General features: G+C 42.5%; 5 protein-coding genes and 2 long non-coding RNA genes across 16 annotated transcripts; 4 read left to right on the top strand and 3 right to left on the bottom strand.

Annotated features, from left to right (window-relative positions):
- Nucleotides 1–22,464: 22,464 nt before the first annotated feature.
- On the top strand, nt 22,465–41,314 carry LOC120752041 (uncharacterized). 2 transcript variants are annotated; one of them, XR_005700587.2, is made up of 6 exons: nt 22,465–22,613; nt 25,279–25,438; nt 27,270–27,479; nt 27,576–27,827; nt 37,137–37,260; nt 40,944–41,314. It is a non-coding gene; the product is annotated as an uncharacterized LOC120752041 (long non-coding RNA). The 2 variants fall into 2 exon arrangements; XR_005700588.2 differs by lacking the exons at nt 37,137–37,260; nt 40,944–41,314 and adding exons at nt 33,537–33,574; nt 34,381–34,512.
- Nucleotides 41,315–89,961: 48,647 nt separating this feature from the next.
- Nucleotides 89,962–179,417, bottom strand: RERG (RAS like estrogen regulated growth inhibitor). Its single transcript, XM_040063184.2, has 5 exons — nt 179,326–179,417; nt 177,752–177,926; nt 104,147–104,203; nt 93,367–93,440; nt 89,962–92,330 (listed from the first exon to the last, which is right to left on the bottom strand). The coding sequence occupies exons 2-5, from the start codon at nt 177,810–177,812 to the stop codon at nt 91,923–91,925; spliced, it is 600 nt and encodes a 199-aa protein (XP_039919118.1). The 5' UTR covers nt 177,813–177,926; nt 179,326–179,417; the 3' UTR covers nt 89,962–91,922.
- Nucleotides 179,418–191,660: 12,243 nt separating this feature from the next.
- On the top strand, nt 191,661–360,641 carry PTPRO (protein tyrosine phosphatase receptor type O). 4 transcript variants are annotated; one of them, XM_058420384.1, is made up of 28 exons: nt 191,661–191,737; nt 192,945–193,013; nt 297,278–297,551; nt 306,090–306,248; nt 308,067–308,219; nt 309,806–310,255; nt 311,239–311,400; nt 314,607–314,806; nt 317,415–317,535; nt 319,389–319,582; nt 321,955–322,066; nt 327,400–327,551; nt 329,825–329,945; nt 333,371–333,510; nt 336,033–336,165; nt 337,547–337,667; nt 339,219–339,287; nt 342,712–342,795; nt 346,007–346,042; nt 347,033–347,114; nt 348,502–348,592; nt 349,135–349,211; nt 351,815–351,949; nt 353,350–353,472; nt 354,654–354,808; nt 356,224–356,359; nt 358,159–358,279; nt 359,201–360,352. In XM_058420384.1, exons 3-27 carry the CDS (start codon nt 297,512–297,514, stop codon nt 358,261–358,263), a joined length of 3,351 nt encoding a protein of 1,116 aa, XP_058276367.1. In that variant the 5' UTR covers nt 191,661–191,737; nt 192,945–193,013; nt 297,278–297,511; the 3' UTR covers nt 358,264–358,279; nt 359,201–360,352. The 4 variants fall into 4 exon arrangements, with proteins under 4 accessions (XP_058276367.1, XP_039919251.1, XP_039919252.1 ...); XM_040063317.2 differs by lacking the exons at nt 191,661–191,737; nt 192,945–193,013 and adding an exon at nt 218,964–219,485 and having other exon boundaries at nt 359,201–360,641; XM_040063318.2 differs by lacking the exons at nt 191,661–191,737; nt 192,945–193,013; nt 342,712–342,795 and adding an exon at nt 219,383–219,485.
- Nucleotides 360,642–365,874: 5,233 nt separating this feature from the next.
- EPS8 (epidermal growth factor receptor pathway substrate 8) lies at nt 365,875–491,790 on the bottom strand. 6 transcript variants are annotated; one of them, XM_040061934.2, is made up of 22 exons: nt 491,172–491,790; nt 458,722–458,861; nt 415,371–415,461; nt 414,149–414,222; nt 404,810–404,877; nt 402,720–402,881; nt 402,366–402,515; nt 400,002–400,084; nt 397,239–397,375; nt 396,465–396,538; nt 395,297–395,423; nt 394,840–394,928; nt 392,449–392,523; nt 391,698–391,846; nt 389,486–389,669; nt 387,014–387,147; nt 383,114–383,225; nt 382,132–382,275; nt 374,957–375,194; nt 371,124–371,304; nt 370,074–370,203; nt 365,875–367,317 (listed from the first exon to the last, which is right to left on the bottom strand). In XM_040061934.2, exons 3-22 carry the CDS (start codon nt 415,430–415,432, stop codon nt 367,204–367,206), a joined length of 2,487 nt encoding a protein of 828 aa, XP_039917868.1. In that variant the 5' UTR covers nt 415,433–415,461; nt 458,722–458,861; nt 491,172–491,790; the 3' UTR covers nt 365,875–367,203. The 6 variants fall into 6 exon arrangements, with proteins under 6 accessions (XP_039917868.1, XP_039917867.1, XP_058276191.1 ...); XM_040061933.2 differs by lacking the exon at nt 491,172–491,790 and adding an exon at nt 490,649–491,130; XM_058420208.1 differs by lacking the exon at nt 491,172–491,790 and adding an exon at nt 490,649–491,130 and having other exon boundaries at nt 387,113–387,147.
- Nucleotides 491,791–493,481: 1,691 nt separating this feature from the next.
- Nucleotides 493,482–503,674, bottom strand: LOC120752471 (uncharacterized). Its single transcript, XR_005700715.2, has 5 exons — nt 502,927–503,674; nt 502,720–502,838; nt 501,997–502,152; nt 498,806–499,000; nt 493,482–498,495 (listed from the first exon to the last, which is right to left on the bottom strand). It is a non-coding gene; the product is annotated as an uncharacterized LOC120752471 (long non-coding RNA).
- Nucleotides 503,675–519,865: 16,191 nt separating this feature from the next.
- STRAP (serine/threonine kinase receptor associated protein) lies at nt 519,866–527,259 on the top strand. Its single transcript, XM_040063092.2, has 10 exons — nt 519,866–520,065; nt 521,054–521,189; nt 521,928–522,009; nt 522,274–522,346; nt 522,962–523,058; nt 523,937–524,074; nt 524,459–524,595; nt 525,224–525,373; nt 525,890–525,955; nt 526,278–527,259. The coding sequence occupies exons 1-10, from the start codon at nt 519,954–519,956 to the stop codon at nt 526,343–526,345; spliced, it is 1,059 nt and encodes a 352-aa protein (XP_039919026.1). The 5' UTR covers nt 519,866–519,953; the 3' UTR covers nt 526,346–527,259.
- Nucleotides 527,260–530,500: 3,241 nt separating this feature from the next.
- On the top strand, nt 530,501–574,198 carry DERA (deoxyribose-phosphate aldolase). Its single transcript, XM_040063325.2, has 9 exons — nt 530,501–530,585; nt 538,063–538,160; nt 540,423–540,570; nt 541,269–541,364; nt 542,865–542,999; nt 549,619–549,747; nt 568,719–568,831; nt 572,436–572,585; nt 573,999–574,198. The coding sequence occupies exons 1-9, from the start codon at nt 530,555–530,557 to the stop codon at nt 574,053–574,055; spliced, it is 957 nt and encodes a 318-aa protein (XP_039919259.1). The 5' UTR covers nt 530,501–530,554; the 3' UTR covers nt 574,056–574,198.
- The last annotated feature ends 2,518 nt before the right edge of the window (nt 574,199–576,716 follow it).

The raw sequence follows: 576,716 nt of genomic DNA, 5'->3' as shown, positions 1-576,716 counted from the left end.
CTTGTAGCAGTGTGGATTGTTAAACTTTTTTTTTTCTTCCTCTCCTTTCTTTTTTTCTTTTTATCTTTTTTTTTTTTTTTGTGTGTGTGTGTGTTTTTGTTTGTTTGTTTGTTTGTTTGTTTTGTTTTGTTTTTTGTAAACAGCTTTCATTGTTTGGGGAAAAAAAAAAAGTAATGAATGCCCTAAGAACCTGAAATCCTTTCATCAGCTTCAGATTAGGTGCATGGAGTCATTCCCAGTGTGAGCTTCCAGTCAAACCTGGGAGAAGATTACCACCATGACCTGGCTGAGCAGAGTAAGTGTATTCCCCAGTGTGGTTTGGGAATTCAACACACAGGGGGAAAAGTGAAATATTACCATTTTTTGGTAATATTTTTTGCTGTTTTGGTGAAAATCATTCAGGTGTTATCTTTTTGCAGTTCTTTGCAAATGCAGATGGGAGCTTTTAGTCAAATTATCTCCCAAGAAGGTATCATCTTAAATTGAATATTATCATCCTTTCTGCAGAAAATAACTGAGTATAGAGGAGAACCTAATTCCTGATTTATTTTTGGAGACAGGCAGGGAGAGAGAGCAAGGAAGATTTTGTCTTTTCTAAATACAGAACGCTTTTCTGGCTATTTTTCAGGTGAGCTAATAACTCCTTATAAAGAGCAGCTGAAATCCTTGTAAGGTATTTCTCACACACAAGAAGCCAATGAACTTTAACAATATCAGGATATTCAGATCTTCACAAAATAAAAAAGGACTTAAGGGGGTTTCTCTTCAGAGCTACAATATTTTTTTTCAAAACTTTCATTTTTGTTTAACTTTGGAATCCAGATGTTCTCTGAAGTACTGAAAAACAGATTCACAGGTATCTGAAGCTGAAACAAAACAGCTCCTAAACTCCTGCATCGCATTTGTTGTGAGGCTTATCTGAGGATGAGTTTTAGTTTTCCCTGGGCCTGACTGAAACCCTGTGAAAATCAGGGCAAATATTTCCACTGAGTTGAGTATGCATTGGAACACGCCCAGAAATTTCACTCACTCCTTGACTGTAGCATCCGAGAAGGTTCAGACCAGCCCAATCCTGTGGAATTTTGATCCTTCAGGAGTCTCTCTCTTACACTTCTTAGTACACAAAACCAAGTTGTTCCTCAGTTATATCCCAGTGCCTGTGTTGATGTCCATGATGTTCAAACCCCTGGTGCAGTTCGACTTTTCCCTAGGAAAACTCTAGAGGGAATGAATACTCTAAAAAAAAAAAAATTTAGATTAGGTTATTAGGTTTCAATTCCTTTCCCCTAAATGTAGAAAGGTAAAGTTCTTCGAGGAAGAATTTTAGGCTGCGCCATCTCAAATCTCTGCTAATTTGGGAGAGTCTCAGAGTTTTCTATGGTGCTGTATGGTCTGTGCTCACTGATACATTTTGGCTTTAAATAGAAGCTGTGATGTGTTGGGTGTGGCATTTTCATTCAGGTTTGAGGGATTATACTGGCTTTACACAGTGCAGCAAGTCCTTATCTGAAACTGAGCACACGCAGTCCTGTGTTCAGAAAGGTGGAGTCCAAGTGGAATTAAACTGGAGGAGACATGGGTGAGCATGGCTTGTGTTACGAAGGAGCCTTTATTTTTGAAAAGATCCAAAGAGAAGCAAAACCAATTGAGCAATTGATGCCAGGGAGGGAGGAAGAGCTACTAATTCAAAGTTGATGTGAGGACAGCTTTTGAACAAAGTAAATTTTTTGATTATTTTTTGTTGTTGTTTTTTTTTTTTTTTCCCCCAGCAGCTCTTTCAAAAAGGGAGTAGCCCAGAAGTTGGTAGGCGTCAGTTCAGTTGCCATGACCAGCTGAACTAAAAACATGTACAGAAATGTACCAACCAGTCACTGCTTGACAGATTTGACAGAGGGGAAGAGAACTGGATTAGAGCAGGGAGAGAGAAAAATCCTTTGGCACTGGATTTGCTAAGGAAAAAAGTAACTTCAGAAAGGCTGGGTGGTAAGATCCTAACGCAGAGCAGATGGCAGTTTTCACTTCAGTCAGAGTCAGGATCAATTCTCACGACCTTTATAGATGTTATCCTGACTAAATAGCTCCCATAAAAACAACACAGGCTTTAATTTTTGCTGAATTTTTACACTGAATTAGCTTTCTAGCATGAAATGTATGTTATCTCTTCATGAAGATAAACTCTTTGTAGTGCCTTTAACTAAGGACATTTGGCGTGTTTATTTCTAAGTGTCACACAGACTGATTTATTTTTTTTTCCCCCAGCAGAAGTACTACTGGTACCCACTGAGATGTTTTCTGAAAAAACAGTAAGAAAACTTGAGCTACTGAAAGCAAACCTCCTTACCTGAGCAGGTACTTCATGTCCTCTCTGAATAATAGAAGTTCATAGCTGTTGGGCTTTGAACATTCACTACATCTTAAAAACAGGTTTCTATTATTAAAAGAGCAATCATCTTTCTCCCTCTCACTCTAGGAATTCCAAAGTTAAATACTTTGTGGAAGAGAAGCCATTTGCTTGGTAATGGGAAAAACACCAAAATACCAAAACAAGAGGAATAAGCAGAATATATCTATTGCAAACGATCGGAATATTTAGATTTAGATTTAGATCCACCTGAAGGGGAGATCTCAGCAGTGTGTTCTGCAAGAAGAATTTGTCTCTGCTGAGCTGCTGCTGTAGGCTGGCATCACAAAACTCTGATGTTTTTCCTTGTATGATTCTGTCTTGCTACTGGAGACAAACTTCACAGAATTTCTGTTTTGTTATTAACAACTTGTACCAATTGGAAAAAAAAAGAAAAAAATCACTTAGAAGTCTCCTTAATTATCCACTTCTGAAATTCTACTGGCTTTTGGAAATATTGCTCTTTTACACTCCAGCAGGCTGAAAGAAGATTACACGGTTCTCCGTGTTTTATCAGAGCGTTACAAATGTTATTTTGCTGATTTCTTGAGAAGAAGCTCCTCTATCTTTTCCATAAATAATTAGTGCCCCCCAAATTCTGGATGCAGTTTCATTAAAGCTTTGTTGTACTGTCTCTTTCATTTCACACTTGTTGGCTCTATGTGTGGAATTCATTTTTCCGTGCTGCTGATTTGCAAACAAAGCCAATTGCTAATTCGACCCGTAGGAGATGACAGGAAACCGTGCTGAGATAAAACACTTTACAGCTTCCAAGTGTTTTGTTGTGAAGACATCCATCCAGGCAGGTATGTTAGAGCCTGGTGTGTCATTTTGGGCACAGAATCCCTTTTAGTGTGGTTCTGAAGTGCTGGCCTCACCATCCCAGCTGTTATTCTGCTGTTGTACCTTACCTGTGGAATACATTATTTCATTTGCCATCTCACTGACTTTTTTAGCCGTGTTAGTTGACTCCTACCCATAGTCACATGGGCATGTACACACAGAGGAAGATTTTTGAATTTTAATTTATGGCAGTTTTTGAAATTGCTGTTTTTTCTCTCTTCCTTTCCCATCTTTCTGGTGGATTTTTAAATCCTTGCCATATCACTACATACCTCTTGATTTTTTTCTTCTCTAATATTTCTTTGAGCCAATGGCATAAAGCAGTCTTGTAATATTTATTTGGTCTTCCTTACAACTGTCAGCTTCAGAATAGTTTCTCTAATGCTAACATCTCTCTATTGAAAAATCATGTCAGGTTTTTCCAGCACTCCTGTAAAAGCTCATAATATGTGCCACCGTGTGATTATTTTCTTTTCCTCTCGTCCAGATCTTTACAGGCTGCAATCAGATCCACAGAGAATAGAGAAAAATCTGTGCATTTTCACTTCTGATGATGGCAACCTTTGTTGTACTACCCCACGCCGCTGTCAGCTATTTGCAGAGGTGATGACTATTGGTGTGGTGGGTGGGTTAAGGAAGGTGAGGAAGAAAATGATTCTTGAGTAGCTGGAGTCAGCAAGAGTCTTTCCTGACCTCTAGATCCATGTTACTACAGCTCTGCCTATAGTTTCCACTCAAAACATTTTCCTTTTAGACAGGAGAGTCCCCCTCAAAAATATTCAAATTTAAGTTCAGGGAAGGGTTGATTTTATATGATCCTTGGGAGCAGAGATGTTCAGCTAAGGACACAAACCTTTTCCTTGCCAATTAAAACAGGCTGCTTTCCCTCTGTGTTACAGCATCATGTTTTCCTGTTGATTTTTTTTTTTTTCTTTTACTTAATGCTCTTAATTACTCACTGCTGTGAAGATTACCAGCAAAGTAAACAGGATGATTTGTTACCTGTGTGCTTTCCATGAAGTGACAGCGTTCTGTGGGAGGTGCAGCCTGTAGCTGCTCTGAGGAAACTGTACCCAGTGCTGAATGAAGTATTAGTCTACTTTGCTAATGACTAGGTACAGAGCATTTCTGTGCCTTGTGGGCTTGATAATTTTGCCTAAATAGCAGACTGCAATCTGGTGACCTTCCTTCCTGTAGGCAGTGCTGTGTCTGTGGCTCTTTTTGTTGTTGTTGTTTCGTGTCCCACGAGATGCTTAGCTTCAGTGCTGGAAGAAGCTTTTCTTGAAAGCTGCCGCGGCTACGACTGGGAAGGACTTTGCAGCCAAAAGGAAATTTATGTGTAGAGGATTTCACAGTGGGGCATCCGAAGCAGATCTGAAGAGCTTTCCAGCTGGCTGGATGAGATAGCTTTAGAATGAGATTGTCTCTTTCCCTTGCAGTCAGTTCCCAGGAGCTGCGTGGCTTTTCTACCACAGCAGCTCTTTGCTACCCTCCCCCTGGGTTCCTGTGCAGCTCCTCTCCCTTTTCTTCTCCTGCTTCTTGCATTCATCTCCTCTAAAGCCCCATTTGCTGCCCTGGACTCGCTGCTGCTTTTAGCTTTATAGACAAGCACAGTTAAAATGAAGTTTATATTGTGTGGCATCAAACCCATGCTTTGATCATGGATTCAGCCTTCTGTGTCTGCCCACAATGAAAATTTGTGTAACGCTTTTCCCCTGATTTAATTCAAAGCAGCAGTGCCAGAACTGCCTGCAGTAGTTTGGGGTTTTTTGTTTGTTGGTTGGGTTTTGTTCCCCTCTTTTTTTTCCTGTTGCTATTATCTACTTTCCCATTTGAAACTCTTAAGGGCAGGTACTCTACCATGAATCAATTTAAAAAGCAGGACATTAGGGAGATGCCATGAGCCTGACTGTGAGAGGTCCATGCTTGGAGAACTTGGGTCTGGGGGAGTCAAAGCCTTGTCGTGTCCTTCTGCTCAAACCAGCTCCTCTTTTCTGGCACGTTCAAGTTCTCCTCATTCCCTGCACTCCTGCCAGCAGCTGAGAAATGAGCTGCTTTTTAGCTCAAATTTACTTGAAATGCTTAATGTTTCTTAACATTCATCACTTGCCTGAGTTTCCAGTGGGCATCGTTTCCCTTTCACTTGGGTGCTGTGGCTCTGGAGAGCCAGATTACGTCAGCCTGTGCATCATTTGCAGTCCCTTTGCTGTGAGTCACCTGTAAAAGTGCTGTGTCACAGGTGTTTCTTCATGCAGCACGAGTGAAAATGTGTTCTTTTCTAAGTGTGACACTGAAGTGAACTCCTGGCTCAGGACAGCAGCTGAATGCAGGGCAGATTTTGCAATTCAGGAAGGCAAGGCAATACACTGCTTGTTCCTTTGCAGTTATCTTAAGGTAAGCCAAATGTGGGGAGAAAGGGAGGTTGGAGATATTTGGGCCAGGACCCTGTGGATGCAAATTAGCCTGAGTGGCTCCAGCCAGCCTCACCTGGCCTTGCTTACACCCCCTATTAAATCTTGTGGGACTTGGCCTTGTTCAGACACAGTGAGTTCAGCTGATAACATCAGGATATTGACAACAATGGTTTTCTTTAAGTATTTTTTCCTCTTAATTTTTTTCCCTCTAAAATAGCTGTAACTTTCCCATACTCTGTGCTGACTTCTGTGTTTAAAAAAGAAAAAAAATCCTCAAAAAAATCCAACAAAAACATCCTCCCATGCAGGCACTGTGTTCCGTGGATGTCCAAGGTGGTGACCTTTTGCTGTTGAAATCCCAAAATCAGAAGGTAGGTAAGCTTTCTGTGCTCATAAATTTTGACAAGGCTTCTAATTGTTGCATAGTTCAGGGTAGAAAAAAGACACAGGGCAGCCTCTTTTCTGTTTAATGATTATTTTCCCCCCCCTTATTCCTAAGGCCTGTAGTTAAGCACACTTGAGTTTTGTTATGTACAATCTGTAGCAATAAGTTTATGAAAACAAAGGTTAACATTGGAACATTAACACTTAGAGTAATCAGCAGCAACTGTAAATATCTGATTTCTTTGCATCCAGTCTGGGTTTTAAGGAGATAAGTAAGTTATAGTGTCATACCTACAAATAATTTCTTTGTATACATTTCAGGGCCATATATTTATATAATTATTATTTATATAATTACATATATTGATATAATTCATATAATTATGAATGTGGCTGCTTATTACGTAATTTTATAATGTATTAGACTTCTGTTCCCAGCTTTGTATTTTAGTGGTTGTCGTTTTCTTGTTAGTACCTTTTACCTGTTCGACTTCAAAGTGACGCTATGTGGTTGGACAATCAAGAGATTCTTTTTGGGTTTTGTGCCTTTTATCTGTTGCCCAGTGTTCTGAAGTGCACACATCTTGCTCAGTTTCTATGTTAGATGTCAAAAGAGAGGATTAAATCCAAGTTTGAAGAGCTCTGCAGCTTTGGCTCGTTTGGTTATCTGGTGGCAGTGGTAGGACTGAGACACAAGGGAGAGAGTGGGGGAGGTGTGTTGTTACAAGTTATGTGCCTGAGTCTCAGAAATTAAATTTTCTGTAACTTTTACAATATTTTAATCAGGCTGTAACAGCAATACCTTATCTTTTCAGTATCTTATACCTATTCAGGTACTGAATTGCAGATTTCTGGTTCTTCCTGAACCCAAGTGTGGCTGTGACACAGCAGTGCTTGTCTGGGCTGGTTGCTACTAAAATCCATTCTATCATTGTCTCAGTTTCCTATACCCTGCTCCTCTGAGTTGTTCCTGCAGCCTGAAAAAAAAAAAAAAAAAGATAGTAAAAGACAGTAGAACTCTCTTGTCAGAGTGATTCATGAAAGGAGACATCCTTTCAGTTGCTGTTTCTATTCCATACCTCCAGCCCAACCTCCTACACCTGTAAATTGTGTTGTACTCTCTCTTTATACTGGTGTTAAGTGGGACTTGGCTTTAAAACAGAATCAGTTCTTCTGGTAAATAACTGATCCTTGACTGGATGTCTATTGTAGCGCACAGCTTTTGATTTTTTTAATTGTTTTTGTGTTTGTTTGTTTGTTTGCTTTACTAAAAGGCATCTAAAAGCCTCTGCAATTAAATTCAAAGTGCTGATCTCCACAAACTTGGAACTGCCAACAGTTTTTATTGTGAATACTTGGATAAAACTGTTTCCCCTGTTAATGAAGGCCGATAGGAGGTAAAACAGTTGTTACAGTTCAACAGGCAGAGAAAATTGTTTGTTTGTCTGTTTTTCTTACTGTCTTTGCCTTCATTAAAGCAGCGCTCTCACTGGAATATCTAAGTAGCTGTAATATTGCCAGGGCAATATTACTTCTTTATTACAGTGTAAATCAACTCTGAGCACAGTTTTGAATACAAACACAAATAAGATGTTTCTAAAAAACACCCTTAGAGTAAGTTGAATTTTCTGGTGTTCCACTCTGAGCAGAGCGTGTCCAAGCCATAAACAAAAGAGATACAAAATTTTACTCCAAAATTATTATTGTTTAAATAATATTATTATTAATTGTTTTTCCTCTGGCCTGAAGCCAGAATTTCTCACAGTGCTGAGCATACCTGTGCCCCAGCTGCTGGGGCTGGTGGCTGGACACCAGTGAGGTCTGAGAGCATCCTTTGAGAGGCTGGACCATGGAGGATAGTGTGGGAAGAGGAGGAGGGAGAATCTGCTGGGATTGCTCAGCAGCTCGCTTTCCTGCTCTCACAGGTCACCGTGTGTTACAAAGCCTTTTATGAACTTGCTGTGAATTTACAGGTTTATGTGCCTTTTAGGAACTTGCAGAAATTGCAAGCAGGCATTCAGATCCCCAGGTTTCTCTGTTGGGTTGACTAGCCGAGTTAATTTTATTAACTGGCGCTTCCAGTTTATCACATCTCCCCTTTTGAAACAGAAATCCCTTGCTACCAGTATTGATTCATTTACTATGAAAAAATATGAATGACTGGCTCCAAAGTTATTTTTGAGATGGAACCTAGAACATAGTCACTGCTTAGTGCAACTAAGAGTTGGTTTGTTTTCCCAAGTATAAAGAAACAGGACAAGAGGAAATGGCCTGGAGTGGCACCAGTGGAGGTTTAGGTTGGATATTAGGAAAAATTTCTTCCCTGGAACAGGCTGCCCAGGGAAGTGGTGGAGTCCCCAGCCCTGGAGGGGTCTGAAAGGAGTGCACATGTGGCACTTGGGGGCATCCTTTAGCGGTGGGCTTGGCAGTGCTGGGTAAATCACACGCCGTGATCTCAGAGGTCTTTTCCAGCCTAAACGATTCCATGAATCCATGACTTCTGGCTCCTAGCACCACTGGCAGCAGCAAGACCTGCTGCCCACCCAGGCCACGTTGGGCTGCCACTTTCCTGTACCAGGGCCTGCTACTGGAGCAGTTTTGCTGCAGCACAAGGGCTCTTCTGCCTGGGCATGGCACAGCGAGCTTCCTCTGCTCCCAGCACTCGCTGAGAAGGGCTGGGAGCCTGTCTCCCCCTCCTATTGCACCAGGAGAAAAAATAGCTGGGATCTGCATATCCACTCTCCTGTCTTCCTAATATTCTCCATCTGATATAATTAAGAATCTAATCACACAGAGGTTCAAGGTAGAAAGGATATATTAGATAATATTGTTCGTTGCCTTGGGACCAGCACAAGATTGCTTCCTGTGAAGTGGTTTGCCAGCTTCAGGGGAAAGTTGAAGTCTGTAGCATCATGCAGGTTCAGGCTCTTACTGAAGAGCTGCAAGGCTTATACATACATCTTTATTAAAGCTTTTATTACAAAAAAAAAAAAAAAGGCATTTCCATGATTTCCATGCCCACTTGCTCCAGTGCTACCTTATTTCTCTGTGATAAAAACGTACTTATTAGTTTTGTGTGCTCAAAGGGAAGTAGGAAAAAAAAAAGAAGAAATTGGAAATGAGAAAATACTTGGCCTTATTAAGTCAGTGGAGGCCTTCAGGTGTCTTGCAGTTTCAGCCAGAGCCTCATCCTTTTTTCAGCTTATTTCACTTAGAGACAAGAGCTGTAAAAGAGGCTTACTTTGTCCATCTTATTTATCATCTTAATGAGGTAGCATTTAATTGATAAATGTCTTAATTTTCAAGTTAAATGAGTCTTTTTAATCACCACCAACACAGAGTGGGATGCAGGGCAATAAAATGTTCAAAACTTTGCACGCTCTCAGCCTCACTGGAGCTTGAGAATGTTAAAATGATTTGCAGCAAATTGCTTCCATCTCACTAACAGATGAGATTAGACAAAAACTGAGATTTTGTCTCTTCTGAAATGTTACCATGGCTAGGATACCAGGGGCAGGGTCAGAAGTTGCAGACTCAGTATTATTGTGGTCAAATGCTGCCTCTGAGACTCGGTGCAAGTTGAACTCCATTTCTTTTCCTGCACGGAAAGGTGGAGAGAGTCAGTCTGGACCATCAGCCTGTAATTCCATATTATAAGAAGCTTCCTCCTATAATCATCTGTCTGATTGCTGTGCAAGTTAAAATTTGAGCGCTTCTGCTGCGAGGAGCAGCAAAGCACACCAAATGTCCTGGCACTTGCTAGCACTTAATCTGCTGTGTCAAAGGTGAGTTAAGGCTTAGAAATTAGGTCTATTAGCAGAGTAAATTTAGTAACTGGATCTGTTCCTGCAGCCTGACAGACTCAGGAACTCAGACTCAAGAGAAATGTTGAGCCTAGTCATAGTGACTCTGAAAACAATGGAGCAAACTTCTGCATTTGTTCCAAAAGAGAAAAACTGCCAAACTTTTATGAAGAGTCTTACTGGGTTTAAAATTTCTGCTGTTCAAATGGGCACACCGAGAGAATAAAAGCTTCCATTCGTGTTGCATTGGTTATAGTAAGTTTGTGTATTGAGATTGGCTAAAGAGACGCTAACTGAATCTATGAAGGAAAAATTTTATTGTACTGTTAAACTTCGCTATTTATTAACTTTATTGAAAGGACAAAATGGGGATAATAAAAGATGCAAGACTGAAAACACATAATTGCAGGCTCTGAGGAGCAAGATGTTTTCAAGAGAATTCAAGAGTGATGTCTAGGATTAGACATATGAGAGAAATCTTCAGTTGTGTTGGGAACTTTTTCTTCTCTGTGAAATATTGTAACAGTGCTAGGAGCACTGCAATGGCTGTGCCCACCAAGACCACGTTGGATAGCATCTGCTGTGGTGGTAATTTTTGCTGTAAACCCTGTCTGTGCAAGCTGGAGCTTCAGGCTGGGCATCCCAAAGTGGGTGCAAGTCCAGCTTTGCCACTTCAGAGGGTTTAGCTGTGCTCTGAGAGTTCGGTGGGAAAGCAGAAGGACCAGGAATATTTTCAGGCTACGTTTTATTCCTGAAGCACTGCCTTTGGGATTGCACTAGCATTTACCTGTTCTGTGCCTGCCTCTGTTCCCTTTATTTAATCTTTGCAAAAGCCTCCCTGGCTGTTTTGGGTCTGACCTGACATGTCCAGTGGGATCAGGTGAAGGTGACTCCACAGTAGAAAACAATCGCAGGTGAAAAGTTGTCTGGAAAGGGGATGGTGGTGGGGAGGTGTTTTCAAATTGTTTATTTATTGCAGATTTTCCATTAAAAACTGCCTTTCCTTCAGCCACTTTAGTGTTGATGTGTTGATTGCTTAACTAAAGGACTTGCTTTGATTTGTTTTTTTCAAGACTAAAAAAAAAAACCATGAATATATGAAAAATATTAAGCTTAAATGATTGAAAATGTTGTAGTCAGAAGAAATCACAGTAGAAGGCTCTGGGAAGTTGCCTTAACAGTAGTCTGTGAACTCTACAGTATCCTGTATATTCTAGGTACTGTAAACTGCCAAAATCCTGCTGAGATTTTGCTCCTGTCCCGTGCATGGGGCACTCAGTCAGTGGGAAGGGTTTTGTGGGGCTTGGCCGAGCCCGCGTGGCTCAGTCGGATTATGGGTGACACCAAGAGCTCAGGGACACTTCTGAACCAACCACAGAGCACATGAGACCTAAAAGTAAAAGGCTTTAGTCTGCAAGTGCTACTGTAACAGCCATCAGTACTAATAATAATGCAAGCAAGCTTTTAGAAGCAGTGAGTAAATAAGAAAGAGCAAGGAACTGAAAATCAATAGGCAAACCCGATGATTACTGACTCTGCCAGAAGCATGCTGTAATTTACACTCTCCAGGGCTTGTTTACATGTTAGCTTATTTATCAGCATATTTATCAGCCTGGTACTTAGGCAAATATATATATATACACACATATTTATACATACATATGTATATATATATATAAAAAGAAATATGTGCATATATTAATTTAGAACTACAAGGGTGACTTTCATAGCATAGCCTGTTCCAGAGAGTCACATGCTGGCATTCAAACCTTAAAACCTTGGCAAAGCTATGCAGGAAAATGAAATCTGTAGAATCATGAAGAGTTGGGAACTTTCTTCTGAGCAGTCTCTGAAGGGCAAAACCTGCAGGCACAGGATGTAGGATTTTCACACCTGGGTTTTGTTGCTGTTGTTCTCATCCTAGATGTTTTTTGTTTCTGGATTTATTTTTCTGGAGATTAAAAAAATAACAAAAAAACCCCCAGTTATTCTGGGAATGCCAAGGACATCTTCTGCACTTTCATGCTGTCAGAGATGGTGAGCTCGTTGTATGCCTAGCTTGCTGGGTAACTGAGAGTTTTTCACTTTCACTGGTATGTTCTGCTGAAGATCTGCTGAAGTGGAGACTTAGAGCCAGATGAGGATGTGGGATGCTCACAGCCCATGGGATATGCAGCCAGGAAGCCAAAGGTTCTGCAAATAACTCTGTTTGTGCCTTAAGCTATAAACCACATTCTGTTATGCAGATCTGGCAGGGTTAAGGTAGAGCTTCAGTACTTTCTCTGAATACTTTCATTCCACTGTGCCCTCTGAAAATGAAGAAATAATTGGATGGAGGTAGATTCGAATCTATTAGCCTTCCAAGAGCACCAGGATTTGTGCATGTGTTTGTTTTACAATGAGCTCATACCACTAGCCAGCCTTCTTCCTGTCCACAAATTCCTTTTAGAAGAAAATATATTGCAGGATTTACTCTGGGCCTCAAGATGCTGGCTGTGAATAGACCATAGCGATTCAGACCTGGCCCTGAGGCTCATCCTGCTGCCACCACCTTCTGTTTTTGGTTGTTCACGTTTCCCATAGTATCAGTGGTAGATACTTTACTGCACGGTATTCCAAAGAAGGATGATGGTGCCTCATGTCATCTGTTATTTCCTCCTGCTCCAAATCTGCTGTCTCATTCAGGAAAGTTGTTACTGATCTCTCGGTGGGTTGCAGAAGCTGTTTTGAGCATTGACTTGTGTGGGTTTTGGAGCTCTGGCTTTTGAAAAGGTGAGAAGTGGAAAAGTACAAGAAATAGAATTCCCATGCATCTCAGATGAGCTGACGCAGACCATTTGCACGTGAGGGTACAGGTGGTAAGAGATGTGACTCTCAGCTTGGTTTTGTTACTCAGGGCCTTGAGAGATGCAGCTCCTATGTGCTGAAATTTTAATTTTGGTTCAAGCCACTAGGTAGTGCTCTGCTGTAGCTGTTTTCGTGTACTCACACTGCCAGAGCCTGACTTTGGGAAACAGAATTACCAGTGTCATTTTACTCTCAGGTGTAGTCGTTGCAAGACCTCAGGCCGAAGGATGAGTAAGAACAGTGTGCAGGAAGTAAGGTGGGAAAAAATGAGGAAAATATCCATTTCTTCTCATCTCTGCCTCCCCACAAGAATAAAGAATCTTGGAGAAGGAAGTTTTGAAATGCTTGAGGTGAAATAAGGCACTCCTCCCTAGCAGCTGAAAGAGAGCTAATTAACATACAGGCTCAAGAGAAAACAATATGCTTTAATAACCAAAGAGATAATTAAGTAATTAATTTGCACCTTACAGACTTCTGGCCATAATACTTCATGGGGCACTTCCCACATTAACTTTTTAAGAGTGAGAGCTGCTTTTTGAAAGGCACACCATATTTGTAGATAAGTTAATAGTGACTCTGAGAGCCCGTGGTGCCAATATCCTTCTGTGGTTTAATATTATCCCTATTTAATTTTAGGTCAGTCATTATGATTACCAGACAGGGATGGTCTGTTGTGGCTCGGAGTTTGGTGAAAGTTTTACAGCCTGACAAGAAGCAGGGAAAATACTGCGGGAGAGCTTTGCAATTGCTGTCAATGACCTATGAGAGGTGGTGCCACTGATTTTTGGGCTCCTATTGATTGCCTTGACAGCTACAACGTAACGACCCATTAAGGCAGATTTTCCACACCGTTGTAATTAGCTCATCAGCAAAACTGGCTGAGCAGGAGGAGACGACAACAAGGTCACACATTTGTGATCAAATTTCCACACTAACAGTGCAAAATGTAAATAAAAATAATTCTAAACGCTCTCTTTGTCAAAGGGTGGCTGAAGATTGGGTTTAGCTCACATAATCTAAAGTTACAGACATGGAAATAATAGCCAACTGGTTTCGTTTGGGAGTCACATGATAACAGTTCTTCTGCAGCCTTTTCCTTGCCACAAATTTAGGCAAGCTTTGCATAAAACAGCAATAATGCTTGCACTGTGCTTTTGGAAAGATCTTGGGCCAAGCCAAGTGAGCTGCAGTGGAGCAGGAGAGCCAAAGGATAGCACAAACCAGCAATGAAAGCAACATGTGATATCATTTGGCCAGAGGAAGATGAGAACCATGGTGGGATTTAACGGCTCGTTGTGAAATAACCCTCCCAAGAAAAGGAATGTGTTCAGGGATTAGGATGGGATCCTAGGAAATGGGGAAATTGGAGTTTATTTCTGACCTTGTCACCTCCTATCTGTGTGCTCCTCTATCTGTGACTCAGTTTCCCAGCCCACGCCAGTCCTCACTTCAGAGCTGTTCTCTGGCCTCTTTTGGGAGCTGAGATGCTGAAAGAGAGGATGTCACTATTAGACTGACTGTTCAGTTTATATTTCAGATGAAATTAAAAGCTAAACAGAATGAGTTCTGTACGAGCCCTTGAAGGAACAGGAGGTGGGGGTTTTTTTAAGAAAAAGAGCTGTGTGTGTTTTGGACAGATTCGCCTTCCATTAGGCTCTCCCACAGCACATCTAGTTCAGACATCTCTGACAAGCGTTCCATGATAATTCCGTGATATTCTTGGGAACAAACTGTCTCAGAGGCATTAAATAACGAGGTGGCCAAAGTGAGCACTGCCATTGCTGCTACAGATTCATGCTGGTTTTAGAGCCCCTCACACTTCTGCAGCCTGGAATTCAGGTCTGAAGTGAGGAAGAAGAAACAGAGCAACCATTAGAAGGTTTTTGCAGTGGTACAGCGGAGACTTGGGTTTGGATGATTAAATCTTCTCATGAGAACGATTTCAAGACAGATAAGAGAGAAATGATCATCTGGCAGAGAAGTCATTAAGGGTTGAGAGTAACGTGATGTGAGGAAAAATGTGTATGCTTCTCTCAGCAGAGGGTAGTGTTTGGCTTCTGAAACGAACCTGAGGAATATTTAAAAGGCAGCTTAAGGAATGAAGTCCAAAAACATTTCTCATGTGAGAAAAGTCAGACCTTAAAACTGTCCTTGTCATTGCTCATTATTGGCAGCACGGTCAGACCGTGTCCCAAATAGTTTTGGAAGTTCACCTGTGTGTCTCTGTCAGGAAGGACCATCCTCAGATTTCTCAATCACTGGACTGAGGGTGAAGTCAGGTACGTGTTAAAGACCATTTGAGGGAAGCTCTAGGGAAGAGGACGAATTCGAGGCGCCAGCGTAAAAGATTTAGAAATATAAAGTAAGGATTTAATGAGCTTGTTGCGAAGAAATAGAGAGCAAATCGAGTTATTTCTTCACATTCAAAGAGCCTTTAGTTGTCACCCCGAAGTGTAAACTATGGAAGGGCTTTACTGATCAGCTCTTTCACACCTTTCCCGTTTGAGAGAATGGCAGAACTCGGAGCACGGCTGTTTTGGGTTCACGGATCTCCTTTGGGTATCCCGGGAGAGGGAATTGTCCCATTCCCACAGACACCACTAGAGGCCTCCGCAAACCTCGACAAAGAGCTAAAAAAGCCTTTAATTTCCAGCAGAGAGCGAATTTACAAAAAGCAGCCGCAAGGCCCTACTGTGTCCCATTTGAGCATATGTTTCGTGTCTTTTGTAGAGAAGGAAGATGTGGCTGAGCTTAAGTCAAGCTCGTGTATCCATCAGGTTTTTCATCCGTTTGAAAGGACATTTTATTTTATTTTATTTTTTCCTTGAAAGAAGGGTTAGATGGAAGAAATATTTTTCATCATCATGGTGATTTTTGTGAGGGTAATACATGTCATATCTGTTCCATGGAGGGGAAATGTTAGGTCCAGAGAATTTAGGAGGCTTGCAGAGATTATTAGATATTAATTCCCGTTGTAGAAGCATAACCTGTTCTGGGCCAGAGATTGTTTAAAGCTTTTTTTGTTTGCTAGGCCCAGCTATCACATACATTGTAATGAAGTAATTGGACCACAACTTTCTTAGAATCCAGCCTTTATTTAATACAATGAACAGCCTTGCACTGAAGTGATGTTTTTTTCTGCAGCTCCGTGCTGACACCAGTTTCCAATATTACCTCAGCTTCTATAAACCACATTCACCTGCAGGATCAACAAGCCTGATGTAGCATTTTCCATGGCTGAATGCAGACATTTGGCTCAGCCAGAAGAAAGAACGTAATTAAATAAAATTTAAACTGGAAGGGTACAGCCGTTCCACCTTTCACCCCATTTAGGAGCATGCCCAACGCAGCATATTTTGCTGCGTCTTAGAAAAGTTAAATGGATTATGTTAAACTTTGTGATGAATTATTTCGTAAAAAATTGGCTTTTCTCCATGGAAAACCTCTATCTATCACTTTCACAAGTAAGTATTGGCAGCAGTTACCCAAGGTTGTCAAGTCAGCCTTTCACATTACACTTTGTGGTGTATCCTCCTATTAAAGCAAAACGTTCAATTCTGTCAGCTGTGTCTGAAGATGAAGAGTCTGGTGTTTGAAAAGCTGGGCATTTTAGAGCTAAGGATCAGACCACGTGGAGATGTATTTAAAATCCACACCAGTGGGGTAACACTTTTTTCCCAAGTCATTCATAAGAGAGGATGGGTTGGTATTGCATGATCGAGTTGGGATTGCATTTTATTCTTTGCATGCTGGAAGTTGTAGGAAGTGTGGAGCTGGATGTTCCTTCCTGATTTGGTGTGCCTACACCTTTTTTTGTTTTGAATGATGCTTCTTATTAATGTGAAAACGCCTGTTAAAACCCAGCTGATGTATTTTAATTGGTTTGAATGGCCCATCCCAGCAGAGAGAAGGGATTTCACTTTTCCCCGTAACACCCAGCAATGGAGATCTGCTAGATACCGTGGGATGTATTTGTTTTCCTTTTTGTAATTACATATGGGACGTTATCAGATCTGCTCTGGTAAATCCTCAACTCTCTTCAGAGAGTTTTTGCAGGCTTAAATAAGCCTGGCCAATTTCATGTGTGTATGCTGCTTTTCTCCTCCGAGCCTCTGTTTACCTTCAACAAAAGTTTTGTTTGGACTGTAGCGTTTTGTAGGGTTTTTTTGCCAAAAGGATGTTTTTGTCTTACAAATAAATACACAAACCTTTGCTTAACATGCTTTTCTGAAGGGTTAAAGTGGTTCATCCCATGGAGGGAGACTCTGCAAGCTGCCACTGCCTCGTGCCCCTCTGCATCCCCACCGAAGAGCAGCACTGTCAGCTGTGGCATCCGCCTTGGGCTGCTGCTCCTGGCTTCTTGACCTTCATGGATCACATCCATCACAAAGCCAGCAGGATTCTCCAGGAGCCCCTGAGGTGCTGGAAGTGCCAGTAAAGGTGGTAATTCCATTTTCTCTCTTCCCCAGCTGTCCCTCCTCCCATAACTTGCTCCCTGTTCTCCTGAGGTGCTCTGTTGCTGTGCCCACACTCCCAAAAGAGGTGAAAAAACAGAGGTGCTGTTTTCACATGTGCTTTTGGGAAAGGTCTTCTTTAAGTAGTCATTCACCAGCTCCCAGCGAATTCAGTGGGAATGAGGTACCTAAAAATGCAACAGGGGCTCTAACAACTTTTTAAAAGCATGATGTCTCCACAGAAGTACTTGAGGTGCAGCGATTCTCTGTAAACGTTATGTCTGCATAAGCCTGGATAAGTTTGGGTACATAATTAATGCACTTCAGTTGGGCAAATAATTGTGCTGCCTCCCCTGCAGTCAGAGAGAGAAATGAGCAGCCTGTACCACCATGATCTCAGCTGCTGTCAGGAGGTGCCTTGCTGTTTCCTAGGGCACTTAGGGTGACAGCAGTTAAGTGCCTAAAATTAGTTAGCAGAGGACTGGGAGCTACTCATCTGTCAATCACTTTTAAGACTGCAGCGTGGATGTTTTTGAAAGGGTGGCTTGTTAACTTGAAATGTGCTTCTTTCTGACAGAGGTCAGAATGAATTGTTTGTTTGTTTTTTAACTAAGGAAAAAGCAGGTGGGACTCAGAGCAGATATAAAAAAGCAAAACAGTAGAAAAGGACGGCTTTGGTTGCGAATGCGCGCTTCTGTGGAATTTTGACTGGTGCTTTGGAAAGGGTGGGCTCCACACCAAGGAGCTGAGGCACTATTAAGCATTCTTTCCACGGTTCATGTTGCCTGTCTTCTCTTCCCTGGCGGGTGTTGCACACCTGTGGAAAGAGAGCTGCTGTGAGCATACATTTTAACCCTTAATTTTCGGCAAATAATTTCAAAATGACGCAGAATTTGTACCTTTAAGTGGGAGGTTTCTGAACGGCAGTCATTGAAACTCCAGGCCGTGTCACAGGGTCCCAGGGGTTGCTGAATGGACGTCACCATCATCTGTAAAAAAAACACCAGATCTTTAATGAGCTGTGTAAACAGGCTTCCTTGTGGAATCCAAAGGGTACAAAGTGAGATGATCTTTTGAGTCAGAGGTTCTTTTATTTCCCTTTCTGGTTCTCAGTGTGTACCACACTGTCTGCACTATTATTAGGCCCCCTTGCAGACACAAACACAGAAACTCATCGGCAGCCACTAGTGGATTAAAGGATTTATCTCGAGAAACGCTCTGGCTGGGGAATGGATGGAGCAAGTGAAAACACTCACTCACATACAGATATGAATAATGGGGTTTCTTTCTTGATTTTCTGCTTATCATCTATTTTCACAGCAAGTCATTAGTACTGGAGACTCGAAAAATGGTTGTGTAATAATTTACATAATAAATCCTGGCATCAGTCTGCGGTAGTGACAAACATATGTTCTGGTGGGCTGAGGCTCATTAGGCGTAGCTCTTTCCCACCCACTGCTGTTGGAGATGCTAAAGGCTGTATTTAGTTAGGTTGGAACTATTCTTGGTCTGAGTTAATGGTATGGACTTTCGAAGGCATCTGAAAAGGTCCCTCAAAGGCTTGTTTTCAATCCATCAGAACAGTGTGAACAAATTAGTGGCAAAGTCATGAGGAAGTGTAAACCCAAAGGTTAAATTGACTCAAATTAACAGGAGCATCGTGCAGTGGGGAGATGAACGTGGGCCTCTAAACTGCTTCCTACCAGAGCTTTTGTGTGGCCACAAATTGGAGATGTGCTGGTGTCTGCTTGTTCTGTGAGCACTGTTTTCAACCAAATGGGGCCAACACCTTTATTCTTGCTCCTTAAGAAAGGATTTAATGCACTAACAGCAGCATAATCCCTGGGATATCCCAGTGAAAATTGAGGAGTTCCAACAGGTGCAAGGTCTGTCCTGTAGACCAAGTGCTAAAGAAGCAAGAGCAGCTTTCTTCCAGTGGCCAGGCACCTTTGCAGAGCATTAAAGTTCTTAAGCTGAAACATCACTTCAGGCTCTAAAATATTGCCTTACATGGGCCCTAGCTGTGTGGTAGATTGAGTCTGCTGTGTTCCGTGTGATCCCTTGGAAAGGCTGACCTGGAACAGAGCTGGAGAATAAAGTAGGGATTTATTAAAAGGGCTTTAGGATCCACCTTGGGCAGGACAGAGCCTGACCAGGGCTGCACCCAAGGTGGACCCAAAATGGTCACAAAATGGACAAAGGGTCACGAGGTCTCACACTTTGATCAGTTTTGGTCCATTTGCACATTGGGGTTGAATTGTCCCATTCCAGCTCCAGGCTGTGAGGTCCCATCCTTCTTGTTCCTCCCTCCAGCCACCCTTGTTTGTGCTTTTGGGCTGAAAGTTGTCCTGGGTGTGCAGCAGGAACAGGATTTGTTTTGTGTCACTGCTGTGTGCAGAGAGCTGAGTGACCCTGAGTGTGAGCTCAGAGCTGCACCCCGGGCAGCACAGAACCTGAAACACAGGAAAGATAAAACTTAAGGCATCACATGGAGCAGTAGATGGGCACAGGAATTTCCAGGTAATGAATTCCCCGCAGCACTGTGTGCTCAGGCTTTAAGACTTTATGAATGTGTATTTCTTGCTGTGTTAAAAGAAATACTGTTATGAGAGGATAGGTTGAATTCCGCATCTGTTTGATGTTTCTATAAGCCACAAGTACTACCCCTGTGAAACACTCCAAGAAAAGGAATTCTCCAGCTCCATCACTTAGTGAGGCTTCTGTGATCAGTTCCAAAAACAGCTCTCACTCACAATCAGTGATGCACAAAATACTCGTCAGAATGAAGTTAGCTTCGAGTGGAGCAGGGCTGGAATTGTTTATGATGCACACTACTGATTGCAAGATGTTGATGAGCTAATTAATGATGAGGCTGAGTGCCTCAGTGGTTATTTAATGTATTAAATAATAAGTAGTTAATGTTGCCTCACAACAGGAAACCTGTGAGGTTGTCAGGGGTTGTGTTCTTTCCCCTTGTCCCCAGCAGCAGGGTCTGAAGCTCTGAGTGAGGAGAAAGGAGATTTTAGTGTTCCTTGCCTGGGTTCTTGTCCAATATTCTTGATCTAAATTTGTTATTTTTTGCCATATTTATTCAAGCTTTGTATTTTAGTTGGCTTTATTTACGGAAAGAAGAAAAAAGATAACTTCCCTCTTCCAGGATTTGTGAGCCTGTCTCAGGCGAGATGAGGGGGTACTGCATTTCACCTGAGTCTGAGGATGCAAACAGAACAGTGCTTCTCTCTGATCCCTGTGATCCTGTGTGATTTCTTTTCCCCCTCTTCCTTAGAGCAGCAGAGGCTTTAGCATTCCGATTAGCTGCTTACTTTCCATCAGAAATATCTATTTCCTTTTCTGTTGTTTCCTGTGTTGCATGAATTTCTGGTGCTTTGGCCTCCTGATGTTTGAGGGAGTCAGCTTCCTTTTGTGGGCCTTATTTGCTCATCCAAGGTTTGGTTTCTCTGGATGAGGTCTGCCAACTTCTCCTAGGATTTATAAAGTAGGGACTGCTCAAAGTTATCTCCTTGCTGCCCTTTATCTCATCCTTCTGGCCTTTGGCTGCTTTCAGTGTTTGACTCATGTCTTTGTGCATGGTAGAATTCTGGGCTGCATTGGCTCACAAGTGTGACCAGTTCTGGCTTTGTGCCCAACTTTTCTCAGTGTCTGTTTAGCTTGTGATGCCAGTTTCTTCAAAACATTTAAAATGGCAGAAGGTTAAAAAATGGAATTGCTTTCCTACCTAAAACAAATACAAAAACTAAACCCATCATTTTTCTAAGTCATGATGATTTGTTTTAGTTCTTTAGTTTGGCTCTTTTGTTGTTTCCTTTTCTTCAAGAAGAGGTAGGGCAGAAGTTTCTTAAAAAACACTGAAGGTTGCCAGCATGTCCAGACTTTCAGAACTTTTATCAGCCATACTAATGGAAATATTACAATGCCATGGAAATGTGAATTAGTTGGCAGAACATCTTGTTGCAGCCAGGGAAAAAAGCCCTGCATGCTGAGTGGCGTATTTATACTTTTCAATGGCGTCCTTATTGGCTAAAGTGGAACGCATGTAGCTGTACTTTGTAAAAATAATGAAGTCAAGGATATAAAATAGCTGGGCTTCTCCAGTATTCAAACACTCTTTCAGATCAACAAATTGAAAAGGTCTTTCAGGATTCTCTTGTGGCTTTGTGCACGAAAGATGAAATCATTCAAAGAACAGGGTGTAAAGATACCATCTGATATGTGGATCAAAATAATGCACCCTATGCTAGGAAAATAAGACCAGTACAGAAACGGTCTTGAATGAGGTTTAGCGTTCATTGTTCCCTACAGAATTGATTGACAATTCTTTTTCAGCTATGTAATTTTTAAAAGAGCTACAGGAATTGTTCAGCCCAACCTCATTTATTTTTTAAAATAAAGCTTTGTGTGCTTTTTATTCGTCATGGCAAGCATAGAAAAAATATCACCACTGATCAGATCCTGGCTTTACATAATGCAGCATTAGTCAACCAAGTTTTACCTGCATTCCTCCTGTGGGTTACTGGGCTAAATACTGAAAGTCATTGCCATTTCATGGCTGCTTGGTATCTTGTTTAAAAAGAAGTTGGAGGGCTCAGCTTAGCTCCTGATGGATCAGCAGAGCTGTACCAGAGATGTGTAGGCTGTTTTGGACAAAATGAGAACAAACTCAAAAAAATGGAGCTAAACCCCAGATTTAGGCTACGGTCCAGCAATGAGTTCCATTGTTGTTTCCATGGAGCCCAGCGCAGGATCAGCCACAGTTGTTTTTTAAAAAATACTCTCATGAGACCATAGTGTTTCCTGTCTTGCTGGGAGCATGGGAGGAAGAACAGTAATTTTATGTTATTTTGGCACATCTTCCATGCCTTTCAGTGGAGAACAGAATGGAGACAGAAGCAAAAGGCAGCTATATTGAAGCATATTGATTCTTTTTCTTTTTTTTTCTTTTTCTTTTCTATTTAAACTCCAAAGAAGTTCAGACTTGCAGTAAGTTGTGAAGAAAGGATTGAAGCAATGGGTTGAGATGTTTCTATGCTTCTTTGGGGAAAGATTGCCTTGTCCCTTTTTCTCTTTTTGTTTCTTATTTTTAAATTTTTTTTTATTTCTTTTTCTTGCAATCTATCATGAGGATTATAAATAAAAGATATCCCCAGGCAGCAGCCTGGATCACAGTAAGCCAAATGGATGGATGCTGCTGCGTGAACCTCCTTTCTCATTTTGCAGGTGTACTTTAGCTCTGCAACTGCCAATCATCATCTCACATGTGAACTTCTCCACCTGTGGGAGCTGTTTCATGCATTCCTAATTAGATTTCAGCTGATGGTTACCGTGGCAGAAAGGAAGGAGAGCGTTCTTCAAAGAGGAGCTTCCCCTCATGCTTGTTCCCAACCTGATGCTCGCTGCAAAACGCTTCCAGAACCTCCACAGCTGCTGTCCTTTTCTCTCAAAAAGGCCGGTAAAGCATTACATAAACGGCATTCTGGAAGTTGATGCAAATGGGCTTTGCTCTTTTCCCGAAGCTGCTGAACAGCTTTTGAGTGGGGAATGGTGCTGCCCCAGCTCCTGAGGGGAGGGGGGTTATTTTAAGCCAGCTACAATTGTGGGTTTCTGCAGCTGACAGCTACAACTGACTGGGGTGGGAGCTGGCTCCTGTCCCTGGAAAGGAAAACAAAAGGTCCTGCACACTCTGGCTTCTCATGCTGCTGGTGCCACTGCTGGGATTAACGGGGCATGACGGTGGAAGTGCTTTGAGACATCTCCATCCTGCATCTCCCCCACCCATACAGCCTGCTCTGGCAGGCAAAAGAGCCATGGGAGCTCCCTCCCCGGGGTGATTCACCTCACCTTGGGGCAGGTGCCTGAGCCCTGTCCTGTGGAGAAAAACCTGTGCAAGCTGGCTGCTTTCAGGTCTTCGGCTGGGGAACTTAACTAAGTCTGCTCAGCTGGGGCTTGATCATCTCAATTCCCTTCCTGCATCTCAGTTGGCAAAGGGGTAAATCCTTCCAAAAACTTAGTGGGATATTCATTCTTATCAGAAAGTTACCTGCAGTAGCTGGCTTGGAGTACTTAGGTTCTTTGTAGTGCTCGAAATGAGCCCACTCCTTCCTGAGAGCCTGTTTTCCAGTTTCCCCATGCTCAGATTGCAGCAGGGCTCATCCCTCAGCCCTCTGGTTTGTTTCTTTCCCCATGTCCCCGATACTGTGCAGCCTATCAGCTACTCTGGATATGCAATCCAGGCTGGCATTCCATCCTGGTGATGGTGCTTAAGGTTCCTTTCTCGCTCTCCCCAGCTCTGATCTTCAGTTCAGCATTTATGACTTCCTTTCTTTCCAGAAGCCCTGTTCCCCTTCTTACCTCCCCTGCAGAAGATTATTGTCACAGTCTGAGCATCTTTGAATGCTTGTCTGGAACTTGAGATCTGAATTTAGAGCTGCTTTTTATTTTAAAAGGATGGAGCAAACCAAAATAGGCTCAAATTCATTTAGTGCCATGGATATGCAGAGGAGCATCTCCATCTGTGCTCTTGGTGTTTTGATTTGCTCCATGAAGAGCTGCAGGTGTTACTAGATCCTTCTTTTGGTTCTGGAGAATTATGTGCCCATGACATTATGCTTCAGCTGTGAAAAGTAAAAATGCAGATCTCAGCTGGAGCATAAAGATTTTCATGCTTTAGGTTTGACAAAACAGTAAAAAGCATAACAAGGGGTACTTTAGTAATATATGACTGCCTTGTATAAACTCAGAGCTGTTCTTGTTGGAAATAGACCCAGCAAATGAGGTAAAAGTCAAAAACCAACAGTTAAGGTATTTTTCCTGTATACTTTAGATTTGCCATTTTATGATGTTCAGATATTTGTTACATGTGCTGTTTAGCCCACTGTGTTCACTAATTAGAGTGAACATCTAAGCAAATTTAGCTTGCTTCCCTGTATCTTTATCCTGCTGCACAAATATCCTCTAGAACCTCAAGGAGCAAATAAAATATCTCTGTCATATTTTTAATGCTTCCTTTAGAGTTAAATTCTCCCTCCGCCTCCCAGTTCAAAAGACATTCAGTGTTCATCTGGGCCTCTCTGTTTCACTCAGAGGAAAGTAAAATGTGTAGAGAAAATAAGTTGTCCTAATATTGGAGGCAGGAAAAATGAAGAAATGTCACAGATTCTGTGAGTACTTGGTGAGTTTTGCTTGTGTTTTCCTGAGAGGTCTGATTTTGTGGTGGGAGATTTGTGAAGCAGCCTGTTGCACTCATTAAGGCTGTTGGAGTAGCAGATGTGGGAGGTTTTGCAGTCCTAAGGCAGCCAGAGCAGCTCTGCATCCACTCCACTCTTGCACTAAACACAAGTTGAGGGAGAGGAGCCTTTATCTCCAGAGATGCTTGCTCTGACCCTGTTTATCCAGCTTGTCTGTGACATTTGGCACTGTAATAGGTACCAGAGTCTGCCTGTCTTTTTCCATCTGACATATTACCATGCTAGAAAATAAATCCTGGGTGCTGCTGAGCTCCAGCTCCATTCATCAGCTCCCCTCATGTCTGCAGGAGCAATAGGACCAGTTCTAATTCCTCCAGCATGGATTGTGTTCCTTGGTGTCAGAGGAAGCTGCTCCAGTCCCTTTGGGTGTCTCTGAGCAGTTTCAAACATGCAAAAGCTGCTGCTTTCACTGGCATTCCTCTCCCTTTCTTCCACACAGAGATCCTGCCACAAGCTCTTCTTTTCAATTTCTCTGCTGGTGAAAGGTCACTAGTAAACCATCATCACATCAACAAGAGGAAGAGAGATTAAATTGACAATTCCTGTCTTTTTCGTTCATTCTTCTGATATCTGATGTCTTTCTTCAGCTGGTAGTGTCTGTTTGCAAGTAATTAGGTGAAAGGAAGCCAAGTCCTCATAATAATGGAGACCAAGGACATGAACAAGGTCAACATTTAGGCTGAATATTTAACTAAAAGTTGCAGGGTAAACTTTTGAAAAAGTCTTATGGTTTCAAGCATCTCTTTTTCTTTGAGCATCAGTTAAGATGCATTATGGTTGATATCAGACATGCCCGTGAGCTGAATTAGCTGAAGATTTCTTTTACCTCCTTGTCTCATGATTCAAGTGTCCCTTGGTTGTCTTTTGTAGATGTTCTGATTTTCAGAATGCTCAGAAGATTATACCTCTGAGGGCTGCCAGGAGCCAGGATTTGGTTTTGGTTTCCAGCACATGTGGGGAAGCAGTGAAGATGAAGCACGGGGACATCAATCCCTGTCCAGCAGTGCTGTGTGTAGAGAAAGGAAGCCAGGTGAGTCTTAGAACAGGGGTTTCACAGAATCAAAAGTGTGGAAGAGCATCTTACAAGACCATTTTTTAAAAAATATCATTAAATATTACAGTTCTGTGTTGTATTTCCAGCCGTGGTGCACAGACAAATGTTCTCTAAGTTAGTGGTAGGGACATTTCCCGTTTTCCTGAAGTATTTTTTGATCCACCAACTCCCAATACAGTTATATTTTAAATTGCCTTGTTTTCTAACAAGCTGAAGTTTAAAACAAGTGACTGAATGTATAATTGCTGAGAATATTCTAAATTGAGATGTTTTGGCTTCTGGAACGAAATCAGCTTGTTTCAAATCATATATAGAGGCTGAAGAAGTTGTGTGAGAATCCTTTATCTTCTGCTGTTCCAGGGTTCTGGAAGCAGCTTCCTGGTGAGGTGATGTTCTCTTGGAAAGCTTTGATGCACTTGGAGCAAACCCCCAGAGTTCAGGCTGCTTGGCAAGGACACTGCAGTCCCCACCCAAGCAGTGCAGGCTGTGGGAAAAGACAACTTTTCCTTGGCTAGAACAAACCCCTGGGGTCCAAAAGGGCAGGGGATGAAAAGCAGAAAAGGAGGATCATGGACAGGAATAACATCTAAGGCTTGATGTGAGTTGTCTCACCTTGAACTTACAGTCAGGACATATTATTCTTGGTGGCACTCCAGATCAGTTAAAATGAAGAGATCGCAGCAGCCTCAGCTAAGCTTTAAACTGGATCGTTTACACATAGCTAACATTAAAAAAATGTGCTGTGTGATTCATATCTTATTATTATTATTATTATTATTGTTCTGTGATATGCTATTTATTTTAGGTTGTTCCCACGTTTCCTGGTACTTATAATACTTATGGAATAACCACAAAATTACAAGGTTGTGTTTGTCAAGCAGTGTATGGCACTCAGGATTTTGGAAGCTGGGATACTACCAGAGAACGCTTGGGTTGCAAAAATGCTGAATAATAGAGAGATGGATATTTGTCCATAAATAACCTTGGCAGACTTTAGAATTCCACAGGGGTGAGGTAAATTAGGCAGCAGCCTTCTCTGTCTTGGGTCTGCCCCAAGTGTTTAGGAAGTTATTCTGGTACATACATAGAAACCTGACTTTTCAATGCACTCTTAGGACCTGGACTTTTTGGCTGTGCCCCTCTGAGAGAGGGAATTGCCAGTTAAAAGAAGGGTGAGGAGAGGTGGAATGTCAGCATTTGGTAAGTCTGTGAGCTGCACACACACGTGTGTGGATTGCTGGAGTTGTGTTTCTGACCCTGCTTTTGGATGGTCACCCCAAATTCCACTCAAATGCACGTTTTCGCTGAGCTTACTTGTTAAAAAACCACAGGATTGTGTTGTTTAACAAGAAAGAATGAACTCCACAACTAAATATCAGACTAGAGATGGATTTATGAAGGCATTTCAGATGCTTAAACTCCAGAGGAAATGTGGAACGGGGCAGGGGGGTGGAGTGTGTGCATGATGGTGGATCCATACAAGAGGAGAAAAAAATAATGCTAGAGCAGTTAGAGCCTTCTTTCTCTTGGAAAAAGCAGAGGTAAAATTTCAATTTGATCCTCCCACAAAAATCTTTTCCTGGTGCTTAGGAGTCTTTATGGTTCTTAGCCAAATTGTTCTGTAGATGCACCTGCTGATCACGTGAATACTGTTGGATGTCCTTTCCAGGATCAGCTTCTGTTTCAATCATCCATGGCTTTTGGGCAGCTGTTTCTGAAACCCTGCAGCTCCCCCAGTGTTGCCTAAGCACCAAACTCTGAAATCTGCCTCGACATTCCCATGTTTCATCGTCCCTTTGTGTTTTAGGTGCGTTTTCTCAGACCGATGGATGTTTAATCTCCCCTGGTGTCCTGTTACCTCTGGTTTTGTTGCGTGCTGGAGACAAAGAGGCATGAGGAGTTAACACCAAGAAGTTCTTGTACAACCCATCTTGCCTTGTTCTTCAAGTCTGACTATAGAATTTAAGGAAAATGCAGAGAAGAGAAATCTGGCTCCCATGGGGGATACACTGAAAAGGTCATTTTTTTGTGTTTGCCTATCCTGCTGTTTAGAAAAATCACTTGAGCGTGTTCACCTCACTTATATTTGGAAACCTTTTATTTCTATATCCAGTTTTCCTTTGTGTCTTGCTACGGCTCAGGAGAAGTTGTCAGAGATATCTCCTTGAAGATGGCATCCCTGAGTCATGGGACTGAAGCTAATGGAAGCCTCGTGCTCGTGTCAACAAACTGCTTCTGTTCCCCTGTGACCCACCTGGGAACGCTGCAGATTTATGGTTTGGAGTGGTTCCTCACCGGAGAACTAATCCAGCTTTGTAGCTGCAGCTGGAACGGGGAGGAAATCTACACGAGATTAACTTTACCTGTAAGTTTTCATATTTGCCATTTATTTGAAATTCACCTATCAAAGTAACAGTGGTGATGGATTGTTTATTGAGGAATCTGGCATGGCAAATCGTTTAAATATTTGTGATGTATGAAGAAAAGCGTGTTTTAAGTGAGTTAAGGAGCTCCACAGGGGGAAGCACATAGCAAATGGTATCACAAAAAGATGGAAGCAGGTGAGGGGGCCAACAATCGAAATAACTAAGTATTTATAGGCCTTGTTTACTCTATCTTTGCACTAAAGGCTCTTAAGGAGTTGTAAAATTCCAGTGTCCGTGAATGGACTGTGTGGACATAAAAACTAGGAGAGAGAGCCTTGCTTTAGGGCTGAGCTCCCACAGAGTTGTAAAATAATTATTAAAACAGCTTTATAATTGAAACAGCAGAACTTTGAATGTTTAGAAGCTTTGGGACATGCCAATGCCCCGTTGTAGAGCATCCCATGAGTCATCTGCTGACCCCACCGCCCCTTCTACAGGTATGAACTGTGTGAAAGGAGGCAAAAATGAGGTGGTAAAGGGTCAAATTAGAGCCAGCAATAGGTACCAGTGCTGCTGTTCCATGCTCTTCTCGTGCTTCCAGCAGTGCACTTCCTTAACACATTCCGTCAGTGCAAGAGGGTGAAATGGAACCTTTCCTACAGCAGGAGAGAGACTGAAAGGAGGTACTTGAAAAACACACACGAGCCCTGATTTGCCCCCTCAGCCCTGGCTGGCTGGCTTGCAAGAGAAAAAGAGCAACAGAAGAGCCCCTTCTCTCTGCCTTCTGCATTACTCTAAGAGGAGTCCATCACCTCTGGGAATGAACAGCTTCAAAACTTAGGAGAGTAAGAAGGAAAGCAGATAGGAAACTCTTCCCTTTAAATAACTCAGTGCCTTTACTTGCTTTTATCTGTCATCCATTGTGGGCTGTTTATTTTTATTCCCTCCTGGGGGGATGTTGCAGCCAGGACTGTCCCATCCCTCTTTATTGACTCACGCTCCTACTGCTTTAATGGCACCTGCCTGCTTTGCAGTTGGCTTCGGTATTCTGGTCTGTAGTCCCAGTCCTAATGTCATCTGCAAACCAGCCAGGCATGACTCATAGCAGGAAAACACATGCTAGTGCTTACTGCTGGGATTGGGGCTGGGTTAATTAGGAAAAGTCCCTGGAAGGGACGTGCAAAGAGCCACAAATAACAGGAAGCCTCACAGCTAGAGTATTGACCAGGGCTGTTTGGAAGCACCATCCTCTCAAACACGGAGGATGAAGGATGTCAGAGATGTACAAAGAGTTCTTTGTGAATCACAAGTTGCCCTGTGCATGAACAGCAGAGCAGGCTGGGTAACAGGAGCTCTGCTGTTGTTTCAACCCCTCAAAAAGCCAAAATTTAAAACAATTCACAGTGTATCTTCAAAAATAAGCACCACCAGGTACGTTTTAAATAATGCACTGGCAAAAGATGTGTTTGTTATTGATTTCAGATCTGATAGAAGACTTTGCCCCCTTTCATGTTTCTGGTTGGACTGTTCAATGTTGTAGCAGCTGTGTCATCTCAGCCTCTGTCTAATGATAAAAATCATAGTACACAGTACACCTACTGCTGAAATTTATCAATATTTTCATTAAAAGGCCAGTTTTCTCTCTGTCACAAGGGTTTTAAGAAGCTTTATCACCAGTATTTTTCAGAGAGTTAGACATAACGGTCATTTCCAAACAATTCAGCAAGGGACTTTTGTTGTATAACGTACATTCTGGTTTTGTGACATACTGTAGAAGCAAAAAATTTTGCCATTTAAAAACACACACTTCGGTTTCATAAACCAAAGCCCATAATTTAGTGGAATCTTGAGATGCCTTTGGGTAGAAGCCTGCTTTTGTCAGAATGCTTTTTTTTACCCCCCGAAGCACAAGGAATTAAAAAAAAAAAAAAAATCATTATTTTGCCATCTCTATCAAATTTTTCAAACCCATCAATTTTTAATTCAATATCTAAGTGATCTCATGATAACCCAGACCTCTGAGAATCCAATATAATGCAAGTTTTAGGTGAGGACTGTCCAGAACTTCAGCACTTGGAGTTTAGCTTTTCCCAAAGTTCCAGAAGACTCAGAATCAAGGATTGTTTTTGGGATTTTTTTATGCCTGGGGGAAGACCAGATACAACAGTGTGGGTTTTTTTTTTTTTTTTTTTTTTTTTTTTTTTTTTTGTTTTGTTTTGTTTTTTTTGGGGGGGGTGCGGGTGGTGTGGGTTTGTTTCACCTCTATAGCTACCCAAATCCTCCAAATAAAATCATGAGACAGAGCAGGACGATGATCAAGCAGCTGCAGGCTGAGTGTTTTGATGAAACATTGAAAAAGCCCCTGGGCTGTTCTTTATAGGGACATCAAAACCTGGGTCTCTGAGAGGCTCTGACTCCTTGTTTCTTCTCCTCCTTCACACAGACCATGGATTTCCAGTAAGTTTGTAAAGTAGCCAGGGGAGTGCTGTCCCACACAGTGCTTTGGTGTGGGAGAGAAAGGCTTTAATCCCTCCTTTCCACAGGATATCAGAAGGACTGTGTTTTGTCAGGCAGCATGGACAGATTGGAATTCTGAGAGAGGTGATGGATATTTGGCAGTAAATCAGCTGTCAGGCCCAGGGGAACTCGGGGGCAGTTTTGGTTGTTGTAGGAATAGTTTTGCGGAGAGTGAGCAGGCTTCAGTCTCACAGGACACAGTAGCTGGTTCACTGAAGGGACATTCCCAGTGTTACATGCTGAAAACCATCCTGCTGTTCTCTTTTTCCTTTCTGCTTCTCCACACACAGGGAGCTAGAAAGCCTGTGATGCTGAAATCCATGGAAGGAAGCTCCAGCTTCAGCAAACAATGAAGCTCTTTTTACTCTCTTTTTACTTACTTGATGTTTCTCATCTTCTCAGTTTCTACGAGTAGAAGTAATTCTGCCATCGTTTAAATCATTGGGATATGTAGCAGTCAATGCCAGTAATCTGTTGTGTTTACTCTCTTCTGTCATTCTGCTTTTGAAGTTTCTGAGACAATGAATTCTTTCACTGAAAGCAAGTGGAGCAGTTTTGTAACACATTCTCTACCCTTTGATAAAGGAAATTTGAGAATGCATCGCAGAGGCTGTGGCCACAAATTTGTTTCACTAAAAATCACCCCGGAATTGTTAAATAGCGAGTGTTGAACAGTTCAATGTTGAACAGAGTGAGGAGAAAACAAATACAAAATAACCACAGAACCCAACCCCTTATTTTCTCAGCAAGGAGCAAACCTATCCAATGATATTTTTTGCCTAAAGACCCTGGTCCATCCTGAGCAGAGGTTGCACCTCCCAGAGTCTCTTGCTAAAGGTCAATACACCTTCACAGGGGTTATGGCTGGGCTTTTCCTGGGAATTTCTTTTTTAAGCACAGCCAATGTGAAGCACAGAAGGGTCAAGGTCAGAAGAACCCTCTGAACATCGTCTTGCCCAATTTGTGTCACCTGGAGCAGATGGGCTGGAGCTCTGCTTGGCCACTTGCTGAGGCAAGATGATCCAGAATAAAAACAAGAGGGACCTGGGAAGGAAAATGCTGCTCCTGTGCCCACTTCTTTCTGTCTCCTGCTTAGGGTCAAGGGAAGTAGAAGAGCACTTGAAGGCTGGAAGAGGCTCAGGCAGCGAGAGGGGAGCTTTCAGGGAGTGCCTGGAGATGTGAATGGATGAGCCATGGAAGGCTGGCTGAGAGATCAGAGTTGGGGGTTGCTTTTTATCTTCTTTTTTTCCAGAGTTGGGATTAAATGACTGAAACATAGTTTCATGTTGGGACTCACGTTTATTAATTCTTGTCTACATTACAGTCTCACAAACCGTGAGTTCTGCAGCACTTCTAGTTAACAAACTAAAAATGGCTCCTGTCTCTCTCTCTACAAGGCCTTTTAAGGATAAACTGTCCAATTAAGAAATGACACCTAAATTATTTTTACTTTTAACCCAATAACCAACCACACATGGGCTGCAATGGGGACTTTTCTACCCAATTACAAAATCCCACCCAGACCCACAAAGAAGAAGGTGAAAAAGAAGGACTCAGCCTCTGCCCTAAATCCTCCATCTTGCCTTATATATTCCTGTATTCTAAACCCTTAAACTCTGAGTTTTGCACCCTGTGCTGTCACACACTTCTATCCAAACCCCACACCCACAATCCCAGTGCTGTCACTCCATTTTGGAAGCCTTCTCCACGGCCTTAGGTTGAATGCAGTGTTTTCTTGGGGGTCAGTGCCTGTCAGCACAGAAAGCCTGGAATCCTCAGGATTCCAGCAGGTGGGAGCTGACGGGGCAGCCTGGCCTGTCACAGGGTCTGAAGAACTGCTGGAAGCAGGAATGGGATCCCCTGAGCCAGCACAGAGCACCCCTACAGCTCTTGGGAGCTCGGCTGTGGGCTGCTCTCTTGTGTTGCCATTGCTCAAGGTGCAGGGAAAAGCTGTTTGGAAGGATTTCTGTTTAGCTGCTCTACATGAACTTTTTCTCAGCCTTTACGTTTTAATGCCTGACAGCTGAGCTTTTACAAGTTTTTGGAGCCATTAATCAGAGCAGTGTTTTGGGAAGCTCTTTGCAATGTATATTTGAGAATTTGTATTGCACTGGTTTAAATTAGAGGCTAAGGCTTACTTTTCAGGCTGCTTTTGGCCTCTTTCTGTGAAGCATGGAGCCGTGTATTATTGTTCTAAGAACCCATAATTAGCAGCAAATGTTTTCAAAATGCTAAAGATTGTTGCTAGGGTGCTCCTTCAGACTGGGATGTGTGAGAGATGGTTAAACCTAATTTAGATCTATTTCAAAACCTGTTTTCTTAAGCTGCAAGTATAGATAATTTTTATGCAGTGCAGTACATTCTGACTTTTCAAACGGGCAACGAGAATAAAGGCATTACTTCAGGAACAGGCATGACTTTGAGCAGGAATCAAGCTCCCCTTCTTTGAAGTAATTTACTGGGGATTCAGGCAGGAGATAGGAAGTGGGACTTCAGACCTAGGCTGTTTCCCTTTTTATACAGAGGTGTTAACTCTCTTGCCCAGAACCACTCAGGTTTCAAGCTGTTTTATCAATTCAAACAAGGATCAGAAGCATACTTTTATTTGTTTTGAAGGTCAGTGATAACTTTTCTTACCAAGAGTAAAAATACGTATTGAGAAGCATTGAAGCATCCCCTAAAAATCTCTCTCTCTCTACCATTATTTGCCTCTTGAACTTATACATAATGTTTCATGTTACAATTGCTTTTTGCTGTTTCTTGCCAGATTTTGAAAGACCCACGTAAAAGGTGCTCTGCTTTTTTTGCCAAAATATTTCTGGATGCGTTTTGCTGTGCAGTGCCCTCTCTCCTGGTGCACTCTGCCACCAGGAGTGACCCATGGTGGAGTTTTGGGGCTACCAGAGGTGGGAAGGGGGAGGGCGGGAGCTATATCCTGTGCCTCACCCTTCAGGAGGAGCCTGGGGGCAGGGAGTGCCACCAAAACCCATCCTGGCAGTTTGGGAATACCGGCAACACCTTCACCTTATTATTTTTTTTTTGTGACTATCTTGCTGAATTAAGATCTATTGTCCAAAATCTCTGGATGTGGGAGCAGAGGAGGAGGAGGATTTGTGTGTTTGGGGTGAGTCAGGCATTGATCCAGCCCAGCCTGGAAGGTTGCCATCAATTACGGTCCTTTTCACAAACAGGAATGCCCATGGACTGACAGTGTGACTTGGCCACAGAGGTAGGTGTCTGTGCTTTGGTTTGAAGACTCTCAGAGTGGAAACAGGTAGAGGAATTTTCATGGGTCTGTGGTGATTTTCATTTGACACACATGGCAAATAAAGGTGAGGGGAATATTTAAGTTAAGCAGCTGACTTGCATTTGCACAGCCCTTGCTGTCTGTGCTGGACTGCGCCCAGCTCCTCGTGCTCCTTGCAGGATGGCAGGCTCCCCATCTTTGTTTCGTCATTTCTAAATAAAAATGGTTAAAAAAAGAGAATTCTCTCACTTTCAGAGGGGGAGGAGAAGCTGGTTAGATGTTTAAAATTTGGCCATTTGAGATGCCATTAGAGTTTTGTCTTGTGTTTTGGTTTTTTGGTTGTGGGGTTTTTTTGGTTTTTTTTGGGTTTTTTTTTGGTTTTTTTTTTACCACCCTGCTACTAGTGCTCTTGGCTCCAATTAAAAGCTTTAACATTTTGCCCTAAAGTCTGTGATCAAAGCTGAAGTGCTTGTCCACATTCAGAAATAGTTTTATCTTTACTCTGAGCGAACAATAAGGCAGCAGGATTTCCCCAGGGTACATAAAACTGTGATATGGCCATTTGCAAGTAAGCAGGGCAGACTAATCATTAGGCTGGGTTTTCTGCCCAAGTTAGACTTAGAACTTAATACTCAAGTTAGACTTAGAACTTTTTCCAGGGCTTTTATTTTATTTCATTTAATTTCATTTCTATTTCATTTCTATTTCATTTCTATTTCATTTCCATTTCATTTCTATTTTTTTTTTTTTTTTTAAATTTCCCCCTGCCTTCCCTACCCCTCTTTCAGCTACCCTAAGGAAGGATCAAGAGTAACCACCTGGATTTGAAGTCCTTCTTTCACAATCGTTAACTATCAGAATGTTGATTCCCAGGCGAAGTCACCAGATTGACATGTTGATGCTAATTGAAGAATCCGAGCTATTAATTAGAATCAGACACAGTGAAATGCTTCTCTCTAAGCCATGAAGCCTCCAAAGAGATCCCAATTACTTTCTTTTTTTTTGCTTAGAACAAGGGGTGTCTTCATTTTTATTGCCTCGCTGAACTGTCAGTCTGATGTCAGTCATTGGGAAGGGAATATAAACTGAACCAGTAGTTAGAAACAAAATAAAACCATCAGACTGATGCATCATGAGTCTGGAGTTAGGTTCATTTAAGCTGTGGGAATAGTTTGTGTTTCTAAGCTGTGTTTTCATAAAGCTTTGGCTCAGTGGCCTGTCTAGTGTTGGTCTGGGACTATCTGATCTAGCTGTGATGCTGAAAAGCTTCAGCTAGAACAATGCTTGGTAACTTTGGGAAATGGTCTTTTCTCAATTTATTTCCCTTTTGGGGAATAGAGCTTGGCTTTTAGCTGAAATGTGAGTGTGGGTGTTTTTTGAAAAATGTCATCTTCGGTGGGTGCCTTGGCTTCTCCACTTACCTTGGACTTGTGAAATGGTGTTTCAATGGCAGAAGTGAACATAAAAGAGGACGTAAGAGCCCACCACCTGGAGAAAATTACCACAAGCTAAGAGTTATAAAACTGATTCTGCTTCCTTAAAAATAACTTCTCAAGGTGTGCACATGCTGAAAAGAAGATGTAGGGATGGGTGCTTCCAGGTCCCTTCAGGAGGGGCTGCAGTTTGCACCTTCAGCTTCTTTTCCAGAGGAACTACACTGGAAGAGAAACACACGGGCCTTCCTCAGAAAATGGGGGACAGACGCATCAGGGAAGTGCTGTTGCTTGCTCGCCTCTTGCCACGCGTACAGACTGCTCAGTGTTTATTTGCTGACACGTCCTTCTCTACACAGGAGGGCACTGCTGTATTTTAGGCAGTCGGCTGAACATCTCAAACATGTCTCACAACAATTCCATAAGGAGCTGTTGAGTTTCTAGTCTCACAGACTGTGTAAAACTATCCTGAGAAACCTCTCTCCATAAAAACAGTGCTTTGCCCCCAAGTCTCTGCTGTTAATTTGATAGTTGTGGTTTTCTCACACTGGCTAAAGCATAGAACATATAACATTTATTAAATGTTCACGGTGTGGATCTGATGGACCACAGTTGCTGCTTGTCCTTGGTTTTGTTACACTGGCTAAAGCACAGAACATATAACATTTATTAAATGTTCACAGTGTCGATCTGATGGACCACAGTTGCTGCTTGTCCTTGGTTTTCTCACACTGGCTAAAGCATAGAACATATAACATTTATTAAATGTTCACAGTGTGGACCTGATGGACCACAGTTGCTGCATGTCCTTGGTTTTCTCACACTGGCTAAAGCACAGAACATATAACATTTATTAAATGTTCACAGTGTGGATCTGAGGGACCACAGTTGCTGCTTGTCCTTGGTTTTGCCCCACTGGCTAAAGCACAGAACATATAACATTTAATAAACAACGTTCACAGTGTGGACCTGACAATCAGTGAAATAATCTCAGATTTTCAGGGTCAGCAGCAGTCTGTCTCATGAAAGCTCGAAGAATGCTGCTTTGGCAGATGGGGCTGCTGCTTTCCGCGGCAAGTGTTGGAGCTGGAAGAGAAGGGCTAAGGCCTGGTTGTGGCTTGGAAACCGTGTGAAAATGTCCAGCTGAGATGGGTTCTAATGCTCTGTGGAAGTTCTTCTGAATTGATACTAAGCTCCAAGGAGGAAGATGGAAAGTCAGGAGAATGGCACTGTACAGCACCAGCACACAGATTTATAGCTGCTGTTGCCCAGCTGTGAGTTGGGTAGCATTAAAATATGTCGACAGTGTGGATATAAACTGAACCTGATGCCATGCTAGTAGATTTTCCCCCCCTTTCTGAGCATATTTGTTTGCTGTGGTTGCTAAGGAGATCCAGCACAGTTTAGCTTTTGTTAAGCAGGCAGGAGAATCTGCCAGTTCTTCAACCAAAGGCCTGATAAGGTAATTTCCTTCATCTCTTGTTGATGGCAGTGAACGCAAGTCAAACACCGTGAATGGAAAAATTGTCCCAAACTGTGTTTTCTGCTAGTGATACTTGTGGGATTGTGTACTGCCTGGCTTTGGTCTTTGTGTTGGTGGTCTGATATCCGAGGATCCTTGGGGGAGAAAAAATTTGTGTGGCAAAATGTGAGATACTATTGAAAATCCATAGGCTGAGTGTGCTGTGCTGGGACCTCACTGCTAACTGCTTTTTCGATGCCATAAAACAAAAGATTTTGGGGAAGACCAGGTCAGATATAGGATAAAAATCTTAGTGGGAAGACCACCAAATTGATCACTGACAGCATGAAGGGGGCCTGTAGAGTCAGGAGCAGGACAAGTAGCCATGGGTAGGAGAAAAAAACATAACAGAACAAAAAAACCCCACTTGTAGCTATTTTCTAATTTTTAAAAAGTGAAGATTTAGACAAGTGGTAGCTTTTGGATTACCTGTCTGCTATCATAGGTAATGCTGACACCCCTGAAATTCAAATTCCTTGTTCAGCTGTTTCCACCAGCCTGTTTTCAACCACGAGGTGGGCTGGTTCTGTAAAGTTTTTGGTGTTACTGAGGGATGTGTTAATGGCTATTGTCATCTCCTTTGTTACAGTGTTGGTAAGCAGAAGGGTAGCAAAGATTAGGAGCATGGGGGAAAGAGGAATTGAAACTAACCACGGGCAGACACCAACAATGTGATTGTGGACAGCGCTGCTGCCAGGTGTGATGAGTGTCAGGTAAGTTCTATCTACAATGGACAGATAGCTTGGACTCTTAATATCTGCATAAGAATGCTTCCTTTGCTTTGGACCAAATTTTTCTAGATTTGCAAGCACAGATACTTTTACTAATAGGATCCACATCTTCACTGAACCCTGCTCAACCTTGAAGCCTTGCCTTGGTCTTGCCAGCTGGGATCCACTTTGTGTGTAATTATTGCTGACTGAGAGATGGCATGCAGCTGTGGGACAGCAGCTTGGAAATAAACTAATCTAGAGGTAGAAGCAGAGTGACATTTAAATCTAAAATACATCGTATTTTAGTGATTGCTGGAGCATTGCACCACCAGTCAAGTCTGGCTCATGGTTTCCCTAAGAGGCAGTTGGGTATTACACTTCATGCACTTTAATTATGGAACAAAATCCGCTCCTAGCTCGCTTGTAAATAATATATTTTGAGATTGAATGCTGCTATTGAAAATGATTCTGTACTCAAACAAAGGATTCAAATCTGTCTTTTGGTAGCTGTTTCTGCTTAGGCGCCAAGGCTTGAGGCTCAGCGTGGTGCCTGTGCCAGCCAGCCTTTGAGATGAGAAACCCATAGCATTAAACTCCTAAACTATAATTCTTTGAAAATACTTAGGCTGTTTTCCCCTGGAACTCTGCAGGAGTGCATGCAAGGTTTAGACTTGCCTGTTACTGAACTAATCAGTGCTTGAAAATCTAGCAGGTTCTGATGAAATCCCTTCTCTCTGCCTTCACATGGGTGTGCCTCTTACTGGCACTCTGATTTTAAATCCCTTCTAAAACTGGAGGTGCAACTGCAGGATTAATTTGCTTTATTGCCCTGGAACCTCTTCCTCAGAATAAAGAAGAAAGGAGCATCTCTGATCTTATCTCTGTGCTGAAGGCTGGGGATTTTTTGTCGACAGTAAGTATAGATAACTACCTATAAAGAAGAATTGCAGCTGGTGCAACTGCTGCTATTAAATTCATCAGCCATAATGAGAGATAACGAGTCGTAGTTGAGGCTCAGATACACCTGCATCTGCAGGAGGGTAATCAAACTCCATTCTGAAGGTGATTTTTTTCCCTGTAAGGAATGCTTTTCCAGAGGAAGAAGTGTGCTTTTGAGAAAAGTGCTTGAACTCGATGAGGAAATACTTCAGTATCAATGAAGTCTATGTAGTGTTACACCCCTTAAACACCAATTTTCTCTGGTCCTTGTGTGGAAATCCATTAAGCGTTCACAATTATGCTAGAGAAGGGTGTGTATTTAAAGAAATCTGCCCAGAACCATTTGTGCTGGACAACAAATCTCTGCTTTCGACACTTTTACCTGCATTGTAACAGAAAAATAATTAGGGATTCTGATCCTTAAAAAAAAAAAAAGAGAGATTAGATAGTTTGGATTTCTTTAAATCCTTACCTGTCTTGCTTTAGAATTTGACTATAAGCTGAGGAGTTGAGAATGAAAGAGATTTTCCAAGCACAGAATTGTCGGTGTGACCCTTGTATTGGGATAAAAAGGAGGGAATATATTAAAAAATATACTTAACTTCTTTCACCAGCTAAGTAGGATATGGTCCCTGTCTTCAATTCCTTGCCTTCTTATTAGATTTCCCAGTATAAAAGAAAAAGTTAAATCTTGACATTCTGGTATCTTAAGGATTTTAAAAACAAGTTAAAAAAAGGAAAAAAAAAACCAGCCTTCCTAACACACCTGAAACACGCCTGAGTAAAACCACACAGAACTTATCTGTCCACCTCTGCTACCCTACCACAGCAAATACCCCGCAGAGAAGCGCTTTTGGCGTTCCCAGATCCTGCATCTGCCCTTCCAGGAAGGTGCCCGGGGTGTTCTTGCAGGTGTGATGCTAAACAACCACTCTGCAGCAGAACGAGTTCTCACTGGCAACCCAAAAAGGGCAGAACTGCCACGACAGTGAGGAAATGTTCTGTACAAAGAGGTCACTCTGGTCCTAGTCAGACCTCTGTTGGTCCCTCGCTGTAAAAATACCAAAGATGAGCTTAAAAGCTACAATTCATGATGTCGTAGTTCATGTTTCTTCTGGATTCCAGAAATATGTATACAATGAATGGTTTATAGCACATAAAACCCCATGTTATTCACAGAAGATACATTTACTTATCTTTACAACCAGCCTTTGTTCTCCTGAGGGTGAAACTGCCATACCAACTTTCTTTCTTCCTCACACTCATCCCCTCACTTTAATCCATTGCTAACTTTGCTCTCAAAAAATGATATCGCAGTGATTCTTCTGGCGAAACTCTGAGCAATGCATTTCTCATCTTCCCTTTGGCTTCGCAGTCTGCTCTGTTTTCTTAGAATCACAGGATCATTTAGGCTGAAAAGACCATTTTTAGGTCGTTGACTCCAGCTTTTACTGTCAAGCCCACCACTAACCATGTCCCCAGGTGCCACATCTACACATCTTTTAATTACCTCCAGGGACGGTGAATCAGCTGTTTTCCTGGGCAGCCTGTTCCAGTGTTTGAGAACCTTTTCTGTCAAGAAGATTTTTTTCCCTGGTATCTAGTCTCTGTGGTCCTGCCTTGCTGCAGCCAATTCAGATTGCTCAGGGTCATTACTCAAAGGTGCCTGAGTTGTGACACTGTTACCTGGAAGTCATGAAAAGAAATTTATCTGGGAAATTGCTCAGCACTACTCCTTTGGTGTCTGCTCTTTGGGAGCATTACTCTGTCTGTAGGCCGTTCAGCAGACTCCAGATGAACGAGGGAATGCTGCAAATCAGTCTGTCTGATGGACAAGTGGAATGTCAGGAGAGGGGTTTGTGAGGAAAAAAAACCAAATTTCTTTTCCTAGTCTTCAGGATTATGCTGCTAATCCACTCACTCATCTTGGTGGTATGCTGTTATTAGTGCTTCCATGTTTTTGTCTTTTCCCTTTTTTTTTTTTTTAATTCCCATTTCCCATCTTTTTATCTTCCTGGTAGTTTACTTATATAAGATGGGGAGAGTTGTTCCTGAGTGGCATTTTATACAAAATATTGTGACTTCCTTATTGTTGTCTCAATGGTTTACAATGCGTTTTAGCTCCTCTAGCTACAGAGGCTTCCAGCATTTAACATTTATAATGAAAGGGGTTGTTAAATTTGGCTTTCATAACAAAAAACATTTGAACAGTTTCTTTGTTTAGTTCACATGCAATTTACAATGTGTGGATGCTTGTATTTTTCCTAAAAGAAAAATACAAAGAAAATTGTTCTCTTTTCTGAAAGAGGGTGGGAAATCTTTATCCTCCTCATCTCTGAAGCTGCAAAAAATATTTTAAACTTAGACAGAAGAAGTTGCTGTTATGCTCTGGGGACAGAGAGTGCATGTGAGAAAAATTTTGACACTGTACTGGGTCACTTTGCTCTGCTATCCACACAGTTTATCTTACATGCTGTAAACAGAGAAATTCTGAACAGAGATAGATTTGTTGTCTTATCTGAACTATCAACTTTATCATTTGTACTTCAGTTCTGCTGGATGTCCATGTTAAACCCCTCTGGCAGCCTGCCTTAGACCAGGCCAGGATTTGCTTTTTGCAATGCTGTGATAAAAAGCTCAGAATGCTGCTTTAGTATTCCTGAGGTGCTGTTTAGTTGGCAGGGTGTAGGATGCTGTTGTTTTCCCTGCTCTTTGACCTTCTGCTTCTTAATCCTGTTTTTCAGCAGTACCTGTCTTTAAGCAGAACGCAAAATTGAGGGGTGTTGTTACCTTCAGATGAAACGTAGGCTTTGATGAGGGAGATAATGAGCTGAGCCTCTGGGTGTCAGCCAGCGGTGGTGTTGCTGCACTGTGAGCACTCCAGGGAAGACTCCTTGGGAACTGCGTGTTTTGTGGGGATTTGAATGACTTCAAGATGTTTATTGTCTGTTAACACCGAACGGAACGGCATTGAAACATTCGGTGGAGGAGCTTCTGTGATGGTGCTGTGACATGAGAGCTTTTGACTCTGAGGACCTCTCACAGGAAATTTGCAGGAAGGCAGCTTTCCGTGAAAGCTCTGCTTTTCTGCTCGGATCGCAGAGAACATTCAGAATAAATTAGTCACCAAAATCCCGTTGAGAGGCAGCCACTTGTTAACGAGAACGAAGGACAGTGATTGAGTTCTGAGCAAATGTGAAACGGGGATTGAAATTTGAGCAAAAAAATGTTGGGTTAAGTCTCAAAAACATGGCGTGGAGCGATGGGAAGCTGCGATTTTGTTGGCTTCTGGCTTGAACTCCTCAGTGCAGATGAATGCTGTGATTTCCTGTGACATCTTGACCCGGCACTGCTTTGTAGTCTGTAAGCAGATGCACGCTTTGAGGGGCACTTTCTGGAAGTGTTGTGATAAAACCTACTCCCAGCAATCTTCTGGCATTCACGTGCAGTATCCATACAGTCAGTTTCCAAGTGGTAGGGGGATGTCCTTATGTTCATTTTGCCGCCTCTTCTTCTCTCATTCTTTCCTTTGCTCCTTTCAAGACTTTTACCTCCATTGTAATAGAAAAATAATTAGGGATTTTGATCCTTTTTTTTTAAAAAAAAAAGATAGTTGGGATTTCTTTAAATCCTTACGTGGTCTTGCATTAGAATTTGACTGTGAGCTGAGGAGTTGAGAATGAAAAAGATTTTCCAAGCACAGAATTGTCGGTGTGACCTTTATATTGGGATAAAAAGGATGGAATATATATTGAAAAAAAATCACTTCTTTCACTAGCTAAGTAGGATATGGTCCCTGTCTTCAATTCCTTGCCTTCTTTTAAGATTTCCCAGTATGAAAAAAGAAGTTAAATTTTGACATTCTGGTATCTTAAGGATTTTGAAAACAAGTCCTCTTTTACCTGTGGATTTTTCCCTGAATACACTCCCTCATGTCTGTGAGGACACTTTGCATCTTTGAAGACACAATAGAGCTTTGCCAGAAATGCAGACAGAAAGAGATTTTTTTTTTTTGCCTGCTCATAACACCTGTGTGTCTTCCCAAGTTTAGGATTTCTATACAATTTCTTTACAACACATCAATCACCTGGAACAGACCACAGAGCTTTCTCTCTGTGCTTCTCCCTGACCTGAGCTGTATTTCAGAGTGTAACTCCCTCATCCTCACTTCTTCTTGAACCTCTGGTGTGGAACCCAGGGAAGAAGGTGGGATTCTGGGCAAAATTTGGGACAAAGGAGAGGGATGGAGCGTGCTGCCTTCCTTGGAAACCCTGATGACAGCTGCAGAGTCGCTGTGTGTCCCTGCCTTGGCTTTCCCTTTTCTTGTAAAGTAAAATATAAACATTGCACTGCCCCATTAACTTCCCTTATTTGTTGACTTAAGGTATGTTATCGTCCTTGGCTAGGAATAAGGCTGAGCATAACAAGTAATTTGTAAATGGAGAAAGGCAAGGCTAATTGCATTCTCTAGCTGTGTTATACAACTATGGTAACAACTGGCTTTCATTGGAAACAGAAAGAGCCTTGCTTAATAGAAAAGGAATGAATAAAAACCTCCTCAGTGCAGGGCTATCAGCAGTCAGCATTATATTCTTCTTGGGTAGATTGGTTGCTAGAAACCACGTCCCTGAAACAATTCTGTCCCTTCTGTGGGATGGAATCTTGTGCTTTGATGTACCTGCAGTAATTTCCTGCTGTGCAAGGAGAATACGAATAATAACATAGATTTAAGTTGCAAAAAAATGCGTTGGATGATCAGTGATTGCAGAGAGACTGTCTGAATTTATGCTGGTTTTATTAGGATGTAGAACCATGCGAGTCAAGTTCTACCACCTTCCAGACAATTTTCTGTCTTGTCCAGCTAAAATACGATTTTTATTGAGACAAAGTGGGTGCCAGAGTTGTGTCCGTGCTGCTGTCCCCAACAGGTGACTGCCCTTTGTGTTACCTGTGGCTGACCCTGGTTATACCTCCTGATCTTTCTGCTTATGTAGAGAGAAGAAAAGAAGAAATTGCTTCTAAAATGTATTTGGTCAGATGCCAATTTCCAGTAATCAAAGCATGCAGATCTAAATTCCAAATATTGAGGGTAAGAGCACCTTTTATAAAATGATGATGACTTGATTTATTGAAATCTATCTGGTAATATCCAGTTCCTCAGTGCAGTGCTCCCTTCTGCTCTCCCATGGAATTTGAGCTCACCTATATAAAACCCTCTTCACAGGTAACAAAGTTTAAAAGCACTGACAAGGAAAAGAATCTGCGAAACAGATGTGAAAAGAAAGCAGTCAAAAAAAATCACTTATCCTTTTATTTATTCCCTCATTTTTCCAAACTGCTTTGGATTAGCCCGCATCAGCGTGTGCAGCCACGCGTGGTTACGCTTTAGGGGGCAAAATGCTGGGAAGGAATAGTTAAGCTTTGCTCTTAGCAAGAAAACAAGATCTGTTGCCATACATTGTCTGCAAATTCCCAGGAGTGCCTTCCAGTGGATTGCTGGAGTTTACTGAGGTCTGTTTCCAAGTTCACTTGTATCTCAGCTGAGCGTGGGGCAGTGGGGGCTGGTGCTGCCCGAGGTGACAAGAAAAAAGAAAATTCCAGAATTTTTTTTTAGCCAGGAAATGCTACCTGAATATCCCTCTCCATCTTCTCTTCTTCTGTCCCACACCAGTGGGTATTTTGACCACATCAGCTGGAAAGATCAGTTCCTTCCACACAATTTTTCACTGCAAATATTAGCTGTTGAGCCATGGATAAAATTGCTGAGGTAGATGGGAAGCAGAAATCCTTGATGTAGACAATGTCTCCACCAAATGTGAGTAACCACATTTCACGTGGTACGTTCAGCATTTCTTCAAAACAACTTGAATGTGATGGGAATTCTAATGAGTAAGGACTAGATGATGATTTGCTGCTCCAGCTGTGAGCAGTGTGACGGTAGGAATCCTTATGAGGAAGAGGATGTGAGAGGTGTTAAGAAGTTCTTCTCCAGAAAAAGTAGGCCAAAATAAATTACCTCTGGACTGGGAAAAGGCCATTCTTTATCCATATTGGCCTAGAGGTGTCTTAATTCTGGAATTTTCAGGATAGCGAGGAAGTGGTGGTAACTGGGATTATTAAGTCACTACCGGACTTAATTATTTTTGTCATCAAATCTTGAGGGTATTTTTGTGGGATGAATAATTCCTTTTGTCATTAAAGTGAGTTTCATGTGATCCCTCCGATCTGTGACCTGAGTTTCTCCAGACCCGAGAGTTTTGCCCAGCACCGATCCCTTATTTAATTCTTGGTGTTTGAAGAAGCATTTCCAAACATTCAGGTAACCCATGGAATCTATTTCGTATGCCCTAAAAGGCGTATTTTTTTTAAATTTTAATGGAGTCTTTTATTAGAACAAAAGCCCTCCTGGTTTTTCAGCTATGTTTTTAGCCATACTGGTACAGTAGGATTCTCAGTGCACAGACTGAACGTTCAGCTTTCGAGCGCTCTTCATTAGTGTTGTTATTATTCGTTGTGGTATTTTTGGTTGGTGTGTTGTTTTGTTTTGTTTTGGGTTTTTTTGTGTAGGGATAGAAAGAAATAGGAGCAAAATCAGGACCAGAAGTGAGGTCTGCATGTTGTTTGTGAGGCCTTAAACAGATGCCAGGGGCTGAGCAGTTTGCTGTGGTCCCTGTGGGAGACAAAGGCTGAATGGCGCTTCCCAGGCTGACCCACCGAGGAAGGCCTCGTGTCCAAGAAAACAAAGGTTTAGGGGATAATTATCCTTTGAACTCCGTGTGCAGAATGGCTCAGAGATGTGGTTCAGAGCCCGCTCTGGAGCTGCTCTGAGGGAAAGCTCCTGAGATGCACACGGATGGGTTCTGACAGCGGCGCCTTTGATCTCCTAATCCACTTCCAGTGCATTAATGAAAATGTAACCCAGCATCACCCTGTGCTCAGCTCTACTCAGCCTGAAACTCGGAGTTTTTTCTAAAGTTTGCTGTGGGGAAAACGCACATTAGTGTGTTTGATTTAGCGCTGAGGAGACAGATCCTGTTGACAAAGAAGGTTGGAAATAAATCTCTCCGTGGCACCTTCCTGCATGAGAACCTCTGGTCATCTGATCTGCTGAGCTGTGGGAAAGGGTGAATGCCAGAGGAAATCTAGTTAAAGACATTTTATAGAAACTATGATTTCTTTATCTAGTTATATAATTTTTTTTCCTTTTATTTGGAAGCTCATTTTGTCACTGTAAGTGGCAGTGCAAAGTGTGGATGTCGTTGATCTGCTGAATTCTCCGGGTCTTAGAACTTCACCAAATCATTTTTAAAAGGTGACCTGAGAACATTCTTGGATTTATGGGACCCTTTTTGTCCTTTGACAACGGAGCACAACCGTACTGGAAGCTGCTGGATATCCTATTTGCACAAGTGTATCTCCTTCTGAGAGTGTGAGCTGAGCAAAGCCCATCAGTGCCGATATCTGTCATTGAGCTCCTCCCTCCTTCTCCCCAAACCTGTGAATGCAGTTTTCTATTTATGATAAAGCTGCTTCAGCAATATAACTATTATATTTCCAACTTTTTTTTTTTTTTTTTGAAAAATACAAAAGTGGATGCACCTCCAGGGATATATAACCAGGTTTCTTCGTCCTTTGTCTGAGGCCTCTTTGCAATTTGAAATCCATGTTGCTTCATTAGAGATGCTTAAGCCTTCCTTTATGCAGATGGTTTCACCCAAAATTGTCCCAGAGTACTTGTCAAGCTGAATCCAAAGCCTGTGGATGTAAAAGGAAAGGTTCCCTCTGACTTCACTGACCTTTGGATGAGTTCATTAAATTGTAACAACAAAAAAAAATATTAAATGTAGATTGCAAGCATTGAAAAACGTTCTTGTTATACTGCTCTCTTTTAAAATATTTTGACCTTTGCTATCAAGACTCCCCACACATGACTTTTAAATGCCTTCTGTTGACTTCTTTTTTTTTTTAACTTATTCCATAAAATATTTTAACCACACAAGAGTCTGAGATAAATTCAGTTGAGTAATCAGGATAATTCAAGCTCTGGAATCTGGGGTGGAGCACAGACATCAGTGAAGGTGCCACCTGCCTGCCCACAGCTGTGATGGCCAGGCTGTGACATTCTCAGCTGGTGACAGGATTCAGACTCCAAATACCAGTTAAATGCATGGTTGTCTGCAGTTCCAGGCAGGCTACCAAGTATCCGAGTTCCTGGGTCTTGTGATGGTGTCTGTATAATGTTAACAAAATTGGTTTGTAGTCTGGAGGTGGCTGATTGATTCTCCAGTGCAGGTCTGCTTTGAAAACACACTTGGCTTTAAACAGAATTTGAAGTAATAAGACTTGTGCATGGAAATCCTAATGCAGGTCAAATTAGAGTTTATGACTGAAGTACATTTTTGAAACAAAATTTATCCTTCGCTTGATTCTGGCTTGTCTGGTTCTATTTTCTTCTTCTTTTCTTCATATTTATTTATTTATTTACTTATTTATTTTTTCTTTTACCGGTTGAAACAAAGCTGTCACTAATCTACAGAACAGGAATTTTTAATATCACGCTGAACTAATGAAAACTACTCTGTAGCAAACATTTATTTAAATATTTGTAAGCATTCACAGCCCCTGCCCTGCCTATCCCTTTGAATCATTCCAGAAAGGCAACACATCTTTCATAGATCTCTCATTTTACTCATTGATAAACTAGGATTTGTGTATTAGTGAATCTGGCAACATTTACAGCTAGATTCTCTGACTGCCAGTCCCCTTCCCTAATTACATTATTGGTAAAGAAATACCAACTTGAAATCGATCTTGCTTCAAGTGGAACAAAATTATTACAATGCAAAGTATCAGTTCCAAACACTTTGTGTCTGCAAAAAGAAAAAACGCAGATTTGTATTGCCCTGGTTTAGGACATAAATATTAACATTTTAATATAAATTTCAATATTTTAATCTTTATCAAAATGTTGTTACTTGCAGCTGTCATTTTAATTACTTTTTGCCTTTTACAAAAGAGGGAGCCTTCCCGTTTACCTTTTCAAACTTATGCTGAACAATCAGCAATTTGGATTTCTTCTCCAAAGACCGACCTCATTAGTGCCACCAGCAGCTATAGGCTGAGAAATCTCCCTGAACTGATGGCAGCTAAAACTTCTGCCAAGTGGAATTGAAGTTGGAAAATATCCCTGTGGAAATGGCCGTGTTTGTTCTCTCTCATTCTTACTGTGTGAATCAGTCTCTTACCTTGCAAGCAGGATTATGCAGGACAATCTCTAAAACATCCAGTGTTTGAAATGCCAGAGGTGTTCCTTCCACCTCCTGTGTCACACTGCAGTAAGAATTATTCAGCCTGGCTTTTGCTGACAGCCTCAATAATGATTCCCAGTGTCAGATACCTCTCCTAGCCAGGGGCCAGCAGTGAATCAGAAATAAATACTTGATTCATCCTGTGCAGCTCAGAATTGAAGCTTTCCCCCACACCCAGAAATTTCCACAATGTCAATCTTCTGACCGTAACTGAACTTTTAAAGTGGAGATTTCCCAGCTTGCTACTGGAAACATATATCCAACAGGAAAAAAACCCTAAATAGAGTAATAATTGCAAACCGGTAACTACCTGAAACGACCCAGTTAAAAGGGAAGTGTGAATTTTGGAGCCAATTTTCTTCCAGATACAAGGGAAAAAGGAAAAAAAAAAGGTTGCCTACCGAAGTTGAAGCCATAAGCTGAAATTCAACAAATAGAATATTTCCATTGACTTCAGTGGGTTTATCCAAGTGATGACTTGATACAGGGGGAGTTTAGGATAACGTGGTAGTTTCTAAACCAGAATGCTCTTGGGTGCTCAGATGAAGAATGTGCATTTAACCCCACGAGGACCCTGCAGCCCTGGGTGTACACACGTGCACTAGAATACTTTCTGATAAAAATTCCATCCAGCATTAAGACTAGCCATAGATAGCATGAACTTCCAGCTTCTTTCTTTTTCTCAGTTGCAAGGAAATTAAATTTGTTTCACCGAATTCCAAAGAGCAGGGGAGTGCTTCTCTTGGCTGCCCAATAGTATGATCATAATTTTGTATTTAAAGTGCATTTTGGATCTTGCTACTGGCAATGCTGATTTCTTTTTACTCTGTGCTGTAGTGGCTGAAGTGTATTTCATACTCCAAATCACAAGCTTTGTACTTGATTTACTTCGGTTCTTCTGTACTTGGAAAAATTGACTTTTTTTTTAAAGGATGTAGTGGTTTGGTAGGTTGGATTTATTTCATTTTTTGATTGCACTGTGGCTGTTCATTGGATTCTTGCTCTGTTTTCTACAACTTCTTTTCCCTTCTCTTTTCCAACTCCTGTAAAACTTCCTGATGCTCTCATTTCCCTTCCAGTTCTCAAGGCATGTTGCAAACAGGCCAAGGGGTGAAAAGCTGCCTTTGCCCCAGCTGATACAGGATTGGAAGGACTGAGGTTCCTGTCAGTCTGAAATCCTAAACAGGGCACTGAGGGCTGGCTTTTCTCCTGCTTGGTCCTGATGGGACATTGATGTTAAGCCTGCAGGAAATCTGTCAGTAAAAAAATTACGCCCTTGAGCTGAAAAGAAATTTGGGGAAAAGAGGAGGGAAAACACCAGAGTGCCTGGAGGGTTTTGGACTGGCTGCTGCTGAAGACTGTAAATTGTGCCCTGTGTGTAAATCTGCTTGTCCTCATCTGCTGGTATTTCCTCTTCTGGGGAAATCCACATGTTTCTGTGGAGCTGGAAGGATCGGGATGCATGGTGGGCATGTGGGAGACCCTTGTGATGCCATATCCCTTTATTCTTGGTTGTGGCTACCGAGAATCATTTTGATGTTTATTGGTTTGGGTTGGTTGGGCTGTTTTGGTTGATTTGGTTTTTTGGTTGTTTGGTTTCAGTGGTTTTTTCTGTTCCTTTTTTTTTTTTTTTTTTTGGGGGGGGGTGTGTGTGTGTAGGTTGGTTTGGTATTTTTTTTGGTTTTGGGGTTGGGTGGTGGTTTTTTTTTTTTGTACAGAGGTTATATTTTAACTTTTCTAGGTGGATGTGGCTGTTTTGAAGTCTGCAGGTACGCACAGGCTCTGCCCATCGAACTAAATTGCGTTTCCAACAGTAATTAAGTAAATGAGTACCAAACCTTAGTAGAGTAAGTTTCCAGAATCCCTAATAAGTGAAGAAAGCCAAAGAAAGTGAAAAGATGCTACTCTCTGTATCACCTCTGCCTTGTTTTATTCCTTGAACAGAAACAAGCTCAGTCTTTTGGTACATTTTCTAATTTCAGGTCAGTGAAGTTTCACCATGATTCTTTTTGGATTTAGGGGTTGTACCCTCTTCCTTGGCTTGCAAGAAGATCCAAATGTAAGCACATGAACATTTTTATTTATTTAATGCTTTATTTCCTTTTAATTCAAATTCCTGTGAAATTTGCCACATTTTTTTTATTTTTTTTACCGTTGTGTTTATCTTATTGGAGGTATAAAAGGAGAAGTAAGGGGACATTTTTTTTCCTTACAGTCATAATTATTTATCAAGGACTATTTCTCAGGAAAGAACTGTTATGATTAAATTTGGAATGATGTCTGCAACAGAGGGAACAGACAGCTACTCTCTAGACCATCCTGTTAATGTCTTTCCTTCAGTAAGAAAATCTTTGTTTTCTGGGACGCCCTTACAAAAAACCATATATTTTTATATCGACAAATCCCATAAGTTTGCATTTAGAAACTTCTTTGGAATTGATTCTTTTGTATTCAAAGATTGAGAATAGTGCTAGCTTTTCTGAGCCGAACTGTAAAAGGAAATCATTTTGACAGAGGGTTTCTTCTCTTCCCAGAAGCTCTCGTGATTCGGAGAGTTGTGTGGTAAATCTCATCACACACATTTCATATGCTGTTTAATACCACAGTTAATAAGCTTAGCGTTTGGAGCCAAAGTGATCCCTGGCTTGGCAGTGTTTTCTGTAATTTGGAGAAGTGAGTTTTGGAACAGAAATGGAAGTTCCTGGCTCCTCACAGCAAACACATTATATGCTTGGCTGCTGAGTGCCTCTGAAGCCCCACCAGTACCAAAGCAGTGTGAGAGTTTTGCACAGTTTTCCTGACGAGGTGAATAACCCCCTGTCAGCTGTGTTGCTGTTCTTTTAGAAGTCAGCACCTTCAGGACTTGGAGCGTTTTGTTTCTGCTACGTTGATGCACTTCTGGATCATTTCCTAAAAGCTCCTAAAGCCCTGATGCAGGAGATAGGGAAAGCACTCCAAGCTCTTTCTTAACTGAGAAATCCAGAGAGAAAACTGATTTTTTGGTGGTTTTTTTTTTTTTTGTTTTGTTTTTTTTGGTTTCTTTGGCCAAATACTTATTGAAGGAAATGACACTGACTTTCAATATCTGATAGACAGTGAAGGAGAGGAGAAACTGGGATTATTCTTTATTTTGGGCTGAGTGCTGGCTTATTCCAGTGACGCGTTCAGTTCTCTTTCAATGGGCCCCTGATTACTCCTGGACATAAACTCAGTGGGTCTGAAATGCCTTCAGTGGGTAATGATGGCATTTCTGTCTCTAAAATGGGTGAATCGGGGAATTACCATGGTATTTTGCTGAACTACTCTGCCCTCCATGATTTCACCAGCTGATTCAGAGATTTGGAGCAGCAGTGAAAAATAACTGAGAGCAGAGATGCAGGGGGATTGAGGCTTTGGGAGCACAAAGGCTGGGTACCCTGGGAACAGGAGACTCAGCTTGAGGCTGCAGTAATACACAATTGTCATTTTCTCTGAAACTCACAACTCCTGCATTTTACGTTCTTCTACCTCAGCGCACACTTGTACATTTTTAATTTCTCTGCAAAGGGGTTTCTCTTATCATCTTACCTCTTATCCTTTAAACTTTTCATTTCAATAAGCAAATTTTTTCCCAAGTTGTTTTTTGGCTCTCCTGTAGCTTGTTTTTCCATGACAATTTTTAATTCCCTGGATTGCAGCAGGATCTCAGTTTGCAAAGTCATTCCTACAGCTAATCCTCCCTCTCCTTCTTTGCTCAGCTGATGGTGCATATTTTCAAACTTCACAATCTCACCACCAAAACCTAGACATTCTTTGGAGCATAACTTGAGAAGGAACACAGACCTCAAAAATGTCACTGAGCTCAGAAATCTCAAAACAAAACCCTTTTTCTGCTTAAACAGGATGCTATGGAGGGGTCTGGGCCAAAATTAAAATGGAAAAACACCATTTGTATAGGGCATTTGATGTAGTACTTTAATTTATTATTTGGACAGCTGGAAAAAAAAAAAAAAAGAGTAAATATAATTCCCGCCTTTCTTGAAATCCATGAAACAAACCAACAACCCCCTCCAAGGAATTGCTTTATCCCATTTTAACTTTTACCTTCTCCATTTCCACGGCTTCCCAAGTGTGTGCTGATGCCTGTACCCAGTGCTTGTGTTTTCTGAGATGCCAAATTTGACTTGACAACAGGCTGATTGAACTGTTCTCACTTCTACCACCAACCAGTTTGCATCCGTGTGTGTCCCTCCTCTAGTGTGAACTCTGACGCTGCTTTGCAGGGAGTGAGGATCTGCACTCAGAAAGGTCAATTACGCCCCAAACAGACCCTCCTGATGAAATGTGTGAATTTTGAGCCGGGGCAGAAGCTTCTCTGGGTGTGCAAAACTTATCTTGAAAAGGTGTTAAAGCAACATGAGGCTGTTCCTCAGTGGAAGGCATTTAAAATGAAATCCCACAGGAAATTGTTGTTGTGTCACCGAGACACACAAAGCAGCCACACGCAGACAAGCGGTTTTGCAGAGCAGAGGTTTCTCCGATCCAGCTAAAAAGCTCAATCCAGGCCGAGAGAGAGCCTCTTTGTTTTATTTCTTACTCTTTATACATTTGTGGGTCTAGCAGAAGATTGGCTTTTTGGGGTTTCCACCCCTCAGCCAAGTGGCTAAAGCAACTGTCAGTTACAATTGTTTTCAGGTTAGAAATACGCAAACAAAGGACAGAGAATGAAAAACAAAGGATTTGTTTATGTTACATCTGTGGGAAAAGGTAGAAAACTGCTCTTAATATTGTACAATAACTAAAAAGATCTAACTCCATTTAAGAAAATCAAAAGGCTCAGAAAAACCAGGGTAACAGTTGTTGTAGGGCTGTTCCCTCTGGGAAAAGCAAGGGGAATGCTACAGCTGCTTCCAGCACAGGCAGAAGGAGAAATAAACACGGGAATAACTAGAGTCTTAGTTTGGGGAAAGTGAAGGAAAAACCCCAAAACTATCAAAAAACCCCAAAGTTATCTATTCCTGTCCAGCAGGAACGAGCATGGCAGGGCTTGAGGCAAAACTCAACACATTTCACACTCTGGGAACAGGGAAAGCTGGACATGGAGAACACCAGAAACATTGTGTGCTTCCTCTGTGCTGTTACTGGGATCTTGGTCATTGGCAAGAAACCACCTCCTTCAGGGACAGCTGATCTCTTACAGCCCAGACAGGAGAGCGCTGCTGGAAATCTCCACCCCACAGAATCCTGACTGAAAATAAAAGTGATTGCACAGGGAGCACCTCTGCTTTTTCCCAGCCAGAGGTGAACCTTTCAGGTTTGCTGATCACCCAGTGGTATTTCAGATGGAAAGTATGATACTTTGCACGTGGCTGTGCTTGGGAAGTCTTTTTACCATCATCATTATTTTAAAGAAAGGAAAGAACTCATGGATTTGTAAGAGTGGGAGATGGGAAAGTACAAGGTCAGTTTTAACGTCAGCTTTTGTGCAAAGGAATTGCACCTTTCCTGAGGTTGGTGTCGTTCAAGCAGCCCGAATCTGAATGTCCCTGAATCCCTTGAACGTGCTTCCCTATTTTCAATCTTTAGGTAATACAGGCTTGTTATTATTTCTGTTGTTTAGGCTTTCCTAAAGGCTATAACATTCTGTCCTTCCTTTCTGTGTTGGAGTCCAGGGCATTCCTTTGGTTACCCTGGAGGGGCAGGGGCGTCTGGGACCCCAGCCCAGAGCTCAGAGAGACACTGGATTTGATTTCAGTCCATGGGAGAGGCTTCTTGCACTGCAGGAAGCATTGCAGGCCACAAGAGTGTGAAAATAGTAGTTTAGTATATCACAGAGTGAAAAAACAGTGGGTTTGGGATTCTTGGCATTGAAGTGAATGGGGCAAGATGGAGAATTTAGGGCGTTGTCTCCTTCTTCTTCCTTCTTGTTCCCTCACTCCATTTCTGCAGTGACGTTGGCACAAAGTAGTTAGTGAGGATTGGGTCAGAGTACAGATGGCCTTTTTAGTAATAGTGATAGACATTGGTAAGAAATAGTAAATAAAGAATACGTAGCAATTAGTATAAAAGATAAGGACAGCCCAGAGACAGGGGGAGTCACCAGATGTCCGAGCCGCGGCAAACATCTTTTGGACACTGAGAAAATTGTAAGATAAGAACTAATAAACAAAGCATGTAACCTTGAAGACTCCGTCTTTTGCTGCGTTTGGCACAGAGCTTTGCAGAGGGCCAGGACTCTAAAACCACCTGAATGTCAGGGAATTTAAACTCCTGAAAAGGAGTCCCTGACATTTCTGCTTCCCCTGGTGTTTTTCCTCTTATTTTTGGTGGCTCTCAGATTTCTTGTGGCATTAGTAAATAAGTTTGTGCAAATGTGCTTTCTGACCTTGCAAACGAAGTGGAAAACCTGATACGCAAAAGCCTAACGTTTAATCAAACATTAAAAGTTGTGTGTCTCGAAGCTGAGTCCAGGTGAATTGAAAGAATGCAAAAGCTACAGAAGCAAGGTGTCCAAACAGATCTGCGACGTTCACTCGGCTTCTGGTTTTGAAGGGAGCTAAAACCAGATATTACAGATTGGGAACGTGTTTTTAGAAAAATCTTTTCCGAAATCTGGGCATCGGGGCTTCTCTCTGGGAAGTGTGGGGGGAAACCTTTCTTTGCCATTTCCCTTGAAGCCGTGGGCCTACTTGAAGGTGTTCATAAATATATCTTGCCTCACTTCTGCTGCTCCCTACTAAATTATTTTCAGAAATGTTGGAGTTGCAGTGCGTAGCAACTTTACTGAGTTTGCCAATTTTAACCTTGGGCTGGAAATCTCTTAGGTGTTTCCTGTAAGGGATTCCTAATTGTAAATCTTTGGATTTAGGTGTGGCTAAATCATTTATTGAAATTTAAACATGGTGATATCTAATGAAAACATGGCTCATTTTTACGCTTCTCCTTTCTTTCCTTTTTTTTTTTTTTGTTAAAAAACAGACAAGAAAAGACTGCAAAGAGGACTCACATCTCTTTAGTTTGCTGAATTTAGGACAAGATGGCAATTTTCCACAGTATTACATGGTTTTCTAGATTGTCAATATGGATAAGCAAAACTATTTTCTGCTTCTAAAAAAAAAAAAAAAAAAGGTAATATTTTTTTCCCAACTGCCTTTCATTTTTCCAGTGAAATCTTCTCAGGAGTAACCTGAAATAAAAGTATTAAATGAAATCTTTAATAGGATAGATATAGGCTGCCATTTGTGTTATGTAAGATTAAATTTCCTATAACCTCAACTATATTAAAACTTTCAGTGATATCAGAGTGATAAGTTAACAGAATGCCTAGATGGTTATCTTTCCTTATCTTTGACCTTTTGTATTTTAATCCCATTTACACTGGTTCTATATTAAAAAAAAAAAAAACAAAACAACCCTTGATGCAGGCAGATTTAAATTCTCTTTTCCTTCCACGTGTTTTGTGGAGCCCTTTATTTGATCCATACATTCTTGCTGCAGTGCACGAGAGGCACAATTATTCTGTTTAAATTCCTTATCAAGCACTTTTATTTAGCATCAGGTCAGCACAGTGCTAAATCTTTGGCTGAGGATCTTTGTGCCAGGAAGGAGTTTCTCCTTAAAGGAACATGGGAGCATGCTGCACATTGCAATTATTTATTTATTTATTTATTTATTTATTTATTTATTTTTCTGAAGTGGAAGGTTGGAAAAAATCCTTTAACTTGGTCAAAACCAATAGTCAGTTTATTTTTCTTCCTAAGAGTTTTGGAAGAGGATTTGGCTAACTTTGAGTAGGATGGACATGGGCTTGGAAGGTTTTCCCAGTGAGTAAAAAGAGCCTTAGCTGCAAAAAGATCAGTCCCACATCCCAAATTCTCCTGAGCTTGACGTTTGACACAAGCCCACCTGTACCAGAGTATTCTCCCAGGCATACTGACGTGAATGTCATAGTTGCAATTTTTTAAAAGAGATGGAATTCAACAATATCCCAAAGGCCTAAAAAATGACAGCAGTATTTGATAAAAAAAAAAAAAAAAATACTAGTGCATCAGAAATTACTTAATATTCAGGCTTATTTTGGGAGTTTTGTTATTTTGTTTTTTTTTCCTGCATCATGTGGTAACTTAAGATTCCTCAGAAAAATGTAAAAAAATAGAAAGACCTGCTTTGAATTTCTCCAATAATTCCAGAATCATTGGAGAACACATTTTCCCAGTAGATGATGGCACCATGAAGTGGCCTGTCTTGTTTTTGCATTTGCTTTTTTAAAGTTCTGAAGGCAGTCTTCTGATGATGACAAACACCAGCAGAAAGAGGGAATGGATTAAGTCTTTCTGATGGCTGGAAATAAATCTGAGTTGAAAATACAACACTGACTGCTGGAAAAGGAAACATATAATAATAATCTGATCATAAAATTAACGTTGAAGACAGAAGCTGAGTAAAAAGCCAAAGTTAAAAGCCTCCTGTGATCAGAACTATGCTTCCAAGCCATCTTGAGACAGTGAGGATGTCAAGGACAAGGGAAAGCCTTTGGAAAGCTGGAACTGTTCTTAAACTTTCCTGAGTTCCCCTGCTTTGTTTAGACTGTCAGGAGATAGGAACTTCTTTTTAAACCTCTGCAAAAGGTTGTTTGCAAAACCTTCCAAAAATCTGTGTCACTTTCAATTCAAATATTTTGTATTTTATGGCTGGAGGCAATGGTGGAAAACTTGCTAGGAGCCAGCACGGACACCTGAAGCACATATTATTAAAAAAAAAAAAAAAAAAAAAAAAAAAAAGTTGCTCTTTGGCACTAGTTTGTTTAGAGGTCATTTGTCCATGATGGGAGAACCTGATGAGCCTCCACAGGCTTGGATGAAGGATGGAATAACTTTGTATTCCTGGAAATGATGCCTTAAGTTTTATCTTTGCTGCATTTCAGACTCTGCGCTGCCCAGGGCGCAGCTCTGAGCTCACACTCAGGGTCACTCAGCTCTCTGCACACAGCAGCGACACAAAACAAATCCTGTTTCTGCTGCACACCAAGGACAACTTTCAGCCCCAAAGCACAAACAAGGGTGGCTGGAGGGAGGAACAAGAAGGATGGGACCTCACAGCCTGGAGCTGGAATGGGACAATTCAACCCCAATGTGCAAATGGACCAAAACTGATCAAAGTGTGAGACCTCGTGACCCTTTGTCCATTTTGGGACCGTTTTGGGTCCACCTTGGGTGCAGCCCTGGCCAGGCTCTGTCCTGCCCAAGGTGTACCCTAAAGGCCTTTCAATAAATCCCTGTTTTATTCTCCAGCTCTGCCCAGTCTCTGTTCCAGCTCAGCCTTCCCAAGGCATCAGGTAGGTACATGGTCCCCTTTAGGATCCAGCTGTAGGAATCTGGAATTTCTTCCAAGTCCACAGAAGATCAAACTGAGTTGAAGCAGTGGTGGGGGGGCCAGGAGATGCTGGAAATCAGTTTTATTGTCTTTATGGTGCTGCTGGACTGTTTGAGTCAAACTTCAGCTGGTTTATGGCTCTGTTTGTTTGATGTGCAGTTTCAAGACTGCCAAGATTGCCCGGAGTGCGAGCTGAGTTTCCTTTCGCTATAAACCCATAAAAAGGCAGATAAATTTTGCACATCTTTGCCTTTGCCCACTTACAATAAGTAGAGAGTATTTAAAGGTTGTTTATATTGTGCTGCTCAGCAAGCTGAGCTTACAGCGAGCACCACAAATAGTGGCTGCCTTATCCAACTCCACTCTACTGTGAGGTTTTGCTTGCTTAAGACTACCACACTTGCGTGATGGGTTAAACTTAAGATGCCAGAAATGTCAGGACCTACACAGGTGGATGTAAATCTAGGGACTGAGTCATCATGCTTTATGTTCAGGGTAGCTAAATATAAAACCTGCAAAGCAGGCCTCACAACTTTTACCTCTTCACCTGCTGAAGAGGAAATGTTTCTGCCAGGTGAAACTGTTCTATTTGAACGAGTTGCTGAATGGTAGTCTCACATCCAAAATATCATTGGCTGAACAAATTTTTAACTTTTTTTTTTTTTTTTTTTCCCCCTTGATGTTTTCTAGGAGTAAAGGAAGGCGTGGTCTGGGTTTGGTTTTTTCCTGTCCAAAACCTTCTTATTTTACTGTATTTTAAGAGTGTTTTAATCACACTCATGGATCTTCCTCTCTCCAGAGTACAGATGGCCAACATTTACTCAAAGAATTATGACAAAGGTAGAGTTAGATGAATTTTGTTCTTGAAAAGAGAAGCTATTAAACTATTCCAGTCTATTTAATCAATATTAGTTTTATTTCCTGGAACTGCTGAAATCTTAATGAGGAAATGAGTATTTATCCCAAAATGTATTTTATATTCAATCTCATTGTGTAGCATGATTCTCCCAAGAAAGGCCTTCTAAAGGCCAGACCTTAATTATTTTGCTGCCATTTGACTCCAGATGACCACTAAAGCATTTCTCTCATATGTTTGGGTTTTTTTCCCCCTCCAAAGATCATCCCTAATAAAACCTAATTTTGGTTTCATACATTGCAGAGTGACTGGGTTTTAAAGAGTGTCTTTCAATGAAGTCTCCAAGGCCTTTTTATTTCTACAGCAAGAATGTGAGTTTCATTATACCCCTGTGTGGTTAGAAAATATTACTAGAACCTCTCTATAGCTGGGGAACAAATGTCACAAAAGTGGTGAAGCGTTGGGAGGGTCACTGCTCAATCATCCGAGCTGTCTGGCAGAATTAGGAGTCCAGAACTGAATTAGGCATGCAGCTTTCCAGAAATCAGGAGTAGACGTTTTAGCTCCCTACAAAAATGAGAATAAACCTTAACAGCAGAACAGTAGTTATTTAGTACAAGAAATTGTTGTGTTAATGGATATTTGGGAAGATTAGGTGCTTTTTTCTTCCCCACTCGTGAATTGGTTTTTTTCTTTAGTTTTAAGCACTGATGGATTTGAATAGCTTTATTTAAAGAATGAAGACAAATTGCTTCTACATGAGGGCTAGAGAAGTGATTTTCCTCTTTTGTATCTTGAATAAGATCTATGGAAAATGATTGAAATCCTGCCCTGTGTGGGTGGTTCTCTTAGACTTCTGCTGTCACTATTTTGGGTTAATTATTTAGTGAAACTACATCACAACCCTCCTATGCACCAAGTGAGTTCTCTAAACACTGGGTAAAATTCATGCTCGTTCTCTCCTTTATGTCAGCAAATAACTAAGAGGAAAAAAGTTTCAAGAGAAGACTGGGAGAATTCAGGATTTGCATGGGGAAAGAGGAATGACATTATCTTCTGGCTCTTTCTCAGAATTGTCTAGAGAAAAGCTTACTGTTTCGTGTGCTCTGCAAAGACCAGCAGGGTGCTGGAATATCAGAAAACACGGTTCTGGTGTGTCTTGGACTCATGATGGGCACAGAGCTTGCAGCTGAAGTGCTTTTGGAAGAACAAAGAAACTCTGAACCTGGAGGGCTGGGTTTCTACAGGCCCTGGCAGTAGCTGAGGAAAGCTTCTGAAGAGATGTCTGTTGGAGTATCTACCTTTTGGGGAGGCAGACACAGCCAAAGGTGACTTCCCCAAGGTACATTTTTGCCAATTAACAACATCCAGTAACCGTGTGGAAAGAGGAGCCAGGATAATAACCCTGAAACGCCCTAAGAGGATTCTGCAACGAGAAATGGAGAATTTCCTCACAGTGCTTTGGGACCTTCCTCTTCAAAATAGGCAAACATGCAAAAAAAAAAAAAAAAAAAAAAAAAAAAAAAAGAAGTTTTATTAGGACTGTTGACAGCTATTAACCCTGCATGGCTTTCCAGAGCCTCGGTTGTGCTGGATTTGGAGCCCTTGAAGCCAGACTTGCCCGAGCAGCCCTTGCCTGTCAGGAGTGCCACTGCAGCGTGGGTTTGCAAGTTCAGCCCTTGGGGACCCTTCAAGGGCAAATTTCTCCTGGAGAAGTTTGCGATTCCTGCATGGCTTCAGGTTCTTGATTTTCCTCAGAATCAGTCTGGAGATGTGGGCAACTTGCAAACTGCCTGCAGTCACAGCATGAAATCACGTTTTCTTGAAGTTATTCTTATGCAAGTCCATTTAATTAAAAATTACAATGGGTAGTGTTTTACAGGTACGATGGAGGCAGAAAAAAAAACCAAAACCCAAACCAGCAGGAACTCAGCAGTGCTGGCAATGAAAAATCTGTCCAATATCACAGCATGGTAAGCAATAAGTCACTGTATCAATTTACTTGATTAGGGCTGTCAACAGAACGCATCTTTATTGATTCATTTCTGTGGGGCTGCTGCATCATCTTGAACTGGCATAAAAATGCTGGGATTTAACATCAGGGGATTCAAGGGGCCCCAGACCAAAAAAAAAAACCCCGAAACCAAACCCAAAAAAACCAAACCCAAAAAAACCAAACCCAAAAAACTTGTGAGTTGCCCCAGGGGACACAGATCAGGTCATCTTTATAAGACGAGGAACTGGAATTGCTTCCACAAAGTGTGTAACAGAAGTAGTAAGTTTTTACCTGCATGGTGTTTGATGGATTCCCATCTACAAGGTGACCCAATCCTGTTATCAAAGTCCCCTCTCTTCTTTAGGGGAGGGAGAGACTGAAGAGAAGTTTTTTATCTTTTCCTTTGCTACAAACCTTGCTTTTCCAAAAACCCCTGGAAACGTTACCAAAGGATTTGTTCAAACCCCCTAGGATTGAGATTGGTGGCTGTAGTTAAGGACCACGTCAGTGCTGGGCCATCTCGCTGGCTGATGATGCTGAGCTCAGGGGTGACATCCTCTAACAACATGCTCAGGTTTCAGCTCCCCTCACTGTGTGCTGTGGTTGATAAAACAACTTTCCAGCAGGGAATAATGAAGGAGAAATGAGTGTTTGTGCAGTGCTGCAGGAACGGGGCCCCGGAGCGGCTGCTGCTCCTCTGGTGGGTCACCTAACTCCTGCTGCCTCTCCCCTCTCTCCCCCCGAGTTTTGTCATGGGAGATGAGCAGCAGAATTTCTCCTTGGTATCTGGAGAAATAGAGCTGTAGATGGTTCTGCCTGTTTGCTAATTTGTGACATTTGCAATGCTGAAGAGCTGCGCTCTCGGGCACATATTGACATTTAATTAGGAAAATTACTCTGTGTTGGCTAGATCTAAATGTCAATTTATTAAGGCAATATATAGGTAATTTATCATGTAATGTATGTTCTGTACTAGATTAAAAAAAAGGATTGAAAATAATAGTAATTAAAAAATCCCATTCCAAAAATGCGTGAGCTACCATATGGCTGGCTACTGTAGCATAACAGAATAACAAGAACAGTTAATTATGTCAGGCAAGAATGCGTTAGAAAATCCATTTAAATAATCATGGATCACCTGGTACCCATCAGTATCCGTTCAGAGATACTTTGTATGGATTTCCTCTCCTTACAGCTGACTTTGCGCAGGATCCCAACCCAAGAGGCTTTAGGCTGGCTCGGCTTTAACAAAATAAGCCTGTCTAAGGGTGTTAAACAAAGCCTGGCAAATGCCTGTGGCTATTTGCTGTACACCCAGCTCAGCTCATCACTTCACCACGTGTCCGAGATCTTTTCACTAAATAAGGGCAAAATTCTCCAGTGCATTTGTTGCTGGGTTTACTGGGAGCCCTCTGCAGCCACAGACTGTGCAGCCAACACGGAGCTGTTCCACCTGGACAGCCCCAGCAAGGAGAAGTGTCTGGGGACAGCCTCTCCTGCACACTCCAGCCAAGCTGCTCGAGCTGCCAGGAGCAGAAGGGACGGGAGAGTGGGAAGCTGTAGCGGAGCACAAGCTGGATGGCACAGACTAGAAATGCCTGCTGATGAACAGCCTTTTTGTGATTGCAAAGTAAAGAGCAGTTTCTCCTGGTGGTGGGGCTGTTTAAGCAAAACAAACTTGCTCAAGTGCACCTCTCCAGAGGTCAGATCATTTGGAAAATAAGTGGTGCTGGTGAGTGGTGAGGACATCGGTATGTTGAGCACTAACACCTCGTAAAACTGAGCTGAAAATACAGATTTTAGGTTGACAGATTCCATTAATCCGCAGCAACAACCCTATTCCATGCATGCTTTAAGTAGTGTTGCAGAGCAACCAAATATTTCCCACCAAGTAAGCACCCAAAAGTCTTGCTGATTATCCCAGCTACGGCTGCATCTGCCAAACTGGGCTGCAAATCTCCAGAGGACGTGCTTTTCATTAGATTTCTAATATTTCCCTTTTCTAGTCAGGCTGGAAAGATGAGAGCATCCTGCCCTTGCTCCTGGTCCCGGCCAGAGCCAAGAAACAGAGAAGCCTGTGAAAATGGAAAGGGTGTGGGGAAGAATGACAAAGTCCCTCTTGCCGAGTCGTGGATTTTGTGAAAGAGATGAGGAGGAGGATCGATCAGTCCTGAGCTCTCTGCCCAGCTTCAGGACTTTGCTAACATCAACAGGTTCAGCACCAGAGAGTTGTGCTTTTTTCCCCATCAGCGACCTTGGGAAAAGTTAAACTTTTTAGACTGCCTGGCAGCAGATGGCTTCTCTTTCTAGTTGCTATGTTGGCAACTGCCTCAGTAAACAGCGATGATCTGCAGAGACCTGGGGTTAGGCTGGTCTGAGGATACCAATGCTATTTGGAAGGGGCAAGTAAACAAATTATCAACTATTTTATTTTATTTTGATGTTACCCTGGTTTTTCTGAGCCTTTTAATTTTCTTAAATGGAGTTAGATCTTTTTAGTTATTGTACAATATTAAGAGCAGTTTTCTACCTTTTCCCACAGATGTAACATAAACAAATCCTTTGTTTTTCATTCTCTGTCCTTTGTTTGCATATTTCTAACCTGAAAACAATTGTAACTGACAATTGGTCTGGCCACTGAAGCTGAGGGGTGGAAACCCCAAAAAGCCAATCTTCTGCTAGACCCACAAATGTATAAAAAGTAAGAAATAAACAAAGGGGTCTCTTCTCTTGGCTCTCTCAGCTGTGGGCTGGAATCAGAAGGACCTCTGCCTTGCAAAAATCTCTTGTCTGAGTGTGACTGCTTTGTGTGTCTCAGTGACATTTTATTTTATTTTATTTTATTTTATTTTATTTTATTTTATTTTATTTTATTTTATTTTATTTTATTTTATTTTATTTTATTTTATTTTATTTTATTTTATTTTTATTTTTCTCCATAGGAGCCATCCAACCACCAGAGACCTGTAACCAGCCAGATGATCTGCCAGCAGAGACTTCACCTGATGTATGCACTTCAAATTAACCCGGAAACTTCAGGTGAAAGAGAGCTAAACCATTCTGTATTCTGGCACAGATCTAATCCTGTGTGTCAGAGCTGAGCAAACCAGCTCTGCTTGATGTAAAGGGGCAACCTGATCTCCTACTGCTCATCTGTAGACACCTTGAAGGACTTCATATCCGAGCTGTAATTTTTAGTTTCTTTGCATGTGACTGGCTAACACAAGGAATGGTTAACCGTTCTATTTTCTAATTCTGTTTTCTCTCTGGCTGCCCACTTAATTCTCCTGTTGGTCTTGGATACTCTATTGGGCATCCCTCTTTTTATCCAAGAGAAAGGAAAGTTCCCTGATCTCTCTCACTGTGATTCCAAGAAAAATGTCTTCATTTCCCTCCCTGAGGCTGTGGGTTGATCATCTTTGGTTTGCACCTTTGCATGTGTATACTCCATCAGTCTCTGATAAATTTTATATGACCTGGGAAATCCTGCAAACAGGAAAGGGCTGGAATAGGAAACTGAGGGAAGAATGGCAAGAGGAGCTTTTCCTTTATGAACAGTTGTAAAGTGAACCTATTCTCCTGACTACATAAATCTGACAGCTTCTTTTCTTTATCTCAGTGCCAGGGACCAAAGTGAGTTAAGAATTGTCTGTTTGTCAGTCAAATGGTTGTGTTGGATCCAAAGGTGCTACAGAAAGTAACATTTCAACTCCAAACCTTTCCCTGCAGTTCCTTAAGTCAGCATCCAGTTTAAGGAGGGAAATTCATCCTGTGGGATAAATGTTAGTAATAAATGTGCTCTTGTGGGTTGGTTTTGGTCGTAAGAATTAGCAAAGGAAAAGTTAGCTGCAAGCTACATAAAACCTACTTCTATGCACATTTACTTTTGGCAAGAAGTGTTTTATTTTCCACGTGGCAAGACAAATAAGAATAAATGGCCACCTCTGACTTTATCCTACTCTGTTATTAATCTTGTGTCGCTGCAGCCACTGTGTGCGCACCAGAGATTTGTAACGAGAGTCTGCAGCAGCAGGAATCACGAAGATTAACTGGGATATTAGTGTGAAATCGAGCTGGCATTGATTAGTAACTGCAGTGTCTGCAGTAAGTGAGGAGCTGGACTCAGAGGGAACAGGAGGATTTCTCAGTCTCGTTCTGGCACTGCAGTTGCTTGGTGCAATTTTCAGTCTTACTGAGGGACAAACGCATCAATGAGGTTTTGTCTTGAGGAAGCTTTGGGCCAGAGAGTGGATTTTAATTGATTTCTGCTAAATCTGGTTGTTTGGATCAAGAAATCCAGTGGCTAAATTTTGCCTTGCTCTGTAAACTTGGCTTGCTGCTTATGGCTGGGATGCAATGTGCCCAGAGTGTGCATTAAGGCACAACGTTCCTTTTTAATCCCTTGCACAAATTCTGCAAGAATGACACCATTGGTGATAAATGATGCCAGGCAGAGCAAGTTTCTGGGTCTATGAGCAGACTTAAACCAAGAAAATACGGTGAGGAGAGCAGGTGAGGGTGCCAGCCTTTTACACATCATTTCAGGAGGACTGTCAGGGAAGAGCTGCCTTTTCTCCCAGGTGTCCCCTTCCAAAGTTCTAGACCCTGTGCTCTCCTCCCAGAGTACCTGGCTGTGTCCTGGCTGAGCTTAGCCTTGGAAGCAGCTGGTTTTAAAGCAGTCAAGGCAGCCCACGCTGGCTCCTGTCCCCCTGCAGAAGGCGAGGTGGAGGTACACCGGGAAAACCAGCCTGCAGCATCAGGTCCTGCACACTCTGAGCACCCGTGCTGCTGCATGGAGCAGGAAGAATGGCATTTGTGCGTCCTGATTTGTAAGCCAAGAGCTCTGCTTCCCAGAAATACTCTGCAATCACTGCGGGGATGAAATAAATAAGATTACCTCACGGGAGTGGGTTGCTGTAACCACAGCATATACTGTTGGGTTTTGTTCTGTAGGAAAAGGATTTAGTCCTGAGGTCTCTGGAAGGGGAAAAGGGGAATTAAATGTCATATGTTGTGCTCTTTTGTGTTATTTTTGTTGTAAGGCCAAAAGTGGCCATTATAATAATTTAATTAGATATTCTGTGTAACCCAAAGTAAAGAATTCGGACACTAATAGCTGCATCCAACTTGTAGCTTCTGGTTGGGTTATATTTTAGAAGGATATCCAGAAAGGGTGGTGTGTTTTCAGAAAATTCTTACCATCTGAAAGCTGAGGGGACAGCATATATTAGGGGAGGACAGATCAAACTACTTGGTACTTACTTTGCAAAATTTGGAGTATGCTTACATATGGATAGGAGTTGTTTTGTTACGAACTGAGTGCTGCATTTATAAATCAAACGATTTCTGAGAGGGAGTCTGAAAGGGAGATGCCTTTCAGGGGGATGTCTGATGGGGAATGAACACATCCTCTAATCCGTAGCAGAAGTTCTGCTTCTCTGCCTAGATTCCTACTTAGCTGTCTGTCTATCTATCTTAATACTTTAAGATACAAAGAATATGTACCTCCCACCTTCTTTTGCTCTCTCCCAAAAATTGCTATGTACCCTAAACATTTTGAGGGCAAGAAATGCTGAAGGCATTTGTATTTTCGTGCAACTGCTCTTGAATGCTGTCTCACACAAAATAGTGTGATAAATAGGAGCTGGTGATGTAATAAACACTACAAAACTTATTCTCCTCCTAAATTAAAAATAAATCTTGGGTTTTAACCTATCTTCTGGTGATCACTGAATACTTGCAGCTAAGCCAGCCAAGTTTTTCTGGCTAATTATTAAGCTTACGTAGGTGACACATTTTCTTACCTGTTCTAGAACAAGAGATGCTAAATTAGTCTTTCTTGGCTAAAAATGAAGAAAAATCAAAAGGTAAGATCTTAGCAGTTTTTAAGGAAATCATGAAAATAATGCATGAGCCAGCAGCAGTCCAGTTCGGGACAAAAAAAATATGAAAGAACTTGGTGCCCAGTAGGTTTTACAGATAATTGCCTCAGCAGCATCTATTTTCACTTTCAGGAAAAGACTAGAGCTTTCATGTATTTAGGGAACAGAGACATCAAAGAGCACCAGGGCCACAGTTCGGGTAAATCAACATAATTTGTATCTCTCATTAAGAGGCTGTGCTTGCAAACAGCCCACAGGAGCAGTTTTTACACCTTCCCAGCAGCTGAATCCCATTAATCCCTTGTTTAATGGAGTCTAGGTCGATTGCAGCTGAACATCTCCAGAAAGTGTTCTAATTTAGGATGACCTCCGAGGAACAGCACGTAGCAGGAACTGAGCACTTGTGTCACCTGCAATGAGTATCTTTCTAAGGGTTCAGTCACTCCCCAGAGTTTGAAGCTCGAGTGAGCCTTAATATTTTGGGCTGCTGAGTTAAAGGAATCACTGAGGGAGAGCTGGAAAGCATCTCCCTTGTCTGCAGGTGGACAGAAGGATGCCATTATCACTCTGACAGTGCAAGGCTAATGGCTTTGAAGTGACTGCTTTGCAGAAAACCTCCTCTCTTTCTTCCTCATCTCGTGTAAAAGCACAAGTTAGTGCATGGACCATAAAATGGAATTATGCAAGGAGTTAGTAGTTCGCTTTGATTCGGTTATTGGAAAGAAGAAATTGGAATGAGCTTGCCTTTTTGTTGTTCTTGCTGGGCCTTGGTTTTAAGTCTCCCATTAGAGGTTTTAAAATTTTCTTGTAAATGGCTCAAATGCTGTTTTATAACATTTAACTCACAGTATGAACAATTCTTAATCCAGCAGGATGGCTGCTGTAGCTGCTCTTCCCCCTTGTTATGGCAGAGGGCTCAAAGTCCTACTGCCAATTCCTTTATTTGCAACAGTGGTCAAATTGCAGCTTGTCCCTTCAAGGCTTTCTGCAAAATTTATTATTCTGTTAATACTTCAGCCCACACAATGTAAATGCCCTGGGAAATCTAATATATTGATTTAGCATTCTGCTGAGCAGCAAACTTCTGTCTCCTAGAAATCTGTGTAGCCTGGGCATGTACTGAAAGAAAATTTTGTTGCTGTTTACACTGTTGCCAGCACAGGAATTGTCAGTGAAACAGAGGCAAACAATCTCTTTGCAGTGTTCTCTGCCTAAGCATCAGCATGAGAGTCCCAGGACGTGGGGATGTGTGTACTGTTAAATGAGAGAGTTCTATCTGCAAACCTTTGATTTCCAGCTCTCCTTTTGTCACTCCCTCTCCCTCTTACTGTGCTGCAATGAGTTGGGTGGGAGGAAATCAGAAAGCACCTCTTTGTCTTGTGTCAATCCATGACTGTGCTCAATTTAGCAGTTTATTTATAGCTGATGTCCCAGGAATTGACTCTGGATCTCCAAAATTTGCTCTAGGTAAGGATTCAGATGGATTTAAAATCCCTGCTGACTGTTACAGCTTCCCTAAAGAAACAAGCATACAAGACAATAAAAAGAGATTTCTGTCTCTATTAAAGCAAGACTGCCTGCACAAATGTTGGCATCTCCTGTGAAATTATGAACCTATTAATCCTGTGGAATCCGTATCAAAAACGTGTTCTGAATCATTAAGAAATTCAGCTGGCCCTATTTCATTTTTGCTTTTTGACTGAGGACACAAACAGCTCGTTGTGATACCCAAGTTCAGTTTACAAGCAGCCAGAGTTGTAGAACGGTGCTAAATTTAAAATCTAGCCTTATTTCTTCGGAATGTTTTTAAAAGAGATTTTTTTAGTGAAGAAAACTCTAATGGATCTATAAAACTGTGTTTTGCAAGCTTAGTATATTGCCTGTAATCGTCAGGTCGCATTAACTCATAATCTTTTAATATTCAAATGCATTTTCTTTAAATAGGTGACCTTGCATTCACAAAGAAATGTGCTTTGAAGTGAGTTTTTACTGACCTGCTTCCCAGCAGCAAGGTGCAGCCTGTCTCATTGCTCAGCATTACTATTGTCACCCTGCTCACTTATGCCACGAGAATACAGTGCACACACAGTAGCTCACTTCCTTTAGAACGCCAGATAATGTAATATGCTTTTACTTGGGGGATAAACATTTTATTTGCGCTGAAAAGCGAGCCTCGGGAGGCTCAGGAGCTGGCCAAGCTGTGGCTCATGAGCCCTGGGTTCTGGCCAAACTGTGCAGTGCAAGCTGTGGCCAAGGGCCAGCCTACGGTAGATGGACACTGTGGGTGTTGAAAGACTGAGACGGGGAGCTGGGCAGTGACATTTTAATTCAGCAGTCAGGATCTTCTCATTCGCTGCCTAATGCTCTCTTTCATGATGTGAGGGGTTTGGGAAGCTCCCTCCCTGGGAATTGAGGGGTTCCACGAGCTCTCTGTGTCCTCAGTGCACTCTGGTCAGCTCCATGCAGCCTGGTTTGAGCATCCTACACCAGTCAACTGAGGCACGCTCCTGCAGCCCTTCTCCTTGCAGGGTTTCCATGGAAATCTGAAGTTTTTGTAAGTTTGGTGTCTTGGAAGGAGACAGAACAAAGAGCAGTTTGTGGATGCCGTGTAAATTGTCATACAAAGTAACCAGATGATTCACTGCAGATGCATTTTTGATTTTGTTGGTTTTGTCCATTTTTTTTTTTTTTTTTTTTTTCCAGCTGAGCTGACACAGGACTTATTGTATGGGCCTGGGAACTGATCCCATCAGAGAGATTTTGGACCATGTCTCCTCTTTCCAAGTATGTGGCCCAGCACTGGCGCTGGAGATGAGGCATTCCAACACTGAGAGCTGTCCACATTTTGTTACTGTCCCCTCATGCTCGTGCTGTGACACACTCATTTGCCATGTCACCCTTCCCCAGGGGTATACTGCCAGTGACCATCACAGGCTCACCGGGGAATAGGAGGGAAGGACAAAAAGGGGATACAAAGCACGCAATTCCACCTGGAGTTCTGCTGTTTCCTGCTCCTCATCCCAGGGAAGATGGGGCTGTGCGTAGGATTTTGGCTTCTCACTCCATAGGCTGTTCCCTCCATAGGTTCACCTTTCCTCTCTGTCCTGGAAATCTCCATTGGAGGGAGCAGTGAGGCTGTTGTAGATCAGGGAAGGCTGACAGGAACTCTCGGTGTTCCATGGTGTGCTGCTGCTTCCAGCTGCCAGGGTTTGGTGCTGCTGGGCAGCTCCCCTGGACCCTCCCACCTCACCGATCTCCTGGGTCTTCCACCACTTCTGGGATCTTCCTCCAGATGGCATCTTCACATTCCTCTTCCTGGGCTCTTTTCTTCCCTCCAAGACCGTGGTTCCTCTGTGGGAACTCTTCTTTTTGGACTCCTTTCTGGAACCACAAACGCCTGACTGTTCCAATCCAAAATTGTGTGTGTGTGAAGAAGCACAGTGTGTTGTCAGCATCCCGACTGCTGGTTCTGTCTCGTGTTTCCCTTTCTTTGGAAGGATTTGGGATGTGTCACTTCTGTTTAGTCCTGGTAACCTACAAGAGCCTGCGCTTGTTGCAGGCAGGCTGCAGAATCAGGCTGCTGTCAGAGAGCTCAGAAGTTCAGTTTTTGATATTCCCCCATCTACTCAAACTCAGCTATCTGCTGCTTGTTGGCATTTATAATTAAAGCTAAATATTTTTTTTTAAACCGGTGCTATTTTTTATTCACTTGTATCCATCCTTACTGCCTTGCAGCCAAGGTGATCGTGGGTGCAGAGTTGGTGGGATGAGTGTGGAGAAGGATGGACAGAGCAGATTCCTCATTAGTGTCCAGTTTGACAAATGGGGACTGCAGGAAACTCTGCTGTGCCGGGAGGGAGCCCAGAGACCTTCCTGCCCTTCCTCCAGGGGCAGCATGGATGTGCCCTAGCTTGCATCCGTTCATTTTAAAGAGATGTTAGTAAATGAAAGCAGCCAAATAATGTTTACATTAATATCTACTATTCAAAGCCAGGTGTTTTTTGTGGTGTGTTGTGTTTTTTTTTTTTTTTTTTTTTTCCTTCCCTTTCTCTTTCCACCCTTTGGTTTTCTCTGGGTTTCTCCCTGATTATAGAAGCCTCACATATTTAAAACTGCTTTTCTCTGCCTCTTCCACCTGGCACCTGTGCCTGTCTGGCAGTGTGTATTGTCAGACCGCTCAGGTGTGTCATTTCTGCCATGGAAAAATGCATGGCACGAGTTAGACTCCGAGGTGGAAAATTTATTCATTTATTTCTTCTGTGTTCTCAGTGAGGCGGTGGCTGTTTGTTTGTTTGTTTGTTTTTTATTCTGTTGGTTGCAGAAGTGATATTGTTGGTTTGCAGGGCTTAGGCTGGGTCCTGGCAGCAGCTGCAGTGGAGGAAGCAACGTTCCTGAAGGGAAAGGAGGAGCCCACAGAGTGAACCATATATAAAACTTTAGTTACTACTGTTGTAAGCCACTGACATATTTAGTTGCTGGATCTGAAATTAAATGCGAGTGGCGTATCTCCTGAAGAGCAAAATACACCATTATCTCTTGACCATAATGGAAACACAAACTATGGGCTTTCACGTGGTGCTGTGCTAAAACAGCTTCGTTTTGGGGTTAGTCCGGGGACAGCTGATGCTGACTTACATCTCACTGAGGAGGATCACCAAAAATGACATTTTCTAAATGCCTATTAAGTTTCTCAGGCCAGAGATTGTTTATTTTGCATGAAGGGCTATTTGACACCTCTTCTACCTCTAATTATTCAGTCAGTATGACAAAGTCTGGCAGTGATCTTTCCCTCTCTTATTAATACAATTCTTCCTCCTTCCTCCTCTATCCACATAATTCCTTCCGTTGCTCTCTCTGACCTTTTGCATTGCTGCAGTTAGACAAGCTACAGAAATATACACCTGATTTCTACCACTTCTGCATCAAATGCATTGAAAATCCTTTCTGTGACTTCAGTGTCAGTGGTAGTAGCAAAACTCCCACAGGGAAATTAATGGAAATGTTCCGCTGTGCTCTGGGCAGATGGTGTGGGAGTATATAGGAAAAACAAATTCCTGTCCCTGCTTAGCACCTGCTGTACCCAGAGGATAATAATCTCTTTGCAAATCATTGGAAAGAATTACTTTTTCTCCTTATCAGCAAGCTTTTTAAGTTGCACTTATCTCCTCAAAAAACTCCCTTCAGAAAGTGCAAGAAAAAAATGGAGTTGTGGTTCTGCAATATACTTTATTATTTATTATTATACTTCATTCTTTATTATTACTATATTGCAATGTGCAATATAGATGTTAGAATTAGGGTGACACAGGATGATTTTTGGTGATTAATGTGTAGCCGTAGGTATGCCACTGACTCTAAAGGGTGGTTTAAAGCAGATTTTGACATTTTTCAGTTCCATTGAAGTCAGGACCAGCCCACTGGAACTGCAGGATGCACTACTGCTAATCCAGATGAATCAGCAGTGCCCTGCTCCGTAATGCTGGCTTGTTTTCGAGAGTTCGCCTTTCTAAAGCATTTTGAATGCACGCAGTCTTAATTAAGAAATTAAGAAGAGCTGAAATCTGAGACTCTCTGCTTTGATTTCAGGGATCTTCTCCTGCTTGCTTCAAATTCAGGTGTTAGGTCTGCTTGGTAACTCCACACAGTCTGCTTACAGATGGCTCCTTCTGTGAGAAACCATAGGCAGAGATAGAAAATAATGAGATTCCCTGGTGCTAGCTCAGAGTGTCAGAGGTGGTCAAACTGCAAGTTAACCTGAGGCTACAGAGGTGGTCAAACTACAAATTTCTTAACTGGTTTTCAAGTCAGAGAACTTATGTTTTGGGAGTTTTATTCTGGAGGTGCATTACTGCTAAATGTTTTGATCCTCACCCCTTTCTTATCAGGAGGAGCTGGGGGAGAGCTGCCCTGAGGGCTGCAGTCACTGTACAACAGAGATGCTATCTCTTATATTTCTGTTGGTACAGGCTGTTTTGGATAGTCTGAGTCAGTAGTCTTGGTTGTATTGTACATTTAATTGAACTAAAGGAGCTAAGCCAAACATCTGGTTTGAAATTCCTAAGGAGGAATGCTGGATCTTAGGCTTGTTTTGAAGATGGTGGCAAAATTTGTCATGCAAAGAAAAACTGATAGTGATGTTGACAGCAGTGAAAATTGTGGCAAGTCTCAAACTCCTGGAAGTCCCTAGCCTTAAACATGCTTGGTTTTCTGCACAAGATCAAATATTTTAGCTCTCTAGCCTGGCATCACTAATAAATACTTTTGAGTGTGAGCAGGCCTGTGTTACGTTTTATGCAGAACATGCATTAAAAAGTTAAAGTGATGTGGCAGTTCAGGCTGTAGTGGGTCTAGAAATGTGGAAATCAGAATTAAATGACAACACAATGAGTGTTTTTGGTTTAGCATTCCACATTTGTTGAAAAGTTTGGACAAGTGATCAGCCCTCAGCGAGGTACTGAACCTCTGCTGCCACAGCAACTGTTGTGGTTGAACGGATTCCCAGTATCCACAGAAGGCAGCCTGGTTTGATCCAGTTTATGTGGGTTATCTCCTGACACAAGCACATTTATGGCATTCAAACAGCATTTCCCAGCCCATCTCAGGCCAAATAGCTGCTTATTTCCTGGGGAAAACTGGTGACTCAACTATGACACAGTCATGCTGCTTTGGACCTTTCTTACTCTCAGTTCAGCGCTCTCGATGCAAAGTGGCAGCAAAGAGGGCTTGAGGGGGTTTTATCTCCTTCAATACTTCACTGATTGTGCAGCAACAGAAGCCACCAAACACCACACTCTGTCATGGCTTTTCAATTCTTCCTTGTTTTTTCACTAATCTTGGTGTTGGGGAGGATTCTTTTGCTCTACTGCTGTGCTGTGGACACATCTAAGACACTTGGGTCTAGAGTTTTAACTCAAACTGATATGAAACATGCTCTGTGTTCCCATCCACAATCTTTTTTCCAAAAGGAGTGTTGCTGTGAGCCAGAACTGGAGATAGCAATGAGCCATCAGGCCTGTCAGTGCTAACACCTTCGGGGATGATTTGAAGAGGCACAGGATGAAGCACGATCCTGCTGAGCCTGCCAAGGAGAGGAGAGGTCCATCCTCACCTGGGCAGTCTCTGAGCAGTGGAAGCCTGGCAGCAGCGATGAGATATGAAGCATTTCCTCCACCAGCTTAGAATTTGGTTATTCCTTCGTGAAACTGCTGCTTGACCAGATGGCAGTGAATTATGACCCATAATATACATGTATCATTCTTATAATCTTTTCCAGGGCTGAGTTATGTGTCCCTGCTGTCAAATCCTCAGATGTCTTCCTGTCAGCTGGATGTCCCCAGTAACTGTTCAGACCCCCAGCTGTTCTGTAGAAGAAATGTGATTTATTTTAATTTTGCCCCGCTGTCATTTTAAGTGAGGATGTAACTTAAACGTGCAAACAAAATGATTTTCCAGCCATGCCAGCTGTGAACACCTGACTGGTGGAAGGTTAATTTTGTGTTCTTGGTAGCAGGGGCCCGCTCCAGTTTTTGAAATAAGAGTTGTATTAAGAACTGAAAAAGTATTTTAGAACACGTGGGAGGATGTAACATTTCAGGACTGATTAGGAATTGAAAATATACTGCAAAAGCTGAAGAAGAGGGAGATGGGAAAATTTCTAGATGAAAGAGAATATAGGAAACATAAGAGTTCTCATAATTCAAGCAATCCATAAGTATTTTTCCAATTTGCTTTTAGAAATCTCTTGTTATAGCTTTAGAATTAATCTTTGGACTTACTTTTCAGACCCAGTGTGAACTGCTCGAAATCTGTGCTGAAATCAAAGAGCAGCACAACATGTACTTTGCTTTGTATACAAGCATTCTTCTCTCTGGTTAATCATTTCAGTGTGAGGGGAGAGGATGGTTTGTTTTATTTTTATGAATGCAGCACCCATGAAAACACAAGATTTAAATCTTTAGGACTCTGGTTCCAGTGCCGTGGTGGAAGCACTTGGGCTTATGGCTGGTTAAGGAATTAACATTCAGTTTCATGGAGAAAACATTCAGTTTTATGGCTCAGGGCAGTCAGAGGCTTCTATTTCTGTGGGGTTTTTTGGCTCTACCCTTCTCTCTTTCTTAGAATATATGATGCTGTGTCCAGCCTGATCCTTTCCTGGGACAAAAATAACTGTGAAGATGCTGCAGGCCATGTCTGGACCATATGTAATTACATGCTGACTCAGAGAGAAGAGATTGCATTTCTCCTTCCAGGGAGTCCTCAGTTGTAGGAGCAGAAAATTAAGTCTGCTCATATTCAGGCTAAAATTATAGAGGACTTTTGTTGGAAAAGGAAACCTGCCTTCTCCACAGAGGTTGGGAAAAAGGAGTGGGAGCTCTGTGTGATCAGGACTGTTTTCAACCATCTGGCACAAGTGGTGATTAAGACAAAAATATCTGAGAACAGCAGTGAAGAGGAGACTGATGTGGTCTGAAAGGTGAGCCTTCACAGGATGGGATGAAACAGGGGAAGAGGAGAATAGAGACTGAATGTCAAGAAAGAGATTCCAAATGCAAACTGAGGAAGTGTTTCTTGCTTGAGTGGTTTATTGACTGAGTGTTCTGTTGCCTTTTTTTCTTTTTTTGTGGAGGCAGGAGCTTGGTGTGTGTCTGTGGAGGTGAGTCAGGGATGGTTGATTTGCTCAGCAATTCACTGGGGTGTACTTGAGAAGAAATAATTGTGGGTTTTATGCAGCTTCAATCTCTTCCTTCTAAGGATGTTATTCCAGAAGAGCCCAGAGCCTAAGATGCATGGGGAATAAATCTGACTTTAAACATCTATGTCACATTAGATGTTGTATAAGTGTTCTGAAGGTCATGGAAAGGGTGACCATGTGTTTCTTTAACCACTGGAGAAGAGCCCAGTGTCAGGGCACAGACGGACAGAAGTTATTCTGTATCCTCTGGGCTGAATTAACAAAGTTTTGTTTTGTGCATAGCTACACTGTGCTTCTGACTCTTCGTGATGACTCCATACGTTTTAACAGCCACAGGTTATAAATAAGTTAATTAATTAAATGGCTTAAATTGCATCTTCTTTGATGCAGTTATAGACACAGCACTGGAGAGCTTGCATAAAATACTAGTTTTTCCCCAAGGCTGGAAAATACCTGACCCCCCAGCAATCTTTTTTTTTTTTTTTTTTCTTTTTTTTTTCCCCAAAGCTATTCAAACATACTGCAAGCACAGTGGTACTTCAGTCTTCGTGAACATGACATACATGAAAAATTTTTGGGGATTAGATTAACCTTTGTCTGGGGTGAGGATGAGTGGGAAATTTTCCCAAAATTGTCTTGCTAGCCATTTAAGTGTATGCGTATGTGCATAAATTAATAATTTTATTACTATATATTAATACAATTTAAGTGTAAAAATTATATGTATTGCTAAATTCTGTGTAAAGCACTTGAATGCCACTATTGCTCAGCAGCACTCTCTTGTTTCTCTGTATTTCAGTTATGTAGTTCTTTATCTTTTTTTACTCTTCCTTCTGAATTGGAATGCACTGGGAGCCCCGTAGTTGATTTGTCTGTAGTTATTTCTCCAGCGTTTAGTCCCCAAACACTGTAGCAGTGCAATTAAATTGTGGAACTGCAGATCATTTCTGTCCAGAGGGAAATTCATCACAGCTTACAGGGGAAGGTTTGATCCTCAGCTGGATGCTGAGACCTCCAAGGAACTGATGGTGCTGATGCTTTGACGTTTGTCTCTCTGCAGGGAGAGCTGCTGAATGTGCTGGAGGTTCTGCTTCTCATAATGTAAATGTTAAACCTCAGAAAATGCTGAACTGAGGGGTTTTTCTAACATCAACAGCTGACTTCGTCCTTCCAGCCTGAAAAAGTTTTTGGTCAGCTGAAGGCAAACCCCAGCCAAAGCAGAACAAATGGGTGATGATTTAGTTGTGGCCTTCCAGCATGACAAGGGAGCCCACAGGAAAACTACAACAGCACGTAGTGACAGGAGAAAGAGGAATGGCAGAAAGAGAGTAGGTTTAGATCAGATATTAGGACATAAAATATCCTCACTGTGAGGGTGGTGAGGCCCTGGAACAGGTGGTCCAGAGAAGCCTTGGATGCCCCGTCCCTGGAGGTGTTCAAGGCCAGGCTGGGTGGTCTGGTGGAAGGTGTCCCCTCCCATGGCAAGGAGGCTGGAAAGGACGGGCTTTAAGGTGCTTTCCAATCCAGGCCAGCCTAAGATTTTATGACACCATGAAATAGAAATATGTACTTTGTAAAGGCTTGTACCTGTACTGCCTGCAACACCGTAAGGTTTTCCTTGATACCGGGGAGGCAAAATGAGACAAAAGAAATCTACATCAGTTCTTTAACTGATGCTATTGATCTCCCAGGGTAGTTGCTTGCAGCTGCACTCCCGCCAAATGCCTCTCAGAGAGTTCCATGGGGTCTCAGTGAACGTTGAACAGATGTTTTGAACATTCTGAATTCACCACCTAGTCCCTGCTGTTATCCTTAAATTCTCTCTAGCGTTTGTCATACTTCACTGAAACAGCTTCACAAAAGCATGCAAAGAGATTTGTACGTCTGAGAGAGTGTTTTGATAGCACAAGATTGATGAGCCTGACTTCGCTTGTAGATGTGTGGCAACCCTCATTTCCCTGGGTTTGTCACCATTTCCCAGCTCTCCAGAGAACTTTGCAGACTGTCTCAGTAGATCCCCTCCTTGACAGAACTGTTCTCTGGGCTCTTGGCACTGAATTGTGTACGTGGAGGAGAAGAACCTGCTGAGGCAGCTGCCCTTTTTGGAGCTGCCAGGCTGTGGTTTGACCAGTCAGCAACTTTAATATCAATTACCAGCCCACTGCCCTCATCGAGGTGAGCATTGCCTCAAGCAGTAGAAGCATCAGTGATACTGGTTTCTGTTATTCAAACAGAGTAACTGCTGAGATAACAACCAGCAGTCTTTTGCTGTCATTAGATCCTTCCCATTCCTCTTCCAAACACAGCCAGTCTGTAGTGGATAATTATCTCCTTTCCTGACTCTGTCTCCAGAGAAAATGGTTCTTCTTTTGATGCCCAAGAGGCACATGAAGTCCAGCTCCGTTTTCAGTGCAGAGTTAAACCAGCTCAGTTGTTCAGAGATGTATTTTGTACCTTAATTTGCTTTGTTTTATCTTATCTTCTGTTTGCGTGCTCTTCTAAAAAGCAAGAGGTCATGACAAGCTTAGGTTATGGCCTACTGCTCAGCTGGAATTATCTCAGCTTATTTTTAATGCTGCCCTTACTTAACCTGATTTGTGGAGTTTGTTACAACTTGAGATAACCAGCTCTTGTTCCCAGCTGCGGAGCAAATTATCTTTGTGACCCTCACATCCTCTTGAATGCTCTTTGAAATGTGCGCAGGGGCTCACATCCATCTCCTCATCCAGTGACTGGCTCCGTGACATTTTGCTGTGTTCCCAGAAAAATGGGTGCCTTGCTCTAATTATTGAAACGAATTGTGATGCAGATTGCCAGCCTTCTGTGAGCTGATTAAGCCCGACCAAATATCTCTGTTAAATGTGCCCATGGTGCCTTTGAAAACAGCTCCTCTGCCCTGCCAGGAGCTCAGAATGACTCTGTCATCTCGCTGAGCATCTCCAGCGTGTGGAAATTCTCCCCTGCTGGGGGACTGGGAAGCCTTGTGATGAACAACAACAAAAACAATCCTACCCAGAGGAAGGGGCTTGCAGTCCTAAAGCGGGATCTTAGAAAAGCTAATGGGAATGGCAGCAAAAGGCCAATGGAATTAAGTACTGGTTATTTTTTTTGTTTGTTTTGTTTTGGTTTGGTTTTTTGCTCCACTTGGAATCGGTGCTGGCAGTAGATTGTCTGGCTTTTTTCCCAGCCATTGGGGAAGATCTCCCAGTGGCAGCAGTCCTTGAGGTGTGTTTCCTTGCCCATGCAAGGTCATAATTATGGCGTGGATCAGTGGGGTGCCATTTATCTCTCATTACTTTGCAGGTTGGACTCCTTCCCCGTGGATCTGTTTGTGTGACTTGGGCTGTGCTCTGCCCTGTCTAAATCTGTATTTCTGGGGCTGAGTGCCCCTTTAGAAATGAGTGCCGTGTTCCTGGGGAGTGACAGAGGGCTCTGAGCCTGCTTTTCTCCTGGCAGGGTGGTACAGGAATCAATAGCTGTTAAGGAACACTTGAGGCAGCTTTGTGTGCTTGTGCTGTGAAGAGCTGGTGGATCTCAGACATGTACCTGTACTCAGCATTTTCTCTGGGCTCCCACACGTGGATTTCATCACTTGGCTAGAGGGGGTTTATTTTGAGTTAAAAAAAAAGCCTGGTTTTCGGCTCAGATTTTGTTCTCAAGCTTCTACCCTCCCAGCTTTAACAGAGTGGTGTTTTGGTGTTCAGTGCACCCTTACAGGACCTTACTCAGCTTACTTTTAAATCAGTTACTTCTTTTGCCTCTTGACAATTTTATTTATTTGTTTATTTATTTTTTGAAGGGCAATGCAATTAATTCCCTCCTACCATTTCCTCCCTTTTATTTTCAGACAGTCTGTGTTCTCCAAAACTGAATACTTTGCATGTAGGGTTTCCCTACAGAGGATGATAAAAAGTTTTCTGGATCCTCTGTTAGAGGATCACCTGCCCTATAAATGCCATGTATTACCATTTCGGCCTCTAATAAAAATATCACCTTCCGGGTGATATTTTTAAATATTTTAAATTTTTAAATATCACCTTCTGTCTGGGAAGATAACCACCTGCCTTATTCCCAGAATGTGCTGGAAGGGATGGCATTCTGGGCTTTGTCCACATCCAGACTGACAAAGGGCTGTCGCTGGGCCCTGGACCAGCCCCTAACAGAGGGAACACTGCTGGAGACCCTGGAGTTTGGACACGGGTGCTGGGTGCTCTCTAGGGCTTGGATGGTCGTGGTGCCACTAGATGGTGGTGCTGGTCAGACCCACCAGCTGAGGGGGACAGCTGACGGCAGCAGCATCCCAGAACGAAAATGGAAATTTAAAGCTCATGAACGTTTCTCCAGTGCAGTCTCATCTGATGGTGTCAAGCAATGTAACCTTGTCCTCTCGTTGGGCTGTGGAAATGAGCCCAGGTAAAATCAGCTGTGATTGGGTGTTGGGACCCTGGGCACTGGGAATTCCAGATTGTCTGTGCCGACAGGCACTGACCCCCAAGCAAACACTGCATTGGACATGATGCCTTGGAAGGAGCTTCCAAAATTGAGTGATAGCACTGGGATTGTGGGTGTGTGGCTTGAATAGAAGTGTGTAATGTCACAGAGTGGAAAACTTAGAGTTTATGGGTTTAGAATACAGTAATGTATATTGAAAACAAGATGGAGGATTTAGGGCAGAGGCTGAGTCCTTCTTTTTCACCTTCTTCTTCATGGGTCTGGGTGGGATTTTGTAACTGGGTAGAAAAATCCACATTGCAGCCCATGGGTGGTTGGTTATTGGGTTAAAAGTAAAAATAATTTAGGTGTCATTTCTTAATTGTACAGTTTATCCTTAAAAGGCCTGGTAGAGAGACAGATAGGGGCCATTTTTTTTTTTATCTTGTCAGCTAGAAGTCACGGTTTGTTAGGCTGCGATATAGATAAGAATTAATAAACATCTGAGTCCAAGCAAGAAATACGGTCTGGCACATTTAATCCCGACTCTGGCAGGAAAAAGAGGATTAAAAAGCAACAATTGTGGAGCCATAAACTTTGCACCACAATTTTGTGTCACACCTTTTTTGAACTGAGTATATTCTTTTTAATATACCATCAATATACTGTGCCTCGGGAAGACGTAAATATGCTTTTTCACTTTACATGTTGAAAACCCTATTAAATTTGAAGTGATATTCTGAATCTTCAAAATGCATTGACTAGTCAAATGTCAGTGAATATATCTGTAAGTTTACTTTCTCAAGTAACATAATTTAAAAGAAAATTATACAGATTATTATTTTGTCCCTCAGTTTTATTTTATGACTTGTTCTAAGTTAATATATCCGGAAGCTACACTGGCAAATATTCAAATATTTGTTCAGGGAATCTAAATGGACTATCTAAAGTGAAGGGTGATCTTTCCTCTCTTTTCATTTTCTCCAATAGGTTATTTTACATATTTCAGATTACATCAAATGGGAAAAGTCTCATTTTTTGGGCTGCTTTATTAACTTATTTGGGTGCATACCAGAGATAGATCGTTCCAATGTATTCTTTGCTGAGAACTGGCTCTGAAAGCACTCAGCATGAGGGCATGTGGGAATGTGAATGGGGTTTTCTGCATTTATAAAAAATTATCATTGCAGAGGGAAAACACCTCTTTACTTCATTTAACTTTTTTTTTTTTTTTTTTGGCAGAAAAAACAAAGGCATCCTCAGTCCTGAGACTTTATCAAGAAGTGTCAGTTTTCTTTCCCCTTTTCTAAGCACTGCCAAGAACGTTTGACTGTTCTCTTCTCCATCCCCTTTTCATCCAGTCCACCCACGTAGTGCTCCATTCTTTTTTTTTTCCTGATAACACCTAGAGTGAAACTCATTTCTTTAATCTAATCTGACATGCCGTTCTCTGAAAATACCACCTGAATTTCTGTGTTCTGCAGAGCTGCACTGCATTGTCTGCCTCTGCAAAGTTTACAAGCAGGATGTTTAGGACCTTCTTCCTCCCTGTGGTTCCTCCTTCCTCTCTGGTTCCAGCTGTTGTTTTCCAGAAGGCAGCCCCGTGACCCAGACACACTGAGCCCTCTGGAGCAGCCTGCAACGTCCCTGCAGCTGGGATCCCAAAGGAAAAGCCATTTTAGGTTGTTCCCACAATCCAGCCCTTTTCTTGACTGGTTACTTCCTTCAGGGCTTGCCATTTCTGCTCTCCTTCCAGAGGCTTTTTCTTAAGACTGGGGGCTGACCTGTTGGCCCCATTCCCTGCACCAAGCCCATTTTATCTCTGAGCTGTTTTGTGCTACTTCAACGATGCAAAATAATCTTCTGAGCTGCTCAGACAGAGAAGGGCTTGGTTAAGTGGGGAGTGTGGAAATTTTCTGACCTGGACTTGGAACTCGGTTTAGTTTACATGTTTGCTGGCTTGTGAATCCAGATATTGGCATTGCTTGACCTGGAGCTCGATACAGAGTTTAGACCTGGACGGGAACCAGATTTGAGGGGTATTCAGACCTAGCGTTTCAGACCAGGTCATGGCAGACACACATTCCAGCAGCAAAGTTTGAAACTTTGTTTATACCCCAATCAATTTCCACGGTTTTGAACCATTCTCTGACAATAACAAAATTCCAGCACGGGGACAAAGTGGAAAAGAACCACCATCGACTGTTCCTTAAGCCGCCTTGGTGCCAGAGAGTCACGAGCATGCTTGGTGTATAGACCTTGCATTTCTAGACAGCTGAAACTCACACCAACCCACCAAAACATTCATTGACCAGTGACATGTTTCTGGCCAGATTCTGTGTGTTCAGCGCTCTGAGCCTCTCTAGAGTTGTACTCTGGCCCCAGAGTGTCTGTTCACTGTTGTTTTTAAATTCAAAAGAAAGAGAAAGCTGATGATGTCAGCATCTTCTTCAAGTCATAATTCTTCCTGCTGTTTCCTTTAGAAAATATTCAAGATGACAGGAATTCTTGTAAATTCTATTTCACCACACGTCAAAGAATTGGCCATGGTGTTCTACTCTCTTAAAAGATGCAACCATAGCTGCATAGTTTTCTCTACGAGAAAAACTTGGGGGAAAAGAGCTTCCAAGTTCATTAAGGTCCTTGGGAGTGAGTATCTTAAGTTCAAAAATTTCTACTTTTTTGTTGTTGTTATTGTAATGGTATTCTAAAACTAAAATTGTTATTGTCTGGAAATACATCTGGCGAACGACACTTCTCACAGATAAGAGAAAAGTTTGAAATTCTAGATATTTGTCACTCTTCCAGTTACAATCCACCATTTCTCTTTGAAGTTCTTATCTTTGCTGAGAGGCTCTGATCAATACCTCTAACCTGTCATCAAGCACATTTCCCATATGTATTTCAAAGAAGGGAATATGTCCTTTGCCCCATTTATAAATAAAAGACAGGCTCAGAGGGCTGAAGAGATTTTACCAAAATCATACAGAAAAATGAGGCCAGGGCTCCTGTGCTGTACACCACAATGTATTGGGTCTTATTTTTTTCCCCAGAGGTTAGATGCCCTTTATTAGCCATTCAAACCCTTCACTTTGTTTTCACACTTAGATGAAATATGTGGGACTGGTGGAAAAAAAATGCAGTTTTTTACCTGGGGTTCAAGAGGTTGTGAAGCCAAGAGCTGACCTTGAGGAGGGAGAGGAGGGGACTGTTTAACATTCTTTTATTGCCTAGTAAAACGTCCAAGGCCTTGTGTACCAAAGGGAGCTGCCAGGGTCGCTACAACACAGACACGTTTCCCGTCCACCTTCACCTCCTCTGGCCCTGGCAGCGTGGCACCAGACCATTAAACCTCCTGTTTTGGTCTCCTCCCCGCCGTGGTCCGGCCCCAACCTGCTCAGCCTGTGATAACTGTGCAGTCCCTGCCTTCCAGGGCCACGTTCCCTGGGTTTTGTCACAGTGCAGAGAGCGAGTTTCCAATGAATAGCAGGAGATGTTCAGAGGATGTGGCTGAGGTGCACTCGAACCAGGCAGCTCGGCCCCGTTAATAAATTAAAGCTCAGCAATCCCACTGGGGTGGATAAAGGGTTGGTGTCTCTCCAAATGAGCAGGCGGAGCTTGGTGCCAATGGAGACAGAAGTTTTGTAGCAGAGCATCAAGTCCATTTTACCTCTGAGCTGTTTCTGTTTATCTCTGTTTTATCACCAGACTGCTGATCTTCCATTTCCTAGGTACATTACTTAATGTTTCTTAGTGAGGCTTGAAAAGGGAACAATTCCCTTCAGCTGAGGAGCTGTCCCTGTTAACCAGCAGTGCAGTACTTAATGCACTAAATAATTTTATGTCTGTAAATTAGAAAAAAACCAAAAAAATCCCCCCAAAATAGTCATTCCTTAGGGCATGGGAAAACACTATTCTACTTACTATGAAGAACCTGTGCCTCTAATTTTGTGTGATTTCCAGCACTGACAACTAGAGAGAAATGACAGCAGTTCTTGGTTATGTCTTCTATTCTCTATTTGCAGCATTGCATCTGGGAGAAGATTTTTCTTGGTGTCCACTGAGGACAGGACAGGAATTTTGGAGCAACTGTGATCTCAGTGAAAAAGTTATGAAGGTTAGATTCAATGTCCTGTATTCAGAAATTCATTTGTCTTGCCCTCGATTATGAAATCATGCTAGGTCTTGGAGAAGGTGATCTTTTCAGTGTGGTGAACTTACTTCCTGCGGACAAGGAGCAATTGTTAGAGAAGAAGAAACAAATCTAGAGGTTGGATATGAAAGGGTTTATCTACTTTTGGCTTTTCCTGTGAACAAGGAGCAATTGTTATAGGAAAAGAAACAAATCTAGAGGTTGGATATGAAAGGGTTTATCTACTTTTGGCTTTTCTACTTACCAGAAATAGCTGTCATTAAAAATAAGAATATATATTTTTTTTCCCTCTGTCATCATCGCCTCACCTTTCAACACATAGTACTAAGAAATACTAATTATGCAGTTACCCTTTGCTGCAGCCCTTTCCAATATAACTTCTCATTTTTGTGAGTGGCAATAAGGAGTCACCCTTTCTAGTGCAGCGGTGTAAATGTGTGCACGCTGCCATCACGGAGAAACTCTTCAAATAAAAAAGAGAAGTAACAAGCAGCAGTGAGATTTTCTTTCAGGCTTTTTTTCTGAGTAGAGGACAACATTTGAGGTGTGCCAAGTGCTACTGCTGTGGTGATAGTTACTTGGTCAACACGGGGTAGAATACATGGTGGGGGGAAAAAAATGAATCTCTCATTGCAAAGAACTTGATTTAGGAACTCTTCTGGTAAGTTCTTGAAAAGTATGGGTTTTTTACTGGGCAAGCAAGTGATTTTTTAACTGAATTTGAGGGAAAACATACCTACAAATAAGGGTATAAAAAGAAAATACACAGCCCTTAAAAGATATTATTGGTTTACTTAACCAGAGTGCAAGACAGGTTAATGGACCCAAGGTGGGTGAGACCTGGGGGAAAAGCAGCTCAGTGTGAGTTGCCAAAGCCTTTGAAGCCAGCATTGGCAGTTTTTGTTGTTATTTCTGTTGGAAAATAATTATAAATCTCAATTTTTTTTCCAGGGATGTCATTGATCTGAAGGAATGATTGAGTGTGTAATTTTTGAGTTCATGTTTAACTGAGTATGGAAGCAAGCAGGAAGAGAACTGCACTGCGGGATTTATAGAGTGAAAAATGGAGATGGCTGAAGGGTAGATCTGATTTAAGATATTTGGACAAGGAGGAACAACTAGAAGATTTACAACAAAGTACTTTTTATGATTAAAAAAAACCTCTCCCCAACTGTAGTATTTTTAATGTTCATGACGTTTTATAATCATCAAAAGCAGAGGAAAAAAAATAGTAGTTGGTTTGAATAAACATCTTGATGCAGTTTAATCATTCTGGGAGGAACACTATCCCACTTTCTCTCAATTTATTCCAGAGGAAGGGAACATTGGGTTTTGATAGGAGCTTTTTCTCTATTTTAATGACTTTTTAAATTGCAGGTGCTGTCACAGGGTCATCTCTCCTTTCCATGGGAGAATCACACAGTGAGCCTCTATCATCAAGTTCTCTCTTGTGCTGCAACAAGCCACGCTTCTTTAAAGAACAGAATATTCATGTGAAATAGAGGAATTGGTAGAAAATGCTGTCAGGGAACTGCTAGGAGGATAGTCTCACAATAACTGCAGTTTCAGCTTTTACAAATTACTCCCTGTCCAGCAGCAGAATGAAATCAGTAATCCTTTGAAGACAGCTGGACAATTAGGCCTGGCAATGTCCACTTTGGTGTGGTTTCACTGAGGCATTTTAAAGGGGCTGAGTAAATTATTGTCCCTTGTATCCAGTTAAGGGAACAGAATTTAGAAGTGTAAGGGTAAAGATTCAGATCCCAAAGTTCCTGAAAACATACTGGGAATTATTTTTACTAACATCAGTAACTATGAAGCAGCTCTTAACTCAGGATCAAAAGGGGCAGTCTGAAAACTGAATTTAGTCTTGATGCAGGTGTTTGAGTAGTGAATTATTTTGCATTCTAGTCCTGTCCTGCTATATATTTTTGCATTGGAAGAAAATAATCAGTTCAGGAAAGTGCCTCTCAGCAGTCTTACTGAAACATTCACCAGTCTTTAGGAGTTTCTGAAAACTTTCTCTGATTTCTGCTGGAGTTGGCCATTGGGAAACATTCACTTCATGTAATTAGAAGCAGTTCATTCCTTTCCTGAAACTTGACAACCACAACAATTGCATGCTGGAAACACCATGACTTTTTGTGCTTGTTTTTTGTGTTCAGAGTCCAGACTGGGTCACAGGAGCCACTGGATCAAACCCATGAGGAGCCATCTGGGAAAGGTGCAAGGCCTTTCTGGCTGAGTTGAAATTCATGCTGTGGCTGTAAATCAGACTCAGCTGAGAGACTGGGGACATCGTCTGGAGCTGCTGGTCAGTGAGTGGATGTGATAATTATTATTCCCTCTGCTTATCACTGAATATTGAAAATTTGATTAGACCCATGGTTGGTAACCTCTCACCTACTGACATCAGCTGTGAGATCATGGCAAGCCCTGTGCATTTTAATAAATGGACTTGGTTTTGTACAGGTTTATGGGAGTCCCCGAGAATGTTTGGGAATAATACTGACCAGACATTCACACTAGGAAACTACAGAGTACACTAAATTGTCTATGAACTCACAAAAAAAAAAAAGGTTGGATTAGTTCTCTTTTTAAAATAGTTGTGAGAAATAACTATAAATAACTATCTTAAGTGGTTATTGAGATATTTTCACTGAGCTCATCACAGTAATCTAAATTAAAGTGTGGTGGGGATTGTTTTTTGCGGGTTTTTTTTTAATGTTTTCCAAATGCTTCAATATAAAACCAAAACCAAACTGACTTCAAATCCCTAAATTTCGCACCAACAATTTTTAGGTCTTTCCTTGAAGAAGACAAAGGCGTTAAAACAGAGCAGAATTTGGTGGAGAAAACTTTGGGCCAATGCCTGGGAGAGACATGGCAGAACATCATGTCTGTAATTTCATGGATGTTTTCAGTAGCTTATGAATCTCTGTCTGCAGCCATTTCTAAAACCCCAGGAAATGTTCACGGGCTGCACAGGTAAATCAAACACTGTGATCTTTTAATCTCCACCTTTCTTTGGGGTTTTTTTGTTCATTTGTTTGTTTGCTTCTGTTTTGTTTTGTTTCTCTTTCCCCTCTCCTCTTCTCTGCTCTGGATTTTCTGAAACCTAGATATCAAAAACCTGGCATCAATTCCAAATTCCAGACCTAATGTCTGTTGCACAATAATAATTTTATTTCTTTACAATTAGATTTGCAAAAAGAAAGCCAAAGTGAAATCTCAGCATATTCCACTGTTTCTGATTACTTAGTTTGGTCAGATCACCTGTGTGCCAGCACTGGTGTATGAAATCTTACAATTTCTTTTCAGGGAAATGGGAATTCAACCTTTAGTTGGGTTATCTCCCTTTGGGGTTTTTTATTTATTTATTTTTTTTTTTTAAATTTGAATTTTTTTCATGTCAAAAGTTCCATCTGGGTCTCCTTGATATTCCCCGTGGTAATGACAGCTTTGACCAGGCTAGAGGAAACAGAGTGGAGAGTTAAATCATGTGTACTGGCAAAGGAGTTTGATAAAAACCCTTATTTTTTGCATTACTGATACATTCTTAGTCACCAGAGATTGCTGGATTTTGAAATGGGGTTCTGTAAATTCCTGATACCACATAAAATTTAAAAGGAAAGAGGGTGTAGGCTTTTTCTGTGAGGTATAATTTGAAATCTGCCTTTAAATTGTTTTTTTTTTAATATTTATTATTATTCTGCATGTTAATATTTCATGGCAGGCCATGGCTGCTCCTAGTGGTGCAGAATATTTCAGTCTGGTTTTGGACTGGTACTTGACACAATGATGAGAGGTTCCCTTATTGAAAAAGAAATTATTTCCAACTCTTCAGAGCAGCTGAGTTCAGTGTTAATAATTTATACCCGGAGGCATTTGCAAATACTCCATCCTTGAGAGAGTGACCTCTGAGAAATGATACAGCCCATGGGTATCAGAGTCTATTGACAGCTACCATTAAAAAAAAACCAACAACAACAACAAAACAAACCCAAACAACCAAACAAAACTCAAAACAACCTCATTTAATAGCACAGAAGCAGCAAAAGAAAAATGCTGCTTTTGGAATCAAGCTGGAGATGGAAGAGACCAGTCCAAAAAAAAGGTAGAAGACCAAATTCCCCTCAAATTCTCGGGTTCATTAAACACCCAGTAGCCTGGAGTTACCTCATGGCTCCTGCCAGTCTTCTTCAAACTGGGAGTAGAGAGGAACCCTTCAAGTGGATGAGAGAAATTGGCCATTGGGGTGTTTTCTGCCGGGGCTGTGGTCCAAGGGCTTGGCCCATCTCGTGCAGACCCCACCAGGGTCAGCAGGGTCTTGCCCTGGGTTATTTCCCGCTGCTGCAGGCTGCATTTACAGCCCTCCCCACGGGCAACAGTGCTGGCAGAGACCAGGCCGAGCTGGCCTCACACAAACCATCACCATCATCCCCTCCTGGAAACCTTGCACGGCGCCGGCCAAGCCGCTGCTTCGTATTTGGGTAGCCCGAGGTAATCAGTGCCCAGCACCCGCAGTGGGAGTGGAACGCCTGACACCCGAGTTTGTGAGATGACGCTGTTCCCATTGTAGGTTTAATTTTGCAAAGAGCATGAAGGCAGGTTCATCAAAACGCCAAGAAGGCTCTCTTAATTAAAGCCTCTTTTTCTTCTTAAGATTTGCATACGTATTGAGCCATTAAAGAAAACAGATAAAAGGAACCACAAACACTGTTTGTACACAGCCTTTACGACTGCAGCTATTTGCAGGAGACATTATTTTGGCTGGAGCCAGTTTTAGTGTGGCTTTGACAGAACTCAAGGCTGCTTTGTGGTGCTCCAGAGGCAGACAGGGACTGTCTGTGGTTTCACCTCCCAGCATAGATTCTGCACCCAGATTTCATGCAGTGCTCTGCCTGATGTGACATTCTTACACCCCCACTCCTGCTCACCGTGCTTTGGGTTGCTTGGTCAGCCCAGGTTTGGGGGAAGAGGAATGGGTTACAGCTCCCCTCTTCAGTGCTGAAGCTTCCTCTGCTGCGGCTTAATACCCACGCTCTGCTGGATTGTTTACCATTTATACAGTGTACCTTTCATGAAGGTACACAAAATTTACCTCCTCTTCGGATTAACAGTGCTTGGAACACGGGCGTAGCTGGCAGCAGGTGAAAAGCTGCCTCTGTCCAAATCAGCAGCATAAATCTCCCAGACCTCTTAGCCCAGGATTTCACCCCAGAAGCTTGGGATCAAGATCTGTCTTATTTAGTTGGCAGGACAGCTTTTGGTGGGTTTCACTGTTAATAACCCTTCTATTTTTTCTCTATTTTTCCGTTTTAACCCTCCCACCTTTTTCATCAGCCTTGAAATAGTTAGCAAGGACATTTGGAGCTGTGCCTCGCTGTAGATGCTGTTTGACTTCTCCATTCCAGGACTAACAGCCAAATAAGTTCAAATAAAATGGTCCAAATTTTACAGTGCTTATTCCGGTAAAATTCACTGTTTTCCTTAGATAAAGATTAAATAAAAAGCAAAACAGGCCTTTTGGAACTGGCCCCTTAACAGCTGGAAGGAACACTGGAGACATCTAATGGAAGATCAATAAGTGAGAGTTCAGTACACAAAACGCTATATTTTTCTTTTTTATTATTTTTTTTCTCATATATTATCTACAAGCACAAGCTTTTGTATTTTTAATGTAAAAATGCATACAGATCGTTTTATATATATATATAAAAATCACCTAGCCTTGTAGCAAACTGCCAGATCCAACTATCCCCAGGTTGGGGACAACCTGTCTGGATCCAGGTGCAAACCCAGTGGCTGATCCTCATTTCCACCTATGGTTGCACCAAACCCCCAGATATGAATATTCTCAAAAGTTCTAGGGAAGTTTTGGGTCCTGATCCAGGTCTTGCAGCACGGGCATGACTAACTCTTCATCAATTGAAGATAAATATTTAAAAAAGCTTCATAAGTGACAATCAACTTGTTGCAGGTAACAAGTATCCCTTTCTCCTTCCCTCCCCATTTTTGTTCGTCATCTTTCCCATCCTCTCTCCACAGAAATGGCAGCGGGCAGAGGAGAGAAATTTAATGTTAGTGTCACATACGTACACTTAGACAGCCGCAGGAGAAACAGAATTTAATCTGTTGATTAATCTGCTGCAGAAAGGCTTCTGGATGTGGGTTCATGCTGCGCTCAGCCTTTTCAATGCTTGGGCAATTCTGGGCTCAATTTGCACATTGTGAAAATATGACAGATTTATAACGTATCCAGTAATATGTTGCAACATTGCGAGCAACAGTAAATCAAGTTGCATTTATGTGATGCATATCAACAGATTATAATACACCGTAGTAGAACTGGCTTTGAGGGGAAAAAACCTAATGAGCAATTAAGCAAAGAAGTTAGTGTTTGTTTTGGAGGAAAAGTCACAAAATAGCAGCCTCCTTCTTGACCAAGCGTTTATCTTGTTTGGCAGTTTCCAAATTCAGTCTTTGCAAAGGAATGTTACTATTTTTATTGTAAGTTCTTTATGCAACAAGGGATGTTTGCACAGTGGAACATTTTATTTTCATCAGGATTTTATAATTTGTCCACAAAGATATTATAAAAGAAGACACAGTTGGGTGGAAATCTTTTGGAAAGTACGAGGGTGGTAACTTACCCTCTCCTTCCTTTCAACTCTTAATATGATTAATTATTTTCTCTTGTCATTCATTTATAACCTTTTTGTATTTTAAATGCAGCTCCAACCTGAACCCCAAGAAAGGCTTTTTTCAGACAAAAGAACTGTTTGAAGTTTTCTAAGAGGGATGAATCAATTGCTTAGCATACCAAAGGAAAGGCTTGGCTACGTTGCCATGGGACTGCAGGTAAGGATTTTGTTTACTTCAGATTCGTGCACCAGCTCTGATTGGAAAGATAACAGAACCTTAGTGCTTCAGCTTGCAAATGCTCACTCTGGCCCCTAATGTAACTAAATTGCTTGAAAGTTCAGTCCCTAAAGCTAAAGGATTCTGGTTTGTGAATGCTCTTTCACACTTGGATTGATTCTACATTACTAATAGGACTAAAAATGGCTAAACCTCAATTTTTTTTTTGTATTCTTTTTCTTTTTTATGAAAGTTAACAATGAGTATTTTGGGAACAAGTGTGTCACAGAGGCCTGCTGCAAGAACCCCCTGCCCAGAAGCACATGGTGAATTTTCCATTGCAGTGTGTCCAGCTGATGTACAGCAACACACGTGAGCACAAGGACCAAAATATAAACATTGATTCCAGGACCATGAAATGAGTTTTTACACCTAGAACACAGAAGCGGAGAAAACAAACAACAGCCCAAGTAAAATATACATCTGAATGTGATGTTCTTTGCTGGTTGGGTAAAAGTGAAAGTTTAAAAAAAAAAAAAATTACTTTGGTGAAACATCTTTAAGTGAATACTTTTAATAGAAGCCCTAATTTGGAACTTCTCTCTGTTCACAGGGATATACAGATCTGCCTCTTCAGCCTGTTCCACCACCTGTATGGCTGCCTATAACTCTACAAAGTGCTAGCCAGTTAGATTTACTCACTTTCCCACATCCGTGGCAATTTGCATTTCACAGCCTTTTGGAGTTACTTCCCAAATAACCACATGAAGTGGAGAATAAAGTTGTAAGTAAATGCTACAAGGGGGCTGTTCCACTGCTGATTTGTCGTCCCAGCCCTTGGCTGTGGTTCCAAATGTTGACAGTCTGAGCTGCCTCAAGGGATGTTACACCATTGGTGAGAGACCAGCACAGTCTGAATGAAAATCTCCCGGTCTTGGTTCTTGCATCTTTCAGCAGTTAACAAACCAACTAGACAGGAGGCAAAACTTGGCAGCTGGCTTAAATGAGATGATGAGGAAGAAGGGAAAAGTTAAACACCTTTTATCCCCAGCACCAAAATCTGATAACATGCATTTCTGCTTCAATGTGCCAGATAAAAGTCACAAGAAACCTGCACTGCTTTAAGCCCCAGAGTGCTCCAAGCAGCATCTGGAAGTTCAAACAGCTGAAAATTACAGCTTTTTGGATATGGTAGAGGCCATTCAGATCTGATTTGCATTTGGGCTTAGACTTTAAATACTTGCCTTCCCAAGGATTCAGTTCTTTGGTGTAGAATAGATTAAGAGGAACTACTTGAATTAAGGAAAAAAAAAAAAGAAAAATAAAAAATAAAAGGCAGCTAAAAACTACCCATAGCTAAATCAATAGTAATATGGTTCTTTTAAAATTCTTTTTCAGTTTTATTTCCCAACACATATACTCCCATTTCCCCAAGCACAGTACTTTGCTTTGAGGGGGAAATGTTGAAATGCAGCTGGGCAGCTGGACTAGATTATTATGTCTTGAGAATTCTGCAGTTTCAGAGGAGCTGGGAGAACAACTGAACTTCAGCTCCCTTGAAATGTGTGTCTAGCTGGCTAAACACCCCAGGAAACAGACCTTTCCTGTATTTTTTGCATACCTTGCTAAGAACATCAACACTCATGGATTTGACAAAAATAACGAGGAAGGAGTGAAAGCACGCAATGAGCCAACTTAGAGCTGGTGAAGGTGTCAGGTGAACTTTCTGATTCAACACAGCAGCCTCTACACATCCTCAGTCCTGGAGAACACCAGCTGTGAGGGCTGTTGATGGGCTGAGGGCTGAATCTTACTCTCCAGTGGCTGCTGAGCAGCTGTCTGGCTGGAAATGACGTTTAGGCACTACTGACTTGCAGGGGATTGGAGCTAGCCACGCAGAAGCAGAAGGTTCTCTCTTGGTTGCCAATCCCCACAACTGTCTGGTCCTTTGGAGTTCATTTGGTGTTTGGTGTTGTGTTTTTTTCCCACATTAGTCGGAAGCAGCGTGGCTAAATACATGTCAAACCAGGAAAACAGTGTTACTCAAAAAAGTGGCGGCGTTTGTCTTTTTGGTTTTTCTTTTCCGTTGCGGAGATTTGACCTTTTCTCATCAAACGCGCTCTGCTTGCCCCATCCCTACTCCAAGCTAATGCTCCCCAAAACTCTTCTCTGGCTCAGGGCAGCTCCTCCTTAGCTGCTGATTTTGGTGAGCATCTTATTAATGGCCTGCTTGACGTGGGTGGTGGAGCTTCGCCTCCGAGTCTTGCCCTGGACCATCTTGCGGCGCCGCACCTCCCGGCAGAGCTCGTAGAACGCCTCCATGATGTTGCCCTCGCCCGTGCAAGCGGAGCACTCGTAAAAAGCGCACGCGAGTTCCGTGGCCAGCTTTTCGCCTTCCTCTGTGCTGACTTGCCTGGAGTGATCCAAGTCTGCTTTGTTCCCCACCAGGATCAGGGTGACGTTTTTGGGCTTTTTAACTTCATCCAGCAAGTTCTTAAGCGGCAGCATCTCCTCGAAGCTGCCTCTGTCTGTGATGTCGTAAACCAGCACGAAGCCCTCACCCCATCGCACGTGTCCTTCCTTCTGAATGGCATCCTCCTGTTGGAAGAGACAGAAGAATGCCTTAGGAATTTGATTTACGAAGAAGACAGCAGACCTTCAGAGAGGCGCTGGTCCTCCAAAGCCTATAAAGCTGCGTTCATCTGCTTTACTTTATACTTTGCACACATGACTTAAGTTTTATCTTTCATGTGTTTCAGGTTCTCTGCTGCCCAGGGGTGCAGCTCTGAGCTCACACTCAGGGTCACTCAGCTCTCTGCACACAGCAGCGACACAAACCAAATCCTTTTCCTGCTGCACACCAAGGACAACTTTCAGCCCCAAAGCACAAACAAGGGTGGCTGGAGGGAGGAACAAGAAGGATGGGACCTCACAGCCTGGAGCTGGAATGGGACAATTCAACCCCAATGTGCAAATGGACCAAAACTGATCCAAAGTGTGAGACCTCATGACCCTTTGTCCATTTTGTGCCCATTTTGGGTCCACCTTGGGTGCAGCCCTGGTCAGGTCCTGTCCTGCCCAAGGTGTATCCCAAAGCCCTTTCAATAAATCCCTGTTTTATTCTCCAGCTCTGCCCAGTCTCTGTTCCAGCTCAGCCCTTCCAAGGCATCATCACCTTTTTTACCACGTGGCATATTCCACCAGTGCCATGACCTGCCCAGGCCTGTGCAGCTTGTGCACCTGCCATGTTTTAAAAGGGAGACCTGACTATGACAAATCTGCTCTTCACTTCGGCGGCGATCATTGACTGGAGTTGTCAAGCCTCATCACTCAGCTGTAGAAATGGACCGTGACTTTGTGCCTACCTGTTGGGCTGGCCCTGGATAAAAAGGCCTGGCAACAGAATAATCTTCCCCCCAGAGTAAGCCCCTTGACTTGTTTGTTCTTCCAAGCAGGATCCCTTGCAGAAGGGTGTGGAGAGGGAGAGGAGAGAGGGGGTTCTGCCCAGAAGCAAATCTGTGTCCCCAGAGTAGGGCGCTCCTGCCACCCGCCGCGCTGCCGCCGCCGCCACAATTCCCTCCCCTGCTGCAAACCCGAGCCAAGGAGCTGGGTAGCAGCGCTTGCACCCACGCACCTGGCCAGCTGTGTCTAGTATCTCCATGGAAACCACTTCATCATCAATGGTAGCTTGGTGACGGTATGTCGACTCTAAAATAAGAACACATGTTGTGAGACGTCTTAAAAGAACGTAATTTTCTTTTTTTTTTCTTTTTTTTTTTTTCTTTTCTTTTTTTTTTTAAAATCTTCCTCACAGGTCTCCCAGCACAAGAGCATAGATTTGACGTGCGGTTTGACTAAATTTTCTTTGCTGGAGCTCTTCCAGCCACCCTGGAGCACACTCAAGTCCTCTTTTCTACAACAGCAACACTTTTTCCCCTCTCCACAGGGCGCAACCTTTTCTTTCCCGTGTGTTAGACCAGCAGAAGCCTGGTGGATGCTGCAATCTGCACCCAGCAAAGGGCAGCTTGCTGTGGCAGAGAGCTCCGTAAAGCTGCATCCCATTTTTCCTGTTTGCTCCCAGGAAAGTCTGCTGCCTTTGGGAGACAATGCCACCACTCTCAAAGTACCCATCTCAGCAGACTGTCACTGCATGGTTTGTTGATCAAAACCAGAATGGTTGCAGATTAAGGAACCTAACCACTAAACTCAGGCCTTACACTGTGAAAAAATTACAGACCAGTTAGGTATTTTAGGAATGCGTGTTTTAAACATGCTGAAATCATCACATTCCCCTCTTCTAGCAAGGGATCCAGCAGTGATTTCCCTGTTTATGATTTATAAGGATAACCAGCAGTCATTAAGCACTTACACTATGGAAAAAAACAACCCAACAACAACCCTGTTTACTGTCCCAGGTTCTGGAACCAAGCAACTGATCAGAAAACTAATGACAAAGGAGCTTGTTTTATCTTAATAAGCTGATAAGCTAAATTTGATAGCATTTGACCTAAAACGTGGAAAACTCTCCGTGCTAACATTCAGATTTATTACTGTTGCTAGCTCACAGATGTCCTACATCAAAAGGCAAATATGTAAGGCTCTAAAAGCCTGGCCAGTGGCTATGAATGCTTTGCATTGTCAGAGACACAATTCTTTGATTTGGTGCAAATCTCTTCAATAGGAACCAAGGATATCCCTTGAGGAAATGCGTTTCTTGAACTTGTGGAAGGGCTTGTGTTTCGTGAAGGCCTGTTTTCATAATTCACTTAGGAATGTCACCTCCTCACAGTCAGGAATGTTTCAGGGCTGTCAGTGCTGCAAACAGCCTCTTCCCAAACCAAAAATGTCACTCCCTCCCTGTGCCACCTTAATTGCTGTAATAGCCCAGCTGTCTGCAGTAGGGACAAATGCTCAATTCACTTGGCAGATGGCAGATGAGCTCGCTGTAGGGTTTCAGGCCGTGAGGACTGGGTTTTCTCAAAGGCTGTAAATACCCCTTCTGGACAGGATTCCCAGGCTGTTAAAGGAGTTGGGGTCTCCCTTTGTGATCCTGAGGCTATACCTACACAGCAGAGTGAGGTATATCAAAGTCCCTTGGTGGTATGTCTTATCTGTGCCTTCCACGCTCCCTCCTGGCTGCAGCAATTCCCTCAGGGAATGCAGAAAAAGCAGGAAACCCTAGTTTGGTGTTGGAGCTGCACCTTCAATGAGTTATTTCAGTGTGCAGTGCTAGGTTGGGATTCCCTGTGTAGTTTGCTCGAGGTTATTTAGGAACTTCTGCTCTTCTATTTCTGAACTTCTCTGGGGGAGGGTGCTGTGGAGAAGTGATGGCTCTCTGAGTAAGCAAAGCGATTTTAGCTCTTGCTAAGGCTTTGCAGTGCTCATGTGCCTTCAGCCATCTGGCCCTGCTTGACAAGTGGCTGCTGAGAATTTTTCCACAGGACCTGAGAAAGTTCTCACCCAGCCATGACTGCAGGATAGCTGTGAAATGCCCTCACAGGAGGCAGGACGGGTTAGGCCATACAGATCTTCCCTGTGAAATGGGAGAATAAATCTCAAGGAAGAGGCTCTTGCTCACTGTGCAAAAGCAGCATGAATCTTAAGTGATACTCGACTTCTCAAAATAGGACTCTGGCGGTGCTTTATGCTGCAAGTTTGACTCGCTTTGGCTGCTCACGTTGGAAAGGAATTTGATCTTGGATCAGTAGCACCGATTTAGGTCAGATTTGTGTAAATAAATCTCACTAAATGTGTGTCTGCTCCTGTGCTTTGGAATGTGTGGTAGCTGGGTGAGTTTTAATGAGGAGTGTAAAACAGCTGGACGTTGAAAGCATTTTTGGTGTAATCACAGACATGGCTTCTCCTTCAAGGGAACAGAAAAATCTGAAGAATCTGGTTGTCTTGTAAATCATGAGCCCTGAAGATGTGAGTTCCAGCCTGCTCACATTGATCCCATGGTACATCACAAAAACAGTGCCTGCCTTTGGGATTTATCAGGACCATTTTCCTTGTGGCACTGCTTTTCTTCTTTTTCTTTTTCTTTTTCTTTTTCTTTTTCTTTTTCTTTTTCTTTTTCTTTTTCTTTTTCTTTTTCTTTTTCTTTTTCTTTTTCTTTTTCTTTTTCTTTTTCTTTTTCTTTTCCTTTTCCTTCTCCTTCTTTTGAGACATGCAGCCAGAAAGTAATTACAGGGCTTGAGATAACTGCTGGACCCCTGACTGAAACAAACCACTGACAGCACAGGTGTCTGTGTCTCGGCTAAGCACCCTTGACTCCTATTAGAGCTGATGAAATAACAGAGATGCTGGTGGATATAGCTTGTCTGAGCTCTCTCTTGGAATAAACTGCACCCCAAAAGTACTTGGAAGTCCAAAACTGGTCAGATGAATCCAGGCTGTAAAAGTCTTGAGCTTGCATCACCACGGTTAAGTCGAAAAAGCAAAGTGTAGCTCTCTACCAGGGGCTCCCAAGATGGTTTTAGGCAACTTTCTGCACTTCAGACTGTGATTTGCACCAGGTGTTGCCTTTATATTCTACCTCTAGCTACATGGCTGACCCCTCAGAGGTGGGACAGACAGCATGGAGCTGGGTTTTGCACAGGTGCCAAGGCAGAGTTAGGGAGCTGCTGTGCAAACTGAGCTGTGGAAATAGATTGGTTTATTTGCTCTGCTTCAATATAAATAAGTAAATCTGTCCTGTCCTTGCTGGTGTGCTGTGCTTCCAGTCGTGTTCCCAGTGAGAGGCTCGAGGGTGCTGATGAGTGTGGCCTTGAAGGCTGATGCCAGATTTCAGAGTGGCTCCTGGTCATAAAGCTGAAATCCCCCAGCACTCCTGCTGTGCAAAGCGCTCTTGGTTCTCGTGGTTCCATTGTTTCAAAAATCAAGGTTTATTTCAAATATATTTAGAGCTGGCAAGCGGGCTGAGAAACATGTTGGAAAGTGGCAGCAGTTGGTTTGGGTTTGAGCCACAATAATGAATGAATGAATTAATTAATCAGATGACCACGGCTGCTGAATAATTATGGAAAAAAGTTATTTTGCAGGGAAAAAAAAAAACCCCACCAAACTTCCCTGGGGACTCTTGGTGTTGATAAGCATATTACAAATATCTCTATTCTTCTGAGCAGTATGATTAAAAAAAACCCCAGCTACTGCAGTGTGAAACATAGAGAACAAATCCAGGAGGAATGAGGCTTGATTAGGTTGCTGCTTAGTGAGCAGTTTGGTTTTTATGGTGTTTTCCGATTTTTAATTTAGTGGGAAGGTAAAACTATAAAAGTTCTCATCTTGGCCTGAGAGGATCTGCTGCACCCCTACAATTTCCTCTTTTTAGGTAGAGCACATGGGTAATACAAAACTAATCTAGAGAAAATCACTTCTTCTTGGTCTGTTGATATTTTCAATAAACAATATTGTGGCCTCCAAACAGAAATTTTAGAATAGTTTTCCTGAAGAGAACTCTAAAAGCTCTTATGAAAAATGTCTTTGTTTGTTACTTCCTGCTGCATGCAAATATGATTTTTCTGCTGCAAGTGAAGAATGGGTTTCTTTGGAGAAGTGATGTGCTGTTGCTTTTCCTTTCCTATAGCTTTTGTCCTCATTCAGCTTTTACTGGGATAGGCAAAGAAAATGTGGGCAGGTCCCTGGGAGCTGAATTCATCAAGGCATGCTAAATCCAAACCAATAAAGCCAGAGCAGTGCTAGCAAGCAGGCAGTAAGCTCAGAGGTTAAAACAGTTGTTGGCTGGTTGTTTTGGTTGGTTGGATTTTTGGTTTTCATTTAATTTTCTGGCCAACGCTTGGAAGGGATGTCGGTTCTTGGTAGGAATTATGTCCCTGATAAATTTAAGCCTAAATAAATCATGTTTTGCTATGCCTTTTTGTCTTCTTGCCTTTTGAGGGAAGCAAGAAGTCTTTGTTGGTGACGCTGGGTTTCACCTTGCTTCTGACAATATAAATGAAAACTAACCAGTGAGACTTTTCTCATGCCCAAAACAAGTAAAACAAAAGCCTTCTCTCCTGAAGGTGCAGAGGCACTTGGAAAATTCTGCTCATCTGGGAAATATTTCAGAACATGATGAGCAACAAAAGTAGGGGTGAAATATTTTGCAGCTGCAGCTATAGCAAGAACAGCCACTGCTGTTCCTGAGTTTTGCTGTCTGTCGAGCTACTGTAAAAAGAAAAAAAAAAAAAAAAAGTATTTTTATTGCTGGCATCAGGAATATCTCCATCTGGAGACTCGTATGAAAGAAAACAAACCACATTTTCAGATAACTGCTTCCCGTGTTATCGTAAGCATCTTCTGTCGCTGCTCTCAATTACAATTTCATCATTTCAAGACTTTGTTGAGAATTTTAGGAGCCAGAGTTGGTGTTTTTTAAGCTGTTTCAGGCCATGTGAGTCCATTTCCTTAGGAACACCTCAGAGAAACCGGGAACACTCTCATGGCTCATTGCTATAATTCATTCAGTATAAATCCCTCCTGCTGAAGAGCACCGTAAAAATGAGGCAACACATTAAATGTATATCAAGTTAATTAATGTTTCTGCTGTTTTGATGTAGGAAAAACCTGGTCACAGGAAGATGCCTAGGAAGGCACAACCTAGACTGCTGAGGACTGAATCCCTTGAGCACCGAGGCAGAAGGAGTGAGTAATTTTGTCAGTAATAACTGAGGATACGAATAGCTGGAGCCTGGCTTGGGAATGAGGCCGTTTCCTGGTGATTTACGAAGTGCTCACACATTTGTCATGGCAGTCCCTGAGGCACAGGCTGGCAGCCATTCCTCCCAGCCCCAAATTTTTGGTTGTTCCTCAACCCTACTCTGTCTGAGCCCGCTCAGCACCATGTGTGTTACTCCCAGCCGGTGCTTGGACAAGCTGGAGTTGTCAACACGGGGGTTCAGATGAAATATGCAGGAGGCAAAGTTCTGCAGGATGATGGCAGGACTCTCTGCTCGCTGTTGAAAGTGGATATTTTCCATCGTGAGCTCCTTGTAGGCTGCTCTACCCTGTAGTGCAGCTGGAAGAGGAGAGGGCTGGCAGGAGAGGCTGCTGTCCTCCCAGGGCTGTCAGCCTTTGCACCCAGGCGCTGGAGGGGCCATCAGCTCATGATTTCTAAACGCCTCTTTGACTGTGGGCTGCTCTGTTGAAAGCTCTGTTTGCTGTCTGGGCAGTCTCTCCCTCAGCTGTGCTGCTGTAGGATTTTCCTGCTGGACACAGGCAGCGAAACCTTCAGGAGTGTTAAAGGCAAACTTGGTGAGCGAGCCACAGGTCAAGAAAAGTAGAAATCCACACAGACAGTGTTGCTTTGACTTGGGCTCTGCAGCGGGGATGGCAACCCCAGGGATCAGGAGGCTGTATTCACACGGTGCTCCAGCTCTCCAGACAAGGTGTTAGCTGAATAAACCAGACAGCAAAGACAGTCCTGGAGAGCTGTATTTGGACCTCAGCTCTTTATCATGGCTTCAGTGGCACAAAGTTATCCCAAAAAGACAGTTCTTGCATCTTCTCTGGCTAGGATGAATTATAATACATAATAAATGATACTAAATGCCTCTGCTCTTTAGTGAGGTCTTGATTCCCACAGCTAAACTGTTGGAGGTTCTCAACCATTTTGATGAAAGCCAGTTTGGATATATCCCTGATTGATATACTCCTGATATATTTCTGATTGATATATTCCTGACATATTCCTACTTGGCTCTGTTGTTTATGTTGTTCATACAGACCTGTATTTATCCCGTGCAGAAAACAAACTCAGGCCAGTATTATTTGCTAGTTTTGTCATATTACTTATATCATGTGTGGGACCTCCAAGCTTTCCTTGTGATTCCTGAATGATACTGTTCTGCTAACAGAACCCTCCAGCTATAGATGTAGGCAAAGCTGCCCTCCTAATGTAAAAATAATCATCCTTGCAAGAAGTTTTCCAGTGGGAAAAGCCTTCTTGCCAGTGTAAAATACCTTCACAAAGTCGTTTCTGCTGTTCTTGCCACAGTGGTGTAATTTGCAAGTCTTGAGCTCGTCTGTAGGAGATTTAGTTTTCTGCTGTGGAAGAACTCAGGGCTCTAAGAGAGGTCTCTGCCTCCTTCCTTCAGGCAAGTTTTACAACTTTGTCTCCTATCTTTCTTGCTTTCCTGTTACCTACACATTATACCCATGTTTGAGGGTCTCTCATGGGCTGTCTGTATGTTGCATTAGATAAGATTTTTTAGAAACACTATTTGAGTTTTTTATTGTGCCAGGAGAAAAAAGAATGAGCGAAAACCTGTAGAGAAATTGTGATATAACAAAAATGGCACTATTAATCTAGCAGTCCTGGCAAAATCATCATTTTTCCTTAAGACTCCTATCTATTGCTGTCACCTCTACTCCTTCAAAGTAGTGAAGAGTCTTCTCTCTATAAATTAAAATACAAATTAAATAAACTCCTTTGCTTTCTGCTTTTCTTTGCCTTCATGCACAGGGCAGTCTGTCGTGTCCTGTTCTACTGATTGTCTGCTAAGAGGTTTTTTTGTTTGTTTGTTTGTTTTTATTCAGAGGGTTGCCAAAATCGTATGAAATGTGTGAATGGCTAGAGAAAGACCTCTAGTGTGAGAAAGCCAAGACACTTCTAGAAAGGTCAACAAAAATATCATCTTGTTTGCTGATGTAAGTAGATTTTTGTTTCAAATCGAGTCTTTGCTTGGTGTTTCTGTGTGCCTTTGATGAGTGTCTTAAATCTGTGTATCAGTTACTCTAAGGATTTATAATCCTTCTATAAGAGGAAGGATTTATAGGTGAGACACAGAGGCAGAGGGACTGCAGACAACAAATCAGTTACAGAAACAAGAAAAGAGCTGAGGAGCCTGTCTCCTGCATTTACCTGGGGGTTTGTTTGTTTGGGGTTTTCTCCTATACAGCAAAAATGGATGTTTAAATCCTTGAGCCTCAGGAACCCCCTGATTCTCCCAACTATAGATAAAAATGCTAATCCAAAACAAATGACAAAAGGTAGTTCATAATACTCCTTTTCCTTTTCCTTTTCCTTTTCCTTTTCCTTTTCCTTTTCCTTTTCCTTTTCCATTTACATTTTGCTTCCTTTTTTTTCTTTTCTTTTTTTCTAAATCTTGGATACCCCAGCTCTGTTTCTAGTAAAGCAAATTGTTCAAGTTTTGGTGGAACAACAAGTGTGTTCTCAGAGAAATGCTGCAGAATTATTTTTAAAAGCGCTCAGCCACAGCAGTGATGAATTTTCCTCTTTCATCGTTTGATCCAGGAGATTCTCCCTGCATGTCATGGCTTATGGAGGCAGGAAATTTGCTGCTACCCATGAAGTTCTCTGCAGGCCCTCTGTCTGTCTGCTGCTGTGATGGCTCTTTGGCCTTTCTCCTCCTCTTTTGCCTCCCAGGGGAAAAAAAAAATTAAATTTAGCAGTTCCCTTGATTACTCTGATTCAGCATCTCCAATTTTAAAATCAGTTAAATATCAAAGTGAACCACGGTATCTCCCCATCTCTGAGCTCAGGCGAAGGCACCCTAAATTCTGGGCACTGCCAGTAGCTGCTGGGGGGAATTGCTGAGATGCAGACTGTTTATTGCAATTTACTGGGGCTGGGGACAGCAGCTATCCCCTGCTGAATTCCCTGAAAATTATGGTGTCAAGCCCTGGGGTCACTGAGGTTCACAGGGGTCCCACATTCATGATAAGAGTGTGACCTCACTGGTGCCCTACCCAGGCCAAGCACTTTGAGGTCTCCTAACATCACACCGAGCTTGCTTGCATGTTTTTCAGGCTGTGTTCTATTTAAGAACATGTAAACATGAATGAATTTTGGTGAAATCCATGTGGGAACCCAACCCCCTTTCTCAGTGCATATTTAACTAGCTAAAGGAGACTGGTTTGATGCTGAATCCTTCACATATTTAATATTTCAGAAAACAGCTGCATGCATTTTTTTCAAACATGCAGTTCCATCTCCACACAGAGCTCTTTCACCTAATTCTGTTGAAAACGTGAGAGAGCTGCAATTTGCTGCAAATGAAGATGGACGTGGAAACCCATTCACCTCGGTAATGCCAGGTAGGGATTTACCTCGAGGAATTTAGCACCTTTTGGAAAAGTAAGCAAAAAACCCCGTGCCAAGATGGTGCCAATGAGTTGCCAGTTAAACGGAAATATTGGACGAGTCGAGGCTGATGGTTAACTCTGCCCAGAAAATGACCTTTGCTGTGGTTGTTGCCCTTCGGCTGGGAACAATTAAATGGAAAGCAGAGGGAGATGTACTTTTGTGAAGGTGCAGCTGTCCCACCAGTGTCTGCACAGATCCAAGCTCTGCGCAGAAGCGGCAGAGCTGCAAAGCCCTGACCTCAGCAGCAGCTCAGTTTGCCAAAGCTTGCGGGGCTCGGTGACGTTCCTCCCGCCAGAAAGCGTTATTTTGTGGTTGGTAATTTGGCTCCTGGTGGTGCAGCATTCCATCCAGGTGCTGCTAAAAATATGGCCCTTCATTTGCTTCTGGCAGGTCAGAGTAGTAAGGAATATTTATAAGGTGTGCTTTTTCCCTTCCAGTTAAAATATGCCACCCTTGAATAAAAAGAGGAATAGTTTGGGGTTTTTTTTAATATGATGCTTAGTTTAGATTAATGCTGAATTTCCATCAGGCCTTGAACAGCTTGGTGAAAGCTTTCCTAAAAATAGGAATTATCTGGGGCTTGCTTGCATCGGAGGGCTAATGGGTGGTTGAAAACTTGACATAAGAAATAAACTATAAATTTGACGTTTTTGTCACAGCCCCAGTGATTTTTGGCAAAACCTCCCACTGCTTAGTAGCTGGATGGTTTGCATCTGTTTTACTCCTGTCCTTTCAGAATAACTTGACAAAGCTGCTTATTCCTCCCTGTGGAGGAAATGATTCTCACTGACACAGCTTTAATTTTTCATATTGACTGAGCGTGTAGACGTCCCTCTTTCCACAGAACTGCCAGCCCATGGCTGCTGAGAAGGAATGAATCTATCCTGCTGAAACTTCTCCGTGAGTTCAGATGTTTGCAGGTAACTGGACACCAAATCACGGCAGGATGACGATGCTAAAAGACAGGAATGCGTTTTTTTCAGGCACTGGATTCCAAAGCTTTTCAAGGTACAGTTTCTTTCTGACTGATCTCTGAAGGCCTAAATAGTGGTGACGATTTCAAGATAATTTTTCATCTCAAACACTCCGGGACCTTCTTTGAATCCCGTTGTGATCTGTAGTTTGACAAAAATGCTACTTTACAAAACGATCTCTTGGTGGGCAGCTTCTACCAGGGATTGCTGTGATTAAGAAATAACTCCTTGACAATAGTTTATTGGTTTTTGAATTTCTCAAACCCTTTCCTCGGAGCAACCTGGAGCGCTGAGCATCACAGTGACTGTAATATATAATTTAAGCTATTATTCTCTAAACTGAATGGGGATGCGGAATTCAGTAAGTCAGAAGAGATTTAATTTTTTACTTTATTGAGATAACACTGCTGCCTGCACGAAAGCTTTCTGTGCTGCAAAGAGAAGACAATTAGATTCCTGAGGGGCACAGTAATCTGCAATTGTATTCATTTGTAAAACAGAAACAAATGTCAAGCCTTGTGCAGCAAAAAGGGCACGGGGCCTTCATAATGGGACAAAAAATAATGAACCTTGTGGCTTGCTAATAACTTCATTTATGTGCTTAAACAAGGCAAAAAGGATGCTTTTGCATGCAGTGGCCCTGTAAGAAATTGTAAAAACTTGGATTACGCCTCTTGCCAAGTCCTCAGAATGATGTACTAGTGATAGAAATGTGAAGTACTAACACTAATAATACTAAAGGAACATTCTGTTGAACATTCCACCGTGCAGCACAAGGCAGGTGACACATAATTCACTGAGGAATATGTTGATAGCAGCAGATAAAAGAATGTATTTGAGTTCAGGTTGTGCTGAGATTTATTTTCCCGAGATGGGAGTTTTGATATCTGTTCTCTCTCCATTTGGCCAAACAAAAATACTTAGTATGATCCTGGACACTTGCTTTTTACAAAGGGCTGCCTGGGTTCTGTAGCAGAATACATTAAACTTCATTTCTGCTGTGCATTTTTATGGCATTTTCTATTTCCTTAATGATCTCTTAAGGAAAGAACATTAATTAAGAAATTGATATTTAACTGTATGATCTGCGTTGGAGCCTGCAAAGAAACGTTAGGAAGGAGAGAGGAGCACATTGTTGGAGAAAAGAGAAAGTGGTGCTGCTTCTCCCTTCTGCCATCTTAGGTACCAATTTGTTCCAGCTGAACACATGACCACAGAGAAGCTTTTTGCAGCAAACCTAAAAGCTGACGAGAGGCTTGGAACTTTAACTCTTGTGATTTCCATTGCTTCAGCCGTGGCATTCCACACCACCCTTGCCGGACACAATGACCTACCCAGCGTTGGGTCGTACTCCCAGATGAACCGCTTGGTCAGGAACCGCACCACCAGGGCTGGAGGGACAAAGAGACTTCAGGTGAGCAGGACAGGCCATCATCAGCTCAACAGGTTATTTAAAGCTTTCCCAGCAAGTTTTTCCATGGGAGTGCACAGGCAGCAGCTCCCCTGAACTGTGAGCAGGAGGCTGTGTTGCAGTTGGGGCGCTCGAGATCTTGTCACTGTGGCCCACTTCACACTTTTTGGATGGGGGCAACAGAATAAAACAAAAAAAAGGAACAAAAAAACCCCAAAAAACAAAAGACCCCCCAAAAACCAACCAAAAAACCCAGCCAAACCCCCCCCAAAAACCACAACCCACCCCCAAAAAACACACGCAAAAAACCAAACAACCAAAAGACCAACAAGAAAACAAAACCAGAAACAAACAAAAACCAAACAACAACAACAACAAAAAACCCCACAAACAAACAAACAACCCCCCCCCCCCCCCCCCAAAAAAAAAAAAAACACAACCTGTTTGCAGCATTAGAGCCACTACTTTGGATGCTTTAGGTGTCCTGTAACCAGTGGAAAAAGTGTTGGTGGTTTTGGAACCAGCTTTGACACTTCAGAATGAGGGGTTGATCAAAATAATTTTGTTCTTGAAAACTTGCCTTTGGACTCTAAACCTTGTAAGGCAGAAATAATTGGCTAAACAGCTTCCCTCTCTATTTTGGCATGCCTTCCTTGTGACAGTTTAACTTCCCCATTTTGCCTACTTGATGAAAACAGATTAAATATTTCAAAACAATGGTCAACGCATGCTATTAATCAATTTGCAGAAATAGAAAGAAAAAAGTCTAGATTTTGGAGCACTGGGCAGGTAGTTCTTAGTTTCAGCTCACAGGCTAAGATCTTGCTAATTATTGTAGTTAATTTTTTTCCATCCCTCCAAACCCTTTGAAAACAACTTACACAGACTTTGATAATTCTTGAATTCAAAACTAAGCAGTGCTTTGAATTTGTAGCGATGTAAATTAAGTGTTTACCACTGCAAACCATCCAAAACCCTTTCTGCAGATGAAGCCAGAGATAGCACTGCACCAGCCACGAGTGCAGCAGTTACAGCTACAGGAAAACTTTTCCTTATCAGCAGATCCATATAATTGCTCTGTTATTCTTTTGCTTGCAGGTGGACAGTAAAACCCAGTTCTGGTCCTTTTCAAAATTAAGCCAGGAGAACACCCTCCATCCCAGACTTCTATCCCCAACAGCAGGATAGGGCACGAATCAGCAGAATAAATTTAATTAATTAAGATTTGGTTAATCAGACAATCAGAATATTAGTTTTAAGAAGATTAACTATGCCTCATACTTGGAGGGGCAATAAGAAGCTGATCCTAAGGAAATGAGATCACCACACAAGAAGCAATTTGAAGTTGGTGTTATTTTAAGTTTCTATTTTCCTTAGGAAATTCTACTTTGATTTTTTTGCTTGGGCTTGTCTGAAATGCTCTCCTTGTCCCTCAGAGTAGATGTGACAATTCTTAGTCAAAGTAACTTTTCAAGTCACGGTCCTTAACCTGAATGTCATAACAAAACAAGATGACCTCCTTATAGCTGATTTCCCATCCACGGTGATGCTGCACCAGGACTTTTTTTTTTGCACCTTTTATCATAGCTGGAATAGTTCAAGCATCTCGTTGTTTCGGAAGTTCGGTCATGATTCTTTAATTGTTACTAATAGATTCTCTCTTTCTATCTTTGTCAAGAAGAGATTTAAAAATAGATGAAAAAATATTAAGCAGATGTAAAATGAATTAAAACAGATTTAAAGTATCCAACAGATTTTAAAAATGCATTCTTTGGCAGCTGTACTCTGAAGGAGAAGCAGTGATGCTTCACCTGTGTGGCAGAGCCTGTGCCTGGACCTGGAGAAGCTGATGAAAAGAGAGAAAAGGCAGAATAACCTGTGAAACTATTTTTAATATTTAAACATGGTCCACTTATTTATGAAAACCTTGTGCTTGTAGATGGAAATTGCTGGAGAGGAGGGCAGAAATGACGGAGGGGATTGGAAGTCTGCCAAGCACAACAAAGGTCACGGAGAGCAGTGGCTCTGAAGGAAAAGAGAGAGAAGAGATGATTTTGGAGATGCCCAAATATCAGAGATTAGAAGGTGACAAGCCACAGGAAGTAAGAGCAGAACTGGACTGGAGGTGCTGAGAGGAGCCTGTGAGGAGAAACCCACAATTATGTCCACAGGATGGAAAGGTGCAGGTGTGCAGTGCTGCAGAGGTGAAGAATCAGATATCACTGGTGTAAGCCCTGGCTGTAATTATCTCCAGCACACGCAGATAAATAATTACACGCTTAGGAGGGAGCTGAACCAGGGAAAGGAAGGGTGGGAGGTGGCTGCCATGCACAGCCAGATGGCAATTAGCCTCTCTGCTGGCAGGCCTCAGCGGTGAGCACAGACAGCACAGCGAGCCACTTGCTAGGCACTGCTGCCAATAAAGTATTTTATGAAGTACTTTACTTTTCTTTGGGCTCGGTGAAGGGAAGAAAATACCCTTTTAGCAGAAGCCCAGTGGGTGGGGAACTCTCAGCTCCAGAGCCACGTGCTCTGTGTCAGTTTTGGGGCACACACCTCGGGGCTGTGCAGCACTGCTGCTCCTCCGAGGCTGGCCCTGCTCAGCCTCTCTGCTTCTGACCCAGTCAATAGCTCCAAATACTTCTGCTCTCCTTCATGGCAGCGGTCACAGCGCATCCTTACAAAGCTTTTCACTTCCACACATTTTTATGAGGTTGAAGATTAGCAGCTAGCTGCGTTTCACAGATAGGGAACGTGAGAGGCTCTTGATCCAGAGGCTGTTCTGTTTATAAGCACTGCAGACTATGCTGGATGGGAAATGTCTTCACTTCTGCCTCATTAGGGGCGCTTACCAGATGGGCCTCTGACATCCAGTGGGGTATTAAAACAATGAATGTGGCTTTGCTGCCTGCTTTGACTGAAAACAGACGATGAGGGAAGAGCTGGGAAGGGTATCCAAGAGCTTGGGCTGTCAGTCTGGAGACCAACTTGCTGGCTCGTGCCTCCTGCCCCAGCAGTGATCCCCTGGAGCGGGGGTATCGCCGTGGAGCCACGCTGTTTATGTTGAGCTCACTCACTGCCAGATTACATCACTTCTCTGTAAAATAACTCTGCCAGCAGAAGAATCAGGAGTGAGGACATTAGCAATTCACTAGACTTAGAGCTGGAGCGGTCAGATTGCTGCTGCTGGCTTAAATGGTGCTTTGGGCAAAGCAAAGCAATAAAATCCCCCCCCCAAATTCCTCAGCAATGTTGCATGGAAGATGAGCTGAGATGGGCTTTACTTCCCTCTCACCTGAGCAAAAGTGTGTGTACTGTCTGACCAGTCAGTTTTACTTAGACAAGTTTAATGCTAATAACGAGCCAAAAATAGCCCAGGAGACTAAAGAAAACCAATCCAAATGCTGGGGTTTGGTTCAAAATAACATTGAGACAGAGACTGTCTGAAACACATTATTTTCTGATTAAATTAAGCGACCAAGTCCAATATTCATATTTCCAGCGCTCATCCCCAAATTCATTTTGAAGCAGCCAAGGTTCAGATTGATGCAGCAGTTAATAGGAGTGAATTTCATGGCCCTCCACTGAGACTGGTCCAGGCTCTTCCCTGAGCTCTTCCAGCTCGTGAAACGCAAGAACTTGCAGGCTTGGAAGGAAAGATTCTCCACCAAGCTGCCTTGTGGATTCCCGCTGTGTTTTTGGGAGACATGACCGTCACCAGAGGGAATTGATGTCACGTCCCGGCGAAGGAAGAACAGACTCATGTCTCCTTCTGCCTTTCCTGACACCCTCGCTTCCAAGCCAGCTGTTTTGCACAGGGCATAAATTAGGGTAGAGCTTGGCACAGGGCTTTCATTCACTCATGTTTAAAACTTCTGCCTTAGAGGTTATTCTTGGAGAAGAGTCATGACTATCTGTCAAATACATTTGCAGTGCAACTCCACTGAAGACAATGAAGTTATACCAGCATCTAACTTGGCGTATAAACCAAGATTATCAACCACAAAACTAATCAATTTCTTTTGAATTTGTGTGGCTGAGTCCTTAGTCAGCTTTAAAAATCCCAATCCATATCTTCTGGAACTTTTTTTTAAATGTGTGTGCGATATTTTGCGTCTTGCTTTAGATCTTTGTTTGGATTTAGTTAACATATAAATGCTCTAGCTAAATTTACAATCTGTCTGAATACGTATCTTTGTGGATTTGGTACTGTTCCAGCTAATACAAGCTGAGTTTTTTGGGGAAGAAAGGAAGGAGGATTTTATTTGAAAAACAACCCCTTTCCCAAAAAGTTACAGAGTTCAAAGTTATTCTAAGAAAAATAACAGTTTTCCACAGTGAAATAATGGTGTGATGACTCTTTCATGCCATGAGAATTTTCAGCTATAAAAATGGTCTGAAAGTAGTGCCATTATTTAACTTATCAACAAGTCCTTTCCTGGTGCCATGATGATGTGTCATCAGTAAACCACGCTTGGCAGGAGACACCAGAGTGGTTAAAACTAAAGTTATAATGATCAAAAGGTGCTTTCAGAAATGAAGCATTTCACTTTTTCTCAAAATATATATTTTTTGTTAGACAGCTTATCCCCCATCCACCTTCTCAGAGGGATCTCTGGCAATTCAGTGATGTGGGGATGTGAGACATGGACAGCGGGAGTTCTCTGCCTCTGCCTCCTCTCTTGGCTTGCTCTCCGTGGTCAGCTCTGATGTTGGGACCTGATGCAGTAAACTAGACTTTTCCTACAGCAAATCTAATGGAGCAAAAAGCAAGTTCACTGAGAAAAACAAGGGAGAACTCAATGAAGCATTAAAATGTTTTGTTTCACACTGCCTTGCTGTTTCAAACTCTGCATGTTTTCGGCATATTTAAGTCTTAAGCAGTGAGCTGCTCAGAAAAATTCCTGTTTATGGTAATTTTTCTTTAACAGCACTGGGAGGTCCTGCCACTGACTGCCAATGTAAGTTAAAAAGTATGTATAATTTACAAAGATCAATTAAATATAAATACCAAATGTATATATTCTTATATATACCACATAGCAATTTATATACAGCAGAGTGTGTCTATATACAGGTGTATGTATACTGTGCCACAGTAAACACAGACCAGGATCGGACAGCTGTGTGATGAAACGTGTTGCTTTTGCCTTTCAGGAGGTTTCACTGTGTAATGCGAGCCTTTTTCTTCAGTGGACACGGTAAGGGCTTCAAATCTGAGCACCAGGAATGGTTCAAACGTCTTTTTGTTCTGGTGGAATATAAAGGGACTGGAATACCTGTCTCAAACATCTGTCTCAATTCCCGCAGCGTGTTTGAAACCACCATTCCATGTTCAGGTACTCCAAAACCACTCATGAGCTTTCAAATGCACATTATTAAGTGCTGCACATTGGATTTATCTTTACAGTGAATAACTTTTTCTATGCAGAATGTGGACTCCAAAGGCTGTTTCAGGCAATAATTCAGTGGGTTGTTCAATTAGATGTCATTAACTGACCTTCTTTTCACAAGCTGTTTGGAATGGGCATCCTACTGTGGAAGAGACAGAGACCACAATCCTGCTCAGCTCTGGTTTTTAGCAGTCTCCATCAAGTAATTCATATTCCAGCCTGACTAAATGTCAGCATATTTCACGTCATTGTCGCTTCTCAATTTCTGCTACAAGGTTTTGGAGAATATTTCTTCTGGTAGTGGCAACTTCCATCTATCTCAGGGGTAATTGCATTTTGCTTCTGTGGGAAATAGGTGATTTCTGGAACTTTTGAGTGGAAAGAGCCTGGGGAAAAGTCACCTGTTTCAAGGAAGTTATCTGAAGTTCTGGAAGTCCGTGGCATCATGTATTTACATATTCATCTCAACTGTCTAAATAGGAGACTGCACTTCTCTGTATGCTCCTCTGGATAGTTCACCCTGTTTTTGTTTTTGTTTTTTTTTTTAATTGATTAGTGGTCATTCATCCCACCCTCACTGAACAGAAGGATTTTTGTAGTGACGTTCTCCCCGCCGCTTTCAGTGCTCAAGGCAATTATTTTACAAAGGTTCCTGCATATGGAACTCAAGCAGGAGGCTTAATTTACATTACATTACCCCATTCCATAACATATCATTTCAGTCTAAGGTTGTTTACTCCACAGGTCTCCTCCCATGTGAAAGATGATTTGTCAGACTGGTGTGTCTAATGGTTTTGATAATTTCTGGGTAATATCCACCCTTGCACCATTTCTCTCTCCTGTCCTCACTGTGTAACTTGTTCTGTCGCCCCTTCTGTGAAGCCTAAACTTTGTGGTGTGCTTTTACCAACACATGTGGTTTTCCAAAGCGCAGTTGGTGGTAACACCTCCAGATGTTTGTGTGTCTGAGGCAGAGTGTATTTGTGATGGGGTTGCAGGGAAAATCTCAGGGATGAAATCACACACAAATAACTTTTTGGCTTTTCTGGATAACTGACGTAGGTAAGGTTTGGATCTCCATGCTCTTTTGAAAGAGACAGGGCAGGAGAAAGCAGAACAGGGTTCTCAGTACAAAACTTTGACACTAACTCAACCCTCCATCTCAACATTGAAGTTAAAAAATTAGATTTATCTGAGGGAAAAAAAAAAAGAGAAAGAAGGGGTGGAAAGCTTTTTTTCCTTAAAAATCCAGCACTTCAGTAAGACAATGGCAAGATGTCAAAATTTTCAGTGGCTGTAACTTTTTTATGTTCTCTTTTCCTTGCGTTTCTTCCAGCGCTGAATTTAGAAAACATCCCACTCTCTTTTTACGGTCAAATTAGTTTGTCATCTTTGAGAAGGAAAAAGAAAGAAAAGAGATACAGGAAGGAATTCTATAATGCTCTCAATGACAGGATGATCTGGTTACTGTCAGACATTGTCAAGCACTTTTGCACTAATTAATTTTTGTTGGTAAATGCATTTTGAACAGAAAGGCCATTTTTTGCAAGCAAGTTAGGTTTTTGGGTTTTCAAAGAAAATGACTCAACACCTCACCGTTTGTCTCCAAAGAACTTGCAATTTCGGAATTGCATATCTAAAGCAAACAAACCCAGCTTTAGTGCCCTCTGATTATTCTTTCATTCACTGCTGTTTTGTATCACACTGGAGAAATCTGGGGGGTTGCCTGGATCCTTTTATCCAGGTGTCACTGTGACAGGGGGAAGGCAAAGGCTCACTTTCTTGGCTGTAGCCTGCACCAGCTCCTTGGCTTCAGCTGATTCCTGTGTGCCAAAAGGGCTCAACCTTGATTTTACTCTGTCAGAGCCGAGCCTGAAACAAGGTGTGGGCACCATGAACGACAGTCCTGAAGGAAAAATGTCATTCTGGATATTTTGGAGATGCCTGGAACTGCTCCTGGGATGGTGTGGAGCTGCTGTCTCATCCCCTGGGAGGAACACCCATGAGCACTAGAGAGAGTGGCCATAAATACATGGACAGGGCTGAAGCGAGGATTTGGGATTTTTGTCTTGGGATTTTTTTTGGTATTGGTGGTGATATTGCTGTTTTTGGTTGGTTGGTTGGGTTTTGTTTGGTTTTTTGTTGTTCTGGTTGGTTGGTTTTGGTGGGTGGTTTTTTTTTTTTTTGGAGGGGGGGTTGTTTGTTTGGTTTTGGGTTTTGGGTTTTTGTTTTTGTTTGTTTGTGGTTTTTTGTTTGGTTTTTTTTCTGTTTTTTGTGTTTTTTTTTTTTTTTTTTTTTTTTTTGACTTTTTTGGTTTGGGGGGGTTTTTTGTTGTTTTTTGTTGGTTTGTTTGTGGTGTTTTGTTTTTTTTTTTTTTTTGTTTGGTTTTTTTGGTTTTTGTGAGAGAGTGGGGTTTTTTTGGTTTTTCTTTTTCTTAGGCTCTCCTCCAGCTTTTGGTCTGCTCCCTGCTCTCTTCCCTCTCCCATGCTCAGAAGCCAAGAGGCAAATAGGAAGAACTGGAAGAAAGGGGAGAGAAGTGAGGTTCCCTTATTAGTCCACACATCCAGGGAGGGTTGCAGACCACTTTCCCAGGGAGCAGGAGGGGGAGCACGGTCTCATGCATGAAGGACATGAAGAAATTTCTCCAACAAAGTTTAAAGAGAGTTCTGTGTGAGCCCTTGGCCAGGGTAGGCACTGGTCAGCAGGGCCCAGGTGTCCTGTGAGAACATCCTGGCTGCCAGCAGCAACCTGGCCGTAAATCCCAGCCCTGCCTGAGGGGGAGGTGATCCTGAGGAACTCAGGGAACCAATCTCACCCTTTTTGGGGTCAGTACTCTGGTGGCTGGTGTTCCAACATCTTCCCCTCTGCTGCTCTGGCCAGGAGCAGAAGACATTTTGTTTGACGTGGTAGGTTCTGCTAAATGACAGAGCCACCCTGGAAAGGCACAGCTTACCCTCTGCAGCTAGGCTGAAGGCTTAGAGTAATTCAAAGTGTTTAAAAACTCAGTTTTATCAGGCCCTAGTGAGTCAGCTTGAACGGGAGGGCAGTCTGAGTGAGGAAAGGCACTGGCATTAATGCTGGATCACTGCCTGTACTTGTAATTTTCACAACAGGAGAAGTGCCCTTGTCAGAGTGCCTTGCTCTGCTGCTGTTTCATTAGTCTGTATGGATCAGCACAAATGGTGACTAGAAATGGCATGAAGGGCTCTGTATTTCATCTTGGTAGACAGCACTGGGTGTCTCTGTGTGGTCAGGGTCTGAACAGACCCGCTGTCACTCTCTTCTCCTCAGCCTGACTGTAATAACTTCCTTGTCTTATTTTAAGTTATGTGTGCTACATCAAATGAGACTACAGCTTACATCAAATTAAAAACAAGCTGTTCCCTGTTTTTTTTGGTGATAAACTTCTCTCTCTCTCTTTTTTTTTTTTTTTTTTTTTTTTTTTTTTTTTTTTTTTTTTTTTGCATGCCCACCTTGGCTTCCTGGATTTGGCTCCATGGAAATCTCAGACAACCTGGAAAAGCTTTGATTTCGATTACAATCTGGCTAGGGCAGGATATTCAGGAAGATCTTGAAAGATCACGTGTCCTGTGCAATTTCCATCTTTCTTTGACAGTGGAGCTTAGGTGAACACCAGAAGTTTGAACCAGCCCTATTGGCTGATGATTGATGATTGAATCTGTTGATGGATGCATGCCTGGAAGGTGCCTGTGTCCCAGGAAGATGAGGAATTAAGGCAAGAAAATACACTGAAAACTGACTCATGGATTTTTAACGATCCTCTTTTTTTTTATGAGCCAGGTGACATAAGCCTTGAGAAATGTTCCATCTTTTTAACACAGCGCACAACACAATATTTAGGGGGACACATCTTTTTCAAAATCAGCTATTATTCTCATATTTTAGCTGTGCCTTTTTTCCCCCTCCCTCCTTTTCTCTGTGTTGCAAAGACACCTGTTCCTGTTGTTTGCCAACCCCCTGGAATCTTGAACTTCTGTTTGTACCAGCAATTTTTTATTTTTTTTTTTTTTAAGAGCAAACAGCTTTGCCATTACACTTGGAGAATTAAGACACGCAGCAGGAGGAGCAGAGAAGCTCTTTAAGAGGTATTTCCACATTGGGTTTGCAATGCTGCAGGATGATAAAAGTGAATGAGAGAAACGCTGTGATCAACTGAAGTGAAATGGAAGGTAAACACTATGGACCACCCCTCTCCCACAGCAAAAATGAATATGCTGCAAAGTGTAGAAATGATTAGCTGAAGACAAAAGCTCAGTCTGAACTGAGGTTTCCTAACATGCTGCAGAGGTGATCAGCCCTGGAGGAAGAAAAGTGACCCTAAGGGAGATGGAATTGGTGGCTACCTAAGGCTATCTCAGAGTATCACCCCCAGCATCGCCTCTTTTCTTCTGTGGAGCAGGCTGGAGGTGTGGGTGGAGAGCAGCTCTCCATAAATCAGCAGTGACCAAAGCCTGTTTGTTAGTCTGAAGCCTAACTGGTGATCTGCCCGGGCTCACATCGCTGCTCATCCCACACAACCTCTGTCAGGAGGAAGATTAATTAACCCCAGACCCTGGAAGCAGTGATTTCCTACAAGACCATGTCATAATGGGCAAAGATAAATACTGCTCAGTGGTCCAGTCAGTACACTACGGAGTGCTGTGCCAGTGACAGCACTAAATGAATTTCAACTAATTCATTGTTTTGATAAACAACTATCATCTCCTATTTCTGCCTGCAACTACAGTTTTATGAGCACCCATTTGGTGCCTATAATAATGCAGGGGTTATTATTAGCCTTCTGCTAGGAATCTGGACACACAATCCTGGGAACTGTTCAGAGTAAACTTTAAAATTTTGTGTGTGTGTGTGTGTGTGTGTGACAGGGGGGGTAAAGCATGATCTAAATTTAAATGGTAAATTTCTGCTTTCATTTTCAATGCTTAAGGGCATTCAGCTCATAAACATCGCATGTCTTCAAACAAAATAAAAGGCACAGTAGTAGATAATGGACGCTGTAAAACCTCTGACTTATCTCAAGTCTGAAACTTGGATAACTTAGTTTATGATGTTCATCACAGCTGCCAGGAGACCTGGCCCTGCCTCCCCAGAGTGCAAGAGCTACAGGGAGTGATCCTCTGGTCTCAGCTGAGTAATTAGCTGTGCTCAGCTAAAGGTCTGCACCAAGAGGGAGCTTTTCTACATTTATCCGTGCTGAAAAATGAGTTACACCCCAAAAGTCTGAGGTGCTATCTGTGTGAGATTCTCTCGTCCATGGAAATTACACAGATAAGAAATATAACAAGTCATATATTCAGGGCTCTTTCAGTCGTTATCTCAGGCAGTGGTTTATCCACTTTGAAGTGACCTTAGTGACGGGATTTTCTTCATTCCTTTTACATGAGGCTGAAAACACCAAGTTCCTGTTTGTTCTAGGGGGGCTTTAAAGATCCCACGGCAGTTTTGCAAGAGGATTGTGTCATCTCTCCCTTCAAGGATCCTCCCCTCCATCCCAAAGCCTTTTAGGTACCAAGCTTCATACCACCATGGTGGATAACAGTGCCAGGGGCTCAAAGATCATTCAGCTCTGAGGAAGTTTTCTATCACGATGATAATTATTCTATTATTTTCTCGGGCCAGCGTGATAAACCTCTCATGGCTAAGTTCTCCTTCTAATGCTTTGTTTTAAGAACACTTCCTCAGTTTCACCCCCCTGCTCTTTTCAGAGCGAGCAGAGTGCATATAAACAACCCCACTTGGCCTGACAGCAGTTGAATAGAGCAGTGTACATTTATTTTACCCTGCAGAGTGCCCTGGGCTGAGTGCAGCAATCTGCCTTTGCTTAGCTGCTCACGGTGACATCGTAGGAGACGTGAAGAAACACAGCCCTGGGACTCTACGATTCAACAAGCTGCAAAACCTCCAGCTGCTCATAATGAAAGCTGATGCAGTGACGAGGGAACCAGCCCAAGAGGTGGTTTGCATTCCTCGCTTCACTGTGCTTTGACATTTTGCTTTGCCCAGGGTGAGGGGTGATTGCCTTTTCAGCACTATCAGTGTGCCTGGCAGAGCAGAGAGCTGGCCAGCATGATGCCCAGTAGTACTTAAATGGTGTTGGGCTGAAAGGATGCCCTTTCCCAGTGTAATCCCATCCATTCCATTCCAAGTCTCCTGTAGCTCTCCGAGTGCACCACACTGATTCACTTGTGTGTAGGGATGGACTCTACGTGGAATTAAATTAATTCTCCTGATTCAAAAGATGCCCTTTCCCCAAAACTGGTTTGTTGTTGGGCTTTTGTTTGCTGGGTTCTTGTTTGTTTGTTTGTTTTCATTGGTTCTGTTCTTATTTGGTTTGTTGTTGCTACACCTGGAGATTTCTCTTACACTAGGGCTTTTCTAGAAATTTTTTTTGCAGCCTGTCTTCCTCTTTCAGCCTCCAAACAGCTGTTGAAAAATTCGGTCTTTAGTTTTCCCTGGCCATTCCTCAGTTTCATCTGGAACTTGTGTGTAATGCTGTTTCTGCTGGGATAAATGGACTATCACTGCAGGTAGACTAATGCTGACAAAGCAGAAGAGTTTTAGAAATACAAATAGCACTTGGATGCTGAAACAATGCTTTCACAACTGTACCTTAAGAAGCTGTTTACAGACTGCAAGAATAGTCTATAACTCTTGGTTCTCTGCTGCTTTTAATAGAGGAAGCGAATTTAGAGGAAGCATTTTTAACTTTCCTGATGCATCCCGGCATTGCCTCCCCAGGAGATAAAGATGAGCCTTGTGGTCTCACAAATGGCTCTGCTGTGGAACAAACTCTTCAGCTCCAGCTGAGTTCAGCCAAAGCTGAAAGCTTGGCTGACCTTTTTTACAGCAGCAAGGGTTGTTTTTTAAAGTAGTCTTAAATCCCTTCTTTACTGTTTTGGTTTCATATAGAAGGAGAGATGTGGGCTTTAAACTCTACTCACAGGTAGTGTCCTGCCCTGGAGGCTTTTTCTTTAGATGGAAGAGCAGCTGGGAGGGCTGAGGCACCCCCTGCTCATCCTCCCAGGGCAGATGTGATGAGGCCTCAGTGACTGGAGCCCTAGGGAGGGACAGTAAAACCCAGCAATCCTGCTCCCGTGCCCCCCAGCAGCATTGCTCTGTCCTGCTCCTCTCTATCTGCCCCACCTCTTGTCCTGCAGGATGAGCAGCCAAGGCAGCAGCTCCTGCTCTCGCCATTGTTACCGAGATCAGAGCCCATGCAGGAATTCTGTGATTCCAGCCCATCCTCTGAATTCCCGTCCCTCCCATTCTTCAGGCTTCAGCCCAAGAGAAGCGGCAGGAAGAGCTGAATAATTCAGTGCTCTGAAGCAACGAGCATGGTCCTGCCAGGAAAGGGGCAAACAACGTATTCTCATTTTAACTAGATAAATACAGCACATAAAGATGTGTCAGGCATCGCTAGAGCAAATAAGACCAGGACTGAGAGTTTGGGGAAGCAGAGAATCAGCAGGCCCAATGTCAGCTATTGTCAGCTAAGCCACCCAGACAGAGAGCCTTGGCTGGAAAAAAGAAAAAAAAAAACCAAACCATTCCTGGAAATCAATCTGACAATGAAAGGGGAGAAAACTCACATGGCACTGAAATTATTCCTAGAGAAGCACGCACCAGGAGGCTATTTTGGACTGGGCTGTTAAATTGTTCAGCAGCTGGGAAGTGCCCTGCCATTGCTCCATGCAGCTGGGCATATTTCTGTCCTGACTTCTGCGCTGGATTCTCCTTTCCTCTAATGCAGCCTGAGGCACAACCTACTGGAGCCACCAAAGCTTTTCTTTGTGTAGGTTGGAGCTCCTGCCCCAGGGAGTTGTTTAAGTGCAAGGAGAGGAGAGATCTTCTCAAACTGATAAGGGCAAAAAGCCCAACCATACAAGACAGAAGTTAAGACTGAAATCCCCGTGCCTGCAACAGCTGAAAACAAGGAGGCTGAGCTAAAGTTCCTGAACAGTAGAGTGGTCTCCTAAAGAGAGAGCTTCTCATCTCTCCCACGTCTTCTATGTGAGGGTTCTTGCAAATATTTCACCAAATTTTCAAGTTCTTCCTATGCTATTCATGGCTTGGAAAAGCTTGCCCGTGCCTGGAAAATCATCTTGTGTGTAAATTAAAGTACAGCTGCTATGTGTCAGCAGCTCTTGTGTGGACAGGCTGCCTCCTGGTCTTTCTCTTGTGAAACCTGGCTGAGCTACAACACTTCAAAAATCATTGGGAAAAGGACTGCTAGGCCAAATTTTGACTTTTTGGGTGGAGAACCCCTCAAAAACTGTCTGGCTACTTTGTCTCTCTAATCTTTAATTGCTCTCCTGGGAGTCTGGGCCTTCCACAACTGTCTGGATGGTGCTGGTGGGGAGCATCCCAGCCACTCATCAGTAGCTGCTGCAGGGTCCAGCCACTTGCTGTGGATGGTGCTGGTGGATCTCTTGCAAGCAGATACTTTACAGGTGTCCAGTTTTGGTCCAAGGCATTGAAACTGATGCCTTGGGAAGGCTGAGATGGAACAGAGACTGGGCAGAGCTGGAGAATAAAGTAGGGATTTATTGAAAGGGCTTTAGGATCCACCTTGGGCAGGACAGGGCCTGGCCAGGGCTGCACCCGAAATGGACCAAAAATGGTCACAAAATGGACAAAGGGTCATGAGGTCTCACACTTTGATCAGTTTTGGTCCATTTGCACATTGGGGTTTAATTGTCCCATTCCAGCTCCAGGCTGTGAGGTCCCATCCTTCTTGTTCCTCCCTCCAGCCACCCTTGTTTGTGCTTTTGGGCTGAAAGTTGTCCTTGGTGTGCAGCAGGAACAGGATTTGTTTTGTGTGGCTGCTGTGTGCAGAGAGCTGTGACCCTGAGTGTGAGCTCAGAATCTGAAATACATGAAAGCTAAAACTTAAGTGCTTATCTGCCTCTCCATGCCATTCTCACTAAGCCAAAGCCCTCGTCTGTTTATTCCTGCAGATCTTCAAGCTAATTACTAAGGCGCAATTCCGGCATCAGCCTCAGTCGAAAATTCTCATTTATCATAAACCTAAATATCTTGAAGATTTTCAGATGCAAACAGGGACCTAATCAGATTTGCCTGAAGCACTGATTTTCCCGGCACTTTTCTGCAGCCCTAAAAACATGTTGGCCCTCAATCTCCGGAAGAGAGAGAAGTGACCATTTAGCACTGGCCAGAGGCTCTTGACCTGTAGCAAAGAAACAGTGGGTCAGACTTGAGGAATCTCTGATCTCCAGGGGCTCTTTTCCACGCAGGGCTAGTGCTGTAATGCATTAATTCTGACAAGGTGAGTTAGGACACAGGCCTTCAGACCAGAGCAGCGGCAGTGACGGATCCCCATTTCTTTGGGGATCTTTGGGGATACCTTCCCTTCCTTTTGCCAGCTGTATGAGCAGCTGCTGCCAGCAAGCCCCACAGGCACGGCTGTGACACATAGCTGGGCAAATCCCAGGGATTCTGCCGCGTCTTGCACGGTCTCTGTGCCTTGCACTCAATCACAACAGCCCGCTGAGCAGATCTGCTGCCGTTTAATTAGAGCGTCTGGGCTCACCTCCTGTCCTGCTGTAATGACATTAGTCAGAAGTGAGCTGTCTGGTTCCTGCCTCTCCCAGGCCAGCTGAGCTGCTGGAGCTGCCCACACTGGTTAATGGCACCGCTGACTTTTAAAGGTCAGCTCTTGCAGAATCTGATCACACTTCAGAGGGTTTCCAGGTGCGTTGGAAAGAAGAGCCTGGATTCCTCCCACCAGATGTTTTTTGGTAAAGGGCTGTTGGAACCCTGGGCACTGAGAATTTCAGGCTTTCTGTGCTGACAGGCACTGACCCCCAAGAAAACACTGTATTGACCTGAGGCTGTGGAGAAGGCTCCAAAATTGAGTGACAGCACTGGGATTGTGGGTGTGGAGTTTGGATAGAAGTTGTGATATCACAGGGTGCAAAACTCAGAGTTTAAAGGTTTAGAATATAGTAATATATATATATATATATATATATATATATAAGTTGAGATGGAGGTCTTAGGGTGTAGGCTAGTCCTTCTTTTTCACCTTCTTCATGGGTCTGGGTGATTTCTTGTAACTGGGTAGAAAAATCCGCATTGCAGGCCACAGGTGGTTGGTTATTGGGTTAAAAGTAAAGATAATTTAGGTGTAATTTCTCAACTGGGCGATTTATTCTTAAAAGGCCTTGTGGAGATAAAGATATGGCTCCATTTTTAGTTTGTTAGCTAGAAGTGCTATAGAACTCACGGCTTGTGAGACTGTTATGTAGATAAAAATTAATAAACCCCTGAGTCTAAACACAAAATACCATCTCGAGCATTTAATCCTGACACTGGAAAAAAGAAGAAAAAAGCAACAAAGGGCACCTACAGGGGCAGCAGCTTCCCCTCGGGTTCAGGGCAGCTGGCATGGCACCAGCTCCTGGGGGTGTGCACCCCAGGAGAGAGGAGGGAATGAGGGAGATGTGGATCTGGAAGGAAGCGGTGAAAACAAATGACTCAGCTGCCTTGTCCTGTTATAAGGTACCGCATCGTATCCCAGAAATTCTCCATCCTTGGAGTTTCCTAATAGGAAAGCTGAGTGGTTGCTTGAGCAGTAGCTGTTGGGTAGAAAAGCCCAGAAAGCTGAAAACTGGCTTGGGAACAATACAAATATTTCAGTGAAGGATGGATGTCCTCCGTTTCCTGCATGCTCCAACTGTCCCAGCGAGGAAAGCCGATCTGCTGCAGTCTACAGTTTACATGGTTTGTTCATCAAGGATTATAACTTCTGTATTTGAAAAGCCGATTCTCTTCTGTTTTGCCCTCCTCCACAGGAGTGAGGCCAGCAATGGGCACTCTAAGACCCTCTCTCTTGGTAAAGGAGAAGAGACAGCTGAGGGCAATTGTCACCCTTTTCCCCTCCCTGAGCTCCCTGGCACACAGGAAAGGAAATCCTCATCTGGGACACTCCTTCTTTCCTCGAGTAGATCCTTTCCCCCCTCCTGCGAACACCTGAACGAAACAGCTGCAAGCCCTAAAAGCGTCCAGTCCCCTCACTGTTCCAAATTCAGCCTGCCTTGAGCCAGGTGGTCTTCACTGGAAGAGCCACAGAAGAGGGGAAGTGTTGAGAGACATCAAAGGGGAGCTTTGGCTCTGCTGCTTCCAGGGGAAGAGCAGTCAATAGATTTAATTACAGCTGGGACTTCCACTTCTCTTCTTGGCAGACAGTCTTGTTTAAAATCTTTCATTATCAATTCAAAACTGAGTTTTTACAAGATGAGTAGAATTTTTGTGTGTGTCTTTCTCTGGTTGACAGTTTTCTAACATTGTTTAGCGAGATAAGGCTTGAACAGTCGCTTTTATCTTTTCCTTGATTTTCTTCATCCTTTTTCATCCCTTCTTATTGACTTTTTGAGGGCTTTTTCCTTTGAATTTTGGCGTGGTTTTGCATGTGCTTATTTTAGACTGATTTGCATGCAGATGATCAACTGGAAATGCAGTTTGGGTAAGATGTTTACAAACTGATATTAAATCACTCTGCTTGTTTGCACAAAACAGCAATTGAATAAACACTGGTTATTAGTTTACTTGCATATTTGCTTTGCATTCTTTCACTTGGTTTCCCCAAACAACACAGGGATGTTTGTTCTATAGTTAATAGCATGTAAGATAGTCTAAAGTAAGTAAATAAATAAATAAAATTCTTGGTGTGTTCCCTTTATAAAAAGACGGGTTTGTAAGAGTAAGACTTAGAGAGTAGCTTTAGTTTTTCTTAGCATTGCTGGTTTTATGATTATTTATAGCCTTTAATTTTTTTTTTGTTACATATTCACTTGCTGAGCCCCATCTTTTTTTCCTTTTTTAATGTCCTCTTTCTTCCACTTGTACCCATTTTGCCTCCAGCGAGCCATGAGATTAATAAAAGAAAGCCTGGCCTAAATGCATTTATATCTTAAGAACTGAAACAACATTTAGACTTCATATTTTTGTTACATTCTTTCTATATCAATGTAAACTTCCTTTCACAAAAGCCCTAGTGCATGCTGCTGTGTTTTACAAACATATAACGTTACAACTTTTTGATTTGATTTCCCGAGTTTCTTACCTAGGGTCTGTGTTGCTTTCCTTCTGCTGTGACCTTGATTTTATATAAGCTAAATTTTGGGTTCCTAAATCCTGCCAGACCTCCCAAAATATTTTGCCAGTTTATTGCTGATAAGCAATAGATCTTTCCTGCTTTCCAGTTAATTGCGTGTAGCTTTCTCCATGTTTTCAGCTGTATAAGCAAGCTGACATAAATATTTGGTATGAGCTGTTGGATAATTCTGTTTCCACCCACAGTTCTGCGAGATGATTTATTGACTAGAAGAATATATTTTACCATTTTATGATGAACATGAGCTATATGGACATGGCATAATTTCCTGAAAGCCACCCCGCAGAGGTGACATAAAAAGAAATCCCCAGTTCTGGATTCTATCAGGTGATGCTCCTTTGTGACATTTCACTGCATAGTCTAAGTTTTTTTTAGTAAAATTAAGATTTTATTGCCTGCATTTTTTTCCCCCCATAAAATACAAAGTATATTGCATTCACTAATTACAGTTCTATGAGGAAAAAGAGCATCCAGAGTTGCTTTGAATGCCATTCTGATTTCATGCAAACTAATCTATCTATTTGTTTCTGCACTGTGTAAGCACTGTAATCTGACAAGGCCTCCTCACAGTGAAGGAGTTCAAAGCAAGAACTGATTAGATTAAATGCCCCTTCAATCTGCCATCAAATCACTCTCTTTCAGCAGCAGCACGCACTTAAAGCAACAAGCAGTGCAAGGTGCATGCCAAAAATTCAGAGGGCAGGTGGGGTGCAAACAGTGGGCTCTCAATAGTGTGCCTGCAGTGATCTGCCTAGATGTTGCAAGAATCTTTTTCTATAGTTGTACCTTACCTTAAAATGTACTTATGTATTTCTGATTTATGTTTGGCTCTCTCTCTCTATATATATATACTTAGCAAAATTGGAGTCATGTGCATGGTTTCCTACCTGTGCATATGGATAACACAGGAAAAGGGACCACATGCAATTAAAAGCTCACCAAGTCCCAAACTGACTCCTGGCTCTTTAAGCTATGATTTGCAAAGGACACTGCTCTAGCATGCCAGAGGAAACACACATTTAATGGGATTGTTGTCCGTGATGAGTCCCAGCAGAGCAGTGACAGAATTTGGGAGCACTCTGGGTGCCTCTCTGCGCTCTCCAGTTGTCTACAAAGAGGGAGTCACCGCTCTGGCTGCTTCATGCCAGGGTTTTGAAAGCCCTGGGAAGAGCAGGTCAGAGATCTCACGGGCTCTGAGCAGAGGGGAAGATGGTCAGTGAACCCTGACTGGCATGAACTCCATACTACCAGTTATTAATCTTTTCAGAGAGTGATGTTCTCAGAGTGCCACTTTAGAGGAACACAAATAAAGCGGCTGGGTTTCACCTTTCCCTTCACAATTACATGTTCTCTTATTTCCCATCCATAATGAATATTTATCCTGCACTCCAGAGTCTGGTGGGAACTCTCATTTTCTGTAGTGCCCCACTTAGATTTTTTTTAAAGCTCAGTTTTGCATTCAGCAGGAATTATGATGAGAATGGATCATTGTGCAGTACATTATAGTAGTTTTTCTGTTAGTCCCTAAACCTGTCTAATGTACCCACTGGACAACATCTGCCCTGGAACCTGTGGCATAAAAGCCCATTTCCCTCCCAGCATAGGAAGGTTTGAGGAGGATGAACTCTTCATCCATCTTGCTTGATGTTGCTTTGGGCTTCAGCTCTCATTAAATTTTATACTGTAGTTAGAAACTGAAGCCTGAAAAGTTGCTGCACTGCAGGAAATATTCATCACAGGGAGCAGCTGCTGTGCTGCTAACTCGGGGGAGTGGAAGACTGGCAGCTCCTAAAATGGAGAGCTGTGTTTCCTTGAGCAGCAGAGCTCGAGGGCTGGCTGGAGAGTTACACCTATTGCACCCTCTGGATGGCACCAGGGTTTGCACACAACTAATGAAGTCTTTCAGGCTGAGAGCTATCTGCTTCTGAATATTGATCCTAGGATGTGAACAGGGCAAGGAAAGAGCAAACACTGCGAGGAGACATCCCTGTCAAAGCTGTACTGAGCGTGAGGCTGTTCTAGAAAATCAGTGCAACCGATGGAGCTTGACATTTTAATTGTCTTGTTTGCAGAACTAAATCTGGTAATGAAGAACGCTGTTCAGTGGCTGTGATTAAAGGTTTGAAATGTGCCATGTATCCTCAGACGTGTACGAGAGTGAGAGCGCTCTCAGAGCGGAGGCTTGAAGTGGATGCTAGCAAAAAGGGGGCTGAGGAAACAAGTGGGCTTGTCAAAACCAAATTAAAATGGTTTTCCTCCTCCAGACTGTCCCCTGAAGAGCTATTGTGTTAGAATTTGGTTTCCAAAGCTACCATTAATTTGTGAACTAGCAGGATTTTTATGTTGCACTTGTCAATGTACCTGTAATGCTGGAGTCTCTAGTGGTACTTCTGCAGTGGTATCTCTAGGCTGCATTTGAATAGTTTAGGTGGAAATTAAATGAGTGCAAAGAAGCATGGGTGTGCTCTTCAGCTCCTTCTAGCTCTGCTAGGGCTAAGATCACTGAATTTGATTTGCTAAGGAAAAATCTCCAGGATGATGCAGCCCCTTACCTCAAAGAGTCTTGATAATTTTTCCCATTCAGATTCGTTCTTCTCTGCCAGGAAAGAACAGGCAATACCCAGGTAACCTCGAGCACAGAGACACAGACAAATGCTCCTACAGTGCCAAACCTCCCTTTGTTTTCCTTGGCCCCTTGGAACACGACTGCTGTAGAAGCGTATGTGGGAAACTAAAACGAACTTCTGTGCTAAAACTGCCCCTTTGAATGCACTAATCAGAGCCTGACAAGCGCATTTTGACTGGGAACACTTCATGACACATGAACATATTTTTGGCCTCGAAAGGATGACTGAGGCACGAACGACAGCAAAGCTTGTTTAATACTGGTTATATATATTTTTGTTACGAGAGTCAGAGAGCGCAGTTCTCACCAGGGACCACTCCTGATGTACTGACTCCACGGTCCACCTCGGAACATGAAATTCTACAGGGCAGCAAAGCTCTTAATCCCTGGTTGCAGGCTGGGGTTGCTTCAGGCCTGAGTGTTTACTACCCAGAGATCTGCTACACAAGAACGTGGCCTTCTGTTGAGAGAATAAATGCCTGATATTTATGGCCCCACGCTGCTGTAGGATGAATGAGTCACATATTTACTTGCAGGATTAGGCACCAGGGACCTGCTGCACAGCAAACCACCACGACTGTGGGTTCTCAAGCACTTGGGGGCTGTAAAGAACTAGAATAATGATGCTGTTCCTCCTGAGTAACGTCAAAAACGCCTTTGCTTATTCAAACGCAGCCTCCAATGATACCTAGGAGAATATCTGAGGAAGATAAAGGGAACCAAGGATGGGAATTGACAGTAGGCTGGCTGGTTGTCACAGTTCAACATTTCAGGATATCAAATTGTCTAGACTTTGAGCTGGACTCACCCTCCCCACAGAAAACTTCAACATTTTCCTGGTTTCCTGGTGTCATAGAAGGTCTAAAAGTTTAAGAAGACAGGAAAAGGGCACAGAGATGCCCTGTTCCCACTCTTAAGTCAATTGCAGGGAGGAAATAATATTCTGCCAGACAAATTTCTTCCTTGGAAAACGTTTTGATTAAGAGAACCTGTGCTGTTGGCTCAGTTCTCTGGTATCCAGTGCCCTTTTCCTCCTGGGCTGTGCTTGCTGCTTGTCTGACTGCACCAGGAGCAGCGGGGAGGCTTGGTTCTCTCTCTCTGGCTGAGGGCAGGTACAAAGTGGTGCTAGAAATTCCCTGTAGTGCCCTCCCTGGCTCTAGTCTCAGCCTCCCTCAACATCTCCTCCACAGGACACTTTTTATGGGACTTGACACCTAAATTTGCATTCACAGGGTGTCCCACAGCCTTGGAGTAACTATGTCCCTACATTAATGCTCAACTGATCCTATGGGGATGATGATGTAATCTCAGAACATTGGGATTTCTGCTTTTTCCCTGCTTCTTGCAGATGAATATGAGTTGTTTCCTACTAATAGCCTTGATTTACATCTCTGAGGATTTTTCCCTTTCCAAGAATGGCAAATGGCAAGTGAGTCAGAGCCCACTTAGGAGAATGCCCACCTGTGGCAGTGGTACAGATTCGTAATCCTGCTGGATGATCCAAAACGAAACCATTTCTATGGATACTGCTCCGGGAAAGTTCACAAACCACCAGAACGAGGTTGTAACATCAGCTCGTGATGACCTTTGAGAGGCCAATACCCACAGTTTATCTCATCTTAAATTGCTCCCACGGGCAAAACATTTGTTTTGCCTCTTAAACCACCAGTGGGAGAGCAATGCTGTTGTGAAAATTGAAGATGTGCTGTTTTGTCAAAGGCAGTTGTTTTCTCTGACTGGGAGGGGAATGACATTTACACTCAGAACAAGATTACTCTGTCCCAGGATTACTTGAGAATTAAGAAGGGAGAAGGTAAAAGTTTATTTAATAAATATTTTACAAGTAATGGATGAGAAAATTCGATGCCATTGCCCTCTGCTTTGGCAAGATAGCTTCCTCCCCCCCCCACCCCCAAAGAAAGGATAAAAAGCCAAACTTAAAATAGCCTCTGTCTAACAGGAAATATAGGAATTTCTAAATCTTACTCTGCACATGCAGCTTCCCCCTTCTCACTGCCCGGTTACAATCCTGCTTTGTGCAAAACAAATGAATCAAGTGACTGGAAAGGCCCTGATGAAAATAACACACACGCTCTCACACTGGCGGGATCAAACAGAGACCTTGGCTGCAAGAGATCAATATCAGCGTTTGTGACACTGCATAAACCACGGCGCAGAAAAGACAAATCCGACCCCTTCGAGTAGACACTGACATAAAGCAGAGCAGGTCAGGCAGGGAACAGGAAAAAACTGTGCAAATGCTTCGGGGTTATCCCTGCCATTAGTTGGTTCTAGGGCTACCCGTTCATACTTGCTCATTAACGCTAGCTGGGTGGAAGAGGGGGCAGAGTGATGTGGCACAAAATCTTCCATGCTTTGCAATTGGTTTGCAATTTGATTTCATTTTGGGTTATGTACCGTGTCAGAATCTGAGACCTTCACCTCTGTTGCTGTCCAAATCAAGGAGTTTGACGGTTTTTGTGACCCCTAAAGGAGGACTTCAGAGTGTTCTTACTTATGCTACAGCTCTTTATCTCGGAAAAACAGGCTTAAAAGTTTGCAATAATTCAGGACACATTCCTTGTTTGTGTTTGGAACAAGAACAAAAAAAATTGTTTTTCTGGATTCTGAGAAATTCCTGCACACCATGGACAAATGAAACACTGTGATTTATTTCCATGATTCCCATAAATTTTCCTTCTCACCCTGTAATGTAAGTTTGCTTTCATTGCCTAAGGTAGGAGTGACTGAGGAAGTCAAATATTCAGTCATTTCGTGCTCGGTGCTGTGAGATTGCATCTCTTCTGACTTGGTTTTCTTTGGGGCTCTTTTGTCTAAGGATGCTGCTGTGCTCTGGATTGGGTAACCCTTCATGATTTTGGTCTCTGCAAGCTCACACTGCTGAGTGTGTGCTGCTTCAAAACGTAGTCTGTAATTACCTGGGCAGGTAATTCCCTGGTTTTTTAGAACACCAATGCTGCTGCTCTACTCAGACCTGCGTTTTGCACACAATGGGCTTCGGTCTGATGCACTTTTTAATGCCCAGGTTGCCGCTTACCTTTAGTTCTGGCCTTCCCAGGGTTCGGGGCTAACAGGGAAGGCTTTTTTTAACCAGGATTCCCAAACCAGGACCTTAAATTGCAGGGGGACAGAGCTTTGAAAAGGTTAGGACAATGTCTGATGGGTACAATTAACAGGCTTTCAAAATGAAGCTCCAAGAAAGTGAAACGCTTCGTTTGTACCTCTTGCAGTCGCTGGTGACCTTTTTATTAATGAATGATGTTTTTGCAACCAGTCTATCAGTGACACTTGCCCTCCTTTCAGAAATACGTTGTGATCCTTATCGTGGAGCTGCTGTTTGTGATAGCAAAATGGCCTAGAGCAAATATCCAGCTCGTGTAATTTGGCAGAACTCCACGGCAGTCACTGGGGCTATTGAATGCTTCTCTAGGGACAGGATCAAACTCAGAGTATTTGTGTTTCTTTTTTTTTTTTTAAGGAACATAAGTTCATTTTGGAATACCTCAAACACACAATTGTGATTCAAACATTATTTTGTCTCTCCAAGAGCTTGAAAGGCACTTGCCATGTGGTTGGAAAAGCAATCCTGACCAATTTCACTCTGGAAGATTATTTTATTTATAAGCTGAGAAGAACCAAAAATAGCTGTGTAGGTAGAGGAGAATGGCCCCTTTATACAGGCCCTGCATTTGATAGTTGTGATTTCACGAGCTGTGGCCAAAACCAGGAAACGGGCAGATCAAATTTCTCATGCTGTTAGCGCGGTTATATTACCTCAGGGAAGTGATTATTGCCTCAAGAGTTTGCTATAACACAGTGAACACAAACAATTCAAAATCACCGGGTACTGCATCTTCCTCTGACTCTCACAAACCAGCGAGGGACCTTTCCCTGCTTGAGGTGTGTTCCCAAGGAGCTGAGGTGCCAGGGACAGCAGTGCCACACTCAGCTCGGCTGGCAGAGCCACTGTCCCACCTTCACAAGAGGCTGAAGGTGGTGGCCTCATCACCACCCACAGAAGCTTTTCAAGAACTCCGCTGAGCATTCAGGCAGGAAAATCACAGCTTGCTGCTGGGCTGATGATGGACCTAGGGCTCTCTATGGCTGTTCCTACTCGAGATATTTTTGTCTAGCCCCCCTGACTGCATCCAGAAAACTGGAGAGAATGTGTGACTCCATGCCCAAATCAACAGCACAAATCCCAGTTAGAGCCAGCTAGGATGCAGCCACAAGCTGCAAGGACTCTCCAGTATCCTGGCTTATCTCCAGGTGCATCTGGACGGGAAAAGGCTTTTGACCAACAGCCATGTGGGATAGATCTGAACCAAGGATGAAAAGCAGCATAATCTTGTTGCTGCTTTCCCACATACCATTTGTTAGCTCCTAGCATGACATTTCCAGCTCAGTTTTAAAAGCTAGTCATTGCCACTAGAAATGCTGAGCCCAGGGAGTTAGAAATGCACTTAGTAGCTTCTCTTTATGAGAATCTTCTTGATTTCCCAGCCAGCAGCAAAACACTCCGAAGACGAATTTCACTCTGTTCTATGCAGACAAAATACATAAGCAATTCCCAAGGGCATAAGATAGACAGTGGAGATGGATTTTTATGAAAAACTATTTTCTATATTTTCAGGTCTCACGAAGCTTCTTTATCTTTAGGTTCCTCCAGTTCTACAATGGTGTATCCCAACTTTGATAACGTATTTTTTTCTTTCATACTGGTTCTCCCCTAAAAGTATTTTTTTTCCTTTTTTTTTTTCTTTTTTCTTTTTTCTTTTTTTTTAGTGCACCTCCTTCTCACCTACAAGCATGAAGATATGTTTCACTTTTATTCTGCCTTGTTACCAAACATTTGTTACACAGAATGAGGATGGAATGTGGCTTACGCTAGTGCTCAGCAAACTTCCCTCACAATTTTTAATCCATTTCAACTCATGCCAAGTCAATTCACTGTTCTGCTCTATTTTGTGTCAGATTATGGAATCATTTGTGTCCGAGGAATGTTTTCCATTGAGAGGAATTCCTCACAGTGTGGAGGTGAGCACTCAGACAGCATGCACAAGTTAAAACTCACTCTATTCTCTCTGTGGTAAGTGTCTTAAATGGTTTTTCCATGCCAGGGGGATCATTACTCTTGAAGACGCCTTCACAGTGCAAAGGGTTTTTTTTTGCCATCACCAGTGTGTAGTAAAATACAAATGAAAAAAATATTTGTATTTGTGCTACTACAGCCTTCACTATCAGCCATGGTTGGAATATGAAATGGATAAATATTTACAAAAACCAATAGCACAATCTAAAGATGGAATGAGTGGCCTCTGGCATGAAGGACATTTTATCTTTGCCTGAACAATCCGGGAGGGGACCACGGTGTCTCTGTCTGTGTCTCCATCTCCTCATTTGCAAAACACAAAGTGTTACAAGGTCTTTATTACACTGTGGTAAAGCATTTGCAAAACTTCAGGCCTTGTGAGCTGCGTGCAGGGCTCCATGTGGTCTTTGAACAGCTCCTGGAAATGTGTCCAGGAGCAGAATTTGGCTTAATGAGGCTTCCCAGATCATCAAGTGGGAGTGGGTTCTGCTGCCTCAGCTAAATGTCGTGGCAGGGGTATCTTGAAGCTTCTAAAATGTTCAGGGAAAAGCTGACTCTGTCTTCTGTGATATTTATTATCATATAATTACTCTTCCTTTCAGTCAGTGGCTCATTTGTCTTCCATGGCTTCATTTCTTTAGGAAAACCTTCCAAACTCAGAGAAGATCGACTTTATGCTTTTTTTTTCCCTAAGCCATGACAGACTCTGATCCATAGAATTGGTTTTACCCCTATCTTTTAATGTGTTTATTACTACAAGCCTTTCATTTAAGAAAAATAATGGACTCGGAAGCTGTGCAGAACCTTTGCAAGAATGAAAGCCCGTTCAGAAAGAAATGAGGAACGCTGCTTTTACTACCAATGCAGTGGAACAAGGGTGAGTTTCTGAGCCAGTCCAATGCTCTGTTTAAACTGAGAATTGGTTTGTGTGTCGGGATGTGCCCAAGGGAGGGTGACAGAGAGTCTGGAGCACAAATCTTACGAGGAGCAGCTGAGGGAGCTGGAGCTGTTGAACCTGGAGAAAGGGAGGTTCAGGGGGGATCTTACTGCTCTCCACAACTCCCTGAAAGGAGGGTGTGTCCAGGTGGGGGTCAGGCTCTTCTCCTGGGTAGGTAAAGAGGAAATGGCTTCAAGCTGCGCCAAGGAATTTTGGATATCAGAAAGAATGCTCTCACAGAAAGGTTTGCTGATCACCTGACTGAGTCACCATCCCTGGGGGTATTTAAAAGATGTGTGGGTGTGGCACCCGGGGACCTGGTTTAGCGGTGGGCCTGGCTGTGTTGGGTTAATGGTTGGATTTAATGATCTTAAAGTTCTTTCCCAGCTTAAATGATCTGATGGTTTTTGTCTGTTTCTGTACCAGCACAGAGGGAGCCTGCAGGCCTCTTGGTTTGCAGTTGCTCTTCTTTCACTGGTAATTTTAACTGGCTCGCAGAATAGTCTAAACTTTTACCCAACAGGAGCATACTCCTTTTTCATTATAAAGTGAAATATTTTCATTTTCCATTACTAACCACCAAAAAATAATAGAAAAACCCAGCAGAAATATTAAAAATGTGAACAGTCATGTATCTTCTGATATTTTTCCTAAGACTAAATTATTATTTTCTTAAACACCCTCTATTAATAATACCCTCTAAGATCTCTTGTAATCTTCCCAGTTTCAACAGTATTAGCTACTGCTTTTGGAAATACTATTTCCTATTTCTTTCACACGAGCACTCACATAAGGCGTATCAGCCTAAGGCGTCCTAAAATCTCACAGATTTATCCTTTCACGCTCAGCCAAATTAGGAAAAAGCTGCAGTTAAGAGTCTTGTCTTCCCCTGGTGAGTCATCATCGCACATTTTATTGTTAATAAACACCGATGATGACATTAATTATCATTACAAGCTGATTTATTACAAGGTGCAGCTTGTGGTCTCTTCAACACCCGCACCACTGATGGAGACGAAAGGTTCCTGAGATGACCTCTAGTGACCTGTAACCACCAAAGCAATGCTTTATTGCTGTGTGTGATAAGTGTGCATGTTCACACTTGGTCTCCCAAAAAGTTGATTTTATTACACTTGGCACAGAGACACGAAGAGAGACCGAAATGAACAGGCAGCAAAATAGAGCTGGGAGAAAGAAAAAAACTGCACGAATTCATCGGGCAGCCCTGGTTTAATTACTGGTCAGGCTATATCTATGCATGATGAGAAGCAGCTTATTAAAATAGCTAAGTGTAATTATCTCATCTCTACTCCAGACAGGTCTGACTGTTCTTGTACAAAAGCCTCTCTGAATCCCACTTGGAGGGGAGGGGAAGAACTCACTCGTTTTATTCCATCCCATGCAGACAGCTGAAGGACCAGATCTGGGAGCAAAATGTGCAAATTAAGTTATTTGACAGGGTGGATGCACTCTGAATGGTTTTGGGGTGGGGTGTTTTTTGACCTGATGTATACAAATGTGATGTGAATTCTCACCTGGTTGACTCAGACTCTTTTTCTGTTAGTGCCAGGTAAATGCTTCATTTTATTAGTCCACAATTCAAGAGCTTTGTAGCTTCAGAACCAAAACTGAGCTTTCTATTGACTTTTTCCCTTACTTATCCCAAAGCTGGCTATTTGTTTTACAGCTTCTGAGGTGCCCCCTAAATATTCAGTGCTGTCTCCACCACCTCTACCTCCTTAGCTGAAAAGTGGCTCAGATATTGCAGTGCAAGTTGTCATACATTCCTTCCAGGGGTATTTAGAGAGATGCTTCAGCTGTAACGATTGTAACCAGATCTTGGTCTGTCTGAAAGGCTGCTTATGTTTGGATCCAATTGTTCTGGTTTATATCCACCCCTAGGAATGTTTAGCTATCCTTTAATTGTAAATGATGTTATTCATGTGTGCATTTGCTGTAATTTTTTTCTGCTATAAGCGGCATTTCAAGTTCTGCTCTCAAGGAATCGGGGTAGAAATCCCCAAAGCAGTTAAATGACTCGAGTATGCTGGGACATTTCAGCTATTGCCAGCTGTGGATGTTAGCCTTTGCCATCGTGCTGACAATGTCACACAGCCCTGCGGCAAATACCTAAACCCCCCAGAACTTTAATAAAAACTCAGAACAGCATCACCTCCCCGCTTCCAAAATTTCAGCAAGCTCCAGACTTCGACCACAGGGGCAGGAAATTTGAGTCCTGGCTGTAACTTCCATGGAAGAGGCTACTCTTAGTTGTAATTCCTCCTTTTAGGAGTATTTCTGATCTGAATTCTGTTGTTCTCATTAAATGACAGCAAGCCATTCCTTCCATTCAAAGGGAGCCTAGAGCAGTTCCATCAGAGGAACTGCCTCCCAAGGGAGAATCCAGCACGGCTCAGAAAGGATCTGTTAGGCAGAAAAACTAAAAGATCAACTGGAGAATATTTGCACCTAACTATAACTGCTCTCTAAACTTACATTTATACCTTGTCAGCTTCAGGTGGAATTATTGCTTAGGTTTGCTGAGACAGCATACTTAAAAATAAAATCTTTTGACAACAGTTCAGGTGCATTGGAAGTAATACTTAATTAAAACCATGTAAGTAAATGTCAGCGGTAGCCTCCAAAGCTTTGACATTAAATAAAAAATATGCAGTTTAAAAAAAAAAAATAAATCTCTACAACTGCCTCTTCGGTGAAGGATGGTGAGTTAATCTACTACTTTCCGAAAGGTTTAATGTAATAGTTTTACTATTCAGGAAAATGGGCAGGTTCAACCGCTCCACATATTTGGGAAGAGATCAAATGTAAATGAAAGCTCCCACTTCAACCTTGCTGACATTTAATGAGACAATTTTACAGAGCTGCTGTTCCTTCTCTTATCAGCAGCCTCCTAAATCTCCTGGATTGTTAATGGCTTCTGTGAAACAAATCAGATCAGCATCTGGTGTCTTGCAAAAACCAGTGCAGCAACATGTGCTGATGCCTGAACAAAACCTGATTTTGAAGTCTGAATGACACAGAAATTTCCTATTTGAACAGCTGCAAATATTTTGTTTCCCTTTTTATCTTTCCTCCCCTCGTCAGTTTAGTTGGAACCCACAGATTCAGCAAACTGGGGGTATCTTGCTCTCACATTTGGCCTCAAGGAGCAGCCTGGGGTGAGGAATGTCCTGGGATGTGGCCGCAGGGCTTTGCCTTTGGAGTCGCCTCTGCCTCTTGGAACCCTGGACACTGAGAATTCCAGGCTTTCTGTGCTGCCAGGCTCTGACCCCCCCAAGAAAACACTGCATTTGACCTGAGTCCATGGAAAAGGCTTCCAAAAATTGAATGACAGCACTGGGATTGTGGGAGTGGAGTTTGGATAGAAGTGTGTGATATCACAGGGTGGAAAACTCAGAGTATAAGGGTTTAGAATACAGTAATATATATAAAGCAAGATGGGGGTTTTAGGGCATACATAGGCCAATCCTTCTTTTTCACCTTCTTCATGGGTCTGGGTGGGATTTTGTAATTGGGTAGAAAAATCTGCGTTGCAGGCCATGGGTGGTTGGTTATTGGGTTAAAAGTAAAAATAATTTAGGTGTCATTTCTTAATTGGACAGTTTATCCTCAAAAGGCCTTGGAGAGAGAGAAATGGGGGCTGTTTTTAGTTTCTTAGCTAGAAGTGCTGTAGAACTCACAGCTTCTGAGACTGTAACATAGATAAGGATTAATAAACGTCCGAGTCCGAACAAGAAACACCATCTCGAGCATTTAATCCCAACCCTGGCGAAAAGGAAGATCAAAGCAACATCTGCCCAGCCCTACTCATTCAAAGAGACCATGATGGATGTGCCCTCAGCACAGCCAGGAGTGTCTGGAGATCCACCCTAGCATTCCTCTCCAGGTCTGGCTCCGAGGGAGATGAGCGCTCGTCGTGCATCCTCCTGCTCTCTGCAGGTCTGCAGTCAAAACCCCTCAGTCCAGGGTACTTTCCCTTTGGTCAGGACACAGAAAGCAGCTGTGTGTGTGTCCCCTGAGCACTGCAGATGTGGAGACAAGCCCGTGGTGCTGGGAGGATCACGGGTTGCAGCCTCTAGCTGTGGGATGTATCGCTGTGGCCATGCTGGGAACCCAGCAGGCATCAGGGAAGAACCTCCCTCAATCAATGGGGAAATAAATATTTCTACTTAGGATTTCCAATCCAAGTTGGAGGGGAGAGGACAGGAAGCCTCTTCTCACCTGTGCTAACAACTCAGCTGGGTTTTTGTTTGGGACAGACTGCGGGGAGTAAGTGCAGCTGAGCAACTTCCTACAGCTGGATGGGGATGGACTGGAAGAAGCAATTTGCCCAGGGACAGGAGAGGAGGTAGAAACTGGAGGAGGTTTGTAAACAAAATAGTAATAAAAGGAAAATTCAGCTTCAGAGAGGCTGAAACCATTTGTCAAAGCAGCAAGCAGTCTGCTCTGAAAGAAAGGAGAAAATTGTTTCAGAAAAACTAGAGAAAATTCCAGAGGTTCTGGCAGTAGTGAATCACCCTCAAGCTACTCTGTGTTGGATGGAGAGCGTTTTGCAGCCACAGCTGAATTATGCCACCTGACTCTGGGCTGTGGGGCTGGGTGGGAATATGGCTGTGCAGAGCTATAATTGTAATATTGAACAAGAAGTATGCACATGGAGCAGAGACTTAGGTGCACCGAGGACTGTGTGCATAATCCACCGTCTGAATGATTATCCTGGCGGAGAATTAACCCCCAGAATTGTGCTACAGAGCTGTTGACTCTGCAGCTGCACGGCTGAGTGGCAGCCCAGGAGCAGAACTGTCTGCTTCCTGTGACAGCATTAATTGCAGTTCGTCATCCGAGGGGAGGTTCATGACTTTGCCTCACAGGTCATCAGAAGAGCACCTCAGCCCATCTAAATATCAGGTGCATTGGTGTCACTCTCCTCTCTCTCAGCCGACGTTTCTGTAAAGGGAGTAATTTTCTCGAATTGCAAATAGAAGAGCTAATCAGTTAGAGTAAATTGGGGTTAGAATGGGCATTGCAGGCATTCAGCTGTGGGTGAATGTCACAGCATATTTAGACTGTCTGCTTGTCAGTCTCGTGAGGGTGAATGTGTTGTGGCAACTCCTCTTTGGGAATCCTTGACATGCACGTGGTGGCCAAATCCTCACGTGCTTCCATCCTTCCTTTTCCAGGCAAAGCAGCCCTGAAAACCCCCAAGCACAGCACTGTCTACCCAGCAAGACTGAGACAAAGAGAGAATATTTGTCTGCAAGGCCAGCTTGAGTCAGTGCTCATCAGACAACACACGGGTGTCCAAGGTATGACAGTACTCCTAAAAAACATTTTGGTTTATTTAATATATACTTTTATCCCTTAAAAATGCTATGACACACATGGGAAGAGTTGAGGCAATCTTTGTCTCCCTTTTTAACTTAAACCAGGGAATAATTTTTGACTGAAGTAGCAGCTTTGGCACTTCTTGATGTTCCTCATGTTCCTAATCTCTTTTATTTTCACTCCATCAAAGCAATCTGCTATTGATTTCTACAGTGCAATGTCTCCTTGAAAGACTGTACACATTTGTTAATCTAAAATAGAAAACAACTAATGGATGAGGCAATTTTTCTTTTAATACACTGTTCACACAGAAGGCAAGCCCCTGCTAGGGCATTAAGGACATGAAGGATTAGGCTTAAAGACCAACCAAGGTATCTTCTAACTCTCTGTGCTTATATTTCCACACCTTTTATATATAAAATCTTTATTTGCATGAAATGTGATGTAAATGTCCCATAAAATTAATGGGACAACCATTTCTTAGTATTAGTTGTAATAAACACCTAATTAATTTTCTTTGTTACTAATATGCTTGCTAAGCTGGTGAGAAAACAAGCTCCAAGTATTTAGCATTCAGCCTGTCCATTATATCTTAATTTAATTACTTTGAGTCTATTATACAATCTTTAGGTACGTGATCATGTATTATTTTTCCAAGACCTCAGGTTCTTTTCTGAGGAGGGTGGAGAGCAGATTCTTGATAATGAATAAGTTTCTGCATATCAGAGATTTCATCGGTTGCAGAAGCTGGACACCATGCAATTTCCTTCTGGACCTGATTCTGTGAAGCTCCACCTGAGAAAAATTATCTTAATGCCTTTGGTACCATGGCACTGACTATGTTTAGCAAAAGGAAGGTCGTTACCTTCCTGAAAAGAATTCATTTTTGTTATGGACTGCCGTTGGCTATAAATTTGTCATCAAATGTTTTAAACTCAGGACCAAAGAATTGCAATTCCCAGCATTACTGGAATAGCAAAATGTTTTTCAGTTTATCCCTTCAAAGTGGAAAACAAGCAATTTACAGAAGCCTTAGCAAGTCAGATAAAACCCCCAACTAAGATTCTACTGAGTACCTTTTCTGGCTTGGATAAATAACTTACCAAAATGTTGTGACTTCCCTTTAAAAGATATTAGAGGCTAAATTTAGTTTCCAGAAAAGGGATGAACCCAAAGATGTTAGTATTTTCCTTTTAAGCTTTTGGGGGATGGGACTGTGATTTCCTTCATATTTGTAGACAGCAAAGAACCAGTTCTGAGCCCTTCATAGCATAAACAAAATAATGGTGACAATGCATAAGGATTAGAAAGGGGGAAAGGATCACTCTGGATTTTTTAGAATGAGAAACACAAAATGCTCAAAGTGAACTTAAAAAAGAATTTACATTAAAACCATAAAAAAAAAAAAAAAAAAAAAAAATCCTGATGAACATAAGGAAGCATTCCCTGGTTCTATACAGAAAAGGCAATAATAAATAGTAGAATGATAAACAGTAGAAGAGATGCTGTTCTCCTCATTGACTGTGAAATTCCTTTCCATGCCTGTTTGTTTCTGCACTGTGCTGGGAGGCTCCAAGAGGTAAAATCCAATTTGAACTGATGATACGTGGGCTTGGAGTCTGATATTTCCTATTTTAAGTGCGCTCATTTAATACTTAATGGATGAAATGCTGCTTTCAGTTACATAGAAACCTGCACATGAATTTTATTGATTTCTTTGAAACCACTCTGGCCTTGTTTCAACTCGAGGCTGGCCTAATATTGTTATTCTAACTGGATTCTGAAATTATGATAAGAGTGTACGATTTTTCTTTTAATCAGGCTGGTTTGTGGTGTGTTCCAGTTTTGATATCTGTGTTTCTGGGACGGAATATATTCATAAGCTAAGCACTAAGATGATTCCTTTATTTAAAAAATGGGAAAATATTGATATTATTAAAGAAGATTGGGGGTTGTTTTGGGTTTTGCTCTTGTTTGTTTCTCTTGACATAGGCAGGACGGTGTCTGTGATCTTCCCTTCAGGCTATATAACCACTCTGACTTCGATTTCCTCCTGGTGCAGTATTCCAGGACAAGGGAAAGGCACCATTTTTTGTTGTGCAATGCATCGTGCCATTAAAGCCTGGGATGTAAATTAAAACCTGCCCAGCAGATAAATTTATCTGCTATGACAAGACCTCCCCAGCCCAAAGGTGGGGGTCATGCTCAGAGCCACCCTCTGACGTTGGTTTTTCAAAGGAGGATTTAAATAACCCGACGTATATCAAAAGGATCTCGATTCTTAGCGAAAGGAATTCAGAGCGGGCCATGGTAATTTATTTTGAGCAATTAGTCACTGCCCCATCAATGCCAGCAGAGTTCAGCTGGAGTTCCATGGGTACAAAAATGGGCTCCATCCTATTTAAGCCCAAAGGATTGCTAACAGCTCTAAGACCTGCAGTTCCACTCTAATGATTTAATTTCAAGTGTGCCCAGATTTTCTAAAGCTAGACTTAGTCTCTGCTCCACCATGAGATTCGCAGTGAGATAAGCCAGTAAAATCTTAGCTGGCACAAAAGCGCTGTGGCAGAGCAGAGAACCTGGTCAGAGGCCACCTCTTTTCACCTCACTGTCATTTGCTACCTCGCAGTCACCCGAGCAGCCAGCCTCCACGCCCTGGAAGGGATGGGATTTGGGGCAGGAAGGGCTGCAGGATGGTTTATCCCTTTCAAGCTCCCCCAGCCACATTTTTAACCAGGATACGTCACAAACCCGGGGCCGACTCAGACCCAACTGTTCCCAAAGTTGTCCCATGATACCACTCCAGATTTTTGAGCGTTGTGCTGCAGCTGAGATATAAATCTCTGTGTGCATTCCCTAGCATTCATTTTCTATGGAAGTCGTCGGCACTGGAAAACAGGAAGAATCAGACTTTCTCACAAGATTTCGCATTCCCCTTGGCTCCTGCCAGCTCCAAACTGACATGGGAGCAGTTTCTCCCGAGGAATTCTGCTGCCTCTGGTTCTGGTTGACATCAAGAAGTGTTGAGGTATGTGTAAAAAGTTAACATTTCCCCCCTCCGAATCTCAAATAGCGCACAAAGTTCAGATGCAGTCACAACCAGACGTCAGTTGTTAAGTTCTCCGTGTCCTTGCTACAGATATTTCATTTCTAAAAGCAGCCTGTTAATGTCAAACATTTCCATTCTAGCGTTCAGAGATTATGAGTTTATTGCAGCAGCTGTAATCTTCCCGCATTTCAAGGGAAATATATTGGGAGACATTTTAAATGCATTTTCCCTTCTATTAACATAAATCTTGGCGTCTTTTGCAATAAAGTCAAATAACAGGGCATAAATTACACCGAAAGTCCTGAAACAACAAAGAAGTCCTAAAGGAAAAAAAAAAAAACAAAATTAAGATTTCAGGTTTAAAGTTTTGTGTGGGAACGCAATTCCTCGCACCAGGTAGTCCTTCTGTCACCAAATCATATCACACAAAAGCTGAGGTGCTCTAAGGGGACACAAAGATTTTCAGCAGAAAGCTTTAATCCCTGCAGCTCCATAGCGTGTGGAAAACACGAGTCTCCACTGCCTGGCTGCTTCTTGGTGGCTTCTACAGGGCAAGTTCCATGGAGACATGGGAAACAGGCTGAAATCTCCATTTCAAGTGTTTTTTCCCTTGTGGATAGCTGTAGTCTAGGCTGCTCGGGGCAATTCAGCTTCAACAGCATGTGCTCAAGTACCCTAAATGTTGTTTAAACTCTGCAAGGACAATAGTGCAGCATGAAAAAAAGGAGAAGGTAATTGATTCTTCCATTAGTTCAACTGAATATTTTGGGTGATCCCTTCAATCAAAGTCCCCGGATCTGCACTCCATGTTTAGTCAGATGGTTGTCGTGCCCTAATGGCAACTCAGGCTCGTTAGGGACTTATTTATGGAAACTTCCTTTCATTGCTGTGAGACCACAGATGATCTATTGTGTGCTTGATTGTTTCAGATGCTCTGGTTTACACGACCCCTACTCTAGCTAAACTCAACACAGGCTGAGGAAATGCTATGAATATTATTTTAAATAGAAGAAATTTCTGTGCAGTCTCAATCCCAGCCCTCCCCTTTTTTTTGCCACCCCTTCGTTCACCCACTATTCTTTGATTTGATGCCTGTTTCTGTTTAGGAGCCTGTCTAATGTTTTATTTATTGACCACATAGTTTCCAAATGAAAATAAGAAAGGAGGGAAATCAGAAGAGAGATATTACTTTAGGAAACACTGCGAATGTGCTGAGGTCAGTGTAGTAAAGCTCTTGATATGGTAGCAAACCCAGTAACATCTTTTCTGCCAAGGAACAAGTCTTTGTGTGCACCTCAAAGCACTCTCCCACCCTCCCAGAACTTTCTCGCACTCTTAGAAAGCTGAAAACTAAACTGCAGGTAGAGTTTCTGGGGTTGTACACACCTTGTGCCTGAAAATGCTCTATTTTTTGACTCTCATTATCTCCTCCTTTCAGCTTGTTCAAGTGTATTTTTAGTGCTTTCTTCCACGCATAACATTTGATAAGGAGCCAAGTTAGAGGAAGGTCTGCAGTCTGTAAGGGCTGAAGCTCCAGGTAACCATGCTGGCTCCTGTAAGGGGCTCCAGGAGCAGGTGAGGCAGGGGGGACACTGGGCTTCTCTCACAGATCTTCAACAGGAATCCTGCTGGAAGGCCAAACACGGGCAAGGCTTCCTGCAGCAGCCCTTTGCACCGTTCAGGGCTCATTAAAGGGGAGCTGCGCCTTCAGGTGTGCTGTAAAAGCCAAAGAAGTTGAGATCTGAATCCTTCTGTTCACATGGCCTCAGCTGCACCACCATCCATTCTGGAAACAAGTGGTGGGCAGTGATGCCACCCCTGCATCTCTCCTGAGCATCCTGTGATGGCAAGAGCCTCTGAGGCCCCAGCTCGTCACACAGGCTGAGCCAACATCACACCCCTGCACTCGCCCTTGCCCTGCCTCTGTTGAGAGCTGCCTTCTGCACTGAGCAGCTGCCATCGCCCTCAGAATCACTCAGTACCAGAAGGGAGGCACTTTGCCCTGAGTGTTAAAGAAATCAATGCCTTAAGTTTTACCTTTCATGTTTTCCAGGTTCTGCGCTGCCCAGGGTGCAGCTCTGAGCTCACACTCAGGGTCACTCAGCTCTCTGCACACAGCAGCGACACAAAACAAATCCTGTTCCTGCTGCACACCAAGGACAACTTTCAGCCCAAAAGCACAAACAAGGGTGGCTGGAGGGAGGAACAAGAAGGATGGGACCTCACAGCCTGGAGCTGGAACTGGACAATTAAACCCCAAAATGTGTAAATGGACCAAAACTGATCAAAGTGTGAGACCTCGTGACGCTTTGTCCATTTTGTGCCCATTTTGGGTCCACCTTGGGTGCAGCTCTGGCCAGGCCCTGTCCTGCCCAAGGTGGATCCTAAAGGCCTTTCAATAAATCCCTGCTTTATTCTCCAGCTCAGCCTTCCCAAGGCATCAAAATGGTGACAGTATTTTCCTCTTTTTTATAGGATTTACCAGCAGACCATTGGGAATGAGGACCCTGAGGTCACCCAATCTGCCCTGTACCAGTTCAGCTACAGCTGTTCTTGAGTGGTTACTACAGTTTTCAACACACTGGTAAGATATTTTCCCTATTTGCCACAGACAGATTTGACTCTTGGTGACAGCTTCTGATTCATTATAACCCTCAAGTCCTTGCTGGACAAAGTGATTCTCAGCCAGACAACCCTGTGCTCGTACCATTGATATCTTCTGCCTGATTGCCACAATTTCCACTAGTCACTGTTGAGTCATAACCCTTTTCTAAATAGAAGTGGTCTTTTCCTTGAAAGAGCTGTCATCCTACACCACTTCTCCAAATCAGCAGGATCATTTTGAATCCTTATTCCATTCTCTGAACACTTCTTGTCCATCCCAGCACAGTATCCTATTTTCTACCCCATCACGAGAACTATCAATTATTGCACTGCCCCGTGTCTGTCAGAGCTCAGGGACTGACAAAAGGTATTTGTATGTTGAGCCATTGTCCCTCTCTGCCCCCGTCTCTCTTCTCTGCTCAGTTCTTCTCCTGAATCATTTTCCAAGTAGATCCTCCTTGATACTTTACTGTGTGTGCAGTTTTCTCATAAATAGTTCCTGGCTGGACGGGGAAGACTGGCTCTTTATTATTTACTCAAGTCTGAGTGTTTCAATTCTCAAAAAACGATCCTCAATCTCACTGCAAAGCACCAAAATGGTAAAGCCCACTTCAGAATAAATAGCAAAACCGTTGAAATTTCTTTGGTACTTCAGGTTAAAATCCAGATTTGAAGTTCAATGTTTAGGTAAGTTCTCCTTTTCCATTCCTCTGAGCATCTTGGTGCACGATGCACTCAGTTGTGTCCAGCACGCGGCGTAGCTATATCTTATTTTTATTTATCTGCTTCTTGTGACCACAGAAACAAGCCTGGCCAGCAGAAAGGAGGCCAACATCCCTAGCAAAGGCTGGGTCAAGACGACTGTAATAAGCAAACCTAGCAAAGTTAATCCAAATAAGATTCGCAGAGTCTATTACACTGAGCACCTTAGGGAGTGATTCGAGCTGAGATGAAACTTTCTGGAAATGTGCACTGGGCTGAACCAGAACCATTTATCCTTGGACCCCCCTTGAGCCTGAAAAGTTAATTTCTATCTTCTGTTATTTTTTCCTATTCTAGTGAAAGCTTTTGCTTTGAAACTTGGAGTCACACTATGGTCCCTGTTTTTATTACTATGCAAGAAATTTATGAGTCTTGGATACAAAAATGAGATGAAAATGTAACCAACACCATTACAAAGACTCAAAAATATAAATATGGAATACAAGCAATGCTTTATTTTTTTAATTTTTTTTTTTTTAAGTTACGAGCCCAGTTCCATCAGCTTGTGAAGAAATCCCTTCATTTGAGATGAAATATAGGTCATGATTTCTGAGTCCTTGGGCTTGGCAGCATCATTTTTGGCCTGTAGCTCAAAATGGAGCTGGCCATCTGCACTTTGGGAATCCATTACCGTTGTCAGAACCACACAGGGTATTATAGCAACTGCCCAAAGCAAAACAAAACCAAACCAAAACACTTCAAGGTACCATAGTCATTGTATCCATCTGCCTATCTATTTATAAACTAGTTTGCTGAGGTACTCCACACATTCTGGAGGCAATAACTTGCCATTCCTGTTTATTTTTGCAGGTGTCCTTGAACCACATTTAAAAAAAAAAAAAACCAGCACAGGGCTGAGCAGGGGAGAACTTGTTTGGTGCACTGAGTGAAACAGTAGGTCCTTTTCTCAGAGCCTGAAAAATGATACTGCAGTGAAGAATTTCTGGAGTTGGCCCAGTTCATTTGACACTTTGGGGAATACTAATTGAGCATTCAATAGTTCAGCATGGTGGGAGTGGGGTAAACCAACCCAGGAAAACCATCAGCCGTGAGGAAACCAATTTCCTCTCTCAGACTTATTGTTCCTGTATGTCAAAGGTGGTCCCAAGAGATTCTGCTTGTTGCTGACACGTTCCAGAAATCACTTAATTTTCCCACCTCTTTTTTTTTTTTTTTTTTTTTTTAATTTATTTTTTTTATATTGGCAGAAGCAGGCGAGAGAGTTAAGTATCCCAAGGGCAAAAGAGAAATCTTAGGAAAGAAACATTAAGAAGAGATACAAGACAGCTAACAAAGGGCAAAAATGCCAAACCTGCTTGGGGAATTCCACTGCCCTTGGAACACTGTGCTGCCCATGTTATATACGTGTGAACAAATAACCAGAGCACCTGCAAAAAGGTTATTTACCTGGCTGCTCTCTCTGCTGATTGGAAGTGGAGCATCTCTGTTGAGCTCATCAGAATTCTGTCTTTGTGGCGGCTGAGCTCTCTACAAAACTGATCTGGCAGGTCCTTGGGCCGTGGGGCTGTGAGACAAACGCTGCTAACCTGCTGGGGATGTGCCAGAGGCAGCCTTGCTCTCCAGCTGCGTTTGAGAAGCTACCAGAGACGAAAGAACCTCAGCAGAAGAAAGACCCTTTCTATCTCTCCTCCAAAGCAGAGCTACCTGGCTGTCCCCGGGAGGAACAGTGACGTCCCTTGACAGCCACAAACGCTTTTCACATATTTGGGGAGAGATCAGGCGTTACACCAGTGAACACGCAGAACAACAGGCGCCTCCCAGATGCATCTGTTTCCCCTTCATACAGTTAGAAAGGAAAACACACAGTTATCACATTTGCATAATTCCTTTACAAAACTCGTCCCTCAGCAGTCTCGGAGACGTTGCTTCATCCCCTCCTCATTTCCTGCAGGGATATTACTGTCATCTGGAAAATTTAAGTCCACCTGACAGCAAGTTTTCTGGTCAAAGCTAATAGCAACACAGCAACAGCTTTCAAACATTCTTTGCACTGCTTGGCTAGGAAGCCGGGATTAAAGATAGACTCTGTTTCTCCACTTCACTGAAAGCCTGTGCTTCAATGTTTTAAAGCTTCTAAAATTGTGTGCCAATAGTATCATATCTGTCACTGGCAACAGTGCTCATTCTGCCAGCGGCAGAATTCAGCTCTGGGAGAACTTTCTGTGGTTTTCCTCATGTGGTGGCAGATCCACAGTAGGTCAGAGTTTCTCACCTACTAGGTATTTTCCCTGAAATTTCAACGCATGCAACTCTTCCTCGCTTCTTTACGAAGTTTAGCAGGCCTGTCAACACTGTTACCCCAGGATCTCACATTAATTAATCTCTCCTCACAGCACTCCTTTGTTAGGTGCCAGATTCTTCAGAGAGCTCAGACTCAAATTTTCGAGTGCTCAACACCTAAATTGGAGCCAGATTTTCTGAAAAACTGAGTTCTCTTTCAGTTTCTTAAAGGAGGTGCAAATTTTTCAGAGTTTCCAACAACCCTAGCAGCAGTGTCTGCTGCCCAGATTGTGTGAGGACTCTGTGTGCTAAGCTTCTTCTCTACCTGCTGGAACCCTGGGCACTGAGGATTCCAGGCTTTCTGTGCTGCCAGGCTCTGACCCCCAAGAAAACACTGCACTGACCTGAGGCTGTGGAGAAGGCTTCCAAAAATTGAGTGATAGCACTGGGATTGTGGGCGTGGAATTTGGATAGAAATGTGTGATGTCACAGGGTGCAAAACTCAGAGTTGGAGGTTTTAGAATACAGTAATAGATATAAAGCAGGATGGAGGATTTAGGGCAGAGGCTGAGTCCTTCTTCTTCAACTTCTTCTCCATGGGTCTGGGTGGGATTTTGTAATTGGGTAGAAAAATCCACATTGTGGGCCATGGGTGGTTGGTTATTGGGCTAAAAGTCAAAATAACCTAGGTGTCATCTCTTAATTGGACAGTTTATCCTTAAAAGGCCTTGTAGAGGGAGAGAAAGGCTCCATTTTTAGTTTCTTAGCTAGAAGAGCTGCAGAACTCACAGTTTATGAGACTGGGCTATAGATAAGAATTAAAAAACATCTCAGTCCGAACAAGAAACACAGTTTTGAGCATTTAATCCCAACTCCGGCAGAAAAGAAGATAAAAAGCAACACCTACCTATGAACCTAGAAAAGAACATCTACCTATTTTGGTGCTAAAGCGGAGGTGATTTCCTTGTGAAGTCTGGCTGTCAGAGTGGGAGGCTGAGCTCTTCTTAAAGCCCGGAGTTCTGCTGTAAGGCTCTCGCTGCTTTGCAGGAGACAAACCTGACAGCTGGAGCGAGGGGCCAGAGCAGTGGCACATTTGTGCAAGCAGGTGGAAATGAGAGCAGGATCCAGGCTGTCAAAGCACCCATTTCTGTCCATGGACGTACTCGGAGCTGGGCTGGCTTGTGACAGCTCCAGGGAGAGCTGTGTGGCACGGGCTGTGACGTGGGCACGGGCTAAAACACGAGCTCAGCACGATGACAGAGCTGCTGCGTGAGGCTCAGGGAATGAGGCAGAGTGAAGCAAGTTCCTGGAAAGCCTCAAAAGAACATTTTGCCCTCCTCCTACTCGGTGGAAGTGACAAATACGGATGTACAGGCTGTGCTTGCATCTCAGAATTAAAGCAATCCTACAGAGGAAAAAGGTGGTTTGCCATTTTGGGGTTTTGTTTTGGTTTGGGTTTTTTTTGGTTTTTTTCCCTGCACTAATTACTATCTTCTTCTGTCTCTGGCTTAGAGCTTGAACACACTGTGATGTAGCTTCACCCACTGCAACTCTGAGAGCCCATCAAGCGACTGCAGGTCACTCCTGCTCAGGACAGCCCCAGAAAGAAAGAAGCCCACGGGTCAGGCTGGGCTGGTAAGCACAAATACACACTGCTGAATGGCCCAGGGGAAGAGAGCAAGAGTGGGAAATAGCCTCAACCATTCACAGTCTTCACCCATCAGGTCGTCCCATCTTTGTTTTGGACCGTGCTGAGTCAAGCTGGGCTCCAGTGGAGTCAGCTCTGAGGAGAGCTCAGGGCTAAGGACCAGTCTTTATTCTGTGTAGCAGCAGAGGCACAGCCACAAAACCTCGCCAACAGGAAAGGAAAGGTTAATTACTCTGAGCCATGCACACATCTCAGGTGTTCCACTTCTCCTTCCTGAGTGAGCATGTTCAGTGCTGGTTTGGTGGGATCTGAACCCACCACAGCCACGCCCAAAGCAGTGGTTTTGGTGGCAGAGCAGCTTGGCTCAAAGGAGAGACTGTACAAAAAACCTTGCTGTTAAGACACAGAATCCTCCCCCACCCTGAGAATGTAGGCAGAGCTAATTTTCAAGTATTCCTATTCAAGCTCTGGCAGTTGTTAGGCGCCGCATCTTTTACTTCTAGCAAAAGTGTCGCAGTTTTTTGGGGTCCAGAGCAAGAAGGCAAAGGCCACGGTCACAGATGTGCTAACCACCAACAGTGCAGGTGGAGAGTGGTGGCTGATCCTGCTTTGTAAAAGCAGCTGCAGCAAATTTCAAGGTGGGCCTGGATTCTCAAACCCAAGGCAGTAGTGTCTCACAGTTCCCCGTTCTCTCTCCTTTTCCCAGTCACGTAGGCAGCTCCTTGTCCACTCCCTCCCTCCGTACAATATCTCAATTTTTAAAAAATATTCCCAGCCAGGCTGTGTTGATGTGGCAGATGGGAATTCTCTGTCAGCTCCCTTCTGGTGAAACATTTATAAGGTGTTGTATGGCTTCAGAAGGCAACATATTAGAAAACTGGGAGGTGGAGGGTGTAGAGGAAGAAGCTTTCCTATTTTAATTTTAAGCAGTAGGAGCAGGAGTAGAGTGAGTCATAGCTCTTCAAACATGAATCCCAAAGGAAATAACAAAATGGGAAGAGGAGAAATACAGGTGAGGCAGGCAGAGCAAACAATGCTGTTAAATCCCTGCAGACCAGCGTGGTGGTTGGGTTGCAGAACGCCCAGGAATGGGCTGAGGTGCCACACGTGGGTGCTCTGGCCACAGAGGAAGGTGAATCATTGCAGGTGACCTGGGACATGAGTGCAGCTGTACTGATGGCCAAAGGGCCGCAGTTTGTGCTCCCGGGGCTGCAGGGAGGGAGGGATGGAGGGTGTGAGGTGCCCAGGGGGAGCTGCCTTCTCCACAGAGGGCCGGGATGTTTGCCCAGCCTAGAAAGAGGGAACAGCGATTGCCATCGCGCTGAACACCAAGGGTGGGTGGGGAAGACATTTCCAGTTTTGCCCACAGCCCCTCCAGGCACTGATCACTCCCGTGATGTAATGGTATCCCAGCAACGGGGCTGGAATAACACCTCAGGGATGGAGGTGCAACACTCAGAGCCCTCCACCACAGCCTTAATTATCCCCAGGGCTAATTTTGTCAACGAGGGAGGCACTGGAATACCAGGGATGGTTCTGCCAGTCAAAAGGAGGGAACAGAGGTGCTTTTTTCCTGAGGTCATTATTTATTTGTCTTGGCCAGCAGCGGGTTCCAGTTTGCTCTCCTGGGTGGCTTCACCACAACATCAGCCTCGATCACCTGCACCTAAAACGGGGTTTAGCTCATAAAGAGGCACTATCTTTACGTGCATGGAGCTATTTGGGGACCCAGAACTCTCTTGGTTGCTGTGGTCCAACACACCTTTAGCCTAGTCTTTATTTTGCCACTGCCAGACTCCATACTCAGACAGCAGGGCACGCTTTCCTGTTTGCTTAGCTGCAGCCACTGCACTCCAATGTTTACTAGCACGGCTGAGAAAAATTCCAGGAGGGTTTGGTTTGGGGCTTTTCGCTATTTTATTTTATTTTTTATTTTTTTTTTCTATCAGCGTTTGCTTATTTGTGAAAGTTGAAGCGTTTTGAAGAGATGGTTTGGTTTTGACAGTTTTCCTTCACAACCCAGGAAGATTTGGGATCGGTCAGCACAAAGGCTGGGATTCTTAGGGCTCTTGGCATTGCACTGCCTCTGGGGAAGAGAGCCAAGGTGTCTGCTCCTGAGCCCTAGCTCCACATCTTTTTCTTTTTATAGGAGATTTTAAAACATGTCTCTCGTCAGAATATTACCAAAATTCAAACCATCTAAATCTTCTCTTGAGCAGAAATCACCTTTCAATGCAGAACTGCAATATTTATGCACTTAACACCACTGCCAGAGGCACAAAAGTACAAAGCAGTGCTATTTGGAATATTATCCAGCACCTACTTGTATTACAAACAATAATGCAGTGTCTTGCTAGAGCACATGTGAAATAGAAGTTCTCCGGTTGATTCATTGGCACCCAGGTGACAAAGTCTAACTGGAAATGAATGCACCTTTTTGGATCTGGGAGAGATTCCAGACACCTCTCACTGGCTTTTTTCTGATCCAAATGCTCTCCACATTTTAGCAGCCACGACATTTTTTTAGACCTCTCGAGCATCCTGTGTCTTAGAGCTTTGTAGCAGGCCTGGGAGGTGGAGGAAACTCTGCAAGCCCCCACAGCATAAAGGAGAAGGGTGGAAGCAGGAGGCTGCCAAGGATCACGGTGCAGTTCCAAGGCAGAGCAGGACAGATGGCCACCCTCGCAGGAGAGAGGAGCTGTGCTGTTCCTGGCACACTCAGGCTCCTCCATTCTGCCAGCTTCAACTCGAGAAGCTGGGGTGGCTGCAGGAGCCCATAATTTTCTGTCCAGAAAAGTCACAGCCACTTTGTGCTGTGACAAAGAATCCACAATTTTCCCCCTCTAAGCCAGATATGTTTCAGGAGACAGTGAAAGGACTTGCTCCCAGCGGTGATTGTGCCAGGCTTGTGCTAGGAGCCAGTGCAGAACCACGCTGAGAGCAGAGCTCCACATGCCTCTGTGCTCCTGCCGTGCCCCACAGGGATTTAGGGACCAAATATTTCCTTTCTCCTGCAGAAAGGACTCTAGTGTTTCCTCAGCAGCTTGTTATTGTGTGATGGCATTCACCTGAGAGAGTACAGAGAGCGTCAGCATTCCAGGCTGTTAGCCCTTACGGCATTTTGAGAACCTTCACTTTCACTACCAGTGAATTTTAGGTTCACCACCAGTGAAACACGCTGTCTGCACAGCTTCTGCTACCATGGCCTGCAAGCACTCATCTCCAGGAAGAAGAACAGCTGTAGTAAAGCAAAAGTTGTAGTAAATACACAGCACGTAGCTGCACGCTGCCTCAGAACTGCTACGGAAGCAAATCAGCCACATCCATTTCTTCCAGGACCTCCTGCCACCTGCACCCTAAACAGTGCCCCAGTTTTACTGGAGAACTTGTTTCTCCCAAATCGCTGAGGCTGCACCTGCTCACTCAGTGCTGGTGAATTTGACTTCCAAGCATAAAATTACTTTTGCGTCTCCAGGTCTGTTTTCATTGCAGTTCACGGGCCATGAATAATTAACCACAGCTCTGCAATGGAGGCATCTGCCTTGGCATAGAAATTCAGGGCTGGAGCTGCAGCTGAGTTCAGCACTTGAGAATCATTTCAAGGTAAGTTCTCTAATTCTCTTTTTATGTACTACTACATTTGTATTTTCTTTTTTAAAATATTCCTAGTAAAGAACTGTTACTCCTATTTCCCATATCTTTGCCTGAAAGCCCCTAATTGCAGAATTGTAATAATTTGGAGGGAAGGGGGTTTACATTCTCCATTCCAAGGGAAGGCTCTAGCTTTCCCTGGCAGACAACTGTCTTTCAAAACCAAGACATTCTCTCTTTTTGGTTCACTTTGGGTATATGACAAGCGATGAAGAGCTGCCCCTAACTCATCCTTTAAGTGAAGTTCTTTGTCTCCTCCTGCATGACAAATATGAACCCATGTGGGAATAGCAAGCAACACCAGTTGGTATGTCTGGATGTATTTTGTTCTAGAGCTATTTTCTAGGCATTATTCTGCCCTGTGGGACCACTCACGATAATCTTTGCCCTTGGTCTGTGTTTGCACAGCACCGAACACAACCTGGCCAGGTGTGCTGAGAACTGAAGTGCCACAGCTGTGGAAGAAACTCACTCTGGGAGGAGCAACACTGAGGGAGCCCGGGGTTTCTTTTCAGATGTGGCTCCCAAGATTAAGCTCAGATGTTTAAAAGAGGAGAGCTGAAAATGAACAATTTCTACAACCAGGGCTTTACATGCACCACCAGGACACGGTATGCTTCAGGTAACTATATCTGTTTGTCAAATTTGGATGCAGTTTGGTCAGCAAATAATAAAATAAGAGACAGATGGCTAAATAGAGCAAGATGGAATGATGGGTGGGGAATGAAGTTTCCTTAGGAAACCAGGATCACAAAGGCAACAGTGAAATGAAATGTTTGGATTCACATATTTTCTCATTCCACCTTTTTTGGGGTTTTTTTTTGTGACAGTTCCCACTTTTCCAGAAGTACCTCCCCTTATTGCTTTTCCCCTACCAATTAGACTTGTGCTTCCTGTGTAATTAAGTCCGAACCTCCCAATTTCTCAGAGACAGAATTACAGTGTAAAAAATAGCGGACTACAGTAAATTAATGTGAGATTAGAAAACACAAAGCACATTTAAGATATTTTCCACTAATACGGAACATGACAGTACAGATGAAACAAAACTATATTCTCATCTCAAATCAGACCTATTGCAGTCTTTGCAAGCTCTGCTTAAACATTGTTGTGAGGTCTTTTTTCCCCCTATGATCTGGTTTAAGCGGAAGAAAAGAGTCCCAAAAATCTCATTATAAAACATATTCCTGCAAGACTTCCAAACTATTTTAGGATGTTCTGAAACCTTCGAGAAATACAATCAAAACCGGTTTCTGTGTTCCTTCCTAACCAAGTTACGTGAAAGTCTGAGATGCCATTCTAACAGCAAAATCTCTTACACAGGAGAACAGTTTTATTTCTTCGGTTCTGAAGAAACAAGCTGGGATTTACAAGCCATCTCCTCCCTCAGCATTTCAAAAGGTGAAATACGCTCGCGTGCAGCGGAGCAGCGTTGTGGCCTCAGCTCAGCACGATTCCTGGTGTGATGATACAGGACAAAAACACTGCAGAGGACATTTGCCGACCCTTTGTACGAGGCTGTACGCCGAGATACCAAATCTAATTAAAAAAAGAAGTGATGGGAAGACTACTTCATCTCCACCTTGGAAACGTTCCACCGTTCCCATCTGCACAAAGGAGAAACGGGAAGGAAACCATGATGATTTGTGAAAAACTGACGCTGAATGCTGGCAAGTTTCCAACAAATATAACTTCTCAAATCTGCAGCCCCCTGGCAATACTGCGTAATAGGCCAGTAGTGCCCGTGTCCTGATATTAAATGTTATAAAGGAAGGATTCCTCCTTGCTCTGATGAAGTGCACAGTTGGATAAACTCTCCCAATAAACTCTCCTGCAGCTATTAAGAGCTGAAATATTGTGTTTTTGCTGGATAACTCGTAAGTTACACAGACATAAACCTCACATTATTAGCAAGGCCAGTATCAAATGTAGCTGTAAATCATGAAAAGAAAGATTTTATTTATGGATCACGGCTTGTGTAATTTTGAAAATTTATGCTTTCCTCATCAAGAATGAATAATTAAACCACAGCTTTAAAAACTGTGTTTCAGCACCGCAGTAACTTCAGGGCTTGCTGATTTTCTCGGGATGCAGGAATGCACTCTGGGCTCTGGCTGACCACTCAGGTGTGTTATCCTCAATTTCAGTAGCTGGAAGCAGGCTGCTGCACGTGTCAAAATTATTTGTACTGCTAACAGACTCCCCCAAATTGTTCCACGCTCAGTTTTGCTGGTATTTTACTCCTTTAATGGGCTTGGACTGTGAAGTGTGATGCATGTTTAGAGCATGGTGTCTTCTCCTGTGGGTTTCTTATCTTCTTTTCTTTGTGTTTGAGCCAGGATTAACGCATGGGAGTCACAGTCTCATATTTGGACTTGGTGTTTATTAATTCTTATCTACAGCTCAGCCTCACGAGCCATGAGCTCTCACTAGCAAGGTAGAAAATGGAGTACCTCTAACTCTTTCTATGGTCTTTTAAGCTCTAATTACCCAATAAAGGGATGATATCTGTATTATTTATACTTTTAACCCATTAATTGACCACCCAAGGTCTGCAATGTGGACCCTTTGACCCAATTAGAAAAAAACACCCAAAACCAAGAAGAGGAAGGTGAAGAAGAAGGACTTAGACAATGCCCTAAATCCTCCATATTTCCCCATATACATTACTGTATACTAAACCCTTGAAATCTAACTTTCCAGGGTTTCAACGTTCTCCCTCCGTCAGCCTGATTCCAGAGCAAGCTGCCAAGCCAAGAGAGCAGCCAAGGAGCTTGCAGAGGTCCTGTGACAGCTCTGTCACCTGCCCTGCCCTGCCCAGTGTTTCTCCATCACCCCCTGCACAGGACAAAGCCCTGATGGGAAATGCAGGCTGTGGGCAATCCCAGGTGGTGGAGATGAGCTGATTGCAGCACTCCCTTTAATCTGCCAGCCCCGGGGCTGCTCAGGGCAGGCCAAGCTTGGAAGAAAAATCCTCTTTGGGGAGCGGGATGCACCATCAGAAAGATGGGAAGGAGCCACACGACAAAGGTAAGAGACCTGCACAGAGAGCAGTAACTGTGTGTGGATGTTCCTGGGGCAAACCTTGATTTTGTGTCTGGACACCAAAGAGGGATTTTCAGGTCTACCCCCTGCTTGGATCGGTTCCATTGATGTAACACGCGTGTGGATTAATGGCAGGGTAAAGCAACCCAAAAAGCAGTGAGAACTATTTCACATTTTACAGTCCTGCAGGAGAGAGTTCAGGGAAGGCTCTTGTCTTCTGGCCACAGTCAAAGGAGCAAATGAGAAGCTCTTGGGAAATTCCAACTGGACTGGCTGGGGCAATTCTTCTGCTTTGCATTTCTTGTGGAGAGAGATACTTGAAAATTTTCCAGCTAACTATTTTCTTTTTTTATATTATTTTATTTTTCCCCTTCTGGAAAATGCCAATTCATGAAAATCAACAAGATTCATGGGAATATGATTTTTTTTTTTTTTTAATAAAATATTTTCGTTGCACAGAGGAGCAAAAAGCGAATGGTGATGACAAGGTCAAGGAATGTTCTGATATTTCATTTCAAGCTTGTCAGCTTTAACATTTCACCCTGCATAAAATTTTTAAACAGAGGCAAAAATGAACCATGACTTATTTAAGCAACAAAGTAAGTTTACAGTTAACTTTTGGAGCTGGAAACAGGGTGTGCTGAAAATAACAGGCCTTTTGTGAAGCTCCAAAATCTGCTGCTGTTGGTCTCACTAGGGAGTTTTATCCTGGGTCAAGGAGCTTGAAATGGGAGAGGGTGGAGCTGTGAATGCCCACTGCTTGATGCCCACTTGAGGAATCAAGGTACTGCTGTTAATAACGAGTTTAAAAGTGGAAATCAGCTCACTGTGTGTCCCTGGGCATGGAACTGCAGCTCCTTGCTAATGCCTTGCCCACAGCTGTGTTATACAAGCCTCGGGATTAGATGCTTTGTCTGGAAAAATCCACTCTCGAGCTTTAATTCACACCTATCCCTTTCAAATGCTACCACTGGATTACTCCTGTGTCCCGTTTCATCCTGTGGGAGTTGAGTCAATCCTCACTGGGAGCCAGTGAGGCTCCCAGCCCATTTCTGTGAACACTCCTGTGTTCATCCTTCTGATGTGGTAAGACATAAAATATCACCAATTTGGTTTTTAACTAGTGGTCTCTGCTCAAGAGCACAACTAAGCTGGTTCAGGTTCTCTAGCTGCCTCTGTGTTTTTCCTTTTATTAGGACAATGATTTTGATTATTTCTTGGAGGGCTTTGGGCTGTTTGTTTTGGGGTTTTTTGTTGTTGTGGAGCAGGAGTGAGTGGTGTTACAGGGTTTGAATGTTTGGTTTTCACACTTGCAGTAAGTTTTAGAAGATCTGCTTGTCCTGGAGATCAAAATATATGTGAACATGAAATACTTGTAGAGAATAAAGTGCTTTTTTAAAAATTTAGAGGTTCATGGTCGGCTTCTGGGCTGGAAGTGTGTATTTTTCTGCATTTAATCTAAATGAAGCAAAGGGGCCCATTTGAACTCAATTTAAGGAAAAACTTGCTCTTGAAATACGGCTTTTATGCAGACAGTGTCAGTTTTGTCACAGAGCTATACACTGACTGCTTCCTACATGCAAACTGTGCCCATGTTGAGGGCAGAAGAGTTAAATCAGCACGTGTTTCTTGTCTGGAGATGGAAGAGCAGCTCAGAGCACCCTGTGAGGGCGATGTGTGGAAGCTGGCAGTGAGACCCTCGCTCACACCCCTCCTTTTCTATACGAGCAGACAAGGCTGATGTGAATCCTGGCTGAACAGCAGGGAGCAGAGCTTTGGAGGGGTTTTTTTCCCCACTTCAAAGGCTCCTCCCACCATGTGAGTCAGGTATTTTCTGTATTCTATCTACCTCTGCTCCTAGCATATTTTATTCATACCCAAGGCTCCAAAGAGCCTTTTATGATTCGTTTCACAATGCCTTTCCCACCTGCTTTGGAGAACAAGCTGAGAATCCAGTTTATGACGAGGTTCACTCTCACCACTCAGTCACAGAACATGCCCAGTTGGAAGGGACCCCCGGGATCGTTGGTCCAACCCTGGGCACTGCAAGGGATGGGAAATATCTGATGGGACCTAACTTATATTCAGCTCCAGCCACACAACCTGGGTTATAGCAAATAGAAGCTGATCTCTGTATGTGGTAATCAAATAACAATGAAATAATCTAAATTTTCCCAATTTGTTATGGTGTGCGTTCATGAGCACATGGGCCTTCAGGAGCTTTTCTTTTTTATTTTAATTGCCTTGATTTTTAGTTTTTTTTTTTTTTTTTTAAGATTAGTTTGTCTCAGCTGATGGAACTGAGATCACTTTATTTCCTGTACTGGAGATCACGTCTGCATTCACATGCTATGGATGCCCTGCACACTCCAAGGGCTTGGTGAGAACGTTTCCCCTCTAGGGTTCCTTGCTCTGAGAAAGGACTTGTCCAGACATCAGGAGCTGTGTTGCAAGCCACATGTAAATAACCAGCTTCCTCCTGGGAGCCACAATGCACAGAATGAGATTTTCAGCCTACACTTTGCCAGGCATCAGAGATGCAGCACTGACACACCAAGGAAACACGTTTTTTTTTTCTTTTGGTCCTCCTCTCTGGGGCTAGCTAGGCTGTGCCATCTGTTCCTGCCTGCTGGACAGGGCCCAGGGAAGCGCCAAGCAGAGCAGCGAGGGCTTAGAAAGCGAGAGAGGTGAGGGTGGATGAAAAGGAGGTTCCAAACAGGGCAGAAAATGATGAGCAGAAAGGGAAATTTGCAGGAGTGGGAGAACGGTCGTGTCCTACAAGTCTTTGTGCAGTCTGTGCCTGGCTCGGTGTGACCTTCACTCCACTAACAGGGGAGCTGGGAGAGGGCTGAGTTTAGGAGCTCAGAAAGGGAAGGAACGCAAGGAGACTCCCAGGTGAGGAGATGCAGTCCTTACCAGGCTTGTCTGACCTTAAAAACATCCAGGTCCCGGGGAAAAAACTGTGTTTTAAAGGGGTGTGAACGACTCGATGCCATGAAAAGAAAAGGTGGTGCCCGGCTGCAGTCAGTGGAAAGCACCGAGAAACCTTCCTAGGTAGAAAATGTCCTGCCCTGAAGGTTTAGCACTTGGGCCTGAACCAGTCAGTGATTCCTTTGCTGTTTTCCTACACTTTTGGCTTGGCCCATTTGAGAGTGGCCCTTCTCCAAGAAAAATGTTATGCTGTTTCTATGGGATACACAACAAATCCAAGTTTTTTTTCAGGATCTGATAATCCCACTTTTCCTTGTATGCCTGTGATCTAGTTTCTATCTGCTGGTACTACATTCTGATCCTAGAAAATAGGGACAGCCCTGAGGGTTTAGCAGCAAATGAATGCCCTGAAGACACAAAGCCTGTCCCAATGGGACCCTTGGTGTGCGACCTACAGCTTCAGTATGTTTGGTAGGGAATGAAGGGCTGAAGGACAGCACAAGATGCAAGCTGGTGGGAGAGGTCTGAAGGATCAGTGCTCCTTTGCCTTGCTTCTGACACAGAACCATTTCAGCATCAGTCATTAAAATCTTGGCGCCAAAACCTGGAGCAATAATTAAGTGGGTCATTCTATAGTCCTGAGCTCTAGCTACCAAAAGCTCTGCCTCATTATCTTGACTCTGCAAGTCTTGTTGCAGAACCTGTAAGAAAAGTTGTGTAAGGTGCTGAAGCCCCTTCAGACAGGGAAGGTGATGGTCCTTATAAACCAGGATGTGAACCTTCAATTCGACAGTTCCAAAAGCCATTTGGTACCACACAGGCAATGTTGTAAGCCTGTGTTCTATTTCTGAATCCCCGATGCAGGAAATGAAAGACAGTTTGAGCACTTGGAGCTGCATTTTTGAGCAAGGACAAATACCTGAAAAGGAATTCAACTAAATCATAAAATGCTAGGGTTGAAATCTGGACAGCTATGCAGAGTATTCATTATGCTTGAAATTAACACCATCTCTCCTTATTTCAGAGCAGCTTTCTTGTCCTCTGGGAATGTTCTTTGCAGGACAGCTCCTTGCAGGATGTGCTCAGCTCAGAGCTGCCTGTCACTGCAAGGTGCTGAAGATGAATTAGGTTCAATGGACTTCTAAGGCTCTGCTTGCTCATCTTTGCCCATCAGCAAAACAGATTCTGCACGTCTCTGACACACCTAGAGCTGCAAAGTCTCTTTGTATGCAGGCAGAAATACTGCAGGAAGGCTCTTTGGCACGGGCAGCATATTTATATTTCTCATCTGGCTTAAGCTGACCTAACTAAACTGTGTGGAGCAGGGTGTCTGTATTGGTTAATGGTAAATTTTCACACTTACAGGGAAAGTAGGATGCTTTTTATTTCTTGCTGTGGATTGACTTCTGACTTAGGTGTCTGTCTAGTTTTGGTTCTTGAGAGGAAGCATACTCAATTCTTTCTGCACCATGATGGTTGCAGGCAGGTTTAGTGTCTCAGCCCTCCTGGTTTCCACAGGAAAAGGGCGTCAGGTGCACTTTCAAGGGCTGATAAGTACCACTGGGATATTGCATGAAGATGTTCCCTGGGACAGAAGTTTCTACAGGGGAGAGCTATTTCAGATGAGTGCTTCAGTGCCAATGGGAAAAACACAGGGAGAGAGTTTAAAATGGGCTGGGAGGAAAAACATTTCCTTTGAACCAACTTGCTGAGTCTCCTGCATTCCATTAAGAAACATTTTATAACCTCCAGTCCTTTTAAAGCAAGAGTACGAGCCTGCCCCTCACCACACCAAGAGCAGGATTTTCTTCTTCTCCTGCTGGAAGACAGAATGTGCTTTTTGCTTTTCAGAAGGGTCTTGGGTCAGGCACCAAAAGTTTGGGGAGTTGGGGGGGTGTTTAAATGCTTCACGAGTGAGATGGGAGGAAATGCAGGAGCACAGGGATGTGTTCTGTGGGACAGAGTGAAGGCACCTGAGCAGTGGACTCTGGTTGATGCAAGCAGGAACGCCCAGAGTTGAGGGCTCCTTTGAGATTCCACGCAGAGAACACGTTCTGTTGGCTGCCCAGTGAAAAGGACAAGACACTGGACTTTGAAAATGCTGCTAGAGATGTTAGGACAAGATGGGGAAGGGTCAGGTGAAGATCCAAACTCCTCAGCTTAGGATATCCTGACTGATGGCTTTTTCTCCCCTGGGAAATGGGCCTTACACATATTCACACCCCCAAATGTTGTTGGTTTTTTTTTTTTCTCAGACATGATCTTCATGGTCTCTTTCTTTTACAAGAAATTTATTTTGACATTAAAACAGATTGAGAGAAAAACTAATGTGGAGGCCAAGGAGGCGGCCACAAAAGAAAACCCATCTACTCCCAACCATTTTTACACAATTACAACACAAACTGACGTGCTGATGTGTGGAGCCTCCCACTGATGTGGTGTTCAACTATTTAAAGGTCTAAAAGCATTTCTATCCCCCAGGGTTTTGTGAAGTAAATTTCTAGTCTGACAATTACATTAGGATTGAAGTGACTGACCTAAGGTTGTACAAGAAATCTCTGACAGATGCAAAATTTGAATTAAAGTGGTTTGTTTTCCCAGACATCTACTCCTTAATGACAACTACATCATAAGACACAGATATCACAAACTAATTCAGGTTGGCACTACATCATTTACTTTGTTCTAGCTGCCATTTTGGTAGTGTTTCTCAATTTAAGAAAGAAATTTGCCTCCCATGAGGACTGCCTTGCATCTTCCTCAGTGTTGCTAGCAGGTAGAAAAGCGGGAGAACAAAACTGTTCTGCTGGGTTATTAAAGCTTTTATTTGAAGCCTGATGATCAGCAAACACGTCCCCAAAAATCAAAACATTAGTACAAGCAATGTGGCTTTCTGCTACATGTAAAACGCAGTCTGTAGAAGCATGGGAACTCTGCAAGTGGTTTCTAAGAAACGTGACAAAGAAAACTCCTCACAGAAAGGGCATTCAGGGAAAGCTCTTTAAATCTAGGGAGAAAAAAAAAACGTTTCCCCTGAGTCATAACTGCATTTAACTTCCATGTGTTAGAGAAGGAGGAGGTTGTGGCGTGAAGGAAATGGGAGGTTCCCCCAGTAAAAACTTCAGATGAGCAGTTGGCTCTTCAGGCATCTGCTTGTAGGATTATGCCAGACGTAAAATCCATATGGTGCACTGCAAACAAGGCGCTCGCTGCCGCACAAACATCAGCTGATTTTTGCACATCTTCTGCCTTGCCTTCTAGCAAACAGTGGGGAGAACCCTCTAATCTGCTGGGGCCTGCCATAATTAAAGAGGAAGCAGGAAATTAAAAGGTACTGTGCTCTTCAGGGACAGCGATAAATTGAGGCAGAGAACAATCGTGACTTGCCAAGACCACACAAGGAGTGGGAGCACCCTCAGACTTCTATTTCTATTCTATTTCTATTCTATTTCTATTCTATTTCTATTCTATTTCTATTCTATTTCTATTCTATTTCTCAGATTTCTCTTCCCCCTAAATGGGGGACTCTAATCCCACTAAAATGGGAGTCTGCAGCCCTCTCAATGGGAGGTGTGGGACTTTTTGCACTAAAACTAGGATTGCTCTACATAAAGCATAGTGGAACTTGGAAAGTGGATCACTGTACTCAGTCTGGATAATCTCCTGGTCACCTGTGCCCCTTTGGCACTCAGGGACACAGGCAAAGGATGTCCTACAGCTCAGATCCTAAGAGTAAACCACCCTGGGCTCGGGCACAAGTGGCTGCACACCTTCTCCTTTAGTGACTTAACATCCCTTTCAACTGAGGGACTTAAAATTATCGATTCTGTCTGCTCAGGTTGGTCGAGCTCCTTTGAAGAACACTGTGGTCCTACAGGGGTTTTGATAAGGATGTTTTTAAGCACACTGGTGCAGCTGAAGTATTTGTTTACAGTGAGGCAAATCTTTCTGCTGCTTGGCTACAGACAGATAAGGTGTTGTTTTTTTTTTACTTAGGAATCTGGGTGACTGTTAAAAAAAAGAAATAAAAACAAAAAAGGCCTCCACAATGAACAAAAAACCCACCCCCCCCTAAAAAACCCAAAACCCCAAAAAAAACCCCCAACAAATCAACCAAAAGCACAAACTTGTAACACTTTGAGTATCTCTAGCTTGAAATATTACTAGATTTCTGAATAAGCATGTTAGTGTGTTATCTTCTTTTATAAAGGCTGAATACCCTTGCTTGCAAAGGAAAAGAACACCTTATGGATCCAGCACAGAACTGTGCCTTCCACATAAAGTGTCCTTGAAAAAGAAAGCAGCCAGGCAGAAGCAGAATGAAAGATAAGCCATTAACTTAAGAATCACAGTAAAATGAAATGCAACTGCCCAGATTTTGCTCTCTGTTTCACTGGCATTTTTTCTGTGTGGTCAACCTGTTGCAGGAGTCTCTAGATGATTAAGAGACAATTCATCTGTTTAGCCTTAGGAAGAACTACCCCATAGTGCTGTGACTGGGGTGAAAGGAGCCCTAGATCCCAAAGAAAAAAAAAAAAAGTGACTTTTGTGCCAGGTTTGTCTGTTTGTTTTTAATACCTGTGCTGAGAGTTCAAGCTCTGCTTGGCTGGTTTTGTTTGATGGAGACCTTTGGAACAGGTTAACTCAAGAAGCTTTTTGATTTGTGGAGCTGAGTGCATATAAAACCACCCAGAAGGCTGAGAGCCAGATGCAGGCTCCTTTAGCCACAAAAGTGTTGTCATTTCTCGTGACTTTACTGCAACGCTTTTTGACTCTTGCTGCCTTTTCTGCGGCCCTGACTGATGGCAGCACACAGACACTGTGAGGATCTCAGCTGTGTTTGAAAGCCCACGGAGGGGTGTGTGTGTGTTGTTCAGCCACTGTGATTATGCAGAGAAGTTTGAAGATGTTATGCAGGTGTGTTCTGAAACCTCACTCACAAATAGAAGAGTCTAAATAGCTGAAATAGGAGTGCAGGAATTCCTTCCCACCTTCCCCTCCTTTTACTCTGTTCCCAGGAGATTTTTTTCTGTCATCCATTTCTCTTTGCACCTGTATAGCTGCCCCAAGACAATGAATGACTTCAAGCATTTCTCTGAGCTTAATAAAACCTTCTCCTTGTGTCTCAGCATAAGAGGGTAAATATCTCCAAGCTGACCAAAGATTTTTCAAGCTTACATAGTAAATACCAGCAGAATTAAGAAGAGATGCTGGAAAACAAGATCCAAAGTCTCTTGCTGTCGATAACAGCTCTCTGTGGTTCATTCTGAGACTCAATTACTCAAGAACATTGTAGTGTTACTTCAGACCTCTACACCAGCCTGACTGCAAGGTTAAATATTGAAATGTAGGCATTTTTCTGGCTGCTAATTAACTGTTGGTGTAGACACACGTGGACTTCAGAACTGTCATTCATTTGCTCTGTGCACATAATCACGATCCTTGCACTCGTATTCATATCAAAACTGTTCTTTGTAGCAGTTAAAGTTCACTGGGAGTAGCTTGGAGCATTCAGGATAATTGGTATGAATGACACCACAACTCAGATTATGATGCCCCAGGAGACTCAAAAATGCAGGGAGATGCCCTCTGCCTATATCACAGGATGAAAATTACTAAATATCCTGTATCAAACTAGTAAAGGAGTTAACATTTTTCCTTTCTAAACAGATTTTTAAGCCCACTGCTCAAAAAGGCTCGAGCTCTTCTCAAAATCACCTGGGTTTTTTTTTTAATATACAAAAATATGGAAATATTTTGAGGGAAAGCTTCCATAAAGAAAGGGGAAAATAATGTGACATTCTAAATCTGTAGACAACCCCTGTACATTTGATAAAGATCAGACTTTTATCACTTGCTATAGGTGCAAAATTAAAGTAAGTACTGATTTGACGGCCCTGCAAGCCACAGGGGACGTGATGAATCAACGCAGCTTTTGCAAAGGAAAAGTTTGAGCAGGAAAAGTCTGACACAAAGGCCTGAAGGATGTGTCCCCAGGAATGGCAGCAGAGCTGTAAGAGCCCCTTCCCACTGTTCTTCAGCAAAGGGATAACTCGAAGGGAGCAGGGAATAAAGAGTTCCTAAGGGGAGGCAGTGGCAATCCATCAAACCCCTCCTTTGTAGCAGCGTGGAGAAAGCCCAGGAAAGACCCAGGGAATTTCAGAGCCTTCAGCTCCTGTGCACAGGGACAAATGCTGAAGGGGAGTTTTGTTTCACCCAGCAGATGCAGCAGGCAACAGTCAAAATGATTAAGTTAACACACAGGCTGGTGATGCAGCCCTGTAAAATAGGTTTTAAAAGCTTTCAGTTCCACAGAACTTAAGCAAACAAGGTACAGTTTAATGGGGACATCATCACATGTAGGATCAAAAGCTACACACCAACCCAGGCATGCTTTTTCTGTTGTTTTTGTTTTTTCCTGCTTTTCTCTTAATAATGCACAAACCAAAGTCCAAATGTGGACATACTCCCAGGATTTTAGGATTCTGCAAAATTGGAATCAGCCTTATTCTCACTGAGATAACAAATTTTTCGTCATGGCAGTTTTGGACAAGGTGAAAAATGCCATTCAAACAGTTTGCTCCAGGACTGCAGCACTGAAGCTGAAAGCGGAGGGAACCAGAGGGAAGAGCAGAGGAAGTTACTCTATAAAGAAAAATTGCATTAAGCTCACTTTCTGAGTGAAGATGAAATTGAGGTTGCCCTTAAATGAATTATTTCCCCCACAGCTTGTTTCAGAGGCAGACAAACTCCGGAGCGCTCGTTTATCCACTTGCCGCACTGTGGGGAGAAGCGCGGCAGACGAGACAATTATCAGATTGTGTACGAGGCCCTGGCTTGGGGTAACACCAAACAAAAACTCGTGTCAGCGCTGTGTCGTTCACTGCATGCACACAGCACTCATCTACGCTGTATCCCCAAGGAGTAAATGCGTTTTTTAATGTAAATTTCCCAGTTAAAGCTGCGCTAGCGGCGGTAAACGCGGGCTGCGTTGGTGGTAAACGCTCTGAGCTCGGACGGCGAGAATCCTTTCCGCCCCTAATCTAAGGAAGGCGCCAGCAGATCCATCAGGGGAGATTTATTTGAAAGATTCATCACGCTGCCGGCCTCGCTGGCAGTAAAACAGGCTGTAAAGTTCCACCAAAGCTAAACAGCAGCGTCCCGCTGGGCTGATGGAAATGCCAGCGCACGGAGGGCCCCGCGCTCCTCGCTTGGGAGTCTGGCCATAAACAGAGGCTTTTCCTCACTGCTCTGCAAGTGCTAAACCTCGGGAAGGCAGCTGGATCGCTAATTGTTTTAAGGGCCTTAAAAGCGTTTAGCTAAGACAAACATCCAGAAGTAAAGGTGAACGCCCAAAATTAATGTGATGCGCTGACGGTGGTTTCTGGGCCTATTGCTGCATGGTTTATACTCAGGGTATTATAATTTACTTCCTGAGCTGCTCACTTGTCCTTACTTGAACACTTGAACTATTTCAGCCTGGCACTAAAAAGCAAAAAAAAAAAAAAAAAAAAAAATCAAGAAGCCTCAAGCAACCGATCTTCAGTTGAAGTGGATGGAAAAATAACTCTTCAGGTATGGCTTCTGTGCAGGACAGCAGATAAAACAGAAAAATAAATGATACCCCAATGGCACCCTTACTTCTAGCTGCTCTGGGTGGAGAAAAGATGTGGGGTGTAAAAAGCTCCACCAAAGCCCAAGCACAGAGGAAAGTTTCACAGTGAAGAGCAGAGATGAGGTACAGAAATGAAGATTTCGCCAGTCATTTCTGGTGCTGGGAGCTGCATTGTTTTAGCTTCCAGAGCTGCTTCCCAAGACAAATCTGTTTCAGATAAGCTAATGGAAAGGCAAATTTAATCCTAAATCGCTGTTTGCTCTTCATTTCTTGAGGCTTTAGTCTCCCGTGTACTTCGTTACTTCTTCAGAGTGTCTGTGACCAATTTTTTTCCCCCTACACAGCTTCTTGAAAAGAAAGCGTCCTATATCTAGGGCTGGAATGTCTTCAATAAGGATAAACTCGTGAGGAAAATTCAACTTCTACCTCCAGCGTGTGACACACAGCTTGGAACTTCCAGAGGCAAAGAGAAGGAATACCCTTGCTGACACCCTGGCCCCACTCCTGTCACGTTTTGTGCTCCTGCTTTGGGCACTGACAGTGCTAGAACGTCTGGGTAAAGCTGCTACAAGAGTATTTTTTCACACAGACACACAGCTATTTTTTGTTTTTCTGGCCTTGTTCTTAGAAATGTCTGTGTTGCTTCTGCAGACATCTGCCAGCAAAAAAACCCAAACCAACAAACAAACAACAACAACAACAAAACAACAACACCAAAAAAACCACAAACAAACAAAAAAACACAACAACAACAAAAAAAACCCCCAGCCTGGAGCAGACACCCAGCATGGAAATGTCAAGTCTGACTAGTTAAACCTAAGCAACATCCTAAGAAACTTAGAAGGGCGCTGGTACTACCCTGACACTATTTAAGGCTACGTTAGGAAGTTTTGCTTTCAGTGAAGCCTCAGCTGAAAACTGAGGCTCATCCTGGCAGGTGACACTCACCCCTGTCGGAGAAGGAAATGCAGGAGCCCCACTGACTGCACTCAGGTCAGCATTTAGAGGCAGCACAGCTGAACAACTCCTGTTACTGGACACGATCCTGACGCGTCCTGTGCTAGTCATTACCACTGTCTCCTCATTACTTTAATTACCAAAGCCCTTAGCAAACCACCCCTTTTTTTTCCTTTTTCCCTCCTCTGAGCAGCCCCAGCTACGCTCATGTGGCACATTGAACAGAAAATCTCGTGCCTTGTGGGCATTTTCTTGCTGTCCCGTGATAAGAAGCCTTCTGCTGAGTGCCTGTATCAAGGAGATGAAGACAGAAGGTTGTGGTAAGCCTGTATTTATGTGACTGGAAAAAATGTAAAACATGCTGATAGGGGCAGTTTGAATCATCCAGAGAGCAGGAAGGGTCCTTGGTGCAAGGAGTCAGGGTCTAGATTGAGCTGGAATGGTCTGGATTGGATCACCTTGGTATCAGCTCCTTTGTGTTTTTATTCAGTGTGTCCTCAGTATGTGAAATCCATGCTACTCCAAGGGCATGTTGGTGCTGTGCTGTGTGAAGTCTAGTGCTGCTGCAAGGCAGGGATTATAGAAACGTGTGAACCCTTTTTCAGATGACGTGTTTTTAGGGAATCTGTAGGAAGTGCTCCAGATTTTGAATGAAAAATGATCCAGCACCTATGACTGAGGAAACAGCACACCACGCTTTCCCTGGGTCTATGGTTTTGCCCTTACAGTGCTTGTTTTTAAGCTGTGTTTTGTCTTTCAGTTTGTTATATTACTTTCTGCTAGCGTTGGCTGTGGGGCCACCCCAGACATCCTCTTTGCTCCCTGGGAGGAGGCAGGGTGGGCACGGTCCATGGCATTCCTGACCCTGCTCCAAAGCCCACAGGAATAAACTCAGCCTTTTTCATTTATTTTCATGTATCAAACTCCTTCTATTTGTGAGAGCCTCAGATTTGTTCACAACATGGCACAAGGTTATTTAGTCTGGCACTCTGTGGAGCCTTGAATTAATCTTTAATTTTCCATAACTAATGTTCTTTATTAGCTTTGCAAATAATCCCTTGAAGTTTCCATCTAGCTTTGAAGAGCTGTAACTAAAGCTCACCTTCTGTGACTTTGCTTTTTCATCTTCCAGGAGCGTTAGCCTCTGCATTTCCTCTTTGATAGGTGCAGATCCCCTCTGTGCAAGCTCTTTACTTGCCAAGTGTGTTTTCAAATCTCACACCCCGCTCAGAGGTAAAAATATTCACGTTAGCACAGGTCACTGGAAAGCTCTGCATTTTTGTCCTGATCTCCATGTGAAAAAATTGCATCTGTATTCAGCTCTTCTGTGTGCTCCTGTTAATCCCTGTTCTTGCAAATAAGCCACTGCTGCACAAATTGTGCTGCTCATTTTAATGAGTTCAAAAGCATAAAATTTGGGTGCTCTCGTTTACATCCCTGCAGCGCAGTCCAAACATTGACTCAGTGAATGCTTTCAACTTAGTGCCATAAAGTTACCTGTTAAATAAAACCTACACAGAAAGTGATAGATTTTTTTTTTCTTCAGTTACTTAATATTAAATCTTAAAGAAAGATTTTATAACAGAGTTATGAAGATCACCTGCCTCATCAGATGAAGGTTGGTGTGTAGGAACAAGCAGATACATAGAATACAAACACTACCAAGAGAAAGGGAAGTGCCCCAGAGGAGAGGATCATGACTACAGCAGTGTTTTAGCTCAAGAGGAAATAAAAATCCACTAAGCACCAGGGAAAGATTCTTAATCGAATGATCAACAAGATCATGTTTTTCGAGCCAGGAAGAGTTATTGCTGTCATCTTCTCTGACCCCCTCGCAACGAAGGACATAAAATGTTTGTCACTGGGGAAATTATTTAATGAGGAATAAAATCCTGGGGTGTTCATGAGGCACCTAGAACAGGTTCTGCACTGGGTAGAAAACCCTGCACTGGCTGCAGCAGTATAGACAGTCCAGACTCCAGGCTTGTCCAATATTGAAGCGTGGTGCCAAGTTTGCCACCTGTGTGATGATATTTAGGTTTCCTTTCAAATGAATCTAAATAATATCATCTCTATGAAAAAATGAATAAAAATGAATAAATAAATATGAATAAATTTTGGCAGAAGGAATTTTAAATTATACGAACTCAATAAAACTTACATGCAATAAAACCTCAAATTACTAGGATATAGACTTAGTACTATAGAAACTTTATAAAACTTAAACTTGTGATTTTTCTTTCAAAGGCACCTAAATAATATCATCTAAACTTTATAAAACTTAAACTTATGACAACTTAAAACGCAGCTGAGGGAGCTGCTGTGATTTAGTTTCTGGAGACACGGGTGGCCTAAGTTCTCAAACAGCAAGGTGGTGAATAGCGCTGGCTTCAATGGTACAATTTTAATTTTTTTTTAGAAGCAGTGGCTGTGATGTTGTGCTGAGAGCGACAGGGACAAACTGGAGGTGGAACAGTCATTGGGTGTTCCACAGGAGACAATCCCCATTCCCACGTGACCCAGCACCTCCCTGCACTCATTGCACTTTTCTAGGCTATTTTTTGGGTTTCATTGGGACGCTCCTCGCCCCTTGGAAAGCTTGCAACCCAGCTGGGAACTAGAGGATGCCACTCTGTGCTCCAAACTCCAGGAAGATAAGTTTTTCTGTAGGTTTTTCTACTCATACTGGGAGAAAAAAAAACCAAAAAAAAAATCCCAAACCCAAACCAAACCCACCACATCCATTTTGTTCTCCAAATACAAGAGCAAGATCATTAAAATCATCCTTAAGACTCTTCAGAAACAGTAGAGGTGCAACTGGATTAGCCCTTACAAAGTGCAGACCCAGGTGCAGAAATATTTTCATTGGTTCTATACTCTGGAAGTCACCCTGAGCGTCCTCTGTTCGTGGCTGGTCTGCAAACTTTTTTCCTGAGGACAGTCTGAGATCTGAGAGCACTTTTGCAATCGGCAGGTTCAAAGTGTTCTGAATGTAGCTTTAGAATGCCACAGGACTGTAGAGCCCTGACTTATTGAGAGTCCCCTGCTGAGGAGAACAGAGAAGTCCTGGAATTGCACAGTGACCTGGTACTTCTAACACATGATGTCATGCTTGAAACCAAAGCCTCTTTTCAATCCTCTGCCGTGTTATCCGTAGCAAAAGCACTTTAACCTTCACCAAGAGCGACACTTTTAATGGGATAAAGAGAAAATAATAGTGTACAACCAAGTTTCAAGGTACCTTCGTCATGAGCACGATTCCCTGAGCCCTGTCCCAGATCCTGCTCTTGGTCATTGCATTTTCCCTGCCTTTTTGAGCATGCCTGCCAGCCACCTCCTGTGCAGAAACCAGAGCTGGATCTAAGGTGGCAATGTGCTGTTTTAACTCAGCTGTGAAGGTCATCTTCTTCTCTTGAGTCCCTCATTTCTATTTGCAGCCAGTCCCTGCCTGTGCTGTGGCACTGGGAACAGAAAGTCATTTTTCCAGTGCTCTGACGTGCAAAGAAAGTTCCTCACACTGGATGATATCAACATTTTCACACTTACTAAAAGGCAGCATCTAGTAAAGGTTTAGTACTTTAAGAAATGCTACAAAGTGAGCCACGCAAAATTATTTTAGGTGAATAAGAAGTCTTTTAGGTACAGACCTAATGCGAGGTGAGATAAATGATACTGAGCATGGAGTCAGTCTTAATAATACTGGAACTTTTCCCAGCCAGGCAAATCATGGTACTTTTCACACCTGTAAAGTGTTAGAACTTAAGAAACTGCTCGAAGGTTCTCCTGCATTCTCTGTGATCTGTCTCTTGCCTCACCTTTACTGGGATGCCAAACTATCCTGCTCCAGAGCTGATACTGATAGTACCATGAACATCAGCAGCTGCAATGTGATTTTATCAGTAAATATATATCGTGGCTGCTAGAGCTGCTTAGGAAAAAAGGCAACTTTAATGAGGCTTCTTCTCGAAAAAAACCAAAAATCCTATATATTTTGGTGCTTTATTCTAAATAGACTAAGAAAACAAAACAGGCAAAGCTCCTTTCTTGGTTGAGAATGCAATATATCTGCCTTTTCAAGCAGGAAAGAGTGGAAATAGAGTGGGATCTTTTCTGTGGAGTCTGGGAGTCTGCGGAACGATACATAAGACCCTTCCAAGCTATCGAAGTATTTCTTATAGTACAGGCCCCCAAACTCCCCCCAGTCTGCACTGAACACTATGTGAATTTCCACCACAGTGGTACTGAGTTAAGTCTCAGGGGCCTCTTTCATACTAGATGCCAAATAGCAAATTAATGAAGAAAACAGTCATGCTGAGTACGTTTAAAATAGAGGAAGTTTGTTTTCATGAGGGAGGCTTGGTTATTTCACATGCCAGGTCAGAAACTGCCAACAAAATTTGCCAAGAAATTACCAAAGTGATGCTGAGGATACACGCTGGTGGGTGGTGAGAACTAGGCTGGTTTAATTGCACTGAGTACTAACAAAAGAGTACCCTTGAATGAGTTGTTAACTCTTTGAGATTACCATGGGAGACTGAAGATTAGTAAATGAATGTTTGACTATCCAGGACACAGTTTACTCTAATATCTTGAGACCTATCGTGCTCCACATAGATAAAGGTCAAATTTTCCTTAATTGGAGATGATTTTTTTCAAACTTTTGCCTGGAAGTAGACCTAACAGACCAAGATCACATTGTGGATCACTATTCAATTATTTCATGGTGGAAATCAGCCTGGAGGAGAACCAACTGGACCAACATAACCACAGGAATCCAGCAGTGCTCGGCATCACAGATTCTGCCACTGAGGTTGGTTAACAAGGTGTTTGCTTTGGCACTCACGCTCCCGTGCCCAACATTTTGTAGAGTGTGGGGATTCTTTGTTTGTGAGTTTTCTCTGCCACCCATGGGTCTAATACTGCGTTTTTCTGTGGTGACTCTTTGATAATTTTCAATTTATTCTGCAGTGAAAAAAAAAAAAAAAAAATCAGCTCACTCTGATCTTTTAGCTTCTAATTCTTTCTTCCACTTCCCTGCTTTGAATGGCACTTTTGAAGTTCCCACTTGCAAAGCTCCTCTGGGTCAATTGCTGGGTAGGTCAGGAAAAGATCATGGTTGGCAGCTCTAACTGGATTCCACTGCTCTGGGGAGTGGGATTTTTGTTTCCCAGGGCAGGCACAGAGATGAGCTGCTGACAAAAGCAGCTCTCTAGAGTGGGGTTGTGCAAATCTCTGATAGACTGCACTACAGTCAGACTGAGAGCTGGATGGGAAATACAGCCACATGAAGGGGAGAAAGGAAATAAAGACAAGCTCCTTTTGTGCTCGTGGTCCTGTGGGTCAAAATGAAATTAAGCCCTACTGGGGAAGCAGTGAAAGACAGGCTTGCCAAATATGTTTTTAATGAAAATAAATGTTGCTTCTGTGCCTTATTTTGCTGTCGATAATTAAGGTCAGTGGAAGAGCCATAAAGGGGCAGAAGGATCCCACAGGGCTGGTAGGGGTTGGCTCTCAGATGCTGCCAGCCTGGATCTCAGCGGATGGGCAGGAGCTCTGGCAGTGCCCGAGTCACAATTCCCTTGGTGACTCAGGGCTATCAGGCTCCCCTTTCCTTCACCTCAGTTCCCACAGTGGCCACTGAGGCCAATCCCAGTGGCCTGCCCTGCAGGAGGGCCGTGCTGGTGGCCACTGCTCCTTGGGAAAGCCACGGCTCCAGCCCTGCAGAAATTCCCTCCCTGGGAGAATGCGTCCTGTGCACCGCCCGGTCGCATCCCTCCACCCTGAAAACTCCAGCCACTTCTCCAAAGAGTTCCCCTGTGGTAACAGCAGTGCCCCAGGCCTCTGCTCCTGCCTGTCTGCAGCTCCTCTGCTGCTGACCCCAGCAGAACAACCCGGGAATGTCAGCAGCTCTGTGTGCTTCCAAAGCCAGGCTGGATGTTTTCAACATATTCCCTCATTTTCCTGCGAGCAGACTACTGTCTAACATTTCTGGAAAGGCAGCTGGAGGCTCCAGCCAATTTCTACGACATTTTAAAGCTGCACATATGTTTAATATATCTACTGCTTCCTTCCCCAGGGCTTCACGCTTCTCTTGCCGTTCATCTCTCCACGCTGGACGCAGGGGATGTGAGTTATCCACAGCGTCACTGCCGTAATAAATGGCACTTCCCAACACCTACATGGCAAATCCATCAGGATTGCAACAGCTGCAGCCTGACTCCAGCAGCGTCAGTGCTCTACCTGGTGGGAAACAGCCATAAAAAACCCAAAGAACTTTTCCCATTCAGAGTCACGAAAAGGAGACAGAAACAGATGCACCCCCCTCAGCTGTTTCCCTGTCTCCAGGAAAAGGTAGGAGCCGATGAAAACAGGAGGGGCTGGTTTGATCTGAGGTGGGTGGAGAAGAAACGTGGGCTCAAACAGCAGGCCAGGCTGGGATCTGGGAGTTCCCAGCTTTGGAGGGGCAGTGGGGAGCACATCAGCACCCCTCAAGCTGCCCGGGGAGAGGGGAGGGAAGCTGAGGGCTGTCCTCACCCAACGCTGGAACTGCCTCTGCAGCAGGGGGTGTATAAAAGGCTGCCAGCAGTGATGAGCAAACACGGGCTGGGAATAAAAGCAGCAAATGGATGAGGATGCCACAGTTCCCTTGCTGCCTCAGAGCAGTTCTTTGCATCTCCTGCCTGCCAGGCTTGTGGTGAGAGCGTGCAAACACCTTCAGGCACCGGCAGATAATCACAGCTTGTAACCAGAGCTCAGCCAGAGCCTGAAGCATTTCATTGATCCTCCTCCCTGAAGGCAGTGTTAGTTTTCTACACACCTAACATATTTATTTTTGGGTGCTGCTGATGTAAAAGGCTCAAGGGCGGCACAAAAGCAAATGCAAGAAAAAGAGTTTGTTTGAGAAATACGTAACTTGCCTCTCCTGCTCTGCCGCAAAGCCAAAATAGGTAAATTTACCCACTTCTATGACCAAGACTAGCTATGTACAGATAGACACTGCTTCCCTTTTTAACCTGTGCCAAGCTGGCTTCAGGCAATAGTTGCCTGGAGCAGCCAACATCCTCCAAGTCCAAGGAATGGTTTCCAGGACAGTAGGAGCCACTTGAGAGTGACGGTTCTCTGCTGCATCACACCACTGCTGCCAGCATTAGCTCATCTGGATCTCATGCCCTGAGCATTTGATGATGCACAAGGCACTGACAGTGTGGGCAAAGAAAGAGCTGGGGATGAGAAACAGAGATGGGAGGGAGCCCAGAGTGAGGAGGATGAGAGAGGAACTGCAAACACTAAGTCTTCCTGTAAAGCACGAAGCCTTTTCACCATATGCAGCCTTTAGGGAACACGTACACTTCTAGGGAACTGGCAGGGGGAACGGGGAGGGTGACAGCTGAGAAGAAACAAGGCCAGAAAAGTATTTGCAAGGACTTCAGACATCAGGGAGGTAAAAAAGTTTGTGGAAGACCAAAAATCTTGCTGTTTCTGAAAGGGCCTGCGTTCAGTGCCCTGTTGGGGACCAGCAGGCTGACCCCAAAGAGTGCCAACCTCCACCAGAACCAGACAAACCATCCCTGGGGCTCCACCAGGAAGCTTCTGCAGTTGCCCTTGGCAAAACTGCAGGAGACAAGTGGGCAGGGCAGCTATCTTATCAAGGCAAGAGCTGCAGGGGGTGCCTGGGCACAGGCCTAGGGAAAAATTTGAGCTGCACGCATTAATCTCGAATCCTAGCATTCCTTCCTCAGGAATCAAACAGCAGGCTATATTTAGCCCAACCTAAACAACAAAAAGAAAAAGAACAGCGGGGCTGGTCTCAGCTCCAACAGCTGCCACCAGCTGCTCAGAGGGGACACAGGTAGGGCTGATGTCAGATGTAGTTAAATGAGATGGAACAGGGGAGGCAGCTACGCCTGGATGAACAACGCTGGCATCTGGCGAGAGAAATTCTGCATTTTATTATTTCGTGGTTAGCCAGGAGGAGGATCAAATGTCGAGCAGGGCATGAATGGTTTCTGCTACACCAAGGGCAAGGCTATAGTGAACCGTGGCTAGGCAAACAAGCAGAGGAAAGGGAGGAGGTACCAGACACAAGCAGAGCAAATGTTTGTACGTCTAGCCCAGGTTCCTGGTGCTCCTTCTCTTTAGTTCTAGCACGAGAAGATGAACAAATGCAGTTTTGAGAAAGGCTGCTGGCTAGAGAGATTGCATCTGTGTGCTAAAGCCGCAGTGCAACTTCTTCAAGCAACGCATGAACCTGGGGCTCACGCTCTAAATAAGCATCAACATCACCCACTGAGCAGGAGCTTGGGAAGGTCACCTCAATGCAACTGCTGGTTGCATATTACTTGCTCCAAGGGGACACATTTGTATTCTTGCTGGGGAAGAAATAATCTAAAAGTTAGTGGCCTAATTACTGTCATGACTTAAACACGTACATGCACAGCCTCTTTGGAGAAGCTGGAGCTGGCTGAAAAGTGTAAAACCAGAGAATGTGAAAAGTGGGAGTGTTTTTTGAGTACTTCACCAGCAAAATGGTACAGGACAATTAATATAGTGGGTGTTAAACATGATCACTCAATAATCACTTAAGCATCTGGTTGTCATTGCCATTCCTAAGAACAAAAGGGAAGAAAAAAAAAAAAAAAAAAAAGGCAACTGATCTACAACACTAGTGTAACTTAAAAAAAGAAAACAAAAACAAAATCACCAAACAGAAAATCCAGTCTCTTTCCACCCACATTTCTGGATTTCTGAGGCAGCTTATTTCAGTAATCCATACATCCGTTGGTACAGCAGGGACTTTGAAGATCTTGTGGCAACTTTCCCTGCCTTACTAGCAGAGCTGTGAGCTTGATAACTAATCACTAACTTAATCACTCATGTTTCCTCTGCAAAAGTCCCTGAGCTGCAGCTAGTGGGGGAAGATATATGAGCAGGGATTTGTGAAGTAGAAAAATCACTTTGGGCTCCTTTCCCAGTAACCCACAGGGGTTTTTGGATGGGGGGTGGGGTGACAATGAATGCAGTTCTATTTCCCACATGCCCAGACCTTGCAATTGGAAAGTGATCCCTGGTAGTGTGATTCAGATGTGTCCCCAAATAATGAAAGCTAAAGACAGTTTTGTTGAAGGACTCTCTGGTTTGGCTGCTGCATGATTTTCTTCTGTAGGAACTTTCAAAACCAGGTATCTTTCTCCCAGCTATGTTCCCCCATCCTGGCTTAGGCATGGGAAAATAGCATAAGACAACAGATACAAATGTAATGCTCAGGACTTTCCCAACTGCGACTCTAAAGTGACTGGAGTTGCTGGGATCTTTATTTCTGTGATGGCACAGGCTCTTTGAGAGGTGACAATCAATGAAACCATTTTCCTGGTCACTCTTTTGCCCAAATGGAAGCATCCAAGCTGTTTCTTGATCAGAAGGTGACAACAACCCCACGTACCTGACTGCTCAAGCAATGACCTGCTTGGAAGCCGACACATTCATTGGGGGAAGCCTCCGGGAGCTTCAGTGTCCTCCCCACTGCTCCACACACTTCCATGCCCCATTCCTGGCTGCAGCTGCACAGCCCATCCACACGGATGAGAGCTGCATCTGCCAGGGGCTGGGCAAACCACCCCAGCACAGAAACCCGGGGCGTTCAGCCTGGCACACGCACGGCACAAAGGGACGTCGGATTGCGCGCGCTGCAGCTGGGCACCGTCTCTTTTTTGGCCAAAATGTGAAGGCTCCTAGGCAGAGGTGTTTGGAGCACTCACAGTCAGCTGAGCTATGAGCTGGAAAAGCATCAGCCACGCAGGGTTACCTGCCCTGCTTTTCTCCTCCTGGTTGGTACACGTTCGCTCCCCTTTTAGATTTCTGGGCACACACTGTGTCTTGTGATGGCACACAAGAGAACAAGGACCTTAAGTCTTTATTAATTGCTGCTACTGTAGTTTTAAAAGGAGCTATTTAGGAAATCCTCGGTTTCGTTACCATAGGAATGGAGCTGTAGGATGCAGTGAAAGGACAATTTAAACAGCGGTGTTTAAGTAAGTAATTCACTTCAACTTTAATTCTCTGCTCCATCCCAGCTCCTCTTAGCCATCAAGAAAAAGACTTTAGAAGCTCTCTCCCCTCCTCAGTGCTGCTTGACTCCAGCCCAAATTAGGAGGTACAGCCCTGTTATCTATAGCAGGTCTTAGCAATGTCCCTTCCCACCCACAGAGCACTTCCTCCTCTCCCCGAGCGAAGCAGCTGCAAAGTGCTCCTTGGCTCAGGCAGAGCTCCTTCCTCATCTGGCTTTTCTCAGCTGTTGTAAAACAGTGTTTATGCAGCTTTCATACAGCGAGAACGGGCTGAGTGGAGGAGCATCCAGTCCGCTGTAGGAGAGCAGGTTGGGATGCTGCTGCCTGAGGAGTTTGCCCATTGCTCAGTGCAACTCTGATCCCCTGTGCCTCCTTCTGAGCTGGTTTTTACTCTCCTTTTTCCTTTTGAAAGCTTTGGGTCTGCGTGAAGTAGAAAGGCAAAACGGGACAGGTGGGTTGATTGGCCGCTCTGCTGGTCTTCTCCAGCAGGCAGGAGGGAGACGAGGCAAGGAAGGAGAGCGGTGAAAATCTGCCACTCACATGAGCTATTGCCTCCTGTTTGTCTTTTAAACCTTTGGAAATTTAGTGAGCAGCAAGAAAGCGGAGTTTTCCCTGGATTGAACTCTTTTGAGATGCTGTCACTACTCAGATCTGTGAGCAGTGTTCTGGTGTCCCACCTCATGTTTGGGAGAGTCTTGGAAGGCGCTGCTTTGTAGACCAGGGAGTCTTTCACTCTTGGAACAGATGTCTGGATTTAAGGATGAGACTGGGATGTTCCTCAGCTCTCAGCAATGATAACAGGTCTAATGACTTCAGCAGTGCATGAGGGACAGCTTCAGCTGCCCACATGTCCTGAAGCACAACCCTTCTTTCTCCACAGCTGCTGTGACTCATGGAGGGGAGAGGAGGCTCTCCAGGACCTTACAAAGCTTGTCTGTGACTCCACAGACGCTGTCAGGTGCTTCAGCCACTTGCAGATTAAGAACCTAATGCCTGGCTCCTCCTCAGCAAACACAGATGAGCCAGGAAAGCAGGCCAGTGACCGTATTTTGGCATGACTTCCTGGCAATTACAGTGGCCCTATTTATCACCCAGAGTCTCCCTCTCATTGCATGTGTGCTCCAGCATTCTGCCCTGTGCTCTCGCTTCTAGAGTCTGGCTTATCCTCCAGCTGTCTGGCCAAGTCTGCTCCAGTAAGCTCTGACCACAGGCTCCTGTCTCCACAAACTGGGTAGGGGGTGAGAGAAAACACCATCAGCACAGCTCTAGCAGGGCACTGCCCACCAGAACCAGCTACCTGGAGCCTGCTCTGTGTCCAGCTCTGCTTTTAGCAAGGGTGTAACAGCCCTTCCAAGGGCTCCCACTGCTGTTGGCTACAGGCAAATAGGTGTTTTCAGACACCACCCCCCTCACACACACACACACACACACAGATTTCTCTGCAGTCGTTGAAACCGGATCCTTTTATGGGAAGGTACAAGAGGGGTTTTCATGAGCAGGCTGGAGATTCTGGAAGGCACTGCTCTGTTGAGGTAGCTGATAGCACTTTATGGTCCTTCCACCCCCTGAAATTCACCCTCTTGTGCTGCCCACAAATTTTGTGCCTCCGTTTCCACACAGATTCACAAATTTGGTCCCAGTCAAAAGAGGGGACCTCATTCATATTTTATGTAATATTTACTTGCATCTCAAAGGGGAAAAAAAAAAAAAAAAAAAGGAGAGAGGAGGGAGACTTTGAAGGACTAGGATGTTTTTATTGGCTTTCCATTTCTTTTGTCTCCCACCCAGTTCCAGGACTAAAGGGAAACGTTTTTACTGTTTATACTATCCCAGTATACATTGAAGTCTACAAAAAGGATACAACAGGTAAAAAAAGGCTCTTGTTGTTCCTGTGCTGGATACAACAGGTAAAAAAGGCTCTTGTTGATCCTGTGCTGGTGTAGCCTTTTAACACAGCACTTAAAAGGTGGCTTTGTATTTTTTAAATATAAGCTCTCAAACTATTAAGAATACCATGGAGAGGGGACTCTTTTAGTTTTCCTGCAAATATTTCAATGTTCTCTTGCATTATTCTGAATCCAGCCAAAAGACTGGAGAACCACAGAAACCATCAACTGGATGTAAGATAAACCAAAAGGGAAACCACTGAAGTTGCAAAACTTAGGCAGGACAGTGAAATATGAATACAAAAGAGGGGATGGGGTAAGGGCAGCAGGGAAGAAGGAGGAGTTCAAACTTATCCCAGTATATTATCAGCATTCCCTCGGGCATTCTACTCAGAAAGGTGGAATTTAATCTGCATTGCCTTTGAATAAGCAGTATAATCTCTAAGAACTTCTGCCTCGCATACGCCTTTTTTTCCTGATAGCTGACAGAACCACTTCACTGAGAGTGTTCTGGTAAAATACCTTCAGGGTAAATGTGCTTTTATAAACAGCCAATTCCCAAGTTACTGACACTGTAATACATTTACAGGACAGAACCTTGGCGTGTGTAACATAAAAGTCACTTTGGGGAACTGGAGCTGGTTGATGGCAGCTGAGTCGGGCTTAATGCTCTTACCAGGACATCCTATCTCCTGCCTTCTCCTGTGCAGATTTTTTCCCTAAAATAAACAGTATCTTACCGTTCCCAAACTGCCACAGGAGCATGATTAGGCTGAGTCTCCTCATTTCCTCATCCCTGTGCTGTCAAGTTAATGCAACACCCCTGAACTACCCAAGAGAAGCTGCAGCCCTCACGCTCTGCTCCTCATCTCACCAGAGGAAAGGCTGTCTGTAGAAATGGGCTTTTAACATTTATGCCTCCCCCTTGTGTCTCTGCCGTACGAACTCGCCAGACTGTGTTTATTTCTCAAAAGATCTCTACAAATGCAAACTTTACACATATTTGTTGCCTTAGATTGCTGGTAAACATGTAAACCCAGGAGAGCAGTGAGAACAAAACTCCTTTGAGTTGCTGAGGAAATCAGCCAGAATTACAACTGTTACAGAAGTCATCTAATATTTAACAGAGGATAGGGAGCATAACATTCCATGCCTTCATCAAGCACAGAGACAAACTGAACATCACTGATTCTGTGTCACCAGGAAAGAATAATGTTGCCACTCACTTCATGAGAAGTGGGCTTGATTTGGGTTGGGAAGCTTGTCTTGGTGTTGTTTATCATTGGGCTTTTCCTTAAAAAGTGATGAAAGTACTTTTATTTAGTAGAACCTAGAGAAAACCACACGAAAAGCCAAGGAAGAGAGAATTCCTGACCTGATCCCAACATCCCTGACAAGAAGAAGGTCAGAGATGCCCTTTTTTATGAAGAGTTTGCCTGCACACAGAGGGAGAAAGAAGTCACCCGAAGAGGAGCAGAGGGAAAATCAGAAGTTCAGACATACCTGACTTGCCCACGCCAGCTCGACCGAAGATGGCCAGCTTCACTTCTGCACTCTTGGCCATGCTGGAAGGAAGGCAGTGGAGGAAAACCCACTCAGCTATCACAAGTGAAGCAGAAGAACTGTTCCCAGCTCCTGCCTTCAGCTTCACCGTGTCATTGTGACGTCAATGCAGAGCCTGGGGAAGAACACCACAGGGATGGAACTGCAAGGAGCCAGGCTCTCCCCTTCCCCTGCCTGCCCCCCTCCTCTTTCCCTTCTTTTTAAATGGTCATGATAATTGATTCCTGCTACGTTCCTGCTTTAAACACTGCAGTAGCACCACTGACACGTCTGGCACTGTTTGTCCAGCACCTACCTTCAGCTTTCTGGCTGCTGCTCTCTGCTTCACGCTGTAAGATTGCAAAAGGTACGGAGCAACCCCAAGCACCTGCCTCGCAAGGCTCCTAATTGTTCATGCCTTCCTTTCTCTTTCAGCTGAAATTGCATATATTTACTGCATTTGAATCACATGCAGGGAATTATTTTGTGCAGACTAGATTTGATAGCTGTGAGCACTCACTGGTAGTGCCTGCAGAGAGCTACTCTTTCCTCCAGCCCTCCAGCTCCAGAAAGGTTCCAACTACTCAGCAGCAGTTGCCTAAAACCCTCTAAGCACTTGTACCTCGCTCACTGCCCTAAACAAATCCATACCCAGAAAGTTCTGTAGCGCTCCTTTTTAAGCTGCCTCAGCTCATACATAAACATTCAGCAAAGCATGGGGCTAGCAGAGGGATGCCAGAGTTTCTGGTACTGCACTTTGAATTATCTCTGTGCACGGTTTTGCTGCACGACCTTGATTTCGCTAGCCTGGACAGTGAAATCTGTAACCATTCCTGTCACTGTAGAATGCTTTCAGATCTTCAGCGAAAACACGGCAGTCGCGATGATGATGATCCTCAGCCCTGACTAAAAAGTCAAATACTCGATCTGCTCCTCAAAGCAGGGTAGAACTTTATGTGTGAATGCAACCAGTTACGGGTCTGCCGCTGAGCTGAAGTACCCGCTTTAGCCATGAATCCTACCAGCGGCGTAGGATGCTCCCCTTGTCAGCGCTCCTCGCTCTAGCGAAATGCATTTCTAACTTGATTTTGGAGGGGAAAAAAAAAAAAAAAAAAAAAAAAAAAAAAAAAAAAAAAAAAAAAACCTTCTAAAAAGAAGACACCTTACATCGAGAGCGGTTCCGATTAATTTCTGACGTCTAAATGCTCCTGAGTCCTTTTGTCTGCGAGTATCAGACCTCTCTCAGTCCGCACGGACAGTTAGCGGTACGAACTGTTTCAGGACGTGGCAGAACGGGATACCCAGGGACCGGGATGCCCACGGACCGGGATACCCAGGGACCGGGATACCCAGGGACCGGCACACCAGCCGGGGCTCCCAGCTCTGTTCCACATTTCCCTGCAGGTGCCGATTCCTCCCTTTGCTCCCCGCCGCTCCGCACAGGTGCAGGGCGGCTCCCCCGGCTCCCCGCACCGCATCCTCCCGGTGAAGAAGGGAAGAAGGAGAAGCTCCCGCGGTGCCCGCCCGGCGCTCACCTCTCTGCGCGCTGCTCCGCGGCCCGGGGCGCTCCCAGCAGCGCGGCCGCACGATGAGGAGCGTCCTCCCGTTCCTCCGCTCCTCCGCCCGGCCGCACGACGCGGAGAGTCCGCCCGCTCCTCCTCCGCCCCTCCGCTCCTCCGCCCGGCCGCACGATGCGGAGCGTCCTCCCTTTCCTCCGCTCCTCCGCCCGGCCGCACAACGCGGAGAGTCCGCCCGCTCCTCCGCCCGCTCCTCCGCCCGCCCCTCCGCTCCTCCGCCCGGCCGCACAACGCGGAGAGTCCGCCCGCTCCTCCGCCCGCTCCTCCGCCCGCCCCTCCGCTCCTCCGCCCGGCCGCGGCCCCGCAGCGCCCGCGGATCTCCCGCGCCCTCTGCGGGCTGCCGAGAGCAGCGAGCGCGGCGCGGAGCCGAGCGGGAGGGATGCGGAGAGGGAGGAAGGGATGCGGAGGGCGGCCGAGGTGGCTCCGTCCCCCCGCGGTGCGTAAGCCGGGCCCGAGAGGAAGGGACCCAGCCCAGTAATCCGGCGGGGCCGCAGCCGTGAATTGTGCGGGACGGCTGCTGTTCGCTCGCACGGATTCTGAGTTAAGTCCGGCCCGCGGTTTATTTTAACATCCCGAGCGCTCTCTTTCCCTCCCTCGCTCAGCAGTGCCAGCCTGTGCCGGTCTCTCCTGTCGCGACACGTGTGACAGCAAAGTGACAGCAGGGCCGCTGCCCCCTCACGCTGCTTTCCAGTAGCGCCAGCTTTCTGCTCTGAGTTTTTCCTCCCGGCTTCCACACTTGGCTTATGGCAAAAGAAATTGCTATTTCTGTTTGCAAACGGGCAGAACGAATCATATAAATACATCGGCCTCTGCAAGGGGTTCGTGTCGGAGCCGGGGATCAAGTTCTGAAACGATAGGACCGAGTTCACCGGACAGCTCTTACTGCCTTGTTTATTAAACCATGCAGAAATATAAAGATACATTAGTAACAGATGTGAACCAGAGCTGGGAAACGCTTAGAGTTCGGTGGATGTTCCTCTGTTTCTGTTCCAACTCAGATCTGAATGAGATACCAGATGAGGAAAAGAAAAAGCTCTCTCCTCGTTGTCTTCCTTCACGCAAAATTAAATAGAAGTTGGATTGGAAAAGATCTTCCACGGTCCAAGTAGTTTTTCTACAGGAGCAAGATAAACGTTTAGGGGGCAGGGTGGCAGTCCTGAGGAGAAATGAGAACCTAATTCCGTCTAAGAAGGGCAAGTTGCAGGCACTCAGGAGCAGATCTTGAAATAGTTGGATTGCATATCATGGAAAGGTGAAAAAAAAATAAAATTAATATATATATTAGAAGGCAGATATGAAAGCAGTAGTGTGGTTTATGCTTTATTTCTTGAAAGCAAAGGCTTTAAGCCTTCTCTCACTGCAAGGTTTGCATAATTTAGAGGGATTAGCTTTTTCCATCCTCCCAAGAGAGCAGCTGATGTGTACTTTGCATCTGGGGAAATGTGAGTTAGTCTCCAGGCCTGGCATTTGTTTTGTGTCTATGGAATTCACCCTGCATGGGGCTGTCAAATTAAATACGATAACTGGCTTTTCTAAAAACAGCAGATAATTTATTGGTCATTAAAATCCCGGTGGCTGTGCAGTCAGCTTGTGCTGAAGTCTCTTGTTGGTGAAGAATTCAGTAAACTCTAATCATGGGCACAAAGTTTCAGGAGGTTGAGACCCAAGACTGGTCCAGGAGAGCTCCAGCTGCTGTTTGTTTTCTGTGTGCCCGCTGTGTTTCATAATGTTGATGAGGTTTTGCGTGTTTTTTTCCTACCCAGAATGGATTTTGAAAGCCTTAGTCTTTAATCCTGTAGATCGAGGGCCACCTTGCTGGGTCATAAGCAATGTGGTTTTTTTTGGTGGTTGTGGCCGACAAGGTGTATTTGCTCAATGGTTTTGCCATTTGTGCTGATCAAAATGTGCTGATGGGAATTATCCTGGTAGTGAGATCAGTGAGTGAAATCCCTCACGTGGCTGACTGCCTGAAGGATGCGGAGGTTCCTTTCCTGCCCTTCCATTTTATGGGAATTTGAGAGAAGAGAAGCAATGCTGGGGTCTGATCCCTGATGATCTGTGCACTGAATTCGGCCTCATAGAGCAGAAAACCAGGAGAACCCTCTCTCCCATCCATCACAGGAAAGTGTCTTCGATTTCTCCCTTTTGCCTCTTGGTGAGTTTCACGTTGTGTTTCACAGCTTAATTAATTTTTGAAAATAGCACTTTGGTATACTTAAAAACATTATTCTTGTTTCACCAGGAGGGAGAGCAATCCCAGCACGAGAAGATAGCTATCCTGTGGGAATTACTGGCTGAAATGAAGCTGAGGGAAACTCACTCCTCTCGGTACACTCCTTTTCTACAGCTGTGTGGGATATATCTGGCTTAGCTCCCTGATATCCAGACCTGGCTGCACCCCTTTTTACTCAGGAAGATGCCACCAGTGGTCCACAAGAAGAATTTTGGTTCATTTAACCTGTAGTCAGAGATTTGGACTACCCTCCTTCACCAGAAAATTTGATGGCTGAGGGGCAGATTACGAAACAGGAGCGTGAACAGCTTGAAATGCCAATGAAGCCACATGTCCTTAAGTCAAAACAGGATGCTGTTTCAGGATTCATTAACAGAGGTCCATCCAAGCAGTTACAGGTGACAGAAGCATTTTAGAAAGACTCACAGTTGCAGGAACGGCTAAATAATTTTTTATGGGCTTAAAAAGATGCATCCAGGTGCTGCCAAAGTGCAGAGAGATCTTTCTGCCTGGTCTGGAGGTGCTACTTTTTTTATGTCAAGCACATCCACTGGCTTATTTTTTCATCATGGATGTTTCTGGTGTGTTTTCTGAGGGTGTCTTTTTTTGTGAAAGCCAATGGTGTTTGACTCCTGAAAGATGGGAGAGAGGACTGGTGTGACACTGCAGGCCTGGCAGCTAACACGTGGAGAAGACATATGAGCAGGAAAGGGGTTGTTGTTTTTTTGGTGTTTGTTTGGTTTATTTTTCCTTTCGAAGCTGGAAATCCCATCATAGATGGCAGTTTCGTAGGTTTCAACAACTCCCAGAAGGAGATTTGAGCACGGGGGTTTGTTGAGGCTCACGAGAGACGGGAAATGAGACCCGGATTTCAGAGGGTCATTTAGGGAGTCTCTGAATCCTGTGGAACTGAGTGGCATTTCATCTTCTGAGCACCTCTGTGCAGCCGAGAGCGAGTGTCTGCAAACTGTGGAGCAGATCATGCCACGGGTGGCATGGGTGAGAGCGCAGACTCCTCCGGTACAATTCCTGCAGTAAGGAAGGGGCTGTCGAACTCAGGGCTGTTGTCTTGGCTGCTGCTGTAGAGAACAGCCCAGATCCACCACGAGGATTGGTCTAGAGCAGAGCGCACCTGCTCAGAGCTTGCATCAAAAAGCAAATCAATGACTTGGTTTATTTTTTTTTCACCCTTCCTTCCAGCCCTTCTGCTGGGAGCTGAGATGTCAGTTGATAACTAGTAGAAAAACTGCCAGATAAATAGCATGTGAACACAGTGTTTGCAGCTATCACTAAAGGTTCGCAGGGAAAGATTCAGATTGTTTTCTTAATTTTCAGAGAATATCTTCCGAATGTTTTTGTGTTGGCTCTCAGCAATGTACATAAATCTGCTTGCTTACGCTAACCTAGCGCAGTGAAAAAATATTGCAACTTTGTCATTAAATTATGGATGAACTTTGCTGCTAGTTTGGCTTGTAGTCAATATAAAAGATTGGTGTTTTAAATTAATATTGCATTTTCTCATATTTTCCCGGGTAGCCCGTGAAATGCTGAGTTTATAGTGATGGGTTTTCTTGAGGGTAGGCTAAGCATTTATAACTTCTTTTCTTCTCCACTTTTAATACATAGAAGAAAAGATGCAGGCTTTATTCTTAATAAGTGTTTCTTTCCAATGGAATAAATAAGACCACAATCCTGAGAGTGTTTGTTTGTGTTTAACCTTACATGGACAGGTTTAACGCAGTGGCCAGAGGAGGTGCAGCTTCCCCACCAGCGCCACTTGAAGGTGCTCTGCGGAAGCTTCTGGCTCTGCAGAACCAAGGCTTCCACTTTCTGTCCCATTTGGCTCCGTGAGGTGCCAGAACAGGGCACAGGAGATGCACGTGGGACGCTCTTCACAGCACAGCGTGGACCTCACACGTGCAAATGCAAATGTCCTAATGCAGACCTTCTGTCTCGGTCTCATTTGGCACATTTGTGCAGAGATACAAACACTCAGCTTGGGCTTCTTGCAGCAGCAAGATTTTTATCAGGTTCATTTAACAGTGATGCATGAGCAAAGCTGAGAGGCACAGCTCGGTAGCAGCTACTGCCAAGCAGAGGAGCGAGGTATTGGCTCATGTTTTATAACACATGGCCAACAGATACACTTCATATTGGCCAAGGTAAAATTCTGCTCACCTCTGTTTCCTCTCACCGGTGAATAGGTTGTGTCCTGAGAGCCTGTCCTTAAAAATGGGCAAGCTGAGAGTCCACACTCATGGCCACAGAGCTGTGACAGCTCTGATCCCCTCACAGCTTGGTGTGTTGTTATTTGGTTTGCTCTCTGTTTAGGGTTTGCTCTTCTGGTGGTGTTATTTCTCCCTCCACACTTAGGTCACAGAGAGATTAATAGGTTTTTTGGTTTTTTTTAATGTAAATTTAATTGCTGTGTTATCAAAAAGAAGGCAAGGGTGACTGTAACTCTCCTCCATGTATTTTGTAATGATTAAACATCTACTTACTGTAAACCTGAGCGAGTTCAGCTTCTGCACCAAAGTGAATTTAAACTAAAAATTAAATCACCTACAGAATAGTCTGCAAACGGGCTAGCACTCTTCTGCTAGAGAGATTTGTGTTATGGTTTTAATAAAGTACACTCATAGAAATAAAACCCACGGGTAACAAACGCAACAAATTTTGCAACAAATGTGCAATCCCAGGCTTTATTAATGAATGAGTTGCGCTGGTGTGTCATCTTAATTTCTTGCAGATGTATTCATGTTTCTTTGAAAGGACCAGTGGAAATTGCCATAAATCCATTTGCTGTTCGCATTAATGAATGCTAGCCCTTATTCTTCCTCAGTGGTATTGTGATTGCAATCTGGATTGCCGTGGGGACCCCACTGTAATTCATCATTGCTTCAGCGTTCAAGTTCTCTGGTGGAAACAGATATTGGTGTCGACAACATCTGGGGTTTTATGTCTCTCATATTTTTTTTTCTACCTCCTTCCTTCTGTTTAATCAAGAGAATGGGAAGGGGAAATTGCTGCCATTGTTAATATTTTCAAGACACTGAGGGTTTGCTGGGAATTTGGAGCACGGTTCCACCTGGGAGGGCGGGGACACAGGTCTGGCCAAGGAGGCGAGGCTGAGGGGCAGCTGCTTTCAGCTCACTGCAGTGCCAGGCATCATGGCAGGCCTGGAGAGGCAGGAGGGCACTTTTCCATCTCCTATTCTGAATCCAAGCAGTGGCTTTGACAGGGGATGCCCTTTCACAGAGGAGTGTCTTGGCAAGCCCTGCTTCCTTCACTGGGGCCATTTCTTGTTCTATAAAACAATTCTGTACTTGTATCAAGGAGAGACATAGGTTAATGTGGATTTTAAACTGGAATCTTTAACGGTGCCTGATCAGATCCTGACTCCTTTCCTACCCAAATCCTTCAGATACAAGTCCGTTCTCAGGGCCAGGGTTTAAACGAGCTCAGGAATGCACTGCAAGGTAAATCTTGAGTGTGGGGTGTTCCTCAGCTTAGAGTGTGTCTGCCTGTCCATAGGGTGTGTGACAATACACTGCTTTATGGGAGCGTGACTTTGGCCCAAGGGACACATTGGTGTTCATGAATTCTCCAGAGATGTGCTTTCCCCTGTCCTGTCTGCTGCACTTGGGGTAATCCATCGTCCTCCTTCGAGTCTAGCCCTTAAAATTCCTCCTTGCCCTAATTCCTAACATCAATTTGATAAATGTTTGTCTGCAAATATATTTTGACCACTGCCAATTGTGCTGAGGGGTATTTTACAATCTTTGTCCTTCTCCATTTATCCAAATCCACCAGTTGTCTTCCAGGGCTGGGAGTGTGTTGTGGTAGGGAACCCAGCTTTGTGCACCCGAGCACTCTGCAGCTGGGATGTGCAATTCGCGTCACCAGGATGGTGACACTCATAAAAATCCTGAAGGAAAAGTAGTAAGTACCCTTTTCAGTCATGAAAATTATGATCTGCTGTCCATGAGCCTTGGAAACTCAAATCTGATTGACCTACCCAGGGCTGTTGGGGGCTAAATTATTTCTTCTCTCCTCCCATGTGTGCTTGGGCTATGTAATTTTGCCTTAAAGCGTATTCCTTCTCTTTGGTGCTGTTTTAGGGAACGATACACTGGGATTTATACTGCATCTCTTCCCCACAATATTTGGGTGCAAGATCTAAAATAAAATTAAAAAAAAAAAAAAATCAAACAAAACAAAATTAAAAAAAACCCCAAAAACAACATCTACAAGCAAACAAACAAACAAAAAACCCCACAAAACAAAATAAAACAAAAACAAAAACAAACAAGAAAAACCACCCAACCAACCGTTGAAATACTTGACATGTTTGTGTCATCTAAATATTTTTTTGGAACTATCCCTGAATTCATTATGTGTCAGGTGATGAAGGAGTTGAGGAGCCTCAGATTCCTCTCTGTTCATGGCACAGCTGGTGGAGGTAATCAGCTCTTCCAGCATTAAGGAAGAGTTGTGAGCTGGTAATAGATCCTGGGTGTTTCTGTGCTGCTGTGTGACTGCAGGACGCTGGTGGATTATCCATCCTCATCTGGAAATCGTTATTGCTAATTAGTCTGGCTTTTGGGTACTAATTACTGTTATCGTATTCCCTGTCAAAGTTTCTGGGAGCTGAGTTTCTGAGACTTTGTGTGTGCACTGGAAGTTTCAGGCATCAACAAAGACCTTTAGGCACCATTTGTAAATGAGGGCTTAATAAACCAACAAAGAAGTTTGTTAGCACAGAATGAGAGAAGCACTCAGGGATACCCTCCAACGAAAGGGAAGAAAATGCTAGGAAATTGATGTTACAAGCCCAAATTTCCCAGCGCGTTATCCTGTGAGGTGGAGAAACTCTGAAAGGACCTATTTTAAAGAGCAACTAGTAAAGCCAGATTTTCAGAATCTTTTAAGCACATGTTAAATTCCTATGGACTCCCTGCTCAACGGATGGCACAGCTTGAAGGACTCAATAAAAAGCAGTAATTAAAACCGCAGAACAAAAAAAACCAACCCTAAGATTAAGTCTCTAGTTCTTTACCCAGGGTTCCCATCTTCACATAAACACAAACCCCACGAAAAACAGTGTAATGTTTTTATGGAGATTAACTAAATAAGCAGTCACTAATTTATTTAAACTGTTCATTATTTCAGTATCCACTCATGGTAAGATTGCAGGAATACAATGAAGTGTACTCCTTAAGAAGCACTATTCTCTAATGCCTGTGCTATACCCTTAATTAGTGTGGTATCATCCACAATAAAATATATTTTAAGAATTCATTAAATGTTTCAGGATGTAGTCGGAAAAAAGAGTAAAAGAATAAATGTTTCATTTTGAAACACTTAGTGGTAATACTTAAAATTAGTTGAATTTATTTTTTGTTCTGGCTTCAGTTAGAAATATAAATTCTGCGAGAAACTCGTAATTTAGAATAATGAATGTAGCTGCAATATTCTTGCATGGTTGAAGAACATGCTGTCCAATAGTACATTGTTGTTTTTTTTTTTTTTCATTTGTTGCTTGAATGTTCTGTCTCAGGAAGGAAATTGCACTTTTTTCTCCAGTCACACAAGATTGAAGTTCAGCCTCTTCATGCATACAGATGCAGAGCAAATGGGCACTGGGAAAGAATACATCAAATTGAAAAGCTTAGTTATAAGAATTTTATAATATTTTGGCTGATGTTGATTAAATTTATTCTCAACTGTGAAATCTTAAACAAAAAAGACCGGTGCCTGTTCCACAGTCAAGATGATTTCTGTCATTTATATTTCTGTGAAATATCCCATTTCCATCTAGTAAAGGACAGAGTTTATCTGAAGAATATCCTTGTGGAAAATGATGAAATATTAAGACTTTTCTCTCATTTTCCAGACTCAAACACCAAAACAACAGCTCCCTGCTGACCTTGAGACCAAGCAAGGAGATGCAGAAGGGATAACTTCTTTCGATGAAGTAACACTGGTGAATGGAGCAGAAATGGGTTGAGGTATTACCACTGACAAAAGTTCATCAGTTGCTAACACAAAAGTCTTGGTAAAAAAGTGTTGAAGGGTATTTTCATTCCAAATTTTTTGATGTATGTTTAGGAAGTCTTTAAGAGGTCATGATATTAATGAAGGGTTCTTGAGTGCATTTTCTGAGCTCTCTGTTGCTTTTGAGAGCACCAGCTCTTGCCTAGAATGACTGTTAATTGGATCAGTATTCATCTTTTGAGTGGTTTAATTAATGGATGTGGAATCTGACATCTCTCATACCAGGCTGATGTTCAGAGAATGGCGATTCAGTATTTTGTAAATACTGGTTCCGTGCTGGAGGTTTCTGTCAGGCAGCCAAGCTGGGGGGCCCCATCCTTCCATCCTGCCCACGGGGTGGATGTGTGTCTGTTATGTTGTCCCCTCTCCTGATTCGGTCAGAAAACAGGCTGAGAGGCCAGCCTGAGTACAAGATCATAATGTGGAGAGTGGAACTGGTGTTCCCCATTGTAATAAACACCATAAGCCAAATTCAGTGAATCAAAATTTAGAATTTTATTTTGAGACTCAAACACAGTCTCCGGTGGCCACAATTAAAAGGGACAGCGTCGAATCCCGGGATTTCGGCACTGGGTGAACACGGTAACCGACTCTGCCAGCCTGTCACCCCCTCAGTTCACAAATTGGGTCCCCATACTGCGGATTTTTATACGGTCTCTCGCTGAGGGCCGACTGAGACCGTGAGACTCATGCCTCGCGGTAGCTTCATTAGATATTCATGTCTGTGTCCAGGGTCCGGTGAATAGCCAAACAATGTCTTGATTGCTGCCTCTGGAGAAGTTTTGGAAATAGTAACATCGGGCCAGAACAGATAAGATAGTGATTTGATACAATCAGGAGATCGTCAGGGCCCATATCTCCCTTTTCCGTTCCTTCATGCTGTCTTTGCAACGATTCCCGGCAGAGATTCTCCGTGCCCCACCGTGCAGATTTCGTCTCAGTTAACCCTGTATGCACCTTTTAGTTTATTGATTTTAAACCCAATTTAAAGTAGATTAATGCTATATGATACATTATTACATTCTGCCGCAAACGAATTACATATTCTATTGCTTAACACAAATTAACATTAGGACATATATCACACCATGCTGGGTGTGACTGCTCACGGTGTCCTGTTCAAAGCAGCCAGGGGTGGCTGGGTTATTTCATTTACCTTTAGCCATTTAATGCACATCTGCTCCAAGCTGCTGATCTGATTTTCTGCAGTCCATGGAGTTACCTTGAACTTCGTCTTCTCTGTCTCTGAAGGCATCTTGGAGGCCCCAGTGTTTCAGTTAAACCCAAGAGTTTGCTACTGGTACAATCTACTTCCAACAACCCTTCTCAATGAGATGGAGACTGTCCACAGGCATCCTACCTCTGCCTAGAATCAGTCACCTATTTTGGTGAGATGCATTGAGTTTGGCCCACTCCTCTTTTTTTTCTTTTTTTTTTTTTTCCCCATTGGCTGCAAAGTGATTTTCATTAAGTAGCTTAGATGGAGCCATTTATTATCGGTCAAATAAGTCCTATTTCCAACTGAAGCGCTGAAGGTTTCGTTCTCAAGGTCCATCTTTATTTTCAAAGAAGTGACCGTCCTGCAGCTGGAGGTGTGGGACTCCCCTCCAGGAGTTCAAAATTTCGCTTCCCTATTCTCTGTAATGTAACCTACCAGGAAAGTTCGTGGCTTTCCTTCTCGTTTTTACCGAAGATGAGAAATCTATTAAAATTACACATATTATGGTACAATCTTGTACGCAGTTTTGCTCCATGGATAATTTTTTTTTGCTCTCCACACCACAACAGAAGCATTCTGAAAAGCTCCATACGTGTCACTCCTAAGCGTTTTTCACTCAACAAACTTTGCCTCAACTCCTGGTTTTGTCTTCCCCCCACTTTTACAATCAAGACCTTTTACAGCCACTTTAATTGTGAACTATGGTCTGTCTGGCTTTATTATAAGATCTGAGGCAATCACCATCATCACCTGCAGCTGAATAAAGGGCTTGATTGCACTTTCTCTTGAGCCTGAATGGGGTAGACAGCTTGGCTTTAAGGGCCACTGTTGTCCTCAGTGCCGAACTCCACCGTGGTCCCCCTGACAACCACAACTCTTTCACCAAAATGACCGTCCCCTGAGGCACACAGCTATTTAACATGGGGCTCAGGGTGGCACCCCTTCGAGGACACAAGCTGTATTTAGAAATCTGAATTACTAGGCTGACTTTCAAATAAAACCAAGATAAAAACCCTTTTAGGTTTTCTGGGGATGGCATGGTGAGAGGAACGTGTTTTATGTCCTTTTTTAAGGCAGGCAGCGTGTGCATTCCATGGCCCTGTGCCATCTGCATCACTAAGCTACCTTCTTCCATGATTTATATAAACCTTACAAGCACCAAAACTCTGCTAACTATCTAGCCAAACTAAAAATAACCTCTGAAAATAGTCCAGTGTAAAAATGTTTGCCTTCAAGAGAGAAAGCAATTCATTCTTTACAACCCTTCTACTGTGTCGAAACTCTGATTAAGTTACTGGTTACCAATGGAAGCAAGAAATTTAAAGCCACTAATTGCTTGCAAGCTTCTTCTGAATGATAATTAGAGAAACCTGGTGTAGGTGCTGCTTGGAGCTATTAAAGTGCAGTTAGATTAATGTTATGGAAGAAACATAGTGAGCTCTTAAGATTAGACTGTTTGTGCATTGAAATTTCCCTAATGGGGTGCAAATTTAACTTTCATTTGTACCAAGCGTTGAACACTCATCCTATATTTTTGAAGTATTTTCCTGATTTTGTTCATTTTTCACATGACTCATTGGAAGGTTGTGTTAAGTGATCAAAAATCTGCAGAGCTAAACTACCACTAACAGCAGGACTGTTCATTAAGTCCAGCTTTCCGTGTATTCCAGCTTAAAAAGACACATTTTAACTTAAAAACCCCACATTTTAAACTGGGGGTGTGGTTTCATCATTTTGGAGGGCTTTTATTCAAGGAACGGAGACTTAGTTGAGTGCTGCTCTGTTACCAGTGGAGGAAAGGAAGGAGTCCTGCAGGTAACTCAGAGCACCTTCAGAGCCTGATTTCTGGTTTAACCGCAGCAAATCCTGATATCTGCTTACAAAGGGAGCAAAGATGTTTAGCCTCTCCATGTAATTTTTTTGGAATTAATGCTTTTGCCTGTTAAAACTCATAACTCCCTTAGGTGTCTTCCCACTCCTAAGGAGATGGTATGTAGGGATGCTGACTTGTGGAAACGTTTATTAATAGCTACATCAACCACAAATTGTTGTTACACACGAGCTCTGAATTTATTGGGAAAGGTTCATTGAGTGCTCTGTGTGGTGTAAGTCTTTGAAATGCGATAGCCAGCCAGTTTCTGGCACAGGGAGGAAACTTCTAGAAAGGGACCTTACTAAAACCCTTGGAATAGTTTTATTTAATACATAGGAGAAACAGAAGAAAAACAAAAAAAACCAACCCCAAAATAGACTTCTTATATAGTGGCTTCTTTGTGATGTGTTGGGTTTCAAACTGCTGAGACAGTAGAAGAAGATTGGAGCTCTGTAGCCAAATCATAATAAGAAATGTTTTATCTCTGTTATTTAGGACAGTGACACTGAGTGAGCATTTCCAGAAAAAAAGTGGGTGGAGAATCTTCAGATCCTGTGTCTGCTCAGTTTGAATACTTGAATTCTGAAAAACTTAATCAATTAATTTGGATAATCTGAAAAAAAAAACATGTTGGGAACATTTGTTTACAATAGGGTTTCAGCAATTGGGTTTGAATTATACTTGTTAAAGACAGTGCTCCATTTAATGCTCCTGTTCTCAGACAGCAACAATACCTTTAAGCACCACCTTTAAAACTGAGGTCCTGTGCTGTAGGAGAAGGGAATACAGGTGATTTTGCCCTTGATCAGTAACAGCTGTGTTAATTACCCAGTACAGCCTCAGTGACCCTGATGAGTCACAACTGTATCCAATAAAGATAAGTGTGATAAAAGGGAGTGGATGAGTAGTGAGGAGGATTATGAAGGAGGAAGAGGGCACGAGAGGGTTGTGAAGAAGGATTCTGAGGCGAGAGAATCCCTGCTGTGAGGTCAGTCTGGGTGTGCAGTCAGAGCCTGGTGTTGGAACCTGCCATCACAGTCTAGCTGGGTAAAAGCCTGCAGTCAGAGGCTGCGAATTAATACTTGTAGTCACAGTCTAGCTGGGTAAAACCCTGCAGCCAGAGGCTGGAAGGGAAACCTTCAGCAGGAGCTTGCTGCAGGCAGAGTCAGGGAATGGTTGTAGTCAGGATGGCTGAGCTGTACAGAGGAATAAACCAGGACCCTTTTCATGCTGTGATAAATGAGTCTGTGTTTCAGCTCGTCCTCTTACAAGAGGGTTGCTGCAGCTCTGAGCAAGGATGACAACCTAATTTATGAGTTATTCCCTGTCACGTTGGGTCCTCATGCCCCTGAACACACTGGAGCTTGTCTGACTCTGAAGCTCAGCAGGGCTGGACCCCTAAAGTCAGCACTGAGTGCTGCAGGCTTCTGCCTTGCCATAAAGGGGAAAAACATCACCCTGAGGACAATCAGACCTTGGAAAGGGCTACCCAGAGAGGCTGTGGATGCTGTTCTTGCAAACTTTTAGCACCCAGCTGAAGTAAGCCAGGTCTGCATTCAGTGCTGAGCCTGCTTCAAGCAGGAGGCTGGCTGAGCTAGAGGATCTGCTGAGGTGGCATCTAACTTGAACTATCCTAGGATTCTGTGGTTTGAGCTTGAATTTTGTGTATTTCACTGCCTTTGTGTAACTCCCTTTTATAAAGCTGCATGCTTACATGGGTTGACTGCAATGATAATATTCGTTAATTACGATAATTGTATCATTAAAAAGAGGTCTCGCTTTCTGGCAGGAATAGACAAAAATATTTTTTTATAGATTCCTAAAGATAGCAGTTATTGCAATGAGGCCTACTTTGTTTATGCATAGCAAAATTTTCCACCAATTGCTATTGACGGATTAAGATAATTGCCTATAAATTAAATTTAAAATAAAAAAAAAATAGATAAAAAAATTGAAATAATTGCAGCGTAGTTACTTAGTATAAAAGCCTTTTAAAAAAAAATTCCTTTGTAAGAAGCATAAGTGTCTGAAACCAGGGTTTCTATATTTGTTATAGAAGAAGAGTAGGCTGGAGTAGAAATGACACAATTCAGATACCACATAAATGCTTTGCTTTCCAAGAATCACTCACTTGTTGAGTCATGGTGAGCTTAAAGCTTCTTGTTTATGTAACGATATTCTCATTCTTCTTTCAGATGGAAGAACAATTACCTGTGTTTTAAAAGGACATGTTTTCGGTTTTGGCCACTGATCCTTCGAAATAGGTAATTACTCGAATATATCCTAAGTTGTCCATTTCTCTGTTGTTGAAAAATAACTAATTCATTGTTCTTTTGCTGTTCTGATGACCCAAATGGCAGAGTTGAAGGCTTTGAAAATGTGGAGAGTCCAATTTTTTTTTCAAAGATTAGAAGAATATATTTTTTTACATTGCAGAATGGAATGACTGCTGCGGGTATGAAATGCTTCAGAATGACAATAATGGGGAGACCCAGTGACTGAGTATAAGTGAATATTTTTTACATTTTTGTAGGCTTTTGTAAGAGTAGATTTTATGCGTGTTGAAGGTTGAGGTAATAAATTTATTGAGATTACAGGTAAATCGTGGCAAAGTGGAAAAAATGTAAGGCTGCTTTATTTAGCAATAGAATTTCTTTCCAATAGTTCTTGGTTCTTCTTTTACTAAATAGAATCAACATCAGTTACGAAAATGAACAAACTGCATTTTTATCCTCTGTGAAAAATCTCAGCTTTTAAAGGAAATTTTTAAAGTTAAAGTTTGACCAAGGAAGAGCTGTCTGAGGAATTTTGTGTTTTAAAGGGCCAGCAGTGTGAGAGTGCGTGTTCCAGCAGATTTGCAGCAGCCCTTGGGTGATGTCCCTTCTTTGCTGTTAATTCATACTCACTCCTACCTTAAATGAAACAGCACAAAGCTCTTTTCCTTGTATAACCAGGCTCAGACAGACTGCAGAAATGTGCTGAAAATGGGTTCTCTGAAGACAAGTGTCAAAAGCCTGCTGTATTTTTAGTTCTATGACTTCATAACCCACGGGATTTCTGGCTTTTCTTTACTTCATCTTGCCAAGCAGGAGCACATGGTATTTTCTCTCTATGGGATTCTTGCGTGGGCCTGGGAGTTCTTGCTGCTCGAAATCAGATGTGACGAATTTTGACCTGGATTTGGGAAAAGGGAGGGGTGTGGACACACACAGAGGTTGGGTTTTGGCTTGATTGGATTTTGACAACACAGGGTGAATTTTGACCTGGATTCAGGTAATTTTACAGTTGTGCTGCTGCTTGGAGCCACAGCTGGAGCTCACTTTGGCGAGGAATATGAAATGTAGTCCTGGAGCTGTGGTCTTTGCCAATAGGCAAGTTTTGCTGGTAACTTATGGCCTTAATTAGTCCTAAAGGCTTCAGGAGCCAGTTGTTGGGAGATAGGTGTTCTTAGGTGGATTATTTGCAGCATTGTCCTCCAGGGTGAGGCTTGGTGGAAAAAAGCCTGAGTTTCAGGGGGAAAATATTCGTTTGCATCATATAATTAAGAAATGTATCACTGAGATTACACCTAGTGAAGCTGAATTGTGGAGGCTTTTGGATAGATTAAATCTGGAATTTTGTATTGTGTGTTCTGCTTGTGTTGTTGTTTTGTTGTTTTTGTTTTTGTTTTTTTTTTTAATTTAATGTACTGAAACATCTCACAAGATGGATATTTGATCCGATGCTGTACGGAAGAGACTAATATTGCAATACCTTATAAACAGAGAGATAATTCAAGTAGGTTTGGGAGCTGCAGCTGCTGTGAAAGGCAGTCACTTACCTTTCAGGAGCTGCACGAAGTAAAGGTGCCACAACAATGTTTTGTAGCCTTCACCTGTAGGAAGGGGCACAAACAGATTTTTAATTAGGGTGCTTAAAAAGACATGAATAGAATTTCAGATTTCTAAATTATTTATTTAATCCATTCTTTACTTTCTGCTTAGATTGGGCTACAGAGTCCAGAACCTGGGAATAGTTGTTAGGTCCAGGTGTATTTTGACACAAGTCAAGGTGAGAGCTCAGCGTGCACCAGCAGTCAAAGCCTGCCTTGCTTTCCACCAAAAGTCATCTGGGAGCAACACTGGGGGTATCTTCTCCTATCTCCACCCAGGAATATAAATGTAGGCAGCTTATCTTGGCCCTGGCTCTAGCAGGGACTTGTGCTGGCAGTGGGACTGATCAAATTATTCAGGGTACTGCTGATCTGCAGTGAGATACTCTCAAGATGCACCCATTCCCTGAGCAGCCCAGTTTGCTTTTCCTGCTGAAGGCTGCCTGGCTGTGTATCTTAGTTAAATCATACCCTGAAGGAACAGCTCACACAAGATTGTGTTAATATTGACAATAAAGAATTAACATGCATCCTATCATTGATTTCTACCAAAGCAGATTTTGCTTGAGGGATCGTGTGTAACGGTCCTTAATTATATTAGATTTAGCCAGAAGCATTCTTTCCTCACAGAAATATTGTGCCTAGATACTCAATAGCCACCCGGGCTTTTTTTGGGATGGCCAAATAATAATTCCTTGAAAAAGAGCGACTAAGAGCTCAAAATATTGCAGAAAATCAGGATTCATTAACTACATTAGAAGCAGTTTGTATCTTTAATAAAAATACCCAATTTTGAAATTTCTAGCACTTTTATTGAGATGAAAGTAGGAACTACCTGCTTAGAATGACTTGCCTTAAAGTGAATTTGAGCTGATATTTTTGTTTACTAGGTTAGATAAGATGCATTTCAGTTGATAAATAAGAATGGAGCTTTTGCTAGAGGATTCATTTTCCCTAAATCATGATTGACTTTGAAAGGATTTGCTTTGCCTCTCATGTAGTTTTTCTGTTGCACAGCCTGTCTGAGTTGAGCTTTGACCAGCTTTGCCATGAGATGTGATTGCTTTCTACTGCTCCCTTTAACTGCAAAAATTGCTGTGAGCTGAAAATCCACTCACATGCTGAAGTTTAGACTGAGCTTTCATCAGAGCTATGGAGAGAAAACTCATGGAAGTAAAGGGATTGCATCCCTCATCCTGCATCCTTCTGACAAGGCAGGGACAGAGCAGATTTGCCCATCAACATAAAATGGTGTCAAGTGTAGTTCCCTGTGGAAGTGATAAGATATTACTCAGAAGATTTTGTCAAATAATTTCAAACTGAAAAAAACGTGGTGAAATTGAGTGGGAGTTGAAGTCCAGAGCAACATGAAGGGCTCACTTTGATACCTTTTGAAATCAATTAGAGCAAAGGAATCCAAAATTTTCTGACACTTCACCTGCAAAAATGAGGATTTATCCCCTAGCATGCCACAGATTTCTGCCTCGGTGATTTTTGCCAGAAATGTTGTTAATTTGTTTTTTAAACTTGCTACGTTCTAAAAATGAATCGTCACCCTTAAACATGCAGGCCTGTAACCTTATTGGAATAATGGATTTTAATTCCCTTACTCCCTTCATTGTTCAAGCCCTCTTGGTTTATGCTTGTTATCGGAAGAGCTTGTGATTATCTCGTTGGTAAAGACCCTGTGCTTATTTCATTCTTATCACAAAGAGGAAAAAAAAATACTTTGGTACAGTTTTATGCAACTGTTCAGTGGGGAGGAGTTTTTTCCTAGTAACCAGCAGTGCATAAACGCATCCATTCACCCAGATAATCATTTCCCCAGATTTGATTTAAGACACTTCACTGAAGTTATTATGCTCATGTAAAAGAGCAACAATATTTGAGTGAGCCAGGCCTTAGGCCTTGATTTTCCTCCAAAAGATGAAAGCAAATGAAGAAATTCAGAGAACAAAACAATGGGTAAAAAAACCTGGAGCTGAACCATTTCTGCAGGGAGATTTAGGACTTAATCCTGGGAAGAAAAACCTGCTCTGGCCCTGATCCAAAACAGTACTCAAGTCTTAACTCTAACTCCATCAGCAGTTTCACTAATGTCTGCCCAAGTGCTTTGTAGACTGGGGCAGAATATCAGTAATTTGCAAGAGTAAGCCCTCAGAGAAATGATCTTGGTCAAGTGATAAGGGCTGGTAATGAGCTGAACTTGTAAGGACAGCAGGAGCTGGCTGTGGGCATATCAATGGCTTGGAAAGTCGAGGGAGGATTAGGGAAGTTGGAGCAAAACCTACCAAAAGAAATAGCTTTACTATTATTTGAACATCTTCAACTTCCTTTCCCCCAGTAAAATAATTTCTAAATAGATGTTTTTGAGAACTGATTTTTTTTTCTGTTTTGGTATTTATTTTTTTTTTCCCCTCAAACCAGCTATCCAAAGCTGCTAGGTAAGAATTGAAGATTGGAATTCAGGCGTGTTAGAATGCCTCCACCTTTGTTCTCTGGGTGTAGAGTTGTTCCTTGAGTTTCTTCTCCAATAAATACCTCTGCTATTCATCTGGTTATTTGATGCCGCTCCTGTTTTTGCACAGTTCAGTGGTACACGTGTATAAATGGCACATGTAATATCTTTAATATATTCCTACTATTTGCTATCAGCATACTGATGCAGCTTATACCATTACCCACTTTTTTTTTTTTTTTGCAGCTTGCTACTCCTTAAACCAAAATCTTTACTGAACCATTTAAAATAATGTTTGTTCCGTGGTTCCCACTCTTTCCAGGTAGACAAAAGAGCAGAATTTTGGCTGTGGGGAGGAAAAGGCAGTGTCTGAATGGTGAACTCCTTTTCATAAGGGGATTGTGCTTGTGGCAACATCAGTGGAGATGGAAGGAGATTGTGGATAGCTGCTTGGCACTGAATGTGGGTTAGCTGGGAGCACTGAATGCTGAGTGAGGTGGGGGAGCCTTGGGGAGCCTGGATTTGCAGGTGGGTGGCCAGATCTGCCTGTGGTGTCCCCTCTCCGAGGCCAGGCTGTGTTTCAGCCAAGGGAGCAGGCTCAGTGTCCCCTCCCAGCCCCGGGACAGAGGTGCTGGCAGAGGCTCCTGGGCTGCAGAGGGACCCTGAGCTGGGCTCTCTGTGGTTTCAAATCCTGCAGGGCCAGTTATGTCTGGGACTCACTGTGGGGCTGCTGCGTTTTGGGTTCTACGTGTTCCTTTTCAAGCTAAATGTGATAAAATTTGCTTTATGAGGAGTGAGTTGTGCAAATAACTCAGGAATCCGTAGCTCGCATGTGGGTCAGAGTTCAGCTTCAATTTTGAGCTCACACTTGCTGGTTTAGAATTTCTCATGCTTCCCAAGATTTGCATTAGCATCCAGTGGTTGTTTGTTGGTTGCTTTTTTTCCCCTTGGATGTTTGGATCTGGGACTGTGGTTTGTGCCATTTGAGAGAGGATATTCACATCCAGACACAGAGCTTAAATGTAGATTTAATCTGAGCTGTGTGTAGTCATGAACACAAGTAGAGGAAGAGAAATGTGCAGTAAAGAAAGTGACTAAATTTCTAAGTGTTCGTGTTCAGTTTCACTTGTATTTGGACAGGTTTGAAATAATTTTCAAATTATTTCAACATACTGTCTCCTTATGTCTTAATTAAAACTGGGCCTCTTTCTAATTTTTAGTTCTTTTAAAAAGTGCTGCTGCTATAAACCAATTATAAATCACTGATGTGATGCAGGAGTTCCTGATTCGGAATCTATGGTTTATTCTGCCATCTCCACTGGATGATTTACTGGTTAATCAATTGGGTGGTTAAGAGGAAGACAGGGATGAAAGTGACTGCAGATGGTCCCCAAGCTGCTGGAGTGCCACATCCAGATTTCCCAGTGGCCTCCAGCTGTTTAAATTCTCGTCATGCAACGCGAGGGTTGCCCCAGAATTAACTTTTACTGCAAGCCCCCCACCAAGGCTTTGACCACCCAAATGCCTACAAAGAAAATTTCTGCAGCATCCTGTCTCATTTTCCTTTAAGCCACACTTCACTGTATGTGGTAAATAAGAATTAGATGGCAAAAAACCCAGATGAGTCCTTTTGCTTGTCACCCCACCGGGGACTCATCTAACCTTAATATGGAAGATGTGCTCCTGGAGTTCAGCCAAGCTGGTAGTGGTCCTTCTACATTTGCTTGTCCTTGAGAAAACGCAGTTCATGCCCTTTCCCTCTGAGTAAATGGTTCTAATTATCTGAAACATCTCTCTTTTTTCCCCCCAACATTTAATCAGTGGCTTCCAAAAAGCCTGAACTTGGAAGGGAGTCTTGAAACTCTGCATGACCACAAGAGTTTAGCTCTTCTCTGGCTTAATCTTGCTCACCTCAGGGATAACTTACAGCTATTTGAACTCTTGAACAAAATACATCCACGGTTATTGACCTCTAGTCCCACTTGCTCACACGGGATATTCTGGGGTTGCTTTAGCTCAATTGAGCAATATTATTTTCTGAAAGTAGCTCCAGTGAAACTTGTAGGGCTGGCTACTTGTTTAGGAAAGTTATGTTTACCGTGTGAAAGTATCAGAGTTGAACTTCTGATAATGCTCCTTCCTTTATAAAGACACTTGCCCTACAGCAAGTAAAAAATAAAAAGTAAAAAATAAAATCACAACCCCTCCCCATTAGAGCCCATATCATTAACAGCATTCCTAAAAGAGGAAATCCACACCTATCTGAAAATCTGAGGGGTTTTACAGGGCTTTAGAAGACTGAAGGATTCACACAGATCATCCTACAACTTTTACCTGTTGTTCATGATTGGGGGGGATCCTCAAGCAAGGACTGGGTGCAGCTCTGGCTGTGCTGCAGCAGTGGCTGCCTCCCTTACCCTGGTGGCTCCAGGCACACTGGGGTTAATCTCTGCACCAAGGGCAAGAGCGGTGGCCTCTTGGGCGTCTGGGTTTGAAATTGCTACTCGCTCTGTACAGGTAACAAAAATGGTGTTATCTCAGGGAGTGATCTGGTTTGCTGGTTGGTTGTGTTTTGTATTTTGGGGTTTTTTTTTGTTTTGTTTCTTTCTGCTGTTAACTGAATGGCTTAATATCTGGAGCAAGCGAACTCGGATGGGCTTACGAAGATGAAAGTGCAATTAGGGGTTTAATCCATCCCCACGTCTGAGAAACTGTGTAAGACCAGTGAGAAGGGGCTGTGCAGCCACAGTCACATGTGCTGATAGCGGCTCCTTGGCTGGGACCGTGTGACCTTTCCAAGGCTTGCGATGGAAAGAGGAAGAAATGTCTCCTGGCTGTAAAAGCCCGGGTTACCCTTTCAGCCCGTGATAAATTAACTGCTTTGTTAAACTGACAGTTTACCCTGTCTGAATGCCAACAAAGGCAAAAAAAATGTGAGCGTGCCTGCCTGGCACAAAGCGTGGAAGTAAACCACATGCCTCCGTTCACCCCTGCCTCACTAAATCCACAGAAAAGCAGGATTTGGAGTATATGTAGGAATGTATTGGATGCAGCATCAAAGCATTGTCTTGATCACCATCATCCATTCGCAGTCTTGCGGAGTGTAGTAATGCATATTTTCTTGCTTATTCTTAGATTTGTAGCTTGACCCACGAGAATTGTTTTAACTCTTGCTGGGGTAGGGGGAGCAGACAGGCTGTGCTCCAGCTTTGATATATGAGCTGATTAGAGCTTCTGGCAGCTTCCAGGACAGGGTTTCTCAGCAGCAAGTTCTCCAGAGGGTTTCTGGGGCTGGGATTACTGTTAAGGCTTTTTTTTTTTTTTTTTTTTTTTTTTTCCCCTTGATCACAGTTCTGCTGCTAGTAGAGTGTGTGAAACAAAAGTTCAAATGTTGGCATATTCTCCTGTGGGATAGCGGTACTCAGAGCAGATAATTTGCATATTTGAAATAAGCTACACAATGATATTTTTTTTCAGCTGCTGTGCTCAGATGAAGTGTAATCAGTGGTTTCTAGTCTAGTTATTAATGCTTCTGTACTGCTTTTCCCATGGTCATGCAAATTAATGTAAAAAGAAAAATAATATCGTAGGAGCTGTGATTGTTCATCTGTAAATACAGAGTATCAAGAATTGAGATAGCTGGAATTCCTGCTCCCTCAGATGCCTGAATTAGAAGCATATAGTCATTTTTCAGCTCTGATACAGCCTTTGTAGAAAGTTTAGCAGCAGAATTTCCTCTAAAAATGCTGATTCTTTCCAATGGTAGAAGAAGAATCCTCCTGTGTCTAGGTTCTTAAATTCAATACTTAAATTTGAATGGGTTTAGTTATTCCCCTCACAGCTGCTGGCACCTTCTGGGGTTTGCTTCTGTTCCTCAAGAGCTTTAAAATCTGTGATAGAAATATAAATATTTTATTTTTCTTTCTCACCCTGTTTGAAACTGGGTATGGACCTTACTGTGGTACTCTGGTAAACTGGGAGACCATCAAAGGAGATTGTTTCAGGCAGTTTAAAATAGATTTCAAATAACCAAAATATAGGAGTTGCAGCGTTTTACCAGCCCCAAAACTTGTGCAGGATAATTGAGCAATGTAAACTGATGATCTTCACTACTCATGTAGTATTAGATTTAAGGGAATTTTAAAAGAGACCAAGAGATTTTAAAACAATCTTTTGCTCCCTGCAGTAGTTAATCACCAGCTGTGAGTGCTGGTTTCTATCTAGTACTCGTACTGAAGAAAGTGAGAATTTCTTTCTCTCATCTAGCTGAGTAAGAGCTGGGATCTGAGATGTGATCCTTGTGGCTTCCAGAGGAGATGCTACAGCTGAGCACAAAGCTCCTTTCCACCTCCTGGCTGTATGCTCCTCGTTACAATAGAGTGCCAAAATTCATCCTGGAATTCCCGCTGTTATCATCTTGCCTTGCTGCTGCCCTCAGAGTCCTTGGTAATGAGGTCTAGGGGGACTTAGCATCTGCCAGCTCCAGGTCTGTGGGGAAAAAAGAAAAGGAAGAGAAATGATACTCTCTCTTCCTTGTAGCAGTACTTAAGGTGTTGAGGCTCTTGGAATAAATCCTGGACCCAAAGGAGTCTTAAATGTATTGAGCATGGAGTGGTAATTTACACCTCCTTGGAGCCTGTCAAGGTCAGCCAAGGATCGGCTGCAGAAAGCATCGAGTGGAGAATTCAGTGGAATCTAATTCTTCCGCGCTCCCAGCGTTCCACTGCTCCACAAAACCCGCCTGGGAGACCTGTGGATGATGGAAGGTGAGGTACAAGTGCCAACAAACCAGAAGTGAACTCAGCACCGGAATGCATCTTATGGTGAGTGCCCAGCGCAGGAGGAAAATAAAACGAGGAGCGACGCGCGAAATGGAAAACGCGGGCGAGGAGAAGACAACAGCGCGACATCCTCGGGCCACTGTGCGACACAGTCCTTAAAAACAGATCCAACATTGCCACCTGCGGGTGGCTTCGAGCTGGAGGGGCCCCGGCAGCGCTTCCAGGGGAAGGGAACACGGTGGGAATGTGGGAATGGAGTGGGGAGCCTTTGGGAAGGGCATTGGCCAGCACCAGGGGAGTGATTCTATCCTCCAAACGTTAAAATGTGATGCTGCTGTGAGACACTGGTTGATTGAAACACCGTTCCTGTTGTGAAACGCCACTTTCACTGACTTAAGAGCTGGGAATCATTAATCACAGAGCTGGGGATTCACTGAACCAGTCAGGCTGGAAAAGACCTTTAAGATCATTGACTCCAACCATTAGCCCAGCACCGTCAATCCCACCACTAAACCGTGTCCCCAGGTGCCACATCTACGTGGCTTTTAAATCCCTCTTCCCCAGGCAGCCTCTTCTGGGGCTTGACAAGCTTTTCCATGAAGGAATTTCTCCTAATACCCAATCCAAATCTCCCCTGGCACAATTTGGGGCTGTTCCCTCTTGTCCCCCAGACAAAAAGCTACCTGGGAGAAGAGATTGATTCCCACCTGACTACACCATCCTTTAGGGTGGTTTGGGAGAGCAATGAGCTCTTCCCTGAGTCTCCTTTTCTCTTCGTTTCCCTCCTGAGGTCAGATAACAGCATTGGTAATTTTGTGGTTTTCTCTTTATGGTTTTCTCTGAGTATTTGGAGTCACACACCTCTCTTTTGCAATGTAGGTTTCTCAGTAGCTCCATCAACTTCCCTGGGTTAAACTTGCAGGGGATTTTGGCTTCGGGTGAGTTACACCAGAAAATAATTTGTCGATCACTGACAGCTCTCTGGTTGAGTGCAGTCACTGACCATTGTTAAAAATCATATTCATGGGGAGCGTTTATTTCAGCAAAGGGTGAATTCAGCTGATGTATATTTATTCCATAGTATTGTACTTAAATGCAGATTTTAAATAAGTATTTGTTTCTTCATAGTTTCATTCGCTAATTATACATTCCAATTGTAATACCTACATTAGTTTTACACTTCGTTCTTAAAAATGAAATACAACAGCAAACAGTGAAATAAAAATGTTATAAACCAAAAGAAAGTGCTTTACTGGTATATATTATATATATATAGGTAAAAGGCTTGTTATATACGTGTTCATGCCTGCAAAGAGGCAAAAGTAAGAGGATAATGATGCATCTAAATTCTCCAAGGAATGGGCATAATTGAATTAGCTGGTTCAGGGTTCTGTTTGTGCAGGTGCTGGGCTCATTTAGAGAGGCACCAGATGATGCCATCTGTAGCATCCTGCTACTTTTCAGAAGGTTCCTTTCCCTCCATAGGGAGTGTAGAGAAATCAATATTTTGCTGATTTCACTGGATCTGTGCATTCTATGGAGATGGGCTGAGAGAGCTGGAGTTGTTCAGCCTCGAGAAGAGAAGGCTCTGGGGAGAGCTTACACCACCCTCAGAAGCTCAATGTTGGGTTTTTTTAACAGATTATTGCTCACAAAACATAGAGTTTGTAGGTTTTGTTAAATGAAATGACTGCTGTTTAAACTATCCATTGCAATGTGTTGTGAAAAACATGTACTTCAAGTAATTGTTCTGGAATATAACTGTGTGGGACTAGATAAGAACAAACTGAAAATAATGAAGACCTCCAGAATTATTACTGAATTATTTTATGATATTACTACATAATATTTTATTATATTCCTGATTATTACAGAAATAATCCCTCTAAAATAATTGAGACCTTTGGTGTTCCTCTTTCTGTTCTCTCTGGCTTGTTTTAGAATCATGAGGTGTGTGTTCTCTCTGGGACTTGATATATTTCTGGTCTAATTTCAGGGCAAAGACATCAGATTGACTTAGGCTGTATCATTTGAAGGTGTATATTTTTATGTTCCTATCAGATTTTAGGGTTTTTTTTTTTTTTAATTGGGCTGAAACTTCTTTTCTCTCTTGACTTCTCTCTCTGTCCTCCCCCTTGGAAGGCCCTGGTTGTGTTCATGACCTCAGCCCAAGCCAAGGAGAAGCAAATGGGGCCAGGCTGTTGCTTTAGGGTTCTGCTGCTTCTGCATCCTGTGCATTGTGACATGCCAACCTCTGTTGGCCAGAAATCCCCAGTCTTGTCAGAATGAATGCAGATCATAGAAGGGAAAGGCAGGGTAGGATGCATTCTAGTGTTTTTAAGCTTTGCTGAGGACATCTGGCCGGTGGTGATTTGCTTAGAGGAGGATTAATTGTAATGCAAACTCAGGAAGGATGGGGATCCTTTGATGATAAGTGTCAAGTATACAGGAAATATACTGTATACAAAGAGCCAGTGGACTCAAAACAGAATTATGAAGCCTTTCTGGGATCTCCCCGATGCTTCAGAGAAATCCATTATGCTTGGAGAATTTCCCCAGCGGGAATTTTTTGTGTCCTCAATGTCTTCCATTGTAATAAATAAGTTGTTTGAAATCCAGAGTTACGGCAAATGAGGTGAAGGCTATGCTGTGTTTTCCTTGTGCACAAATTCAAAATGCAGCAAATGGACTGGTTCGTGTCAAATGAGAGTGTTTGTGCCACGTAATTAAATTCTGACTGCTTTTTTGCAGACAGACATCAATATGGACCCACAACCTGATTCCTGTGGGGGAAAATTTGCAGCCCTAAAGCCTCCCAACCTAAGGAAGGACTCAGAAAATCCTGGCACGTTCTGGTGAGCTGGAGGCTGGTACAGAGATACCCAAAACTGCAGAGCTCCCAGCACAGGAACTGGGTTTTCCAACAGGGCTCTGAATGCAGCCCAGCCCTTTTTTGTGAGCTGTCGTGCTCAGGTTGATAAACCTGCCCCAGGAGGGTCTTTGGCTGTGGTCCTACAGATACACACGGGGCAGATTAACAATAAACCAGAACTGTAATGAGTTTGTTAAAGGGTGACACTGGGCCAATTGAATTTTCTGGTAACAACAGAACTTGCTAGTTTTGAAAATGAGATCCTGAGAATGGAGAATTGCTACTTTCAGAATAACATGGAGGCCAACAATTACAATCTTTGCATGAAATAATTATTGGAGACTCATAAATAAGTCATGTTAGAAATGTTAGAAGACTGGCTTTTTTGTTCTTAGAATGTGCTTTTGTGGAGCATCAGATGGGAAAGCTGTGGTATATGTTTTAAAATATATTTTCCATTTGCAAATATTTAAATATTGTTTTCCATTCCCTATAGAAATGAGAATCTGAGATTAAATGCCAGGGCTGTCAGGATTTTCTAAAAGTTTGTATGAAGGAGGTTCAGAACACCTGAGTTCCTTTTTTTTTTCCCATTTCTGTAACTAATTGCTTCTGAGACCCCAAGCCACAAACAAATAAAACTGTCAGTTTCCTCAGACATAGTCCCCAAAAGGCTGGGAGAAGCATAAAAATGTTTTTTACTTGGTAGTAGTATTTGTTGGATTGCTTACTGCTTCAGATTGAGGCTTGCTTCCAAACAAAACATAAATTTAACGTGACAAAAGAAAACAAGGTTGAAATAATAAAAAAGTTTTGACAGCTTGAGGGTGTTTTTTTTCCCAGTAACTGCATGAATTTACTACAAATTTGTGAATCACATCAGCCGATAAAAAGATTTACTTTTGCCAAAACGTTTTAAGTGACCTTTCCAAGTCACTTCTGCTCTCTGCTGTTGCGTGTTCACAGAAGCAGCACGACCAGATGTTCCAGGTAAAAAGAGGGACACATACAGAGTTAATTTGTGGGGTGAAAGTATTTCACACTTTGCCTGCTCTGCTGACCGCCTTTCACTCAAGTCAGCTTTCCTGAAAGTTTCCCTGGAGAAGGATGCTCTTCCCGAGCTCAGATAATAATCACTTTGTACAAAACAAGCCCATCCCACTCACCCTCCATCACGGCTGTACTTTAGGCTTGGTTCAGTGAAAAGTTCTAAATCTCTCCTTTAAGGCACATTTTTCACCTCGGCTCTTTTAAAGACTTCCCCAATCAGCTAATTGCAATTAAAAGTCACGGAGAGGGGCACTCTCAGCACTTGCTAACTGCAGCTAATCCATTACAGCAGGGGGGCAAAGAAACATCTCACCCACCTGGTACAGCAAAGAGCTCTGCAAGAGTCGGATCGCATTGTCCAGAGGAGGTCTTGGCTGTGATGGTGCATTTAGCACCTGTAATGCAAATGGATGAGCTGGAGAATCCTTAGGAATCACCGGAGCAGTTAGGAAATTGGTTTTATGTCTCATCCAAACTAAAGATAAAGGAAGCTGTGAGTACCTGCCTGTGCACCACTAAACCAGTTGTGTCCACTGCAAGTTTTTTCGTTCTCTTTGCGGAACCTGCTCAGGATCCTTCTCATGGTCACTTTTTTTCCTGCTGATCAGAATTGTTACCAGCACATTCGCAGATGTTTCCTTGGAGGTGGCTGATAAATCCCAAGCACCGTAAAATTCCACAGTTTGATTTCCAAAATCAAACTGCCTCTGGCTTCCTGCATTTGCTGCTGATTACAGGAACCAGGGGTTTTTCCACTTTCCCCTAAGCTGCTTCTTGTGGAACTGCATTTAGGTTTTTTGGGATTTTTTTTTTGAAGCATGGAAAGGCATAGATGTTTTCTGGGAAGGGCTGAGGGAGGATCTCATCATCCTCACTGACTGGAATCGTCATGAGGTTGTTTTCTGGAGCTGTGGTTTTTGTTTTCTCTCCTATAGAAAGTATCACATTATGATAATATTAAGACTGAGTGCTGATGTAAGTTGAAATCAGGAATCACTGAAGTTAAGGCTGTGTACACTGATGCAATGCTGCTTCTCAGTTGTTTTGGTTTTTTTTTTTTTTCCTATATCATAACAAACCATTTCTTTGCCAGAAATCTTTCTCTTTTTAAATTTATTCCAAGCATTTTTATTTTAAAGGGTTTTATTTTTTAACGTCAAGTTTAAAAACAGATTTTACAGCAAGAGAAAACTACTCACTTGCTCAACAGAGAATTGAACATCCTATACCTTGAGTAGCCACAGCGTGGCAATGTTTCAGAGAATTTTGTTCCCGTCTCTGGCGGTGTTGGTGAACCCCAGCGCTGGGCTGGTGGTGGAGCATTTCCCTGCAAACCCTCTCTGTACTCTGCATAATTCAGTGTGGCAGTGACAAGCTGCAGTGTAAAACAGGGAGGAAGAATGCGCTGAGATGCTGTGGCAGAGAATTGCAGTGATTAGGATAGTTTACGAGGATTTATTTATGCCTTTTTTTAAAAAAAAAAAATAAAATCTCATAATATTTTTAATTTGGATGGGAGAGACCAGCATTGATGATCTCTGAGCTCTTCATGTTCTCTTCCTCATATTTTTCCCCTCTATGTCCTACCCAATTAAATTATTTTTCTGTAGGGAAAATCAAAACTGTGATGTTTTTTGAAACTAAACAATGGTCAGAGTGGCATACTTGCCTGTTTTTTACATATTTGTATCCAAATGTTCTGTAACGTGAAAATAATGTATAATTAAGGCTCTGAATTGCAATAAGGTTGTTTACCACCTTCAACATTATTGTTTTTTTCATAAAGTGAAGTAGCCCATGGTCACACAGATACTGTTTTAACCTCTCAATGCACTGACACTTGTGCCTATTGGAATCTTTACTCCAATAAATGCCTGTGAAGGAGTAAATATCAATCTAATTTCTCAAATTAGCCATATTTTACAAGGATCAGAGATAAGACACCACCCAAACCCTGGATCCAGCTAGCTTCAAGGCATAGTCACAGTCCTGTAGCTGTCTTTATATTTTCTCAGTGTCCATATTTCATTACAGAATTATTCACATTGAAATATTTGGATGGGGGAAAAATTAATTTGTTGGGTTTTGGTTAATCCCTGGAACTATGTTTTGAGATTATACCCTGTAATTGTGTAAAATCAAAGACAGATTTTCTCTTTTTCTACTTCTTTTGCCTAATCTTGAGGTGGAGCCCCAGGGCTCTGCAAATGCACCTGCTCTCTCCAGACTCCATCAGGTAAAATCATTCAGGCTTGTCTTCTGTGCTGTGGAGGACTATGCTCAACGTTTAGCTTTATTTTCACCCCCAAACAAGGTCCAGGGGGACTTTATGGCTGCCGTGAGGAGAGTTTTACTGTCGGTGTCAATTTGTGTGGCACTTGGTGCCCGCGTTGCACATCGATACCCTGGTGTGTGTGACTTCATTGTCTGTCAGGTATCATTTCAGAGGAGCATCTCTGGATGTCCCTCTCAGCACAGGGAATAACCTGAGCACAGGGGATTAATAGTTAATGTGTCCCATTAATGTGTCCCACCGATTCAGTGATGCTCTTTTCAAATCTCACCCAGTTTTGCACAAGCCTGCTTTAACAGCTGCCAGTTCCCTGTGATGTTCTTGCTCCTGAGGGGATCTTAAACTCATGGAAGGGTATTCCTTTCCCACTGGAAGATATGAAGCAATAGAGTTATCTCTGATGCCAATTTAATTAATTCTGCTGCAAGACACTGATGTATTCAGAAGGCTACCACGGATATTACACGCACACTGTGTTGCTCATAGCCAGCCTAATTTAGTGTGCTGCACTTGTATTGGTTTTCACCGTGGCAAAATCGACTCAGACAATCATGCATGGATTTGGAAAAGCTTTATAGCTCATAAACATTCATATTTGACTTTGTCAGCAAAGGAAAATTAGTTCAAACAAGGCGCAATGATGCATTCAACGCTCTGGGAGCCTCTAGTTCAGAACTTGACACTGATAAACTGTTATAATTAATTCTTTCCATTTAATGAGATGGCTTACACTATCAGCAAATGCGGGTTTTGGTGTCAACGTATTATATTGACCATCTTCCTGTATTAATTAGAACACAGCTTGGTGTAGCCTTTTCTTGTAGAAGACCAAAAGACAAATACAGTGAAGTTTGTTTGTGTGCCTGACTAAATTCGCGTATTGAGGCAGCTCGTGTGTGCTTACCCGGAGTCAGAGAATGGTTTTCAGTGATAAAGCAGGAGAAATTGGGAAAGTGAACTCCTTGGCTCTATTCCTGCATTTGTCATTGAGTCAGGCAAGTCATTAGACACAGCTTACCTACCTGTTTAATGGAGATAATAAGACTTTCCTGTTAGGGAGAGGGATTTTAAGGCTTAATTAATTAATATTGCGGAGCTCTTTGCCGCACCAAAATGAAAGTCAAAATATTGCTCGCTGTAGGTTCAATTGTATGGAAAACAAAGTGTGATCTGATAGTGCTTTAATTTTATGCATTTATTTTACTGAAAATTATACTAACCTGATTATACTGATGCTAACATCCACATGCTTCAGAGTTATTGGAGGGCTTGTACTAAAACTGAGTGCAACAATAGTTTACAGATTTGCGTGTAAAGGGCTAAGAATAGCTGGTTACTGATCCTGTTCTCATTTGGTGATTTTATTTTGCTTTGTAAGTGCAGAGAACACGCCAGAAAAATGTAAAAAAAAAATGTTGCAGTATGTTTTGACACTAACAGACACTAATAAGTGGTACTCAGCAGAGCCGAAATATGAAGTGATTAAGTAGGTCAGCTTACTTAAAGAATAGGGAATAAAAATAAGGTTAAAACAAAAGTATGACTGGGTAGAAAGCATTAAATCCATCAGCAACAGCAATATTTGTACAGGTGTGCCCAGGTAATGCATTGGTAGTGACAAAAGAGGTGTTTTTAATGCAAAACAGTCTGGCAAAAGAGGGTATTTGAGATCCACGTGCTGGATTCCTCCAGCACTGTGCATGGAAGCGGGGGAAAAGCAAGTGCTTGAGCAGCTGAGGGTGGTTGATGTCAGCCTCAAATTGCTCAGTGCCATGTCAGGTTATTGCAGCACCTGTCTCCTTTGAATTCTGGTTGGAGTGCCTTGCTGCGACACAAGGGCCCTGCTTGCTCCTCAGGCCCTCCGCCAGACCCTTGCTTGATCATCTTACTTTTTGGATGAGGGCTTGCTCAGAGTAAGCATCACCTTAAATATCCACCTGTATGTGTTCTGCATGGATGAAAATCTTAGCAGGGAGTTTTCAACTGACTTCCGTTACTATCTCTTTTCCTAAAAATATATTTTCTGCGTCATTAGTTCCATCTCAGTGATGAGAACATGGCTATCTTTGTGTCTCTTTGATGTCTACTCTGCCTGTGAGACTTTTGGAAGAAAACAGATTTTCAGCCTTTGTCCAGCAATGTTTTTTCCTGTAATTGCAACAATGAACTTGTTCCTGGCAGAGTAACCAGCTTCACCCTTCTGATTACTGTCATCATGACTACTTGAACCAATATTGCACCTTAAAATGATAGAATACCTTGATTCCAGTTGGATGGATTAGTGCTTTGAGGATGATTGACAGAAATCTTGCAGATAAGTCTCTGAGACTTAGAATGTGCTGAAAATTATCCAGAAAATCTGTGTTTTCATCTGGGTGTTGTCTGTCATTTTAGTTTCATCCTCTTCTCCACAGTAATTTCAGTTGACCTCAATATGTTGTGTCGTTTTTTTTTCCTAGCACAGTCTGATTTTTGTAATAAAGTGTGTGGCCATATATAACAGGATCCCATTTCTCATCTCTGTCAAATGTAATTACTTTGATGGCAATGCATTCAAATCCACCTTGATATTACAATCGTGGTTGTTTCACTCAGTAATGGGACAGAAACTGACAACTTGCTTCTCTTTTTTTTAACAAGGGCTTTCAAGGTCAGACATTTGCAACAATGCTACTTAAATTTGTGCCTTGGTAATCTGAACCCCAGCATGTACCTGTGCCTTTTATGCTATTTGTGTTTGTTACTGGAATAATGAAGCCAACTTAATTTCAAGTTGTACAGGTTCAGAAAGCTCCTCAAGTTGTTAGAAGCAGACCTGAGTGAAATCCCTGGTATCTAAGGAGGCTGGGACAGCCAGGGGTGTTTTGTGCTGGCTGCACCAGGATGGATTGAAAATGGGTGTGCATCCCAAAGCTGAAGTATTCTTGGGATGGATGCGAATTATTTTCGGTGTCGCCCTGTGAATTCCATGGGCCAAGTTCTGGAGCCTTTTATGCTGGATAAAAGGGTGTTTTCTCCTGTAAACTGATCCACTGACTTGAGGGGAGATTATTTACAGGAATGTGATGCTCTGACAGAGTAAGCCATTGTCAGGGAGCAGTCACAGCACTTCCCACATTTCCGATGGTGAACTCCATTTGCACTTCCTTTGCCAGACAGAAATGTAAGGTACACCAAGCCTCATGGACATCACCCTTCCTTAGAAGTAGGAGAAGGGAATACAGGTGATTTTGCCCTTGATCAGTAACAGCTGTGTTAATTATTAATGCAGCCTTGCCCCTGATGAGTCACGGCTTTATCCAATAAAGATAAGTGTGATAAAAGGCAGTGGGTGAGATGGTGAGGGGAATCATGAAGGAGCAGGAACCTGGAGGAGGAGGAGGGCACGAGAGGGTTGTGAAGAAGGATTCTGAGGAGAGAGAATCCCTGCTGTGAGGTCAGTCTGGGCGTGCAGTCAGAGCCTGGTGTTGGAACCTGCCATCACAGTCTAGCTGGGTAAAAGCCTGCAGTCAGAGGCTGGAAGGGAAACCTTCAGCAGGAGCTTGCTGCAGGCAGAGTCAGGGAATGGTTGTAGTCAAGATGGCTGAGCTGTACAGAGGAATAAACCATGACCCTTTTCATGCTGTGATAAAACAAGATTCCTGTGGCTCGTTTTACCCACTAACAAGAGAGCCGCTGCAACAGTTAGCTGCTTCTGGTTTCACCCAGGTTTGGGAGTTAATGTATCTGGATGCCTTTGGTTTTGGTGGTTTTTAGCCCTCTGCATCTATCTGGGTCACATCAGCCAGCAGCCTGCTTCAGAGGGGCACAGCCTGAGCAAAGCTCCGCATTTAATTATTGCAGCTGAAGCTATTATGCTTGGGAACACATTACCCCTCTCCAAGTCCCCATAATGTCATTTTGATGTTTTTCTATGCTATTGATCTACCTCCCCGCTCTGTGCGGCTTTTGCTGTGCTGACAGAGAACGTCAGAGCTGCCTTGTCCAAAAGCACTGGGCCACCCCAGCCATTCACGGGGTGCTGGGCACGCCTTTGAACAGCTCTGTGGATGCCTGTTTGATGTGCAGCCTCCCAGGCTTTCACCCCGAGCTAGTGCCAGGGTTCTACTCCATGGTATGGAAATGCCAAGGTAATTTCATGCTTTGTAAAGCTCTATGAATATTTTTAATTACGGCGGAAGCGCCGTGGAAATGGAGATTGTTCCGGGTTTCATTGCTGCATGGTAGTTTTGTATGACTCTAATTTCATAGCAATCTAGTTCATTGGGCACTTTGAGGTTTGTGGGTAGTCTGGAAGCATAAGAAAGGGAACCCCCATGTTTCTCATGGGTTTGATAACCTTGGCTAAACTAATGTGGGCACTCTTTTGCACACTGCTAGCAGCGATAGATATTTTATTTTTCCCCCTCCCACCTTGGAGACTTGGAGACTGACAGTCTCGAGGCTCTGAAATGCCTCTGAAGTACGGTATTTCCCCACACTCTTTCAGTAGAATTCAATGCCACGCTGTAAGGACCAAGTAGGTCAGGGCAGAAGACAATATGTTAGCTAGCCTTTATCAGCTCAAACTTTGGGTTCCCTTCAGAACCAATGTGAGCTTCTCCTTGTAAAATCCTTTCTGCCTTGTAGTAACCTTGGGGCTTCCAGATGGTTTCCTTTAGGACACAGGAGATGAAGACAGCAGCTTAGGGCTCAGCTTTTGCTAACTCCCCCTGCCAGCACAGCACCTGGCTGCCTTGCTCAGCTCTGCTGGCTTTCTGCTCATTTAAGGGCTCACTCAAGGTATCAGGGCAGGCAGGGCAAACCACGGTCTTGGCGTATTTTCACACCCAGCTCTTCCTCTATGGGCTGGGAAGGATCGTTCCTGGAGGTGGAAATTTGTGTGAGGAGACGCAGTTGGCTGCCTGATCAGATTAGATTGCTTTCCGAAAAATAAGGCGTCCTATGTCTGCAGAAGTAAAAAAATGCAAATCCTATTAGTGTGAGAGTGTGTTAGCTCATAATTGATGTATTTGACATATTAGTGTGCTAATTTATGTAAACTGGGTAGACTGTGAAAGATAATCATGAAAAAGGGAAGCGGGCTATTTTTAATTAACATCTTGCAAATAGGTGTGTAGCAGTCTAAAAGTGGAGAGGGAATTTTATAGAGATGTTCTAACACTTAAGTTTCAAAAATATTTTCTTTTTTCCCCTTCCTACTCTTGGCTATCTTTCAAGCACTCTGGAATGAGCTCACATATAATGTACAGGAAGGCAGAAATGAAAAATAATGCATCATTCTGTTCTTTGTGTGTAACAGTCTTTTTGACCCCTGAGATTTTGCAATACTAACGATTGAAGTCAAATAACAAACATTTTTGCCTCAGCTGGTAAATCTACAAATTTTTCTTGCTATTTCCATATAATAGGTAAAAGTCTCTTAAATCCTGCCAACCTGCTTTCCTTGGTGATTAGAATACCTGACTGTGCCAATAATGTATTTGCTGAATCTTCTCTTTTCTCTCTCTCTCTCCTTTGAATGAAATTCACCCCCTAGGAAGTAAATCGTTAGTGAATGAAATGGGATTTTTACGAATACATTTATGATTTCCAGCGATTTTTTTTTTTTTTTTTTCCCCCCCCCCATTCTCTCATAGCTGCAGGCCCACTTTCCACACAGAGGTGCTTCTGAGATTGTTTACTCTGAGTGCCCAGTAATTGGCACAATTAATCAAATGGTGTGACCGATTGCTTTAGTCAGGTCTTGTTGCTGATTGATCAGCTGGGGTTTTCTGATACTATAAAAGCATGTCTAAAGTAAAAAAGCTGCTTGGGGGTGCCATTTGGAAATGGGAGCGAAATGGCACTGGTTTAAGAAATGCATATCTTTACTGGGATATGGTAACCTCATACCATGCAGAGAGAGGAAAAAAAAATTCAGCACACGTGCCAGGTAAGAAAAGGACGTTATCTGTGCAGAATTTCAGCTCCTACTGTTAATTTCTGGGGAGAGAAATGTTTCCTGTAACTATGACTCAGATTTCTGTGAATCAATAGAGTGTCTGAGGGTCAGAGGAAGTCAGTATATTTCAGAGGTAAAAGGTGCTGAAGGTCTGTGGCTGACTGGAGCCCAATTTTTCTTCTGGATTTTTAAATTTTTTTTTTTAATAAAAAGCCTGGATGGTTCTGCAATGTAAAGTGCAGTTGAACTATTGAGAATTACCTCCCAGAAAGATCTGCCCCTCTTAAGCAGGAAAAAAAAAAAAATCACTTTTTTTCTTTTTTTTCTGCTTTTTTCAACTTGCATGGCTGTAGAAGTTGTTAAAGACAGTCAGAAATTCCCAACCTGCCTCTTCTCCCCTGTGTGAGTGTGCCTTTGGCCTGCTTAGATCATAGACAAAAATGGAGAAGCAAGTTGCATCTGGAAGGAAACACTGAGGATGCGATACAAAATAAGAACAGTTAGAAACTACAGTGATTTACTTATATTTTTTTTAATTTTATTTTTTATCAACCATATCCTCTGAGACTGGAGAGAGAGCTATAAGAGTAGGAGACATTTTGATAATGGGCAGGGCTGGTCAAATACTTAACAACTTACTAGAAAGATAAATATATGAATTTTTTAACATTTTTTTTCTGTGTTCATAGAACTTAATCTGTTGCTCAGGCATCTTGTAGCATCCAGATCCCTGGGACAGATAAATGAAGGTGGCATACACTGTTTAAATGTTAAATAATCTCATTGTGTATATGTTTATTCCTTCCCTTCTGAAAAAAAACCCCCAACAAACTCACAAAAACCATCTCAGTGCCTCTCCACACCCCATTTCAGTGCTAAAGGAAAGAAACATCAGCAAAAAAAAAAAAAAAATCTCTCATGTGGTTATTTATGAGGAAAAGATTCAATGTCAAGGACAGATTTCTGCCTGCTTTAAGAAGGGAAATGACCTTTTGCAGAACAGTTCACTGCTTCTCCTGCCCTGAAAGACTAATGAGCGTCTGCAAGTTGATCAGGTTGCACATCTGAAGTGTGTCAATCATTCTTGTTATGAAAAGACAGATTTTTTTTTTTAAAAAAAAAAAAACCTGACAGCTTGTTTGTTAGGGGGGCACACTTTTAGAAGTCACAGGGCCCGTACTTATCAAATTGAAATCCCAGATAAATTTGCAGTTGAACACTTAGGTGCCAACTCACGTACGTTATTCCAGCCACCCTTTGCTCTTGTTTTTGTTATTGTTGTAGCCACTGTTGTCATTGAAATGGAAGGACTTTAGGTGAGAATACATTCAAGAAGGAGCTTTATTTACATATTTGTCACTGAAAAATAACTTTGCTTCAAAAACTTCATGGGCCAGGATGACTTCTACTTAGAGCGGGGTTTTTTAATAAGCTTCCTTTCATGCCATGCTTATCCAGACCTGCTGAGGCCTGTAAATCTTCATCTAAATCTGGGTTTATACTGCAACCAGGAATAAATGTTAATTTACAGCTTTTTTCCTTAGGCCAGGCAAAGTTGGTAGATCTGGCAGAATGTTGCTCTGAGGTTTTCAGGGGTAAGGGAAGAATTTACCATACACCTTAAATCAAGTCCACGTAAGCTACCAGCAGGAACACTCATACAAACATCGGAAATCACAAAACATCTTGATTTCTGTTTTTCTCTGATAATCTAGGGTGGTGTATGGTAATTAACCCTGGTTTTGTTAGGGTGATGCATTCCTTAAATCACCGATTAAAGTCAACACCGGTGTTTTAATTCATCAGGTCATTAAATAAAGGTAAAGCTCAAGCACTGCAACTAACACAACCTTCAAGGGATTGATGAGCTACCTGGGAAATTCTTGCAACTCTGAGTTTGATGTGGAGTGCTCCTTGTAGGTGTAGGTGCTCTCAAAACACAAGAGGATTTTCTTTAAACCATTTTTGTCTCCTTGGGCTGTGTCCTACAATGCCTTGAAATACCTGATCGTGTTTGTGCCTACTGCACATCAGAAAATAATTCTTGCCCAGCTTTTACAGTAAATCCAGTGAGTAGAGGCAGGACCCTGTATCAAAATACAATTTTAGGTACCTCTCTCTGCTCTACGTTCTTTCCTTCTCTGTGATTCTGCCAGCTGCATTCAGAGAGATGCAAAGACCCTTAAAGCCTGCTCTGATAGGTACTCACTGCAGCCCTGAGTCTGTCATGGACCAAGAAAAAATTAGGATGTCTTCCAAGTAGATCCTGAAGGAAAAATGAGAGATGTTTGTATTGCAATGTGGTCTTGTCATGAATCCACACCGTAATGGAGGAGTTGGGCTTTGCTGATCCTTGTGGGTCCTTTCAACTCAGGATAATCTGTAATGCCCTGAAAAACCTTTGAGTTCTGGGAAAAGCTGGCAGAGATCCACAAGTGTCAGTTTTGTGGGGTGAAGGGAAGTTTTATGTGGAGTGAAGGACTCTGTGGTCAGTGAGCTGCTCTGTACTGCAGGAGCTCCCCAAATGCAAAGGGCAGGGCTTTCACTGAGTCCTTGTATGGTAATTGCAAAGACTGTAATTAGGAATATGTTTCAGCTTCTACTGTGCCAAGAAGGGCTTTTTTCGGGTTTCTGGAATGTAAAGAAGAGAGGGGGGGAAAAGAAAATTCGTTCAAATTGCCAAAATCCCAATATCTGATTCAGAAAAAGCCATGTTTGGCTCCAGAAGAAATGTTCCCCATTTGAACCCTTTTTACTGACTTTTGGTTTTTTAATTTTTTCTCAAATGCTTGTGTGAATTTTTTTTTTTAATCCAAATAAATGAAATTCCAGTTTGTGGGGTGTTCTGCTGAACACTTCTTTTTCCCCCTGTGATCATGGAGGAGGTTATAGAGCATCAGTATCTTTCCCCAACTGACCATTTACAAATTACCCTCTTTCTTTTTCCATGAGTACATAAAAATTATCTCATTGTCTCTATTTTAAAAGCTTTACTGGTTTATTTATATACTGGCTGGCTTTATTGTTTGGATTCTAGAAACAAATAAAGGTGACCCCATTTTCATAGACCCTCTTATTTTTTTTCCTCTGCTCTGTATTTTTTTTTTCCTGAAGGATTAGGTTCTGTTTGCAAATTGGAATCTTCCAAAGCACCGTGGCCCTTTTTGAAAAAGTAGAGTAATGCTAGATCCCCATAACTTAAAGAGGATGAAATCCTTGAATCCTCTTGGCTGCATTTTCCTCAGCTTCAACAGCCAGATCAGAAAACTTTATTATCTCGCTGTTTCATTGCAGAAATGCTTCTCACTCCTTTCAGCTATTGTTCGCTCTCTTTGATTCTGATAGTGTTGTCCTGAGGCTAAAATTCTGCTACAATTTTATACTTCTTTTTTTCCCTTTACAAATATCTTTAATCTTTAGCCTTGCTTATGCCATCATCATTTTAATGTCTAAATGTTTGTAAATAAGTGGAATACTGGAGGAGAAATAAGCATCAAATACAGTCCTAAGGACAGAAATCATTGCCTATTTAAGTTCAATTTACTCAATAAACAAGAGGATCCCAGCCTAAAGTTCCACCTGCAGCTCTCAAATGCTGGTGAAATGTTCGTTTCCTGAAGAAATTCACATCTTTGTCTTTCAGATAACCTCTCTTCATCCTAAACCTGAATACTGAAGGAAATTTAGCTATGGTTAACCCCTTGCACACCAATTCCAGATAATGTTTGAAATGCTACCAGCGTGGTGAGTACCCAGGAGAAGTCTGTGTCCTTCACTGGTAGCATTGAATACATCTCTAATGTCCCCAGCTTCTTATAAATGAACATATGAATAGCATTTGCCTTTTGGATTTCTAAATTTGGGCTTTGTGCCAGTATCTACGCCAGGCCTGAATTTCTCCTTCGCTTTCTGGATTAATCCCTGTCAAGTGTGGCAAATCTTTGCTCAAGGGCCCATTTCAGTACAAAATGAGCACATCCCTCTCTGGCTTTGGCCACTTTGAAATCAAGCTTTTGTTGGCTGAGTGTCCAAAGTATAAGGAAATCAAAAATATGCTGTGTATAAGCTGGGCAGGGCTGTGAAATACAGATTGATCATTGTCCAATTTAGCAGTGCTGTCAGAAAACAGCTTTGTAATTGTTGGGTTTAAAGGACATTCCCACTGGACTGTGATGGAATTCATCTTGCCTAAATGACTTAAAAAAATCTGAAAGCCATCCCAGAACCTACTTTTAGCCGCTGTATATTTTGAAGGAAGAGCCAGATGGTGGCCCATTACTCTAAGCAATGGCACTACACCTAGATCCAGAGTAGCTCGGAAGTTCTGTGCCCCAGACACTGCTGTTTATTACACTTGCAATCTATTTTGTTTGAATTGATCTTTGTCATAGCTCTGATAGTGTTACCAAGGATGCATCCTAATTTATCCCGGTGTGAGTGAGTGTGTGGTCTGTGACAAACCAGATCCTGAGGCGCTCTTCTCATTTTGGAAAGACTTTTTTTGTCATGGCGGGGAATGGGGAAAGGGTGTTTATGTACTTTGGGATTTAGTTTTGGTTCCTCAACGTGTTTGTTTATTGTTTTGTTTTCTGGGGGCATCATCTCAAGCCGGACTCTCGCTAAGGTGTTTGGAGATGGCCCTGATTAAATTGCAGGATCTCTGGGTGGGATGTGGGGGGAAGACACAGCAGGGGCGGTGACCTCAGTTTTCTCAGTGTACCCCTCGCATCCCTGTATCCCCGGGTATCTTGCGGGACAGAACGAGCTCTCCATCCTTGCGGGTTCAGCCCTGTACCTCGGACATTTGAAGCGCTGTCCACACGCTTAGCCTGACTCCCGAGCACAGCCGTAGGGACTGAGCGGGGCAGGAAAGCGGATAACTGGGGCGGGCTCGGTGCGGAGCGGCGCCGAGGATGCTTCTCTGCCCGCTGCGGGGAGAGGGGGGCCAGGGCGGCGGCTCCCATCATCTCCCAGCCCTCTCCTTCCGCCGTATCCCCGCTCCCATCATCTCCCACCTCCCTCCTTCCGCCGTATCCCCGCTCCCATCCTCTCCCACCTCCCAGCCCTCGCCTTCCGCCGGGCGCTGCTGCCGCCCCCGCCCCGGAGCCGGCGCGATCGCCCAAACTCCTGGGAGGGCAGAGACACCACCCGCCGTCCCCTCCTCTTCCTCCTCCTCCTCCCCTCCCCGCCGCAAACCCCAAATAAAAGGGGCGGGGGGCGGCAGGATGCGCCGCTCGCAGGGGAGGTCGGCGCCGCCGGCCGCCTGATGCTGCCGCAATTCGCCATTGCCGGGCACGGCTCGGAGCCGAGCGGAGGGCGGCGGGGGGCAGAGCCGGGGGTCCCGGGGGCACAGGAGCGGCGGCCCCCCCGCAGGCCGAGGCCGCCGTCCTCCCCGATGCCCGAGCGCCGCCGGCGGGGGGCCCCGGGGGCCCGCTCCTGTCTCCTCTGGCTCTTTGTGCTGCTGAAGGTAAGTGCCGGGGAAAAGGGGAGGAAAGCTGCGGGAACCCCTCCCGCGGGGCTCCCGAGCATCCTCCTTTGTGCGCCCGCTCTGTGCTCCGGGGAGAGATGCGCTCCTCGTCCCTCTCCCGCATCCCCCCGAAAGTGCCGGCTGTCCCCTCCGAAAGGACGGGGTGTGGTTTTTTTGGGGGAGCGCTGCGCTGTCCTTCAGCACCGCCCGCTGGCTCCTGGCACCTTGGCACCGGCGCTGCTGAAGATGCCGCTAACAAAGGGGCGGCTGCTGGATCGCGTTGGGTTTGTCGCGGCACAAGCCAGAGGTTCTTTTCTGCTCGGCGCCGTGCCGTTTCGACCTCAGCCCGCCGTCTCGGGCAGATTAATTTTTCCAAGTTGCGCCCCGTGCCGCGAGCTTGGTTTCGCACGGCTTTTTATTATCTCTGCGCTTCGGCTCATTTAATGGCTTCTTTAAGTGCGTCTGATTTGCTTCGTGTAACTTCCGAAAGGCAACGCTCGCACTGCCCGGGTGAATACTGCCGGCTGGAAATACCATCGCCCTAAAGAACAGAGCTCAGCACCGCTAGAAACTTTGTTGTAAGCTTGTCAGTCAGTGTCGAGCAGAGCTCTGCAGCTAAGGGCCTGACCTTTCAGAGCCTTATAAATGTAAATGTTCTATGGAAATCATCAGGGCTCCCCGTGCGGATAAGAGTTTGCAGGATCGCGTCCTAGAACAAGCAGTGGTGTCGCTTCTAAAATTGACATTGCATTGACAGAACTATTTAAAGGGAAGCTTTCACGGCATCTGTTCACATATAGTAGTCAACTGTCAGCTGTCTCATTTCCATAACTGCTGAAACATACGTTTATGCAAGATAAAATGTTAATATACGGACAAAATTTTGTCCCGTGGAACGTGGTAGTTTAAAAAAAGGATTGGGACAGTATGTCTGTGGATTACTTCTTATGGCCCAGTAGAAAGATGATGTTTCTAGGGGTTTTTTTATGAACAAAGAAGTGCACACAGTTTTAAGTGGCTGTTTTATCCCACAGAGAATGTACATTACTCTATGTCTTGGCTTAAAAAAAAAAAAAAAGTGTTTATGTGCTGTATTCTTTTGTTTTATTTTTCCCTAGCACTGCTGTGGTAAAGCAAGACAGAAAAGATATAGCTTAAATCTATATTAAATGAATAATAAGTCTCAAGTAATTAGGTAAGGTTTGAAGGTAGCTAAGGCTCCATGTTTTCATTCTATTGGAAAATAACCATCACTCCTCAGCTGAATAAACTTGGGACTGGGAGGACAAAGAAAGCTGATGAGCATTAGCAGAATTTTGTAGTGTGAGAGAAAAGGTGAAGCTGTGGTCTCAGATGGATGTGCATCAGTATCTCCCTGTGTGACTGGGTTATGGCTTTGGTCGGATAGCAAGCCCGCCGTAATTAGTTGTCTTTGTGTAGTTATTGGACGCTACAATAAGAGAAATGAGACTTCAGGAGATGTTCAAAGTAAATCTGGCTACAGGAGAGAAGTTGGGGAAGCAAGAACAGCGCTTGTTTCAGATTACCACAATAGGATCATTTTCTTGAGCCTGAAATACACTGAATATTCTTCAAGATCTGTGTAATTTTTTTTTTTTTTTTTCAGCGACTAGAAAAGAACTCATTTCAAAGCAAGGCATTTCCCCAGTTTAGCACTGTTTAGTTCTACCCACTTGTTGAAGCAATGCTTAGATTAACCAGGCTTGCTTTGTTAAATTGGTGCTTCACCTGGGAGTTAATCTCGTTGAGAAAGCCGTGGCATTGAACTGATGAATCTGAAGACAGGCAAAGCTGCTGATGGCTGTGTGTTTGCTGCTCCAGTGTTAGCAGCCCAAATGTCACTTGCTAAGCTGAATCTGCTCGTTGTGGCCTCGATGCCCATCTGGCAATTTGTAAAATCATCAGCAGGCTTTGCAAAGCGATGAAGCTGCTCAAAGCACTTTTTTTTTCTTCTCTTGTCTTCCAATTGTCATTATTTCATGGTGTGAACTAATAGTGCCAACTTATTCCGACTCGTGGCGTTCTCTGAGGCTGCTGGAAGGGTCGGTGACAAGAGGAGATCAAACAGGGCTGTTACCCACTGCAAGTGCCTGATCTGGTTGCCCACGGGCTAGCAAGGTTTAGTTCCTCCTTTCACAGTGTGATGGCACTGCTTTCTGCGCTCCAGGGGTAGGAGCATCGTGTTATTTTTGGAAATACAGCAATGTGATCTTGAACCTTTACCATTCTCCTCCTTTAGCAGGTTTTGTTTGGGTTTTTATTTTTAATGTGATGGCTCATTTAGAGTTTAGCAGAAGAAAGGCTTTGTGTGCGAGCTCGGGCACCAGGATGGATTCGCAGTACTTGTGAGAGGGGCAGGGCTGTGTGTTTTGCTTCAGAGAAGGCTCCAACCACGCTTCTGGAGGAATCTCTTCAAATATTGCCATTTTGCAGCGGGTCTGAGTGCTCTGTTAGCTTGTTTCAGTCAGAGTGGCTGCAAGGCAGAGACTCTTCAGCAGCTTGCTCTGTAATCATCTCATTTTGGCGTGGCAAAGGCAGGGCTGAGCACAGCCCAAAGGAAAAGCTAAATAAATAGGAATAAAAAGTAGACACGTTCACTCATTCCAGTGACTGATGTTATGTTTCCCATCTTTTCTAACTGCAACCCAGCAACCTTCCCTTGGTCATCCAGCTGGAGTTCTGCTCTGGATGAGGTCCCTGGTGCGTCATGTGTCCCGTGCTCTTGGGAGATTTAAGGTTGCCTTGTTGCGTTACTTCTGGGGGAGAAGGTAAAGCTTAATTAGGGAGACAAAAGCACCTTGAACAGGCCAAACCTGATGGTGGGGCATTGTTTACAGTCTGTTACACCTCCAAGATATCCTGAGCAAGGCTCTCAGTAGGAAAATAATGAGAAAGCTGGTTGTCACGGTGCTTCCATGTCTGGGCTAAATAGAAGTGATGACATAAAGTAATTCCAGGACACTGAGGTCTCTGTGTACCAGTCTTATACGTGCAGTCTTCATTTAATGCATCTTCATCATCTTTCTTTCTCTTAGCAAGGACAACTTTTTGTGTCTAGCAGGGTAGAATTTTGTCCAATAGTACATCAGCTTTTGTAGCCTGGCATCGTAGCGAAGTCTCAGTTCAGTTCTACATGCACCAAGACATTCAGAGAGACTGAGGCTCTGTAAGACTTTACTCAGCCTTACCCAACAAAGGAAATATGTTTCTACTGGTGTAATTTTCAAGAATATTTATATCTTCAGTTAATAATCTGAAACAAAAGCATTACCATTAGGGTACTGGGAAAGGTTTTTCTGAGGGGAAAAAGCCTTTTTAAGAGAGAGGCTGATTTCACAGCTGAGAGCCCCAGCGTGTCTCTGCTGTTTCCTCCTGCTGGGAAGAGCAATGAACACATAATTTGAATTTTGCTATGGAGTCCTTTTGGCATTTCTTCTCTCTCCAAGAGGTGGTGGCTGAAGCTCTTATTGAGACAAGTTCTGTTTTCTTTCCTCATGGTCATGTTCTACTAGTGTCAATATAAAATAAAGACCTAAACCTACCTTGCCACCTCATTTTTGGTTCCTCATGGTGGGACAGGCCCAGATGTAAAAGTCTTTTCTTCCACCTACTCTGGGACTGTCCAGCCTGTAGGGGAGAGAAAAGCATCCTCCCAGGAAAAGCAAAAATTTTTCTTTTTAAAAGCTGGTTCAAAATAGTCATCCTCAGCTCAAAACTTCTGTAAGTCATGTTCTCTCTCATGTCTTCATTTTTGTGGATAATATCTCAATCAGGATGATTCTGGAGGGCAAAGCCAGAGAAGAGGATGCTTGTGCCAAGTCATGTTCAGGGAACTGCAGCAGGTCCTTGCAAAGCCCTCTCTGCTCTGAAATAAGAGTCTTCCATTACCCTTTGGCAGATTTCATTGGGATGAAATGACAGTGGGGCACTGAGGAACGATCTTCTGTGCCTGCAGGAGTTATGAGCCCCAGACTCAAAGTGCACAGGGTCAGTAAGGCAATCTCCAGGTGGTGTCACCTCGGTCGGAAGCCGCACTCAAGGGTGATCCCTCATCCAGGCTGAGATGGGCTGTGCTGAATCCAGACTCACCTGTGGTGATCTCACAGCAATTCATTAAAGGCTCTTGGGCAGGGTTGGCTGAATTTGAGAATCCCACTAATCTCTGCTTTTCTGCTGTCAGCACACAGAGCAATCCAGGCAGGTCATGAAATGACCTTACAGAGCTTCAGAACGAATGCTGAACTGAGCAGACTCTTGTGTAAATCCATCTTGAGACTTATTTTACCAGGCAGTCTCAGCTCTGGGGAAGGGAGCTTTTTTTTTTTTTTTTTACTTAGACATATGAGTCAGGACAATAAATGTCAAAAAACAAACCTTTGAAAACAGGTCTGTTTGCTGAAGAACTTAAAGGACCCATAGCTAACTTCGATTCTAAGTGTTCTTTAAATTTATTTGCCTTTTTCTTTAGAGAAGTTTGTGTTGTCACCCTGAGCACTCTTCTAGTAAATTAGCAATTCCATTTTTGTTACTCAAGGTTTTAAAGATTCTGTTCTTGAGACAAAACTGAGTTGGCTGCAACTCAGTTTTGCCTCAAGAAGAGAAAGGAAAAAAGAAAACTTTAATAAATATTAAGAATGTTCTGAAATTAAAATCTTTACACAGACTCGAGTATCTACAAGTGCACTAGTATAAGTTAAGAGACTGGTTTATTAAATGTTTTGCACATGGAAGTTGTAACTACTTCTTTTTTTCCTTATTAAATTTCTATCAAAGTAGAGTTGAAAAGGGGAAAACCTTTGAGACAAATGTGGCAACAGATGCTAGCTGCCACATATGGAGTGTGACAGATGAGCAGAGAATGGGAAATACTCGGAACAGGAAGGTTACCTTGCTTCCCATAGCACCCTGCAAGCTGGAATGAATGGCAGCCAGGGAAGGGAGCAGCTCCTGAGGAAAAGGAGTTTGCCATCTCTACAGCAAGCCAAACGTGAGGCATTCCATCTCCGGAACCCCCTTGTGTTCTTGTGCTGGGAAATCACCGTGGCTTTCAGAGGGAGCTCCAGAAATAAAACGATCTGCATCGTGTCTGGCTTGCCATAAAGATAGCACACAGCATCAGGGCTGTGCTGGAATGAGTGTGGCAAGCTCTGCAGCTTCCCTTCTTGTTGAATGCATGTTTTTAGGGAGGGAAATGGTTTTTACAGTAAGTGGGGGGTGATGGGAGAGTTGGTGACACAGCTGACAGTAACAGGGAAGAGAGTTAGCAGGAGATGTTTTAAGTGTGCTGGTCTTGAGAGGTGGTAGCATGGATGTGAGAAGGGAATATGTGGGATATTTGAGCAGAAAATATAATATTGGGAGCATGGTATTTAAGCAGAAGCACTGAGCACTTCAGAGATGACTGAAGTAAACAACTCTGAGCTATTATTCTCTGTCAGCACAGAGATTTAACACAAGGTAGCTGTTTGGTAGATATGAACTCCCTGGGGGATGAAAATCCTAAATTCCTTTCTAAGCTCTCTGTAAAAACAGATAAAGTTGCCTGTCAATCTACACAGCTGTGATTTTGAAATGATTTGGCCTCAGCACTTTTCCTGGTTGTTGAGACGAAGGCCTTCTTGTCTTGTCAGAAGGGTTTGAACAACTGCAGCTCCTTTGTGTGCTGTACACCTGCAGGTCCTCAGCTTAGTTGTGTTGGTTTCCAGCTATATCACCTGAGGGCTAAATATTTGGGGTAAAAGAGGCAGGTCCCAGTCATTAATTTGTCAATCTGATCAGCAACTCCTTCAAGTTTAAGGGCTTTCAATAATTTCCTTGTCACATCCCCTACAATCAGCTTGGAGGGGCTGCTCTCCAGTGCTGAGAGGAGCCCCCAGAGCAGGCAGGCAGTCCCAATTGTCTCGTTCCCTTTGTGTAATTTGCTTTTTTGTCCTTTATCTGCACCACAGCTATTCTGCATCATTTCCTATTTGTTCGTATGGAAGTCATTTGGACACGGGGAATCTCCGCTCCTCACTGATCTGTTAAATGAGGAGGAATGGTTTCATTCCACTTACAAACAGCAAAGAAATGTTGAACTTGAGCAAGGGGGAAAAAAAGCCAACAGAACTGTGGAAAAACCCACACACGCTCCGAACCCCAACATCTATTAAATGTTGTGAAGAAGAATAGAGAGAGCTGGGGAAGAGGAAAAAAAAAAAGTCAAACACATGGAAAGAATGCTAATCCAATGTTTTCCTAAAATACTGCAGGGCAGATTTAAGAAAAAAAAAAAAAAAAAAAAAAGAACCTTTTCCAAGAGCAATGAAATTAATTTATTTATTATTTGCTCAGCGCTGCTGTGCCCAGCTTTGTTCTGTATGTAAAATACCTGCAGACTCTGCCTAGAGTCTGGAAGATAGACACATCAAAATGAGGATGCTCTAGATAACTTAGGAATGATTATCATATGTGCCAGTTGCTGGTATTCTCCAAGGGCTGCTGTACCTTCCAGACAGAAGTCACAACTGTTTCCCCCAGGAGCTGAGCAGTGGGATTTTTATTGTTGTTTGTTACTCTTTTTTTTTTTTTTTTTTTTTTTTTAAATTCGATATTGATTCTTACAGGATGTTGTTCTTCAGAGCTTCTGGACATTTACATCAGTTTAAAACATCCAAAATAATTAATAATCGATGTGACTTTAATCCCTTCAAAGAGAGCCCATTAACCTACAAAAGAATGCTCTTGCTCACAATAGTTTCATGAAAGGGGACTGTAAGCAGGGCAAGAGATGAAAGAGAGAAACATCACTCAGATATTTTCCTTTTTCAAAGAGAACTCGTATTTGAAACAGAGAACATAGCTAATGTTTTATTGCAGTCAACTTACCGTAAATTAGGAGGTGTGAGGGTTTTAAAAATAATTCTTTCTCTCTAACTTGCCTGCCTAATCTTATACTGGTATTTTCTTGAGTCATCAGTGTCTGCTTCTGAGGAAAAGATGATGATGTCACAAAATCAATATCAGAGGATCCTATACTGTAATCCCTTTTCAGGGAAGTCCATTAAATCAATGCCTCTCTTCTGTGAGTAATGACTGTAGAATGAAGCCCTCTAATTTCGCTGTGTGAAAGAATAAGCAGATGGAACGGGATTTTACATAATTAACTAGCAGTCATTAAATACAACAAGAAAAATTATGAAGTTTTCTGAAGGAGAAATGAATACATAGTGAATATCTAAGTGTATTTCAAACTGATCTCTGGTATAAAATTACTTCTCAGTTGCAGTGTAGAAAAACATGTTAAACCAGAAAGGCTTTTGTATTTTCAAACCTTTTGAAATCTTACTCAGGACTCCTTGGGCATCGAAGCCCCATCAGGTTTCCTTTAGCAGCACTGGGGCAGATCATGGAAACTACAGGATGGCAGCACCATGTGATGTCACCAGCATTCCAGTGAGCTTGAGTTGAAAAGCTCTGGGAACGGGGACGGTGACTTTGCCATCTCACCTGTTGTTTACGCGCAGCATCGCTGTCTGATAGCTGGAACCAGAACTGACGGGTTCCCCTCTGATTCTTAGCAGCTATCAGAGAGTCTGCTGTGCTCCTGGGAAGGGCTCCAAAGCCCGAGTGAAGTCAATGGATGCTTTTATGTTGCTTTAGATGGGCTTTGGAGCAAGCAGCAGCGGGCAGACCTGCGGTCTCAGCCGGGGGATGCTGACGTGCAGCCGTGACGGGGTGGTGGCCTTGGGCTGCCTGCAGTGCCAGCAGCATGGACTGGAGGCCACGGCATGGGTTTGATTTTTAGGATCTAGGAGCCTGATAGCTTAAAGAAAGTCCCCATCTGATAGATCTTGAGCTCCCTTCTTGTTTAAGGGGTAGCTGAGTTGGCAAGGGTTGGGGTGTTGCAATCCATGGCTGCAGTCAGCGTAGGAACTAACCTGAGTGATCCTGCTCTGGGGTGCTTTTCTCCAGGCAGAGCCACCACTCTCCTCTTTCTCTTCCTCTGCTTGTTTCATTGGTGCTCAAACCAGATTTGTGCACATTTCAACCTACAGCTCCTGTTACTGGCATTGCAGCATTAACCCAGATCCATGGAGGGATGGAAACCAAATTCTGTGCCAGATATCAGATTCTCGTATCTGGATCTGAAAAATCTGGCTGGTCCCTGCTTCTGTAATCGTGATACCAAAACCCAGTGACCATCTGAGCCCTTTGAATTTCAGAACGTGAACTCTCCCCCTGCTCAGCTCAGGTGCAATCGGAGCACAGCTATTATTCCCTGCACCCTTCCACTTACACCTGTGCAGCCAGCTGGAGACCAGCAGACTGCCATAGGTGTGATAATACAGAGGGAAATAACAGTTCAAAACATGCTTATTTGACGTGCAGAAATGAACCAAAATTTGAGAATTAATTTGAGGTCGGTGTTTGGAATAATTCTCCTACAATGGGCAAATGCACAGCCAGTGATTCCAGGCTACATATTGAGCAGGAGAGCTGCTCTTGCTTGGAGGAGCTCATGGTGAAGTCAAAACCTTTGAGTTCTTTCCATGAAGAAAAGTGGATGTGTTCTTAGATGTCCATGCAGAGTAATTGTAGAGATTAACTAAGCACCGTCTGTTGTCTTCTGTTTACAACTTAAGAATTACAGGGCTGCATTGTCAAAAGGAATTGATAATACCAGTAAATAAATAAAGAATTTGGGCCCTTTGACTATAGTGCTTCATAACAGCTTTAAATAGGATCTATATTGTTATTTACTCCATATTGTAAATAGTTTTTAAAAACATGATATTTAGGTTTTGGCGGTTTTTTAAAAAAAATTTAGCCATCAACAGACTGAGCTTTGCAGGATTGTTCTCACAAAGTGTTGTGGGAACCAAATGCCACGCAGCCACTGTCACCCTGACTGGTGGGATGGGGAGGAGAATCAGGGAAAAAAAGTGAGGGTTGGGATAAGCAAAGCTGATGTATGTGCCCTGAGCTCTGCATTGAGTCACAGGCAGCAGCTTTTCCTGGCAGGCATCACTGCACAAGGTGATGGACAGCCCGAGCCAGCCCAGGTGGAGGAAGCAAATTCTGGAATGTCTCTAGTGTGAGTGTTCAGCCTGGAGCAGAGACATTGAATACATGGCCACACCAGAAGGGCTGGTGTGACCGCGATAGCTGCAGGTGATTTTTAGTTTTTTTTTCTCAAGCACAAATAAAACTTGTTCCTGGACGTTATGAGGTTAGGAGATAAAATGGAAATGAAGCCAGGCGCATTTTGGAACGTGCCAGAGCGTATCTGGCCAGCTTTGCTTGTTCCAGTTGTGTACAAGGTTATTTTTGCATCTCTTCTGCATTTGGTAACTAATCTTTAGTAAAAATGTGACCGGTTTGGAGACGGGCTTTTAGTAATGAGGTCTTGCAATGATTGTATGGGATCAGCTGCTCGTTGTTGATATGTAGTGTGAGTAAAAGCCATCCACTGATCAGAGCATTTCCATTTTTATCTGAAGCACTTTTATTTCTTTCTCCCCTCCCTGGAGGCAGGGATTTATTTCCATTACCAGTGCTGGTTATGTGATTAAAGCATACGAGAGCTACTGGACTGTCACAGGTATCCACTTGTCCATCCTTCCAGCTGGCTTTAAGCAAATTCATTTTAAAATAATTCAGGCTATCTTTCTTTGTAGAATTTCAAACTCTGGGTTAGTTATGAGCTTTATGCTGAACTCTGCTTGTTTTCCTGCATTTATCAGCGCCTTGAAGCTTGAGCTTTAAATATTATATCAAGGATAAAATTCTTAGAGCTGCCAGTGTTAGAATGTACCTTAATTATCACTTAAGCTTTCTGCAGAGTCAGGCAGGTATCTGCTATCACTGCACATTCACTTCACAGGTTCAGAATTCTCAAGGAGGTTTTTCAAGTTCTTTTTTCCTTTTCTTTCTTTTTCTTTTTTATTTTCTCCCTACAATTTTTTCCCTCTTCTTCTGAGTTACACTTCTGGGAGGAGAACTATGACTTCATATATTTTACAAGGTTAGGTCTTAGGCATGCAGGACGGCATTAAAACCTCACCAAAGGGATATTTGGGAGCAATATGAATTAAAGGCTCTTGGTGTAGGGCTGGCCTCTGTCCTGTGCTGGAGCAGAGGAATCTGTCATCACTACACCCAGCTACCAAAATCTGTATAAACCAGGGTGGTGAAACGCACATCTTGAGGGAATATGTGGAACCTTTTCTGAAAATTTCTCTTGTACTTTTTTTATTGATAACCAAAGCACTGCCCCTGCAATCAGTAGAAGATTACAGGGACTCAATACACTTAATGAGCTCCAAAGGAACACTTTGGGATGTGATTACAGCTTCTGTTGCCTGACTCTGCATTGTACTAGGATTTTATTCCTGAGGATTCCTAATGTTGGAGGGCAGGATGGGTTCAGGAATTTTTTTTTTTTTTTTTTTTTTTTCCCTCCACAGATTTTTTGCCTTGAAGTTATGTTAGCTCATACTTTTAAACATTTACTTGTCCATGCTAGAATACAGAATTCTGGTTTTTAACTACAGGATACAGAAGAAAAAACGCAAACTTCCATCTTCCCCCTTCCCCACCCCAAAAAATCCAAACAAAACAAAAAACAAAAAAAACAAACCCCAACAAAAGCCTCACAAAAACCTGGGGAAAAAACCCTTCAAATATAAAAATGGTGGTTGTCCTGTGTCCCTTATATATTCCGGTCCTCTTCCCTGCATCCTGGTTTGCAAGGAATATCACCCTAAAAAACCCCTTATCCTTATATCTTTATAAAAAGCCAGATCTTCCAGTGAATAACACAAAAGCCTATCTTACAGTTCAAAAAGCTGTTAAAAAACCCCCTCATCATTTCATCTGTTAGAGCAACAAAGCGATGCTTTCCCCCTGGAGTCCCTACAAGGCCAATTTTGATTTGTTTTGGAAAGAAAGAGTATTCTGCAGGCTGTGTTTACCATTTGTGAGCTGAAAGGTGTCAGCAGAGAGTGTGGAGGATCCCTTGGAGAGCCGGGCTCACACAGAAGCAGGTGAGTGGACAGAGAAAAAGGAAAAAAACCTCTGGACTACTTTATATTTTACAGAAAAGAAATGGCTAGATGGGGTTTTGAGATCCTACCTAGGGCACATCAGCTGTGCTCAGACTGTGGTTTCAAAAAGTTTGGTCCTCTAATCCCAATTCTTTTCCAAAGCCAGGTTTAGTTATGCTGATGACGTGAAGGAGGAACCCTCGAGGTTCCCTCACGCCCTGCTGTGCCCAGCAGAGCTCAGGCTGCTGGGAAAGGGCTCCAGGCTGGAACAGCTCTGCCCCAGAGCCCCTTGCCCTGCAGCACGATTTAAATGCTTGATCTCAGCTGGTGTTAATAATTTGGAAGGCTCAGAGGTTATTAACACGGGAATTTCCTGACGGTTGCGTGTCGCTGCTACGGGAGCTTTGTGCGCGCTTCTGCTTTTCCACGGCGCCTTGGGGATTTTTCCTGGTCTTTGGCAAGTTTAAAGAACAAAGTCTAAAGGTGCCAGAGGATGCCTGGGGTTGATTTTTTTCTGGTCTTGTCCAGAACACTGCACCCTTCAGTACTGGGAATTGCTGGATGCCCAGCGTGGGTTTTTGAGAAGGTGATGGATTGTTTTTTTGCATGAGGAGATGAGCCCCAGCTTGCGTGAGAGGAAGCAGAGATCCTGCACCCAGGGATGCACGTGCCGTGTTAAGAAGGCTAATAGAGGGGAAGAGGAGTGTCCCCTTCTGGCCCCTGATAAATCCATCTCTGTGCTGTCAGGAACGGCTGGGAAATGGGAGCGCTGGGATTTTTCTCTGCAGAAACGGTCCAGTCACGTTTCTCTCTTTTCCTCTCTGCACATTGGCATATTCTTTCTGTGCGTGTATTTATCCAAAGTCTTTACTTGGAGTGTTGGACTAAAGGTCGTATCATTTTTTTTTCTCTCCTTTTCTCTCTCTTTTTTTTTTTTTCCCCTCTTCTGTCAAGCTAAATAACTGATGATTTTTTCTGATGCCAGAAGGCCTTCATAATTTGCATATTAGGGTTTAGTGTGTTTTTCTTTTTCTGCATCTCAGTGCTCTCAATTTGTATGCAGAGCCATCCTCTTACCACGAGCTCCTGTGCCCAGAGCTGAGGATTATGTTCTTATCCAACATATGTACACAGCCTGAAATGCTAAATCTCAGCTACTAGAGGAACAGAAAGATGTTATGGTTAAAGGAACTGTGTCAAAGCAACCAGTCAGATCGATCTATAAATCATTTTGTTTGAGAGGCAAGATAGAGATACACTTTGAATGTCAGTGTCCCCTGACCGGTACTAATTCATAAATTCAAATGCTGCTACGCTGACTGTGAGGGATTAAGCAAATATGGGTTATTTTATTTAAAATAACAGAACTCAGTTTTGTGGCAGTGATGGAGGAGTCTCTGTGGGTGCTGTTTTGTGCAGAAAGGGTCAGATTTTGGTAGCCTTTAGCCTGGGGACTATGCAAACAGCATGGCAGTGGCATAGCAGGTTGTTCCCTGGCCCCTTCAGCCAACCCTGCTGAGAGACCAGAAGCAGCTCCTGCAGGACTCGACCTGCTGATGTCCCTGTTCCGTCCTGTCCCTCCTGCAGCAGGAAAGGAGAGGGCTGAATAACTCACCTGGCTTTGTAGCTGCATCCATTTGTGCATCCATGGATAAACTGTAGGCTAATCTGGTTTCCAGTTTGTGAAACTGTACTTGAGGGAGAGAGGAGGAGCACCTCTGAGGCACCATCTTGTTGGAGAGCTGGAAATTTCGAGGAAAGTGAGAAGACTCATCTTTTCCTCTTCTTTTCCCTCAGGGCTTAAACACTAGATGATTTTATTTTTTTTTTTTTTTAATGGGCAGTGTGTGGCTATTTTATTTATTAATCCTGTGCAAAAAATACTGTAGAGGTTGGGTATTCAGAAGGCTTTAAAAGCAAAATAATAATTTGTATTGACTGTCAAACATTCTTTTCATAGTCTTTGCTGTGCTAGAGAAGGCTAAGAAGCTTCCCAGCAAATATTTCTATTCTCCAGAAAGAGCACTTCAGTCCTAAGCTTTCAGCCCTCTCTAAAGAAAAAAGGAGGCAGGGGCAGTCAGTCAAGGAAAATTCAACAACCAACAACCATTTGAAGTTATCCGCGAATAGTTGCGATTGTCTGAGATCCGTATTTTTCCAAGAAGAAAACGCTCTCCCGTTTCTCGCATTTATCCTCTCCAGCGTTTGTCTCCTGGCTGTTGTTTCCTTGGCCTCTTTCCTCTCCACTTCTTCCCTCTCTGCTTCACTTGCCATCCCTGAATCTCCTCCATCTGCACTTAACCCTGCTCGGGATCCCTTTGGCTCACACACACCCTCCTCACCTGCACCCATTGCTCGAGTATTTTGCTTTTATCATCTCTGCGCTGTCGCTTTTCTCCCGTAAACATTTTGGGGTTGCTGTTCTGTAACAATCAGGGAAAAGGCTCCTCTGCACACGCACCATGTGCAGCCATTTAGCTCCACAGTTAACTTCCAGAGGAATGCTAAAGAGTCACAAAAAGGCTGTGATGACATGAAAAGACTATTTTAGTGAAGCTAGCTGTTATTCAAATAGAGATCGTATTTCTCAGGGGGGAAAAAAAGGGCCAATTACCGAGCTTTGTCACCTACACTGTGGATTCAAATGCAATTCATTGTTGTTACACTGATTTTTTTTTTACCAAACTAATCTCGGCATCAGTCCCTGTGACTTTCAGCTCAGCTGGCTGTAGCTGTGCTGGGTTCCAGAACCTTGTCCTGGTTACAGCTCACAGAATCACAACAGGGCTGAGGTTGGAGAGGACCTCTGGAGTTCCAACACCCTGGCTCGGGCAGGGTCACCAGAGCTGGATGCCCAGGAGTGCATGCAGATAGCTTTTGAATGTCCCTTAGCAGGTATCTCCATAACCTCTTTTGGCCCTGCACCACCACCAGCTGGCTCTGGGATACAGAATCAACACACAGCTTGGGATACGCTACTGTAAAATATAAATAGATCTATTAATGAGCTTCCATCCCCCCCAAATTAAAAATTGTTACTCCCTTAGAAATATGTGGTCGATTGTCTTAAAATTGTTGTGCTATGATCTGAGAAGACTGGGAGCTCCAAGCCTTTGTGAAGAGCTTAAAATTGATTTTTATTGTCCCCCCCCCAGTACTTTCACCTTTTCATACGAAATGTTTAATGCAAGTTTATTTGGGTACTTTTGTCTGTCTGAATTACATGTGTTTCTTCCATTTATCATCCTCTAGGCTTTCTGGTAGATAAATTGGTCCTACTCTACACCAGGACAGGTTGATGGCCCATAAAATAGATTTTCTAGGACTATTGCTGTGGTTATGTGATTTATACCAAGGCTGGCCCTAAGTTCTAAACCCACCATCACTAACAACAGTGGGGCTCCCACACGACATAGAGGAATTTAATCGATCCCATTATCATCCCAGCAAGCTGGGATGCTTTCCCTGGAAGGGAAATTACCCTGCTTCTGAATGTCCCTGTTTTAAGTTCTCACAGTTTTTGCTAGAAAACCAGTCACTCTGCCACTTTGTGAAAGCAAATAAGTAGTGGAGTAAAACCACAGAAGCCCCTTTTGTGAAGGTCATCTTCAGAGCTCCATCCATGGATGGGAAGCCCCTGGCTGGGTGCAGGCTCTGATAGCCAAGAAATTGAGTGGCAGCTGGGGATGATGGTGTGAGACCTCCTTCAAGAGAGGTGTCCTGTTAAGGGCACAATTCCTGTGGCCTCTGGTGTGCTGCTTCTGGAGCTGGACAGGTCCTCTGGAAGGGTGTTGAGGGGCACAGAGCAGCAGAGAGGGGCTGAGCTGTGCAGGTGGAGCAGGGACACGAGCAAGCCTCGGGTGGTTCTGCAGATGTTTCCTCTTCGTCCTTGCAGAAATTCTGTCAGGGCCCATTTGACTTCAGAAGTTCTCCTCAGTTTCTGGGTATCTGATGGCCAGAGCAGGTTGGAGGCTGCTCGTGGGAGCTGCTAAGCCACAGGTCCAGCCTGCTGAGAGTGCTGAAACTGCTGTGCATGTAACTTGGAGCTGAGAGAAAAGTGTTGCCTTTATGCTTCTGAATGTGTTAGGAGGGATTGCAAATGCCTTCAGAGACATCTGCCTGTGTGTTTCTATACAAACCCAGCAGTTTGGTTTCCTTAGTGTCACACTAACATAATCAGAGGTGGAGCAGCAAGGCAGGAGCCTAGAGATTGGTGAAGAAAGGATGCTGGGTCTGCTGCCTTTCATGTCTTGTGACACATCTCCTGGATCACCTTTGTTAATGGGGAGCGAGGACAGAGAGTAACCAAAATTTTGATGAAGACCAGATCACTTTTAACCACTTCTGTTGCCTTCTGGCCACCTCTGGAAATGATTTGTCATTAAGTAAGGCTGTACATCTCAGCTGTCACCTGAAACACGGTCTGGAATTGAAGTACATTCAAAGTAATTCCCGTTATTAAGCAGATGAAGTGATCTGAAATGGAACCATTCACTTGGCCAGCAAACCAATTACTAACATAAAACCTTGCTTGACTTTGTTTTGGTAGACTTCAGGTGGTGAGTTTTAAGTTTTTACTTCAATAAAGACAGATAGGAGTTTCTGCTGAAGCATCTCTGCAGACTGGCCTGGGACAAAGGATAATTAAATCCTGGCACCTAAAGGAGCTGAGGGGTAGAGAATATTTGCACTGGTGTCCACATACTTGCTCATGTTGGTCTCATTTCCAAAGGAAAATCAAAATTAACAATGCAGTATTTTATATTTTAATGATTCCATATCTGCATTTAATTGCAGTTCGTAAACCTGCAGGTTGTAAACCTGTTATGATTATGCAATGAATATTCTGAGTTCATTCTCTATTTTGTTGTGGTTTTTTAATTATAGATTTACATGTTCTTTTCAGACAGCTTACAGCTGGGTATCCTGCTGCCCATGACACACCTACTGCACTTGCAGGAAAGGGAATAAGATCCAGAGAGGAAATTGCTGCCTGTTCTGATCACAGGGATGAGCAATTTACTGAATACGGACTAAATTTCAGTCATAAGTAATGCATTAACACTGGTATTACACCATCAGCATTGCCCTTCTGCCCTTAGTAAAACTAAAGAAAGTTCACCTTTTAAATTGTATTCAGATTTATAATTGAGCACTTTGAGTGATGGGTTCATCTAATGCAAGCAAAGGGAAGTGATTTACAATGTCTGTCAGCAGAACACTGTTACATGATGAGAGATTAACAATCATTATTTCAGACTCAACAGTGTTCAGAATTCTGAACTGTCTGTTTTAATGCAAATGCTCTGTCTTTAAACACTGTGCTCTGTCTTAATTAGGTGAAATAACCCTTCCTTGCTTGGGTAGTCCCCTGAATTAGTGACCAGCCTAACACCCTCAGGATGGTGCTTTTGCATTAATCTATCAGTTATCTAATATATCTAATAATCTAATCAAAGTGAAAGAAAAAAAAAAAGAATAACCTGGTCTCTTACACAGGGACCCCAAGAGACAGGCCTTCAGAACTAAACTCCTCTGGATTCATCTCCAGTTTTTTTTTTATTTAAGAGGGAACTGATAGGCAGCAGCGGGCTCAGGTCAGACCTGGCCCGGCTGAGCAGCTTCCTCAGCTGCTCTTTGGGGATTTCTGCCCTGCACAAGTGGTGTCACTGGAGAGTTAAGCGCAGCACCATCGCTGTGAGCCCAGGGCACTGCTGACAGAAGGATCAGGGTGAGATCTGGGATTGTTCCCCTGCGCTGGCAGCAGGAACTCTCCAGCCCTTTGGCTGCGTAGCTCTGCAGCGATTCCGTCTCAGGTGCTTGTGCACAAACTACTTTTAATCTAATCCCGTGTCTTGGTTTTGAAAGGCAGTTCTCTGCCAGGGAAAGCTAGAGCTTCCCTTGGAATGGAGAATGTAAATCCCCTTCCCTCCAAATTATTATGATTTTGCAGTTAAGGGCTTTCAGGCAAAGATATGGGGATAGGAGTAACAGCTCTTTACTAGGAATATTAAAACAGGAAAATACAAATGTAGTAGTACAAAAAAAACAAGTAAGGGAGCAAACAAAAATCCTGGCAGCAGCCAGCCCCTGTGCCCAGGAGTCTCTTCCTTCACGGTTTGGGTTGTCCTGTGCTGGTTTTCCTTTGTGTGACAGCACAGGCAGAGGGATTTGGAGACAGCAGCTACCCAACAAAATGTAGCATTGAAAATTACCTGGCATCCTTGACTATTAAGATTCAAATGAAATTTCATTTAAAAGTTGTTTGTAAATTGTAGGGAAAGGGGAGGGGTATGGTCTTTCTAGCAGTGCAAGGCAAGATCCTTTGTGGGGGTTTTGTGCTTTGAGAAGTCATGATGTTTTGAGAACTGACAACTTTTAACTTTCGCAGATACTACAAGCAGCCTTTCTAACACTTACTAGACATCACAGTAAAACCTGCTTGGCCTCTGGTTTAATTTTGAAACTCCCATTAGGCTCTTTGGATGCTGTAACGAGTTCGTATCTCTTAAATGTAACTTTCAGTCTGCATAGCATTTTATGGTGCAAAGATCAGGAATTTCAATATCTCTTATGCATGAATGTTTCTGGGTCATTTCAGCAGTTTTGAATGAAGTAATTTGGACTAGAGTTTTCAAAGCTCTGAGAGGGATTTAGAAGACCGTTAATGGGAGATGAATGTTAAAGCATCAATCCTATGTTTTAAGTCCAGAATTGATTTCAGCTGCCGTCACAGAGTTGTGATTTCACCCTGAAGTCTTGGTGATGAAACTAGCCCGAAGCCTAGCCCAATCCCCTTTCCCTTTGTCATGGTACAGGCTAAGCCAAGAAAGCATGGATGAAAGAAAGAAATATTTACGAGAGATCTTCCACTTGCTGTTTTGGAGATAGAGTTTTGTTTTAGAGTGTGCACACAAAGCCATGTGATCATTTAGCTCTCACTACAGGAAGTATCACCTGTGTTGGATCCTCAGTGTCACAGGCGAATTAATAAGGCTTGGAGCACAGTCCGTAATTACCTTCCCTAACAAGGTAATTTATTCCATCATCCTCCAGCCTTTGTGTCTCCTGAGATCACAGAGGTTTTCCAAATTGTTTGGGCTGGGTATTTTATTTCTGTCTGTAGACTCCTACGTCCTGTATTAACTTCCATATAAGTAGCTAAGAAAATTTCACTGATTTTGGCAAGCACTTGCTTATATTTCTTGGAAAATACTTTAATTTGTGTTATCCAATCCATGAAAAGTGCTGTGGGAAGTGGCACAGGGATCTCACATTAAGCTGAAGGAGAAACAATGGCATTGTTTCCTTTTACACTTAATTGCTTATTAAAAATGTTTTGAACTCATATGAGATTCGTTTACAAAGCATCTTCCCCACAAGCTGAAATATTAACACCAGAACTAAAATCAGCTTTAAAGTGCTTTCTTTTTCATTGATGCTTCTCACAGTACATAGTGAACCCACTTTGTTCCACTTTGTATGCTTTTACTTGATTCTGATGGTTTAACGCGGTGTTGTGGTTGTTCTTTTAAACAGAAGAAAAAGGTGGAGGTTTGGAGATTCCTTTGGTAATTTGAGTACCTATTTTTTATTCTTTTATCTTTTTTTTTTCTTTTTGTCATGTTTATTGTGCGTTCTTTAAATGTAATAGTCCTAAAATATTTGTGTTCACATCAGGCTCCATAGTATTTTTCCTATTCTCTTTGTTACTGTTACTGATGTTTTACAAAAAACCGAATTGGTATGCACCTTTGAAAGGCTGGAATTTGCCTTTGAAGTGTAGTGTGATGTGGACTTGACAGCTCTCTGAAAGAAGCAAGGCTGGAGATGTGGTTTGCAGAAATCCTCCTGGATACAACCCATTTCTGGTGCCTGAGTTTCAGAGAAGTGGGTCAGCAGATTGTGCTGGTGGATGAAATACGTGGTTAGGATTGTTTGCTTGCTTGGGTTTTTGAGGGCAGCTCAGATCTGTGTTTCTTCTCTCCCTTTTTTGTCGCAGGCAATTTCATAATCTAGATTTTTGGTTCAGGTGTCGTGTTCCTTTTCAAATCAGGATAATACACTGGTTTTATTTCAAGTTGTTGGTGAAATAAATGCAATGCATTATTCTGATTTGAAATGTATGTCTGCAGAACTATATGTATGTATTTCCATTATTCACAGTGTGGTGTAAGACTTAGACATAAAATAGTATGAGTAGGGGGGAAAAAAACCTCACACACTGATAATTAGGAACACATCAAAACCCATAAACTGGAATTTCTTAAAGAAATAGCTGAATCCTGTGGTAATATTATTTTAAACAAATATTTCTTGAATAAGCTGGGTGGCTAGGAGTGGGTTTATCTCTTTGAAATACTGAATAATACCAGCAGTACATGACAATAGTTAATTCCCATGCGAGTATTTCCACTTCAGCTGCCAATCTCCCCCTGCTTTACACAGAAGTGTGAGTAGCTTTTCCTGCTGGGTTCATGGGAGGGAGTTTGCTGCACCACACACACCTCACAGATGGATCTGATTTCCAGAACCATCACTCAACTGAGCTTGATTGCCATGGGAATCCTTCTCACTCATGTTGCTCTTCCCTTTGTTAACATAAAAAAAATTAAGAAGTGAGTAACCAACACTAAAGTTTCTTTTCGTAATTACAATGCATTTTAAGAGTGTTTTGGCCTATCAGCTTTTGCCACACAATGCTGCTGATGCTTTTAAGCCAATTATCTATAACCCCAAGTGAGTCCTGCTACAATACATCTTTTATGGTTCTGTTTCTCCAAAATATTTAATCTATTTGCAAAGTCATCATTTAAAACTTATTCCTAGTTCAATTTCTCTCCTATTCCTTAACCTTCCCAAATCAGCATACTTTATCTCAAAGTTTACATACAAATACATGAAACTATGTAAACCTTTCGCCAAATGTTAAAAATTATCTACAAAACCGTTTCCCACATCCCTTTTCTATGGAAAAACAGAATTTCCCTCTTGCATTATGCCTCCTCCCTGGACCATCATCACACCTCTGTGCAGGCACAGCATTATTTGGTTCATTTGGGCCGGTGAAACCTGGACTTTTCCATAGCAGGTGTGGGTCAAACACTTCCTCTGACCTTCTCGGAGTTCCTGCTGGGGCTGCTGCTGCTGGTTTTTAGGGATGAGCCTCACACAAGCCAGGCTTATCTCCTGCCACAAGAAGGCAGCAACATTTGCTCTCTAATGCCCTTGGAGCTGGATTAAGTAGGAACCCATAAAAGAGGCAGTATATCCCTTTCCACTACCTTGAAGCCATTCATTCCTATTAGCATAACTTTTTCGGCATCACATTATTTTCACTGGCTGAGATCGTTATCAAAACACAGCGAAATTAATTCAGAAAAGAATGTGCGAAGGAAATAAAAATATGCTAATCCCGGGGAATTACTTTTTCACGGCTCAAATAAAAGCAGCTTCCTTCTCTTTCTTTCTCTGCCTTTCTGCTTTTTATTTCACTTTTATGGCTGCAATTTGAAATCTCAGGCCCTCGTTTTTGCTGAGCGTGAGAGGAGCTTGAATGTTTCACTGGCACATGCAGAGGTCTTAACGTGACTATATCTTCACCTTGTCAGAGGGGTATTAAGAGGCTTGTGACAGATGTTCTGGTTCTACCAGAATGAAATTTTAAGCAGGGTGCAAGTGAACATGACATGGATATTGTAACTGGTTTGTGCCTGGTTTATACCCCTTTTTTTTTTTTTTTTTTTTTTTTTTTTTTTTTTTTTTTTTTTTTTTTTTTTTCTTTTCCTTTTTTTTTTTTTTTTTTTTTTTTTTTTCCCTACTTCCCCTTGAAGTTCTTTCTCCTCTTTCTTCAGAAGACAGAAAAGGTTTGTAATTAGCAGGGCAAGTTAATGTTTAATCTCCTGGTTTCCACCAGATGTACGTGCTGGGGTTTGTAAATACAAGCAGAGCTTCAGACCAGTAATGCTTCCTGAATTAAAAAAAAAAAAAAATAAAGAAAAATCAAGGACATGCCTCAGATTGTAATCTGAATAATGTGTGGGAGTATTATAAGATCTCAGAGTAGATAATTGGAGTTTCATGACTTCTAAGACTGCTGATGTATTTAGAACACTTTATTGCTTTGTGTTGAGCAGCAACAAAATTTGATTTCAGCTTCAGGAGAGAGGCATCTGTGAATTCCTGTTTTGCAAAACCCAAAGCCCCTTTACTGTGAGGGATCATCCTGTAAGTCAGTGCCAAATTAATTTCATTCCCCTCGTGTTTACGTGTTGAGTGGGTGAGAGCAAACATTTCAGCGCCTTGGAATTCTTCTAGTTACTTACCATTTAATGCTCTTATCAGACAAACTGTAAATAAGAGTGTAATTAATTATTCTCTACTTACATGACAAGTTGAATATAAGTTCCATCCCCCTGGGAATCTCTTATTTACTTGCTAGTGAGGGGAAATTACTGCAGGGTTATCTGGAGACTACCTGGAAGATGAACGTGACTTTAGTGTGCAGTTATTTGTACATCCTTCCCAAGCTGAGAGCCAGATTTCACTTAGGACTCCCCCAAAAAGGAGGAAGAATTTAGGAGACACCAGCTCTTACAATTGCAGCTGGCTCATTTTCGCTTGCCTGGAGGAATCAACATATGGCAGATTCTTTATTCCTGACTAAATATTCTGCGTAAGGAAGCTGCCAAAACTGTTAATTCTGGAGGCAAAATCGCAGTGCTTACCCGCACTAAAGGTGCCACAGAAAGCAATGCCAGCTCCACCTGTTGCAGTTCTTTCCCAGAGGCACTTTTTTGGGGTGAATCTGTACTTTGAGTCTGTGGTAAGATCCTCCTCTTCCTCCTTCTGTGACCTATGGATGTGGAGCGCTCTCAGGGTCAGGGACTGCACGAGTCGTTCATGGTGTAGATAAGAAAAATCAGTAAATCTGTTTTTCTTTCCCAACAGTAGTTGAACTGCAGTCTTATGTTTTCAGTTCCCTGCTTTTGGCCTCCCTCTTCTTTCTGATGTCTTAAAAAAAATAAAATAAAATTAGGCAGAAAATTTAAATGTTGCTAAGCGTGAAAAGTCCTCCAAAATGTGAGACAGGAGAGGCGTGAAGACAGTTGCAGAAGAGGAAAAGAGGGAAGGGTCTAATTAACCTTTCACTTTGTCATTTTCGTGCTTTTGGCTTGAAATTTTTAGGCACCTTCCAAATTTCAAAGCAAAGATCTAATGCATGAATAGATACAAAAATATCTCTCCTCTCCCAGCCCAAACTGTAATTTGGGGGGAGGGAAATCATAATTTTAAGTGAATTTCTCCTGCACTACTGTAAATTAGAAAGGGTTACATACAGGCCATAAAAACCTTAATTAGCAAACCTCATTAATAACTGCTGTAATGTTAACAAATGCTTTAGGGTGACCCAAGTGTCAAATAAGTAAACCTTTGTACAAAACTCTTCCCAAGTGCAGTCGATGGCAGCGTTAGCGTTGACCTCACAAGAGGCGGGGCTGAACGCTGTGGCTTTTCGGTATGCAATCAGTGTAACTCAAGGTTGTGTGACATAATGATTTTTCTTATCTTCCTCCAGCTATTCTGTCTGTTTTGTAATTACCTATTGCTTCTCCGGGCACTGGAAACAAGATCGTACTTCTAATAGATATTGAGAGATCTGGGGCTTTTCTTGACAGAATACAGAAAGACACTTAACGTGCAAACAGTACACCGTGATCTGAAAACGCTCTTCTTTGAGAAACGGAGTTCACAGTTAAATCTCTTTAAAGTGTTTCCATTTTGTTCAGTTGGGCTTCATTTAGAAAAAGAAATCTTGCAAAGAGTAAGACTGGCTCCTGAGTGGAATGATCAGTTTGTTTTTTATCTGTAAAGGAAGGAGGTTCATTGACCACCTTGCTGATATCAAATGTGCCCTTTTGGAGGTGGTCTCTGAGACTGAAAGATGGTTATTATCAATCCCCCCCAACTAGTTCTAGCCACTTCTGCTTTTCCTGATATCTTCCTGATATTCCTGATAATTTCCAGCACAATTATGGCTCGGCTCTCTCAGGACCAACTGGTGTGCTAAAGGCACCTTCTCCAGCCCAGAATTATCAGATTTTTAGCTCTTTGTCTTCACATGAATTGAATATTCACGTAAGTGTGCAGAACCAATTTTCTGTGGTCTTCTGTCTGGAGAAATTTCTCCTGGCTGATCGTCTCCGTACTGTTGCAAATATTAGCCACTCCAAAGGGGAAAAAAGAAGGACAGAAAAGACAAATGTATAAATCTGAATGCCGCTTGAAAGGGAAGCGTTAAATGAAGTAGAAGAAAGGCTTTACAGATTAGAAATAGGCTAAAGAAAAGCAGCTTAACTCAGTAACCAATTGCCCAAAGCCAATTTTAACCACAAAGAGGTTTGTCATTTCAGCTTAGAATAAAACTGGGGGGAAAAAACCCAAAACCCAAACAAACCCCAAAATGAAATGGTTTAGCATTTCAAAGTGAGGAGAGAGTAGCAAACCAACATATTTGCACACCACTGGGCAGCAGAAAGCAGCTAGAATAGCATTTCTCTTTTACCTGCGTTCCAGGGCACGATCCTGACTACAGCTTTATGGGAAATCGGTCCTCAAATCTCATTGCAATTCAGTTGGAGACAGCTGTCTAATTTCCTCCTCTGCAAATCTAGTTTTCTAGGACGGACACAGCCAGAGAGGGCCAAAAGCAACATCCCTCAGGTGTTTACAGCCCTGTGTTCAGCATGCTGAGCTCTCTGCTCAGGACTTTACCCTAAGAGAAGCTGTGGTTTAAACCAACAGCACCAACAGAGATGTAACAATGGCCTTTATTATTATTTAAGGGTGTGATGTTCATAGCAATTCCACAAAATGAAATTTTGGAAGGGAGAAAGTGATGCTTTGCACAGGAAAGGGAAAGCTGCTGAATGGAAATGCTAAATTCCCATCAACCCTTTGGCTGTGAAAGGACATCTTAGAAGCTTCAAAGTTCTCTGCTATTGTGTGTGAATTTGCATAAATCTCTCGTCCCAGAAATGAAAATACCAAATGCCTCAAGCCATGAAATGCTCTGTGTATTTCTGATTTCACTGTGACAAAGGAGTGTTGGAAATCTCAAGGAGATGAGTGCTCTCCAGGGACTCCATTCTGATTTCCTTTAGAAGTTGGCACAGCAAAGGTGTAAAACAGCTTCAGATGAAATGATTCATGAAGTAATTAAAAAAAAAAACAAACAAAAAAACCAAAAAACCAAAAAACAAAAAACAAACAGCCTGGTGAATGAGGTATAATCAATCCATAGTCCTATGATGTAGATGAGAATTTCATCAATATTCAGGAGCGAATTTTGTGTCTTGCGTTTTTCTGGGGTCAGCTAGGGGACTCCTTGACCTTCACTCTCATACTTCAGGGACTGAGTACTCCCTTTCTCTTTGCATTGCAGCTGGTTCTTTGAGTTACGCCAATTTGTCCTTTCTCAGTCCACTAAACAGCCTTCAGCTTCTTGTGAAGGTCAGGGATATGAAGAGGATTGCAATAAAATAGCGTTGTTCCAAAATGTGCTGTTTTTATTAGCATTCAATCTGGCAGCAGCTGCTAAGGGGAAAGGATCATAAACATTATTGGGCACTTTTAATTACAGTAAAAGACAGTTCCAGGTTGTGTTATCCTATCTCCTTTGTATTCAGCTTGAGTCTTCCTGGGGTAGAACCATGATATTAAGTTTTGTCAATGATATAGTATTCCTGAAATCATACACCTATGGGAGCCAGATCCTGTTTGCTTTCAAAGCCAGGTAGACCTATCAACAGGAATATGAAGTGAGTTAAGTGAAAGGGATGTGACACTTGCTTTTTTTGGCATGAAGTGAACAGTGCCAATGACTATAATTTACAGCCTCTAAATATTCATGAGGAAAAGCTTAGTTTCTGTGACACACACTGAAACTGGGTTGTTCTGTTGAATTTTTGCATCAAGCTCTGGAGAAATTCAGATAAGGTAAGACTAGGGGGAAAAAAAAAAAAAAAAAAGAGTAAATAAACTCAGCCAAAATGGGTTTGTCTGTGATTTCTCTCAGTATGGCATCTGTTCGCATTCCTTGAGTCAGAGCCTGGGGTTTAAACACTAACTTGACTTGTGTTTAAATTGCTGGAGTGACAAGCCTGGACTCCAGTTCTACTGACCCAGTTCTCTCTTCAGAAAATCTCCTTTCCCTGCAGAGTGAGTGATGTGTTTGCAACAGGGCCAGCCTGTGCTCCACTCCTTACGTCATCAGAATTAGCCAGTGTGCTTTGTATATTTTAATTTTCAAGCCACTTGCAAAGTGTTGTGGTTTTTTTGGAGTGCTTTTTTTTGTTGTTGTTTGTTTCTCTGTTATGCACATTTATCTTAGACTGACTTATTTCTCAGCATCACCAGCACTTACCTGCCACTGCCCAGACTGATTTCTCGTGCAGAAAACAAACAAAAAACCAACTTGGTGTAGTTTCTAAGGAAGTGAAATCAGGCAGCTGAAAATCAGCAGTTATGCACCAGCCCTGGGTTGTGAGATTGTGAGAGAGATAAAGAGAATTGGCCCCTGAGTTATTCCTAAGTAAGAATGGTCCAAAGTTGTGTTGGCTGCTCTGTTCCCTCGGGTCCTGGTCACTTATTTCTTCCCAAAGGATCAGCATTCCCTTCACACAGCAATCACCAACCCGTGCAGCAGCAGACCGAGGTCTGTGTGGGGTATTTTTACCCCATTCAGGGGTTCTTCTCCAGGGTTTTATTTTCTCTTTGGGGCAGGCAGCCTCAGGTGCAGCTACAACAACCCACACATAAATGACCACATTGCCTGCTTCCATGGGATCCCATCTCACTGTCAAAAATCCCAAAGTGCAAATCCTGGTCCCCAGCTTGGCTTCCTCTGATCAATCCTTCATTACCTCTGGCTGACTTTTCCCAAATGGAAAGTGTGATGCTTCTGCTGAAGGATGCTCATGGAGAAACTGGAGCAGAGTTGGTGACTTGGATCGTGTTGAATGCAATTCTGTTGTTCCCTCAAGTCATTACCTTCCCACTTCCAGAGGCAATGGAAAGGGGCCTTAGCAGTGTTTAATAGCTTGCAAATTGGTCTGTTTGAAGGCATATTTTGGAAGAGATCTGGTTGCAACTCATCAAAGCTTTTTTTCTATATCTTGATTTAAAAGATTTATAAGGGTAGCTACAGGAAACACTGGTTGCCTGGCACTGATTTGAATTTATGAGAAAAAAGAGGAAAATTCAAGTAAATAGGAAGAGAAGCCCTTGTCTAATCATGCCCATGTCTACAGAGCATTGGCACTGCTGCTTACAAGAGATCCTCCTCTGACAGCCCCATGCTGCCGAACCTGTCTGCAAGCTTTTGGATCGTTTTTATCCAGATGCTGGATAACCTGAGGTGTGCTCAGTCCAGTTCCCAGCTGCCTGGTCATTCTGCAGCCCTGCATATCCTGCAGACCAAGCCACATCCCTGCTGCCCAGTACCTCTGCTTTGGTGAGGTGGGAACGCCGAACTTCTTGAAATTTTCATTATGGAATTCAGCAGGAGCCCAGAGTGAACCTCGCTCCAATAAATCACCACGAATGTAACCACTGGCATGGTGCAGCTGGGATTTGAAGACATATTCTCAGTGTTGGTTGGGTGGTTTGTCAAAATCACTCACTCTTTGTTAGATTCTGGCTTTCAGGAGGAACCTGTGTGGGATCCTGGAGCAGGGACAGCTGTAGGAGCTGGTGGTGTGGTTGACAATCATAACAAGGTGATCTACAAATGATACACGTTTTTTATTCCTCGGGAAACATCACATCTTGATGAAACCAGCAAGAAGAAGAGGGAATGACTGAGGGAGAATTACTCTTGGACACACCAGAAAATAGACCAACTTTGGCATTGATTTTTGGTTTTGTTCCTTTTTACTTTCCGTGGGACTGGTCAGGTCTACCTCACTTGTTAAGCACAGGTGCATTTTGATTTCAAAGCAGTCATCAGAGCACGGCAGGATCTGGCTGACAGTTCTACCGCATCAGATGGGAATTTTAGGATGTTAAATTTAAATATTACCAGCTGTCTTTCATGCACTCCCAAATGAGCGTTACAAATTTAAAGACAGTCTTTTAGCTCTTGTGCCTCTTGGCAAGAACGAGCTGGGGGAGTGACACGGGGAAGATGCCCCAGGAGGGAAACTGGATCTTTGTGCTTAATCCTAAGGTAAAATCTGCTGAAGTAAATAAAAGCTCTCTATGGACTTAAAAGCGTTCAGCCAGGAAGTGCAAGTGCATTTGTACATGCAGAAGCAAAAAAGAGGGGAACAATCTGCTTGTGTCAGCTCTGCTCATCCTGAAGATACATGCATGGCTTTGGTTTCCTCTCTTTTTTATTATTTCTTCTTCCCTCTAACAAGAATATATGTGCTGGGAGTGACACAAAGAAAAAAGATTATTGTTTCATCCGGAAATTTTTGTTGTGGGTTTGTTTTCCTGCTCTTTAAAAAGCCCATTGAAATGTAAAAAAATTCATCCATCCATCCACCTCATTTCATTTCTCTGTTAGCATCCAGACTGCACGCTGAGGTCATCAGGATCTCAGGTGCATTACCTCACCACAGTCTGTTGCTATGGAAATAGCTCCAAGCGTTTTCAGTGCCTGGGATGCACCACTGCCCGTGCAGCTTGGCAAGAGAGGCTGCACACAGGGGAGCAAAGAGGAGTTTAAAAAAAACATACCGAGCAAAATTTAAATATTTACGGGTATTTCAAAATCTTTACCCGCCTCTAAATCTACCCATGGTTGCTGGTGATTTTATGCAGACGTATTTCCTTCTTACCTGCCTGATTTTTATCCCTTCCTTTTGTGTGAAAGTGATTTGTGAAGAAAAGGAATGGCCTCTACAGAAAACAATAATAGGCACGCAAAGAAAAAGTTTATTTCCCCCATCTGTCTCTCAGTTTTCTATGTGTTCCTATGCACAGCTTCAAGCACTATAACTATCTAAAATGCCCCTGTATTTAATAACAGACCAAGCTGCAGATGGCATCGTGTTCTCCCTGAACTTTATGGTTTGTCTTATTCTCCTCATCCTGTGCTGGTGGTTATTGACACAGCGACACAGGCTGCTTTGCACCTTTCATCGAAGGCTCTTTATACCAGTCAGGACTGAATTGAGCTGCTCTTACCTCTCTGAGGGAACTTGGGAGAATTGTCATGATATTTTCTCTGTTGCAGCCTCAGGCTGTAGTTGCTGATGCTGTGGTTTACAGCAATGACCCTTGGCTTAAGGGAGAGGGGAGGTTTTGTGTGTGTGTGGAGCATGTGAGTGGTGCTGTGCCCCAGGGACAGTGAGGAAAGGTGGCACATCAGGGAGGATGATGATCCCTGGTACTGCCAGGATTCCCTTGGAGATCTATTTGCTGCTGCAGCCATCTTAAAGGCACGTGTGAAGGCTGATCTTAAATTTCTTGAAGACTGAAGTGGTCTCCTTTCCTCCACAAGCTTCAGGGTTGGGAAAGTCTGAAGGTGAAACGAAGCAGAAAGAGAGAGATTTTTCCTTCTTATTTTCCTTTTTTTTTGTTTATTTTCCCACCCTATCTCCTTCCTTTAACAATGAGGTGGCATATTTCTGATTAACCCAGTGGAGAAAGTTTGGGATATTTTCACTAGAGAAAATCAGCCAACCCTTGCAGCTAGGAAGGAAGCCAAGGCATCAGCAGGAGCAGCTCCAGGTGTCGGAGATGCTCAGTAAATGTCTCTTGCCTGCGTGCTGCCTTTGCCTTTCTGCTCTTGTGCCGTTCCCTGCTGCCACTAAAACTTTGAAGCCCCTTTTTTACATTTTTTTTTTTTCCCTTCTTGTCCCTCTCTAGAATGCCTTTCAGAAAAGCCCTGAGTGCAGTGAGCAAGACTTACCTTTTTAATCTCTCTGGTTTGAGAGGCACAGTGAGCCGTCCTCCCCTTGTTCCTGCTCATTTGATTCTGCTGTAAGCTTATAAACTTCTGTTGGCTACAGTGCTCTGGAGATTCTGCTAGTAGCTAATAATTTCTATAATCCTATCTCCCAGACCCAGGGGTGTGGGCTGTATTCTGTTTCCACCTTTCTTTCCTCTCACTTCCAGTGGTGTCAGACAGGCGTAACGGAGAGAGAAAATTTAATTTACGCAGTTCCGGAGACCTTGGGAGGTGTTTTGGCGTGAAACCTGTTTATCAGTGATTATCACTGGGTTGAATTAGTGTTACAAATGGTTTCCTGGTCCTCCTTCCTGGCTGCTGGTGTAGGTAATTGGCCCATTTAGGGCAGCAGGGCTGGCTCAAGCAGCAGCCATGAAGCCTGGGATGATGCAAAACCCCAGAAACCCCCCCTAGAGCACAGGTTTGAACCATAGCAGGCAGAGTAGAAATGTCTGCAGGATTTCTTGCTGACCCTTGTTAGTGATGGACTCAGGCTTTGAAGCTCTGAGGTTTGATTACCTTCTTTCCCCCCCTCTTCACCAAACACCCACACAAATTTTCCTCAGCTTCTCTTCAGCATTCCAGGGTTGGAGAGGGGCAGGAGGGGTGAAGGGGCAGCAGTAACTCACAATACTTTTCCCTCTGAACACGCAGTTCCCAATCTTGCTGTTACCCAAGCATGTACTTTATGCTTGCACTTGAAAGAAAAGACTTTTTCAAGCTCTGAAATTCCCTAGAGAAGAAAATGCTGGGGTTTTTATTGTCTGTTCTTTCACCTGTCATTTTAAAGATGTGCAGAAATGGAGGGATCCTTGCCTGATAGCAGCTGGGGGTGCTCTTAACTCTGAGGAATCTCTGCCAAGTGGCACCCAATGTGATCAGGAGCATTTTGGAAGGAACTCTGATCGTGGAGTGAGATGCTGGAGCTTGTGACGATACAGAATGTTGCACCTAATAGTTAGCAGTGGCGTTTGGCTGGATTTGCTGTGTTCTTGCTGAGAGAGGCCTCTGCTGTGATGGAAGATTATGGCCATTTTGTAATGTTTAAGGAAAGTATTATCAAATTAATTCTCATGGCTGCCACCTTCAGTTCCTGGTGTGGTTGGTGGGATGCAGGGATTCTCCTGGGATTATAAAGACAAGGCATTGCTCTCATGCTTTTTGCAGCTGGTGAGCTGTCTGCAGCCCCAAGGGTCGCTTAACCTATGTAACCTCCCAAAAAGGAGTGGAGAGGTGGGAAGAGAGCCCTGTTTGCTCCCAAAACGTTGCTTGTAAAGCACTACCTGCAAGCATTTGATACAGACCGGAGCTATGCAATAACAGGAATTCCTTCTCTGAAGAAGCATATCCATCCTGGGACAGGTCTTTTCTCTTTTTTCCCCTGAGGATTTGGAGAGGGGAAATGCTGACTACAGCAGGCTATCACTAATGCTGATTATTGGCAGTAATGTATGTGTGGAGCCCAAGCAAGAAAGACTTCCAGAAACTTCATGATTGTTTCACAGAACTTTGGGTAATTGTATTGGGTACCTGCGGGAGATTGTCTTGCCAAGCTCCTGCTGATGCTGTTGTCAGTGGAGCTGTACCAGAGGAAACAGTGGGCAGTCCTTTACAAAAAACAACAAAAATGTTACATTTAGAACAGGCTAGAATGAGAAAGGTGCATTTTGCTGTTAAGAATTCAGGAAGTCCATGTATTACTGCTTTTATTGACAAGGACATTAGGAAGTGAGAGCTGACGTCAGGCAAGATAATTTTGGACCCTCAAACAGAGATGAGTTAAAAGCTGGTGGCATGCAAGATTTTGGCACTGAAACCTATAATGGTGTGGGTATATAAGTTTTTCTGTTTATAGCTTACTGTGCTCTTGCCACTTTCCAGTCATACAGGTCTGTGCCATGCAAACCCATATCTGAGAAAAACCACCTGTAAGAAAAAAAATAGCAGACTGACTGTGCTGTCTCTAATGTCAAACACCTTGGAAAAGGATCCCACCAGATTCTATTTTAATTTCTACCTAAAATCAATCACATTTATTTATAGAATTAGGCTGTGTTTTTCCTCTTTTTTTTGACACAGAAGAAAATCCAAAATCTAAACAAGAGTTTAAAGGAGGGGGAAAAAACCCAAAAACAAAACCCAAAAGCTACTTCACTTCTATACCAACACTAAATTTCCATTACAGGAATGTAGTCAGATCAAGTGCAGGGCCATTTATTTCCTTCAGCTGTCGGTTCTGTAGCTTTTGGTTTATTCTTGCTGGGGATGAAGACTGCATCCATTTTTAAAGCACTCTGTATAAACCACCAGTCTATCAGTTCTGATCCTGGGGGATTGTTTTTACACTAAAATTTGTACTAAAGACAGGAGGACAAAGAAAAACCCAGAATCAGGCCCTTAGCCAGGAACATGCGAAAACTTAAAAGCCAAGCAGAATAATTGGATCTTCGCTAACAAACTGACAGAAACTGTCATAGATAATCAGATTAATATGGCAGAGAGCCCTGAAAACAGCGACAGAGTAATGTTCATTTCTTACCCACAGGAAACTTGGGAGTTCAACAAGCCAAAGAGCAGGCTAGCTGTGCATAATGTCATTATCAAAGCCAGAGTGATGTTTGCTGTCACACCTCTGGCCCTCTCCTAAACCTTTTGAAACAGGCAACAACTGCAGGTGCTTTCCAGAGGTTCCTGGTTATTTGCCTCACCCTTCCCTGCTCCTCATTTTGCACCGTGGCCACCGCTGGACCCTCCACGAGGGGCAGTGGCCATCTGAACCTTCTGTCGGAGTGATGTGTCCTGAAATAACTGCAAAAATGGGAAGGTATTTTTAGCACAGCCGAGCGTGTTGGAAAAGCTCTCCCAGAGCTGCTGTCTGCTGATGAGATCCGTGTGCCAGAGTCTTGTGTGACTTACTGGATTGGGCCTTTCAGAGGCAAAATTAAGACAGGCTGGGGAGGAAGAAAAGGGTAAGAAAAGCAGCAAAAAAGACAAACGTAAGCCTATTTCCAAATCCTTCCCCTTTAGATATCTGAGATGGTGAGTGCAGAATCCTCATTCTGCAGATGTATATTTGGGGGCGCTTAATGTGTGAAGAGACCTCTCCTCTTTAAGCCTGGGCTTTGTGGAAAGCTGCATTCAATTCCTTCAAACTGCGTCTGTTGTCTTAGGCAAATCACTTTAATCTTCCCCTGCCTCAAATCTCCGTAGTGTGGCACGGATAGATTAAGTTTACTGCAGATATCCAAATTATCGATGGCACAAACCCTCCAGGAAGAGGCTCCTTTGATCTTGCAGGAAGCAGAGCCCTAGTGAAGCTAAATGAGACTGAACGCGCAGGATAAGTGCTGCTGGAGGTGTAATAAAGCTGCTGGCGAGCTGGGAAGGAGAGTAGTTTTTTCTGACACATTAAGATTGCATTTTGCTGGCGGAGGGACGGTGGAAATCCAAGCTGCGTGCGTGTTAGTGTCTATAAAATGTCGGGGTGTTTTTGCCAGGCCGCTTACAGATGCGTCCTGCTGTCCCTGCGTTCCTCGTGGGTTCGTAACCCACCCTCCTCCACCCTCCTGATCCACCCTCAGTGAGGAGTTACCTCTCCTCCACGTGGGTCCATCGCCACGTGGCACAGCTGTGTGGCACTGGCTGCTGCTGGAATGGAATAAGTGTGCTGCTGATAGAATGAAACAAGTGTGCTGCTGCTGGAGTGAAGTGTGCTGCTGCTGGCCCTCCCCTGCCAAGGGGCTGACCCTGCCCTGCCCCCCGAGAGAGGAACGCTTCAGTCACAGCACCATGGCCTTGGAGCTTCTCCACTTTTTGCTTTGTCTGAGGTGGATGTTTCACAGCTTTTCCTTTGGGCCTGGTGAGAACCATGCCAGAAAAGGAGCCCCTTTTGCACCTGCTCTACCCTCCACCTGCTCATCCCTGTCTCTGCCATCCTGTTCATGTGTCTTCTCTGGAGGAGAGTTTTGTCTAGAAAAAACCCCACCATTCTGAGTGAAACCATTCGATGTGTGAGCACTGTGCCTCCAAGCAATGGCACAGGCTCCTCATTTATCATTATTCCTGGGATAATTGTAATTTGTGCTACAAGAGAGAGTGTCTCATTGTTCTCCAACCTCTGTCCTTCTCCAAGTGGCTGAGGATCACATCCCCAGAGCTGGCACGTGGCTCAGACTTTAAAGGGCTCCATACCAAGGTTTCTAACTGAACATTCCCTCTGAGAAGAGTATTAGATTTGTTTCCAGGAGTGTCTGTCTTTATCTTACCCTGTACCTCAGATACACCCCATTAGTGACCCTGCAGCCTGCCCTGCTCCCCCAGAGGTGCTGACACCTCCCAGCTCAGCTGCAGCTTGCCAGGGACAGAAGTTTTGGTTGAAAGCCGTGGCCTGTGTGGTGAGGGATGTTGGCTGAGGAGGTCAGAGTGTCCCCAAGATGTTCAGTCAGTGCAGTCCTGGCACTGAGGTGCTCAGGTTTGCCCAGGCTGAAGCTCTTAGCAAAGCTCATCCCTGCTAAGGGATACTTGAAGAGTGGAGAGCATCACAGTCACAGGCTGTTATTTGGTGTATTTATTTTGCTAACTCTGCTGTCACTCTGCCTATGTAATTTTGATGAGCTTTGTTAAGTGCTGCCTTTCTGTCCTATCTTTATATTCTGAGTGCTGTAGCAGTGACACAAAGTGTTTGGCCATGTCCTTCTGTGGTGGTTAGGCAAGCTGTCCAAAAACAATTCCTGAGACCAGAGATGATGGGAAATAAATTTATTTTCTAGTTTTTGCTATACAGTTTTTGCCATCCACAGACTTTTGTTCTTGATTGTCAGGGAGATCCCTTATTATTCATCAATGGAGTTAGAGGGTAAAGAATAATTAAAACAGCAAGGGATCTCTGGTGGTCATCAGGTGCAAACCCCCATTTAAAGCTGTGAATCAATTTTGTAAAAATAATGAACTTGCGGTTAAAAAACAGAATTTTGAAGATGTGCACTGACTTTTCTTCTCATCCTTAGGTTTCTTTCAAGAATCTCTGTATTATTATTTCTAGTAAGAAAACCTGCAGCTATTTTATTATTTAGGTCTTTTTATACCGTTCTCGCTACTTTGCTCAGCTAATGCTTCCTTTTCCAGCACTTTGTCTATTTTTTGGTAATAATCTTAATCCTTTAGGGAAAGGACTAGTCGTTACTCCATACAACATCTAGTACACATGAATTTTGATTGTGGCTAGATGATAGCAACAATCCTCTTTAAAAAAAAGATGACACCACCACCTGCAGCCAGGCTTTTCATAGGGATGCTAGATGTTAATTTTCTGTGACAGGACTGTAGGACATCCATCATAAAATGTTCTTTCTTGAAGCAATGAACACTGGCGATAAAACAGTCACCACTGTGTCTTGTGCATAAAGGAAAATGAATGTTAATCATGGTAGTGAATAATGACCCCAGGATGCATCTTCCGGAAACAAATTTCTGTTGTTTTGTTCGCTTCGAAAACGGTGGTGTTTGCCCCAAGAACAAAATATAAAATGCTCCAAAATAACTCTGCTCTTGGAGGCTTGTGTGCCACGCATCAGAGGGCCATTATGGTGCTGTGGTGATGTTAGATGAAAAAAGAAAGGAGTTCTACAGCATATTGAACCCCTGCCCATGTGGAACACTTAAATGGAAATTATGTGCCAAGGCAGCTACAGGCAGCTTGTCAGGCTGAGGTAAAACCCCCTGAAACATGTACAAGTTCAAACACGTTGGTTTTTTTTTTATTATTTTTTCTTAAATAAGCAAGTGCTTATAATTGCATTTTTCACCAGCTGCTGACCTGGTTCCTTTGGGACTCCCACAAATTTCTCTGTGGACCAGGTACTCCCTTGGTCTGGACTTGTCTTCCCTCCAGGAGAGAGAGAAGGGAACCCCAGGGACCCTAGGCAGAAGAGGATTTGATGCTGCAGGTCTGCTGGGCTTCAGCCAGCGTGTTCCAAATTTGGCAGAAATTGAGACATCCAGACCCTTCACATCCTGAAGTTCAGCTGGGCTGTTTACTGGGCTAGTCTTTTCCATACATCAGACATTTACAGCATAAATTGACAATGCCAAGGGGGTTGCAAATGACCTTTTAAGCAGGCCTAACCATCAGAGCAGTCTGAAGGCTCAGGGTCAAGGACTGTGAGCTATTTTGGTTGCTTTTGACTAGCATGGATCGCTAATGCCATATGTGAGCTTTTGTTTTGGTGTAGTTTTATTTCTGTTCTCTGAAACCACTTCTGCTCTGGAGTCCTGTGTAGCACACAGGTTAATATGTGAACTAGCTAGGCTAAGATCTCTGAAGGCTCTGCCTACAGCAGGAAAAATAGATTTTTAACTTCCTAATTAAAAAAAAAAATAAATTGGAATCTCTCAGTGTTTCGTATTTTCAGACTTTGAGGAGTGTTTACATGCACGAAGTTTGGGTGCTGCTCAAGCACAAATAGACAGGCAAGTTCCACACCAGACACCCACCTAGGAAAGACAAATCCAGGCAGCTTGATCAGCAATCTTGCAGCTGCAGGTGGCTGAAGATGGAGGGATGCTGTGATCTGAGTTGACGGGACTAAGCAGACGTGCAGTACAGCTTAATTATTGGATGTGGGGGGAGAGGAGTGCCTTCCACCAGCACAAACATCACCTCCAGAAAAACTGACTGGCAGCAAAAGAGGCTAGCAAAAAAATAAAGTACAGAAGGCAGAAATACAGAGCCACCTCTGTGTGAGAGTGGGATTTGTTGGGTTTGTTTTTCGGTTCAGACAGGGTGCAGTTCTTCATCTTCCTACACAAACAGCTGTGTGTATACACACCTCAAATTTTTATTTTGAGAATAATCTCTTGGGCTAGATTTTTTGCTGATCAATCAGAACTTTACTTGGACCTATATCAGTTTCAAGCAGACTCCACTGAAAAAAGTTGCTGGATGCAAAACGATCCCAAATGAATTTACTTTTGGAGAAACGCTGATTCTGGAAGAGTATTTTACGGACTTGAGTGTCCATCTGTGGTGTGCAGCCCTCAGGTTCTCCACCTGTTTCAGCAGGCTGCCCCTTGACAAGCAAATACCCCAAAGTATGGATGGTTTCATGATGGGGGTCTCAGCCTTTCTGGTTGGAGCTGCCACAATCTGTGTTTATGATGTGCAGAGCTCCAACATCAGAGTGACTGATGGAAATCAAACACTTTGTGTGGGACGCAGTGAGCAGAGGGGTCTGAACTCTAAGTTTCCATCACTCAACCTTATTATTTTTGGCCATAAGCTCAATTTCTTGTTTTGAGGCCCTGTTAACGTGTGTATACACAGAAAGTGATGACTCCAGGAGATGAAACACGTGAAACCTGCACCAAAGCAACAAGTTCAGCTGCAGTTAAAGGCAACAAAACTTTTTGAAGGGGCATGCCTTACATTTCCATATTTTTCCCTTTCTTTTATCCTGTTTTTTTCTCCTTTTCCTGCTGCTCTCTTCCCTTTCTCCCACCTTGTGTTTCCTGTCTTCCGTGGAAAATTTTGCAAGTTCTGTGTCATCTTGGTGAAGGATAGGGAAAAAAATAAATCTGTTTTTTTTTTCTGTAAGGTGAAAGAACAATGTCCCACCACTTCAGCTGATGTTCTAGTCAGGCAAAAAAACTAAAAAATTTGCATATTCAGAAAGCAAAGCAGATTGTAATTAGAACTCCCACTAAAGACAATGATTTTTGACAGCTGCCAAGCAGATCTTCAGAAGGTGAGAAATTATTTATTAACACTTGTGAATGAAAAATACAAGACAATAAAATATTTCCTGGTGCGGTCCTGCAATTTTGAGAAGAAGGGAGAGAAGACAGGGGGTGAGAGAAGAAAAAAAGCACAGAAGAAAAATACTCTGTTAGGAAGGAAGATAGGATTCTGCTGTTTAGCAGGGTCGCTGCTGACATAATTAAGCAATTAACCAGGTGTAGAGCCTGGTTTGTGAGCAGTTGCTACAGAAGCAGCAATGTTCTCTTTGTACCAAGTCTTATTCCTTCCCCATGGGTTCTTATTGCTTCCACTCGCTTTGCAGAGGTGGAAGCAGCTGCACAAAGCCTCCACAGAAGAGCTGGGTGAAAAGCACGGAGCGGTACTGGGGAACAGCAAATGGAGTTGCAGAAAGAGTACATTTTTATAAGTCAGCAAATCTTTAACAACTTACTTTAAATTGGTGGGCAGGATTTGGATAGTTGGGGGCGATTAATCTAGCAGGCTTTCTGCAGAAGCAGGGGCTTTGGCAGCTCTGCAGGCTTTGGGTTCCCCCTGCTTCTCCTTTTCTCCCATCCCACAGCGAGACCTGACCCCACTGCTGGCCAGTCTTTGCTTTGGACATCATGGTTGTCCTTTCTTTCTCAGGCTTTTCCTTCCTTTTCCATGCGTTTTTTTCCTTTAAGCCAGCTCAGTGTAATGGTTGGGATCAGGGCAGGGCAGTGGGATGGAGAGCAGAGAGGGGCAGTGGTGCTGCAGGAACACTTCAGGCACAGCAACACGGCCTTGGAGCTTCTCCAGTGGTTGCTTTGTGGACGTTTCACAGCTTTTCCTTTGGTGCTGGTGAGAACCATGCCAGAAAAGGAGCCCCTTTTGCACCTGCTGTACCCTCCACCTGCTCATCCCTGTCTCTGCCATCCTGTTCATGTGTCTTCTCTGGAGGAGGGTTTTGTCTAGGAAAAAAAGCAACACTCTGAGTGAAACCATTCAATGTGTAAGCACTGTGCCTCCAAGCAATGGCACAGGCTCCTCATTTATCATTATTCCTGGGATAATTGTAATTTGTGCTATAAGAGGGAGTGTCTCATTGTTCTCCAACCTCTGTCCTTCTCCAAATGGCTGAGAAATCACATCCCTAGAGCTGGCACCTGGCTCAGACTTTAAAGGACTATATAACAAGGTTTCTAACCAAACATTTCCTCAGAGAAGGATATTAGATTTGTTTCCGTGAGTGTCTGTCTTTATCTTACCCTGAAACCTCAGATACACCCTGTAATTGACTGTTGAGAGATTAAATTCATGGTTTTTCCCACTCCCAAGCAGCTGAAAGTTTCTCATCTCCAAGGAGATGGCTCAGTGCAGAAGGGAAGCCACGTGGGGAGGGGGAAGACTCAATTCTTCCCTTGGTCTGAGGATGGTGAAGGCAGTGAGAGAGTTGGCAGAGGGGCAGCAGCATCATGGGTCCTCAGGAGGGTTCCATGTGTCGTAAATCAATACAAATTAATAAAAAAGGAGACAGAATAATAACATTAATAACATCAGGAGACAGAAGGACTGTCCCCTCTCTCTCCCCTAGCCAAAATTCCTCCTTGCCTCAGCCGCATCTTTAGGAACCCCCTCTCCTTCCTCTCGCCTCACGGAGTTGTGGTGCAGAGCCCATGAGTGGCCGATGTTCTTCTGCTTTCCTGAGGCATAAAATGCACCAGCCCAGAACGCAGGCAGCCAGGGCCGGCACAGAAATGCCAAAATTAGTTTGCAAATGTGTCAGTTCATGCATTTTTAAGCAGGTGTCGGAACGGGTGGCTGTTGTTTCAAGAGGCGTTTAATTGGCGTTCCAGTTTGCCTTGTTTTAATTGCGCAAAAATGCAGCGAGGAGAAAACCTGTGAAGGGGAGATTAAATAGGACAGTCTGTCTGCAATAACGTGGAGTCTCCTTAATTAAATCTGCTCAGAAGTTGCTAAAATTTTGTCACTTTGTTTTATTTTATTTTGTTTCTGGAAAGAGGGGAAGAAGAGGGTATGTTCATGTAAGATAATTAATTGTCATCATCCTTTGTAGGTATCTAACAGGCTGATGTTGCAGAGTAGAGTTCCTGGCAGAGAAATGGTTGAGTCACAAAGGCTTTAAGTCTTTTTAGGGCTTCTGCACAGTAAATCCAGGAATTCTTTGAATTCTCAGCATCTGCATGTGTCATATCTGAATCCATGTACGGATTTTTGGAAATGCACTTGCTGTTCAACAGCATAAAGCAAGACTGTAAAAACTGTGGAGCATGACCCTAATCCCTGGCTATTACAGTGATATATTCCCCACTGTTTGCAAGGGAATGCCACGAATCTGCCAAGTTCCACCACTGAACCCTGTCCTATGTATCTTTTTAAATGCTTCCAGGGATGGTGGCAGCTTAACCACTTCCCTGGGCCGCCTGTTCCAATGCTTGACAAGCCTCTCTAGGAAGAAGTTTTTCAAAATATCCAATCAAATTATCCCCTGGTGAGGTGGAGATTATGCTTGAGGTAGTTTTTTTTGAGGTCATCGCCTCTTGTCCTGTTGCTTGTGAGAAGAGACTGAGCCCCACCTTTTTACAAACCTTCTTTTGTGTCTTCCTGTTGAGTTTTTCCCTTGGGGAATGGGGGTGGTTTTGTTGTTGTTTTTTTTTTTTTTTCCCCAGTGTTTTATCCAGAAAGTGGTGCTGATGCTTCCATAGAAGGAAACCAATAAATGCAGGTGAAATTTGCACAAGCCTCACCTGACAAGCAGCACGTAATGAGTTGGGTTAATGATACCACTTCCTCAGGAGCAAATTGGGGACTTTGGCTGCTGCTGTTGGTAATTAGGGATTTCAGCTGTTGTGCACAGAATGAGGTTGAGCTGGCAAAAAGGTAATTACACTGCAGTGCATTAAAAGGCAGGTACTGCACGTTCAATTACTCAAGAATTTGTGTGTGTGTGTTTCCTTAGCTTCATAGTCATCCCCTAACAACAGAACCAGGGACGGCTGGTGCAAGGGTGTTTGCCAAGAAAAGCAAATTAGCAGGGTTATTACAAACCAATGTTTTCCCGTGTTCAAAGCCAAATTTAACAAATGCTCGTTCCCCCCTCGAGAGAGGGAGTAAGAAACGGGAAGAGAACCAGAGAGTTGAATATCTGAAGGAAATTAAAGTGCTTTGTTTATGTCTGTGTGGTTACGTTCTGCCTTTGCTTTACCGCTGCTGGTATAATAACACAGCAGTACACGGAGGAGTCTCAGAAAGCCTTCAGAATTTATTTCCCTGTGGTGGTTTCTGGCATGCAGTGGCCATCTCTGTGGGAGCACCAGTGCCTCAGTGTCTCAAGCTGCAGCAGCCAAGCTGTGCAGGGCTGGCTGTCCCTGGCCTGGGGACTCTGCTGCCTCTCTGTGCTGTCCCTCTGCTGCAGGGCTCGTCCTGTGAGGGAAACACCAGCATTTCAGTGATGGATGTTGTTAGTTACCAGAAGCACTCTCGTGTCTCTGGTGGCCTTTTGGCTTTGGCATTTCATCCGTTTTAGGTTTGAACTGGAGCTCACATTCTCATTTGATGTATTGCCGTGCGATGCCATCCCCAGCCCTTCTCCCTTTGCTCTGTGGGCACAGCTCTGCTCTCACTGCCAGGAGGGGTGATTCCCTTTTTCTCCTCCCCTCCTTCCCATGCCCCATCCCTTGAAAGGGTCAGGGACGTGACAGCAGCTCTGTTCCATTCCAAAACCATTCATACCAGGGTATCTTTGCCCGTGTGTGTTACCCTGGTTTTTCTGAGCCTTTTGATTTTCTTAAATGGAGTTAGATCTTTTTAGTTATTGTACAATATTAAGAGCAGTTTTCTACCTTTTCCCACAGATGTAACATAAACAATTCCTTTGTTTTTCATTCTCTGTCCTTTGTTTGCATATTTCTAACCTGAAAACAATTGTAACTGACAGTTGCTTTAGCCACTTGGCTGAGGGGTGAAGAACCCCAGAAGCCAATCTTCTGCTAGACCCACAAATGTATAAAAAGTAAGAAATAAAACAAAGAGCTCTCTCTCCGGCCTGTCTCAGCTTTGAGGTGGACGGAGAAACCTCTGCTCTGCAAAACCGCTTGTCTGCGTGTGGCTGCTTTGTGTGTCTCGGTGACACGTGTGGAGCTGCTGGCACGGCTGAGAGCACAGATCATCTGTGTCAGCAGCGACAGCCACTGCCTGGGGAGGTTCATTGGGAAGTTCCCATTGTCAGGATCTCTCAGCTGTGGTCCTGAGTGTCCACTGGCAGCGGGATGTTTTGGTGGTGGTCTGGCAGGTCACCTCCCAGGCTGCTGTGCCACACCATCTCCCCCACTTCCTTCCAGCATGGCACTTTGGGCACAGCCTGTCCCTCCAGTGTTGAAATTACTGGGATAGCCAAGGCAGAGGTTGGTTGGATGGAGAAATTCGTGGTGCTTGTAATGAGTAGTCCTTTTCCTGCAAAGCAAGGCAGCGTAGCCCCTCGGATCTTGAGGAAGGTGAGGAGCGCTGGGCTGGGTTTTCTCACCAGCTGTGATCACTGACCTGAAGCTGCCTTCTTGATGTTTTGCATGAGAACTCCACAAATCCAGCAGATTAAATGCTGCTAAAGGAGACCAACTGCTTGTGAAGGGGTCTCAGCAAGACACCAGGTAATGCCCTGAGAGCAAACGCTACTCTCCTGAACAGAAGGGAGGATGCAAAAACATCCCCTGGAGTTCCACAGGTCTGCAAACAGAGGTGATCAGGAGCGACTTTAATCTAAATAAAAGGGAATGTGACAATAATGCGCTGGTACTATGATGGCTGCTTCATCCATACCTGGGTAGATCAAATTAGCCTTGCAAGGCATCACACAGCAAAACACTTCTGGGTAAATTGGACATGAAGTTGTAGTTGTCTTCTGCAGATAAAGCTGAGGGCTTTAGATGCTGGAGATCACAAGTTGTACATTGTTCATCCTCTTTTATCACTAAGAGCTGTAAAGGAAAAAGGTGTAGTCTTCAGAGACAGCACATTTAACTGGGGACAAATTCCCAGAGGAATTATACTTCTCAAGAATGTCCCAAGACCTAGAAGCCAACACTTAAATTTTACAGGCTCAGGGAAAAGAATGCTGACTTGCACGCTGCAACAAAGAAATACGCAGAACTTTTGCATTCTATAGATACAAGTGTCCAATAAAGTTTTTTTTCTCTGTAGCCAAATATAATAATTTATGCTCGCTACATGAACTTCTCACAGAGAGTAATTTTCACCTAAGGAAAAGTGCTGCTTTATCATGACCAAAGCAAGAGTAACAATGAATGCAAAGAAGGTCATCTTTTTCCTGACGGTCCAAATTTTGAGTCTGCTGCTGTGGGCATGGCAGGGATGAGCATCCTGCCTGAGTGAGGAGCCCCAGCTGCTTTCTGAGGAGGTGGCACTGAGGATAAGGGAAGTCTGCTCGTGCTTCACGTCCTAAATTATTAATCTAGCTCTGCCTGCCACGTTCAAACTGTGACATTATTTCTGAGGTCTTCAGGCAGGCAGATTTGCTCTGCCGCGTGAAAAACCTTTGTTTCTCTCATGTTCTTCCATTCAACCCCCTCTGCTTTAGAAAAAGAAAGAACAACAAAAAAAAAACCCAAAACAAAAACCCTCACCAAAAAACCCAAACCAAAACAACAACAACCACCAAAAAAACCCAAAAAAACCAAAAAAAACCCCCCAAAAAAACCCCAAAAAATCAAACCCAAACCTACAGCTCAAAACTGGAGATGTTTTTATAACCAGCTCTAGTAAGCCACTCCCAGCTGTGTTTTCTTGGTCACAGAGCAGTTACCTGGTACTCCCCTGGCTTTTTTATACATAAGAAGTCTTTTCTCTACAAGCCTGTGTTGTTTCCAATGTTGAATCTAATTGGAGTGTGCTCCGGTACAAAGCTGTCCAAAAGCAAAACTGCTGGAAACTGGATTCTGAAGAGAACAAAACACTTGCAGCAGAATAACTAAGATTACATCCGCAGTTATCACGGTACACTTCACATCTTGGTAACAGAGGAATCTTTGCTGATAAAATAATGCAGTTTTACATTCCATGATGAAAGGCTCATGGAGATGCTGTTTACTTGAGTCTGGCGTATCTGAAAATGATCTAAAAGTTGTAGTGCGGTATAAGATGATGTTTCCTGTGGCTGTTTTCATTCAGTGAGGCTAGCAGTGGTGTGGGGATAGGAAATGCTTTGATTAAACAGGAGGGAACAAGATGATGCTGATGAAATTCCTCCAGATCAATAGGTCCTGGGTTAAATATTGCCATGAGATTAGTCATTTCAGTGTCTCTGCAGACTCAGCTTGTACTGCAGAAATGTTTAATTTATTTTTTTTTTAATAGACACATTCTCAACTATTTCCTGATCAGGAGAATTTATAAAATATTTCTTTTTATTCTCTCTTTTTAACAAAGGTTTAACATTTAGTGCACTTACTTAACAATAGCCAACATCTTGATGTGTCCTGGGCCATAACAGCTTGCCATAGTCCATCAGAGGGTTTAGCTTAGAGGGTATAGAGGGGAAAAAGGGTTTTAAACTATTGGTTTAATAAAAAATGAAACATCCCTTTAGATTTCCTCTTCCCCTCCTTCCTCTCTCTCTTACCAAATCAGGTTTTCCTACTCCTCATACTTCAGGCCAACCAGCCTTGAATCCTTGATGTGAGCAAGACGCATTCACATTTAACAGTTGTATAATAGATTGAGGGTTCCTCACCAAAGGCAGTACAGATGAAGGCAATTTTCCTTCCTCAGCAAGAGTTGGTTAGTGGTTTAAAAAAAACAGCTCTGGCTAATTCTGAATTTCTCTAGAGATGGGTTTTCACTCTCCAGCAGAATGTGGAAAAAAGATAGTATTATACAATATAAACTTTCTTTTGTTAATATCTCTACTTCTTCCTAGATCTCTTTCTGCTGTCTTTGGGTAAGTTAGATTCATTTTAATCAGAGATCTCCATTACAGGTTATATGATTTCTTTATCACAAGCATGCAATTACACAATTTTTTTTTCTGGGTTAATAAGAACCAGCTTCTGCTGGATCTTATAATGACATACAACTTCTGCAGGCTGCTTTTAAGCCGTGTTTTTAATGTAACTTGAAACAGAATGCCGCAGATTTGAAAAAAAGGCTTTGGGAAAAAGGTATGAGAGTGATGCTTGGGGAACATGACTTAGAGTGGGAGATTAAAGAAGCTTGGTCCAGTTAGTTTTTCCATGGGAAGGGAAGGAGTCACTTTGGTTGTAGTCTGGAAGAACCAACATTGATAAGAGACTTCTGATACTTGATAGTGTTTTGATCTCCATATTTCTTATTCTGTTAGATCTAAGGATTTGATGCTGAGTTTAACATGCAAAAAAAAAAAAAAAAAACCAAAAAAACCCCCAAAAAACCAACCCACATTATGGATAATTAATCTCTGTAGATACTTAGGGAAGTAGTGGATACTTAGGGGAAGCATTCTTCCTCACTTGTAAGTCCTTAATTTGGTAACATCTTCCTCTTTTGTACATCTTTTCCAAGAGAAATTGGTCAGTGTTCTCTGGCCTGAGATCATAATAGAGGACAGAATGCTGCCTTCTTTCCCTGCAAAAATAAATCTGAGAAATATGATCAGTAAGTAAAGAGAGCTGTTACAAATCAAGGGGTACTACTAAGCAAAGAAATACGGACTAACCACATGCACTGGGAGAGAAACGACCAGATAGGGACTTTCCTGCCTTGTTTCCTTCTGCCTTGGCAAACCTCATGGAATGGAATGACTGCTGTAATTGAAGCAGTAAAGGCCAGTTGTGCTTTATTGTCTCTGTTAACACCCAACAGCTGTGCAGGAGCGAAGCTGGTGCTGGTTACCCTGTCAGGGAAAAGCCAGTTATCCCAATGACTCTGCAGGGATTGATTAAGCAATGCATCTTGACAACATCACTGCAAGATAATCAGGCCTCCGGGAACTTTTAAGGTTACCACCACAAGGCCTGGATTCCCCTGGGTGTGTTTATCACGTGGGAGCCTCACCGTAGAGCGGTTCTTTAAGCAGACAGCTGCTTGTCTTAGGAATATTTTGCTGGTGTGGTGCCTTGGAACATTCATCTGCTCTGTTTGACTTGCCATCAAAGGAGACAGAAAAGCCACACGGCTGGGTTTAAATCTCTGCTTCTCAAGCTTAAATATTGCTTTCCATCAACAGCCAGGCACAAGCAGAGGTCCCCATGTTACCTCTCTCATTGCATTCACAAGTCAGGAACGCTGGCTCCAGCAGCAGGGCTGTCTGGGATCAGTGGCACTGACAGCCCATCCCTCGCCCCAAAACAGCCAGCAGGTGAGAAGCTCTCCTGTAAATGAGCTAAAGAAACTGAGGTGTTGTGATGGTTTGGCAAGGAATTGAATTCTTTCTGAGGAAGTTATAGTAAAATTAATTAGTGATTAGGTATGAAAAATGACCAAGAGTTCCAAGTTTTGTCTCTTTATGATGTTAGTGGGAAAGTGAACAGTTTATGGGGAGGGGAAAGTGCTTTGAAGGTTTCATTTTGATTCTCCTCTGTTAGTGTTTGTTAATAGATCTATCTTTATACCCTTTAAGTCTGTGCACCTGCTTTGCTTTTCTCCCAATCCTATCTCACAGCAGAAAGAGAGTAAATAATACTAATAGACACTCAAACCACTCCACTAATTTTAGAAAACAAAAATTAGCAAATGTGAAACCTCTACAGATGCCCTGTCAGTGTCAGCTTGTTTCCCACACTCTGCCAGAGACACGAGTGTGCTGGAATCCCATTTCTCTGCTTGTTTTTACGCCTTTTTAGAGCAGAAGGAAATAGAAGAAGTTAAACCATCAGCCTGATGCAGTGCCATGAGGAAAGTTCTTGGCAGAGCTCGATTACCTCAAGCTTGGGGTCGTGCCACTTGTGTCTCTGTGGCTCCTGGGTGAAGCAAGGCTGCACAGGCAGCCCAAAGCCTGGGCAAACCATTTTCCCATCTGTCTGCAAAAAAACTCTGTGGACAGCTCCTGAGTAACTCAAGCTCTTTCAATTTAAAAAAAAAAAAAAGTAAAAATAATTTGGGTTAGCAATTAGCCCATCATTTCAGTGAGCTTTGGCTGGGGTTGAAGGTGAGTCCACGTGCAGTACCTGGGAGACACCTGAAATAGATATAAAGGAATAGATATAAAAAAATAGTTATAAAAGAATAGATATAAAAGAGCTGCTGCCCTGGCAAGGCTGCTCTGGCCTGACTGCAGTGCTGTGGTTCCCAAGTGCCCTCCTGTCTTGTGTGGATGCTCCTTGGAGCACAGTGCAGGAAATGAAACCCTGTGTAAGCAAGGTTTTATTTATTTTTATTCATGCAGATAATGCTGCTGTCATCACTGAAATTATTTGTGAAGTTTGATCAGTGTTTTCTCCTAATTTCGGATTTCTGTTCAGCTCTTCTAGAAAAGTTTCCAGGTTATGCATTAGGAGGAAAGAACAGGACAAAGGACATCAGAATTTTCTAAAAGCTGGAATGGGTACTCCAGCTTAATAACTGATTACTTTTGTATGTCAGGCTGTGTGAAATCTCCCCGGCTGGATCAGGAGATTCCTGTAGGCTCAGACTACAAACTTTTGGCTTGATTAGATACAGGATTTTGCAGACAAAAGGCAAAAATCTTGAGAGTCAAATTTGAGGCTGACTCCTCCTCAATTCATAAAAAGGTGGTGGTGGGTGGGGGTTGATTGGTTGTTTGGTTGGTTGGTTATTTGAAAGTTCTACAGCAAAGAAACTGGGAGGAGAATTAAGAAAACAGATTGTAGAATACAGATATTATTGAGACCAGCTTTGTAACTTAATCAGATTCAGATAATAGAATTTAGCACTGTTTTGCTCACTGTTGCATTGACTGGATTCAAGATCATTTTACTGGAAGGGAGGGAATGTTAGAAGTGGATGATGTAATCTTAAACTGCAATAAAATGTTAGTTCAGTAGCACCCCATAAATGAGAATGGCCTTTGCAAAGCCAAGTTAAATTATTATCTATTGAATAATGATGCAGTGAGCAACTATTGCCTTCTTGCTCTTAGCATCCGTCAGGTTAAATAACTTCTGCATCAGTCATTCTGCATCCTGCAAAATGTCATTTTTATAGGGCAGTGACACGGGATCAATGGTACCTTCTCTGAAAATTAATTGTATTTGTCTTGTGCTGCTTGCTGGATCTTCAGGAGATCACAAATGAAGCAGGAAGTATTCAGGGTAATAAAAAAATGAATAAAACTGTCTTTCAGTGGTGGTATTGAAATATCTAACATTAGGAGGTTTGCTGTCCTGAGACAGCGTCCTAATCTGAGACAGGCTTAAATGTATATCAATGAATTATTTTCGTGTTTGCTGGGTATCCATGCATGGAGAAAACTGAGGAAGGGTTGGAGGCAATCAACAGAACTGGTGTTGCTCTGGCACAGGAGCACATGGTGAATCCTAATTCAGTGGGAAGACACTCTCACATCCTGTGGGGAAATAGGTCCAGTGAATCCAGAAATCAGCTGGTTGCTGCACAGAAAAGTGTCTGTAGACATCCACCACGCTGGCAACATCACTGCCAAGCAAGTGACTGCTTAAAGTCTCCTGTCTTCTCCTAATTGTACTCCACAAGTCGGTGTCCCACTGAAAGCAAAACTGCCCATAAAGGTAATTTTTTGGTGGGATGACTTAATGAAAAAAATGTGAGGAAGGATGACTTAGACTATGCAGCAGATACAGAAATATGGTAATTAAAAGAACTGTCCCTAAATTACTCCAGAGCAAGCTGTAGGGACCTGGAAGCAGACTTGAAGTTTGGTGAAAGGGATATTCAGGAAGCAGAGAAATAGCACAGAAGAAAAGAACCTGCAGGAGAAGGAGCTGAATAACTGTTGTTAAAGCATAACGTATGCTATTCTCCATTAATTTTTTACTGATTTTCAGAGTGTATAAAATTTGGTTTATTTTTATTCATCCAGTGGTACGGCCTTAAATACTTAAGTATGTTCTTATATCCTTACATTTCAATAATATTTCATCTTTTTATCTTTTCTTACCAGTAATGAGCACTGATCAAGTTCAGATACAGCGTGTGTATTTTGACCCATGACAGTATCTGTGAGTGCTCCTTCACGTCATCTCCACCATCAGATCCCATGGCTTTTCCCACAAACAGAGTAAATTGGTCCACTTATTTGAAAAAAAGGAAAAGAATAAAAAAAGGCATCGATGGTTTATGTCTTTAAAAAATGAACATGAGGTCTACAGTTCTTGAGAATTAGTAAATATTCCTGGCTGTAATAACAGAGAGAAATTCAGCTGCAGGATTTCAGGAAGTCAGTCAGGGAAGGGTACATACATTCAAGCATCTAAAAAACAGTTCCAATTACTGAAAAATTGAGGGGTAACTTGTACTCAGGTTTGGTCAGTCTGAAACAACTTTACCAGTCTGAAACTGTATTTTGTGTGTGTATATCTGTATATACTGATGGCTGGGCAAGGGGTGGAAAACGTGTGCATTCCTCTGAAAGCAGTGGAGATTAGGGGACCCTGAAGTGCTATGTGTGAGTGAAAGCACTTTTTGATGTTGTTTCATTTGTTTAAAAATAGGTATTCTGGTGTTGTATTTCTCTAGGCATTGCATTCAAAGCAGAAATGAGCTCCAATGGAGCACGCTACCAGAGCTTTTTTGAAATTGGTGTTTGTTCTGAGAACCAGAATGGGAGGTTTTAGTTGTTGGGGTCACTTCTGTGTGGAATTTCTGGCAGCTTTGCAGGGCTGGAGGTAGAATTAATGTCTGAAAGCTACCTGAATGAGCAGAGCGAGCGTGTGCACTCATCTTTTAGATTCAGGCTTTCTCTCCTCAGAGACTCAGCTCTAAATTGAGAAAAGGATGCCTGAAAAGGCTTCTTATGTTATTTCTGGGCTCATCATTGCTCTCAACATGTCAGTGTGATGAAAGCCAGTATAGAAATGTAAGATCATTATGATCATTCTTGTTTTCCTCAGTATGGAGTGAAAAAGAGGTCATGGAGAATAATGCTAACAAAAATGACTGGAGAAAGGCAAGTGAAATGCAGCTGTTTGACTTCTAATGAACATTTTGACGGATTAGATTGGAAACAGCATATTTCCTTCCTCTGACTGAAATCACTGCTGACCAGAACAGCAGAAATAGTAAAAGAGAAATGTCAGTGCTGGGTCCATTGTTTTCCCTCATCTTTTCTGGAAAGATAATAAACCACGTTTAAAACAAAGATCAAGAGTAGAGCCGTCAGTGATTTCCCCCCACGCTGTCCCATTTCCAGAGCTCTTACATGGCAGTGAGTTCCCTGGAGTCACATCTGCTTCCTGCTGCTGCCAGTGCAGACTCTGGCACCAGGGGCTCTTGGCTGGGCTCTGTCATCACCTCAGACCCTGGCTTGAGCCTTCACCTTGGAATGGCCGATCCTTCTCCCTTCCCCTTGTGAAAAACCTGCAGTAGAATAATTCTGAATTACCTTGCAAGGCTGTTGGGAAGGGGAGTCTTAATGAATATTTGCAGAGCACTTTGAGACCCTTGAATGAAAGGAGCTATAAAAATGCAAGATGTTATTATTTATTTATGAAGGTCCTTTGGGTTTTGGCCAACAGCATGAATTGTTGACATTTAATTATTGAAACAGTACGCCTATCAGACCCCTTATGGTAGGAAGAGATAAATAATGCAGAAGACTTCAGAAAACCTGGTCAATACCCTCTTGAGATCTGAAGCAAATATACCAGACTCATAGCTCTAGCCTAACAAGAACTGAATAATTAAACCAAGAAATGAGATCAGTTGTTTGGAATGCTTTTTATAATTTGTGCACAATGTTCTACAAATTATTTATTGTTAGTCCATTACTTCCAAGCAGCCTTTTCTAAATAAATACCATCCAGCTTTGCTCATGTGTCTTCATTGGGTGATTGTATCAAGAACCACTGAAAACGTCTGAGCATTTTAAGTTATTTGAGCAATTACAATGTTTCTTCTTGATATCTTGGAAGTGTTAAGGGTTTTGTTTTTTTTTTTTAAACCTTACCATAGAACCAATTAATACTTTTAAATATGCAATCAGTCATTTTCATATGAAAAGAAAAAAGGATTTAGATGCTTAGAATGCTTTTGAAGAACTTGCTTAAAAAGAAGGAAGAGTCTGTGCAGTCACATTAATTATACAGAGTACTTTAGATGATGTTTTTCATCCAAGCGTGGCAAAGTTTTTACAACTGTGGAGGCTTAATGTCACTGCAAGGCAAAGTACATAATTTACAGTACTGATGGATAAAGTGAGACACTGTTGTCTTGTATAATTGCTCAAATAAATTAAAATGCTCAAATATTTTCCCTGGTCCTTGATATGTTCACCCAGTTAAAGAGACCCTTACAGGATCTCAGGTGCACAGCCAGGAAACAACAAGAAAATTCTGGTCTTCCTCTCCGGGGAAAACTTCCTTCTCTCCAAACTGTAGAAAAGAGGTGGTTTTAGCATTAACAGAGAATACCTGGAAGGGAGAGAGTCTTCGGGAAACCAACACACCAGCACCTTTTGCCCCACCTTCTCATTTGCTTGCTCATTTTAACGCCTGGAATCTGGAGGCACAAAAGTTTATAAATTATAAAGGTGCAGTTGAGTGGCTCCAGGGGGTTCTGGTTTATCTGATGCTGTGCTGCATGCAGGCTGGATGAATTTGAGATTAGAGCTCCTCCATTCCATGGCAATGCAGTGATGTGTGGACATGGTGTTAAATGAGACCTGGGACTGAGCAGTGAGATTTTGGCTGTGATTTGAATGGAAGGGCTTTTCTGCCGACTTTCTTGCGGGACATTAACTCAGGAATTCATCCATCGCAATACATCATAGCGATTTTGGCTAATTTAGAGCTGTTCATCGAATTTATTATACTCTGACTGTCATTTTGAGCGGAAGCAGTGCTTCTCTTTGTTTCCAGCTGTGTCAGTGGCACCACAGCTGGCCGTGCTGAGGGAACAATGCCGTGTGCAGAATCATGCAAAGTGTAATTTGCTGTCCATCGATTACCAAGCATCGTCTCCATAGCAGCTCTCCTCTCTCTGGCTGTCTCTTGTTAAACCACTGACTGTGTCTGGCCCTGCCTCAGTTATCAGATGTGACAAGCTCACAGCCCCAGGTAGTGTGACTCAGAAATAGTTGGGGAAAGGGAGAACAGCCAATTTCTGTGACAGCTGTAGAAGAGGATTAGTAAATTCCACAGATGTGAACGATTCCTTCCAGCAATGCAACTACTGAGATAGAGAATACTGGAGGAAACTAATAATTCAGGTTGAAACTCCTCTGGCTGGGGCAAGTGGTGCTACTGGATTTTGCTCCTTATCTGAGTGGGGGCTGAAAGAATAAAAAAATCACATTCACCTTCACTTTTCTCTTTTTCTTTCCTCCTGTTTTCTCGATCCTTAGGTACTGTAGTTCAGGGTAACCATTATACGTTTGATATTTTCAATATATTTGTAAAGTTTTGGAAACAGAACTGAAGGTTAATATTTCATCTGACACCAAAAAAAGAAAAAAAAGGGGGCAGATGATTTTCTCAGATTGTTAAAGGGGTGTCCTTTACTTGATGTTATACAAAAGGCTACAATGAACAAAACTTTGAAATTCTCACTGATGTGTTGCTCAGCTCAATTTTTGCAGTTAAGCTTTCGAAACATTTGCTCTAATATTTAAACAGTAGGCATTTCACATGCTGCAAGCGTATGTCATTTAGGAAGAGTCCAGTTTACTGCACTGTTAAGTGTGTGCTTGCCATTTCACTTTGTCACCCGCAAACACTGTGCTTAGTATGAAGTCCAGAAATTAAATTGTCCGTGCCAGGATAGTGGAATATTGAAAAGAGAAAGCATATCCCAAAATACATCCCGTACTTAAAAATCCAGTGTGTTCTGGGATTACTGACAGAATGCAAAATGTTCCCATGACCACCTTTCTCTAATGATTCTGCTTAATTGTCTTAAAAGATTAACGACAGTCTGAGGTGGGGAAAAAAACTGGGGCAAGGGACAAGCTTAAAACATGAATGAGAAAGTCTGGAATCAATCTGTGGCATTGACTTAGCTTAGTGGTGATGAATAAATCAGATTCTCTTCCTCTCCTTGCTGTACTCATTGAGAGGGAGGAATGAGAATGTCTGTACTTCCCTGAGTAGGAGGAATTCCTGGACAGGGAGAGAGTGCTCAGTGCAGTGTTTCCCCTAGCTTGAATCATGCTGTGAATTTTACACAAACTTTAGGAGTGCTGTGGTGTGGGGCATGGCAGGGGAGGCACAAAGGGATTGCGGATAATAAAACTACTGCAGGTTTTGAGAAGCCAGGTCTTGTATTAATTACTTCCTGTCATTAACTTTGCCCATCTCACCAATATTTTCTGTAGGATGTGAAGTCATCTCTGATATTGATTGCTGTGTGTTCCAAAGCCCAGATCAGTGTCAGCTCGCATTAAGCTGTAGTTAGACCTCTCCCCTCCTCCCCAGCCCTCCCCCTTCCCCTCAGTGCTTTAATGCTGCAAGTAGGTCATTGCAGAACTGGAAGCTGTATTTTTCCCTTCTCCCCCATGTGGCTGCTGGAATACATTTAATTGCAAAGCAGAGCATCAAAGCTGCAGTGGCCCAGCTCACCTCCGAAGGATAATTAGTGACTCTCTGCTAGTGCCGGGCGCTGCAGGGTGAGCTGCAATTGGAGGCGGATAAATAAGCCGGCATTCAGAATCCTCACGTTTTTTAAAAACAATTCCTCTTGGAGACTTCAATAGATGTGTGTTTTCCTGGGCCACAGCAATGCTTGGATTCCCAGCTCGAATGCTCTGATGAGTACACAGGGAAGTAATGGGGACGTGGGTGTCTTCAATGCCGTATTTCGGAGGCCTGGCTAAAACATAAAACAGAAATAACAAACCGAGGATGAGGAGGAGGAGGGAAACGAGGTTTTACTCAAAAGTGTGCCAGGTGAAGTGCAAAGGGGCAGCTTCCAGCTGAGGCTATGATACAGCCAGTGGTGCCTGGTATGCTTTTGGCACCTGCCCCGTCGCTGTGAATACTCGAGGACAGCTGTTTGAAAACACTCAATTTCTGAATGTGTGTAACAGAAGGACTAGTTAAGCTTTTGGAAGATTGAGGTGAAGAATTGATCAGAGTAGAGTTTGGCTGTAAATGTTTAGGCAAACTGCTAGGTTTAAGTATAGAATAACAAATTAGGATATCAAGAGTGTCTTCACAACTCTGCTAGGAACTTCCTAAATTAACTCCCTGCATGAACTTATACAGTAATGCAGTTCCCCAAATAAGGATTATAGTATTATTTTAAGGACTTTAGTAAATCATTCCACTTTAGTGATTATGAGATAAACTGATAAGCATTGTCAAAAAAAAAAAAAAAAAAAAAAAAAAAATCTCTATTTACAGCCCAAATATAGGCACTCGTTTTGCCATTTTAAGCATCATACCAATATATTTTATGGGGTTTAGTTGAATTTGGGTTTGGCTTGGGTTTTTTATGAGGGATAAACTTCCCCATCTTCCTCATGCAGATTGTCTTAATAATTGGACAGTTTAACGATGGAAGTTTTACCCGGAATTCTCCTGGGGCCATAAATGCACATGTTGTCATTTGTCACTGCAGAGGGCCATATCTGCAGGGACAACCTGTCACGCATTAATACTGTTAATTAAGCTTCATTGGCAGCTACAGCCAGAAGATTTTAATCCAGATGGCATCCTTTCAGGTCAGGAAAAAAAACCAAATACCCATGGCCCTAAAATTCAAGAAGTTAACTTTTACCTATGCACAGGATGTTGAGCGCTCAGGCTGCCATTAAATGAGAGATTTGGACCAGAGTAGAGAGTTTGGCAGTGCGCGTCAGAACTGAGAGTGAAGTTCAAGTGAAGAGTCAAGTTCAGAGCTGAGGTGAACCTCCCTTGAACTTGTGCCAAGCTGGAAGTGACCCTATGTTCTGTAACTCCTTGGAGCAATTACATTAAGGATCTTTATATTGATCTTTATCAAGCTTTGGAATAATGTACCTGCTGGCTCTTGGCAGCTGCACTTTACCCATTTTCTGAAATAGGGTTGTAATTTCATGAGGTGGGTTTTTTGTTGTCCTGGTCTGCCTTGTCAAAAGCAAGGCTGGTTTATTCAATTGTAGCTCAATACAGATTGAGAAAGGCAGGAAAGCTTTAGCCCAGACTCAAAGGCACACCTGCTCCACTGGAAAATGTTTAAAAATGTGTAGACTGTTCTCTCGTTTCACCATCAGACCAGCTTTGCTTTATTTGGACATAAAGCTGCTCAGTTCCTGAGTTTTCCGAGTCGTTTTTCTGTAGCTTTCCAATCTACCCTAAATCCTTGTGGATGTCTTTTTTTCTTGCCTTTTGAGAGCCTATCCCTGCATTTGCTACTAGCTCTGCTGGCTACATGTTCCTTTTTGTGCCCTAATTTGTGGACCAGGGTAATGCTGCTTTCTTCCTTTGTAAACGCATTGAAGAGCCACAGCTGAAGAGGGAGCTTGCTATCATTATTTTTCGTTGCTGTAAGGAGGGCTCCTTTTCTGTGGCAGAAATAATAACACTCGTTCTTCATTAATTTAAATTACGGATGGAACGCGTTCAGCTTCTGTGCAGAGAGAGCAGCGTGCAGAGTCAGGCCCTGGGCTGGTACAGCTCAGCATATTCCACTGGAGGGGATGGAGCTGTGATTTACAGCAGATAAGCATTTACAATATCTCTGAAAGCCCTCTCCACAGTCTGTCACCTGCTACTGCGGGCTCAGCAGCAGGATGAGATAATAAGAAAGGCAAGGAATGATGGAAAGGTTTGTTTTCTCCTAAAAGGGGAAAAAAGAGCTTGGTCAGAAGAGCAGGGCATAGGTTAGTCCATCTGTGCTTTGAGGATCAGTGGCTCCAGACCCTGTCCAATACCTGTCATTCCGGGCCTCCTGTGCTTTTCCCAAGCTTTAGGGACAGATTTCCAGGCCAGCCTTCTAGGCACTGGTTAATGGAAAGAGAGTGTGGGACCAAGTGCATTGAAACAAGCTCCATGAGTCTGTGCAGCAGGGATATCCTTCCCTGGAGGCCAGGATAGCTCTGAGGTTTCCTAGGACAGTTCCTACCTTTTCCACCTTGTCCTGGTTTGGAAAGACAGGGGTCTGCTAAGGAAGGCAGGAGCCTCCCTTGGAATGGAGAATGTAAACCTTCTCCCTCCAAATTATTATAATTTTGAAATTAAGGGGCTCTCAGGCACCTATGGGAATAGGAATAACAGTTCTGTACTGGGAAAATTAAAATAAAAATGTAGTAGTACAAAAACCCAACCAAATGAAAACACTGACAGTCAGAATGTGACCTGACACTCTGTTGGTCAGGGTGTTGGGAGCAGTCCAGTCAAGTCCTCCTGGAGTGACAGACATGGTTCTGGTGAAGCAGAGATGATCCTGTAGAAGAGTCCAGTGGTGGTGAGATGGGTCTGGTCTTCCTCTGGGAATCCAGTGCACACAGGCTGTGCTGCTGTTCCCAATCTCAGGTTTTATCCAGGCAGGAATACTTGGCTCCTCCTGCTGGGTGGAGCATCTCCCAATGGGATGATGGAATTGTGTCAGCTCTGCAGTGAGCCTCGATGGCCCATTAACAGCAGATATCCCCTGCAGGGAGTATGGGTCCTGGAAGGGATAAGAGCACTACCACACCTGGTTTTAACAGCTGGTGATGGAAAACAAACTGCTGGTTACACCCTGCACTGCAAACCCAGACACACCCACAGCATTCAAAGCTGACCACAACCAGGGACAGCCTTGCCTTGTCCCAGTCCCTGGCTTCATCCCTGGACATGGTGGCAGCTGCAGGATGGGCAGAGGAAGCTGCCTGTGCTGGCTCTGAGCTAGCCAGAAAATCCTGCAATTTCCCTTGCCCTTTGCTTGCTTGGAGCAGCTCAAAAAGAGCGGATGGCTTGAAGTAATTTGGTCAGTGCTTGTTTTATTATTCATTCTGCTGTAGAGCTTTCACGTGGAATCAATGGTTTGGCCCTTGCTCTAAAGAGATTTTGAGAGGAATTATTTGCACATAGTTGTAAAAACAACTATTGAAGAAACAAGGTGTTTTTATTTTTTTGTATTTCTGGTTGCCCTAGAATTGTGTCGTCTGCTGTACTTTTAGCTGAAACGTTCAAACTACTTTTTTATGTTAATTTTTACATTTTGTCTACATGTATTATTGAGGAAGAAAATTCAACTATCAATAGGTTTTTGGTTTTCAACAATCACCTTTGGTTCAACAGCCTTAGAAAAATACAACTTTCGTTTATCTAAAGATAGAAATATTTTTTTTAAGACATAAATGATGTGCTTTACCTTTAAAAGCAAAGCTTTTTTCCCTAAGGTGTGAAATCTGCTCTCCACTTGTCTTCAAAGATAAAAAAATGTTGAATGACATTATTCAGCAAGCATTTTTGAAGACGTGTTTCTTTATTTTGTATTTCTGTTGAGTGCAATAGAAAGCTAATTATTATTTGGTTATACTGGCTGAAATGTGTAAGATATCTCTGACAGGAAAGTGGTGCTCCCTTTTCACTGGGCATCAAAGAGATGCTTCATCATCTTAACACCTTATCTAATGAATTTCCTTCCAGACATTTTATTTCTTTAATTCAAACTGCAAAAATACCACATTTTTTCCATTTGCTTGTTCTTTCAGATATCTCCTACTCAGGTGACAGATATCTCTTTCATAAAATTAGAGATCATTTCAAAAGCTGCAGGTTTCAGGTCTTCAGGGAACTTCCTCTTGGGCCATAAAGAGAAAACCTGAAAATTATGCTTTTCCTGCAAAATATAATTAGACCACTTTAAAGAAATTCTATTATGAAATAGGATCCTGAGTTAGTGTACAAAAAACCCACATTATGTGTTTCCTTGAACTTGCTTAGAGAGCACAAATAATAATTATTATTATTATGATTTATTATTATTGTCATGGCAGTTGATATTGTAGCATTGATGTATCCCTTACCTTTTATCTGAGGTCCTATAACTAAGGCAGAGTTAAGCATTTTCAAAAAAAAAAAAAAAAAAAAAAAAAGATTATTTTCTTTCTCTTTAATCCTGCAAATAATCTTTGTTGCATCTTAAATCTGAGCTTTTTCTAGACAGTGGGTTTTTTAGCTATGTTGTATTCTATGCTTGATAATCCATTCAGTACAGGAAATGGAAGTACTAGAAAGGCAACAGGAAAATTGGATGAAGTGTAATAGCAGGAAAAGTGTCTGAGATCACCAGCTGAAGATTCCTTATTTACCATATTAAGCTCAAATGGCATAAATCTGAGCCTGACTTTTGGTCCTCAGCCTACTCAGATGTACAGAAACCTGTTTGAATAGACAGAATCTTTGAGTGCTTGTTCTACACATATATGGCACATTTAAAATGATGCATTTCCTTGGCTCTAGGGGAGGTTTTTAATTATATATATATTTTTTAATACTAAAATTTGCATTTCTGAGTCATCCCAAGCTGTGCATCTCAGGTCTTGTTTTATGGATATTAAAAATGATAACAGATTCACAGTTTTTCCCCTCCCCAGAGTCTAAGGAGCAGAAGCCCTCCTGAAGTCAGCAGGAGAGCCACCAGAATATCACTGGTACCTTGAAGTATCACCCTTGACCCTCAGAGGTGCACTGAGGTCCACTTGGAGACACACAGGGCTACGTGTACCAAAACTCAGTAGAAAATTCTGTCTGATTTTTGTACCTGGCCAGACTTCCCGTCCAAATTAAATGTAATCTGTTGAGGCCATGTGGATAAGGCTGGCACAGAGAGCTGGGTTTGAAGTAGAGAGTTTTGTGATCATCTAGAGAAACTATTTTCTAAATTTTTCTGATTTTGGGACATAAACCACTTTAATGCTGCACTGGTGCTGCAAAACTTCCTTTTGCTGTCTGCTGACTTGGTATCCTGATAGGGGTGTGGAATTAATTAGAAATGTTCCCCACCTGCATGAAATTTAAAGCTTTTAAAAAGCAAACCCACATGCCCCTTCCTCCTGCTGCAGGGCTGGTAAGTTCCTGAGGAAACAGGCAGTCTCTTGTTCGATTTTGGGAGAGGTAGCAGTTTCTCTGTATTAATTTTTCGTCTTTGAAACTTTCTTTTGTAACTTAATTGACTTGCTGTGAGAAAGGAGCTGGGTTTTGAGGCTGCAGTGTGTGCTGATCTCCAATGGATCCATGGGGCACTACTGACCTTTGATTCACTTTGGTGCCAAGTGCTGAACCTTCTTATCAAACAGACTTTGGTTGTGTCCTTTTTTAATCCTGTAAAAAGAAAAAACCCGGACAAAATTTGCTGCAACCTGGTTGTATCTTGTTCTCCACAACAGCTGCAGAAATTTGAAGAGGTGAAATTGGTAGGGAGGTGCTGTTTTTAATGCTGTGAGGAGTATGACAGGAATGCAGCAGTCTCTGGCAGCAGTGATTTATGCTAACCTCAATACAGACAGTTAATTTAGATCCTCCTGTTTACTCCCAGCACAGAGCAGAAAATGCTGCAGGCTCTGCAAAATGCACACTTGTTCAGGTTGCTTCACATTCTGTATCATTGTTGGATGCCCTCATGGTCATAAAGGGTTTGACTCTCATTCTGGGGATTTAAGTTCCCTTCTGAACACAGACTCCATTGCAGGATGTTTTTCTCTATAAATGTCTAAAAAAAGTAGAATATTCTAAAGCCTTGATGGGCAAAGCCCTTTATTTAGCTAACCAGAAGGTCTGGGATCTGGAGACACGCTGCTTTTTTTTTAAGTTGTAGCATGAGGATATGTAAGGATCAGGAACAAAAAGGTTCAGACAGGCTGAGCAGTCACCAATGGATCACAAAACCTGACCCAGATTGCCAATTTATCCTTTTTAGTCTTCAAACTTACATTTTTAGCTGCTAAGACCTTCCTCTGTCAGATTTTTTGGGGCTTGGGGATTTGCATTTATTTTGAACCAATCATCTGAATACTCTCTGTGGTTTTACGGGGATAGGTGCACACACACACACATATATAAGATGTTCTTGACAGATTTTCTGGGTTGTATCACATACACTGCTTCCTGCTTCTCTTTTCCTTCTGTGGTACACGTTGTTTTTTGCGCTGCCTCACAAAGGGTAAATTGGAGGTGACAGTAAACAAGGAGCCTGACTTAGTATCTTGTATGTGATCTGAGGGCAATGTCGATTCCATCTTTCACGGATTTCCCTCAAGATCTCTACCTCAGCCTCAGATGTGCCAGGGCTAAAAAATGCTTCCTGTCAGAACCGAATCCTCTCGCACAATAAAACTTACAGACAGGCTGGCAGCAAACTACATTAGAAATGATTCAAGTTTCCAGTGAAAGTAGGATAAATTCGATCAGTTTTCGTGCAAAATGCAAAATTTGTTTCCAGTTGCAGAAACGCCTCCTCCCACCCTTCCTGCAGAGGGAATCTTTCCTTTCAGGGCAGAAATGTTCCTACCCTGATTTACCATTACCTTTCACTTTGGAATAATGATATGTGTGCAAAAGCTGTGTCTATTCTGATATGCCAGCCTCCACCACACCACGTGCCATGGTAGAACCTCAATCATTGGATTGTTTGTAGTTTTGTTGTAAAAACCTCATTGTAGGGTGTTTTTTTGGGTGTTTTTTTTTTTTTTGTTTGTTTGTTTGTTTGTTTGTTTTTGTTTTTGTTTTTTTTTTAAGTGCTCACCTTACTGTGAATTGAACCCAGGTTCAATCCAGCTCTGCGTATGCAATTGTGTGATTGAATATTAATGAGACTGATGCATAATTATTATGGGGAGTTGACAGATAATTTCCATGGAGGAACAGGACTGTGTGCAATTAAATTGCTGAAGGAATTACATGGACAATTATCATATATTTTGGGTAATGAAGAAATGCCAGCTCACTAAATGGATGTCTTCTGAGTAAACAGTTATGTTCATTTCAAACCTCATTTATATAATGACTGATATGCAAACTGCATTTGGACTGTAATAGATACAGCTCAGGTCACCAGCTTATTTAAAGTACATATAAATAATATAGCTCCCTTGCAGATATAATTAGTGGAAAATACCAAAATTTGGAGCGCTTGGTCTTGCAAATGGGAGCCTTAACTTCAAAAACTGGTAGAGATATTTGGCAAATTGCTGCACAGCTTCACCCAGCCTTCTGCTGGTCAAAGGAATAAGTTACTCTTCTCATTGCGTGAGATTTTTCACCTCCTTTCTTGACCTCCTTTAACCCCCAGCTGTCTTTTTCTTTCCTCCCCTGAGCTACAGCAGGCTCTTAAGGTCTATTTTTGCCCTCCCTAAAGTTATTAACTCTTGTGGATAGGGGCCACTTCAATTTTAACTCCATCAGGTGTTTCACAAGAACACTGATTTTTTCCAAATTATGCCCTGCCAGAAATGGTGATAAATCCTTTCAGGAGCCTTTTCAGGCTGTGGAAGCAGCAGACAGTCCCTGACTGACTGATCCCAGTGCACAGCAGTTCCTCTCAGGTTCTCTCTGGGTGATTGCACATGTCTCGTCACCATTTTTTTTCTTGGCTTTTCGTGGATTGATCATCCTTGGCAATTCGAAGGCCATTAGGGTGAGGGCGTGCAAGCAGATGCACTTGAATTTTCCCATATTTCTCCCCCTGTTTCAGATGAGATTCTTGGAATGTCAGAGCATTTTTTATTTTGACAGACAGAACACATCCATGTACACTACTTGCAGTACAGCAGACCAGGTTCAGATAAAAACCTTGTAAATGGCAAAGTTATTAATTCAATCTTTGATTACTAAAGGAAAGGGTTAAGTGCATCACTGATGTAGGTTTAAGCTTCAGTGTGTTTTTTGAATTGACAAAGGCGGAGAATTAACATTTTTCCATTTAAATCAAAGTCTGCAGACTCGAATTCTGAACAACTGTTGCAATTACAGAATGAAACTCGTAGTGGGTATGGGTGGCCTAGAGTTCAGAGGTACTCTAGCTACAGAAGATTTGAATTCTTGGATTTGAATATAGAGGAGTTTGGGGTTATTTGGCTTCATGATGGAGAGGAACCATTGACAAAGACAAGAAATGAGTGTGGGTTTCAGTGTGGGAAGAGCTGCTGGGTTTGATTGACACCTAGGAAGCTGTTCTCTCTCTTTCCTCTGGTTTGGAGGACAGGAGGAAGTATCTTCCTCTCCACTCCTCTCCTCATTTTTCTGCTGTGCGGTTCCTGGGGGTTTCTCCTCTCCCTCCACCCTGTCTCAGTTCTCTCACCTCTGTGAATGCTGCTGGTGAAGTTTGCCTGCCTCGTTTGGGTTGAATTCCACCAGGTCAGTCATCCTGTGTGCAGGAAAGAAAGAAATCACTATGAAATGGCTGGTTCGATCCACCTCTCTTGATTCCACCGAGACTGGGCTAAAGAATACTAGTTATTGTGGTTTCAGCTCTATTATCTACCCTCTGGGGAGGACTTTAACCCTTTGTTTAACATGTGGTAGGCTTTATTTTACCTTCCCATCCTCTAAGCCAGCAGGAGGCCACACTGGCTGGTGCTATAACCCCGTGCTAAAGTACTCGAGCTCTCATCAACCTGTATGAGCACAGGGTCCTGTTTATCTCGATTAAAAAGCGTCTGTCAGGCTCTCAGCTCCTGTAAAATGCCAAACAAAGAAATCCTTCGCATGCCTTCATCATTGCTCTGCCTGTGGAACCTCTTAATGGGGTAATTGCCACAGGAGTAGAGTGAACACTTTGGAATTACAAAGGGCTCTTCTGGAGCTCAGTGTTAATAGTTAATTAAGAGAAGTAAAAACGTCATTCAGCTAAGGGTATAGGTAAATTTAAGAGATTAAATGTTGCTTTTTCCTCCAGCTTTTTTTAATTAAAATCGAGTCCCATTGAGGATCTATGCCTTTTGGATCCATATCCATCCCCCAGCAAAGTTCCTGTTCTTCCTTGCATGCAGTTGTAGACCACTGGCACAGTATGGGATGTTTAACCTAGGAGCTGTTATGCATTACTTTAGACTTCATTTTCTTGTCCGAGGAATGCTATAAATTTTTGTCAGGAGGGATGTGGTAAGCAGGTAGCATTTCTCTCAGCCTGAATCTTGCTAGCTGGAATCAGCCTTGAGGCACATTGACCCCTAAAGACACAGGTACTGCTATTTTGGCTAAGTTCTCACAGAGGGATTTGCCTCAATGCTGCTCTGTCACTCTTGCTCAAGCAGCAGAGTAGGTGACATAAAATTAATCAGCCACATGAGTCATATACACATGATACTGTATTTATAGCAATCTTGTGAGGGCTCATTAACATGTATTGGAAAAGTGCTTTGATGTTCTTCAGTGAAAGATACCTTATCACAGATAGACAGAGCGTTTTCCAGTCTTGATACCAGCTTCAGTGAGTTCTTCAGTTTAAGACTGAGGTGCTCCCAAACTTCCTGGGAAACCGAAGGATGGCCCAATGAGTCTATGGATTGAGCACTTCCCACATTACATTTGTACCATAAACCACACAGGTTTTCTCATCTTCTTCAGTCAGCTGCAACAACAACAGCAGAGCCACACTATTAGCCAAAAATATTCTTTCACTGCTATTTGTTCATGTAGTAGTTGGGAATGCAGACTCAGCTAGTGAACCAAAACAAACTCCTTTGGTACTGAACTGGGAGTGGGAGGAAGCGTGGTGGGGGAGATAACATGAGTACAAATTGCCTTTTCTCCTCCACTCTCATTTGTTTTCAGGACTGAGCTGCCTTCTGGAAGGGAGAGAGACAGAGTTAAGGGAGCAAATAGGGATTAGTCACTGCAGCGGTCATGCGTAGAGGAACACGCGATTATTTCAGGCTGACTTTTCCTGGTCTCGTGTCAAAAAAGCGCTGTTGCTGTGCACAAAACAAGAGGAAACTTAGCTGAAGGATTTTCTGGGCTGCCATGACTGACACTAGAAAACAGTTCACAACTGAAGGCTTTCCAAACAGAATTATTGGTGGGGTTGTCACTCTGCTTCAGGTCAGGCTCTTGTGTGTTAACGATGATGATGATGATCCTCTGCACAGAACAGAGGAGATGCAAAACCCTTATCCTGTTGGGGAGCAAAAAAAAGAAAATTAAAATGGGTTTTTTTATCCCATAGCTGTGCTGGATGGCTGCAATGCAGCCTGAAGGAGCAGTGAGAGCTCCTGGTAGGGCTGGAAACCTTTCGGGCTGGTTGCTGGATGAGGTAACCAGCTTGGTCTCCACAGGAGCAGCATCAATCCACATCAGTCAGGGGCAAGGGGAAAAAACCAACCAAACAACACAGAAGAAAGAGAGAGAGACTGCGGAATGCAACACAGATAAATTGGCTGGAGGTACAAAACACTTCCGTTTCTGGCTTTTAAAAATTCATTTTAAAAGCGAGGAACGTAAGAGGGAAGGATATGCACATTTTATATGAAATGTGCTTCCTATTTATATCATTTTTAAAAATATACATGAAACAAATTGACAGAAACTGTTGAGATTTATTACAAATAAGTATTAAAAATATTGATATTATTAATATTATAATATACTAGTATGTTATATATAAATGCAATATATGTATATAATATTACATATTGCATATTAAATATTGAATATTGCATCTTGCATATTACACATTATATATTACATATTCTCAAAATATTACATTTATTACAAAATTTATTGCACCTTTTCATTGCAAAATTATTATAAAGGAGGCATTTTTGATTATTGATGGCAAGGCAGTATCATTTACAGGGAGCAGTGGGTGAAGAAAGAGAAATAGGTACTTGTGTTTCCTGCTTATGGCAGAATGGGAGGCAGGTAATGGGAAAGTGACATCAAATAATGGCAGTGAGAGTATTGAGTGGAAAAGGATAAACCCTCAGTCTGTGCAGGATAACCAGTGAAGGGATTCAACAAGAAAGCTGACATCATCAAAACACACAGGAAATGTGTTTTAAACATTAAGTGTTCACTTCAACTCTTAATTACCTAGGACAACAGGGGCCGGGCTAAACCAAAGTCAGGAGAAATAAAATATTTAGAAACAGGGCTCTAAGGGTGTAAGCAATGCCTCCACCTTGAAAAGTGACAAACTGGTGGTGTTGAGCTGGAGCCAGCGGAGGAGGGCGGAGCTGGAGTGGCTGGAGCTGGGCAAGCCCCAAATTCGATCACGCAAGGTGCAACAACAGCTCTGGTGGCTCCAGGCGTTGTTATTCCCAGCAAATAATGCTGTGTCAAGACCCTGCTGTTTCTCCAGTTTCTAACATGACATAAACTCACTAAAACAGACCTTGCTGTTCCCAACCTGGTGCTGCTCCCACTGCAGAACAAGCCCTCCCGCTGTTAATTGAGACACAGAGAAATGTATTTAACTTCTCAAATTACTGAATCTATTTTTTTTTTTTTCCCCTCTCCTCCCCCATCTCCCTCGGTTTCTCCTTCTGCCAGAGATCGCTGTAGCAGGAAAGAAGGCAAACGGCACATTTAATGCAGAGAATTACTTTCCGGATGGTATTGGGTTTTTTTCCTTTTGGATATGGTGCCTGACAGTTAAAATTTCAAAGGGGAAAAAAAAAAAAATCTGGGGGGGTATTTAATGAAATCCCTCTTAAAAGGGTAAATCTCTCTTACCAGCACAAAGTCCTTCTTATCATTTTTTGTGTATGTAGAACCAAATCAATTAGTTGTCACAGTTGTAGCTTCTTCTGCCCTTTGAGGAGTTTTGTTTGAATTATATTCATTATTCTATCTGTGCTCTTGGTCTTTCTCCCTAGCTCCTCATTCTTGAGCTGCTTTTGCTAAAGCATTCTGAAGTTTCTAGGAATAGCTCACATGAAATATTTACAATGAAACAAACCAGAACCAGCCCCATAAGACGTGGACATCAAATACATTCATAATAATTTCTCAAAATGTAAGTGTGACTAAAATAACATGCAAGATTTTCAGCTTCAGGTAAAATACTTGAGGTCTCTTAACAAACATAAATCAACATTAACACCAGGTATATTCAGGCCAGATTGGGCAACTGTTTTTTTTCTGACCTGCATGTGAATGAGAGCTGCTGGCTTTTCTAGGACAGCTTAGTAACCCATCATGGTCTTTTACCTTCCAGCTTCTGTTTTACCTTGTGTAGATGCAGACTGAATTATTTCCTGGCAGAGCCATCATTTTGTGTGTTTGGAATTGATTATTTGTGATGCAGTTGTAGCAGATTTCAGCCAAGAATGGTGCCTCAAAGCAGCTTTTCTTCTTTTTGTTTACTTTTTAAAACTTTTTTTTTTTTTTCTTTTTTTCTTTTATTACCCAGTTTGGTGTGGAAGATGGAGTTGCTCTGTAAGCCCTTAAAATTTAGAGGCAGCACAATGGCTTCCATGCTGAAGAGGCTCCAGTGCTCTGTGCTGTGCTGGGCACACTACTGGGCATGGTTTTTGTGGGTTTGTTTGTTTGTTTGTTTGTTTGTTTGTTTGTTTTGTTTCCTTTGCACTGCAAGAGGAAAAAAATAAGTTAGATTTGCTATCATGCCTGTGCCACTACATAATCATTCTTCAGATCTCAAAAAATCTTCTGTTCCTCTGCAAACATTTGTCAGGTTAGGGAATTAGCAATGAGCGGCGTCCGGTATAAAGAGTACCTGGCGTCTCGTGGCGGTGTGAAGAGGGAAATTTTGAGAGGTTCAAAGGCATCAGTACGAGCCTCATCTGAGGGAATGGACCTGTTATGTGCTCACAAAGATCTCTCTGAACTGCAAAGCCATCCGGGGCTATAAAGATGTCGCTGCCCCATTCTATTTCAGCCCCGCCGCGTGCCTCGCGAACAGCCGGCGCGGCTTTTTGATTTCACACCTGTTAATTGCTGCAGGTTCCAGGAGCATGTGCCAGTTTTGTTTCACAGCAAGAGCCCTGATCATGAATGACTCCTCGGCACTGCTGTGCGCTTTCAAATCTATTCTGGGTTAGCCGAAAAAGTCGCGGTCTGTGACGGTGTGAGGCGCTCGGAAAGGCGCCTTTTTCCTGACAGAGGTCGCGCCAAGACAGTGTGTTGAGAGAATAACAGACCTCCCAAATCTGTATTCATCTGCACGTGTTGTTTTCTACATAATGGGGCTTTCATCTGGCTCAAGGAATACAGGACAAATCGTTTCACAAGGATGATACGTCCTTGTACTCTTTCTCCAGTGAATTGGACACAAATAGGTTTTCCATTACCATCAGTCATGCATGTCTCCTTTTCCCCCTCTTTCAAGTAGAGACAAATGGGGGGAAAAAAATTCCAGGATTTCCCCAGCTTCTCTTTTTCCCATGGCCAATACTAGGACATTGCTGCTCTTTGGAGCATGGTGTCTAGTCTTTGGGTTTAATTTTCCTATTTATGTAGGCATTCTGTGCTTGTGTGCAGCTTTTCAGGGATGTTGATGTTTTTCTCTGCCCGCCTTTTTGGTATGCAAAGTGTGAGGGCTGAATGAAGAGCTTACAGGGCTAATAAGGCGAGAAAGAAGAATACTGTCAAACTGATTACAGTTTATTCATAAACATGGAAATTCTTAGTGCAGGCATGAATGTTCACTTCCACACGCATGCTGTAAATGCATGCAGCAGCAGAGATAAGGGCAGCATGGCCAATTTTCTTGCCATAGGTAAATACATTTTTTGTTTATAGACTGAGCTGTGCCAGCTGATTGTGTTTATGGTCCTAATCTTTGTGGTAATTTAAGTCAGACAGTTTTGCCTGGTGCTTGAACTCGGAGAGTGCAGAGTCTATTACTGCTGGGGTTTCATTAAGCTGTGGAGGAGATGTTGCTTGCAAATGACTTTTGCTGCTGTGAATTGCAGGGAGCTCAGGGTGTTGTTGGGTGATGAATTGCTCCTCTGAAGTCTGGGGAGGTGGACAGAAATCTCCATGAGTCCCCAAGCCTTAGGTTTCCTCTGTGTGCTCTCCCCACCTCTTTCACCACTTGAGAAACCATCACAGAACCATGTCCAGTGTTACAATACTTGATGTAACTTTTACCATCCATAAAAACAGAACCTCAAAGAAACACTGGCCTTCTTCCTTCTCTGCTGCTTTAAATTTCTGCAGGCTGGTGGGGAATGGCTTGGTCAGGGGTGTACTTCTGTCCATTGGCACTCCGGGCACCTGGGTTAGGTGGCAGAATTTGCATCCAGAGTAAACCTGAGCTGAGAAACAACATTGTAGGCTGATGCTGATCATAAAGAGCTTCCACTGCTCTAGGAGCACACTGGAGTAGAAGAGGAGGCAAAACTGAGTGCTGTCAGTAGGGACCTGGCAGAGAATAAGTAAATAAAGTAATTAAAATTTAAGAGGGCTATAAATAACTAAGAGAAACCACTCGTTTGGCTTGGAGACGAAGCTGCTTCTGTAACCACAGTGGCTCAGTGCCGCCAGTGTGCCTCTTCTTGCCTTTCTTTTCTGTTGTACATGGACATGAAGGACCATGCTGTGAAGGTGGGGAGCTTTAAGGGTGCTCATTTAACTTAACATAAAAAAATACTTGGGTGCCTAGTTCTGTTTTTTTGGTTTTTTTAAAGGCTGTTGTAGATATTTATCTGAGTTATAGGGCACCATATACATTTACAAAACTTTCCTGGTGACTTTTTATGGTCACATTTAGGAAAAAAGAGCCAGGTCAGTTTTGTAATTCTAAAGTACAGGCAGGTTTGCTCCCAGGACGATCATGAAAAATATTTTGGTTCAGTCAAAGAGTTGGGTAAGGCAATGTATGTATTACATGAATTTGAAGTGCAGGAGTTGATGAGATAAAAGAGATTTGTGTATTTACACTGCAGTTATGGAGAACTTACCACACTAAGACCTGCAAATGGCAGTCAGACAACCCAGCTAAATGTGTTTTTGCCTGGATTAATATCATGCAAAATGACCAGTGCTTATGTATGGAAGCACTACTTATTGTGAGTTAAATAGAAAACAAAAGAAAAAGAAAAATCAATGTCATCATCCTTCATCCTTAACCTTCCCTTTCACTGGCAACAAAAATACTTCGTAAAATGGAAGAAGAAAATTACAGCATAAACAAATACAGGGTGAACTCATATCTAGAAGCTAACTAGGAAAGGAAATCATTATCACTTTGAAAGTGTGCACGTTCTTAAATGTCAGAATGATAGGATTACATACTGCATTGTCTAGCAGCCTGAAAGCTTTTTATATTAGCGATGAGTTAATGCCTATGAAATAAAACTCAGTAAATATTTACCCTGGAGTATGTCTGGGAAAGGCCATGTTGACTCATTTAAGGTCATGCTGTTTATAAATTCATCCTTTTCAGAAGACACTACAGAGGTTTAGCATCCTGAGTTAAAATGCATTCTGAAACAGCATTCTGAAAACTTATATTTTTGTTTTACAGTCAATTCTACTGTAGGGAACAGACCTCTCATTGCTGATTTCCACACAGCCTTTTCTCAGCTGATTTCATCTCCCAGTTTATTGAGCCTTCTCTTGCCTGGCTAGCCTTTGCCATGCCTGGGGAAAAGCTCTGTCAGGTATTAAAAGAGAAATAGATAAAAGAAAGCTAATGGCAATAGTTTAATTCTTTCAGTTCTGCACTCGCGGGGTACGTAGCTGCCAACCCAGACAGAAATTTAATGGGTATGGTCTCCAGACCATCACTGCTGATATTAGGCTGATGAATGTATTTATAGTGGTTTGGCTGCATCCCTGTGGGCCACTGAGTGCAAAAACCACATCACCACAGCAAGGAATAATAATTTATGTGAGGAGAACACTAAACCTGCAGAACAGGAAGGCTCAGCATCGCCTAAGAGACCAAGACTTTTACTGTCTTTGAACGACTTTTTGGCAACCTCACTTCATAAAAGACTCAAAACGAATTAGAAGGAAGTTTCAGGGGGTTATCACTCTTTGGCAGCTCCAGAAAAGAGACCTTGATCTCCTGATTGATTCTTTGTACTTAGGGCCTGCCTTTGTCACAGAGGCAAAGGATTTATGGACATGCTTACATCTTTTGCTGAGTGGCACCTTCTGTGTGTCTAAAGTTATTTGCCTTGCTCAGTCACGGCCATCGTGCACTTTTATACTGCTGGAAAAGAGAACAGCTAAACAAAATTTAAACCGTATCAATTTGGACCAAAAAAAAAAGACGAGGGGCCGTAATACATAAAAATGGCTTCACAAATCTGATTTGCAGCTGCCATCACACCCTGCACAGCTGTCTCTGGTCTCATCTGGCTCTTGGTGTTTAAATGGAAGGTGCACAGAGAGAGACAAGCATCTGCAGAAGGCAGCTCGTTTAAGGTTAAGTGAGTAAATCAAATTCTTTAGATGCATCTCTCCCTCCCTGTCTCCCTAGGACAGAGGGAACCTAGATGGTGAGATTTGACTACACACTCAATTTTTATTATGATGAAATGAAGCCAGATTAATCCCACACTTAAGTACAGAAGTCTCATCACAAAAGCTCTGGCCAGCAAGTCTCTGAGATGTCCTCACTTAGGCAACAGCAGCCACTGTCCCCTGGCCAATCTCCTCCTCTGGGCAGGCGGGGTGGCACTTTTACATCTGGAAGGATTTTCCAGCAGCTGAGGGTCCTGGCTCCTTTTCCTGAGCTCTTTGTGTTCACACCTTTCTTTTCCTTCTTTCAAGTCAGCCCGTGGCAGTTGTGCTCAAAACCAAACGCTTTTTACACCACGAGCAAATAAATCCTGCTGGAGCTGTCCCTGCAGGGCAAGGTGGCCGTGACAAGTTCTGAGCTTCTGCAGAATTGGAGTTTGGGAGTGTTTATGGCTTCTGAGCAGCTGCTGCCAGTGTGACAGAGCATTCTTCTGTGGGTATGAACTTATCGGATCGGTACAAATGGCTGAACTGAGCCTAAAGCCACGCTAGGAATGGATTGAAAATCAGGCTGCAGCTACAATTGAAATGTTCTGTGTGGATCTGCAATTGACCCTGTGCTGTACAAAGGGTTACAGAGCTCATCTCTTGCCAGTAATCAGGGAAATGGCACTGTCAGCTTGCTTCCCTTTGAGCACAGGTTAGAAAGAAAGCAAAAGAAAGCCCTACCAAGCAAAACAATCAATCACACACACACACGCTTTGCCACAGCAAATGCTTCAGCAAGAAAAAATACCATTCATCTGCAGAAACTGTATATAAATAACAAGAGGAAATCTCAGCAGCTTGTCTGCTCATCTCTTGCCAGTTTAGAGAGCACAGGGACACCACAAGGTAATCAAAGTGCAGAACATCAGGTTCCACTTGGGTCTGGAAACAAAATAAACCTGTGCTTGAACCTGAGTAAACAATCTTTCAGGGATAACCATGGCCACATTACAGTTATGGCTCAGGCAAGAAGGGTAGTAAGCACAGAATATGAAAGCTGCTGATCTGGATTTAGACTTGGATTTTCCAGACCTTCCCATGACTCCTGTGACCATTGAGGAAAGGGTGGTGGGTGTTTGCAGCTTTTTTTTTTTTTTTTTTTCTGGGGAGCTGAGGGGCAGGGGGTGATAGAAAAATGACCAGCAATAAGGCAAACCACTTGTTTGAGGTGGGCACCAGACCAAAGTGGAGTCAGCAGACTTAGATGGGGACAAAATGTACCCCACTTCTGCCTCTGAATGCTTCATGGTCACAAAACCGGATTTGGAACAGGATTTTTGGATTTATTACTACTACTATTATTATTATTATTATTATTTTAATTTTTTACATTTTATTTTGGTAAATGCATCCCAGTCTCAAATTCCAAAACCTCTCTAGTAGTCTCAGAATTTTGAAAATACTTCAGGGTACTTTGGTGCCTAATCCCCTCTAAAAACCTTTGCAGATATGGGGCAAAGAACGAGGATTCTGGAATAGCCCCTACCTACAAGTAAATTCATTGTGTCTAATTTGTTCCTTTATTATAGATCAACATGGGGGGGGAAGAGAAAGTCTTGCTCTCCTCCACCATTTCCCCTTACGTTGCTTTGTGATTACAGATTAATTTGATAACCGCTTTGCTCTCCAATTTCTCTGACAAGCGAGAACTCTTCACTTCCCCCCAGCTGTGCTCTCTGCAGATAATGCAAGTAGCCAAGCGTTGCATTCTGCCTTTGAGGACTGGTTCACTTGTGCATGTACGAAGGGCATATATGCACCTTGTAAACTCTAAATCGAGGCATTTCCCACTCTTGTAGCGCCCACCAGGTCAGTCTCTGTCGTGCTCCCTGACAAAGGGGGTGGTCTGGAGTTGAGCTGACTCCAGTCCAGTTCATCCCAGCTGCACAGCGCTGCTGGAACAGTTTCCTCATGATCCAACACCAGTCTTCCCCTTCTTCTGAACATCAGGGAGTTTTCTGTGTAACTTCCTCGTGTCACCTTTCTGCGTCAGGAGCTTCTGTTACAGACTTCCATCGCTGGCAGAGGTGAATCCACAGTTTTGGAGCTGGAGAGCTGAGCAGCATGAATGAATTTGTCCTCCATCACCAAAACCCACACCTCCAGTGTTCCTTCTCATCTCCCAGCAGGGCACTTTGCAATGTAGGACTCCTCAGGGTTTGTTTCTCACCACGGAAGGAGAGGCTTCTTTCTAATAGTCAAATTCTCCAAAATCTACCTTAATTTTTGTCTCTTTTGTTCACTCTGCCTTCTCCTTCAGCCTTGTCACGAGTTGATCTGTTCCTCCTTCCTTCTGGGATGGACAGTGAAGTGTAATTGCAGGAGTTTTGCCCTGTGGATGCTCTGCTGTGAGAGGTCTTAGTTGCTGGAGAGCGTTCTCTCCTTGTTCTTAAGGTAATGTGTATGTGGAGTTTATCTTTCTCTTCCTTTCCCCCTACTTGCTCTTTCTGGGATTTTGCACCAACACCTCCCACCTGGCATATGTTCAGCTCTGATCATTTCACCATTGGTTCAGGCAGAAATTTGCTCTCGTTCTTGTCCCAGAGAACAAGGATTGACTTGGTAGAGTTAAGGGATTTGAGGCAATGTGATTTGTTTCCCATGCCCTTTTTCATTTTCTGTTATTCACATACAGGCTCAAGAGGGAAGATGCATTTTAATTAAAGCACAAGGTTCATCTGGCACGTGTTTGGCTACATCCACAAGGGAAGGCTGAACTTTAATTGCAAAAGCTCCGTAAAGATCTCAGTTGGGGAAGGGAACCAAAATCATATTTTTCTTTCAGCAGAATTATGCTTTTTGACGTAATTTTAGTACTAGGAAAAAGCTAAAGCTCTAGAGTGGAGAGAAACAAAACTGTTATCTGCCTGGGTGTGAATTCCTGTTGTATTTGGGGGGCACATGTGCAGTCAGGATCAATACCAGGGAGAAACGCCATCCTAGAAGTTCTAACTTAGTTTTAAACTTTGTTAACATCAAGGCTTCTGAATCACTGTGCTTGGGTTTTGCCCTCTGCACTAGAAAGATGGGCGAGAAGTTTATATTTAGCAACAATTTAGTAAGTGTTGGGCGTGTTAACAGTGGGGATACATAAGTTATTATCCTTACTGAAATTAGTGTTCTGTGATTTAGTTAATTCTGTGTGAAGAAATATTTTCTTCCAGGTTATTAACTTAAGAATGGCAGCAAAACGTGGTGGGCTGTGTACACCATAATGATGTTTGCTTAAAAAATAAACCCACCCCCATGTTCCGCATGTGTGGGCAGAGATGGGAAAAAATGCTTGTCCCTTTAGAGCTGTCTCCCAGAGCAAAGAAATGTGGAAGCTCATTTATAAAATATGACCAGTGGGTTGTTATTACTTGGCTTTTTGAGACTCAGAATAGCAACAGGGCTGAGGACACTATTCATAGAGCAGAATGCCAGAAATGATGTGTTAACCTGAATCACAAACCATAAATTATTGAGAACTGCGGCTTCTGCTATCTTTTTACATGTTAAAATATTCCCTTTTTTTTTGCATGGAAAATCTTAACTATAGAGATCTGCATTTTTTTTTTTTTTTTCCCATGGAGTATTTCTTCTGAGGAGTACTTATTAAGGGAAGATCTTTACACAACCTGTGGGAAAGCGTAGATAAAAACAAAAGCCTCAGAAATAAATGCCCTTATTTTCCAAAAGTCTTTGCGTTTTTGTCGGAAGGCTGCAACATTTTTGTTCACGCTTTTGGAGATCGTGTCGAACAATCCTTTCCTCTTGCAGTCAGCGCTCAGGTCTGCTCCAGAATTCACTGGAACGTGTGGAAAGCTTAGGATGTACTTCCCTAAGTTCTTTAAGGATGTCTTCACCTATTTTGTTTAAACTCTAGGAGTTAATAATGATAGCTAGCAATTCCAAGGGAGCCTGTTTTGCATTTCTTACGTGCTTGTACCACTGCAAGACTCTAGCAGAGGCCAAGATCCTGAAATCTGGGTCCCAGTTCTGTCTTTTTTGTAAGCCTTGGACTCACTGCAGTGACAGAGGGCTGCAGGAATATTGCCAAGCTGGGACCATCAGCCCTTTGGCTGCTCAGTGCATTTTCAAAAGTAATTCCAGTCTTAGGCGAATCCACAGGTATTCTGTCTGAAAAGGTCATCCTGGCTTAGTCATTCCATTTAAGTACCTCAGATTAAGGGAGATGAATCGCGGTGAGGATGAGTCATCATGTGATTTAGAGTGGAATTAGCATTATTGGCCACCAGGACAAAATATATCTGAGTGTGGTAGAATCACTCACAAAACAGGCAGTATTTCATCCTAGAGGTCTGGGACACAGTGTTCAATATTTTCTTACACTTGCATGGATGTTATTTTTGTCCAACATCGTACAGCAGGTGATCAGTGTGGTACCTAAGAAGTAGATCCTCTCGGCTTTAAAACTTGCTCCTGCCTTGGGATTTCAGAGGCTCGCTTTGAAAATTCCTTGATGCTGCAGGATTTGCTCTGTAAAAGCTGCCAAAAGTCAGATTTGTTTGGGATTTTAGTTCCACTTGTCTGGCATGAGATAATGAGATGCAGTTACCAGTGCTTTAATTTTACAGAGTTGATGAGTGTCCACAGCTCCTCTTAAAGTCAGCAGAACTTGTAACTACTTGCACTGCTGGTAATTGGGTTCTGGCACGATGTGTTTCAGAATGAGGCATTCAAAAGCTAGAGTGCTTAAAATTAGTGCTTGTTTTGCAGCTTTGATCTCTTCCCCATGTGTAAAACTCATTCTGTTATATGGAAATAAACCGAGGATATAAACTTCTGAGAAAAGGACTCTGAGCTCTGCTGCACACCATTCATTTCCCTGTTACTCTTTGGATATTGTTTATTTGACATGTTGTATATCTGCTTGCCTCCCCCTTCCTTTCTATTTTAATTGGGACCTGGTTATTGGCTGTGAATTCCACTAACATGACTCATCCCTGCTCTGGAAGTGACTGTGAACAGGCATCACATTGTGGGATTTACTTCCCCCCTCCTTTTTTATTTTTTTTTTTCCCCCCCTTCTAAGTGCTTTATCGTGGCACGAGCTTGTAATAATAAACTAGGAAGGAAGTTGGAGCTAATCATTTGGTTCTGAATGCACAAGCCCTGCCAAATTTCCCCACAGGCTTGAAACAGCCGCTCAAGCTGTGACACCAGCAAATTAAATCCTGGGGGTAGCTGACCAGAAGTAATGAAATGTGTATTTACCATACTGATGCTGTCAGTCTTAAGACACACACTGGCTTTACAATCTAGTTAAGTGGGGCACGTTTGTCACTTCCAGTAGTGTTTAGAGAAAATACTCAGGTTTTTTTCTTAGCCTTCTTTTCAAAATCACCAGCCCAGTGCTGGCTGGCAACCCTGACCTTGGACTACTTGAAGAACGGATGACGGGAATGGTCTGTCCTTCATAACGCTGCCCAAGTGAAATCCATATTCCAAAGGATAAATGATTCTGTCCCGTGACATGTTAATTGACAATTCTTTTTATTGATCTCCTATCTGTCACTCCAGTCTGAGCAGGTGAAATTGGAGGCTAAAAGTTATTTCAAGAGCCGGTGGGGAATAACCAACAGATGTCTCCCACAAACCATGTGTCCCGTGCATGCAGCAGCTGGAAAGCCTGTGAGCACACAGGGGTGTGGAAGAGGGACACAATCACTGGAAAGGGGCCACTCGGGAGAGGGATGCATCCTGCAGATGGGCACGGTGATGGGTTGGGTGGCTGCTAAGGAGATGGCCCTCAAAAAATGCATCATGGCAGCAGGGCTTCCAAAGCACAGGGATGAGGGAAGCTATCGTTTCACAGTCCCCACGTGCTTGAGGTGATAGAGGACTCAAAAAAGCTATTCACCCCAGAGAGGTGTCATAGGTACCAACAGCAAATGTCTGAGAGTTTTGTTTAGCTAGCAGAGGCCTTCTGTGGTAATTGTGTTGAAGAAGACTCATGAATCATTTGCTGAATGGCGCTTGCTGCAGGTTCACGAAAACATTGAGGGGGGAAAAAATGAAAGTACGGTCTTCATCGTGGTTAATACAATACCCATGGAAGAATCAAAGAGTGAAATCACAACCCACATGAGCATTCTCTGAAAGCACCTAATTATATCTTAGGAGTGCCCATGACTGCAGTTATATGCCTAATTTCCAGCTGTACTTGATAAGCGTAGCAAATTATTTCTAGTACAACCAGCTCTAAGGAACTCGCTTTGAACTGTTTGTTGGCATGTATAAATTCATTTGGTGCTTTGGGCTGGCTCTCCATGGCGAGGTAGGCACGTGGAGCTAGTGCCTGTGGAATTCAGTGCCAAGGCGAAGGGAAGGCCAGGATAATTTTAGGGACAACGCCATTCTTTTTCCTCTAGCGAAGCATTAAAATGCAAGTCTGTGGGAGGTCGAACCCCACAAACTTCTGTGGGATTATACATGAGCTTCAAGCTCAGTGTGTAGGAATAACCTTGCTGAGTCCTTGCGTGGTGTTGGAAGACAACCACGGCTTCGGTGATAGTGCATGTGGTTTTGGAAAGACAGCTCACCTGTGCCTTCCTTCTCCTGTTTTCCCAAACCAGGAGGGCTCAGGATTGATTCCACATTTTCTTGGTGAAAAGAAAATAGGGAGGAAGAAGGGTAAGAGAACCTCTACTTGGTTTCGACCAGATCTAAGCATAATCCTTGGTTAAATGTTTGAGTCTGTGTGAATCCAAATGCAAGACTAAGGCAAAACACAACCAGCTGAGGTGTAGAATTTTGATCTACTCAAGGGTAAGCCTGCTGAATTCAGCTCAGGCTGAGGAAAACACATGGAAGCTTTTATGTGGTTGTAGTCTTACATTGTAAACCTTTTGGAACAATGGCTTTGCCATCTGTGAAAAATTACCCAGACTTCCTCACCAAAATATTCTCCCACTGATAACACTGGCAGACGCAATTTTAACAACTTAAAAGTAATTTTTTAAACTAAATTAAACCTCAAATCAGCAGCTGATTTGAGTTGCATAGCCTCTATTTTTAATCTCAGGCTTGGATCTGTCTAGACAGGTTATCCTCTTTGAGTTGGACTGATTATGTGCTTTGTGCCTTGCTCCCCTGTTGGGTGAGATGAGTGGCTTTGCTCAGGGCCTTTGTCTCAAGCCTGTGGCTTTGCCTCTAGGGTGGTATAACCTTAGGTGCACTGTAAATGTCAAAGCCCAATGATGACACCATGAATAAATGTAAAGAAAGACTGCTGCTCTTTTAAATCTTATGCTCCTAGAACCAATCATTTATTCTTGGCAGGTTTATTTCAGTTGTTGATTTTGTTGTGGGTGTTTTTTTGCTGGTTTGTTTGTTGCTTTGAGGTGTTTTTTTGAATGCCAGGAATTTGCAACACCGTATGTGTGAATTTCAAATAAGAATCCTGGTTCTTGCAGCGTAAATCCCAGAAATATTCTTTACATTGAAGAACTCCCACTAAACAAAACCACAAGAAAGTAGGAGGCAGTCAGGCTGCTAGAATTAATCTCTGAAGGAGGTCTCTAGCTCTCTCTGATACAGGAATGGCTTGATGGAAGAAGTTGCAAACTAACCTTGCTTTTCCACCTTTCCCTGAGAACTCTCAGCCTGTGAAATATGAAGGAAAAAAAATACTGTGGAGTTGGGAACCGAAAATACCAGATATTACAGTTTTCACAGGGGGTAAAAAAAAAAAGTATAAGCTGTGGTGTGGTTAATAAACAAAAAGGCAACTCTTAAAGCAAGCTTGAACTTTTCCTTCTCATTAATTAGCATGAATCTGTTTTGAAATTCCTGCAGAGAACAAGTGCTTCTCCTAACAGCTGCCTTGAAATTAATAAAAAGGAAAGTGTTTTCAGCTGGCAATGCCTTAACACGCTCATGATACATGAAAACAAGGTTAAATTGCTTCTTTCTCTCTACTACTAGTAAAAGCAATTTTGAAAATTAAGTGCTGTAGCTTAGGAAATGAAAAGTGCTGGCCAGAACTATGGACATAGTGGTGGGAGCTGCTTATCACTTGGCACTTGCTGAAATGGGCGTGTTTGGAAAAGCTTAGGCAGTCCCAAAAATTATTCTTCAGTTGTAGGCTTTCAGAATATATTGCATTGAGGAATATATGATGCTGTTTCTGCAAGATAAAAAAGTCTTGATTTAATCACCTCTTTTTGGGGGGGGATTTAAATGACTTTGAGGCTTTACTGGAAATCCTCTTGCCCCTGATACCCTCTACAATCTCATCCTTCTTCTGCTCTACTTCACCTTTCCTCATGAAAGGATGACAGAGGCTTTATTGCCCAGGATGTAAGGAATGGAGTACCTGGAGAGCACACACAGCAGGATCCAGCCTGCGCTGCAGAGAGACTGGCCTCTGATAATCAGATACCTCTGGGCGTTGCCTGACTGCGAACTGCAGCCTGAATTAATCGCTCCCGTTTGATGATAACTCTCCTGTAGAATATAAGATGTAACTTTATTGCAAATATAACATGAGTGCCTGATGAATAACAAGGGAAACAGGTGAAAGTAAAATACTAGATTTTTTTTACTTCAATGAACTCTTTATTCTTGCCTCGTAGAATGCAGAACCTTTCCAAGTTGCTGTCCGAGAAGACAATTGTATCATTGTCTCCCTGGAGGCATCAGATGTGGTGAGCTCATCCTCTGTCTACGTTGTGAAGATAGCTGGAGAATCCAAGAACTACTTTTTCCAGTTTGACGAATTCAATAGCACTTTACCCGCCCCTGTGGTTTTTAATGCCAAATACCATGGCCTGTATTACATAGTGACTCTCTTGGTAGTGAACTCTAACATGGTTTCCAAGTCAGCGAGATCAATCACTGTGTTAACCAGTAAGTAGCACCTTCTTCTTCTTTTCTTCTGTTTCTTGTCCCTGTGTGTGCCTTTTTTCCCACAGAAGTTCTTCTTGTGAAGAAGGTTGGGTGGTTGTTGGTTTTTTTTTTTTGTCAGTGGGCCCTGTTCGTGAGTAGGATGCATCCCTGTGTGAGACCAGTAGGGAAGAAGGCTTGACAAGGTGTGAGTGGAAATTCACAAGGTGTGAGTGGGAATTCACGAAGTGTGGGCAAAAAGGAAGGAAAGGCTGGAGGTTTCCCCTGGCTGACCCTTCCTGAACACTGAGGTGTAACATACTAAAGCAGTGTGACGAATGAACCTCCTTTTTCAGATCTTCATCCTAAACCCTTTTGTTCATCCTAAACCCTTTGAACCATGAGTTTCAAAAACCTAGTAAAGGGCATGACAAGTGTTGAGTGACATTTCAGTGTAAGCACTCTTATGTGGTGAGTTTTACTCTGTTTTAAATGCTGTAACATTGTTTTTTTGATTGCTGATGTGTGGAAACAATACTAAACTTGGAAAGCAGGCACCAGTCACCAAAACCATGTGATTCTGCCAGTACAGCTGAAGGTGCTTGTGATGGAACACATTTGTAGTAGCCTGTCTCTTACTATCTCCAGGTGCATTGGTCCTGGGGGAGATGTGTGATTTTGTTTCCTCTGTCACCATACAAAGTAACACAGATTTCCAGCTGTGCTTCTGGCTCAGAAGTTGATGCAGGGCCGGTTCCATGTGCCAACCTGGAAATTGAAAACAATTTGTAGAATATAAAATGATTCTTTCATCTGGAAGATGACAAAAATCTGTTTGGATGGAGCCAGACTCATTTTCAGATTTTTTTTTTTTTTCCCCCTCTCTAAATGGTACCTTGAATCCTATGGGTTGTACTACATCTGAGGAATGGTTCTGATTTCTTGTACCTGTATTATTGCGCCAACTAGGAAACACCATCCACATTAATAGCATTTAAAGCATGTTAAAGTAAGGTTCATGTGTTATTGAGTGAGGTGCCTAAAATTTAGGAGTAACAAGATTTTGCATAATCTATACATTCTTCAGCCTTCCCTTGTGTGCTCAAACTGATGAAAAACCATGAAGGATCCCATGGGAAAAGTATCATGTTGTTGGGTAATGCAAGTACTGAACAATTTCAGGGTTCACAGGCAGCCTGAATTTCCTTTCCTTTGGCTGCTTTAACCTCATAAGCAAAGTAGTGATTTTAATCCAATTTTCTATCTTATGGGTTTTTTTTCCTTCAAAGAAAATAATTAAAGCATCTGTTGTCATATAGAACTGGAAAAAAATGCCTTGCTATTATGCATTTTTAGCAGGTTTTGGGTGCTGCATTTGCAGTTGTGCAGCAGGGCTCGTTGCTCTTTGATTTCCAGAGCCCACGAGGGTCCCTGGGAGCAGGGAAGGTGTGATCCAAGCTGGCAGAGGGTGCTCCTGTGCAGGGCATCTCTGAAGGAAGAAGGAAGCCAGACTCACTCAGCCCACCAAAACCAACCCCAGGCTCCCCATTTCTGGCTCAGGGGGTTTCCACAAGGTGGAAAAGCGTGAAGCTCTTGGCTCCAAGGGCATGTCCTGTGTCACTCTCCCTCCTCCAAGGCTTGATGGGTTCATCACCTGGGTGATGGGGGTGCGCTGGCAGCACCTTGGGGTTTCCTGCTGTGGCCTCTGCTGCTCCCCAGCAGACCAGGAAGGACCAGGGATTCTGGAACTCAGCCAGTGCTGCCAGTGGGAAACAAAGAGAGGACTGGGGATTTCTCTGGTTCTGCCTCAACAGAGCGACAGCCACGTCCCTGGAAAAGAAAGGGCAGTCCTGCAGGCAGCAGCGAAGGATGCTGTACTGAACCCTAAAAGGGGGCTGCAAATTGGGAGCTTTGGGAGGGAAAGGATCCAATCTCCTCCGTGATATTTCCTGTCAGGCAGACTGATGAGTGCTGCCTCTCTTGTAGCAGCCTTTGCTCCTAATTTCATCTTCTGGAGCACAAGGCTACAGAGCTGAAAGTAAATTTGGAATGAAAGGGCAGTGTGGCTGCGTGGGCTTTTTAAGGTGTTTCAGTACCCTTCAGGTTTTGAGAAGAGATCTTAAAACTCCTGTAGTGACCGCTGGTTTTTCCTACAAAAATGCATGAGGTGGTATTTGGTTGGTTGTTGGGATTTTCCCCCCCTTATTGGTATTGTCCACTGCCTGTTTTACATAATTTTTATGACTATCAATTAATTCATTTTTTGGCAGGCCATAATTAGGATAGATTTATATTTTTCTCTTTGCCCTATGCTCTCTAATTGTTTCACATTCTTGGTTTATTTAATCATGCAAAGATAGGTAACTATCTAGATTATTCCATCTCTGTCTTACACATGAAAGAGTGGCACATTGTAATTAGCTTCCAGTACCAAATTAACTCCTGTTCTAACCCCATTGGTGTCAGGAGAGCTTTACCAGTGGCAGATTGACCCCAGATTAAATAGGCTGCCATAAAATAAATCAAGCAGGATGCCAGTGTGGTTACTCCCAAGGCAGTGCTCACAAGAGTTTTTTGGGATCTTCTGCAGGGGAGATCCAGCCTTTCAGCGTGTGCTGGAGGTCTGAGCTTCACACAGAGCTGTGTGTACCCAGAAAGTGCTCATCAAAACGAGAACAAGGTCCCTCAAAGACATTACCTACTTAGAAATTCAGGGAGAGTCGTGAGAGGGCTCTGCTTTCTGATGGTATATCCTGATGACATTTCCTTTCTCCCGTTCACGTCTCCCATCAATATGCTACATCTAAGGGAATTGGCAGGAAAAAGAAGAACCCATTTAAGAGAAAACTTTTCTTTTACCCCTTAAAGTTTTCTGGCCAAAAAAGCACTGAAAAGCTAACAAAATACATATTTTATACATTGTAAGTAGTATAAATATGTGTAACTCTTCATATAAATATATGGACATAAATATGTACATGTAGAAATACAAAATCATGTCACATAAATATACCTATAACATAGAATCATAGCATCATTTGGGTTGGAAAAGACCTCTAAGATAATCAGGTTCAGCCATTAACCCAACACTGTCAAATTCACCTGTCCTCAAGTGCCACCTCCACATATTTTTGAACATTTCCAGAGATGGCAACTCAATCACTTCCCTGGGCAGCCTTTTCCAATGCCTGATCACCTTTTCAGTGAAGTTTTTTTCTTATAACCTCAAGATTTTTCAGGCACAATTTGCCCTTAATGGATCCATCCTGGCTGTCTTGGATCTCCTCCTTGTCTTGCATGTGAGCATGTAATCCATGCACTTGTTCGTGTGTGTATGTTCCTTTCGAGGTTTCCATTGTTAATTTGGTTAATTTTGTTAATTTTCTACAAGACTGCTCAGTTCTGCCTGCCTCTGATTGGAATAATTTCAGGTTTTTCTCATGTTGATCACGATGCCACAAACTACAGAATTTCCTCGTTTAGGCTCTCTGGTCCAGATTGTTGTGATGAAAAGGATGAGCTATTTGAAAACTCACAGATGAGATACCTGTAACATGGAATTTTAGCACAAAATGGCACTTTTCTGCTTCTGAGTCTGTAGCAAAGTTGTGTTCAGCAAATTGGGCTCAGTGCTTCGCTGAAGGAGAAAAATAGAAACCCTGACTGCTTTTTAAAGATCCTTGCAAGGGTTTTGACAAGAATAGTTGTGAGACTCTCACCCTCCTGGCTGGATTCCTCTGAATCCTGTGAACCTCACCCTCCTGGCTGGATTCCTGTGCTGTGCCTGTCAGTGTGACCTGCCTTCCAGTCTTAAGTCTGGACAATGTTGAAGTAGTTCTGGTACCTAACACAACTGTTTCAGGCCTGCTTTTCTCTGCTCTTGGAGCTTTGGTTTTTCAATGGGGATGAAGTAACTCTGGAATTCACAGAGTTTTTTTAGTGTTTTGAAATAATTTGACTGAAAATTCCACCTTAATACTAATTGATTTTAAAGTATTTTATGAAATAAATAAGGAGCGCATCTGTAAAACCGGGGACGGATATTTTCCCTCACTCATCCTACATTTTCCCAGCTTGAAGCCTTACTTTATTCTTCCCAGAGTGTCATACCCATAAAGCATTTTCTTCCTTTTTTTTTTTTTTTTTTTTTTTCATATTCACTGTCAGCTTTATATTGTGAAGGAAAAAATACATTTATACATTTGAAGAAATGGGGAAAGCGGTACATTGCAAAGCTATTGCATGCTGCAAGAAAAAAAAGTGTGTCTGCTGGGAATTGGAGAAATCTGGATCTGAGGCTCTCTGATGGTAATTAAGAGCAGCTCTGCCTGGCTTTTATTTCAGCTGATGATTAGGAGTTTTGAGTGGTAAAATGCCTCATTGTTTCAAAAGCTGGTGGTTCCTTACATACATGACTGTGAAATATATTCCCTTTAGGGAGAGTTCTGCCTCTGGGTCTCCTAGAAATATTCTCCTCGAGAGGCCAACAAGTTGCCTGGGACTCTGATCTCCAGCCCTCAGAAAATAGTTGGCATTAGACTCAGTTAATGCCCTGTTGTCATTGTGCCAGATGCTGCAGGAAGTGATTCAGCAGGTCCAGTCCTTTCCTCTGGCTTGTTAATGGATCTGAACTCTTTAACTCGGAGCTTCAGAGGGTTTTTTTTTTTTTTTCCCCCTAATGAAATGTGAAACTTTAGCCCTTCATGTTTTTCTTTCTTAAAGGATGGTGTGAAACACCTTTAAAAAGGCTGGTAATCTGTGGCAGCCCTAGCTTTGAAATGTAACTCAGAACAGCGTCTGGGTCCATTAGTGCTCATCTTTTCCCAGCAAATTAAACCATATTATCCTCTTTTTAGGGTGAAAAAACTTCCCCATCAGAATCAAAGAAACAGAAAGGACTGCAACCATATGATTTCCTGCTGTAGTTTGCCTTGTAAGGAGGATCTAAACAATTGGCCTAAATCTGTTCACCAACAACAGCTATACCTTTGTTCTTGTGACAACATTATTTTCTAGGTTGTATCATCTTTTGATTTATCACCCTGTGTGGCCATGTAGAAATTGCACTATGTGTCATCATTTTCGCTTATATTCCCCCTTGGTAAGCAATAGCACAATATCACTATTGCCTGCCATAAACTTGAACTTTATGTTCTCAAAGTATCGAACAACAGCTTCTTTAATCTCAAAGATGGTTTCTTTTTATCCAGAGCTAAAACATCCTAAATCAACATTATGTAGGTTTACAGCTACATAAATAGTGTCATCCTGGGGAGAAAATTACATAATTCACAACTTCTTCCTGTGAATAAAGGGAATTACCCATGGGGGTTAGGTCACTCTGTTAATGGGGCATCTTTTTAATAAAAGTCACAATATGGAGGTAAATAGTGATCATTGTGGGTTCCAATGTGAGAAGCAAGAGGTTTCAGTCCCATATGTAATGCTGCATTCTAAGGTACAGCAGTAATCAGTCATTAATTCCATTTGTAGAGTGACCCAATCTACACATATTACAAACAAATTTATTTAGTTTAAAATATGGTACTTATTTTCACAGCACCTTTTTTCCCCCTGAATTGCAATTATTAATGCATCTTACACAAATTGAATGCATTAATGGAGGATTTATCATTCAGAATTTTCTAGGGCATTTGAAGAAGTGATGTTAGGCACTTTTATTATGCTATCTTGATGCTTGTATAATGCAACTTATGCACTATATGCAAAATGCTGGAAAGTCTAGAATAAACAGGAAGTTTATCCTGTAAGCAGATAAAATGGGAAAGCAGAGGACTCTGAGACACTGAGAAAAATGGCAAATTTAGGATTTGATCCTGCAATCTTGTCTATGTGTGTGTAGTATAATCTCCAAGTCTAAAAATAAAGAGATTGTAAGTGAAGAGGTACTTTAAACTGTTAGAGGGACACTGAAATACTCTAAGTCCCTTCTGTAATATGACTTCAATGAGGTACAGAGCTTTTATTAAGCTCTAAGTATTATATTTCTGTGATTCCACTTTATTTAGGCTATTTCCTGACAGCCACCGAAATCTGTGGCAAGGCTGGATCCTAAACACTAAAACAGTAAAATTGAAAAGGCCAGACTGTTTATGCTCTGAATTATAAACACAGATAGCAGAGAGTGGCATTTTACATATTCTTTGATTTTAATAACCCTCGGAGCAGTTAGTAAAAGTGAAAGATGGAACATGATGGCTATCTGCTGAGCGTTCTTTTAATTTCACAGCGTGCAAATCGCGAAGATTTGGTGCTGAAGGAAGTAAGATAATGGAAGAACCTTTAAATTGCATTATGTCACTCATGCAGCTCTGCTAACATCAGCCAGGAGCAAGGAGGGGATAGCGACATGAAAGAGAGACTGTGGCGATTACCGCTTAATTCAATTGTTGGTTAATTAAATCAAAGCATCAGGAGGAAAAATCATTTGGATTAAAAAATGAATACAGCTCCCATCCTTTATTTGATTTGTTGTCGGAAGGAATAAATGGGGTAATTGAATCAGTGGCATGAGAAAGTTTCGGTAATTCTTTGAGAAATGAGGAGATCTCGGACGTGAATGAGATAGCAGGAGAAAGCCCAGGGCGAACCCGCTAACGTGAGAGATGGCTGCACAGGGGCACTGTGCTATTTAGAGAATGTTATTGACATTTAAACTACTCTGGCGTGCTGTGGGAGCTGTGATATGAACCCTCTGGTCATGTGGGTAGTCATTTCCAGTGTTTATTTCGGAATAAGCGATGGGAAGAGCGTTGGCAGAAAGAAGAGGGTAGGTTTTGCTTCCCGTGCTCTGCTTTACTCCTGTTTATTTCTAGGCTATCATGAAATGACAGCAGGATTTTCACAGATCCCATCACTGAAGTGCCTGTTAGTGTCCGTGAGGTGGGGAGTTTCTCTTTGCAAGCGTTTAATGTACAAATATAGTGATATATATCTGATGGAGATAATGAAGTGCCTTTGCCGTGAGTAATAGTTTAATGGTCCCAAACTATTGCATTTCCATGCTCTGGCGAAGTTAGAAATGACAACACGTTGGTGTTGGTGAGAGATTCTGTTTGCATCTATGGTTTCATTCCCAGTTGTTTTTTCTTCTCTGTTTCTCTCCACATCTTAAAGCTGTAGGGAAAATACTCTGGTGGTCATTGGGATTTAATTTTCTCTTTCTCTGCAGTCTTGCTTTTCCATCTTTGATTAACCTACTCCACCTCCTGTGGGATAATTCCGCTTTTGATACTGATCTTGCCATTTCATCTACTCTTTCTCTTGCCCGTTGTGACTGTGCTCTTTGGGGGGAAATATTGTATTAGTTTTTTTCCAGGGCCTAGGGCAGCAGAATGTTGAACTCAAATGGGTCCTGTAAGGCCACACTAATCAGCAGCCTGAATTTTGCAATCTGATCCCTATAGTGTGAAAGAACTAAATCAACATGCTAATCTTTATAAGGATGTAGGCATAATTGCATTATCTCTATTAAAATATGTTACTATGACAAATTTCAGCTAACAGTATAACCTTGCTTGGACCTCTTAACCACAGGTTAATTGGGTTGCTGTCAATTTTTTCTTGCTGAGGAGAGCATTGAAGGTGTTCTTTCTTTTAGTTTTTCTTGGGGTTTTTTTGTGGTTTTTTTTTTTTTTTTTTTTAAATGAATAGAGAAGGCTGAATAAAAATGTGACTCTCTTATTGTCAGCAACGAGTGAACTGACATGGCTTTCCTCAGCTGATGGAGCCACACTGGTCTGGATTTCAGATCACAGGACACAGGATATTTTTCTTACTTTTTGTGGCCTCCCTGACTCTGAGTTCAGAGCCCTGGAGCAACAGTTCCTGACTTGCTTCCTTCCTGTGCACAGGCTTTCCCTGTGCCCTCCAATAAATCACTTTACTTCTCTGTATCTCAGCTCTTTGTAAAATAACGGTAGTGGCACTGTTTATTTTGTAGAAGTTTGATGTGGATAAACAGGTAAGGACGGAGGCCCTCTCACATGGTAGGTATGGGGACTGCATAATGACCCATGAAATAAAGAAGTGTATAGATACCAAAACAGGAGGTCTTTTTTCACGTAGCTTCCTTCACAGTCATTACACAGATAATTTTCTCAGCTCATCTTAAAAGCTCTACATTTATGCTGAAGTCACAAGCAGTTTCAAGTGTCCTGTTGATTTTGTCTGGGCGCTTTTACATGATTGACAAGTATTGAAGATGAAAATGTTTCTGAGGTGGTGACCGTGAGTGCTTAAATAATAACATTTTTTTAATGTTAAATATGGACATTTTTCTGGTAAAGCATGATTGTTAAGAAGATGCCTTCTTTGAAGGGAGGAGAATATAGAAATGCTGGCTTTGACAATGTCCCAGGTAGCTTTGCCCCACCTCAGTGAAGCCCCAAATATTACCTGGTAGATGTAAGAGTGCCTGTGCCATACCTACAAAACCATTTATTTTCATTGGTATTGTATATGTGCAAAGAACTCAGTTTGCCTATTAATCTGCCCCTTTCTTCCTTTTTTTTCCCCCTCTTTTGTTTGTATGTCCTTTAGAACCACTTCCTGTGAGCAATGTTTCTATCTATGATTACAAACCGTCTCCAGAAACGGGAGTGCTGTTTGAGATTCAGTACCCAGAGAAGTACAATGTTTTTACCAGGGTAAATATAAGCTATTGGGAAGGAAAAGACTACAGAACAATGCTGTACAAAGGTAGGAGGAAACTATTTCACCAAAAATTTGATACTAACTCTGGTGGAAACGTTTTAAACAGTAGCCTTAGGTGGGGTTTTGGCATGTGTTTATATAATGTTTTGGATTTCTGGTAATGTGCTTACATAAAACTTTTATGTCATGAAGTAAGGAATGGGTCTTTGAATCAAGCTGGTGGTTCAGTTGGACTTTTTAAAATTGCTAGAATCCTAGTTGTAGTGATGTTCCCTCTCTTTTGGATTTTAGAGGAAGACTCAGTGGTCTGGATTTTTGTGCTCAGTCTGAAATCAGCCTGGGACGGCAATCCCCAGCCGCTGGTGCTTCTGTGTCAGCTCAAAGCAATACAAAACCGCCCAGGCTCTTCCCTCTGGCCAAGGTTTCCTCTTTGGTCTGTAGCTGATAGGAAAGCTCTGGGATGTCCCAGGGGAGGGAAACCCGTTCAATAAACCAGATTGTTGGCACAGGATCAAACCTGGTGGTTCTGTATCACCATGCAGTGACAGTGCTAGGCTGTAGAGCGCATTAGTGCAGCATTCCGTGTTGTCCCTGAGCTAATAAACCCTGCTGCATAATAGAAATTTCAGTGTTCCTAAAGTAATCTAATCAGGGGTAATCAATCTAACAGTCTAGACAGCCTAAGCAGATAACCAACCTAACCACCTGAATGATCTAAACAAGAGCAAATTCTGCTTTCTTTTTTTCTTCATTCATAACTGAACCCTTTCTATTTGTTTACAACTTTTGCCCTGCAGTACAGCTCAAGCACAGTATCTGTCCCAGAGATATAAATGGGACCGTAAATGTCCTGTGGGGAGCACCCTAAGAGGTGAGGAAGGCACCCACATGTCCTGTGGACCCTGAAACCCCAATGGTTCACCATCCCATAGTGGCAGTAAAATGCCTTTGGGCAACCCAGTAGGTGCTGAAATGAATTTTAGGCACTGAATTAAGGATCCCAGCATAGAAGACTGGTCACTGGAAACTCTCTTTAAAGTCAGCAGAGGGAGATGCATACCTCTGGAAGGAGGTTAGAGAATCTGGGAGTCTCTTTGCTTCGATACAAAGCGGGGCTAAGAATTCCCATTTTCAATGCTGTAAAGTGCCAGAAGTTAGGAAGGATAAAGTCTGGATCCCAGCAGAAAATATAGGTGACCTCTTTGCAGAGAAGAAAAGGGACACCAGCAGGAATTTTTATCTTCTGTAGCAAATAGATGGCTCTGGGGGCTGTAACGCTAAATCTGCTGATAAATAAAAGAGTCAGCCTAAATGAGGAGATTCACTAATCAGCTTGCACACCCCTTCCCACAGCCCTAAGCAAGTTCTGTTCAGCCCTCACATGTGCTGGACGTGGGCCGAGCCCCTCGATTGTTCCTTTGAACGTCTCCCACAAATGCTGTGCCTCAGTCAGCAAAAGACCAGAGAGGCTTTTGCGTGCAGCAGTTAAAGGTCTGCAGGAGCTGTCAGATGCTCTTTGAGATATCCACTGCCACGTGGAGCAGGTTGCCAGGTTCAGTTCCCTTGCCAGTGAAAAGCAGCTCATGTTTTGTGCTGGGTCTTTTATATATATATATTTTTATTATTATTTTTTTTTCCTTTCTTTTTTCTGGTAGCAAAGTGGCTTTGACAGCCAGGAGAAGGGTTGGCAAACTGAATTATTACAATTTCATGTCTCAGAGCAGGCTGAAAAATATTTAAACATCTAAAACATTGCCCATTCACCATGTGCAGCCACATTATCCGAAAGTGAACATTTGATGCATTACCCTCTTAATTTATTTTTTTTTCCCCTTTCTTCTTTTCCCTTTAAACCTTCTGCAGATTTCTTTAAAGGTAAAACAGTTTTCAATCACTGGCTGCCAGGCATATGCTACAGTAACATCACATTTCAGTTGGTATCAGAAGCAACCTTCAACAAGAGCACACTCGTGGAGTACAGTGGGGTCCAGCACGAGCCCAAACAGCACAGAACAGGTGAAGAAAATTCTTCCACACCATTTCCAAGTCTGTATTGCTGCTTCTCTTGCTGCTGTGGGGAGGGGATTGACCCCACAGGGAGCAGGGTCTGCGTGGGAGGAGGATGTTGTGGCTTGCGTATGCGAAGAGTGCAGAGGGAAATTTGTGCGAGTGTTTCTGTTATAAACCTTGCTTCTTAGAAAATAACTTCTGCCTCACATGAGATATCCTCGGCCTCGCGCTAGGAATTAATTTTTAAACCACAGGAATAGCTGCACTGAGCAGACCATTGATCCATCTCTGTTGGTCTGTCTCCTTGTGCAGTGAATCATAGCTGAGCTGCTGGAGAGGACCTTCCTCGTTGTGCGCTTTTCCATCATGGAGAGGAATGTCATAGTTGCCCGACTTGGCGGCCAGTTTGTGCCCTGAAGCGTGAACTTTTAATTTCCAAGACAGCAACGTCGCAAAGGCTGAAAATTGCATTTGTTCAGGGTCCAGAACTAATTTAATTTGATCCTGGGACGGTGCCCAAAACTTTTTCGTTAATCTCTTGGACCGCAGACATTTATCAGGGTCCAAAGTGAAACGAACCAGCGATAAAATCAAAAGGCCAAATCTTCAGATGAATACACTGAAGTTGGTCCATTGCCTTGGACAGAACACAGCCAACTGATGCCAGCTGAGTTCTGTCCTGGAGACCCTAAATACAGTTGTTGAGATATTGAACCACAAACAACAGGATCGTGCTTTTATTTTTTTTCCTGTTGCTCTCCCATCCCTCATTTTTCACATGAACTGCAATGAGAATGTAGGGTCTGGTTTCCTGTTAGTGGCTGTGGCTGGGATGGGAGTTGAATAAATCAGTGCGCTGTAAAGTGGCAGCTTTAAAGGTGCCAGGCAAAATTATTTGCAGAGGCTACTCACACTTGGAGTGTGTAAGGAGAGGCAGAAAAGCAATTTACAGTGAGACAGACAAAATGCTGTGCGTTCACCTCCTGGCATCAGCTGAAGTAGCTGCTTTGTGTGCCAGAATCTTGTCTTGTGGAGATTCAAGTCTTAAGATCAAGCTTTCACAAATATTAAAATTTAAACTGATGTTTAATGCTTGTGAAAAGGCGGCTGCTAAAAGCATATGAAAAGCCCTACAGCAACGTGGTTATTTTTTTAAATACGAACTATGCCATATATTAGTTTTGCATATATATTTCAATTCATTTCTACAGAGGTAGGGTTTTTTTTTTCCATGATTGAGATCTTCCTGGAAAACACAATAAAATAAAATGAATGTAGATTCACCGTTACAAATTTACACTAGGGTAGCCTTGCTGTTGTAATAGCACTGAAGTTTGATTTACTGTGACTTCACATCTACTTTACTTCCTGGCATTCTTTAATTGTGATTATGCTGTGAATTTATACTCATCTTGATCCCACTACAATCACTTCTGGTATATCCATAAGAATACGTAAGACAAGGAAGGATCTTAGTAAGAACAAGTTATTTCAAACAGTCCCCGGAAGAATGGTATTTGTCTGGGGGTTTAGAACACTTAAAGGTGCACAGAACATACCTATTAAAAGACTATCCCTTGCTTCTCTTTTAGTTCCTTACCCACCTCGAAACATTTCTGTCCAGATCATACCAATCAACAGGAACAACTGGGAGGAGCACAGCGGGAATTTCGCCGAGGAATCCTTCATGGGACCGCAAGAAATCATAAGGAAAGAGAAAGCCAGGCACCCCTCTGAGAGCCCCACTGGAATCCCAGCAGCGAACTCGTCTGCAGCCTGGCTGGATGAGCCCTCCAACAGCACCGCGTACGGAACCACCGCGCAGCCATCCTGGTGGTCCAACGAGGCCGAGTCATCCGAGGGGGAAGAGGAGTTTGTCAGCGCGGTTTCCAGTGCTTTTGGAGCCGGTGATGCCAAGGCTGGGTCTGGCAGGCCCACGGCAGAGCCCCCTCCCTTCCTTCCTGTGCAGATGGTGCTGACCTGGCTGCCCCCAAAGCCCCCCACTGCGTTCGATGGTTTCCACATCAATATTGAACGGGAAGGTAAAGCCGAGCCTCGTGCCGCTCTCGTCCTTCTTTTCTAGAGTTCCATTGGTGGTCGCCTCCTCTACAAATTATCAATTGTCAAGTACTGTGTTGGAAACCTGGTCACTGAGAATTTTAGACTTTCTGTGCTGACAAACACTAACCTCCCCCCAAAAACCTACATTTAACCTGAGACCGTAGAGAAAGCTTCCAAAATTGAATGGTAGAACTGAAATTATGAGTGTATATTTTAAATAGAAGTGTGTAATATCACACAGAGGAAAACTAAGAGTTTAAAGTTTTAAAATATAGTAATATAGATATATATAAAACAAAATAGAAGTATTAAAACAGGAACTAGTCCTTCTTTCTCACTTTCTTCTTCATAAGTCCAAGTAGTATTTTAAAATTAAGTTGAAAAGTCCACATTACAGACCACAAGTAGTTAGTTATTGAACTAAAAGTAAAAATAATTTAAGTATAATTTCTTAATTAGACAGTTTATCCTTTAAAAACCTCATAGAAAGAGGTCTACAACTCCATTTTTAGTTTGTTAAAGTGCTAAAGAACTCATGGTTTGTAAAACTGTAATATAGATAAGAATTAATAAACATTGAAGTCCGAACAAAAAAAATACCATCTCGCACATTTAATCCCAACCCTAACAAAAAGAAGATAAAACACTACAGTACTGTGCTTCAGAGGGCTTTGTTAGACCCCATGTATTACTTGAGGAGTTTTTGCATGGAGTAGCATCTGCTTCTGGCTGGGCAACATAAAAGTGAGGGAGGAGCAGTAAACCACAGTTTGCATTTCCCTTTTGTTAAATGAGATTTATACTGTTGTACGTATTGCCACACTGTTTGAATGCAGTCCTTTTGGTACCTTTTAATCCCACAGCTGAAACATGATCAGCATTTTTGATGTAAATAATTTCCTTGGTGGCTGAGACCTTTCAAGCCTCAATTAATCCGCACTCTTTTTTCCCCTCCCCGATTTAGAGAACTCCACAGAATTTTTGACTGTGAGTGAGGACACTCACAAATTTGTTGCTGAACTGAAAGAACCAGGAAAATATAAGTTGTCTGTAACAACATTTAGCTCCTCTGGCTCTTGTCAAGTTCGGGGAAGTCAATCAGCAAAAACACTTAGCTTTTACATCAGTAAGTATCTCATCAAACTCTTCTTTTTCTCCCTGAGCTGTAATGTACAGAGTTTGACCACTGTGGCATTTCTGGCAACTGCTGATGGATCACAAGGGTCTGGCTTTCTGGAATTCCCTGTGCCTGAGAGGGGAATACAGTGCAAAAATGTAAATATATTGCAGCCTGCCTGGGTGGGCCTTCGTTGTGCCGTCCTTGGCAGTCTTAAGAATGGAAAGCAAATGATGGGGTGGAGTCACTGTCAGTGTTCAGAAGTGAAATGAGTTTTCCTTTTGCATCTCTCACAGTGAGGATTTAATTCCCGGAATTAATTTGGTAGTTATAGAGAGCCTTGGAAATATTTAACTTCCTTACTCCTGGAGTGTGGACTGTGTTAGGGATGAAGGGCAGCGCAGGCTGAGAGTGTGGGAATTGCACAATTAAACACTCGACTCTGAAACTGCATGGTCTCTGAGAGAACACAGAGCAAATTACAGTAGATGAAGTGATCCAGCCTGCTAAATTCGAAGGAGAAAAAGTAATTTATTATTTCCCCGTAGAATCCCAGAGTTTCTTGACTGGAGATTTAGTAAAAGACAAAGTAATAATAGTAATAATACACTATTGTGTAAACTCATACCATGATTGACAATTAGATCAGCGAGTGAGACAGGTGTTGGTGAATTCAGATCATTATCCTTCTAATGGCTGTGGTCACCTTTGCACCTTTTTCTAAAAGGAGATAGCTGTACCCTACAGAACACCCATAGAATGAGACAGGGGAATACTTGCAGCACTGCACAATATTGCATGTGGAAAGATAATGCCATCCCAAACCATGAATGCTGCAACATTAGTAGTAGTCAAAGCTGGCAAAAAAAAAAAAAAAAAAAAAAAAAAAAAAAAAAAAGTCATATTGAAAGGAAATGTTCTCAAGTACTTCAGTACATTAGGAATAAAAATTGTGGCTTTAGTAGCTCATAACATTTACGAATATTCAGTATGTAGACTTGAATTCATCATAATGCTGGACTGCATGTAGCAATTCCACTCTTGCTCCCATTTTTAATAACTTTGTAGTTGAAAGAAGCAATAATTGGAGAACATCCAGAAAGCAGCACATGAGAGAGAAGGTCTCTGCTGTTGCAATTTCACTATCTTCTGTTTTTCTTTAGAAATAGACAGCTTCATTATATGAAAGGCATTAAAGTAGATAAAGATATGTGTAGCATTGCTCTCACTAACAAATGTTGTTCCATTTTGCAAAGTGTGACATATTTTATTTTCATTAAGCAATATTTAATGAGTATTTAATGCAGTGTCCTCCATGAAATATGCTAACTGTGGACCTGAGAGAAATGGGGACATATTAATCCAAAGTATAGGGGTGTGGATGGCCAGATTAAGGATCAACCTTAATCTCATTGTGGATAAAGTATTAAGGTGTCGCAGGAAGGGAATGATATTTTAATTTTACATGTAACGCATAAGAATCTTTGGGTTTTTTGGGTTTTGTCACTTAGTTTTGCAGCCTTTTACAACAAAATGAGAGCTCTTGGCAGCTGTCTTATTTATTCTGTCAGATGCAAGGTCCTCAGTATTTTAGATCGATTTAATATGTACTTCTGGTAGAATGCCAAATTGGAGATATGAGCAAATACTCATAGGTTGGAATTGCTTTTCCATTCCTCTTTCTGGGTCTGATCAAGCAGGCTTTTTGTGTGGGGACTACAACTCTGCATCATGACATGAGGTATTTCTGCTCCCTTAATGCCAACCTGAAACAGTTTCTGAGTAGTGAGAGCTGCATGTAACATCCTCTGTCTCCAGAGAATAATCTAATGATCAAATTCCTCTTTTTTCACCTGCCTGGGTGTGGGTCTGTGGCTGTGAATAAATTTTGCTCACAGTGTCAGTCTTATTTTTCCCTAGTAATGCTTGGTTGGTGAATCATCCTGTCAAATTACTGGCTTGTGTTATGTATTTTTGTTACATCCAGGTAGCAGTCAAGTCTTACAGGCTGATCTTAAACCACATTCTTGCTCTGGCATTTGTTCTGTTTTATCAAATATTGTAAATTACCATTAGAGATGTACGGAGGAAGAATGTCAAGGAGAGAGTGGTAACAAATATCGCTTAAAAGTGACAAGAAAAACGGGCTATTTTCATGAAATACAGGAAATTTTGACCAAGTCTAGCCGAAGTTATTTTCCAAACCGTTTTTTTATCTATATTTTAAAGCTGTGTTCTCAACCAAGTGCTCCAAAAAGTCTGATGAAGAATGAAGTTCTTCACTGCGGTGACCTCTGTGAACTTGATTTTCATACTTTGAGGCTGTGGTGCGCTTGCAGGGTGTGCTGGCATGTGGAGAGGCAAAAAAATCCTGTGTGCTTATCCCTTAATATTGGTCAATGATCTGTACATTATTGGCCGCCAGTGCTTTTTAAGCGTTCCCTTGGAACAAATCTGATCCTGCTGGGTGGTTTCTGGTGAGCAAACAGGGAATACTGCAATCTGAATTTTCAGACAGTCACGTGCCTCTTGTCGTGGGCTGTGCTGCAGGTGAAACAGCCCCTGGCTCAGGCTGCTTCCCAGGGGCTGCCACCCCTGGGGGTGGGCAGCTGCCAGTCCACCACCAATAATTCCCTGAAAGAAAGGTGTTTTACCATGTGTGCCTCAAATGCGTGAAAAACGAGATTCGCTTTCCTGGTAAAATTTAAAAAAAGTTGAATAAAAAGACAACGGGAGCCAGAAATAAAGCAAAGGGTTAAAAACCAGGGCCTCAGATGTTCCCTTTAAATACCTCTCCTATTACATTATCCTGTTGCGGATTTATAGATTTATTATGCATATTCATATTTTTCTAGGAACTGTTTAGCACGTCCACTCCGTGTTTCTTGGTTGTTGTTTTATTGTCACCTTCAGTTTGGGCCTTGTTCCATACTTTCTTCAGATGGCAGATGCTGATAGTTGGAATATCAATAGCAAGGTCTTCATCACATGTTCACTGGATGTTATCCCGACCGAGATAGTTGACTCATAATTATATCCGATACCTCTACCATCGTGCCTAAGATTTTGTTAGTAGCAGAAATAAAAGCAAAGTTGTTTTAACGTTATACGCATAGCATTCACCTTAAAATTTGCAAAAAGCCAACTTTATAACATGTATTTGTTACAAATGGATGGAGTGGCTTGCTCACCTGTGCTTTTGGGCCATGCCCCAGGCCCCACAGGTGAGTGGATAGAGGAGCTCACGGAGAAGCCCCAGCACGTGACGGTGACGGTGCTGAGCTCCACGACTGCCCTGACGTCCTGGACGGCGTCACACGACAGCAGCGGCAACGGCACCATCGTGTCTGTGCTCTCCCTCACCTGCCAGAAGCAAAAGGAGAGCCAAAGGCTCGAGAAGCACTACTGCACCGAGGTAAGGAGCAGAGGCTGGGGCGTTTTCCAGCCCGGTAAAATTCCGTGCTGCTGCTTGGAACGCGTGCAGCCCAGGGCTCGCTCAGGCTGCAGAGGACAGGGACAGCTGCTCCCTTCTGCAGCCCCGAGGGAGGGATGTGGCTGGTGCGGAGTGGAGGGGAGAGCACTCTTGCCTTGAGGTTTTTAGCCTTCTGATTGTTTGCATTTTTGTAGTGGCGTTTCTCACGGACTGTAAGTAAAGTGATTGTTTTCACATTCCTCTCTGAGGAGGAGACAACTGATGGACTTCTAGTTTGACCAGTGGGATTGGAGAGGTGATAACCTCATTTTCCAATCCCTGGTCATTGTCTGAAAACTGTGTAAATCGAGGATGAAAACAAACTTCCCTTCTTTTTGCCCTGACGATTAACTGCGTGAGTATCATTCTTTGCGTGTCCTCTAGCGACAGAGCACAGCAGTCAGGGATGAGAATGGGATTGTTAAACTGGGATTGTTGAATTTCCGATGGATTTGCTGTGGCTTCACTCAGGCACGTGCTGCAATGCGTTTGTAATTGGCAAAGTGCTCACACATACCGTTATCACCAAAGGAGCATCAGTTATTTCTTAGCTATCCCACATTTGAATACAGAACCTGGCTGGAAATTTTCTGGAAGTTTTGAGATAATCAGAAGCCAGCTTTTCTTTTCATTCATAGAGAAAGGTGTCAGCACTGGGAAACAGATGGCAATTCAGACCACCTGTGATTTGAAAGAACAAGTCCTTTGGTTTATGGGATGTGTTTATAATCTTCAAGAGTCCTGAACCCCAAAACTGGACAGTTTTCTGTTGCTTGAAACCCTTAGTGAGTTCAACCCCACATTAGACTCAGTGCCTAGGATGGCTCAGTGGCACGTGGTTTCAATTAGAAAGATTTCAGCCCACATCTCAGTAACCTCAGCGAGATGCTGATGCAGCCTTTTTCTGAGCAGGGCCATGACTCCTGTCTGGCTCCCTAAATGTGTGTGATGGAGGAGTCTGCAAAGGACTGCAGTGCTGCCCTGCTGCACCCTCAGCCCACCCAGGGAACTGCTGGAGCTCCCTGTAAATCATCTCATTCAACTTCGTGATCAGCCCTGCAAGTTAATTAGTACCGAGAATTTGCCACCCTTAAAATGCCTTTTAAAATTAATCTCTGTAGAAACCTCGAGCTGTAGTTCAAGAATGGCTGTGAACTTAAACGTTTGGGAGTATCTTGTGGTAATTTTAGAACTGGTTTTCAGAATCAGCTTGTTATCTTATTGTTACTTGTATTTCCTAGGAGTGCAGTTATTTAAATGGGAAGCAAAGTACAGTTGGTGATTATAAACACAGATCACAAACATAGGCATTTATGATTTCTGTAAATACTCCAGGATTCATCTACAAACTCAAAAACAAGTACCTGAAGTTAATCTGTGAATAAACAAGGTATCTGCAAAAGTAAATATGTATTTACTGCAAGTCGGTCAAGAGGTCTAAATATGGTTGTTTCTTTCTGTCATTACCTATATTTGTACCAAATTTTACCAACTTACTAGTTAATAGCTGCTGGTTTGGCTTCTCCATGATGAGCCGAAAAGAGCAAAATTCAGAGCAGAGTTCTATCCATTTCTAACGTGGTGCATGATTTAAAAGTGATTTAGCTTTCCAGAGCAGCTGGTGAAGACAAATTCTGCTCCTCACTAAATCTGTACTTGGCACTGATACATTCATGTGCATTTCAATGAACCGCCAGCGCAGAGGTGGCTGTGATACAGACTTTGGGAAGGCTGTGAAGAAAATATTGGTAGGAAATACCAGCTTGCAGCTCTAGAAAGGATGTGTGAAGGCTTTTCCTCAAAGCTGCTCTGTGCATTTGCTGTTGGTGGAGTCTTCAGGAGATGGGCCTCTTAGTGTTGTATCAGATTGAATCCCTCAGAGAGGAGCTCTGCCTCCAGCTTTGACTGAAACCTGGTGTGGCACAGCAGAAATTCTAACAGTGATGATTTCAAACTGAAAAGGAAAATCACAGTGCCCCTTAGTTACAGTTTGTAGTGCTGTGAGGGGAGGTGACAGGGAATATTTCCTCCCTGATCTCACTGTGGAGTCACTCAGTGCATGCAGCCAGAAGACGCTCCCCCAAAACGCTGCCTTCAGCTCACGGAGCTGCATCAATGGATGGAAAGCTTCAGGCTCTAGCTGAAAACACATGGGTGAGATACTCCAGCCTGCATGGCACCACCTGGAAATGAATAGTGTAGCCTGAATATTTTAATAAGCTTTGACAGTAAGAGAGAGTGGCTCTGCAGCGAGGTGGCTGACCGTATGCAGCCAGGCAAATGCAATCCTCTGAGCCAGGCCATTTGTGGAGTCAGTCCTGACCAATTCCAGAGTCTTGCCTCGTGGGGCTTTGTTGGAATTCTGGAAACTGAGAATTTCAGTTTCACACAAAGAAAAGAAGATTACAGCCTCATGTGGCTTAATGAGTGGAGTTCTTGCTGTCGATGCCAATGTGTTTGGATCCGTGCCTTTTGCAACTGGAGTCACTCAAGTAAATTCTTTCATTAATCAAGGAAATGTTTCATATCTGACGAGTTCTTCTCCTCCTAGGTGAACTCAAGCAGCAGCCTCATTGAAAATCTTGTTCCTGGTGCCCAGTACCAAGTTGTGGTTTACCTACGCAAAGGACCATTGGTTGGACCTCCTTCTGATCCCGTCACATTTTCCATTGGTAACCCCTGAACCTGCTGATTGGAATGCATTTATTTGTTTTAAGGGTTTTTTTTTTCCTTTTTAAAACGTGTGTAGTACGTCCATTAAGTCCTGTAGACCATGCCTTGATTTTCTTGAGTTTGAGTGGGTCTCAATGTTCTCTGCTTTGGGATTTGAAAATGAGAAGAACTCCCTGAGACTGACACTAACATTTTCAAGAACTAGGATTCTACCAAGCTTCCCTAAAGGGTCATTTAGGACAGAATTCAGTAACTTTTAGTTTCTTCTAGTGTAATTTACTTTGTTAAGATTACCACTTAAACAAAATGTATTAAGGAGAGAGAGGGAAAAGAGATTCGGTGTACAGAGTTACATTCGCTGATAAATATCCAACCTGTGTCACCCAGCTTCTCCTTTTGACAAAAAGTCTGCTCAGTGGGACAGCAGGTGGCTGAAGGTCAGAGATCTTCAGTATTTTTAATGCTGCTTCCTCTCTCTGATGTAGGGAAGAAAGTTAAACAGAAAAAAATGTTTTCCTGTTAAGAATTTAATCCTTAAATAAAAGCCAATATGTAGCCTAGTGATTATGGTGAGAGCCTTATCATTCTCATCAATCTTCTTATATATTTTCACAAATTTGGTCTGAATAAAAATTTGTAAAGTATGTTATATTTCAGGAAAGGAAAAATTAGTAAGTAAATATTTATATATACTTTAATGTTAAAATTTCCATCACTGGACAGTTTGTACAAACACTTTTTATTTTCTTTCTCACTGTAATTCAAAAATCTGAAAAATTGTATTTTTATTTGTGAAAGTAAAATCATTTATACCCCAAGTAAATAAGTCCCTTCATTTTCTCTACTTTTGCATGGCCTTACAACCATAGAAGTTTCTTACAAAATTGAAAATGGCTATCAGTTTCTAAATAGAACATCTCATAACTTTCTTATTATACAGGGGCTGTTTTCATGCAGTAAAACAACAGTTGTATGAGTTTTCATTTCATACCAGCTTATTGAACATGATACTTAAATAATAGAACTGAAAAACAGATTCTTCTGTGAACTTACCAGTGGTGGCTAACAATGAAAGAAACTCAAATAAAATAAAATGCACTTCAAAAAGGATTCCATTCTCCCCACGTCTATCCTAAGGTTCATTTTCACAGGGTGAGTGTTAGCAGTTTAGAGAAAGCAAAGCAAAGACGTGGTAAATGATTTACAAAGGCAATCATGCGCTAACACGTGCTGAAGTAATCTGGGTGCTGCTCTGGGTTCTGACCCGGTGTGCAATAGCTGGGGCTCTGCAGCCCTGGCAAATGTCAGCTCTGGGTCCTTATTTAAGTAGCCCTGGTGAAGTCATGGAGAATAATTGCTTTCCAGACCATACAGGTTGCAGAAGTTGACCCTTACGTGACATTCTTCAAATCATTTGACTCTTTCTCAGTGTCACCATCCGTGAGGCAAGAATAGCAATACATGGCAGAACCTTTGGGTTCCCCAGGGAAGGAGGGCTAGAGATGAAAACTTTCCCTTCTCAGATGCTCTGGCTTTTGATGCTTTTGTTCTTGAGCATCCTGACTTTCAAAGTAGAGCCCTCCATTTATAAGAAAGCAAGCCATGTGCTTTATCTCGAGCTAAGCAGCCAACACCAAGTGGTCTGCAGCCTCCTCTGAAAAAGCAGTTTTAAACTGGAGAACAAATGCTTAAGAAATGGTATCTAACTGCTTGTGACCAGGAATTTCTTGGGGATTAAAGTCGTGAAAAAAAAGCCAGAAACAGGTAGAACTTGATTGAGGAAAGGTACCATTTTAAATAAAGTGCAGCCGATAGCACATGCATGTTACTAACCATAATTTCTGGATTATAGTGCCCACTGGAATAAAGGATCTGACACTTTACCCTTTGGGACCTACTGCTGTGGTTCTGAGCTGGAACAGACCTTTCCTCGGGGTGTTCAGGAAATACGTGGTAGAAATGTTCTACTTCAACCCATCAACGATGACCTCGGAGTGGACAACCTACTACGAAATAGCAGCAACCGTCTCCTTGACTGCCTCTGTGGTAAAGTGACCATTCCTGCCTTGCTGTCCCATTCCTGTGAGGCCCTGGCACCTCGTGACACTCCCTTTCCCAGCCTTTTCCTCATGAATATGTATATATGCCTTTAAGCCTGGATTTTATTTTTTTTTTTTTCCCCCAGAGAAAATGGCCAAGGATGCTGGAGGCATTTTCTGGTCTAAAGTAAGGCACCGCCAGCTGAACCATGCTAAATTTTAAGCAGAGCAATGAGACAGGAGATTAAGCCTCCTTTTTTTGCTGCCGTTGTTGTTCAGCAAGTCCAGAGGCAGCTTCAGTTTGTGGGTCAGTTTGTCAGTCAAGGCTTTCAGAGTTCCATCATCTCCTCGGGGGGTGTAGTCCAAAGGCTTATCTACATAATTAATATTGATAGTATGGATTTGGGGCTTGCAGGCTGGTCTTGCAGCGTGCCATGTGGAAGGCTTAGCTGTGTTTTTTTGTGAAAAAAAACAAAAAACCCCCCTCCATGTTTCTGAAGCTGTAAAATCTTAGGCCAGGGTTTCAACTTAGGTGAACGCTGGTCTCTATAAGAACACGCTCACACAGGTGTTCACAGGTGTCTTTGCAGGTATAAAGTGAAATTTTCCTCCTCTTTTCCATTATTTCCTGGAGAAGGTGAAAAGATTTTATTCAGACTTCGCTGTAGTGCGAGACAGAAGGCAATTCCGGCTGAAATTACTTGTTCAGAAAGTTATGAGTATGCAAAAAAAAGATAGCAATAACTTCTGCTGCTGGTGAGAGCCACGGTGATTTAGTGTAATTGATTTGCATAATACCATTTGTGGAGTCATTTTGGCTCCAGCAGCTTTAGTGTAATTGGGTACGTGACCATAAATCTAGCACATAAATCTCCAGGGAAATTAAAAACAAACAAACAAAAAAATAACTTACCAAACTGGTAATTACTATCTTGTAATCATGACTCAGCACATATAGATTAATAGCTGAGTGATCTAAGTCATCCAAGAAATAAAGCTATCGTGCAGAGTTAATGTGGTTCATTAGAAAAGGAGATGATGTTGTCCCTCACTGTTGCAAATCCTGCTCAGGGAAGCCAAGCTGGAATTCCTTTGTCTGTATTTCAGTCTGAAATGCAACAGTGCTGCATCACAGCTAAAGTGAGCGCTTCTTCAAGGGTAATTTTAAAGACTAATCCTGAATCAGGAAAAGAATGTTTCCCTCTTCTTCCCATGTGGCATGAACTTTTGTTTGGGTGCTCTGGTGGTGTTCCACCGATCCCACGATCTGCTGACACCTCTGAGTGGTGTATTCTGAAGCAGCCATGAGAAGAATCAAAAATCAATGTCTCCAACAGCATGAAAAAATCAACTATTATTTCCTGGAGCGTTAACATTTGATAAGAACCTTTGGAAGTGGATTTGTGTTTTCACTCTGTTCAGCTGCTTCATTCAATTTGTGCTCTGCAACTTACTTGAAAATTGTCAAGGTGATGTTGGTATTTTCAGTGCGACACCAGGGGCGTGTCACAAGAAGTCCAAGCATCTCCAAGGTTGTGGAATCAATGTGGATACAGCTTCTTCCAGGAATCATGAAAAGAACAGATCACACCACCTATGTTTGCATTGCCTTGTAAAAATAGCAATTTCTACATTGATAAAGTTGTTCATTATTTTCAGTTTGCTTTTATTTTGAATTCTTAAAATATCAAGAGGCTTTTCATTTAAGCATCAATATCTTAACTGTTCTGTGCTGTCAGTGGAAGAATTAGAATTTTAACTTAAATATTACACGCAGTACTATAATCTAAACCATATTGCTTTTTATACTTCATTTATATCCCATTTATATTTACATATATAATTTATGTCTCATAAGTCATTTATGTTTCATTCCCATTCCATTTATAATAAATGATACTTGAAAGTGAAATACACTTGGAAAATTGGAAAAAATTGCCCCTTTTAAAGTGACAATATCTGAGACAAAAACATCACCTCTAATTTATCCTCAGGCCCCACTTAATCAAACTAGAAACACCTACATTTTCCAATTAAATATTTTGCCTTCATCACACTGGAATTGTGATGGAAGATTGCTCTTTGTGAATGGTTTTTACCGCCCTGGAAATCCTTTGAGGTCCCCGTGGTGGACAGAGCCTGCCCCCAGGTGGATGTGGATGAGCAGCAGAGCCACCACAGCTGTGTTTGCTCCCCTTGCACACATTCTTTAGTAAATAGAAAGGCCAAATTTCAGAGATTTCCGCTGAAGGGAGGAAATGGGAGCTCAGAAAAACGAGTGTGGGCACCAGGTTTATGAATACTGTTGTGTTTGAGAAGTCCTGCCTCGTGCTGATGCGTTCCCTCCTGAGCTGCTCTTTGTGTTTTGTCCCTTTGCAGAGAATAGCCAACCTGCTGCCTGCTTGGTATTACAATTTCAGGGTCACCATGGTGACCTGGGGGGACCCAGAGCTGAGCTGCTGTGACAGCTCCACCATCAGCTTCATAACAGGTAAGGAGCCAGCTGAAAACACTGTGGGAGTGCTCCTGGCAGGGCTGAAGCACTGAGAAAGTCTGACCTGGGTGCTGCGTTTCACCTACAGATAGTTGCGAGTTAAGAGATTTATCAGCTAAGTGGTTTTGGTTTGTTGGGGTTTTTTTGGCTTTTTTTTTTGGGGGTTTGGTTTTGGTGTTTGGTTTTTTTATTATTTTGTTTTTTAGTCTCTGAGGACTGCATTAAATGAACACATAAATGAAATTTTCCTATGCCAAGTGCAGTGCTTGGTTGCTCTGTTGCAGTCCTCCATCAGCTGAGTGCATGGCTCCAGTGGTCTTGCTCAACCACACCCTACATTTGACACACAGAGAAGTTAATAGCTAAATAAGTAAACCTGAATTCTTAGGTTCCTTAATATTATGAAATGCTTTTTGTGTTTTTCTGCAATATTTCCAAGTAGTTTTTTCCTCCTTTATCACCCTCCCAGTAATGCCTGGGTCAGAGCATGACTTGTGCAGCACCGAGAGGAGTGAGCTGATAAAACCACGTGGATTTCCCTCTTCCACTCGGGGCCAGCCATGGGTTTAACACACTCTGTCATCTCTTGGCAGATTCTTTGGATTTGAATGCCCAACAGATCAGCCACAGAGGGAGCAGCAGGAAAAAAACCCTGTTAGCACCTTGCCACGTGTGCCCAACATCCAGGATGCTTAGGCTAAAGTCAGAGTTTTCCTTTGAATCATTTTGCTTTTAAATGGCACTGTTTAATCCACCTTGCTGAAGCTCAGGTGATTGGAAGCAGTAAATAATTCAGTTTTACTCTGGGACGCAGTGAAGTATGACTTGCTCTTCTTTGCCATCCGTAGGAATCGAATTACAAGGGAAAGCAGGGTATAATGTCCCAGCCACTCACTCCAAAGCAGGCACTAGCCTAACCCCGGATTTTCTGTTTGGTGAGAGTCCCAGAGTGTACCTGACAAAGTCACTGAGTAAGACCTGCTCGCAGTGATGATTTTTACAGAGAGCCACGACACAAAAGTCATCAGCAGTTAAAGTTGTAGCTCCACTGAAGTCACCAGCAGCCCTCCCGTGCTGAGATACCTGATCCCAGGCTGCTCTGCTGACAAATTCTGACACTTCTCCAGTGTGTCAGAACCGTGGCCTTGTGGAGAGTCTCCAGGGATATTCGTTGTCCTTTGGCATCAATCAGCTTTTCTGTAGTACTGTAAGGAAGCAATTTTCCAGCTGGTTGGTTGCTGTATGAGGGGAAAAATGGCTTTTCCAACCGATTTGGGTACCAGGTCCAGCATTTTAGAGTGGAAATGTTCCAGTGGGATACTCACTTCAGTACTGTAGCTCGGGAAACCTGCAGCAGAAATGAGGGAGATTAAGGGTCTTGCAAAATACAAATTGTCATTAATACCAATCTAGATCTCTGGATGATGACAGGAAAGACTGCTACTGCTCTTAAATGAAAAATGAATCAACTTAACTGGCAGATGCAGACAAAATCAGAAATGGATGAACCTCTAAACATCACCCATTTGTGGTTGGCAAAACACAACGTTTGTATCAATGGTTAATTTCTCTTACTATCAAGGGTTTATATACCCTGTGTTTCTGATCTGAATTTATCCGGTTTTAATATCCAGCCCAAAATGTTTGCTGCACTTTTATCTTACTGATTGAAGAGACACAAAGGTGTGGGGGGTTTTTTTGTTTTGTTTTGTTTTGTTTTGGGTTTTTTTTGTTTTGTTTTGTTTTTTTGGGGTTTTTTTTTTGGTTTTTTTGTCTCTATACAGAATTTAGTTTGGTTTTTTTTTTTTTTTTTCTGTAAATAAATTTCTTCCTTTGAACTCTCCAGGTGCTCTCACTTTTAGGTGTTTTCCCATGCTAGTTTTTTGGTTTTTTTTCCGTCACTCTGCCTCTCTTAATTTTTACTGTCTTTACTAAAGTACATAAAACACGAAAATGTGATACCAGCCTGCTGAATGCTCCTATAGAGGCACAATCAGCACCCTATTCAAAACTCACCTGTGTGTGCATCTAGATGATTGCATTCCATCTAGATGATTGCATTTCCTGCATCATCACGCCGCAGGTCTGTGCTGATTCACTTCTATTTTACGGCTCCTTACAGAATTTATCATTTGTTGTTACATGTTGTTAAAACACATGCTATTTTCCAACAGACTCGACTTCACACCTGGCACTTTGAAATACACTTTGTTTGAGCAGGCCCAGCACAGAGGGAAATATTTCACAGCTCAGCCCTGTCCAAATCCTGCCCTCCTCTGCCACCGGTTCATCAACGCTGCTTTTACTTCCAGGGTGTTGATGAAAATGTTGAATAGCAATGAGGTGTTGAAATCACGCCAGCGATTTTAAGTGAAGAGTTCCTAACAAAGAAAGCTGATTTGGTCAGATTGCCAAGCGCTCACCCGTAGCCGGTCAGCGCTGAGTGTGAGCGTTCCATGCGCTCCTGCCCTCTGATTGCCTCATTACTCGCCAGCTCTTCAGCTCTGCCCGGGAGCTGCAGTCAGGCCAGCTTGGGGGGCTTGCCAGTTCGTCCTGGCTGCAGGTTTGAGATTGTTTGTCCCCAGTTAGGTGCTGCCTTTTCACGGCTTTCAGTTGCCAGGGGGCTGAGAGTTCTTTCTCAACCTCTTTTCTCCCAGAGAGGGAGCAGATGGTTTTAGGGGGCACTTGGACCCTTTCTGCATCGTTTTGAACAATGCCACCTCCCCTGCAAAGGTTGTCAGGAATTAAAACAAGCAAACAAAAAAGGCCTAAATTTTAAAAATGCTGGAGTGGAGATTTTGTAGGCTTTGACAGTACACCATCTGCCCGTTCTTCTGTGTACATGGAGAGCCAAGCTCCACACCTGGAGCATAAGCTCGACTTCCAAAACCAGAGTGGAGGGACCAGCTGGGAGTGTGAGGATGCAGCTTGCAGAGGGCTCAGAGCAGACATCTCCTAACACAGGATCCCACTGCTCCTGTGGAGGCTGTGGGGCCGAACTGAACTGCAGGACCTGGGGTGATCAGATGTAGCTCTCTCCCACAGCAACTGGGGAGATGTCCCCAGCAGCATGGGGGAGCTTTGGGGGATCCCAGAGACTTCTCAGGAGCAGCGTTTGCTCTCCCAGCTCCTGCAGCAGCAGCTGCACGCCGTTGTTTCTCAGGGAGAGAGATCGTGGCGCTGGCAGGGTTGCTGTGGTGACCGATGAGCTTTTAATGCCACCTGCTGTAAGCAGCTGGATTTGAAACAACCGCCAGCGGAGGCTCTTTGGAGCGACAGCATTTGCTTTTTTACGATGAGGATGCTTTTCTCTCCGGGGAAGAAAAAAGAGTGAGGAGGACAGGCTCTTGGTGCTGATGGACACCAGGACACGTGTTGGTCCCCTGGGTGCTTCAGACCGGGTCAGCAGCAGGGTGTGACACCCCACAGCCTCCCCGTGCTCCCCAGAACCTTGTGCTAGAGGAGTGGCTCACACCGGCCCTGGACTCATTTGTCGGATCCTGGATGTTCACTGTCATGAGAGCATAGCATCAACAATGAGGTGCGGAGAGAAATCATTATTTGTGGATGAGATTCTTGTCACTCATGGCCCTAAACTGCGAGGAGTGCACAATCTATGTGCAGGGATGGGCTGGGAACTTTAAAAATTAAAACAAACACCCCTTTAAGGATTTTTTACTTAATCAGGTTGCTTCCCCCTCAGCGACCTAAAAGGACATTTTCAAGATTAATTTGGGAGAATAGCCTCACTAAACATTTCTAAATGGCTCTGAATTGTCTGCGCGTTGCATTTTGCTGCCTTCCTCAGTAAATCTCTTCCCCAACAATGCCAAAGTCGAAGGAGCCTCCGTGAAAGCAGCAGTGACATCTTGTGGTCCCTTCCAGGAGACCTGAGCTCCGAGGCGTTGCATCCTTCATTCCCTGGCACCCAGGGCTCTGCTCCTCTCACCTGCCTCGCACAAACACAACAGGGCTTGTGCACAGGAGGACGGGGCAGGTCACAGCATCTTCCCTCCTGTGCTCCCCAAGAATCGGCCAAGCACAGAGAGTCACACCTTCCCCTCTTGTATCCAGGTTATCCTACTCATATATCTCCTGGGGAAGGCGTTGAGGTCTTCAATGATGGCCGATTTTCCACTTTTGGGTCTCCACTCACTGTTAATGTAACTCTTCTCCGGGGTCCTGCACCTTTGGATTTGGCACTCAGGGCGAGCTGGCCAGCCATGCTCCCTCTGCAGTGAATGGAGAGGGAATCCTCACCTTTGGATTTGGCACTCAGGGCGAGCTGGCCAGCCATGCTCCCTCTGCAGTGAAGGGAGAGGCACCTCCCAGAGGGAATCCTCACCTTTGGATTTGGCACTCAGGGCGAGCTGGCCAGCCATGCTCCCTCTGCAGTGAATGGAGAGGCACCTCCCAGAGGGAATCCTCACCTTTGGATTTGGCACTCAGGGCGAGCTGGCCAGCCATGCTCCCTCTGCAGTGAATGGAGAGGGAATCCTCACCTTAAACACCAGTTTTAGCAGGAGACGAGTCATGCTGGAGTCTTTCTGCAGGTCACAGCTGATGAGACAGCCAGCTAGGGAAGGTGGCTGAGCCCCAGTCCCTGGGGGTGTTTGAAAGACACGAGGATGTGGCGCTGAGGGACGTGGTTTGGTGGTGGGTTAGCGATTGGTCTCGGGATTAAAGGTCTTTTCCAGCAGGAGTGACTCTGTTATGTGGGCTGCAGAGAGAGCCAAGGAGTTGCTCCAGAACAAAACCAAACCCCTCCTGACAGGATGAATGGGTTGTGATGGGGCACTTTTCCCCTTTTTCCTCCCTTCCACCCTGGGAACAAAGGTGGTCATAACTTTCTGGTGCAAAAGTTGTTCTTTGGAAATCTGCAGGGTTTGGACTTTTCCTCCTATAGAAGGATGCAAGCTCGGTGAAAAGATAATTTTCTTCCTTATGGAAAACCTATCAATGTGACAATTTCTTATTTCTTTTCAGTTCATTAACACACTGAAACAACATCTGAGGCTCTTAACTTGAATTTGAATTCGACTTACAAATGTGACTCAAAAAATTATTTTTATCTGCTGATTTTTTATTTTTTTTTTTAAACTGAAAGATTGCAAAAATAAGTGTATTTTTGCTCTGATTATCTCCCAGGTTAAAAGATGGCTATCATATCTTTCAGCTAGTGCTCAAATGCAGTAGCTTTTAATGATCCTTTCCTGCTAGCTTTGTGATAATTCTTTTCATGACAACACCCTTTGGCAGAAGTTTATCGTTGGATCTGCTTATGAGCCGTGTCAGACCCTGTCTGTAACACACTTGCCTTCTTCCCTCAGCACCAGTGGCACCCAAAATTACCTCTGTAGAATATTACAACCACCTTCTGTACGTCACCTGGACCTATGGAGGAGACGGTCCCGACCTTTCTCATTCCAGGATGCTGCACTGGATGGTTGTTGCAGAAGGAAAGAAAAAAATCAAGAAGAGCGTAAGTATCAGTGTGGAAGGTGGGTGGTGTTAATTTCTTTGGGCTTTTTTTCTTTTTTTGATAACTCAGAAAAGCTTTGACAACTCTGATGACTCTGTATTACTAAGTTCCAGCAAGTTTGGTAAAGGACAGTAGAAGTTATTTCCCAGCGCTAGCATGCACTTCCAGAGACTTGAGCTCTCAAAACAGCCAGTGGACAGAGTGCTTCTGTAGTGATGCAGTGAAGCTGTTGATAATTTATCTGTTTTAAAAAAGAGTTTAAAAACTTCTCAGCTTCAGACAGTAAAACATAAAGAGTGCTTTTGCATACAGCTATGGTATTTTCCATATTTGTTTATTAATAAACAGAGTAAACTACTGGCTGAGGTTTTTTAGCTCGTTCAAGTACTGTGGCTTCCCATTTTCTGACTTTATCCTCATAAATTCTGTGTTCTTCATTTTATGTTTGAATACGAGTTCCACCAATTGATGGGCTGAGGATTTCTCCTGGAATATGTGCACTTAGAAAACTTGCTAGGTGCTAAGGTGTGCTCTTGGCACATTCTCTTGAACATCCGGAAAATTGGAAGTGCATTTTCGGCAGAAGTGCAAATTGATCACCAAATTTCATTTGGATTTGTATGGAACATCCTGGCTTCCATTAGATTCCTTGTGGCTGCAAGAGTGCACCCATCTAGAACTTGTTGCAGCATGAATCTAATTATATGATTAGGAGAACTGATAACCTTTCTGAGCAGCAGGAAGTTTCAGGATTTGGATCCTTACTTCAAACAAAAAACCCCCTAGATTTTAATTTTTGTCCTACAAGTAAAATATTCTATCAATTGAATTAAAAAAAAAAAAAAAAATTCACAATTATATCCCTCTCTTCTTTTCCTTCAAAAAATCATGTTTTCTGTAAACTTATTATTCTTTCAGGAAAAATCTGATTTCTCTATCATCCAACTTCACTGAATATGAAAATTGTAGATGAAATAAATATAAATATTTAATATTAAAATACAAATAAAATAAACCCAAAAATTGAGTACATAATTTTAGATTAAATGAAAGATTAAAAGTTGAAGGCATCTACAGTATAGTATATCTGTAAATAAAACTTGAAAGCTTTGGGGATGTCTTTACAAATGTTTGTATTTATATTCCTTGTAAGACAAGGGAACCCAGAGGTTATTCTTTAGGAAAATCCTGCAAAAACCTACCTATTCATAGCTAACTTTTATGGTTCTGATCAAATGGATTAATATAGATACATGCATGCAGATATCAGACCTGTTCTCCCAAGCTCTGTTAGTCACTAACTCTCAGAAACTGTTTCCTTTAAAACACATACTACACTGCAATATCATAATATCATTTTATTATGATTGTTAAATGATTGTTTTTCTTGTGGCATCATTGAAATGAAGAGGTAACGCTGTCAGATGATGTTCCCTTTTCCTTCCTGCTCCCTGTGTATTTCCCAAGACTCCACAGAAGTTGGTCAGTTCTTGGAGAAGTGATGAAAATTATGTGCAAAGCCCTATTGGTCTTTATTCAGAACAGTCAATTTCTCTTGCATCTGAGAGGTTCAGCCTGAGAATTAAGTGACAATGAAAACCAGCATGAAATTCCTGAATGGGCCCTTTATAGATAGTCCAGAAATGCCCTGAAGAAAGTGTGTTCTGGGTTCTGCATCCTTCTCCATGACTCTGGAGAAATGGGAACATTGCCCTAAAATAAGTTATTCTCAGTCTTTTGAGACTCAGCTCAGTTTTGGATCTGGTTTGGAACTTGCAGATGGTTGAAGTCAGACCCTGAGGTCTATTGTCAAGTCAACAGGTCTCCAAGAGGTGTTAGACTTGCCCAGATGGATTTCATTTTCAGGTCTGTAGGATATACAAAGGCTTGTGTGCTCTTCTTTGAGGTGTCTGACCTGACTGAAATCCCTCTAAAACTGCAATAAACTCAAGTCCGTGGCTCCTTTGGCATTTTGCACGCCTTGAGAAATCTAGATGCTCACAGTGGTGTGAGGGAGAATTTCTTTTTTTCCTTAAATTCTCACTGGTCACACTGAAAGTGCAGCCTAAAATTTCAATTTTGCATTGTGCTCTTCTGGTTTCGTGGTTGGTTTCAGTGGGAACTGGCTGATGTCACGAGCCTGGAGCACGCAGGAGACATCTGCTGTGATGCACAGGAACTTTCTCTGCCGTGTTTTGAGTTGACCAGGTTAATTTTAGCAGGCAGCTGTGTGGTTTGTGTCACGTTTACGCTGGCGTCTCTCCGCTGTCCAGGTGACGCGCAATGTGATGACTGCAGCGCTGAGCCTGCCTCCAGGGGACATTTACAACCTTTCAGTGACTGCTTGTACCGAAAGAGGCAGCAATACTTCCGTGCCCCAGCTTGTGAAATTGGGTAAGAGATGCTTGTTTGTAAATTGTTAACTCGCCCCCACTCATTTGGCTGTGGAGTAACTCTGTCAGCAGATGCAGCTTCCTTATTTCAGTCGTGTACCTGTGAGCCCATTTCTGCAATTTCCACCTCACCTTGCTGTGAAGATTGTCTCGTGCCTGCGTGTGTGAAGCTACTCTCCTAAAATGGTTTTGCTCAAGAGGAGCAAGAGTGGCAAAATTTGACTGTAAGTGGAAGTAGGAGAGTGGAAATCACTTAGTGCCTTGCTGAGAGAACAAGTTAACTTCATAGTTGCTTGCCTAAGGCCTTGAACACATGTAGGTTTTGAGAAAGGCAACTCAGGCTTCACAGATGAATTTTCACTAAGAAGCAGAACCTTCCTTTCTACCTTTCTGACAAGCCTATTTCTACATCTCTCTGCCACTTGGTCTGCTTTCCTGTGTCCCCTCCTCTCTCCCTGGACATCTGCAGTCTTTCAACACCAAAAACTTACCCTTAAATACGAATCAATGATAGCACTCCTTATAAAAATAGTCAGTGAATGTGGAACCCAGCTTCATTTTAAGAGAAATATGTATAATACACTCATAGAAACAAAAGAAAACTCGAGAGCTTGATCCTTAATGTCAGAGTTTCAAATACAACTTTCTATCTAATATCTTTCTTTACCTGGGAGGAAGACTGGACGCTGCACCCCATTGTACCTTAAGAAATGTTAGTTCTCTTTTGAATGTATGTGGAGTTGTTGAGCCCTAGGTACCTAAACCACTGAAATTTCCAAGCACACCAAACTGCTTTTACAGGTGTTAGCTCCACTGAGGTGGGTAAAGAAGAGTTTGTAATTTCAGAGTGGATTATCCTCTCTACATGAATAATAATCCCTTTGTGAGTCACCGTGAGAGAAGTGAATTTAAAGGACTCTGTAATTTCTAATTGGATTAGAGGTCTCGAGGCAACCACTGCCCATTTATGTTTCTCAGAACTCTTACTCACAGCGCTGAGGCAAACAGTACTGACGCAGAAATCTGAAATTCTCGCCGGTCTTTTTACCAAAGGCAATATTTGAAAAACACAGACAAATTCCATGAGTTTTCTTTTCCCTGTGCAAACCACACCCAGTGTTTTCCCCAGGCTGTGCAGTTACGTGTGTGTATCTGTTCTGTCACCCAGTGGGTGACTGTCTGGGGGTGAGTATTGCCCCCTGCCAGCGTTGTCCAGATATTTTAGGGTGGTGTTTCAAAACACCAGCTAGCTTTGTCTTTCAGGCGGATCCACAAGCCTTATTCCTGCAGCAGGGTTGTATCTTCCTGTTCTTTCCTTATGGATGGGCAGTCTTCTTGAACTCGGATGGGTATTTTGCGCTTCAGTGGCAGCAAAGAGAAGATGGAATTAATTCCATTTCAGTTAATCCCTTCTAGACTTTTGGGTGTTGGATTGAGTTTGATTTTTAATTTTTTTTTTTCCCTTTATGATGTTTGAACTTTGAATAGACAAAAGTGGGGCTATTTTGCCAGAGGTTTTCCCTCTCTCTGTTTCTGAGGGGAGCAATGGGAGTTGTAATTAGCAGTAGTGGAAACTGACTCCCAGTGATAGACGACTCAGCACTTGGCAGTCACTTAAGCATTCCTGCCAAATGTTCTTCCCTCCACGATGTTTGCTTCATCCTGGCAACATTCCACCTGCAGAAAAATCAAGCCATTTGCTTGAAGCAAAAGGAGGATTTGCTTGGGACGCTGCCCAAATGCAAAGCTCGTATTTTAATTGAGGCCAGTTTTTTTAACCTGGGGTGAGGGATGGAAGGTGTTTCTGAGTCCAGGAGCAGATATAAGTGTGTAACTATGGGAGACGGACACTTTCTTGTGTAGCACTGGGACGACGTGTGCACTGCAAGCCCTGTGACACACGTGAGTGTGCCTCAGTCCCTGCCCAACTCCTTCCATAATGCCAATATGGCTTGGGCAGACTCCAAGGCCAGAACACAGATCTGATTGTTTCAGGATCAGATGCATCTCCAAAATGTCTATTACTACTTGAGCAAGTCTCTTGTGCCAAGGCTTCTGTGGCAGTGAGGATAACAAATTATTTGTGAAAGGGAAAAATAAAAAAATCAACCCAGAATGTTCTTGTGCATCAGCCATTGTAATGCAGCGCATCAGAATCCCGAAATCGGGTCATTGTTTGAGCTTTAATTAAACATCCACAGAACAGGAGATCTGAAAACTGTGCAGAACAACTCAGAAATGTACAACCCAAATTTTACAGTCTATGAAGGCAAAGCAGAAGAGCCCAGGAGGCCTGAGGTGAGGAAATCTAGGGATTGCCAGTACCCATCATGTGGAGGCATCGGGATGAAAATCAGCATTAAACATTGGTGTTTAAATGATACTGAAGAGAAAAAATATCTCTCATATTATCACTATGCTTAGACTGTTTGCTCCTCTCCTTTTTTCCTCCAGATTTTCCCCACTGTTCTGTGCTTTCCATTCCCCAGGTTGCTCTAGGTGTGGTTACAGTGAGGGGTGACCTCCACAGGGGTTCAGGGGCAGGGAGATGGCCCTGGAGGCAGCAGCCAAGGCCACTGGACATGGGGACAGGGGTGCTGGGTGCACCATCCATGTTTCACAACATTTCTGATGCCATCACTCCCAGGAGACCCTCCATCTATCACTCTTGTCATGGGGTTGTACCCTGCTCGACAGACTCTTGTTTTTGTTTGCCTATTGTCACTTCATCCAGCACAAAAGCAATGAAAATCAAAATTATTAATTGAGGACCTCTGGAGATCTGGAGTTGGAGATCTCTGCGTTCCTACAACTCATGGAAGTCAACACAGATCCAGTAAATGTTACCAGAGAGGGAAAAACAAAATAACAAACAAACAAACAAAACCCTACAGTTTTTGTTTATTTTTTGTTCTTTTTTTTTTTTTTTTTTTTTTTTTACTTGTAATTGGCTAAATAATTTCCTCTGCTGCAATTAAAGCAACCGAGGCAGCCCTTGCTTTTGGGAAGCTGCTTCTTTATAGTCTCCTGGGCCGGCCCTGTGAAGAAAAGCCTTCTCAGGCCAGATGTGTTGCTAACAGGTGGACAGTGATCTTTTCTGAAAGAGTTCTTGCTAACTTTGCCCTATTAATAGAATCCACTGATCGTCCTCAAACGAGGGCTCTGCTGAGAAGGGAAGTGAAGTAATTATCCATCTGTCCAAATATAGAACGGTTGAAATAGAGAAGAAAAACCAACACACTTCATCATCTTCCCATTTTACAGTGGCAGTTTGTCATCATGAGAGGATTTACACTGGTAGACTTTATCTGAAGGAAATGAAAGATAGAAGGGCATCGGGCATTGCTTTCGATTTTTTTCATTTTTCTCAGTTGTCTGGAAACTTAAAGATAAGCTTAATGAAAGGAGATTTTTCTCTTACACCAGAACCAGCCCCTCCAAAATCACTGTTTGCTGTCAACAAGACTCAGACCTCCGTGACTCTGCTGTGGGTGGAGGAAGGAGTAGCTGATTTCTTTGAAGTCTACTGCCAGCAGGCTGGGTCTGGCCAAGAAACAAAAGTCCAGGTATGTGTCTCTTCTTTGGTGTCCACTCTTCATCCCAGAATTAAACTTTTAAAAGCTAAACTACTAAAGCTACACTTCAAATCCTAAAATATTTTCATTTTTAAGGTTGACCTCTGTCTTATTGATGAGATTATAGAACTGGTTGGAGGGAAACGATGTGCATCCAGCAGCGTCAGTGGAATTGGCTGCACGTGTAAATGGCTCCGGTACACTGTGCAAAACTTAACGGGACACAAAACTCAGGGAATGCCAATGTGCAAGAAGGAGAAAATGGTCAGGTAGCTTCATAAGGAATGGGGAAAATAGAGATATTTAGATGCCATGAGACTTCTGATGCCGTATCTAATTATTTCTGGAATTCTTTACTCCCGGTTTTGAGATGTGTTGACTGAAGTTGAGTAGGAGCTTCCTTGCTATTCAGAGAGTAACTTTATGTGAATGTGGCTGCTCCTCATGCATTTTATCTCAGGGTATTTGCTTCAAGACCCACCTCCTGAGCCTCACATATGAACCTCCTTTTCTTTCTGTCCGGGTACCCGTGCTCAGCAGCCAATTTAAATATGTAGTATTTAAACGGGTAATGCTGTTGAGTGAAAAACAGAGAACAGTGGTTTTAATTCCTTGGCATTCAATGCAGTGCAACATGTGAGGTTTACTTTGGGCTTTAGCTGATGGTATAATGAATCACTCTGATTACATGCCACAAATCATTATTCCTTCATGGGCACCGTGACACCTAATGGGGAATCATTCAGAAAGAAGTGAAAAATCACCTACCTAAACCACTGATTACCACAAAAGACTTGCACACTCTTTAATCCTATGGAAGATCAGTCTGAATTATTTCATATTCTTTTTAAATTGAGACAGACAATGAACAAAGGAAAAAAAAAAATAGCTTAAATGCCCTTTAATCTTTTGGATCTTTAATCTTGTGGAATCTTTTTAGATTCCACATTCCTGCTTTTTCACGCTGAATGGCAAAGGTCGTGAAATCATTATCATCACTTACCGGAGATTCAAAATAGTGATGAGATCGGGCAAGGAAAGTACCAGAGGATTTGCAACTCGAGTTCAGAGCAGATCTGTTTTGAGGAGATCAGGAAAAGACCGCTTCATTTGGCAGATGCTTCAGTGGGCGTCTCGTTTGTTGAGGGGAACATCTGGCACTGGATAATGCACAGAGATTGTCAGCTCACTCCTCTTTAGATTCATCACTCTCTTTTCTGTCTCCATGAAAAACTGGGAAGGGCTCCTTTCTGAGCTGCAGAAAGGGATGCTTTCCAAGTAGACTGGTGAAGTTTCTTGGTGATTTTCCATGCTAATTATATGAACATTTTTGTCCCTTCCCTGCATCTTCAAGTCAGTGAAATGAAAAGCAACAGCTTTCCGATTTTGAACATCTTGGATTTGAGTTGGCTAGTCTAAATCTCCCAGAGGGGAAAATACAAACACCCAACCAAGTCCAATTGCCTAAGTTTGGCTCCTCATTTCAGCTCAGGCAACAAAAGTCTCCTCCCTTCCACTCATGTGCATGTGATTTCTGCATGATGCACCTCAGAACTGCTCTGCAACAGGAGCTTAGAATTGGGCCATGACTGACAACAGCTTCTTGCAAATATCCAGGGCTTGGGACTTCTTACAGCATCTTGCATTCCCCATCTGGAGTGGCTTCCTTCATAAAACTTCTCCTCCTTTCCCTTCTAAACCACTGGCTCATCATCTTTTTACAGCTGTAACCTACCCCTGGACAATCCAGAAAACCGAGGGCCTCAAGGATCTCTTTCTTGAAGTGAGAGCATGTGTTGTTCTTGCTGTGTTTGTTTTCTCTTGCTCTATCAGCATTTAAAATCCACAAAAGTGTTCAGAGGGCTCACAGCAATTAACACATTGTGTAAATACATTATGTAGAGCTTCGGGCAGCCAGAAAAACTGAAGTGTAGGGTGTTTGATCATAATTATTACCAAAAAAACATTGCTCTAGCTTTGTTTTTCACCTTGACCACTCAGAAGGGCTCACGGGTCTCCACACCCAGAGGAGCTGCCTCAGAGGAGGCAGAGACGACATGCATTGAAATCAGAATTGTGATTTCATTCATGGCAGAGGTCGAGACTGCCTTGGCTGCTCTTTGAATAAAAAGAGCTTGGTTTTCCTGCTACCTGTGTGGCTTAGAAACCAGAGCTCACGAGCTGTGCCCACCTCTGGGATGTCCTGGAGGTCACAGTGCGTTCCCCTACCAAGAATGTCCCTGACCAACCCACTCTGGGGCACGTGTCCTTCCCTTCCCTAAAGGCTCTGGGATGTCCTTGCAGCTGCATTCACCCCCGTTCCTCTCCCCTCTTCTGCCACACAATCTGCCTGCTGTCAAGGGCAGGCCCTGGTTACATTTCCTGCGTTTCAAAGCGCTGATTTCTTCCACCAGATCAGACTTTGCGCGCCAGAAACACGGAACAGCGATTTGTGCTCTTGCATTTAGGGGGGAGACAAACCCCTGTGTGCTTTTTTCCCCCCACATCTGCAGGAACCTGTCACCGTCTCCTCGCACGTCGTGACCATCTCCAGCCTGACCCCTGCCACCTCCTACAACTGCAGCGTGACCACCTTCAGCCACAACAGCCCCAGCATCCCCACTTTCATCGCGGTCTCCACCATGGGTGAGCAGCACTTCCCTGCTTTCTTCTTCTTCCTCATCCAGCCACAGCAGTTTCCCCTTTGCTTTCTACAGCTGCACTCTGTAATGCTGGCCCCAGGGGTTGTTTGCGTCGTGAAAAGGCTGCCAGATGTGGATGGGATGGGGAGAGCAGCTTTGGAAAGGCTTTAGAAAAGGCCCTTCCCACTCGACTTGGAAAAATGTGAACTAGGGGCTCAGTTCTGTTGTGGGATTTAGAAATCAGGGACGTAGTTTGTGGTGTCAATACTAAGCATTGGGGTGTAGGAATTCTGGAAACATATATTTTGGGGTTTTAGTATATAATAATACATGTGAGTCGAGATAGAAGGCCTTAGGTGTTGTCTGAGTCCTTCTTCTTCACCTTCTTCTTCCTTCTTCTTCATAGGTTTAGGTAGTTTTCTGTAATTAGTTAATAGAGTCCGCATGGCAGACTTCAGGTAGTTAGTTATTAGGTTTAAAATAAAAATAATTCAGCTGGCATTTCATAATTAGACAGGTTGTCCTTAAAGAGACCTGGTAGAGATAAAGAAGTACTCCATTTTACCTAGTTTCTCTAACTTGCTAGTTAGAGCTCACGGCTCGTGAGCCTATAAATAGATAAGAAATAATAAACATCCAAATCCAAACTCAAGACCTACATTTCCCGTGTATTGTTCATCCTAACCTTAGCAAGGAAAAAAAAGAAGCCAAAACCGTCACATCAGGGTACTGCTTGACGATATTTATAGAGAAAAATGTTTTCTCAGCCAAGCCCAAACAAGAGGAAAATCACATTCATAAGCTGTTAAGGCTTTTCTGCATTCAGCAAAGAAGTAGGAGAGAAGAAAGATCCTCTGCAGGATCTTCAGCCAAAAGGCTCCTACAGGAAGATCCCTGGGCATGTTATTTTCCAGAGTAAGCAATTTCAGCCCAGTATATTACAAAACCCCAGCTTATTATTTTGCTTCTGGGTCAGAAAATTATTGATTATTGTTGAGGAACAACTTCAGAGTAGAAACGTGCTCTGGAGACATAGATGATGATGAATATCTGTGTTTTGTATTCCCTTCACCGTTCTCCCTTGTGTTATAAATGTCAGCTAAAAAGGAAAAAAAAAATAATAAATCAGAACATGTTAAAGTTTAACAAAAATGCCAGAGTAAAGTCATTTCCCCCAAGAAATTTTCTAAGAGCAATAGCTACTCAGACTCTCCCTTTATCTCCTGTGGTAGATTTTTCTGTCTCTAACACTGCAGGCTCTTTGAGATAAGTTTAAAAAAAAAAAAAAACCAGCGTTATCAACACTCAGGGAAAAACAAAACAAAATTTAAAAAATGTCAGTGCTTCTGAACTGAATAAGTGAGAGCCATTTTCTGTATGTACAGTGACGGAGATGAACCCCAATGTCGTGGTAATCTCCGTGTTGGCCATCCTCAGTATCCTCCTGATTGGGCTGCTGCTGGTCACTCTCGTTGTACTCAGGAGAAAACACCTACAAATGGCCAGGTAAGTCCAGATCGGTGATAATTAAAAAAATAAAATTCAGGCACACACAGACACATCATGACAGCAGTTTCAGCTGAGAATGCTTTTGTGTGTGGGTACTTGAGGTGCTCCTGAGCTGGGTGTCTTCAAGAGAGTTGTTCTGCTGCTGTTGAGCACCTCTCCTCCTCTCTGCTTTCACTCTCGACCTCACTGACAAGCCTGGACCTTTGTCTCATTTTGAGCTTTGCAGGGTCGAGTCCATAAGTGCAATCCCTTTTTACAGAAGGGTTGTGTCAGGAGCACAAGTGTTAATTAGGGTCTGAGGGAAACTGGTGTGAGCAGGACATCGAGCTTCTTTGCAAGTCTTTGACATGGTTTGGAACAGGAGATTTTTCCACATAAAGAGAGAACATTTTCTAGAGAGTGTCTCTCTCACAGTTTGCCAGTCCTCACCAATCATTTGCACCTTGTGGATATTGAAGTTCAGTTTCATTCTCTGTGTGATCATGCAAAAATTCACTTTGATGTGGGTTCTTATGGCCTGTGTGAGCTGTGCAAGTTTCCCCAAACCCGAGATATTTGGTTTACCTACTGGTTTGGAAGGTGTCACAGAGTCTTTGTCCTTTTTTAATCTATGTAATGCACTTCATATTCATTTACTGTGTCAAGGAAGGAAATTATTTCATGTAAAAACAAACTTACATTAAAAAAAAATCTTGTATTTAGCAGCGTAGCAGATGCTGCATTTTGTGTGTTGTGTCTTGTCCGTGCATTCCATGCAACAGATGACCACATCACACATATTTTTTTCAGGTTATCTTTTTAAGGAAACATTATGTGGTTTGTTCCTTTTACATGTAACTGGCTCCGTGAAAATCCCAGCTAAATTAATTCCCTTTCCTATTTAATTACTGTGCAGCCATCCCAAAGCTTTTTCTCTTCCTCACTGCTTCTAGCCACGGAAGATAAACACCCCAGAAGGAATTTTAAAAAATAAATCCAGTAAGAAGCCGCAAGCAATTATTTGCTTAAATCAGGAAAATAGTCAAGTTAGTTTATAATTCATAGCTGAAAATAATGTACTTGTGATAAAGACACAGTGTTATTCACGATTTTTTTTTCTTTTCCCTGCGGTTATTTTGGTAACTCAAAATTACCTATAATTATCCTGTAAAAATGACACAATTAAACAACTTCTTAGGGTGGGAGCAGTGAATATTTAGTATAGAAAGGTAAATATTTAACTTGTGTACAGAGGCCAGAAACCATTGCTAGTGCCAGGCTATGGAAAGCACAAATCTGGACAGAAGATAAAGTCTGTGTGGGAATTTCATTCTTTTGAAGCTTTTTTAGGCAATTTGATCCCAGGTGGTGTTGAACATTTATTGATTTTTGGACAGTGAGGTTAAGGGGTTTTAGTTATGTTCATTACAGATTGTCTCAGACCTGGTCACAGGTGTGAGTGTTCAGCATCTCCCTGCAATTCCAAGAGTTCTCTGTAAAATCAAGCTCTTTGCAAGTGTTGTGTATCCAAAACCAGTAACTTTTTACCTACTGGTCTTCCTGGAACAGGGAGTGCGGGGCTGGGACCTTTGTGAATTTTGCATCTTTGGAGAGAGATGGGAAGCTCCCCTATAACTGGTGAGTGTTTGAAGCAAAGCTTACGGTTGTTCTCCATCTCTGCTCTTTTGGCAAATGTTATCTGTAATCTTAAAGTGCTTATTCTTTATGTTATTGCTGTCCCTCTTTAGGACAGAACTACTAGGCTTGTTAAATTCGTATTTTGTTCCTGGGATGCGTTTTACTTCTTGAATGATGACTGAAGGCACGCGTTCTGTCACCTGCTATTTTTAATAGGCAATGATGTATTTGCACGTCAGCCAAGTTGCATAGATGTGTTTTGGGAGGATATTGGTTTTTTTGCCTTTCTCTTACAGACTTATTTCCTGAAATAACACAACTGTAGAAATTGAATCTATAAATTCATTAGCACTTCCATATATTTACATCCAGCAGTAAGCTTACCAACTGTCTGCATACAGTGCCTCTAATTAATATTTCCTTATGTTAAGAGACAAGGACAAGCCAACTCAAACATATACTGTAACTTAGTGTTCAGTGCTGTTGGAAAAAAATGACAAAACCCCTCCTAAATTCACCTTGCTGGTCTAGAAAGTCACCTGCAAGGATTGCAGGCACTGATATGGACTCTAAATCATCACTGCCACCATCAGCTGAAGAGAAGTATTTGAACAAAGAAAACCTGTAGGATTAGCTTTTATAGAAGTAAAAGGCTCTGAGTGGCACCAGTGTGGTCATTTCCATTCCTATTTTGATAATCAGATGAGTGGTAATGACAGACCCAAGGTTTACTCTTCTGCTGTTACCAACCCCTGCAAAAACCTCTCCTCTTTCAAGGCAAGCCCAAACACAGACATTTTACAAGCGTGACATCAGCCCCATTCCAGTGGGTCAGGAGAAAAAAAGCCTTTACACCCATGCTCAGCTTTGCTGACAGCCAAGACGTTGGGGGAAAAAAAAAGAAAAGTTGGTGCACAGGGAGCTGCTTCCGTGATGTCCCAGGACACAGCCTGCCAGCCAGGCTGGTGTTAATGGATTGACCCTGTACCACCACAAGCCTTCTGCTAATAAGCCTGCAAACGGAGCTAACAAGCCCAGCAAATCTTGTCAATATCTCACAGTGCTGCTAATTAACTGGATATTAAACAAGCTTCACTCGCTTGGTTTAGCTTTAATAGCAGCCAGCTGTGTGCAGCACAAATGAAACCGTCCCTCAGCTTCTCTTGCTTGGGCTGTGTTAATGGCAAAAAAAGAGAAAAAAATCAGGAGATCAAACACTCATGTTAATTAAATAGCCAAGCTTGAATGAAATTATTGAACTAGCAACAGACATTACTAAAACCATAAAAAAGCTTTTTTTTTTCTTTTTTTTTAATGGGAAGGGAATTAATAGGTATGGACGTGAAAGTGAAGATTGATTTAGTGTTTATATATGTATATGTACATGTGTGTCTATGCATACGTGTATACATACATAAATTAAGTTATAAAAATATAAATGGAGGAAATACCTCCACATTTTTTTTTGTAACTGGAGGCAGTGTGTGCTTATCTTATGGTCCTTATTTCTCTGAGTGTCGTTTCGTGTGCCTCTGTTGTCTAAGGTCAAGACCAGATTCACAATCCATCGAGGCAGCCAGGTGGGAAATACGGCCCTAAAACCACAGAGAAGGATTGGCTCATTCCAGGCATGGAATGCCTGGCATATCCTATGGACATATCCACTAATTCCTAAGGGAAGCTCAGTAGAGTTTTCAGGATTTGAGCAACCTCTGCATCTCTTTCTTTTAATTAAGTTGTTCCATATGCCTGAGCAGGATGTGAAGGACTACAGGATTGCAGAAAAAAAAAAAAATAAAAAAACCAAAAAACCAAACCAAAAGTATTTTGTTTATTAGGCAAGTACATATTTTTCATATGCTGAATTAAATCAGCTGTTTTTAGTCTGTGAATATAAATCAGTTTGCAAGTATGTTAGCCAGTGATTATTGATAAATGTGGAAAATTCTTGTGAGGATTGACAATGAAAGAAGCCCAGGCTTGAATAATTCCTTCTGCCTCTGCAGGCAAGAGGAAATAAAAACCTCACGTGGAGTTTCTCAAAGGAAAGAGAAGTATTCCAGCAACATCATCACTTCTCTGTCCCGAGCCTCATGGAAACCTCTGTGGCACCAGAGACCTGTTTATGGAAAACCCAATTCCATCCTCAGTCCAGCCCTGTAGAAACTCAAACAACAAATGAGCCTTTAGGGTCTGACTCTGCAGTTGTTGTGGTACATGACTAACCAGAAAGGGCTCTTGCCTCTGCCTGAGCCACACAACTCCTACCAAAGCCTGGGGAAGGTGCCCTGCAGGAAATGCACTGCCTGTTTCCTCTACAGCAGCAAAACTCATTAAAGCAGAACTTGGAGTTTTCACTGCATGGGCAGATTTCCTCCCTGGTTGGAAGACTGAGATTAGAGATGATTAGGTTTGACATGACTTATTTATCAGGGAAAACACGGTGTCTACCAACTTCATAAGAGCCCAGGAAATTTAACTTCGTGTTTCCTCTTTCGAACAGCTGCAGAAGGATGCTATCACTTTTAAGGCAGCAGATTTTTCTGATGGGGAAAAAACACACTGAGGGTGTATTGACTAAAAAAAAACTTCCCAAACCTTCTACTGGAGCCAAATTTGTTTAAGTTTCCTGAGTTTTTCATATTTGCAAAGCACCCAAATCCCATTTCACCAATACGTAGAATGGGCCTGACTGGGTTTCCTGAATTAATACACAGCAGAACCTGGGAAACAGCTTGCAAATAGAGAAGTTTAGAATGATTTTGTGCTCATATTTCCTTTAACCACAGTAAAATATGCTGTGGGTAGTTACTCACAGAAACCACAGTTGGAAGGACTGTTCAAGCAACATTTAGATTAAAACTTAGGAAAGAATTTAAGGCACTCTGCAAAGTGTTATAATGGATGCCTTGAGAAATCTGACTCCGTAGATATTAGGAGTCATTGGAAGCATCTGAATTTATCTCCAATATAGATCTTCTTAAATCCACAGGATCACTTGCAGGAACAAATGTGGGAGATAATCGTAGCTGCATGTGATAAAAACAAACCACATCAGTACTGAATATCTCAAAACATTGGAAATAGGCTTAATATCACCTATGCAATGGCTGGAAATCTGTCAATATTTTCCTACCCACTTTACTCTCTGAAAACTAGGAGTAACAGGCCTGAATCAATATGATAAGACATATTTCTTTTAATCATATAGAATTTTGTGTTGGATAGCTGAAAATCATGCAGGTTGAGGAGTAAAAATTCTAGGGCTGCTAATAATATTCTTAGGAAGTAAGTAAGAAAGAAGTAGGATTTATGTGTTTAGCTGATTTTTAAAATAGAATTTGCTGATCTCCTGATTTCTGTTTGTCTTACTAACTCTCCTCACTTTTTCATCTTTATGTATGTTATTTATTAATGCTCACAGGCGTAGAAGTGTATTTGCTTTCCTAACTCTGCTACCCTCATGCCTTTGGACTGATTATCTTTTGGCATTTTATGTTAATCCTTGGTAAGTGATTTACTTGTTTTTCCATATGCAATGTGTAAACAATGTGAATTTCTATGACATGAAGAGTGTGTGGTACCTTTGTTCTCAAACGGGTCAAAGCTTTTGAAGATATAATTTTCTTGTACTGGAACACGGATTGGCGAGGATGTGGGTATCAAAGTATTTGCTACCCTGCTTCATCTGGTTTGTCTGTTTATGCTCCAACCCATCCTGGTATTGAAAAGCTAATCTTACGGTGGCCATCAAATCCATCTCATTGCTGTCTTTGCAATTTTTGCTGCTTCATTCTGAGTCCTGGCTTCTTCTGTCCTGGTTCTTTACACGTTCATTGCCTGGCACTGACTTCTGCTGCTGCTGTTCTATTACTAAAATTGCCTGATCGTGCCCCACCTGTTTGGTGTGTGATGTCAAATACATTTGTTTTTCAAAGGTGCTCTCATGCTCTCCTGGCATCAGTGAAAGTTTTGCTTTTGAAAAAAAAAAAAAAAACAAAAAAACCAGTTTGCCGAGAATGGATGAAACTAGAAGTCCCAAAGAGTAAAAATAGGGTCACTGTGCACATCTCATTTTGTATGTGTGCATATTTAATACTTTAGTCTCTTAATAATTTCTAAGGATTTAGTAAAGGCCTGCTTGTTCTCTTAAAAAAATACCTAACAAAGCCACTTGTCTACTTAGAACCAGAACTGTTTTACAAACCACTTAATAAATAATTACAGTTGACCATGACCCAAAAATGCCTAATTCATACAAAGGAACTTAAGTCCCTGATGGTCTTGGGTCCAAGTTTTAGGGTTTTACAAAGAAGGTGGTACTGATTTTATTCCCTGAGCATTTTCCCTGGTCTTACCATGAGGCACCAAAGCCCTGGCAGGCAGACATCAACATCTTCAGCACAGGGATTTTTGAGACTGATTTTCCTTGAGTTACAGTGGGTCTGTAGAAAAAAAAAAAAAAAAAAAAAAAATCCAAATTTTCAGTGGGCCTAGAAAGGAGAGTGTTCATGTAAGCAGAGAAAGGTCCATCTCCTCTGTCAGGAAAACAAAAGCGTGTTGCCCACACACACCCTGCTGAGGAGCACATGGGGGTCTTCCACACCCCTCCAAGGCTGATGATAAATTTACTTGGAACTTGTCTGGTGTAAACTCAGCTGACTCTTGATCTGCACAGGGGTGGAGGGTGAGGCAAGCAGGTGGTTATTTATTTTGGAGCTCACACTGAGCGCTCGAGAAGCCCAAAGTGGCCACTGTCAATGGCACCGCTGCAAAAATGTTGTCATCTTTTGTCCTTGTGCCTTTTTTCTTTTATTATGCATTAACTCACCTTTCCAGATGTGTCTCTTCCTTCAGAGGTTTCCCCTTCAATCAGTCTACCTGTTTTAGGCTAGATGGTTAGGTAGGTGTACAGGAGCTGAAATGGGATGAGATGAGATTAATCCCTCTCTTTGTATTTTAATCTGTAGAGTAAGAGGAAACACCAGCTAATGTGTCAAATGCTTTTGTTTTGCACACAAAGTTGGTTTCAAATATTTATGAACATTCAGGAAACAATTGCAATGCTAAGAAACAAAGGCCTCTTGAGACTATCAAAGCACACAAAATTCTTGCTGAGAAATGTTTGCCAATCATTTGTTTTATTGCCTCTTGAAGTGTTCCTTGGAGTAGCATCCTTAGAAGCATTCCCATCATAAAGAGTATTTAGGTATCTTTTTTTTTCTTTTCAAATTCATTCTTATGTGCCTGGCATTAAAAGGTTTGCCGTAGTCACGGGGGATAGAGGTGTGTTGAATAATTTAGTGGAATTAACTTTAAGATTTCACTGGAAAAAAAATCTTTGAAGGTGGAAAATAAATACTACTCATTTAGGTGTACAGTACAAATGAATGTACAGATAACATGATAGGCTGAAGAGGTTTTTAACCTCCACATTTATATTAAACTGGTATTGTCATAGCTCTTGTTATTCTGCAGGCAAAGCTCCTCAGCTAAATGAAAATTTACTTTGACAAAATAACAAAATTACTACAGGTTGTGGCTGATCCAGGAACTGAATATTTAGTAAAATTCAATTTTGGAAAGTAGTTCTTTATTGTTTTTTAATGTAACTTCTAAACTTAACAAGGTGGAAAAGTAAAAATACTCTGCTTTTTCTTTCCATTTTTATACTCCAATATTTCTTTCCATATATTTTCATTATTTAGAATTTAAAAGTCTTCTCCTTTAATTTACTAATTGAAGCTGTGAACCAAGTGATCTAGGCATAATTTTCATATAACCATGACATTAAAAGTAGCATCATTATAATGTGAAAAATGAACAGCTATTGTTTAATGACCAGGAATTAAAAACTGACACAACCAAAATTCCTTCTTAGTAAGAAAGAATCTATTTGAGCCCTGTGGCTGATGAAACTGAGAAGATCAGTATTTTTAGACCTCTAACCAAGTTATTCCAGAGTGCTTGCTTTGTGCATTTAATCTCTTTGTTGCTTAACTTCTTTGTGGCAACAACAAAACGAACACACGCACCCCCCCCTCCAAAAAACCACCCGGTGGTAGTTGGTGTAGGACAGTTCTTAAATCCAAAACTTCAGGTTTTCCTGCTTAACACACTCAGAAACCTGCTCACAACTGTTGCTGGTGAATTACATCACTCATAAATCATTGTTTTACGTGACTGGCACAGTTATCTCCAGCTGTTAAAATTAAATGATCTGAGGTTTAAGCTTGAGTCCCGCTGAGGTCGGTAGGATCTTTGCCATTGTCTTCATTTATCATCATAAGCAGGTTATGAGACAGGCCCTTTCTTTTTTCCTTCACCTTCTCTTGAATTTTCAAGCGGCGGTCTTGTCCCTTTACCCAGCAGATGCTTCTCATTCCCAGTTGCTCTCCAGTGTTGACGTCCAATTTCCAAGCTCAGCCCCAGCACACCCAAAGCCAACGGGTCAGGATTTACAGGGGGACCCATGGCTTTTTCTGGGCACAGATTTTCCTTTTCCCCAGAATGGGATGTGCATCCCACTGGGGTCAACAGAAATGTTCCTATAATTTTAAAACTGTCCCAAGTTATTATCACCAGTCTCCTCCTGAGTATGATGAAAAAATGTACTTAAATCAGTAAGAAAAAATTCTTAAATCAGTGCTATCTTTGAATATAAAGGTTGTACAGCTGTTTAGTGAATGATTTTTTTTTTTTTTTCCTTCTTCTTTCAGGAGTAAAAATGGATTAAAGAAGAGAAAGCTGACCAAGTATGTAACTTCTTTGATACTTAAAAGAATAAAGTCTTAGACTAAATAGGCATTATGGAATTCATGGCACAGTGGTATTTCAGTTACTAATACAGAAAACTTCTGGACAGACACATTCCAAGAGAGATACCTGAAAGCAGAAAACAAACAATAATTGGACAAAAAAGGAATTCGGCTCAACAGCTTGTAATAAAGAACACAAAATCACCCATGAGGGAAAAGATCAATTATCCAACTTAACGATTTCAGCAGAGCTTATCCTTAGTTAAAAATTGCAAAAGGGGAAAGAACAGGGATGAATTTGTTTGTAGTGATATTTCCCTATTGACATGGGGCTCTCATTACAGTTGTTGCTAGAATGTGAGATCATTAATGCTAGCGGGTAAACAGGAGTAATTAAGTGGTGATAAGACAGGTTCCTTTGGGCATATTGCCTCAAAGTAAATGAGAAGATTGCTGTGTACATGCTGCAGTACATGTAAATTAGAGTATGATAATTAGGGGAGGGAAGCTGTTTACCTGTGTTTCGTTACTCAGAGTGTCAGACTAATTATTTCTGCGTTATGTTCAGGGGCTGTGCCTGACTAACAGATAGATCTCACCCAGCAAAAAAAAAAAAAAAAGTGTGGAAAGATGGCAGCTGTTAAATCAAGGCTGATTTGCACCTATTGAAACTCTCCATGGTTTTGTATGGTTATATACCACCTTTTTTCTAGCCACCATCTCTCTGGGAAGAGAGTTTGGCTTATTATTGCAAATGTATAGGTCTCAAAGTCAGCAGAGAAAGCAGTCAGAGGAGGGGCATCCAAAATGTAACACACCCACCGTTTGGTGGCCCTGAACCACAAGGTTTGTCCTTATTTCCTTCTAGATTTAAGAGCTGCAAATAGATATTTATGACTTGAGAGTACTCTGGGGGAAAAAAATGAAAGGTACTACAAAAATTGGATTTTTTTTTTAACCTAATTTCTCTGTATTTTTCTTTTAAAGCCCTGTCCAGTTGGACGATTTTGATGGATACATCAAGGATATGGCCAAAGATTCAGATTACAAATTTTCTCTGCAATTTGAGGTAAATCTCTGAGGATTCTTCCCTCTGCTACCTGCCATGACCAGATCAGCTTTTCCCAGATGTTAAGGCTGCATGGCATGCTCCTTTGTGCCCCGTGTTGGTCGATCTGTGGTGGTGCTGGTGTTGTTCAGCTTCTCTTCCTCTTCGGCGGAATTTAGAAGTGGAGCTTGGTGTTGTTAAACCCTGCCTTTAGTAAACTGATTGGAGTAGCCTGTCACATTCAAATCGAGTTAGCTGTCAGAAAAACACACTTGCTTTAAGTTTGGAACATGCCGGCGACCTGGGATTAAATTTGGGATTTTAATGGCTTTATTTTATATATTTCATGTCTGTAATTTGAGAGGAAGCACTGAAATCAGGAAGTAGCATCAGAAATCTCTATAAGAGCAAAAAGATTTCTCTAAGAGAAGTTCAGGTGCATTCTGTTAATTACCCAAAATTTAAAGTTCAGTTTAGTTGCATAAAACCAAACCCCATCCCTATCCTGGGGTTTTTTCCCAAAGATTTAAACATGGGAAGGCAGTGGGGAGGACTCCCAGGGTGTGAGATGATCCCTTCCTGACAGCAAGTTCCCCTGATGCACCGTATATTACGTGTAACTCCTGAAGATGATGACTAGAAAGACCTTCCAAGCTTTTCCCCAAGACTGAAACCCGCTTGAGGGCTTGAAGAATCCCCTTTAAGGGGAGCAGACGTGACCACCACAGAAATAACTTAGCAACTCCCTGGTTTGGCAGTGGTTTGGCTGAGTGAGGAGTAATTCTGAGTCACAGCCGGGATGGCAGCAGCGTGTTGGCAACACCGGGAGGAGAAACCCCAGCATTGCTGTCCAGCTGCTTGGAGCCCAACTCAGAGGCATCAAACAAGGAAAATCAGTGTCACCCGGCTCATTTATGAGCGTTTTCTCCCTGCTACCTGCCACGAGTTGTTACCCTGGTTTTTCTGAGTTTTTTATAGCCTTTTTGATTTTCATAAATGGAGTCAGATCTTTTTAATTACTGTACAATATTAAGAGCAGTTTCTACCTTTTTCTCACAGATGTAACATAAACAAATCCTTTGTTTTTCATTCTCTGTCCTTTGCGTATTTCTAACCTGAAAACAATTGTAACTGACAGTTGGTTTAGCCACTTGGCTGAGGGGTGAAAAACCCCGGAAGCCAATCTTCTGCTAGACCCACAAATGTATAAAAAGTAAGAAATAAAACAAAGAGGCTCTCTCTCCGCCTGGATTCAGCTTTTGGGCTGGACGGAGAAACCTCTGCTCTGCAAAACCGCTTCTCTGCGTGTGGCTGCTTTGTGTGTCTCGGTGACAACGAGTAATCACAAAGAATCATTCTCCGGGTGTTTTTGAGGCTGACCTTGGCGTTTTCCTTTCTGTTATCTCAGGAGCTAAAACTGATTGGGCTGGACATACCCCACTTTGCTGCTGATCTCCCCATGAACCGCTGTAAAAATCGCTACACAAATATCCTGCCATGTGAGTACAACACGCACTAAATCCTGCTGAAATAAATCCCTGGAGAGGGAAAGAAGAGTTTTAATAAGAAAATTGGAGAATCAGGAGATTTTTTTTTTTTTTTTTTTTTTTTAAGACTGATAAAAACCTGTCCTACAACCCTGCTCTTACCAAGAGCCAAGCCAGGGATGTTTTTTGTTAGCTTTGAGTAGGTGTAGCTTCCTGGAAATGTTTATCATGGCGAGAGTTTGGAGGTGAGAAACACAAAGTCTTTCATGCTACTGAACAGTGTTACTGTGTTTTCTTACGCTTTTAATGAAAGCTAAGGGAGCCCAGAGGGACAGCCCTTGGAGGGGGTGTTTGCAGCACACTAACGATGGTCTCTCCACGCAGTGTTTGCTGAAGCAAGCATTGCTCTCTCAGTCAACACAAGAATTTTCTACTTTTTCAACAGATTATTTTTGGCCTTTCCTCTAGGGCTAATTCAAATTTTGCCTAGTTGGAGATGAGTGCCATATTTGAGAGGCGATTTTTTTTCTCACAATTTCTTTTTCCTTTCACAGATGATTTCAGTCGTGTCCGGTTAGTCTCGATGAATGAAGAAGAGGGATCTGACTACATTAATGCCAACTACATCCCTGTGAGTACAGAGGTCTGGTCAGTGTCCTGCACACCAGGCACAGCTTGAAAACACCACAGTATCTCCTAGAAGCTCAGTCATGTTCTCAGCATCTCCTTCAGCTTCCAAATATTTTGCCTACAGGGAAACAGACACAAAAAAAAAAAAAAAAAAAAAAAATTGGAAAAAGGGTGGAGGGGGAAGTGGGGTTTTTTGGCAAATTTTGCTACAGCCGCTGTGAATCTTTGTGAACCTTTGATTGGATTGGTAGGGGAATGAGCAGGAAATGTTAAAATGTTAAAAGACAACGAGGTAGAACATAAGTGTTCAAATGAGAAATCTGAATTCTCAAATGAGATTTTTTTCTAGATTTCTACTGCATGTGGTGGGAAAAAAGGGCTAAGGCAGACACTCCAAATGCACAAAATGCACAGAGCCCAGATGGTGCGTGGAGAGAACTTCTGCTTTCTGCCTCCTCCCTGGAGCTTCCCCTGAGCCTCCCTCCACCTGGCAGAGAGCAGCCACTTACTGGGGGTAGCACCCACGGTTTCAGGATAATTAAAGTGTACACAGAGCTGTGGGCAAATATTTTGACACTGGGGGGTGGCTGAAAGCTCTCTCCATACTCCCCTGAGCTCGTGCAGTCACTTCGGCTTGTCCCTGTGGTGCCTGGAGAGGCTACCTGGGACAGAGCAGAGTTAAAAGAATGAAGGAGGTATTTATTGAAAAGCCTTCAAAGGACACACCTTGGGCAGTGCAAGAGCCTGGCTGAGGCTCTACCCAAGGTGGACGATGGGTTACGAGTTTTCCCACTTTTATAAGTTTTGGTCCATTTCCGTATTGGGGTTAATTGTCCAATTGCAGTTTCAGGTTATGGAGTCCCATCCTCCCAGATTGCTCCCCTCAATTCGCTGTTGTTTATAATTTTTGGGCCTGAAGCTGCAACAGAGTCCTTGGTTCTCAGGCTGGCAAAGAATTGTTTTATCTAACTAAGCTGTGAAGAGAACTTTCTAACACTTGATATGAAGTTCAGAGTTCTACAGCAATGCAGTACCGAATCTGGATGATAGGACAGCTAAAACTTCACTGCCACAAGGGTTTGTCCCTCTGAGGGCTGGAGAGCAAAACCACTGGGCTGCTCTGCATGGACAGGAGGCAGGGCACCACTGCAGCCCTTGGGGAAGAGGTCTTTCACTCGGGGACCACAGACAAACGAGCATTTTTGCAATCCTGCTGTAGATTGAGCCGACCCTGGCTGTGCTGAGTCGGCGTTATGGAGAAAGGAGGAGCCCTGGGATGAGTCAGGGGAGCCACTTCTCTGTCACTGTGGCGTTGCCTGAGTGTGCAGTGCTGAGCCTCGTGTCTGTGCTCAGCTTCTCTGTGTCCAGAGCTTGAACCTGAGCACTCACACTGCGAGGGCCTGAGCTCGCAGAGAGTCGGGAAAGAATCAGGATTCACAACTCAGGAAATTTGTGTCACATGGGAGTGTGGATAACAGGATCATGAGCAGAAATCCCTTTCTGTTGTTCAGTTCTGCTTTGCGTCTCCCTTGTTCTGCTTACAGCACAGTGCTGACCATGGAAACTGGGACAAGCATGTGATGTTGATGCTGGTTTTTTCCTGACAATCAGTTCTCCCCTGAGTCCCTGCCTCCAAACACAGAAACCAGGGGTGATCTATCTTGTCACTTAGGTCAGACATAGCCCACGCAGGACAGGCAGCAAATTCTCTGTAGTGCGAAAACTGGGATTGAGCTGATTTGCAGAGACATCTGCAGGAAGCCTCTTGTGGCAACTGTTCCCAAATCACAAATAATTTTATGATCCACATACAGTGGTGGCACAGGATCATGCTGCGTGTTGGATGTATTTTTTGCTCTTGCGAGGAATATAGAATAACTTTCTAAATGCAATTCTGATGATGCAATCTCAGCAAATATGGTTATGGCAGATGCCAAAAGGGTCATTTTGTGGTCTTTTATTATAGCCTTAATAACAGTCTTCTCATTTTGGAGAGGAGAAAGGAGTCTTTCCAACTAAAATCATGGTGATAGGTGTAGGAAAGGGAATACATGCATATAAAACATCTTAACATCCGTTAAGAGCATTGACTCAGCATCTTTATTACTGTGAGCAGAATTCTAATTTTTATTAATTTAAGCCCTCATGACATAAACATGTGCATAAAATCGTGTTCCACGGACACCAGTGACTGAAAATCACCATAGGCACTGCTTGGGATGAGCAGACTGGGTATCTGTAACTGGTTTTATGCCTATAGCTAAGCAAACCCTAAAATTACATTGTCTGGAAGGAGCTGTAACTTTCTTTTAGGGTTCTTATTACTTGCATTTTTTAATGTTGCCTTTTCTGTTCTCTGGGCAAATGATTTGTGTGGCAGCAGCTTCCTTCACCTTCTTCATTTTAGTTTGCTTATGCTTTGGGAGCATCAAAATCTAGCAAAAGTTGTCATCACAAAATAAATACAAAAAAAAAAAATCTTTATATTAGAAATCACTTTTAGAGGTACAAATTGAACTTGAGCAAGCTAAAAAACATAAGAGAACTATATGTTCTGAAGCAGTAACCATGTTGGTAACCAGGACCTCTTTCTTTGTCTTTTAGGGTTATAATTCACCCCAGGAATACATTGCAACCCAAGGACCACTGCCAGAAACTAGGAATGACTTTTGGAAGATGGTTCTCCAGCAAAAATCACAAATCATTGTTATGCTCACTCAGTGCAATGAGAAAAGACGGGTATGTAACAAAATCTTGTACGGGGTGTAAAAGAAACCACTCTGAAAAAGAGCTCTTTAATGCTGAGTGAATGTCTCTGCATTGCTTCTGATCACAACCAGCCCTGGAATGGCCTCTACCTTCCCGTTTCAGGACCTTCTTTGACATTCCCTGATGTTCCCTGGCCTCCTTTGCCCTTTGTTGAGCTCCTCTGTCCTTTCTTGACCTTCTTGGACCTTCCCTGACTTGCTGCACCTTCTTTGACTTTTCCTGACTCTCTCTGATCTTCTCTGATCTTTTATGACCTTCCCTCACCTTCTTTGACCCCTTCTTACCTTTTCTGACCTTCTTTGATCTTCTTTGACCCGCTTTGACGTTTCCTGAACTTCTTCGACATTCTTTGGCTTTTCCCAACCTTCTTCAACCTCCCCTGATTTTCTTTGATCTTTTCTGACCTTCCCTGGCCTGCTTTGACCCGCTCTGATGTTGAACTTTCTTTAACCTTCCTCAACCCTCTTTGAACTTTTTTGATGATTCCTTCATCAAAAGGTCGACCTTCTTCAACCTTTTTTTACCTTTTACCTCCCCTGACCTTATTTTGAAGCCTCTCCTCATACATGAGGAGAGACTGAGGGAGCTGGGTCTCTTCATCCTGGAAAAGAGAAGGCTCCAGGGATCTTGTCCCCATGTACAAGTACCTGATGGGAGGGAACGGAGACAAGGGACTCCTTTAGTGGTGACTTGCCCAGTGACCAAGAGGTCAAGAAGCGACGTGCACAAATTAAAAAAAAAACACATTAAATTCCTTCTGATGTCAGGAAACACTCATTTACTGTGAGGGCGACTGAGCACTGGGACAGGTTTTCCAGAGCTTGTGGAGTCTCCAACCTTGGAGAAATTCCAAAGTCACCTGGACATGGTCTAGAGCTGGCTCTAAGTGACACTGCTCGAGAGGGGCTCAAACAAGGTGACCTCCAGGGGTCCCTTCCAACCTCAGGCCTTCTTTGATTCTGCACTTTTAAGTTTAAATAATTACAACACACACGTTCTATCTTTACAATTCCCCTTAATATTGTAATAGAAATATTTGGACTATAATTTGGGGGTTATATGGACATCCTCCTTCCCAGGGTTTTGCTCCATTTAGTCCTATTGTATCAGGAAGAATAACAAAAAGCTCTCTTTTTCTATTCTGCACTGTACTAAAGCTGCCCTTCTGAAAACTAATTCATAGCTGATGGCCACAATTAAATGGGAATGGTCAGACTGGAAGTCAGAGCAGGGTAAATTACCTTTTATTGCAGCAGCAAGTGAACGGTGGCGTAGGCATTGCTAAACACGAGATTCTGTGTCCTTTTGCTTCTTTCTATATGTGTATCTTTATATAAATACAAATATGCCCGGATTTCCCTCTGTTTCAGGTGAAATGTGACCATTACTGGCCTTTCACAGAAGATCCTGTTGCATATGGGGATATCACAGTGGAGATGCTGAGCGAGGAGGAGCACACGGACTGGGTGTACCGCAGCTTCCGAATCAGCTACGTGAGTGAAACGCTTTGCCAAAGCAGTGGGACTCGTTTCGGTCCAGCCTTTTCTTCAGCTTTTGTCCCTTTCTGGCACTCAGCAGAAAACGCCCACGAGGGATCCATGTCCTTACCCTCACTTCACACGGGCAGATGACGAAATCACAAAACTTTCCCCTAAAATCATTGTCTCCGAATTTCTCAGCAAAGTGCAAGGCTGAAACAAAAGTAGCACCAGAGCTCTGGACACCTTTCTGGTACCAATAATTACTGACAACAAAAGTGTGAGCTTCTCCTTTTCCATATCTCAGGCACACCTTCTTGCTATAAATTACTTAAAACTTGAAAATAGTTTTGAATAATTTATAGCAATGGAAGAATTGCAAATATTTTTTCAAAAGGGCAATTCTGCAATAATCATGTGTACCTGTAAAGTATTGAAACAAATGTGGGAGTATGTTGTGTCCAAATGAAAGCTCCCCAGACTTTGAGGCATTTCCTTCCACCTTTGTTTCCCTGCATCAGCTCATTGCCAGCACCATCTCATGAAGGAAAGATTTGGGATATGGAGGGGATGTGGAAAAAGCTGTGTGCACTGGCAATTCACCACTGACCCAGGACCTTACGTCTTGTGTTGAGGATCTTACTTCATCTAAAGCCAGTAGAATTTTTAAGCATTGTAAATTTTTTCTTTTTTTTTAATAATGAGCTTTTTCCCCTAAATGTTTCCTCTGGTAATGTTTTTTGGTTTTTTTTTTTTTCCTTTGATTTTTTTTTCTTTTTCTTTAAAACTTGAAAAGAAAATCTCTCAAGAGTCCAGGCTTGACTGTTTGCCAGCAGTGTTGCTCTTTATCTGTGGCAAAATGAGAAAAGGAGAAGGAATGGAATAAAAAGAGGAAAAAAATCCCAGCGTTGAAAAAAGCAACAGTTATTGATTAGAAAGCAAAATAAGATGGAAGTACCACAGGGACAGAAGCAAATCCCAAGGCCAGAAACAGGAAGTTCATACTGTTTTGATAATGATGGCCTGATAATCCCTGCCACTTTGTAATCAAATAGTGTGTTTGTTCTTTGCCAATTTTTTGGCTGGCTCCGGTCTTTTTAGGCTGTATGTGGAGAAAAAAATGAAAAGCACTAAACAACAAAAAATCCCTCAGTGTGATGACACTGTCAAAACTCCTTTTCTGCTTCTCCCACCAGGCTGATGAGGTGCAGGACGTGATGCATTTTAACTACACTGCCTGGCCAGACCACGGTGTCCCCACCACCAACGCTGCCGAGAGCATCCTCCAGTTTGTACAGATGGTCAGGCAGAAATCAGCAAAGGCTAAAGGCCCCATGGTCATACACTGCAGGTAAATGCTTCAAGGAAAAGGTGACAGAACAAGGTGCGACATTAAATAGACCGGGAAACCGTGAGAAGGAGAGATTTTGGGGTTCTGCTCACCTGTTGGCTGAAGATGGTTCTCTGAGGTGTTACGCAGCTCTCCCCTCTAATCTCATGGAGAAATTCATAGAGGATATTGTTCTGTGAGTCTTAGCATCAAAAAATAGTCAGGGGAGAGATTGATATATAATATTATGAAATCAAACCCTGTATTTACTGCTTAACTGTTCTGGGAAGGAACAGAAGCAAGTATACAGCTTTTGCCCAGCTCTCTGAGAGTTTTCTTTTTTTCAGTGAGGATTCTTCTAGCAGCAAAGAGGGATATTTTCAGGTAGGATTTTTAGACTACTGTGCATCTTAGATTAAAAGAATGCTACAAAATTAGTAGAGGGGGCAAAAAAAAAGAATGTATCTATCAAGTCCTGCAGCAGTTGTTCTCAGGCTTTAAAGAAGGCAGAGAATGAATTTATCAGTTAATCTGTCCAATTAACACGTCAGAGGTTCCATTGCATTCATCGTATTTGAGAAATTAGCACAACAAAGGCCAAAATAGAGACCAATTTTGTGACAGTTATGTTGAACTGTGATGAGATGAGCTGTTAAACATTATTGCAAACACTTCCAAGGCTTTGCAGAAAAAGTACGACAAAACAGAAGGAAGAACTTTTGCTAAGATACACACCCTCAGTAGCAGTTAAGGTGTTGGGGTGCTGTGTGAAACTCTGTAGAACATCTAATGTCTGCACTCAGGGAAATCTGACTTAAACATCACATGTGAAATCACAACACAAAGAATCGTACACACATGAGAATCTCTAATTGAAAGCAGCGTGTATTTTTTTCTAGTTGCTAAGCTTCCCTTTGGGGAAAATGAAGATTTTTCCACTGAGTGGTAGCTATTTCTGTCCCATGCTCCTGAGGCAGAAGTCCTGGAGTGCAGACTCTTCTGGGTGGCTTGTCCTTTGAGGACAAACTGCAGCAGTGCCAAGAGCTTTGCAGCGTGGAGAGCTGCGGGGCTGAGCCCTGCAGGTGTGACCCCCGCTGTCTCTGGGCATCCCTGGCTCCTGAGCAGGTCTCTGCAGCTCTGCCTCCAGCCCCTGGAGTTACAGGGGTCTCATGAAGTCTGTGAGGGGAGCGGTGACAGCAGGAAGAGCAGAGAGCCAAGGGTGGGTGAGGAGGTGTGCGCACGTTCCGTGTGCGAGTGCATCCGCTCTGCCCAACCAATGGACGATGGATGGGCTGCGTGCCAACGAACCCCACAGACCCACCAGCCTGCCTGGCCTCAGATTAGTTCTGATTGTTAGAGCTGCAGGACTCCTGCCTTTTGCAGTGTGTCCCCTTCAGAGGAGCCTGGAATGAGGTGCGTGTCCGTGTGTGTTGCAGTGCTGGCGTGGGACGGACGGGAACGTTCATAGCCCTGGACCGGCTCTTGCAGCACATCCGTGACCACGAGTTCGTGGATATTCTGGGCCTGGTGTCGGACATGAGGTCCTACAGAATGTCCATGGTGCAGACAGAGGTAGGATCTGTTCACTTCAGCACTGTGACAATGTCGTTGTGCCCATTTCACACCCTTCTTGAGCATGTTCATGTCTAATGACTGTTGTTCCGCCTGAGCACTTGACAAAATCACTATGAACAAATATAATCAAGTTTTCATCTTCACTGTGATATTGTCACATTATTGATCTGCCTCATAGGTGGGTTTGATGGTATATCTGCAATCTCACTGTCTGCCAGAGGAAATGAGTTATCCTCACCTTCTGTGAAATGAATATGCAGACAATGAGTTAGAAGACATTAACATATGAAATTTTCAAACCACACCGTAAAGAGCTGGGCTTGCTGAAGGGATTAATGAAATTATGTCAGTATCAGGCAGCCTTGTTCAAGTATCATGTTGATATTATTCAGCCCAGCATTGGAGCTCATTACACAATGGAATTTTAAACATGCCAAACAGACAAAAGGATTGTGAGTCTGCCCGACACCCTCCTTGCCCCTCTTCCTACCCAAATATCTACTGGGTAGTTCCTCTTCTAAGACAAAAATATATAGACAATATATGCTGGGGAAAAAAAATAAAATCACAAACTCTTTCTTCAAAGCAGAAGATTTTATGCATCTAAACCTTCCCAGTTCCACTAGTAGCGAGGGAGAGATTTCATATTTTGTGCCTGTTGTACTTTTCCTCGGTTGGACATACAGAATAAGCGGGCAACCTCTGTGCAGTTGGAAGTGCCACCATCACTGTTTTCAGGCTGGGTTGTTGCCAAAGTTTGTTGAATCGAGAGCAAAGCAAAAAAAAACAAGGCAGAGGAGGAAGAAAACCTGCAGTGACAACAACTAGCATCTGGAAATGAAAAAAAAAAAAAGTAATTTTTGGTCCATTCTGGATCATTCCTATCAAACTGCCACTTTTCATCACAATTCACTCTATTAATCCAAAGGCAGATCCCTATGTTAACACCAAAGGAAAAAAACATCCTGATGGTTGATTGATTTCAGCTGCAACTGTTACGACTCCAGAGGTGATGCGGGCTTTTTGTAGGGTTGGTTTTATTTTTAAATATTTCATTTTTTACATGTAGGACCTCATTGCCTGCCTGGGGCTGATGTTAAGGGCAGCTACTGAGCTCCTGCTGCTACAGGCAGTGGCCGGGTGACACTGACACTCAGTCACAGAGGCCACCAAAGAGTTTTTCCTTACAAAATCTGAAACCACTGACAGCCCACATTGTATTGTGTGCTGGAAACTTGGCAGTGTCTCAATGAGCAGTTTAAAAAAACAAATGGCATGGGCCCAAAAAGAGGTTTAGAATGGGGAATATCCTGAACTGAAACCAGTCTCTCCAAATTAACTACTCTGTGAACAAAATTGGGGTTTTCTTTTTATTGATAAAGAAGTCAAACGCTAAGGAGTGTGAACCTCATTAACATATTTCAGGTGCATACGTGGCATGGGTGCAGTTTGTTGCACATAAAGCATTCAGATACCTTTCTTGGAATTTATTTCTTTTTAGGCAATGTGAAGTAGACCGATTTTAACTCAGATTCAACTCTTCTGTCATCATTCAGGTTATTAACAGGTGATTGTAGTGCCAGGTAGATTTCATGCTTCCCCTTCTGCTATCTGTAACAATTGTGGACTATTATTTCGGGAGCTGATAGCTCCCTGTGCCTTGTGAGGGGCTGAGGTGGGAGACACGGAGCTGTGCAGGCTGTTACTGTGAACTATCAAACTGTTTCACTGGTTGAGTTTTTGCCATACTTTCTGAGGTACAAAAAAATGCCCATTTATTTGCTCTTTTCTCGTAGGAACAGTACATTTTTATACACCAGTGCGTGCAGCTGATGTGGCAAAAGAAGAAGCAGCAGTTCTGCATCAGTGATGTCATATATGAGAACGTCAGCAAGTCCTAGTTCAGAGCCACAGGTGGTAAGTCAGGCTTTGCTGGCAGTTTGGGGCTTTCCTTATTCCTCTTCCATGTCCACATGGAGAGTGAGGGAAAAATCCACCCAGCCTCTCGCAGTAAGTAGTCCACTACGCTTTCCATGGCACTAGGAAATATGGGTTTACTCATGTTTAAAGAGAATGCAGAACTCCTGATGAGCCATCTGACCATTCCCTGCCACTTGTCCTAACATGCCTTGCAAAGCAGAAAGGTAGGGAGAACCTCAATATCTTCAGTCATTCTCAAAAAAGAATTTTGCCTGGTTACCAAGGCTAGCAGAAGCTTGGGGATGCCCTTCTGGAGGGTGAGTTGGTAACCAAGCAGCTCTGACGTGAAACAGTGGGAAGTTTTTTCCTCAATCTAAAATCATAGAACCGGAGAACCACCAGCAGCACAAGCGAAGGGTTGGCCTTACTTTCCACACCTGAGCAAAACAAGTGGCTGTGACCACGAGGTTTGCTGGTGGGGACAAGCTGTGGGGACGTGTGTCGCTGCTCTTTAAGCTTCTGAGCTTTGGTTCATTAGGTGGCAGCAACAACCCAGCCATAACCTTACTAGTCCCTTTTGGGTGGAGCAGGAAGCTGCAGACTTTGACACAAGCTGCTGCTGGAGAGCTGGGCTGAGGGCAGCACCTGCAGGGTTGTGGCAGCAGACAGTTCTGTGTCTGTGGTGCTGCACGAGCGCTTTATTAACCCCTGTGAGCATCTTCCCCCTGCCTGAAAAGGAACCCCCGTTTGCCTCTCTGTCCCTCATGCTTAGGCAGGTTACTGTCTAATCTGAGTCCCAGCACGCAGCTGCCTGCACTGGTGAGTCCCAGCCTGTGTGGAGGGTCAGTCAGACAAATGCTAAAAACTGTATTTATTTCCTTTTCTTCTCTCTAAAGCGTTCTGTTTGCTCTGTTGCAGGTGAGACCGTGAAGCACACCCATCTTCCCTTGCTTCTGATTTATTTTCTGTTGATGGTTTGAACGGGCAGGTGTTGTGCCACGAGGGATCACTGTTTTGCAGTGCACGGACAATGATGGAGAGAAACTTTTACCTTTCTGAAGCACTGGGGAGACAAAGCCTTAACGAGCCTGCGGTGTCTTTTGAACTGTTTAATTTCCGGACTTTTTTTTAAATACCGGACCAAATTCAGCTAAACAACATGAAGGAAAAGACACTAATATGTGCATAAGATAGATTGCTCCAGGACGTTGGGGTTTTGTTTGGTACTTTTGGTTAATTTCTTTCACAATTTTTTTTTTTTTTTTTTCTGTGCAGGTTGGGCTTAAGGTTAAAGTAAGTGCAATATTTTTTTAATGGTTGACTGAAGAGCTTTCTTCATGTGTCACTGGTCTGTCCCTAGGAGAGCAGGCATTGTTAGTATCTAATAATACCTCATTAGTGAATAGCGAGGCATGAACATACATGAAGAAATCCGCAGATTGTGAAAAGGGGCTGGGAGGGCGGAGGGGGGGGTTTGCTGGGTCCGTGGATTTGACTGTTTCCTTACAGCACTGATGTACGTGGGGCCTGGGGGGAGCACAAGACCCGAGGAAAGGACTGACGAGAAAATTTCCGCCGAGCAGAAATCCCAGCGGAAAAGCCCGAAGCTGGAACAGGCAGCTGGGTGGGTTTGGTTCTTGGCTGGGCTGCCACTAATTAAGCAGAGGGATTGCTCTTTTTGCCAAACTTTTTTTTCGGTAATGCCACTGATCAGGCTCTTGTTTCAGATGGATCTAATCACAGGGCAGCTGAGTTTCAAGCTAGGATATCTTAGCATATATACTATAGCATTTAACTGTCTGAGCAGTCTATGGTGCCTATACCCCTCACTCATTTATTATTTTTTGTAATTATTAACCCTGTGTAAAAAAAAAAAAAAAAGTGAAGCTGGTTCAGGTTGGAGGGGTGGAAAGAAAAAAAAAACCCTCACAAAAAGTGCTTTAATAGACGTAACTATTTTTTTCCTGAACCAGGAATTTACGACGTTACAAATACAAGGTTTTGGCATGTGAAGGGCTGGTTATCAATTTGTTGCTACAAGGCTGCCAAAGTGTCAGTATGGATTCCTGCAGGGCCTTTGGGGGCAGGGCGGGGGGGGGGGATCTTTTATTTTTCGCTGTCCATTTCAGTTCTAGTCAAAATAATTAGCTATATATATATATATTTTTTTTTTTTTTGGTCTTTGTATAACTCCGGTACATCATTGTGTATTGTGACATGGATGCTGTCAGAATGGATGTTTGATGGCATTTTTTGTAACCTGTTGCTTTGTTGTCACCTCATTGGAAGTTAGCAGCAATGGTACTCAATGTAAAACAAAGCAGAACTTGAACTGGAAGTAAACACACTGGATTGCTTACCTGTGGAGGAGTCACTGTCAGCAAAACACCAAACACAACTGCACATGGTTTTTATTTCATTCACCCCGGGTGTGCTGACACCTGGCAGGGTGTTGGGCAGCTCAGCTGCTCTCAGGAGCCTGATAATCTCCTCCAGCTGATATTCCTTTTTCTTTTTTCTTCCAGTTGTTCCACTGGCAGGTAAGTAGGCGCACACTTATCTCAGAACTGCTCCACCGTGGGGCTGGTTACAGTGGAAAACTTCCTTCAAGCTGCCTCGTGTGTATTATGCAAAACTGCTTAGACCTAACATAATTCCCAGATTTCAACAGGTCCTTGTGAGGGGTACTAAACAAACAGCACCCCACCTGTGATTGCTGAATGGGTGTGATATGCATCTCCCCTCCCTTCTGCTTCCAGGCATCTAATGCTACTTCCACTGTTTCCACTAATCCCAGTCCTAGAGCAGGGATGCTGTTTCTCCAAGGACAAGGTGGATGCAAAAGGAAGAGCACCCTGCTTCAAGGAGCCATCTGGGAACAAAAAAGGCTTCAATGTTGCACATTTCTGCCTCATTTTCACTCCAGCTGGGGGGCCTGCCCTTCCAGCAGGAACAGCAAAGAGTTGTCTGGCCTAAACTGAACAGAAAGCAGAATTATAAATGAGCACTTTGACCATTTAGACCTTGCTTCCATGTTTTTTTTTTTTTTTATGTATTTCAGAGTTTTATTGCATGTTTACTCAGAAAATGTGTTCATACCCCTCTAGAGAACTGGCTGAGGGAAGGAAAAAAAACAACCCACAAACCTCATCTACTGTCTCCTCCCTCCTGCTGGCAATTGCCCGTTGAGTTTGTACTTATTCTGTATCACAGAGCGGGGTAAGCAGGTTACTTCTAAATCAGTCACTGTGCCCACAAAATGTCTCAGCGCGAGCTGGATGTAACAGAAGCTTGGCTGAATGTGACAGGGCACAAAACTGCTGCAAAGGTGCCAAAAATCACATTGTTGCAAAGGACACTGCCTGAGCAGCCTGAATTTACTAGACAGCTTTTGAATGCGTGTCAAAAATTACTCCACGCGCACAGTAGCAGGCGTGTGTTTTTCCTTCAGTAGCTACTTAATCACAAAGCCAATTGCGATGAAAACTCCATCAGAATAACAGCTTTTCCCACCCCACACAGTATGCAAAAATTGTGTAAGTGGCCATGTGGAATGGGAATGGAAACCACCTGAGTAAAGCAATAATTGAGTCTGGAAGACGCTGTGGATCAGAAGAATCATGCAGAGTCTTTTAGCCTGAATTGACACGACAGAATTTTGGCTTTACCTCATCACACACCTTCAGAGTAAGTCCAAAAGAACAATGTTTTGGACTCGTGCTTCATGTTAATATTGTTTCCAGCATCTGTCAAAACAAAACTCTCAAGTCATCACAGCTGTAAAGCTGTCTGAAGCTTCAGGTTCGGCAAGAGACTTTTTGAATTATTGGCTCCGTGTCCACAGCTCTGCTGACAGTATTGATGTTCTGTATTGATCTGCTGCTCCTCCAGCATCTACTGACCCAGATATCCATAAAAGCAGCTCTGTGCAGTGAGTGACCATTAACTGAAACCAGGGTGGGTTTTCTCCTTGTCTCACGCTGTGTGTGCTGCCACGGAAGCAAAAAATAAGTAAAGAACATGACTTAGAAGTGGTAAGAAGCTTTTAGAAGCGTGTGTGAAACTGTGCAGTGAGCCCTGACATCCTTGGGTCTTCAGAACTGCTTCCTACAAACCTCACCAAAAGATTAAGAACAGGTCAGGAATCCTTACTTGTGCTTTGTTTCAGTTTAATTTGTTGTTGTTGTTGTTGTTGTTTGGGGGGGGGGGTGTTTGTTGTTGTTGTTTTCCCCTACAGCTTCAATCGGATGAATTTCCCTGTCAAATAATCAACATCATGATCTTATGCTCTAAAATGGCCCTTCCCTCCCCCCATTAACCACAGTCACAGCACCTGCCTCTCACTTCTTTAAGTTTTTAACTACACTCCCCTGAGCGTAGTTAGGCAATTTGCAAGTTCCCATGCGAAAACAATCTCGGCATGAAAGGCTGGTTAACACAAATCACCCTCTGAACAAAACATGAAGCGGGAAGAAGACTACCAGCCAACAGGTGCTGCACACGAGGTCTGTGAAAACTGTATAAAAATTGAATAAAGAACTGGCTTTTCCCGCATGAAGATGATGGAGTTGTGGCTGGTTTATTACAATATTTCACGACGAGGCCGAGCCCGCGGAAAAGGAGGCGGAACCCAGCCGAGACGGGACCGAGAGACGGGATTCACGAATGCGGGAAAGAAGGAGCAGCCAAACGAAATTAAAGCTGCGAATGCACAAAGCAGCGAAAGGCTCCGGCTGCAGCGGCCGCAGGCACAAAATACACACAGAGAAGAACGAAAGGAACCGAGAAAGGAACAAGGAAACAAACAGGGAAAGGAACAGGGGTCCCGGGGAAGGCTCCGCCCGAGGAGAGGGAGCACGGACCGAAAAACGCACCGCGGGCACTGAGGCGGGGGGGAGACGCGCCAAAGTCCGCAGGCGGGGCCGCGGGGCAACGCCCAGCCTGAGAGTTCCGAAAGCGGTAAAATCCGCGCAAACCCAGCGGGTCAATTCCCGCTGCCCAGAGAGCCGCCCCGGCCCCGCTCCCGGCCCGAGCCGTGTGGGGACCCGAGCGCAGGGCCCGCAGACGGAACCTGTGTGTGTGCGCTCCGCAAAATGGCTCCGGCGGCGCGGGGTGGCCGCTCCCGCTGCACGGGTGCCCGCGGTGCCTCTCTCCCTGCACGGGTGCCCGCGGTGCCTCCATCGCTGCACGGGTGCCCGCGGTGGCTCTCCTCGGGTGAGTTTTATCCCCCGGAAAGCCCCGGGCAGCGGTCGGTTCGCAGCTCCAAGCGGAACGACGGCAGGGAGCGGAGCACGTTTCCTGCTCCCGGCTCCTCCCCACAGCTGAGGGCTCCAATGCCGGACCCTGCCCGGGCTTTTCAACAGCGCCGGCGGCTCTGCTGAGCCACGAAGCGCTTTGTGCCTTTTTAACCTTTTCTCTATTTGTTTTTCGCTGTTTTCCCCCTTTTTGCCCTTTAGAGGGTTTTTGTGTCGCTCCTCTTTTAATCCGGCTGCTATTTCCAAGGAGCTGAAGCACACTCATATTCTGAGATACTCTGAAAACTGAGGAAATAGAGGCCGAAGTTGCAACCTAAACAAACTGTTTCAGTTTCAGAAACTGAAAAAAAAAAAGATAAAGGCAAGCCAAAGGCACTTATGAGCAAAAAGATGACATAGAGATTTAAAGTCTGTGAAATATTTAAGCACAGAACCAGTACAGATTCCCTCTCATATATAATGTTGGTGCTTTTATGGGGAGGTGGGAGATTGATCTCACAAGTATTCCCTCAAATACTTTTGATGGATCAGAACCAATCCTTCAACAGGGCTGGTTTGGACACCAGACTCAACACAGTAGAAAAACTGGGCTCCTGTGAAAGGGTAATTTGAGCAGAATGTTGAGTTCCCATTCATAATCGTGTTTCTTTTATGCTTGAAATGCAGCCCAGGAAAATCAGTGGTGATGCCTGCTTGAACAGGGTCTGGTATTCAAGCTATAACTTTCTTCTGCCTATGACCTGAAAACTCAAAATGCCTTCACTCCCAAATTAAAATAAAAATCTTGTGACTTACCAGTTTCCTAATTAGAAAGAATTTACATCTTACAGTTATTCATGGATTCTTTTGTTTGTTCCCTTAAATTATCAGAATTCTGATGTTGCAAGAGAAGTTCCCAAGCACCGATGAATGCACTGAGAGCTCTGCACATTTCAGACTATCATTATCATTTTGGATTTATAAGTCATATATAAACCATTTATTTCTGCACACATCAGTCATGGATATATGCACTTATTTCCCAACCCCACTCAAAAAAAACCAAAAAACCAACCAAACAAAAACCAAACCACTGATTTTTTTATATAGTTCAATACTATGGAGCAATAAAAATTTGTATCAAATCTTACAGACCACCCAGCTAAAAAGGCAGATCGATGGCAGCGAAATAGTAAATTACTTCCTCTTATCAAATGTCTAATAAGGCACTGGTTTTGGCATTTTGAAAACTGCTTTGTTTCCTTCTCAAAGACATATCACACCCTTCTAAAATATTAGTATTGAAAAAAATAAGCCTCACTGCTAATCCTAGAGAAAAAATTTTGAATGAAACACTGCATTTTACTACTGTTTGAATTTAAACCATGGAATATTTTGAAGAAGACATTTTATTTGGACAACCCCAAGTGAGATCTCCTTTTGATTTCTTACAGCTGGCAGCAAAATGAAAATTCAAAAACTGCACAGCAGTGTAAGTGTGAAGCTCCCTGCAGTGCTTTAAACCACCGAGGAAATTCCAGCAAACAGGGAAATAACGTGCCTCAACACCATTCAGATTTCACAGACTGTAACACAGAAATCATAAGGGTTTGTTCAGCAAAGTTTGAAGGGTAAATACAACCCTTTAATTGGTTGTTAATTCATTAGTAGTTCAGAAACTGTGAAAAAAGACACAAACCAAGCAACCAACCCCCAAGATGATTCTGCTTATCCCTTCAGCGTGTGGAACGGATTTCCTCTTTTCCCCCAAAATATCTCCCAAGAAGCCTCTGAGCACACTGACCACGTTCAGACTTGTCTGGCACTTCCTAAACATCAGCTACACAGAAACCATCTTCAAAAAAACCCCAAACCGTTGTGAAGCCATCTCTTTTCTCCCAGAGGTGAAACACGGGTTCTCCCTCCGACACCTCAGAGTGCCAAACTTCACAAAGTCTGGGATGTCCCAGAGCTGCTGACTCTTTTTGGGCAAAAGCAAACCATAGGCTGAATGCTGAAATAAAAGCCAGCAGAGAGGATGAATGTTGGCTTCCTGTTTTGGTAATTATCAGGGGAGTAGAGGTACAGGTTACCACCACAGCGCTCTTTATGGGATCAGACATCCTTCCCGTGAGAGAAAAGAAAGGGACTCTAAGTTTAAAAAGGAGTTTCAAAGACCTTTGTAAAGCTTCTTTCTCCTGCACTTACAGGTAATGAGATTTCTCACTTCTTGACCCATTTCTGAATAAGGCCATCGTTATGCAGAGAGGCATAAAGAATATATATTAAATGTAAAAACATACCTGGACACACGACCAACCACACAGAAGTAGCACTTGCGAGGACATTTACAATAAATGGCACTAACACCTTTATTAAGATTTTAATTTTTCATTTGTGAAAAATGAATAGATTTTTTTTTTTCCCTTGTACGCAGAGGAAAAGCAAACTAATGGCAAAAATCAAGGTTACTTTCTTATTTCAATACTGTCTTTGTAGCCACAAAGATACAACAATTTTTTAACAGACAAGAAATACTGTTTATTGCAGACTTTAAGCAGGTTCATGTGAAAAAGGCACTATGAAACTTAATCAAACTAGATGATTAAATTTGTCTAAATTAGGTGATATTATATATTATATATAATACATATATTATATATAAAATCACATGACCATGTGAAACAAAACATTTTGTGACAAAAATCATTGCATCTCCAAAAATAACATTTTCTGGAAGGGATGTTTCTCTTTTTTTTTCCTTTTCCCCCCTGTTTTGCCTTCAGGAATCCACTTTTCCAAAAGATTACATTTATAAAGGATATTACAAAGGCATTTTGCATGAGGAAAAACTGATATCTGGGATCAACACACAGAGAAGTTTAGATTATACACTGTTCTTTTTGATGGGTTAAGTTACAGACAAAAAAAAATGCATCTATTAAAAAAAAAAAAGTACTGTGAGTCGTTGCATGGCTACAGCAGATCTCATCACCTCTTTGAGCTGGGTTGTGTTACTATTTTCTGGTTACTCCTTCTTGTGCAATATTATAGTTCATCACAGGTGAAATACGGATAAAATCAATGTACAGAATATTATTTTGCTATAAACAGCATCATTAGTAATAAAACATCTTGGGAGTGATGCAGGAAAGAGTCAGTCTGTGTTGGGCTGCTGTTAAATTCCCTAAACATTTCCTCTATGTTTGCTGGAGTCGACAGCTTAAGTAAACATCCCGCAGCCAAACGCCTGACAAGAAAGACTGAGCCAAAAAAGACATAATTGCACGCTACAGCAAGAGATGGGATTCAGAATCTTATTGGTACTGAAGGGTTCAAATGCTTTTTTACTGCTGGCTCAGCTTCCCTCAGATGGATCACCAACAAAGACGTGCTCCAGTTTATCTGTCACGTCAATTCCAGAAAGCCAAGACTCATCTCTGGGTGTAAATGAATCAGGTACCAATATTTTCACCTGTCAGGACTCTCTGCTGCATTTCTCATCTGCTCATTTTTCGTGATGGGGAGCCAGCAGCAGGTACTTCTGTGGAGACTACTGTAAATTTTCTTTGTGTTGGCTAGTTAGGTTTACAATACAATATGACATTCCCCCTTCAGTGGTTCCTAAAGCAAAGCTGGATGGTTTAATGCTATGGACAATGGAATGAAAGAAAAGAGGAAACACATTTAGTGGCTGCTTCCTTCATCAAAGGACTCCACACCTGAATCTGTGGCAGCTGCACTGATTTTTTCTTGCCGTCTTCTCATAATTTCTTGCAGTTCTGAACTGCCACTGTTAGCCTATAAAGAAAAGAGAAGAGTTTACTCGTGGCTTTGACAGGTACTGAAATTCCTCTGCCAGCATTTTGTTTAGACAATTGTTTGAACAAACCCACCTGGCAGCTCCAATATAGAAAAGTATTTACACTGCTCTTAAATATAGACCAAAAAAACCCCAATCTGCATACTATTAAAAGCATAAGCTTGCCTTTCAGCACTGCTGAGCATTTTTAATTCCCACATGAGGCCCTTGGAAGTGTTGCATATTTAGGGGGTTCATAAAATACTGCTTCAGTAAAAGCAGAGTTAAAGCTCAGTGAGTTCGTTAGGATTCCACACTTAAAAACCTGGGCAATAATATTTAGAAATTAAAACCCTGAAAAGAAATCCTTGGTGGGTTTAGATTAATGGAAACACAAAGCTCACACGTGCACGTGGGATTGCATAGGCAAGACCTAAGTAAGGATTCAGTCTCAGGCTCTCACACAATTCACCACGAGGCATTATGCAGCTCAGAAACACGGGTTTCAAATTTAGAGCACGGAAACTGGACCACATTACAATATCAGCAACAGTGAAGCACTTTTTCAACACAAATGAAATTATTAGCAAGGCCAGGACACCTATTCATTAGAGCAGAGCTTCCCAAAGTGTGCATGACCTGGAATAAAACTAGGGGATTATAAAACAAGAGCCATATCTGCTACTGTACTATCTGGCCATGACGACCTTCAAAACTTCAAAATCGGCTTCCAAAATAGCCTCTGAATAAGGAAAATGCTTTTGAAATTTACAAAACAAATTCCAGGACTGATAAGGGGGAAATCCTGCAGCTGATTCTGAACTCTGAAAATACATCCTATTAATTTCATAACATTTAATACAGATTTGCTCCATTATATTCATTAAAATGCAGTATCTGGTGCCACAAAGAGTGAGAACATTTCTAAATTACCTACGGTGCTCCTTCTACTTAAAACACCGCTGCTCTCCTCTCCCAGGATGGAAGGGGAAAGCAGGGGGCCTAGAAGTGACTCTCTGAAAGTGAGGGAGCAGCTTTATTTGTCTTAATTCATCTTGTCCTTGCCTTGTTGGTTTCAGATACAGCACAAGTGCAGCACCCATTACTGGAGTCATGCATAAAAAACCATCAGCAGATACCCTACAATCAGAGGTCACACACGAATATTTTCCTGAGAATAACTGAGCAGCCCATGCTGACAGAATTTGCCTTCCTGATAATATCAATGACAACATGACTTGAGCTTGAAATGCATTATATTATACTATTATAGGGAAAGGATGGTGCAACTTTCTTTGATGACATAAGTCAGCAAACAACAGGCTAAAGCCATCAGGAATTGCATAAATTCTGAAATTGGACCTCAAATAACCGAGGCAGAACATTTCAATTGCCTTTTCCCCAGCAAAAAAAAAAAAAACAACAAAACAAACCCAATGACCTTTTTAGACCCTAAACTTTTGTAGGGCATTTATTAGACGAGTTTGGATTATGAGTTTCCTGCAGAGCGAGGCCTAACTGGGGCAAGCAGAGTGACAGGAGAAAAGACCCCTCTGATCCAGTGCATCTCTGCTTTCCAGACCAAATTCCACTGCAAAGACACCTCCATCTCAGTACACTGAAATAAGGTGGCTGGCACGCAAAAAAGTTGAAGAACACAAAAGTATCTTCACTAGGAAATGATGGATTGCTCTGGATTGTAGTGACTTATATTCCTAAGAGTAAAGGTGAAATATTTCTCCCTTCCTTTAACAGGAAAATAGGGCTTGAAGAAGGGAATAAAGCAATTTTGACAGCGCTAGAAAACGCTCTCTGAGCCACACTGATCATGTAAAGTGTAAAATATGCATTCTCATAAGCCTGTCTTTAAAAATATGCCTGGGAGTTAATGCTTAAAATCATTTAAGTGAGACAGTCTCAGCTTAAGGAGAGGATAGAGAAATATTTTAACACTCTTCAAGATTTCCTTCTAAATAGGATGTGGAGGATGTAACTTCTCAGATTGGTTGATCTCACATCTAGACCATTTCTCCACATGCCAGAGCAAGTTAAAGAGCAGAAAAAAAAAGAAAAAAAAAGAAAAAAAAAAAAAAAAAAAGGAGGTGCATCTCCAGTTCTACTGGTTTAAAATTGGCAAGAATTATCCTTAGCACAGCTCTGGATTTAAGGGACAATACTTCTTTAATTGAAACAAACTGCTGCAGAGCAATAAATACACAGATGCAATACTTGATCCTTGGCTCAGAAACTCTGCGAGCACAGTGTCCAGAGTGTTTTCCCTTCAGTGCAGGTGCCCCAGGTGCTACCAATTTCTCATGCCCTATAAATCAAATCTCCTCTACAAAGATAAAACAAAATCACTTATCACCACCAAAATTATCAGGAGTATGTGTTTGTCCAAGCACCAAGCAAAGCCAGAAGCAAGAAAATGGGCATTTTATCCTCCCGTTGTTTTCCCCAAAGCTCTTTTTGGCTGATTTTGTCCTCTTGCAGTCCGATTACACCACAAAACCTCAAACGTGAGTGCTATTTCTGGTGTTTTTGGACCGCTTTAGAAGTGGGGAAGATCTCACCTGGTGTTTTTAAATTAATGCTGTTCCAATGAATTCATACTAAATAACTTAAAGGAAGGTTTATCAGTGCGATGGGAACTGAGGAAAACCCGTGTGCCTCACAGAAGGAGTTATCTAATCCTACAGGTGATTCCTTCAGAACTGGTGCCCCAGATTAGGTGAGTAAGAAGAGCTGGCCGTACCTCCAAGGCAGATTTCTGTACCGTGATTTGGATGTAGACTCTGGACCCTTCTGGACAAACAGTCCTCAGTTCCTCTTTGTTGAGGGAGAAAAGCTGAGCCCCCGTCAGCACACCGAGGCTGTTCACAGTCCTGGGGACACACCAAGGGGGCAAACAGCAAATGAGCAAAACCACACTGCCCAAGGGAGAGGATTAGGTCGTCTTCAGCCCACACTGCCTCGGGCAGGGCTGCGAAATTCAGAGCAAACCGTGCAGCAGGACTGCTGAAGTCACTTGGGTATATATGTACTAAAATATAGGCTAAAGACTAAAATATATATACACTATATGTATATACTATATAGAGAATCTATCTAGATATAATATAGATAGATTCTGTAGATCTAGAAACACGTTGGGATAGATATACACATATGTGTATATACATATATCTATGCCAACGTGTTTCTAGATCTACAGAATTTGTTTTATATATTAACCGATCTACAGTTTATAGATCTCCAGAATATATATATAATATAATATAATATGATATGATATAATATAATATAATATATATCATAATGTGTCTATATAATATACAATATATGATATAAGATAGATGATATATAATATATAATACAATATATAATATAATATAATATAATATAATATAATGTTATATTATACTATGTTATGTTATGTTATATCTGCCAATACATTTTATATATGTATTAGGGACATTTATACACATAAATATATACATTTATAGATAGTATAGTTATATATAAATAGATACATTTATACACATACATATATACATACACATACACACACACACATATATATGCATACACACACACACATACACACACACATATATACACATATAAATATAAATACAAATATATATATATATGTATGTTTAAAAAGTTTTTTTTTCTTAGAACGCAACTGGCATCTTTTGATTTTCAGGAGGCAGCCTGATTTTAAGAGGTGGTCATATCTCATCCTCCCTCCTGACAGGAAAACAATTTAAAGAGGTTTTGCTGCATTTGCCCTGGAACTTACACAGGGTTGAACCCTTTGGACTGCAGCCAGGCTTTCACATCCTCAGGAGAGGAGTCGTAAGTGATGTTCACCACCGGGATGTTTGGCCGTGGCACGTGGAATTTCCTCTGGGCAGCGGTCCGGCCGATGGTGAGCCGGTGAACAAGTTCATCCTGCACTTCCTCCATCTGGGATTTCCTGCCTAGAGAGAGAGAGAGAGAGAAATCTCACAGGAGTTCTTCTCAAGGTTGCTTTATCAAAGCCAAGTCATTTCTTGTAATGAAGAATTTCTTCACTTTAAATCGTTTTGTTTTTTTTTTTTTTCTTTTAGGATTCATCCCTTAGATCTGATTGAATTATTACTCTCTCTCTTTTTTTTTTTTTTTTTTTTTTTTTATTCCCCAGGGAATATTTCAATATTCCCAATCCTCTCTTTGCAAAACAAAGCAAAAATAAAGAAGAAAACCCAGATAGAATTCAACTAAGACCCCAGAAAGGAGAGATGAGCTGGGAGTCACAGAGAGGCATAGGTGGCTGTGACAGCACCCAAGCTGTAGAATAAAACGGGAAATGGAGGGTTACTCAAATATCATAGTCTGCCTTTTTTTTCCAGCAGAATTGAGGGTTTAAAAATGAAAACATGATGAGGAAGGCTGTAAGACTGCTCACACTGTGGGAAGGTGGTGCTTTCCTCAAACAGTTTTTTAGTTGAAAGTCCAACTTTTTGGTGCAAATCAACATAGGCAAAAAAATTTCACAGCTGCTGACACATAGCAACTTACATCTAATGAGCTATTGTAGCAATCGCATTTTTGACAGGGTTTTGAGAAATTTGAATTCACTCCAAGCCTGGAGTGGCTGCTTAGCTGAAACATTGTCACATTTTGCATTAAAAAAGGAATAAAAAAAAAAATAAAAAAGGGTAGCTCCTCTCACCAGAGACTCAAGAATTGGGCCAGATTTTTTATTTATTTATTCATTTTAAACAAAACTGTAAGAATTAATTATCTCCCAGCACTCATTTGTCTGAAACATTTAGTTCAGCTGCTGTTCATTAGTAGGCAACAAAGTGAAATGCTTTTCAGCCATTTCAACAAGATCAATTATAACAACAGTGAGAATTGCTTAAAATGACTATAAACAGTTCTGTGGATAACTTCACAAAAATAGGTAGAATTCAATAAGGTGTAAATAACCTTTTGGGCTCAGAAAAGCTACTGATTTTGCACAGTTAAACTCCCTGTGCCATAACATTGGAACAGCTATAAAACTCCTCTGACAAACAACTCAAATTACCTTAAAAATTCTCAGGATTTCCTTGCCAAGATATTTTTAGTGATCTTTATTCAACCTTCTCACTTTGATACACAAACAGTAACTACACCACCCTCTCAATGCACTAGATGGCAAAACCTCTTTTCTCCCATTACACTGTGAAAACAACACAACTTCAATATGAAAAAAAAAAAAAAAAACCCAAACCCCTGCAAGACAGAAACCTTTTTGCTTTCTCTACTTTCCTTTTATATTCTCTCAAAACCTCTCCAGGGATCAATATCTCTAGCCAGTTAAACAAATAAAAATAAGCTTTACATAGGCCCCCAGGATTATTTCTTTAATCGCCACAGCAAAAAGAAGAAAAACTGTTGGTTGAACCATTTCCTTTTTTCTTTTACAAAATAGCCTCAGGGTGAAGGTGGAAGAAGTAACCCTAGTATGACATTTGAGGCATTCAGGCCTTATTGTGTAGGGTTTTCTCCTCTCCCCCCAGCCCGAGTGTGAATCAGAAGCCCAATGTCATGAGCTCAGTGATTTGTGCAAATCTGACTGGGGTTATACGAGGAAAGCCTTTAGGCTGTTATCAAAGCTTGTTCCCAAGCAGGAAGAGACATGGAACATTGCTATCTTCCTTCTGTTTACACAGATTTTGAGAGGCTTACGCTTAATCTAGACCAAGACTGTATCAAGAGACAAATATTTAGCTGTTAGATAAGAGATTCTTCCCGTTGTTAGATGGGTTATCAGAAATAAACAGGACGCCCTGGGTGTGGGGCAGGTTCTGCAGGGCTCTCTGCAGGGTTCAGGTGGGTTCTTTGTCAGCAGGTTTCCCAACACCTGTTCTGTGAGGGATTTGGGGTGCCTGAAGATCATTAACCAGGCTTGAGTGAGAGCTTCAGGAGGGAGCAGGATCTCCTGTGTGTGACCCACAGCCTCTGCAGTAACTCTTCACACCTCACACACGCCCTGTACCTGAAGCCAGGATGCTCTTCTCATTTTCCATCTAGAATGGATGGAGAAGGCCATCGTGGATTCAAGGACAGAGCTGTGATACAGCAAAGCCCTTCCACAAAAATAAAATTACCATTTTTGTGCGTGTGTGGGAAATTCACCCTCACTTTCCACATCTTTTGTAACTGTTTATTTAAGTTACAAAATTATTTAAGTGCTTTTATTTAGGCAACAAACCCTTTCTTTGGGAAGCAGCAGTGAAGCCTGTTCCTCCTACCAGGCTGTTCTCCAGTTACAATTTCCAGCCAGGCAGTCCATTAGGTGAATATAGGGAAAAGTTCCCAGAGGCCTCTTGAGTTCAGAGCTTAGGCAGGAGCTTGTCCTCCACCAGCAGGATTATCCACACAGAGACACTGCCCATCCATTGGGGACAGGGGGTAAAGAAGCCCTTCCCCAGAGAGGATTATGCTCAGTGCCAGTTTCTGACCTTGGGTGGAAGCAGGATTTGCTGGTAAGGCAGTGAGGCAGAGGATACGAATAGCTGTCAACTCCTGACCCACAAAAAGCTCCTTATTTTTACAGCTATTACTTTAAAAGCTGCGGCAAATGCTTGCCTACATGTTTCAGTTATTTCTAAGCCAAGCAATCACGTTGCCTAAAGTGAATTTAGAATAGAGATTACTGACTGAACAGGCTTTTCTAACCCTGCCTGCTTTTCAGTCAACACACAGTAGCAGCCTCAGCATGTCTCAACCGGCATATTTACAAGGTGGCCTTAATCAGAGCTTCTCAAGACAGCCACACACTGTAGGATGCACATTAACAGGTTTTTCCAGCTATAGAGGTGTGGAATATGTCCCTATGTCCTCCTGGGACAAGGACACCGAAGTCTTCTCCATGGCCTTCCAGCTGCTGCTGCTTTGACCAAGCCAGGGGGTGTTGACTGTAAAGTAACTCTACAAAACCATTACAGCATGGTTCCTGTGCATCATCCAGACCTGCAAGTGTTCCTGAAGCCCTGAATATGTGTTTCAGAACGGTGCAAACGACCTAGAAGTATGGATGATCACGAACTGATGTGTGAAAACAACGTAACTGATTTTAATAAGTGATTTGGGTTGTAATGCGGCAATGAGTTCAGGGGGAAAACTTGCATTAGCCAGCATAGCAGCACGGGCATTTCCAGCGGTAAAAACCACTGACTAGAGATCCCAGACATGGGAAATTTAGGTTGGATGCCAGAAATAAGTTTTTTACTGAAAGAGTGATAAAGTACTGAAACGGTGGAGTCACCATCCCTGGATGCGTTTAAAAGAAGACTGGATGTGGCACTCGGTGCCATGGATTAGTTGAGGTGTTGGGGCATGGGTTGGACTCGATGATCTTAAAGGTCTCTTCCAATCCAGAGGACTAGTGTTTTTCCCTAATTACCGCTGTGGTAATTATAGCGAGGGTCAGAACACACGCCCATAGCAAACCTGTATTTTAAACATAAGGTTACAACTAAATTTTTCCATGAAGGTCCATCTGAAACGCAACTTCAAGGGGCTTCTTCAGAACTAAGCCAAACACACAAGGAAATGAGAGGAAAGCTTTTTTTGTCTCTCTTCCCAGGGCAAACTTACGATCCACGGGAATTTGCTTCTGCCGTTGGGTGTCGCGGGCCACGCTGCCGCCGCTGTCGCTGGAGGTGCTGCTCTGGCGGCTGACGGCGGCCGGCGCCTTGGGCACGGGGACCGGGATGGGAGCTGGGGCACTGGGAGGCAGCGGGACAGCCACGGGGACAGGAGCGGGTGTGGGGGGCGGCGAGGGCGTAGCGGGAACCGGGTCGGGTTGTTTCGCGACGTGGTCCGTCCTTTGTTTCTGCAGGATGCAGAGAGGCTGGGTCAGGAAACAAAACCTGGGCAAGACGTCAGGCAAAGCCAGACTTCGCACCAAATTGTGTCGTTTATTCTGCAAAGGCATCTCGCTTGCCAGATATAGTTCCAAAATCTGCCAAAAGCTGATCTCGAATCAATGTTTGGCATCGATTTCCTTCTCTGCCGGACACAAGACTCACAGCAAGGAAATCGTCTGAAACATGTTTCTTCCTTTCAAGCAGATGAATTCTACAAATGAGATTGTTTTTAAGTCCCAAACTTCTATTAACTGGGACTTTTTAGCAGCTTTCAAAACTTTTGACTTGAACTTTATCGGTGTAAAATGTGTATTTTAGAGATGTTATTAAAAGAAAAAAATGAAAAATGCACACATCCAGCCACACCTAAAATGAACTAATGTTTTAACTTATAAATGTCACTGAGGATAGGATAACACATTGTTTCTTGAACTGCAGACAGCATTTAAGAGGTTCCTGCTCCTCCTATCCATTCATCTATGCCTTTTCAGCTATTGACATGATCACTACACGCCATCTCAAGGCAATAATCTGATAAAAAAAACAAGCCCCAGATTTCCCAATTCTTGGAAGAGGGCTGTTATTTCTTTCTCCCGCACTTAATGCAATGTTTTAACAACATGTAAGTTATCTGGCTGCTAATAACTAACTAGCAGGTGTCTCAAGAGTAACACTGGGAATTTCTTCTTTGCCTTTAGCGTGGCACCAGTTACAGAACAGCTGAATTTTCCCAGAGGAATCATAAAGACAGACAAATCCATAAGCCATCTATGCTACCCCTTTTCTTTGAGCAGCTCAAACTCCGTATCTCACTGTTTAACAGTGTTCCCTCTCCACAATTTTGGACTAACACGGCTTGAAAGTTCAATATTAAAGTTTGTTTGCTCAACAGGGATGCCTCATCTTGTAGTTATGAGAAGTCTGATTACTTTGGTATGAAGGGAGATGAATACATTCTCCAGATTCATTGCTCCTTCCTGAAATACCTTTCCCTATTTCCTTGGAGGCAGAGGTTTTTACGGCGGATCAAGTAGGGAAATATTTGTAGGAGCCATATGTTAGAATTTGAACAGCAGATCACTGCCCTGACAACAAAGTTTCATCAAATGTCAGCAACTGCCTTTGTCCAGGAATCCCCAGCTCAGCTGATGGACAAGGCATTTAGTAGTGACTTTAAACCAGAAGAAAATTTATCCCATTGGCTTCTCTGGCTAATCAATTAAGCCTGAGAAATGACTCCTACTTCCCTTGGATGATTTTTTCACTTAAACCATAATAGTTATTTACTAAATCACACATATATCCCTGCAAAACATCTCCCATTAGAGATTTTTGTTTGTTCATTTATTTCTATCTCAACATTTACTTGTTGAAAGGCATCCATCTTAGCTGCTCTGTGCAATGTGGGAGATGAAAAAAATAATCATGATTGACTTTTCTGTATTTTACTGCTTCAATATTAAGAAGATAAATGCTTTTTAAATTGTCAAACGACAAGGAAAGTGAAATGCATGATATAAAAGTGAACAAGCATAATAAATATATTTATGAAACTTGCCTTTTGGTGTAAAGACAGTGCCCCACTAGGTGTATAGCAAATATACCATAATTTATTCTATATAGATGTACTGTGATAGACTCAAAATCTTGTCAATGAATTTAAAAATTTCACAGCTACTCAAATGTTCCAATTATAGTTTTAATCTTTTAATCTTGTTCACAGATTCCAATTACTAGACTGTCATCCCCACAATGTACCTTCTTCATGCGTGTTTTGACCTTCTTAAAAAAGCACAAAGAAAAAGTTGAACTTTTTTATGATAGAGAGGATTTGTTACAAACCAAGGCATCCACTGCACATTGCCACAGCCATAATCCAGAAAAAGAGAAAGCTAAAAACTACATGTAACTTTCAATGAATGATACTGGAGGAGCTGCAAAAACATGTTGTACTGCAATCATGAGCCTCATCAAAACAACTTGCTGCAGTGAAAACAAAAATTAATCTGGAAACGTCACTCAAACTCTGAATTTACAAATGCAACCACATTAAAATACACTTTGGATTTCGCTGAACAGTGCCCAAAAACCAATTATATATCTGAATCCCATTTAACATTTCTTTTTTTAACACTTCTTTTTTTAACTCCAGATCTTTTGAGGACATCCACACATTCATCCCATCACTTCTATTCATTGCTATAAAAAGAAACAAGCATGCACTATGGAATTTGGTGACTACTTAGTCCAAAAGAGGAATTTTTGAGGTTCAGTATCAGAAGAGTAATTCAGTTACCTCTGAAAGCTCTCCCAGTAATTGCTGTGAGGAAAATGGAGTAAATCACATCAAATAGTATTGTTAGAAAGGTAAAAAGTAATGGTCTCACACATCACTCCTGAAATTTCATACACATTAACAATTTAAAGGAACATCAGTCTTAGTAATTACACCTTGTTATTCACTAGGAAACTAACAGTGATTTATTCTAATATCCTTATTTTGAATAGGGAACAGAGTGCTGGCTACAAAGCACACACCAAATCAGCTCTTTTCGGAGCACCTATCCAGACAGAAACATAGAAATAGGTTTAATAGAAAACAAAACCCAAGGAGTAGACTGCCAATGGATTGATGATCATCAGGTGAATGTAAAGAACACTTGTAACTGTAGAAAAATAATAGTTAAGTCGCAGCAGATATTAAAAAAGTGCTTAATTTTTCTAGTTGAAGAAATGTTGGCTAGCTCAGCAAATGAGATAAAGGTCTCTGCTCTCAGACCTGTACTCACAGAAGGGTTTGAGTTGGGAGGGACCTGATGCTTCCATCTCATTCCATCTCCCCTGCCATGGGCAGTGCCACCTTCCACGATCCCAGATTGCTCAAACACCCATCCAACCTGTCCTTGGACATTTCCAGGGATGGGACATCCAAAGCTTCCCTGGGCAACCTGTTCTAGTGCCTCATCAGCCTTACAGTAAAGAATTTCTTCCTATTATCCAATCTAAACCAGTCCTCTTTAACATTAAAGCCATTACCTCTGCCCTTGTAAAAGTCCCTCCTCTCCCTGGACAATCTGCTGGCTAGCTGTTCACTGATTTCGTCACAGCAAAAAGAACTATGAACAAATCTGGGGCTTATTTTTCCTTCGTCCTCGTATTTTTATTTCTTTGAAGAATTAACTTGCACTCCTCAATTCACGTAAATTGGAGCAAGCGCTTTAAATTGTTTGGAATGGGGATGATGAACACACACTCATTAAAAATCTGGGTATATTATGAAAGCTTACTGGGACTAAATTTTGTTTTCTTACTTCTTGCCAGAAAAATCTTTGTTTTTACAGGAAAAAATTAAGTCCCAAAGCTGTCTTCAACACAGTACAGGCTGCATCTGGTGAAAAAACAGGATTCACTATGATGCAATCTATTTTTGAGGGAAGCAAAATAATAAGTTTGAGTAAAAATGCTAATGGTACCAACCCTAACTCTTGGTCAGTGTAAAAGAGTGGGAACAATATATTTTCAAATATATTTTGGCATCATAAAAAGGGAATATGCATATTCAAACCATGGGAAAAACAGACAAAGAAGCATTGTAAACAACCAAAACCAGTGTGAGTGCTGGGAAATGTTCTCATGAGGTTAACACAGGCACAGAGTTTTCAGTTTACTCTCTTTCTTAACGTTTCAGTGCCACATTATTGTTTGCTCAGTGACATGAGTCCACCAAGAGGGCTGCAGATCATTCAGCACCGTGGTTTGGATCTTTTCCTGGGGCTCCACTGAGGTACCCAAGACTGGAAGAGAAAATTTCAAGCGGGGTCTTTTGCCAGAGTTTACTTTGGTGGGTTCAGCTGTTGTGCAAACAGCTGCCTGCTAAAATCCCATTAAAAAACCACCTAAGCAGGTCTTTGCAGTAAAACCACTTTGTGTGGTTTTACTGAATTTACAGGAAATTTAGATGGCATTTACTTATTCAAATTGTTATTAGCTAGGGTTAGTCCCCATTTCTTAAAAAAAAAAAAAAAAAGAAAAAAAAAAGAAAAATATGGACAAACTGCACCTTATTAAACATTTACTCTCTGCCTAAGGATTTTGTATGCATCAATGATAATATAACTGTCTCACCTCCAAAAGGGTGTCAAGAGATTAATTAACGTGCCCACCAAGATACACAATTCTATCCTAATGACGTTCTTCAAATTTCAGTTTTAACAGCGTTAAAACAAAGTTAATAAAGTCCAAAGGAAATAGGAAATACTATGATGAATTATTTCATAGGTTCACCAGCAACACTTCTACAAATTAAGAAGTCAGGGTGCTTGGGAAACTCTTTATATTCATATATAACAGGATGGTGAAACTCCAGTGCTGGCTCACAATAAAAAACCAGATTAAATGACCAACACCCCAGAAAACTCTGCTAAGCAATAATTAGAAATAGTTGAAAATAGAAGAATTCAGCAAAATGCTCTCCTAAAAGTACAAGAGTACCAAACAACCAAAAATGCTGTTTTCTGGAACTAATTCAACTGACCAAAAGACAAACAACATTACAGCCTCTGACTCACAAAGATAATTAAATAACTGGGGTATTGCTGGCAATATCACATCAGTGCTTTCAAGTGACTATTTGGGACCTGGATCTTGGAAGCAACTGAATGAAAAAATCAGGATTTAGAGAAATGTGTGGCCTTAGAGGTCACTAGGCAGGGGGACAGAGTGAGTGGAAAAAAAAAACAAACAAAAAACCAACCAAAAAAACCCCTCCAAACAAAAAGAACTCAAAAATTGGCAGCACTGAGCATAATTGTGATAATGGGGTATCCACCTCTCAGAGAAGTGGAAAAAATCCTCTCTTTCAATGGAATCCTCAATTCTTCCTGATAATTTACAAACACCCTTTGGTGAGCAGTGCAGCGAAGGTGATGAGGCTGTAAAGGAAGACACTGCCCTTGCACAGAACACTTATCTGCAGTTGGCCACAGCAGCCTGGCCACTTTGAATGCAGGTTTTTGGAAGCTGAGGATGGACTTGGGACAGCAGCAAAAGCTGCACAGCACCAAGCAGAGCCTGCTCCTGCTCAGGGTCTGGCAAAGGTGCTGATAGGAACCACTTCAATCTCCTGCTCTACCCGGCTTTGGGCAAAGCTTTCACCCTTTCAAGGCCTCAGATCTCTCTGAAATAGCAGCAATGTCTCACAGGGCTGCTGGGAGAATAAATGGAGTTATGCAAACACTTCCCAAATGGACCATGCGTCCGTCACGGGAAAACAGACACATGAGAATGCTCAGGAGTGCTGAAATTGTAATAATCACCACGAAGTTAAAACAGCATTACTGACATGCCTTGGGAAAGAATTCATTTATCCTGTGCAATTCGTTACGATCATAAATAATTTCACGCTGTTTCAAGCTCACATTTGAACATGATCAAGCTGTAGAATAACCTGCCAGAGGGCAAAGTAACAAGCTTGTCTTAAACGGGGTTCCCTGACCCTAATTTTCATAGGTCCACCGAGAATGCTTTGTGGAAATGATTATTTCATTATACGCCTTCTCTTGGCATTGTTTCAAACAGAAAACTTCAAACCCCGCAGTGCACAACAGAGGAACAATGTGAGAACCTCCGCTCAAAACTGTCCTCAGCCTGCTCAGGGACCCGGTGGCGAATTCCAAACACGCAAAATAACATGCACAGGAAGGAAAAAAAACCAAGCTTGATCTTTAAATCAGGATTCGAAAAGCACTCCAGATGCATGCTTCGCTTCACAGACAGGCAAATCAATGCAGAATGAGCCGAGATGTTGCAGGCAAACAATTTGGCAGAGGAAAGCTCAGAAATGGTCAGATTCAAGCCCACCAAGATCAAGGCAGCTCTGCTGCGTTATTCTGCAAAGCATCGGGGCATTTCTTGGTTTTCAGTCATCAGATGGAAGGTGCAGACACAATGAATGCATTTTAAATGAGATTAAATTATTAAACTTCAAGCTTCAACAGAAGTTTGGTTTAAAAGTCTGATTTTGAGGCAGGCCTGGAATTTCTGCTTAATCCAAACTTGTTTGCCTAAACTTTCAAGATCATTAGGGGAAAAAAAAAAAAAAAAAAAAAGAAAGAAAGAGGTCTTAGAAAATATTACTTCTGCTTTTAGCAGCCTCTAAGCCCCTTAAATTTTGTCTAAAAATACATATTATGACTTTAGCCTGTATGTCCTTACTTGGGTGGGTAATTGTGCTGATGTAAGAATTTTTTTTTTTAAGTCATTTACCCTCTAATTCTGTTCAACATATGAAAGAAATAACAACAACAAAAATATTAGTTCCACACCAGTACATGAAAGAAAGAAAATTAAAATTAGGTCAGGATAATAGAGTGCTATTGATGCACAGACATAGTAATTGAAAAATATCTGCTCTGTGAACTCAAAAGCAAACATACCTCCTTTTTATGACTCAAAAACTACGATAATTAAATAAATTCAGGACTGGGATAGAGACACACAAAGTCAGAAATAAAAAGGAAAAGCAAGAGTTCACTCTTCTAGAAAAAAACCAAAGATGACCCTACCTTAAATAATTCAAACTCCTTCTTTGGCATCAACAGCTATCAATTCACAAAGGACATTTGCAATTAAAATAAATGCATCCCCAACCCTTAGGACTGAAATTACCACCTCTAAGCAAATAAGCAGGTGAAAAAAAAAATTAGGTAAAACATTTAGCAGCGTCTCTGTCAGCTGTATTCTCTGTGAAATACAGACATCACCTTCATCCTCTGGAAGAAATATCATTTTTTGTGACGCATCAGTGCAACAGGCGGCTGTTTCAGCCTTGCTGTGGTTCTGTTCCTCCCCCACGTGCCCACCCTGACACTTCCAGAGGAGGTTTTGCTCCCAGGATGGACATACCTGGATGGTGCGGGTGTAGGCGGGCTCCGGCCACCCCTGACCGCCTTCTGCGCTCTTCAGAGGGTCCAAAATGTTGTTTGGCACAAAGCCTGTGCTGCCACTTTTGTTCTGAACCTTCCACCACTGCTTTCTGTCGTCCAGAATCTGAAATGGTTTGGTAAATTGATTGCCTGTCTTTTCTGCCTTTCCTCCTGCCAGTGCTTGGGCTGTGAATCGTTTCAAGCCGAAACCACAGCTTCGCCAGGCTCTGCGCCTGCCGGCGGATCTCGCACAGATGTGTCCCTGAGAAACCCCTGCATCCTCCCTGATTCTCACCATCGTTAATTCTACGTGCTTCTACTGCCCTTTTCGAAATGTGAGTGTGCAAGGAAGTTCTGTAAAACTCAGGGATGGGCTGGGCCCATCAGACAGTGGAACAAAAATCAAGTACTTGCACAGGGACGCTGCCATCTCTACAACCCAGTGCTGTTGACAAAAGGAATGAATAATTTTAGCAACCCAAGTAAAGGCAGCTCTGGGGAGCACAAATTTGGAGGCACAACACCTCACAGTAAAGAGGGGAAGGGAGCAGGAGGGCCAGGAGCAGTGAGAAGTCTGACTGCCTGGCCCACATTCTCATACTCAGCATTTTCTCTCTTTGTTGCTCCCTCCCTTCCAAATGTATCTCACTTTTATGGTGCCACATCCTCCTGGAAAGAGCAGTCCTTCACTATACCCTGTGTGTACACAGATAGTGATTTAAACACTACTTAATGCTTAAAAGCAACACTAGAGGAGGTGGAAGGAACACACAAATGTATTTCGAGCACGGATCTCTACAGCACCCTTCCCAAGTCAGCAAAATCGATGCAAAACAAATTAACTGAACTTTCCATACTAAGTCAAACACATCGAAGCAAACATTAAGGAAAGCCACAGGAAGGGTACCCTCAGCTTTGAGCAGCAGCAGAAATTTCTGTGTTGTCTTTGCAAACAAAATTACCTCCACAATCTCTTCTTTCATGACAGAAAGCTCACTGTTGTTCCTTGCCACGAACTCGTACTTGCATTTGGCGTATTTCTTGCTCTGTGCTTTATTGTGTGCTTCGTAGTTTCTGCAAAGCAAAGATCAGACTATCGTTCAGTGAGACAGCCAAGCAACTAAAAAAACAAAATGCCCTTTTCGAATAACCTGCAAAACATTTTTTGAAACACAAACCTCTCAACCAGAATATGATGCTGCCATAGAACTACCTATCCATAACACTGATTTAAGTGCCAAAAAAAAAAAAAAACAAAATAAAGAGGTGGCTGAAATACACAGACCTCAAGAACTGCTAATCTTTATCAGCTTGCTGCTTGCAAGATGTATGATAATCTAGATTAGCAGGTGCTATTGTTTCAAAATAAACATGTACTCTATATTTAGTTTGTTTTCCTACAGAAGGTTAAATAGTCGTTTGCCATAATAAACAAATGGCTATACTTAGGATATAATAGCTTAGGATATAATACTTAGGATAGCTTGGGCTTTGTATGAAACTGCATTTCTGGTGTTCATCACAGATTGTTTCAAATACATAAGAGATGAATAAATTTTTCATCATATATCAAATATCATATAATAAATCAACACTAATGGAGTTAAGCTCCAAAAAATGTTCACCTATTGTAGATTGGTTTTCTTAATTGACCGTAATATCCCATCAAGTTTAACAACTTCAAGCTACTTTATCAATTAAGAGTGAGAAATAACTTCTTGCCAGCTACACACAGGATTCATTGTAGAACAAGGCATATCACAATAAGCTCTGTATCTTTCTGTTTCCATGAATGCCTCTGGTTACAGAGCTACTGCTTTCTTTGACATAACAAGTTTTCAATCGAGAAATCCCCAGCCCACCCCAAAGAGGTGCACAAAACCTGCCAGTAACTTCATACACCTGCTGCAAATTACACCCAACAACATAAACCCACACTGGACAGCAAAGAAAGCAAACAAACAAAAAAAAAAACCACCCCACATTAACAAACAAACAAATAAATGGATAAACAAATCCAAACAGCTAATTAAAACATGAAGCAATCCACGGCTTGAAGTGCTGGGTACAAGGTCACAGCCCGGGGATATGAGCACAGGTGGTTGCTGCTGCTGTGGCTGTGTAACTCTGGGTTCCAGGTGTGCCTGAGCAATCCGGCAGCTGCCTGGCTATTGCACGGCTGTGGAGAACTGTCTCGCTTGAGTTGAGGAGCAGAACCAAGGAAAATCATATTTAGATTGAAAGATTATTTTGAAAGAAAGACGAAACACTAACAGCATTTAAGGAGAGAGTGAAACGCAGGGGATGACCCCCGGCCTGCAGGATAGCTGGCAGGAGGATGAACAATGTGTGAGTAACACCAATTTTTCCCTTAAGTGTCATCTAATTTTGATTTTCTTTCTTACTGTCTCAGAGATATGAGTAATGTAGCTCTGACAGTACTTTCTAGGCAGCCTTTCCAAAATCATTTCACTAACAGTGTCTCCCTATTTTGTCCACACCTAACTATCCTGATTCCCTCAAAAAATATACCTCAGGAAGAATTTTTTAAAATGTCTACATTTTAGTTTTACTCAACTCAGCAACATGCCCAGAGCATGGGCCAGACAATGGATGCATTCTTCTGAAGAGACCCTAATTTTTCAAGCCCAGTCTAATGAGCCAGTTTACTCTGGGCACAAATATTCTGATCGCTTCCCTCCATCCACGCTCCACTGTGTTTCTCACTGCCTGTCAGCTATCCCAGAATTTCAGGCCTCAGCCCTTCACCGTCCACTGCTCGAGAGCCTAGAAGGTTGCACAAACCTCCAGAGAGCTTTTTCTTTAAATGACAGTGAAAGCCAAACTGGGCAGCAAAAAACCCCTGCTACTTTGAAACAGCACAAAACTTGCTGAAAACTATTCAGTGCTCTTGTGGCCATCAGGGTTCCTGAAATACCTAATATCCACTGAAAGTCTAAGATTCTGACACTTAATTTGCATCACCCAAGGGAAGCATGTCTTACAACAGAGGTGAGAAACAGGCACCACTGCAGCAGGTCTCATTCCACAGCTTTCCAAAGACTAAATTCACCTTTCATGAACTGCTTCTTAGAAACACCCATTTCTCTTTACCCTCCACAAAGGAGGCTGGGACAATTCTTTCAGTTCCAGACAGACACCCTGATATCATCAACAGTTCAATGCAGGAAAGCTCTTTCTCTAAAACTGAAGTGGAAGCGAATTGAATGTTTTCATTCAATTTTGCCCTCTGAAAGGACAAAACAGGTCTTACCACATTACAGGTAAGGGAAAGGAATGGAGAGGGCAGATCATCCAGATTTCAGGATGACTGGTCCCGAGACAAGAATGCAACAGGCAATCAAGATTGAGAAAACAATTAAGAGATGACTAATCTGCTGCTGTTGCCATGAGGAATAAATCCAAAATTCAGGAGAATAATTATGTCTTCAACCTGCACATCACATGGGGATTGGCTTGCATGCAGATTAACTACAGGATCTTTCAGCATGTGGCTCAAAACTAGGGATTCTGAAAGGGTTTTCACCAAAAGAGTTATATTGAGGATGCTTTAACCAGCAAGCTGATCCCAAAACTTAGCTTAAACTTCTTCCCATGGCTCCTAAGACAAAATACTTTTCATATAGTATATATGGAATATGGTTTGGTACAGGGGAGCAATTCCAATGCTTCTTTACTGATTTGCTTCCACGGTTTGTGTTGGTATGAATTCTCCCTACATTCTCATCTTGTTAAGTTATTCTGTTTTAGGATAAAATGAAGGGGGTGAAAGAGGATCTGCAAAAAGACGCTGTTTGCTATGCAAACATTTCAGAGCATTTTCTGTAACATTTGAAAGAGGGTGGAACAGACAAGATGTCACTGTTCTGGAAGTGGGTATTTGTACACCAGCCCAGAAAACAAAAGGCAGGAGATGACAGAGCACTAAGTGAGCAGCTAAGAAAAATCAAACAATCAATCAAAATGAGGACAGGTGAATCTCAGAGGAGACTTGTCATTCTTTGTAATTCTGAAAAGAGCAAAGAGTGTATTTAAACACGAAACAAATCAGTACTAAAATCTGAACCAAAGTGCGTGGATTCTCTGCTTGCAATTGGGTTGGAAATCCACCGTATCATTTTTGACAAAAAGCAGCAATTTAAAATCATAGACAAACAGAGCATTTCATAGAAATCATACAAAAAGGGTCTTAATGATACACTTCAGATAAGGAAAAGCAGAGTACCCACTGCTAAACAGAAACAATTCCCCAGCAGAGACAGTGATGCTGATGCCTTAAGTTTTATCTTTCACTTATTTCAGATTCTGTGCTGCCCAGGGATGCAGTTCTGAGCCTCATATTAAGTGCTAGTCAGATTTCTTCACAGACCAGGGAGACAAAACAAATCCTTTTCCTGCTGCACGCCAAGGACAATGGCTACAAGTTTTCAGGCCCAAAAGCATAAACACCTGTGGGCTGAAGAGAGAAAACAAGAAGGATGGGACTTCATAACCTGAAGCTGTAACTGGATAATTAAACCCCAAGATGCAAATGGACCAAAACTTATAGAAGTGTGAGACCTCATGACCATTTGTCCATTTTGGGTCCACCTTGGGTGCAGCCCTGGTCAGGCTCTTGTCCTGTCCAAGGTGTATCCTAAAGCCCTTTCAATAAATCCCTACTTTATTCTCCAGCTCTGCCCAGTCTCTGTTCCAGCTCAGCCTTCCCAAGGCACCATTTTCTGCCGACCCAGAGTGGGCATCAACTTAAGGCATCAACGCAACCAGAGGCGGTCCCAGACCCCGCCACCCCAAGAGCAAGAAGTGGGGACAGTTTTCCACAGCACCAGGGTCAGGGTTACCTATCTACATGTCGGCTAACAGTTTGCTTAAAGGCAGCCACAGCTGCCCCCTGGTCCAGCAGAGGCCCTCTCTTGTACGCCGTGTTACTGAATGCATACCCATCCGCCGGGGGGTAGTCGGGAACGCCGGGAGGCTGCAAGACAAAAAGGGAACAAAGCCACCGATGGATTAGTGCCACCCCTCCCCTGAGCTTCACCCAGCACCCCCAGGGGCCCTGTCAAGCATTCCCCCGTCCTCAGGTGCCCAACGGTTCTGCCGTGAAAAGTTGGTAACGTCTGCGTTTCGAGATCAAAAGGACGAGAATAAAAGGATTTCTATCCCGAGTCACCCCGCTGCATTAATATTGGATGTTCTTCAGAAAAGCAGTTCTCTGGGGCAGGGGGCCACGTGTGTCATCTCACAGATATCACTGCAGCAACACAATTTATAAACAGTGGCTGAGCTGCTTTAGAATAGACTGCTCAGTAAAACTGCTCTGAGCTTCTGTTCTGGATGTACACGTCGAGCCACAAACCTCTAGCCACACAACAGCGGGTCTGTGTAAGGAATGAACTGAAATTATTCCTCTGCTGCAGGATCTTAATGTGAAAAAGCTCATTCAGCACACGCCCTCACTGAATATGAGTGTAGTCCATGAAGAAATGCACAAAGGAGTGTGATAGTCGGAGCACTTATGGATTTTAATTAGGGAAAATAATCATACCTTATGTAAGAATATTCACGGCTTTAGGAATTTGGTTTTTTAAACACAAAAAGCCCAAAAAATCTTAAATTCAGCATCAACACTGTGCCTTTCTAGGTAAGAATGATCTTAATCACCATTTCCAAAAACAAGGCCAAGCTTAACAGTTCATTTGTGTGTATTATGATATTGCAATAGCTAATTTCATATCCTTTCCTTATACCATCCAGCTGCACATGTTAGACTGGCTGAGATTCACTGGAATTTGCCAAATCTTGAAGCCTGGGTTGTTGTGGTGTTTTTTTTGCTGTTGTTGTTTTTGTTTGTTTGTTTGTGTTTTTTTCTTTTCCTTACCCCCCCCCCCCCCCCCTTCTTTTTTTCTCCTGCATTGTTTTTGCTTTTGGATTTATTTTTTTTCTTACCTCAATGTGGCTACAGAAAGGTTACTCACCTAATCTCTACCTCCAGCTGTCTGATATGGCGCCAGAGACCTCAATATGGGAACTGAGGGTTTATGAAAAGCAGCTAAACCCCACAGAATTCCCCATACAAACAGAATATTCTTCAAAACACTGTGATCAAGATGTCTTTGGAAAAAAATCTCTGGTGTCACCTGGCTTATGCCTTACATCAAAAGACACCCAAGGAAGCAGGAATTCATTTTACTTCACACACAAATTATTTGCATTTCTTTAGCCTCACTGGACACTCTCTGGTGGTTGTTTCACAGAGAAATGAGGATGTGAAATCCTCATTGCTGAACTGCTTCTACCTTGAAACCCCTCTGTGCTAGGAGCTGCATGTGTGGCTGGATCTTAAGAATCAGGAATGCAGGAATGGAAAGAACAAAAGCGTGTTTTAAGGGTGGGGACCCCCAATACACTTTTCCTGATGCCAGAACCCTGCCCAGCAGGGAGAACAGGGCCATGCACAGCTCTCCACAGGCAGCCTTGGTTCTGGAGAGATGAAATTCCACAGGGACACACGAGGCCAATCAGCCCCAAGAGATGAGCACTTCCATCCTCATCGGATCTCTCCTCATTGAACAAGCTGTTACTGCAGACTTATGAAAGAATAATTATCCCGGTATCACCCACTCCAGGGCGGTGCTTTTGCTGCAGACAAAACAGCGTTTTGCACTCAGGCAGCTTTTTCCAGCTGAGCACCTGCAGCATTTCACAGCTATTAAGCAGCTCAGTGCCTTTTCCCCCAGGGAGTGCCAGGGAGGCGTGGGCACAGGGAGCCAGGGTACCAAGGTTAAATCATTTGCCTAGAACCTTGTGGGAGTCAGTGACAGTCATGAAACCAGTGCCTGACATCTCAGGAGCTAAGCATACAAACTGCTTCAATGGATTGGGAGATATAGATATAGATTTTTTTTTTTTTTTTTTTTTTTTTGGTGTCTTTTGAAGGTCAAGACAAGTTTCGTGTTCGCACTCAGTGTTTATTAATTCCTATCTACAGCACAGCCTCACGAGCCGTGAGCTCTGACTAACAGGGTAGAAAATGGAGTACCTCTAACTCTTTCCAAGGTCTTTTAAGAGCTAATTACCCAATGATGACATGACACCTGTATTATTTATACTTTTAACCAAATAATTGACCACCCAAGGCTGCAATGCGGATCCTTTCACCCAATAAGAAAAAAAACCACCCAAACCCACGAAGAAGGTGAAGAAGCTGAAGAAGAATGTCCAAAATCCTCCATTCTGCCCCATGTGTATTACTACATACTAAAACCTTAAAATCTGAGTTTCCAGCGTTTCAACACACTTTTGCAGTGCCTTACCTCACTTGACAGTCTTTTCATCTCTTGCTTCCGCTGTTGCTCTGCCACGTTTGCCACGGACTCGGCCAAATGGTTGAGCTCCTGCTCCTTTGGGGCTCCCATGAAGTTCAGCAGAGGAGGCTCCCAACCATTTCGGAAGCGGGGGACATACGGGGGGATAAAATGGTCTTTTGGCCATTCAGCTCTGCGTGAAAAGCAAATTGGAAATGGGTGTCAAGGGCCAAGAGAATGCTGGGTTAGTAGGGTTCCTATAAATTGAAATGCTTTAGAATTTTTGTTAGTGTAGAGGAGAGGCTGGGATTGCAGCACAGGCAGAATCGTGCTAGAACAGAGAGAACACGTTTATTTACCTCGACTATCCTCCCTGCAGAAGGAATTTGCCGCTTCTGTAAGGTCATGTCAGTGCTAAAACACACAAATTTCTGCCTTACAGCAAAGGATGGGTAACAGAAGAATTAATCAAAACAAATCTAGGACTTGTTTTAATGATGGGAAGTGGGGAAAAGTACTGCAACGCTCTATTTGTGTAAGAGCACCAACGAAAGACTTCAGAGAAACAGCCAGCTTTGTAAGAACACCTGAGAGCAGGTATGGAAGCATGGAAGCTTAGGGGGCCTAACTACACCAAAACCAAGAAAACAAACCATGGCTTTTACAGACAAAAACCCCACCCAACTCTACATGCTCCACGACACAAGAATTATCACATTTGCTGTTTTATAGTCCAAACTGACCTTTATAAAATACTGTGCTACTTTTCAGAGTTCCATTAGCGTTCTGTGTTGTAACAGCAAACACCTAAATCGATGCTTTCCTGCTCTGCCTTTGCACTACACATAACACTCTGTCCCACAGCAGAAATTTCTGAGTCTTCATGGTGGAGGCAGAAGCAGGAATGTACACTGCAGTCTTTTAACAGGCTCCTTGCTGGCACTGCTCAAAACCAAGGGACAAATGCTGCCAGTCACACGAGCAGCCAGCAATTCCCAGCCTGTTAGGCCTGGGCTTGGCCAGTAATCCCTGATTTTTATCATTCCCCTCTCCTGCTACATCCCACCCCAGGGTGCCTCTGGATGCTGAGATCGATCCCACCATCAATTCTAATCTGCACAGATCAGCCAACTACATTTTAAGTGCTTCATTCTTCACTACCAAACATGAGCTATTTCTCTTTCCATTATCCTTTTTTCAGGATGGACTAGAAAAATGGAGTAATTCCCAAGACAAGGAGCCCATTATTTTGCCCAGTGATCCATTTTCCCTGCTCCAATGCTGAGAGGCCATTTCCACTCCCTCCATGCAGCCTTCCTTCCCCACTACAGCTTTCAGTCAACCACATAATTAATAAAATAATTAATAAAAACAAAATCCATCTGGTAGGCATTTGTGTTCCAATCTGAAATTTAGGAGCAAGGATGAATAAACACAAAAACACATGCTGCATTTCCAGCCCGAGTGATTGCATACTTCCTCATCGCCAAATGTACTTATCTACCACAGATTATGGAGTCAAAATGCACTTTGCTAATTTAAGATTTTTCTTTTGCATGTTCAGTTCACCTAATTTCAAACTGCAGAATTACCTTGAACCCAACGAATGCATAAAAAAGTTAACTTTCAGCTAAGCTAAATCGTAACAGTGAATCCATTAAATGAAATTTATAAGGTATGCAAGTGTGACTCAGTTCAGTCAATAAACATTTTTTTAGAATTACTAACATTTTTATAGCATTATGATGCTTTTAAAGGAGACAAGAAGTAAAGACGTTGCAAATTTTTAGCTTTTAATAATTATTGGAAATTGAAAACATTGACGTTTGTAGCTATTATTTAATATCTTGTCACTATTTATTGAATCTTCAAATTGTTTTTTAATGAAGTCCAGAGAGATGGGCTGGAAAAATAATGGTGAAAAACAACTGGAAACATGCATGGGACAGTTCAGAAAAAGATACTCCAGAGGATTATGGCAAGAGGTTCTGGATATCAGTGACGAAAAAAAAAAAAATTCTCTCTGCATTTTGTCTCTCCTCGAGCTCCCAAATCCCAGTGAAACTAAAGAGTTCCTCTCCAAAACCTTCAAAGAACACTTCTCAATTGCCCAAATCCTAACAAACTGAATTTATGGGGGGCTGGATAGCCTGGCTAAGACCATGTGGACAAATTCGATTTTAGAGAACGTTCTCCACAACCTGGAGATTTTTTTCCTCACCTGGCTTTGGTCCATGAATCACCCAGGGACATCCACAGCTGTCCCTCCTCGCTGGTGACCGTGTATCGCAGGAAGTCTATGGTGTCTTTTGTCAGGAGGGGGCTGAGCACTGTGCTAGCAAGCTCTGGACCTCCTGTTGTCTGCACCACCTGAATCCAAGGATTGAAATAATGCCAAGAACACACACGTTGTCAGTGAGGAAGGGACTGTGAATTTATGTTATCTACAGTGCTGCTAGGAAACAGTCATTACTCATAAAAACATCCCCCCAGAAGTGAAAACCCCTCTGAGAATCTTGCAGAGTGTCTTGATGCCCTACAAATTAACTACACTGTTTATTCCTGGAGAACTCTTGTTCTGGTCACCAACCATTTTTTATTTAGACCCACTCTGGGTAATGTTATTTTTGCTTTACTGATAAAAGCCACGCATACTTCCATTAAATATGCTTTCAACTCTCCTCCTGCATTATGTAGAGAACCTCAATTTTTTATTGCTAGTTCAAAATTATAATGGCAATGTGTAACACAAGGCTAAAGATTATTAAATTAAATAAATTTAATAGAAGGGAAAATATGCAGAAAAGGATATAAATTGTTTTCTAAAGAAAGCCTCATCCTGAGATACAAACTTTTCTCCTTACTTATTGTCCAGGAACACAACATTTCAATCTTGCTATCGCTGAAAAGGTTACAGAGCATATAAATACAAAAGATCTGAGGTAAACACTTGGAAAACTGTAAAACCTTACCATATGTAGTGGGGTAAAGAGAAAATGAACCAGATCAGCTGCACTGGGGTTTTGGATATGGAACTTCAGCTTGGCCTGAAGGAACAAAACAAATGGCACATTTTAAGAAACACTTAACTATTAAGACAATAAATGCTTCACGTAAGAATGGCCAGCCCTGCTGAGGTCCACCTAAGCCCAGTGCTTGGCCTGAAACCCCCACTTAGTGCCAGTGCTCGTCCATCCCGGTGCTCCTGACTCCATGCATATTTGAGCACCTACCGTGCCAAACAAGAAGTTCCACAACCAAATTACACGCCTTGTGAAGAAGCATCTCCTTTGGGAATCTGACACCTCTTACTTCCATCAGTATTCTGCAAGCTCTCCAGACAAAACTAAGTTATCCTTCTCAACTTGCTTTTTCTAGCAATGCTCGTAACCATTTACAGACTTATTACGTTATTCCTGAAGCTGATCTTTTCCAAGCTGAAGTCATTCCTACAGGTGTTCTTGTCCACCATGAACCTTCTTCAATTTTGCTACACTGGCAAAAAAAAAAATCAAGCCAGGTAACTTAATGGCATATTGATGCTCTTGGTTAATGTTCTGTTGTTTTTTTTTTTCCCCTGATGGCTTTTACCATTTGGTTGGCTGATCGCACTGAGCACAGATGTCTTTCTCCCAGGAATCTCTATTACATCAACATTTTGTTCTTATTTATTTAATAGATGAGACTTTTCCTCAGCAGTCCATGACTATCACATCTATCAATACTGAATTTCATCTATCACTTTATCTGTTATAATTAGGTATTTCTATGAAACACCTCTGAGATCAAGTCCAACCTATGACCACACACCATAAAAAAAATATTCTAAAAGCCTCAAACCATTGAAATTCACTGCTATGGCTTCTTGGAGAATTTCTTTTATCTGCTGATCATCACCCATTGGCTTTGCAGGCTGCAGAAATAAGAAGCCCAAATGTGCTTTAAAGAGTTATAGTAGTTTCTACTGCATCTTGCCATCTGTTCCTCAAACTGCTTTTGGCTACCCTTGTTCTGCTTTTACATCCAACTGCCCCTCCGAATGAAGAAAGGAGGAGGATGTGGTTTTGCTTCTAATAACTTCCCAAACATTGCTCTTCAGTCGTAACAACCCAGTCCCAGTCTATCTAAAGCTCTTTGACAGATGGCAGGCATTTCTAGAAGCTTCCAGCATGAGATTTTAAAACAATTTCCATTCTACTTTATTTTATTCTTCTAGCTGCTCCAATTTTTTTATTTATTTCTTTTATTTTTTTAATTTTTTTAATTTTTTTTAAACCAGATTCTTCATTTTATACAGTTCTCCTTGCCTGGCATAAAGCACAAATTTCAGGATTTTGTTGCTCCTGCAAAGATGCTGAAGTAAAGCATTGTTCAAGCATTGTCACAGCACAACTCCTCAAAAGCAACACTAGAACCAGGTCCCAGATGCTGCTGAGCATCAAAACAAGAGCTGTGACTTCTCCTGCACAGAACAGAAAGATTCAAAGATGCACAGATTGTTCTTGGGTAAAACAAACAAACAAATTTAAATGCAGAATATAGTAAAAAGAATGGAAAAAACCCTGGACATTACATCTTTTACTGAGAAGGAAAAGCACGTTCCAAGATACTTTCATCCTCCCTCAAAACAGCAATCCCTTAGGTCAGAACCACAACACTTGATGCAGCTTTTTTTTTTTTTCGCTTTTAAAAAAAAAAAAAAAAAAAAAAAGATATTTTTATCATGCCTAAATGTTTCCTACAGCCCTGCAATCAGAATTCATTGCCCAGGAGGAAGAAAGAAGCTGATTCGACTCAAGTAATTCAGGAGAGGTTTTCCCCACTGGCAGAGCCTCCCAGCAGCTGGAAGGGACAGTCAGTGTCTGACAGCAGATGCTTTGGAGCTGTCCCACGTGCTGCCTCCCTCGAACGGGAGACTCCCACTTGCACAAGAGGAGATGCCAGCAGAAGGCTCTTGAATTATCATCTCTGCTCACTGAGAACCTCTAAAGAGGCAGCAGTTTGTTGGGTGGGATGTTCTGAGGCCGGAAGGTCCTGGGTAATGATGGCAACAAGCACAGGGAGTCTGATGGGCTGAATAAAACCAAATTAAGCTGGTGGTGCTGGCAAACACACAACGGAGCTGTGTGTTTGCCTTAGACCTTCCTCTGAATCCTTTAAGGATTCAAAATCAAATTTTCCCAAGTAAAAGGCTTTAAAGAACCAGGAAAGGAAGGAAGAAGAGTGATGCTGAACACGGAATATGCTCATCTAGTCGCTGTGTAGAGAAACTGAGGAGCAGCACCCCAAAGCTCAGAGGTCAAGCTAGCCCAGAGGTGGCCAGCCCTGGTCTGGCCTCACATCTCACAGCTGCTATCACTTACCAGGAGATTGAAACCATGCTTGAATTTCTGGAAGCAGTCAACAAATTCATCTGGAGGTGGTGGCTTTGCACGGAGAGTAAGAACACCCTCTGGTGAAGAAAATGAGATTTTTTTTTCTTTTTTAATCCACCCATTTATATGTATATAGCTTCCATAAATATTCCAGATATAGTAAACATCAAAATATATAATAAATTTGCCATCTGAGAGAATTTTGTAGATACAGAACCAAGGCAGAAGCACATTCTGTAGTTACATCTCTAATTAGTCATTCCCCACTGACTTCAAGCAAATGATTTTCATAGCTCTACCTCTAAGAATATACTGCACAGGAAATTTTGTGCTCAAATCGAGAGAAAATTGCTACACTGATTCATAAAAACCATAGAAAAAGATGTTTCCTAGCCCCTTCAATGATCCTGTGGGAAACAGAATTGTGTGCAGTATGAACTCTTACCTCCAGGACCTTTCTTTTTACTTTTTTTAGTTTTCTTCCTCTTTGAAAGTTCAGCAAATGCTTCAGCAGCTTTTTGCAGTTTGGTTACAAAGTACTCTATGTCATCCAAAATATGGTTCAGAATTTGCTGTGGGAGAAAAGTAACAGTTTCTATACAGAATCTATAGCAGAAATACTCCAGAAATTGAAATGTCCAGATTCCCAGACACCAAGAGCTTCCTTGGAGCTAATTCCATGCTGGAACATTCCATATTTAGATTCCTTGTGTTTTTCAATTGACACGCCTGTAAAGTACTTCAAGTTTTAGTTTTTTAAAAAATGTAGGCCGGCTGGAAGTTTTTAAAATACGTGTAACAAGATAGTTAACCTGAGACTGCAATTACACAATTTACTTCCACGTTACATTTTTGCTGAGAGCTCAGAAAAAAAAAAAAAACAACAAAATAGCAATTTATTTGAATGGATGGCATTTTTGTAAAGAGTAAAACTTCATAATCTCCTTTAGTATTAAGTATTAAGCTATTTGGTGAAGCTCCCTAGAAATTAAGCTGTTTGTGGAGAAACTGATCTTTGAAGAACTGATTTCAAAGAGTAACTGGAGGAGAATGAATGAACCCCGGGGGAAAACACAGAGACACCAATGCAGCAGGTCCCAACATGCTTTTCTCAAGACCCTCTGATGTTGCAGAAAGTTACAAATGACACATGGGGCAATATTTGATCTTGCATATACCATGGAACAAGCCCAGTAGTGTTGCTTATGTGCAGGAATGCTTTAAGTTATAGATAAACACGGCCCAGCTGTCCAAAAATGATCATGTCTATTTTCTAAGTATTACACATATCCTAGCCCTGCCAAATCGATGGAATTTTTCATCCCTACATAGTTTGCTGAAGTCACTTAAAAAAATTACAATTTATATTTCCAGCTCTTCACAGCAGAGAACTTGTCCTTAATACTCAGTGTATTTTTCTTTCTTTTATAAAAAAGAAAATTAAGAAAAGAAACTGCCACCTGTTCACTTTAGATCTACCAAAACAAGCAGAGGCTGCTTGGAAAGCTTTTCTCCAGAGATGAATTTCCCTTGTGGAGAAAAGTCTTCCCACAAAGGAGAGTGGCAAAACTTCACAGAACACGAAGCAGCCTCATTTGAGGCCTCTAACTTACAACATCTCTGTCAATCCTGGCTGCTATCATCTCTGCTGTTTCTTCCTGCTCATGGTATTGTCTGTGCTTTTCATCTGCAAAGAGGGAAGAAGAGAATAAGATGTGCATATATGTGGCATTAGTATATTAGTATATAACAATTTCTGCACAGTTTATGCTTTAAAGTACACTACTGTAAGGAAGAAGATGGACAAAACTCTACCATTCCCTTTGCAGGGACTCCACACAGGCTGAAAATCTTGCACCTTAATGCCTGATCCTGTCAAGGCTCACAAAAAGTGGTTCTGTACGTGCTTTCAGCCTACTTAACTGCATAAATGAAGTTAGCTGCAGAAGTATGGTACCAGGCTTTAAATAAAAAAAAAAAAAAAGAAAAAAAAAAAAAAGAAAAAATCAACACAAAGTGGCAGATTATAAATACAATGTAATTAGGAATCATCCCATTTTGCAAAATATCCTGAAAGCCGCTCCAGCAAAAGCAAGCAAGAAAGAGCGCAATGGCTTTGAAGACAATTCCTGCGTTATTAGCAAAAAGGGATGCCAAGTCTGGAAACACAGAAAAAAGAGAGAATGATGCCACAGAACTGGACTAAACCCTCGCTGGAATTTATCCTACAAAGACCCTTCTTGCCTCTCTTCGCTGAGCTAGCCGTGGTGTGTGTGCCGTGTGTGTGCTTTGCCTGAGCGCCCCCCCGGCAGCCTTTCCACAGGAGATGCTCGTTGGGAAGCTGGTAGCAGCACCCTGAGCCCGCGGTTACCCCCAGGAATACTCACAGTCCCCCTGCTCCGAGGCCCACGCCGACCACGCCGCCACGCGGCTCCGCACGTCCACCTGGGTGACGGTCCCGGGGGGCACGGGGGCAGGCGCCCGCGGGGGCGGGGGGATGGCACTGTCAGCTTTGGAGATCATTCTGGAGGAAGAGGAGAAAGCCCACCAGTGACACCGCGAGGAAAAACGTCCTGCTCGCCGGTGGATCCCTGAAAATTTCGGGCTTTTTGCGCTGAGGGGCATTGACCCTCGGGCGGGCACTGCATTTGACTTGAGGTCGTGGAGCAGGACCCCGAAACTGAGTGATGGCGCTGGGGTTGTGGGCGTGTGGTTTGAGTAGGACTGTGTGATCTCACAGGGTGAAAAACTTAGAATTTGGGATTTTAGTATATTGTAATGTATGGGGCAAGATGGAGGACTCAGGGCATTGTCTGGGTCCTTCTTCTTCCTTCTTCTTCATGGGTTTGGATGGTTTTCTGTAACTGGTTGATGGAGTCCACATTGCAGACTTCAAGTAGTTAGTTACAGGGTTTAAAGTAAAAAAAATTCAGGTATTTCATTAGGCATTTCATATTTGGACGGGTTGTCCTTGAAAAGCCCTTGTAGGGATCGAGAGGTACTCAGTTTTACCTCTGCTCTCTACCTTGCTAGTTACAGCTCACAGCTCACAGCTAGTTACAGCTAGTTACAGGCTCGTGAGACTGTAAATTGATAAGAAATAATAAACACAGAGTCCAAACACAAAAATGCGACTCCCATGTGTTAATCCCGACCTTGGCAGGAAAAAGAAGCCAGAACCACCACAAATGGTGCCCCGTGTGAGGATTGAACTCAGGACCTTCAGAGTTCTCTAGTGCCTGGTCAGAGGAAACGAGGAGGCTCCACAAGGACCTCTTCAGCTTCAGGGCTTGCTTAACTACGGGGCTTGCCAAGAAAGCAGCACCCAAGACCACGATGGGTAAATATGTTGAATGCAGCAGGAAACTCACTCCACGAGGGAGTTACCAAATCTCTGTCACCAGGGAAATCCCCAGGCAGTGCCAAAGAATGTGAGGAGACCTGTCAGTTTACACGGATAAATTCAGTGGCTTGGGCTTATTAGGTGGCATTTTTACCATCACATGCAGTTGTAAGGGTGTCTTTTGTATGAGAGAAAATTAGAAGATTTGAAGCTACCTTTCAGCCATCACAAATCAAGTCCCCCAGTCCCCTAAGTCAGGCCAGTTGTCAGCCACCTTTTGCTTAAAACCCTACCAACAAAACCAGTTTCACTGGCTGATTTGTTTTGTAACAGGGGCCTTTTCATCCTGTCTCAGTACAAACACATCAATTTCCCAGTTCTTAGTGCACTTTTAAATACTGCAAGGAAAGAGCCCTTTGAACTCATTCTGCAGCTTGATACCAACAGACCAAAGAAATCGCAGTAGCTCCTGTCATACATATCCCCCCATTCCTTCCCCAGAGCTCAATTTAAAAACTAGATCTTCACCTTAAATTCGTCTTTTATAAACCCGTCTCATTCACGGCATTCCACAACAAGACCGCAAAACATCAAATGTCGTTTGGTCTTTAAACCAGATAACAAAGACAAGAAAAATATTTCCTTTGCCTTTCCTTCCTCCATCCCCCTTTCACTCATCAACAACCTTGCAGCACCTCAGCCATGCCTCAGACCCTCAGTGACCCAATGCCAGCAGGCACAGGAGCCAGTGGGGAGGAACCAGCACTCAGCTGCCACCCACGTTTGACCTCTGGGCCTCACAGCCCTGGGAGACGGATATCTCAGATTATTTGTCCCAACAGATGTACTGACCTACATTCTTTGCCCAATTAAATCTCATTAGTTTCCCAGCACATCCAATGTGCTGGAGTCCCTCTGGATTGCCTCTTAGTCCCACAAATGGTGAAGTCTATTTATTTAATTTTAAACCCGCAAATGGAGTTAGACACAGTTCAGGTTCTCTTTTGTTTTTCTAGGAGTGCCCCTTGCTCTAGGAAATCTTCCTAAGTTGCACATTGGAATTTAACAGGTATCTAGAACTATTAAATGCTCATTCTAATTTTTGTCCACCAGAGACTTCTCTATCTGAGCACAATTATTATTGAGAGATGCTATCAGCATGCAGTTACACACTGAATTTCAACAAGCTACTACCATCACCATTCAGTATCTAATATATTTGTGCCCTTGCTTTTATGCCTCTGTTTGCTGTGTCTCATTTCTCTATTAATCTTCTCTGAACCCAGGAGATTCTTTCCCCCACATTTTCCAACTGGCAGAGAAGGTTTTGCTACCAGGGAAACAAGAAGTCTTCAGCACCATTGAACAGGCAGGCAGGAAGATTATTCAATCTTCAGCTGCTGTTTCATTTAACATCTTCAGATCCCAAAACCTTTTAGCACAATCTTATTTACTTGGAGTTATGGGGAATTCGTGTTTTTTTAATTTAAATTCTGAACTACTTGACCCACATGCAGAACTGAGACATGCAATGCCATTCTCTGGCAGGCGGAATTGATCTCAGCTGTTCCCCTCACTAAGGTGGAACTGGGAAAGGTAAGACTGACACTATAAATTTACAGAACATGAGAAAATTATTAAAGCAAGATATGGCTTTAATACACATGGTTTTGGAAGTATGTTGCTAGCTAGAAGAAAAAAAGCTGAAGCCCCCCCAAAAAAACCCCAAAAGACAGCAGGCAGAGCTGGAGAGCCTCTGAATGCTGTCACACTGCTTGATAAACTGCCAAAAAGTTGGATTTTTTACCTCAGTGTCTCAAGTCTCTTCTTTTGTTTCCCACTTTTGCTGTCACTGATTGCACTTTCAATATCGTCATGAATAAGGGTAGCCTAAGGAGACAGGAGCAGAAAACATCAGGGATCAGCTGCTGTATCCAAACCTTTGAAATAAATATCTCACCTTTAGATAGAGAACACCTTATCAAATCCCATTTACTTAAAAGCATTGGGACAAATTATTTTACACCTAAACAAACAAACAAAAAAGAACAGAACAAAATCTGGGAGTTGGCATTTTTGTCATTACTCCAAGAATTATCATCACACAAGTACGTAATCTAGACACCAAATTTGTGTGAACAGCTGTAATTATCTCAAGTCAACCACTGTTGCACAAGCTCCTTTTTCCCTCTGCATACGTAATTTTTGGTTGTCTCGGGTATTTTGTTCGTCTCAGGCTATAAAAAGAAAAAACTACTAAATATAGAAGCAGCAAAACTACTATGGGGATGGCAGCAGCGTAAGCGTTAAGAAAGTAACTCGTAATGGCACAATTTCCTTCCAGAAATAATGACAGCCTCCAATTTCTCTTTGATGTAACAGAGGATGAATTTCTCAGAAGATTCCCTGCTCTGTACATTCCTGCCACTCCACAGCTGCAGTCTGCCCCCACCAGTGGCCCCACAAGTGAAATTTTGATGCTCGTCTAAAGCATTATTTTAATAGCTCTTGCATTAAATAGGTCACGGCTTCTCTCAGGATTTAGAATGCTCTGTTACATGTCTTCAGCTGACAAATTAATTTCCTACAAAGGCTGTCAAAGCCCAAACCTGTCAGTGCCCAGCTCACTCTGCAAGGACCACGTCTTTCCCTAGTAATGCAGAAGTGTGTAACCTTTTTGGGAGGAATGTGTAACTTCTGCTAGGACCAGAAGACATTGTTGAATTTAGGATTCAAGGGGATTACAGGACTTTTCAGGCTATGATGGCTTGCACTACAGAATAGTTATGATTCTTTAAGTTTACAGAATTAATAGAAAAAAACTTTGGGAGAATCAGAGGAACTTAGAGCTAGGAGAACTCCATTAATCCCATACTCTTGGTATTTGCTATTTAATTTTTTTCTTGTTTATAAAATGTTAGAATGCCCCAAATGGTATTGATTTCAGCTCTTTTTTTATTGAAGAGGTTCCAGTAGTTGCTTGCAACTTCTAACAAAATCAGGGAAAAGCCAACAGAGAAAGACCTAAACTTCCAAAACCAGAAAAGTTTCATGGGTAAGGAAAAAAAAAAAAATCCAGGGTATGGCCACAGCATCAAACAATACTTCAGATCAAAGGGAGATACTGGACTTCCAAGGAATGCTTACGTACTCTACATTTTTATATGTACACAGAGGAACAACTTCAAAAAGGAAAAGAGACCAAAACTCTACACATGGAGAGGCTGGGTCCAAACACACCTCAAACGGGATCCCCGCATTATTTAACACAATACCCCCTCAACTTCTGACAGGATCCCACTTTCCTTTAAAACAGCAGATTCTGTGCAATAAATCACACAATAAGTAATCATCCTCACACCACTCCCACCGTGCTAATTCCAAAACTGTTGCGCAGTGTGATTAACAGTCTGTTGTTTCAAGACAATAATACAAACTACTACAAGGGAATTAAGAAATCCCCATGAAATTATCAACTGGAATTACAAAATGAACAGAATTAAAATTCAGAACCTCAGAAATAAAGAAGTATTGCAGAATACATTAAAAAAAATAATTTACACTTGAAGGTAGTATTTTCATTGGAGACAAGCAATCTCTTTCCTTGTTTTGCCCCTCCTGCAAGGAATATTTTCCCTTTCAAGATCTCTCCAGCAGAGCAGAGATGCAGAGAGGTGAAAATGTAGAGAATATTTAATTGTTCAGTGACTAAAAGAGCAGGTAAGACTCAGGGCTCAGATGAGCTCTTTGCAGATTATAAAATAAATTCGAGATAACTCAAATTATTTGACACCACTTTTTTTCAGAAGTGTGAAGGCAAACCATTGGCATTTTCCAGAGCTTTATACATTTACAAGCCTAAATTAGCAGCTATGGAGTCCAAGAACCAATATTTACAGTAAGGACATATTTGAACATGCATTAAGGATTCAGCTTAAATATTAGATTAGTCCTTGGCAATACACACTACATTTACTAACATACTGTAAGCAGTGCTGATACCATTAAGTGCGTTAAACTTACAGCATATTTACAAGAATAAAAGTACAGAATTATTTTCTAAGAATCAGCTCATTTATCTTTATCTTTATCCACTGTACTGCTCAATTCACACAATCTCCCCTATTCAAGTAAGTCATAGAAGATCTGCACTAATCCACTATCATCTTACCTTAATTTCATCACACTGGAAAAGGTGCAAATCAGGCTTGTTTTGGGTTGGTTCTTTACATATTAATGCAAGAATCGAATTGTAGTTGCATGCATTCATCACAGCTTGGCAATGCTGAATTGTGCTTAAGGGAAAATTCTCCAGTTCATTCTGTCAGAAGAGGGGGGAAAAAAAAAAAAAAAAAAAAAAGTAAACACAAAACACCACCTTACTATTGTCCTGATCTCAGGAAAACTGCGTGAGCTAAAAAGGGAAAGCGATAATAAGCTAATTATCTCACATACATGGTTTTTCTGCTCGCTCCCTTTTTCTCTCTCTCTCTCTGAAAATGAGTCTGTCACTCACAGATCTTACCTTTGATTCCAAGTCCACCAAACTGACAGCTTTGTCATCCACTTGAAGAATCATGTCTTGAGTCCACACTTTGCCTTTGGCATCCAGCAATTTCAGCTTCCTTATTCCATCATCCACCGTAATCATCGCCTCTTTGCGGTCCAGAACGAAGGTGGTCAAGTGCTGGCGAGTAAGACGTACATTTACAAGAAATTGCAATTTTCCCTATTGTTCAGGAGTGCCAGCATTTAGAATCATCAGGAAGGAGCAATGCAAATGATTGAGGAGTAAAAGCGCCTCTGTATGTGACAGAGCCCATCTCTGAGACGTGAGGAAGGCTGTTTGGGCTTTTTAAGCCAACTTGTTCTTGCAGCTTGCCTTTTTTGACACCCATTGTCACCTCCCCACTGCTGTAAGCACTGTTAGACTCAAAGGCACATCCTGACATCCACCACGTGTCAAAGCTACAATTAAACCACGAGCTTTAATTAGCTTTCTTGAGGAGTGGAAACCTGTCTCTCTCTTGGCAAGTTGAAAGCAGGAGGTGCCAGCAGAAGCTTCCCAGAAGCTCCCTGCTGATGTAGCTCCAGCACCACCCTGACCTGGAGTGTTCCTCACCTCTTCCAGAGCTGCCAGCAGCCTGCTGGTGGCAGCCAGGATGGGCTTGCATCTGACTGGGCTACCTTATGGACGGGCTGGCCACTTTTATGGGCAGCACAGAAGAAAATTGTGACTACTTTTGCTCACCATCAGCTTGGAATGTTCTCCAGATCCAATTAACGGCCTGGAAACTAAACAGTACCTCACAAACATCACCTCAGCTAGCTTCCCTGTCATCAAGGCTGCGGCAGTTTCTCCTTTGGCACGCCAGCCGTGCAAGAAATGACACAAAATAATTTCATTTTGTTCAGGCATAAATCCACCCTCCCATTCTAATTGAAGATCTGGTAACGCTCATTCAAGCCGAACCACATTTAATGTATGCCTGCATATCTGCCTTCTAAATAACTCGAAAAAAATTTAAAAATAATAATAATAATAAATAATTAACTGTGCTTTCTTCTATTACAGGATAACAGCACACGGTAATTACAGAGAAGAAAGCAGGTGTAAGCCGCATATAATCAAAGTATTTAAAAGAAGTAAAGTGAAGCAAAGTCTCTACTGGCTGCTCACCCAGGAATGCTTAGATTCCAAATGCAAGCACTAATTGTTATGCCAGTACAGGACCAAAACCGCTATGAAGAGACCGCACAGAAATAGACAGGCAATTAGAACCAGCACATGTATTCATCTGCAGGCTGATCACAGGACCGGAGCACTTGGAATGAGGAGTCTTCTGCATATCATCTCAAAATTCAGAGATGATTTAAAACCCAGCACAAAGGAGCTGAGGACGTGTGGCGCTTGACAGACTTGGCTTAACCTGTGACAGTGCTCTGATGGCAGCAGGAGGAAGTTTGAGCCAAAGCAGGGCTGCAAAAAGGAGGCACCGCACCCAAAAGTGCTTAGCAGGCTACATCCAGGCACTCAGGCTGAATATTCGAAACATGGGAGCAGCAAGCAGTAATTCTGCAAAGCAGCAAGTCACACACTCTGCTCCTCACCCTGGGGAAGGATCGATGCAGGCAGGATTTATTTAACCACCCCGTACGCGACTCGCTGGGGACTTGGTGAATATTCTAACAGCTCTGCCGATCGGATCTGACCGGAGTGTTGGTTTTAAACATCACCCAGTGTGCCTCGCCAGCAGCACAGCGCCCTTCAGCTCTGCAAGGAGGCAGCTTTGGAGACGGGGCAGCCCAGGATGTTGAACTGGTGCCCCGCTGAGGAGTCCTGTCCGCCTGCCAAACTGCACACAACTTTGCTTCCGTCCTTCTGCATCCAGGTTTCAGCCCACTGTGGCAAAGCTACGGAATTTGAGGCATCTCAGTGTAATCTGTTCTGTGGTGACCCTGGGCTGGTGGGGTATTTTGGAAGATGCATGTGCCTTCAAGCTGATATATCCTCAAAAAAAAACTCCCCCCCACCCCCCCCCAAAAAAATCCACATAGGCAAAAAATAACCCCAGGTAACTGAGAGCTGTAACTGGTGTATCACTCTCATCTCACCTCCACATGGTACTGCGACGTCTCAGATACGCTGCTGACGCTGTCTCGTGCATAATTCTTTCTTTGTTCTGGAGATGGGAGGAAAAGAAAGAAAAATTATTCATTCATTGCCTCGAGTGTTTCTCAGAGGCGCTTTGGACAAGTTGTACGCTCGAGAAGAGGAGATAAGCTGTGGCTAATTTCTGTATTTCAGCAGAAAGCACCTCCAGCCCCACAAGGACCATTTTCACGTCAGCAGCGTTAACAGAGAGCTGGGGGTGCCCACAAAAGCCACTTATCTCATCCAGTGAGTCAGGACACCGCAGGGGAGCAGCGCTCTGACTGGAAACACTGCCTTGGGAAGCCTGATTATTAAAATCTTTGGCTTCCCACTGCAGTAGCAGTATGATAACTAGCACCGGGCTCACTGTATCAGTATGAGCATCCTTGAAAGCAAAAGTATTTTCTGATGTACACAAATAATTCTCATGTTAAATCTGCGAGACGACAAAGGCACACACACACACACACAAAACAAAACAAAATCCCTGACTCATCCTTTATTTCTTCATAAAGTACTGGACTCATTGAATTGCTAATGTAGAAATAGGCATGGAAATATACATGCACACACCAAAAAGATCTCTAAACAGGAATATTTTTCAGCTAACAAAACACAGTGCTGCAAACCCAGAAACATTTATGTGCCTTTTACCCTGTACAATAGATGCACGTTAAACCAGGAGAGGAAGACAAAACACACACCCACGCCACAAAATAATGAACTTAGATGAATACTGAAGAGCCCTTTTCAACTCTAGTCGGAAAAAAAAAAAAATTGAATGCAACATTTGGAAGTTTTGGGTTTGTTTTTTTTTTCACTACAACCACTTAAGCGCCTGATTTGGAACGCCAGGAGCTTTGTTGTGAAATGCCAGTGGGTAACATGGCCAAGAGGGGTCTAAGAAAACTCTGCAAGTTGGTAATTTTTTTTCCTACATTTCATTAAAAATCTCGATTTCTGATCTTCAAGTAAAACAGGTGGTTTAATATTTTTTCATACAACGAAAATACCAAATGTACATACAAAATACATCAATTACATTGCACCTGGAGCAGCTGGAGGCAAAATAAAAGTGATTTTGTTGACATGAAGGTTAAGTTACATTTTGCAAAATTTAAAAAAAAAAAAAAAAAAAATTCTGAATACTACCAAGCTCTGTGACATAGAGAGATGTGCAGTGAGGAGTCCATAAAAGCCCCCCTAGAAAGGTCTTTTCTGTGACCAGGCTTCCTCCACACAGGAATTCCAGGTGCAAAGGCAGCAGTGCCCTCATTTTCACATGTCTCTTGTGGAAGCATTTGTCACATTTCATAAACACACCGTTATCTCTTCCCTTCTTTTTTTTTTTTTGCCAAAACCAAGTTTCTGAAATACACCGCTGGCTTGAAGCCCCCCTCCCACGGTGACAAATGCCACTCAGGCAACAGAGCCATCCTAATCCTGTACAGCAGCTGCTCACTGAGAAGTGTGCAGAGCAAACAAGATTCAAGAACACCACAAATTACCAGAATTTTCAGCCAGCTATGGGAATATTTCAGAACAGGTACCTTGCTTTCTTTATTCATTACTCTGAAATCCTGGGGCAGAGGACCAACATCGGTTATTCCGTCTGCATCTACGATTTCTGCTTTTGCAGCGTGTCACTGAGAGCACGTTTCCAGCTGACTGTCTTTGCAAGCACAACACACACAACATGCACACCCCGAGCCAGTAAAGCAGCACTGTCTGATTTGCTACCTTTCTTCTTTTGTTTGGATGATGATCTGAAGAAGTAAAGTCCATCTGTTCCTATGAAAACAAGGGGATTCAAAAGCAGCATCTAGTTTAATCCCACAGAATTATTTGCACCTCTGAGGGGATCAGTTAGCAGTCTTCTGCTGTGGACTGTAAGTGATACTTAAATACCTTCCAGTAAGAAAGAATATATGCTTTAAACAAAACAAAACAAACAAACAAAAATTACTTCGTCCAATTAACAGTGCACCAAATACTCAGTTTGGAGTGTTATCTCCTTTTAGGTGAGCAAAAATGTAAGTTTTATGCTATTCAATTAAACAAGCCTAAGGAAGTTTGCATCCACTGTAAAATTTATAAATGCTGCAAACAGTAACAGTTGGAGCTGCTTTAAATAAACAAAGAGGGTCTGGCATATGCAGAGGCTCCAAAGGGGTTAAAAAGCAGTGAGTGAATTTTGCAGGAGGCTCTTTATTCTGTTTCACCTGAGTTTTGTCCTGTGTTGAGACAGGAATTTCAAAACCATTTGCAGCATGGATTAACAGATCCTCCTCCAGAGCAGCACCGAACTCCCAGCCAGACAGGTGGAAAGGTGCTCAGCACACACTGTCATGGGGAGATTAAATGCAAATTTGATTAAAGATCTTGTTGCTATCACGTTGTAATTAACAACAACTTCAATAAAATTTACATTTAACAGAAGTCAATCAATGTTTGTGTTAATAAGCAAAAGGTACGGGCACAACAATCGAGAGTCCACACTAAGAACAATTCATAGTCGCAAATTTATTTCTTTAATGCAGGTAGAATGAGAATTAGAACCTGCTGGAGACCCAAGTTATCATTTAGAGTAGAACAAAACATTTCAGTTGAGACTGAAATGCTGCTAGAGAGGATCTGGAGGTGGATGCTACAGCTGCACCCTGAAATTATTCACCCTTCAAAACACATCTTCTAACAAGAATCCTGGCATCAGGCAAAATTCTTCCATTGTGGAAGGGTTTGTCTTCAGCCTTTGTTTTTCAAACCTTTTACAATCCAGTGGTTCATAATTGGTCTCCTTTCCCTTACAGCTCCCTGAGATATGATTTTCTTGACTGCCTGTCATGAATCACTCTGAAGGAAGAATAGTCTCCCCAGTGATAATGTGAACATAGCACAAAGAAAGAGGAAGAAAAAAATGGGGGGGAAAAAAAAAAAAAGGAAAAGGAAAGGAAATAAAAAGCCTGGCAGCTAGAATGCATGCCCTGTCCCATGGTTTTTGCCAGCACCTCAAAACGAAACTTCAAGCTCTGCTTTCTCCTAGCGCTCGGCTCCTGTTCGGCCAGGTTCTACCTACAACCCTCCAAAAGTTCTCACCTTGCCATCAGAAAGGACACAAACCCTTTGCACCCCCTCCTGCTGAAGTGCTCCTCTTGAGCTTCTAGAAAAGCTGCTAAAAGCCTGCAAACCTGTTCTCTGCCCTCCTCCATCCAGATGACACAAGGGACTGCTGCTCCTTCCTGCAGCACTTCTGTGCTTCTATTTCCAAGGCAGAGAGATCTCAGCACATGACTCTCAGAGGCTTTTTTTTCATCTGTATAAAACTTCTTTTTCTTTTCCAACAGGAAAGAAAATGGCCCATTGCCATTCTTCTGGAAATGTAGCTTCCATCTCTCAACTCTTTCACATGTCACAGTGACAGATCAATATTAATCTGACTGCTTTTACAGAAACCTTTAAACATCCCTTTCCCACAAAACTTCAAATGCATGGTCTGCTGTGGAAAATGAGCAACACAATTTGCTGGCGTGCTGAGAAGTACTGGGTCTGGCTAGGATGGAGATCATTTTGATAACACAGGGATATTTTAGCTGTTGCTGAATGGTGTCAAAAGTCTTCTCTGTTCCTTATTCTGCTGCCGCAGTGAGTGGGGCTGGGGGTGCACAAGAGGCTGAGAGGGGACACAGCTGACCCAAAGGATGTGCCATACTGTTCAATATCTTTGCTCAGCAATAAAACTGGCAGGTAATCTTTCCCAAGACTCTTTGCCCAGATAGTCTGGGCATTGCTCTGCTTATGGGAGGTTGTGAGTAAATCCCTTTCTGTTATTCAGTGCTTTCCCCTCCCTGTTCTTTCCTTCACCTATCAAACCATCTTTCTCTTGGTCCATCAGGTTTTTTTCCTTGCTTTTTCTCTTCCAATCCTCGCCCCATTCTGCTGCAGAGAGGAGACAGAGGGGGAATGAGCAGGCAAATGGGGAGGTCCTCAGTTGCTGGCTGGGGTCAACCCCCGACACTGAAAACAAAATAATGTTCTGTATGCTCTGTTTCACCCTCCTAATCCTCCCAATCAATCTCAGCCTCTCACAGGTCCCTTCATGCGTGAAGAGGCCATTGAAGCTGAAGTGAAATACTACAAAAGAGACTTCCAGATATGATGCACAAAACTATCAAAAGATGAATAAAACTATCAGAATTATTGAGTTTTTGGTTTTTTTTCCCAGTATATTCTACTCATCGCAGCTCTTACATCCACCACTTAAGGTACAGTGCAGCCTTAATAACAGGTTAGCTCAAACTCTGCTGATATGCTGTGCACCACTTACATAAAGGATTTTTCCTCTGGCAAGATTAAATTAAAAAAAGAGTGAATCGTGGCAGACGACACTCAAGTTAAATTCCTAACCACAATCTATAGCAAATGCAACCCAGAAGAATTTAATGAAAAAAAAAAAAAAAATCTCTCAAAATACAAAGGCAATAAAGTGAAAAGCAGCACAGCATTTCACTTATAGGTCCTGAATTTAAGATCTACTAGCTGCTAAAGCTTCCAGAGGAACGGGAACATTGACCCACAGAAACCAGAACTCTTCCTGATGCCTGATGTGGACAGATGTTACTGCAGTTCACGTTTTGTGAAATCACTGAATTCACCAATCACCAGGAACAGGCCATGTTTCTGTTTTTAGACAGAGGGTGAAAGCTACTGATCTTATTTTCATCTTTGAAAGCATCCAAAACACCAGAAAACAAAAAGCAACCTCTTAACCAAAGCCTTCCAGCCAAGTGAAAGACTCTAGCAGACTACACATGACACAGGACTGTAGATTGCTCTGAAATCTGATGACAATCCACGTGGACATGGATTGAGAGCCTCCCCCACAATCTGTTCGACGAATCCCCGAGCGGCAGCACAAAATATCTCCACACCTCATCGAACAGAAAAGCCCAATACTTAATTTGCTACCATCTAATCTGCGTTGGATTATATTGTTGATACCCTTTAAGCATAAAATTGCAGGGCAACTGGGGAAAAGAAAAAAATCAGCTTGAGGCCAAGCAAAGTGCCGGAGACGTGACCTGAACATCCAGGGGCAAAGGTCAGAACCCCAGTTCCAAACAAGCTTCCTTCTCAGAGGAGCAAACCCTATCACTTTCAGAGATTTACGCCAGCAGCTTCTCTCTGATGGCTGTGTGGAGCTGGCTGTCGAAGGAAGTGCGTTGTGTAGAAGCCAATCGTCGAATTAATTTGAGAATCGAAACGCCACGAGCCTGTTTGGTGGATGGCTGCTTTCAGCGCACTCATTTACCTGCCTGGGAGCTGCTTTCCCGGAATTTGTTACGCTGCGCCTCTTGGTCCGAACGAGGCGTTTGAGCAAGGCGAAAACACACGGGAGATTTCGCCTCCAGCTCCAAATCACGGCCACGAGAGCTGAAACTCAGCGCACGAAACGCTCAGTCTTTCCCAACGCGCTGCGCAAAGACAATTTTAGTGACATCTCCCAGTTCTGTGCTGGACGACAGTCTGAGAAGTTGGGGTGGGCTCCTGGTTCATTCCTCCTGAGGAATGGGGCTGCTCCACGTGGTGTCAGAGGCTGGCAAAGCCCCAGCTCAGCCTGGGACTGCTGCTCGTCTCCCCGCGGGCAGAACTGCTCGAGGCAGATGGAGGAGCCAAAGCTACAACGACAGATGACGGCAGGAGCCAAAACCCGTCTCAGTTGGAAGGATCGGGAAGCAAACGATGAAATAAACCCCCCCAGAAATGTGCAGAGAGAGAGGTCTGTCAGGCAACTAGGAAACAGCTCGTTTCAGGAAGGAAATGAGTGAAAACAAAGGGATTACTTGACACAGGGGGGGAAAAAAAAGCAGTTGCAAGGAAGTTTTTCACTATCGGAGATAATGATGGCTCTGGTCTGGTTTTTAACTGAACTCTTGGTAACACCAATAATATTCCAGCCTCCTTTCCCACAGCACTGTGGCCAACCTTCTGTCTGGTGACTGAATAATCATCAATCACCTCAGCAATGCCACCTAAGGCATAAACTCCATGCCAGGACGTAAACACGCCTGTGTACACACATAAACATACACACATACAGCAATAAGTAATAATAAGTAATAATGGTTAAAATAATGATGATGATAATTATGTTTATTTTAATTTAGTCTTTTCAGTGCTTGGAAGAAATTGAGTTCAAGGTCAAGTGGTCACTTAGGAGCCCAGGTACCGTTTTCACTTGTTGGTAGTCAGGAGTAGGTGGCTTAGTCCAATTGACTCTCAGGTTTTCCAAGAATAGAAATATTTTCATGGGCAAAATCTGCTGCTAATGTCACATGGTCGTATTTTAAAACCGCACTGCTTTTTACTTTTACATAAAATTACGTATTTTTTCTCCAGTATAAGTTATTAAAACCATGAGCTTTCTGTATTAACCTGCATTTAAAATATCTGCACACAACAAGATATAAAAATAAAGCTAAGACAGCTTCATCCTGATTTATATCATTTCAGTCTCATGAATCTCAAATAAAATAATTTAATTAGTTATTAATTTTAAATAAAATGCTTTGTAATGAGCGTTTTTCCAGCACACTTTAACAACTCCAGTATCACTCAGCTGCTTTCCACCCTGTTTGGGCAGTATGCACAAAAAATTTAACATTACAGAGGAAGGCACACGTGGGATGCAGCAGAGTAACTTAGTCCCTAAAAATTAGAAAAATGAAATTGCCCTGAATCTGAGAAAGATTTTAGGTGTTTTCCTTGTTCTCTCCAGCTCATGTCTGTGGTGATAGCAACAGCCTGGTTCTTCATGTGTATAAAACACAGCAGAAGGAGTAAAATGTGCAAACTCCACTCTAAAAGCTGTGCCTACACATATCCACTTGGAGCTCCGGAATAACTTATCCATTTCATTCAGCTCCTGGCAACTGCAGCTACAGTTTTGTGAAATATCTACCAGCAACAGAAGTGAACCAAGGACAACAATTCACTTTACAGGAGCCACAACGCAGCAGTTTCATGGCAAGCATTTTCAATTAGCACCTGAATTCAGAGAAGCCCTTTGGAAGTGAAAAAATACCATTATATGCATCAAATTCACTCACTTGACCCCACCTTCTCCTGACACGTGACCATCTCATCATGTTTGATAAGAAAAACCTCAGAGAGACGTTTTAAAAGCCCACAAAGATCAAAGAACACAGTTAAGACACTGATAGTGCCACGCTGCTCAAACCATCTACTCCTGAAAAATTATGATGATGACATAAAATGAAAAAGGAATCACAACACTCTCATAGCATCTCATAAAGAAATAATCTGCTAAGAGTTTTTAGCAATGCCTCTTGCTGGTTTCTGTTGCCACCTACTATTTCTGTCAACACTTGCAATCAGTTTGTTGAGGGAACCCATACAGGATGCAGAAATCTCTCTTTAAAATGATCAGCTCAGAATTTTCCTCAGTTTTGCTTCCTGCCTTCAGCACTATGTCAAGAAACTGACTTTTGTAGCAAAGCACTAAAACAAAGTGAATTTGAACTCAGAATGGTTCATGTGCTGTACAATGTTTAGGTCGAATATATGGAAAAATGTTTTCACCAAAAGGGTTGTCAAGCACTGGAACATGCTTGGATCACGACCCCTGGAGGTGTTTAGAAGATGAGTCTGTGAGATATTTAGGGACACGGTTCAGTTGTGGGCTTGGCAGCGCTGGGTTAATCGTTGGACTCTATGATCTTAAAGTTCTTTTGCAACTTAAAAATGATTCTAAGATTCCAAAGCATGCTGTCATTGATGCCTTGGGAAGGCTGAGCTGGAACAGAGACTGGACAGAGCTGGAGAATAAAGTAGGGATTTATTGAAAGGACTTTAGGATACACCTTGGGCAGGACAGAGCCTGGCCAGGGCTGCACCCAAGGTGGACACAAAATGCTCACAAAAATGCTCGTGACAAATGGTCACGAGATCTCACACTTTGATCAGTTTTGGTCCATTTGCACATTGGGGTTTAATTGTCCAATTCCAGCTCCAGGCTGTGAGGTCTCATCCTTCTTGTTCCTCCCTCCAGCCACCCTTCTTTGTGCTTTTGGGCTGAAAGTTGTCCTTGGTGTGCAGCAGGAACAGGATTTGTTTTGTGTCGCTGCTGTGTGCAGAGAGCTGAGTGACCCTGAGTGTGAGCTCAGAGCTGCACCCTGGGCAGCACAGAACCTGAAATATATTAAACCTGAAACTTAAGGCATCACCATCACTCCTCTGACCTCTGAGGTCACTCCCAGCCACCACTCCACCCGAAAAAGGAGGGAGAAAAGATTACTGCTTGGGATGTTGCAGTTATTGGCCACTGCTCTTTGAGCTCTCCAGCTGGTTAAGCTGCAGAAAAGCAGCAGATGCACAGAGCTGGCTGATGCCTGAGGAGTCCAGCACAGGACCAAGTTCTCAGGGGAAGCCTTGTCCTTCCAGTCCCATCATTGCACTGACTCTCAAAAGAGCATTTAGCAACAGGCACAGATTTACAGAGCAGAACTTCCCACAGCCTGACTGCTGCTTCTATTTCCATTACCAGCACAGCCATCAGTGGGATGTATCCACAGTGGAGGAGGATGACCTGAAAATGGTGCAATTCGGCTGGCAAGCAGCATGACTACATTTCTCCTCCGCAGTGATTTGGAGTTAGGCTGGAGTAGAGAGTACAGCCAAGGCAAACACGAGCGTTTGTAGCTGGTGAGTGCAACAACGTGCAGGCAATTCGTAGGAAACATCACATCTGACAGCCCCAGAGCCTGCTGAAAACAGCACGCCAAGTGGGGCTCCAAATCTGCCACACCAACTCTGACTTCCATTAAATCCTCGTGTCAAAGAAGGAAAATACTGCAAGTGGCTTTTCTGCTAGCAGGGGAGGCAGAGGGAGGTACAGGAGAAATAAAAGCCACAGCACAGCCAAACCCTTGAATGCCCTGTCCCTGCTGCACACCTTAGCTGCAAGATCACCCTGAGCTTTGTGATGAATGCTGCCTGGAAAATGAGCAGGTGGGAGCTCTCTGCGTAGGAAACTGAGCATTTTCTAGTTAGCTTTAGCAGGAATAAAAACACTTTGTTTTTTAATCTAGTTGACAGACGCACCCACGTGTATGTACATACGCTTTCAGATTAATATGTGTAAAATATTTCCACCACAACATCACAATCACCTTATAATATATCACTTTATGATATAATCACTTTATAATTAATCACTTTATAATGAAATTTATTTAAACAGCTATTTAGCAAAGAAGTTTAGAGAGTTTTTGCCACCTTACCATAGAGAGCTTTAGCACTTGTTCTTGAGTTCTGCTCCCTCTCTGCCTGAGCAAACGTTGGGGAGCCGTAGCCACTGGAAGAAAACATTTCTGATTATCTTCTGTACGGATGTATTTGGCAGGCACTGAAAAAAAACCCTCCCCTTACACAGGACAACACATACCTACAACATTAGTAACAGAGGGATATTTTATATAAAACATAATACATATTATTTAATATTTATTTACTATGATTTAATATTCAGTATTTTTATATCTATCAAGTACAAAATACCGGCTATTTTTCCCCCACCATAAATATGGAGGCAGAATGTTTCACTTGGGCTGCCGGCCTTACTGAGCTCACTTTTGTTGCATTAATACGACATCACGCATGACTGGGGCGCGGTATACAAATAAATACCACCTTAACTCAGGCAACAAACTTCACTGCTTAATAATAATAATAATAACAACAACAACTGTGCCAAAGAATTGGGTAGGATTTGGGGTTTTTTTTTTTCCTGTGCACGCAAGTGCTGATTGTTTTTAACAATTATAACTGCTCTTAATGAAAAACTGAAAATGACTGCCATTACACGAGTGAAAAGGCAATATGACTACAAGTGTTTCAAGAATGAGTGATAAATGAGTTCACCTTAAAGGGACAACAAATGAGGAGCAAGAAACAGCACAGACCCCCTGCTCCATACAGGAATATGTGTTCCTTGATGGCATCAGATGGGTAAATTCTCATTAGTGTTGTAGCTCTGGTGCCACGCTCCTGATCCAGGGATCATCCTTGGGCAAGGTAACACTTTCAGGTAGCAGTTGCTCAGTTCTGTTTACGGGGAAGCATTCTGTTCTCACAGATGGGAGAGGCAGCCTCATCTTTTATGCATAAAAGTGCATTCACTCAGGGCTAACCTCAAACATCTCTGGCACACAAAGGCCTCTCTGAGTAACACAATAAGGATGTTATGGCTACAGCAATTTATTTTCCTGTCCCAGATGAGTCCATGCAGGAAGAGAGTTGTCCCTCGAGCTAACACAAAAACCAGCCTGATGATGTCTGTCGCTTTGGTTCCGTGCTTTGCAAACCCCTCACTCTTCCGCAGAAAAAAAAAAATTATAATTCCAATAGCATCTACTGATTATAGCTCTATCTGAAAAGAAAGCCTAAAGAAGGAAGCACAACACTGTTTTGCCCATGAAATGCAAGCCAGAGGCACAGCCTTACTTCATTTGGGGGAAGTAACTTCCATATCCACCGGGAGGGGTGTTTGATATGTGTCCATTCATCCTCACCGCCACTCACTGGGAGAAACGACCTGGGAAAAGGAACAACAGCACATGAACTGAGGTCTCCTAAAAGATGAAGGTTTAACAAAGAGGTAATACAAGCCCGATGAGAAAATTGTGGTCGAAATGGGAACGAAAATTGCATCAACAAACTCAATTGTTATGAACTGCGTCCCAGCGATGCCTCGAAGACCTGCTATGGAACTTCTCCCAGTAGCAATTGGATAGTTATTGCTTCAAATAATTTATAATTTAGTGAACAAAGCTATTATTTTTGGTACAATGGTCTTTAGGAATAGCTGTAGAAATAAAAGGCCCACTAAACAAAGAACAACATCTACTGCAAAAGTGAACAAGACGTTCCGAATGGCAACTTTATTACTCGAGCGTGCTTGGTTTCAACCCTCAATTCATTTCTTTCAAATGCAACTTTTGAAGTGACCTTTTGATACATTTTCTATGAAACGTATCAGCTGAATCGTTAGAAAGATGCATTGCCAAATTAAAACACAATTGTTAGCACAAAAGGAAACTCGGTTGGCTATTTTGGTACTTAAGAAAGCTTTTTTTTTTTTTTTTTTTTTTTTTTTTTTTTTTTTTTTTTGTGTGTGTGTGTGTGTTAAGCAGTGTTTAACATCCTGAAAGTCTGGCATGCCAAATTAAACCTTCACCTATAAAAGCGGTGCCGAAAAGGCCATGATAAAACAGTTTTAAAAAGAATTCTCCCTTTAATAACATGTCCATTGAAGCTAAAACCACCTCTGCAAAGTGACTTTCATATTCAAATTCACCATGGGCAAATATCCTTTCATCCACATACCTACGTGAACAGTATAAATTTGAATATTGGTTGGAATTTTGGTTATGTTGCTCTACATTTCAGTCACGCCTGCAGAACAGGCAGAAGTATGCCAGATGAAATGTGTACCTGCAAGAGCTCTGTTCCCAAAGTAAGCACTGCCTGCTCTCTTTGCTCTGGCCCCTGGGTCACTCACTGCTCATGTGAACTGCTCTCCTCCTGTTCTACAAAGGAGCAGCAGCTGTTTGACCTGCCAGGACCCACCGAGTGTCCACGCGTATTCTGCTGCTTCCTTCTTCCAGGCCAAAAGACAATCAAAGTCTGTGCTGAGCCCTGAATGCATCAGTCAGTCCCAGAGACACACAGGCTGCTGATCTTCTGTGCTGAGAACAGAGTTTTTGCACCTGAGGAACACCTGGCACCTGCTGCCTCGGATGCAGTTAGCAAAACTATCGAGAACAGAGGTGTATTTGACATGCCAAGGGAGATCACGGGGAAGGAAGAAGGGTGGTGTTGCTTTTAGTGGGTACACACTTGATAATTTGGCTCAGTATATATAAAAAAAAATGCATATATATATTTTTTAATTTAATTTTCTTTGAAATCTTCGCTCCTTGCAGAACCCCTTTAGTGACACAAGCCCATTTTGCCCCACAAACACAATCACATCTCCAAGCTGGTAGGCAGTTTGGCTGCTCCAAGACTCTTTCTATGGAGCGCAGTCCTTCCCAGCTGTCTCCATTAAATTACTACCCGTGCCGAGCGCTGCTCAATTCATTAGCAATTACAACCTTTGGGAAGCATCCTGAAACTGTCCCGTGACTTGAAAGGATTCATTTCCTCAGCAGAATTTGCCAGCTCACTGCGCACTCCCTGTTCCCTTCCAGCGACTGCCTGCACCCAGAGCAGCTCTGAGCGCTCCTCCCCAGCCCTTCAACACTTCCTATCAGCTTTTCGTCCTTATCATCCGCAACCACCCTCAATTTGCTGCCCTGCTTCACAGTTTACCCTGTGATTAGCTCCACCACATCCAAAACACACAAATTATCTCCACTGCTCTTTGGTGTCCCCATTCACTTTCCATCCACACGTTGTTTAAGGTATCTCTTATTTAACAATCCTGTTTGTCATGATCTTTTATGATTTGTAGTCTTTTTCACAGGCCTATTCATAACAAATTCTGTGACTATCTGCCTTAAAGTGAGATCTGGGGCAAAAAAAAAAAAACCAAAAAACAAAATCCTTGGTTTAACTGTCTCAGAATAATTCCACTGCTCTGACATCTTAATCTGACAAGTACTTGGTTTGTATTCGTATTCACTCACTTTTATGGAGGTGGTGAGCCAGATATTTTAAGTAGAAGGAATGTAATATATTAGAATGTAATATATTAGAATGTAATACATTAGAATTTCGAGCCCCAGCCTTTGAAGTCAGCGTGACACACTGAGTTTGAAAGCAGCAAGAAAGCTGAGCAGCAGATTTTCACGTTGGGGAAAGAAACTATTTCTCATGACTAAATACTCGCCCACTGTAAGGCACACCACCACCTAAATAAAAAAAGCTTCAGAATTATAATTTGAATGAAGAGATAGTGAAAAATTGAAGTAAAAAATTTTGACTATTAAAAAAAAAAAAAAAAAGGCAAGCAGCTTGTTCTGCCAAGCAAAAGTTTAAGCCAGCTTTAGCTGATGTGCAAACAAAACATCACTGGCTGTTAGATAGTTGAGTAAAGCCAACAACATTTCCTGTCCCTCGTGCAATTTTCCAGTGCTTTTGGAATTCCAGGCCAGCTACCTTGACAGGATAATTTCAATGCCATTGCAATTTCATGCAATGCTTCTGTCACTTGGTTCAAGAAACCTCCTGAATGTGAACACAAACCCTTTACCTTAATTATGTATAATTAGCTCAAATATTTATATCAGCATCAAAAAGCTACTCGTGGCTCCCTGAAATTATCAGACGATTTGATCTCGTTCAACTTAAATGTTTCAGGAAAAAAAAAAAAATTAGGAAAACGCTTTAATTTTTTTTTAATTAAGCGCATGACGAAGGAAAGGGAAAAACCACAAAAAGGTAGCAGTCTGTGCAGGGCTTTATTATTCCCCTGTACAGCTTTCTCTGCTGCGTTTCTCATCTCAAATGCTCTTTCATCTCTTATAACCAGTCAGTCCTGCAGCAAAAGTCACCCCCTGCACACTGCAAAGCCACTGTCAACCAGAAGTCTATTAATAAATTCCACTTCCTCTTTAATCTTCCCTTTCACTTCAGCCCAACCTGCACTGGTGTCCTAGACTTTAAAATAAACATCCTTCACAGTTAACTGAATGATCCCTCTTTGATTAGGCCTGAAGTATCAACAGTTTACTTGTGAATATGACCAAAAATGGTCACGTCTCAGGATCCTGCCAGAAAAAAAAAAAAAAAAAAAAAAAATCCCTACCTGCTCTGAAAAAGAAATATTTTTAAACCAGGAAAGCTAAGTAAGGTTTCCTAGAAGAAAAGAATAATAAGAAAATAGATACAATAATAATTAATAATAAGACAAGCATCATGGTATTTATCCTTAAGTATATTAAAACAATATATGATTAAAACCGGTTTAAAACAGTTTTAAATATTATATTTTGAAAAAAACAAACAAACAAAAAATCCACCAAATTGTCTCAACAGCAACAACAGAATCCAGCTATGACTTCCCTGCTGCCACCAGCTTTATTTTTTGAAGGGATACTGATGGTCAGCAGCTCTGTAAATGACAAGGGTCCTGCCTTTATAACAGAGAACCCATTTCTGAGACAGATGTATTTTGGTTCTTCACTGGTCAGCAGTTACAGGTGGCAATCCTGCCAGTACACAACGTGATTCTATCACTCACAAATACTCTTCTTTTAAAAAAACGTCAAAATGCAAAAAATACTCCTTGTCTTCCCCATCTTGTAGCACAGCAGCCTTGTGTAAACAAATCAATTTTTGTGGTGTATCAACAACTCACATGTCCTGCCATGTCATTTCCTAACGGGAGTTTGAAAGTAACAAAATCCTCCAGTTTCTTTAAAAAAAAAAAAAAAAAAAAAAAAAAAAAAAAAAAAAAAAAAAAAAAAAGAAAAACCCCAAATACCTTTCCTAGAAAGGCAGAGCTGTATCATTAGAGAAAATCAGATATTCTAGAGCCTGGTGCTCTTTTCCACTCATCCTGAAGCCATCAGTCCCACCCAGCGGCAGATCACAACATCATATGGAAACCAAAAGAGAAACAACTAAATGACATGGATATTTTAGAAATTATGGAGGAGGAAGGGCTAAGGAGAAAAGGGAGCACGGGAAGGAACAGGAAAGCCAATAATGCTTGGAATGATTATTGTCTACTGGTTAAAAAAATGTCATTGTTATCGTGTATCTCCCAAACCCCCCCAAATTCTCCCCCAGCCTAAACAAAAAGCAGAGGACCATGGCAAGGTAATGCTATTCCCTAGAGAATATAGCAATGTCAGATAAGGACACTCTCCCTCCACCCTTCCCCTGTTAAAAGTATTGCGGAAGAACAAAAAAATAAAACCAGCAAAAAAAATCATCCATGTGCTCACAGCTCACTGTGCATTCAGTAAAAACACCTCTTGCCGCTATCCCACAGCACTCAGCACCTAGAGAATCTACAAAAACTGTTTAATTTGCTGCATGACTGGCCATTTTTCATCTGTTTTCTTCTCGAACCTCACGCTGTTCACGCACTTTCCCTACTCGTGCTGAATTTTTCAGCAGGATCTCCTCGTGTCTGCCTCGTTGTTCTGAACCATTACTCTCCTATTCGGATCTTCGCTCCAGCCACGCATTTTACAAAGGGGAAACTCCTGACAGAAATACATCCTGTGGAGGCAGATGAAATGTTGCTGCTGCCCTCTGCTTTGGGACTTGCTTCAGAGCACAAACACGAGTTCTGCTGGTTGTTGGACATCTCGCCTCGGGACAAACACCAAAATGCACATGAATGAACAAGTAACTAATACTCCTGAAAGGATCCCTGGGGATTTTCCATCCTCAGTGCACTGATACCAGAATTTCCCTGAGAAAAACTGCCATCAGCTGAGCTGGCAGCAGCTTTGCTCTGTAATGTTTTCAGTCTCCTGCTAAGCAGGCTGGAGCATCCAGAAGCTGGTAGGAAAGATGAAGGCGAAAATCAACGCAGAAAACTGAAAGCCAGGCCCTACAAATGCTGTTTTTTGAACACAAAATAGATGAACTTGATTCCTCACCACTGTGACTGCTGTCCCCTTTGCCTCTCTCAAGCCACTCTGTATTTATGAGGGGGGTTTTGAAGCTTTCTGAGCTGGATATACTCCAGTGTTCACTCCAGTGTCCAAGCACAGGAAACATGTTAATAGGATAGGCACAACAAAATAATTTTGGAAATGCTGCTTCCTCCAGGACCTCTCTGCATTCAGAGCAGTTGTCCTGCATGGCCATTAGCACTAACCACACTGCATTTTGATTTATGAAAATCTACACTTTGTTGCAGCCTGGTTTTAGTGCTGGATGCAGTGGGGCTCCTGCTAAGCAAACCTGGGGGTGGAGAGGAAAGGACTGGATGTGTCTGCCTCTCCTGCCAGAATTTTACTCCTTATACAAAGCTGAACTTAACCCCAGAATATTATTTACCTGTTTGTGTAAGGGGTCACAGGGGTGGAAGCATTTCAAGCAACTCAAGACAGTGACAGGTAAAAAAACCCAGCTCTGTCCAGGCAGGGGACAATGACAAGGAACACAGAGTGCCCAGGGAGGATCTGTAAATGTGTTGTAAATGTATTCACATCCCTCTCCACAGTGCAGCAGAGCAGACAAGCTCGATCAATGCTGGTTTTGCTGGTCTCAGGAAGTGTTTTGATTTTCACCAACACCTTCTGCAACCTCACACTCTTCCCTGAGTCCTTCACTAAAAAGGAGCATGCTAAATTCATTAACAGCATTTCTTTCAGAAGGAGGGATAGGATAAATTTATTAAGGGAATTTGTTTTCATAATTATCAACCAAAGCAGAAGATTTAATAGGTTAATGCAAGACCTGTCTTCAGAACAGTAATTGCTAGCGAAAAGAGAAGATTTCCATTGGGAAAAACTAACAAGATAAAAAAATGCCCTGGAAGTATTTTTTTTTTTTCCCTACCATATTTTCCAGTTATTCACTGTTAAAGAAATATTCCAACAATACAATTAAGATAGCTATATTTTACTCTGAGGAAGGGGAGGAACACGAAGAGCAACAGGAAGAACTGAATGAATAAACTTCAGATAGTTCATGTTCATAGACTTCACCCTTATTATTGCCACACTAATGAAGACCCTGCTTGAAAACAGGTTCTTATTCTGGCACGGCAACCTACTTCCATCCCTTTCACTCAGGTCTGGGCCATGATTTATAATTAAGCATATTGAAAGAAAATACAACAGCTTTACAGACACAAAAGCTTCAAAGACTTAAAAATCCCCACTGCAACAAAGGAACATTAATAAATATGCCAAGCACTGAAGCCACCACTCACTGCTATTTTTAATTAGAGAATTAACCACCTCATCTAAAGCAATGTGAGTATTAATTACCAAGATCAAGAATCATTATGCAGCCCTTGCAGAATGTATCACCACAGCTGGAATATCTCATATAAAAGAAAAAAGAAAGGATTAAAAAAACCGACCCAAAAGTCCAAACAAAAAACCTTCCACGCAAACAGAGCAGTCTAAAGAGGAAGGAGTCCATGGATATGAAGAAATTTGCAGAGGAAAGTAGAAAAAAGGGATTATAATGTACCATAAAAATCAGTTTTTTCGGTGAGTCTATGTCAAGTAGAGCAGTGAGCTGGTAAAAGATACTATTTTTACTCATAAATCCCAATTCCAACATGGAACAACACACTCAGTATCTCCACTTGAAAAGAGATGTACCAAAACATGTCCTGCTTTGGGTTTCTGGTGGGTTTGTTGTTTGTGGGTTTTTTGGTTTTTTTTTTTAAATTTTAATTTTTTAAATAAAACCAAAGCTGCCTCGAAACTGGTGAACTCTGCTGACCCAGCACAGAAACCACAGCTGGATTTCCCTTCTTCGTACTCCCCGATTTTTTTTTTCCTTATTTCCTTTTATTCTTTGATATATCATACTTCAAATGAGATCATCAGATTTCATATGAGGGCACTCCAGACACTAATTTGAAAGTCAGCTTGCAGCATACAGCCAACTTTAAAGCCATCAATTTAGAAATGGCAACTTCTAAAAACATCTGAAGTATATAAAGGTTAGTAAGATAATGTCTTTAGGTGGTGTTTTAGATAAAGTTTTCCTCTCATTCTGGCCAAAAAAAAAAAAATGAAAGAACTTCCAACACAGCTAAAAAAACTGCTGCAAAAGTTGCCCAAATGAAACTGGCTTAACCATCTACCCACGTTTATTAGCCAGTTAATAACTGTGCCGTGACACAGGGACAGTATTAAAGCTGGCGTGGCACAGTTCATAACAAAAGCTGAACTGAAACCATGCAATGACACACTCCAACCAGACAATAAAAACTAGCATGAAGAAGGAGGGGGATGAAAAAGGACAGGAGCATTCTTCAATACCTCTCTAATTTGGCTTAATAGAAATGTGGCAAGATTTAATTTTTGTTTTCACAAAATTGCCTTTTTCAGTTTTGGTGAAGTTAGTGAAGACCACCAGATACTCACACAGAGAACCAATTTCTGTGTCTGTAGCAGGTTACAATTTTGAATTAAACAAGATAAAGCTGAGTAGGAGCAACATCCACTGCCTTCCTGATGATGTGAAACACTCCAACCCACTGTGGACCACCCACTGATGGCATTCCTTGATGATTTAGCTTTGTTTATTGAATCTTCAGCTCTTTCTCCAGTAAAGTGCTCTGAATGCAATTGGAAGGCCTCAAACTTTATTATGGCAAGGGTTTATGCTCTGTGTCTTACTGTAAGATTTAGATTTTCTACATGGTACCAAAAAAAAAAAAGTTAAAAAGGCAGTTTTTAGGAAGTTCAGTGAAAACCAAAAAGGCTCTGTTTAATAAAGGAAAAAAATAGGTACCATTGAAAAGTTATTGATCTGACAACAGTGAATCAGCTAAGCTCACAGTGGAGCTCAATAGCAAATCTAAAAGTTTTAAAATTAAACTTTATAAATAAGCACATATTATTCTAATGATGCTGATTAACTCTTCAAACTTCCCTAACTCAAACAATATGCAAACAAGGTTTCACAAGACTGATATGCAAAACCTCATGACTTTAGGTAACACAATCTAAACCAAATATCACCAACAAAAGTTTCGGGGATTAAACAAGTTTTGAATGCCAGGAAGATCAGCAGAGTATTCATATTCTTAGAATTTAAAATATTCCCCTAATGTTGTCAGTGTAGTTGCAACATCATGTGTATATGAAAATATTAAATGAACACATGATTCCTGGAAGGTATTTGAATTAACCCCAAATCTAGTCAGCAAGCCTCCTAGAAGGGACCAGGTTTGCACTTGTCGTACACACACAAAGCACTTAAGAAGTTGAATGTGTTCTCAAAGACGTGTGGTTGTGAGGCTGTAGTGAACAGCAGCAATGACAATAGCTGTGGCTCAGACCTGTGCCCTACTCCAGCACAGAGGTTTGACTGAAGCAGGTTCACAAGGCACTTTCAGGAGAGAACTGTGTGTTTCCTTTAAAACCTGCCCTTTGTTACAGGAATCTTTTTCTTTTTTTTTTTTTTTTTTTAAACTCTGGGGCCTGTAAAAACTACTTTGTCTTGAATCTACAGGAGAAACTGCTTCTCCTGAGTTACCATCCAGACTACTACCTGTTCTATTTTCCATTACTAGGAGGAGACAACATGAGAAGGGGTCTAGATACATATGGTAACAACACATCCGTAGAGACTCTGAAAACAAGGCAGAAGAGAGAAAAGGCAGAGAAAACAAATTAATTCTTAAATAAAAGTGCCTTATAAACTATTTTTAACCCTAGCAGTAGCAGTCACTGACTTTTACAAGCAACAAATTTGTTCAATTTTCCCATAGCGATGAAAAAAAGGAATCCATAACACCATCACCGGACCAACTGAGATACTCAATTTCATACAGTCAAAACCAACAATTATTTTGTTTTCACTGAAAAATATGCACTGGGAAAAATATTTTTCAAGGGAATTATTACTTTCAATTTCCCTCCTTTCTACTTGAAATATCTCCTTGACACCAGTCAGGAAACCCAAAATCGTTTCCTACTCCACATAGAGCAGAATAAAGCAGGGATGTGAGAAGAGCTGCGTGGCTTGTTTGCTCGCACAGAAGAGTGAAGTCAAACAGCCTCTATCCTACAGCATTTCCTTGATGGTTTTTCCTTCTGAAGCATGAAGCTGAAACAATAAACTTCAAGGACAGCTCCCCCTCACCTGAGGTTAAAAACAGGCATATGACTGTGCGGGAGGATGCGTGACCTTGAGCGTGATCCGCGCAACTCTCAGCACTTTTCAGACACAAAATAACTCACCTGCATCCCAGCATCAGCTGGAGAGGTTTGCTGGGGTCACCAGAAGAGGTGAGCATCAATTTTTTTTGTTTTGTTTTGTTTGCAAAAGGAATATGTCGCAATTCAGCAAGTCAACAAAAGGCGCTATGTTAAACATCTGAGCGCGAGCAATCGGCCCCACGTCGGGGCTGAGATTATTCAGCACAAAGGGAGCCAAGTGTAAAAGAACTCACTGAACTGAGGTCACAGCTGACTGAAGTCACGCCCTGCCACAGTATTTACAGTGCCCTTATGTAACTCAGCAATTGTTTCCTGGAAGAAAATAGGCTGAACAATAGCAGATCCCACAGTCTGTGGGGAGAAAATAGATTTTCAGCTTTTGGCGTTCCGCGTCTCTGGTTCTCAAAGTTGGTTTTCAAGTTGTAATCATTTATGGTTTGCTGTACTGGTACAATTTTCTCATCCATTAATCTGGGCCAAGCCCCTCCTCTATATGTATTTCCATTCTGGGAATATATTCATATATATATACATGCACACATATATGTGTGTGTATATATGTATGAATATATATGTGTGTGTATATATGTGTGTGCATATATATGTGTGTGTATATAATGCATATATATGTGTATGTGTGTATTTTTATATATATAGCAAATGTCATATTTTAGAGGCTTTGTTTTGTTTTAAATTACTCGAATCGAATGCATAAATACGATTCTTTTCTGACTCAACTCACAGATTCACATTTTCAAAAGCAGTCTCTGCTGTGAATGCCCAGCTCTTGGCAAGTTCACAGGCTTGACTTTCAGAGGTAAAAGTATATACGCTTTTTAAAATTTTAATGCCTTTACAATCACATATTTGGTTTCCAGCAAGCATCCAGTGATTAAGGATGACAAAATTAGAAAACTTCATAAAAGATAAATCATGATCACCACAAAATGTTTTTGCTGCAATTACCTCAAATGAGTTTGGATTTCACAAGAAAATTTCCCCCAGGAATTTGTCTTTGATGGTTACCATGCCAAATTTAACAAATTGTCAATAGAGAGGGATTCGGAAAGGCTACAACAGTTATTTTGTGGCAATTTGCTCATTCATTCAATTGAAAACATTTGCTGAGGCATTTTTGAAGTCAAATTTTCTTAAAACTAATGTCAGATAGTGTGTGACAGAAGCCCAAGATACCTTGCCCCCAGGAAACCTCAGTGGAGCTATACTTTTTGCAAAGCTCCCACAGGTTTTAAAGGAAGATAATATTCAAAAATCTTTCCAAGCATGAATTTATTGTTCTTCAACTGGTGCTTTTATTAGAAATAAATGTGTGTGAAGTAAATGTGGGTGGGAAGGTGGAAAGGAGAAAGGGAAGGAACTGAAAAGCCATATGAGGTAATGCTTTTTGATCCTTTCCTGGCTGGAGGAATGACAGGTTGAGGCTGGGGAAGTTTGACCGCGCCATCCAACCTCTACAGGAATTGTTCTAGATGTGATTCTCGTGATCTTACACATTTCTTAAGAAGTGCTCATCTAAAATCTTCCTTCAGGTTACCCTCCTACGGGCCTCAGAAAGGTTAAATAATTAATTTTTTATGCTTCAAGTTGACTCACCAATCTGTGGGGGTCTTGCACAAATGACCCTCACTGGAGACCCTGCTGCTCCAGGACACTGCCAGATTTTGAAGAGCAATGACACGACAACAAAGTGAGCTACAGCTCCAGCTGGAATTGGAAGAATTACCCATGGAGACAGTCCTCAGAGCCATGAATGTTATCTTAAAAACTATTTTCCATAACACCCTTATCCTCCTGGCTACACCCATGTGGCTAGAAAACATCAGAGACCTGCAAGACGTGCTAGAGGGGAGGGATCCACAGAGAATTTTTGAGGGACACAGCTACAAGCAATATCAACAGAGCTTCCTCCCACATTTTAGGCAACTAAGAAATGATGCTGTTTATTAAAACTATACCAGCTCCACACCAACGAGTAAATTTTGTTTATAGAGCTCTGAGTTGCCTAAACTAGAAGACATTTTCTATTCTGTGAGATTGAAAAGTGTATTTTTCCCTTTTCCAGAAGGCACACTAGATAAACTTTAAACTCATAGCCAGTTTCAAAGGAAAAATATTTTTTCCTACACAAAGACTCTATTCAGAGTGCCTGTTTTTACTACAGTAAGAAAAATAGCTGTGCCCTGGGTAATTTGTTCATGTATGCCAATAAAAGCACATTGGACTAGAGCCAGCACTTCTAGCAAGCTCCCAAAGACTTCTGAAGTCCTATGAAAAGCAGAACTTTTCTTTCTCTACTTATCCTTTTTCTATTTGCCATTCCCAGAACTTCATACTTGTTTCCATTACATTTGCCTTTATGTTACTGTGAGAAGAGACTGAAAGAAAAAAATAAGACTAAAGAATAAACCCAAAGCTTTTAAAGAAGCCCTTGCATGAAAAAGAATTTTCAGATATCTTCGTACAATGTTCCAAATATTAAGCATGTACTGCTTTGAACACATTGCTATTTAAAACTGATAAAAGAATTTGAAGTATATTCACATTTTAGACACGAAACATACAAAGAATTAAGGAGCATACTGACATAAATACTTAGATTTCTATGCTTTCATGAAGGAATCTGATGAAGAAAGTTCATGCTGAACTAAGCCATGTCTGTGACAGACACAGGGTAAAAAAGAGCTTGGAGCAAATTATTGGGAAGTTATTCAGAACAAAGCAACTGCCTGTTCATATGTGCTTCCCCAAAACCCAGTGTTTTTTGAAACAGTTTCCAAAACAATCCTTCAGAAAAGGAAGGAAGTCATCTCACAACCTTAAGGCAGGAGCAACTGTGCCAAGGTAATTCCCAAAAAGTAGTACTTCCCAACCTCTTCCTTGGGCCTCTAATAAGAGAGGCTATCAACCAAGCCCGGGGAAACCCAGGGTCTCACTAGCCTTATTCCAAAAAAGCTCTTCTTAGTAAATAATCCAAATCTGTGTTGCAGTTTAAATTCACTTGACACTGCTTCTATCCACAGCAAACCCCAAAATTACACTAGATTCTTAATTTTAGAAAAAGAAGAAAGGTAACAACCTGCATCAAATCAGTGTTAAACCAGGCTTATAAAAATATCCTATTCCTCTGTCTCCTTTGATCAGGAAGCGTTGGCTTGCTGCTTTCTCCTCTCTCTTGTAGCACTTATCGCTCATATCGGGACTGCAATAGGCCCACAAGGATGTTGTCTCATGTGTATCATCTCATGTTTTTCCAGCTAGGCAATCCAAAGTAAGCAGATGTCAACTCCTATTTTCCCTCAGGAGCCCACGAGGCAAGTTTCAGGGGGAACAATATTGCAGTTACTTCATCTATATATTATCTTTCATTATCTCAGTGTTTTTCTAAACCATATCCCTTTGCTTCTTGAACTTTGCATAACCTCTACTCTTTCCTCATATTGTTTAATGCAGCCTTATGCTTTTCTCCTCCTTTTCCTTTTTTTAATGCACATCTACTGCAGACTTTCTGGGGAGAAAAATAAAACAAAATAGAAATAATAACTCAAATGTAGACTCAAAAATAGCTCCTGGCATTGTCCAAAGTCTTTAAGATGGGGACTCAGCTTGCCATCCACCCTACGACTGTCCTTCATCTCCTTTCTCATTGGGTTGGATGATAACTGAGAAAATTAACACTGACAATTATAAATATTGCCTTTCCCAACAGAGACACCAAGAGAATTAGATGCAGGATTCTATTTACTCTTTTGGTGGTAATTTACTTTTCCCAGCTATTGCATTAAGCTTTCTAAAAACTCATTCACAGACAGGCTTAGGTGAAATGGCAGAAGCAATTACCGCTCTAATTGGCTATGACCTCTTCCTGCCTTTCCATGGATGCAAAAATTTTGACATAGAAATCTCAACTTCTTTGTAAGTGCCAGTGTGAAATCCAGGGGAGAGGAGCAAGCTGCAACTTGCAGCAGTTGAGGTTATGGCCCAAATAAGATTCAGCACAAAGATAAGGTATTTGAGTAGGACAGCAGGAAGTTTGTCAGATGTCCCACCTTTCTCCATCAACGAAGAGCTTAAACAGTCCCCAGAATACCTCCATGTGTGGGCCTGGCTCTGGGTCACACTGAGCCACCTCTGATGCCTGGAGAGGCTACCTGGAACAGAGGCTAGACAGAGTTAAAAGAATAAAGGAGGTGTTTATTGAAAAGCCTTCAAAGGACACACCTTGGGCAGTACAAGAGCCTGGCCAAGGCTCTGCCCAAGATGGACAATAGGTCATGAGTTTTCCCACTTTTATAAGTTTTGGTCCATTTACATATTGGGTTTAATTGTCCAATTACAGCTTCAGGTTATGGAGTCCCATCCTCCCAGATTGCTCCCCTCAATTCGCTGTTGTTTGTAATTTTTGGGCCTGAAGCTGCAATGGAGCCTTTGGTTCTCAGGCTGGCAAAGGATTGTTTTGGCTGAATAAACTGTGAGGAGAACTTTCTAACACTTGATATGAAGTTCAGAGTTGCACACTAATGCAGTACAGGATCTGAAAAACAGGAAAGCTAAAACTGAAGGCATCACATCCAGGAACAACCCCATGGTTCAACCAAGCCACCCACTCCAGGGGTGCCGTGGCTGCTTCCTCACCAGCCACCCAGGAGGGTGCCAAACCACAAACTGGGACCTGGCATTGCCTGGTGGGAACAGGACGGTCACCAAATCATTCTCTGCCCATGCACAAGGTCAGTTCTTCTCCCCAAAGGCATCTGCACAATTAATATCTAGTCAGGCTGGCCAAGCCACCTTCATGCCCTTTGTTGAAGGGAAAACAGCACAGCTGCAGTCCAGAGCACTGAAGGTGACATTCAGCCAAACTACACATCCAAAAAAAAATTGCTTCCTTTGCCATTATTTAGCTTTGTGACTCAGTTCTTTAAAGCACAGGAACATCTCAGCCAGTGGCAGGCTCTCAGGTGATGTTAATGGGAGATATTCCCACCTGTTTTCTCTGAAAAAACCCCATGAAATAAGATCACAGCACTAATCATATTCGTGGGTCAAGATCTGCAGAAATTAGAAAGTGAGAAAGCCGCTGGATTCAGCCCTCCACCTGCTACGAGACCATCCTCTGAAACACAAGCTTTCCAGTTTTACTGCTGGGCCACTGCCTCTTGAAAATCTTAACCACCAACCAACCAACCCAACAAAAAAAAAAAACCAAAAAACCCACCCACAAAACAAAACAAACAAACAAACAAAAAGCAGATGAGACAGAGGATTTCTTCAGCCAGTAGAAATGCAGCGCTGAGAGCACAACACTGCACCTCCTCTCCTGTCATGCTTGCACAGCAATCCTGTCACCCAGGAGTTTCTCTGGAACAATCCTCACACCTGGATTCTCACACCCAAGCTAAACCAAGGACAGCTTTCAGCTGACAGTTTTGAGACTTGCCAAAACCCGTGCTTATTTGGAATACACTGAGGGCTTATTATCTCAGGATGGGGAGAGAACTCACACAGCTTTGGGTTCCAAAAGGGGCACTCGTGGTTAGCAGCCTCAAACACCCTTATTGTTTCTGAAAGGTCAAGCCTCAAGGTTGCCCCTGTCTTCCTCACTGACTCTTTCCCCAGTGAAGGGCATGCACAGCTCTTTTCCTAAAAGTTCCCAGATTATTTGAATGCTTCTGCTTGAAACATATTAGGAAAAAACCCACAGATTTTTGTAAGGGAGGGGATCCATTACTCTACAAGCAGGGAAATCCCGACAGATGTCCTAACATTTTTTCCCTGCTGCCCAGACTGACTGGCGAGCACCAGGGGCTCCTGTGCAGTTCACCCCTGCCAAATTTTAGCATTACTTAGCAGATGGCGACTGCTCACTGTGCTCAGGGCTTTCCCCTCCCTGGCACTGGGTGATTTCATACCAGAAGCACAAGCACTGCTGTACCAGGATTCACCACCAGCTCCCTTCACTTCAGCAGCAGCGCGGCCTCCCTCTCTTGCTCAGGCTTGGTACAGTCTGGAAGTTTAAGAGATGCTAAATATCCCCTTTCCTTTCAGTTGTGAGCAGAAGGGGCATGGCAGCCCTAGCACAGTGACCAGACAGCTCTGGCAGGTGACAAGAAGGACAAAGGTAGCATGAAACCAGTGGTGGTGATGGTTCTTCAAAATCTGGGGCACATGTTTTAGAGCACCCTCGTTCCCAGTAATGAAATCTCAACACAAAGAGCTGCAGCAGGTGGCACTTGCTCTTTCCATGGTTTAACTAACAAGACTTTAACCACTGCAAATTGTCCTGGGTGCGTAAATTAAACTTCTCTAATGATGAGATGATTCCCTCTTGGATTGCTCCTGAAATGGAAATATGTAAACTGTGATGTCATGCAATTTGCATTTCCCTAAGGAAATGCTCTTATCTGGGGATCCTCTCCTTCTCATGTGTCAGTGTACTCCAGGGGGATATTATCCAGTATGATAATACACAGTATGCAGAAGACTAACCACAAGCAGTATGAAAACTAACGCCAAACTGACCACAAATGCTTTTCCAGAGATTTCCAAACCTGTCTGAGTGGAGGCAAGAAGTGGAAGAACTCTCTCACTCCTGACTCATGCTGTTGGCCTGATCACCAGAGGGTTTGTTACTCAGAAATTTGGACATCCCCTCCGCCCCAGGTGTGAACTACAGCAGAGGAGGAAGGAAGCATCCACAGCTCCACATTTATGGAATAAAAAAAAGACTGCACAAAACTTGAGGGGTCTGGGATACCTGTCTCAAGCCACAAGAGTAACAAAGGAAATTGTGAGCAGCATAATGAATGTTTTGGTGTATTTTTGAATTATCCAGAGGGAACTGTATCTCCACAATATATTTTGCCTACTGTCCACATCCCACAGAAGGCGAGTCAGCTGTGTTGTTCTCTCACAAACACACGGATTAGGGTAGGAAGAAAACCTTGCTTCCACTTTATTTTTCATTCACGTTTTTTTTTTTAAATCCCCGATGAATTTTAACCCCAATCTTGTTCCACATAGAAAACAGATGCTTGAAAAGTGATGGCTAATACGAGTACTTGGGATCAACAGGTCTGCATTTAAAATCCAATTACAAGAGCAGAAAAAGAAGTCCATAGGATTGGCAGGAGTGACAGAACCCTGCCAGAAGATGGAAACGACTTTTAAGAGGTATTTGGAAGAAGGGTGGAAGGGCTGAAGTCCCAACAGTGTATTGAGTATGGAACTGCCTGGACACTGAAAAAGTTACTCGGCACAGATAGTTAGTACAACTCAGCCATGAGATAAGCTAACAGACAGCACAGATTAGAAGGGAAAGAAACCTCTAAAGTAGCATCATGAGATACAGACCAGTCTCTCTCCAAACAAAAGCTCCAGTCTTCCATTTTTCCTTTCTTTGTTTCAGAGATTTTCTGGGGGAGGGGCTGAAGGAACCACAGAGCAGCCAATTGCCCAGCTTCCATTAGTCTCTCTTACATACTGATTTTGAAAAATCCTACGTCCTGAAAATCAAGGTTCTCCCATGTGCCTAGACGATTCTCAGAAGAAAAAGTAATATCTGGGTGTAGTGAACTCAGCTGGATATTTTTGTCTTCTTCAACGCTCTCTACCAAAGGCCTTATCCAATAATTTGTTTCATCACAATATGCTTGCAGGACTAAATCTCACACTTTAATTTGAGCATTGCTGTTCGCAGATCAGTCTACTCAGAATACCCAGAATACAAATTAGCCTTGCCTGGCTAAAAAACCTAAACCATGAGAGACAACTGGCACTTTTTGAACTGCCCAAACTGAAAAAAACCGAACAAAAACAACAACAACGACAAAAACAACCACAAACAAACAAACAAACAAACAAACAAACAAACAAAAACCAAAAAACCCACCAAAATGAGAAATGGTATTTATTCTTTACAGAAATTTACAATCATCCACTTCATTGGCTAATATTGAAAAATCGAAATTTTCCCTGTTTCCTTCATACTCCCTTTTATTTGGATACGAAGTAAAAAATCTCAGTTGCTAATATCAGGTCAGTCAAGAACAATAGTCCAAATCTCATCGTTTGATAAACTTGAAAAATAAGCAGGGAATCAATGAGCTTGAAAGCCTGCTCCTGTCTGGAATTGCTAGGCCAAGTTGGAATTAACACATGGCTGCTCTGCAATTACATCAGCTTTTGGGTTTTTGACTGCACAGCATTTACTGTCTCATGCAGAAAAAAAAAAAAAAAAAAAAAAAAGGTGTGCATAGCTTTTAATTTTGGGGATTTTTTTTGACCATGCTACAGTGTCTGGGAAAGAAATTAAAATTTAACAGTTATAAAATTACAGCTAAAACCAGCCTGGGTTGAGTGAGGGTTCCACAGAGGTAAAGCTTAATTATTTACAGTTTAGGTCCTAAGAGACCAGGTCCCAAGGTCACTTATTACTAAGAACAAACATAAATCACCAGTTTCTATTTTTGTAGCGCAATCACCAGCACTCAATAAGAGCTATAAGGTAAGAAGAGACATCCACCCTTAAATAACACTATGGGACAGACTTTACGAGGGAAGAACATGACAGAGGGTAAATATACCTGCTCAAGGAGTAGGGAAGAACGGGAAAAGCACAAACCCCATGAGCCAAGCAGATACAAGGGTTTCAGAAACAAAACACCTGGCAGCAGGCACAGCAATATGGGCTGGCAGCAGCTTTTAGACCAGCAAAAAAAATCCCCCCAGAACCGGGAGGGATCTTGGCCACAGGTGGTTGGTGCACCCAGTAGTACAGAAGGATCTCTGTGCCACAGGAAGCAAAAAAAGGAAGGTTATACTCTACAGCGTGGACCAGATGTCACCCCAGGTACCTCGACATCTTTATTTCAGCAACCATCATGGCCCTAAAGGGAGCTCCGACTGCACACAGGAGGCATGGCATGGGGCCAGCACTGTCACAAAATCCCAAGGCTGATGGGGGAAGCAAAGAAGATCCCAAAAAAACCCCCAAACCCAGGTGGTTGCCCAGGCAGTACAGTTATTAATCATACAAGCCAAAAGAGCAAAATTTTCAGTACCTGCCTTCTGAAAATAAAGGCAGCTTCAGGTAACTAAGACTGAAGATGACAAGATACAAAACATGCACTAATTCCTGGGCTGATCTGACCTTCAAGCAGGTTTTGGTACCACTTAAGACCATTTATTGTTCCAAAAGCACATGATTCTTCTTCTGCTTCAAGGGAAAAAATGCTACACTATGCACAAGAGTGAAGCACATTGGAGCACAAGTCACCAAATGTAAAATAAACACTTTGGGAGAGCACATATCATTACAGCTGAGCAATGGTGTTTCTACTTGTGTGAATGCTTGCAGCAGTAAAACAAATGCTTAGTTATAGGAGGAATGAAAGTTCAATGATTCAGTAATGTAAAAAGTCACCTGCAAAATCAATATATACAAATGCATCACTAATAAAACCTATTGTTGTAGAAAGTTTTATTTTGGTAAACAACTGGGATTGCCCTGCTGTTACTGAGCTGTTTTCAAATGGGTATAAACGAATAAAAGCGTGTTAATAACCTATGAGAGGTGGAAAAATCTACAAGTTAATCCTTCTTTTCTAAGCTGATTCCCCTGCCACTTGTGTAGCCTTAGTAGTACACATTTCATGTCTAGCTCTCTTTTAAGGAGAGTTAAGGCTAGGAATTTCAAACAACATTCCTAAAATAGATATATGCCAGACCTTTATTTCTGTGACCTATCAATTAGATAGTGGATTATCAAGACCAGCCAATATTTGAATACCGACCTATGCAAATATGTTGAGTTGCAAAAGAGAGATACACACTTGACCCCCCTCTTATTTTCTAGCCCATGAATCACCTTTTGTTTCCGAATTCTGAGCTACGCTCACCAGCTCTTTTACTGCACCTTATCTGCACTACGTTTAAATAGCACTATAAACTGCAGAGTAATTTAGGTCGGGAGTGAGCTCTGGAAGTCATCTGATCAAAACAAGACCCTCTTGGAAGTTAGGCCGAGATAGAATCTATCATTGTGTAAAATGATCACAACGACTTCTCAGGCCACCAGAAACACAGCGCAAACGGCTCCTGACCACAGGTAAAATGAATTCTCCCATTTTGGTCCCATGCTTGTGTCCCGTTACGTCTGAACGGGATCAAGAACACAAGTAAAGGTCTTGGCAGGAGCACAGCTGCCAACCTGGGACTCAAAAGCAGCCCAGCAGCATTTTAAGAAGCATGGTGTTGAGACAACCAGGAGCAGGAGGAGGCAGCATGTCAAGGACAGAAAGCTGCCAAAACCCAGAGGAGCAAGGACAGCCAGGTGGGTGGACAGCAGCAGAGCATTTCTCTGGAGGAAAGAAGAACAGCTCAAGTGGCTTAACCCATGGAGAGGTTCCTGAAATCCATTTAGTATGGCTTGCATGGTCCCTGGTTTAGTTCCAGGTGACAACCAGGTGCCACAGAGCTGCTCACCGCCCCTGGTGGGATGGGGAGACAACCAGAAAAAAGGTAAAAACACATCGATCGAGATAAGAGCAGCTTAATATCTGAAACAAAGTATAAATAATAATAATAATAATAATAATAATAATAATAATAATAATAATAATAATAATAATATTTTTGTAATGACAAGTTAAGAGACAAAGAACTGAAACTCAAGAAAGACAAGCGTTGCAGTTGCTCACCCACTGCTGACAGATGCTCAGCCTGTCCCCGAGCAGCCACGGGCACCTCCCAGCCAGCTCCCCCCAGTTTATATACTGGGCATGACGTTCTGTGGTATGGAATATCCCTTTGGCCAGCTCGGGTCAGCTGCCCTGGCCACGGTCCCTCCCAGCTTCTGGTGCCTCTCCTCGCTGGCAGAGCATGAGACACTGCAAAGTCCTTGACTCAGGGCAAGCACTACTTAGCAACAGCCAAAACATCGGGCTGTTATCAACACTATTCTCAACCCAGCTCTGCACTGGCTACCACGAGGAAAATGAGCTCTATCCCAGCCGAAACCAGGACACCTGGTGACCCGGAGATCTCACTGCAGGAACACATCTGTATTTGAGCAGCCTTGCTGCAGCTGTTTATACATTCCCCTTCTCCGAGGCCTCACTGTGGGGCCACGGGGAGAAGAGTGATAGAGTTACAACCGGCTCTGTCCTCTGGAGCAGGGAATTAACATTTCCTATCCAGCACGGACAATCTGGCAAGCTGTGAATTGATGTAACTGCTTGGCATTAACATCATTCATACATACATATGTGCAGATTTAAATAAGAGCCTGGTTTTGTCTCCTTGGATTTGACATACACATCCAGGCTACAATAAGGAGCTGTGCCAAGTGCAACAACAGGCTGCACATTATTTAATGGTCTGACCATCCGACAGCAGAGCTTGTCACGGCTCCCACGAGCAGAAACGAGCCCTCTTAAGTTAACAAGCTTGAAATTGGTCACTCTGGACAGTGCTGAAAGCGCTCTGCCTTACAAGGCGTGGCCAAAAGTGAGGAACAAATTTTGCTGTCCGCACTCCGACCATACAGGAAAATTGAATAGCCGCTTCTCTACCAGCAACAGCAAACAACAAGAACGTTCTGAACAAATTCCAGGTACTTGAACAAATCGCAGCTCTTAAAATGACCCACTGCTCAAAACCCCTGGAGGTTGTAGCGGTTCCTGGCAAACTGAAAACATTTTTCCTTCCACGCTTCCTCTCTGCAGTACAGCTGAGTGACCTTGGTGGTGGGAGGAGGTCAGAGCAGACGAGAAAAGAGTCTTTAAAAACACTGTTTGATTTGAAGTACTAAATTCGCATTTTGAAGACAAAGCCAACTTAATTAAAAACATTTAAGTCTTGCAACTTAAAAGAAGTTGCAATAGTTCCAGGGACAACTATTTGAGACCCCCTGGACCCCCAACAATCCCTTCCTGTAAGGCAAGGAAGCAACAGCATGAATAACCTCAAAAACATCAAACTACTGAAACAAAAAGCAAACAAACCAACTGACCCACAAAAGGAAAGGGGAAAGGAATGGGATGAGGGGATTGCTTCTAAATTCACATAGCTCTCACTTGGTCCTGTGTATCGCTCACTGACATAAACCACTTCAAGCTGTTGCAGATCACTCTTAGGACTTGCTTTATTTGTATTTTTGTTCTTCCCCAGTCTCCTTTTGTCTCCTGTCTTCCAAGAAGCAAAAATTTTCAAGAGTATGGAAGTGAGTTCAGTTTCTCCATACCCTGGAGAGGTGACTTACAAACTTCTGCACAGTCAGGTCTCATCATTCTTTTCTTTCTTAACGGACAAGCATCCTTAACTTTTCGCTGACAGCTTTACCATTAAGAGAAACAATCTCAAATTAATTTTAAGCAAAAGTTTACTGTATGCCACATGTGCCATCTAGACTTGGGGTGTCTCAAAATGAGAAGCCAGGCCAGAAGCCACAGAATGTACATTAAATAAAGGAATAGTTGCTCCTGACACTGCAATCCCAGTACTCAAGAGCGGCTGCAGCAGCCTCCCCGGAAAATCTCTGCATCAACCCACATCCTCCTCAACTCCCCTCATTACTCTTGAACCTGTTTCTCCCTCTCTCTGCCTCCACAGCTATCCTCCTGTTAAAGAAGAAACTGGTAGCAATTATTCTTTCCAGCAATCACCCTCAAATCCCGGACCTCTTACAGCATCCAGAGAAAATATTACTCTAATGTAATTAATTCCCTCTTATTTCCTCTTTCTGTCATAACTCACTGCCTGTTTACAGCTAAGTTGCATCTTCTCATGAGCTTGCCAACAGTACCATAACAGCCTTCTTGTACCTCTGGCCACTGCCTAAATGATAAAAACAAAGCCAAGAAAAAGCAAAGCTAGAAATAAATGAAGTGTCTGAAAATCTTCTGCCAGTCCTGTGCTAGGCTCCAGCTCACTTCACTTCTGAGCAGGCTGATGGGTGCTTTACCAGAGGTACTTTACCAACAGCTCTAGAAGGGCATAAAGGTGACCAAAACAGAAAGTTTCTTTGAAGCTGCCTGATAAATTTTGAAATTATGGAGGAAATAAAGGAAGTAACTTTTTAAAAGCAGGCTCGAAGCACATTTCCCGGACGCTGATTCTCCTCAAATAGGTTTCTACTCTTCTCCTGGAAGAGTACCAGTCTCCAAAATATATAAAGTAAATGCTTTGAGAGTAAAGTCAGTGGCTCTGGTGTGATAAATAGCAACATAAAAGTGTCACCTTTGCACTCAGCAGGTCTGCCTCTGGTGTGCAGTCAGGAGCGATTGCTGCTGACCAGTGAGATAAACAAAGCTCTGCTGCTTCCATGCTTGTTTGAGACAGGATATCAGTGCTATCGTTGTGCAGCAAACTGAATGCCAGAGTCCTCCATAAAAGGCTAAGTTCTTCATTAATTTTCAATTATGTATCTGGACACTTCTTGCTGCACCACTCAGTAGCAGGGAACGGGATACGGAGACAATACCAGAGCACACTCCGCTCCGCGCGAACTTTATGATGCGAAAAACGCTCAGGAAGGGAGATGGGTCTGCCAGATTGGGAAATGCTTCGCTCAGAGCCAAACAGAAATTCCTGCCTCATAAAGCAGCTTTTAAACAAGCACTTTCCACATTCAAGAGCTGCAGTTTCTCTCTGTAGAATGCTGCGACAAAATCAAACGAAAGAAATCGGTGAGTTGGTGTTAAAGATTTAACAAGCAATTTTCACTGCCAACATTCATGTGTGTAGGCTGCAGGTATAGTACACAAAATAAATAAACTCTGTACATATGCATGAACACCAGCTCATCATTTCAAGGAAGAACACAGGCCAGAACAACCTATTTGAATTTATCATACCACCGTAATATGACTAAATGTTAATTTACAGGAGGTGGTCGGCAAGTGACAGAAAAGAAGGAAATTCTCAGCATTCAAACTTGCAAACCTTCTAGAAACTATTGGGAAAGATATGCTTCAAAGTGAGAGTCTAAAACATTTTAGAGTATATTTTCACAGTACTTAAAATAAAATAAACAGGGTCTGCTCTTTAGAACTTCAAAGTCATAGAGATAAGGACGCTTCTGAAAGAAGAAACAGATCTGGAAAGATCTGCTCTCAGAGCTGCCCAGGACTCATAGAAAAATACATCACCACAATGTTTTTACCATTATCTGACTTGAAGCTCCTGAAAACCAACTACTTCTCTTAAATCAAACACAGCATACATCGTATTTCCATCTGGAAGTGCTTGAATCTTTCTTAGCATCTCAGCAAGCATGATGTAAGATGCTATTGCATATCACACTGGCCCTTTTTTTCCACAAAGTTCTCCCAAAAGTCATTATAGTGAGCCTGAAAATTCCTATAAGGAAGCTGAGCAGCATTTCCTCGCCTCTATCTAAGAAGTTCTGCCTCAATGAAGTAGTAAAGGCTTTAATAAGCTGCTCATCTTAATGAACAGGGACTGAATTAGCAGGCAATGTCTCTTCTAAAAAAGCATTACTAAAACCACTCCATTTGTGCCAGTAACTCGGTGCGAGCTGTTGATGTGTCAGAGACATTTCATTTCATGACACGAAAGAATGAGTCAAGAGCCTAGGTCAGGGAGCAGTGGCAAACCCACTAAAAGTTTCATGCTGTTACTGATAATCAGAGCTTTTCGTTCCTTGCATATTTCAGATTTGAGAGAATGGTAGACATCAACAAAATATTTTCCTTACGTTCCAAGACTCTGAAAATGGTGCCAAAGAAGATCAGAGGAACTTTTTGTTGTTGTTGTTGCATCTTGAGGTCAGACACTTTAAATAGAGCTTTTGGCACGCAATAAAATAAACTAAATCAACTTCTCTCCAGTTCCTGGCGGTTTGTAACGCAAGCTGCCAAGCCTTTCAGTTTTGCCAAGCTTCTGCAAGAATTAAATACTGCTCGAGTTAACCCGGCATTAAAGGCTGAGTCGCTATCAGGTGAACATCAGCAGAGCTGTCAGTCCAGGAGCTCCACAGCCTGAGGCTCACAGGAGCTGTCTCTGGGCCAGGACTGGGGCTCACCTGCAAGCCAAGGTAGCTCTGGGGAGCAGAGGGAGGGCTTCTCCCTCTGATTCACCTTCCTACACCTTTTCATCACCACTGCTACGTTCTTCCTCCCCCCAGTAACACCCTGAGCTGTCTGAGCTGCTCAGAGATGTGCAGTGTGAGGCTGTGCCCCAGGGGAGGCTCTCAGAGGCAGGGGGATTGATGCCTGAGGTTTTATCTTCCATGTATTTCAGGCTCTGTGCTGCCCGGGGTGCAGCTCTGAGCTCACACTCAGGGTCACTCAGCTCTCTGCACACAGCAGGGACACAAAACAAATCCTGTTCTGCTGCACACCAAGGACAACTTTCAGCCCCAAAAGCACAAACAAGGGTGGCTGGAGGGAGGAACAAGAAGGATGGGACCTCACAGCCTGGAGCTGGAACTGGACAATTCAACCCCAATGTGCAAATGGACCAAAACTGATCAAAGTGTGAGACCTCGTGACCCTTTGTCCATTTTGGGACCATTTTGGGTTCACCCTGGGTGTAGCCCTGGCCAGGCCCTGTCCTGCCCAAGGTGGATCCTAAAGCCCTTTCAATCAATCCCTGCTTTATTCTCCAGCTCTGCCCAGTCTCTGTTCCAGCTCAGCCGTCCCAAGGCACCAGCATGACTGCAGCCTTGCAAAGCATCTTGACCCCTTCAAAGGCCTGGGATGCACGGGAGAAATTCTGGGTTTTTGTGGAATATTTGCTTGCATATCTTCCTAACACTTGCACACCAGAAACAGATATAGCAACTTATTTCCATGCATTTCTTATGGTGATGCCTGGTTTAAAAATAAACGCGCGTTTTTGGCAAGAAACTGCCGTGCAAGCAAAATGTATTATTATTCTGTGATTTCAAAGGTGAGAAAACCATTTCTAGCCATCCCTCCCAAGGCAGGCTCAGGGTTATCCCTGCTCCTGTGAGGAATCACAACAACTGCAGCGTTGCTAGCCCGTGCTGTCACATCCTACCCTTCTGAAGCATTTCACATCTCCTTTTACCTCCTGCCTCCTTTTACACCTCCTCAATCAGGAAGTGCAGCACATCTCTCACCACAGGAGACAGACTATTTCTCCCCACGCTTCACCTCCTCTCACACAAGACTTTGCAAGCACTCAGGAAAATGCCCTTTTGTATCCCTGATAGTCCAAGAGAAGCACCCTGCGCTCTCCTGTTTCACAAGGAATCACCAAGATGGATAATTTTGTGCCAGCTCTTATGGCCCAGGGGGAAGGCAGGGCAAAACTTCCATAGTTTATCAGATGTTCCCTCAAATTTATGAACTGTTTCCTTGTTTGGGCTTGAGGAGCAAAACCTGATAAGTGCTGGCATTTCTTTCACCTGCTCAACCACCCTGCTGTACAATTAGCTTTTGTGTTCGCGCATGGCTGAAATCTGGATCACGCACACATGACATAGTGGAGAAATACATCAAAAACCTCTCACATGAGCCTGTCCATCCACACAGCAGCACAGAGGTTTTTTTTGGTCCAGCCCTAAAAGCAGCAATGCCTGGGCATCGCTGTATGCTGGCAAGAGCTCTTAGCCTGTGGCTACACGCATTGTTTTGGCAAATGCAACGGAGAATCCCCTTGGAAAGGGATCTGCCTTCAACTCTGCAAACAGACACCACACACTGCAGGAGCAGATGGGTTCTTACTGGACAGGTGCTTACCAGAGGGCATTGGTGTCAAACATCCCCTTGTTACAAAGAGCTTGCACGGAAAACACGGACCAAGAAATCAAATTGTTGGATAAACCCAGCACACAGCTGATCCAGCGTGTTAAAAGCATTAAGGACATCAGCATACTCCATACTCCCTCCTACCTCCTGGCCAGCATCTTCTGTACCGCTCCCCAAAGCAGCTCCCTCTGTCATCACCTTTTTTCTCCCTGCGCCATGGGCAATCAGGCGATGAAGCAAGGAATTCCACATGCAGCAATAATCCCTTCCATGCCACCTCTCTGGACTTTTGGAAGTCATTTTGTCACCTGCATTGCCAACCCTCAGCCGACTGTTGCCTCCTGAGATCGCTCCCCAAAGCCCCACAGGGCTCTGTGTTCGTGGAAACACTTCAGCAGCTTTGCCCTTTGCCACTCTGCACAGTCCTTTAGTAAATCTGGGCGCTGCTTTGGAGAAGTGATGGCTGGATGTATTCAGCCCTCCTCACCCCACACCACTGCCAGCAGCTTCTCCATTTATCACACCCACTGAGATGCTGCAACGTTCTCATTTTGTATTTCTGTTTAAAAAGCTTAAAAAAAACCCCAAACCAGTGTGCTCTTATTCATAAGCAACGCGATAGCTTTGGATTTTCCGAGCATTTTTTTTTTTTACTACAAACAGAATTAAACCGCATTTAAGCTCAGCTGCAAACAGAGATTTTAGCAGACACTAACAACTCAGGTAGCAAAATAAATAGCAGTATTTTTTCTAGGCTAACCCTGATGTTTGGAGAGTTGTCTAGGATTTGTGTAACACGATGGTTACTAAAGAATTCACAGCTGTGCATTTAAACTGTCACCAACTTGCTTCCCCCTTCCCTCCCGATTCAGATAAAACCAGGAACAAAACAGTGCCTTGCAGTTCTCAGAGTTATCTCCCTGGCTGATCACAGAAGAGAACTACCAGGCTGATTTTCTATTTCCAGCTGAAAATGTGTAAGTGATTAACAGCCCCCCTGCACTTTGATACAGTGCTGAAAGATCTCTCCTTCTGAAGCACAGACAGACCTTCTGTTTCTTTTTACAAGCAAAGGGGGGAAAAGCATTGAAAAAAAAAAACCAAAAAAAGGGAAAATTAAAAAGGAAAAAAGGAGGGGAGAGGAAAGAGTGCTTTCAGTTGTGTTTCTGCATGCCTCTGTCATCACAACTTAAATTTGCATACCTGACTTTTCCTGAGAAGAGAAAGGGTGACAGGAAAACCACCACACTGTTATATACCAGAAAAACAAAACAAACAAAACAAAAAACCCACCCACACAACCCCACACACAACACCCCCCCCCCCAAAAAAAAAAAAAAACCCAAAAGCCAAAAAAACCCCCAAAGCCATTCCAGTCCTACAGAGGCTGCTACAACTTCCTCAGTGCTCTTCTTCATGGCTGTATTCCTGCACTTCATTCACGTGGGTTTCCACTCACATCCCTCTCCCTAAATTATGAGGAAAACTCAAAAACTGAAGGACAACAGAGGAGGGTTTATGAGCACTGAAAAGAAAGAGTCCAGCCTGGCCACAGCTGGGAGTGCTGGCTCCTGGGGAAGAGGCAGAGACTCATTTCATGGCTTAGCATCCCTTAGGACTGAAAAATAAAACTCAAAAGAGATGAAATGTTTAAATCTAGCCTTTTCTGTTTGGCTCTCTTTAATGACATATTGAAAGGAATAGAGACTTGGGCGAGTTTGAGGCAAGTGCCAAATATCAGTGTAAAGCCCAGCATACAAACCGTGGCAACAGGAAGGGAAAAAAAAAAAGAAAGAGGGGGGAAGAAAAAAGAAAAAAAAATAGAGAAAAGAGTCCAGTTTTCCCACATGTTGAGGTCCTCAATTATTATTCAGCTGCTTGAGAACATCCACTCAGCTCGTGTTCAGAACTTGTCCTTGGAAGCTCAGCAAGAGCTTTAGCAGCGCACAGTAAACAAACACACAGATGAAAATGAGTGAAAGTTCTCTTTCTGAAGCAAAATAATTGCAAACTCTGCTGTAAAAGCCCTGATGAACTCTAAGCAGTATTATTTCCCTTCCACTAAAGAAATATATACAATATTTATTTTAAAAAATAGAGGAGTTGACAGTGCCTTTTTCAGGACAGGAGGAGAGGGAGGCTGAGTGCTGTGGAGAAGGGGATTGAGGGATAGAATAAATCCAAAAGTAGGACAGCCATCAGTGCTGCATCTGAAGCAGCCATCACTGCTCACCAGGCTGCTGGAGCCTGTGCACCACTGGAACCGAAATCATATTTAAAGGCACTCAGACCCAGGGAAGCTGCACCAGGGAGTCCTTTAATGTGGCTCAGCATGCACAGCACAAAACCGGGGTGTTTTAAAAACACATGGAAAAATTCTAGAAGTCCTCTCAAGAGCATCAATTTCACAGTTTTGTTGATAAGAAAGCATTAACACTCTAGCACAACTTATATAAAATAAAGGATTAAAGTACCAATATTAAACATATTGAACCATGCAAAATAAAAGTAACAATATCAGGGTAAGGTGACTAAGAACAGTTTTCTCTCCAGAAACTGGGAGGACATTCAAGCCAACTTACAAATTTTAAGAAAAAACTTCCGGTTAAACCTTACTATAAGTCATTATAACCTTAAATGGAAAGCAAAATTTGTAATTTTAAAACATTTCCTACCTCTATCAACTTCACCTCTTCCATCAAACCCCCCAAGCTTCAGCATCATTTCTAATTCAGAATTCAAACTTTGATCACATTGTCCAAATGCCAATGCAGGGTCTTCGTGAAGAAATCCTTCCACAGCAATACTTTTTGAAATACCACACCAATATTAAAAAACAACGCAGAGCATGAAAAGTACACCCTGAAATAAATGGGGGGGAAGCATTTCTGGTGTAGTTTGAACCAGGCTTTGGGTGTAAGGGGTTTGAGCAAAAAGCCACTTATGCTGAATCACACTGCTCCTTCCTGGGGCTGTCTGAACACGGGAGGGGAAGACACTTGCAGTTGTTCCTGCAAGCACTGGGATTTCAGCTGGTCCACATTTAGCATCATTAGCACTCACAGTTATTTCTTAGCAATTTGGTCAAACACAGGCTACGTGGGTCAGCCCTGCCCACGAAGAACAGGATGCTGACTTCCAAAGGATGCTCCCAGCAGAAGGACTGAGGAGCCAAACTGGTCCAAGGGCAGGAGGGTCTTGTGTCTGGGAAAAAAAAGAATTAAAAAAAAACCCCAAAAAACCCCAAACCCAAAAACAAACAAACAAACAAACAAACAAAACCACACCAAAAAACAATGCAATTAAAAGTGCTGATGCCAAAGCAGTGGGGTAACACTGCAGTTCAGTTCAACATGACTCTGCTAATTTCCAGTAGATTCCAAATGGTGGGAAGTTCCCTCTTTGCCAGGAAACGGTGAGTGGGTACCCAGGAGCATCCCTCTGTGCCACATCCCTGCAGCCCCCCTTGATCCTCCTATCAACCACCCTGGCACTGAGATGCAGCCTGCACCTCTCTTCCCTCCAGCAGGAGCAGAGCTGACAGGTGACAACGCAGGTGACAATGCAGGTGTGTCCATCCCCGAGTCACTGCCCTGGGACAGTAACCACCGAGCACAAAGGGGCTCACCACGCCATCATCTCTGGACTGCCCAAGCAGTTACTGAACCTTCTTGCTCAAAAATGTGATTTTTCTCCCATCCTGTGGCAGCCTTTTTTGGCTGTCCCCCCAGGCAATTTGGCTGTGTGAGGAAAGAAGCAATGGTGGGGAGCTTTATCAAAGCAACCCTCACGCTTCCTCCACTGCAAACAGTAAAGAATATACTGCATGAGGCAATCCTCAAAGTTCAGTTCAGCGACTTTAAAAATCAAAACAAAACCAAAACAGCCAAAACTTTCAACTTTTCCTTTATGAAAACGACTGAGCCAAAGACAGCATGGTTACAGAGAGGTGAACCAGCCATAACCTTGCCTCTGCCACTCATGAGATCAGAGTTCAAAGTGCTCCATACAGTCTGGGAAGAGTTTGTGTTATTGGAATACAGCAAGATACTGGATGAACAAGGTGTCATAAATTACTTTGGACCCAGGCCATTCATATTGCTCAATAAAGTATGGAATAACACTTTAATCCAACCATTTCCAGATGGAGGAGAAAAAAAAAGAGTAAAGATTAAGGTAGAATCATAAGATTTCTTAATCAGAAGTAATGTTTGAAAAGATCGAATAATATCTACAGATGTAAAATATAGGTTCTGATAACAGTCAGAGATCCTGAATAAAATTTAAGTTAAAAGTTAAGGTAATTTTTAGGAATTTAGGAACCAACAGGAGACAGACCTCTTCAAAACTGCTTGAGAAAATACAATTAGAAGCATTAGCTCTATTTATGAAAAAAATCCACATCAAAGATGCAAAAAAAAAAATAGAATGGGATCTTCTACAATACTTTAATTTTCGGATCTTTGTTTTATTAGACCTTGATTAGTAAATGGCATGGAAATTGGAATAATTAATGTTTTATCACCTGTCAGACTAAAGAAATACCCTCACAGCAAAGGCCCTGAATGTTCCTGTGCAAGTTCCAATGATAGTGGATTTGCTCTGAGCTGGAACAGAGGCCCTGCTCCTGCAACCACAGCATCTCACATGCCATAGGCAAAGCTCAACAAAAGTGCAGGCAGCACTTCAGGACTTTTAAACCAGTCACCTTGGAGAACATCACCCCTAAACCAGATTATCTTCGGTAAACAAAATAATCTCCCAAGAGAGATGCGTGTCATTCTCCTCCCTAAACAGATTCACCATGGATTCTTACTTATTCACATCTCAATAACTCCTTTTCCCAACCCCTAAAACTAGGAACAAGCTCGTCTGCCCTCATCACATCCTCTCTCAAAGGTTAGGATGATTCAGAGCAAAATCAGCTCTGAATTATTTTAGAACAGCGCTCAGAACAAGTGATTCTTCACCATTTGAAAAGAATTTCAGTTTGATTACAAATTATATATCCACCAAAAAAAAAAATAACCAACCAACCAAACAAACAAACAAAAAAAAACCCAAAAAACCCTCAAACCAACAAACCTAGGTCACATTTGAACCAAGTATTTTTTTACTTAAATACAAAATTTAGTTGTTCTACTGCAGCATCTGCTTGCAAGTCTGCATTGCCCCTAAGCCTTAACCAAATGCTGATCTTAACACTTAGGAAGGAAATCCTTGGGATTAAGATTGTGCTCTCACATATAAGATCAACGTGGACTCTACTTTATCAACCAATTGAAACAGAAGTGTGCAAACTCTGTATTTCAGTATCAGTAAAATAACTTCAAATGAAGCCCAGGACTGTTGTAATAATCATACTTTTATCAGACTCAGAAGGTCTGCCCTGCACTAGCTTCAGTACCTGCTTTGACAAATGGCAATTAAAATAATTAAAATCCTCAGACAGCAGACAACGCATTCTTTCATGGTTAATAATACATTCTTTCAAACCTCCACCTTAAAAAAAAAAAAGTTTTAAGACACAGCCGGGCATTTCTGACCCTGAATTTGCTGTTTTACCTCTTCCCTAAATGACAAATCACTTTGCATATCGACAGAGAGATGTCATCATCCTTGTGAGTATTGTCCTTGTTGACTTTTCCAAGGGCGTCAAACAAGATTTCTTTCCTCGATGAAGTCAACGGTTACCTTGTTTTCTGTGCGACACCCATCCATTCATTAGCATTTTACAGGGGTGGAACCATCGTAAAAGGGAAGGGGAGAACCAATGCAGGACTTCTCAGGGTGGTTTAACTGAAGGCATCGTGAATTCTCCATCAACAAAGCACTAAATCCATCTGTATTTCAAAGAGGAGGAGGCAGTTTTGCAAGGTAAACATCTACACTTTTACTGCAGTCTTTTCTAAGCCCCCAGGACCAAGGTCAATTTTATTGTGTCGTCCTACCACAGGAGATAAGGACTTTTCAAAGGTGTACTTGACTATTTATTCTAATTTTTAAAGCATGTAGCTCGAAAGTGAGAGGAATGACAAGATTCATCTTTACAAACAAGTTCTGGGTCTGCTGGTAGATAAAACTAGCACTGAGAGATAAGAGAAATGACGGGAAGGATTCCACTGATTGATGAATGGAAAAGAAGGTATTTGCCTTTAAATATTAAATTGAATATTGAAAGATGAAAGCAACAATGGGGAAAACCCATAAGTCCCGTAAGAATTAAAAATTAGGGGGGTTATACATTAAAAGGGGAATCTTAGGTATTTCAAGAAGTCTTTACCTCTCAAGTACCTCAGCCAATGGGGAAATAGAGAGGGAAATGCAGCTGGGAAATTGGGATAAAAAGGAGGCTGCATCCTCTAAAAATTTGAGAGATCCCAGGAAAAATGCCCCCTGGCCTCTCCCTTTATTAGAATAAAGTAAAAGGACTCCTCTGTCTCCTTTTTGGACATAAACCTCTGGTGTTCGTGGATTAATTTTCCTAACAAAAGAAAAAAAATCCAAATTTACAAAGCAGCGCAGAAGGAGTGAGAATTTCCAGTGACAAGAATGCTCTTCGCAGGGTTATGCTTTCCGATCCAAACCTCACTGAATGCGTTTTGAAACACTGTTTACAATGAAAACCAAGCACGTAAAATGGCTATCGTGTCCTATTTACAAGGACACGTTTCAACCACACCAAACTTGTCAAAATCTGCAGATTTTGGGACGGAATCTGCAGAGGTCTACAGGGGACATCATGTCGAAAATAAACACGTCATATAATAATGTCATGTAAAAAAAAAAAAAAACAACTAAACAATGAAAGTACAGGAGGGGGAATCTGCAGGTCGTAAATTGTCACGCTCTGCTATTTCAACAGCGAAGGTGGCACCTGGCAGCCGGGCATGGAGCAATTCCGAGCACTGGGTGACAGGCTGGGTGTGCTCTGGACGTAACACCACATCAGACGAGTCACAGTCTCCCCAAAGCCCTGCTCTGCCAGCTCACCCAGTGTTGGAGTCCAGGGCATTCCTTTGGCTGCCCTGGAGGGTCAGAGACCTGGGCAGGGGGGTCTGGGACCCCGGCACAGAGCCCAGAGGGACATTGGCTTTGATCCCAGTCCATGGGAAAGGCTTCCTGTACTGCGGGAAGGATTGCAGGCCACAAGAGTGTGGAAGATTGGAGTTTAGCTTATCACAGGGTGAGAAAACAGTAGGTTTGGGGTTTTAGTATGGAAGTGAATGGAAGCAAGATGGAAGATTTAGGGCGTTGTCTCCTGCTTCTTCTTTCTTCTTCCCTCACTTCATTTTCAGCAGTGACGGTGGCACAAAGTAGTTTCAGAAGATTAGGTCAAAGTAGAGATGACCTTTTTAGTATAAGTTATCACTTGGTTTTGGCAAATAATGATAAATAAATAAAGAACACGTAGCAATTAGTATAAAAGATAGCGACAGCCCAGTCCGGGAGGAGTCGAGGAGTCGCCAGATGCCCGAGCAGCTGCACAGACCTTTGTTAGGCACTGAGAAAATTGTAAGAAAAGAAGCGATAAACAAAGCGCGCAACCTTAAAAAATCAGAACCTGAAGACTCCGTTTCTTTCTTGCGTCTAGCTCAAAGCTTTGCAGAAGGCAAAAAGACTCTAAAACCACCTGAATCTCAGAACTAAAAACCAAGAACCCAGCTCTTGGGCACCACGGCAGGAGCCTAAAGGTTAAAAACGCCTGGGAGTTGAGCTCACCTGGGTAGTTTTGAGGAGAAGCCCAGAGCAGGGCACAGCTGCTCAAACCAAAGCTGGAATGTCAGAACAGCAATAATTCCTCTCCGTTTCAGGAACTCCTCCCACTTACAATCACCTCGTCTCTAAAGTAAATGATAAATAGCACCTGAAAGGTTTTGCTGTTTCGATAGCGAGGGTTTGTTTAACAGCAAGGTGTGGACATGAGCCCAGTGGGAAGAGAGCAGAGAAAGCAATTCCCACTCACAGTGCACAGGGAGCACCAGGCAGCACAGAAAGCAGGAAATGATTGGGGAAAGGGAGTAGGGAAAAGGAGCCTGTGGTTTACAGCTGCTTGGCTAATTGTATTTTTCATATTGAGAATGGATTTTTAAAAGCATGTTTAAGTGAGCTTTTATTTATATATATATATATATATGCTTTTATTTATATATTTATTTTATATTTTATTTATATTTATTAATTTATATATATATTTAAATATTTAAATGACACAATGCTTTTCTACATGGTCACATGGTAGAAAGATTTTGAGGTTTTTTTGTTGTTTTGGGTTCTTTCTTTAAGATAAGTAACGATAATAAAGACATAGAAAGAGTTCTGGTCTGAATTCGCTCCTCCAAACAAGAGTAAGAAGCAGCAGAAATATGAACCTGTAGAAGGAATATTCTACTTTTTTTTTCTTAAGTATCCAGAAAAGGTTTGCCAGAGCTATTAAGAATAATCCATTTGTACAAGAAGGAGAAGCGACAGTTTTGAGAAAAATTATGGGAAACAAGGAAAAATGAGTCCATCTTTGCAATACATATCCATAATGACTCATGGCTGATCCATTTGCTTTATTTTTTTTGTGTGTTTGCTAACAGCCAATGCTCCATGGTCAACCACAGCATAAAGCAGATGATCTTTGTGAACTTTGCTGAGAATTTGAGGCAGATAAAGTCTGGCCCTCATGCTCAAGGGGGATCAGCATGAAAACCAAAGTAATACCTTCCTTTTTAAAATAACTTGCTCTTTTAAAGTAGGGACTAAATAATGATGATGATGATGATGATGATTAAATACCATTCCTCTTTGAAACCTTGAACTGGTGCTTGCAGTTCAACGTTATAAAACAGTACAGGTGTATGAACGCCTTGCCAATATCCTGAAATATCCTCTTCCTCTCCACAGAAGGAATGTGCATTTCCTTCTTTGCTGCACAGAATATTCTCCTGCACTTCACCTCATAATTTAATCATAAATTATTAGCAGCAACCAGCTGCACCTTCCTCCAAACAGGCAGGTGCCAAAGCTCCTGGTTTCCTGAAACTCTTTGGGGACACCACCCTACCCAAGACAAATTCGTAGGAACGTGTCAGTGCTGTCTAAGCTGAATCAGATCCCTGTTTATCAGCAATAAAGCCTACCAAGAAATTAGCAGCCTTCTTTTTGCCCAAAATAATCAGCTTTTCTGCTTGCAGCACACCGTGGTGCCAAAACTCCTCGTTTTTCAAAACAGGTTGTGAGAGCCAAAGGAAAAGAGCTTGGATTTAATTTCATCCTTAAGGATCAGCACAGTCTAGAGAAGGCATTGAGAATTGAATCCATCATTCTCTGAAGCATCAGTGCTGCAGTGGTGAGCTTGGCCTGTCCATGGGAAAGTGGGACATGAGGAGAAGCTTTTTCACTTGTGGCAGAGCACTGGAGCAAGCAGCCCGGAGAACTGAGCACTTTCCAGGGGTCTGAGCATTCCCAGAGAGGAAGGACAGGCTTGTCCACGGGTTTGCACAACACTGGCTGCACACGCTTCACTGCTGCACGGCTTTTACCTCTTGCTAGGTCAAATGGTGGAGGAGTGAATGCTACACTGCATCTGCAGCTCATTTTCAGATGCTGCACGTTTGTGATCCCGAGTCCCAAGTGGGCGCTGGAATGAGCGCCAGACCTCAATAGCTGTGTTTTAACACTCCTAAGCATGTTAAAGGAAGATAACAAGGTACTGTCGGCTATCAAGCAATAGCATTGCCCTGCTAAATTCCCTCATTAAACACAAGCAGGAAAAACAATGTACTCTACAGAAAAAAAAAATTAAAAGAGCATGTATTGACTCCTTCTGCTGGCCATATTTTCTTAATACAAGCCAACATCAATCAATCAATCTCTTCACTCAAGAGTGCAATTCTCATCTCTCCATGTGGAACACATTAATGAGTTTCCACTGGAAAAAAAAAAAAAAATAAATAAATAAAAATCAATATTTACCAGGTAGGCAGAAATCACAGGCTTCAGTGTTGCTTTCTCTGTGCGGAAGAAAAGCTGAGAGTTCTTCCCTTACCATAGGACAGCAGACACAAAATGCAAGCTCACAAAGCCAGCGTGGGTGTTCTGGATTGGTTTACCACTTTTTTATCTTTTTACCCTCTCTGTGCTTCTTCAGTGCCAAGCACTGAATTCAGCGTTCATTAAAAAGCGCTGGCTCGGCCCCGCAGCAGGAATGCAGCAGCAGTGCAGCTGCACTTTGAGCTGCAGCGCTTGCCACAGCTGAAGTGAGAAGGAGAAACTTTCTGCAGGGAAACACGGGTGGGCTTCCCCCACTGCGCCAGGGCTGCTGCAGGGGCCAGGGGATCTGAGCAGGAGCAAAAGGGTGGGCTCTGCAGCTCTGGAGACCATCACAGAGCCTACAGGTAAAATACGGCCCCCCTGGAACTTCAGTAAAAGTTTTACAGCGGCAAAGGAAGCCCTGCTCTGCTCCTCCAGGAAAAGCTGCCTGCCTAAAAGTAAAGTGATATAATGAAGATGGGTGAATAAACTTCTGGTGATAAGGAATGCTTTTCCCCAGAGCTGTACACAGAGCCCAGCACGAACACAGTCCCCACCACAAAAGTCTTGGTGAGGAGCCAACTGGGAGAAGGAAATCAGAAGAAGTTACCCCCGGATAAGATCTACGTATTTCAGGGCATGAATCAGCTGGCTTCCATATCCTGTGTGTCATTTACAGAGAATATTACGGACTGAAGCTTTCACTTAAAATTATGAGAACAATTACTGCAATCAGGAAACAACCATTAGTTGGGCTGAAATGCTGCCATAAGTACAGTTTGCAGAACAGCTTCAGGAGACACATTTTGCTCATCTCTGTTTGTAAATGAGTATAAAAAATGATGTATGCACACTGGGGGGAAACAAACAAACAAACCAACAAGCAGTGTTGCCTCCTTTTGTTGATTTGAATAAAACACTCCTCCCCTTCAGCTCATCCTCCAAAGAAAAACTCCACAGCCAAAAACAATTTAAAGAACTGGTGATGAGGTCAAAGGGTCACGATTAAAAATATGAGTTCTACAAACCTTGCTGCAAGTCAGCTCCTAATTTCAGTCTACATCTGCACAGCTCTCTGCATGTCAGTGCAGAAGTGCTGCTCGTAGCCACTCTGCTCTCATCTCAGCTAAATCACAGCTCTGCAGATGAGGCCACAGGGGTATCCCAGAGCCCATCCAAGCACTCCTCCTTTAGATTTGTCCTTTTCCTTTTTGGCAAAGAGCACCCAGATAGTGCTCTGGTGTAATCAGGCCTCCTGACAATGTGAAACTCACACTTTAAAGAGCCCACTGACAGATGGGTTCCATTTAATGCATGACTATGAACAGCTGCTCCTGATCACCAGCTTGTACAGCACGCTCATTCATCACAAAACATTTCAAAAGGCTGAGCTGAAATGGAACAAATGAATTTGCAGGAGTATGGGAGGTACTGTGCTAGCCTTGGAGAATGTGTCAGATGTAAAAAGCACAGCTAGGGGACTACCATTAATTTATTCCTGCAAATGCTGGCTCCGCTCTATTAGCAGCATTCTCCAGATTCCCAAAAATCCAGGAGGGCAGCCTGGATAAGGTATTAGAAGCTGTATTTAAATACTCCTAATGAAGGTGATTTTAACTAAGTAAGTGGCTAAAAGCAGCTGACAGCACATTTAAATTGTGCTGGAGAAAACTTCAAGATGACAAGCCTCAGCCAACCGCTGAAAGGAGAGAAGTTTTCTATTTCCCAAGTGCTCTAACTCGGAAAGAAGATCCATCAGTCATGCAATGGATGGAGGGCCATGGACGTGCCTCTGCCATCTTCATCTTAAATACTGTGGGAGGCCTCACTGCTTTTAAAAAGTTTCCATCTTCCTCTTTGGTCCTTCAGCGTGGCTGCAGCCAAGAACGAGGCGTAGCCTGAGAGATGAAACCACCCGCTCTGAAGGTCTGTGAAGAGATGGAGAGCTGACACAGAGCTGAGTAATTCACTTTTTCTTTTTTAATTTCAGGAATTATGCAGCAAAAGTAGACATTTTAAGCATCACAGTGCTTGTCATGGCTGCTGGATCATCTCTGAGTGACTCAATATTTCACAGAGCGCTTCCTGTGAGTTGTGCACAGGGCAGCTTCACAGAGGTTGGGAAGAAGGGAGGAAAACTCTCCATGAGTTGCCTCAGGTGGCAATTCATTCTTGCCAATTCCTGCTAGGAGTGGGGAAAACAAGTTTCCAAGACCTTTTTGAAGGCAATTCTTATCTAGAAGTGATATTTATAGCATCTTCAGCCACCTGTATCATCCAAGTACACTTGTACTTGTGAGAATTCATGAGGAAAACCTGCAATGCTTACGTAGAATTCCAAACTTCACACACTTCTGTATCATTGTGTGGTTGTGAGATCAGGCTATTGTGTCTTAGTATGAAAAACACGCTTCTATTTTGGGCAGCAGAGAATTCAACAGTAATTTGTTGTAACACTTATTGACAAATGGGGAGTAAAAAGAAGCAAAGGTTTTCTCAGTATAGAAAATGCAACCTTTTCAATGGCGGGGGGGGGGGGGGTGGAAATGGCCTTTTAGATAATAATATTTCCTTTTACAGAGTACCTTTGGCAGCCTCTTGCTCTTGCTGCTCTCCTTCCTCAAGGCCAGGCGAGGAGACAAAGCTCAGGTGTCATAAGCTTGCACAAATAAGGCACATCGGCTCCCCTTCCACGCAATGGAACAAAGCCACTGCTTGTCATCACCCAGGCTCCTGCTGCCTGCTAGGAAAGCAGTGAGGGGAAGTGATAAGGAGATCTCTACCACGTCAATAACCAGCTCTGAGACAGCAGTTTTCACTTATTTCGGGAGCCCAATCCGCAGCCAGGGTACACGCTCCCGATGCGGGGGTGAGAAGCCGTGGGCTTTGTTTTATCTGCCAGGGCCAAGGCAGGAGCACACACCGGCTCACACACCCTCTGCAAAGGTTATTCATCACCACAGCAACCTCCAAACAAAGGTGGGAGCCAAGTCAAGCTGGCTGGCTTCACCCAGCCCCGTCCCGCGGATGGCAGAGGGCGAAGGCGCTCTCCGCTTGCGCCCTACAGGAGACTTAATTGCTTGGGTTTGTTTTAATGTCATTGGATCTCACAGTTCCACTTTCAGCATCCCAGAGCACAGAATGGCCACAACGGATGCGTTGGACAATAAAATTCTTCTACAGGCCCAGATAAAAGGAGAGAGGAGACACACAAGTCCTTCTTGCCACGTTGTGAGCAAGCACCGCGTTCCATCAGTGTCGCCCCACGCGCTTCCCTAGGTACCAGGAACAGCTGCTGTAAAATAAACACCCCACCTAGACCCAAGAAAACCCCATTCTGTCCTTCCTCTCCCCTCACCACTTCTTTTCTTCACATCCCCTCTCACTCCACAGGACATTAACGATTTTGGACACGCTACGAAAACCCAACCGCGACAATAAAACTATCGCAAACTCAGCACAGATGAAAAGCAGAACGTCTTTTTTTTTTTTTTTTTCCCCCCCCCTAAATCCGGAAAGAACAAACCCTCGAGTCAGTGGAGGAAAGAGATTATGAACATATTTCTAAGCCTTTTCAACTACCAGCCAGGAGGAAAAAAAACGCTGTCTGTAATGACAAGCTGTCAACACTCTGCGGGCAGCACGGCTCTCATTTGTGACACTGAGCTTTCTCCTGCAGAGCCGGGCACACGGGCACCAGCAGCCAGCACCACATGCAACGACGACAACACTGAAAAACGCCCAGATTTCTCTACCTGTCCCAAAGCACATCCCCCACCTGAGCGGGTCAGGGTTTAAAATCCGGGTCTCGGGATTTAAAAAGATAGGGTAAGCGTTTGTTTTGAATTACAGGAGTAAATAAATAAATAAATAAATAAATAAATAAAAATCCAATGGTTTGTAGGAATTTTAGTTTTTTTAAATCAAAGCCACGGGTGATTGGAGCAGATAACAAAATCTCATTATCTCTCATTTACTCCTGTCAAGAAATAGAAGTTAAGTTTTGCTGTAGAAAAATCATCAGAAATACCCATTCAGCTTCAGTGGTTTTGGATCTAAGCAAAATTTATGCTAACAAAAGGGTGGTTTGATTTATACCAGTGGCGTAAGCTATAGTGTTTCTTGAGTTTCAAAAGAGTCATTGGCAGCTAACCATTAATCTTTTGCAGGTTTATGATGGTTTACAGTTCCTGTCAGTGTGTTTCAGCATCCAGCCACCTGAGGCAGGAGGTTCATTCACCTGGTTCTGCAACATTTCTATTATAGTCAGAGATTTGGTACTTCAAGGGAGCCTGTAGGAAAGATGAGGACAGATCTTTCCATCAGGGCCCACAGCAACAGGACAAGAGAGAATGGTTTTAAAGTAAAAGAAGGTTGAATTAGAATGGATATAAGGAAGTTTATTTACAATGAAGGTGGTAAAAGAGGTTACCCAGAGGGGTGGTGGCTGCCCCCATCCCTGGAAACACTCATGGCCGGGTTCGATGGGGCTCTGAGAAACCTGGTCTAGTTGAACTTGTCCCTTCCCATTGCAGGGAGGATGTACTAGATGGTCTTTAAAGATCCTCCCAATGTAAAATATTTCCTGATTCTATGATAACACTGTTCTGACACTATAATTAAGAAGAAATTTAAAAACAAACAAACAAGCAACAAAAAAAATTTTTTTTTTAAAAAAAAAGTGTAAGACAATTCAGTTTCCAGATGAAGCTTCAACCTATGGTTTCAAAAGTCCAGACTGCACTTGCAGGTAGCAAACAGCAATCCAGCAGAATTGCAAGCGAAGTGCAAAACACCACTCAAGCCCAAGGGCAGGACACTCCCCAGACACCCCGCACTTGAAGTTCTGGGCTCTACAGTGCTCTCAAAAGTAGGAAAAAAAAACCAAACAGCAAACTAAAACCCTGCCTTTGGGTTCACACGCATTTCCTAAGTGCAGCCACAGGCAAACCAAGCCCATGAACCTGGAGGTGCTGAGGGCAGGCTGTGATTGATGTCACAGCACAGTCACCGCCTGGCCTGGCGAGCTGGGCTCAGTCTTTATCCGTGCAGTGAATTTTCCACGCACTTTCCTGATCACCTGCAGTTTCAGAAGGAACCTCTCCACATGGAGATGCTTTTCCCACCCATGTTCCAGGGGAGCAAAGGTTTTTGCCTTCTCCCCCATGCCGGCATTCCATCTCGTGAGTCAGACTGAGAGCTCAGACACAACACACAGACGTTTGTCCTAAACTGGTGTCCCCCTGACCAAGACACAGATATTCCATTGAAATTATCTGGCTTCTAGAAAAATCTGTGGTCTTGAACTTTTCATAATTGAAAATGCTTACAGGTGAAAAAGAAGTGCACCTACCCAAGTGATAATGATTTTAAATAAAAAAAGTTTAATAACTCCCTTTCTTTCTCTATTTCTACACACCATGAAAAATCAATTGCTACATTTTTAAAACCTTTCTCCTCCAAGGCTGCTGCTGTTAGCACTGAGGTTGCTGTATTATTTAAGTGCTGGGGTTCAGAGTTCTCCAGCAGCAGAAAGGAACTGCATCTACCTTCAGTGACTCCCAAGACAGCAGCTGTTTATGCTTGAACTGAAGCAGGAAGAGCAGCAGCAATAAATAGGAAAGGAACCTAAGGACAGGTATGTTCCAGCTTGCAGTGGTTACGTGACAACAACGCCAAATTCGTTTTCCTAAACTTTCCGTTCATTAAATCCTACTTATTTTAGTCTGGCTTAACAGGCTACTGGACCTTGAAATAATGTGCTTGTACTCCTCGCTCTGCCTTTGCCTCCTCCAGCATGAAGCAGAATTACCCTCATAATTTTTCAGGCCAGGGTGATTTTCCAGCTCTGTTGCATGTATAGCTCAGGACAGCACTGACCTTCAGGTTTTTGTCCAAATATTCCAACGAGCCCTTTTTAACAACGTGGCAAGAACCTGAAAGGGCCAGACAAGTGCCCTGGATGCATTTTACCCTTCCTGCACTCATCCTCCAACCTGCTCCACAGGAGACCTTCAGGCAGTTCTGCCTGAAGCACAAAGCCCCCACTCTGATATTCACAGGATAATTCAGCTGAGCTGCGTCCTGCTGATGCTCTAATGGGTTCCTATCCATGTTCAGAGGGGCCATCTCCCCCAAATCCCACAGAGGTTTTTAAATGATTAGCTATAGCTAAGGGCGCATATGTTGTTTTTAATAGCAAACGTGAGTTTTACAGGCCAGGCTGCATCTCATCAATAATCCCTCGGTGCCACACTCCCAGGAAAACAGCAGTCAGCCCAGCATGGCAGGGTCTTAAATAAAGCAGGGTGTTGCAAGGTGTAAGGCAGCTCTCCACACATTTGCTGTCAGAGAATCACAGCATTTCAGCTTCTGGAAGAAGCAGATTGCCATTGTTTTATCAGGGAAAAATCACAGACTGGAAAAACCGACTAAAAAAACCGCCTTCCCCCTAAAAAAAAAAAAAAAAATAATTGCTAGCTGTTATCTTTTGTGGAGGGGTTATGTCTAGTACTGAGCTGGGAACAGGATCACGCCTCAGAGGTCAGAACAAGCTCCCTCTTTTCTTTACAGGGCATCTTCAAAAGGGAGCTGGGGATGAAGCTTGTCTGCACGCAGCCACGCAGAGATTTAAGCAGGAAAAAAAAACAAAACAAATCACTACCCAAAAAACTACCCAAAGCACTTACATAAAAGGCTTTGGGTAGTTTCATTTTCTATTCAGCTGGAAAGGGAGTGAACCCAGCACGCACACACGCATTTTTAATCACCCTTGTGCTGACAGCAGCCAGTCACTACTTCTGTTATCAGAACCTCACAGCTTGGATTTCCAGGGTGTGAAGCGCTGAGGAAGAGGGTATAAAATCTCCTCTGGTTAAAAAAGAACATTGATATCATCTAGTATAACACACAAACGCTCCAGAATTGAAGTCTGGCCTCACCAGGACGTTACTCATTCAGTGGAGGGAGAGGGGGAAATAATCCATAAACATACAAACAGTAAGGATTTCCTAAGATTAGCCGGCAACTCGGATCACTCTCGTTTTCTCTAAGCCCATCAGTCACACTCTGGGAAAAACAAGCAAGGCAGGCCAGTCTGTGCACCCAGAAACTTGGGAGTTTGCAACAGGCGCCAGATGTTAAAGAGGCAGAGAGGAAAGAGAGGAAAGAGAGGAGCTGTGCTGATGTACAACTCACCAGTGAGCACTTGTGCCAGTGCCACGTGCCTGGCTTTAAAACTTCAGCCCGGGTGGATGCTGTCCCTGCTCCTGCTTAATTCAGCTGGCTGGCATCTCTCCAGAGGCACTCAGAAGGCAGCTGCCCAGCAGGACAAATCACTGAAAACCAGAAAAGAAACAGGTTCAGCTTTGCAATTCCTCTGCACATTGCTCAGCGAGTTCAGCTTGCTAATCCCTGACATCTTAAAATGTAATTTCCCTCCGTGCACGACAGGGAGAAATACAGTGCTGGTTAGAGTTCATCCACTACTGTCAGTGTGGATTTCCTGAATGCCAGTAATAGGAGAAAGAACTCCTCTGTACAGCTAACAGGAACCTCATGGTGAGGAGAACTGAACCTCAAACCCTTCAAATTTTGGTACCCCACCTTAAAACCCTTCAAATTTTGGTACCCCTCAATTTCGAATCTGACATTCAGGAGTTAAGTCCTTTTCTATTTCATTTTTTTATTGATATCCAACATTTCATTCTAACTTAGTTGTAATACAAGTCACTTCCAGCTTGATAGCTGCACTATCCCAGGCACAGAGCAGTTCTTCAAATTTTAACAAATCTGACCAATTTACGGCAGAATTTACAAATTTCTCTCTCTAGCACTTCATTTTGGCATTATCCCAATTCTGTGACTTCTATGAGAGGTTCCATTTCCTCTCCTTTACAAGGTCATTTACAATAAACCCAATTAATAAAATTGCATAAATCCAATTAATTAAAACACACAGACCAATTTGATAGAGCGACAGAGCTAGAAAGCAGCAGCACCAAGTCAACTCATTGACAGGACAAGTGACAATAGGTCAGTTCAGCCAATCTGAATTGATCCAGTCGTTGCACATGGATGTAAAAAGGAAGTAGAATATTGAGGTAGTTTTGTACTAAACCTTAGAAATCTGCTTACTAACACGACCAGATTCTACTGGTGGTTTATCTGTTAATCTCCTCTTTCTGTTAAAAACGTAACATTTTAATGTTTGACGGGGAGATAAACAATTGACGTTTTTTCTGACCAGGAAACCCTGGTCAGAAGAAAAGGAGAAAAACACGTGGGCACAACACCTTAAGGTTGGTTGCCTTCCATTCATGAGCCTCGACCCTTCCCAGCTCAGGGACCTCGGGCAAGAATCTCCACCCTTCCATGCCCATTTCATTCCCTTCAAAACATGGATAAAGATATCCAAGAAAGAGAAGGAGCTACTGGAGACGGTCCAGCAAAGGGACGTTTTTGGAACCCCAGGAAATGAGAATTCCAGGCTTTCTGTGCTGCCAGGCTCTGACCCCCAAGCAAACACTGCATTGACCTGAGGCCATGGAGAAGGCTCCAAAAATTGAATGACAGCGCTGGGATTGTGGGTGTGGGGTTTGAATAGAAGTGTGTGATATCACAGGGTGCAAAACACAGAGTTTAAGGGTTTAGAATACAGGAATAGATATATAGCAGGATGGAGGATTTAGGGTGGAGGCTGAGTCCTTCTTTTTCACCTTCTTCATGGGTCTGGGTGGGATTTTGTAATTGGGTAGAAAAATCCGCATTGCAGACCGTAGGTGGTTGGTTATTGGGTTAAAAGTAAAAATAATTTAGGTGTCATTTCTTAATTGGACAAAAGGCCTTGTAGAGAAAGAGATACGTCTCCATTTTTAGTTAGCTAGAGGTGCTGAAGAACTCACTGTATGTGAGACTGTAATATAGATAAGAATTAATAAACATGTGAGTCCAAACAAGAAATACTGTCTTGAGCATTTAATCCCAACCCTGGCAAAAAAAAGATAAACACAACAGGACATAACGATGATGAGGGGTCTGGAGTGCCTGTCTCAAGAGAAGACTGTGGGAGCTGGGCCTGGTTAGTCCAGGGAAGAGAAAACTGAGAGGGGATCTCATAAATATAAATATAAATATAAATATAAATATAAATATAAATATAAATATAAACGTATCTCAAAGGGATGCTAAGAGGAGGGTGCCAGGCTCTTTTCAGTGGTGCCCACCGACAGGACAAACTAAAACACAATAAGTTCCCCCTTAACACAGGGAAGAAATTTAGAGCAAGGAGGGCAGAGCCCTGGAACAGCTGCCCAGGGAGGCTGTGGAATCGCCCATTCCTGGAGATTCCACAACCCACCTGTTCTTGTGTAACCTGCTCTACGTGACCCTGCCTTGGATGAACTCCTGAGGTCCCTTCCAACTCTAACTAATGATTCTGCAGTAAAAATAAAACCAGGATAGACTACACCTCATTTCTTTTCCAATAGTAACGTATAGTCTTAGTAGCCTCTTAAGTAGAAATTAATTCTTCTCAGTAGAATGGAAGACTAAAGAATTCTGCCAAGAAAAGGAAGTAGCAAACAGCAGCACACTCATTGTTTCCAGGCTCCTTATCTCTGAAATTTGGTACAGGTTTTGAGATTCTCATCCAAAAGCCAATGTAAAACAGAAAAGGAAAAAGCAGATTTCACTGGTGAGTTTCTGAGCTCCTCCTTGCTAATGTGACTCCTCTGTTTGCTGCCCTGGACATGAACACAGTTAATGAATAATGACTGTGCAAACAAAATATCAGACAATGATGGGAGGGGGAGGGAAGGGTGAAATGATTGTGTGGGAGGCTTGGATTGGATTTGGCAACAATTAGAAAAATTGATGCCCTTTTAATTATAGGAAAAGGCTTTGCTGGAAAGATAAGACTGACATGACATTCAAAATTAGTCTTTGGATTTAAATGTATGGAAATAGAAAGTTCAAAAGGTTGGGGCTCTCCATTGTGTTTTCCTTTTATGTTAAGAAACGTAGCTCCCAAAACCTACACCTAAATGTGTGTGTAAACCTTCAGCTCAACTCAAAGCTGTTACAGGACAGACTTGATTTGCTTTTCTCACTCTCTGGGAATATTATTTACTACATGTAGGACTTCCTCCTACAAGGTAAAAGCTATCTTTGTTTTCCCTTGTAGTAAGACCCCAAGCCAGTAGAAGTTACAGACACTTGAAGAATCAGTCCGATAATTTATTAACAACATTGAAGATCCTCCCCTAACTGGTTCCACCGAATATATTATCAAAAGAGGGCACCAGAGATTGCTCCCTGTTTGTTTAAGGTTGCACAGAGCACATTTCCTTCTCTGCTGTTATTCCCAGTTCCAGCAGCTCCTGCCAGATTCTCACCGGTGAGAAATTCCTGCTTCAAGCACACGAAATGCATTATCCCCGTACTCCTTTAGTAGCACAGCTTAATGACAACCTTTAAAAAGTTAAGAGGGGAAAGGACATTTCTCCACAAAACTCACACACATTTCCTCAGTCACAAAATAAATAAAAACCTCTTGCAGTTTTACTCCGTTCCTCCACAGCTCCTTTTCCTTCACATCACATTTACATCATCATTTCTACAATGAGATATAACCACTTCCAAATAAGCGCTAGAACATAAACCACATTTACTATCCTGAAAGTTATAATCACCGTTTCCATTACTCAGTATCTTTCAACAGCAGATCTCAAGTGGTGTTTAGAGGATTTAATCATGTTAAACTACCACTGCAGGTGTGAGTGACAAAGCAAAAAAACCACAATTACACGAGGCAGGATTTATCCAGGAAATATGGACTGTGATACTTAATCTTGCAAAATAACAGAGAGATAATTTAAAGTAAGGTATCTACAAAGAACGCTGTCTGTGCCAAGAGACTGTTTGTATTGGTTTTGCAAAGAGTGCACAGAATGTTCTTTTCCAAAGAACCACCAAACAAACTTCCTGAACCAATGTGAGTTTTCTTTTTTCGCTTGTATTTAATCCAAGTAAATGTGGCCCAGCCAAACTTATTTAATAAGAAGGGGGGGGGGGGGGGGAATCAATTAGTTTGGAATAGCCTTGTCTTGAAAAAGTACAATCATGCTTCAAAGTGAGCAAATCTAGAAGCACTGCTTCTCTGTGAAATTAGTAATAATAGTAGGGGAAGGGGTTTGTGACTGTTTTTAAAAACATTTCTTCCACAGCATTATAAGCAGCTGTAATTAACTCTCTTCCTTTTTGGTTTTTTTTTTTTTCTGTTTTTAATGCACACCAGCAGGGTTTGAGGATGTGGAAAAGAGAGAGGCAGTGTGTTGAGACGGTAAGGCAGCACACAGGAAAAAAAAAAGAACTTGAAATCATCACACCCCAGTTTAATTAACATCATATTTCGTTCCTAGATCAGTCATTTATGTAATCTAGGGGAAAAAAAATCAACAAAAAAACACCAACAAAATAAAAAAACCTGAACAACAACAGACACCTAAAGAAATCCAAAACCAATAAAAAACCTCTTCCAAATTCAGCTTTTACCTCTTTTGGCCTTTCGGGAGCTGATGGGTAAGTGCACAGGGAAAAGCCTTTTTGCAAGGCAAAGATAAAAGCATTACTGGTAAGGTCAAAAGAGACAACTTATCCTTCAGTGTGATGCATTTGTAATCCCTGTTTTAGAAGGACTAATGAAATTAAAATCAAAAGACATAATACACACCCTCTACCCCATGGGGAGATACTGAGACCCCCCCAAAAAACACATCAGTGTCTAACTCTGCAGCAGGTCTGCTGGCAGGTACATTTGTAAAAGCTCCTTGAACTAACAAAAATGCTCATTTCACCAGATGCACAATGCAAGAACACTTCCAGCATCTCTAAAAGTGCACTTTTTCCCCAGTTTTACCGTTTTCCCACTTGCCACACGAACGCCCGTCTCTTCTCTCCGATGGGCAAAGATGCTGCTTCATTCTGTCAGAATGCCAAAAGGAAAAGGAAGCCTCCACGCCACTCATGGACAAGTCAGACACTTAAAAGGTTCTATTCAACAATATAATTTCAAAATGCTGCATTGTAATTCCACTGTAGAATAGTTTTCCTACAGAGATGAATAAAATACCACCCAAGAGTGGGATGGATATAAAGAGAGACAGAAATCTGAGGGGAAGACAACAAAAGTACAAAATCTATTTCACGTTACTTACACTGATGCAAAGCTTTTTAAATCCAGACTGATGTCTAAAAGTTGTCCATTTTCATTGTCATAGGAGTTCAGAATTACTATAGATATTTATTATTATTATTGCCATCTTTTGAGTGTTTATACTTTCCTTGGCTCTGTACATCAATGTCAGACCTGGTTTATTCACAGCCACATATTTCAGTGACTATTGTCACAAGCTGGTTCCTTGTTTGCTTCTGCATTTTTTTCAGCTTCAGCTCCTCACAGGGTAGACAATGAAACCTGTTTTTACTTTTAGATTCCTCCTGCCACAATGTTTGGTTTTCAAACTCTGCAAGGATCAGGTTTAATAAATTTAAAAAATCAATCAGTACTATTTTTATTTTGAAATAGGAGACAAATTACATTAGTCTCAGGTATTATAAAAATTCTTTTCATCTATTCAGCTTGGATCCACTTCTGAACCTCAGTGCATTAAAATTACTCTGTCAAATACACTCCTAAGTAAACCCTTATTCTAACTGCTAGAAGCATATCTCAGTAGAAACCCTACAATTATTATTTTTTTCAGATGAAGCAAAGAGAGATCATTAATTTAAAGAAAAACTCTCCAGAAGCGAAGTTTCTGCTTTCCTGAAGTCAACACACAGTTGGTCTTACTACAAAAGGCAAACCTGCCTCTTTGGATAGGGGGTAAGCAAACCCAAGTGAGAGCAGGATGTTATTTAGGAAGATCAGATTATTGCCCTCAAACAGATTGGAAGGATGAGCACTGCAATGGGAAACAGACACTGGGTGTGTTTAATTTAATCACTGGTGTGATTAAATACACCACCCACTCCCCACAAAGGGACATCGTAAAATTGGGAATGCTCTTGAAAACTGCACCAGTCCCCACACCTTTGACAAGGACTGACGTAGCTTAAGAGACGTGTGGGAAGCAGCAAATGTGGCCCCAGAAAAAGCAGCAAGAAAAATAATTTGGGCTTTGGAAAGGAGCAGGAGAGTGCAAGAAGGGGTTGGTTTGTTACTAGTCACTCTGAAACGTGAGCAGAAATGCTCAGCCCTTGATTCTCAAGCTTAGCAGCTTTGGTGGGACTTGGGGAACATTCTAAATACCAATTTCCAGATATTGCCTTGTGGCAAAAACACCCATCACATCCCTGTTCACCTTTTGCGTTCCCTCTGCACCACCCAAAGACACTGCATTTATTTCAGGGTTTTTTTTTCCATCCTGTCACTGGCTTAGAAGGGGAGGGTGTTTGTCACAGATGCTGCATTTTTCCGGAAAATGAATTCAATCCCCAATTTTTTGGTGGGGAAAGAAAAGGAGAAAAAAAAAAAACAAACCCAACCCCACCACCAACCCCAAAAAAGAAGAAAACCCCTCCAAACAAAACAAACCCCCCACAAAAAACAAACACGTGGCATTCCAGAGAAACAGGGACCAGACCAGTGTAAAACAAAATCCATCCTTGACACATCTCAGCACTAGAGATCTAGAGATTACCGAAGTGTCCACAGTGCTCAGTAGCAAAGCAAATTAATTTCCCAGCTGTCTGCCATCAAGTCCTTCCCTTGCTGGCCCTCTTGTAAAATGAGAGCTGAAATAATCCAGGCAACTGCCCTGCTGTAGCCTGAAAAGTCAGGCTCTCTGGCTTCTTCAGAAGGGCAAAGCACACCATTAAAAAATGCCCAGTATTCATGTGAAAATTTAACAAAGAAGCTTGTTAAAAAAAAAAAAATATTCCAACCTTGCCTTGTGCAAATTTATTATAGCTCATCTGTTGTGTGAGACTTCTCAAGAGGTGGAAGGAGGAAGCCAAAAAACAGGGATGCCTTTGAAGGCACGGAGGAACAGTCAGTGACTCCATAGTTAAGAAAACTCGGGGCCAAAAGGGGAATGACAGAACATTTGGTTCAGACTGGTATAAATTAAATACTGTAAGATTAGGAGCCTGGCCCTTCCTAGCGCTGGGGGACTGTATCATCAGGAAGATCTCAAATCTTTTCTGCTTATTAAGGAAGGCACAAATTCGGGCAGCCCTTTGAAATCACTTCCTCAAAGGAAAGCAGAGGGGTTTTCACATCAATACACCTACAGACATCCACCACATTACGGCCACTGCGGTCCTGAAAGTTATTTTAAGCATGGTCTGTAGTAATAAATCAGTTTTAGTGCCAGTAATTTTCTCTTTGTAGCTGAGAAGGAGGGGAAGTTTCCCCACCATGATGTAATCAGAAGTTACTTTGAAACGATATAAAAACTTAGATTCATTAATTTTTTATCCCAAGAGAAGACAGAGCACACCATGGACCTCTTGAACACCTAAAACTTCTACCGACCTCTTAACTTCTTTTCCTGTGCTCATGCACATCAAATCACATTGTTTATGGACAATTAGAAAACCAGACCAGCAGGAACTGCTGAAGAGCACCACTTACCCGGGAATCACAAAGGAGTCACGGCATCGAGACATCTGCATGCCAGAATTTCCAGCCCACCTCTTCATTTTCCCAAATGTCCTTTCTCAGCTTTGCCTTTACCCTCATCCCCGGTTAGAATCCCTGACTGGCTCAGCCAGTCCCCTGGGATCAAAGCACTGCCCTCTTGGTGATGTTTTCCAGTCTCTTCTGACATTGCCCACCAAAGGCAGGAAAACCTCTGCTCTGACTCAAAGCAGCCTGTTACAAAATTCAGCCACTTGGACCTTTTTATCTTCTACTCCATCCCTGGTACTGACCACAGCCCCTGAACCCTTCATTATTGACCTCCACTTCACCAATTAATGGTTTATTACAAATGCAATGAAGCACATTAAATCACATGCTAAGGTTAAATCTACCTAAAAAAAGAAAAAAAAAAAAAAAAATCAATTCAACTATGAAAAGCAAGGTTTGTAATAGCCTTTATTAGCCTAGTAATGCATGTTGGGGGGGAAAAAGGGGAAAAGAAAAAGAGAGCAAACCTGTTTTCAGGCCGACTATTGGGTCCAAGAAAAAAAAAAAGTGACGTTATTTTGAAAAGAAGACTCAAGAACCTAATAGTGTACAACAAGGACAAGGTGGCAGTTCCCTTAGAGCTGCTCTGTTCCTTTTAAAGAATCTGCAATGCTCCCAATAGAGCATAACTTCTAATTCCTACTGCAGTGGGAATAAATCATGTTAAAAGTGGTAGTGATAAGAACTATATAATGTGGTTTGTTGTTTCAATGTGGGGTTTTTGGGGAGAGAGAGGGTTGGGGTGTTTTGGTTGCTTTATTTTCCCTTTGGTGGGGTTTAAAAAAATGGGCAATCCAGTCTGGAGCAGGACTTTGGCCAGGACAGCCAGAAAAGCAAGGATTTCTGGAGACCTCAGCCTAGGAATTCTCCTCAGATCCTACATGAGATTAACAAACATGACAGCTCCTTTGCTGTAGGACAAATCCCTCCCTCAGTTTCCTGTAGGTGATGGCCAAGAACTCATCAGGAGCCTTGCAAAGGCCAACTGCAAAATAGCCTTCATTTAATCAACTCTGAGCTAAGAACCAGCTTTCTAAAAGGTTCCACTTCTTCAAAAAAAACCCAGAAGTAAAACAAATGCCACCGCTTTGCCTCTATAAAGGTTTTGTTGCTAATGTTTGTTTTATTGAAGTCTATTAAAAACTAATGCTTTCAATAATGTCTCGCAGTAATGCCCTTCTAAAAGTTGAGGGTGCATAAAAAGGAACTCCTCACGCTTAAATACCTTCCAGCTTCTCTAATTATCTCTCTTCCTCTGCTTTATAATTTTGGAACAAGGGTTCTTGCCCTTGATCTGATCCCAGATTCTCTTTGACTTCCTTGCATCCTCTCATTTCTGCTTTTGTTTGCCTTTGCTAATAAGGAGCTGATTCTGCAACAGGGCACATGTAAGTACAGAAGTTAATTAATATTCATTGCAGGCCAAGAACAGGATTTACACCACAAACAGAAAAGAGCCTAATCCTGAGCTTTTCTGATCGTACAGAAAAGCAAACACAAAATGCTCAACCTTCCTGCAAACCGGAAAAAAAACCAAAAAAACCCCCACCATGGTTACAAAGATACTTACTTCTGCATTGACCACTCTGCAAATCTCTCATATTTCCCAGACCGTTTTTGCCTGGCAATGGTGATCAAAACACAGTAACTCTAAATAAACACTGCAAGACAACAAAGCGAGGACATTAAAAATCTTCATGACCAAAAGAGACTTTTGCATCCCATGCAGAAGAGGGAAAAAAAAGTAAAAGCCTTTAAGTTTCCCAAGAATGCCTACAATTTTGTCTTGCTACTATTAACAAAGTATTTCAATTTTGTTTGGTTTTGTTCACTGCAGAGAGTCATTACCGATGCTGAACACACTCAAACATAAAATCCCTCTCAACAAACAATTCCTAATCCAACGTTTCATCATTTTAATCATACCACCAGAATTTTTCTGGGGAAAATAACTAAAATCAGAAATCTGCTCTAACCATTTTAAACAACATTCATTACGTTGTTATTTTATGCATTCAAAACTATTTTCAGGGTTGCAATTCTGGCCATAAAATATCAATTCATGGCGACGAATGAAGAGATAAAAACCTCCAATTGGCAAACAAGTTCGAGAAAAATGTGAATAAAACGCTGTTCCTTGTAGGCTGAAAAAGGCCATTCCACATCTCTGCAGAAACTTGGGGCCAAATCACAAAACTCAAGACAAGAGGTTATAATGGAAAAGCAAAAGACACCCAACGTGTATCATGAGGCTTAGGAAAAAAAAAATGGAGAAAGAAGCGTAAGAAACTGGGGACGACCTTTTTAAGCCTAATGAAGAAAGCAACAGCTCCCTAAGTGGAAGTCGACTTTTTCCACCTGTTTGCAGGAGATGTGATGAGGTGAGAAACCCTAGAAGTGCCTCCAGTCTGCCAGGTAACCCGCTGCATTATTTACACTGCCCAAGCAGTGTCATTTGTCTTCAACCTCAAAACAATTTGTGCACCCTTATTAGAGTTTAATAATAAATCCACAGTTTTTCCCCTCTGCTTGCTAGGGTGAAATAAAGGCTGCTAAAATAAAGGATGTACGTGACAGACACGTGGGGAAAAGAAAACTTTTGATGTATCAAAATCGCACTCCAGAGGAAATATTTTCACTTCCCAGGAAGCTCGAAACACTGCTGTCAGTGTCCTGCCATGCCAAAAACACCCCCAGACATAAAGCAGATACTTCATGTTGCCAACCCAGGACATAAATGTATAAAATATATCAATTCTGCCAGCGGATTACACCAAGAACATCCTGTGCTAAACCTCCTGCAAGCTTCTAGGAATTGTTTTAAAATAAGGTGGATGAAAAACCAGGCCAAAGGAAGTAGTAAATGGCAGCTCTTAACAAGAATGTTTTTGGTAGACCAGATTTAATACCCTAAAACACTGAGAATTAATATAATGGCAGGAAAAACAAACAAACAAAAAAAAAAACTTGTGATGCCTATTTGTACACAAATTTTGTTATGAGACAAGAAGTGATAAGAAAGAGCACTAAATACACTCTTCAGAATAAGGAATGGAGAGAAGTGTTGTTGCTTTACAAGAGGGCAATATTAGCCTATTAAAGACAAGTATTTAAAACCCAAACAAACAACAACAACAAAAACACACAAACAAAAAAACCCCCCCACACACACACAAAAAAACCCCCCCTTTCTGTTGGATTTAAATCAAAAGAAAAATTTTCCTCAGAAACAAGAAATAGTCCTCAAGATGCAAAACTGACATCTGTTTTATTAAAATGTAGACGTCCTCGGGAGATTAAATAATCCTGCATGGTCTCACACATCTGAGGATCCCTAGAGCAGGATCTGAATGGAAGATTTAAGTCAGCCTGAGAACACAAATATAAGTAGCTTCCATCTTTATCACTTTCAGCTTTCTCTCTTTTGAGCATATGGAAACATCCACCATAGAGATTTTGATTTCTAGTATTAATATTAGTATTAGAGTTGCAAATTTCATTAAATAATTTACAGGATTAGCATGGTAAGACGGGCTTTATCAAAAGAGCTTTCACCCTATTGGTCTGAAAAAACCAATCCTCCCATGAAGACAAAAGTCACCATATTACTGAAGGTCTAATGCCAGCCCAAAAATGAATAACTTAAAATGTATTTACAGGAACCTAAATTTAAAATGTATTTACATTTTAACCAGTGAAAGTAACAGTCTGTTTGTCTAATGACTCTTTCAAGCTTTAAACTCTACAATGTTATTATTTTTTCCCCTCCTATCACAGGCTTAAATTTAATTAAGATTAATTTGATCTACCGGTCCTCTAGGAATTGGACAAACATAATTAATGCATCAGGCTGAAAATTCAAACTTTTATTAATGGGCTCTGTCAACTCCACGGGGACCCTCAAGTCTCTTAAAAAGTTAATCCTCATCTAAGTGTTGAGTGTTCAAACACTGGGCTTTTCAGTGAGAACAGGCAGAACTCTTTCCCCGCCCAAAGGAAAACAAAGATGTGGCAATTCCCCACAAAGAACGAACAGAATAATAGCTGGACATATATTGAAAAGGTTCTTTGTCTGGAAAGGCATAAATGCATCTCCCTGCATAGGAGATGACTGTGTTAACTGGAGCACTGCTTATTCTGTTACACTAAATATTGCCTCAGGACCTCAATGAACCGTGACACGGCAAAGCCCTGGGCCAATTTATGGAGTTCCTTCAGCAGAACGACACTCGGGGCCAGGATCTCCAAGTTCTAAATCTCTCCTTGCGGGAAACTCATGTGGATTGCGGGGTGGCTTCGAGTACAGGCGCGGAACAAAGGTGAAGGATTCAGTTTGTGCCATCTTCTGCTCCAGACCCAGGCAGCCCTGCCCTGAGAGAGGAAAAATCCCACTTGCAATGCAAAAAACTTGTCTGTAGTAGCTCTTAAGTTTTGTCATCTGCAGCATCCAGAAACGAACTCGGTCAATGTTTGCTTAGCTGTGATGCTGGGCCAGTGATTTCACAAGATCCCCCCCTTAGAGACCCTGGTGAAAGTAGGGAGGTTAACACAGTCTGTGGAACAAACAACATTGGAATAAATTCCCTCGGGAAAAACCGGGCAGGAAGATGCTGTATTTATAGAAAGGGGAGTTAAAGTCACTTGGTTCCTTTTTTTTTTTTAGCCACTCATTATTTACACAGATACTGGCAATCATAGTTATCCTAAAGGGATAAATAAAACACCACCCAAGAGTGGGATGGGCACAGAGAGAGACAGAAATCTGAGGGCAAGACAAGAGATGGGATGGCTGCAGAAGGGACCAAGAAAGAAAAGTTGTCACCACAGTGCTGGCAACACGAAACTGGGAATTTAAACACCTCCTCCTGCCGTGATTTGTAGTAGTGTGGCAAAGCTTTGTCCCCAAACTGCTACAGATTTCCATGAAACTGCCAGAAATGCTGCATGCAGCGGGCAAGACCAAACGCAGCGGGCACAGACGGGTAAGAAAAAGAAATGCCTATTACCAAACTGCAAAAATGCCTCAGTAACAGGAAAATGGGAATATTATGTTTAATGCTCCTGAGAGAAGTAAAAATGTTTTGCATACAAGGCTTACTCAGAGACATAACAATTCAGAGAATTAAAAACATGATGTATTTTTCAGCCTAATTCTTTTCTAGGTACTCGAAGTGCATTTTTCTTTGCGCTGCAGCCACTCAGTGCTGATACAACAAAGAGCCTGTCAGTCCTGTAGATCATATCTTTTAAGTTCCAGTGAGACATGATTGTGTGTTATTCAGGTTACATGTGCATTCTTCTTGACAGCATGGAGGCTGGCAGTCCTCTAGCCAGGCAGGAAAATAATTATTTCCCCATATATCAATGCTTAGCCAGTTCCTAAAACCCTAACTTCAGCTTGGCAAATTGGGGTTTTTTTCGTTGTTTTTTTCAGAAATCTGCGAATCCTTCGTGATTTGACAGCTTCCAGCACTATTTTCACCGTGAATTTCCTAGCAAAACCAGTGCTGAAAATGACATTCCTCTGTCACAAGCTAGAGGAGAACTTTTTGCCCAAGCTGAGCACATCCCAGGGCAAGCACTGGGACACGGCAGTGGATGCAGGAGCTCTCTGGTCAGCTTGTGCCCAAAAATAAAGAAAATATTTTGAAATCTAATTGTCCATACTTATTCTTCCACACATCTCACTGCATTATATTCCAGCTTAAACAAAGCAGCAGGACCAGGAAGGAGTTTGGGCAAATGCTCCCCACTGAATTCGCAAATATCTGTGGCCTTGCACAGTTATCCTCGGTCAGTGTCCTGGGGGTGGAATTCAAACATACCTGTTCTACCAAGCTGGATGGTTATTTGCATTCCAGTCAGGACTGAGATGCAAAGCATCAACAACAGATTTCTAATTATAACCATGTAAAATATCACCCCACTCCCAAGTATCAAACATCACCAAACAGAAGGGAAAAAAAAAAAAAAAGAACTGTGGTCACACATAATAGCTCTCTCCTTCACCTCCACGAAAGGCAGAAAGTTGACTACAAGATTTGTCTTCTTAAAACACTTTACACTTGCCTCCTCTTCAGGGAGATTTACAGAGGAAACAAATTACCTAGGGTTTGCAAGCTGGTAACAGAGCTGCTCTGCAAAAAAAAAAAGAAGTCTCAGCGTAAAGGTTCAAGTCACCACCCCAAATTTCTTTGTATCTCTAGCCTTCAGCAAAATCAACTTGTTTACCAAATCTGGCTTGAGAAAAGCCCCACCAAACCCACAACAAAACAAACCAAAAATAATCCATAAAATCTATAGAGGAATATTGCCCAAGGGCAAAGAAGAATTGGCAGGATTAGCTGAGAGCTAGATTCTCTCCCGCGCTTCTTGGGGCGGAACGGAGAATCCCCAGCTCGCAATATCCTGGCAAATGGGAGATCCCGAGTTTTCTGCCTCCTGAATCGGGAAGATGGACTTCTACTTATCAAAAAGTCAAGGAAACACCACCACGAGCAGGGCCCAAGAAAAGATCTGTCTGGTCTTTATCTTCTACCCCAATCACTCCATACCACAGACCAGCTGCTGACGAGAATTAGGCAACAGGAAACCAACGGCTGGGAAAAAAAAAAAAGGTACCAAAAGTACCAAAAAGCCTACAAAAGTTGACTAACAGGATTTGAGAAAGACCCTTTGAAGATTTCTTTATTTGGCAGTCGGTCCAGGCACATCCCAACCACACGTGCACACGGAGCACACCAAACCCAGGGCTTGCCACCACTCCCAGCCCCTCTTCTCTCTCACCCGAATGTACTCCAGAGCATCAGAGCTGCTGCTGCCTGCAGACAGCTCACAGATGGTGCTAAACCCTCCAGCCAGACCGAAAAGAAACCCAAATATAATTCATCCCAGCTGCAAGCTCAGGGAGGCACTCGGCCTGTGCTCTGCTCCACTGAGTGCGTGGGGGGCACCCAGCGGGGTTTGGCTCACCGTCCTACCACAGAATGAGCGGTAAAACATCACCCAAAACAAGAGAGAATATCTCACACAGGAGGAGAAAGAGAGGAGCCATCGTGTTCTTGCGTGTGGGAGACGCCAGCTTCCTAAAATATCCCTCTGGATTAGAGTCTGGCGAGAATAACAGCATAAAAATCAAAGAGGAGAGCATAATTCTCACTATATAACGTAAAAAACATATACACAGAAAAGAGTAAAAAGTTCACTTGCTTTTGTTTGTTTGTTTGTTTTTGAAGTGTAGTTAATAAGTGATTTGTAAGCTTCTATAGAAAAATATTTTAAGAATGAAAAGTTCTTTTAACGCAACAATTTGTTTTACAAGTGAAAAATAAATGTACTTGTAATAACAAAGGATTTGTCTTATGAGAATTAGCAAAGAAAACATGTAAACAATTTAAGAACAGATAGATTTGATAAACAAGCAGAATGCCTTTTACTAACAAATAAAATAATGAACAAAAAAAAGCTATTACCCAATTAAAAGTTGCCCTCAAAGTTTGTATAAAAACTGTATAAAAGACACGCAGCCATAATAAAGAGCCTTCTGAAAACTTAACACTTGTGTCACTTTGTGTGTCGTGACTGTCTCTACAACGACACACAACGGTTCCTTACATTTCATCCCCATGAAGATCTCCTCCTCTCCTCTGAGCCCACATGCAGCTCCTGGTATATTCTTAGGAAGGGAGTGATGAAAAGAGATGTCTGAGCTGCCCTGGACAAAGTCCAGCCTCCAGAGCACCAGCTCTGAAGGTCAGCTCTTACCTGTGTGGAGTTCCAGAAGCAAACAATGCCCAGGCAGGGCACGGGATGCCAGCTGCTTTACGGGTAAGAGACAGTGATTTCCAGGAGCCCAAAGCCAGCAGCAGCTCCTGAAGTGCCCCTTTCCCACAGCCAGGGCACTGATGGAGACCAAGAGCTTGGACCAGACCGTCCATCAGCACGTAGGAAGCTCCAGGTGAGCAACTTGAGCTCCTCACTCAACACAGAGTGAGGAGGAAATCACAGGGAGGCAGAGACAGAGATTCCTTTTCCTCAGCGCACCAGAGATGATGTTTTAATGGAGTTCACAGACCCAACACATCTGCAGAGAAGGGCTAGAAAGCTACAAGAAGTGTGCACACCTATCTCAAGTCCCCAGTGGGATGTACAGTCATCGCAGCAACTTTCAAGGTCCGGGACAAACCAGATTTCTGATGCTCCACACTACTGCAGCTGTGGGAGCAACATGGACAAAGACCACTATTGCCACATTGCTATTTTAAATACTGGGAAAAAAAAAAAAAAAACCACTCAAAAAGTAAGTAAAAATATTTCACTCAGCATCACAAACCCGATATTTTTCTCAAGGAGGTCAAGAGAAAACCTTGTGCACAACAGACACTCAGAAGCAAGGACACAATGAGATGTGAGGGGGAAAAAAAGTCATCAAGGAGAACAAGACCCCACGAGCTTAAAACTGGACATTCAGAACACCTTCATCATAAGAAAACACATCCTTCAGAAATGTTATTTAGCAAAAGAGTTGTAAAACTGTAATGCCTAGTGCAATACCTCAAAGGCTGATGGGGCAAGAGCCTTCTTTAAAACTGGGTCATTAGTTCACACAGGAAACGTGACTTTACTCGGAAGAGATCTTTCATTCTCTAATTAGCATTAGTACTTTAGTAAGAGAACACTGCAGTTTTAGTCTGAGGCAGTCTCACCAGTGTGCTAGAGAAATCAGTTTTGTTAACTGAAGCAGAATTCTCTTGCACAAACACTAAGCTGCAGACAAACTGTAACAATGGGAATGGCTTTCCTTAATGAGCATTTCTGCAAATGTCCATTTCCATGTCTTCTAGAAATTTTTCATTCTTTTATTCAACTGATTCCTCATTTCCTTTTATTCAATGTTCAAACCCGATGTGAAGAGTTCCTATTAATAATTCAGAAGCATCCTCGTTTTACTGATGGATGAAATTGGATACTATTCCTTTAAATATGATTGCAATACTGAAGTGTAACACCAGTAAAAAGCTGGCAAAGTTTGTCTTGCTTTGGGATAAATGGAAAAAAATTATATCTAGTTACCATCAAAGAAAACTGATGTTCCTGTAAATTATGACTCATTGAATATTTTGTTGCGCTTTTAATTTTTTTTCAAGGAATCTTAGCAGCACTTTTTTCTTCAGGAAGTTTAAGGGTTGCAAAACTTCCTTTTCCTCACAATATTATAATCTGTCAAGGAAAGGCCTCCAAGCTGTCGCATGGGAGGCTGAGAGAACTGTAAGCTTGCTTTAAAAATGCTGGTCTTTAGGCAAAGAGCAACAACTCTCAGTTTGTTTCAGAGGGATAAATTCAGAGGCAGGGTGGGAGTCACAAATCCATTAGTAAAATCTGGTCTGTCCAAACCATTCCCATCACCTTGACAGTCACCTCTGTCAGCTGCAGACTGCTGAATTCCTGCTGCAAACTGAACTCTATTTAAGAAAAAAGAAAAAAAAAAAAAAATCGAGATTCATTCATAACTACACTGTTTCAATTCTATTTATGAGTTTCAGAATGCATCAATTTCAGTGTTCTAGAGGTTGCAGAAATGTTAACCAGTGACACAACAACATGACAGATCAGAACCAAGACACATCTACAACTTGCTGATAGAAGGGGAGAGCTGAAAAAAAGACAAAAAAGGGAACAAAATTGAAAAACCACACTTTGTCAGGTCAGTTTTACAGTTTCTGAAGTGCCAGTTGTTCATTTTAGCACACCACTAAGTCTCAAATGGTGAAGGCGCTGTCAGTCAAAGACTCCTATCACAAGCAAGCTCTGGGCTTGTGTTTGGGCATGGGAGGGGGAGAAGAGGTAGGGGAAAACAATCTCTGCACTGGGAATACACTTAGATATAATGAAGTGAGAAAGAAAAAAGAAGAAATTACAATATGCAGGATTATAATTCACACAGCCTTGTGAAACAAGCAGCATCAATGATGTGCTGAGGGCCAGCTATAGCTCAGCGACTCCTTTTGTCTTTCTGCACTTTTTGGCTCGAAGCCCTTTCAGATGAGGAAGGTGACAATGTGCCAGCAGTGCTCCCCGTGTGTCCTGAAGGCTCCAGGTCCTTTAGATATGTGGAAGGTCATGGCCTTCACTCCCCAGGTCTGTATTTTCCAGAATCACTTTGCATCCCTTCGGCGCGCGCGTGGACTCCCAGGAGCTGCTACAGAACCTCGGCTTGGAGTCAAACTTTGCACCTGCCCTCTCAAAAGTCTAATTTTCTCATTCCCCCTCCCCAAAAGGAGGATCTTCCCAACTTTGGTTCCTCTTCAAGAAAAATTCATTGTGCTCCACAGTATAATCTTCACTAAAGCACTGTATGCCCCCATTAAACTTTGATCTTAGAGCACAGCATTTTCTTGAATCACCAAAAAAAGCGCCACAACCTGCTTTCAGCAACCTGCAAAGCTCCCAAAGCCTCTTTGGGAGCCTCTCACCCCTTACTGTCCAAGCTCTCCTCACCACAGTCACCTCCTCCTTTCCTCGTGGGAACAACATTTAAATTCGGCTGCTGGTGCCTCGTGTTTCATCCCCGGCAGATGAACCAGCATATCCATTTCCAGCACTAATAAGTTTCAATGAGTACTGACAGCTTCCAGTCATGCAGAAACATAGGCAGACTCAGATGTCATTCTCGAAATGGTAACTGATTTTTTTTTTTTTTTTTTTTGAGAGGGAGTATCACAGTCAAATTGCCAAACTAGACCTCTGCTTTTAAATGGCTCACTAAAACCCAGGGCAAATCGACTGGCCTGGATAGCACAAGGATTGTTAGACAAAAAAAACACCCAACACCATATTTAATGGTAATTTAATTTAATGTGCTGGCTAACGTGGGGGAATCCTCATGAAAACGAAGGAATTTTTGTTTCAAAGAAAAGTACTTATCTTTGCGAGAAAAGACAACTTGTTATTAATTCAAGATAAAAATCACAGTACTGGAGGTGAGCCAGTTTATTGTTTTCACAAGACTTGGCAGACTGAGCCAAGATAAAAGAAGAATCCCAGGGCTTTGCAAAAGAGGGATAAAAGCTACAAGCTCTGATTTCCTGAGTGGCAGCAGTGATATTCCCCACTCCAGACCTCTGTTTGGTACCCCCGCCACAGGCTCACCAGGTATCACCACTGGGGATTGAATTATCAGGGGTTTTTGGGGGAGTAGTTTTGGCTTTCACTGTCTAGTACCTGGCAATGAGGTCTGCAGTCAGCACAAAAGATCTGGGGACTGTAAAAATATATATGGAAACGAGTCCTCCATCCATAGCCTGGATGCTGTGAAAAACACAGGGGTCGTAAGGAAGAAAACTGGAGATGTTGATTTCATTCCCCATTTAGCTGTTAGCTTTCACAGGGGTAAGTCTAGCTAAAGAATTGAGTGAAAACAAACCCAAGAGTGGAGCATCAAAGAGCCTCACGGCCAGGAGCCCTGGGATAGTTCTCAACAGTCAGATCCTGAAGATTTTAGTGGAGATGAAGTTGAGCCCCCCCTCAACACCACCCTGCTCATTTCCCAGCCAACAGCCCCCACTTCCCCATCTCCACTTCCCTCAGCACTGCTGATCCAGCCACCTCTACAATTCCAGTACTCAGCGGTGTGACAGCTCCTTCAGCAGCCTTGCAAGTGACAGGAAATTGTGACAGATTTCAATAGAGAAGAGCAAGGGAAAGTTTACAGTGAGCTTGCTTAGCTTTGTTTGAGGCAATACCAAGTAATAAAACCAAGGACGGGCTGTCAGATTCGACTAATTAATAATAATAAGTCCCAAATAGCCAACCTTGCACTCAAGAAATCTCAGCTATATGTAAAATTAACAGCCCCGAAAGGAAGATGTAAGTCCTCGGGTTTACTTCACTGAGATGTTATCCGTCATTAAACACCCACATCAGTTCTCATCCAAAACCTGAAAACAGTGTAAAATCAGCATCAGTCTAGATCAAACAGTGCACTGCAGCACTTTCTGCCTCTCCTCACTGTAGCATTTTGAGATTCCTTTGTAGAACTACCCCAGTGACATACCAGTGAGATAATGTAATTCCTGCGGACTGCAGAAGAACATTAAGGAACATAAAGAGAGACAAAAGAGACCATTAAGTTGGTTTAGAGCCTCTCTCTCTATCCTTTTCTTTAAAAAGTCCTCTCATCTCAGATAAACAGAGGATTTTTCTTAGTTTATTTGCTTTTATGTCTGGAGTTAGACATTGCCCAGCAGAGTTTTCATGAAAACATAATGCCTGTTTAAAATAGTGCACACTTCAAATAAAAGATGCGTCTCACAGTAAGATGAGGGCAGAAAGAAAAAACAAGAATGGTGATAAATTCTTTTAAATTCTTCCCAAATGATCTAACGTTTCCTTTAACAAAACAAGCACAAAAATTATCTTGGGGTTTACTTTGTGTTTTTTTTGTGTGGGTTGTTGGGTTTTTTTGAGATTTTTGAGCCTCAACCTCAAAAATCATTAAACAGGCAGACAATTTGTTACTATAAATATCAGTGGAAAAAGCTACTCAGAGATCAAGGTTCTGATGCTGCAGAAACCCTCTCACCCACAGCTGAACAACTCATGAACATCACTACCAATCTTTATCCCCGGGCTGAAAAATGTAAAGGTAAATTTTAGGCAAATGCTGTTTCATTTTCCTGCTTTTTTCTTTCTGTTAGAGCAACAGCTGAGTGCATTTCTGGGAGCTCCAGGGGGAATGTGTGTCCAGAGTAGAGATTGCACACTTGGATCAAGAATACTAATCACAAATGGTTCCTAATCAGTGAGTGCAGTGTCACCATCCAAATGCCTATTAAAAAAAAAAAATAATAATAATAATTCTGCTCAACAGAAATGACCCCAAGCTCCAGATATGCATCATTTTTAAGGTCAGTTGGTCCCTGAAGGCACACGTCTATTACAGGGCAAGAACAGGGGAATAACTGGAAGTCTCTGTTATTTTATGTCATCGTGGCAAGAACACTGCCTCAGAACATTTCCTCATTACTGGAAGCAAGAGTCTTGTGCACAGGGAGAGCATAAAGAGCAAGGTCATCTGTAAAATCACCACGTACTTTTCTTTACACCCTGAAGAAGTCACTGCACTGAAGCTCTACGAGGAAGGTTTAAAAACCAAGGAGGACTTACATCGCTTGAGACACAGAAACCCAATTTTTGGGCTCAGTTGACTAAATTGCCTGTAGTGACATCTGTAAATCTTGTTTGATAGAAGCCGTGAGGAAGACATGACAATATATAAAAAAAAAAGTTACTGCTGGCATTACTGGAAATACCAGACTCTGTACCACACTAGTTCCATGCTCCAGGACGCAGGAAGACCACAAATCTCCCAAAAATCAAAGCGAACCTACACAAGAACCTCCCCAACGCTCCCATGGATTCCCCACACAGGGTAACATGGCCTTTAACTCTTAAAAACTGCTGTGCAAACACGTGCCTCCGTCTGCCACGTGAGCAAAAACACGATTACACAGACAGTGGTTCAGAGAGTGACGTGAGTTTACACAATTTATCCAGTGAAACGTGAAGGATAGAATTAGAGACTCCAGGATCACCTGCTTTTAGCCTATGAAGCTCTTGGGGAAAAGGTACCTAGAATTGCATCTGCTACGTGCCTATGTATATATATATATATATATATATATATAATTTTTTATATAAATACACGCAAACAGCATCAAGACGGTTGCACCACGTTCTGGCATTCCCATGATTTACACACAAAGAACCACTAAAAATTCACTAATTTACTCAGTGAAAAATGCCAGTGTTTGCCAGGGGCAGGTAGTTCAAATTACTGCGTCGATCTTCCTCTGAGGGGAAAGCCAAGGAAACTTGATTAATATTTTTCTACCAGAAACAGAAGGGCGGAAATTCTCCTCCTTTGTACGCTCTGGAGGTCAAACTAGATGATGTAATGATCTCCTGTGGTTTTAAACAGGTTTTAAAGATTATCTGACTTAAAAATAGACATAATGTTTAAATAATAGCATTCTCCTGAAATTGAGTGCCTGGTACAACAAGCCTCCAGTCACTGGCTAAGAACTGGAGGGACGACGACCACACAAAGATTTGTAATAGACCAAAGGGAAAATCCTGGGTAGATATTCCAAAATGGAACGCTACTGACTCTCTGCACCTGAAAAGCAAAAGTGCTATTTGCTATCCTCCGTACAGCCCGCTTTAGTTAGGTGCAGATTTCCAAAAAAGCATGGAAATGCAGTGCAGAACCATTCCCAGGTTTGGGACACGCCGCAGCAGCAAGGACCTCCACCCCCAGCCAAGAGGCACAAAAGCCACCGTGTCCCATGCAGCTGGAGCCTGGCTCTGGCTCCACGGAATTGTTCCTTGCCAGCTCCACCCCTGTTTAACTCGCCACAAGCACAAGAACCCAACTCAGCTCAGCAAACCTCACCAACTCGCAAAAACCGCCTGGAAGTCCACCGGGTATCGCTTAATTCCGCGAGCCGCTGGGAGCGCGGACAATGGGGATCGGATTGCTTTGCTCGTGTGTTTTGACAACAGCGATTCCATTCCATTTATTATGGTAATTCATAAAGCACCAGCGAACGCGGTGCAGAATCCCTTAACGAAAAGAACGACTGCCTGGTAGTGCAGGATCTCGCTGGAGCACACCATTAATTCCTTGACACTTCGGGAACAAGACTTTGTGCAAATGGAGGATTACAGCAAGGTCTCAAAGCGCACACTTCCTTGCACTTAAAATGTGCAAGGAGCAGACCTTATTAAATCAGCATTCCACATGATGCCTTAAAATGATAGCCCCCGAGGCAGATTTTTTTTCGTACTTCAAAAGATGGTTATCATGCTACTCTTATGTTACAGTCTGGGATAACAGGAAAATAAATTCCTACCTAATTGTTCTACCACTGTATACAGGGAGCATAAAATAGTTGCTCTTTCCCACAGCTCTCAAAAATCCCCAGACTTTTATTCATAGTGAGGTGTCACCAGTCCCACACAAAGAGAGAACAGCTCTAATACAATGCTATGGTTTGTCCTCCACTTGGCTACTGAAAATATTTTGAGCGGTAACCTTTTCTGAACCTACCATTCAGCATTTGGGTTGTCTCCATATGTGCCTCAGGGCTATATTGCCTGCCTCTGTGTGTTTAAAGTGCTTCTATTTCTATGCAATTTTGTGGTTGTACATTTTATGGTAGTTTTTAAAGTAAGATTTGCCTAAAACTGAACAAAAAAAGGGAAAAAAAAGGGCTGGGGACTTTTCTTCTTGATGTTTAATAATGTTCAAAGCTGTCTGAGAATTTGCTTACCTGTAATCATAAAGGACTGAGCAAGTTCCCTGCTTTGCATCCTCTCTGTTTTCAAAGTCCTTGCAGTACAGCCACTGTGAAACCACGACACCCATGATCCAGATTTGTGTGATCTCTCTAATGCTTTAACTAACTCAGGGCTTCACAAGAAGAACTGCTCCAGAAGCTGTTAGGAAACATCCCTTACAGCTGAAACCAGCATTTTACTACATATTAAAGCATTAGAGACAGATTACTTGCTACAGGTAGTTTGACAGCCCAACTTAATAAATTAGAACCCCCTAAAACCCACCACAGTTATCTGGCAACGTTCAAACCAAGGTCTCGTAACAAACAATTAAGAATGCTGAAAGAACTCGCAGAAGATGTTGCATTCTTCCAAACTTTTCCATCTTATCTCAAATGCTTACAGTAAAAAGAACAGAGATGTTTTCTTCCCATCAGTTTTTATCAACCCTCTCCAACATTCAAGCAGCACAATATTCTTCTTTTAATGCGACTGAGTAACCCCCTCTGAACCCCAGGAGATGTTTGCAAAATAATTGTTCCCCCTCACTGCTCCTTTGTTATTACTTTATTTTTTCCACACTCTTATTACTTCAGGCAGAAATAACTTAAGAGATATTATCATCAGTTTACCAAAACAGAATTCCCCTGAATTCATTTTCTTTTAAGTTAGACCTTTGCACATCGTACAATTAAATTGCACATTGTACAATTAAATTGTACATTAGAGCTAAATCTAACGATTTTCAACCTGGCTGAAACTGATTGGCTCACTAAGTTCACAGTTTAATTCTTCCTCCTCTCTCATTTTACTAACTAGAAGAGAAATGAGTCTACCTTCAAGCCTATTGGAATCAATCTTCTTTTCTCTTTCTCACAATTTATAAGCCAGAGGCTTAAAAAGTGTTCATATCCGCTTTTAACAAGCTGGTTATGTGAGATAAGCACAAGAACATTAATAAAAATAGCTCAGCTTTAAGTCATGAACGTTTTACAAAAGTAGACCTTAAAAAAAAAATAAATAGTGAAGGCTAATTGTGATTTATACCATGTTACTTTTCCTATACTACCAATTATCAATCATCTCTAAAAGATCCCTTCTGTTATATGCCAGAGTCATAAACGCAAATTCTGCCAGCTCATTCCTAACCAGGGAGACACCGCACAGCACAGACAAACCCCAGTCAGCCCTGGGACCTCTAAACACTAAAATACTGCAGAAGAGGGTTTATTCTTTTCCAGTTATGGACTTTCACTTTTTTATTATCATCATTTAATTTATCTTTTTTTTAAGTCCTTCAAAAAGATTTCACAGCTGTCCCACACGTTGTATTTCAGTATGATCTACACCAACACTTTGCCACCATCCGCAAAAACTGTATTTAGGCAACAGCAATACAACCGCTGGCACTGAAACTTTTATTACTTCCATTACAACAAAGCAGCTGGTGGTAATAATAACACTACTTAGCATTTATATGCTGCTTTATAGCTTCAAAAGCCTGTATAAATATTTGTTAATTAAAGCCTCACAAAACTCCTGAGAGTCAGATACGTTTTTTGTTTATAAATTGGAAAACTGAGGCAGAGACAAAACAGCTGTTTCCAAAAAAAAAAAAAAATTGAGATTTTTAGATTATTTTTAAAAAAGGGACTGGAGATGTCTGGACAGTAACTTTCAAAGTTATAAAAGGACAGCTTAAAATACTCAAAGAACCCAATGGGACATAGACTCTCATGCTCTAAGCATCCACCTCCTCCTCAAAAAAAAAAATCAGTGCTGTCCCTGGGAAGACACAGCTGCCAGCTGCCCTAAGCCACTTGCATGTCAATGTCAGCTTTCATATAAAAAGTGAGAAAAACTGTAAATTTTAAGTAAAAAAGAACTTATTCCACCAGGTATCGAAGGCACTTCTGAGAATATCTTACATTCATATTCAGTAGGACTATTTATTGAAGAGACTTTTGTGATGTGTATTGGACACCTCACTCACATTGGGAAAACAAATGCCTACACACACTCCAACACCTCCCAGCAAGGTCTCGAGCTCTAGAGCTGCATGATGAGAGCTTAAAATTATTGCCTTGACAAAGTACACTGCGTTATAGGGCAGACATGGCTTAACCCACAAAGACTTGACCATCCATTTAATTTCACATGCAGCGTTTCCCACTGAGAACAGCGGATCTGAAATGCTTCAGAGAAGACATTGGAATAAAGGACACGAAAGGAGAAAGAGAACTGGGGGGAGAGTATGCAAAAGCTTTACTGCAGGAAGTGCCATGAAGCTGACCACGGAGCACTACGTGCAATTGTGTGATGTAAAACAAAAAAGGGGAGGGAAAATAGGGGTTAAATAAAGAAACAGAAGAGGAAAAAAAATAATATATATATATATATATATATAAACAGGAGACTGAAGTTGTATCAAGACTCAACAGTAGGATGGACCAGAATATGGAAGATGGTGGAGAAGCATGGCTGAGGCAAGCGGAGAAGGAAGGAGAACCTGAAGAGTTCACCCAGGGGCCAGGCTGAGCAGGGAGAGGCGAGACCGAAGCTGAGGGTGAGGCTCTCAGGGCAGCAGCACTTTGGCAGCCACAGAAGGGACATTGTGACTGCTCCTTGGCAGAGGCAGGACATTTGTCACCCAGGGGTGACTTACCTAAGAGACACGAAGGAACAAAGTCCAGATTCCTCACGCTCTCCTGCCCTCTCCTTGTGAGCCAGCACCAAGAGGCTAATTACCAGTTAGCCCAGATTTATTAGCCTTAACGAAGTTTGCTGCTAAAACAGGAACAGATCCCATCCTCGACCTCCCGGCCCACTGCCCTGGACAAGGCTTTATCCCTGAACACAGGAAGAGAAGGAAACAGAAAGATGAAACATTACACTAAGGGTGGCGAGAGCGCAGGAAGAATTGCAAAGCGATAAATAATGCTGGAAGTGGAGCAGGGAATAAATAATTCCACTTTGGGAAAAGCGAGTCTGAGACAAGACTGAAGGGAAAGAAGAAAACACATGCGTTTAATACGCAGCCCACCACCCAATTCTGAATGTGAAACACAGATGTATATTTTTATCTCCGGCTGAAGGCAGAACAATGCACTCACTGCCTTCCCAAGACACGTTGTGCAAAGCTGAAAATTGCTTCAGAGGCACGAGTATAAATGGTTGACTTTTCCACTTGCCATTTTTTAAACAGCACAGAAGATCATCAAGGTAAATTTTGTTGCCACACAATATCACAAACCCCTCACGATGTAACCCAATTTCCTTGGATTATCCTCGCCAGATCATTGAGTTCTCTGTGTCTCTGAGTGCACAAGACAACGTACAAAGACAAACGTCCCCCTCTTTGTCCAAAGGTCTCACATTCACAGGCTCTGAGTAATAGAACAGCTCATTCAAAGATATTTTTATGATGTACACTGGGATTCTCACAGGCATTAAATGAATCCCTGCATTAACCAGACACTGACCCAAGAAACACCAAGTGTCTTTCTACTCCCTTACGGAGTAGGAAACAAAAAATAAGCTCTCTTCAGGCTAATTACTTCAAATTATATTTTACAATGGAACCAAACAGATATTTGTCTCAGGAAATAGAGAAGGCTATACCTCAGACACACCGTGGAAACAAATAAAAAGGTCAGTGGCCTCGGAAGGAGGAAGAGTACATTAGAAGGAAGAGCAAAGTCCTCAGTTTTCATGAAAGGAGCATTCAGAGGGATGAATTAAGCCCTCTCAACCACCCCAGAACGAAAGAACGCGCTCATTAACCAAAGTCCACACTTCAGGTGGAAGACAATGCACTAGGACCTTTACCGGAACAAACCTCAGCAACATCAAAGTCTGCCTAAAGTCACAACACTGACAAAATTGGGATAATCTTGTATCTCATCAGCAAGTACAGAGGAGCAAGTGAACTTCTGTGAGCTCACGTATTTCTCATGGTTTTTGGAACGAGTTTGATGGGGCCGTTCTGGGGATGGGGGTGTTAAAAACCATTTCCTAATGGGTGTGGGTTTATCTAAAGGACAACAAGCAGGGGCTGCTAACACCTCACTTTCAGCTCCTCTTTGCACCTAAGACAATTTTCGGAGGGGGAGAAGAAGGGAGTACTGATGGGAGAAGCAGCAATCCTAGTGCCTGACTTTCTCCCTGGTCAAATCTTTAAAAAATGCTTTTACATTCCGGAGCAGAAATCAAAGTAATACGTACAAATCCGCCAGGAGTCACTTCTTTATCTTCCAGTTATGAACATTCCTGAGCTACAGAAAATAAGAGAAACTCTTGTAGTACATTTAGTCTGAAGCATCCAGCAGCTACAGCAAACTCCAGCCCCAAGAACCAGCTCTGGCAGTTTCACAATTAACTCAGCAGAATAAAGTTCCTCTGCACTCATGGAAAGCTTGAAAGGAATCAGGTGTTCCTTTACCTGCAGGGGTAATCTATAAAATCCATGAACTGTAACATTTTGGATTACTGAAAGACAGCTCCTCACTCTAATGCAAAACCAATGCATTCTTGAAAAGAAAAAGAATTTAAAAAAAAAATCAATTAAAAAAAAAAACCACAAAAAAACCAAAACAAACAAACAAAACCAAAAAAACCAAAAAAAACCAAACAACCATGCTTTCTGTATGAAACTTTTATACATTACTGGACATTCATAACATCTACATTCATCCAACAGATACCGTTCTTAAAATTATTAGCTTTTATTAACTATTCTGTTGAAATACTCAAAGTTCTCAGAGTACTCCAGGAGAATGGTTAAATAATTTTTGTGTTTATACTGTTTCTTTTTTCTATTCTTTTTTTCCTCTTCAGCTTTACAGAGAACCTAACGATTTCCATGGCTGGTCAAAGTGACAACATGAGTGAAGCTTTAAGAACAAAAGCAAGTGGAATCCCCTGTCAGCACACCATAGTAATGAAGACGCCTGTCATGCATCAGAAAATACACAACAGAAAAATCCCACAGAAGCGGGTAACTTCATGGAAAATACTAACTCTGCACCTCTGAGGACAGAGACATCTGCTCACTTTGTCTGTTCAGGATGCACAAGGTTGCTGAAGTCTATTCATCAAAAGACAAAGGTAATAAATGCAAAGAAAGTAATTTGTAATTTGCTATTTCCGTGTCGGATCTTAACCCTGTGGAGATTCACAGCATGCCTAACTTTAATTACTGAGACAGCGGCATGGAGAGGGAAGGGAAGAAAGGACTGGAAGCCTTCAGCTAGTAGCAATTCAAGGCCCTGAGTTGCCTGATATTTAAAAATGTTACTAAAACTGACGTTACAATCAAAGGCACATGTTAGTTACCGCAGGCTCACGGCCACAGCTCAGAATGAGACAGATCTTAAAAAGCTAATGCTAACAACATTTCCATTTGTGATTCATTTTTTTATCCCCCAATGTCAATGACACAAAATCAGGAGGGGAGGAAAAAAAAAAAAAAAAAAGAAAAGAAAGATGTGGAGGTTGCTTCTTCCCACATCATCATGGTCTTTCCAAGAAGGCCGTGACTCTGCGAGTGTCAACAGCTGTAAAGACACCTTGTCTTAACATTCCCTTCCAGTGACTGCAGAGCATTGTTTTATAAACAGTTGTGCAAATGTTTTCTACACACACCCAAAGCAGTGTCACTGCCTTAGGTGAAACTTTCAATGACTTTATACCTAAATTCCTCCACGGCCATGACAGGGAGAGACGCCCGTGGCTGCTCAGGACTGCACTAACAGTTGAAGTTCATGGCAAAACAAAGTTCAGGTGACAGCCATCATCTGACTTGGAATTCAGGGTAGAAAACTGAAATTCCGAGCTATCAGAGCTAAATCGAAAGCTGTACAAAATAGAATGTCATTGTTCTGGATGAATAAATTGGCAGATGAATCAGAGTCCAGTTCTGGAGTTAAGATAAAATGGCACCAGTTACAACCCCTCCCCAAAAGCTGGAATTCTAGTTCCTTCTGGTTTGAATAATTGAAAAACTAGAGAACTAGCGCTGAAAACAAGAAATGGGCCTCTTACATGCCAAATTTTCACCCTGAAATATATACTTTGAATGGAGATACAAGGATCAGGCCATGCATGCTGCACTGTAAGCAATGCAGCTCCAAGGTGTAAAATGTCTTTTCTTTCTGGCTTCCAGCCCCACAGCAGAGAGAGGAGTCTGGAGAGGTCACAGACCAAAGGGCTTCTTTTTTCTGTCTGCCACAGCCAAAAGCTGTCTTTGAAGAAATCTTGTGCATTGATCAGTCATTTCATTGATTTCTCTTTCCAATACGTTTTTGCTTTATGTGACTCCAGAGAAAGGCTAGAAAGCACAAATCTTTTAACAGCATCAGACATATGTAAAAGAACCTTAATCCAGGTGGTGCACAGGAGAAGAGATGCAGGAATTGGAACCAGGAAGAGAAGAGCGACAAGTGGTAGACACCAAAACCAAAGTTGGCAAGAGCTTTATTAGCACAATCTTTGTCGTGTGGAGTTCAAGTCTTCTCTTATTTCCCCACAGTAACTGAAGAGTTCTTATATATTTAATCTATTTTGACCCTTGGGGCTTCAATTATTTGACTTCAGATGTTAGATTTTAATAAGCTGTCACCCACAGGGGAAAAAATGCAGTAGTTAAAAGCGACTGATTCACCATTTACAGCTGGACTATGGACAGAGAAAAATCAACCATATTTCAAGAATTTAGTTGTCACCAAGTGGAAAACTCCAGCACTTTTTTCCATCTGTGCATTTCACAGCAGAAGAAAATAACTTCAGATTAATCTTGCCCTCTCTGTTACTGCTGTATGTAACTAGCACCTAATCATTACTGGGTGTTGCTGCTCGTGGGGCGTCACCTCCCTCCAGATAAATCTAATGGGACGCTTTGTCTGCTTTCAGAATTACAGAATCACTCAGGAACACGCACTCGGAGCCACGAGGAGGCATAACTTGACACCCCAGCCTTCCACGAGTGTGTGACAGCACGAGCCAGCTGGACAACCCAAGCCCAAAGCCACTTCCATGCCCAGTAAAAGCCAGCAGCAGCCACAGCCTGCTCCCGTGGAGCCCTGAGCACAGGATCTGCTTACCTGAGTGCTAATAACGCTACACTCCCCGTGAACTGTGAATCAGAGGGGATCTGGGGCGTCTCCCTTACGCCTTGGAAACTCCATCAGCTCTTTGCTGAGAGGAAACCACCAGCTCACTGCAAGCCTGGCCCAGGAGAGGTTCCTGCTCCTCAGAGGGAACCTCAGCGTTTCCATGGGTATTCCAGGGAAAGGAGACCGGCCACACAGTGCTGATTAAGCATTTCCAGTTGCTAACAACAAAAATGGTCATTTTTATGTTCTCCCACGTAAGCAACTTTTGTAGCTGACATATAGGCGTTGCACAATCGCAAACGAGAAGAAAGCCAGTCAATAGGAAGGGAGGAGGACCACGTTTTTGATGATGAAGGAGAGGGGTAATTAAAATATGATCTATGTTGCAAAGGCACGCGAGATCCATCGTTTGGTTAATATTTCAGCAGGCACAATGCAGAGGAGCAATACTTTTACCTTCAGTACCTCAAGTAAACAGAGCAGACTCCACCAAAGGTCACACTACTCTGGAGGGTACAAGATTCACCAGCCAAGGCAAAGCACAATTTCTGAGTGGGAGGATTGGTTCTCAAACAACATCCTTAAGAAAAACCTGTTCCACCCTTTCTTCTGTTGCCTGCTACTCGCTGGCTTGAAACTGCTTCAGTGCAACGTCTGGCTTTTCGTGGATACAAAGCAAGCCCCACTGAGGTCACGGGGCGGGGGGGGGGGGGCAGGAGCAGCTTAAATTATTCCTCAAAATGCCACCAACCTGCGCAAGGTGTGCCCTCTCACACTGGCAATGCGTAAGGGAGTGCGTGTCATGGCGATGAGAGGGGCAGAAGGAGCCAAGACGCCAGGGAAAGTTACCGGAGAGAAAGAAAGGGCTGAATGAACAGCGGGGGAGATGAAAGGCAGCAGGGGAGAGCACCAAACAAACGCGGGCATTCAACAGGATTATCCCACCCCAAAGCCGCTCTTTGCCCGCTACCAGCAACAGAGACGGCGAAAGCCAGCTGAACCGCCGGGGGGGCGGAAAAAAACCCACCCCAGTAAGGACTGAAAGGCGAGTCACCTGCTAGGAGGTGAGGCAGGAGGAGGAGGGCAGCGGCACGGATGATGCCCAGCCGCGGTGCCAGCCCGGCGGGCAAGGTGCGAGCAGGTGTGGCGGTACGGCAGCGGCAGGAGAGCACGGGGACAGACACGGGGACAGACATACACACGGGGACAGACACACACACAGGGACAGACACGGAGGGCTTCGCGGCTGCACAGCCAGGCGGGGGAAAAGCTGCAGCAGCGAACACCGTCCCCGGCGGGCCCGGGGGGACTTTTCAGCCCCCCTGTCCGAGCACAGGGCAGCGCCCCCGGGAGCGGGGACAGACCCGGGGCATCGCCCCGCAATCCGCCGTGTGCCGGCTGCCCGGGCGGCTTTTGGGGCGGCCGAACAACCCGGGGGCTCGACGCCGGGGGGGAAACGCCATCCCGCCCCGCCAGCCTACCTTACCTTACCCCGAATCCTCCTCCCGGGCCGGGCCGGCGGCGGGCGCGGGGCTCCGGGCAGGGCGGGCGCGGGGGCTCCGCTCCGCTCCGCGCAGCCAACAAAGTGCGGGAGCGGGGCGGGCAGCGGAGAGAGGAGCGGTGAGCGGAGCGGAGAGAGGAGCGGAGCCGAGCTCCCTCTGCCGGGCACCCGCCCCGCCCCGGCCCCAGCCCCGGCCCCAGCCCGCAGCCGGGGCGGGCCCGCTTGGGGCAGCGCGGAGCTCCCGGAGCGGCCGCCCGGAGCCCCGCGGAGCCGCCTCCTTCCTCCCGCTCCCTGCACGGCTCACCGAGCGCTCACACCGTGCAGAGGTGCTGAGAGCAGCGCCCCGGAGCCGGGCTGAAACGTGGGAGTTTGAAATCATCGTAAGCGTTCACCACAAAAAAAAAAAAAAAAAAAAAAAAAAAAAAAAAAAAAAAAAAAAAAAAAAAAATTCAATACAAGGCCACGCACAAAACCTACCCCGATTCCAAAGCAACATCCTTCCCCGTAGAAGTAGGTGTAGCTAAACCACCTTTAGGAAGGACTGGTCTACGAGAACAAACGTCTCCCGTCTTCGCTTGAAATCCCGGATGAAATCTCCCAGCTGTTTATGCTGTTTCCATCTGGCACCGCATTCCTCCCCGCTCTGACAACTTACACGTGGCTTTGGCTCAGCGCAGGGCAATGGTCCCTGTCGGCACGGCACGCCTGCAGGTAGCCAAAGTCCTCAGCTACACTGTTAGCACAGTCGGGATTGCTACAACGAGCCACTTCCCCTCCTAAAACCGGGCTGTTCCACGAGAATCTGTTTTCACCGATTTCTCTTTCCAGTAAGTTTGTGCCTAATGTGACTCCAGAGAAAAGCTAGAAAGCATAAATCTTTTCACAGCATCAGACTTTTGAAAAGAACCTCTGTGCAGGTTAGGAGAGCTAATCTGATTTTTGAGGTTCTGCTCATGATTTTTTATAGGATTCAATCGCCAATCCAGAAAGATGTACACACCTGCTTAGTTACGTCCCAGAGGCTCCTTCCGGGCTTCACCGAGATCCCTTAAGGAAGATCAGAATAATTTCTGGACCGAACAGCTATTTCCACTGAGCCACAGTTATCCAAACGGAGCAACAGGTCCTTTATGCTGCAAAGTTCCTGCGGTTCCAGGCCCTCTCCAAGAAACCTGCAGGGGAAAAGTATAAACTAACGAAAGAGCAGCTGCTTGCTGAAATTCCCTCTCAGTTCCAAGAAACGAGACTTGGCAGGTCCTGGCTTTTTATAACACTCCGTGACTCATTTGCAGAGGCAGGTGAAGTCAGAGCCATCCCTGCCAGAGTCCTGCCCCTGACGGCTTCTCCGGGGAGGACACGGATTTTCCCGATTTTGATAAAAAGTGGACAGGATAACACTGCTCAGCTACTGCCTGCAGCAGTTTCGTGGCAGATTGTCTTCTCGAGAGAAAAGTGAGAGTCTGGTGCTATTCCATCCTTGACCGGGTGTTTGCCAGCAAACCTTCCCGAAATAAGGTCTGAACCCTACAAAGGGTGTTGTTTTGCCAGGCTCTGGCAGGTTCGGGCTCAGGGCAGTGGCAGCAGGCAGGAGTGAAGCTCACTGTGGGCTCCTGAGCAGCAGGCAGGAGAGAGTAACCCGAGCCTGCAGATCAGGCTGGGAGAGGTGGGGCCTCGCTCCACAATTGCTTAGGAGTTCACCTCAACCCTGCTTAGAAGAAACAAAAGAGAGGGAGAGAGAGAGAGAGAAAAGCAGTTCAGCCAACTTCCCCTTCCTGGCTCAGAGCTGGTAAAACCCCTTGTCGTGCTGCATCTTCTACCAGTTCTGTCTTTGCTATTTTCCTTGTCCAGAAAGTCCTCCACAAAACAGGAAAGAAAGCACAAAAAAAAAAAGAGAGTGAAATAAATCCACTTCTACGTACCCAAACAAGCATTGAAATGTACAGATGCCACCCGCTTCCCTAGTTTGTTTCCAACAAACCTTCAAGGAATCTGATTATGGAGAGGCTGCCTAGGTAATTGTTGTGAATGAAACTCACAGGAACACTGACATCTCCAAACTATGCCAGATGTCATACACACACTCCCTAGGTAAGTAATAACAGTAATTGATACTTAAAAATGCGGTTAACCCCATGAGAGGTAGAAAGAAATACAAGAGATTCTCTTAGAAAAGGTTGGTGATGGCTTCAGTCCTCGGCAGCGATAAACAGTGCCTCTCTTCCCCCTTTTTTCTGGATAGGAGCCCAAGCCCACCCCCTGCTCCAATTCCCCTTGACAAAGCACAGAACATAAATGCACAAGACCACTGTGGGCTGACAATTCTGTTTGGTTTCACTTGGAAAGAAAACATTTGAAAGGAACAGAGACAATAAAGAGGAAAGGAAGTGGGATGTGAGAACGAGAGAAGGGAAACCAGAAGGATAAATGGGAGAAAGATTTAGGGGAAGAAAAAATTCCATTTCTGTTCTCTGTGAGTTTTCTTCGAGACGTGTACAGCAGGTACGGACATTTATAGAATTATTTTACGTGAGGATGATGCTGATACTGCTGCAGAAAGGAAGCCAGAACATTGTGACACAGGGGATGAAGGAGGCATTTCACCGACGTTTGTCTGCTTGGGGAAAAGACAAAGAATTTCCTTCTGTTGGAGATCAGCCTGAAGAGACTTTCTGGGCTGGGAATCTGCAGGATGGTTTACACAAGGCTCTGGCAGGTCCACCAGAGCCTGTTTGCCGCCAGCCCCTTTCCTGCCTGGAATGCGGCCAATCTCCAGCTGCAATCTCCTCTGCAGGTGCACGGGGCGATGGAACCGACCTGCAGCTTCCTGGGGAGCGCCTTTGTTCAGCCTCTGCTGGGAAGGGCTCACTTGGTGCAGTATTAGCCACAGCAAACCCAGAGATTTCAGATTAGCTGCTGATACCGGAATTGCCACTCTCGTTGAAAACCGACGCCGCTGTATCCATAGAGTTCTCCAAAGAAAAATATACAAAGCAAGCCTGAATCCTCCGTTGATTTGCAGGCACGTGCAGCTCAGCGAGAGGCAGCAGGATTGTTCCTGATTTAGGTCATAAAAATGCAAGATAAACCCAGAGGAATCCAGAGCAAGTGAGAGAAACAAGAGTCTGGCTTTTGGTCCATGCTACTCCATTCTTTATGCTATGAAACACACACACACACAAAATTGCAAGTACAGAAAGTATTTATTTGCTGCTTAAGTAAAATTACAGAATATACTTTGCATCGTGGCTAAACACAGCACTATGTATAACTATGCAAGTAAGAGGATTTGAAGAACAACCATAGGGGTTTTTCTAGTCCCAAAGTAATTTGTAGTTTGATTGGGAGTTTCTTTTGCGTGGGTCTGGTTTTAAAGTATCCTGCTTAAATATGCCACCCTTTGTGTCAAAAATATATGTGTACATATATTTAGATGATTTCTAGAAGATACTAAGTGAATGTGATTAATTATTCCAAATTCAGATTTACTATTTGAGTATCAAATCTATTAATACCATAATAACCTCAACATTTGCGAGGCCTAAACGTGTCCAGGACATTCTATACACTTCTACATTAATTAAGAAGCTGGCATCTGCTAGCCAAAAAATTACCTTTGGACAAACTTTCTAATGTGTTTGGGTTTGATTCCCCTGCCCAGAAAAAAAAAAAAAAAAATGGAATATAAAAAGATTATTAAAAGACTTCTTCTCTCCTCATTAGGTGATTCTTTTATTGAAAAGCTTGTGATTAATTGATTAATATGATATCACAGAAAGTACTTGCAGTTTCTTGAATCACCTTTCTAAGGTAGGTTGGTTCAGGCAAACAAAGTAAAGCAGAGCAGAGAGCTGCCCACAATCCAAATGTGAAAAAGAAGGAGGAGCTCAGTGTGTCTGAAATCCTCACAGCAACTGAACTCCAGACTCAGTTCTGAACCAGAGGGAAAATGTCTGGACTGCTCCTGGCTGACTCACACGCTCTATCCCGGGTACAGAGCCAAAGCAGCACCAGGAATTCCCACAAGTCTCATTTCCAGCAAGAAATGACTCTTCAGAAGAGCTCGGGGATATGGCAGAGAATATATCAGGTGAGAGTGAGGTGGCAGGGAGCTCCACGGAGGCTCCCAGCGGCTGTGGCAGATAAAAACTGCCTCACTGAGCTGTCATGAATCACTTTGCCCAAGTTATAATGAGGGATCGCTCTGTGCAGCAGAAAAGTTTGGTGTTGTTATGGGAAGAAAAGCACTCAGCTGTTTGCTCATGGTCTTTATGGTACCTGCATTCCCGAGTCAGGGAACATGGAGTTACATCTCCTGCGTGTTCTGGTCTCTCTTATTTGGAGTTTACACCAGTAAATATACGCTTTCCATATTTGTCCCTTAGTCTAGCTGCCAGGGGTTTACAGATTTTTATTCCTCGTGCCTAATTATTGTTACAGCCGTGAGGGAGATTATTTGACTGAGCTGACTGAGGTAAATGAACCAACTCTCCATCCTGAGCACAAAACTCCCCAGCCTGAAGCTGCCTCCACTGATGAATTAAAAACTTGCCATCCAGCTGTTCTGACTCCTAATGCATCAGTTACAAACCGTGTAATTTATGGCTAGGGCTGATGCTGAGCGTGTGATGATAAAAAGCCTTGCAGTAAGACAAGGGCTCCGTGACGTTGTGAATTATCTGGCTGTTCTCTCTGCACCATCCTGGGTGGATTGCAATCAGCCAGTGAAGCAATGCAGAGGACCTTTCTCCCTCTGGAGCCATGGGGAGTGCTGCCATTTCTTTCAGAAGGAACAGAATCAGCCCCAAACCCTTAATTTGCTCATTACTTAATCTCTGTACTGAGAGCTGATTGGCTGACACTTGGATTTGGAAGTCAAAGACTCTCTCCTGAAAGAAACCCGAGGTGCAAGAAACCTTTGCCACAATTTGGGCAAAACTCAGCACATTTGTGATTGCCAGAGTCTGATCTGTCAGGTCTCAAGAGCTACACTGTGTTTGATGAAGGAGGCTCTAATCGAATTCAAGCAGATAAATTGCAGGTTACAAAGCAAATGTTCTTACACGTTTTGATGCTTCCATGTTCCTATCTTACAGAGACAAAAAAGAAGCAAGACATAGACAATCAGTCGTTTTATATCCATGCTCTGCTTTTCATAGGGAAGCATGACAGGCATGTTTTATGACAATTGGATGTTTATTGATAGAGACATAGGGCATTGAACCTCTTTTCCCTTGTATCATATTAATAAGAAAAGAAAGAGGGCAGGCACAAAAAATAGATATGCAACTACTAGAAACAAAATCATTTGTTTTGCCAGAATTTATGGTAGTTTCTGATTTTTCATTTCTCTTCTAGGGTTTTGAACTCTACTTCTGTGTTGGATGGGGAGAAATCTTAACCATGTGGCTCATCCCAAAGCCTTCAGAGTTCTTGAGCATTTAAAATCAATACATTTCTTTAATAATCACGAGGTGTTGATAAAAAAGACACTGACATTTTTATTTGGATTTGAAGTTCATAGATTTCACGTTTCCTAGCAGAGGGGGATGATTTCTTCTTGTGGCAAATGACAAGGATTTGAGGCTTGCACAAGATGAAGTTAAGCTTCTGAGAAACATATCAAATATTATTACCACAATAATAAAATCATTAGGTTGAACAGAAGTACTTTGTGAACTGTGCTGAACTTTTTTTTTTCTTTAATTGTGCTGAACTTTTTTTTTTTAATTTTTTAAATTGTCTTGGTTCCTGTTTTTAAAGACAGAAGGGTCCTGTTAAACTGTCCAAATTGATTAAAGAATATGCTGGTCACCTGAGATTCTGCATTTGCATATACTTGTTTAGTTCTGATTGAATAATTATTTCATTAGCTGAGGGAGATAATTAATAATGCCGATATCAATTTTTTGGTCACATAGTCCTTGCCACAGACCTCAGAATTGCCTCGCAAACTCAATCAGACTCAACAAGTTTTTTCTTTCCTGCAGAAGGTGCCCGTGAGATAGATTAATCTCCATCCAGTTTTCAGATAAAAATATGCACTGTCCAATTTCATAATTGCTTCAGTCTATGACAGATGTGGCAGGTCTACAGCTGCATTCCTTGATCTTGCCTTAAGGCACCCCAGTCCCCGTGGTGATATTATCAGCATTTGAAACACACATAATAACAAATCAAAGAGGGCCTTCCCTGAGCTTGTTACAAGTAAGAAACAGCCAACGACAATTAAAAGGGAGATTAAACTCTATGGCTGTTATGATCACTAGTTGGCCAGTGATGGATTTTGTACTGAGGTGGTTGCAACTATTTGCTCAGATATTCTGAGGCAAGAAGTTGCCTACCACAGCACGCCTTCTGCTTTCTTGAACAGGAATGGCTGGGGCATGGAAAAAGTACTTGGGAAAACTCCTCTCTGGAGGTCACTGCCTTTTGCCAGAGCTGGATGTTATGTTTTAAGTTTTAGCTTTCATGTTTTCAGATTCTGTGCTGCTTAGGTACAGTTCAGAGCCTCATATTAAGTGCTGGTGAGCTCCCTTCACACAGCAGCGACACAAAACAAATCCTTTTCCTGCTGCACACCAAGGACAACTTTCAGCCCAAAAGCACAAACAAGGGTGGCTGGAGGGAGGAACAAGAAGGATGGGAGCTCACAGCCTGGAGCTGGAATTGGACAATTAAACCCCAGATGCAAATGGACCAAAACTGATCAAAGTGTGAGACCTCGTGACCCTTTGTCCATTTTGTGACCATTTTGGGTCCACCTTGGGTGTAGCCCTGATCAGGCTCTTGTCCTGCCCAAGGTGTATCCTAAAGCCCTTTTAATAAATCCCTGCTTTATTGTCCAGCTCTGTCCAGTCTCTGTTCCAGCTCAGCCTTCCCAAGGCATCAGATGAATGAGAGGTCTTTGAGGGCACTATGCTTGAAGGGCTATCCTACCATCAGCTTCTATAGCTGAACTTAATTTTCCCTTAGTTCTAGAGCTGAGCAAAATCACAGGGCAGAATCATATGTTACAGCCATATGGCATAATAATTTTTGTACAAATAGCAGCAACAAGCTGATGGTCTGTGTATTCTGACGTATTTATAGCCCTGGTATAATGATGCAGGAGGACAGCAGTAGCCTTCAGAGTGGGGACATGAGATGCAGTCCAGTAAAGTACAGACACAGAATGACATCAAAGATTTCAGGGTGATAAACCATTCACCCTGGTGAATGAGCCAGACAGAGCTTATTTTATATTAATTAGATAATTTGCAGTGTGAATATTTGTGTACTGTCACCATACTAATTAACTGTGTGTTGTATATTAGTTAACACGTTAGGATTTTAATTAGACTAAAAAAATCCTTGGCTTGCGTGTTCCTCCTTCGCCAACAACAAGATTTTGCACGTAAAACTCTCTCCGTGAGTCCTTCATGTTCTTCCTTTCCTTTATATCGTGATGCCACAAAACTTTTCCTACTCTTTTGTAAATGCACTCAATGCACTCACTGACACAGTGATGGGCCCAAATAATTTCAGTCCTCTCTGGGGGCAGTAAGAAGCCAGCCATTTGCTGCCCCCAAAAATCAGAGGTGTGTTCTTCAAGACAGACAGCCCCTACCCTCGATATGCCCATCGCTGGCACACTGTGCATGTGAGACTTGAAGAGCTCAGCTCCCCTCCATTCCCCTATGAATCCAGGGAGCAGCAGCACCTCTCCTTCCCTCCATGACCCTACACACAAGGGGTGATGAGAGGAAGGGGTACAGCGTGGGGAAAAGCCATCACGCCACACTGCAGGTGACGCAAGTGGTCTCCTGCGTCCTGCTCCGTCGGCGCCTCTGCACCCAAGCACCACGGAAAGCTGGAGAAACCTGAGCTGCCCTCCCCTCCTGACCCCTGCCACGGGTGCTTTTCAATGAGCTGAAGGAAGAAATTGAGCTTACACACAATGACAGCCACCCCGTTTTGCTTACAGAAAGATTTTCCCACATCTTCTGTGGATTCACTTTTAATAAGGGTGAGATTTTCAAGGCTGGGACTTGTCCTCAGACACACAGAGGTATCCCGTGCCTAGCACAGCCAGGGCTCTGTGCTGAGGGAAGTCTCTGTATCCTACCAAATCAGGCAAAACTGTGACAAAAACAATGTCAGTCCTTCCCCTTTCCACGAGCCTGTGTTAAAAGAATAAGCAAGTACTTGGCCAAGAGAATTTCTTCTTCCTTTGGAGTGGTGTCAGCCAGCAGAATTCACCACTCCAAAGAGCACCCGGACTGCTGTTGAATTTAAAAAAGGGGGGTTGAATGGTCTCGATCAGGCGATGCTTGTGGCTGGTGCAGCTGTATGGAGACAAAAGGAAAAACTGAGAAGGACTGAAACCCTTCTAGAGGGACACGGATGATTTAACCCCTAGAGTGAACAAGCTGAGTGGGAACACACTCGTGATGCAGGTATTTCTGGACTGTAAGAAAAGTAGGAAGAGAAGGAATTGAGTTAATCCCCAAGTAAAATAAACAAATTAACAGTGACTGGAAATGACAGAATAGATGATCTGGAAAGTTCCCTGGGAGGACTGAAGAGCTTTCAGATTCCCGACTGTAAGACAGCGATACACACCAGGAATGTACACAGCAGGCACTGATAGCCTACCTGATCTAGCAGGAGCTCATTTCAAAGATTAGTAAATCCACAGTGCTTGTAGATTTCTGGGATCTGAAGAGAGTGTTGAGGGATTGCGACTGATTTTTCCTTGCACTTAAAACTTGGGGGTTGTATTTCCATTTTTTTGGTGGAGGTGAGAAAAATGAACTTCGGATGTCTGGAATATCCCTCCTCCTCCTCAGTCTGAGAACAGAAGAAAAGCGAACAGAAGCAAAGCAAACAGAAATGAGATTTAACACCTGCACCCACCACAGAGGACTAGAGCCAGCTTTGCATTCCTCTCTTATTCTCTGCCTCCAAATTCTACCCTTCCCTCTGGAGAAGTGAATTGTTACTTACAGGAGAGTGAGACACCGTGAAGATTTATTTAGGTATAATTACAAAACACTCTGAGATCCCGAGATGAGAAGTGTGCTAAAACTGAATCCAAAGTCCTCTGAAGCCCAAAAGGATATCTTTAATTTACGGGACAGCGAAGCAAGCCCATATATACTGCAAAATTACTACTGAACTTTACAGCTGTGGCAAAGGATAAGTCAGGGTGAGCACGGCACTATGAAACCAGAATTAATTATCCTTTCATGTGCCTTTGCATTGTATTATTTCAAAGCTATATTCTTGCTAACCCCATCTAAGTTATAGGCTGTTAAATTATCAGCACAAAGACTGCAACAAACTGAAAACAAACCAGGAACAATAGTTAGAGCTTCCCTGTCTGTGAGAACAGGGCAAATGGCAAAGGCTGTTTCTCAGCGCTGAGTTGAACATAACATATACAACATGTGACAGCAGCCCCAACCAAATCACTATAGCACAGAGACAATACTCCCCCAGTGTCGGGCTCTCCGTGCTGAGAGCAATTCTCAATTAATTTTCCTCATTTACGAGGTAGATGCTAGAGCAGTTGTGAAGGAGTCCAAAGTCTTAGAGGCAAATGAAAAATTCTCTGGTGTGCCTCATTTAATGTGTTTCTCCCAGGAAGCAGAGGCAGAGAGAGTTTGAGAGCTTATTTCTTTAGGGGACAGACAGACAGACACGTTCTGCTCCTCAGCACTCTCCTTTTACTCACAGCTGAACACACGCAATAGATCAGGTTGTCCTAACAGGGACACGAGAATTTTCATTTTGAGAATTTTCATTTCAACAATTTTCATTTCAGCAATTTTCATTTCAACAATTTTCATTTCAACAATTTTCATTTCAACTCCGTGTGTAGCTCCCCGCAGGAGGTACTGACCAAGAAAATGGGAAGTTTTAAAGAAAATGTTGCTATGAGTGAATTTTCTCTTTAATGGGGTTAACTCCCATTGGCCACTGACGTGACAAGCATCCTCCTGTACTTGAGTGGAGTGAGCTTCCCTGTTTCAGGCAGATAAGAGCTCCTGCAGCTCAAACTGTGGTCTCTTCCCTCCAGACAGCAAGGCAGTGACTCTGGCTGATGGCCACCCATGGCCAAAGCTGAGATTTGATGGACCTGATTCTTGTTTACTCTGCTACAGATAGCAGTGTCCTTTAATCTTTGTATTTACTTGTATGGGTATTTTATCTGTTTACACTTATTTGAAAACCCTAACAAACTGCAGGAATCGGAGTAAAAGAAGCTGTACCCTAAATGAGAGCTAGCAAAATGAAGTCGGCTCAGGCTGCTAAATGGCTGCTACAGCTGAGTTTTGAGTACCTCCAAGAAGTGCACTATGGAAGTGCCACTGTCTCCTTAGGGAAATATAAAGGATTAATTGCATATTTTAGAATGAGTCTCTGGGTCTGAATAAAATTCTTTTGTTGCCCAACACAGACATATTGTTCAAAGTGTGTTTATTCTAGTGAAAAAAACCCAAAACCAACCCATATTTCTGAATAACAGCTCTAACAAAATGATTGTCTCCTTTAGTAAGAGACCTGTTCTTCAATGGGAAGGCTTTCCTCTTATCATCATCTTTTCATAAAGTTTTATTTTCATATTAGGAAGATGTCATTGCTGCTATTAAACAAGGCTTTGGGGGCTAAGGGGGGGAGTAAAGTAAGACAAAACTTGATTAACTGATGGCAAGATTGAAGTTTTTGATGCGGATTTCACAATACATTGGACATAAAAAGCTCAGAGTCCCCTATCATCATTTGTCAGCAAGTGATTTCTTATATTTTTCATCCTTATTGATGTATTTCATTGAGTTTACAATGTTATATTGACCTTACCCTGGTTCTAGTCATCAATTTCTATCTTTAGGATATTTAAGGATAGTAAATCTTTGAAGTTATTGCAGTAGACCTTTCTTTTCAGAGGATTTATTATTTTCTGCTAGAGGAATGGGATTTTTAATGACCCACATTTTGAATTATTCCTCACTCACAGGCAGTTCTGACCATATAGGAATAAAAATGAAGTACAGGTCTCCTCCTGGGTCCCACGAGGAGAGCAATAACACCTGACTACTTACAGCATTACTGCTTGCATTAACTTAAACTGTGGGGATATGCCAGAGACATTGCATTTGATTTCTCATTAAGTTCCATAGATTTTAGTATGCTTTATTTCACTTTGTTAGGACTCATATTCAGGTTTGGTTTTGGTTTGTTTTATTTGCAGCTCTGTATTGATATTTGGAATAGAAAAAGTTGGCTGTCAGATATGTTCTTATAGGTCATGTCAGGGGATAATTTAGAATAAGGGATAATTTAGAATGACCTTTTTTTTACCAATGAGAGAACTTTTGGGGTTATATGAAGAGCTGCAGAGATATATATATATATATATATATTTATTTTTTTTTACCAATATTCAACACCTCATTAGCTCAAGGGTTGCTCTTGCATTCTGTGGATTCTAGGCCTGTGTTGTCACAGCTGCACTTATTACAAAAGGAAGTTTGACATTAATTTAGAGATATAAAACAGAAAAGGATTTATTTGGCTTGCAGAGTTAGAAAGCCAGAAAGTATCAGGCTTCTAAACTGAAATATCATCTGTACTTTTAGGGCACTGTAAGCACAGAGCAGTGAAGTTGAGGAATTTGGATGCTGAATTGTCCAGAGGATGTTCTCACAGGAGCTCAGCTGGTTTGTATTTTTCAAAGCTGCCCTCTTCACTTCCAATGCTATATAGATAATGTGTAGCTACTTTTATGGCCACTATGGTGAGGCTTCTGAGGCTGCCTGTCATATCCATCAGCATTACATCACCTGGATGGGGGATTTCTTTTCCAACTTCTTTAAGTGCTTTTTGGGCATCTTTCAACAGGGAGTTCAGAAGGAGAGCAACACCTCTGCAGCAGAGTCCTGGTCAGTGTCAGAAAGTTTTCCTGATTGCTTACACACTTCCCTGTGCAGCTGGGAGTCCTGAAAATACCATACAGAAGCAAGAAACATAGGCAGTCACAAGTCAAGATTTATTCTTTCATTTTAAAAATGATGGCAAATTTTACTCAAAGGCCTTTTTCCAGTTGGTTCTTCGATGGAACTTTATGAGCACAAGAGGGACGTAAATTAACTATCAGTGGGTGTAAGTATACAGATACTGCTCACTAGATCAGCCTCTCAAAGCTGTGAGCACTTAAACCCAAGCTCACTCAAGACCAAAACCCAAACTTGAACTCCCACAGCACTCAGGATGCAATAGCCAAAACATGAAAGCTTAAATATCAAGCTTAGAACATTTGTGTTTTGCAATTGAACGGTACAATGCGATTTCCAGGTAATTCTGAGCACCCACTAATACATATTTAACATTTGGATCCTACACCTGAGACAGGGGACAAAACAAACTACTGTAGCTACAAAAGGACACTCTAAAGAGAAGCCACTCCAGGTCCTACCACTCTCCTACAACTGCTACCACCACCCTCTATGCAATTCTGGAACCCCAGCTGCCCAGAGGAACAAGTCCTTTTGCATCTTTGACCTTACTCATGGCCACTTTGGGATCTGTAAGAGTTCCTCCTTATCAGCTTCCTAGGCTAACGTGTCCCAGGCAGATCTTCAGCTCCTGCTGAGGCCAGCAGCGGTGGAGAACGGGCAGTGGAGGACTGGATGGGTTAAGAGGGTGGGGGGTTAAAAAGGAGACAGAGAAATAAACCAAAAGCAATGAACATTTGATGTTGGAGAGGAGCCTACTTGTTTTTAATACACCGGAGAGATAGCTGAAGCATGGAACAGCCACGTGTAAAATATGAAGCTCGCTTGCAGAGCTGACCTTGGCAGCAAAGCAACAGAGAGACGATACCGGTTCTGCATCCAATTGCTGCGAGACTGAAAACAAAAGCAAAACATTGTTACAAGAAAGCTGTCTTCTTTCTCCTCGTTTGCAAGGATTTGAAACAGCCCTTCCTCGAAATCAATCTGCAGACACATCTTCTTACCCACATTAGAAACATCACACGCGTTTGCAACAGGATTTATCATCTTGGTTCGGCTGAGTGTGAACCGGAACAGCCTCCAAAATAAAATTAAGAATTCCATCTAGAGATGCTTTAGACCATATTATTTAAATAGTTCAGTCTAAAAATTTCCTGGAAAAGTAAAGATCTTGTCGGGGGCTTACCCCAACATTGAGGTGGTTTCAGGGTCCTTGCTCCCCTGCACAGCTCCGAGCCGAGCCGAAGGAAGAGACGGAGTTCTCAGGTTTAGATTTTTCAAGGTTGCATTCTTCGTTTATTGTTTCTTATCTTACAATTTTCTTGGAGTCCGACAAGATGTTCGCAGCTGCATGGATTCCTCACGTCTCCCCCCGAGCTGGGCTGTCCTTATCTTTTATACTAATTACTACGTATTTCTTATTTACTATTTCTTACCAATGTCTATCACTATTACTAAAAAGGTCATCTTTACTCTGACCCAATCCTCACTAACTACTTTGTGCCAACGTCACTGCAGAAATGGAGTGGGGGAAGGAGAAGGAGAAGAAGAAGGAGACAACACCCCAGATTCTCCATCTTGTCCCCATTCACTTCAATGCTAGGAACCTAAAACTACTATTTTCTTATTCTGTGATAAGCTAAACTACTATTTCTCACATTCTTGTGGCCTGTAAACCTTCTCTCAGTGTAGGAAGTTTTTCCCATGGACTGAAATCAAAGCCAGTGTCTCTCTGGGCTCTGGGCTGGGGTCCCAGACCCCCCTGCCCAGGTCCCTGACCCTCCAGGGCAACCAAAGGAATGCCCTGGACTCGAACAAGATCTCATAAAGAATATTAAACTTCATGTGGCCACATATTGAAACAATAAAAAAGATGTTTCAAAACAACCAAAATAGCGTAGGTAGGTAAGGTATGGCTCTGTTGTCTTGACTAGACAAAAATCAAATGTATTTGCAACAAATGTAGATTTGAAAATAAAACAATTCTATGTTGTATCTATTGCAGTGTCTTGAAAATATAATTTGATTATATTCAAAACTATCATTGAAGGAAATAGAGAGACAGATAACACACTTCCCTAAGATACTTATTCCTGCTATAAAAAGAAATGAAAAGACCATATGCAAAATTCCTGTCTGGTGTGGTGTCTGTATTTCAGGTACTTGCTATGATGGATTTTGGGGTTAAAATCCTCTCTTAATTTTATAACCTCGCTCTCCAAAGCACAGCACGAATATCAATGTATATTGCCACATTTTCCTCATTAATCTTTCAACACAAGCAAGCCATTGATGAAGCACAGTGAGAACTTCACCCCACGTAGCACAAGCTGGTAGCTCCCAAGCACAGTATGTGACCTGGCTGGAACAGGCAGGGCCATTTGATACCGAATTCCAGGGAGATAACACTGACCCAGAAGCCTGAACACAAGAAGGGTATTTTCAGCTGCAGGCCAAGGAGCTGGAGGTTCAGAGTGACCTTGCAGCTCTCTGTGATGCCGTGGCACAGGCAGCAGCTTCACCAGAACATCTTCTTCCAGCAGCTGGACCAAGCACACTGAGCCCAGGGGGGAGAAAGTACAGCAGGACAATTTTCCAGTGTTCAGGCACATTGGTACTGCCTTTGCTGTTCTTTTGAAATGTTATTTATGTTTTTGTATCAGTTTAGCACGAAACGTTCCAAGAAATTGATGTCCTTAATTTAACCACAAAACAGAAACAGACTGGACAGAAAGTCTGCCTGAAGTGAGGGAAATGTGTTGGAAGGGTGTTGGAGATTTCTCTTTCTGTATGCACTGAGTAGTTGAGAGATCACCAGCTAGTGTGGTAATCAAACGACCCTGCTGCATCAGGAATTTGCACACTGGATAAACCTCCACATCATTTAAAAGTTTTATCATTTCATTAATAACTTTATTCATTATATGCAGATAAATGAATACATTTACAGGCTTCAAAATCAGGCTATCCTTGTGATAAACACTCAATATTCATTCTCACTCCTATTATTTTCCTTTGTGAAGCGCTCTGCTACAAGGGCAGAGATGACAGAATCTGTCCCACTGCAACAACATAGTTAAGATTTATAGTCAAACAGAAGGAAATCAAAAGGATCCCATTTTACAGATGTGGAGCAGAGAGTATGTTAGTTGAATAATTACAGAGAAAGCACAAGAAAAAGGTGAAAATAAATGGCAGTTCTGCTCTCATCTGGTTGAGTCTGTGCAGCCTTACCCAGCTGATAACAGACAGATTTGTACTGGTAGCTGGAAACAAAACCTCTGGCCCACTAAGAAATTCTCAGGAGTCACGAGTGGATTTCTTATCACAAATTCAATGTGGATAAACCATTTGTTGTTCTTAATGTTATTTGTGTCATCGTGGCTCCCAAAGAACAAAAATCCCATGACACTGAGATCATGGGAAAGATTGAAAATAACTCCCTTCACAAGTGAATCACAAAACTGGAATCTGCAAAGTGTCCTTGAGGGGAGACCATTTCGTTTTTAAATTATAAAAAGGTTCTTTCAGAAAAAAATGATATCTAGGACAGAATCTTCAGCAAAGTCATTAATTGTAAATATCACAAATTATGTAATCTAGCTGGGAAATAATAAATGAAAACATTTTTCATTTTGCTGTACCTCTGAGCCCTTAAGGTGCACTTGGATTAATTTTTTAAATTTTTTTCTCAGCGAGGCTGAATAATCTACAAAAGTGAAAACTGAGATTCTTCAGGGTCTGAAGTATCCAATAAAACCATGAAATGCTGAAAGTCTGAAAATTAAGTTGCAGCATTTAGTAGTACTGGTTTCATTATTTCAATGTTTCTGACCAAATAGGAGGGTGGCTATGAAAGCAAGCACCACTGGGGAAAAGACAGTCTTTGCTTTCTCTCCTAAACAATCATAGAAATATCAACAAAGTTCTCCTGTTGGCCTACTCCAAGGCAGAAAAATAACTGCAAAATAAATGCAACAATTGTTGTGGGGGTCAGTATTTCGTTGGTTTTGCTCATCATTTCCCATTTATTTCCTCCTCCCCATTAAAAGAATGGAGAAAACTGAAGGCTGCTGTATGGATCAGGTGATCTTCAAGCTGGTACCTGACTCCCAGCATTGCCTCACCACTTGGAGCACTGCTGATTGCTTATAAAGGAAAAATAAATCTATTTTTTTCTGCAAGAGTCCCTTCACACAATGTAGGCACTCTACTGCAAATGTAAATCTTGCATCAAACCCTTGCTTGAGCAATCTCAGCATGAATCACCAGCTGCAGGGGATTATCTCCATCAGAATTTGTGCAAAGGAAGAAGAGGCCATTTCTTAAGGGAGCTGAATATGTAACGTAAATCTTTGTCTGTAATGAAAGATTTACTTTATAATTCAAATCAACTCAGTTCTGCTGGAAAAGAAGCTTTTCACAAGAAAGGTCTGCATGTGTATCAAAAATCACTTAAATCTGGGAACTAACCACATTTATTTCCACCATGTCAGTTAAAAGTATCTCAAAATAAGCGACTTTTAAAAAATTATTATTCTTGTGCAAATACTTTTCAATGACAGCAGATCTGCTCATTCTAGTTTGTAAATAAACCTGAGTAATCTTAGCTCACTGTTCTAAGTTTCTGATATTAAATTTAAAAAAAAAAAAAAAAAAAAAATTGTAGCAGAAAGATGAGTGGAACATTCCACAGGGAAAACAGGTAACTTTGGAAAGGAGACAAGGTTTTATGGCTCAGGAGTGTGGAAGTGTGTGACCTCCTTGAGGAGATTACCCAGTAGTGAAGCCCCTCTGCCAAAACCATTTGTCTTCAGCCTTACTGTACTGTGCTGTCCTGGACACTCTGAGCTGCTTTTCTGAGAGGATGCAGCTCTTCAGCTATAGTGCGGATAGCGATGCTCTGCCAGTATTAAAGAGATTAAAACTTGCTGATGGCTTTGAAGATTAGGAACTGACCCTCAAATTGGCAGACAGAGTAGACCTGAAGCTAAAAAGATCAGACACAAAATATCTGCAGCTCTTAATCCTCCTGAAAATAAGCCATTGCATTTTCCAGCGTAAGCCCTGGTGTTGTCTTTACCTTTGGGCAGCCGTGGTAGCTGATGAGGTGCTGTAGTCAGGATCTCTTCTGGCAGGATACCAGGAAATGGGATCGAGATTAAGGATGAGCTTTGGCCATGCTGCTTCTGAGCGTAATAAATTGGCTGATATTTCTGATCACATCAACATCTGGATGGAAGGAAGAAAATATATTCTAGCTGCACAGAGAGCTCTGGGAGGCAGCTACTGTTATTTTGGCACGGCACAGCATTAATCTGAATAACCGGTTCTTCATTCAAGCATTAAATACTGTGGAATTTTTGATGCTGAATCCTGTGGAAAATTACACATCCAAACAATTATACTTGATGTATAGTTGGTATCACTCCATTTTCCCCAAGTGGTATCATGTAACTACTGCAGTGGGATTTCTGTCCAGGGCAACTTGGCAGAAAAAGAATTCGTGTTCTTTACTGATCTCACAACGCTTTAAGATAGGGCGTGCTGGTTTTGGCTGGGGTAGAGTTAATTTTCTTCCCAGTGGCTGGTATGGCGCTGTGTTTTGGATTTGTGCTGGAAACAGTGCTGATAATGTAGAGATGTTTTTGTTGTTGCTGAGCAGGGCTAGCACAGAGCCAAGGACAAGCGAGCGGCTGCGTGGTGCTTGGTGCCTGCCTGGCTTTAAACCACGACAGAGGGAATGACTGACTCCCATGTAGCACTGAGTGGCCAAAATGTTCATTAGCCTGCTCCACTTCATGCTGTAAACGGGTTTTCTGCATCAATGGTTAGAAATTCTATCAAAATGCCATCAAAAGTTTGAATATTCATGCAGTTTCCATCCTGTGCCACAGGAAAGTCCTGCCCTTTCTTTGCATCGTTGCTCTCTGTATTTTACTAACATCCAGTTAATCCAGCAGAGGAAATATATACAAGCCTTACGATTTCCTGAGAATGATTTTTGTCTAAAAACAGGAGGATGAAATAGTGTGATAAATGGGGAGGCTTCCAGTATACACCGTTATCTTTATGCTCCTATTGCTGCCATTAAATTCATGGTGCACTTATTTCTCTGAGGGAAGCTCGTGATTTCCATTAATAAATATATGTTTCCTTGGCAGTCAGAAGCCACTCCAGGCTAGTTTTGCAGATTGTCGTGTTCTGGAGCCTAAAAGTGGCAGGTTTGTTGTATGTGTAAAAGTAATTCAGAGAGGTGGGAATCCCCTGTCCCTGGGAGTGGTACTATCTGTAAAACAGGATCCAACAGTCAACCCACATATGACTGCTGAGGATGGATTGCAGCAGGTTTGCTTTCTGCTTTTATTGCACCATCTTTTCTTCAATTAACTGAGCTTTACGGAGCGTTTAAATCTACCTAATAAAGATTGTGGAAATGAAAGTAATCTACTATCACCAAGATATCACTTCACAAGTGCCCAGTGGATTAACTGGAAACAAGTGGTAATTTCAGTTACTACCACAAATAGGCTTGATTTTTTTAGCCACTGCTCAATATTCATATCCAAGTTATTGCAAAAGACTCATATTTCTTTTATAAGTTGTTTAAAAATCTGGAATACCATACATTTTCCAATTTGGAATTATTTTAATTCAGGGGCTGGAAATCACTTAACTGCCAGGAGCAGCCTCATGTCTTTTGGGAAGCAGCTAAGGCACATGGAATTTCTGTAGAAGGGATAATAGCATAGAAACTTTCTTCAGTGCTGGATGGAGTATAATACAATAAAATCTTTTGGTAGAGTAATGCATTTGTGATTAAATTACAAACATTACTCTCAAGTCTCCACTCAGAGGAGGTATGAGAGCAGCAAGGGCAGGACTGCAAGACCCCACATTTCCCGGCAGTGCCCCAGCAAAGACTTTGGTTCTGGTTCTTTGCCTTTCGGTCTTAACTCAGCTGAGACTGCCCACAAAACACCCAGAAAAAAATCCTTTTCTTCATCAGCAGACACTTTAGGGAGGTGAACAACAACAACAAAAGGCTCGCTGGCTCACTCAATGAATGCCACCCAGTCAAAGAGGTCAGGTTGTGTAATCACTGCTAATGGCCCGTTCTTCTCAGTCCATTTGCTTCCTGCTTGAAGTTGATGGAAGATGCTTCCGGCAGGTTGTTGGAGGCTGCCTCAGAACCCTGAGCTCACAGATACCTTTGGTCGTTTCCAATGGTCTAATGTGAGATAACACGGCATCCGTGAAATGCAAAACCAGCAAGGAAAGGACCTGACAAAAGAAAAGAAAGGACCTGACAAAATTTGCATCCGGACTTTTTGGGTCTCTGCTCTTGGGAGTGTGTCTGCGTTGGTGGTTGAGGTAAAGCTCTTTAATAAGTAAGAGAGTAAGCAGGTCACAAACACAGTGCGGGAAAAGCCACTGAATGACTGGAATGATTTTTTTTTTGTATGATAATGCAGAAATGATGAAGAAAAGTAGGCAAAGGTCATTTGAGATGAGACCCTCTATATGAAAATACCAAAGGAACATCAGAAATGCCCATGAGGACACACCATTATATCGCATCATTTGTGACAGAGAAGGTGACCTCAACTTTTAAAGAAAGTGGATTTTATTGCCTATTTCTAGTGACTATACTCACACTAGGGATACCTGGTGGTGATACAAATCAGTCCAAATCTGACCTTGGTCTGAGGATATGGCAAAACCCAGGAAAAAATAGCATTCATATCTTGCCCTTACTCCAGAGCTGTTCTTCTTGCAGAGTACTAAAAAAGAGATCTGCAAACTTTTCTTCATCAGTCGTAACAGAGGCTGCCAATGGCAGTGCCAGATCTCATTTCATTTTGCATTTTTGTGTCACAAATGTATGTCCTACACTTCGGGAGCTTTCACACTACATTTGCAACATGGGCTGAAAAAAATCACTTCCCCCATCCTGCACCATAATAGTCAGAAAAAATCTGCTGTTTAACCAGAGAAAAAATTCCACTGCTGATTGATTCCTAGGTCTGTTTAGCTGATTATAATTCCCCAACCTACCCTTATGTGATTCACACCCATACATCTGCTCTAGCTTCAGCATATAATTGTTATTCCATACAGACAGCCCAGTATTTATTCAAACAAGGGTGCTCTTGTGCATTTCTCCTTTTTTAGCTTCTCTAAAAAGAGTAAATCGGTCACGATACATTGCATTGTATGTGTGTGTTTGTGTGTGGGAATAAAAAGTAATTTTATCATCCTCTCAAAGGCAGCAGTTGATTACCAAGACAGAATAAATAAAAGAAGTATGTTAAATGGAGTACTGTACGTTTACAGGAGAGACAGGGCACTCCAGCCTTCTCTGAAATACTGTGGCTAGTTAAAAAGAGATGACGGCTTCTGATGGTTATTTTCCAACATTATTTTCTATATTATAAAACAATCATCTGCTCTCTTGCAGATCTGTTGCTTCAGTACAAAGAAATCTAGGCCATGACTCTGTGACACTGCAAGTCTTTGACTCCAGTGTTATCATTTTGTCCTGGGAGAAGCAAAGAAGATGCTGGTGGAAAAAGCAAGTTGGTACTGCTTGGATTATCTTCATAAAAGAAGCTGAAATGAGTTTAAAAACATTTGTGCTCTGCCAGAGTCAGCTGATTTGGCTCTCAGGAGTTTGTATGAACTGTTGGTTCATGGGTTTTTTGGCTCGTGCCTGTGTTAGGACTTGGGAGAGTTCAATGAACCCAGATCTCAAAGTAAAAATATTTAACCTTCATTTTCTAGTGGAAATGGGGTTTAAAAGCTAACTTTAGATTCTGGAAAACATTTTAGAAGTTATCTTAGACTCATTTAACTTGTTTTGTGAAAACAATCCAAATATAGACTTGAAGAGTTGGAAGTTTGGCTTTTGGATTAATGCATTATACAAGTAAGAATCGACTTGTACAACATTTTGCAATTACAAGCTTAATGCCAATCATGTGGTATCTGGATGTGGAACCCGTGCCGCTTTCAGTAACATCCCTTAAGATAAAAGCGCAGCACTGGGTTCTTTTTTTTTTTTTTTTTTTTTTTTTTTTTTTTTTTTTTTTTTTTTTTTTTTTTTTTTGGTAGAACTGTGAAGATTCACAGCAAAGGAATTAATAGAGGTTTCATCTTGAAACCTTTGTTCTTCCTACCACTGTTTTCCGCGGTACTTGCAGTCAGATCAAGAGCCTGTGAAAGCATTATGTTCATCTACTCAATCTCATTATAGCTCTGAACAAACATCCAGTAACTGCGTTTCGCTTCAGACTGGATTCCTTTTGAGTACTCCGCGTTTCACAAATGGAATCAAACCAGCAGCTGCCACTCCTGAGACCAAGAGACTCGCAGGCAGTGAATTGAAAGCTTGCACAGTAAGCCAAGACACAGCTTTCATCTGACTCTTCTGCATTGTCATCAACTTCTGCGGGGAGGAGGGAAAGGGGCGAAGGGAAGACAAACACATGAATTTAGTTAGCAAAACATTTGCAAAGCAATAAGGATAATGTCCAACCAATCAGCTGTGGCTGTCACGGAGGAGCAGATAAGAGGCAGGTAACAGAAAAAGCCAAGAGAGGTATCAAAGCCCGGTTAGGAGCCCCAGGGCAAAAGCCTGAAGTCCTTCTGGAAGCTGGGGTTACTGCAGGTTACTACAGTGACCAAAATATTTCACTTTCAGCAATCCACTCGCACTCAGCTACATCGGCAGTGCTGCAAGTGTTGGTGATCCGGCAGATAAGATGGTGATCTGACAGCTGCTTAATGGAACATGCAGAGCAAAATTTTTTTTTTTTTTTTTCAGTAGAATGAAACGAATGTACTAACGTATAACTTCAAAACTTTCTGCCAATGTATTTTAACTTTCACAAGAAGAAAGATGGGATTCAACCGCGTGTCGCCTCCCCTGTGATGCTATCACGAGGAGGGCTTTGACAAAATAACTGATAGCAGGTTTTGGTCTTTCGAGCTGGCACATATTTGACCAATGATCTACAGAGGGTAATCTCTGTAGCCCTTGCCAGGAGTAATTCCCGGGTGCTTTGCAGATTTTTAATGGCTATTTTCTTTTTTTTCACTGTTACACTACAATGTAACATGCAATTAAGTTGCTCATATCGTTTCGGTAGGTTACCAGCCACTACTTTCCAAACTCTGCTTCCATTTCCCACTTCACATATGATTGTTTGTTCAGTGCCTCGAATAAGTGAGACGCTAGAAGCATATTTTTGATTATAGTGCAATATTCACATTAATTATTTTTAGGCATATTATTTCTATAAAAACGCCAGCTGAAAATCCCAGATACACTACTGTGATAAGAGAGCTTTGCCTGCTGTAACCTGTTTGCAGCTGTCAATTCTTAAGTGGTCACAATGTTCAAGGGATTTGCAGGAGTTCTGGAGTGTTACTGGCTCTGTAAAAATGACTTTTTTATTCTTCGCCAGAAAAATTCCTTCCCAAAAGCCTGCCCTTGATAAAATTCCCACACAGGTCCTCTTTAGCAAATCAAGAGTGCCACAATTACCTCAGGGAACGTCTCTGGGATGTCTTTGGATTTACTGTCCCCTGTTTCCTTTGGATTTACTGTCCCCGCAAAGATGTAAATAGAGGACAAAAATCGAGGTAAAGGATTAGCTATAAAACCGGGGTGGAGGAGATGGGGAGGGAGGGATGGCAAGATGACGAGCAGAACTAGAGAATGCTATCTCGGCTGACACAGAACTGGATATCTCCGCTCCAGTACTCTAACAATGAATTCCTAGGATATGCTCCGGTGTTCCGAGCCAAGTACTCAGTTTCCATAGAAATGGAGTACTTTGAGATAAGGCCTAAGATTAACTGCTTAATGACTTTTCCTTACGTGGCCCAATACTCATGCCCTTAGAGTTAGGCTTTGTTGTTAAACTTCAAAGGCTTTTGATAGGTGTGAAGCTTTCTTGGGAACTTGTTGATTTCTCTCTGCTTCATGCTCAGCCCGCTGATGAATCTTTAACTGTAAGTAAAGATGGCATTTTCACCTGGAATCAAGCAGTAGGGGTGTCCACAGATTATTCTTCTATTTTTACCTGATCTAAGAGCCAGTCACTTCTAGAACAAAACCTAAATTGCTCTGTCACATGAAGCTATTTATATATTTATGTTAAATTCTATACAAAACCTGGGTCTCACCGGCATTCAGGTGCAAATAAGACTCTTGTTTTTAGCATCCGAAATGGCAGGTGACCCGCTACTAGGACAGACTGGATTGGACGTGGCTGTGAGGTGAACCAAAGCCTCTTTCCACCTCGGCAAGCCGTTCCTGTGTCGTCATCAAGAAACAAAAGGAAAGAAACACGAAATGCACTTTTGGGAATCCTAGCCTGTATTTTACATATCATAGCGATATGGATGTGCAGCACCGAATGGGAAAGTTTCATAGAAACCCCACTGGCAAATAACTTAATTGCACTAATGTATTTTCCAAATATTTGTATAAGCATCATGAATAAAGTTCTATTCAAGAGTAATGAGGGTATTTCTTATCTTTTTGACTCATTCCACCATTAAATATTTTCAGTTCCTTGCAGTTATTTTGGGACAATAATCTTTGTTCCCCAAAATCTCTGTAATAATAATAATAAAAAAACCCTTTGCAAATCTTTGTCTTTTGTCTCCTACTTGTAAAAGCATGGCCATCATCTTCTACCATCAGTGCTATTAATTTCTTTCAAAGTTTGATCATGGCAAAAGACCAAACCCCACAACTGTAGTTACTCCAAGCAAAATACCATGAGCCAAATTAATCCATGATCTAATAGTGATGACATTGGTGGATTCAGTCCAGAGACAAATGTAGCTTAAAGTTGTTTTGAAATGGAACATATTTCTCAAATCTCAGAAGAGCAACAATATTTCTTTAAAAGTTGAGATTTTTATGGCCAGAGGATGGAAAGAATAGTATGAATTGCTGTTTATGCAAAGAAATCTTATAGAAGCTAATATTTTTTCCTAAATAACACAAATATATGCCACATGCGAGTAGTCTTTCTCATCTTTTTCTTGCTATCCTCTGTTTTCAAGCTCACCTATTTTACTGGTGCGCCCTAAAAGGGACACGCAGTCTAGTACATAGTAATTACCATCATGAAAAGAAAAAATCTATTTTTTCAAAATTAAATTCTTGTGCAAGTAGTAGCAGAACAGCATTATTGTGTTCTCTGCAGTGCCAGACTTGCCCTCATAAACCAGCAAATATCACGTTGCCAAGTGAAGAGAGGCTCACAGTCAAGTTACAAACTAAGTCTTATTTATTAGAAATTAGAGTATTTTACACCACTAATATTATTGGTACAAAACCTGCACTTGCAAGTGACTGCTCAAAACCAGAATGCAAAGAAAATCTGCAGGATTGTTCAAAAAGTGATTAGGAAAGGCTTATCAACAAGCCTGACTGATGTTACCTGGGTTAGCTTCTGTCTTTTCACCAAAGCTTTTACCCCTGAAAACAAGGGAAAATCCCAAAGTCCTTTCTGTGTCAGATCAGTTCAAGTGTTCCTAGGACAGCAGGGCTGTCTGCTATGGCTGATTTTCAGAGGCTGATGTCTGAATTCAGCAAGTATAAACATCTTGCATGGTGGAAAACATCTTCCAAGTGAAAACAATTATGAACCAGCTCAGCTAAAGCTCGTTCCTGGAAATTTGTCTTGCTGTTCCTTACAGTACAGTAATACCTCACAGAGAGTTATTGCAGTTGTGATGATCCTTAGAGAATAAGAATTTTGCTAAGCTGTTTCCTGGAAAGCAAGTAAACCGACAGGCAATTTTAATTCTCCTTTAGCAGAGCGTTACAACTGGATTCGGTTTTATTATGAATTGGAATTCTTTTTGCAGAGGTAAATGTTTATTTTGCTAGCCTGAGATATGAAGTGGGTCCAATATGAGGCTTGAAAAGAAGCAGCAAAATAATATTATGTGTATTTTTACTGTACATTCCATTATTTCCTGCGAGTTACCTTTAGCAACACAATGTTCTGAAGACATTTGGATAGAAACTGGGGAATCATTTCCTTTTCATCTCTCCTCTCTATCTGGCCAAAATTACCAACTGTTCCCTCTCAAAAGACAGAAAGGGACCTGAAGACTGAGGAACAGAGAAGCTATTATGGCAGAGATAAAACAATTTTAAATATCCCTTATTGGTTTTATCATTCTTTGGCTGGTACAATGCTCTGAATGTGCTGGATCCCTGCTCTCCAGACAGATGGAAAGGCTCCTGACAATGCTAGGAACAATGTTCTTCTCATAAGAGCAAAGAATTTTGAGATCCTGGCACTAACGTGGTGGTTAAAGAAGTGATCTTATAATGTGACCTCAGCAGAAGGGACAGGAAAAAAGGTACCAATGCAACTGTGAGGCACACAATTGATAAATCTCCCATTTCCCCTCCTATCCAGCTTCCATTTCTCCTGCTAAACCACCTCTCCTCCTTGCTGCTCTCTTGAACTCCTCTTCACACCCTTCCCTATTCCTCTACATCTCATTTCCCTGTCTACTCCCCTTGGCCTCTATCACACACACCAACTGTATTACCAAACCTGCACGATCCAAGAAAAGGAAATGGATCCCCAGTTTCTACCCAAATGTTCTCAGAATACACTGCAGTAGACTGTCCTACCATGGACGCCCAACAGAAGAGTGTCTGTGGTCCAGCACTCACATTTTCCCTACATGAATGTTAAAAGAAGCTCCAGGAAACTAGAAAAAAATATGGTCACTAGCTGTGAAAAGCTGATGTAGAAAGGACTCCTTGACTAGAGGCACACTGATGATTTATTCGTGAAATATGATTACATCTGCCTTTTATCTTTCATCTTTTTACTCAGTGATAATTGACTGCTCAAGGCTGGCACTCATTTTTAATTATCCCCCCGGTGGAAACCCAGCAACACACTCTGCAATTGCTCTCACATATCTGCACGCAGCATCTGCAACACATCATCCTTCAGCAAACAGTGAGTCCTCTTCTTTTTCTTCCTTTCTTTTTACCCCCCTCCTAAATTAGCCGTACAGATTAGTGCAGGGCAATTCTCAAAAAAAAAAAAAAAAAAAAAAAGGACATCAATGTGCCCACAGACTGCACTGAACGTTTCACCATTCAATAAAATAACTCATATTTGAGGTTTACCAACAAAGGGTCTGCCCTGCTGCTGTGTCTTGGAGGTCTCCATCTACCTATTTAGCTAATTAATTTTAGAGAATTAAGCATTTGGTAACTTCTTGAGTGCCGTGTCCACACAGCTGCCAGGTACAAGCCGAAATAACCATCACTAGGTCACCTCACGGCAGGATCTCTGTTGGAGCTTTACTGTACAAATAAATATGTAAGGAGCTCCACTCAGTGGCGAGACAATGTCTCTCCAACTGTGATACCTGCAAGAGAAGAAAGGAGTCTTTGGAAATGCAAATATGTATAATTAACATGTCTACTTAATTGACTCTCTGCATTATTCATCGTAATCATAGCACTAGAATCACAACGTTTCACGAGGAAATAAATAGCTTTATTTATTGTCAGTAACATTGCAGAGGGAATTCAATCACTGGAGCATGATACATAATCGCCTTGTTGAAAACAATAAAACTCAGTATTACCTCTTTTTTATTATTTTAAGCTTGCTAAACTTCCAAAAGTAATAACTTTTTTTTTTTCATCTTTCCTTCTTTGTCTTGCACCACGTCTAGGCTTTCTTGAAAAACCGAAGCCTATTTCACAGTTCCTACCTCCTTTAAAAACGTCTGTATTAAGCAAAGCAGCTACAGAGGGTTGTGCCCTTGGAGGGCACAGAATTAGTGTATTTTTAATGCAAACATTTTCAGACAGTGGGGAATAAACTATTTCGATGGAGGTGCTACCAGAGAGAAAGCCTGAGACTGCTCAGACTTAGGTCTAGCACCAACTTTGGAGACTCTAAGAAAAAATGCAGACAGGTTTATTTTCAGAATTAATTCCATATGTCCTTAGTCATATTTTCCAATGTCCTGTAGTTCTGCTTGGCCTAGTGGGATGTCTAGATTTTATGGGTTTCACATCTCCATCATTTTTTTCCTGTTCTGATTTTCAGATACTTACTGTCAAATTTGGAATATTTTCACCTTTCTCTGCCTGTTATGGATTTTGTGTCTTCCTAAGTGGATGTCATAAGCTTTGTCCGGGTGGAAAATCACACTCCATATAACAGAAGACAAAACCAATCAAAGCTGTGAAATCATTAAAAGTAAACTTCCCCTAACACAATCTTCCCGTTCTTTCTGTTTCTCAACCTTGGATTCTAAGCAGGCAATTTAAACTTAATACTAAGTTTTTCTTTGTACTGATCCTTAAGATCATTTTCTTCCCACTGAAAAAGTTGACAGCATCAATTACCAGAAGAATTTTTGAAAATGTAAACCCATACAGCATTTCTAGCAAGGCGACGTAGCCCTATGCTTAGATAAGATTTTGAAAATTGTAAATGTAGAAGTAATAAATTTTTGTTTGGAAAGAAGTCCAGAAAAATCTTGAAGACACTGGAAGGGTCCATGCGGCAACCTGTGGCTCTGAGTGGAAAAACTGTTGATCTATGACACAGTGTCAGGACGCCTGAAAATGAGTCACAAAGTTACAAAATCTTTACGAGTTACTTCTGAGAACCCTGGGGTGAGAAACAAAATACCAGAAGAACGTGAAATACGGCGCCTATCTTTTAAATAAAAAAAAGCTGCGGAAGTCTGCTCCAACTTCAATTTTCGGTTGATGATTTAAGTACTTTTCCTAGTTGTAAGATGAGAAGGAGATGAGTTAATCATCTCCTTTTTTCTTAAGAGAAAAAGGAGTTGATTAACTGTCAATCGTTCTGATTCTTAGTTAAGAGAAACACCACTCCCCATAACTTTGAGTAAGGGCGGTGATACATTTTCAAGCGCCATCCTTAGAGGTTCTGAGGGTAAGTCCAGACACCACCATCAGCTTGTCTTGGGCATAAAAACGCCCAAAGAGGCGGGTGCTGCCCTGAAATCCCCACATCCTTCAGGGCTTTGCCATCCCGGCTGGAAAAGCTGATCAGTCCCACAGCGGGCCGTGAGGGGAGCTGGCCCTGCAGGAAAAGCGGGGTTGCCTTTGGGCAGGAGTCACTTGCCGCTGGTTTAGGAGCCCTGGGGATGACTGTGGATGGAGGGATGGATGGATGGATGGATGGATGGATGGATGGATGGATGGATGGATGGATGGATGGATGGAATAGCGAGGAGGTTGCTGTTCCCTGAGCAGGACGAGGAGATGAACTGGACGGTGATGAGGTGGCTCTTTGGGAAGAGGGGTGAAGGGACTGAAAGGAAAAGAGGAGCCAATGGGGGAAGAGAGGGAAATGCAGCTTGGAAATTAGGATAAATAGGCTGCATCCTCTAACAATTTGAGAGACCCCACGGGAAATGCCCATAACTTCTCTCTTTATTTGAATAAAGTTACAGGAGTCCTCTGTCTCCTCTTTAGACATAAACCTCTGGTGTTATGTGCATGAATTTCCCTGACAGAACAGGACGGGGATGTGATCGCTGTTCCCTTAAGGGAGCGGGATGCTGGCTGGACGGGACGGCGGAGAGCCCGCTGTTCCTTCAGGGAGCGGGATGAGGGGGTGAACGGGACGGGAATGTCGTCGCTGTTCCCTCAGGGAACGGGGCGAGAGGATGAACGGCAGACGATGCGCTCGCTGTTCCTTCAGGGAGCGGGATGATGGCTGAATGGGATGGGGATGTCGCTGTTTCCTCATGGAGCGGGATGAGGGATGAACAGGATGGCAGGGAGCTCGCTGTTCCCTCACGGAGCGAATGAGGGGATGAAGAGGACAGAGGAGCTCGCTATTCCCTCATGGAGCGGGATGAGGGATGAAGAGGACAGAGGAGCTCGCTGTTTCCTCACAGAGCGGGATGAGCGATGAACAGGATGGCGGGGAGCTCACTGCACCCTCATGGAGCGAATGACGGGATGAACAGGACAGCGAGGAGCCCGTTGCTCCCTCACAGAGCGGATGAGCGATGAAGAGGGCAGCGCAGACCCCCGCTATTCCCTCACGGATGGGATGAGCGGGGCAGCGCGGGTCCCTGCTATTCCCTCTTGGATGGGAGGAGCGGAGGAGCGCAGACCCCTGCTATTCCCTCACGGATGGGATGAACACGGCAGCGCAGACCCCCGTTATTCCCTCACGGATGGGATGAGCGAGGCAGCGTAGACCCCTGCTATTCCCTCACGGATGGGATGAGCGGGGCAGCGCAGACCCCTGCTATTCCCTCACGGATGGGATGAGCGGGGCAGCGCAGACCCCTGCTATTCCCTCACGGATGGGATGAGCGCGGCAGCGCGGGTCCCTGCTATTCCCTCACGGATGGGATGAGCGGGGCAGCGCAGACCCCCATTATTCCCTCACGGATGGGATGAGCGGGGCAGCGCGGACCCCTGCTATTCCCTCACGGATGGGATGAGCGGGGCAGCGCAGACCCCCATTATTCCCTCACGGATGGGATGAGCGCGGCAGCGCGGACCCATTTTTCCCGCACGGAGGGGATGATCGGGGCAGCCTGGACCCGTCCCCCCGGCGGGGCGGTGCCGTGGCGGCCGCGCCCCCGCCGGTGACGCGCGTCCGCCGGGAAGCGCTTCCTGCCCGTCACTTCCCCCGCTGCCGCCGCCGCCGCTCCCGCCGGGCCGCCGGACTCGTGCCCCTGCCCAGGCCCCTGCTGCCGCCGCCGCCGCCATGGCCATGAGGCAGACCCCGCTCACCTGCTCCGGCCACACGCGGCCCGTGGTGGACCTGGCCTTCAGCGGCGTCACCCCCTACGGATATTTCCTCATCAGCGCCTGCAAGGGTGAGCGGGACGGGCCGCTTTGTTCGGATCCCCCGCCCCGGGGGTGGACGTGGGGGGGCCCCGCCGCTCGTAGGCCGCGCATCGCCGCTCCGAGGGGTGCCGGTGGGGCGGGAGGCGTCTCGGGGAGGTGTGCGCTGGTCACTGAGGATGGTGACACCGCCTCAGCGTGCTCTGGAATGACGAAGGGAGCGGAAAGCCGGGTTTCTTTTCTGGTGCTTCATTGCCGGGTTAGCCGGGGGGTATCGGAGCCCGCATGCGCCCGGTTGGGATCCCGGCTGTTGAGGGGTATGGGAGATCTCCAGAATGATTTGTCTGTGAAAGTTCCCCTTGCCGCCGCCTGTGCACATGGGCTGTAGATTTAAGGCGAGCTGTGGTGTGACCAGGGCAGCTGCCTTGCCTTGCTGGACACGGCGTGATGAGAACGCTTTGCTCAATGTGGAAATAGCATTTTATCTTCGTACATGTGTATTTTAATCTTTCGCATGCATAAGTTTTAAAGGGCATTCCTTTCTGCCATGAAGTGCTTCCAGTTCAGCTCTATGCCTTGTGTGAACAACTCTTTGGTAGCTTTCCAGAAACAAACCTGATGATAGGAAAGGCATTCTCTGTATGTTTTACTCATCTCTCACTGCAACCATGAGACTTGTTCCACATTCTATGACCTCATAATATTGTTCCAAAGTTAAAAAAAACCAAAACAAAACAAAAAAGCAAACCAAATCTGTCCTGCCTGAAAAAAATCTTTAGTGAAAATAAAACCTAAGTGAAATGTTCCTTTCTACCTTTTGTCTATCTTAAAACAAAGTTACACACTTTTACCAGGAAACTTTTATGTCATTTGCAGTAGCATTTGAATATCAGTAGAGTTTAGATGCACGCAGCAAGTACAGCTTTGTAAAGCATGGGGTATTTCCACATGCTGGTGCAGGGGAATATTTTTTCCTTTAAAAAACTGCTTCCTCCTTTTACGACTTTTGTTTCTGTGAAGATGGCAAGCCCATGCTGCGCCAGGGAGACACGGGAGACTGGATTGGCACGTTTCTGGGTCACAAAGGTGCTGTTTGGGGAGCCACCCTGAACACGGATGCCACTAAAGCAGCTACAGCAGCAGCAGATTTTACAGCGTAAGTGACGAGTTGTCTTCGTGGTCCATATTTTGATTTTATTTTGTAGCTCTTGGGTGACAAGGTAGCTGTACTAAATTACTGATCCATTTGTTTCTCTTTAGTAACTTAGCTTATTTTTGGCTGGCCAGATTAAAACCTAGATTTTACCTTCTTGAAAGCAGCTGCAGTTAATTCTGTTGTGGTGAGCAGCTATGATTGCTTCTTGATGTGCTTAATCATCATACTGGTTTAGTTAACTTTTCTGTGCAGCTCAGATCTCTGGCACTGTAGTTATAGCAGAGTTGAGAGGGGGGTTTTTATTTTTCATCTAGCAGTTAGCCTCTTTTTATCACAAGAAACTTCTAGTGAATTATTTCTTTGATGTTTTTTGTTTGTTTGTTTGTGCTGTTTGCGGTATTAATGACTAGTTTGCAAGTTGAATCTTGTTAGTAGAGGGCAAATTCTATTAATGAAGTTGCAGAGAAGAGCTGCCTTTGTCTTCAAACTAAAATGTTAATTAATTTGCATGGTCCTGAAGAAGAGCATAAAGGAAAGTGGTGGGACAGTACAAAGGAGCTCTAGTAAAAATATATAAAATATTCTTATTGACTAACTGGGTTACGACTTATAAGAATGTAGCACTTAGGATAAAATGTTGTGATGGCATCAGGAAAGATTGCTCACAAATTCATCTGACTGTCCAGGTTGATTTGTCCTGGTGCTTCTAAAATATGAATATTTCCTCTTGCTGTTTAGCAAAGTGTGGGATGCCGTGTCAGGAGATGAACTAATCACACTGGCTCACAAACACATTGTCAAAAGTGTGGATTTTACACAGGTATGAGAAACCTTTATTCCTTATTCACCAGGGTAATAAGCTCTTGAGTATATTTTGCTATTAGTTACTTTTTTTTTTCTTTTTTATTGTGTATCTTAACAGGTAAATAATCTAAAATACCACTGCTCGTTTTTAGGATTGTGGGATTATTGTAACAAGTGTGTTAGAGGCTGTCTGAGAGAAAAAGCTGTGATTTTAACTCACAAAGACAGAGGCTGTATTTTGATTCAAAGTAGAGTTGACTCTCTGTAACTTCTGTTTCAGGATAGCAATTATCTGTTAACAGGTGGACAAGATAAGCTCTTGCGTATCTATGACTTGAGCAAGCCTGAAGCAGGTGAGTCTGCTTTTAAAACTGATTCTCGGGGGCTTTTTCGAGTTAAATGAAAGTTCTGAAATTCAGGGGCTGCTTCCTGTTACGAATCACGAAGAACAATGTTGAGGGTTGTTTTACAAATGTGATGTCTATAACATTTTGGTATATAAGGGTCCCAGAATTGCTTGGGTTGGAGAGGCCCTTAAAGATCACCTGGTTCCAAACTCTCTTCTGTGGGCTGCCATCCAACCTGAACACTTCCAGGAATGAGATATCAAGCAGAGCAAGTTTCAGTTCAGTGCAGGCACACTAGAAATTGGTCTAATTAATTAAAATTTAGTCATTTGAAAGAAAAATAAAAAAGACTCCACATGTGGAAGCATGTTTAAATTCATGTTGATACTGAACTGTTGATAGGAACCTTGATGTTCACTGAATGAAAGCTAGGCAATCAGATACCCAGCTTGCATTTATCCTGTTCCTGGAATAAGATCTACAAATAAAGTCCTAAGTGCTTGAAGTAATTCTACACTCCCTAGTAGATGGAAATCTATGCAGCTTAAGGAAGCCCCTGAACTGCTGCATGCCATTGTTGCATTCTATTACGTGTATTAAAATATTTGGCTTTATTTTAAGAACCGGACGTTGTCAGTGGACACACTTCTGGCATTAAAAAAGCCTTGTGGAGCAGTGATGACAAACAGATTCTTTCAGCTGATGATAAAACTGTCCGGTAAGAAAAAGTAACTTCCAGTTTTCTTTCTAGTCATGCTCTGTGTGAGGATGTATGTTATTTTGGTGAAGGATACCTGATCCTAGATGATTGTAGCTGCAGGCCTGATACATCTCTGTTCTGCTGTCAGAGATCATTTTGCTAATAGTTCTAATTTCCCCAGAAACGTGTACTCCTTGTAGATGTGCTCTCCCTGATAAGAAGAGCTGATCTTTGAGAACTGCATGGAATAAGTTTATGCCTTTTGTAATCCTAAAGAAGTTGAATTTATCGGTGAGGTCTCTTGCATACACACCATCCTGAGCTGTTGCTGCTTTGTCTTCTTTGGTTTCCCAGTGTTCAAGATAAGCAACACCCTGGTCCTATTTGTTTTTCTCCAAATTGCAGGAATAGAAAGGCAGCAGTCAGCTAATGGATAAAGATTTTTATTTGTCACAGCAGCACAGTTTAATTTCTGTTTTGATACCTCTTGCACTGCTAGATAGAAAACTATATTATGTTTAATGAACCTCTGTAAATTGGGATTATTAAAGAATAGAATCTTCAAGCTTTGCTTCAAGATCTGTTGCTTAGCAGATTTAAACCAAGGTTTTTCATCTCCACAAGAAACACTGACTAGTTAAATGGTGTGTATATGCCATTTAATACCATTAAGCTGCAAAGGTAGAAGTATTTTTAAAAAAGGAATGTGTCTTAAACTTGACCTAGCTGAGAATTCAGATAAAGCCACTGAAAATCTGAAGTACCTCTGGAATCAAACCACGTTCCTTGATGGGTGCCTTTTTATATCCAGGTCTGGGCATGGATGTGAGGTGGAAATCATTTGATTTGCTGAAGCCTGAGAGTCTTTTATTTCTCCTTTTTTCTTTCCTTTTAAGCCTCTGGGACCGAAGTACCATGACTGAGGTGAAGTCACTAAACGTGGCAATGTCAGTGAGCAGCATGGAGTATGTTCCAGAAGGACAGATACTGGTGATAACCTATGGGAAGACTATTGCTTTTCATAGTGCAGAAACGTGAGTCCACAACTCCGGTTTTCACAGATGGAGTAACAGGCTTCTTGTGGGTAAAAACTGGCTGTACAAGGCCAGAATCACCAAGTGGTCAAATCTGGCATCTCTGTGATGGTTCAAGAAAGGAAGTTACATGCTTAAGTATATTCCAGAAAGTAGTTCTGTATTCGTGAGCTTTTGTTTTGCTTATTCTAAACTCATTTCTAACTTGACAAGCATGCTTTGCAAGTCGGAAAACTTGTTTCAGAAACTCCGTAGGATTGTATTCCCATTTCTGGTCAAAACAGTTGAGTTTGGTAGAATCACAGTTTCTTTGCTCTCAGGATTTTTTTTTTTTTTTTTTTAATTTTTTAATATGAACTTTGTTAACAAACTTTTCTCTCTCAGTCTAGAGCAGATTAAATCATTTGAAGCACCTGCTACAATCAATTCCGCATCACTTCACCCTGCGAAAGAATGTTTGGTTGCAGGTGGTGAAGATTTTAAACTCTATAAATATGACTATAATACGGGAGAAGAATTAGGTATGTTTGTCTCCTATATTCATAAAGGAGTTCTGAAATAGGTATTATTAAAATAATGACCACTAAATGAAACTGTTGCACTCTGATGAGGTCTTAGCATAGCATGCTGTGCAAGAGGATGATGAAAAGGTATACAATCAGTTAAACATTTTTAGCTATCTCAGTATACCTAATATTATTTTAAAACTAATCAAAACATTCATTCAACCATTTTGCACCTATTAAAAAAAATCTCATTCTGTATTGCTATAGTAGCTGTATGTTAAATTGGCTTCATTAGACATGTCAGTTACAACATTTTTATGAAAAATATGATGTGTTGGCCAGATTTGCTTCAAAAAGAGCGTATTACTGATCCAGTCCTCATTTAAAATTGTTTGTGGAAGTAGGGGGTTGAAGGAACAGAGCGTGTGTTCTCCATGCTGTTGGCTTGCTTTGCAGTTTTGTCTAGAATAAATGAGCACCTTTTTCCTTGCAGTCAATGAAACATTAACATCTTGCCTGAAGTAGCCATTGCTGACACAGCCATTCAAGTAAACTCTGTTTTGTAGCAGAAAGATCGGTTTGTACTTAAATTTCAGTTGTCGGCTGAAATTTGAAATTGATGGTGTTGACTTCTTCCCTTCAGAATCTTACAAAGGGCACTTTGGTCCCATTCACTGCGTGCGATTCAGCCCCGATGGAGAGTTATACGCCAGTGGCTCCGAGGATGGTACACTACGGCTGTGGCAGACAACAGTAGGGAAAACCTATGGCCTTTGGAAGTGTGTAGTTCCTGGTAAGTGAGTGCTTGGTCCTGCTGAAACTTGGCAACTCCGTGTGCACTTTTAAATATCAATCATTAGTAAACACTGAGCAGTGACTCCTGTCTTCTGAAGGTTTCTTTCTACTCAAATCTGTTGGATTGAAGGATGTACTTTTGTAGCTGTCATGCAAGCAGTTAACATCACACTCGTAAGCTTTTTTGAATATAGACACTTGGTGGATATTTAAGCCAAGAGCCTGATGTATTTTTGTGTTAAAGAGTGAGAAATATGTGATACCACTTTTATAATTCTGAAAGGGAGACTCTGTAGAAGTGGATGGTAGTTTTATTTTATACTGTACTCTGGTTCTTTCAGCTTGGGGAGAGGGAAGCAGTAACTACACGTGGATATTCATTGGTAGAGCTGCTTGCTCAAGTGTTTTGCCTCAACACTGAATTAAACGGAAATTACTTTTGTTGTTTTTTTTAAAATTAAGGTGGGTGTGTGGAACTGAAGGTATTGACTGTTTTTCTACCTTCTCTCTACAGAAGAGGAGAATGCAGAAGCAGCAAAAGCAAGGACTACCCTTCCAGGAACTGCAGAGGAGGAAATAGGTAATGAACTGAACTGTCAGCTTCAACTGCCTCAGTGTTAAAAGATAGTCAAGATGATAGCATTCCTTAGGAGAAGTACTTTCCCTCAGGTGCTTTCTGGTATTTTTCACTCCTTTCAAAAGATGTTTGAATGCATTTGCCTGACACTGATTATGTGGTGTCAGGCTGGTGACTGGAGCTGTGCAGGCAGAACAGATGGGGTAGAACAGCTGGATCAGGTCGAGTGGGAAAACAAACTGAACCGGTCTCTTTAAGCGATCCCTGCAACATTTCTTTGGTTTATATATCTAAAGTGAAATTAAATCGCACCCTTTTTATTCAGTTGCAGAAGAGATTGCCTCTGAAAACTCAGATACGGTGTACAGCTCAACTCCTGAAGTGAAAGCCTGATTACTGCAGCTGTTTTGTGACACGTGGACATGCGAGACTAAATCAAGTGAGCAGTGACAGACAGCAGCCTTCCAGAGTGCGCTCCCTCCCAGGGGCAAAGATGGGCAGTAACTGATGAGAATGCGGTGGAACTGGCTAGGTGTTGTCTGTAAGAGAACTGAGCATCCAAATAAAAACCCAAAAGACAAGTAGTAGAGTTCTGCTGGCTTTTTGGCATAACTGCCTACTGTCTTTTCAAAGAAGTGTGCAAGCCAAGATCCAGTCTCTCCAATCTCAATTAGACTCATTGTAGTGTGTTTTCATTATTACGAAGAAGAGATACAATGGCTTTTACCTTTTTTTTTTTTTTTTTTTTTTTTTTTTTTCCCTCCTCTTGAAAGTTGGAAAAATTGGCTCTAGTCGAAAAAGAAGGGATTATGTACTTAAAAGTATTTGGTTCGGGTTTTGTTTCATTGTATGCTGCTTCTGAATGTTTAACTGTTTTCAGTTGTCTAAATAAAATGCCTCTCCAAACTCGTACGTTACTTTTGAGCGTTGGGTTCATGAAATGGAAAAGCAACCACATGAATCACGTGATCCTTGGCATCTTGGGTTTGTACTGTACAGAGAGAAAGCAAAAGAATGTGTTTTAGTGTTGGTACAGAGGGTGGCAAGTTCTTTGATCTGTAAGCTTTGTATCTTTTTTATTCTTTAAAGTTTGAATGTAAACATGAGTCTCTAAAAAGAAAAAACAGTGAAAATTCCTAAATTTAAACGTGCTGCCTGAAGTATTTGGTTGTACATGAAAATATCAGAGGCTGGCTGCAAATCTGTGTAAAGCTTGGGTTTAGTCCTCCAGACTGGATAAAAAAGTTACTCTTTCAAGGTTACAAATCATATTTTCTTCATTAAAGAAAATAATTGCCATTCTTCCACTTGTCATTTCTTTTAATGTTATGCTGAAAGCTTTACATAATGCATTCTGTGTGGTGAGAAGAAAGAAGTATATTTATTCACACAGCTTTTTATTTTTTCATATTCATACTTTTCCTTACTGTCCTGTTTTCACAGACTATACCTATTCGAAATTTATTCTTAAAACAAGTAACTCTGACTACAGCTAAATGGTTCTGGCTAATTCCAGTAAGGTTTATGAGGGCTCCATATCTAGTACTTGAAAAAAAAAATTTTTTTTACAAATTGCATGCATTTAAAATGAGGAACTCGGAATGCCTTGCCCCATGGTGAAACTTCTTGTGTGCTGTGGGTTTTATTCCATATTTGCAGTAGGCTCTGTAGCATTTCATAGGGAGGTCTGGAATCGAATCTCAGATTTGTTTAGCTGGGGGAAAAAGCCCTTTACCACCAAGTTCAACCAGTTCCCAAGTTCACCAGAAAACCATGAACCTCATTCTGCATTTACAGCTTGCTCTGGGCTGCATAAAAATGAAACAGCTAATAGTCATAAAAACCTAATACTTAGTAATGGCTACTAAAATACTGGAAGAAAAAAAAAAAAAAAAAACATGACAAAGCTAGAGTACTGTTATGAGCAAGTGTTTGAAAAATCCACCAGTAAGGGTATCAGCAAAACCCAGATTTAATATTAAGCGACAGGACAACAAAGTTCCTTGGCAAGGTTCACTCTACTACTTAGAGGACAGTTAAGGCACACGAAGGAAGAACAAGTAACAACAAAGCCAAACAAAGTCCAGGCAATCAAAACAGAAATTAACCAAGAACTGGCTAGAGGGAAATGTTTGTATGGTGAGGGCAAGGATAAAAAGGGGTAAGTCTAAAAGCTTAACAATTTTACAGAGGAACAACACTTAACTTACACCTAACTTAGAACTTTAACAATTTAACAGGAATAACACTTAACAGCATTTCACCTAATTTAGGACTTAACCCTACTTACAAGCCTTAGACATCTAGGGTAACAGTGTTTCATCCCAGACACAGTTAAGTGTTGGCACTTTGTTCGAAAGTGTGATAACAGGGATGTTATGCCATTCGGGCAAGAAAAATAATTTCCAAGGCTGTTCATAAAGAAAACAAGACAGCAGCAGTTGCTGGAAGCAGACAGTGTTTCTGATGAGGTGCTTATCAAGGACAAGGCACCACAAGTATTTCTTGGATGACAGTGTGGCCTGGAAAAGGGGGAGGAGGATGCACTGCCACAAGTACTTGAAAGCTTGTAATTTTTGGACTGCTTTGACAGGTCCTAATGTCCACAGTGTGAATGGTGTGTACTTCTAGGGTGACTACTGTCTTTCAAACCATTGCTTCTCAAAGCACACGTGGTCTTGGTATGGGAAAAGCAGAAAGAAAAGCATCCTCAAGTTTCAGAGCTATGGCCCTTTTCTGCTTTACCTGATGGCGCTGTGAGTTCAGGGTTTCTTTAAGTTGGAAATTGTTTCATCTAAATGTCAATATTAACAATATACAACATATTTTTCCGGATCTGGAAAAAAGGCCATGAAGTTTGCAGTGGCTTAGTTACCAGAATTTCATTCTGCAGGTACCACTAGAAGCCTTGCAGGTTGGGAGCTGTATTGACCCCGTGTGTACGTGTGGCACTAGCTTCTCCTTGAGGAGACAACACGGAGACACCGGACAGAGCCTTGACCCAATCACCACGTGAACAGCAGGTCCAGCGCTATGCATCGCCAGAGGAACGGAATATCCATGTACCTCCAAGGGAATGGGATATCCATGTATGGAATATCCATTTACCTCCAGAGGAATGGAATATCCATGAATGGAACATCCATGTACCTCCAAGGGAACGGGATATTCATGTACCTCCGAGGAATGGAATATCTGTGTGATGTCTTGGGAAGGCATCACGTGTACCTCCAGAGGAATGGGATATCCATGAACAGGATATCCATGTACCTCCAGAGGAACGCAATATCTGTGTGGTGCCTTGGGAAGGCATCACGTGTACCTCCAGAGGAATGGGATATTCCTGTACCTCCAAAGGAACAGAATATCCAAGAATGGGGTATCCGCGTACCTCCAGGTGAACAGAATATCCATGAACAGAATATCTGTGTACCTCCAAAGGAACGGGGGGATATCCATGTACCTCCAGAGGAACTGAATATCCGTGAACAGGATATCCATGTATCTCCAAAGGAATGGAATATCCATGAAGAGAATATCCGTGTACCTCGAAAGGAACGGAATATCCATGAATGGAATATCCATGTACCTCCAGAGTAACTGAATATCCATGAACGGAATATCCATGAACAGAATATCCATGTACCTCCAAGGGAATGGAATATCCATGAACGGAATATCCATGTACCTCCAGAGGAACTGAATATCCATGAAAGGAATATCCATGTACCTCCAAAGGAACGGGATATCCGTGTACCTCCAAAGGAACAGAATATCCACGAACAGAATATCCGTGTACCTCCAAAGGAACGGAATATTTATGAATGGAATATCCGTGTACCTCCAAAGGAATGGAATATCCACGAATGGAACATCCATGTACCTCCAGGGGAATGGGATATCCATGTACCTCCAGAGGAACTGATTATCCATGAACGGAATATCCGTGTACCTCCAGAGGAATGGGATATATATGTACCTCCAGAGGAACTGAGTATCTATGAATGGAATATCCATGTACCTCCAAAGGAACGGGATATCCACAAATGGGATATCCGTGTACCTCCAAAGGAACAGAATATCCATGAACGGAATATCCATGTACCTCCAAAGGAATGGAATATCCACGAACGGAACATCAATGTACCTCCAGGGGAACGGGATATCCACGAACGGAATATCCATGTACCTCCAGGGGAATGGAATATCCATGAACGGAATATCCGTGTACCTCCAGAGGAACGGGATATCCACGAACGGAATATCCATGTACCTCCAAAGAAACGGGATATCCACGAACGGAATATCCATGTACCTCCAGGGGAATGGAATATCCATGAACGGGATATCCATGTACCTCCAGGGGAATGGAATATCCACGAACGGGATATCCGTGTACCTCCGGAGGAACGGGATATCCACGAACGGGATATCCATGTACCTCCGGAGGAAGGGACATCCCCGCCTCTCCCGCCGCATCAGGGCCGCGTTTGCCGTGCCCGCTCGGTCCCCCACGTGTGGCGGAGCTTCCTGCCGGTGCGGGGCGGGCGGGGCCGAGCCTGCCCGGCCGGCCGGGGATCGCGGGGGCGGAGATCGCGGGCCATGGCGGGGCGGAACCCGGGCACCGAGCTGGGTAAGCGGCGGCGGCGGGGCCGGGGATCCCCGGTGGGCGCTGCGGGTCCCCGGGGCGGTGCCGGCCCCTGCTGGTGTTCCTCTGAAGGGCCGGAATAGGAGCGGCCCTACGCTTCCTGGGGGTGTTGTGATACACTCCCGGAGGAGGGCTTGGGTTAAACGCGAGTTTCCGTGTTGCATTTGGCTTTCGTGGTTCCCAGCGCGGTCAGAGGTTGTCGGGCAGCTCCGCAGGTCCTGTCTCCGAGCTGGACCTGGCTCTCTCTCGCACGCAGTTCTCACGGGGTAATCCTTCCTCCCCTCTTAAGATTAACAACGCTTAATTTGGGCTCTGATTTGCAAAGTCGAGACTCCACCTCTTCTGGTCGTACTTGCTCTCGGAGGAGTGGTAGGGATTTTGCAGGTGATCTCCGGGCTGGAAGGATGGCTGTGCCTCAGGTAAGGCAGAGAGCAGCCAAGAAAGGTTTTCTCTGCCTTCTCCTGGAGTTCTCCTCGTTGCCGGGAAAGGGGAAAGTGCTGCAGCTTCTTCAGCAAAACCCGGCTGCAGCAGTGGGATGAGTTGGAGCAGTGGGACTTCCTACAGCGTGCCTCTAAGGGGTGGTAATTTGGTCATTGTGAGTAGGCGGACAGTGAAGTGGAGGAGACACGGGTGGCCTCGCAGAAGAGAGGGAGCAAAGGCCAGCTGGTGTGGGACAGGTAGGTCTCGAAGCTGGCACCAGCAGCGTTCAGGAGGTTGTGGCATCACGTGCCTGTCGTGAGAACCAGCACAGGCACTTTTCGCAGAGCCAACACGCAGTTTAGCCTGTGCATGGGCAAGTGGGAGCTGTGCTTCCACTCACTGAGACTGTGGAAACGTTGCAGCTTTCAAAAGAGAGCTGTCTGATTGCTCTTGTTCATGGGCTGCTCGTAGGGACAGGTGAGTTTCAACTGCAGCCCTCCGAAGAGCTGAAAAAACCATTAATAACGTAGTGACAAAACATCACTATCTGTTAGGAAAAACAGCTAGCACAGAAGTCTGCAAGTGCACTCCAGTTACTTTAAACTAGGGGTGTGTCATGCTTTTTCTTAGTAATTCAAGCTTAAAATTAGTTGAAACATGAAGGAGGAGTCAGCTCAGTTCTAATATGTGTTGCCATCCCTTCCCAGTGATCTTTGTTTGACGCAGTTGTGGTCGAAATGAGCTGGGTTAGATGTTCAGGACCAGTGTAGGGAAGGGAATGGTGTGGCTGTGACCATGTTTAAGTGGCAGCTTCTAGCATCTCCCTCATGCTGGCTGCTTTAAAGAGAGAGCTGCACCTCCCTGCCATTTGTTCTCCCACTGAATATGTATCTGAAATACAGCAGATACTTAATACATACTTAATAAGCACACTTAATGCAGCACTTAACATGGCTTAACTTAACATACTCACTGCTTCTGTGACTTAGGCACCTCAGCTTTTGAGGATTTTACAGGCCTGTGCCACCAGCTTTAACACTAATTCAGGTGATTTGCCCCGTTTCCCACACAGCTTTGTGTAGAATTATAGTTTTCTAGCAGGGACATCTAGTGGTAAAATATATTTTCCTTAAAAATATATAGTTAGGGTCATTTCCTGTGTCTGCTGTTTCTGTGCGTGCTGCATAATGTCAATATTTAAGCAGCAGGTCTCTGATGTTGCCATTAGAGAGGACAACTTTGTTTATCACTGACAAGCCAAACTCTGCACTGCATGTAGTGCTTTCCTGTGTGATTTTTTTTTGAAAAAATAAATACATTTTTGTAAAATTCCTTGATTCTTCCCTCCTTATCTCCTCCCCTCGTACCCAACACTTTATTTCCTTGGAATAAAGACCAGGTGCACGTTACACAGGTGAAAAGACCCCGATGTGCCCAGTCAGAGGCTCACCAGCCTCATGCACTGATACATTTGCCACACGAGAGTCATGTAAAAATCAGCAGGACAAAGAGTTTTCCAAGTTTTCCATGTTTTCCATTCCACAAGGACTGTTTGCAGAGCTTGTGTGCTCGGGTTCACCACGATGCCTGCAGGGAGGGGAAGGATTCTGCCTCTCCTGCTCTGCTGGGTTATCATATTCCAGATGTTTAACGTTTTGTCACGCTTCAGAAAAGTATCAGATGCAACTTTTAATGTCACTCCACGATGAAATATTGGAACATATCAGTGAGTTTTGGAAGCGTGAGCTAGCAGCGCGCTGCTTTGGTTTAACTGTGGGGATCAGACACATGGGGACACAGGGACCAGCCCCTCTGCCCAGCACTCGGAATGTACGAGGAAGATTGGCTCCAGTTTCTCTTTCCAGTAGGAAAGAGAGGTTGATAGAACTGCCACAGCTTCAGCAGAGAGACAGCAAAATGGGGCTGGGACCAGGGAAATTTGGTTTAGGGGTCCTGAGGCAGAGAAGTTCATAGTGGATATGAGGGAAAACTTGGGGCAGAACAGTCAGGTGCTGGGTTCAGAGAAGCAATCTCCATCCTTGGGACTCTCAAACCCCACCCAAATAAAGCTCTCAGCAGCCTGGTCTGACCTCAGAGCTGATGCTGCATTGCACAGCAGGTTGGACAAATGATCTTCAAATTATTCTATGATTATATGTTTTATTAACTCTGTGTGTGTATATATGTCTGTATATATATATATATATATATATATGCACACATATATGTATGTATTCTGAGTAATGAGCAATTAATTGCGGTTGTTTTGCAATGTTCTTGGATTCCAAAAGAACCCCAGTATCTATCTATGTGGCTCAGACCCTCTCGCTGAAGGGCCAAAAATACATTCATTACGTTTCAATTGATATTTTTAATTATAGTTGGTATTTCTGAGCCATCTACATGTGAGAAGAGCTAGCCTGTTGGTAATTGGCATTTAGATAATGAAGTGTTACATCCCTTTTCAAGGCAGCATAATTCTGTTCTAATATATTAATAGCTGTTTTTAGCCTGCACTGTGGCTCTGGTTCTTCACTGTTCTAACACCTTTTGAATCTGCTGGGTAATTTTAATCAAATTTGAAGGACAAGTAGATGTCTTGGAAATAAGTAAGGCACTGGGTGGAGTGACCAAATCAGTTCTGTTGTTGAGGGAAAGGCAGGTACAGATCAGCAATTACATGAATTTGTTTTATTTTGGCCTTTGTGCAAGTTAATGGAGTTTTACTCTTGGCTGTAAGGACCACATGAGGACAGCTGGGTTTTTGGGGCGAGGAGATGTCTCAAGCCAGGGAAGAAGAGAGGGAACAACGGGGGACTTGGACCTGCAGGAAACCATGTCCTGATGTTCTGCATCTCACTTCCTGAGGGAAGGATTGCCAGTGGTTCCCAGAGTGCTTTGGAGGAGGATGCCATGGTCCATTTTGTGTGATCCATGGACAGCGCCGTGTGATTTCACTGATGGCACAAGACAGCACAGATGATTTCCCCTTCAGGGCTCGTGCTTTGATGTCCTGCTTTGAGTATCTGGATGCTGATAACTTGGAGACTCTGTGGTATAAAGGAAGACCCACATGAAATTAAGGATCTGTTGGTCCATATCAAGTGTCGCTATGGAAAAATAACCACGGCTTCTTTCTTGACAAAGCTGAATCCCTAAACAGCTTAACATGGTGAGACAAGTGTAACAAGGCCTGACCCCAAAGCTTCTTCTGTCCCACCAGTGGCTTTGCTCAGCTCTGCCTGGCCAGCTGGGGTCAGCCTGTGTCCAGCTCCTCGTTTCTCCGCGGAAGGTTCAGGACGCACTTTCGGTCTCCTCTCCCGAAATAACAGCTTTCATCGCTTCCCTTCGCCGTTCTGCCGTGTGCTCGTGGTAGGAGCAGGAGCACACATGCTGTCTCTGGCACACAAAATGAAATAACCAGTTGAGGGGGGCAGCTCCTTTTGGGAGCAGTGCTGCCTTAAGGTGCTCGTGAAACCACCGCCTCAGGCATCCTTGAGCTTTCTGTTTCGCCATCTGAGGGGATGCCATCAACACATTTATTTTTTTTTTTTTTTTTTAAAGCTTCTGTAAAGCTTAGTCTGCTTCACGAGGAACGTGTTAGGAAGCTTGGGTATTTATGTAATTATCCTAATGAAGTGGTTTTATTTATTGTTTTCTGAGGAAATGCTGGGTATTTTTGGATCCGTGTTCTTCAAAGAGAGGAGATGAATTTCCTGTTAAGGAATTGAATATGATTTTTTTTCAAATGTCTTCAGAGAAAAAAGTAAACTAGGAGAGTGATTACAGAATATTGGCTAATTAGCTGTAGTGTAACTGCTTTAATTACTTTTATCCCTGAAGCCACATGACTGTGCAGATGACTAGCAGATGACTTATTTAAAAAAAAAAAAAAAAAGACATGTTCACACTGCAAGGTTAATGAGCCTAATTAAATATAGTTTTCCTTAGCCAGATACTAGATCATAAAGCTTGGGGGAGTGAGGGAGGGGGAGAATCCAAAGGCAGTCAGTTCTGTTTCAAAAAAAGGGTTTTATTCTGATATTTAATGAAAAAAAAAAGAGAAAAGCTGCAATTGTGAGTGATTTTTCTGAATAAAGGCACTTAGATCTAAAGATTTGATGAGACCTCACATGGCAAACCTTGAAAGCCTATTTAGAGACAATTATGCTGAGACATATTTGTTTTCACTTACCCATTGCTTTAATTAATGTAGGAATGGGCTTGAATAAAAGGTCTGTGTTATCTGGAAGTCTCCATCTGCTGCTGCATATTACCAGAACCTTTGTCCTTCCTTGCCGTGCCATTTTTATTGCACCATTTTATTTCCCGTAGTAAGCTGCTCGATGTCTCACCTGAAGTTGTACAGAAAGGATGGAGTTCTGATTTTTTGTTAAATTATTCCTTTTTTTTTCCTTTCTTTTTTAACTCTCTGCCTCTGCTGTGCATTGTGGTTGGAGTTCCCAAACTCAAAAAAAAGAAAAAAACCAACAAAAAAAAAACCAAAAACAAAAACTTGGAGATCCACATTCTGTGGTCTTTCAGGGACTCTTGCATCCTATGCACAAAAATTAGATATTGGACATTACTGAGTTTCCATGTGTCAACTACCTTTGGGACTAGCCTTGAGTCACTGAGAACAGAAATGTGAAACGTGTCAGACAGTGAAAAGGGCTTAAACCAATGGATTTTGTCATATTTGCAAAGAGCATGCAGTCAGCTATCGCGGATCGGCTGATATTTGGTGACTTTCACAGGTGACTTTGGGCAAAGCAGAAGCAGTAGCTCATTTCCACTTACACTCTCATTCCACACCTTTTCTCCCATTATTATTTTTTTTTTTTTTCTCCAAATGGCTTTATAGTTGATTATTTCCTTTAAGCTGATCTAGTGTGCAGGGCTCTACATCCTAAAAAGATTGCTTAGACCAGAGTCAGGATGCTCACGAGTCCGATGGCGTAGATACAACAGCTGTGTCAGACTGAACCCTCTACAAACAATGAATAATAAAGAATTAACCTACTCTTGGGCAAAATTTGTGTCCTTTCATTTAAATTTTCATCTCAAACTTGAATTTTCTCTAACAGACTGGACACTGTCTTCGTATTCTCATAAAGAATTGTTTTTATAAATCATTTATCAGTTGGTTTTCATGGTTGTCTTCGAAAATGTAGAAGGAATAGGTTAGAGCAGACCAGCTGAAAGGATCCTTGTTAGAGAGGGACAAGCTGAGTTCCTCATCTAAAATGCTTCCTTTGGTTTTATCACATTTTCCAAAGGGGCTGAAAGGTCACTGTGCACCCAGGAGGGTTCAAAAGTTATTATAATAAATGGGATTATGATTAAATGATGCTTCCTCAGCACTTGGCACCTAGCAGAAGAATCATAACACAGAGTCTCTGTGTCCCTCCTCTATTTATTTATTTATGTGTGTTTTCCTCCCCCATGGACTTTGTCAAACAGATGCTGTGTACCTACTGAGAGGCAAAAAAGGAGGAAAGCTGTAGCCATAATTTTTGTAGCAATTGCTTTTCTCGCCCTCTTTCTACAAGTCAGCTGAGCTCCTTGCTTTGGGGGCAGAATGGATAAACCTGTGGCTTTGAAAATTGGAAAAGAAGTAACAAGGGTTTGTTGTTTTACTCACTTGCAACTTTCCAAACTCCCTCTTTTCCTTGTTGCCAGGCAGTGAGCCTGATGCTGAACTCTTAAAGAAAAAAAATGCATAAATTCCTTAGGATTCCTTCACTGGTTTATTTTTTTCTGCTTTTGGCTAACACTTTGTGGGTACCACTCACTAATAGCTTGTATGTGGTAGCAGGACAGTGACTTATGCTCAGAGCAAGATTTTGTTCAGCTGTTTCATGTTGTCCTGCATTTCCACTGAGTCATCTTTACCCTAAATTGTTTTTTGTAAATCTAGAGAAACAAGCTTTTATTTACACATACTTTAGCTAGTATAAGAGTTTTCTACTTTTTTTTTTTTTTTCTATTAAATCTATTCAGTAGGAAGAAAAAAAATTACAAGATTTCTGTACAAAATTAGTGATTTTTTCTACCAGGTTTGTGGGGGTTTTTTTAAGTTTTAAACCTTTTTTAAAAATCAATATGCTCAAGGGAGATGCAATTTCTCACCGTAGTAAAGAAGATTCATAGAGCGACGTGCTCTTAATAAATTCAGTTGCCCAGAATTATGATCTCCTAGTATCTGTCTATGCCCATGTCCATATTCTCACCTTAACTGGTGGTGATATTTGATGATTGATGGTGGTGATTTGCTGATGATTGCTGGTTAATGATTGTTGATGTTATTTTCAGAGTGTTTTCGTGGAATGCTTATACGGTCGGTATTTAGAAGGATTATTTATGTTTTGGGATGTGAGAGATTTTAAAGATAATTCCAGTTTCTTTTTCCTGTGTACTCTCGTGAGCAGTCTGTGTTTGTTAATATTAAAAATGATACTCTGGATTTGCCATACTACGCAGAAATTTAAAAATTCAAGTGCCTGAGCCCTCAGTTCTTTATCAGTCAGTTACCCTTTGTTAAGCAGTGGCCAATATTTGGTTCTCCTGGCTCTAGACAGTTTCATTATTTTAGTACATGTTGAGCATCTGCTGCTCCTTGGGAATTCTGGAATCCAGAAATAAGTTGTCAAACAGTGGCAGAAAGCTGTTTTGTAGATTGTTTTTGGTTTTGTTTTTGTTTTTTTCATGCTACGTGTATAATAAACTTCTCAGTCCAAGGCTGGCAGCACAGTGTCTCTGTCTCATCAGCACTCAGTTAATTCGCTTGTGATGGCACACAAAACGTGCTGTGTGAAATACCCAGTTCACAGATCATCCCCTCACAGAAGCTGAGCTTATTTTGGGCTGCTGCTAATTATACAAGCCCTTAGAAGGACACCAAAGCACAACACGCTCTTCAGAGGCTCCAAACTTTCTACAACTTTTTTTCTGAAGCACCACACCATACATTGAAAGAACACAGAAATAGAGGAGGCTTTTCATTTTTTTTTTTTTTTTTTTTAATTGTTTCTCCCCCTAGAACTTGGCTGGATCTCAAAAGTGTATGTGAATCGACCTGCAGTGGTGAGGCATGCAGAACAAATTAAAAAATGGAAAACTGTGAAAGGTAATTGGCAAGTAAGTGCACTTCTTATGCATTCCGTTCCTGTATTCTTAAAGCAGTCACTCTCCCTCTCCAGGCTGTGATATTGAATTTTTTTCAAGATACATGTAAACTTAAAAGATGTGCTTGTCCGTGTCTTATTTTAGTAATTTGTATTTGATGATGATGGGATGGAATAAGGTGACGCGTTTATCCAAACAAGTTAAAAACCTTATAACTCACGACTGGCAAAACCGCAAATGGATTGAAGTCATCTTTATTCATGAGTGGATTAAATTGTATATTACTATCCCTCCACATTTATTCTGTTTCCCAGACAGACTTCTCTGCGTGCTGCCTTCTTATTTTTTAATTTTAAAGCTGTAAGATATGATCATGGTTCCTGTCAAGTTTGACCTACCTGGATGATTTTTCTTTGCTTAAACATTCTCAACGTGTGTGATTTCGTTGCTTAACTAGTTTTTTAGCTAAAATTCAAGAACCCTGACTGGCTGTGGCACTTGGTGGGGGGAAAGGAGCCCGCTAATGTTAGGAAGACTGGCTTTTCAGCTGCTGAGATAAGGTGAATGGTTGGTTATTGTCCATTTTAGAAATGACAAACTGTTTCCCCATTCACCAGGCAGCTGTTCTGCACACTGAACAAGTTGGTTATGTGCAACAGTAGCTGAAAACTTGGAAGCAGGAGGAAGGAGATGGTGAAGGATCAATCTTGAGAGTGGAACCTAACAGAACAGAGGAAAGAATCATTTAATTATACTTAATTCTTTAAAAAGTTGCTCAAAGTTGACATCTTGTAACCATTCTGGAGTGGCTGAAGCTTTGTGTTCACAAGGAGCACAGATTTTGGGATTACAGTTTGGGGATAGTTTGACATGGGTGTAAGGTGCTACTGCAAGGTGATAGAGAAAAAGTTCCCTGCTTGCTTTTCCTTCCTGAAAGTTTGTGCTTTGTGTGTTATGATTAAATTTAAAAAATAGAGATGAACTGAGGAGGTTTAGACACCAGCTCAGCGTTTCTTCAGAGTTTCTTATGCATAAAAAGTTACTTGATACTGGGTTTATCAGTCCAGTGGCTCTGAGCTGGGAAATAGAATGTTCTGCAGGTGCAGAAACGTAAAAACAAAGTCTTCTTTTGACTGAGGTTAGCATGTAAATAACAAAGACAGGGAGAGCCACGGGCTTTGATTACAGAGATTCGTTGGGAAGAAAGGGATTTAGTGTCATTCCCACAGCACAGCTGGAGGACAGATGTTTATTCCTAACACTTCTCCCCTCTCCTGTGGAGAAACACCAGCACTCGAGCAAGGTTTTACTCGGAAGGGTGTCAGAAGCATCTCTCCTCTGTCTGAACGTTGTCACTGCTGGACAGTCATCTGCTGTTCTCTCAACAGAGGTGATTTTGAGCCTGCACATGTTTGAATGTTAGCAGCATCACAGATTCAAGTTCTGTAGTTTGTTTCCCAAAATACCCAATTGAAAAGCCCTTTTAAAAAACCTGAAGTTTATTCCATTTCTTGAAACCCCTGACTACATCTGTCTTGATGACTGATTCATATCGTAAGAGAGGAGACAAAAATTCCCTCAAACAGAGGATAAAAAAAATCCAAGTAAAAGTAACACAAAACTATTTCAAGGGAGAAACCCCTTTCAAAGAATTATAGGATGGAAGAGTCAGGAACAATCAGTCAGGCTTAGACTAGCAGGGGCCAGTGATGGTTCATTACCCCACTGCCATTGCAAACTTTCCCCCTGTTCAAGTGCCCTGGAGGAGAAGTCAGCTTTGAGTGAAGCCATCGCTGTAAATGAGCGTTTTCTGGAAGACCTTCAGCAGATATTTCAAAATAATGTCCTAAGCTCAATTTTCGTTCAGCAAAAAAAGCTCATAAAATTTTTAACTATGCTTCTGTTCTATTCTTTGATTAATAAGTCTTTTAAAATTCTGAAGCATTTGCATCTAAAGAGTTCTTTAACCTTGCCACTTACCTCTTGCTTTTCGGGCTTTTTTTTTTCCCCCACCAAAATTACAGATTTTTTTTTTTTTATTCCTGATTGACACAAAAGGAAGTGGATCCTTTCTGTATCATTAGATACTGCTGAAGACACAAACAATAAATATCTGCCAGCCCTGTCAGTCCTAAGCCGTAATTTGCTTGTTCTCCATGTTGCACCCCATACATTTCCCCATTGTCAGGCTTCTGATTCCTGCATTTTGTAAGGCAGTTTGGCTTTGGAAGTGTGAACAGAAATGCTCCATTCCTTGCTTTGTTCCCTTTGCAGGCAGCTTGGCTGCTGAAAGCTGTCACCTGCATAGACCTCACCACCCTCTCGGGCGATGACACTCCTTCAAACGTTCACAGGCTGTGCTTTAAAGCAAAGCACCCTATCAGAGAGGATCTGCTCAAAGCCTTGGACATGCATGATAAAGGTAAAGGAAATGTCTGCATTTCCTCGTTATTTTCTTGTTATTTTATTTTATTTTATTTTATTTTATTTTATTTTATTTTATTTTATTTTATTTTATTTATTTCTCATTATTTTATTTTATTTTCGGAAAGGACGTTGGTCCACCGATGGGAGTCGTGTGGACCAAAGGGGAGCCAGGCCTCTGATTGAAGCCATACACATGAAATGCCAAAGTCTTTCTTTAAAGCTTGGATTTATGGACTCTGCAGGCGGTTGTGGTATAAAAGATGAAGTCTGTTATCTGAGAGTTTGAGAGGAGAGCGTTTTAGCCAGAAATGGAGGAGGGCTGCATTAAAGTAAAGACTGCTCAGTTTCTGCTGGGCTCAGTCTGGCTCCACAAGTAAGAGCAGAGCTTGGCAGTGCAGCTTCTCTTGCAGCAATTTGCGGATCAGGCTTGTCTTAAACTGTGTGTGCTGGAGTTGAACTGTGAGTCTGTGGATAAAAATCTTGGAGTTTTAACTGCTCGGTGTCAGGTGAAGGAATGTGAGGGAGGATTCAGCACGAGAATTACCTGAGCAGTGTGAGCAGTACGACAGACATCCCTGGGGCAGTGCTTGAGATCCTTGTGAGAGCACAGGAGTGGGAGGCGAGGACAATGCACCGGTGCTCGTGGAGAAGGTGGAATTCTCTGCATGAAAAGGGGAACTGTGGCTTTTGCAGGTATCACTGTTGGAGCAGTTTGTGTGTATCCTGCAAGAGTCCCCGATGCTGTGAACGCCCTCAAGGCTGCTGGTTGTAACATACCAGTGGCTTCAGGTAAGCTTCATTCCAAAACACCCCATTAAATAATTTGATTTTATAAAATAAGCAGGAGAAATCCGGAAGTTTGGACTTGGTTTTGTGTCAGGGAGTGAGGTGAAAAGGTAACAGGTGGAAGGAAGGGTATGGAAGGAGGATCTTCTTCTGGTGTAGTCTTTTGTTGTCTTTCAACTTCAAGCTTTTCAGGAATGCCAAGTCTTTTTGCTGGAAGACCTTTAAAATATATCAGTGTTTTTCTCACCTGGACAGACGAAATCAGAGTGCTGGACAAATATCAGTACACACTAAGGAGATGATGATGATGATGGGAGTTCTAATAAAGGTTTCTTTTCCCTGTCATGTTTGGCTTTTGAGTGTAATCCTGTGTGAAGGTTTAGCCACACAGCTGCTGGCTCATACACCCACTTCCAGGATGGAGGGGGAAAGAGAACTGGAAAAGTACAAGTGAGAAAATTTTATTTAATGCTTTTTTGTGCACTCCCAGCCCCCTCACCAAGAAAAGGCCTTGACTCTGTGCTGGCACTGCTCTGCAGTTTCCCAAGCACCCCTGTGGAACCAACACTGCTTCCTGCACAACCCCAAAACACCCCAGCCACAGTCAGGAGAACTATCCCAGCCCAAACCAGCACATCCTACAGGCTGGCCTCTGTGTGCAGAGCCAGGGTTGCTGCCTGCTGAGCAGCCACAGGTTCAGGGCTTTCACATCCCAAATCTAACGGGGTCAGCTCTTCTCCAGTCACCACGCATGAGAGATGAGTCCTGAATGTACAGGGAGCAAGAAGTAGAACCACAGAATTACTCAGGTTGGAAGGGAGCCCTGGATGTGATCTGGTGCAAGCCCCTGCTCAAAGCAGGGGCAAACTTTGAAGGTTGATCAGATATTTAATGATGAAGTTCATGTGAGTTTTTTGTTCTTGTTTCGTTGTTGTGTAGGGGAAAAATACATACTAAATGCATTTATTTGTCAGAGAGGAAGACAATCTCTGACAAAGCCATTATTTTTCCCATTTCCAGTGTTACCTATGGGTTTTGTACTTAAACATCATAACCATAATCTTAAACAGAACTCACTGAAAGCAATTTTTATTATATTGTGATTTAACTGTTAAACAATATCATTATGATTTAACTCGAATAACTACTTAAAATAATTGGAGAAAATGAAATTGCATCTGTTGCTTCACATCTGAGCTCACTCCTTGTTTGCTCAATTCTGCTGGAAGCAATAGATACTGTGCTTTTATGTAGGCTGGTCTGGAAAACGTCAAGGCATGTGAAAGATCTTTTCACAAGATGCACTTACCTTGCTGGACATTGGGTTTTGAGGGTAGGACGAGGTGCCTTTAGATTTTCTGAATCATGGCAAGCATTAAGAAAAAGAATAACGTTCAAGCTTTTTTGTGCGTCACTTGTATTTTCAATTTTACGGTCAACTTATAAAACTTCAGCACGTTCACAAAACATTTTGTCCTTCTAACTGTGCCCCTTTCACGCCAGTGGCTGCTGGGTTTCCATCTGGACAAACGCCTCTAGAGACCAAGCTGGCTGAAATTAGGCTGGCAGTGGAATATGGTGCCCGAGAGATTGACATTGTCATCAGCAGGACTTTGGTGCTGACTGGCCAGTGGGAAGGTAAGTAAAAAACCTTCCTGTGGCAAGGAACCTGAACCTTCCTGCATGCACATGCAGGGTCTGTCTTTGCCTCTTCCCCAGATCTCTCCATCAGTCCTTGGAGAATTTGGTCTCTCACCTCAGGGTAACTGATAATCTGGGGCTCTGAGCTAAATAAAAATTTTTATTTATCGTAAAAACTCTACATATTAGAAAAGCTTTATTTAATCAATCTGTGACAAAGGGTTGCCTTTTTGGAGGGAAATGCTGTCAGAAGTTGTGTCAGGCTGGCCAGGCAGGATGACTGTGGTTTGAAAATTCAGGTCTATTCCCTCTGTGCTTTTAGAGGATTTTGTGTACAGCATTTAAAAAAAAAAAAAAAATAAAAAAAATAGCAAGTAAAGGCCTAATTATTTGAAGGGTTTTGTTAGAAAGCCCAAGGGGCTGACAACGTAGATGATACCTTTTTAAATATACATGTTCCAATTCTTGCCGAAAACACCTATTTGATTTGTTTTCTTTTTCCTGAAAGTTGAGGGTACAAATTGACTCTTCCCATTATTATTGATGCTCTGGCGTCTGCAGACTACCCCTAATTAGTAAGAACAATAACGCTGAAGATGGTTTTTGCTCTAATTGCATCCTTAATGTACTGTGAATGGTTTGCCTTAAGTGCTGACAGTGCTCCTATAACTAATCTCCTTTTGGAGGTAGACGCATCATTGTCTTGGAATGAATTTTCCATTTAGCTGTATAATGCAGTGCCATCATATCCTATTTTCTTGGAAGGCTTTATAATGGACCCCTGGTACCTGGCTTTATTTAGGGAAATAACAGACATCATGGTAACAGATCATGTTTTCTGGTCTTCTTTCAATGAACAGTTAGAACTGAACCAAAAAACCCCACATGTTCGGCATCTGTGTGTTCAGGACTGGTTTCCTTGCTGTAGTATCTTGGGCTCTTTTGCAGCATTTGCAATCTCCATGCTTTTGGTCTTAGTTATTTAAGGATTGTGTGATGGAGAACTCAAAACCTACGGGGCTTGGATTCAGGGGGAGTTTGGATCATGGCTGAAATGAGCTGGACATACGTTGTGAGCTTTCTCTGCATGGGAGATGAATTTCTCTTTGTGGCCACAAATCACCAGGGAGGAGTGCACAGACCCAGCAATGATGGATGTGTTATAAAGCTGTCAGTTTAATAAATAAGTAAATTAGGGATGGCTTTTAATTTGGTATGCATATTCTTTTGTCCAGAGCTGAAGTCATGACAAGGTTGAAAGCCATCCCTATTCTGGCACGGCTTATATATGTTGGGGTTTTTTTTCCTCCTATGGGAGAATTCAAATTATTTCCAAATGATTTCTTAAGTTTATTAATGAATCTGAATCTGTTTGTCACATGTGTTTGCATGATTTTGAAAAAAAGCTACTTCAGGAACAGAATTTACTTGCCACAAGGTGAAAAATTACAATATTTAACTTTCCTATTAAAAAAAAAAAACAACAACCAAGTATTTCATTAGGTGATCTGGATATTTTGGTGAAAATCTAGAATTCTGTCTTCCTGTTTAGCTTTCAATAGGTATGTTACCTATATGATTAGGAATAATGCAGAATAATCTGTAAAATACTTTTAAGGAATCTAGAAGACGGGATGAGGAAGGATTTTTAGGCTAAATCTAATTTGTTTATATTACATAAAATTAAGCAGTGCAGTTCCTGTGCCTGTATTTAAGGTGCTTCATCAACTAAATCAGCCTTGCAGTTCTATTAAAACTTATGCTAATAGTAGTAGTAATATTATTATTATTATTAATAATAATAATAATAGTAATAAACAACTTCTATGTGTATTTTCTTATGCTGACAGTCTTCACAACTTCAGAAGTTATTGAAAAAAAAACCCAACCCAACAATGTGGTAGAGTGTTTTATCTCCCTGTTAATTTTTAGCTTTTCTTCTAGCCTGTGCAATAATTGGGGTCACCACAATAGAATAGTGCTGCTTTGTGATTTGCTTCAAAGGCTTGTTTGGTTATTAAATATTTTAGAGCATGTCCAATTATGTCAGGTTATTTTAAAGCAGTTCTTGAATATTGCTGGAGCTCTTTATGACACTCAGAATGTGTTTTCCAGGCCTTTGTGAAGTGTTTGTTAAGATCTTTAAAATAATGCTGAATATGAAAGCAGCTTTATTGGACAGCGAAATTACATCAGAAAATAACATTAAATGAGATATAAGTTTATGAATTTACATACCTTTTATAACCTTTTAAAGCAATGCTACTTTAAAGTAGTTTACTCAGCCGTTGTCTTGTATTACTTGACAAAGTCTGGATTAAACATGAATTATCAATTTGGATACTTCCTTTAGACACAGAATGTGGAGCCTTGATGGAAGGAGTGATCAAGTTGACCAACAAATTGTTGAAATCGACTGGATCTATTTATTATTCTTTTCCCCCCCTTGTTATCAATGTTTGCTGTACCTCCTGGGGTTGTGTGGGGTGCAGTAATGTTGGTGCTATAATTCCACAGCTGTTAGCAAACACCTGGAAACGCTCCGCTCTCAGTGGCTTCAGGAGCGTTGTTCATGCATCATTTGCTCTGTGGCAGTTGAATTTTCCTGTAAGAAAAGGGAAAAAACAAAACAAAACAAAACAAAAGAAAACACTTATAAGTTTCTTATGCTCTGAGAAATTCGAGCATTGCTTCATCCATGGTCTAACCTCATCATGGGAAAGCGCTTTTCATCACTGCTGATTTATCAGGTGTGACTTTAGAGGCTTTGGTCGGGGATTGGAATCCATAAACAGCGCAGGCAAAACACACTCCCCTCTCCAGAGGCTTGGAGAAGATTCCACCCATTGTTCAGGAAGGTTGCAGTTGGATTTACCATCCCTAGAGGTGCAGGCTGCCTGCTGCAGGGTTTCTGTCTGGTGCTGTCACCACCAGCCCGGGCTGGCAAAGCCAAGCTCTGTTCCCAGCTCCACGTGGATCTCTGGAGCCTGGAGTTGCACATATGGGAGCAGGACTGAGGGGGTTGTGTTGTGCTGGTGGCCTGGAGCTTGTTGTTCTGTGAACAAACCTGCCATTAACGTGCCAGACAGAAGGGGCTCCAGTTTCCCCATCGCAATCTCCTCCATCCTTTTGGGCTAACAGAAATCCGAACGTCTTCTGGTCTCAGTTTCGACATCAGTCATGGTGACTGACTAGCTAAAAACACCAAAGAAATAGATTTTTTTGAAGAAGAGTTAGTCCATAAGAAATGAAGCTGTGCGTTTTTTTCTCCTCCTTTAATATTTTCATTTCCTTTGTAGGACATCTGGATTGTCCCCTTTATTTTGTGATCTTTAGGACTAATGTATTGCACCAAAGTAACGCCATCTAGACAATCTAGTGCAGATTACAGCCAGCAGAAGTTATCAGGGATGTCTGCTTGGGAAATGTATAGAGGAAGGAACATTTTCTTTGCTGTATTTAACAGCTGCTAGAATTTAGTATAATGTACTGAATACTTACAGTGTTAGGAAAATTATGAGAAAGCTCACAACTCTTGTGTTTTATAACAGTGAAATTAAAAACACAGCTATGAAAGCATGTTTATTCCCTACAAAATCGGAATTTTTCTGACTTCTGTAAGTGCATCCAGTAAAAGCAGATCTAAAGTTCCTGAAAACTGGCAAGTATCTCAAGTGGTGCAAGGTAGAAGAGTTTTTATGTCACATCCATTTTAACAGCTAGGTCAGTAGAGCTACTGCAGACTATATTAGTCTGCCTCCAGGTATACAGGTTGGTTCGCTTTGGGGTTTTTTTTTGTGGGTTTGTTGATTTGGCTTTTCTTGGTGTGTGTTTTTTTTTGTTTTGTTTTGTTTTGTTTTTTGTTTTTTGTTTTTTGTTCCCCTGGCTTAAGATTTATACTGCTTTTAGAATGGATAATATTGGTGCTTTCTCTAATATGCTGGAGAGTACTGACCATTTGCTTTGAGAGCTTTTGCTTTTTCTTTGCTTTCAGGACTCAAAAAGAAAGTCTCTTGCAACCTCTCCGTGGTGCTCTTAGCTCATAGTTGAAAATATGCCTGCAGGGTTTCCTGTGATAGAGTTTTTTTGGCCAAAATCCTTGGGGCACTGTTGCTAACCAGAGGTGCAGTGTCTTCTGGGGAAGTTGCTGGTGTTCTGCACAGGTCACAGATGTTCCTGCATTTCTAGCATCCAGCTTTAACCCACCTTGGTGGAACTGAGTCGTTCAGTGCTGGGATCCTTTTTGGCAGCACAGACTGTCCCACAGGAAGCTCATCACTCCTTGAAACACTGAGTGCATTTTGAAGTGTGATTAACTCCACCCATACTTTAGACTTTTGCCCAGGATTTTCAGGATAACCCTGTTATTTGTGCCTTGATTTAAATATGACAGTACTGAAATGTCTCCTTTTATTTTTGAAAGTGATGCCTTGGGAAGGCTGAGCTGGAGCAGAGACTGGGCAGAGCTGGAGAGTAAAGTAGGGAATTATTGAAAGGGCTTTAGGATCCACCTTGGGCAGGACAGGGCCTGGCCAGGGCTACACCCAAGGTGGACCCAAAATGGTCACAAAATGGACAAATGGTCACAAGGTCTTACATTTTTATACGTTTGGGTCCATTTGCGCATTGGGGTTTAATTGTCCAATTCCAGCTCCAGGCTGTGAGGTCCCTTCTCGTTCCTCCCTCCAGCCACCCTTGTTTGTGCTTTTGGGGCTGAAAGTTGTCCTTGGTGTGCAGCAGGAACAGGATTTGTTTTGTGTGGCTGCTGTGTGCAGAGAGCTGAGTGACCCTGAGTGTGAGCTCAGAGCTGCACCCTGGGCAGCACAGAGTCTGGAAAACAGCAAAGATAAAACTCAAGGCATTAAAAGGAGTAGGAGTTTTTCCCCTTGTTCTGTATCAAGGCAGAACTTCCCGCTTGCACTGGGACTGGGATGCTCTGGTTAAATTGCTCTGTCCCAAATGTAGCTGCATTTCTCTCTGTACTTCCACTGTGGGGTCTAAAACGCTGTGTGAATGTCAGAATAATTGGTCTCTGAATAAAGAACAGCCGTTCTTACCTACACACCCGCCCCATTAAAGTGTGCCCACTCCTCCTGCACCCCAGCTAACCCGACAGACACGGATGATTGAGGCTCCTGAGTCGTTCCTGTCCGTGGGATGATGCGTGACACTAATTGCATGTAAAAGTACCTTCCAGCTGCAAGGGAGGGTGCTGGAGCTGCACTGCCAGGGAGCAGCAGCTGTGAGGATGTCATTTCTCTCCGTGGAATCCCACCTAAACGTACATTTTGTTGATTTTATTCTGACGTTTTTTTGGTGGCGTTTCTCAAAGGTAGGGGGAAAGTTTTTCCCCTTGTTACCCGAAAGCAGCAGCAGAAGAAAGCTGCTTTCTCTGGGTTTTCAAAAGCTTTTCTAAAGGGAAGAGTCGCCCCACTAAAAGAGATTTCGTTTGGATCTAACATGAGCAGTGTTATTAAATGCACAAAAAAGAAAAAAAAAAAAACAACAAGTAGCACAGGTCCTTTGTGTTTCCTTTTTGAGCCTCGATTTGATGTAGGTTTCTGGAGCATCACCAATTGATCAATAAAACATGTTGGACTGCATGCTAGTACTGATTAATTCACACCTTTGGTACACAGTAAGAAACAAGGTGAAGCCTGGTGTCTATAAAGGGACTTGCTAAGTGCATCAGCCAGTTGTCTGCTAATGTGTGCAGCATGTGTCAGAAGGCCAGCCCCGCAATTCCAGCCCTGGACACCCTGGTGTGCCCATGGCATCAGTCAGATGAGGGCCCTGCCACAGCTGGCAAACTCTGCCCTACGCTTCCAGGTCCCACCTAAGGGCTGGGGGGAAAAGAAGTTGAGTATTGCTGAAAAATAAAAAAAAGTCTTTATAGCCTGGACTGTTTTAGCAAGACCTACTTAAAGCTCTGTTTTAGCCTTCTGTCAAAGAACTTTTTGATTATGTGTTTGAAGGTTGAGTACAGTTTGTCAAAAGGACCTTCTTGCAAAACATCCTGTTTGTTTATTTTGCATCTTAGTTTTTTTAAATCCAAAATCCAGACATCCTGTGCGCTGTAAGAGCTGCTTTTCTCCCCACACTGGAGCAATCTTAAACATCCCCAAGCAACCAACTTCTGACAGCAATGCTTCATTCATTTCTAGCTCTTTTAGTCTCCCTACCTGTAAACTTTTGGGGGAGCACTGCTGAATTTTACCAGGAAGGGTGCGAGGGTTTCACTGGCCAGAGAAAAACAAAGCCACGTTTCTGATTCAATGAGAATACTGATTTTATGAGTACTGATTCAATGCACTACCATATAAACCAGCTGGAAAAGCTGGTTTAAAATCAATCTTTACTATCCTAGCATTTTTTCTCCTGATGTATTCATGGGTATTTTGTACATTTTTGGTTTTGAGAGAACAGGCATTAATAGCTACTACGCGTGGCGTTGTTAGTTACCTCCGGTCATGTAATTTATGGAACTTACCAAACTCAAGTTCCTGACCGCCACGACTAATTAGAAGACTGGAAATTAACCCAGAAGTGGAAACTACAGCTGTACTTGAAAACACCTCTCAAAACTTTGATCATTTCCACGTGCCTTCGTCCCCAGGTCTGTACGAGGAGATCCGTCTGTGCCGCGCCGCCTGTGGAGAAGCTCACATGAAAACAATCCTGGCTACAGGAGAACTGGGCTCCCTTGCCAACGTCTACAAAGCCAGCATGATAGCTATGATGGCAGGTAAAACGCTCTTGCTTCTCCTCTTGAGCTGAGACTGTCTCTGCTATACGATTTAGGAGGCTTTGAAGAATTCCAGTCGTGGAATTTTGGCTTTGTCGATCGTAGAGAAAGCTTGTGGAGCAATTAGTGAAGCTGCAGGTGGAGTAGTGAAGTGTCACTTGTTTTGTGTAACCTACCAAGAAACTGCATGAAATGTTGAGTAGCTGAATGGCAAGGGGTGTAGGAGCAAGTAAAATTCGTTGTCAAACATCTGATGTGATCAGAATATTTAATAAAGGCGTTTGGGGCGGACACACTTCTGGAGGCAGCTGTGCTGACCTGCAGGTGGGATGTAGGTAATGGCTCACAACCTTGTTTTAAATGCAAGGGGGACTTCCCTGTGAAGACTGATGCCAAAAGCTCTCAGCTGTGGTTTGTGATCACTTCTGACCCGCTCTGAGAGGGCAGCTCAGGACACCGGTGGACAGGATAGAGCTTCCAGGGGCTGTGCATTCTTTGTAGGTGTTACATTTTTGTACAGCTTAGCACCCATCTGATCCCAGATTTCCAGCAGTATATTCTCTCTCTGCAGCTTTGGGTCTGTGCTGGTACAACTTTTCCTAGCTGAACCAGGGTTATAGTTGTGTGTTTCAGTGCTACACTGGAGATGCAAAATTGGGAATTGGCTTCCAGGCACTTGCTTTTCCCCACAGGGCTCCTCAAGTTTATTTCTAGCAGTGTAAATACATACTAAGAACCGCTTGGGTTAGTCTGTCTTCTAAACTTCCCCTCATTTTTTGTGTTGATTTTTTTTTCCTCCTTTTTTTTTTTTTTTTCCTTCAGAGTTGAATTTCTTACTTTAAAGCAAGAAAAAACGTAATCAAGTGTCTTGTCAGTATTTAAATAAATATTCGGCTTGCTGCTGTCCTCACTGTTACCATACACTGTTCTGTGCTTCTCTGATTCAAGTGGAGTGGAGAGCATTTCAGGCTGCTAACAAGTCCAGCTACAATGTCAATTAGTATCATTAGATGCAGAGGATCAGTATTAAAAGCCACTAAGCATTGCTTTTAATTAGAAGAGGTGTAAGAAATACACACTTCCTCTTACTTAAACTGATGCACCAATCATTATGGTCACTTTTTGTGCCGCTCAGTAGTGAAGAATTCAGCTTGTGAAGCATTTTTCCATTTTCAGAATTTTGCTGGTGTAGTTTTTTTGAAATACAGCAGATGGCTCTATTGTTAATGGTTTTCCTTGCCTAGTTATTCGCTTTACAAGATACTTATCCATCTGAATATTTCCAGTAATTTCCTTATTTCAATATTTTGCTTTTTCTTTGTGGGTAGGCATAAAAATAAGAATTTATATGTGCTCCACATACATGCATTGAGGGCCAGGCTTTCAGACACCAACTTGCCAGAGCTGTGAGGGCCTCGAATTCCAGCTAAATTTTGTTTTATTTGTATATTTGTATCATTTTGGGGAGAAAGTGAATCCAGAGTGTAGTGGATTCAACTGAAAAACTGACTTTAGAAGTTTTTGCTGCCTCTGACCAGTTCCTCCTGTCCTTTACAGCAAAATACAGTTCCTTCAGCTGTGCTGTTAGAATTGCTTCTCACGTGCAGTTGTAAGCTGAGTTTTCAAAGAATTACAGTAGAAAATTATTCCAGAAAAGGGTTTACTAGCTTGCCGCGGGGTTTTTGATTGGTTGGCAGTGTTTTAGGGTTATTTTTTAAAATGGTCACAGCCTCGGTAATCTGAATCACTATGAACCATAAATCCTGAAGCACAAAGGATTTAGATTATATGTAATACACAGAGGTATATAATTATATAAGTAATAGATTACTATATATGGATATAATTAACATTATATTATATATTAAATGTATAATACATATGTAATTATATATAATATAAGCTATTATATTATTTGATTATATATAGTATAAACATATTATAGACATTCTATTTTAATATATATGTAATATATATGTTTATATTTTATATATTATATACAATCTATATAAGTTTCTATTGTATATAATGTAAACTATATGTCGTTTTCCTCTATTGGAGCTGGTGGCTCTTGACTCCTGTTGTCTCTGAAATAATTCTCCATGGCTACTTTTCCTTCTTTCTCCAGTAAAGTCCATAAGGGGAAAGACATCAGAATGGGAGGAGGCACACAAGGTTATCTTAAATTCTTTTAACCATGCCTTTACCAACTTGACTGATGTGCCATAAATTCTTCTGGAATATTTAAGAAGCTATTTCTGAGTGAAAGAGGCTGACATCTCTCTAAGGACAGTGAGTCACCTGGCAGGAATAATCTCTGCAGTGCTGAGGAGGACAGGATGGCAGGAGCTGTGCACAGCAGTGCCTCTGTCCCACTGCCAAAGGAGCACATGGATCCTGGAGAGCTGACTGAGACAAATGCCTAACGCTGAATCAGGGAATTTTGGGTCATTTAGAGCATCCACTGCCATTTTTTGTGCTTCTTCAGGTCCTGGTGGTGGTTTGAGTGCGTGAGCTTCTCAGGAAAACTGACTCCATTTTTGACTCTGCTCTGGGGACAGAGAGTAAAGTATTTAGTGGTGTTCTGTGTCTGGTGTATCCTTGTGTGAATCACATCCATTTCTGCAGGAGACACTCAAGTCTGTGCCTAAGCAGTGTCTTGGAATAAACAGTCCTGAGGAGCACAGATGGGGGCCTGACTCCCCCATCTACTTGTAACTCTTAGATATTTCTTCATTGAGAATTTGCAAGAAGAAATGTCTCAATTTCTTCTGGGGAACACTCAAGAAAGTGTTCTTGTACACAGTATGAGAGGTGAGCCATTTTTAAACTTCTGTTTCTTGACACAAACATCAGAAACTGCCAGGCAAGGCAGACAAGGAAGGGAAAGATGAAGTTGCAGTGGGAAAGGAATACTTCAGTAAAGTTGTTGATGGCCTAATTGCATATTTTGCTCATATATATAAGATTTTTATTCTGGAAAAGCATATTACCCAATTACAAGTCTTTTTTGTACCATGTAACAATTCATAATCATTAAGATATGCAGACCAGGAAAGAGGTGGAGGAGGTGATTAAGTAAAGGTACTTTCAAAGTGAAAACTTGATCTTTTCAAGACAAAATGACAAAAAATTTGTCATTTTATATATATCTAAACAAGTACCTTTGTAAAGAACAGTGATACATGTTCTTCTGCAGCTCTACTGGTGTATGGGCTTTAAACAATTTTTTCCATGGGTCATTAAACAATTAGTCAAATAAGTGGTGTGTGGAGATACTGACTAATGCAAACATTGAATTTAGGAAGGGAATGAGTTAGTGCTAAAACACACCGACTTCTAAAGTCTATAACACAAAAAAATCCTGCAAGTAGTAGCAGAAGGTGGCTGAAGCAATAAGGTCTCTGATTTCTAGAAGGGGAAAATTAAAGCACATTGAATATGTGAGCAGAAATGGTTTTAGATCCTTTGATGCTGTTCATTCCGAAGTGAAGAGAAATAACATGGCCAAACAGTGAGGAAAAGCTTTGTGTTGCAGTTCACAGGAGAGAGAGATGGTTTGGAACATCCCAAAATAATGCCTGGCTACATAAATCTTTTACCTCAGCTCTAAATAGGATTTTTGTCCTGGGGTTAATATTAGGGAAGACAAACTCTAAGATGCCAATAGCTGTTGTTGTTCTGAGCACTTTCTGACTTCCTGCTGCTGGATGTGGACCACTATGAACCAAAACTTCTGCCAAGTGACTGTTTCATGAAAAATGACAGACCAAGGAAACCAAACTAGCAAAACTGACTGAAAAGCAAGGCATGCTTTGCTCAAATGGAACCAACATAGGAAACAAGACTACTGAATAAGTAATAATGGTTGGCACTTAGTACTTTATATCTTCAAAGCACCTAACTGGCATTAGCAGAGTAAATCTTACAATTGCCTTGTGAAATACGAGACAAAGATAATAACAGACAAAGCAAAAGTCAAACGGAGATCAGTTGGGAGTTTCTGGGTTTGAGTCTCATGCTCAATCCAAAAATCGAGGGTGCCCCCTCAGTAGCCTGTGAGTTGTGTTATGTGTTGGTTTAATTATGTGTCTGCAACTTCAGCTGTAATTTAATGCCGAGTCATTCAGTTACTAGAGCCCAGAGCGTTTGCAGAGGAAAGGCAAGCCAAGGGAGGAGGCTTGATAAGACATAAACAAAATCTCACTTTGTGTCTCGTTTCACTTGCCTGAAGTACAACCAACCGCGCTGAGTTTGTGGTGTGTCTGTACAGGGCACGCTCTACCTGTAAAACATCCATCAGGAATCAGTGTGTCTGTCTTCTTCTGGGAGCAGCTCCTTTCTGTGGATGAGATCTGTCTCTGGACGCTCCCCAGGGGGACAGATGGTGTTCAGCTCTGCTCTGGGGGTCCAGTGTGGGGCTGGGGGCGAGTCAGGGAGCCCTTACTCTTAGGAGTGTGTGGGAAAAGCACTTAGCACTGACTGGGGACCGAGGCTCTCCTGGCCACTGCGTTGAACCTAGAGGTGGTTGCAGTTAGGGATGTATCAGGACAGTGATTATTGCTGTGGAATTACAGGAGCCGATCACTTCCCAGTCTGCTGCAGCAGATGTCCTTCATTCTGCATGGTCTGTGGTTGTTCTGCACCTTCAGAGCTCTGGTGAGCATCACTGAAAGTTTAGTGCCAAGGAACAAGCTCCAAACGCGCCGTGGAAAACCGAGATGCGGCGTGACGGTCTGTCTCAAAGTTCTGAACGATGCCACGGACTAACAAAGTGACTGAATTAGGAGAGCGAGATCAAAAGATGGAGTATCTTTAAATACAATCAGCCTAAAGGAGGTTGGAACAGAAACAAGTGACTTCATTTGTTCTGGTGCAGAATGGGGAGGAATAAAACAAAAAGGCAGCAGTATGAAAATGCAGATAACAGCATGTTCAGTGAGGCACTACAAGGATGCCCCCTTAAATGAGGTAATTGCCTACAAGCTTAACAGTGATACTGCAGCTAATCACTAGAAATAATGTAGGCATGATAGATAAGCTTGGAGTTGAAAAGTTCCAACAATGCAATCACAATATCCTCAGGTCTGAATTGCTGATGAGAGGCCATACAAAGACTAGTGTCAAAAAAAAAAAGAAAAGGGAAAAAAAAAAAGTGGATCCTGAGTAAAGCAGACCTTGAAGGAATGTGAAATGGGACTTAAAAATCTGTCTGGAGCTCAGTAATGTGTGTGTGGGGAATCAGGAGTGAAGGGATGGAAAGTGGTTGAGACAGGCTAGGGCAGGCTCTCATGAAAAGTCTTTCCAGTTGAGTCAACAGAACCCTGCATGGGTAAGTAGAGGACAGAAGTAACACTTAAGAGAAACAAAGATGTTGGGGGAAAAATAAAGATGCGAAGAGTCTGTGAAGTGAGAAGAGAGTTAGAGTGCATACAGTGCAGCCTCATTTGTTTGCAGTTTGTTAAAAACCCAGACGTGCATGCAATGGCACTTTTTGTTATGCATTTATTTATGTGCTTACTGAACTGTGTGCCTGCCTACACAGCCATATCTGAGGGGAGATCTTTATTTGGGGCCATTCATATTTGTCAGAGCAGGATGCCTGGCAACTCTACTAATTTTGTGCAAGGTCTGTTCTATTAATGGTCTTCTCCTGTAATCAGAAAATAAGAATATATACCCCCCCCCCCAAATGGAGTCAAAGAAGAAATACCAGCGTAAAACAGTGTAACACCTGTCAGCCCTGAACCTATTTGTTTGATTTTGTGTTACCCACACCACCACCTGACTTTCTCCCTCCACCATCTCCACTTACAAATAGAGGCAGTGCTCTTTCCAAGCACCACTCACCAGAAGAACACCAAGTCAGGAAGCCAGGAGATGGGTTTGAGGTTGCAGAATGACTTCCAGCATAGCATCACTTCTGACGACTCTTCTCGCCTCTCTGGTTTTCTGTGTGTAAAATTAACATTAGTGCTTTTTATAGAACCTCTGTGAGGCTTTGTAAATTAAGATATAAACAGAAGTGTGTTCCCCTCGTTAGAAGGTAGAAATTTTTGTGCCTGGGCGAGAAGATGGAAAGCTCTTGTGAAAAGTGGGTAAATTCAAATTGGGAAATGGAGCAGGAGAAGGTCTGGGTGTTTTCTGGTGGGAGCTGCTGGCTGTGATTTAACCCTGGAGGTGACAGTGGTGGTGGGAGCCAGCAGAGCTCCAGGTTGATGCTCCGTGCACTGCAGCAGGCTGGAGCAGCAGCAGGTCCCCTTCCTGCAGCTGTTCTCACAGCACTCTGCCCAAAATGTGCTTCCCAAGGGGACACTTCTGCCTGTTGTGTCGTGCTCTCCCTGCCCTGAGCAAAGTGGAATCGCAGAGGGGCAGGAGTGTGACAGCTCCTTAGAAATCCCAGGCTTGTCCTTCTCTCTGAGGAGAAGGGTTTGGACGCTGATTTCTGCTCCTTGACCTTTAAGAAAGGGTTTGTTCTTTGTTCTATTCTTCATGCTTTGGAGCTGGTTGTGAAATAGCAGGCTGCAGTGAGTGGGCAGGCGCTGACAGAGTCGGCACACTGGTGAGAGGGGTCAACCTTCTATTAGCAAATTATCCTCCCTGCCTGAGCATCACTTGGCTTTCGCTGATATTCGAGATCCTTCCAAAACATGTTAATTAAGGAATATCTAAGCGGTATACTTTCAATTTATAACAACTGATGCAGAGAGGTGAGAAAGCACCCCTGTTGGGTTAATTTTCCCCATGAATGAAACCTTGTCTCTATGTTAAATAACTTGTTAGAATTTGAGTTAAAACTTCTGAAGTTTCGTATCGCCTCAGACTCAGGAATTGTTGCACAGTGAATAGTTCCAGTCAAACATGCCAGCAAAATAACAGGGCTTCCTGGCAAAAAAACTTTGCATGTGTGAAGCTCCGGTATTGAAGGTAATGGTTTGAGAGAATGCAATTTTAAAACATGGAAATATTATGTAAAATCAAGAGATGTACTGGGTACTATTTATTTCTCTGATATTTCAGCTTTTTTTTTTTTTTTTTTTTTAATTCTGTTGGCAGCAGGTGTTAAATTCTACTGAACCAGTGAAAAATATAAATAAATAATTTACTGTACCTATCAATTATATAAAATTGGCTTATGAAATATTAAAGTATCTAAAGTAGGAACACTAGTGAGAAAATCCGATTCCTTAACAGAAACTCAATATAGATGTGGAAATAAACTGAGCATGATTTTAGGGTTGTTGGTCCTGGATTTTTTTGTTGTTGTTGCTTTTTAAGGTATCAAGGCCTAGTGGTTGTGCCTGTCTAATTTGAAGACATCTGCTCATGGCAGCAGCAATGTGGATTTAGATTTCTGAAAAGAAATGTGTTATGTGGAAAAATGCATCAGGAATACGTGATCTTGAACATTGTTATGCTATTTCAAAAAACTATGGATATTCACTCAAACATACCTTTTAATCATAAAGACACAGGGAAAAACAAAGAGTAATCAGAGATGAGCACAAACATAAGTGAAATACCACTTGAGCCATGAAAGCAGGACAAAACTCAAGAATTTTCCCATAAGGTGGGTACGGATTTTTTCTTTACCTGAATGTTAAAACCCATTGATATCAATATAAAGACATCCATGAGCCTTTATCAAACCATGTTCTGCTGGTGCTGATGCTGTGTTTTGAAGAGTTACATCACAAGGTGCAGGGAAACACTGAATAGCCCATGCTGGGTTGCATGAGCACTTTCCTCACTGAGCTGCACAGGTCTGCTCAAATGCAGATGCATTTATCACAGAATGTGCTCATTTCAATGTCTTTGGAAAGAGACTCTTCCAGCTGGCCTCTGTGGTTGCTTGCAGTGTTTTTGGTGAGTTACACAAGGAACCTGAATTTCCTTGATGGGTTCCTGCGTTACTTGGAGTCTGTCTCCCAGCCTTTCTGTGTTCCTCTGGTTCTTGTTGTTACAGCTCAGATTGTGTTGGGGAGATCTTGGAAAGAATAGAAGATATTCCTTTCTTTGGCACTATACTTTGGAATTTCATCCCCTGGGAAGTGTTCCTGATTTGGTGTTGTTTTTTTTTTTTTTTTTTTTTCAATCAATTCCTTTTCAGAAGTTGTAGTTTTAAAAGTTCAGCATCTCTCAGATAAGGCAATTTAAGATTTCTGCCTGTACTTTATAGTTACTAAAGACAGCAGCTTTTCCAGAGGTGTCTGTAGTGGTCCTCCTTCTGAGGGAATTTTTCAAAGGCCATAGTCTTCATGGCAAGTCAACAGGGATCTGACATCTGATTGTCTTTTGTACCTTTGATGTTTCTTTCCTGCTAGAATTCGGGCTATAAAGTGATTTATAAAGTTGAGCTCTCCCTAAATCTAAGAAGTAAGAAAGATTCCTCCTTGGTGATACCAGGAGCTTTCCTTGAGTATAACATCGTATTTTCATCACCTTTGCAGTTATGTTGCCAGCCCAATTTACCAGCCTATCCCAAACATCACAGGAGTGAAGGAGAGAAATCCCGTAGTTTGTCACAAAGATCTCCCAATTCATCTCTAATGGACCAAAAAGGAAACAAGAGATGATGTTCCATATTCCATGCAATCACACTGACCTTAAACTATGGGATGCAAAATTGTGAGGTTATATCTTCAAAAGCCTCCTTCCCACTGGCCCTGGAAAGTGAACCCGTGGAGAACTCAAAGGAAGCACAAAGCCAAACTCATAAATGGAGCTTTGGAGCAGAGCTGACCCCGGGATGTGGAAGCAGCTAGGTGGGGAATGATGGAGAGGGGTGAAGAGGAGGGGTGGCGTTTTTCAGCTGGCTCCCTGCTGCCACGACACCACACACGTGCTGATGATGGCTAACCAGTTAGGTTTATGTTGTACGCAGGCACTGTGTGTGCAGCTGCTCTGGATCTCAGCAAATCCAGCTTCTCAGCAGCTTGCTTGGTCGCTGGTAGCAGCTTCAAGGCAGAATCCTGCAGGAACTTCATCTGGGTGGACCCTGTGCTGTTGTAACCGTGCCATTTCCAGTGCCTGGTCGGAATTACAGCTCAGCTTTAAACCAAGCGTCCCCAGAGAGCACCGCAGAAACATTTGCTTTTTCCCTAGACGTAAAACAAAAACATCCTAGTAAAATAAACAGAGCTACTCCACACCCTTGAGCAACTTCTTGGTGAGTTCATTTGCAGGCACTTACGCAAATAATGCTTTATTCATAATGCAACTTATGCCAGTGTAATACTTTACACTTGTATTATGAAGCTGGGAGAGAAACTCAAGAAGAAACTAATATATTTTTCTTCTAAAATGTTGGAGATGGAGAAAAAAAAAATGTTAGTGAGAGGTAAAGAGAAGCCTTTAGGTTTGAAGTGTTCCTGTGCCTTTTTTACTGCCTTAAGAACACAGTTTTGCAGTGAAACACGGGAACACGCAGAGCACTTTTTCATCTAAGTACAAAAGTGCTGCAGATGAGAACAAATAATTATTAATCAGTGACACCACTGTATTTTGTTGCTCCTTCCTGTCTAATGAATGTCTTGCTTGTGAAAGACAGCAGCAGGAGAGATCTGAGATTATTTGAGGGGAATTTTTATACAGTGGAAGGCAAAGGAAAGATAAGAACAGAATCAGTTAAAGTCAGGAGGCAACTAATGTGGCTTTTGAGGTATCAGTGATGCTTTTTGTATTATTCATGGCACTGACGCTTGTATGGCTTGCAAGTTTTCTACGTTTTCATTTGCTAAATTAGGTGGGACATCACATAAAGAGTAAAGTAGTCAGTGAAATGTGGAAAGATTGAGATCATCACCATCATGCAAAGCTTGCAGATGCCTTTCCGCAAAATGTGGTTAGCTACAGCCTTGATTTTTATGTTAATTTACTAGTGAATAATTTAAAAAGACCTGTTTACTTTTTAATAAAAAGGAAAGATATAAATTGGCTGAGTGTTCCTAATGTTACTTACAGCTGCCATTGAGCAGATGTTAGGGATTCTTAGTGGTAGGCTAGACCAAAATAAGTTTTATGAATAAACAAACAATTTCTTCTTACTACCAACTCTTTCAGGCTGATTCTCTCCCAAATTCACTGTGAATGGCTTTTTAAAGTCTCCTCATAAATAATTACCTTTCTTTGGCACTTTTTTCTAGGCACTTGGATTTTAATTACAGTGATGAACTGTTTTAATAAGTTGTTAAATAATTTTATCTTTCTAGGAGTGAATCCATTTTCTATTTCTCTTTGGCTTCATCAGTTCCTGGGACTTTAATCCTTTTAATTCTTGCTAATTCACTTTATAAATTCACGCTGGAGAAGTAAACAGCACGCAGCAGCATCGCCTCCTTTTGAACTCCGTGCACGTACACCCACCTCAGCTTGCTGGTTATCAATGGTCTCCTGTTACTAGTAACCATTTTGTTTAACTCAGTCATTTGGATCACAGCAAGTATGAAAAGAGAGGTAATTAAATGCAGACAATGTGTTTTTTGCTTTGGGCTAATGTCTGGGGGCCTTAATGCCCTCCACGGATACGAGCACAGTTCGTAGATAAGGGCTATGTAACACGGCTGTGCTTCACCCCAGAACAGCATCTTCCGATGTAAATGCTTATCAGACACCTTTGGTGTGGTTTGATGTCGGGAAACGCTGAACACAGAATTTCTCCTGGCTTTTCTTTTGCCGTTTGTGCCAGAAGGAAAGGTGCAGGCAGGGTGGTCACGCTTCCCAGTGCCTCTGCGGTTGGCACCTGACAGCTGAGCAAAACACAGGGGATGTGCTGCTTGACCACCTCTGTTTCTGAACATCTGAGTGAAGAAGCCATTGACACCAGAGTGAGGCTCAGAAATATTTTACATAGATTTTTTTTGTTTTGTCCTTTTTTTTTTTTTCTCTCTAAGAAAGATGTAAAATGCGCTGTCTCAATGAATAGTGGCATTTAATAACTTGCCACTAAATACCTATGAGGAGATATATATATATATATATACACATCCAGCACAAAGAGAGTTTCATAATCCATTTCTTTGATTCACAGCATTTCAGCAAAAAGGGTGGAATGCCAAAGTTCAAGGTGATAATATATATTTGGTGTAAGTGTTTAAAAATGTAGAACCTATCTATAAAATGTAGATTTGAAGACTGGAATATCGTCTTTCCTTTGCCAGTGGACTGGTGAAATCAACATTTCTCTGTCGCTTTCAATTTTTTTTTTTTTTTTTTTTTTTTTTTTTTTTAACCAAAACTCATGCAGTTGTTTAATCAGATCATTGGAGCTTTTGGTTTGAGATGCTCACCATAATTGCAGTCTCTGGTAAGATCAGCACACAGGCTGTTGACAAAGGGAGGTAGAGAAACAATCCCCTGGCATTTTAAATACCTTTTTTTGAGTTGCTCCCTATTTGTGATGGTGCTTGCTGGTCTTTTTTTATTTCCCTCATTCGAGTAGGGCTCGGTGGATGTTCTGCCAGAAAAGTCTGACTGAATTTATCAGCAACACACCTTCATAAAGCATCCCTTTGAAATAAAAATGTTAGTTTTGCCATGTGAGCATTGTTAATAATGCAGTGGGAGGAAAAAAGGATTTCTAAAAAAAAACCAGAAGTGTCTTTCCCTGACCACCAGCAGAGAGGTGCCTCCTGCTTGGAAGTGTGGCTGCACAGTCAGGGGTTTTGGTTGTTTTTTTTCATTGAAGGGAGCTGGCAGGTTTTTTGGTATTCAGGCTGCCTGAAGAGTTGGAAGCATTGCAAAACAACCCTACTGACAGAAAACATCTGTCTGTACCTGGGAGTTCTCACCTACGCTGCAGCCTACACAGTTTTGCACTTTTGCCGAATGCCGAATTATCAAGGTGGGGAAAGAAAAAGGAAACACTCTGAGGGGCAAAATTTCCTGAAAAGTGAGAGCTTTAAGTAAGATTGATGCTCTTTAAAAACAAGCATTGTGATGTCTTATATGTATAGGTAAGGCCATCCAGAGTGTTAACCTTTGGGTATTTGTTGCATCAGAAGAATCCAGGAAGTCCATGATAGATTCTGTGTGTTTGCAACTTGTTGAAGATGTTTGAGTGTCCTAAGAAATAAGCTGAAAGTGCCTCACATTTTCCTGGTAATCACCCAAGTGGAATATTCATCCTTCTATGCAAGCCCTCAAGAAATCTGTTCTGCCTGATTTGTAAGAGCCAGGTGGCAACAAACAGGTCGCAGATGAGTCTGGTGAGCTCTGGCACCTTGTATTTTTTTGTTTTTCAGGCAAAGCCAGAAGCCAAAACATTGACCCTTCCAATTGCTCAAGGAAAATACCTTTGATCCTGGAAATCCCCCTGAAGCCTTCAGCTGTGCCAGCTGCCTTTGATTGTAGGGGACAGTGTGGAAGAGGGGCTGTTGATGCTGTTTGTCCTCTGCATGACAAAGAGGCTGGATGCTGGATGGATTCTGACTGTGGCACTAAGACATGGACTTTTAAACCTCGAAAATTAATCCTGCCTTTCTCTGGGTTAGCGTAGGAACAGAATCTTAAACTGCTTTTAACATCGAGTGTTGAAAAAACACTCAAAATGACATTGAAGTGTCATGATTTTGGCTGTATTATGGATGGTGGATTTTTAAAAATCTTTAAAATTCATAGCACCTTCTTGATAAAGCAGACTGATTTTCTGCTTGCTTTATTCAGTGTGGAGCATTTCCAATTTGATTTTAAACAGCTATTTCTTCAATTTGAGTAATTTTGTTACAAGCTAATAGACAATACCTAAGTGTACCTGAGATTTAATGTTAGCATATTTGTTTCAAAGTTGTTATCAACGTTAAAAAGCACAAAGCTAAATGTAGTTGCTAAAACGCGGAATGCAATATGCCGTTGCTGTGGTTCTAAGCCATCATGCATATTTATTATTTTCCTCCAACTGCAATTGCTATTACTGGTAGATATATCAGGGTTTTAGCCTCAGTCTGTAATATGTCATGTCCAGGACAACATTTGGAGAGGCTGAGATGTATTGATCCAAAACCAAGAATGCCAAGAGGGAAAAAGCCTGACCTAGACCAGTGCTGTTTTAATTATATCACGGTTTAAGCTACTTTATCATTGTTTAGCTTAATTTAAGTGCGAACAAGGCAGTGATGCAATGCATTTCAGTGTTTGTGAAGGAAGCTTAAAGGGGGAGGTTTTCAAATTCCCAAATCCACGGCCAGAGCTGTGCCACCAGCACTGCCTCCTGCCCTGGGTGCACCGTGCTGCACTCTGGAGCTGTGCAAGGGAGGTTTTTACTGTTGTCTCTTGTATTTTGGATCTTTCCCCAAATCAGGAGCATGGCAAAAAAATGGCCCACAGAATGTCTTGTGGAGGAAATTGGCACTGCAAGTGGGTAAGCTGAGAGGAGGTCTGATTTTTCCCAGTGGTAGCAAGGTTAGGATTAGGTGTTGGGATGCCTTGATTTATTTCTTCTTTCTGCCTTTGGCTGGCCACGTGTCATGAGGCAAACTGCTTCAGCAGTTCCAGTGGTGCCATCTGCAAAAAGAAATAAGGTTAATGTGTGTCCTGCACTGTAGCAGCCCTGAGTGCAGTATGTGGTGCGCCCTTTTAAAGAAGAAAAAATGGGATCCCAGTAAAGAAACAGGAGATTTAACAAGCGGATAACAGTACAGGAATTCCTGAAACTTCCTTGTCGTCCCAAGACAAGTCACTCCTGCTGCTTCCTCCTTGGAGAGGAAGAGGAATGGCTGTTCCAGCAGCACATAACTGCCTGGACTCCTGCACCCTGGCATGTCCCAGCACTGCTGGTGCACGGCAGTGCGGGGAGGTGACTGGGAGCATCTTTCCCTCTGGGCTTCAGTGTGGCTCCAAGCCAGGTGCCACCAGTGGCAGGGATTCCAGCTGTGCTCTTTGGATCTGGAGCACATCTGTCTCATTTTATCTTCTTTTTTCCAGGGTCGGGATTGAATGCTCAACACAGTATTTCTTATTTGGGCTCAGATGTTTATTAATTCTTATCTATATTACGGTCTCACAAACCATGAATTCTACCGCACTTCAAGCTAACAAACTAAAAATGGAGCGTTTCTCTCTCTCTACAAGGCCTTTTAAGGATAAACTGTCCAATTAAGAGATGACGCCTAAATTATTTTTACTTTTAACCCAATAACCAACCACCCATGGCCCACAATGTGGATTTTTCTATCCAATTACAAAATCCCACCCAGACCCATGAAGAAGGACTCAGCCTCCACCCTAAATCCTCCATCTTGCTTTATATCTATTACTGTATTCTAAAGCCCTAAACTCTGAGTTTTCCACCCTGTGATATCACACACTTCTATTCAAACTCCACACCCATAATCCCAGTGCTGTCACTCAATTTTGGAAGCCTTCTCCATGGCCTCATGTCAAATGCAGTGTTTGCTTGGGGGTCAGAGCCTGGCAGCACAGAAAGCCTGGAGTTCTCAGTGCCCAGGGTTCCAACACATGTCAATTATTTATCTCCTCTTTCTCCATGCCACGTAGGGATTGGATTGGAAGGAATGCTCTAAAAATAGCAAGTGCCTATGCTATTGTGTGTGTGGCTCTTCCTGCTGAACCTTCTGAAGGAGGATTTTAAATGAACACACAAGAAATTAATACTAATTAAGTAATGGTATTCTGTGGAGGCCTGTGGTAGATGCTGCAACAGTGCATTAGCAAGCTGTGCATGACCCAGCATTGCTGAATTCTTTCAGACATCACCTACAGGGAATTTTGCATAAGAATGGACTTGATAATTTGTCCTTTGTGTGCATGTATAAGTGTTCCTGAGGGCATCGTGTGGCCTGCAGAACCCCTGCTGCTGGAGGTGCTGTTCAAGAAAGGGAGCATCCATTCTGAGTCTTGGGAACCAAGCTGGGATGGTGGGATGGGTTTTCAGAAGGTTGTCCTACTTGTAAACCGACATTAAACATGGAGCCCCTACGACGGGATTTTTACTTTTTTTTCCCCTCCCTCTTTGCAGGCACCTTTTCGAAAAGAGTTGCAAAGAATGGGCAGTTCTCAACAGACCGAGTTATAAACCATCGTTTTTCAGCGGTAGCTGAGACACAGGCATGTGAAAACACACACAGGCACCTCACCAAGTGTTCTGGCAGTGTCGCCTCATGGCATGGAGCTAAAGCTTCCTGGTGGGCCACTGCTAAAGTGAGCTGTCACAGCTTTGCATTCTCTCCTCCTGGATGGCAAATTTAAGCTAAAGGGGGATGTATTTTATCTTGCTGCTGGAGCAGGATAAGGACGTGTAGGTGGGACAATTAAGGATGAGGATGTGTAAGTGGGACAATTAAGGATGACTCAACTGACAAGAATTAGCTGCTACATTAGCCTTTTATATCTTGCCCTGCCTCTTATTTTCAGAGGGTTGTTAACCTGGTCACCCCTAGTAAAGCTAATTGTGTGTGAATCTGAGGACCCTTAGGTTGGATGCTCATAAAATAGAAAGATGACTTGCTAATGGGACTTCATGCACGGTTCTATTTTGTCACTGCTGCCTTGTCAGCAGAAACAGCAGGTGGGTTTGCAGGTCCTCTCCGAGCAGAATGCCACTTTTGGCAAAAAGTCCTGGAAGTCTTGGAAGGATGAGCGTTCTCCCCGTGTCACTGCATGTTGTTATATCTCAGTTGTAGCAATGAAGATACATTTGTGCTCGTTGCAAATACTTACAGAGTAGCACGGCATAATTGTCCCTCTGCAAGCATCTCTCTCTAAACTGTTGTTTAAAACTCCCAGCCACAATCTTTGCTCTTTATTAAGACCAAGGCAGCGACACAGAGTCTGTAGGTATCAGGAGATAATCATTCCCCAAGGGCATTTGAAACACTTCACAACCAAAAGGTTGTGAGTACTCCACGATTGCTCAACGGCTTATTATACCTTATTGCTTAATTGTGGAATCAGAGTGTGTTTCCTGGATGCTGTCATCTGAATGAGATTCTCCACTTCTCGTGCTCCGCTTCAATGTTACGTGGACTGGAAATCTCTGTAGATGTACAGGATAACCATAGGGCAAGCCACTTCTGGAAGCTCTTCTGACCTTTTGGGAGACCACAGCATTCATAAACGAGGCTGTGGATCTGGAAGAGGAAAAAATGTAATGGACTTCCTCTGAAGTGAGTGGCCTGTTTGTGTTGAGCCCTTGACCTTGGTGTTATTGCACCCTGTTCTAATGAGCCGAGCTCATCCCACCTCCCTGGTTCAGTGAGTTTCACATGACTTGCTGCCTTGAAAGGAAATGTACTCTTGTGGCTTCACACTAGAAAATAAAAGTAGAAAGAGTAGTCTTCTCCAGGCTCACCGGGCCTAGGAATCTACCCTGAATAACTGATTTAGTAAAATCGTGGATTTAATGCTTCACTGAATCATGTCATCTACTCTAAGGAAGGGGAAAGCCATTCAGTGTGTATTTTAGCCTTAGCCTTGATTTTTTGGAGTGTATTCACTCACGGGAAGATGGGCAATAAAACTCAGGTTTCTGAATCATCACCTAAATTTCCAGGTGAAACTCCTTCTGGACTTAATTCCTTGAACTTGTTCTTGGAAACTTGAATAAGAAATAGACTGGGCGAAACTCCTTTATTATCACAAGGTTGGCGTAAAATTTGCTTAATGGGCTGCCTTTTATGGCAGCACTTGATTTTCAAATCCCCCTTTTCTTTGCTGAAATCCAAACATTAATAGCACCTTCCACCTCTCTGTGCTAGTGTTAGTCCTCTGTCTCCTGCAAGAGGCTGCCTGCAGTCCTGCTAGCAAGCTCTTGTGTCATAAAAGGAATTTGTTCGGGAAATAAAAATGTATTGTTTTCATTGTTAGAGGATGCTACTAAATTGGCTGTATGTTTGTCTAATAATCACATCTAAAGCTGATTATTCTCGTAATAGCCTTAAGATATTATTTAAAAATAAATATATAAATGCACAACTTTTGTACTAATACTAGTTTTTAATCTCTTCATGTTTCTGTGAAGTCTGAATGAGATTTTCAAAATTGAATAATAATTTGATCCGTTAATCTTTTGAAGCTAGTAATTTTATTTTCCCCTCTTTGCAGTCTCTGAGGCTCGCAAATGAATAGAGCTTCATTACTGGAGTCTGCATTTAATAACCATTATCCATTATCTTGTAATTAAGACTCCCTGTAACGAATCATGAGGACAATGCAAAAATACATAGTACATTTCTTTAATGAACTGGAAAATGTTCATCTTGTTCTATTTAGTAATGAGTTGCTGAATAGTCGTTAAATCCACTGGAGAATAGAACTAGATGGATTTTGAAGACTATCTTGAGTTTGTGGTTAATCTATTAGAATTAAAATTTCATCTTCTATTTTTATCAACAGCTGATTAGAAGTCATTCTGTTTGACCAAATTGATTAGAAGACCATATACAAGGGCAGCTGTTGTTTAATGAAAGTTTTTAATGAAACTGTACCATAGAGACTTGTAATTATAAGACTTCTAAAAGCTTTGACTTACCTTATAGCAGAAAAAATGAGAAGTATTGCACTGAAGGACTTTAAGTGCTACATTTCGAAAGGGAAATTAAAAAATATAATTTGGTGATGCTGAGGTTTCACTGGCACTGCTCCTTGTTTTAATGTGACTATCAGATGTCCGTAGTGTCTCTCTGGACGGGGGCAGCTCTGAAATGTGCAGCTCACTTGTGTCTCCTGTGTGCTCTGCTCTTTGCAAAGCTCTATCAACTATTAATTGCCTCTTTTGCACTTTCTGTGGAGTTGGAGTCTTTCTTGCAAATAGCTGTTTCTCTCCAGAATGGAAGCTGTCACAGGAGGGTGCAATTGAATGGTGCCTAGTCAGGAAGCCTACAAAGAAAACTATGGTCCTGGAACCCCCAAAGTTGGTCATACCATCTGATTGCGTCTAGAAGCCACAGAAACGTGGCTTTGTGCTGCCTTGCCGTCAGGCTGAGACCCAGCTGCGTGCCCATCAGCTGTGCCATCAGCAAGGCACTCTCTGGAGGGTGCTGCAGCTCACAGAATGCAATCAAGGCAGCCCCTTACTTGGAGCCAGTGCCGAAACTTCCCTTCCTTACTCCAGGGGATGTTGTAGAGGCATCATCATTCACATAAGAGACAAAACGGACCCCAAGCCAAATTTGAAGTGGAAGCAGATGCAGTTCCAATTGACTTAAGTGGATGATGCACTACTACATGATGTTTGAATTATCCCTCTTCTTCTCCCAATTACTTTTGATAATTAATGATCCCACAGTACACCTTTTCTAAGAAGTAGGTTCCTAGGGGTGAAGTGCGTCCTAATGAAATTAAAGAAGTTTTGTCATTGTGTTCTGTCAGTGCTGGCTCATGCACTGGAAGGCACATTGGGTTTTTGTTAGTTTCTCAGCTTTTTGTTACACTGTGCTTCAGGATTTCTTTTCAGCCGAGGCAGAACAGCAAGAATACACAAGAATGTTACACAATGTTAAGACAGGCAGTGGAGAATATTATTCACTAGTGAGAGAACAGGAAAAAAACAAGCCAAGGCTAACTCTTGTTCTTTAAAGAACATAGATGTTTTGACCTTGTTACTGCATTAAATCAGGATGTGGATATAAGTAGAGTAACTTGCTGTGCTACAATTGTGAAATGCATAAAAGGGGAGTTTTCCCTTGGCTTACAGTATTACACAGCTGGTTTAGTAAACACATATGAGCTATCTTTCCCTTCCCCTAAAAACAGCTGCAGGAGATACAATAGCAGACTGTCAGACCAAGTAGACGCGAAGTTAAATTAAAAAAAAAACCTGATGAAAATCATTTCTATTCTCAAAGATCGTTGTGGAAATACTACAGGGTTGATTTATGTACAACACAGGGACGCACATGCAACGGAACGTTTCGGAATTGCTGTGAAGCAGGGGGACATCTTTGGGGCTCTGAACCTGTGTATGCAGAGGGACTCTTGCTCCGAAACTGCTATAAAACATTCTACTTCCTTTTCAGGTTCTGATTTCATAAAGACATCTACAGGAAAGGAGGTGGAAAATGCGACCTTTCCCGTTGGCATAGTCATGATGCGAGCCATTAAGGAGTACTACTGGCAAACTGGCTACAAGGTAGTTCTCATTTCCTTGGCAGAAATCAGCCAAACAGGCTCACTCAGAAAGAAATAAGAATGTAAGAAGATTGATTTGCTAATATTAATTTTTTCTCTTTTTTTTTTTTTTTTTACTTTTGTCGTTTCTCCCTTGAAGAACTGTTGCTTCATTCCGTAAAAGCTCGTGCCATCAAAGCGTTCCCTGCTGCGTCTGGATTTGAGTTTTGTTTCACCATTTAAGTGGCCATGTCCATCACTAATGGGGCTGACAGTGGGTGACATAAACCTCAGCAGAGCCCTACAAACGTAGAGCCATCGAGTCTGCCCTGTGTACACAGCGCTATTTTCTGATTTTGTCCTGGCAACCCAAAGGACACATTTTGCTCTTTCCTCCCTTGCCAGAGAGGCTTTCCAAAGGGACAAAGAGGCAGATCCAGTTGAATCCCATTTCCCGGGATGGAAGGAAAGAGAGAGGGGACAGGGATTGGAAGAATATTATGTCCTGGTACTTAATGTTTATCAATCAGGTGACTGAGGTCAGTGGAGAAACGGGGAATGTACAGCAGATCCAGTGATGAACCGTCTGTGCATTCATCCTTCTGCTAAAACATTGAGAAAGGAGGAGATTTCCAGGGGGGCTTAAGCCACCTCTCACTTCCTTTTTCCGTGGGCAGGTGGGGGCTGCCAGTTGGGTCTGGTGCTGCTGTTCAGCGGTGGGCTTTTGGACTTTATCCTCACCTTCAGCAGCAGGGCAGGAAGCCACATCTCTGGCTAAGAGCCTCTCCCCATTTCTGGCCACCCTTCCCTCCTCTCCAGCTTCTCCTCCTGTCCCTTCTGCAGGTGACCTTGCCAGGTGCAGTGTCAGGACATGGGGTGAGCAGTGGGCTGGGGGCTGAGATGCCTTCAGGGGCTGTGGGAGCCTGAGGAACGTGTGACACCAGGTTGGAGGTGTGTCCATCCACTCTCTGGAGCCATCTAGACGAGGCCAGCGCGGATCCCTGGGCCGCCCCCACTCCTCCTTCCCCCTCCTGCCTCTCTCTCTGCCACACAGTAGTTGGAGCAGCTCCAAGGGTTGTTTCTGTGGGAGCACCAGCAGTGCCATCACCCCTGGGGCCAGCAGCTCCCCTGGGCACCCGAGCTGTGTGCCACACGCTGGCCCCAGCTGCACTAGCGTGGCTTTGCCCCCCTAATTGGATATAAATGTTGAATTCACCTTTTGCTTTCAGAGGAGGCGTTCGTGGCATGAGATGTGCTGTTAAGAGGAGGAGCTCGTGTCCGTGAGCACGCGTGTGTCGGCGAATTAGATGTAAACTGACTTCATGCGCTTTTATTAACCCAAGACAATATTATCGGTGGCAAGAAATTTCTAAATGGTTTCTTTAGCAAACTAATTTTGCTGCTGTAGGGATGCTTTCCGGCGAGGCGTTGCCTGGGAAAAACAGGTTAATACAGAAATTAAACTTCTTCAAGGGAAGGAACAAGTTGCAGAGTAACATTTATTGACTGATAAGCTGTGGTGGTGATATGAAAAGTGTGCAATATAATGGGAAATAATCTTTTCCTGTCATTATTGAAGGACATACATAAATTGGTTTTTCTGTTGGGAAAACCCCCAATCCAGAAAAACTTATTACTTTTAATAATGTAAGGTGAAGAGAAAATTCTTGAGGAGATGAACTTATTAAGCAAAATAATGAAATGCCGTGAAACAGCAGGAAAGTGGTAGCTGGACTTTGTACTGCTCTTGAATTAAATTCCAACCCCCCCTTCCTTTTTACCTTTTTATGGCAGTCAGATGTGCAGTTTGGAAAGCTGGTAAATGGAGGAGAGGACAGGCTTGTCTTTGTCAGCTTTTTCTGCAAAGAAAAGAGCTTTCAGAATCTGCTGAAAGGGGAATGAATTCTGAATGATGGTTTTAACTCTCTTATTAACTCTGTTTCACTTGTTTTTGCCACAGATTATCCCAAAGAGACGTAGTATTTCTAGGAAGAGATCTAAATTCAAATTTCATCAGGATTTCTCCTCCTGAGGGAAGGCACATTCCAACTGTTTCTGTTTATTATCTAGAAGATGCTTTTCCAGTTGCTGGGCTTTGAATTCTTTTTGGAAATCTAACGTTAGCAGATGCATGCATACACTCACACATCTATTTGTCCATCCACAAAAACACAGTCTTGGTGGTTTGGATTTACCAAGCTTTTCCTGCTTTTGTTCCTTTTAATCTTATTGGAAATATGCCATTATCACAATGCTCCGGCGTGAGAGAAGGATTTGTTCTGTGTTTGTTGGTCCTGAAATCACTGTATAAAAAAGATTACCAAACACATTTAAAAACAGATACTTTCTGCTTCCACTTTTATATCCATAAGGCACAAAGAAATCCTCAGTGCACTGAGGTTTAGGGAGCTTACACACCAGAACCAAAATGATAATTCTTGCAGAATGTGAAGGTTGATGGCAGAAGGAAACATGGGAAGAATCACTGTGTGCTACGTGTTGTTCGGATTTACCTTTTTGTTTTTAATGCAGGAAGAATTTTTCCTGATTCTCCTTGCTTTTCAGGAGTTTAGGTAGCTGCTACAGGCCAACATTTTGGCATTTTTGATGAGGGATTTGATGGCTGAGCGTCACAAGCTCTGTCTCAGGACGAGATGTGTTTAAATGACACATTACCAAAAGATTGGCATCAGGGGTGTGTGCCAAGTGCACAGCAGGTCCATCATGGCATTCAAGGCATGCTTTTACCTCAAAGATAAGTTTCATTTGGTGATTGTGCCTTTGCAGACGTGGCAGTTCGGATATGACACGCATCCCACACCGAGGGGATGGAAGCACGTCCAGCCTGTGGCATGGGACAGAGGTTCTGCAGTTCCTGTGGAGCACAGAGCTTTCAATTTCTTGATAAAGACAGACATAATTTAATTCCCATTTGGACAATTTTAGTGAAAACTAAACCTCTTATAGCTTGGAATGTACAGCCAAATCATGTTTAACTTGTGCTGCACAGAGGTTTGATTTTCACTAAAATTTGTACACATGAATTTTCACTAAAATCACGTACACATGATTTTTTATTTTTGAAAAAACACAGCCAGCTCTCACTGCTGTCCACGAGTCAGCCACCTCACGTGCAGCATTTTTAGTTATGTTTTTGTTGTGTATCTGTTGTTCTGTATTTGGAATTAGACTGGCAGTAGGTGATGATGACATGGGCACTGTGTGATTGTGCAGATATCTGGGATATCTGCACTGTGGGATTATCTGCAGATATGACTGGGATATGCAGATATCCCACTCTTGCCTAAATCCCTGGTACTAGAGGCAAAGTACTCCCGTTACACCTCAAGCCCAGCTCCTGAGAAAGCATACAGGGGTCAAAAGTACTGCTCCCTCGGGATGAAAACGTTATCTTTGGCTAATGGCTGAGGCCTGATAGCTCCCAATGCTAGCCCAGACCTTGTCCTGTTTGCAGCCAGGTCCTTACCAGGTAGAGCTGTTACCTCACAGGCACTTTGAGACAAACATTGATTGCTCTTCTAGGGTTGCTGATGGATGAAAATGTGTGTTGCACTTCTTTTATTTATTATTATTATTATTATTTTCTTTTCTCTCTCTCTCTAAAGGTTGGATTTAAGCCTGCAGGGGGCATTAGGACAGCCCAAGAAGCTATTACTTGGCTGATGCTGGTGAAGGAGGAGCTGGGAGTGCAGTGGCTGACACCAGAGCTCTTCCGCCTGGGTGCCAGTAGTTTACTGGGAGACATTGAGCAACAGGTTGGTTGTTGGCAGCTTACAGCCCCTGCAGAACAAAAGTGATCCTTCTAAACGTGCTGGCTCACTGCTTCTGCAGAAATGGAACCTCCATCTAACTCATTGTCAGTGACAGGTTCGCTTCCAGCTCAGTATTTAAGTTGGAGCTGTCGTTACAGACTCCCGTGTTGGAGCAGCTGACCGTGGTCTAGGCTGTGTTTGCAGTGTAAAATTTCACAAAATTTGGGCCAAAAGGGCTCAGTTTGTGCACGTACAGGGCTTTCTCAAATGCATGGCAGTGCTCTGCCCTTCAATCCCAGCTGTGACTGAGCCTGGCAGACCCCTTGTGTCCCTGTGCCACAACTCCTCAGGGTGCATTTCCATCCTGGGGAGAAAGTCACATCTCATCCTACATATGGGTGCTGCTCGTAGAGCATTTATTACATGTTGGTTGTTTCCTGGGGAAGAAATTCATAGGGGGAGGAAAGATTCTGACCTCTCTATCCATGATCTACATGGGTGGCAGAGGGTATCAACACCAAGGGATGCAGTGTAATTGGGAACAGTGTGGGGTCATAGGAACTACCAAAATATCAAGGCTTCTTTATTACCAAAACATAAAGGCTACCTTTAACCAAGAAAAATACCTGAGAGTCATTATCCTGTCTGTGCTGCTGGGAAAACATGAGGTATAGGGGATTTGGGGGGGGACAAAGGCACCAGTCTTTTCCCTTTCCTCACCTTTCCTAACAACAGAAGTACTGACATGCTTTAAGAAATGTTTTAAGAACAGCTGAGAGGTGTCAGGTTAATATTCATGACTGCTGAAAACCCCTGGCTCACTCCTGCAATGAGAATAATATTGTCTTGCTCCCACTGCCTCACTCTTGACCTAAAATTATGTCTCTGGTTATGAGAGAGCAGCGTGAGCTTTCTCTTTGCCATCACTGCTGGGTGTTAGAACACAGCCAGTGATTGTGTTGCACCCTTTGTTCTGATTTCTTAAGGGTTGTACCTTTTATCTGCCAGGGCTTGCACAAATGCCCCAGCCATGACCAAAGCTCTTGCTGTTCTATGCTGTCTAAAAACACGGAAGATAAAATGTGCCAGTCATTATATTCAATAAAACAAACGTACTGAAATAGTCAGAGCCAGATAACAGAGGAAATCATTGGCTTCTACCTGGCTCTTCTTGAAATCTTAGTTAAGAGAAATGAGAGTCTTTGCTTTTTACTTTGTCTTTCTGAACACAGCAGCAAGAGCCCTCAGTTCATATCCTACAAACAAATATTAAGGGATATTGCATCATATTTTATGCACACACACAAATATCTATCATCCTCATCTGGCATGCCTTTAATTTGTTACTTCCTTGACACTTGCAGCTTTATAGAGTCACATATAATTCCATCATAAATTTTCTTTTTTTTCTTGCAGATTTTCTATCATGTGACTGGCTCTTATGCACTTCAGCACGAACTGGCGATGGCTTAGACACAAAACCAACTCAGGATTACTTTCACAAAAGAGGTCTTTAAGCAAACAGCATTCAGAAGTCTTCTGACAACCAAGCGCACATGATAGAATTAAAGGCCTAATTCTCCCTTCTTCATATTTTATGGTATTTAAAAATATGCTTAAGTCTGCTGCTTGTACTTGATCCAAAAAGCAGAAAAAAAGTGGCATTTCTGAAATAGTTAAATAGTTAATACATACAGATTTGCAAAGTTAATCTTGCAAAGTTCCTCAGACCAGCCTGAAAAGCTCATTAATGGCAACACTGAAATGCTATGAAAAAGATTTAGGTGGCCTGGTAACACTTTGCAGTCGCAGAATATGAAATATCTATGGAATGTTTCAGATTGCTAATTAAGAGCTACCAATCTTGGAATGGATTTCCATTGACCTCAGACAAAATCTCCTGGCACAGATGTGTTGCACTATTAATTGTTCTGTTGATTCAGTTTCAGCCATTGTAACGGGAAAGAAGAATGGAACTTGGCTGTTGATTCTCTTTTATAAAATGTCTTCTGTAGGGGAAAAAAAAAAAAAAAAGCAACAAGACCTCTTTTTTTTTTTTTTTTTTTTTTTGTATTTTCCCCCCCAAACTTGGGCACAGACATCCATATTTAGGCCCTTGAATAAAAGTGGCTTGATTTCTAGAACAGCTGAGTATCCACAGTTGCTCCTGAAGTTAATGGGAGCTCTGGGTGATCAGAACAACTGAAAATCAAGCAGTCTCTATATAGGTGCCTAACTATGCATTCAGGGGCCTATTTTTAGGCATTTCACTCTTAAAATTTTAGTCTAACTTGCTTAGAAGCTCCAATTCCTGTCTCCTGTCATTTTCAAACACATTCATGCAAATCTTTCCATTTTAATGTGGGGGGGTTTTCGACTGTCAGTTTGCAGGTGTCACTGCTAGGCTGGCTGAACTTCAGCTTTGCCATTCCAAAAGAAAATACTTCTTCATTTTAAAGATGACCTGATTTGTGTCCTATAGGGGGTTTAATGCTTTAATGTTTAAAAAAAAAAAAAATTACTTTTTTTCAGAGCGCATTAAGAACAATACCCAAATCACCAACACCTTTTGAATGTTGGGCTGGAGCTAGTAGATTCATTATATCAGAACTGCATTCTGCTCACTAACCAGAGTTGTACTAAAAACTTAATTATCATCATGACTAGTCTCACTGACTTAAGTAGGTCTCATCATGGAAGTAAGAGGAGGAGGAGGATTTTGCTGTAAATCAAGCTGCAAGGTGCATTTATTACAAAGAGATTTATTATAAAGATAATAACTCTGTTATTTATCTGACTATACCACCTGAATCACCAGAGTGCTACAAAACACCTTGGACAGATAGGAAAGCTGATTAGGGGGGAAAAAAAAAAATCAAGAAAAAGAGCATATACAGAAAGCAAAATCCTATATGAAGTGCTCAGGATTAAAAATGGGCCTTAATTTCTCAGGAAACAGTTCATCCAAGGCTTTCAGTCTTTTTCTGCTTTAGGTCTCAACACAGAAGGTGAGGCTGAGCTGTGACTCTGTTCTCACGTTTGCTTACCTGAAAATGTTTACCCATTTCTACCAGGAGTTTTCCTCCTGATTTCACTGCCAGTTCCATCAAGGAGAAATCCAAGTGCCTGTCTGCTTACAGAGGGGAAAATTCTGCTGCCGAGCTTTCAGAAATACAGGGCCTCTTATAAGAAGTCAGCTCCCACCAGGTTTTTAGCCAGTCTGACCCTCTGCTGTGCCCTCCCAGCCACCCCACGCTAGATTAACTGCTCAAGCTCTGTAAATGTTACTAAATGTTAAAAATGTCCCTGCTTTCACAGCGGGAAGCAATGCCACTTGCAAACCAAACTTTTTTTGTTGTCGGTTGTCTTTCGGACAATTAGGGTGAAGGTAGAAGCTGTATTCTTTTGGAGATGCTTTAGTTTCTAGGTGGAGGACTCTGTGTAGTTCCTTAAAATCAATGGAGGTCCAACTTTGCCACCTCACTGTGGAAGGTGAGTCTCTGAGAACAGCCTCACTGTCTCCATGGGAGCTGTGCTATGAAAGAAGTGGCCAGGGGGAATTCTGTCGACAGTTTTGATGTGCACATGGGCTGCTGGTGGTGACTTCAGGGGTGGAAGCTCTGTTTGCAGAGGGAGAGGTTCCTGAAGAGCTGAGGATAGCCACTTCCCTTCTCCATGAACGTTAAAAACACACCTGTGTGAAATTCTGTGCAACTCCAAGCCAGCCATTGTTTTCAGAGAAGCTGGACTGGAATGTAGTTTATACTTTTTTTTTTTTTTCTGATGGAAACTTTTGTCAAAAAAGAAAAAAAAGCAACAGAGCCTGTAAACACATCCAAATAAAGATGATTCTGGTTTAGGGGCTGTTATTTTTAGAGGAATGAGCAGGAGGCTCAGTGTTTCAGAGCAACTGGTTGTTTTTTGTTTAACTCTGTGGTGATTCAAATTATATTCACATTGTGTCTGTGGGCCACCAACACGACCCAGAGCCTTGTCCCTCACACCTCATGCAGAAGCTGGTGAAACCAGCCAAGAATTACTCTGTGCACAGCCCTGGGTGATGTGAGGGGTTGAACCTGGGCCGGGGATGCCACCAGGAGCAGCAAGGGACTGGGCTGGGGACAGGGAACCAGG

The sequence above is a fragment of the Hirundo rustica genome, chromosome 4 (genome assembly GCF_015227805.2).
Source record: "Hirundo rustica isolate bHirRus1 chromosome 4, bHirRus1.pri.v3, whole genome shotgun sequence".
NCBI lineage: Eukaryota > Metazoa > Chordata > Aves > Passeriformes > Hirundinidae > Hirundo > Hirundo rustica.
This window is presented reverse-complemented; position numbering and strand designations above follow the sequence as displayed.

Bases quoted from the DNA above. Each gene is read 5' to 3' on its own strand.
- RERG (XM_040063184.2), bottom strand. From the start codon at position 177,812: ATGGCCAAGAGTGCAGAAGTGAAGCTGGCCATCTTCGGTCGAGCTGGC. The intron at 104,204-177,751 runs GTATGTCTGAAC...TTGTCCCTCCAG, and splicing joins AGCTGGCGTGGGCAAGTCAG to CCCTGGTGGTGCGGTTCCTG. The intron at 92,331-93,366 runs GTGCGTGGGTGC...CTCTTCCAACAG, and splicing joins TACTAGACACAGCTGGCCAG to GAGGATGCCATTCAGAAGGA.
- EPS8 (XM_040061934.2), bottom strand. From the start codon at position 415,432: ATGAATGGACACATATCAAACACCCCTCCCGGTGGATATGGAAGTTAC. The intron at 389,670-391,697 runs GTGAGGAAAAAA...CTTTTCACGCAG, and splicing joins GATTCATGGACCAAAGCCAG to AGCTGAATGGCCAAAAGACC. The intron at 370,204-371,123 runs GTAAGTTCCAGG...GTGTGTCCCCAG, and splicing joins TCCAAAGGGTTCAACCCTGT to GACTGTGAACAGCCTCGGTG.
- STRAP (XM_040063092.2), top strand. From the start codon at position 519,954: ATGGCCATGAGGCAGACCCCGCTCACCTGCTCCGGCCACACGCGGCCC. The intron at 524,075-524,458 runs GTGAGTCCACAA...TTTCTCTCTCAG, and splicing joins GCTTTTCATAGTGCAGAAAC to TCTAGAGCAGATTAAATCAT. The intron at 525,956-526,277 runs GTAATGAACTGA...CTTTTTATTCAG, and splicing joins AACTGCAGAGGAGGAAATAG to TTGCAGAAGAGATTGCCTCT.
- DERA (XM_040063325.2), top strand. From the start codon at position 530,555: ATGGCGGGGCGGAACCCGGGCACCGAGCTGG. The intron at 543,000-549,618 runs GTAAGTAAAAAA...CTTCGTCCCCAG, and splicing joins GCTGACTGGCCAGTGGGAAG to GTCTGTACGAGGAGATCCGT. The intron at 572,586-573,998 runs GTTGGTTGTTGG...TTTTTCTTGCAG, and splicing joins TGGGAGACATTGAGCAACAG to ATTTTCTATCATGTGACTGG.
- PTPRO (XM_040063317.2), top strand. From the start codon at position 219,285: ATGCTGCCGCAATTCGCCATTGCCGGGCACGGCTCGGAGCCGAGCGGA. The intron at 306,249-308,066 runs GTAGGAGGAAAC...AACCTTCTGCAG, and splicing joins CAGAACAATGCTGTACAAAG to ATTTCTTTAAAGGTAAAACA. The intron at 327,552-329,824 runs GTAAGTATCAGT...TCCGCTGTCCAG, and splicing joins AGAAAAAAATCAAGAAGAGC to GTGACGCGCAATGTGATGAC.